Raw genomic sequence first — 576,716 nt, forward strand, 5'->3', positions numbered from 1 at the left:
AAGTATTATGACCAGATCTCAAATTGGTGGCTGGTTTTGGTAACCCATATAGTTTCTCTCTTTAGCTCCCCTATAAATTTATGTCACTAGAAAAGGATAACTTTCATTTCTTAATTGTGGTCTTTGTGAGAACTTGTATATTTCAATCTTTACTGCCTTTAAATGGAGTTTAGACAGAAGTCCTAAGGTCAAACCACTCATTTTTAAAAAGAAAAGACTATCTGTCCCTCCCCCCTCCCCACCCCCAATAGCAGATCTGCACTGAGCCCCTACTTGTACCAGGTGCCACACTGAGCACTGAGGTCCAGTTTGTTCCCTGCACTGCCAGGGCAACATGCTGTCCGTAACACAGCGTGCGTCGTTACAAAACGTGGTAAGTGCTGTGAAGGAAGAGTGGCGGGTCCTCTGAGAGAGTACAACCAAAGAATTCAGTCTAAATCAGGAGCATCCAGGAAAGTCAAATTGTTGCCGCTGTCTGATGGATGAAGAGAAATTTGACAGGCGCAGATGGGAGCAGATGTGTTCCAGGCAGTACACGTGCAAAGACCTGAGGCAGGAGTGTCAGTGAACAGAGGCTCAGTGAGGGAAACACCTCAGCTCCTCTGGTGGGCCCTGCAGAAGGTGGGTGAATTCAACCACCAGCACTCCAGGAACTCAGAATTTCTCTTTTTTTCTGCTTTGCATCTGCGGTGTTTGAAGGATTCTCAAGACGAGGGCACACCTGCTTCTAGGTGTCTGTTCCGGAAAGAACTCAAGAGCAGCATCTCTCAGTGTAAGCCTGCCAACCTGAATGTCCCCACTTTACCTGCACATCTCAGCTTGACTCTTCCTTTCAGCAACGTTCACTGATTGCCAAACACGTGCAAGCCCAATACTAGGTGATGGGGGAGGGGAGGGGAGGGGAGGAGTGGGGAATTCTTTCCAGCCCTTCAGAGCTCATTCCTGGTGATCTGCTTCTCACTCTTTTGGATGACCTGTTAACGTTTTGAATCAAAGACAGAAGAGCTACAAGGGGTTCCGGTTCAAGATGGTGACACAGGAGGACCCTGAGCTCACCCGCATCCCGCAGACACCCTGAATCTACAGCTACACACAGAACAATTTCCTCTGAAAGAAATCCAGGAACTAGCAAAGCGACTCTTAGAATCTGGTGAACAAAACCCACATCAGAACGGGTAGGAGAGGCCGAGACGCACGCTCACCTTAAACCCCACTCCTGGCACAGCGACCCACGGTCAGGGGTGGGCTGGGGACTGACGGCTCCCAGCTTCTCCCTCAGTGAGGCTTTGACCTCCACGTCGGGCACCCCAACTTTTAAGACCTACACCTGAGAGGTGAACCCCCAAAAACCATCTAGCTTGGAAAGCCAGTGCACCTGCGTCCCCGAGACCCACGAGGCTATAGCATCTGAGAAGCAGGCCTTCAAGGGCTCTCCAGGACTCATCAGGCTAACGCCCCAGGGCCCAGCACCGAGGCCGGGACTGAACTGTGCCCAGTGTTTCTGTGTAAGAGGCCTGTTGCCTATCTTGAAAGCTTCAGCCTGAGGGGCGGGCATTTAACACATTTCTGGAGGCCACTGAACTACGCCCCAAGGACGGCCAAGGCGGCAGGCACCATCTTTGTGCGCCCCCTCTCCTTTCCTAGGATTGCGGGGATCTCCCAGACAGGGGGGTGTGCACGTCTGGGGCTCCGGATTTGGCGCTGCCTGCCGGGGGGTGCCCTCTGACCACCTGGCTCTGGTGGCCAACCAGGCTTACGTTCCCGGGTCCCACAGAACTGTAACAAGGGGAAAACAGTTCTTAACCAGCTACCACCCAGGCCAGAGCCCAGAGGCAGCAAACTCCCCGGTCTTTCCGGGAAAGAGGCTGTGAGCTTATCTTGATAGCTGCGTCGGGGTGGGGTGGGGGTGCTGGGGTGCGGCTAATTAAACACACATCCTGAGGCTGAGGGCAGCCCTCTCCAGAGATGGGAGCCAGTGGGTGTCACATTCGTGCTCCCCCTCTGCCCCGCCAGGTCTCCAGTGTCTCAGAGAAAGGAGCCTGTGGCATCTCTAGCATTGCCACCCAGAGGCCATAGCCCTTGAAAGCCTGGCTCTGGTGGCCAGCAGGGCTTGTGTTCACGGGTTCAATGGGATGGTAGCAAAGAAACAATTAACTAACACCCCAGGGCTCAGTGCAGAGGGAGCAGACAGAAACGCCCATCCTCCGGTCTTCCCCAAAGAGAGGTCTGTTTGTGTACTTTAAAAGCGGCTGCCTGAGGGTCCAGCTTCCAATCAGCCTTTAGAAAAAAGCCTTTAGTCTCCTAGGCCTTCGCTGACTTCCAAAGAGCAGACTCAAGCAGTTACTGCTCAGAACAATAGACTCGCGGGAAGCCTAGTTCCTCCTGAAGGGAAATGCACAACAATTTGATGCAGACCTTTGAGCTGTTCTACAGAAACGACAGCCCCCAACCCGTAGACTCCAGACTAGTTGGAACCGGAAGGTTGAGGTTCCGGAAACATCACCCTATTACTTCACCACCAGCCAATCCAAAGAAGGTCCACGAGCTGCTCACGCACCCTACGACCCTCTCCCCTAACACTGTCTTTAAAAACCCTGGCCTGAAAGCCATAGGGGAGTTTGGGTCTTCTGAGCACGAGTTCCCCTTCTCTTTGCTTGGCCCTGCAATAAACCTTTCTCTGCTCGAAACTCCCAACATTTCGGTTTGGTCTCCCTGTGCACAGGGCACACGACCTTGGGTTCAGCAGCAACTTCTGACAAGCCAGCCAGGAGCCTGTGCCCGTGGCAGGTCGACCTTGACTGGGGGCAGCCCCTTCCCTGGGTCCCCAGGAGCTACTGGGGCTCATTTTGCTCCAGGGAACTCTGAGCAGATCCATTCTGACCTACCATCAGCCTTTTGTTTCATTTGGGGGTTAAGTCGCTCTGGCTCGTGCAGGCTGGGAATTACCCTCCTTCATCCAGGCTCATGCCCTTTCGAGAAATGAGCCAATCTGGGCTGTTCTCTTTTGGGAGCGGGGCCAATCTGGTCTTGAGCTCTGCATCTGGGAGGGGGGATGGAATTGTTAGGCTACAGTTCCATAGTCTGATCTTTTGTCTGTGCGACTGTGTTTGTTGTTTGTATTTCTGTGTATCAGTACTTGCATTTTCAACAAAATGGGAGATACTAACTTCACCCCTGTCTGCCTGAGTCCTGGAGGCTGATCGGGACCCTGGTCACTAAAGGCTTCAGTGAAATAATCTGTGTCCCTCTTCCTGGTTTTGACCCTCGTTAGGGGGTCCTGGCTTTGACAACCCAAAGGGGCCCTGGTTATGACTTTTGTTAGAGGGTCCTGGTAACTTGAATTATTTGTAGAGGGGCGCCAGTTTGGTGTACCTGAACAACCTGAGTGTGCACTTTTAAATTATCAGTTGGAAGAACTTACTTACCAACTCTCTAGAGAAGGAGATTTTCAGTGGGCTGAGAACAGCCGAATCTGTGTCTCCACCAACACTTATTATAGAGCTCTTGGTAGGTGAAGGCAAATTCTCAGCCGAGATCCAAGGATGTGGGCACCAGACATCAGTCCCCTCGGACAGCCCATTAGGGTGCATTCTGAGTCATCAGAAACTCTGTGGCTCTACTCCAAATGACATAAATATCCACTTATTTTCTTTTGTAATACTGTCTGGCCGCAATAACAACTAGGTGACCAGGGAAAATGGCCAGAGAATGGCTCATTAAATCATAGCACCATGCTCCAACTGGACTTACTCCGTGAGAAAAGAGAAATGAGGTGAGACTCCCTATGTACAGTGCTTTCTGGCCCTTTACCAGAGCAGAGGCTGCAGAAGAAATGCAGACTTAAGGCTGCTCAGCAATTTAACTCAGGGGGGAAGCCCTCGCTCCCCGTTTTGAAAGGATCCCCTGAAGACCCCTTAGATTTTCCTTTGCCCCTAGCGCTCCAAATACTCACTGCAAACTTCAAAAGATTGCTGTAGGGACCTATCACCCCCACCTACCAGCTGGTTTTCAATAACTAAGATGTGGCAGAAGAAGAAAAAGAAGATGAAGAAGCAAGGCGCCTTCCTTGCAGTAGCGCTGCAGACCACCCCAGGTACCTGGGAGGAGAGAATAAGGAGACTCCACAGGTGAGCGCCCCTGCCCCCAAAATGGGACTTGGGACACACAGACCACCAGCAAAGCTGGGACCTTGTCAGTGCACTTACTGCAAGAAAGTGGGAAGGCCCCGACCAACCACAGAGGGGGAAGGCCTGAGCTAAACCCCCTTCCTTTCAGCTCCTGCTAACTGAAGAAGCAGCCTGGGGGCTCCCCAACTGGCCTCTCAAAACACCACCCCCCCATCTCCCCCAAGGAGCCCCAGTTACCCCAGAAGTCGGGGGAGAGCCAACTGAGTTTCTGGTAGATACCAGAGCCACATTCTCAGTGCGGACAACGTGAAGGGGCTCCCTCTCCAAGACATCAAAGGGGTGTCAGGAAAGAAAGACACAAGGAAATCTTGCCCTGAAAATTCCCCAGACGAGCCTCATTTGACAAGATAAAACTGGCTTTGCACACAGGCATACAAACAACACCAGGAGCTAGGGCAGGGTTGAACAAGATTTATCTCCTACACATCTGCTCCTTCAGGACTGAGAGAGGTGGCTGTTTTATCTGATGCATAGAAACCAACACAGGGAGTCCAGGAACGTGAAGAAACAGGAATATGCTCCAAACAAAAGAACAAGATAAAACCTCAGAAAAATACCTTGATGAAACAGAGATAAGTGTCTTACCTGAAAATAGTCATAAAGATGCTCACCGAGGGCGGGAGAACAATGCACTGATGAAATAAAAATTCACATTTTAAGGCAAGACAAGAAAAATATAAACATAAAACGATTTCTCTGCCCGTTTGGGCTTCCTCCCCGCCCCCCGCCCCCAGCGTGCATTGTGCATCTGCGTTATGTGTTACCCAGGCCTCCCCCATGGCCTCCTTCTGGCACCAGCCACGTAACTGCTTAGAAGATAACGTTCGTTTCTCAATCCTGTAAGGGGTCACAGTGACCCACCACTCACCTTTTACATGCAGACATCTTTGGTGAACTTTATGTATAATTTATCATTTCCCTTAACGATAGTGATCGGTGCAGAGCAGACTGGTCAGATGATGTGGAGAGATACTGGACTGCACCTAATGGAAGTTCTTAGCTTAATTACTTACTTATGATCTCGTTAATGTCACTAGCTATATTACTTGTATTCTGCCTAGTTTACACGCTTATTGTTTCTTGCGTTACCAAACGTGTGACTGAGCCTCAGATAAAATTAATGATGATTAAGCAACTTGGCAACAATTGACCAGATATATAGTTCTATAAGAGCAATGATTGTAATAGTGTACTCTAGATAGGGGAAGAAGCAACAAGAGGGAATGACTTCCTGGCCCGTAACAGACTGGCGAGACAGCTGGTCCAGAGGCTTTTGGCTACTGTTAACAGAGCCTCGTCCGGTAATAGCACAGGAAGTGGCCTATCCACAAAATCCTTGCCTGGCCTGGGAATGAGCATCCCAAGCACCGTGGAACACATTGGTCATGAAATGCCTCCCAAACCTTGGCCAAAATTAAGAGCAAAAGGGAAGGGACTGTAAAATAAAGAATATTGCTTACCACCCAGTTCTACGAGAATCAAGCCATTAGCCACTGCAGTCACCGACCTACAATACACTTTGAAAGGAGTTCAGGGTGCAGATCAGGATGAGGCACTCTGCGCTCTGGGAAAACTGACAGAACTGGCCCTATGATAGATATTTTCAGGAGAAATTTTGTATGAACCCGGATTCTTGTATCTTTCCATACTTAGAAAAGTACTAAAACCATTAACTAAGATGTCTGTTTCTCATGGCTAGCAGCAAGCTTCTACTGAGACGTGTGTTTGGTTTCATGCACCCTTCACCAAAATCACATATATACTGAACCTCCCCGGCCCTCCACCGCTTCGGAACAGTTCTCAGAGCTCTCTGAGAGACTGTCTCCCAGATTACCATCTGCAGTTTGGCTCGCAAAAAATTTTCCGTTTCTTTCTTAGATTGACTATTGATTTTCTGTTGTTGTTGACATTTACAAGAATGATGCATGAACAAAGTGAGAATGTCAACAAAAAAAGAGAAAGAAAATATCAGAAAGTACCAAACAGTAATCACAGAGCTGAAGAATATAATAACCGAACTGAAAACTATAATAAAGGGGTTCCACAACAGACTATATGAAGTACAAGAAAGGATCAGTGAATCAAAGACAGGAAGGGCAGTGGAACTCATCCAATCAGAGCAGCTAAAAGAAAAAAAAGAATGAAAAAGAGTAAAGAGAGCTCAAGGGACTTGTGGGAAAGCATTAAGCGGACCAATATTTGCATCATAGGGATCCCAGAAGGAGAAGAGAGACACAGGCGGGTAAAAGACTTAGTTGGAGAAATAATGGCTGAAAACTTCTGTGACCTGGGGAAGAAAACAGAAGTCCAGATCCAGAAGGCCCAGAGAGTTCCAAATAAAATGAACCCAAAGAAACCCACACCAAGATACATTATAATAACATTGCCAGAAGTTAAGGAAGGGTTACAAGGCAATATTTAGAAAAGTGAGTAGGGAGGAAAGAAATTCAATAGCTTATTTAACATTTGGAGATTGAAACTACTGGAGGTTTTGAATTATCCATGTTACCCTTACTTTGCTGATTATCCTTCAACTATTTCCAGTTTGTCCCAAATTGGGGGCAAAATATCCCCATTTATTTCCAACCTGTCCAATCCTTGGATGGCCCTGTTATTTTTCAATATACTCCTCAGGATAACACTCCATGTACTATGAAGCAAAGCATTTCAAAATGTTAACAGGCTTAAAACCTTGCAGGAGCAGTTGGGGTGGGGAGGGAAGATGGGGGATAAAACAAAACAAAGAATTGCCATTTGAAATAACAATTCCAGATTGAGGTCAAAGGGTAACAAAAGAGGTTTTAGGTTCAGCACAAACTGGTATTTTGGAGTATCACACAAAGGGTAGCAACACACACGGTATTTATCAGCTTTTCCCCGGGGGTTATGTCCAATTTTAAACTCCACAATTTAAGAAGCAGCTACAAAAAAATAAAAATAAAAAGCAGCTACATTTGTCAATACAAAATATACACACCTGACTGTACACTGAGTTGGGAAGGAGGTGCCACTAATTTTATTGTGTTATATGAGCTGAACAGAAAAATACATCCTGCCACTTTGGGGATGCTGGGTTGCAACTCAGCTATTTGAGAGAAACTAAATAATACAATGTGTCCTTTGAGGCCAAAGTGACTAGAAGATCATTTGAGCCTGGGCTGCAGTATTCTTGCTCTAGTGCTGAGCTTGTTTTTTCTCTCATGACCAAAGTTAATGAGAGGTGAGTTTAGAAAAGAGTGTTTTGTGGCAAAGTTTGGCTGATTTCCAAAGTAAATTAAACTGGTCTTATCAAAATTTCTGAAGGCTGATCACAATAAGTCATTCGTTCATTCTCATATCTTAATTTTATTAAAAGATAAAGACCATTAAGATAAAAGACCATCTTTTCTGAGATTTTAGGAAAAAACTAAACTGTAAATTTCATACTTGTTGATATGACCTAAACACAAATGGTTACTTAGCTAATTTCATTATGTGCTTTCTACAGATAATATTGTACATACAGTTTTATTACAACTAAGTAAAATCAACTTGTGTACTCCTAGTTAGATAAGAATTACACATCTGCTTTATATTTGATGGTGGTCTGGAGAACACAGTTGTGAGGTCTGATGCCTCTCAGCCTGTAGTTGAGACTGAAAGGACAGGTGTCTTCACACCTTTCTAGCCTGTGCATCTTTATACACAAGCGTCGTTCTTTGGTCCTCAGTACAGGCATCATTTGCATCATTGCAACTTCAGTCCAGCTGCATTAGATACATGTGCTTTATACCAGTGCTCACTTAGTGGGCCATCCTCTTCCCCACTGCTTTATGTTAGACTGGTGGTCTCTTTCCTACTGCATTTTCCTGAATTTTAAATCTTTCAATTATTATAATTGATTGTGTTGAATTTACTCAGTGTTGAGAAATCTTTCTCCTATGAACATATATGAGTTTTGAAAACATCCAAAAGTCATTCCGAACTGAATCTGATAAATGAAATATTTGATAACTGTTTTAGTCAAAAACAAAGTACAATTACAAGGTATATAAAAAAAAAGTGTGTGATTCTGCAGGTAATTCTGAAAGAGGAATTTTTAAATGTTTTGAGCAATTTATAGTACCACTGGAATAGGGTAGATTAGGTATATACTGGGAAAGAAGGATGAATGGATGGATGGAGGGATGGAGGGATGGTTGGGTGGGTGAATGGGTAAGTGGATGGGTGGGTGGACAGATACAGTATGTCTCATTTGTTTGTTTCTTTGCTTGTTTTTAAGAAAACGTTCTAACTCAAAAGAAACAACTAAGTCCTAGGTTACCTTTCCTTATCTTTGGATAATGTCTTTTTACAGAACCTGAAGCCCACACTTGGGTTCTCTTCACTTACACACTTTCCTAAGTTTCTTCTTCGCTAAGAAACTCCCTACCATGCAGTAAACTTATTTGACTTCCCCCAGAGAGTCTCTTACCCTCTTTCTTGTCCTCTGTTTCAGTAGATCCATGTTTATCTCAGGATAATTATTACACAAATATAAAAATAGGATAAGAATGACAGAGTTGTGTACACATGTCCATTCAGGGATCACAATAGCTCCTTATAGATCCACCAAAAAAGGCTCATTTAGACCCCTGTTTAAGACCAAAAAATTTGCTTATCACTCAGAGATGAATTGTGCCACAAGCAGTCAGTCTCTTTCAATCTGGTAATCCTTGTGTTTTCTTTGTGCAACAGATCACTCCATATCAGACAATATTTTGCAGTCTTTATCACTCTATCACTGATCCTTGAAAACTTTTTATCCAGGAAAAATGTTCAAAAGGCAAGGCTTTTTGTAATTTTCCTCCTAAGTGGGGCCATACACCAAACCGCCTTTGCCAAATCCTTAAAAATATTTAAAATTAAGCAGATTAATAAGCACATGGTTTTTCTTGATGTCCCATTAAACATGGAGTCCCATTTCACATTTCTTAAGCCTCTATAACATACCAGACGCAAATATTTGTAAGATGGGCTCTTAAAGAACTCATAGTATAGTGGAAAGAGGTATGTTTGTTTGTTTTTTTATTTTGATACAATGAAGTACATTTTATAATAGAGGTTTTATAGATCAGACCGACTAAAATGGAAAGTGGGGAAGCAAACAGGTCAGGTTTCCCAAAGATATTAGTGATTTAGCCGAATCTTGAAGAAAACAGAAATTTACTAGATTTGGGCCAGGGTAGAAGGAAACCAGTGTTACCGAGACTCAAAGGTGTAAGAAAGCAGGAAGTAGAAGCAGTCCATGTGTCAGGGACAGAAAGTAAAAGTGAGGGGATGAGGGGAAATTAAACCAAAAAGATAGGCCAAGAACTCCTGCTCCTATCCACTCTGGGGAAACTGGGATCAGACTCACCCTTCCATCATAAACAACTGGAAACTGGAGATACTATGTGAAACAAGGATTTTCAAACAGTGAAAAACAGGCAGCACAGGTCTGCGATCCCTGAGAAAAAGGCTGCAAACTAAGTGAATCCCGTCATTGCCTCAGCTTTCTGCCTGGGGGCACTTAACAAACCTTGGTGCAAAAGGGGATCCTAAGAAGAATATACAAGAATACATCTTGAGATGAGGATCAGAGATTAGAGTTTGGGGAGGCTGAGAAACTGGAATTTGTGGCACAGAGTTCCATCAGAAGGTTGCTGCCCAGACCAAGAGAACTAGGTTCCCGGTTGTGGAGCCCCTGGAGGCTCTGGCTGAATGCTGTCATTTGTACAGGAGATAAAATGCCCTAGGTCTGAGCAAAGAATGTCCAAGGAGCTGTAAACTGAACAATTCCCAGAGCTCCCCGGGGGGTTGGGATACATTTGAGTTCCAACCAATCAGAGAGGAAGAGTTCATTGAACATACAGGCACCCAGTTGAGACCTCAGAAGAGTCATACCATAGTAGGAAGGCTAAACTAGTCCTAGAATAAAGGCTAAAGTCCTTTAAAATAAATATCTGAACTATCAAACTGATCCATAAGGAACTTAACTGCCTGCCAGGACAAAGTCCCTGCTCTTTAAGTCAACAAAATCTAGGCACACAACAACATATATTTACAATGTCTAGCATCTAATTTAAAAATTACTAGATATAGGAAGAAATAAGAAAATGTGACCCAAAACAGTAGAAAACTTATTTCAAAGAAAGAGACCAAGAAAAGAAAGAAATAATGGAATTCACAGAGAAGCATAAAATAGCTATTATAAATATGCTCAATATGCTCAAGGATTTAAAGAAAAACAAATCTAATGAGAAAAAAATGGAAGATTAGAAAAACGAAATGCAACTTCTAGAGATAAGCATACAATATCTGAAATTTTAAGAATTTAGGTTTTATGTGACTTATCTTTATTTCTTTCCGGTTTTATTGGGATACAATTGACAACAAACAACCCAACCAAAAAATGGGCAGAGGGCTTCCCTGGTGGCGCAGTGGTTGGGAGTCTGCCTGCTAATGCGGGGGACACGGGTTCGGGCCCTGGTCTGGGAGGATCCCACATGCCGCGGAGCGGCTGGGCCCGTGAGCCACAACTGCTGAGCCTGCGCGTCTGGAGCCTGTGCCCCGTGGCGGGAGGGGCCGCGGTGGTGAGAGGCCCGCGCACCGCGATGAAGAGCGGTCCCCGCACCGTGATGAAGAGTGGCCCCCACTTGCCGCAACTGGAGAAAGCCCTCGCATGAACCGAAGACCCAGCACAGCCAAAAATAAATAAATAAATAAAAATAAAAGTAGCTATAAAATTTAAAAAAAAAAAAAAAATGGGCAGAAGAACTAAATAGACATTTCTCTAAAGAAGACATACAGATGGCCAACAAGCACATGAAAAGATGCTCAACACTGCTAATTATTAGAGGAATGAAAATCAAAACCACAATGAGGTATCACCTCACACCAGTCAGAATGGTCATCATCAAGAAGTCTACAAATAACAAATGCTGGAGAGGGTGAAGAGAAATGGGAACCCTCCTACACCGTTGGTGGGAATGTAAATTGGTGCAGCCACTATGGAGAACAGTATGGAGGTTCCTCAAAAAACTAAACGTAGAACCATCATATGGTCCAGCAATCCCACTCCTGGGCATATATCCGGAGAAAACAAAAACACTAATTTGAAAAGATACAAGCACCCCAGTGTTCACAGCAGCATTGTTTACAATAGCCAAGATATGGAAGCAACCTAAGTGTCAATCAACAGATAAATGGATAAAGAGGATGTGGTATAGATATACAATGGAATACTACTCAACCATAAAAAGTATAACATTTTGCCATTTGTAACAACATGTATAGACCTGGAGGGTATTTAGTGAAATAAATCAGATAGAGAAAAACAAATACTATATGTTAACACTTATATGTGGAATCTAAAAAATAAAACGAATGAATATAACAAAACAAACAGACTCACAGATATAGAGAACAAACTAGCGGTTACCAGTGGGGAGAGAAAATGGGAGAGGGGCAAGATAAGGGTATGGGATTAAGAGATACAAACTACTACTTATAAAATAAATCAACTACAAGGATATATTGTACAGCACAGGGAATATAGCCAATATTTATAATAAATTTAAATGGAGTGTAATCTATAAAAATTTTGAATCACTATGTTGTACACCTGAGACTAATATAATATTGTAAATTAACTATACTTCAATTATAAAAAAAGAGAGACAGGATAAAAGGAATGCACAATAATAGGACAAATAGAAAACAAACAAATAGCAAGATTGTAGATTTAAACCCAACCACATGATAATTACATAAGAAGTAAATAACCCAAACACTCCAATTAAAAGGCCCAGTTTGCCAGGCTGAATAAAAAAGCAAGATCCAAATCTATGCTGTCTGCAAGAATAGAGAATCCCACTTTAAGAATAAAGATACAGATAAGTTAAATGTAAAAGGATGGAAAAAGATACATCATGCAAACACCTATCTAAGAAATCTGCAGAGGCTATATCGGTATCAGACAAAGCTATCAAAACGGGGGGCAAAGGAAGGAAAATGGATGTCCAGGGTCTGGAGCCGGTGTCAGGTGATTGCTGCTAATGAAATAAAATTTAAATTTTAAGGCAGGACAAGAAACTTTAAACACAAAATTGTCTCATTCTGTCCCTTTATGCCTCCTTCCTCCCTCCCTAATGTGCAGTGTGCATTTTTGTTACACGTTAACCAGACTTTCTCAGAGATGAGAGTGCCTGCTGGGCCACAGGTCATTTTTCTCCCCCTCTTTCTTCTAATTTTATCAATGTAAAAGAATAGCCTTCTTTCCCAATGCTAGGGGGTCATGGTGACTTGCTGCTTTGTATGGGCTTACCTGGACTGCATTATCCTTGGGGAACTTTATGTAAAATATCAATATGTCATTTTGATATACAATCTTTTGTCTCGAAAATGTGTATGACTGCGCCTCTGACTTCTAACAGGTGGAACAGTTCTCAGAGCCTTCTGAGAGTGTGTCTCCTGGGTTATAATCCTCAGTCTGGCTCGAATAAAATTCCCTTTTTTTCTCTTTAGTTTGATTGCTAATTGAATTTTCGTCAACACAGCAGTCTTGGGTGATGGACAGAGATAGACAGAATCAGAATCACCTACAGGGCTTAAAACACCAATTGCTGGGCCCCAGCCCCAGAGTTTCTGATTCAGTAGGTCTGGGATGGGTCCTGAGAATGTGCGTTTCTAGCAAGTTCCCAGCTGATGCTGCTGGTCTAGGGATTCACTCTGGAGCCACGGGCTCAAACTGACCCTCTTCTTTCTCTTTAAAATGGACATAATTCTACTTTAAGGGGTATTGTAATAAATTAGAAAGATAAAATAAGTGAGTGAGGAATCTGAAAGGGTAGAAACTGATTTCCCTTACAATTGCCTGATTGGGATTGATTGAGATGGGAGTTGGGATAAGAATGACACTGAGGATTCTGCCTTAGCCAACCAACTGGGGAGTGGTGCCTCTGAGTCAGGAAGTACAGGAGAAACAGATTTGGGAGTGGAAATAATGAGTCCAATTTTGGATTTGTTGAATTTTAAATGCAGTTCTCATATATCTTTCTCACTTTTTTTTTTTTTAATGTACTTATTTTTATTATTTATTTATTTTTGGCTGTGTTGGGTCTTCGTTTCTGTGCAAGGGCTTTCTCTAGTTGTGGCAAGCGGGGGCCACTCTTCATTGCGGTGCGCGGGCCTCTCACTATCGCGGCCTCTCCTGTTGCGGAGCACAGGCTCCAGACGCGCAGGCTCAGTAGTTGTGGCTCACGGGCCTAGTTGCTCCGCGGCATGTGGGATCTTCCCAGACCAGGGCTCGAACCCGTGTCCCCTGCATTAGCAGGCAGATTCTCAACCACTGCGCCACCAGGGAAGCCCTCTTTCTCACTTTTTAAAAAAAGGTCAGTGTAGTGGGTATTTACTGGCTGAGTCACTTTACCATAGTTTAACTCTGTGTCTTTCAATGGGCACTTCCAAGCTGTGACAAAAACCTGTGTGAGATGTTTGCTAGCCCCAGGTGAGGCTTTCTGAGCTCCACATTTGCACTCTATCAGACACTTGGAGTCTCGGAAGGTGAACATTTGTCTGGGGCAAATGTCAAAGCAACGGGGATCAGAGATCCAAGAAACAAGTGATCCTCTAAGAAAAAAGCCATTCCTCCAACAAGGAATGGCTGCTGATGGTGGATGAGGACGGCGAACGCAGGTTTTCAAGAAATATTTCCTCATTGTCAACCACGATTTTCTGCTGTTCCTATAAAGAAATTAACATTGGCCTCCTTTTCCTACCAATCTTGCTAACACTGCTGCAAGTGTAACGTAGCTTCCCTATTCCAAAGGTTTTGTATTATTTTACCAGGAGTTGTAACATGGACGGCGCTTAAGCTGTTTTTCCCTAAAGGAAAAGGATTATAATAACCGAGAGCTTTTTAGTATCTCGATCGCAAAACGCTTACAGTTCAGAAGGAACGAGGAGTCGTCAAGGATTTCCCCGTGGAAACAGCTTCTGCCCTCCACGAACACTAGGAATGTGCTCCCGCCTTCCCGGTCGCAGCCAGGGAGGAGAGCTCGCGGCTCGTTCCCACTCCCAACGCCTTGGGCTGGCGTGGCCATCCCTACATTTCCAGTTACTTAGCAACGTCCGGGTAAATGGAGACAATGCCCTGTGAATCTTTACGGGTATTAAACATTTGTCCTTTCACTGCCCCCCTTGGGGGTGGGGTGGGGTATAATGTGTATTCTTTGGTGATGGATGGCAACCGGCCGCGCCTAGCCGGGTTGGTCCACGGAGCTAACCCGCTGGCAAAGAAGATGCCAGAGGCCGAGGTCCCCGAACCCCGCGAGGACCACGGCCCCAACACCCCAGCGTCCCCCATCTCCCCTCCTCCAGCCCCTGGGCGATGCGCGTCCCAGGAGGAGAGCTGGGACGGGCGGGGGTCGCGGGGCCAGGCATGGGAGACTAGGGGCGCTGGGAGTGCGCGGAGCCCCGGTGCGGGAGCCCCGGTGACGCACCAGTGACGTCGACGGCGGCGGGCGGGATTTCCCGGCCCCTCCCGGGCGCCCGGCGAGACCCTGCTGTGGAGTGGGCGCGACCAGAGTGGACGCGAGAAGGCGGCGGTCGGCGACATGCGCTCTGCACCCGCCGGACCCGGACGCACGCCTGGAGCCCGGCACGGGGTGTGCCGAGCAAACAAGGTACTCGGCAGCTGGGTGACCGCACTCGCCAGCGGGGCACGGGCTCGCTCACCAGCACCCCGCGCTCGGCCTCATGTGGTCTTTCCCCTGCCCGGGCCTGGAGGCACGGGGCGGGGCGGGGCGGGGCGGGGCGGGGCTGGTGACGCGGCGCGGAGACTCCGGGGGCGGCGCGCGGCGCGAGGCGCGAGGCGCGCGTTTCCATCGTGAGCCCGTCCGCGTCCAGGCGCGGGAGTCGGAGCGCCGAGCCGGAGCCGGAGTCCCCCCAGCCTTGCGCCCGGATTGAGGGGCGATGCTGTTCGGTCTGGCCACCCCCCGCGAGCACCGCTCTGGAGACAAAGCCCGCGCGTGAGCGGTGCTCTCGGCCCGGGTAAGTGCCGGCTGGGGCGTGTCGGTGGGGAACGAGAGGCACCGTCCTTGCTCCGGCGAGCTCGGGGCGAGCCAGAGACAAAAGGGAAACTCGGGCGGGACGGTCTCTGGAACTGGAGAGACGGTTCTGGTGCCTGCGTTTTCCTGCAGCTGTCAGCGGAAGCTCGCGAAACGAATACCTGTGATCATCTTGGCCGCCCGCGGCGAACCCGGCCTGCGCGGCGCCCGCACAGGTGGGCATCATCGGCGGCCCGGCACCGGCGCGTGCGGGGGCTCCTCGAAGCCAGGACCCTCCGCCGAGCCCTTGGGAAACCCGAGTGCAGGTTTGGACAGACAGCTCGGAACGTCTGAGGGGTCTCCTGGGGGTCGGGGTCGCCCGATCCCTCCGGCTCGAGGCGGGGGAGGCTTCTGGGGACTCCTTTTTCGTATGTAGGTCACGGCCGTTCGTTCTTGTCTCGGCAGGGGCGTCCCCCGTTGAGGAGCGCCGTAATGGGAGGGATGGAGTGGCTAGTTGGTCATTTTATTTGGAGAAATGCTTTGGGCCTGAAGAAGCCCTCTTGATTCCCCAGCACCCGGGACACCTGCCTCGGGAACAGTTCGGGCGGCGACAGTGGACGGAGGGGCGACGGTTTGTCCCTCCCTTATGGCGTCTGTCCCCGAGTCTGGTGCTGAAATGGGCTGCGCTCGCAGCGCGCGCACCCAACGGCATTGGGGGAGCTTTGGTTTAATTTTTTTAATTACCTTAGAAATAAAAACAAGAGGATGGGATGGGGCGGTGGACAGAGGTGTGACTGGAGAAGACTTCTTAATTTAAAAACAAGGAGGACTTATTTCTGTGTATCTTGAGCTAAGGTGTTAGGAAATGCAGAAATGGTAAAGTTTGATCAAGTGATAAAGTGGATGCTGGACACGGGTTCTCCCACCCTCTTCCCAGCTCCCCACCGGCGCCTGTTTTCTTCTCTCTCTGTTGCCTCCCAGGACTGTAAAAGGCTGGCGCAGGGCCGGCTGGGCTGCGCTGGTGTTTCCCATTAAACCGTGTGAGTCTCATCATCTGCTCAGGAGTCCTCACTGTGGTGCTTCCTTCTCATGGTGCGACAGGAAAATTCAGTGGCAAATGCCTCAAAGAGGCAGGGAGGGGACCCGGGCCCTTTGGCTGGCTTCTTGATCCTTTGGGGAAATCCTTTTCCTCGTTTCTGCATGCTGGGGGGGAAGGAGGCACCCGCCATCTGATCTGGCCCCGTTCCCTACTGTGGGAACAGCCGAGGTGATAAATGGAAAGCCTTTTTCAATCCTGAGAAACAAGACACGGTACACTGTAAACTGTGAATTATTTTTGAAATGTGGGGTTGGCTGCATTATCAGTCGTGATGAGACATGGATATAGCCGGGCATAACGAGTAGGCGTTAATGTAAGGTGTATTGTGATGCTTTGCTAGTTAATGAGTAGCCGCACCATGGGGTTATTAGGCTGAAATGACTATTTAGGACAATGGGCTTCCTGTTTTCTCCTCCGCCCACACATGGCTCCTATCCTTCAGCCTCCTTAACATAAAATTGTTCAGAGGAAGCCTCTAGAAGATGTTTGGGCAGCTGAGAAAAAAAGCAGTGCAAAAGGGTCATTCCCAGTAGTGCAATGATTGGCCGGGCAATCGCCTTTGCCGTTTCTCGTGCAAGTTGATGGTGGAGAAACGAGGAAAAAGCTTTTCCTGTATTCATCTTACGGTTTTTAAAGCCAAAAGGACAGTCCCTGAAGCCCTCCAAATCTCAGTACGTTCTTCGAAATGGTGGAACATTAGGTGGGAACTGGACACTGTCCTCTTGTCCCCTGGTTCCCCGGGAAGCTAGTGCCTGGCAGCTGCCTCAGGAGGATGGGGCTGAGCTCACGGGTGATTGTGAATAATGTCGTCTCTCTCACACACGCACACACTGACTCACCACATAGCTACTCCTTACTGAGAAAAGCAGCCAAATGGCTGAGAAAAGACTGAAGTCTACTAGACGAATCCTTCTCATTTATTTATAGCCACATATCACTGTCACATTTTTCTTACCTTGTCTGATTTTTTTGTTCTAGTTGAAGAAGGGAGAATGCTTAATAATGCAATGCATGTTAGTAGATTGACCTTTTTTCTTCATGGAATTTTGAAACAGTGTCTTTAAGATATTACCTGATTTGTTCTCAGAACACCTTTATGAGAATTTACTATCAATATTATCTAATCTTGCAGATTATTCCTGTTGTTTTTTTTTTTTTTCACTCTAGACATATTCTGGCTTGCAGAGGAGTATTATTCAGGTAGAGAAATTGTTCATCAGTTTTCTTAAGCCAGAAACTGAAATTTAACTTTTTTCATGCACCAAAAATACTACCAAAATATCCTTTCAGCAGCTTCAGAGAAGCTGAATGAATGTCAGAAAAGAAAAACAGGGAGATCAATTATAGTATAGAAATTAACATAATATTACTGAAAGGTTTTAACTAGCTGGTTGAAGCCACATGAAGAATAAACAAATATCTTTTAAAAAATGATGAGAAGTGAAAACATGCAAATGAAATTTCCATTTAGGGAAGGAAGTAGAGGCAAGAAGTACTGCTGGAAGAAGAAAAATTACTGCAGAGAAAACAATGGGTACTTAAAAAGAGCTCCATTCAACAAGCTAGCTGGAGCATTCCAAATCACTTTAATTGTCAAGGAGCTTTGGTTAGGTCAAATGGCAGCTGGTGTGCAATCAGTTTTTCTGGTGGAACTTGGCAAACAAAATGGCAGGTCCTGGGACTTCCCTGGTGACTCAGTGGTTAAGAATCCGCCTGCCAATGCAGGGACACAGGTTCGAGCCCTAGTCCGGGAAGATCCCACATGCCGTGGAGCAGCTAAGCCCGTGCGCCACAGCTACTGAGCCTGCGCTCTAGAGCCCGCGAGCCACAACTACTGAGTCCACGCGCCTAGAGACCGTGCTCTGCAATGAAGAGTAGCCTCCTCTCACCGCAACTAGAGAAAGACCGCACGCAGCAACAAAGACCCAACGCAGCCAAAAATAAAATGTAAATTAATTACTTAATTAATTTTAAAAAAAGTCAGGTCCTGTGCAGATGGGGGAGTGCGGGGTGTGTTGAGGATATGGTGCTTCTGGAAGGGGCCCTGGGTGTGGAGAAGCTAACTCTGTCCCTGAAGCCCTGAGGTTCCCAGGTATCTGCAAGTGAGTCACCAGTGGCCCAGCCTAGGAGGACCAGACAGCAGAGGGAGCAGCGGGGTGGAGGGAGGGCCAGGCTTCACCTGGATGCCCCTCGTGGATGAGCCCATCTAATCCTCCCAGCGTACCTGGAAGCTTTCTCTTCAGCAAAACAAAAAAACCCAACAGTGTCCGTAGTGTCCTTTTTATCCAGGGGTATTCTGGCAGGGTACTTGTGGTGGATGGTGACTTTTTTAACTAACCAAGGAAACGCACATACCAATGGGAGGCGAGCGATTGAGCTGCGTGGAAGAGACCCGCCCCCAGGGACTGCACATGTGCTCCCTTGCCAAAGAAGAAGATGTGTTCCTCTCACTTCTTAGAGTTCTCAAACCATTTCTCCCTGGGCAGCTGGGTTGACTCTCTCGTGGGACATCTGCTGTGAGGCTGAGGAAGTAGATGGAGGAGACAGAAGATAGAAGAAATGCTTTAAACATCCCTCTGGGGCCCAAGTCACCCTCTCTGCCCCATCAAACGCATGCACGACGCGGAGCAGTGGCCCTCCCCCCAGTAACTGGCGCGAGCTGCGCTTTCTGCTTTTCTCATTCGTCCCTGTGCTTCCTCCTGGTGCTCCTGTGTAACTTGCCGCTCTGGGGCCTTCTCTGCCACCCCCTGCCCAAGGTCGCCACCAAAGGAAGAGGGGCAGGACGGTAGCAATAGGAAGAAGGAAAACATTTAAAATTGTTTCCAAAATTCTTATTAGAACACCTTTACAACTGCAGCAAAAGGGGTTACCGTGAAAAATACATGTGCCCCCACAGCCCCACCACCCGAATTCAACTGTAATTACTTCTTCTGGTGTTTTATCACACAAATATGTAAAACTGAGAGATTTTCGCCAAAACAATACACGAGTATAAAGGTCCAAGTAGGAGAAACGGAATTAGAAAACAGGAAGGAAAGAGCAAGGGAATACTGAGAGGGGGTAGAAAGCAGAGCAAGGTAGGGGATTGCTGAGGACAGTCTGTTACAAGTAGGTGATTTTCCACGATGGCCCCTCGGACTCTGTGGCTCAGCTTCTGGACGCTGTTGGAGAGGCAAGGACAGGGATGGCAGACGGTGGTGTCAGGACCCTCACATCCTGGAGGGATCCCCTTTTTATCTGTGGGACCCACTATCACAGTGGCCTCCACCTTCCCATCTTTCCTTACCTGTATGAGGGTCCAGGCATATCCAAGAATTGGAATCCTCCTCCGGCGTGTTTTTCCAGCCTAATTTGGGCAGGCATCTGTCCTGTTGCTCTGTAGTACCTGCTATGCATACCCTTTATGGAAACTGTAGGAGAGGAAAAAAACTTCTCCTCTATCTTCTTATGTTCTGTGCCGCCTGGGAATTAAACTGAGGACAGGCAAGAATAACAAGAGAAAAGAGCTAGATTAACAGGGGAAAAGGTTTATTATGCACGTGCACAGGACCTTCACAGGAAAGAAGAGCAAACCCAAAGAATCGGTTAGGCTTGAGAACATATGTACCATTTTAACAAAGGGACATGAGTTGTGGGAAAGTGACAAGACAAAGAAAAAGGGCTTTGAGCTTCCAGGGGTGGTAAATTTTGGGAAGGTAAGTATGTGGCGAAAACTAATAGCAGATAAGGGATATTTTATTTGTGTAGGTTTATTTGTGCAGGCCCATCTGGGTGGTGTCTTTCTCCAGTGATACTGGTGGTTTTTCTCCTCCTGGGTGATGGGAGGGGAAAACACCTTCACAAAGGGAAATTTACATCCTGCTTTTAGGTAGAAAGGGGGAGGCCAGAGATTTCCTCCTGTGTCTGCTGTTTTCTAATTGCCTTCAACTCAAAATAATCCTTATGCCAAGGTGGCATATTTTGGGGTGGTATATTCTGATCCCCTTCAGAATTTCCGGCAAAGTTGAGAGCCCAAAACTGGTGGCCTGCTAAACCAGTGTGAGTAATCCCTCTTTGCTTTTAGTCTCTGTTCCTCAATCTTGGGAAAAATCTGTTTTCTCTGTGCCCCAGTTGACTTCACTTACAACCCAGGGTCTCCAACTGGTCTGTAGATGCTTATTTAGCCCCTGACACCTGTGGGACCACACAGACAAGGGAGGGTTGCATCTTGGCTAAGGAGACAGATTACTTAAGTGTGTAAGTGTCTGTTTGGTGGTATATATGGGGGAAGCAGATGTTGCAGGGATGTAGAGACACAGTCAGGCTTCTCAAGTTTTAAGGGCTGTGTGGCCAGGAAGGGATGATGGAACTTGAGTGGAGATTTCCAAAGCGTTGAACCTCAAGGGAAGTAACACAGGGAAGCTGACAGTGCTATCACTGTCACCAAATTCTTTCTGGAGCAAGGTGAGGCGTAGATATATAAATCAGCCTTCATCGGCATCCCGTATTCTCTTCTTCAGCTGAATTTTAACTAACAGGGACAGGGTCACCGGAGTCTTCTGCTGACTTAGATCTTTGGGTACCCGGGTGACCCCACTACCCCGTCCCTGTCTCTGAGTGGCTTTGCCTCATCTCCCTTGCAGGCGGGGTTTGGTGTTTCAGTTGCACTCGGTCGGTCTTGTAGAATCGTGTCTTCTTCTGGCTGTTTCCCACAGACCTTTCTGTGCTCCGTCCGTCTGTCCACATTGTAGGGAGTGTGACCACTACCACCACTCTGCCATGTCTCCATGTCCTCAGAACTGCTAAGAGGAGGTTAGAGGAAAGCACAGTGTGTCCTGCACGGGGCGGGGTGGTGGGGGGGACCAGCCCTGACACCCCCCGCCCACCACATACTCTAATGGGTCAAAGTCCTCTGAACTCCCCAGTTTCTCTCCAAACCCTCTCCTTGTGCTAGAATCTGTTTTAGTAAATAGCGTCTGAAATAAGTCGATCGTTGGCCTGGACCCAGGCGCGTTTTCTTTGTCATGGGATTTGTCACCACGGAGTTCTGCCGATTCTCACCGTGACCAGCCTTCCAGGGTGGTCAGCCTTTCTCTGCTTTCCCTGTGCGTTACTGCTGCAAACCACGTTCAGCAAGCTCGGGTCTTCAGCAGGCCCTGGAAAGCTGAGTCCCATTTTTGAATCCAGACAAAGGAGAAAGGGCTCTCTAAGCAAGAGTGACCAGCCTGTGTGAAGGCTGAGAGTTAGGAAAGTGCAGTGAGGAGAGTGGAAGAGGCAGATGGGAGCCCGGTTATGAAGGCGCATGAGTGGCATGTGGAAGAGTCTTTTGTAGGAGGAATGGGGATCCAGGGCAGATGTTTAGCAGATGCAGGATTTAGCAGGTCCCAGCCTCGGCGCCCTGTGCCTGCTGCGCGGGGTGAGTCAGAGGAGCGAGCGGGAGGGGGAGGGCAGGGGGAGCTGGCAGGTGCCTCCAGGTGAGCAGAAATCTGCCTGGAGACAGAGCCAGAGCTGCGGGTACCCAGGTGAAGCCAGGGGGCGGGTGACACTGCCCACTTGTGGGGGGGTGGTCTGAGGGAAACCAAGTAGGGAGGCTTCAGAGAACAGATATGAAGTTTGGGGCAAAACAGAAATGATTCTGTAGAATGTATACTCTTTCTACTGCAAGTTCTCCTGTTTTGAAGTCCCTTAAAAGGGACCCCCTGCCTAGCAGTCCCTGAGGCTGCTCAGCCCGCCGGTCTCTGCGAAGCAACAGCAAACCGCCACCCCGCTTCCCTGGATGACTCATTCTTTCTGCGTTCAAGCAGTTGCAGCTCTGCTTCTTGTTTATGATTCCTTTGTCCCCCTAACGTTACGCACTTGATCCAATGCTGCTCACACCATCTCTCGCCAGTCGCTGACGTCGGGGATTACGGTTTCTTAGCCTTCCGTGAGAACGTGTCTCTGTCCAAGGGTGAGTCTCTGTGTTCTGTTTTTCCCGAACCTCCTGGTCCCTCTCTACCCACCCCCAAGGTCTGGTGGCCCGAGGCAGGAGCTCTGGGCCCTGGCCCAGCTTCACAGTAACCATGGCAACTCACCTAAACCACCCACAGATTGGCCCAGGGCCCCAGGCTAGCTTGGGCTCCCTCTGGTTGTTAGGTGTTAGCTGTGAAACACGCCCCGTGGTGGGGTTTGCTCTCTTTCTTTCTTCCTTTCTTTTTTTTTTTTGTTTTAAACAGTCCTCACTCTATCCTGCTGTTTTTCCTCACTGCACCTTCTACGTGGGAGGGATACAGCAGTGGAAAAGGCAGGCAGTGGACGGGGAAACAAAAAAATCCCTGCCCTCGTATATGTCATAGTAGAGACATCACACCATAATAATAAGTCAGAAAATGGAAAGTAAGCAAATAAATAAGCATTTAACAGTATAATCAGTGCTTGGGAGAAAAATAAAACGAGGAAGGGAGATAGGGAATGCCAGGGAAGGGTGTTATGAATTTAAAATGGGCTGCTCATGGAAGGATTACTATGTTGATCCAAGATGAAGGTGAGGAGGTAAATGAACTTACCTGATCTGTGTGGTGCCAGTGAAAATGGAAGCAGCTGGAAACGTGGTAGACCCACAGGTTATTGATGCTCAGCGGCCTTCCTTGACGGAACAGGGCTTCGTTCCCTCCTTGCACACTCCCACCGTACAAGGAAGCTGCATTTCCCAAAAGGAGCGTTTGGTAGTGTCGACTGAAAGGAAATGCACAACGTGAGAGTTGAGAATTATGTTTTATTCGATGGATTTACTGAGGACTTAAGCCCAGGACACAACCTCTCAGATGGCTCTGAGGAACTGCTCTGAAAAGGTCAGGGAGGACCAAGGCTCTACAGGAGTTTCTGCAACAAAAACCAGGTAGTTGGAACATCAAAAGATTACCGTGAATTAAAGAAAACCAAACATCTCAACTTAATGAACTTAGCACTTTTCTTTGTGTGCAAGATGCAAGAATCTGGGCTCATTGAAATCATTCCTTTGATATGCGCCGTAACTCTCTAGGGTCAGTATCCTGCTTTTCTCCATCCTGAAACCCTTCAGGGTGCACAGCTGGGGGTGACTGCAGTGGCTGCTGGTTTGATGGTCGCAACATCCTTTGTTTACTGATACGGCAGGTGACATTCTTCATCCCCGGCAGTATAACTCAGGGCAGAGGCAGAGACTCTCAGCAAAATAACACACAGCACAGAGATGTCTCTCACTCCAGAACAGCCTGTTTTGTGGACACCCCACCCATCCAGGGACGACCAATGGGCCAAGCAGCTCCTGATGTACCAGGCTCCAGATAGAGCCTGGTACCGGGGAGTTTACCCATCCCAGGGCCCTCCAGAGGGTGCCCTGAGAGGCTGGATCAGAGACCTGCACGTCTTGAAGATCTGGGGGCTCGCTAGAGTAGAGAGACCACCCTCAGGTCCACTCTTCTGTGGGCCTGGATGGGTTAGGGGACAGCTCTGTAAGAAGGGTTTCGTATGTTCTGGATGTGTGGCCTGCCTCGTTCACAGTAAGTTTGCTTAGTGATGAGCTTCACTGGCTGTTCCTTCCATTTTAACACACCTGTTTAGGGAACCATTTATTTGTAGCACAGTCTGTCTGTAAAATTCAGGGTAGATCCATCCGTGGTTTCCAAACCTGCCTGCGTAACAGCATTGCTTTGGGTAGTTTTCAGAAATACTGCTTTCTTGCCTCACCCCTGGACATTCTGATTTAGCAGGTCTGGGCTAGAGCCTGGGACTGTGTCTTGAGTTTTACAAACCACGGAACCAGGTGATTTCTGTGGGTCTTTCTTCCTTGTGTCTGATCACCCCCAACCTGCCCAAGCATCGTGGAGCCTGTTTCCCATGCTGGTCCCTCCCGCCCACCTGCAGCCCTGAGACGTGACTCCCGGCAAACCCACCTGGCTGCCACGCGTGCTGGAGCCCAGGTCTCCCTTCCAGGATGAACGCATGCATCTGTCGTCCCTGCATTTCGTGCGAGAGCCTCCTCGATGGGGAAACCAGCTACTCTCCCTGGATAACTGCCCCCGCGCAGAGCACGATGACCTTGGGACACAGACATTCCCTCCACAGCTCCCCTCCCGCAGGGAGCAGTACCCCGTGGTCTGGAGCACCCCGCAGGTCGCACCCTTGTTTGCTGTGGAGTCAGGAGGGACCCTTGGTTGTTGATGAGACGTGTGAAGGCTGCTGCGTGCCACGTGCGTGCCGGGGGTCGGGACGCAGAGGTGAGGAGAAGGCATCCCAGCTCTTGAGGAATTTGCGATCTAGTGAGACAGGCAGATGATTATAACACCACAGGGAACTAAGAACAGGTCCCCCCAATCACAAATCTAGCCTGGGTCATGGAAGGCTTCCAGAAGGGTCTCAGGATTTGGCCAGGTGAAAGGGTTGGGGCAGAGCCAGTGAGTGGTGGAGGCTTTCCAGGCTGAGGGTTTCTGCTTGAGCAAATAATAGTAATAATAGTAGCAAACATTTATTGAGTGCTTACTATTATACATGGCAGACTCTAAGTGCCTTCTATTATACTACGTATTTGTTCCTTGATAACTGTTGTGTTAGGAAAAATAATCCCTCCCCCAAAGATGGCCACACTCAAATACCTAGAACCTATGAATCCGTTAGCTTAAGGGTAGAAGTGATTTTGCAGATATGAGTAAGAATCTTGAGGTGGGGGAATCAGCGTGGATTATTTGGTGGGCCCAATGTAATCACAAGTATCTTTATAAGAGGAGGGTAGGAGTGTTTGAGAGATTGAAGGTGTCATGGTGCTGGCTTTGAAGGTAGAGGAAGGCCACAAGCAGGGAATGGAGGTGGCCTCTGGAAGCTGGAAAAGGCCAGGAAATGTTACCAAACTCAGTTCAGCTGCTCACCACTCAAAAACCAATAATCGAGAGGCAAGCGTTGGTGAAAAGGAAAGTTGTTTTAATCAGAAAAGCCAGCGATCTGGGGAGAAGGTGGACTCGTGTCCGAGACCAACTCCGAAGATTCTGCTCAGCGTGACGATTCTTGAAAAGGGGAAGCAATCTCAGTTAATCATTAAGGTAGGAGGTCAGATTCTTCGTCGTTTTTTGTTTTTAAAGTTTAATTTTTATTTATTTATTTTTATTTATGGCTGTGTTGGGTCTTCGTTTCTGTGCGAGGGCTTTCTCTGGTTGTGGCAAGTGGGGGCCACTCTTCATCGTGGTGCGCCGGCCTCTCATTATCGCAGCCTCTCTTGTTGCGGAGCACAGGCTCCAGATGCGCAGGCTCAGTAATTGTGGCTCACGGGCCTAGTTGCTCCGCAGCATGTGGGATCTTCCCAGACCAGGGCTCGAACCCGTGTCCCCTGCATTGGCAGGCAGATTCTCAACCACTGCGCCACCAGGGAAGCCCCCTGTTGTTTTTTTTTTTAAGGTTTAATTTTATTTATATTTGGCTGTGTTGGGTCTTCGTTGCTGTGTGCAGGCTTTCTCTAGTTGCGGCAAGCGGGGGCTACTCTTCGTTGTGGTGCACGGGCTTCTCATTGCGGTGGCTTCTCGTTGCGGAGCACAGACTCTAGGCACGCGGGCTTCAGTAGTTGCAGCACGCAGGCTCAGTAGTTATGGCTCACGGGCTCTAGAGCGCAGGCTCAGTAGTTGTGGCGCACGGGCTTAGTTGCTCTGCAGCATGTGGGATCTTCCCGGACCAGGGCTCGAACCCGTGTCCCCTGCATTGGCAGGCGGATTCTTATCCACTGCACCACCAGGGAAGTCCCCTCGTCATTTTTCCATTGCTAGCAGACTGCTGACTTCTCCTGATCTTCCTTTGGATGCTGTCTTGCCTGCCTGGTTCACCTGCACATTTGCTAAGGGGGAAGCTGGGGGTACTGAGTCAGTCATTCTTTAACTACTTAATTCTTCATTCTCATGCCTTTTAATCCAGGAAAGGAATCAACAGGTTAGGTAAGGCATTGTGTATGTTCAGTAGGGCAGAACTCAGGAGGCAGGTTAAATGTTACCGAGTGATCTCATTTCTATAAGGTTCGAGGGGAACAGAAATGGGCAAACAGGAAAGGGACAAAAGAGCTGCTTATAGGAACATTCTCCCCCAGAGCCTCCCCCGCAGCCCTCCTGAGGCTGTGGAGTTCCAAACTCCAGCACTATAAAATCATGAATTTGTGTTGTTTTCAGCCATGAGTTTGTGGTAATTCATTGCAGCAGTGATAGGAAACGAATACAGCCATTACTTTTTCTATCTTGCCACTGAAGAAACCAAGAGGTTAAGTAACCCGCCCAAAATTGCATAGCAAGTAAGAAGTAAATCCAGGATCCAAAATTCATCTGTCTGGCCTCAGATCCTGCGGTTACTTGTTCACTTTCATTTCTCTCCTGCCTGGCAGAGGTTAAAAAGCATCATGGCCCCTGGAGGTTGGCAGGAGATAGCTTTTCTCAGCTATCTGATGGTTTTTACACTCCTCCGTGGCTGAGTGGTTAAGGAGAGACTCGGGTTAAGCACAGCATCCTTATGCATTTAAAATTCTCCTATCTTCAAACATCTGTTCCTACCTCGTAATTCCTTTGTTCATTCATTCTGACTCGTTTTCTCTCTCATATAAAGCATCCCCTATCCCTTTATCTTTGACTGAAATAAGTGGTGAGAGGAATTTTAAGGCAGGGTTATAGGTTTTTGTTTTTTTTAATATTAAGCACAGTAAGCATTACTTGAAACCACAACTCCAGATACATCTGCTTCACTTATACTCCAGGTATTTTACAGGCTGGGGTTAGATTTTCCAAGGAGCAATAGGTAACATTTCAGAATTTACTAAAAGCATTCATGTCCCCTGTCCACTTGATCTTTTCAGAAATGCTGGGGGGATGTTTATCCCCATTTTTCAATGAGGAAACTAAGGCTCAGAGAAGTTCAGTGTGGGGAATTCCCTGGCAGTCCAGTGGTTAGCACTCCGCACTTTCACTGCTGAGGGCGCAGGTTCAATACCTGGTCAGGGAACTAAGATCCCACGAGCTGTGCGGCGCAGCCAAACTAAAAAAAAAAAAAAAGTTCAGTGTGGCCGGGATGGAAGCTCTGGGCCTCCACACTTTCTCTACTGTGTTCTTTTGCCTCTTAAAGGAAAACAAACTGACCCAAAACATCCTTACGAGGAAATAGGATGCCAGACTCCAGGTCAGATGTGCCCCTTTCAAGTGTAGAAGTAAGATGCTGGGGTATCCACACCAACCCCTCTCGGTGTTTCTGGGGCCCCGCCCTGCTGGAGGGGATGCATCAGATCCCTGGGCCTTTGCCATGAGAGTGTCACGTGGGGTAGTTTAGTTGAGACTCACTAGTATCTCAGGGCACAGGCGGGAGTCCTGATGAGGACCCACGGTGACATGCAGGTTGCTGCAGGCCTGGGCTCCCAGTGGGACTAGGACAAAGGCCTCAGGTCTGCATCTCAGTGCTCACTGCTCTCCTTACACATGGGCCCCCCAGGCCCCTCGGTGGTCCTGTCCTGCTCACCGCCCCTCTGCCAACACAGGGGTCCCAGGGACAAGTCAGTCCTGGCCTTTCTCTGTTCTCTTTCTAGGTGCCTTTGGGGGCCTCCCATAGATGAGAGACCCCCTTCATACAAATCAAGAGTTTGGCACCCAAAACTTCTTCCTGAGGAGGGCTCTCAGAACTCACTTTGGAAGTGAAAAGCAGGATACCTCTGTCTTTCCCTTTCTGCTTTAACAATCCTGGTTCCCCTGGAGGCAACACGGATACCCCTGGCTGGCTGAGAAGGGCTAGGTACAGGGAAGCCCGGAGAAAAAGCACAGACCAGAGTGGCAGGATATTCTCTCTCTACACCGAAGTCTGCACTCACCTGTTCAGGGAAAGGAAGGACCCTCAGTGTCCCCCAGACGGAGGTGAGAGAAAAGGTCCCTGGCTTGCTACCTGGGCTGTGTGGTGATGCCGGATGCTCAACCACTAACTGTCTGGTTAAAGGAAGTTAAGGAGGTTAAGTTACTTGCCCTCTGCCAGCCTTCAGCTTCCTCAAGGCGGTACCCAGAATTACTGCAAGAGGTCTCTGAATCCAGGTCTGCACCAGGAACCCTGTGTAGACTGAATGCAGGGTGCTGTGCTTTTGCATAAAGCTAATTTGCAAGTGTACATAGACGCCTCTGGGATCAATTAAGACAAAAATGAATTTAAGAGTACTGCTGATTTCTTTAGATCATTTTATATCTTCTGAGTCAGTAGATATCAAAAGTACAGCCATAAGGGAAGCTGCATTTTTATTATTATTATTATTATTTTAGAAGGGACCTTATGCTTGAAACCATTGGAACCATGGTCTGCGAAATCCCTTCCATTTCTAATACTCTGTGGTTTATGAACAATGTCATGTTATGGTAAATTCTCTGAATATACCAGAAATGTAGTTGCTGTCGACTTCTTCCACATTGCTCGCTGGCTTCAGAGCAGGAAGCCTCTGTAAGCAGCCGTACTCCTTCCACAGGGCATTGAGCGGAGACTTTCCAGGGGATGGGTCTTCCCTGTGTAGGTGTAGAGGGCCATTCTGAGACTGGCTGTTGGTCCCTCACCGTCTCTGGTAAAGTGGAGACTAGTTAGTGGCCGGTGAGACTTAACTGTGCCATCATAGGACAGCTCCGTCCCTGGCAGCCCTCTCAGGTTTGGAGTCTCCTTCCACCGCCAGGTGATCCTCTTCTTGGACCAGAGCTTCATTTTATCTGCTTCTCAGACTTGGATACTGGTCCTTGCATCCTTCTCTATTTACTTATAGAGACTTTGGGTTTGAGCCGGACCACATGTACCTTTTTCTTGCATTTTATAGCCTTTTCTCATTCGACTTTTCCCATCTCAGGTGCCTCTTCACAACAGCTAGTTGACTGCTGGTTAAAAGGAGAAACAGCCAGAGCCAGCCTCCCTGGCAAACTGTCTTGCTCAGAGATGGCTCAGAGCTTTCCCAGCATGATCCAGCCGTATGGTACAGGAGGAGCTTTTTCTCCGTAGGGGTGCTGGAACAGGTCAGATCAGCCCAGCATCTCCTGTGGGCTGTGGCTTCTTTGGCTGCCAGGAAGAGGTGGAATATATCCCTGCTTGCTTCCAGCCCCAGCTCCACGTATCACCACGGCCACCTCTCCTACTTAGGGGCAATTCACTGTGAACAACTACTTTCCTGGGATCATCAGTGGGCTGTTGACACGTTAACGAAAAACTGGTGTCAGACTCTGCATCCTTTTTCTTGGAAAAAACCCAGATTATTTTTAGGCTTATTTAATGAGTCCTGTTTTGGGTTTTTTTGTTTGTTTTTTTCCTCCACTGCTGCTAACATATGTTCCTCCATGCATAGTTCACTTGAGCCACACAAATCTTTCTGTCTGCAAAGTATGAATAACCACCTTGGAGAAATCCCGTTAATTCGCGTAACAAAGGATCAGCCATGTTAGTGGGTAGCAGCCTTCAACGTCAGTTCTTCTTCTTCATTTAAGGACAACTGCCTTTGAGTCGTCATTTGGTCTTACAGATTCTTCTCCTCTAGAAGGAAAACTACATTACTGTGTTCTTCTTTCTTTTTTTTTTTTTCCAAGATCAAGCCATTAAGTTGTTAACCTAATCTCAAAAAAAATCTAACTAGGGCTTCCCTGGTGGCGCAGTGGTTGAGAATCTGCCTGCTAATGCAGGGGACATGGGTTCGAGCCCTGGTCTGGGAAGATCCCACATGCCGCGGAGCAGCTGGGCCCGTGAGCCACAACTACTGAGCCTGCGCGTCTGGAGCCTGTGCCCCGCAACGGGAGGGGCCGCGATAGTGAAAGGCCCGCGCACCGCGATGAAGAGCGGACCCCGCACCGCGATGAAGAGTGGCCCCCACTTGCCGCAACTAGAGAAAGCCCTCGCACGAACCGAAGACTCAACACAGCCAAAAATAAATAAATAAATAAATAAAGTAGCTATAAAATTAAAAAAAAAACAAAAATCTAACTAGACAAGGTCTGATATTCTACGAATGTGCTGAGTTGTCCTATGGGTTTTGTTCCCACCTGAGGCATTTTACTTGGTTCTCATCTTTTGGGGGTAAGAGTATCATCTTACAAAGGGGAAGACAAATGCAGAGAGACAGAAACTTGCTTGAAGTCATACAAGTCACAAATAGCAGGATGAGAATAGGATAGGCTACCCTTCCTGTCTGAAAAAACACTCTTTTTCTGATTGTTTAAACTTCTTCTCTGGAATAAGCATTGGGAGCATTCTAACTACTTCCCTTGAAGGGGGAATTCTCTGATTTGGTTCTGGCAGCTTGTTCTGCAGCCCAGGTGTTCACACCAAGATGCAAAGCATATGAACTCGGCCCCGCCCCTGCACAAGACGCTCTTCATCAGCACAGCCTGCCGACCCTCTTCATGTGGTCTTCTGCGCCCTCTCAGGGTTTATTTTAAATTCTTCCATGATGTGTTCACAAGAAGGAAGTTTTTTTGTCAATAAAGTGCCTTCTTGGGGTTAGCTGAGAATTCATCCACACATCCCCACTCTTAGAAGAATTAGAAAAAAGTAAATTACGCCGGATGTGTCAACAGTCGTAAGTCAGAAGCCACTTGAGAGCCCAGCAGCGCTTCCTGGGGGCGTGAGCATCTGTCCCCCCAGGGCTGTGGGTTCCTAGAGGCTTCCAGTGGGCAGAGCAGCGGATAAGCGGCTGCGACACTGTTTCAGAGTTCCTCTCCCCTAGGGTCCTGGGCCAGGCTTCCTAAGTGGTTCTTTTTTTTTTTTTTTTTCCTAAGTGGTTCTGAGCTACGCCCACACCCCACAGTGTGGCCATCACACAGCCCTTGTCTATGGCACGCAGACCTGCCAGAGGCCTTGAACTGCCGTCAATTTACAAACCCCTGGCTCTTGCTCGAATTACAAGGATGAACAAAACACCCCGCTTTGGCTGCTCTGCCTTGACGGGGCTGCCGCTGTGTGATTGCACTGCAGGGGTCTCTGCCGGTCTTGACTGACCATAGGCTGCCGTCCTCAGCAGCAAAGCTAAGTACTTACGATACTTTGAAGGTGTTTCTGACAGCTTGAAGATGCTGATGATTCGAGGATCTTTCTGAAACAGCGTCACAGGAGAATTCTTAAATGTCTTGAGTAAAGAGTAACAGCCTCTTTCATGAGCTTGTTTGGTGTATGTGAAGTTACAACACATGGAGGCTTCCAATATCTTACTACTTTTGATAGTAGATTGATAATATATTTGATAGTATGTTATTGTCGTCCTATTTAAAAAGAAAGGGAGGAGGGAATTCCCTGGCGGTCCAGTGGTCAAGACTCCATGCTTCCACTGCAGGGGGCATGGGTTCAATCCCTCGTCAGGGAACTAAGATCCCACGTGCTGTGCCACGCGGCCAAAAAAAATTTTTTTTAATAAAAATAAAAAAATAAAAAGAAAGAGAAGAGTGAACATGAAGAATGTATATAATCTATACCAAGTTTCTTCCTGGTATGTATCCTAGAGAAAGTCTCTCTCAAGAGATATATTTACGACATTATGGTACAAATATTACAATATTTGTACAATATGGTACAAAAGTAACAAAATACTGTAAATCACCAGCTCTACATCTACAGGAGGAAGGGTAAAGAGAGGGTAAATATACATATATATGTATATGTACATATATATGTGTATATATATGTATATGTGTATATATATATGGCAGTAAACTGGATAAATCTCAGAAAAATAGTTCAAGAGGGTACATAAATATTTTTAAATAGGAAAATGTATTGTTTAGGAACACATACATATGTTTTTTTAAACTATAAAGACGTGTAGGTATAAAAAACCAAATTCAGAAGAGTGGGCACACAATTAGGGAGAAGTACCCGGGGAATTTCGACCGCATATTTTTGATTTATTTCATAGGCTGGGTGGGAAATAGTCCAGGGTGTCCGTTGTATGATTCTCTAAATTGTATTATATGTCTGGAATATTCCATAGTAAAAAGCAGGTGGGAAATCTACCCAACGCTTTGCTCAGGAGCATAGGGGAAAAAATAATGAACAGATTATTAGATCATAGCAGATATTTATGTAAAGCATAGTGCGTATTTAGTTTTTGGCTGTTTCCATGCACAGTGGGCCTTAGCTGCCCAGGGACCGTCTCCTGGTCACACAGCCGCGAGGAGAGCAGATCACAACCACGCCCTGGCAACCTGGGGACAGAACCCAGGAACCAGCGGCCAGACTGACGTCCATACAGATAGGTGGACAAGTGGAGATGGGTCCCTAATGCAGCTGTCGAGCACCCAGTCCTAGTTTAAGAAAACTCCGGGTCTGTTCCAGACAACAGAAAGCAGCTCTGGAGTCTTAAGCTAAAGGAAGATTTATTGTAAAGTTATGGGCTAGTTCACAGAATCAACGGGAATGAGCTGGCTCGGAGGCCGGGGCTGGGGAACCATCGGCAAGTTCTCCACGACCTGTGAACAAGCCACCACTGCCGGCGGTCACCACCGCTGTGAAGAGCATCCCAGCGTCCTTTTGTCCACAGGCCTTGTTAGGAGCGTGCTGGGGCCAGGATGGTCATTTGGCCAAGCTGTTGCAGGGGCACTGAAACCTGCTCCAACACAGAGCTTTGGGATTCATTCTGTCCTTACGATTCCATGGATTTTTGCAGATGTGGTTGCCACGATCTTAAAGAAGCTAAACAGATATTCCCATTATCTCATTCCACTCTAGCCTTCTAACAGTCTGAAATTCCTCCACCAAATATTGTTTTTTTTTTTGTTTTGGCCATGCCCTGCGGCCTGTGGGATCTTAGTTCCCCGACCAGGGGTTGAACCCGCACCCTCAGCAGTGGAAGTGCAGAGTCCCAACCACTGGCCTGCCAGGGAGTTCCCTAAATATTGTTTTTTAAAGGAGTCATAATACTGGAGCAAATATATGCATGTTTTTCATGGAATTAAGTCAAAGAATGTAGACAAAAATCTTAATTATCTTACTGAAATAACTTAATTAACTTACAGGTGATTTTAACTTTATATTTTCCTGTGGAGTTTGGATATTTTTGTAATGAGCACATAATTAGGGGAAAAAAAAAAGGCTCATTCCATTTGGAAACAAATCTACCCTTCAAAAGAATTATCGAGACCTGGAACCTTTGCAGCTGATGTTATTTCAACCTAGGCCACCATCATTTTGGCTCCCATGGTATTGACTCAGAGAAAAGAGCAGACGCTTGGTATTTTAGTTTGGTTGGTTTTTGGTTTTGCATTCGATTCAATTAAGTAAATAGCTACTCGGTGGTAATCCCTTTGCTCGATGTCCTGAGGGTATAAAAATGAACCTAACACACTCCCTGCCCTCAGAAAAGCTGGCAGTCTAGAAAGGAAGAAATTATTTGAATACAAGATTACACGGGCTAATGCGGAAGGCTAGAAGTGTCACAGTAACAGAGGGGAGAGCTTGGCCCCAGGGGCCGAGATGACAAGCCCGCTCAAGGAGCTTGTTTTTGAGAGGGTGGTAGTATCTGAAAGGTACCTTAAAGATGGGTAGAAGCACCTTATAACAGGAGGAGTTGGGATGGTGAATAAATAAAACACCGGAGGCAAAAACATGACTGGAAAATTTCTAGGCACCTGAGACTAAATAATTCCAAGCCAACTCTAAGGTTGGATTGCAATTATTTAATTTTGAATATTATATGGAGGAAGTTTGGTACCAATTTTTTTGAAGTCTCTTGTATTTGACAGTCCGGAAGACTCAACCCAGCCGTGACGTTAAATGTGGTTAAAAAAATAAATGTGGGCTTCCCTGGTGGCGCAGTGGTTGAGAATCTGCCTGCCAGTGCAGGGGACACGGGTTCGATCCCTGGTCGGGGAAGATCCCACAGGCCGCGGAGCAACTAAGCCCGTGCGCCACAACTACTGAGCGCACGTGCCACAACTACTGAAGCCCGTGTGCCTAGGGTCTATGCTCCGCAACAAGAGAAGCCACCACAATGAGAAGCCCGGGCACCGCAACAAAGAGTAGCCCCCGCTCGCCGCAACCAGAGAAAGCCCGCGCGCAGCAACGAAGACCCAACACAGCCAAAAATAAAAAAATAAGATTAAAAAAAAAAAAAAAATATATATATATATATATATATATAAACGTAATGGCTTTATCTGGGCCTCTGCTTTTTCTTGCCTCACATCGACATCTGCCTCACCTGGTTTCTGATTAACTCCCGGCTTGAAAAACCAAGCAGGTGTTTGACTTCATCACCTCTCCATAAAGTAAGTGCCGGTTCCATTCAAAAAGGGATTGCACGGTAGCCTCTGGTCCTGCTGGGTTCTGCACGTTCCATGGAGTCATTACCTCGAGGGACCTCTGGCCGCTGGAGGATCTGGCACAAAGATTCCAAGGAAGTAAGCCTTCAAAGAGGCAGCCTGGTAATAAATGGCTCATGAGCTACGGAGAGCTGGATGAGGTGCTGAGGCCAGACGCCCTTAACTTGTGCGTAAGCCCCGGAATCAAAGGAGGCTGAGGATACAGAACACAAAAGTGAAGGGAAACAGCGGAAGGGGAGGCTGGGCTTGCAGTGGGGGAGCCATCATTAATCGGGGCCCCCGTCCAGTGCCAGGAGTCAGGGTGAAGGGGGCTGGGGTGACTCTCAATCCACAAACTCGGCTGTAGGAGGAAAAGGTGGTTCTTCTAATTTTCCTATAACTCAGCTTCCTCTGAAGTGTGTGTCCCATAGCCAGCAAGGAACTTTTGTCCCAGCCTGGACCCTGGGGTTGCCTCAGGGCTCCCCCAGAATTTATGTAGAGCCAGGGTGTTGGGAGAGGTGCCTCTCTGGTCCTCAAGACATCTGTCCACCGGGTGACCAATGAGACACGGTAGCTGGGATGAGCCCTTGAGACCGGTGGCTTTTGGTGGTCTTGTGTCCCACACTCCTCAGGGCTGCCCGTGACCCTCTCTGCCGCAGGGCATCAGGTGGCCATTCTGTGCTGGGGTCTTACCAACCCTTCATGCTCCCCCTAAGAAGGCTTTGCAGCCCCCTACCACCCAGCAACCCTGGTCCCGGGGGCAACTCCACTCTTCCTCCTGCTTCTGGCCAAGACATTTTCCCCCCTGCGTGCTGAGTTCTTTATTTCCCACCTCCAAGGCGTAGGCTTTAGGAAGCAAAAGCCAGAAGGACTTTCAGCAGCTGTGTCTGCTTTTTAACCTACCACACCCATCCCTCCGTGCAAGGGCAGGTGTAGATTAATGTCTCAAAATGCCTTCTAATTACACGTGTTTGAAGGTAAGAGATTTGGGTTTTCTTTCAGACTTCACTACAATGGGTGGTCTAGCTTTCCTCCCTAAGGATATTAACACATAGAAGGCTTGCCGTGAAAATTTAAGGAGACCCTGGATCTCAGGGTTGTATAAGTGCAGTGTCACTCTTGCAGGATCCTGAGATGGAGTGCCTCCTTAAATTCTGCACTCTGGGGTGCCTTACTAGTCTCCTGATAGTCCAGGCCCTGCACACAAACATTGGAAAGGGTGGGAAGGTCAAAAGAATGAGAAGACAAGCCACAGACTGGGAGAAAACATTTGCAAAATATATCTGATAAAGGACTGGTATCCAAAATCCATGAAGAACTTTTAAAACTCAACAATAAGAAAACAAACAACCCTATTAAAAATGGGTAAGAGTTCTGACCAGGCATCTCCCCAAAAAAAGACACACAGATGACAAATAAGCACGTGAGAAGATACTCCCCAACATATGTCATCAGGGAAATGCAAATTAAAACAACGAGATACACACGCCTCTTGGAATGGCCAAAATCTAAAACACTGAAAACACCAAATGCTGCTGAGGATGTGGAACAACAGGAACTCTCATCACTGCTGGTGGGAGTGCAAAAGGAACAGACACTTGGGAAGACAGTTCAGCAGTTTCAGACCAAACTAAACTTACTCTTACCATACAATCTAGCAATAGTGCTCCTTGGAATTTACCCAAAGAAGTTAAAAACATATAACCACACAAAACCCTGCACACTAATGTTTATAACAGCTTTATTCATAACTCCCAAAACTTGGAAGCAACCAAGATGTCCTTCAGTAGGTAAATGGATAAACTGGGGTACATCCGTACAAAGGTATATTATTCAGCACTAAAAAGAAACGAACTATCAAGCCATGAAAAGACATGGAAGAATCTTTTTTTAACTTATTTTATTCAAGTATAGTTGATTTACAATGCTGTGTTAATTCCTGCTCTACAGCAAAGTGATTCCGTTTTTTATGTATATATATACACACACACATTCTTTTTCATATTCTTTTCTATTATGGTTTATCACAGGGTATTGAATATAGTTCCCTGTGCTATATAGGAGGACCTTGTTGTTTATCCATCCTATATATAATATAATAGTTTGCATCTGCTAATTGCAAACTCCCAATCCATCCCTTCCCTACCCTCCGCCCCCCTTGGCAACAAGTCTGCTGTCTCTGTGAGTCTGATTCTGTTTTGTAGATAGGTTCATCTGTGTCATATTTTAGATTCCACATATAAGTGATATCATATGGTATCAATATTTGTCTTTCTCTTTCTGACTTAACTTTGCTTACTATGATAATCTCTAGTTGCATCCATGTTGCTGCAAATGGCATTATTTCATTCTTTTTTGTGGCTGGGTAGTATTCCATTGTTTATATGTATCACATCTTCTTTATCCATTCATCTGTCGATGGACACTTAGATTGTTTCCATGTCTTGGCTATTGTAAATAGTGCTGCTATGAACACAGGGGTGCACATATCTTTTCGAATTACAGTTTTCTCTGGGTATATGCCCAGGAGTGGGATTGCAGGATCATATGGCAACTCTATTTTTAGTTTTTTGAGGAAACTCCATACTGTTTTTCACAGTGGCTGCACCAGCTTACATTCCCACCAGCAGTGTAGGAGGGTTCCCTTTTCTCCACACCCTCTCCAGCATTTGTTATTTGTAGACTTTAATGATGGCCGTTTTGACCGATGTGAGGTGGTACTTCATTGTAGTTTTGATTTGCATTTCTCTAATAATTAGCAATCTTGAGCATCTTTTCGTGTGCCTGTTGGCCATCTGTAAGACGCGGAGGAATCTTAAATGCATTTTACTAAATAAAAGAAGCCAATGTGAAAAGTTCATATACTGTAGGATTCCAACTATATGACATTCTGAAAAAGGCAGAGTTATGGAGACAGTAAAAAGATAAGTGGTTGCCAGGGATTAGGTAGAGCACTGAGGAATTTTTTTAATAGACTATTTTTTTAGAGCAGTTTTAGGTTCACAGCAGAATTGAGCGCAAGGTGCAGAATTCCCATGTCCCCCGACATACATACAGCCTCCCCACTAACCAGCATCCTCCGCAAATGAGGCACAGTTGTTACAAGCGATGAACATACATGGACACATCATCATCACCCAGAGCCCACAGTTGACATTTGGGTTTATTCTTGGTGGTGTACGTTCTATGGGTTTGGACAAATCCTCAGAAGATATTTAGGGCAGTGAGACTATTCTATATGATACTGTGATGGTGGATACATGTCATTATACATTTGTCCAAACCCCTCCTGGGAGCTACTTTTCAAGATCAGTTCTTCCCCAGGTTCAAGAAAGTCAGCAATGTTTTACAGGTTTTTCCCAAGAGCTGCAATTTACTAACAGTCCTCCTCTTCTGGTGTTCAGGAGCCTGTTTGTAAATAGCACCCTTGACCAAGACAAATAACAGGTTGCTAAAGGTGAGAGGAAAACTGTGATGGAGCCAAAGACAACAAAGAAATCTTATTTGATCTGTTTTACTCCTAAAATCTCATAGGAAGTAAAAATCTGAGAAATAATTGACACACACACGTGCGCGCGTGCCCACACAATGTAAAGTAAAATCCGGATGCTTTGTCACAAAATCATCTTATTTTTTTTAAAAAGATGAATTCTCCAGGAATGTGAAAATTAATGGTTTGCCCTAAGAATGCTAATAGAAAATTCATTCTTGAATAATGCTAGGAGCGGACATATGACAGCAGTTATCCTTTTCTTGATCAAAAATTACATGGAAAACTCAAAAGTGTCACCTTTTCTGTCAGTCACTTCCCACTTTGGAAAAGTAGCTTTTCTGTTGAAATAATGTCATGTCAAAATGAGATTCGACATAGTCTGACGTATATCACTCTCTCTTTCAAAGGACTTGCCTGGGCCCCATGACCCCGCTCTTCTTTCTGATTTCTCCCTTTTAGAGTGGGAATGTCTATCCTATGCCTGTCACTGTGGTATTTTGGAAGCAGATAACTTGTCTGGTTTCACAGGTTCACAGCTGGAGATGAATTTTTGCCTCCAGATGAATCATCAGTCTTACCCATACCTGATGTAGATGATATTTAGATGAGATTTTGGACTTCAAGTTGATGCTGGAATAGATTAAGACTTTTGGCCTGTTGAGATGGGGTGAATTTATCTTTCATGTAAGAAGGACATCAATTTTGGGGGATCCAGGGGGTGGAATGTTATGGGCTGAACTGTGTCTCCCACCAAATTCAGAATGACTTTATATGGAGATAGACCTTTAAAGAGGTAACGAATCAGGTCATGTGGCGTTTTTATAAAAAGAAGAAATTAGGGCACTGTCACACACAGAGGGAAGACCATCTGAGAACACAGCAAGAAGGCAGCCATCTGCAGGCCAAGGAGAGAGTCTTCAGAAGAAACCAACCCTGCCAGGAGGCTCTAAGCGAAAACCCATTTTCTTGCCTTTTCCAGCCTCTAGAGGCTGCACGCATTCCTTGAGGCATGGCCCCCTCCCATCTTCAAAGCCAGCAGCGTAGCATCTTCAGATCTCTGGCTGTGGCACCAACTCTTCTGCATCAACTCAGCTTCCTTCAGCATCATGGTCCAGCTTGACTAACTTGAATATGTAACCCAGCAGGCAGAAAAAAGTTGGCTTCATACTCTGTGAGGGCTGACGTAAAAGCAGCAGAGCACTATTAGGTTTTTTAATGCTTGTTCCTCTCGGTTAAGACTTTGGACTCCATTTGCAATGCCAAAGAAATACTTAGGGAGTGTCTGGGGTGGAGGATCACAGGGAAGATGGATCTCTTGTTTATTCTGCGCCAACCTGTCAAATGCCCTTTAATATCACAGCTGGTCTGCCAACCTTCTCTAATTTTCTTGACCTTAGTAGGGACCTTAGTAGGGACCAGATACGGGCAGTCACTGGGTGACTGGCGACCAGCAGGCTGCAGCATTGTTCAGACTCAGTGTGCTCTTCCTAAGGATCCTTTGTCTCTCAAGTCCGCTCCAGTACATGCCATGCTGAATGCTTCTTACCCCTGTACCTGCTTAACAGCAGTGTGATTAGATGTTATTAGATCAGGCAGATGCTATCAGGCAATCAAGATGTAAACTGAGTAATGGAGACTCAGATTGTAAAATGCATCAAGCTTGACTATCACTGTATTTAATTTGCAAAGTGGCTCAAACAGGAGCGGGGATGGCCATGCCCCTGACCAGGGGACCAAGGGGACCGTGTTCCCACCACAGACACGGAGCCAGAGTGGTCTGTATGTGTGACAGCACATGATTCTCTGTCACTCCCCTCAGGGGTTGGGACTTTCAACTCCATCCCAGGATGACTGAGAGAGAGCAAAGTTTGTCAGGTGAGGTTAAAACACCACTTTGTGCTTCCATCTGTACATAGAGGAAGTCTGCAGCCTTTGCTACTGCAGCAGTTATGACTCTTTGGGTGAATTAGTATCTCCCTCCCTTTTAGAGCCTTTGTTTCGAAGCGAATGTGACCTGCATTACTGGGTGGGGTGGAGGGGGACACTCCAAAATGTGAACTCAGTGTGTGAAACCTTTGTGACAATTCCAAACCATTTCTCCTAAAGCTGGGGAAGAGGGACCCTAGATGACCACTCTGAATGCCAGGAGAACCTGTCCCCAGTTTTCCTGCCAGAAGCAGTGTCACTTGTGGGATTTCAGGGTGACAAAGTTCTACATGTAGCTCCTTTCACCTATGGGGATTGGACCAGAGAGGAAATCTACGTGAAGACAGGACCAGAAATTGTGGCTCCAGCCCAAGGCATGGCTATTAACTCAGGGTTATTGTTGGGCTCTCTCTCCAGTGAGGTGATTTTTTCCTGGGGACACGTGGGGCTCAGCAGGCCCACCCCACCAGTCTGTGCCCAGAAATGTTAAACCCAAACATGAACACAGCTTCCCAAGGTGGAATCCTTGCTATAATTGATGCAAGGATTGTATTGTATTGGGTTTTCCAAATAGAATTTAAGTTAGTACTTTTTAAAAGAAATTTTTGTCAAAGTATAGTTGATTTACAAGGTTGTGTTAATTTCCACTGTACAGAAAGGTGATTCAGTTATACAGATATATATTTTTTTCATATTATTTTCCATTATGGTTTATCACAGGATATTGAATATAATTCCCTGTGTTATACAGTAGGACCTTGTTCTTTATCCATTCTATATATAACAGTTTGTATCTGCTAATCCCAAACTCCCTATCCTTCCCTCCCCCCTCCCCCTTGGCAACCACAAGTCTGTTCTCTAAGTCTGTGAGTCTGTTTCTGTTTTGTAGATAAGTTCATTTGTGTCATATTTTAGATTCCACATATAAGTGATATATGGTATTTGTCTTTCTCTTTCTGACTTACTTCGCTTAGTATGATAATCTCTAGGTTCATCCATGTTGTTGCAAATGGTGTTATGTCATTCTTTTTTATGGCTGAGTAATATTCCATTGTATATATGTACCACATCTTCTTTATCTGTTTATCTGTTGATGGACATTTAGGTTGTTTCCATGTCTTGGCTATTGTGAATAGTGCTGCTATGAACATAGGGGTGCATGTATCTTTTTGAATTGTAGTTTTGTCTGGATATATTCCCAGGAGTGGGATTGCTGGATCATATGGCAACTCTAGTTTTAGTTTTTTGAGGAACCTCCATACTGTTTTCCACAGTGGCTGCACCAATTTACATTCCCACCAACAGTGCAAGAGGGTTCTCTTTTCTCCACACCCTCTCCAACATTTATCATTTGTAGACTTTTTAATGATGGCCATTGTGACTGGTATGAGGTAGTACCTCACTGTAGTTTTGATTTGCATTTCTCTAATAATTAGTGACTATGAGCATCTTTTCATATGCCAACTGGCCATCTGTATGTCTTCTTTAGAGAAATGTCTATTTAGGTCTTCTGCCCATTTTTCGATTAGGTTGTTTGGCTTTTTTGTTATTGAGTTGTATGAGCTGTTTGTGTATTTTGGAAATTAAGCCCTTGTCAGTTGCATCATTTGCAAATATTTTCTCTCATTCTGTAGGTTGTCTTTACATTTTGTTTGTGGTTTCCTTTGCTGTGCAAAAGCTTATAAGTTTGATTAGGTCCCATTTGTTTATTTTTGCTTTTATTTCTGTTGCCGTGGGAGACTGACCTAAGAAAACATTGGTATGATTTATGTCAGAGAATGTTTTACCTATGTTCTCTTCTAGGAATTTTATGGTATCATGCCTCATATTTGAGTCTTTAAGCCATTTTGAGTTTATTTCTGTGCATGGTGTGAGGGTGTGTTCTAACTTCATTGATTTATATGCAGCTGTCCAACTTTTCCAACACCACTTGCTGAAGAGACTGTCTTTTCCCCGCTGTATATTCTTGCCTCCTTTGTTAAAGATTAATTGACTGTAAGTGTGTAAGTTCATTTCTGGTCTCTGTATTCTGTTCCATTGATCCATATGTCTGTTTTTGTGCCAGTACCATGCTGTTTTGATTACTGTAGCTTTGTAGTATTGTCTGAAGTCTGGGAGGGTTATGCCTCCTGCCCCCTGCATTGGAAGTGCTGAGTCTTAACCACTGGCCTGCCAGGGAAGTCCCATCCTGCTTTGTTCTTTTTCCTCAGTATTGCTTTGGCAATTCTGGGTCTTTTATGGTTCCATATAAATTTTAGGATTATTTGTTCTAGTTCTGTGAAAAAATGTCATGGGTAATTTAATAGGGATCGCATTAAATCTGTAGATTGCTCTGGGTAGTACGGCCATTTTAGCAACATGAATTCTTCCAATCCAAGAGCATGGGATATCTTTCCATTTCTTTGAATCATCTTCAATTTCCTTTATTAATGTTTTATAGTTCTCAGCATTAAGTTAGTACTTTTGTCTCAGGACTTAAAAATATTTTCAAGGCCACAGTGTTTCCCTCGCAGTCTACAGACCTCTGTTGAAACACTGTATTGGTTAGGGAGATGCACAGCTGTTGTGACAGAGAGCCCCAGAAAGACAGTGACGTAAAATGCACAGAAATATTTCTCTCCATCACCTCCGAGCCCAGAGGCAAGCAGCGCAGGTGGACAGGGCAGCTCAGCTGTAAGTGCGTTTCAGAGATACAGGCTCCTTACACTTTGTTTCTCTGTCCTGCCCCGGGACTGTAGTTCTTAGTCTTTCCTGAGCATCCCAACCCCGTGAAGGGCTGGTTAAACCCCCTCCCACTCCCAGCGTCTTTACTCAGCAGGTCCAAGTGGGGCTTGAGAATTTGCATTCCCGGCAAGCTCCCAGGTGATGCTGGTGCTGCTGGCCCAGGGACGGCGCTTGGGGAACCACTGCCCGAGGCCCTGTGCTTGCCTGCCCTGGCTGATCGCAGACACGTCCACGGTCCAGATTATGGGGTGGGGAACGAGTGTGGAGGCATACACACACAGTTTGTTCAGGCCCAGGCAGGAAGTGGCGCTCTGCATTTCCACCCAGTTTCCACTGGTGAGAAGACTCGCAAGGCCCCACCTACCTGCAAGGGATGCTGGGGCAAGTCTAGTTCGTTGGCCATGTCGATGAAAATAATCAATAAACAATCTATAATAGGAATAGAAAAGAGTTTGATTGGAGCCAAACTAAAGACTATAGCCCAGAAGACAGCATCTCAGATAATTCTGAGGAACTTCTCTGGAACATGCGCCAGAGAAGCATGGTTTTCAGCACAGTTTTATATCTTGTCAGAGCAAAGAACATTAAACAAGTCGGGGATACATTCCTTCAAGCTTTCAGAAAAAACAGACCAGCACATACACAGTGAGTCAGCATGGCCTTGGCACCTGGGAAGGCGGTCTTATCATCGAAGGAGTCCCAGCATTGGTGTCCCAGGAAGGGAGGCATTTAATCTTTATTTTTAACATGGGCATTCTTTACTTCTGGTCAGTGTGCCCTTTTCTTTAAAGCAGATGTGCAGTGTAGGTTTGATAGGCCACAAACAGGCTGTTTCAGTTAATATAAAATTGAAATTAACGCATGGGGACTCCTGGTGGAGGACCTGCTGGACCCCCCTTGGCTTCTCCAGTTAGGACCCCAGTGGGCCCCCTCAGTTGGCTAAGACCAACCAGCAGTCGAGATCCCATGCCACTTGGAAAACCAGATACTTGAAAACAGAGGATGAAGTGGGTTTTGAGAGCATTAATAGGAAAGTGAAAAACAAGGGAATAGGCCAAAAAGGGTTTTCTTTTTTTTAAAATTTATTTTATTGAAGTATAGTTGATTTACAATGTTGTGTTAATTTCTGCTGTACAGCAAAGTGATTTACTTACGTATATTCTTTTCCATTATGGTTTATCACAGAATATTGAACATAGTTCCCTGTGCTATACAGTAGGACCTTGTTGTTTATCCATCCTATATGTAATAGTTTGTATCTGCTAATCCCAAACTCCCAATCCATCCTTCCCCCAACACCCTCCTTGTAACCACAAGTCTGTTGTGTATGTCTGTGAGTCTGTTTCTGCTTCATAGAAAAGTTCATTTGTGTCATATTTTAAATACCACGTGTAAGTGATCTCATGGGATTTGTCTTTCTCTTTCTGACTTATTTCACTTAGTATGGTAATCTCTAGGTCCATCCATGTTGCTTCACATGGTATTTTTTCATTCTTTTTTGTGGCTGAGAAGTATTCCATTGTATATGTACCACATCTTTTTTGTTTTGTTTTGGTTTTTTGGCCACGCTGTGCAGCATGTGGGATCTTAGCTCCCCAACCAGGGATCAGACATGCACCCCCCGCATTGGAAGCTCAGAGTCTTAACCACTGGACGGCCAGGGAAGTCCTACCACATCTTCTTTATCCATTCATCTGTCGATGGACATTTAGATTGTTTCCATGTCTTGGCTGTTGTAAATAGTGCTGCATTGAACATTGGGGTGCGTGTATCTTTTCAAATTATAGTCCAAAAAGGGTTTTCTAATAGCAGAGGATGAGAAAACAAAACAGGAAAGGAGATGAGAATAAAACTCCATAAAAGTCTAACGATTTGGGGGGATGGGAAGCATCCAGATGCAACAAATTACTGTGACAGGAAGAAACAATCACTTTGGAAATGGGTGTTTGTGAAGCCGTACAACGGGCCCAAACGACCTCAAACCAAAGCGCATTTGGATGCCCCTCTAGCTGGGGGAGTAAACAGCACTGTCGGTCCATTCCTGTCTGGCCTTTGTTTTTGGTCCAAGTTTCCTGGGATCCTGGGAGATGGATGCACTAGGGCAGGATGCTGGGAGCCCCGGGGGAGGGAGCCCATTGTCCCAGAGTCAGCCTTTCTGGGGGAGAGAGTTGGCGGGGCTAATCGTCTCTCCATGGGGAGTCCCCTGCTTTAAAGCCATCTAATCAAATCATCTCTTCTAAATGTCCTCTGGTTGGAATCAGGTTATTTCCTAGTATGCGTGAGAATAATAAGCATCAGCATGTTAACCAAAATTGTCTCTGGCAAAATGCATTATAGGGCTTCCCTGGTGGCTCAGTGGTTAAGAATCTGCCTGCCAATGCAGGGGACACGGGTTCGAGCCCTGGTCCGGGAAGATCCCACATGCCACGGAGCAGCTAAGCCCGTGTGCCACAGCTACTGAGCCTGCGCTCCAGAGCCCGTGAGCCACAACTCCTGAAGCCCGGGCGCCTAGAGCACGTGCTCCGCAACAAGGGAAGCCACCACAATGAGAAGCCCGCGCACCACAACGAAGAGCAGCCCCCGCTCGCCGCAACTAGAGAAAGCCCGCTCGCAGCAGCGAAGACCCAACGCAGCCAAAAATAAATAAATAAAATAAATTTTTAAAAAATGCATTATAATCTGTCTTTATTTTCTTTGCTGTAATTTTCTCTATACTCACATTTTTCTACAATGGACATATCTTTTCATAAGAAGAAAGAAAACATCTGTTCCTGTTTGGCAGAGGTCTGGCTGGAGTGGGGAGGGCGAGCGGGGGTGGGGGAGGGCAGCGTGCAGGTACGGGAGGCCCCAGGTGGCCTGTGGCGTCCAGATGTTCCCCTGTGCCCTTTGTCAGATCGGGGCCTTCTCTTTCTGCCTCTAGCTCACCGTCTCCCCTGCGGTCTGATACAGGAGAGACAGCTGCTGAGCTCGAGGGCAGGGCACGGAGGGAGCTGGGGCTGTCTGGGAGACGCCTGGCCTCTGCCGCACCTGGTGACCCATCTCTGGTTGTGCTTCCAGGTGAGCCTCAAAGCGGGAGCCCTGACTCAGCCTCTCATCTGACGACTGTCAGCTGCCACTGCCGCCAGCCCGTCCCCTGCCCAGGCCTGTCACTGTGCCGTCTCTCAGCAGGTGAGGAGGTGACGTACCCTGTCCAAGAGCAGGGTCTGTCTGGAGAGCAGGTGTCTCTGCCAGCAGTGCGCGTGTGGGCCTGGGGTGAGGCTGGGCTGTCAGGCTCCTTGATGGGTGGCCAGGTCCTCACGCCATCACTTTCTTCTAATAGCAGTTGTCATCATTGCAGATGTAGGGCCCTCATGAAGCCTGGTTTACCCCCCTCCTCACATTATCCCTCCTGCTAGTGGATGCGCCCCCTCCTGGGGGAGCATCAGGAGGAGAACCAAGCCATCTCCATGGGTTGCTGGCCTTGGCTGGGGAATCACGCTGTGTGCTATCCCCACTAGGAACAGAGATGTCACTCAGGCAAGCACCCTTGTTCAGCACCTCGCTGTGACACAGGGGGTGAGGGTCAACCAGCACTCCCACCCAACCCACCTTGCAGTCTAAGCTGCTTGGTCCCTTTAGGCCTAGAGGGCTGTGCTCACTGGCAACAGCTGTTTTTCAGGCATTTCCCAGAGAGACAGACTGCAGCACTCTTGCCAACCGACACATATCAAGGGCTTGTGGAGAGAAGTCATGTTAGGGGGGATGGCTGAAAAGGCACGATGACGTCCACTCATCCAGAAATTCTAAACACTGTATCCCGAGTCAGGTCAGATCGGCAGCACCGGGGATTGAACCACCTTGCGCTGCCCCGCCCCCGACTCTGAGTTTACCCGGTTACACACCACAGGATGCAGCCCGTCAGAACCTCCCTGGGAAAGCTGTCTGTGAGTGTATCCCGTGTGCCCGAGGAGAAAGATGTCTGACCACCGAGGTGACAGCGCCAGTCTCCTGAGTAGTTGGCTCGTTTTCCCTTCCTTCTGCCTTCTAAAAAGCCAAGGGTCAAGTTAGTGGTCCACCAGTAGCCAGTATTCATGTTCAGCTTCATTCCATCTCCATTCTTCCCTACCTCCACGTTTCTTCTTGGGTCAAGGTGGGTGTACATGCACACATACGTATATGGAGAGAGACATCCATCTGTTCACGTAGAGGTACGGTGTCTGGGTAGTCTTGTTACCAAACCAGACTTAGGTCCACTCTCCCGCCCACAGTAAAGCCAACCTGCTGACACCGGGTGGTGGTGAAGGAAAGTGCAGCGTTTTTTGCAGGGCATCAACCAAGGAGTCCAGGGCAGCTAGTGCTCAAACACCCGAACTCCCTGATGGGTTTCAGGAAAGCATTTTAAAGGCTGCGTGAGAGAGGGGAGTCCCAGCGTATGTGATCAGCTCATGCACAATTCTCTGATTGACTGACGGTGAGGTCACAGGATGGTGTCACATTATCAAACCTCAGGCCCCAGTAGGTCTGGGGGCTTCATGCTCATGGTCGTCAGGTAGTTAATTTCTTCCATTTGGTGGGGGTTTTAGGATCTACAAAACAACTCAGGAATGTGCATCAGATACTGTTATCTAGGTGCTTCAGAGAGGAGCTAAAGTGGAGGATATGGGGGAGAGGTCTGTCCCGGGAAGGCCCCATAGGGTCCTTCTCAGTTACAGTCTTGAAAGGGCAGAGATATGGAACCTAAGAGGTGCCTGACCAGGTAGGGGAGGGAGGCCCTCAGAGACCTTCCCATGGGGTCATATCTTTAAAAGGCTCAGTTACCTTTAGCTCCATTTGACAAAAGCCATTTCCTTCTCCACGGCCAACTATGTCCCTGGGTTATCTTGCCTACCACAGGGGGTGGGGGAATCCTCCCTGCCATTGCATGCCCAAGTTAGGCTGGGTTAGGATCACTCGAGGGGTGAGTGTGTCCTGGGAGAGCAGGCTAGCCCAAGTGCATGGGTAAAGGTCTCTTAGTGCCCTGAAGGCCCCGCCAGGCTGAGGAGGGGTGACCAGCCCGGGCAGCATCGGGGAAATGCTTCCTTCCACTTCCATTAAAGATCTCTGCAAAATTAAGTTCTTTAACCTCCTTGAAAATTCGAAAAATAAAGGGGTAGGACCTGGACCTCTGAGGTCCCTTCCGATATTAACATTTGGTGATTCAGAGCCTTGCTACTCAAAGTGTGGTCCCCAGACCAGCAGCAACTGGGGGCTTGTTAGAAATGCAAAATCTTGGACCAAACCCCAACTCATTTAATCAAAAAATCTGCATTTTATCCAGATCCCCAGGGATTCATATGCCCATTAAAATTTGTAAAGGACTGATTAAAGAGTCCTGAAGGTACACGAACACCTTCCAAGGTGATCTGATGGACATACAGGAACAACGGAGTTTAAACGATTTACAGCCAGCCGTGGTTCTCCACCTCTGGGACGTGCCAGAATCACCTCGGGAGGTTGTGAGATACAGGTTCTGGTCTGCGGCGCCACAGTCTGGATTCTGGGTATGCATGCTTGAGAAACCTTACCGGCCACTTGGAGAAAGAACAGAAACAGGCACGTGTGAAGTGGTTTGTAAGTCACTGACGGCAACAAGAGTGACATCCTATAAATGGGGTCAGTGAGCCCAGGGGCAGCAGAGCAGGGGGGTGACGTGGGCAGGCTTGTCATCCCTGTACTGGCGACAGTGCTTTGCATCCTTACTTTTAGCATCTCCACGTTTAGTTACTTAGGCGGCCCTTCTATGTGCATCTGTAGTTACCTCTCCACCTCCTTCCTGAGCAAGAGTGGAAATGGTGGGGAAGGGAGGGTTTTATGTTGTGTTGTTGTTGTTTGTTTGGAGATGATGAAAAAGACATAAACGTATTTTTATGTGCTGAGAAAGAAGGCACCCAGAGACACTGATTTTACAGGAGAAAGAGGGGTGAGTGGCAGGGCAGAGCCCCAAGGAGGGGAGAGGTCCACCACAGGTGAGGTATCAGGCTTGGGTAAGGAGATGCTTTCGGCTGCAAGTGACAGATGACCCAAGAAATGTGGCCTAGACCGTGAGGAATATATTCTGTCAGTATCAAGGGCCCGAAGTAGAGTGTCCGGGACCCATGCGTCTCAGGGCTCTGGATCTGTTTCTCCATGAGTCTCCTGCCTTTGCCCTGGGTCCGTTCCCCAACGTCACTATGGCAACTCTCAGTGAAGCCAGCCAAAGACTGGGGCTTCTCCTGGCGGGCCTTGACTAGGAAGAAAAACCTTTCCTACAAGTGCCCTGCAGATTTCCCCGCATGTCGCCTTGATTAGGACAGGCTCGTGCGCTCTGGTCCTTCTGCAAGGGAGGTGGGAAACGGGCGTGTGGCGTCATGGGCCCCTGGAGCAGAAGGTGGGAAGCTCTCAGGGGCAGCAGGGACGGGGGCAGCCATGGGGAGGGGCAGCAGGGAAGGGGGCAGCCATGGGGAGGGGCAGCAGGGAAGGGGGCAGCCATGGGGAGGGGCAGCAGGGAAGGGGGCAGCCATGGGGAGGGGCAGCAGGGAAGGGGGCAGCCATGGGGAGGGCCCGCAGCGGGTCCTGATGCAGAGGCACGGATGGAGGGCAGGATGCGTGTGGACACCGAGCAACCGTGAGAGGTGGAGCTGGAGTCAGGGAGGTTCTGCCTGAACGGCTTTTCCTCTATTCCGTGGACGCTGAGGTCGCCTTTCAAGGGCGAGAGGACAGAGGTGGTGAGGAGGTGATGGAGATTGAAGTGGTCAGGAGGGCAGAGGGAGGGGTGATGGGCACGGGCTGAGGTCGCCAGGCTGCCTTGAGGACCCGCTCAGGCTGGCCTCTCATGTCTGTGGGCACCAGTCCCCAGCTTTTGGGGGCGTTTCTCCAGCAGCCCTTCCGAGGGGGTTGGGAGGGGAAGGAGTTAGATTGAAAGTGCTGGGTTTTGGGGACAGAGGGCAGAAGACAAGCCTTGGGAGAGTGATGACGATGCGGGGCTGTGTCATCGAGGCCAGCGGTGGGACTGAACGGGGCCGGGAGAGGCTGTGGTCTGGCGGACACTGTGGAGGCCCTGGGGCTTTGAGGCTGAGGAGGAGGAAGCGGGGCACCGGGGCCCGGGAGCGGAGCCCTCCTGGCTGTGGGCGGACGCAGTCTGGAGGGGGACCCGGTGGGGAGAGCGGGAATGCGGAGGGGCCCACGGAGGGGACGCAGGAGGGAGAAGACATATGGCGCCAGGTGCTGGGCCCACCCCACCTGCTTATTTTATCTCTCGGACATGAAACGGAAAAGGATCTTTGTCCGATATTAAGCATTTGGCCAGACTTCTCGCTCTGTGTTGAGGAGAGGGGTGAAAATGTGCCCTTTCTCTGTGACCCGGAGAAGGATGAGAAAGCGGCGGAGCGGGGTCAGGGCCGGTCCCGGGGCGGCGGGGAGGGAGAGGGTGGTTCCAGGGGGTCGGACGGGGATCCGGTTCTGCTGGTAACAGTTTTCTATACGCTCACACCCACCCTCACTCACACACACACTAACACCCACCCTCACTCACACACACACTCACACACACACGCTCACACCCATCCACACACAGTCACACACTGACACCCACCCTCACACACTCTTCACACACCCACACACCCACCCTCACTCACACACACTTTCACACACACAAACACCAACCCTCCACACACACACTAACACCCACCCTCACTCACACACACTCTGTCACACACCCACCCTCACACCCACACTCACACCCACCCTCACACACACACGCTCGCACCCATCCACACACAGTCACACACTGACACCCACCCTCACACACTCTTCACACACCCACACACCCACACTCACACTTTCACACAGACACTAACACCCACCCTCACTTACACTCACACACACAAACACCCACCCTCACTTATACACACTGATACAAACACACCCACACACTCACACACCCACATGCAGTTCAGAGCCCCCTCCCCTCCTCTGCCCTTCCCCCACATCTTCCTTTCTTCACTCCTGCTGACCCCGGGCTCAGCTTCCTCTCATGAGGCCGCCCTGGTCCCTGCCACCCCTCCACTTCCCCAACTCCTGAAGCCCCCAAGTCAGTGATGAGGGAAGCAAGGGGTGGATTCAGGAACGGGGCTGGACGACCCGAATCTGAGGACAGTGATCTCAGGGTCCTTCTTCACTTGTCGGTCAGGCTGAGGAGGCTTGGGAAATAGCCTGCATCTTCTCCCTCCTTTTGTGTGGACACAGGGGCACGTACACACGCACGTGCACAGAGGGACCGCCCCGCGCACACAGGCTGGCAGAGGGCATGTGCATCAGGCACGTGGGCACACAGGGCCACAGCCCTGAACACACGTGCAGAATTGCACGCGCATCTCGGTAGAGTGCGGGGGTGGGAGGCTGCCCCCCCGGGTTTCAAAATCCTCAACTACTCATGCTTCTTTCTCCTTCCCCTCCTGGGAAATAAAAGTTCCCGGCCAAGGTAGGAACACACACCTGTTACACTCTGGTTTTGGTGGCTGCTCTGTCTTAGAAGAAGAAAGTTTTATTTTTCGAACATTGCCTGTGGACAGATGAAGTTGCCATCCGGCCTCACCTGGGCCAGAGAGTCAGTGTGAATGAGAAAAGCCAGAGTGTGGCCTGCCCACCACGGGACCGGCCTAGGCTCCTGCCGCCTCTCTGTGCGCTGCTGAAAACCCCCGGCTCTCGGGCTAGCCCGAGTAGACCTCCTCTGGGTACTTTCTCGTTAGATGCGGTAACGATAACCTACGGCATGTGCTTTGCTGTGGAGCAATTAGCATCACAGGGGTCTTCTGGCAGAATGACATGTTGGGTCAGGAAGAATTTCTTCCCCCTTCTAGAAAAACAAATCTATGCTTGGGATAGGTGTGTATGTGTGTGTATGTGTTCTTGTTTAAAAACGAACTCCCAGGGGCTTCCGTGGTGGCGCAGTGGTTGAGAATCTGCCTGCCAATTCAGGGGACACGGGTTCGAGCCCTGGTCTGGGAAGATCCCACATGCCGCGGGGCAACTGGGCCCGTAAGCCATAATTACTGAGCCTGAGCTCTAGAGCCCGTGAGCCACAACTACTGAGCCTGCGCGTCTGGAGCCTGTGCTCCGCAGCAAGAGAGGCCGCGACAGTGAGAGGCCTGCACACCGCGATGAAGAGTGGCCCCCGCTCGCTGCAACTAGAGAAAGCCCTTGCACAGAAATGAAGACCCGACACAGCCAAAAATAAATAAATACATTTATTTAAAAAAAAAAAAAAAAAGACGAACTCCCAACATAAAGTCTGTAAACGTTTTGGAATGACAGCAAATTAAAATGAATAATAAAGCGGGACTTCCCTGGCGGTCCAGTGGTTAAGACTCACTGCTTCCACTGCAGGGGGCGTGGGTTGGATCCCTGGTCAGGGAACTAAGATCCAACATGCTGCATGGCGTGGCCAAATAAATAAATTAATTAAAAGAAAAGAATAATAAAGCAAGCTCATTCAGGGGGAAACTTGCACTTTGCAGTGTAGCCGGCTAGAGGACACCATGTGAGACAGTGGAAAGAACCTTCAGCTAGGCTTCAACGCTTTGCGTTTGCGTTCTGGGTCCACAGATTGTGGCTGTGGGACCTTTGACTCTTGGCTTCATTTCTCGTGAGTTTTGCACTTTCTTTACTTGTAAAACAAAACTCAGTCTATTTTGCCAACTTTCAGGGCTGCTAGAGGAGTGAGTGAACAAATGTGTATGAAAATGATTTATTACTAACAAAGCACTGTACAAATATCAAGGTATTACTTACGGCCGTGGGGGTGCTAAGGTGACTCTGGGACCATCTGTTATCTTCTGCTTCCTCTCGCTGGGGCTAAGAAAGTCTGACAAACAGGAGCCTGACGACTTGCTCCCATCACTCGGATGAAGCCCGCCTTCCTCTTTTCGCAGGAGGGTCTGCCCCCATGGCTCCCTGGCCTGGGAAGAGAAGCGGCAGGGGGTAGGAGGCGAGAAAGCTGAGGGGGCTTCTGCCTGACGTTTGGAACAGCAGCTCTTTCAACCCCTTAACTTTTGGTTGTTTCAGGGGCAGCAGGATGAAAGAAGTCATGTCCAATAACAGCACTGCCAGCATCTCCCAAGCCAGGAAGGCTGTGGAGCAGCTGAAGATGGAGGCGTGCATGGACAGAGTGAAGGTAAGCTTGCACAAGCCAGCCTGGCCCCCTGACCAGCGCTCAGCTCTGAACAGTGCCCACCCCTCCCCCGTGCTCAAAGCAGCCTCACGAGAGCAAGTGCGTCGCCCCACAGAGCATCCAGCCAACACTGGCGGCTCTAACATTGACACACGAGCGTTTGCTGCGGAGTTCTGAGCGTGCCTGAGCATCCAAGGGACGCAGAATACACAGTGTGTGTGAATTCCATGAGGAGTCGCCAAAAATAGACCCATATTCATCTCAGCTCTCTTTAGCTCCGTTGTCATGCCAGTAAGCGAGAGAGAGTTGAACCGTGAGATCCGTCATAGTTTTCCTGCTTGATCCAGTGACTTTGAGGTTAAACAACATCGGGTATTTTGACAGGGGCGCTGTCGGGAGTGCAGCATCGAACCATATGCACAGCGTTTGTCATACGCTCCTTTGGGGAGGGAAGGGAAGAAAGGTGCCAGCCGCCTCCCACCATGTTCATTTCTCGGAGGAGTGTAGTTGTCTGCACGCTGGAGGAGCTGACGTGAGATGAAGCCAGCTCTTCTCCAGGTGCCACTTTGAAGCGAGCAGGAGGCCAGGCGGAGCAAGGGGCTCTGAGATGCCACTTAGTTAGGTTCATTGACTGTAATACACCTGGAGGCCCATCGGGAATCTGACAGCAGGAAACACGAGTCCAATGTGTCTGTGGCCTTCTGGGACCCAACACAGGGCTCTCACCCAGGCACTGGGATTCAAATAAGACAGAATCCATGGGGCACTGGGGGACTCCTAAAGCCTTCTGTTGGCAGAGCGAGCAGTCCCTTCCCCAGGCTCCCACCCCCGAGAGCTGTGGCCAGATAACACCAGCTCCTGCTTCCATCAGGATGGTTATCCCCCTTCCCTGGGGACCTCCAGGTACGAGCTGTCCAAGGAGGCAGTACGCAAGTGCAGTAAGCGACACAGTGTATATACCATGCGAGAAGGGGATGCAGGATGATATGCATCGGTCTAAATGGACCGGCTATATGTGCACGTACTGATACCAACTACAAATTAGACCTCAGTCCTTGATCCCTAGGCTAGAAGAGGAAGCAAGAAAAGAAACAGTTCTTAAAGAGGGGGAGCCCCAGTGGCGTAGAAATGGGTCTAAGGATGAACACTGCAGACAGTCAGCAGGCTAGAACAGACCTTGCTGAGAGGACGAGAATGCGGTGGGATTCGCTCTTTGGACAAAGATGCCTGAGCACATGCTCTGGTCTCAGTGCAGTCCTGGGATATAAACACGAATGGAATGTTCCCGTCATGTTGCTCAGAGAGGACTCCCGGGAGTCGTGAGCTGGGAGTGGGTTGTGAGGTGACACGGGGGAGAAGGGAAGGCTAGTGTGAGCTGACTGTGGCTCATTGCGAGCCCTTGGACTTGACGGAAGAGCTGGTCGTTGTGCTGGGAGGGCAGCTGGGGGATGCTGTGTGCACAGGTACAGTTCATGAAAACGACTGGGTGTGCGCCGAGGCTACGTACGGGATGACCAACAACAGTCAATAAAGTTGTCAGAGGCCGAGGTACCCGGGAGAGGCCTCGAGGGGAAGAGAGCAGAGGCAGAATGGAGAGGCCAGCGCGCGAGCAACTCAGCAGAACTTAGAGGGTAAGTGTGGGAGCCGCCAGGAAGAGAGAAGCTAGACCCCAACTGTCAAGTCCATGGCCTGAGGACTGGAAAGATGGTGGGTACCGGTTTTGGCGATAGGACAGTCACCTTGCTGGGGAGTTTTACTTTGGCGAGGAAGATACACTCGGTGATAACAGGTCTCACCTGTGACCATCACCACCCAGGAGTCATGGTGGGGACCACATGTCCCCACGAGGAAGGGCCCTTCAGGAGTCACTAAAGGCACATGCACAGTCTCCAAAAGAGGCGGGAGAGATCATAAGGCAACTCAGAGTCTAGTTCGTTACTCAGGTGGCTTCAAGGGATGGGCAGTCCCGTTCTTGCGGTGAGTGGGTTATGGAAATGCGGCTCCTTGATCCCGGGAGAAGCCGCCCAGGGGGATCTGCGGCCTCTGTGGTAACTCCAGGGCCAGTGACAGCCGTGTCAGATTTGGTTCAGAGCTGGCAGAGTGTCGTCACAGCGGAGATGATCCAGGGCTGCCTGAGGACAGAGGTGGCCCTGAGGAACCACACGCCGGCCATAGCTTCACGGTCACGTGTGGTTTTTTGGCTTGGGTTTTGCTCACACAACCTTGAACTTTTTTTTTGTTTGTTTGAAATTGTGGTAAGATACATGCAACGTGTAATTTACCAGTTTAGCCACTTTTAAGTGTACAGTTAACTAGCATTGCGTACATCCACGGTATTGTGCAGCCATCCATTTCCAGAGCTTTTTCCTTATCCCCCCAAAACAGAAACTCTACCCAGTAAGCTCTAACTCCCCGTCCCCCCCTTCCCTAGCCCCAGCAACCTCTCTTCTACTTTCTGTCTCTATGAATTTGACTATTCGAGGTACCTCATTGATGTACATGGAATCCTGCAGTATTTGTCTGAATTTTGTGTATGGCTTATTTCACTTGGCATATGCCTTCAGGGTTTGTCCAGTGTAGCGTGTGTCAGGATTTCATTCCTTTGTAAGGCTGAATAGTATTTCATTATGTGCATGTACCACGTTTTATTTACCCATTCATCTGTTGATGGACATTTGGATTGTTTCCCCCTTTTGGCTATTGTGAAGAGCGCTGCTGTGAACGTGAGTGTGCCCGTGTTTGGGTCCCTGCTTTCAGTTCTTTGGGGTATATGCCCAGAAGTGGCATTGCTGGATCATGTGGTAATTCTGTGTTCAACTTTTTTGAGGAACCACCATACCAGTTTCCATGGTAGCCATACCTTTTTACATCCTCCCCACCTCCCAAGCAATGCACAAGAGTTCCAGTTACTCCACGTCCTTGCCAATACTTATTTTCCTTTTTTTTAAAATAATAGCCATCCTCATGGGTGTTAAGCTCACACTTTATTTGATATTACTGTTTTTAAGATTTTTTTTTTTGATGTGGACCATTTTTAGTCTTTATTGAAGTTGTTACAGTATGGCTTCTGTTTTATGTTTTGGTTTTTTGGCCACAAGGCATGTGGGATCCTATTAGCTCCCCGGCCAGGGATCGAATTCGCACCCCCTGCATTGGAAGGCAAAGTCGTAACCACTGGACCGCCACAGGATTCCCTCACACTTGATTTTAATCACTAGACGCCCCTTGCTTCAAGGCACAGGATGGCTTTGGGGAAAAATCTACTTGATGCAACTCTTTGGTGAAAAAAAAAAAAGTGTGTATTGATATCAATTAGCCAGACAATAAAAACAGAATGTGGAAAGAAAGAGACTCCATCAAGGATACTCCAGATTGACCTTGATAAGGACCATGAGGAGGGTGGAAATAGGAATAGCGTCACCAGGGAGAAGAAGTGGCCTTTCTAGGGTGGGTGAGAGTTTACTGCAGGAGGGGAAGAAGGAAAAAGGGAGCCTGGGGGTAAATGACCGAGGAAGCTGGAAGGAGGAGAGGAGCAGTACCTAGAATTCACTGACCTCATACAAACAGTGAGGGGAACGCCAGGTCCAGATGAAGGGGAAAAAGGACAGGCTGACTGCATGGTGAGGATGTAGAAAAAGCGAGTGTGCCGTGCCTTCCATGGGGCCCGGAGAGAGGGAAGAACAAGGGGAAACAGCTGGAGGCCCCGTGGAAGAAATAATTGCAGTGACAGGTCCCACAGAGCCGGCTCCCAGGTGGAAGCATGACAGAGGGGGACCCAGAGGACAGCCTGGGCAGGACACGTATCGGGCATGAAACCAGAGAGGAGCCCCATGGCTTGTACGGTGTGTCGCCGACTGCAGAGCCCACCTCCAGGCTTCGTAGTTTGCTCTGCTTGGAAGAGCATCTCATGGGGGAAGGAAGGATGGAAATGATGGCGTTTGCAGCTCAGGGGAATAAAGGAGAGGTCTGTTAAGGGGAGAGAAGGGAAAAACTACCGCATTAAGCAGTTGTTTGGGTTGCAAATATAAGAAAAAGTATTCGTGTGAACTCAGAGAGGTTTGGGCAGGTCATGGAGGAAAAATGTAGAAATATCCACTGTCTTCCTGTCTGTCCCCCGCAAACATCATCTGCATAAAAGCACTAGTGTCAACATAGACTTTGTTCCAGATTTTGCAGGACGTAGAAGAGAGGCTTCAGCATATAGCCCACAGCCAGCCCTCAAACCCACACATACCGCTGCGTTAAGAGACCCTCCCCACACACACCCTCAGCATCCTTCTTGCCTCTCCTTACTGTTACCAAATCGGGTCCAGCTGCTTGCAGCTCATAAATCAATACTGGAGAGAGAGAGAGAGACAAATGTTGGTAGAAAGGAAAGTTGCTTTTAATCAGAATGCCGGCAGTCCCCCCAGAACCACCTCCAAAGATTCTGCTCAGCCATGAAAGGTTTTAAAGGGAAATAATAATCTCAGTGAACCATTGAGATAGGGGGTCCGAGTCCTCGCCATCTCCCACTGCGTGCAGGCGTGTGTGCAGGCTTGTTGATTCCTCGTGATCTTTCTTTAGATGCTGTCTTGTTCACACCGTTTGTTGGCGAGATTAATGACGCAGAAGCTAGGGAAGAGATCTGGTCATCTGTTAATTACTTATTCTTCATTTCTACTTCTTTGATCTATGGAAAGAACCAACAGATGAGGCAAGGTATTGTGTGGTCAAACGATGTGAAAGGGGTGCTAGGGCCGGAGATGAGTAGAGCATGGGGGGCACCTGGTGTAACGTTAGTGACAAGACAAAGGGGGCCGCTGTAGAGAGCTCTTTCCTGCCAAAAGCTGCCTATACTACCTTCATTCCTTTAATGTTTATTGACTGCCTTCCCCAACTCAGCCCTCTCCCCCAGCATCCATGTGACTCTTCTCCATCCTACCTCAAAGCTCACCGGGGCATTTCCCAACAAAGCTGGGTGTTCCTCTTTGCGAACCTGTATCAGCTGCTTAAAAAAAAAAGTAAATGTGTTCCATGCATCGTAAGCACAGGGAGGATTCAGCATAGAACCTATATGGCCTCCCCAAAAGCAGAAAGCTTAGCAAATAGTACTCAGGATCCTAAAAAATAAGTAAAGAGCACAGGGGCTTCCCTGCTGGCACAGTAGTTAAGAATCTGCCTGCGGGTTCGAGCCCTGGTCTGGGAAGATCCCACATGCCGCGGAGCAACTAAGCCCGTGTGCCACAACTACTGAGGCTGTGCTCTGGAGCCCGCGAGACACAACTACTGATCCCGCGTGCCACAACTACTGAAGCCCACACGCCTAGAGCCCGTGTTCCGCAACAAGAGAAGCCACCGCAATGAGAAGCCCGCGCACTGCAACGAAGAGTAGCCCCCGCTCGCCGCAACTAGAGAAAGCCTGCGTGCAGCAACGAAGACCCAACGCAGCAGTCAATCAATCAATCAATCAATCAATCAATCAATCAATAGCAAGCACATAAAAGATGACTTGGAAACTGTTTTGGTCTCTTGGAAAAGGGCATGCATAACCTTATTCTTACTCTCACCCTTTAGAGGTTCAAGCAATATAAAGTTCTTTTGGGAAAGCACATATATGACATGGGTCATCTGATAGGGAAAATTTGTTGAGAAATTATGGCAGATACGAGCTGAGCAAAGTATAAGATTCTTAAGTGGAGAAAGTGGTTTCTGGAGCCTGACTGTCCAGCCCAAGAGAAGACTTCAGCTGCAGAAAAGGCGTCCCCTGGGGGAGATACAGAGGCCCTGAGCAGGCCAGGTCCCAGTCTCCCAGGAGGGCTTCTGGGAGCTTCCTCTCCACTGGGTACCCCTCAGGGTGCCCTGATTCTCCTGACACTGGGCCAACCCCATGGGCTGTGGCCTGTTAGGCTCTGGGGATGGATGCACACCTTGAGCAAACCGGTACCTCTCAGCCAGGGACCAGGAAGCTGACAGACTTGCCTAGCAGCATTAGGCCCATCTCTCTCGCTTGCCTTCAGTAGATAACTTAAACAGCTGTGGGTGTGCTGACAACCCCGAAAAGCGCTGCCCTTGGGATGAAATTAATCTTGTCACCACAAGCTTACAGATGAATGGATAAAGAAGATGTGGTACATATATACAATGGAATACTACTCAGCCATAAAAAAGAATGACATAATGCCATTTGCAGCAACATGGATGGACCTAGAGATGATGATACTAAGCGAAGTAAATCAGACAAAGGCAAATATCATATGGTATCACTTATATGTGGAATCTAAAAAAATGATACAAGTGAACAGAAACAGACTCACAGACTTCGAAAACAAACTTATAGTTACCAAAGGGGAAAGTTGCCGGGGGCGGGGGGGGCGGGGGGGGCGGGATAAATTAGGAGTTCGGGATTAATATACACACACTATTATATGTAAAATAGATAATCAACAAGGACCTACTGTATAGCACAGGGAACTCAATATTCTGTAATAACCTAAATGGGAAAAGAATCTGAAAAAGAATAGATATATGTATATGTATGACTGAATCACTTTGTGGTGCACCTGAAACTAGCACAACATTGTAGATCAACTATACTCCGATATAAAATAAAAATTAAAAAAAAAAAAAACAGCACAAGCTTGATTTGCTGATTGTTGACAGACAGATCGCCCTGTTCTATGTCAGCCTCCCTTCTATAGACTGCTGAAAAAATGAGGGCAGGAAAAGAAGAATGGCAGATGACAAATGTGCATAAAGTCACCCAAAGAGATGGCGGCAGTAGTGAAACTAGTGCTGAAAGAAGGAACTGCCATAAAAGAAGAGAGATTCTATCATGAGAAATAATGACAGCTGTTCACAATCCTTCTCCATAAAAGGTATGAAAAATTTGGAGAAAACAGTGTGGAAAAGGGGAATAGCTTTAGAGAAAGGAATATTCCTACTTACTTTTGGTCTTGGAGATTTTCTCATTTGACGCTTAAAAGAAAAGCGAATACATGATCAAAAAATATTTTAGTTAGGAAATACAAGGACACAAAAACTGAATTTACGAGTGTTCAAGATAGAGGTTACATATGCTCTACTTATTCCATTTAGAACTTTTTTTCAAACCATAAATATGTGAGAGTGAACTAGACATATCCCAAGGCATGTAGCATACTTAAAGGCTCTTCAAAGAGAAAGGGAGAACTTAAAGTGAGAATGTGAGAAAGTAGGCATCTTTATCTGGGGGCTTTAAATCTTGTCTTGAAAATAATGCAGTTTTTCTGTTTATAAAAATAGTACTACTATATATAAAATAGATAATGAATAAGGACCTACTGTATAGCACAGCGAACTCTACTCAACACTGTGTAATAGCTTATATGGGACAAGAATCTAAAAAAGAGTGGATACATGTATATGTCTAACCGAATCACTTTGCTGCTGTACACCTGAAACTAACATAACGTTGTAAATCAACTATACTCCAATAAAAATTTTTTAAAAAAGAAACATATAAAATTTAAAATAAAAAATGTACTCATTTATTTTAGGAAGTTTTGGAAAATATAGAGAAGTATGAAGAAGAAAATTTAAATAATCTATAACCACTACATTTTCATGTTTTTCCATCCAGCTGTTTATCTGTTTTTCTTTTTATAAAATTATGGTTGTAATATACATTTTGTTGATGAAAATTCAGTTAACAACCAAGTTAAGAAGGAAAAAAGGGGAATTTTATTTGAGCCAAACTGAGGATTGTAACCAGGGAGACAGACTCTCAGAAGCTCTGAGAACTGTTTCACCTGTTAGAAGTTAAAGGCACAGTCATACATTTTCGAGACAAAGTATCATACGTCAAAATGACATACTGATATTTTACGTAAAGTTCACCAAGGATACATAGTCCAGGTAAACAGGTAGGGAGCAGCAAGTCACCATGACCCCCTACAGCCCTGGGAAAGAACTCTCTTCTTTTAAGAAGTTACATTGCTAACCTCAGAAGAAAGGGAAAAAAATTGATCTTTACAGTTGATCAAGCATTCCCACCTTTGAGGACCTTTGCTTAAACGTGTAATGCAAATGCACACGGCACATTAGGGAGGGAGGGAGGAGGCATAAACAGACAGAGAGGATTTCATGTTTAATTTCTCTTGTGCTGCCTTAAAATATAAATTTTATTTCATCAATTTATTACTTTTTGCAATCTGACTTCTCACTGAACGGTATATTGTGATTATATATCCAGGTTAGTAAATACTCTCCTAAAATGTCATTTTAATATCTTCATCTGATGTGCAGTTATTTAACTGGTCTCCTATCCTTGGGTATTTCCATTCTTTCCAATTTTTTCAGTATAATTTCCCTTTTTTAATTGAAGTATAATTGAGTTATAATATTGTGTTAATTTCAGATGTACAGCAGAGTGATTCAGTTATATATATATATTTAAATATATATAATTATATTTTTATATATTTCAGATTATTTTCCATTGTAGGTTATTACAAGATATCTAATATAGTTCCCTGTGCTATACAGTAAATCCTTGTTGCTTATCTATTTTATGTACAGTAGTGTGTATTTGTTAATCCCATACTCCTAATTTATCCCTCCCTATCCCTTTACCCTTTGGTAACCATAAGTTTGTTTTCTATGTCTGTGAGTCTGTTTCTGTTTTGCACATAGAGTCATACGTGTTATTGTTTAGATTCCACATATAAGTGATATCATATAATATTTATCTTTCTCTCTCTGACTTACTAGGTGTGATAATCTCTAAGTGCATCCATGTTGCTGCAAATGACATTATTTCATTCTTTTTAATGGCTGAATAACATTCCATTGTGTATATATATATATACCACATCTTTTTTTTTAATATAAATCTAATTCCTTTTTTTTCTTTTTTTAATTAATTAATTTATTTATTTATTTTTGGCTGTGTTGGGTCTTCGTTTCTGTGCGCGGGCTTTCTCTAGTTGCGGCGAGTGGGGGCCACTCTTCATCGCAGTGCGCTGGCCTCTCACTGTCGCGGCCTCTCTTGTTGCGGAGCACAGGCTCCAGACGTGCAGGCTCAGTAGTTGTGGCTCACGGGCTTTGTTGCTCCGCGGCATGTGGGATCTTCCCAGACCAGGGCTCGAACCCGTGTCCCCTGCATTGGCAGGCAGACTCTCAAACACTGTGCCACCAGGGAAGCCCTATACCACATCTTCTTAAACCAATCATCTATTCACGGGCACTTGGGTTTCCATGTCTTGGCTATTGTAAATAGTGCTGCTGTGAATATTGGGGTGCATGTATCTTTTCGGATCAGAGTTTTCATCATTTCTGGATATATGCCTAGGAGTGGGATTGCTACATCATATGGTAACTCTATTTTTAGTTTTTTAAGGAACCTCCATACTGTTTTCCATAGTGGCTGCACCAATTTACATTCCCACCAACAGTGTAGGAGGGTTCCCATTTATCCACACTCTCTCTAGCATTTATTGTTTGTGAACTTTTTGATGATGGCCATTCCGACCGGTGTGAGGTGATGCCTCATTGTGGTTTCGACTTGCATTTCTCTGATAATTAGCAATGTTGAGCATCTTTTCATGTGCCTCCTGGCCATCTGTATGTCTTGTTTGAAGAAATATCTATTTAGGTCTTCTGCCCATTTTTTGATTGGATTGTTCGTTTTTTCCATATTGAGTTGTATGAGCCCTTTATATATTTTGGATATTAACCCCTAGTTGGTTGCATTGTTTGCAAATATTTTCTCCCATTCTGTAGGTTGTCTTTTCGTTTTGTTGATGGTTTCCTTTGTTGTGGGAAAGCTTTTAAATTTTATTAGGTTGCATTTGTTTAGTTTTTGCTCTTATTTCTTTTGCCTTGGGAGATGTCTAAGAATGTTCTCTTCTAGGAGTTTTATGGTATCATGTCTTATATTTAGGTCTTTAAACCATTTTGAGTTTATTTTTGTATATGGTGTGAGGGAGTGTTCTAATTTCATTGATTTACATGTAGCTGTCCAGCTTTCCCAACGCCACTTGTTGAAGAGACTCTTTTCTCCACTGTATATTCTTGCCCCCTTTGTCATACATTAATTGACCATAGGTGTGTGTGCTTATTTCTGAGCTCTCTATTCTGTTCCATTAATCTGTCTGTATGTTTTTGCACCAGTACCATGCTGTTTTGATTACTGTAGGTTTGTAGTAGTTTCTGAAGTCTGGAAGGGTTATGACTCCAGCTTTCTTCTTTTTCCTGAGGATTGCTTTGGCAATTCTGGGTCTTTTGTGGTTGCATATAAATTTTAGAATTATTTGTTCTAATTCTGTGAAAAATGTCTTGGGTATTTTGATAGGGATTGCATTAAATCTGTAGATTGCTTTGGATAGTATGGCCATTTTAACAATATTAATTCTTCCAATCCACGAGCATGGGGTATCTTTCCATTTCTTTAAATCATCTTCAATTTCCTTTATCAATGTTTTATAGTTTTCAGCATACAGATCTTTCACCTCCTCATTTAAGTTTATTCCTAGGTATTTTTTTGTGTGATTTTAATTGGGACTGTTTTTTACTTTCTCTTTCTAATATTTCATTGTTAGTGTAAAGAAATGCAACAGATTTCTGAATATTGATCTTGTATCATGCTACCTTGCTGAATTCATTTATTAGTTCTAATAATTTTGTGTGGAGACTTTAAGGTTCTCTATATAGAGTATCATGTCATCTGCAAATAGTGGCAGCTTTACCTCTTCCCTTCCAATGTGGATACCTTTAATTTCTTTTTCTTGTCTGATTGCTGTGGCTAGGACTTCCAGTACTATGTTGAATAGAAGTGAGAATTTAATGGGAAGGCTTTCAGCTTTTTACTGTTGAGTATTACATTGGTTGTGGGTTTGTCATAAATGGTTTTTATTATGTCGAGATATGTTCCCTCTCTACCCACTTTGGTGAAAGTTTTTATCATGAGTGGATGTTGAATTTCATCAAATGCTTTTTCTGAGTCTGTTGAGATGATCATGTGGTTTTTGTCTTTCCTTTTGTTAATGTGGTGTATCACATTGATCACCTTGTTCCTACCCCTGGCCCAACTTTCTGTTGTACTTATCTTTTTTGTATTGATTAGTAAGAGTTTCTTGTATATTATATATTACAAATAGTTTTCCCAGTTTGTTGTTTGTGTTTTAATTTAGTCTTTGATTATTTTTGATGTACCAGTGTTTAAAAATTTTAATATGGAAACTATCAATATTTCCTTGTGGACTCCTTTGCTTTATACATAAGCCTCTCCATGATGAAATTAGATCAACACTCAACCTATATTTTTTCTACTTCCTTTATTATTACAGTTTTTACATTTAACTGTCTAATCCATCAAAATGTGTTATGTCATTTACTTAAGAATCGATATAAGAATTGTTTCAAAGTTTTTTAAAAATTTAAACCAGTTCATAATTAACAACCCATAATTCCCCCTCTTGATCTGAAATGTGGTAACTGATTCTGCTCTCCCACTTTTGAGCAGATACTGACTCTTCAGAGTATTTCTGTTCCTACTTCTGGTCACTCATCCCTGTTTCCATTACTGGATCTCTATCTGCCATATTCACGCTAGTGGTCTCTAGTTTTATCCCTAGCCCGCTTTGCTTTTAAACCTTCAGGGTCTTCTTGGGTAAACTCATCTGCTCCTGTGACTTTTTAATATATGTGTCTCCAGCCCAACCCCCTGAACTTTTATTCTGTATATCTAGGTGCTTACTGGTCAATCCCCCAAAGCCTTAAAATCAGCACATCCAAAACTGGCCTTTTTTTTATTTCATCCTGTTCTTTTTGTGTATTCTCTCCCTCATTTCTTTATACCACCATCTACCTGGTCTCTCAAACCAGAAACTCTCTTTCATCCCACATAGCTGATATATTTCCATATACTACCAGTTTAGCTCCCTGAACATTTCTGAGATCTCTCCCCTCACCTCCATCCTCATGGTCACATTTATTGTCTGACCAACTGCAGAAGCTGTAGGTGGTTGATCTGCCTCTAGTCTTGCCCCTTCAGATCTGTCCTTCCCCTTTCTCTAAATTAGTCTAGTATAAAAATCTGACTTTGAATCCCTCTATTTAAAACTGGATAAAATAGGGGCTCCTTAGCATGACCTACAAGTGGTCCACTCATGGTGTCCGAGGAACTATTAATACCCCTCCAGGCTCATCTCTTTGTACTCCCTTCCACATGTCTACACTCACACTTTCTCTAGCAATTTCTTAAATATGCCCTGCTGTAACATGCTCTTTTGCCTTTTCACATGATAGTCTCTTCATCTGGAAGACTTCTTTCACCTCTGCCTGGAAAATATCTATTCATTAATCATATGCCAGTTTAGAGGGGAAAAACAGACACTGGTCTGTGAGCCTTGGCATTCCACCCACCTGGCTTTTCACAAAGATGGTCTGCTTGCCCTAAAGTGGGAATTGGCCAAAAACTGAAGATTTTCACCGTGGGGTTGGACAAACTGGGGAGAGTATGAAACATCTTTAAACATCTTTAAAGCACTAAAGAATAACTTACCTGAACTAGGACTTTCCACTGCCTCCGGTCTCATCACCCACTCAAAGCACTGAACGAGGATGTTCTAGCCACACTGTAAAGAGAATATTCAAATATTGCTTCAGCAAACAATGAAGGGGGTCAAAGAGAACCTCCCCATACTGTTCTTGCACAAATAGCAGACTTGGATTAGAACTGCCCTCTAAGTATAAAAGAAAAAAAAAAAAGAAACATTAGACCTATGCAAATATTCTGCCAAGGTATCAAGGACCAGACTCTAGTGTATGAAAGGCTAATGGAGCACTCACTTAGGAAGAAGTCTTCTTCCAAAAAACCAAAGAACATTTTAGGTGACTGCTTTATAGTCTCCAAAAAATGTAAAGCAAACATAGAATCTGTGAAACAAGAGCTCAAGGGAGAGATAAAATAATGAGTTGAAAGGGAGGTAGAAAAGCTAAGGAAAGAATTTGAGAGGGGGTGGGGAACACCATTAGAAGGAGCAAAGAGTCTTTCTTTGGCTTACTCCACTTAGTATGGTAATCTCTAGGTCCATCCATCTTGCTGCAAATGGCATTATTTCATTCTTTTTTATGGCTGAGTAGTATTCCATTGTATATATGTGCCACATCTTTAGCCATTCATCTGTCGATGGACATTTAGGTTGCTTCCATGTCTTGGCTATTGTAAACAGTGCTGCAGTGAACATTGGGGTACATGTATCTTTTCAAATTATGATATCGCTTATTTGTGGAATCTTAAAAAAATGATACAGATAAACTTATACACAAAACAGAAATAGGCCCACAGACATAGAAAACAAACTTATGGTTACCAAAGGGGAAAGGAGCGGGGGAGGGATAAATTAGGGGTTTGGGATTAACAGATACACACTACTATATATAAAATAGATAACCAACAAGGACCTACTGTATAGTACAGGGAACTATACTCAATATTTTGTAATAACCTGTAAGGGGGAAAAGAATCTGAAAAATACAGATATAAATGTATGTATAACTGAATTACATTGCTGTACACCTGAAACTAACACAACATTATAAATCAACAATACTTCAATAAAAAAATAAAATAAAAAGAAGGAGCAAAGAGTATAACACATGCTATAGAAAACCAAATTAATGACATGGAGGACAGGCTTAAGAAACTCGCACAGTAAGCAAAAGAAAAAGACAAAGAGTCAGATCAAAGCAGCTAGAGAGAGGATGACAGAAATGAAGACTGACAACAGCATTCCAACATGTGGATACTGATGTTCCCAGCAGAGAGAAGAAATGGAATAGAAAATACTCCTAAGGATAGAATATTAAAAGGTTTCATTGGGGCTTCCCTGGTGGTGCAGTGGTTGAGAATCTGCCTGCCGGTGCAGGGGACACGGGTTCGAGCCCTGGTCTGGGAAGAGCCCACATGCCGCAGTGCAACTAAGCCCGTGCGCCACGACTACTGAGCCTGTGCGTCTGGAGCCTGTGCTCCGCAACAAGAGAGGCCGCGATAGTGAGGGGCCCGTGCACCACGATGAAGAGTGGCCCCCTCGCATGGAAACGAAGACCCAACACAACCATAAATAGATGAATAAATAAATAAAAATAAAAATAAAAAGGTTTCATTAAACAGAGGAAGATTTGAACCTGCAGATCCAAACAGCTCGTCATAGTCCAGGAAAGAATGTGATAGAAAATGATCAACCATGAAACGCATATACAGCTGAGGTTACTTAACCTCAAAAGAAAGAGCACATCAAGTATACAGGCAGGGGAAGCGATCATTTAGGACAAGTGCACCTGACTTAACACGTGTCAGATGCTTGAATCCTCATGCCAGACCTCCAATGTTGGTACTAATGGTACCCCAGACAGGAAAACCGAGGCCCACAGTTGTTATGTGATGAACTGAGGATACCAACCCAGATCCTTGATTATCATTGCACTACATTGCCCACCGCCACCCCCACCAAAGGGTGGAATTATCAGTCTGGACAACATTGCACCTCAGTTCAGAAGATGCCAGCCTAAAATTCTGTAAAAATTCTAAAATGCTGCAAAGAATTTGCCACCCAACCAAGTGGTCACATGTGTCCTAGGAACATAAATATACTCTCAATTAGAAAGTTAAATATAATGCAAACACATGCTTCTTTTCTTTAGCAAAATTATTTCATTCTGTACAGTTGCATTTTACTAAAGGAGATAACAGATGTGCATATTTTGTGATCATTTACATGTGGTGATATTTATCAGGACTGTAAGAAAGTTTCTGGCGAAGTTCCCACTAGATCAGGAATTCCTTCGAGTAGGGGCTGAGTGTCATCTTGTCTTGGGATCGCACACACTACTTGGGTCATAGCAGGTCACACTGAAGGATGGACTGGCTTAGAACAGCCCAAATCAATCGCAGAGAATCAGGGTCAGGTGAGGCCATCCGTGTATCATAGGCTTCATTCCTACCAAAAAGGGGTAGGAAATCTGCAACTACACTGGCTCAGACATCACAAAGAAACAACACAACACCTGCAGGCATGCTCTTTGATCAGGGCTATGAAACAAAGGCCCTGCTTTGGGGCGGGTGTCCACTCTTGCCTTGTGAGGTCTCTAACTTTGTGCTGAGCTGCTAGGACCCCTTCAGTGTCATCTGCGCTACAGATCTTCTGGGCAAGGATCCTTCAACTGAAAGCTCAGCCTCTTAAAGGAACTGGACTTGCAGGGTGAGCCCTCTGAATAGCCTGTGCCCAGCCCAGTGAAGAGCTCTTCAGGACGTCAAAAGCCCCATGTTCATTGGTGAGGCAACAGCTAAGGTCACTCGGCCTCAGTATCCCTTTTGACTGCACTGGTCACTGCTACTGGATGCCCAGATGTCTGGTCATTCTTGATTTGTTTCTTCAAGATACCAAAGCCTTTTTCCACCAAGCCTCAGAGTCTCCTCCATGTAAGCCTTTGGTGGAGTCCTTCCAGCTGTATCTTTGGGCTCCCGCTTGCATTTTATAGGTTCTGACAGTAGCAACAACCCCTACCACAGGAGAGATGGGACTAAAATATCAGCATTTGGTGTTAAAAACCTTTTTCATCACCTCACACCCATCGGGACGGCTACTATCACCGAAACAGAAAAAAACAAGTGTTGATGAGGATGTGGAGAAATTGGAACCTTTGTGCTCTATTGCCAGGAATGTAAATGGTGCAGCCACTGTGAAAAGCAGTATGGCAGTTCCTCAAAAAAAATTTTTTTAATGAGTTACTTACAGGATCTATCAACTCCACTTCTGAGTGTACATCCCAAATAACTGAAATCAAGCTCTTTGAGAGAGATTTGTACACCCAGTTCATAGCAGCATTATTCAGAAACGCTAAAAGACAGAGGCAACTTAAGTATCCATCAGCAGATTAATGGATAAACAAACTGTATACAGGCATACCTTGGAGACACTGCGGGTTTGATTCAGGTCACCGCAATAAAGCCAATATCGCAACAAAGTGAGTCACACAAATTTTTTGGTTTCTCAGTGCATATAAAATTTACGGTTATGCTATACGGTAGTCTATTAAGTGTGCAATAATATCACTATGTCTAAAAGAAATGTCACATCCCTTAATTTAAAAATACTTTATTGCTAAAAATTGGTAACCATCATCTGACAATGCGTGGTTGTCATAAATCTTCAATTTATAAAAAAAAATGCAATATCTATGAAATGCAGTAAAGTGAAGCACAATAAACAAGATATGTCTGTATATCCACACAGCAGAATATTATTCACCTTAAAAAAGGGAGTAATTCTATCACTGTTTTTGAAGAAAGCAAACTTAAAATTATTGTAAATTTCAATTAGATAAATAAATGTAAGGGTATCCAGGAAGTTAAAAAAAAAAAGTATATATTTGAGGAGGAAGATATGTAGAATATTCCTACTAGGTATTAAAGTTTATTATAAAATCATAGTACTTAAAGATTTATGGTACTCCTTTAGGAATAGACAAATCAATGGAAAAGAATTGGAAGTCCCTAAATAGACCCAAGTGTATTGGGAATTTGAAATACAATCCAGATGGCATCTCAAAGCAGTAGAGAACAGAGTATTAATAAGTGTTGCTGGAAATGGCTTGCACTTTGGAAAACAAAGCTGCATACACCACTAATTTTATCCAGATAAATATCAGATGGATTGTATTCATCCGCTAGGGCTGCCATAACAGAATACCACAGACTGTGTGGCTTAAACGATAGAAATTTGTGTTCTCACAGTTGTGGAGGCTCCAAGTCCAAGGTTAAGGTGCCGGCAGGGTTGTCTGGTGAGGCCTCTCTCCTTTGGTTGCAGACAGCTGCCTTCACACTGTGTCCTCACACGGCCTTTCCTCTGTGCTCATGTCAAGAGAGAGCCTTCTAGATTCTCTTCCTCTTCTTATAAACACATGCAATCCTACTGGATTGGGGTCCCACCCTTATGACCTCAGCTAGCCTGAATTACAGTCATCCCTTGGTATCCCCAGTAAGGGACTGGTTCCAGGACCCTCCTCAGTTACCAAAATTCAAGGATGCTCAAGTCCCGTATATAAAATGGTGTAGTATTTGCATATAACCTACACACATCCTCCCATATACTTTAAATCATCTCTAGATTACTTATAATACTTAATACAATGGAAATGCTATGTAAACAGTTGTAAATACAACATAAATGCTGTGTAAGTAGTTGCTGGTGTGCAGCAAATTCAAGTTTTGCTTGTTGGAACTTTCTGGATTTTTTTTTTTTTTTGAACATTTTCCATCCGTGTTTGGTTGAGTCCGCTGACACAGAACCTATGAATACAGAGGACCGACTGTATCTCTGTGAAGGCCTTCCGAATACAGTTACGTCGGGGGTGTTGTCCTTAAAAAGAAAAGTCAGCTATTTTACCAGCAAAGATGGGTTTATTTGGGAATAGTACTTAATAGACTTGCAATTCAGGACAAGCATGCTACAGCAAAAACTATAGGCAAGTCCAACAAACAAAGGAGAGGAATGTTATTTTATAGAGAAAAAGGAAGACACTGGGAGGGTTGTTTTGAATGGAAGTCCTTTGGAGAAAAGTGAGAGTTCAGGGTGACAGTAGTTTCTCATTGGCCCAGTTTGCTGGGGTAGTTGATTTCTTGTAGGAGATGTCCTGTTGGGGCTTGTAATTGAGGGGTCCTTTCCTGTTGCTGATTCTTCTGTTGGGGTTTGAAATTGACAGTGCTTCCAGTAATCGACTTGAGTGGTACTTCATGACTTCATGAGAGCTCCCCCTGCTGGCCGCCTCGCTCCATTTTAATGAGGCTTTCCTTTATTAATTTTTACGGGGGTATGGCGTCACCCTCTGAGTTTGGGGAAACACATTTCAGTTCATAACTTCAATCAGAGATTTAAATATAACAAATAGAACCATAAAAATACTAGGAACCAAAAATCAGCATCACAACTTTATAACCCAACACACAGTCTATATATAAATATACTTTAACAATAAATAATTAAAATATTTATTGAACTCTTAAAAGAAAATGCTAGGAAAATAGGAGCAAGTATTTTTATAATGTGAGTTTGGGAAGGCCAAGCATGTTACAAAATCCACAGTTCATTAAGTAAAAAAATTCTATATGGTAAAAATCTCCCAATTAACAAATTAAGAAAAATATTTGCTACCTGAATAACAAAGGTTAATTTCTTTAAATTTAATTTCTCTGAAAAATCAATAAGATAAAACAAATCCCCCTTTTCTTAAAAAAAAATGCACAAACAGCATGAATAGGCAATTTAAAAAGGAGAGATGTAAAGGGTCAAATATATGAAGAGACATTTACCTTCAAAAATAATACAAGAATTGTGCCTCCGAAAAACACTGAGATCCACTTGAAAAAATAACAGCAACAACAACTGAGATGCAGGCTATTGATGTTTTTCATTTTTGCTGAAATCCAGTGTCATCCATCAACTGTTAAAGGAAGTGAGCAGTTGTTTTGATAGCTGGAGTGGAAACTGGTACCATCTTCCCAAAGGGTAGTTTGGAATATGTGTCAAAATATTTATTGTTCACACTCTGACCCAGCATTCTCACTTCTAGGAATTTACCCGAAGGAGAATCTCATAAATAATAAAGGACAGTAAGAATTTCATCAGAGCACTGTTATAATGTCAAAAAATTGTATTTTTGTCCATCAATAGGGATTGGTTAAATAGTGTCAATGAAAAATTAATCAGTCGATCTAAGAAAGAAATAGAAATTTTTATTGGAACCAAATTGAGGATTATAACCCGGGAAGAGCATCTCAGAAAGCTCTGAGAACTGTTCCACCCTTTACAAGTCAAAGCAGAGTCATATAAGTTTTTTGAGACAGAGGGTTGTACATCAAATGGTGGATTATTGACAGTTTGCATAATACGGATCTGCAGGTACAAAGTGGTGGGTCATGTGACCCCTTACAAGATCAAGAAGGAACGTAATCTTTTTTTCTTTTTAATTAATTAATTATTTATTTATTTTTAGCTGCGTTGGGTCTTCGTTTCTGTGCAAGGGCTTTCTCTAGTTGCGGCAAGCGGGGGCCACTCTTCATCGCGGCGTGCGGGCCTCTCACTATCGCGGCCTCTCTTGTTGCGGAGCACAGGCTCCTGACACGCAGGCTCAGTAGTTGTGGCTCACGGGCCCAGTTGCTCCGCGGCAAGTGGGCTCTTCCCAGACCAGGGCTCGAACCCGCGTCCCCTGCATTGGCAGGCAGATTCTCAACCACCGCACCACCAGGGAAGCCCGAACGTAATCTTTTAAGGTGTTGTCTTGTTGATGCTAGGAGAATGTTGCACTTGATGGTTGCGAGGTATTTCTGCGGAAGGGGAGGTTTGCGTGATGCATAATGTGCATACACAGTGCACAGTGCGGGGAGAGAGGCAGCCAAATGGCAGAGAAAATTTTTTATGTCTCAGTTTTTCTTGTCTTGCCATAAAATATGAATTTTATTTCACATAAGTTATATATAGACAGTGTTATACTATAGCATCATTAAATGATGTACATCTGTGTGTACTGAGTGAAAAGCATATTGCAGAACAGCATGTGAGATTGTATGTACAAAGACGGAAAGAAAGATGTCTGCAAAGATGTTCACCAAGATGTTCCCTCCAATGGCAGGGTTTCCGTTGATTTTTATTTCCGTCTTTCTACTTTTGGAGTAATTTTACAAACCAATAAGGATTATTATTGTAATAAAGGCAACAAAGTGTCACCACCACCACCCCCCACCCCGGGAAATCAATTACTCCCTCCTCTGAAGGGGGCGGGGGTGGGGGGGTGCCATGTGAGGAGACCACATAGTGCAGGAAACAGAAACAGGGACTCCTGTTCTTTCCACGCAGGATCTCACCACCGCACCATCAGCCTAAGCCACTTGTATTTCAAACCCAGGAGTGGTTTTGTTTTGTTTTTTACTACTGTCAATTAAGTTAAACAAATTCACTTATCTGCACGTGCATTATTCATTTCGTGTACAGTCTCTGTCTTCCTCTTGCTTAGGTATTAACAGTCAAATGCAAAATCTGACCATATTTTTAAGTAAACGCACGGCATAGAAATCATAAACGATATTCCGAATTTAAGTGTGAATTCGCTCGGGATTGTCTTTGTACTAATGGTTCTCTCCAACAGCCTGGATAACCCAGAGCTGTTTGGTGGAGCCAAATGGTAAGTGTCCGGAAATTTGCCGGCACAGCCCTTTGGGCATCAGTGTTGTGACTCTTGCTTCACATTTGTTTGTTGTTTTTTTTTTAAATAAATTTATTTACTTATTTATTTTTGGCTGCATTGGGTCTTCGTTGCTGCACGCGGGCTTTCTCTAGTTGTGGTGAGCGGGGGCTACTCTTCGTTGCGGTCCGCGGTCTTCTCATTGCCGTGGCTTCTCTTGTTGCGGAGCACGGGCTCTAGGCACACGGGCTTCAGTAGTTGTGGCTCGCGGGCTCTAGAGCGCAGGCTCAGTAGTTGTGGCACACGGGCTTCAGTAGTTGTGGCTCGCGGGCTCTAGAGCACAGGCTCAGTAGTTGTGGCGCGTGGGCTTAGTTGCTCCGCAGCATGTGGGATCTTCCCAGACCAAGGCTCGAACCCATGTCTCCTGCACTGGCAGGCGGATTCTCAACCACTGTGCCACCAGGGAAGTCCCTCACATTAGTATTTGAACCAGGGCTCTTTCCTCATAATTCTTATAACAGATATGTCTTTAACGCATATTATTCTTATGTTTTTCTAGCCCTTCCTAAGAGTTGTGGCCGTGCTGCCAGTTTGTGAATTCTTTGGAAAGAACAAAATGTGTTTTTTATGGTTTTATTTTTCCAGAAGATAAAACATGCACTATTAAGTTTCGGAAGCCAAAGCGCAAAATTCTGAAGCCAAAGTCAGTAGTTTTTCAAACAAAAGAAGAGTGAGGCTCGAATATCATGGTATTCCCTGTGAACAAGTGAGAAAGGGCAAAACTGGGGAGACCATCATGTTCTGATAGGTCATAGATGGACGATTAAAAGGGTCTGGCGAAATCCAGGAAAGGGATGTAATTAAGATGATAGATGATATTAAGGTGGAAAGAATGGCATTTCTAAAAGAAAATAAATATAAATTATGTCACATGACCCGCCAAAAGTCTAGAGGCAGTGCTAATAGATTTTGCCTTTTCGATAGGTCTCATCTGAACTCTGTAGCAACCCTTTCTCACTCCAGCTTCTGCTAGTTTAACAATTTAGGTTTAACCCTTTTGTTCATTTTCCCTTCCTCTGCCAGAAGCATTTATAACCCTCACCCAGACCTTTAGAAATTCAGTGATTCAGATGATAACTTTCTACAATCAAATTTAGAAAGAAAATCAAAAAAGGGGGATACGAATGAGCACTTCTAGAACAGGTATCAGATAAGAGGAAAGGACTCTTTGCATTAAATCAGAGAGTAGAATGTGAGAGTAGAACAAGAACGTGAAGGACTTCCCTGGTGGCACAGTGGTTAAGAATCCGCCTGCCAATGCAGGGGACACGGGTTCGAGCCCTGGTCCGGGAAGATCCCACATGCCGTGGAGCAACTAAGCCCGTGCGCCACAACTACTGAGCCCGCGAGCCACAGCTACTGAAGCCCGCATGCCTAGAGCCCGTGCTCCGCAACAAGAGAAGCCACTGCAATGAGAAGCCCACGTACAACAATGAAGAGTAGCCCCCGCTCGACGCAACTAGAGAAAAGCCTGTGCGCAGCAACGAAGATACAATGCAGCCAAAAATAAATAAATAAATTTATTTAAAAAAAAAAAAAAAAAAGGATGTGAAGAGTGCATCCCACTTCAAGAGGACGTTTTGGGTGGAGGCACCACAGGCATCAAATTGCCCTGATCATTTCTGAGAAATGACTTCATGTCTATGGCTCAAACACCCTTCCCACCCTACCAGAAAGTAGCCAAGTGAATAATGAAACACACTGTATGTATAATAGCATCTGTTATATCATTTAGCCACAAACCACCAGGTATTGCTATTCCCGTTTACAGGAGTGGAAACTGAGTGCCCGGATGACACAGCTCAGCAGTGCTGAGTGCAGCTCTGTCAGGGACATTGCTTTTTGACTCACAACCCCATGCTTCCTCTTTAAGACATGCTGTTGCTTTCTAGAATCCCTAGAGCTAGAACCCGCTTGTTATGTTCATCTTTCACCCCTACGTTAGCCCCAGAAACCTCTTGAGTGACTCAGTAGTTTCTGTCACCAAATATATTACTCTTTTGGCGAACTTGCAAAATGACTGAATTATGGCTTCCTTTGTGGGAAATTGAGATATGTCAAAGCTAAGAGGTGGTCAGAGTCATACAGGACACATAGCAACCTGTTGGAAGTGTTTGGTTAAGTCAAGGTCCAGGGTCAGTCATTCTAAACAAGCTGAGAGCTTTGCGGTTCTGGTGGTGAAGACCATGTAATGACAAGCTCTTACTTAGATTAACTTGGAGATATTAAAACTCTCTTTCAAGCATCTTAGAATTACCTCTTCATGTGCAATCAACTTTTGATGTGGAAAAAAACCTTTATGCTGGTGATAGGAAACAGCAGCTAATCCTCTATTCTGGACATTTGACTTTAGAATTCGGAGAGGGACTCTCTGTTATATTATTCATTTATTCACACGTATCTCCCAACCCCTCTGGTTTCCTCTGGGAATAACCTTACTCACAACTAGATGCTATTTGTGGCCTAGAACCCAATGATTGAGAATTATCTGTATTGATCTGGGTCAATACAAAATAGTTGCTGGGAACCACTGGAAGCCAAATGTCTGCTATAACAGAATACCATAGACTAGGTAGCTTCAACAGCAGAAATTCATTTTGCACAGCTCTGTAGGCTGGGAATTCTGAGACCATGGTGCCAGCATGGTCAGGTTCTGGTGAGGGCTCTCTTCCTGGCTTACAGGTGGCCACCTTCTTGCTATGACCTCACATGGAAGGGAGAGAGAGAGAGAGATTCTCTCTCATGTCTCTCATAAGGGCACTAATCCTGTTACCTACCAGGGTTCTTGGCCTCCTTAATCAATAGAAATTGATCAGAGGCCAGACAAGAAATTCAGGCAAGGCTCTATTGGGGGCCCTGCTGCAGCTGGGGGGGTGGGGGTGAGAACAGGTAATAGGTTCCCTTGCTTGCTCGCTCCCCAAGGTGGGGTGAGCTGGTTCCTTATATGGGGTTGAGGGTAGGGGCAGGTCCAGGGGTCAGGCTGGAGGGGTGGCTTAGGTGGTCTGCCCACCCCTTTGGTGATTTTGTGTGCAGAGGGCTCTGCAGAAGTGGCAGTTGGGTTTTTGGTCTTTTTGCCTCTTTCAGTCCATAATTTTCCCCAACTGCACTTTGTACAGTTATTTTTAGTCCCTTATAGTTTCTCTGCTGCTTGGGGAGACGTTTGTCCAGGTGCAAACATTCAGCAAAAGGTCCCAGGTCCCAGGCCTGTCTCAATCCCATTCATGAGCGTTCAACCCTCATGACCTAATTACCTACCAAAGGCCCCACCTCCAAATATCATCACATTGGAGACTTAGGCTTCAACATGTGAATTTGGGGGGTGGCGGGAGGACACACACATTCAGCCCATAGCACAATAATTTGGAAGTATCTTGAGAATGCCCTTAAAAACTGGTACGTTGATCTCAAATACTCTCCAGCATTAGAAGAAAGAAAAAATTCACAAGGATTCACCCTGTAGTGTTAGCTCAGGACTTAGAGGTGAGGCATAAACCTGTGATGTCCTCAGGATTCTACTAGGGATAAACGGCGTATGATTTCTTCTGCTGGAGTGTGTACCAAGTTTGACCTTGTGAAAGATACCATTGCACAATGGGGGCTGCAACCTGGCTGTGCTCTTGACTGTAATCCTGCTTTGTTTTCTTGGGGTGGAGGGAGGAACAGGCAGAGCCATCAAGGATGATTGTAATTGATTCCAAGTAGTATTGTTAAATGGACCAGGCTTCTTGAGAAATAGGTGTGAGTCGCTCTACTTTAGATGCAAAGGATAAATGCAGTGGGTGTCACAGCCAGAACAGTAATTATGTCATCTGCCTTGTCCAGGAATGTGATTTAGTAATTGCAACATTTTCTCCCCATCACTGAAGCTTGTAATTATAGTGCAACTAACGGGATTATGTGCTAACTTGGGCTCTTTCAATCACCTCTTTTATTCTGAAATGTAATGGTAAAATTCCACAGTTGTTCCCAGGCTGCTGATTCTTTTCAACATCTGTTATCTTGTAACTCTTAACAGAGTTCACTAGTAAGGAGAGGAGGCAAAAATGCTCTGGGCATTTCATAACAGAGGCCTTTAGGCAGAGCAGACTTCAGGCTTGATGAGAAAGCATAAACACTAAGGGAGTTTCACATTTCCAACCAGAATAAAATTTTCCCTTTGAAAGTGAATCGTCTATTTTATGTTTCAAAGATGGCAGATGTTTCTGGGATATGGTGAAGTCTGCAAGCCATATTTTATATGCACTGAAGGAAACTTTCAACCATAAAAATCAATCTAGGGCTGATTAAGGAAACCCTCCCTTTCCATCTAAGGAGTAGATTTAGGTTAATTAATGCCTGGATACTAAACTGTGTGTTAGGATGTCACCTTTCATGTGGAAGGCTCGTTAAGATGTTCATTACGGGACTTCCCTGGTGGCTCAGTGGTTAAGAATCCACCTGCCAGTGCAGGGTACACGGGTTCGAGCCCTGGTCCGGGAAGATCCCACATACCGTGGAGCAACTAACCCCGTGAGCCACAACTACTGAGCCTGCGCTCTAGGGCCCGCGAGCCACAACTACTGAAGCCCGTGAGCCTAGAGCCCATGCTGCGCAGCAGGAGAAGCCACCGCAAGGAGAAGCCTGCGCCGCAATGAAGAGTAGCCCCTGCTCGCCGCAACTAGAGAAAGGCCGCGTGCAGCAACGAAGACCCAACGCACTCAAAAATAAATAAATAAATAATTTTTAAAAACCTATGTAAATAAATAAATATTAAAAAGAAAACCTATAAAGGTGTTCATTACATGTATGTATCTTTTCAGATCCCATTACAACAAACTTCAGGGGTTATCCAAGATACTTTGGCTATACAGGAATAAAGGGACCCTAATTAGACACTGCATGAAATAAAGCTGATAGCGAAGGTGGAAAAAGGTGGAAAACTCCCTTTTGTTGTAAGATGACTTACTCGCTCATATACCGTACTGTACAGTGTTCTCAATAATCTGAGTGCCTCTAGGAAGCTAATATTGCGTGGAGCCAACCCAGACCCACACATTTGGTCTTAAACTGGGCGCCAGTTACTGGGCGGTAATACTGACTTGATTCCAATTTCATTCCTGTTGTACGGGTGCACGGATGGAACTCTGCAGTCCAGAGGCGTGCAGTTATAACTAAGCAAACACATCTGTGATCCTAAAATAACAACAACAACAACAAAAGGAGGCAATCTAAGAACAGCTTGTTTTCTTGAAAGAAAAATTGTGGCATCAAGTGCAGTGTCACCTTTGGAGGTGACAGAAAAATCCCTAAATTAGACCTGCTTGGAGCTAGCGAGGCCAGACATTAACAACGTGGTTTTCAGGGTGTCGTAGACACGGGGCTGGGAGGGGAGCAAATACACAGCTGTGAGACCGGAAGGAGACCCAGCCCCATCTCGCCTCAGCGGGCGTCCCCCAACGCCCCATTTTTTTGAACCCTCTCCTCCCATGTCCTGGCCTGATGGTTGGCGATGCAGCGCCCCCTTGCGGTTGATCCCGGGAAATTACACTCGTCAAATCCACCCACGATGGATGGGTGTTGACAAGCATCTGAGCATGTAAACTGATCAAGGGGAAGGAAGCTGTAATGTTGGGATTGGTCGTTGGCAAGCCAACTTCGGACCGGTGCTGGATCGTGTTGTTAATAGGTAAACTGAGGCGCACTAAAATTTTTGAAGAGTTTATTTAGGCATACGTGGAGTCGAATCCGGCAACGCCAAACCAAAGGTAGTTAGCGGTCCACCGACAGCCATAGGGCAAGGTGTTTATAGAGAAGATGCTGAAGCAAAGCAGCTATTAGGTATAGCTTAAGCGGTTGTCTTAGGTGGGAAGACCCAGCTGGCTGTTTGTGATCGGTCTTAAGTTTCACTTTCTCAAGTTCTCAGGCTTCTTGGTTTTGGTTAGTTTACGAAGGCTACTAAGGAATTAGAGCCAACTCAGTGTAATAACATCCTTGTTTAATTCTCTAACAGCGTGTAATGTAGGTCACAGCCTCGAGGGAGGAGTCTCAGGGTGACATTGGCAGCGTCCATCCGGCCACTCCCCAGGGCACGGGGAGAGAAAGCCAGTCCCAGCTGAGGACACTCACCTGTTAGGGTTTCCTTGGCAAGACTGTCCCTGGATTAAACAAATGACCTAAGAAACTTTAGTTGCAAGACTCTTCTCCTACTGGTCACGTGAGTTCCCAGGTAGCTGGTCTACCAGGAGAGTGTGCTGGCCCAGCAGACAAGAACTTTCCAGGCCACCTTACAGTTAAAGTTTTCATGAGCAGTTAATCAGGCAGCTGCTGCAGCATTTAGCTTCTGTGGCCAGACTGCTTAGCTTCAAATTCTGGTCCTGTCTCTTACTAGTTGTATGACCTTGGGCAAATTTCTTAACTTTCATGCATCAGTTTCCTCATCTGCAAAGTGGCTTTAAGAATAGTACTTAGAAGAATTAAATGAGGTCATACATAGGATGGTGCATTTAGCACAGGGCCTGGCACATAATAAGCACTCAGTAAATGTTAGCTATTGTTTTTATTAATGGTTTTATACAGCTGTCTCTTGAACTTGTTTAATACGGATCTGCCACAGGAGATGCGCCATTCTTGGCATGCCAGAAAATCGTGTTTCTGGGTTCAGATGGCTGGGACCAGCCTCTGGATAAAGGAGGCAGGTTGACCAAGGTAACTTCCCCTGTGTGGAAGTGGATGGGGTACTCAGACACCCCTGTCTCCCTGCCCTTGTTCATGGCCCTGCAGTGGTGTGCAGCTATTCTCCTGTGATGTTTTAGCACATACTAATTATTCTAGTGACTTTATAATTTTTGAGTCTTCTCAGTTAGATCTTTAGAGGACAAAAATCCTGCCTTATTTTTTCCCCTATGCCCTCTCAATTAGCTAAAAGATGGACACTCAGTAAATACTTCCCAGATGAGACGATAAGGTTTATAGAGAATTCAGAACAAATGGAAGCATGTCCCCAAAAATGAAATAGATGGGAAAAATGAAAACTAGAGAGGGAATGTTAAGACATTCTTTTATTTATTTATTTATTTATTTATGCTTTGCTGTGTTGGGTCTTCGTTTCTGTGCGAGGGCTTTCTCTAGTTGTGGCGAGCGGGGGCCACTCTTCATCGCGGTGCGCGGGCCTCTCACTGTCGCAGCCTCTTGTTGCGGAGCACAGGCTCCAGACGCGCAGGCTCAGTAATTGTGGCCCACGGGCCTAGTTGCTCCGCAGCATGTGGGATCTTCCCAGACCAGGGCTTGAACCCGTGTCCCCTGCATTGGCAGGCAGATTCCCAACCACTGCGCCACCAGGGAAGCCCAAGACATTCTTAAATGAACCATCTGGAAGAGCTCACTGAAGTCACAGCTAAGAGGACAGGTGGCTCTTAGGGGAAGAAGGTCCCAAGACTGCCGCCCTCTTGTGTGTGCTGGCCTGGGCAGCAGTGTAGACCAGTTCGCAGTGGTTGCCAGAGAAGCCACTGGATGACTTCCGTGGTCGCCCTAACAAGGTGGCCACGGAGAAGACCCCATGCCTTTCTGGGCCCTGGGAGAAGCCTGGAACGGAGGGTAGGGGATCGTGACTAAGGCAGTCAGGGGAGAGCACTTGGCTTTGGGTCAGAAGGTGGAAGTAAGCGTGCTGTGTGCCAAGCTCCGTCTCTCGGCTCCATGCCCATGTGCTTGCTCTGTGATTCTGGTTCTCTCGTGTGTCCATCACAGCTTTGTGGGCTTCAGAGTCAGCTTCCCTGCTCATGTGCTCTAGTGCCTTGTGATGGCTTCATAGGCCCCCTGCAGGCCTATATTTGTGGCCTCACCTGGGAGATTCCTGTATGTGTGTCCTGTAAATCACCGCAAACTTCACTCTCATTCAACCCAACATCCATTTATTTAGGATCTAAAATATTGCCGTGGTGCTATTAGAGCTCAAATTATAGACTGCTTAGAGTAAACAGGATCTTGGAGATTTCTAACTCACCCAGTCTTACAAATGAAGAAACTAAATAAAGCTCAGAGAGTTTGAGTTACTTACCCAAGGTCACACAGCCATCTTGGGGGCGGAGATGAATGGGGAAGCCTGATGCTCCATTCCACACTCTCAACAAATGTAGACTTTCTCAGGATTCAGGTTGACTCATCGGCTCAACTTTTAGTTGTTTCATTCAAAGGAAAAATTCATTACATATCTCTACTGGAATTATTTGTAGGATTCCAGGCACTGCTAAAATAGGTAGGTCTGGGCTGGAAATCAGAAGAAGAATTTCTGTAAAATTTTGGAAGATGGGCCAGTTTTTAAAACCTGATGGAAGGTGTATGGCTTGTACGTACTGGGGCTTTCAAACATCTTTCATTCACTTGTGGAGTGTTTTTTCATTCTGGAGAAGATTTAGACATTGAATGTACAAAAAGGATTCAACTTTGCCTGCTATATACTTACCCTGGCCTGTAGCCTCTAATAAGCACAAGCTAATGGGCAGGATGTTAATTCACAGACCACTCATTTGCCAGACACGTGACACGGACCACGGGCAAAATGAGCTTCCTCTTAGCAAATCCTTCTCGGCACCTGGCCTTCTCCCAGCAACTCCTCCCCTGGAACTCCTGGAGTTGAGCTGGGGGATAGTTTGATCCACAGTTGCCAGGTGTCAGGAGGCTTCAGATAAGCCTGGAAGGAAAAATGGAAAGGGTGTTCTCGTCAGGAGCAACTGTCTCCTCAGGGGAGTGGCCATTCCAAGTTCAACATATGCTTATATATGTGCGTTCTATATAATGTGCTTATGATCTGTGTTCTGTCGAGGAGGAATAAGTGGCTGTGTTGATCACGAGAGTGGATTGCAATAAAACAATGACACTAATAATAATAACTACAGTCACACTGGCTTGGCTTGAGCCAGCACTCGGCTTTATCCGTCTAGAAATGGTTTTGCAGAGTAATGGTGAGGCTACTGGCCTGGAGATTCCACTTATCCCTCAGTTGACAGGAGGACGAGGCTGTCTGGACCTTCCTGCTGGCTCCTGATTCCTCTCTCGGTATGGATCTACTCTACCACCAGGCGACATCTCTTTGCATTACCTAGCCTACGCTCGTACTGCCCGATGCACAGCAGGCCAATAAATCGAGAGATAAGGTGTTGGGGCATGGAAGAGTGACTTTATTCAGAAAGCCAGCAGACCAAGAAGAGGGTGAACTACTGTCCTAAAGAACCATCTTCCCGGAGTGAGAATTCAGGCTTCTTTTATACTAAAGGGGCAGGGGGTGTGGCTGGTAGTTGCAGACTTCTAGATGTAGGAATCTTTTGTTTTTGCACCTCTCCCCATAGGTCAGGTCACGGTGTTCCTATAAACCTCCAACAAGACAACTGTTGTCCTCTGTTCTGCAACTTTTTATCTCTATATGAATGGAAAGGTGTTTTACCTTTAAAGGTCAGAGCTTTGAGAATAGGCTGTCCTGTATATTTCAGGCTCTAGGCAACATTCTTTTACAGAAGATGCAGAGCCAGCATGCCTAAGCACAGGAAACAGAGCACAAGGGTTAGAGCTAAAGGAATAGATCCAATATGGAGTCACGTTTGTTCTTCTCTATTACCTTTCCTTGGAAGCATGTTTCAAAACCTGTCTCCTCTGGGTTTGCACAAGTCTACTCTCCAGGCCACGGAATGGGCTTGTCGGTGGTGGTGCACACGACACAGCCTGTCCTTGGGCTTGTCCGCTCTCCAAATGGACACCTCTGCCTCGGACCCACCGTGAACCAGCCTCTAACCCTGCACCTGTGCTGTGTCCCCCCCCCCAGGTCTCCCAGGCAGCAGCGGACCTCCTGGCGTACTGTGAAGCTCACGTGCGGGAGGACCCTCTCATCATTCCAGTGCCTGCGTCAGAAAACCCCTTCCGAGAGAAGAAGTTCTTTTGTACCATCCTCTGACTCCGTTTGCTATGAAAACGTCTCCTTTTCTGTCCGTAAAATCCCTCGTAGAGACCGCGCATGCTCATAGCTTTAGGGAGCTCTGCCCACACCCGCCCCCGCCCAACCAGGATTGCCCAGGCCTGTCTCCTCTTTTCATTGGTTTTCTTCACTGCATTCTGTTTCACTTTTTCTTTTCGTTTTCATGTTATTTTCATTATTAGAAAAGGAAATAGGCATTTTTGTAGCCAAATAACAAATGTGCCAAGTAAAAATAAGTATGGGTTTAAGGGCTTAAATTTTTTTAACATCAATTCCCAAGTTTACATAGGTCAAGTGTATACATTTCAGTGGATAATTTATTGAGAAGTGGATAATTTACTGAGAAGTGGATAATTTATTGAGAAGAGAAAACAATCCCCCATTCGTGATCATTCAGTGTCAAATTAGATCGTTTTGACCAACTGAAGTATATGGGTAAAGTTTCCATCTCTCTTCCTGGAGAAAGCAGTTCTGGAAGTTCTCTATTTCCTGCTTTTCTGTCGTCCTATTTAAAGAAGAAATAACCCACATCATCGGATGGTTTTCTAAACGTGGGTCATCCTGGGGCCTTGTGGCCCAGCCCCTGAGGGAGGGTCCAGACCCCTGTTTCCCACTGATTGTCATTGATCCCTTTGGAGGTGGTCCTTCTACGAATGTAGGTGTTGGGTGGATATTGGAGTGAGCTTAACTGTAAATGTCACACCATCACCTCTGTTTATGTGCGCCAGCCAGGCGGGCCAGGGGCACATGTCTTCTCTCCAAATGCCACCTCATCCTGCTCCCTTCTATTCTGGCTCCTGCTCTGCATGGGCTGCATTAATAAGGGCCTGTTCTGGGCACAGCACTGGGTCCTGTGGGGTTTCACCAGGGTGGCCCCTGCCCCAGAGGAGTGAGCGAGGGGCAGCAGCTCACCACGTAGCTCATCCACTGATCAGAGCATTTACACGTATCCACTTATTTAATCCTCCAACAATAAATAAATGCCGTGAGAGTATGTCTGTTCTAAAGAGAGGGAAACTGAGGCACAGAAAGACCATGTAGTTTCCCCGAGGTTATAGATGGTGAGCCGGAAGACTGGGACCTGAGCCCCTGAGTTCCACTGCCTTCCAGGCCTACCTGTTTGCAGGCAGGTAGGTAGACCTGCAGACAACCTGAGCCACATGCCACAAAGCACCGTTGCTGGGGTCCACCCAGCAGCACACTTCTCTTCCCATCTTCGCCAGGAGCAGGCGTGTTGGGCCCGTATTCTGGCAGCTTATGGAAGGTGAAACGTGGCCTGCTGCTATGGAAGGCTAGGCGGCTCTCGATTTTTCTGAGACAGACTTGCAAGCCCCACCTCAAACAAACTCCTACCACCCCGGATGAAGGAAGGGAATAAACCACAGGGGCAGAGAGCACTCTGTCCAAGAGTGTCCTGTTCCATTTGTTTGGAAACTGTCTCCCTTCCTGGCTCTGGCAGTGGCTTCACTGTAGGGCAAGCCATTGTGTGCCTGGAACCTGCAAACTGGGGATAATGGTAGTTACTCCTCCTTCCTTTCTGTCTAGGACAGAGGGAGGTGCTACATAGATGAAAGCTCTGATTATCATTTTAAAACAAATGTGCTAAATGCCAGGCTACAGTATAGGGAAGAATGCATGACTTCAGAGATCCATGGTTCAGTTGGAGGAATCATGTAAAACCACCTACAAAGAGGCAAATGTCATTTTCAGATCAATTAATGACTTGCTACCCTCATAAATGGTTTTAGTACATTTTTATTCTTTGCTTCTTCTGTTGAAACCCATTCTTTGTTTCATGAAAGCTCCCTGATAATAACACTGTTGTTAGGAAGCTGTGTGCTCAGACTACAGCAGAACTGTGTGCTGTCTGTGATAATAGGACTTCCAATCCTCCTCTGTTTTGGTTTATGACCGGGATCTCTTCATTCTGTGGTCCACGTCAGCATCATGAACCTGATAAAGCAAAGCACAATCCATAAAAGCACATCAGAGAAGCTGGGAAAGTGGGACAGCACGGAAACTGGCTAAATCAGGTCAAGAAAATAATGTGCTCCTCCTTGTCTTCACCAGACTTTCTCCCCTTTGTTTTCACTTCCAACATCCCTGCATATTCTGCCTCCGCTTTTCCCCTCTTTTTCCTTCTCCTCCTCTCTTCCTTGCATCCCTCCATGAGATGCTTTTTCTCCTTTTCCTACACCTTTTCCTTCCAAACCGATGGCGTTTTGTGTGGCTTGCCCCCTTTAACGTATCCCTGAACTCATTGCTGCCCTTAAAGGCAAGTTCGTGAACATGCGCTGTGAGACACGCGAACATGTGGATGAGCCCCTCCCCTGCTGGCAATCGCCGGGAGCTGATGAAGCTGCCTGTAGCGGGCAGTTGTCATGTGGTGTTTCTAGCTTGGCTGTCCAGCACCTGACCCCTTTCCTAAAGGGGGAAATCATGAAATCACCCCTATGTATAAATGTAGGGATGCAGTGCCCCCAGCACAGTGGATGCTGAAGTGGGGAGGTCTTCTCTGTCTCTCAGGTGCATCCCCTTTTCCAGCACCAGACCGGCCAGTGACCCAGGGTGAACTCCTTGGACTCCCGTGCTTGGGACTGTGAGCCTGGTGCAAGTGACACAGAAATTAAGGGATGCTGAGATTCGTTTCATGGGAGCTGTGGTGGTCCAGGGGTGGCAGTGGTCCAGCAGGGGAAGTGTCTTAGGATTGGCAGGCTGCAGGGGTGGTATGTCCACTGGTAGTAATGTCCAGGGATGGCAGAGTCCTGAGCAGACCGTTCCTGCTTCGTTTCTTGGCCCCCACCCATCTTCCCAGGTCTCCTTTCTAGCTTTCTGTCAATTCTGTGAGCCGCCAAGCTCCATCCAATAAATTCTTCATTCTTCTGTGAAATAGCTTGGGTTGAATGTACATATCATATGACCTAAAAACTCCACTCCTCTACCCAACAGAAATGTGTACGTATATTCACCAAAAGAAATGTACTAGAATGTTCACAGAAGCACTGTTCATAATAACCCTGAACTGGAAAGTACCCAAATGCCCATGTTGAATGGATAAATTAGGGTATATTTGCAAAGTGAAGTCCTACACAGCGAGGAGAAGGGGTGCTCCTGCCGCCACACACACGGCACCATGTAAGTCTCACGAGAGGAGGCAAGTTCGTACTGTATGGTTCCATTTATACCAAGTGTGAAACCCGGCAAAGTTCGCCTCTGCTGTTGCAAGTAGGGATATGAGTTACTCCTGGGGGAATGGTAACCAGAAGGGCACAAGGGAGATTCTCGGACCTTCTGTTCCTTGATTGGGTTGCTGGTCACCCGGGCGTATCTATAGTTTGTGAAAATTCTTCGAGCTGTACCCTTGTGGTTTGTGCCCTTTTCTGTATGGATGTTGTACTTCAATAAAAAGTTGGTTTTGTGCCTAGCAATGGGGACTCCTACGGTTATTTTTTTTCCTTTTCTCTTTTTGGCACTTGGCTCAACTTTCTACTCCTGTTTAGGTATAACATCATTAGTGGGGCATTTAAGTGTATTTAACAACATTCTGAAATACGAAATACTTGTAATCCACAGCTCTCTGGACAGAGAATAGCTCTCAGCACAACGCAGACGGTTGCCTATGAATGGGGCATGTGAGTGTCGTGCGTGGAATCTGTGTCTTTGGGGAGAACAGTTGAGGAATCCTCCTGGGATTTCCCACTCGGCTCAGCCTCTGCCAGTGAGGCCGGTGACCTACCCTGAGCCTCTCCTGCCTTCCGACCACTGGAATGAATGGAGGGGATGGCCGGCCACAAAAACCTATTATCAGACACCACCTCTGGGGGAAGGAGCTGCTACAGGCACCAGCTGGCTTTGTGGTGATGCATCTTCTGAATGCAACCCGGTCTCCCAAATTCACTGAAGCAAACATGGCTCCCTCAACTCTGCTCCCACCCACGGGGGCACTGGGCCCCCTTCCAAACCTCTGATTGAGTCCGAGGTCCCCCAGGGCTGTCTCCTCGGCTCTCAGCTCCCGGGTGGCCTCAGCATTCTCCTTCTTGCAGCTCTGAAACGTTGAATCCCAGGGTGATCACAGAGTGGCTTCATGCTGGGACTCCTGCTACATGAATCCACAGGTCTTACCTTTGATTCTGAGCGCCAGGCCCACGGAACTCGACAGCGAGTCTGAATTGTAAGCAGCCTCCCTCCGAGGGAGCCGCGGGACGGGAGCAAACCAAAGGTCAGAAGGAATTTTGTTCTGATGACTGTTCCAATTTGACATGAAAATAATGATAACAACTAGTGTTTGGGGAACTCCCTGGAGGTCCAGTGGTTAGGACTCGGCACTCTCACTGGTGTGGCTCTGGTTCAATCCCTGGTCAGGGAACTAAGATCCCACAAGACGAGCAACGAGGCCAAAACAACAGAAACACAAAATAACTAGTGTTTTGACCTGAGAAGAACATGGTTGTCATAGATTAGACAGAACTGACCTACACCTCCATCTCCTTCAGCTCTTCAAGGTGGCAAGAAGACACCAGTTTTTATGGAGGACCCAAACGATGCTCTCCGCCCCGCCCCATGCTTCAGCTCCATCTCTCGGGGGCACGCCCCTCCACCCTCCCTGGGACACACAGCCAGAGCAGCAAGGGTGGAGGATAAGCTGGGTGTCTGCCCAGTTTCAGTGTTTCTGGAGGTACGTGTGGGTGAGCTGGTGGTAACTCCCACTGGTCAAAACCTGACAACCCATCCAGTTTCTAATAAAACCCTTACACTTGATTCTGCATTAGCTGTAAATAAGTTACTGACTTGTAAGATGTTCAGGCCCATGCCTGGTAGTTAACCAAATGCTGGAGTTATTGTGACCACTTAACCTTTAAAATGGATAAACAACAAGGTCCTACTGGATAGCACAGGGAACTGTACTTCAATAGCCTATGATAAACCATAATGGAAAAGAATATGAAAAAGAAGGTACATACATGTATAACTGAGTCACTTTGCTGTACAGCAGAAAGTAACACAACATTGCAAATCAAATATACTTCAATAAAATAAATTTAAAGAAAAAAAGAGATTTCCCCAGTGACATAGAGTGGCCTCTGAGGCCCCACCAGCTCTGGCCCTGCTTCTCACCAGAGTCACTTTCACACCTCACTCCCCGCAAAACCCTGTGCTCCATCCACACTGGCCGTTATTCAAGCCTGCCTCACTGGCCCTGTTCCCTGCTGCCACAGGGTCTTTGCATCTGCTGCTTCCTTGGCCTAGTACGTTCCTCATTCCTCTCTTGGCCAGGTCAACTTATTTTTCAGATCTCAATTCCAAAGGTGCAAGCCTTCCCTGAACTCTCTGACCAAGTCAAATCTGTTTATAGGTCCTTCCTGTGCTGTGAGGCCATCTGTCATTGCTGCAGTTTTACATTTGTACAAGTGATCGCTCAGTGCCCATCTGCCTCCCTGACTATGCTGTCAACGCCACGAGGGCAGAGGTTTTATCCCCGGCACCTAACATATCACCTGGCACATGACGGGCACCCGATAAGTATTATCCCGATGAATGAGTGCAAGTCACTACCAGTCCCCTTTGTGACCCTGAGCGCTTCTCCTTAGAGGTTCTCATAAGCTGCAAACCAGTGCGGATGAGCCCTCAGAAAACACTGAAATAGTAACTAAGGGAAGGAGTGAGGGAAACCGTTATTTGTTGAGGGCTTACACGTGGATCATTTATTGCAAAGAAAAAAATGTACTCAGCCAAGGAGTTCACGTTCTAATCCTCACAGCAATTGTGTTGTAAGATTAATTATCCTGATTCTGGAGATGCATATTCCTCAAATGTAAATGAAGAAGCTAAGTTCAAATTAAGTAACTCGCCCAAGATCAGACAAGTACTAAGTGACTGGATTTGAATCCCGATCAGTCCTCCTGACTTACCACCGCTACAGCGCCTGTAGTTAAATCAAGGAGTCTAAGAGCCAAAAGGTTTTCATATCCTCCACCCCACATTTTTTTTAAAAAAGCTTCTTGGAAGCCAGGGAGAATGCTCTTGACTTTATAGTATGATTATGCTTCCTGGCCATTTAAAAACCATAAAGCACCTGCATGCTATAAACCCACCTTCACGCTGTGCAGCTGAACGCTGGTTTAATTGTAGTAATTCAGGCCAGGGGAGGGCAGCTCCTGGGTAAGTGATGAAAGAACAGCTTGAAGAGGAAAGAAACATTGTCCCGTGAAGCATGAAGGGAACATTAGTCAGCTTAGTTCATGCCTAATGCCCATTGTTTGGAGTTAGGGGGTATTGAAGTGTTTCTGTGACAAAAGTGACCTATTATTACCATGGCCAGGTGTGTGCATAAGTACTAGTTCTCTGACTTTTCCTTCCAAAGCATTTGGAAAATTCTTATCATTTACTTGGAGCTTTTACATTTGTTATATTCTTTTTGTTTTTAAGGTAAATTAAACTTCATTTAACTTAATTTTACGTAGAAACCAATCCCCAGGCAGAATATAAGAAACCATTGCCCCTGATGAAGTCAGTGCCTTGTAGTTGATGCCACTTGTATAAAACCTGTTTTCTGATCAAATAAGTTATTGTTTCATCTTAGCCCTGCCTGGTCTCATACTCAGAAGTACAGATCGGCATCAGCACATCTTGCTGCAGTGAAAATTACATGAGAACAAGAAAATGCAAGAAGAAAGGAGAGGCCCCACTTGGTCAACAAATAATGATTGAGCCAGGAGGTATTTGGGAGACAAACAAAAAAAACAAACACACACACACACACACACACACACAAAAACAGAATGGCAAGGAGCCTGGGTCATGGAGTCAGAGGAACTCCGGTTCAAATCCTGGCTCTGCCACTAACTATCTCGGCCACTGCTCTGAGCTTTCATTTCCTCATCTAGTAAAATGAGTGAGCAACACCTATTTCAGAGGAATTCAATGGAATAATGTAAGTATTTAGCATTGCCTGGGACATAACACATGCTCAATAAACAGGGACTGACTGTATATATCTTTTATTACTGTGGAAACAAAACCGGCTTCAGAATTTAAAATAAGCCTTTGTCATTTATTGTGGAAACAAGACCAGTTTCAGTATTTAAAATAAGACTTTGTCATTTACCAAAGATGCACCAAAGGAAGGAGAGAAGGTAAAACTTACCAGCCAGTAGCTGAGTACCCATCATACTCCAGTACCTTGATACATCAAAATTCCAGGCTTTTCTATGCACAAATACAACATAGGAGGCTCACATTCCAGGAACAGCCTTGTGGAGAAGGGGCCTCATGGCAGACAGGGAAGGTGGACCTTGTGATAATGACCAGTGGAGCAGGTGCTCAAGCCTATAGCTGTAAGTTTGCAAACTTCAGAACTGGTATTTAAAAAGGCAATAATAATATTCATCTGAAGGAGGTCAAAATATTTGCTTGGTAAAACATTCAGGGACCACAGTATTCACCCAAGGAAGTAAACCATTAAGGGTCTCTCTGATGGCTAGAACTTTCTAACTACGACCAGGTAGTGCTGTCTTTGTGTGGTGAGCTGATTTTTCTCTGTTATCTTCTCCTGGTTTTTACCTCTGACAATTTTGAATGAATACACACTGGACCGAGATGGCAGAGGCTGGAATCCTGCTCTGTGATGCCAGGTCACGCAGGGCATGGAGGAAGGGCTCTTGTAGGCCAGGCTGGGCTGGTGAGGAAGGTCCCCCTGCTGTCCCAGCCGGATGCTGGAGGAGAGATGGCTGGAGAAAGAAACCAGGGGTTCGAATGCCAGGGAGAGTCAGGGGCATGTCATTGTCCAAGCACAAATTATTTAATTATTGTTACAGACTGAATTGTGTCTCCCTAAAATTCATATGTTGATGTCCTAACCCCCAGTAACTCAGAATGTGACTATATTTGAAGACAGGGTCTTTATCGAGGTAAATCAAATCAAAATGAGGTTTTTAGGGTGGGACCTGATACAATATGAGTGGTGTCCTTATAAGAAGAGATTAGGACACAGACACACACAGAGGGAGGACCGTGTGAGGACACAAGGAGACAGCCACGTGCAAGCCAAGCGGAGACACCTTAGAAGGAACCATTCCTGCCAACACCTTGATCTTGGACGTCTATCCTGCAGAACTGTGAGAAGATAAATGTCTGTTGTTTAAGCCATCCAATCTGTGGTACTTTATTATGGCAGCCCTAGCAAACTAATACCATTTTCTTTTTTTAAGATTTTTTTTTTTTTGATGTGGACCATTTATAAAGTCTTTATTGAATCTGCTACAATATTGCTTCTGTTTTATGTTTTGGTCTTTTGGCCCCGAGGCATGCGGTATCTTAGCTCCCCGACCAGGGATCAAAACCTCACCCCCTGCATTGGAAAGCAAAGTCTTAACCGCTGGATTGCCAGGGAAGTCCCATAACTAATACCGTTTTCAATTTTTATTTTTCGGCTTGCAAAATTTTTATTTATTTAAAAATTTTTTTCCATTTTCAAATTTTTATATAGAGCTTACCAGGTGCTAATCCACCTTCTAAGCACTTTGCAAGTATCGCTTTCTAGCTCCTCTTAACAATCCTTAGAGTACTATGATTACACCCATTTTAAAGATGGCAAAATGAGGTACAAAGAAGTGGAGTGACTGTCTTGTCACCTGAGTAGGAACAGGCAAAGCTGGAACCCAGGAAGTTTCGTGCCAGAGTACATGCTTTAACCACTTTGCTATACTGCCCTTTAGAGTAAGTGGGAAATATTGATAGTCGATACCCAAGGGTTCAAATGAAAATAGTGGGCAGCTGAACAGGGGTCAGAGGATGCAAGTGATGCTGAAGAATCCCAGCAGGTGGTCAGTCATCACGGGGGACAGGAGACATGGGGGCAGGGAACACATATGCCTTCAGATAGCTGGGAGAAAGCCACAGGGCAGATCACAGGGCCAAGCCCCTGTTGTTATGGGTCTGGTTAGTGTAAGATCGGGATTCATGTAATGTCTGGAGAACTAAAATTTGCCAGAAAAGAATTTGGGGTAGAGACCACAGTAGAAGCCTAGTCCTGCAAACTGGGACACACCAGAGGCAAGAGAACTCAGGCCTGGGGACCCCAGGGCAGAAGCCTCATGAGCAGAAGAGGTGGTGGACATGTTCAGAAGAACGTCACAGATTTCAGCCAGGTGACAGGTACTGTTTTCCAAGTCAGCCTCATCAGGACGGAATGGGGATAAAAGTCTACATATGAGGGTAAGGCTACTTGAGCACGGATTGGAACTGACTGTATGGGACTCAGGAAGCCCAACTCTGGGGACCAGAAAAAGCAGGAGGAGGGAAAAGTAGGAGAAAAACTTTTCCGGGGGCGGCCAACATCCTCTGAGAATGTCCTTTCCTGCCTGTGGAGAAGGAGACACCTATTTATATTAATTATCCTGAAACTTATTGCTGAAGCCGGACTCAACTCCACTAACAGAAGGGCTTGGAAAAGGTTTACTGCTGCAAGAAAAAGGATTCCCAGAAGCAAGCAAGGTTGACACCAGAGTATCTTGAAAGAGAAGGAAACAGGATTCCATGTCCTCCAAATGCCGTTATCTTTCTCCATGTTGACATCTGGCATTTTGTAAACATCATACAAGCAGGCTACATTTTTTTTTTCTGAAGAGGGGCACTGTTTGAAGAGATGCACTTCTAAGCATCTTGGTTGAAGAGTTCTCCAATACAAAGTATCCTGGGTGCAGAATCTGTAATGATTTTGTGATGATCGACTCTGCATTAATAACACTTTTCTTCCTATAATGCAAATGCTGATAAAGTTAAATTAAGATAAACATATTCCACTAATCATGAAAACTAAGAGAAAATAAGTTCCCCCAAATCTACTGAGGATAAATGAAGGACTCATTTAAGAAAACATTGAACTTAAGCTTTGCTAGTAGAATATTTATATTTAAATACACATATGTGATTAATTCATTAGTGATCAGTCAGATATTTATAATATATATTTTTAGCACTCAGATAACAGCAATACATTACCAAGAGTTTATTTGCTCACCAAAGTCTTGACTAACTTGTATATAATTAATGTGAATTATCAGCACATGTTTTACTTCAACACAGCTATTTCCATTTTTTAGAACACGTTTGTTTACTGAACTACCAAATGCTGTAATAAACTATCTTTAGAGCCTTTGCTTTAATTGGGAGAAGAAGAATAGAAATTCCAAAGAAGAAATTCTTTCTAACAGCTAGCCAAAGGAAATGTATATAACAAAAGTAATCAATGCTAGACTTAGGAAAATTCTAATTTTGTAATCATCAGTGTCTGCCTCATAAACATTAGACCACACATTTTCCATCAGTTATGAGCTAGTTGTTTTAAGGCACTAATTAATCTAAGTGATTTTTTAAAAATGTACCAATGTATGTGCTGGCTCTGGCTGGTACAGTGTTTGAAGTAATGGCAAAAAGGCTCTGGACCATGTAAAATGGGAGAAACACCCAGAGCAGCTCACAATTATTGAGTATTTGCCAGCACAAGTAAGCATATTTAACTCAACTCTCCCAGAATTCTCCATGATGTATTCACTGTTACTACTCCTATTTTACAGATGCGGAAACTGAGCAGGCGTGAGCTGGTAAATGGCGATAAGCAGGTTAGGGAAGGGGGCAGGTACCGATTTGCATCCTTTGCCAATTTCCATGGTGTAAATACTTCCCTCAAGGCTGATGTCAAGTTACCAACATGACATCAACAGGCTTGCAATGTTCCTGAAAATTTAACAATTGGCTGTCATTAGCCAATCAAGTCACTTGCTCAAGTTCACAGGACACAATCAGTAAATGGAAGAGCTGTGATTTGAACCCAGGAAGTCTGACTTCAGACTATGTTCTCAACCAGTATGTTAGCTTTTTTTAGAAAGAATAATTCACAAGGGTAAAAAGACAGGAAAAGGACCCCACTGTCCCCAGAGCTGCACCTGAGCCACAGGCACAATCAGGAGTAAATAAGTGTCGAACGGCTCTAACTGGAGACTTCAGTAAGAAAAAGTAGATTGTATAATGTAATGACCTCTCCGAGGAAGAAAAACTGACAAATTGGACAGCCCTTAAGTGTGAAGAGATGCTGTATCTTTTGTTTCTATTGTTTCATAAAAATGCCCCATTCCAGAGAGATCCTTAGATATGTGGGGCAGACAATGAAGCTGCCTTTATTTGTGGAGTTGCCACAAATAAAGGTTAATTCCTTTAACCTCTAAGAAATGGAACACAATCATCAGTGCTCAGCAGACACCTCCCAGGGCAATGTTCTGGAGCTTTCTTCTTGCTAGTCCCCACTCTCATTCCTGTCAGAGGTTTTATGGAATACCTTGGGAAGCATAAAAGACATTGTTTCCGCAAATCAGCTTATGAAGGGCATATACAGGCACACCTCAGGGATATTGTGGGTTGGGTCCCAGACCACTGCAATAAAGCGAGTCACATGAATTTTTTGGTTTCTCAGTACAAATAAAAGTTATGTTTACACTATACTGTAGTCTATTAAGTGTGCAATAGCATTATGTCTAAAAAGAGTGTACATACCTTAGTAAAAAAATAACGCTGTTGGAAAAATAGCATGGACAGACTTGCTCGATGCAAGATTGCCATAAACCTTCAATTTGTAGGAAAAAAAAGGCAATATCTGCAAAGCGGAATAACGCGAAACACAATAACTGAGGTATGCCTATATTCGCCACATTTTTATTTACTATCTACTATGCACTTTGCAGCTTGGCACTCAAACGGCAAAGACAGGTGAGATTCCTTTTCTCTACAAGTTTCAGGCCAAAATGGTTTGTAGGCTGTCATGGGCAGGGCTGTGACGGGGGAGGGGAGTGGGGGGAGGGGGGGGGTGGGATCAGTGGACTCATGTAGGAGATCAAGATCAAGATCCCCATTTTAAGGAGTTAGGAAGGTGGGATTGTATACCCTGAGATACAGACAGACTCAGGTTTTGTGACGCCTAACTAAGTCTTATACACCTCCGCAGACCCACTTTAAGAAAAGGAATACCAGCTTACAAATTAGGTACAAGGGCTTGGCATAGACCTTGAAGCTTCGGCTTCATTAGCTTCATGGTCAATGCTCCATTTCTGCTAAGATTTGAAAAATAAGTAGGACTTAGCCAGGCCAAAAAGCTGTGGGAACAGAGAGCTGGCCGAGGACCCGACAAACGCAAAACAAAAGTCCGGGGTGGGAGGGCGGTCTGGGAGCTCCAGGCAGTTTTGGAGCCCTGGACGAGGAGTTAGAAGTGGCCAACGGGGACCTGAGAGAGGGTGGTGATGAGGGGTCCGGTAGACCGAGGCAGGGAGTGTGAACTTTTCGCGGAGAGCAACAGAGAGCCACAGAGAGTTTGGGGAAGGGGTGTGACAAGGTCTGATTTGCACTTTTGTTGTTTTTCGGATTTGCATTTTGGACCCTCACGGCCACCACAGTAAGGGGAGAGGATTGAAAATCATGTGACTATTCCCCCACTGACCTGACCTCCATTTTCTCTATCCTCCTCCTAAGTCGATCTTTGTTAACACAGGAGCTGAGTAACCTCGGAGCCGGGCACATGGACCCATGCTGGACCACGTGACCCTCCAGGTGGCCCTGTGCTCACACGTCCTCAAGGAGCTGAGAATACTCCTACCTGGAGGAAGCAGGTGGATGGAAAGTGGAGAGAGAAAGAAGCGAAGTGCCCAGGACCTTCTCCAGGTGTTTCCCATGTTTGGGGAGGGGTGCGGGAGGAGGGCTGCAGCCAGGATGCTCGGTAGGGGATGCGCATGCGCAGGGTCTCTGTAATACCATTTCCCACCTGCCTGGCGTGCGAGCTTCTTCCGGGCCTCAGAGGCCGAGGTGGCTTCCGCATGGAGTCGAGTTCTTGCAAATCGAAGACAAACCCCGGAGTAAGATGGACAATGAGGGTTGTCTAAAGGGGCTCAGCGGAGATGCCAAAAAATATCCAAAGGATCTTGAAAGCAGACAAGAGGGAGAAACTGGGAGGTAGGAACTAGTCGTACCCAACATGGGGAACTTTAGAGCCGAGACTTCCTTGTGTGTGTGTGTGTGTGTGTGTGTGTGTGTGTGTTAAAAAACACATAACGTGTAACCACCATTCTGCTTTGTTTCCATGACTTTGATTAGTTTAGATGCATCACAGAGGTGGAATCATACAGTACTGTCCTACTGTGCCTGGATTATTTCACTTAGCATCATGTCCTCGAAGTTCATCCATGTTGTAGTATAAGACAGGATTTACTTGTTTTTTGTTGTTGTTTTTTTTAATTTATTTTATTTTTGGCTGCGTTGAGTCTTCGTTGCTGCATGCGGGCTGTCTCTAGTCGCGGCGAGCGGGGGCTACTCTTCGTTGTGGTGCGCAGGCTTCTCATTGCGGTGGCTTCTCTTGTGGAGCACAGGCTCCAGGTGCGCAGGCTTCAGTAGTTGTGGCTCGCAGGCTCTAGAGCACAGGCTCAGTAGTTGTGGCACACGGGCTTAGTTGCTCCGCGGCATGTGGGATTTTCCTGGACCAGGGCTCGAACCTGTGTCCCCTGCGTTGGCAGGCAGATTCTTAACCACTGTGCCACCAGGGAAGCCCTTTAGTTCTGTTTTAAGGCTGGATAATATTCCATTATATGGACATATCTCAGTTTGTTTATCCATTCATCCCTCCGTGGACATGAGGTTACTTCTGTCCCCTGTCAATTGTGAATAGTGCTGCAATGACAAGGGTGTCAAGACTCCTCTTATAAAGACTCTAGGCATCTGTCAGTGGAGTGAGCTGTCAAGATTACTGTTAGAATCAGAACATTATACTGTGGGCACCAGTTCACCTACAAGTGCTGGGGTCCTCCCTTCAGAAGGGGAATATCCAAGTATCCACCCAATAGGATTGTACCTCTTGTAACCTACTAAGAAATTAAGATTTCCTCTCTAGCATTACATGTACACACATTTATTTCCCTTACTGTGAGCAACTTGAGAATAGGAACTTTGGGAACTCAGTAATTGTTGAATTGATACATGAATTTCCTAGATAGTCAATAAAATGGTGGTATTATCCCCATTTTACAAATTAGGAAATGACAGTTTGCAGAGATTAAGGGACTAGGATTGTTACCGACCCGGGTTCTTGGACTCTTTAATCAACAGAAGTTGATAAGAGGCCAGTCGAGGAATCCAGGCAAGGCCTTATTGGGACTTGCGCTGCAGCACAAGGGAGTGAAAACAAGTAACAGGTGCCTTTGCTTGAGCTTGGAGCGGGGCAGTCTGGTCCCTTATATGGGGTGAGGGTGGGAGCGGGTCCAGGGCTCGGGCTGGAGGGGTGGCTTGGGTGGCCTGCCCACTCCCTTGGTGGTGCTGTGTGCAGGGATCACACCCAGTTCCCTGCTTTTGCTCCCAGCTCCTCAGAAGTGGCAGTGGGTTTTTGGTCTTTTTGTATCTTGTTTTTCAAAATTTGCTCCAACTGCGCATGCATGCAGTTATTTTTAGTCCCTTATAGTTTCTTTGTATTTTGTTGCTCAAGGAGACATTTGTCCAGGTGCAAGCACTGCAGCGAAGGGTCGAAGGTCCCAGGTTTTAGGTTCCAGCCTGTCTCAGGACCACTCTACTGGTGAGCTGAGAGCCAGCCTTCAAACACCAGCCCATGGAGGCAGGATGTACATGAATCAGATGCACAAATCAGTTCTTTCCCATGTACCCCCTGAAGCGGCCCGGAAATGGACCAAAGAGGGAGAAGGAGCAAGCATGGACCTCACCATTTCTGAGGTGCATGTTACGGTCTGTGTGTTTGCTATTTCAGACTCAGCCAAAGCACAAAGCCTTCAGAAAGGGTTAACAAAAAGCTCCCAATTCTATTTCCATTTGATGTCTAAGCTCATTGGGGACATCTCATCTGTAAGACAGCTTTATTTGTTGAATTTAATGAGTGCCCTTGGTGACTACGGCAACACGTGTGTCAGTCCTTTTCAAACGAGGGTGCTATAGTTTGTTCCAGGATGAGAAGAAGACAATGGGAAGATAGTACCTACACAAATATTCTCAAAGATTTACACCAGTTGTACTGGACATTTATAAAACCAAAAGCTATTCTGTTCTTACGGTAGCAATAGTGCAAAAATGTGTTGAACGTTGTTGGTTTAGGCCAATGTATAGAGTGATATATAGAGTAATACAGAATCCCCTAAGTGGTTTAGCAGGCTAATAAGTGAAATTTACCGGCTGAAATTCTACAGAGGAAATGTCCAATTCCTGGATAGAGCGCGCAGCAACATACAGTTGTGTGACAGTGCATTTGTGATGAGAAGGAAGGAATTCAGAAGATTTGACGTGGGCCACTGATATGACGTGGGCCCCTCTGTCTTCTCTCAAAATATTTTCGTAGTCTATTAACCTCCTCTTGGATGATTACAGTGACAGAACAGAGCCTGTAGTTAAGAGCTGGATAAAACATTGAAGAACTATTTAACTGCTCTGAATTCTGTCAAAGCCTCAGAATTGTTCCTCTGATGCTTTATTCCTCAGTCTAGTTAATGCTGTAAAAACTCATCACGAGGAGAGATCTCATCTGGACCCAGCAATCTCCGTTCTAGGAAAGAACCTCCGCTCATGTGCATAAGACAGTAGGCATAACAGTAAGTACAATAAGACTTTAATAGGGAAACACCTTAAAGAGGCAGCACAGCTCAGCCGTTAGGATGAAGACCCTGATGTGACAGATAATCTGGGTCTGAATCCTAGTTCTACCACTTATCTGCTGTGTGACCTTGAATGGGTTACTTAGCCTCTCTGTGTCTCAGTTTCCTCATCTGTAAAATAAGAATGGTAATGATAGTACCTGCTATGAGGATACATGAATGAGAATTTGTAGAGCCCTTAGAACTGTGCCTAGCAGATTGTAAATATTGTACACATGTCCATCCCGTGGGAAAATGCCAAAATAAACTGTGACATAGTCATCCAATGACGCAATCTCATAGTAAACAGCAGCCAAAATGAACAAATTAGGTCCACACATATCACATAAGACAGGTATTAAAAATAGAACGAGCAAGTTATAGAATAATAATTAAAATATGCTGTTTTGGTAAATGTGAAAAGCAAAACAATATTACATATTTTGATGGACACACACAGAGACATAAAGTGTAAAAACATGAGCCAGAGGCTATCCCCCAAATTTACTGTGTTGGGTGACTCTGAGAAGGGAACAAAGCTTCAGCTCTACCTGCGACAAAGTTAGCATCCCCTGGGAAGAGGGTTTCAAACGTGTGCAGGTAGATGTGCTGCTTTGGAGGTGGTCCTGAATCAGAGTGGCTCTGCCTTTATCTGCTGTATGTATTTGCATGCCACTTAAGGTCCCCACCCCCAAGAGCGCTGCCTTAGCACCCTGCATTGTGTTTCTCTTTTCACCGTTAGACCCAGGGCCTGCCTCAGTGTCTGACTCTCAGCAGCTCCTTAATTACTTGTTGAATTCAATTTTAAAACAGGATATTTTAATTTTTTTTTTTCGGCGAAGTAAGGATTTGTTTTCAGGGCACCAAGCAGGGGAGTGGGAGACAAATCTCAGAGCCACTCCAACTTGGTCTTTGTGTTAGGGGTTTTTTTAAAAGGGGAAAAACAAAAAGGCTGGGATTAATCATCATCTAGTGACATTCCTTTAATTAACTAATTAATTAATTAATTTTTATTATTTTTGGCTGTGTTGGGTCTTCGTTGCTGTGCGCGGGCTTTCTCTAGTTGCGGCGAGCGGGGGCTACTCTTTGTTGAGGTGCGTGGGCTTCTCATTGCGGTGGCTTCTCTTGTTGCGGAGCACAGGCTCTAGGCGCGTGGGCTTCAGTAGTTGTGGCACACGGGTCCAGTAGTTGTGGCACACGGGCTTAGTTGCTGTGCGGCATGTGGGATCTTCCCGGACCAGGGCTCGAACCCATGTCCCCTGCATTGGCAGGCGGATTCTTAAGCACTGCGCCACCAGGGAAGCCCATCTAGTGACATTTCTGTGACATTTCTTAGTAATAGTTTCAGGAGTCAGGATGTCTCTGGTTTATGATTCTCAGGCCAGGTGGTCCGTGGCTCGGGGATCAAAGCAGGACATTTTATGTTTTTTTTAATTTTCTTTATTGAAGTATAGTTGATTTACACTGTTGTATTAATTTCTGCTGTACAAAGTGATTCAGTTTTACATATGTATATACTCTTTCTTTTCATATTCTTTTCCATCATGGTTTATCACAGGATATTGAGTATAATTCCCTGTGCTATACAGTAGGACCTTGTTGTTATCCATCCTCTCTCTCCATATATATATAACAGGACATTTTAGTAAAATGTTGAAGCAATTTGAATGTCAAGACATTTATAAATGTGTAGTATAATGAAGTAGAAAGATATGAAAACCCATGCTAAAAGCTGTGAGTTAGCTGTGTGATGGGTTAATCACAAAGGAGGGGGTGGTGGGTTCAAAACAGTGAAGGATGTCTTCGCACAATGGATTTCCAGCCATTGCAGAGACATGGAACGAAGTGCTGAGAACTAAGCGCCAGGATGATGGACGTGCCATTAAGGCGATTCTGAAACGCAAATGCGTCATCACTTAAGGTTGTACAATACACAGAAGGCACAGATTACCTTACGTCTATATGATAAACATAAGGCCCACATTCCACTAGCTCATCCTTCTGGCTTGTCACTCACTCACGGCCACGTTCATCCCTCCTCTTCATCCCCTCGGAGGGGAGGCCTCCGGCGCACAGATCCCTTACTTCCTCGCAGTCACACAATCCTTTCTTTTCCTCATTTCTCTGCCTCATCAAATTAGAGTCTGCGATCTATCACTTCAACCCCCCTCTTGCCGATTTCCTAGATTCCCTGACCCTGCCTTCTTTGAGCCCACCTGGCAGAATCCCAGCCCTGGATAAACCCAACGATAATCTTTTCAGTGCCCTTCACCCTCAGGCTGCTCATCTGTGGAAGAAACTCACGAAGCACGATGTGATGCAGGAAATAACTCTGACGCAGTGGTGGCCTCCAGCTTACCGCCACGCAGACCCTCCCAGAGGCCACAGAACGGAAAGGCCCCACATACCACGTGAAGGAGCTTGCATGGGTTATCAGATCCACTTAAAAGACACAGGAAGAAGCAAGGGGAAAGACAGAGGGTAGGTTAGCACCCTGAGAATGGGTTGCAGGCAGGGCAGAAGGAGCACACCACCGGAACCCTGTGTTCTGCACATTGGGTTGTCTTTTTTTTTTTTTTTTTTAACCATTTTTAAAGTCTTTATTGAATTTGTTATAGTATTGCTTCTGTTTTATGTTTTGGTCTTTTTGGCCTCGAGGCATGTGGGATCTTAGCTCCCCGACCAGGGATTGAACCCGAACCCCTTGCATTGGAAGGCGAAGCCTTAACCACTGGATCTCCAGGGACGTCCCCCCCACATTTGGCTGTCTTGTTTCTCCCTCTGCCACACCATCCTTCCTCGCTGATGATGTGGTTACGAGGGCCAGAGTAGGGGTTGGACGAGAGGAGTCAGCAGGTGAAAGGTGCCTGGAGCCAACATAACCTTCCCTATCAGAGACTCGGGACAGTACACCCAGCCAGTGGAGCTCCCCAATATCCTGATCCTCCTCCAGGCCTTTTACCTGCATTTGGGGGGCAGAGCATACATGGGGCAGGGTAGGTGACAACAGGTATGGCCAATGTAGGAATGGCATCACCGTCAACCTAGAGGTGGCAGGACTCATGCCTTATGAATATGTAAGGTCTATTTTGGTGCTCCCAACCCTTCAGTGTATCACTGACACCCTCAGTTGCTTCATCCTTTTTATCTATATTTAGCACCCATGTGCTTCATTTATTCTATCTTTAACATGTCTTACAGTTGAGTCCTTAAAACATTTTATAGTTTCTGCCTCTGCCTCACAAGCTAATTGCTTGTTATCTATCCCAGTTGCTTTTCTTATTTGCTATACAGCAGAATTGAATTTTCCTATATAATGCTTTAAGCATCTATATTTCTGGGATGCTCTTCCCTTGCCCTTGCTTCACCGAGCTTGCCTCTTCTTCCTCTGCCAGTCTTTCCTCATGCTTTACACTGGTCATGCCCCCTTGCTAGAGGCTCACAAACACCTTGTCCTTCCTCCATGGTGACACTGATCATCCTTTCCTGGACTGGCTGAGCTCCTTGAGGGCAGGAGCCATGTCTGTCTTACACTTTGCTGGATTCAGGCACATAATAATTGTTAAATGATTGAAAAGGAGTTAAACCTATGAGAAGTGGCCAGGCATATAAACAGGAGGTATTACAAGTAAGTCCCTGTTCTCTTTCCCTGTTAGAGTTTACGTACTATCACTTTCTCATTTCTGGTGTGCATGGGCTGTGCTTGAAAACTCCTAAAACATTTCACCTTTTCTTATGGCCTAGAACTTGTACTCAACTCTCATACCAACCCTAGGAGTCGCACCTCCTCTCCGAAGCCTTCCTTAACCTTCCCAAGCTTGGTGTATTCCAACAGCACCTGGGTTTCCTTTTCTCTATAGTGCTGATCACATTTTGTGATTGTTTATTAGCCCATCTATCTACTAGTCTTTGCCTTGGTAGCGTTTCCACTCAGTGCTTGCTACACAGCAGATGCTCGGCTCAGCGTTTACGGAGGAGTGTGCAGAGGCAGGCCTAGGCATCAGTCCTCCTTTCTCTTGGGCTTCCCCATGATCCTGTTTGCCTTCAGAGGTCCAAGCTCTCCTGAGCTGAAGACACCCTAGGCCAGGGACTTCCCTGGTGGTCCAGTGGGTAAAACTCCACACTCCCGGTGCAGGGGGCCCGGGTTCGATCCCTGGTCGGGGGACTAGATCCTGCATGCTGCAATTAAGACCCGGCACAGCCTAAATAAATAAATAATTTTTTTTAAAAGTTATATTAAAAAAAAATAAAGACACCCCAGCCCAGCCTTGTCCCTCCAAACTCGTGGGCAGCTCAAGAGAAGCCCAAGTTGAGGAGAACAGTGGCCCTTTCCCTCCTCCCGCCCAAGACTCCACCACCCCCGAAAGCATCCTGGCACGTGTCCTCCAGAAACTCATGTTTTTCCTTGAATCATATCAGAGGTCCTCCTGGAGAGTAAAATGAGGGGTCAGAGGGAAGCCTTTATGTCCTCCCTGAGGCCAGATCAAAAAGAAGAGAATCTGTGTGTGTCCATTAATTCAGGAAGCAGATATTCACAATCAACTTCTTTGTGAATGTCATTCGATAAATGGGTGTTATAGCAGAGAAGTGATTTTCATCATCATCATTTGTCTATTTTTAGACCAAGGAGCTCATCTGACATTGCAGGGGCCTCTGTACTGTGTCAATCTCACTGTCCCACTGTTTACAGCTTTGCAAATGTGGAGTGGCTGACACTTTCATGCCACCTTGTCCCTTTGGACTACACGGACCTCATTCCTGATCCCTTCACTCAGAGGGTACAAGGGCACTTTACTAGCCTGAACTTGACTGGCCCAGTCCCCTTCCCATGAGGTCTGGGGGCTGTTCTTGCTTCTCTAAGAGGTTGCTTGTTTTTCCCAATTCTCACCCTCCCTGCATCCATGCCCTTAGCACGTGGCTTTCACAGCTCCCCCTGCTGGAGGTGGCATGTATTTCACCGCACGCTGACTGGGCGTGGCCTGTGGGAGGAAGTGACGTCACACCAGTTCTGAGCCTTGACCTTAAAGAGACCTCGCATGTTTTTGCTCAACCCTCCTGTGCTTCTGACTCTGCCATAAAAGGGACAGGTAGTGGCTGTCCCTTCAGCATGGGCCCCAGAGCAAGACAAGCAAGGCACAGCCACCCCAACCAACTCACAATCTGCAGCTGTCACCCCTGCTGACTTGCAGGTACATGAACAAGAGGGAACACTGAGCTTTGGTGTGGTTTCTTACGCAGCTGTTGCAAACTAATACAGCTCTCTACCCTCTGTGTTCCTCTAGCCTCGTAGAAGAAAGGAAACTAACATTTTCTAAGCATGTGCCAAGTGTTTTCACATACAGTATTATATTTAATTTTTCAAATGTCCTATGAGGTAGGCATTCTTTTTCACGTTCTACAGACAAGGCAACTGAGGCTCAGAGAAATTAAGTAACTTATCCGAAGTTATAATTTTAGCAAGTGACAGAATTAGGATTCCAAACCAGGTTTTCAGACTTCATGAGAAACACCACTTGCACTGCCGAATCCTTTATAGAAATCAGATGAGGTCACTGGAGCATCTGATTGCCGTCTCCATGGCAGGTAATTATAGGTTTTGTACCCCAGCATGAATTCATCAGGGGAAAGACATAGTCACCTCATTGTGTATAAACCAGAAGGAAAAACTGTTTTAACATTGTGTAAGATGGGATCTGGCACCGCTGTCACAGAGGAAACTCACCCTAATACTTATGTCAATACGAATAGTGATCCCCATGCATAATTAGCTATTTGGAATTACCTTTTCTTTTTTTTTTTTAGATTTTTAAAAATAAATTTATTTATTTATTTTTGGCTGCACTGGGCCTTCGTTGCTGCGCGCAGGGTTTCTCCAGTTGCGGCAAGCCGGGGCTACTCTTTGTTGTGGTGCGCGGGCTTCTCATTGCAGTGGCTTCTCTTGTTGCGGAGCATGGGCTCTAGGCACACGGGCTTCAGTAGTTGTGGCTCGTGGGCTCAGTAGTTGTGGCTCGTGGGCTCTAGAATGCAGGCTCAGTAGTTGTGGCACACAGGCTTAGTTGCTCCGCGGCATGTGGGATTTTCCCGGACAAGGGCTCAAACCCATGTCCCCTGCGTTGGCAGGCAGATTTCTTAACCACTGTGCCACCAGGGAAACCCTGGAATTACCCTTTTATCTTTTAAAATCAAAATATCATCCTGTCCTCTGACTCAGAATGGCTCTAAGATATGCTTGCTGAATTAATGTAGTGTCATTTTGGAAACGTAGTACCATCCTCCCTGCTAGCATTTGAAATTCATTTCTTATAAAACTATCACTCTGAAGTTCACCACAAGGCTTCTCTGTAAAAATTTTGGTCAGAAAGCTTTGAAGTAATTTTAATGGTGTATCTTGGGCAAATATAAAAACAATGTTGATTTTTAACCTAAACAAAACACAGAAGTGTGGGAGAAAAACTTGTTTTTCTTTTTCTTTGATCTCCTAAAAGCAGGATTCCTAACATATCTCAAGGTACCAAATGAACAAGGAGAAACAAGGTGAAAAAATCAGTGCAGAGAAGAGTACAAATGAATCTCTTCCTGTGTGCGTAAACCCAAGTCACTCTAAGAGTATTAAGTTATGGAATTTTGTAATTTGAGAAATGTGTACACTAGTCCCCCCTTATACACAGGGCATTATTTTCCAAGACCCCCAATTTCAGCAGCCTGAAACCACAGCTAGTACCAAACCCTGTATATACTATGTTTATTCCTATCCATACATACTTATGATAAAGTTCAGTTCATAAATTAGGCACAGTAAGAGAGATATAAAATATGAAATAGAACAGTTATACCAGTATGCTGTCATAAAAGTTATGGGAATGTGGTCTCTCTCTCCGTTTCAATATCTTACTGTACTGTATTCACCAGTCTTCTGCTTGTGATGATGTCAGATGATAAAATGCCTGCATCATGAGATGAATGAAGTGAGCCAGTAGAATTTCCTAGAATAAGGGCATTTTAGGGAGTCTTACAGAGACAGCGGACACTTCTTGTTTGTTGTCAAAGCCATTAGTGACTCTAGCTTTGCCAATTCCAGGCTGGCCGAAGGATCCATCTCAACAACCGTGACCTCTGTAATGTAGCAGGGCATTGGTCGGGGGTAGATCCTCCAGGACTGAGACCACCAGCCATGAAATTTGCTATGGTTGATATTGTGGATGGCTTTTAGCATTTCCATTAAGCTGAAGAGGAAATGGAGGAAGTGACAGAGTAATGCAGCTCATTAAATTAAAAAAAAGCAGAAGACTCAGCCCTCGAAGTTTGAATTCTGGCCCTAGTCCAAACGTTGCAATTTTTGTCCCCAAATTCCCTTGTAGGGAAACTGGTCCCTGGGTCAAGATGTACCTGAATAATTGGGATCAAGTTGGAAAGTTGAAAAAATTGAATTAATGTATGTCCAGTCCTTTTGGGGGTTTTGTTGTTGTTGTTTGTTTGCTTGTTTTAAAGCAACTGTTAGAATTAATTTCATTTTCTTAACTTTGTGATATATTTTCCAAGGGTTAAGTTTGCATTAGCCTCATTTTAGTCTAGCTGTCTTCATATTCATGCTTAGAGGAGAGCAGGAAACACATTTATCGACTTTACCCATATGTCTTCTTATTTAATGTTCAAAACAACTCACTGAAGTATGCCCTCTGAGCCTCATTCACAGATTAGGAATTTGAGACAAAGAGGTTAAGTATTTTCCTTGCTCAAGGTCACACAACTCATAAATGCAAATCTGGGTTTTGAACTCAGCTTTGTCTAATGGGCCTACAAAGAATTATTCTAATTCTGTTTTCTTTTTTTTTTTCTTAAGAAGTTTTCTGAATTTTAAGTCTTTTGATAATTAGATTCTGCCAGAATGACCTGAATAATGTGTGCTCTTTCACTTTACCATTCTCAACTTCTAAAAGTTTTTCTCTTTTGACATCTCTAGTCTTATCTTTACAGCAAGAATTTTGGTATCATATGTAATCATTTAAAAATATTTATAATCTCTCCATAGCAAGGTCCCCCAAGATCTATCAAAATTGGACTTGGCTAAAAATTTATGTATACGAATAAGAAGTGTGTTCATAGAGCAATGCACGTACTGAAACTGAACTGCTGAACATTGGTAGAAGTTATTCTGTATTAGGAGGAAGAGAGACGTTCATCTTTTAAAGGTAGAATGACTCAGAAAATACAACACAACTAACATATTTTATAATTGCTCAAATATTATTTCCTCTTTGAGAACTGATAGAGATGTTTCTTTTCATAAAAAGGTACAAAATGAATTTTCCCGAAGTAAAATCTAAATTGAAATCTGTTTTCAGCATACGCCTGGGGCTAAACTAACCTTTATCAATACTTAGTTGCCTTTTCAAAAAAAAAACGAAAACAAAAAGGCAAAAAGAGGCAAGCTTTTTACTACCACCTACCGGTAGAAAATGCAATCGCCTGCCAAGTGCGAGGAAGAAAGAGTTGGAGGGAGAACCTGAGCTTTGGATGGGGTGACCCTATGTCCACATTTACAGAAATTCCCCAGTGTCCTGGCATCTATCCAATTTAGCACTTGTTCTGTCCCCTTTTTCTCTCAAAACTCTGATGTGGATGATAAATTATGTGGCTATTACTGGCTCTTTCCATACATCATATAAAATACTCAGGTTAGTCTTAGACTCCCACCTAAATGCACGTACACTTCTTCATTCTGAGCCCTCCTCCCAGCTCTGATCTTCCTCTTTCCTGTCTTCACAACCAAGCTTCGTGAGAAAGTAATCCGTATACCATTTCCACTTCATTACTTATTATTCTTCCCTCAGCTCACAGTACCCTAACTAGCTTAAAACTGCGAGTTACCTAGCAACATCAAATTAGTAGACACCTTTCTGTCTTTGTCTTAGTTAGTTTGGGCTGCTATAACAAAGCACCATAGATGGGATGGCTTATAAACAACAGAAATTCATTTCTCATGGTTCTGAAGGCTGGAAGTCTGAGATCAGGGTGCCAGCATGGTTGGGCTCTGGTGAGAACCGTCTTCCCGGTTGCAGACTGCCAACTTCTTGTTGTAGAAACCGGTAAAAGGGAATGACCTAGCTCTTTGGCCTCTTCTTATAAGGGCACTAATCTTGTCATGAGGGCTCCAGCCTCATGGCCTTACTACCCCCAAAAAGCCCCACCTCCAAATACCATCACTGTTGGGGGTTAGATTTCAATATATGAATGTGGGGGACACATTCAGTCTATATAAGTGTTTACCTCACTTCATACAGGACAGCACTGTTCACATTCGCTTGTCCTCCCTCCCCACCTCACCCTTGTCTTCTGTGACACTTTCTCCCGTTTTCCTCCTGTATTCTGACTTCCTCTCAGTGTCCTTTGTAATTTCCTCTTCCTCTGCTTGTACCTATAAGCTTGTGTCCCTGCTACACTATCCCTGGGTAACCACACGCCATGGATTACTACAGTTAACTTGGTAAGGATTTCTACATTCATTCACTCAGTCATTCATTCAGAAATATTTATGCAACTCCTACAAAGTGCCATGTTTTGGGATATGGCAGTGAACAAAATGGAGGGGGAAAAGCTCCTGCTCTATGTGGGACAATTAAAAAAAAATAAGTAGATCGGACAGTATGTTAGAGGGTGATAGTGATGTAGAATAGAATAATGGAGGTTAGGAGTGGTGGGGGGAGGTTGTAATTTTCAGTGGAAAGGATGGGGAAGGGTTCCTTGAGAAGGCAGCAATTTAGCTGACTTGAAGGAGTAGAAAGAGTGAGTCATGAAGATATCTGGAGAAAGAGCCAAAGGAGCAAACAGTGCAAAGGTCCTGAGGCAGGAATGTACCTGTCATATTCAGGGGATGGCAAAGAGGCCAATATGGCTCTGGAACAAAGGCAATGAGGTGGAGCGCAATAGGGGATGAGGTTAGAGGACCTGTAGTCCATTATGAGAACTTTGGTTTCCCTGTGAGTGAACTGATGACCCTTTGCAAGATTTTAGGTTGAGAAATGGGATGGTCTTATTTACGTTTTAACAGAATCACGGTCTTAGGTCAGGTTTCCCGGGAAACAGACTCAAACTCAGGTAGTGTGCAGGAGGTTTACTGGGAACTGCTCTTGGAGACACGTATAAGGGAGTGAGGGAAGCAGGATTGGGCAGAGGAAGAAGTTGAACTGGGATGCAGTTGCAACAGAGGCCATGGTATGGTTCTTTAGTTACCCCGAATCTTTTCACCCCTATTTAACTCGTCATTGGACGCAGGTTGCCTCAGGGGAGAGAGCTGTACCCTTGGGCAAGGCAGCACCCTTCAGCTAAGAGCAGTTCCCAAAAGGAGATTCAACTGAGAGTCATCGGAAGTCTGCTCTCCGTCCAGAAAGGGGGATCTGGGTGGTACACCACTGCGTCCCCTCAGTCTACCCTTTGCACCCCTCAGCTAGACCTGGTCCATTTAGTTCCCGTCTGGATGCATTCTTCCACTTTCTGGTTGGCCCTTGCTTCCGTAGCTTGTCTCAGAGTGCAGATGACACTCCTCTTCTTCCTCTCCTGCTCCTGGTAGATACCACCCCCCCCACCCCCCGTCAGCCAGTCCATTCTCCACACAGCAATGTGAGTGATCCTGCTAAAACATAAGTCAGATCGTGCTACTCCTCCCCTCAAAGCCATCAAGTTAGTACTCTCCATTTCAGGGTGAAAGTGAGAATCCTTTTCATGATTTATATCATCTTCTTGCTGGAGACTACATCTCTAACCTCATCCCCTGTTCTTCTCCTCCTTATTCATTCTGTTCCCCTTACACCAACCTCCATTTTGTAAGACAGTTTGGTAGTATCTATTCTCCTATTCTTCTCGGAGAAGCCCTGAACAAGTAGGATAATCAAAATACAAGAGTCAAGATGCCTCAGACTGATATGTTAAAAGAGTTCCATCTGGTGGTGGAAAAAAGGCTGTCTTCTGCAAAGATTATCTGCCACATCATTTAAATTAATTCTTAACTTAAAAGAATTCAACTATTGGCTGGAAAAGAAAGAGAAGTAATCATTTAAATAGTACACATTACTTGGACAGTGTGTGCCCTAGACGAAGGCTGCCAAGTAGTCCTAAAACCCTTGAAAAGAATGTGATTGGTTTTTAAAGGTTTCCTAACTATTGGCCCAAAGAAGTGAACTTTATTGTTTAAGTGACTAGGCAAGATGGTTTCCTTGGGGAAGAAAGTGAATGATTGAAGAGCTGCAGGGCAACATTAATGACAAAGAATTAGGAGAAAAAAATCCACAGATTTTTGCATACACAAAATCACACATACTATGCTTTTTTGGCTATTTAAGAGATATTCAAGGGTAATTTTTCCTTCGCTGTTGGCAAATAAGAATTGGACCCTGTTTTAAAAAAATGGGCAGAGGATCTGAATAGACATTTTTCCAAAGAAGGCATATAGATGGCCAACAGGTACATGGAAAGGCGATCAACATCACTAATCATAAGGGAAATGCAAATCAAAACCACAATGGGATGTCACCTCATACCTGTTAGAATGGCTTTCATCAAAAAGACAAGGAATAACAAGTGTTGGCGAGGACGTGGAGAAAAGGGAACCCTTGTGCACTGTTGGTGAGAATGTAAATTGATGCAGCCATTATGGAAAACAGTATAGAGATTCCTCAAAAACTTAAAAATAGAACTATCATATGATCCAGCAATGCCACTTCTGGGTATTTATCCAAACCCTGAGTTGTCAGATGATGGTTAGCATTTTTTAGCAACAAAGTATTTTTTAATTAAGGAATGAATATTGTTTTTTTAGGGATAACGCTATTGCACACTTAACAGACTACAGTATAGTGTAAACATAACTTTTATATGCACTGGGAAACCAAAAAATTCATAGGACTCGCTTTATTGCGATACTTGATTTGCTGCAGTGGTCTGGAACAGAAACCACAACTTCTCTGAGGTATGCCTGTATTGATCAGATCTCATGGTTAGAAATATCCTAAAATATGGGAAAAATGAAAATATTGATTATTTGAATTCATAAAACTTTTAAATGTTTTATGTCCAAAAAGTCATAAAATTAAAAGACAAGAAAAATGAGAAAAATATTTTCAACAAATATAATGGATTAATATCCTTAATATATAAAGGGCTGTTACAAATAGGTAAGAGGGAAAATACACAGATAATTTACAGAAGAAGAAACAGAAGCACCTAATAAACATAAAAATATTTAATCTCACTAATGAAAAAACGTTTCGCCCCTTGAATTAGAAAAGAATTTTTTTTAAATGCTAAGGTAGGTAGGATGAGGTAGAAATGTACTTGTTAAAGGCAGACATACACATTGATGCAATGCCAGTATGTACAAAGAGCCTTAGAATAATATTTAAAAAGGAAATCATCTGAAGTGGGGGTAAAGTATTATGCACAGAAGTGCCAGTATTATTTATTATAGTAGAAAAATGGACACAACCTATACATCCAATAAGAGGAGAACAGGTAAGAAATTATAGTGTGAACAAATGATTGTACAGTTAAGTTATATTTTCTAAGACTACTAATTAAATGCGAAAATGCTTATGTTCTATGTTAGGTGAAAATAAATGGATATAAATTTGTATTTACAGTCTGATTGCAAATATTTTTTAATGGAAAAAAGCAATATATGATTGGTATTTGGTGTGATTTAATTTCTTCTTTATATTCTTCTGAATTTTCCAAATTCCTGTTTATAATTATGTATTACTTTTGTTGTCAGAAAAAAAAAAAAAATCCTCCTCAGAGCCTGCAGGATAAAATCTAAATTCCTTAGCATAGCACATGATGATCACCTCCTCACCATTCCCCAGTTCTAACTTTCTTAAGGACCTACCAGATTGCTTGCATTTCCCTAATTGCCATGTCATCACTGTCTCGGGGTTGTCTTTTTTTTTTTTTTTCCCTCGGCATCTGGGGGGGGGGTTGTCTTTATTATTTATTTATTTTTGCCTAGGATGCTCTTGAATGCCCTTCCCACCCTCTGGTCCCTTTTATTTCAATCCTGCAGCCACTCCGTGGGGTGGGTCAGATAACTCCTCCTTTGTGCTGCCATCATTCTCTGTGATTCCTTTCTCATAGCCCTTCTCACACTTAATTGCAATCAGAGTGACCAACCCCCTTTGGTTTGCCTCTCCCTAATTCTAATCCTCTGTTAACTTGTTCACTCCACAGACTGTTTACATTATCTCTGGGTTTTACATTTTTTATTCTTTCCATTATATGGATTGCCTCTCTTACGATCTTTACCCACTAACGTTTTTCAGGTGGTAAGAGATAACAAGTAGGTGGAATGATGACTGATGATCCTATCAACAGTTGATACAGGCAGCTCCCACTGTGGTGAGAGATGAAGATGCTAAAAAGGCCTGTCAGGTGCCAGTGAAGTTTCCTTCATAGGTTAAATCGTCTTGGTAATTGGAAGGAACATTGTGATTAGTTAATATATTAGGATGGTTTTGTTTATTCCTCCCTTTAGTGCTCCTTGTAATTCTGAACAGTTGTTTAAATACTGCTATTTAATACTGCAACCTGCCCCATGTCAGTCCCACATTCCCAATTCCCGTACCCTGCTCTACTTTTCGTATTTTCTGTAGCAATTACCATCTTCCACGTGCCAGTAAAATGTATTTCTTTATTGTATCTATAGTCTGTAGTCTGCCCCTGCTGCCACCATCACAGGACAAGGACCTTTGTTTTGTTCATCAGTTTATCCCAAGCACCTACAAAAATGCCTGGCACATAATAGGAGCGCCATAAGTATCTAATGAATTAATAGATCTGCCTAAATTGGGGATTATTCCTCTTTTGGGGTTAACTCATTATAAACCTTTAATCACAAAATGAAAATTTTAGGATTTCAAGAGAGGCATTTTAATACTTTTCTTGAGGATAAAAAACAGGACACCCTTAGTGACAACCAATAATTACTTTCTTGACAATTTCTTTACTTGAAATGTAGAAAGCAGGTTAGCATAGTTTCTAAACAAAGAAGAACTTCTAACAGGGAGTATGTAGACATTACGTATTCTCCTTCCTTATTGCAATGTGTAAACATTCTGGGAAAAGGGCGCACGGATCTTGGGGACATTTGCTCAGGAGCCACAAAGATCACAGCCTTCTAATTCCATGTTTCCCACAAGAATGACAAATTGTTCTTCATTGTCTTCAGGGTATTCAGGGGCCATGGAGAATACGTAGGGGCCCTGAAGACTCCCAAAACTGTTTACAAACAGTATTGTTTCTCATATTTGCATAACATACTGCCACAGCCGACAGCCGCCTCTAAGATGACCCCCAATCACCCTTGCCTCCTGGTATTCACAACCTTCTGTGGTCCCTCCCACAGTGAATCAGGGCTGGTCTGTGTTGACTGCAGAAGTGACAGTGTGTGTCTTCCAAGCATTCATCATAAAAGGCATTGCACCATCTCCGCCGGTCTCTTGGGTCTCCACCTCTTGGGGAAGCAAGTCGCCATGGTGTGGGGACTCTAAAGCAGCTCATTGGAGGGACTTCCCTAGTGGTCCAGTGGGTAGGACTCTGAGCTCCCAATGCAGGGGGCCTGGGTTCGATCCCTGGTCGGGGAACTAGATCCTGCATGCATGCTGCATCTCAAGAGTTCGCATGCTGCAACTAAGAAGCCCGAATGCCACAACTAAAGATCCCACATGCTGCAACTAAGACCTGCATGCTGCAGCCAAAATAAATAAATAATAAATATTTTTTAAAATAATAAAGCAGCTCACTGGAGAGACCTACTTAGAGAGGAACTTAAAGAGGCGGAAAGGCAGTACCAACTTGCCAGCCATGGAAGTGAGCCACCTAGGAAGTGGATTCTCCAGCACCAGTCAAGACTTCAGATGACTACAGCCCCAGCTGACATCTGCCTGCAACTTTATGGGAGACCCTCAACAAAAATTTAGCTCTCCAATTCCTGGCCCACAGAAATTGTGAGACATAATGAATGATTACTGTCGTTTTAAGAGTTTGGGAGTAATTTGTTAGGTAGCAATAGATAACCAACGAATATACAAATCCCTTTAAAGGGAAAAAATTACTTCTGACCCCATGTTAATTAAATTATTTTTATTATTTTACTTGAACAGTACAAACATACAGTATAAACTCTTTAGGCTTACAGCTTTTATACAAGTATAAGAAATTTTAAAATTAAATATAATACAGGCCATATTACAAAACAATCAAATAAAAAGTAATTTTAATTTCTGCCGAAATTAAATTGCCACTCGAGGAGACCATGGTACCGACAGTGCCTAAGACGTCTCCTGGACTGTTCAGTGACTTGAACCAATTACCCTTTTTTCCTTAAGCCTGTTTGAAGTGGATTTTCTGTGGCTTTCAACCAAGACTTTCGCCAACAATCTAGTTAACTTCTGTTTCCACAATTTGGGAAAACTTAAAAAACAAACGGAACACCACAAGCCAGGCGCTCATTTTCCTCCTCTCCTCCGTCTTCTTAACATCGGTACCTTGACCGTCTCGCCCCTTCACCCACACGGCCTCAACCAGGGCACTCGTGCGTTTGGCCGCAGGCGGGTGCGAGGGGTCAAGTCCTCGGGCCAGTGGGCAGTACTTTATCCTTAAGGAGCGCTGCAGGGGTGCACAGGTGCTTCGGAGCCCGCGTCCTCTCGGCCCTTCCGGCTCACGTCCTGTAGCAGGTGTGCGTGCGCCTCGTTCTACTCGCAACTTTCCAGCGCTGGTTGGACACCCGGGCACGTGAAATTTTACCCTCGATTGGACCGTCGCTGTGGTACTCCACAGCTTGATCCCCTGGGCGCGGTCTTACTCATCCTGAGTTGCTAGAGGACAGGACCGGGCAAAGAGCCGGGTACACACTGCACCAGAACTAATATACTCGATGATTCACAGCTGAAGGCAACTGGGCTGCCTCGCCCCGATCTCCGGCGTCCGCAAGATCCCATCTCCCACACAAGGCTAGCATTCGGCATAAGGAAGCTCCTGCGTGATTTTAAAAAGCCTTCCCTTAGATCTCCCTTTCAATCTTGGGCAATCAGCACCTTCCATCTCAGCTGTGTTTCCCTCCCGGGTGGGGGCGGCCCCGAAGCGCGGGGTCACCCGGCACTACCTCCCTTCGGCCGCCGGGGGGCAGTAGATGTCGAAAAAGGTTGCGCATGCTCTGTGTGGGGCCTCGCGCTCTGCCTCCGCAACCGCCGAGTGACGGAGGCGAGTGCGTGCGGTTATGGGAAGTGTGGTTTTCCAGTCACTGGATCACTGGGGCACTCCCTGCTTGATCCCAGAGCGGGACTTCAGCTCCCGGCTGGCCGACGAGAGCGGGAGGGGACGCGAGGGAAGGGGGCGGGGCGAGCGAGAGGAAAAGGTGGGCGGGGCCGGGGGGGAGGCCAAGGGGAGGGGGCGGGGCTCCGCCCGGCTGAGCCGCTGCCGCTGGTGGTCTGAGGAAGCCGAGGCGCGGGGCCCGAAGCCGAGAGGAACCTGGACGGCGTCGGGCGCGAGGGCGGGCGTCCCCGGAGTCGTAGCGCGGGAGTCGGCCGCCGGCACTCGGCCTCCCTACTTGCAGGTTCTCTCCGGGGACGCGGGAGAGCCCAGAGCGCGGCGGGGGTGCGAGGTGGAGCAGGCGGGGGCGGCCAATGCGAAACTGGCTGGTGCTGCTGTGCCCGTGTGTGCTCGGGGCCGCGCTGCACCTCTGGCTGCGGCTGCGCTCCCCGCCGCCCGCCCGCGCCTCGGGGGCCAGCCGGGCAGGTGAGGTCCTGGGGCCGGGCGGGGCGGGCCGGGCGGCCGCGAGCTGGGGGGAGGTCGGCTCCGAGCCTCCCGGCGGCTTCCTTCGCGGAGCTCCGCCGGGAGTCCCGGGCGGGGGGAGGCCCGACACGACGGTCCGCCGATGAAACAAACGGCCCTTTTCATCCTCGAGGCGTTAATATCTGGCAAACTTGAGGGCGCTTTTCTCGTTTCGCGTCTCGGCCGCTTCTCACCTCCCCGCGTTTCTTAATGGCCACAAAGCCGGTGCCCGCGACTGCAAGCCTTCCGGCTGTCCCCAGGCCTGGCCCGAGTCTCCCGGCGCCTGCCCGCCTGCCCGGGGAGCAAAGCCCCGCGTGTCCTTCAGCCGCAAGCGGCAGCTGCTCACGCCCGGGGTCGGACTACCAGGTTGCTTTCTTCCTCCCCAGGTGTTGGTCTTATTCGGTCAAGACTTTTGAGGTCTTCGAGCCGTGGATCACGTTTGTGCGTGTTTTAAAAGGTGGCTGGGTTTTGCTTTTAAGGAATAACTTTGCTTTGAGAGTATACTGTACTTTGTGTTCCTTGAAAACTGTGATGTAAGTCGGTTGAACAGATCGAGGCATGGCTGCGAGTGGAGTTGTTCCTGGGAACTTGGTTTGCAAACGCCTGCGAGTGAAATATACACGAAAATATCAAGTTCTTTAAGGGTCTTCCCCATTTGCTCTAAAAGTTATTCTCTCGTGGGAAAGAAACCTTTGTTCATGTTCACATCACAGCCTGAGAAATAGAATGCTGTGCCCACAGCCCAGGGGGTTTTCTGTTGTTGTTAATGAATTCCACCGCTCTTAAGACGTCTTCAGGTTTCCCTTTTTTTCTTGTCTTCTTTTTTAAGGGCTTGCCCTAGGACGTGTAATGAAGCCTAGAAGGCTGTTTTAAAGATGAGGTAATAGTCGTTTTTGGTTTTTAACTACGTTGGGAGTTTTTTTCTTACCACTTCTCCCCAAGACAGTTGTTTTCTTATGCAATATTTTTAAGAATTAGAGTTGAATATTTGCAATTCTGAGATGGCTCTCTGCCTTAACTTAGAAGTAGAAAGTACAGAAACTAATTTGGCAATCCTCAAAGCAATCTCACTGTTATAATTGGAGTTCTTTATTCTGGTAACCGTCTCTTAAAATCCTTTTCTATTAGAGAAGCCACAAGTTCTTTGAAAAGGCTGTTTGTGTGACCTGAATGGAATTAAGATACTATTTAAATGATTTAATGAAAGTGCAGTGTTACAGGGCATTTAACTTAACAGGTTAGGATTTTTTTTGTTTGTTTTGTTTTTTAGAGTCTTGTAAATGGAGCTGAGGAAAGTGCTATAGATATATCGTGCTCTGTAACACCTGTTGGGTTTTGCATTTTACAAGTTTCTTTTCTGTCTGATGAGTGAGCTCTACTGGAATTTACTTGTAGAGCATACTTAGGATATTTATGACCTAAATATCTTTTAGGGTCCATAAACAAGCGAAAACCGTACGTTCAAGCGGAAAACTTAGTAGGCCTCCCTGACAATTTCTTAGTTTTTTTAGATTTATTTTTTATGTTTTTATACAATTTTAAAAGGTTACTTTCCATTTACAGTTATTACAAAATATTGGCTCTGTTCCCTGTGTTGTACAACATATCCTTGAGCCTATCTTACACCCAGTAGTTTGTCCCTCTCACTCCTCCACCCCTATATTGCCCCTCCGCCCTCCACTGGTAACCACTAATTTGTTCTTTACGTCTGTGAGCCTGCTGCTTTTTTGTTATATTCGCTGGTTTGTTATATCTTTTAGATTCCACGTGTAAGTGAGATCATACAGGATTTGTCCTTCTCTGACTTATTTCACTTCCCATAATGCCCTCCAAATCCATCCATGTTGCTGCAAATGGCGAAACTTCTTTCTTTTTTAAGGCTGAGTAGTATTTCATCATGTGTATATATATCACATCTTCTTTATCCATTCATCTGTTGATGGACACTTAGGTTGTTTCCATATCTTGGTAATTGTAAATAATGCTGCTGTGAACATTAGGGTGCATGTATCTTTTGGAATTAGTGTTTTTGGGTTTTTTTAGGTTATATACCTGGGAGTGGAATTGCTGGGCCATATGGTAGTTTTTTGAGGAATCTCCGTACTGTTTTCCACAGTGGCTGCACCAGTTTACATTCTTACCAACAGCGTACAAGGGTTCCCTTTTCTCCACATCCTCCCCAGTATTTGTGTTCTTTTTGATCATGGCCATTCTGACAGGTGTGAGGTGATGTCTCATTGTGGTTTTGATTTGCATTTCCCTGATGACTAGGGATGTTGAGCATCTTTTCATGTGCCTGTTGGTCATCTGCATTTCCTCTTTGGAAAAGTGTCTGTTCATTTCTTCTGCCCATTTTTTAATCGGGTTGTTTGTTTTTTTGATGTTGAGTTGTATGAGCTGTTTATATATGTTGGATGTTAATCACTCATCAGTCATATCATTTGCAAATATTATCTCCCATTTGGCAGGTTGTCTTCCTGTTTCTATTGGTGGTTTCCTTTGCTGTGCAAAAGCTTTTAAGTTTAATTAGGTCCCATTTGTTTAATTCTGCTTTTATTTCCTTTATCTTAGGAGATGGATCCAAAAGCGTATTGCTGCGATTTATGTCAGAGCGTTCTGCCAATTTTTTCCTCAAGGAGTTTTATAGTATCCAGTCTTACATTTACGTCTTTAATCCATTTTGAGTTTATTTTTGTATATGGTGTTAGAGAATGTTCTAATTTTATTTTTTTACATGTAGCAGTGCAGTTTTCCCAGCAGCACTTATTGAAGAGACTGTCTTTTCCCCATTGTCTATTCTTGCTTCCTTTGTCATAGATTAATGGACCATAAGTGTGTGGGTTTATTTCTGGGCTCTCTGTTCTGTTCCATTGACGTATGTGTCTGTTTTTGTGCCAGTACCATACCATTTCGATTACTGTAGCTTTGTAGTATAGTCTAAAGTCAGGGGGCCTGATTCCTCTAGCTCTGTTCTTCTTTCTCAAGATTGTTTTGTCTATTTGGGGTCTTTTGTGTTTCCATACACATTTTAAAATTATTTGTTTTAGTTCTGGAAGCTTTGTGGCTTCATGTCCAACCCTTTTGCCTTTTGCCTGTGTGCCTGGAGCCAGTCCCACCATGCTCACATTTTCTCCTGTAGTGCTCACAGCTCCCAGCCCCAGTGACATTCCCTTTCCCTGAGTCTGCACGGGGTCTCTTTTGTGCTTCCTTCCCCTCAGGTAGCCAGTCTTCCCCTGGGCCACTCCTGGAGGTGAGGGGGTTACCTCTTCCCAGTGTTTTTTATTCCTGTGGGGCTCACCTAAAAGTATTAAAAGTAACTTGGTAAAAAAAATGTTTCTTCTTTTTGAGATAAGTTTTTCCCCCTCCATTAGTGTTTCAGTGATACCGTATCTGCTGTCCTGTGAGACCAGGCTAGATTAAGGAAACTAGGAAGTAGACCTTGGAAAGGGCAGGGCTATCGGTGAGGAGATCAGTACTAGTTGTGTAAATTAACTTTGACTTTAGATGGATATTGTGCATCTAGTCAAATAATAAATTAAATAGAGTATTTAATCTAAGTGAAACCTTGCAGAGTCCTAACTTTCGTTTTGCACTTTTGGTACTTTCAAAACTAAAAACAGTAGAAGCATCTTGATTGCTAAAATTTCCTACAAATTCTTTTCTCATTGTGTTGTCACCAGTTCAAACCAAAAAATTGGAGCATTTTTACATTTTAGCCCTTATCCCTTAAGCCTAGAGTGAGAGAGAAAACCCAAGACTTTGTTAAGTATTCTTCCCTTGAATTTACATTTAAAATTTTGTTTTTTGTTCTCTTTTCTCTCCTGCCTCTTTGTCTGTTTTCAGTCTCATTAAGTCGTGGCAGTATTTTTCGAAAGGGAGATTTACCTCCCCTGAATGTTAAAAAAGGCCCTCTGACTTGCAGTTGATTCTACAAATGTTTGAGAGCCTCCTCTGTGCCAACTCCTGTTGTAGGTGTGGGATTACAGCAGTAATCAAGATAAAGTCCCTGCCCTCATGCAGTTTACAGTTCAAAAGGGAAGGCAGAACATAAGAAAATAATTATTAAATATCATAGGGGAGAGTGATAAGTGTGGTGACGAAAATAAAGCAGTGTAAGAGGATAGAGAATGATGTGCTGCTGTTTTAAATAGAGAGGTCAGGGGCTTCCCTGGTGGCGCAGTGGTTAAGAATCCACCTGCCAGTCCAGGGCACACGGGTTTGAGCCCTGGTCCGGGAAGATCCCCCATGCCGCGGAGCAACTAAGCCCGTGCGCCACAACTACTGAGCCTGCACTCTAGAGCCCGCGAGCCACAGCTACTGAGCCCACACACCTAGAGCCCGAGCTCTGCAACAAGAGAAGCCACCGCAATGAGAAGCCTGTGCACCGCAACGGAAGAGTAGCCCCCGCTCGCTGCAGCTGGAGAAAGCCCGTGCGCAGCAACAAAGACCCAACGGAGCCAAAAATAAATAAATTTATAAATAAATCAGTAGAGAGGTCAGGGGAGGCCGCTCTAAAGAGGTCATAGTTGGGCAGGAACCTGAATGCATGAATGAAGTGTGTCAGTTGTGTTAGTACGTGGTACTATTCTAATGTAGTAGCTCACCTTGAACAGGTGAAACCCAGTCAGGGAGAACAGCTGGTGAAGAGCCAGCAGATCTCCTATTGTGAAATCCAGCAGAGCTAGGGGGTGAGGAGAGGAAAATGGAGGTGGAGACAGCCATTTGGGCTAAGGAATAAAGATACAGGATATCTCAATGATAACGTATTGATTTGGGGTTATGCCTTAGCAGGAATTATTTAATAGTTAATTCAGAAAAATGATGTACCAAAAGAGGCTTCTCTTTCTAGGATATTTTGAAAGAAGGAAACCAAAGAGAAAGGAAAGAAACGGATCCATTCAACAAATGCTTAGAGCAGTAGGTATTGAGTCCCTGCTCTCAAGGTGCTCGCAGTTTGTTAAATGGAAACCGACATGGGGCAAGCGGAAGGTCAAAGACAAATTGAGCTTGCTTTGCAGTTTCGCCTAGGGCTGCCTCGTCCAAAATGATCGCTATATGCTAATCTGGTCTCTGTGCTTCAGTTTCCTTATTTATAAAATGATGACCTCACGGGGTTATTGTGAAGATTCAGTTAATAAAACACCCAGAACAGTGCCTGATTCCTCGTGAGCACTCTGAATTTTAGAGAGGAATGGTAGTGTGGAGGTGGCTGATGTCCTTGCTGGTGAGGTGTTTGGGGAGGTATCTGAAATTGGTGAGAGCACGCTGGTAGTGTGTATAATGATTGTCCTTATCAGTAGATATGTGGTGAACTTGCATGTTTTCTTCATTTTCAAGATTCCTGCCTGTTTGTGGTTGGTGTCATGTGAGACATGCACATGAGAATGGAAATTTTAGTCTGATTTTTAAGAATCTTTGGGCTTATTTTGAGCAGTCAGTTTTGGAGTCTTTAATAAACTTTTGGATGTCCACTTTCAGTGCAGAGTCTAGCAGCTTGCCAGACTCTCAGGATATACCACGTATTAAAGAAGAGAAATGGTCATTGCCTTCAGGGAGCTTGTGTGGGGTTTTAATTATTCTTGACAGTATGAAGATTTGTTTATTGCTATATATTTGCCATCTAAAGCAGTGAACATAGGAGGTGCTCAGTTACTTGAAGGAATGAATCAAGAGGAGAAAACTGGGAAAGTATGAATGAGTTTGTCACCTACAGATCGTTCACATTCCATGATTTACATTTTTTTCTTATAAAAGTAAAATTTTTTATAGAAAAGCTTTGAAATTATTTTTTAAAAAGGAAAGAAAAATGATCTATACTGGGCAATTTTTGAATGTATCAATACATATAAAACATGGTCGGGGGAATTATTTAGTATTAAAAATTTTTTTTTGATATATAATGTACATTCAGAAAAGTGCACGTAAATGTGAGCTTGATGTAGTTTCACAAACTGAATCACCCAGCTAATCAGCACCCAAATTAAAAACAGAAAAACTACCAACACCTTAGAAGCTTTCTTTATGCTCCCTTCTTATGGCTGCCAGGAGTGGTACCCATGATCCTGATCTTTAGTGGCAGAGATTTGCCTGCTTTGTACTTTATATAAATGGAACCAAATAGTATGTACATAGTTCTTACAACCTGCTTATCTTACTTAATAAGATGTAGAACAGCATTTAATGAAATGTTTAAAACAATTTTAATGGCTGTATAGTATTCTAGCATATAGATACACCATAATTTATGTAACTGATGCCTCATTTGTGCATTCATGTATTTTGTAGTTTTTCACTATTAAGAAACGACACTGTGATGAATAGAGATCTTTTAGTGCATCACTGATTATTTCCTTAGCCTATATTCTTAGCCAAGGACAAAAGTTATACAATTCTGAGGTATTTGATGTATATTGGCAAAATTTCCTGCAGAATACTATACCAAATTACATTCCTTTTAGCAGCATAGGAGAGTAGCCATTTCCTTGAAATAACTACCTCTATCAAAACATCAGTCATTTGGGTATTATCATTTAAGAAAATATTTGTCAGTTTGAATGTAGGAGAAAACTGGTGTCTTATTATTGTTGTAATTCAAACTTCTAGTGAAGTTGAACCGTTTTTTGTAGGTTTGTTGGCTATTTGCATTTCTTTTTCTGTGAATTATCTTTGTTCTTTGTCTCATATTCACTTCTTAGTTTTTTTGTTGTTGTTTTTGTTTCCTGTTTTCAGACACCAGAATCAAACTAGGTACCCTGTACTTGCAACATTGAGCAGAGGATGATGAAAGTGTAGGGGGGGAACTGGAAAGCTGGGCAGCATTCTTACACAGCATCCACTTTGAGGAGTTTTTGTTTGTTGGTTTGTTTAATCTTGGCTGTGCCACGTGGCTTGCGGGATCACGGTTCCCCAACCAGGGATCGAACCTGGGCCACAGCAGTGAAAGTGGCGAATCCTAACCACTAGACCACCAGGGAACTCCCACTTTGAGTTTTATACTGTGTGACACACTACTCACAGGTCTGTTGGACTGATTTACATTGATGGTATGTGGCAGAAGAAACCAGTATTTTTAAAAATTGAGATATAATTGACAAATTACATTAGTTTCAGGTGTGCAGCATAATGATTTGATACACGTATGTATTCTCTAATGATCACCACAGTATGTATACTTAACATCTGTCACCACACACAGTTACAAATTTTTTTTTTCCTGTGATGAGAACTTTTAAGACCCACTCTCTTTAGCAACATTTAAATACAATACAGTTGTTTGGTTTTTTTTTTTTTCAAGTCGGAAGAGGTTGTATTATCTGTGTATATTCCACACTCTACTCAGATAAGTGCTCCCTAACCTGCCGCCCACCACAGGGAAGCCCAGCTCGCCCTGAGCGGTGGGTTGCAGACAGGATTCCAAGGGAGAGGTGTCCTCTCCATATCCAACCAGCTGCTGCAGAAAGCCCTCTGGGACTGCTCATAGGAAGGAGTGCATTCCCAGGTGACCATCGGATTTGCTTTCATATCAGGGCCATGGTATGACCTCGTGGGCCCTAGGCACTTTGCTTCGTGAGTCCCTTCTTCTTGCTTGGTTTAGCTTCTATGCTTTTTCTCAAGGCTACACAAGGAATTAGATTCTGTATCTCCTTTCCCTGCTATTTTCAATTTTGCTGCTTAAAATGTCCTTCCTTTCTTGGCCAATGTCTGTCCTTTCTTTGAAATCTGACTCAGCATTTACTGCTTCATGGTGGGGGAAACAACCAGCTGCTTAACCTCCAGGAGCTTATTACTGGGCATCTATTCTGTGGTCGGCACCATTCCAGGCCTGGGATACAGTGGTGTCCTCAGGGAGCTTACATTCTAGGGCAGTTCCTTGCATGAGCTGTGTTCATTCTGATTGGCCGGTGCCCCTCCTGGAACTGGTTGTTGACGATTTTGAATATCAAGGCTACCTTCGGAGCCTGGCTTCTCTGGGTGGGTTTTCTCTCATGTAAAGGAAAAACAATCCGCTCTGAGCTCCACCCTGAGCAAGTGCTGCCAAGCCCAGCCGGAGTAGAGACCACGTATGGACCCCTTAACAAACTCGGCCTCCGCCCACGAAGGGCCCAGGCGCCCCCCTGGTTTTTTTATTTTTTTGGTGGGGGGGGGTCATGCCGTGCAGCTTGCGGGATCTCAGTTCCCCAAACAGGGATTGAGCTCGGGCCACGGCAGGGAAAGCCCAGAATCCTAACCACTGGACCGCCAAGGAATTCCCTGCAATACCGTATTGTTAACTATTGTCACCGTGCTATACATTACATCCCCATAACTTATTTATTTTATAACTGGAAGTTTGTACCTTTTGACCCCTTTTACCCATTATGCCTACCCTGTACACCCAGCCTCTGGCAAACACCACTGTGTTCTCTGTATTTATGAGTTTGGTGTTTTGTTTTAGATTCTACATATGAATGAGTTCATATGGTATCAGCCTGTCTTTGTGCGACTTATTTCGCTTAGCGTAATGACCTCAGGGTCTGTCCATGTGGTTGCAAATGGCAGGATTTGCTTCTTTTTTATGGCTGAATAATATTCCATTGTGTATAAAGAACACATTTTCTTTATTCATTCATCCATCAGTGGACACTTAGGTTACTGCCATGTCTTGGCTGTTGTAAATAGTGCTGCAGCAAACACCCCCACGTTCACTATCATGCATATCATCCCCATTCATATGTCTTTTCTAGTGAGTGTTTTCATTTCCTTCAGGTAGATACCCAGAAGTGGTTTTGCTGGATCATATGGTAGTTCTATTTTTAATTTTTTGAGGAACCTCCATACTGTTTTTCATTTTTTAGTGGCTGCATCAATTTACTTTCACACCAACAGTGCATGAGGGTTGCCTTTTCTCCACCTTCTCGCCAACACTTGTTATTTCTTATCTTTTTTGATAATAGGCATTCTAAGAGGTGTGGTGTTGTTTCATAGTGGTTTTGATTTGCATTTCCCTGATGATTTGTGATTTTGAGCACCTTTTCATGTACCTGATGGCAGTCTGCATGTCTTCTTTGGAAAAACGTCTATTCAGATCCTCTGCCCAATTTTAAATGGGATTCTTTGTTTTTTGGTATTGGGTTGTATGAGTTCTTTATATATCTTGGATATTAATCAGATATATGATTTGTAAATATCTTCTCCTATTTGGTAGGTTGCCTTTTCATTTTGTTGATGGTCTCCTTTGCTGTGCAGAAGCTTTTTACTTTGATGTAGTCTCACTTACTTATTTTTGCTTTTGTTGCCTTTGCTTTCAGTGTCAAATCTAAAAAAATTATTGCCAAGACCAGTGTCAAGGAACTTACTGCCTATGTTTTCTTATAGGAGATTTATGGTGTCAGGTCTTACATTCAAGTTTTTAATCCATTTTCAGTTGATTTTTGTATATGGCATAAGTTAGTGGCTCAGTTTCATGCTTTTGCATGTGGCTGTCCAGTTTTCCCAACGTCATTTATTTAAGATACTGTCCTTTCCCCGTTGTATATTCTTGGCTCCTTTGTTGTAAATGGATTGACCATATACGCGTGGGTTTATTTCTGGGCTCTCTATTCTGTTCCGTTGAGCTATGTGTCTGTTTTAATGCCAGTACTGTAGCTTCATAATAAGGTTTGAAACCAGGAAGCATGGTATTTCCAGCTTTGTTCTTCTTTCTCTAGATTTCTTTGGCTTTTCGAGGTCTTTGTGGTTCCATACAAATTTTAGGATTTTTTTTTTCTATTTCTGAAAAATGACATTGGAATTTTGATAGAGATTGCACTGTATCTGTAGATTGCTTTAGCTAGTATGGACATTTTAACAATATTAATTCTTCTGATCAGCAAGCATGGAATATCTTTTGTTTCTGTATTCTTTGATTTATTTCATCAATGTCTTATACTTTTCAGTGTACAGGTCTTTTACCTCCTTGGTTAAATTTATTTCTAGGTGTTTATTCTTTTTGATGTGATTGAAATTGGGAGTTTTCTTAATTTCTCTTTCTGATAGTTTATTACTGTATAGAAATACAGCTGATTTTTGTATATTGATTATGTATCCTGTAACTTTACTGAATTTGTTTATTAGTTCTAACAGTTTTTTGGTCAAGTCTTTAAAAACCTATTTTTCAGTATTTCTGGAGGTAGAATTTCTTTAAAAGGCCAGAATCTGCCATGTACTTCTCTTCTGCAAGAAAAAGAGAAGTGCATGTAAAAGGTAACACAGTTCAGTAGAAGCAGCTAAGATGTGGATGAGAAGCAGAGAGGATCGGCAGTGGCAGAGAGAGGTGGAATAAGATTAAAGTACTTTTCAGCGATAATCCCATGAGGTTTTCGCATACCACGTGGTTATCTTCGTGTCTATTTATTTATTTTTAGAAAAATCTCATGGAGAAGTCTGGGAGAAACTATTAGGATAGCCTTGTAGGTCCAGGTGAAAGGTAAGAATTTGAACTGAAGCTGCGACTAGAATTAATGATAAAGAGAGAAATTTGAGAAAAATTTTAAGAAGGTTTTGTCATCAAGAAAAAGTTAAATGATGTTTCATGTAATCCATCTCTAAAAGATTTATTTTGATTACCTGTCAAAAATAAGGTAGTGATAGAGGGCTGGGATGGGGAGGGTGGGAGGGAGGGAGATGCAAGAGGGAAGAGATATGGGAACATATTGTATATGTATAACTAATTCACTTTGTTATAAAGCAGAAGCTAACACACCATTGTAAGGCAATTATACTTCAATAAAGATGTTTAAAAAAAAAAATAAGGTAGTGATGTTTGGCATTTAAAGGGATGTTTCAGTTATTTTGAAATTTTACTTTTGTGCAGCAACCTTGTTTTCTCATGAAGTCAGATAAATGAGGCATTTGGGATGCATATAATTTTTGCTCTTCTAATCTTTTAAAGCTTTTTAATCTTTTGAGAAGACATTTTGAAACAGATGAAATAGAGTATCTAAAGACTGTTTTCTGTATCAGCTTTCTCTGATTAGGAAACTGAGGCACGAGGATTTAAGAAACTTCTTACTGATACTGTGCAGCATGTTGGCTGTAGAATCAATGTCAGATATGTCTGGTTACTGCATTTTCCTCACTCCTGTCTATAAAGTGTACTTACCGCTAATATTTCTCTGTGAAAAAGTAGGGGGAGGGACTAGGTTGTCGTTGCCAATTTTACATAAGCATTTAAATTATTCTCCCTTGAAGAAATATCAACATGTCTGTTGTCTTTTGAATACCTAGATTCTATGGCGTATAAAAACATTTCATTTAATACAGTAAAGCTCTCTGGCCTGCAGTAATTTATTTTTGGAAACATTGTGGGATCAGTTTCCACCGCAGAAGAAAGAGATGAAATGGGATCCCTAATGAGAGCTATATATTAGCTTGTAGCTCTCAAGCTTTGAAACTGGTGATGAAAAACAGGGACAAAGTATCTTTCCCTCTGTCTTTCTCTAAGGACAGTTTTTTGGGGTGGGGGTGGTGTGCGTCTTGTGGGATCTCGGTTCCCTGACCAGGGATTGAACTGGGGCCACAGCAGTGAAAGCCTGGAATTCTAACCACTGGGCCACCAGGGAACTCCCTCTAAGGACATATTTTAAAAATGTAATCCTGTGCATTAAATATGATAGTAAAAAATGACTTGCCCCTTGATTTTTTTTTTTTTTTTTAACTAGAAACGTTTCCCCTCCTTCATCCTTTGCACTATTCAAGTGATAAATATTTGCTGGCTGTAGAATTTATTGGCATGAATAAGAGTTCTGATTCTTTCCAGCATGGTAGTCCTTCAACTTCATCTCCCAAACTTAATAACTAATATTCATGTAGGACTTCACCTTTGACAGCACATTTGTTGTTGTTGTTAGTTGCCATTGAATGCCCACTCTTTGCCTGCTACCAAACCAGAACCTTTATACACATTATATCATTTAATTTTTACAACAACTCTGAGAAGTATTATTACACCCATTTCTACTTGAGGAAACTGAGGCTCAAGGAGTTAAATAACTTTTATAACTAAAATAAAAAGCCAGCATTTTATAATTGGCTCTTACTGCCTACTGTTGTATGGTTTATGCCACATTGACCTTCCAAACTGATTCTTATCAGAAACATCTTACTTGTTTTGAAGAATTTACATATATACTTGGGTGAGCACGAATACATACATAGGTGTGGAAGCAAAAAGACTCTGCACCAAAATGTTAGTAGTGGTTATCTCTGGATGGTGAGTTTTATGAGTGCTTTAGGTTTTTTTATTCTTTGTATTTATTTGTATTTTCTGCAAATATGAACATATATTTATATTATCTTGTAATAAACATTTTTATGTTACATATTGAACTTAACAGTAATTGAGAAATGACATTTCTAATTTACTATTGCTTATTTCTAGATCGGTTGGCCTTACTTCCCCAGTGGAAATCTAGTCATTATGATGTGGTAGTTGGTGTGCTGTCAGCCCGCAATAACCATGAACTTCGCAATGTGATAAGAAGCACCTGGCTGAAGCATTTAGTACAACACCCAGCATTAAGTCAACGGTACGTTTCTTTTTTTTGTTTGTTTGTTTTTTTTTTGGCTGCATTGGGTCTTCATTGCTGCACGTGGGCTTTCTCCAGTTGAGGCGAGCAGGGGCTACTCTTCGTTGCAGTGCGCAGGCTTCTCATTGCAGTGGCTTCTCTTGTTGCGGAGCATGGGCTCCAGGTGTGCGGGCTTCAGTAGTTGCAGCGCATGGGCTCAGTAGTTGTGACACGCAGGCTCAGTAGTTGTGGCGCACGGGCTTAGTTGCTCCGCGGCGTGTGGGATCTTCCCGGACCAGGGCTCGAATCCGTGTCCCCTGCATTGGCAGGCAGATTCTTAACCAGTGCGCCACCAGGGAAGCCCCAACGGTAGGTTTCTTGGGTTCACACCTTGCATGACGTATTGAATAAGTGTTCTGAAAAATCTCTTCTTGGAGAGTCAGAGATGTTAATTCAGATATGTGACCTCTTTTCTTCAGAGAAATGACTATTTCATTTTGCTTTTCCTCCACGTAGTTGAGCCCAAAAAGTAAATTTAACAAAGATTTTAAGCCAAAAGAGATATACTTCATTTTTTTCAATTCTGTATCATTTGGTTGTGTGTGATCTGCGGTTTGTACAGTTTGCCATACTCTTTTTCCCGACCACCCTTCCAGGCCTGAGCTTCGGTAGCATGTCACATGTTGACATTAGATGGCTCGGTTGTTGGTTAGGAACCCAAGGCCTTAGTCTTCTCAGGGAAAGCAGCCTCTGAAGATTATATAGTGAGGGGCTAGTGGAAGCGAAGCATGGAAGTTTGGACTTCTAGTTAATGTGACGATTCTTCTCTGCTTATGCAAAGTCACTGATAAGCAGAGAAGGCCCTCAGGATTGCATTCAGCTGGCACGCTTGTGACTGAGTAGCTATACGAGGGAATCGCAATTGTGAATTTTCTTGTCACCAGTAGTGAACATTTATAGATTTCCTATCTTACTCATAGCAGCTTTCATTCCTTTTCAAGACAGGTTTCTCTAGTTCAGGATCGCACTGATAATAGAACCTATTACCCAGCAAGTGAAAAAAAGGCCCCGGAGTCATCACTGCCATCAGAACCACCTTGAAAACCTGCACTTCCGCTAGCCTTTCCCATCTCAGAAAATAATGACCCATCTCTTGCAGTTGCTCAGATGAAAACTTTGGTGTCTGAGCTGTGAGTGGAGGAGTGAGTCCCCCTTGTGGGGTCTGTAAGGGTCGCTCCAGCACGGCAATGGGAATTACACTGGGAGAGGCATCGGAAGTGAAAGGATCTGTCATACTCACAGGCCCTAGAGATGGAGGCCCGGCACACCACACGGGGGGCCAGATGGGAAGAGCGTCCAAGGAGTGGGCTCACCGAAGCAGGCGGGGAGCCAAGAGAGAGTGACGACCCGTGGGCAGGTGTCTTTACTTGGGGTCAGGGTGGAGTGTACAAGCAAAAGGCATGAGGGATTTCGGTGTTGGGTTTGAGTGTCACGAGGTCACTGTCAGGGGAGGGCAAGAAGGGGAACTTGTGGCAGGAACCAGCCTTGTCAGCCGAGTGGACCTGGCCATCTGGGCGGGATGCTCCAGCCTGTTTGTGGGGATGTTGAGGCGTCAGGAAAATACGAGGTTTTTACAATGTACAGTACAGTGTTATCTTGATCCTTCTTTGTCTCATATGCCACATCGGATCCATTAGCCTATCTTCTCGGCACTACCTTACATTGTATCCAGAATCCAGCTTCTCAACACCTTTACCACAACTCTCAGAACCACCGTCCTGGTCTAGACCACCATTACCCCTCACCTAGACTATTGCAGAAGCCTCCATATCTGAATTTCCTGCTTCCACCTTTGATCCCCTGTGTTTTATTTTCCATACGGTAGCCAGAGTGATCCTTTTAAAATTAGTCAAATTATGTCAATTTTCTGTTCATACTCCTCCACTGACTTCTCTTCTTGCTCAGAGTGACATCCCAGGTCTTTACTGTGGTCTTTGACCTTATCTACATCTACTTCCCTGCCCGGGCCACCTCACTGGGCTTCAGTACCCTAAATGTGCTCCTGCCTCAGGGCCTTTGCACTTGCTGTTCCCCCTGCCTGTACCATTCCTCCACTGCATGTCCTCATGGCTCACTTCCTCACTTTCTTCAGGTCTCTGTTTAGATATCATAGCACTATTCCAACTCTGTCTTCCCTTACTTGACTTTATTTTTCTTTGTAATACATATCACCAACTAGCATGTTTATTATATTTAGTTGTATATTTATAAATTGTTTGTCTTTCCCCACTTGACTATGTTATGATCACAGGGGCTTCAGCTTTTTTCATTGATGTATTTCCAGCACCTTGAACCTAACTTGGCACAGAGTAAGACACTCAGACACTATTGAGGGAATGACTCAGAGCTAAATATAATGAGTAGAATTAACATTCAGGCATTCACCAGTAATTTATTTGTTATCATAGCATTCTTACTTTAAATTTAGTAAGCTTGTTGATTTGTTTTATAAAAATGATGGGATACCTATATAAAAATAGATATTAGCCAGAAACTTCTTCCTGGGGCAGAGTAATTTTGTGGATCTAGTAAAACTATTGAAGATAGCTTAAAAAAGCAAATGTGGTAAATATCTGCAATAATTTAACACATTTATTCATTTCTGTTTATACTTTTATTCTAAATGCTAGTTGTTTATAAAAGGTATTCTGCCTTAATTGGCCGTTCGTAAAAGAAAGCCTTTGCATTTCTGTGGTTATGGCTTACTCTCAGGTCTTGCATTTCACTGAAGGAGCCAGACTCCACATATATTTCAAGGATGCTATTTAATTAAAAGCCTTTGTAGTGAAACTGTAAGTTGTCAATTTCACAAGTATTTATTAAGTATCCTCTGTATACAGGTAGTATACTATGTATAGCAGAATACATAGATAAATACCGTGTAGCCTGAGTCTTTATGGGGGGCTTGGAGTTTAGTAGAAGGAAATAGATGTAATAATGTAATAAAATGTTATATGTGCTGTGAATTAAATAGATACAAAATAGCTTGGAGTGTTTGGGAAATTCCATACAGTTCTGTGTAGCTGGAGTGCAGAGATAATGGGGTAGGGAGTATATGTGTTTGTGGGTGAGTGTGAGAGAGAGCACTTAGGGAAGGAAAGAGAGGCAGAGAGAGAGAGATTATCATATAAAAAGGAAAGAAGGGAGGGCTTATAACTGTTACAACTGTTAGAGATTGGCAGTGACCAGATTGTGCAGAACAACGTGTTGAGAGTTCAGGGGGCCGGTGAGACCTATTTAGCTCAGCCCCTTAGCAGTCCTTGTCTAAAGTGGTGACCTTGTAAGGAAATACGGTAATTGCATGTAGAACGAGGAAGAGGACTCTAGGATGGCTGCTAGCTTTCTAACTTGGAGAATAATGAAATCATCAATCAAGACAAAATGTATTGATACTAGATGAGAAGAGCAGGTTTCTTGGGGAAGGAGCTTAGTTGTGATTTGTTGAGTTTGAGGTATCTGCAGGTACCTGTGCTGGTAAATGTTTATTCACTGGCTCTCTGAAGAAAAGCATGCTTATATGTATGTATATGTTTATTATAAATTTTATTGATATAAAGACTGGAGCACATAATTGACAGATAATAGGTATATAATGATGCTCTCTATTATAACTTCCATATTGATTCTCAGAATGCGTCATTGTTTGCCAGACTTCTGTATCTATAACCAACCTGTGGCTGCTGTTGACGAGAGTGTAGTTCTGACATGAATATTTCCTTTAAAGATTAAGACTAAAGTGACAACTAAGGTATGTGACAGAACTCTACTCTTAGTCAATGAAGTGACTTCTTTGCTGAATCAGATGATAGGTTTTGAACAATGGAAGAGTATTTCCTCAATTTTTTGTACTATTCACAATGGAATGGCGACAAACATGTCACATTTTTAAGTTTGATCTGCATTACTAACATTTTCTCCATCACTTTAAGTCTAGACAATCAACAGAAGAATAAATCAAACCCTTATTTGTAGTGCTTGCCAGTTTCCATGCTGTAAGTGTTCCCACCGTGGCCAGTTTCAAGCAACTAATGTGATGTCTCTGAACACAGAGTTGGGGAAGATAGGCAGTGGCACACCATTGTAATATCCCCACCATACAGATACAAGGGATACATATAACCTCAGAGATGATAGAGAAATAAGTAAGAAATGATGAATTTGAGCATGTATTTCCTTTGTTTTTAATATAATGTATTTAATTGTAAGTTTATAAATTTAATTTTTAATAAAAGCTGTGCTTAATAACCAGCTCACAGAATTCTTGAAAATTTTGCAGTTGGCCCTCATGACCCAGTAGGAGCAGGCTGTAGCACACAGCTGTCTGTGGGCCGTCTAGGTGAAGACGTACGATGAATTCATGGATCTTTTCCTTAGAAGTTGGGTCTAAACTAGAGATGCTAATTCAGGAATCATTCCCAGGCTGGTTGAAGCCTTGTGGATAGAAATTGTCCAGGGAGAGCAAGTGAAAGAGTGAGTCGAGTGAGAAGCGATCCCAGGGCAAAGCCCTGGGGTGATATCCACTCTAATGGATGAGCTGGGCAGGAAGAGCCAGGGAACCCACTGAGCAGGGCCACGTGGAGAAAGAAGAGAGCTTTCTAAGGAGACCTGCATTGTCAAGCCCCAGAGAAGCCAAGTAGGGAAGGGTTGAAGAGTGTCTGTTGACTGAACAGCAGATTGCTAGTTGTATTGGTGGTAGACATCTCGGTGGAAGTGGTGGGTACTGAAGCTAAAATTTCTGTTTTATAAAATGTGTGGGAAATGAGAAACCAGAGGCTGCAATTTTAGATGTTCCTTTGTAGGACTTCACTGTAAAGGAAATGATGGGGACAGGGACGGATAGTAGGTGGGTAGAAATTAATGTCAGGCTTCGTCGTATTTATAATGTGTAGGGAAGGAGCCATGGGTTACAGGTGGCTAGTGAAGCAAGGTCTAGAAGAGGAGAGGTCCTCTTCTGGGATAGAAAGACTACTCAAGCAAAAGGAACACTTTGTGAAATAGAAGAAAGCGAATGAAGGAGATTGCAGGTATAGATGTGTTTTTAGGTGTGGGCATGAGAAGTTGACTTTACCGTAGTTTGTTGTTAAATGGCATGAGCATTTGCTGGTGGCCAGGCCGAACGTACTCACGCTTGCTTTAATGTAGTCCTGCAGTAGAGGGCTTACACATAAGTCACTTGGTAGTTAGTGACTCCTAGTTTTCCTGTTCCCCCTTTTTGCTAGACTAGAAGAATTAAGTTAGTATTAATCCTAATAAATACTTGTGTCTCAAAGTAAAAGCTCTGCAATGGGCATGAGGAAACGTGCATGTGCAAGGTGAAGATCAGTAACTGATGTTAATGCCAACACATCTCTCAGTGTGCTTGTGAAGTTCATAATAGGTGCTCATGGCTGTGAGGTGCCTGTGGAAGACAGGGAAGATCCTTATTCCTGCAAACTACTCAACATCACGAATCCAGGTAAGTCTTCTTTTTCCTCAGCCTTACGACTGCTGTATACACTGGTCTGCCCTCACCCACGGGGGATACATTCCAAGACCCCCCGTGGATGCCTGAAATGCTGCTAGAACCAAGCCCTGTGTATACCGTGTTTTTTCCTGTTCATACGTACCGATGATAAAGTTTAATTTATAAATTAGGCACAGTAAGAGATTAATAACAGTAAGTAATAATAAGATAAGACAATTACAACAACATACTATACTAAAATTTATGTGAATATGGTCTCTCTCTCTCAAAATATCTTACTGTACAAATTTAATGCCTTTTCCATTTAACTAAGCACTTTTCCCGCATGTAGTCATAACTTTGGCCGTTTGAAGTGTGACAGCAAAATTAGCACAAATTTCTTTTTCCTTGTTTACAATTTCACAGATAGAATATTTGTTCTTGCGGTAGATCTTAGCAATGTCAGCATATGATTTTTTTCTCCTTATTAAGTGGAGAACTTTTACCCGTTCACTTGAAGGAAGCACTTCATGGCTTCTCTTTAGCATATCTGAATTGCCAGCACCACCACTCTTGCGCTTTGGGGCCTTATTTAAGTAAAATAAGGGTGACGTGAACACAAGCACTGTGATGCCTCGAAGGTCGATCTGACAACTGAGGTGGCTACTAAGTGACTCACGGGTGGGACGTGCTGGACAAAGGGATGAGTCACATCCCAGGCAGGACGGCGATGGATGGCATGAAATTTCATCATGCTGCTCAGGACCGCCTGCAGTTCAAAACTTAGGAATTATTTCTGGAATTTTCCATTTAATATTTTTGGACCACAGTTAACTGTGGGTAACTGAAAAGGAAAACCGCAGATGGCAGGTGGGGGAGGGGGGATTACTGCACAGGTTTGATGTTGAGGAAGAGTTGTTGAGCTGAATAGTACCGTGGTCTGCTTTTAGCGGACTAAAATCAAACTTGCCTCAAAATGTAGCTTTCATCCTTCCTGACAGACTAACCACTCTGGGCATCTGTGAAGATTCTTCATAGATAGATATGTAATTTTAGGATCCAGGAGAGTTTATTTTTCAGTATGATTCAAACGCATCTGGAAATTCCTTAAGCATAGACAAATCCTGAGTTACTGAAGTTTAAACTTAAGGAAAACTGCTGATTTCACCAGCCTGCTGAGTTATAATAGCCTTGATACAAATATTGTGACTCAACTTTCTCTAAGAATTATTGCCTAAGCTTCTGCAAAAGAAACAAATAGTAAAAAAAAATTAAAAACACAAGTAATATTTTTTTATTCCTTACAGTTAAAATTTTGTGGTAGTTCTGATGAGGATGAAGAAAGGTGATCCTAATTAGGTTCTCCGTGTTACCAGGGAACCAATTGTAGAAAGTTGATAACTCTATACCTGTATATCTTTATTTATTAGCATTTCCCATTATGTTCAGCTGTGGTTCTAAGGGAGATGAAACTTTCCCAAATCTTAAATGTACTGATTATGACTTCAGGTGTTTTAAGATTTGTCACACCTCTATAATTATGTGCACCTTGCCTTTGTAGACAGCTGTAGTGTAATGGTTAAGAGTGTGGGTTCTGGAGTCAGGCCTCCTGGCTTTAAATCTAGGCTGCGTCATTTTCTAGCTATATGACCTTCAAACAGTTATTTACTGCTCTGTGCCTCAGTTTCGTCATCCGTAAACTGGGGGTAAAAAGTACTTACCTCATAGGGACTGACTTGAGGATGAAATACAGTGATACATAAGAAATATTTAGAATAGTTCCTGGGACATGTTCAGTATTTAATGTTGTTATTTTTAAAGGACCTGCCTTTTTATAAAATTGGGTTGCAATCAGCTTTTTTAATAAATTTGACCATATTTTCAGGTCTGCATTGTAAAGCAGAGGTTTCTTACTTAGGATGTCTATGAATTTAGTTAACAGTGTAAGCAAAATTTTGTGTATGATTGTTTTTTTCTGGGGAGAGGGTGCTTTAGCTTTCACTGGGGTCCCAAAGGGACCATGAACCTAATAAAATATTGTATCACTGATGATGTAAGAGTAGCCTAGAACAAATTATGTTTGAAATCCAAAACCAAGCCAAACCAAATTTTAAGAAACCTTACCTTTAGATTAACCAGACTTTTACTATTTTAAGCGCTATTATTCATTAATAGTAAAGGAGTGGAGTTTTTCACTAATAGAAAATTTTCATATATATAATACCTAGGTTACCAATTTTTAAAAATAGATATAACTAAATTACCATTGAACCTAATTTTATCTCTTTGATAATTTAAATGGCATTTAGATTTATTTAAATACCTTAAGGTCGCCGTGAACATTAATCATCATGATACTCTTGGATGTATAGAAGTTTGATTAATAGCATTATCAAAGCAGCAGGCTATCTTGTGTCCAGGTAGCTTGAAGTTCAAGGTACATTTGTTTTAGACAGAAAATAGTTGTGTTATAATGTGCTTAACCTACTGCCTTTAATGGACATGCTTCACTTTGGATATCCTATTTACTGAGTATATTAAAGAGAAAAACTTTTGTTATTATCCACTATATTTGGAGTCTAGACTCTCCGGCCAGTGCTTGCCCCAGCCCATGACAAAATCTGTATCCTCCTTTTCTCCCTCCTGCTCATGTGTGTAATTGGGAAGGAGCCATCAATTCCATTTAGTCACATTTTATTGAGCATCTTCTATGTGTAAAATAGCGTTCTAGGAACTCTAAAGTAGGGTTCCAAATGATCTGCTGGAGTATGGGAAGAAAACAGGATTTCTTTTTATCTGAAAATAAAATGTAATCTTTATTAATATTGAATATATTAACTGACATTAATATGTGTATATTTTGTACATAAATATGACATTAATATGTGTACAAATGTTTTTAACTGATTGAGTTGTGTGATCTGTAAAGTTGGAAAACCACAGCTCTAAAAAATACAAAGAACTTTGATTTGATAGAATAATCTTTTAAAATAAGTTTTTATGTTATTTCTCAAGGTGACACTGATATTCTCAGCCATATTAGCTGCTTCATGTAATCTATCCTGATTCATTTATGGTAATTGAGAAAATTTTCCAAAAAGGACTGTGTTTGGCTTTGATTAGACAGCTCTGGGGGGATAGAAAAAGCACTGAATTTGAAGTCAATAAATCTGGGTTTGATTCCTGGCTCTGCCACTTTCTGTGACCTTAATCAGATGCATCTCTGGGCCTCATTTTCTTAATCTGTAAACTGGAGATAATGTCACAACCACATAGAGTAGTTGTAAAGATTAAATATGATGGGAGATGGCACATAGTAGGTGGTCAGAAATGCTTACTGTGTTTGATGTGCTTGTCTTTTTTTTTTTTAAGTCAGGAGAAAGTGATATGCTTATCATCTTTTATCAGTACTGTATAGCGCTGTAAAGAGTTTTTCAGTGTTATTTGAAGTGATTTCAGTTACTTTCATACTGTGATAATTGCCCGACATCACAAAAATTGCTCAACAAGACGTAGGATTTTTGGAATTTGCAGAGCAAGACTAAATTTACTCATTATTTATGACTGCAATTAGTACTGTTTTTATTATCCCCATTTATCCAACCTTTCCTAATAGATGCCTTTAAATTTAATATTCCCCTGTAGCGTTTATACATACAGACGCACACGTGTGTAAAAAAGTTTATTAAAGTAGTTCTTATAATTAAATATTTTACTTAGATGTGGTTGAAAACTTCATTCTTAAATTTCAAAATGAGGTTTTTTTTTTCTGGAAGCAGCCATATTTCTGAAGCACTTGAAAAATTTATTGCCATTTGTGAAAGAATTATATAACATAATTATCTAGATTTTGCTATCAAGCCCACTTCATATTAGTAAAATAAAAGGTTGTTTTCGTTTGATTATGTAAAACTCCTTTTCTCATTACTTCCTTAGTTTTGAATCAGGAAATTGAGGCGTTCAGTCTTTTGGAAGACACTTCATCAGGGCTCTCTGAGGACCGAATTGTCAGCGTGAGCTTCCGAGTTCTCTATCCAATCGTTATTACCAGCCTCGGGGTGTTTTATGATGCCAATGATGTGGGTTTCCAGAGGAACATCACCGTCAAGCTTTATCAAGCAGAACAGGAGGTATGCACTGCTTCGTACGTGCTTTTCCTCACTTTTCTCTTTCAAAATCATCAGCTTTTCCTCATGGCAATGAGTAGGTTGGGAGACTTCCACCTTTCTTCCCTTACTGATTAGACACATTATAGTGTAATGTATTACAGTGCTAGTTTGAGGAGAGAATTCCAATGAATAAATGTGTTATACCTAGGAAAGGAGGAGTTGGACCAGATTAGAAATTTCCAACCTTAAAATCCCCTAAATCCTAAGGAATTTCAAAAGTTAATAACGAATATTTAAAGTTTGGGGCTTATAGATATAAGCAAGTCTTATTGCCTCTTTCTTCCATCCCTAAAAGTCTATCACCATAATACAGGCTAACAGCTGCTTTAAATCTTTTTTGTAATAAGGGTGTAGAGGGAATAAAAGTTTAAAACAGCTAGAGTTACTGTTTCTGATATTTGAGAAAACCTAGTTTGTTCACAGAGTGTATCTGAAGGAGTGCAGCAAGGAATTGTATTTGAAAAGATCTGTCCCTGGGTTTTAAACTGCAGAAATCTTGAAAGAATTATACAATGAGCACCCGTATATCCACCACCTAAATTCTACAATATTTTGCTGTATTTGCTTTATGACATCTATAGTCATTCATTGATCTATCTTTTTTTAAAAATGTATTTTAGATTAACTTACAGGCATCAGTAGCCTTCAACCCTAAACATTTTAGTGTGCATATAATTAACTAGACTTTAATATTTGTTTATGGTTTAAAAAAATTTACAGAGTGTAAGGTGCATTCAGTTTTTTAAACTGTGTAAACCTGTGTAATCCAAACTCCTATTACCCTACCCCATTACCTAGAGGCAACCACTGTTCTATTTTCTTTTTTTTTTTTTTACATGGACTAGTTTTGCCTGTTGTAGGATTTCATGTATAAATAGAATCATACACTAAGCACTCTCCTGGGTAAGGCTTATTTCACCCAGCATAATGGTTTTGAAACTCATCCATGTCATTGTGTGTATCAGTGAATTTTTCCTTTTCCTTCTTTTAATTGCGAAGTTGTATTCCAACAATATATGATGTTTATGTGTTCTGTTGATGGGCATCTGGAATGTTTCCAAGGTTTTTCCTCCTTTATTCTGTTACTGTGATGAATTACATTTATTAACTTTGCAGTGTTAAATCAATTTCCTATTCCTCTTGATCACAACATATTATTCTTTATATATTGCTGGAAATTGTGTTTCTTGTGCGTGGCATGTAGTTGGGTCTTCCTTTTAATCCAGTCTGGGAGTCTCTGCTTTTTACATGGAGGGTTATTCCATTTATATTTAATGCATTTATTAAAGTGGTTGGATTTCAGTTTTTCATTTTGCTATTTGTTTTCTGTTCTACTTTTTTTATTTGTTTCTCTTTTCCTCCGTTTCCTGCCTGCTTTCGGGTTAATAGAGTATTTTTTACAATTCCATTTTAATTTTTCTGTTGTTCTTTTAGCTACAGCTCTTTGTACTATTATTTTGTGGGAGCTTGGTTGACACAAGAATTACAATATATATCCTGAACTTTTCAGTCTTCTTTAAGTTAACGTTGTACCCCTTCATGTAAAATATAAGAACCTTGCCACTATAAATTCCATTTACCATCCCCTGTCTTCTTTGCTCTAGTTGTCATATGCCTTATATCTATATGTGCTATAAATCCCACAACACAGTGTTACAATTTTTGCTTTAAACAGCTAACTGTATTAAAGTAATTTAGAGGAAAAAGCCTTTTATATTTGCCCACTTACTTACCATTTCTGGTGCTCTTCATTCCTCCTGAATGTCTCCTTTAGCCCAAATCAAATCCTTTACCAGTTTTTATAGTGCAGGTTGACTGGTAATTTTGCTTAGAAATATTTTTAATTTGCCTTTATTCTTCCCCTCCTTTATTTTTGTGGGATATTTTCTGGATATTGAAATTCTGGGTTGACTTTTTTTTCTTTTCAATATTTTGAAGATGTCATTCCAGTGTTTTCTGGCCTCCATTTTTTCTGGTGAGAAGTCAACCTTCCTTCATATTGTTCCCATGTATGATGTATGTAATATGGGTTTTGTTTTGTTTTGTTTTTTTCCTGGCTGATTTTAAGATTTTTCTCTTTATATGTATTTGGTTTTAAGCAGTTTGGCTGTGTTGTACCTTGGTGTGGTTTTTCTTTGTTCTGCTCAAGGTTTGTCAAGTTTTTCAATCCATAAATTTATGTCTTTTACCAAATTTGGGAAACTTTCAGCTCTTATTTCTTCAGAAATTTTTTCCCAGCACTATTTCTCTCTACTCATTCTGGGATTCCAGTTACATGTATGTTAGACCTTTTGGTCCCGCAGATCACAAAACTGGTTTTTTTTTTGTTTTTTGTTTTTTTCAGTTTTTTCTCTCTGTTTTTCAAATTTGATAATTTCTGTTAATCAGTATTCAAATTTATTGACTCTTCTGTCATATCAAATCTGTTAAGCCTAGCCAGTGAATTTTTTTTTTAGATATTGTACTCTCTAGTTCTAGAATTTCCATTTAATTCTCTTTTGTAATTTATATTTCTCTAAAATTTACTATTTTTCTAAATTCATTTTGAGCATATTTTCTCTGGGCTTGACCTTACTTGTAATAAGAGTTTTAAAATCCTGTGTCTGCTATTCTAAATTGGAGTCATCTTGGCCTGTCTTCATTGATTATCATTGTTTCTCTTGCACATGGTAACATTTTCCTGTTTTATCTTACATCGAGTAACTTTGGATTATATCCTAGATATTGTGAATAATTCATTATAGGATCTCTGGATCCTATTATATTCTTTGAGGAGTATTGACTTTTTGTTTGTTTCTTTTAGCAGTCAGTTAAATTAGCTGGGCACAGACTCTAAACTCTGTCTTCCTTGTAGTGAGCAGCAGCTGAAATCTCTAGTCTATTCTTTTGGACTTAGATGGGCTGCTTGGATTCTGCTTTGAATATGTACTTCGTGAGTCAGCCACAGATTAGGACAGAATTTACGTGAAGAATTGAGGATTCTCTCTGTGACCCTTTCCTTTCTGGGGTTTTCTTCCTCACTTGTTAGCTGATGTGTTTGTTTCCACCCTGCCTTCTGATTTGCAAACAGAAAGACTGCAGTTTTTATTTCAGAATTTTAGTTGCCCCCTGAGGTATGCCTCAGACAAAGAGCCATTAAAAAAAAAAAAAAGTGGGGGAAGCATACCCAGTGTCTTTCTCATCTCCTTGGTATTGCTTTTTCTCCAGTTTCTGCCTGCTTTGTGTGCATTCCAGTGCCTTCAGCTCTTTCTTTTTTTTTAATGTTTTGTCTATTGTTTATAATTGTTATCTATAGGAGAATTGGTCTGATATCACTGGAAGCAGAACTCTGTTCATTTTTTTTAGGCATCTTTTAAAATGTTTTTGTATTTATTTCTTGGCTGCGTCGGGTCTTAGCTGCGGCACACAGGGTCTTAGTTGCGGCATGCGGGCTCTTTGTTGTGGCATGCTGGTTCCAGAGCCTGTGGGCTCAGTAGTTGCAGTGTGCGGGCTCCAGGGTGTGTGGGCTCTGTAGTTGTGAACAGGCTCTCTACTTGGGGTGCACGGGCTCAGTAGTTGCGGCATGTGGGCTTAGTTGCCCTGTGGCATATGGGATCTTAGTTCCCCGACCAGAGATTGAACCGGCGTCCCCTGCATTGCAAGTTGGATTCTTAACCACTGGACCACAGGGAAGTGCCCCTGTATTATTGTTAATGTTGATTGTTACTAACAGGTACAATGTTAGAGTCACCAATAAACACAAATATCAATGAAGATTACATTTCTTGTTTGCAATTTATCCTATTCCTTTGTCCTCTAAAGAATTTATGTAGGGCTTCCCTGGTGGCGCAGTGGTTGAGAATCTGCCTGCCAATGCAGGGGACACAAGTTCGAGCCCTGGTCTGGGAAGATCCCACATGCCGCGGAGCAGCTAGGCCCGTGAGCCACAACTACTGAGCCTGCGCGTCTGGAGCCTGTGCTCCGCAACAAGAGAGGCCGCGATAGTGAGAGGCCCGTGCACCACGATGAAGAGTGGCCCCCGCTTGCCACAACTAGAGAAAGCCGTCGCACAGAACCCACACAGCCATGAATAAATAAATAAATAAATAAATAAATAAATAAATAAATAAATCTCTCCACCCCATTGAAAAGTAGCAAAGACAAAAAAAAAAAGAATTTATGTAGTTTGTAAATGTGCTTAATGACATAAATATAAATATAAGAGAGGGAACAAATCTTAGTGATGATTCCAGCCATTATGATTCCAGTGAGAAAAGCTTTGTCATGTTACTCAAGTATAGGAGTTCATATATTATTGTGGTTAAAGGTTTCATTGATATCGAAGCTCAAATAGGTAACTGGAATAGCAGTACTCTGAATTCCACTGTCAACCTTATCTAGAAACTAGGATCAATCTTGAATTTTTTTTGATAATTAATTTTCTTAGTATATATAGTCTTTTTTTAAACTATTCATAATGTTTGAGTTGTCACTCAAGTAGTTTGATTCAGATGTACAATATTTTGATCATGTTGATTTAACTTTTAGTTGCCATATTTTTACTCAAGGAGAGGTTAATCTTTGTCTTCAAGGAAGGCCTAATCTCAGGTGGATCATAATGGGTTCACAGGTAGTCACGATGTAAAAAAATATTACCACGGCATTGCCAAGAGCTGATGTTAATGAAAGAACTACGCTAATTCATTAACCCCCTTCATTCTGAACTTCTGCATGGTCTTGGTGGCTTTAACAGAAGCGTCCCCTGTGGCAAATGGGTGTCTAGAATAGGTGTGAGAACAAGGAAGTGTTCTTGCCCAAAACAAGAAGGGCCCAAAGCAAACAATAGACATAATGAGAATCAGTTCTCTTTTATGTTCCCTTTTTTGTTTTTGTTTGTTCTTCTAAAGGTTCTTTTTGAAGGGGGATTCCTGAGTACCTTTGTTCTATGTAGAAATCTGTGACCTTTCAGTTTATTCTTTTTTTTTTTTTTTTAAAGTATTTATTTATTTATTTATTTTTGGCTGTGTTGGGTCTTTTTGTTTCTGTGTGAGGGCTTTCTCTAGTTGCGGCAAGCGGGGGCCACTCCTCATCGCGGTGCGTGGGGCCTCTCACTGTCGCGGCCTCTCTTGTTGCGGAGTACAAGTTCCAGACGCGCAGGCTCAGTAGTTGTGGCTCACGGGCCTAGTTGCTCCGCGGCATGTGGGATCTTCCCAGACCAGGGCTCGAACCCGTGTCCGCTGCATTGGCAGGCAGATTCTCAACCACTGCGCCACCAGGGAAGCCCCAGTTTATTCTTAACCCTTTGGGGCTAAGCCTAATAAGTTGGCTTAATTTAACACCTTATACTTCCCCTAATGCTCCTCATTTTAAGGTGTCTTTTTTTTTTTTAAGGTTATCTGGATTATATTTAGTGTTTTAGAACTTCATGACAACTTTGGTTATCTTCAGTGGCTTTATTTAATAACCATGATTGCACTAGAAAACCCAAATGATGCCTAAACCACAGTAGAACAATGTTAGTGACTGTGGTCGGGGCCACTGAGAATTTAGCTGACCAACATGTAACTTGAAAACTTGCTGCATGTGCCGTGTCTGACATAGGGTATTTCTTCTTGTCTTTTTCCCCCCGATCTGTAGGAGGCCCTCTTCATTGCTCGCTTCAGTCCTCCGAGCTGTGGTGTGCAGGTGAACAAGCTGTGGTACAAGCCTGTGGAGCAGTTCATCTTACCAGAGGTACAGGCTGTAGTAAAGAGACTCTGGTCCCAGTGCAGGCTGCTGTCGGCCTGAGTATGTGCTTCCAGAGGCAGACTCTGCATATTCTCCTGCCAGGACAGCCCTCCAGAGTGGTGGATGAGGCTACCAGCGGGGATGTACTAAGCTGTAGCACTCTGCATTCCTCCCTCCAGAGAGCTGCATCATGCCCCAAAGGTTCCAAACCGCACTTTGAAAAGCGTTGCATGTTACCATGGTTTATTTAGTGGAGTAGAGAACTGCATGAGTGCTCTAGTGACAAAGGATAGTAACAGGTGTGGTTGATAGGAAGACCAGGCACAGGTACCATTTGAGTAAATCAAATAGTTTGCTTATCTAAGGAATAGGGAGGTGGAGGGAAGTGCAGACAGGATAATGGCAAAGAGATCGGTCACATTTCCAAGATAAATAAAACTTCTCCAAGTAGTGGAAGATGTTTGAAAACATAACTCTTAGGTAGAGACCACCCCAGCTGCTAGGTGCCCTCATCAGCCCTGGAGTTAAGCCCAAATGTGGTTGTATTACACTGTGTATTACACAGTTGGACATGAACAGATTGTTCATCCATCAACCTCAGCCTTTCCAGGCTATTGCAGTCTTGTCTGAGTACATTTCTGAACGGCATGCTTTGGAACCACAGTGTAGGGGTCAGTTTCCCGGTCACCTCTGGCAGTCACTTTAGATGAGCTCTAGTTGACAAGTTCCCCTGGCGACATGAACGCTGAATTAAGATGTGGAAGCTGGATGATTGACCAGCCCTGCTGGCTAACCGGGAAACATCTTCCTACCACCAGGCGTGTGGGTTGCTGTTCACACTTATGCAACAGCAAAGTCACACATTTTATAAGGTGCTGTGGATGAGTACAGGTAGTTAAACTTTGCATGTTAATTCTGTGACTGTCAAAGGGAGCTCCTTTATTTCACCTATGGGAACCTCTGTTTAAAAGCTAATTACAGAAAAGCAAAACTAAAACATACTGGAAAAAAATTTCCAGTTTCTCAGTGTTATAAAAAAGACTGTAGTGAACATCCTTACACTCTGTTTTGTGTCCATAACTGGTTATTTTCTTAGGATGAATTGTTGGTTCAAATTTCTACACATTTTTGAGGCAGATAATTTCTTTCTGGAGGACAGTTTAGCAGTTTGTATCAATTTGAATAATCATCAACATTATATGAGAATGCCTACCTATATGACCTTTTAAAATTTCATATATGAACTTTTTTCCTTGTTAAATGAAGTATGTACCATCAAAGGTATCTCTTACTCTTAATTAAAAGTAGTGGCTCAACTAAGTAGTATTGGCCAAGTGTTGGATCTCAGTTTTTGAAGGAAGCTACTCTTTGGTTTGTTTACTCATTGACTCAGAAAATATTTATTGAGAACTTAGTATATGCCAAGCACTGGGGCTATTTGAGACATAGTACACAGATCCCTGCCCTTAAAGCAGCTTATGTCCAAGTGAGGCTAGAAGAGCCAGCACTGATATTCTGCTTAACTTGCTGTGTCCCAGGCACAGCTGTAAGCAGATTTCCTGCACTGATTGGTCTGCTTCTTTAGGATTGAAGCAAGGCATCAATGAGAGTCCCGCCTTTCTACTGAGAACCAGCATGGGCGGAACGTCACTCAGACTTTGTGACTCCCAGGGGCGAGGAGTGGGGTTCTGAGGGGACCAGGAACACTAGCATTGTGTTAGGTGCTCTCCAGAGAGGTCTGGAGCCTGCTGGAGGATTGATTTTCACAGATGGCTCACGCGGGTTGGCACGAATAGGAAGGGAAAGGCTGCCGCGCCTGGAAGGCAGCGTGGGGCGGCACGTTCGGGGACAGGTGCCTGAGCAGCCGCCTGTGGGTGAGTTGAGTCCCTGCGCTGCCTCTCGGTGGCTCTGTGACCTGGAGCAAGCGCCTTCGCCTCACTGCGTCTCTTCCCTCCTTTGTAAGAGGCACGCAGTTCAGAGGGTTACGCTAGGGCATAAATGATTTCCCAGATGGAGAGCGTTTAGAACATGCAGCCCCACGGTGAGCGTTCGGTGAATCAGTGTGTGCTGGCCTCTTCACTGCTGGTCCTCCTCTGGACTTGTGGTTCCTGTTCTTCAAAAGCGGTGTCTCTCCCCCGGGCCGTTTGGCCCCAGGGCACACTTAGCAGTGTCTGGAGACAACCCGGTGTGGGGCAGCGCCGCATCTTGTGGGCAGAGGCCAGGGATGTCCGAACATCCCACATCGTATAGGACACGTCCCCACAGCAGAGTTATCTGGCCCCAGATGTCAGCGGTGCGCAGGTAGAGAAACTCTAAGAGGAGGGAGTCACAGCGTGGGGCAAGGAGAAAGAAGATAGGCTGTAATATTAACTTCAGGCTCATCACAGTCTTATGGGGCCTGCTCCATTGTCTTGGTCAGCCTCGTAGAAAGAATTACAGTTTTTGATGAGTCCACAAAAAACCATTACTTTCCCTTAGAATGTCCTTGTCCTTAGGAAATACATGCTGAAGACAAGGTGAAATGTATTTTTCAAGTGATTCAACAACAAAGAACAACAGAAAAGTATGTGTGTCTAGAGACAGAGATAAAGCACATGTGGCCAGGGACTTCCCTGGCGGCCCAGTGGTTAAGGCGCCACGCTGCCACTGCAGGGGGTGCAGGTTTGATCCCTGGTCGGGGAACTAAGACCCCGCCTGCTGTGCGGCATGGCCAAAAAGTTAAAAAAAAAAAAAAAAAAAAAAAAAAAAAAAGGCACATGTGGCCAAATGTTAACAGTTGGTGAGTCTAGGGGATTTGGGTAGTAATTTCAACTTCTGTAGGTTTGAAGCTTTTCAGAATAAAAATTAGGTTGGGGCAAGGAGCTGCCTTCCTTGCCAGTGTTCAGGATGGTATATATGGCAGTAGGTACTCAGGATGGGAAGGACTCAGCCAAGTCAGGTAGTGGCCGTTTTAGTTATTAAGACTTTTACTGGCTAAAGCCTTGTGATCTTTATTTCCCTTGACGCTTTCAGCTAAACTGGCTTTTGGTTTTTCATTACATCTGAATAACCTTTTTCCTTTTATAAACACACAGTTATTTAATAGTGTCTGCATCTGGGGGAGTAGGATTATGGATGATTTTTATTTTCTTCTTTCTGTGTATCTATTTTCTAAATGTTCTGAAATAAATATATATTAGCTTTTATTAAAAGAAAAAATAAACTTTTAAAGATAACATATTCTTTCCTTTTACACAAAATCCTATTTTTGTTGAAAACCTGTTTAATTTTATATAGATACTCATTTTTGCTGCCTCAAGCCTAATTGGGCTTATTTGCACAGAAAAAATGATAGTGATGAATGGGTTTGCCTGCCTATCATCAGCAGAGAATGGCCGAAGAAAAACAGATCGTGGATCCCAGCTGCGGGGGAGAAGTGGTTGATTTGTTCATCATCTTATTCCTTCCACACTTCACAGTCGGCTAGAGTAACGTCAGCAGTATGGCTTGTCAGCTAAGCAGGGCTCTTGCACTGTTTTCGTCGTGTGACTCACTAAAGCATAAATCTCACTGGGGGTCACAAATTTAAATGGAGACTGCTGTGTGTTTCTTTTAAAATATTCATTTCTCTAATTTCGTATTTCTCTTAGTGCACCTGAAACCTGAAACTAATTTCAATAAAAAGACTATTTTCATTCAACCCGAGTCACTAGAGACAGTATTGGTAGCATCATGGGTATTTATACACTTATTTTTTATGAAAGTTGAAATTCTTTAGAGGTAGTCATTTCTCCAATCCACAAGAAATCGTTAACAGTTACAGGCACGAAAGTACTGTGTATGTGTAAGCTACTCTGGTGGTTTGGATGACGAGTTAGAAATAGGACACAGGAGAATGGACAGCATGGGTCGCACATATAGCTCACTTACGTTATGGGTGAGAGGACTTCTGAGAGCTCATTTTTCCAACCTATACCGTGCTGTTCTTTCCTGCCTTTTAATTTGGTTTTATGATTTTAGCAGGGACTTGCCATAAACAAGCTGTTTCGCATCTGCAGAGATTCCTAGCTTTGTGATTACTTTGTATGAGAGTAGAAAGTAGGCATGTGAGAGAAGTGGGGAATAGAAATTTAACTGTGACATGGAGCAGGTACGGGGGAGGTGGAGAAGGTAGAGCTCCTCCCTCCTCTCATAGCAAAACAGCTGGTTATCAGTTGAGTGAATAAAAAAGCAGGATCACTTTTTGGGCCAATGAGTTTTTCTGGTAATTACTCAGTTTAGTCAACATTGTTGATGTTATATCACAACCCAGTCAAACAAAATGGAGTTGGGTGCCGGGCAGAGTCAGGTGCCAAGTGTCAGTTGAATGCACTGGACAGAGAATTACTTGATTTGTCATCATATTTGCCAGATTTGTAGTTTCAAAGTGAAGTTTTTTTGAGGTCACTATAGCTTTTACTTTGGTATGGTTCATTTGAAAGTATAATTGCAAAGATTCCCAGTGACCTAACTGCCACCTCCAGGGAACACTTACCTGGAGTCCTTACCCTAGTTGACTGCAGTTTTCTCTTAGCTTATATGATATGCATTCTTCTGGTTCAGCTTAATCTGGCTCAGTCCTTCTTCCCAGTACATAACTTCATTATCTCCTCTTCCGTTTTCCCCTTAAACGTTAATCATTAGGATCTGAAACCCAAACTTCTGTTTATTTTACTCATTCTACCTAGACAGTTTCATCTATTACCACCTGTTTACTGCAGCCCAGATTTCTTATGAACTCCATACACACTTCAGCCACCTACTGAACTCCTCCACTTGGAATGTCCCCTGGGCGTTCTATGGTGATAGCATCTCCAGCCCACCCCTTCTCATCTCCTCCTGTATTTTCAGTGTTGGGTCATAGTATCTCCTTTTTCTCAGGCACCCAAACCAGAATCGTGGGCTTTAATCCTCAATTCTCATATCCAAGCACTCACTAAGTCCTATCAATTCTTTCTCCTAAACTTATTTGGTATCAGTCCTTCCAAACTTTATCACTATTAAAGTTTTGGAAGAAAGTAAAGTATCCCAAGGGGAAGAGGTCGTTGTTGCCAGGAGAAAGACACATGATTAACCCAAAGCAGCCTCACACAGTCAAGGGTCTAGGAATTAGCTTTCGGGTCCTAATGCTGACCTTGCGGAGTGTATAAACCAGAATGTCTATTGATTCATGTTCGATGGGTGTTAGCTCATTAGAGTGGTTTGAATTCTTGCGGCCAATAGCTAGGAACCTCCTTCCTGATATTTCAAGGCACCTAAAAAACAATCTGAACTGTACTTGGTTTGGGCATTGAATTTGATTACAGCAGTGGGAGGTGGGTGTTTTTGAGAGCTGTCTCATTCAGGTAGGATGTGACCAGAGTGCTAAAGCATATACCTTCCAATTATTCTATCTCCGCTTAGACATTGCTACTTGTTGCCAAAATTCTCTCTTAGACCAGCTTTCCTATAGTGTTTTAAGGGATTGGTTTTACTAATTAAGCTTCAACCTTAGAGCTCTTCCCAGTTACTGGAAACATTGTTTCTTTTACTATAAGAATTTAATTAGTTCAACTCAGAGGGCAGTCTCTTTAAATTTATTTATTTATTTAATTGAGATATAATTGACATACAACATTATATTAGCTTCAGGTATACAATAAAATGATTCAATATATGTATTTGTTGCAAAATGATCAACACAAGTCTAGTTAATATCCATCACCAGACATAGTTACAAATCTTTCTTTTGATGAGAACTTTTAAGATCTACTCTCTTAGGGGCTTCCCTGATGGCACAAGGGTTAAGAATCTGCCTGCCAGTGCAGGGGACACGGGTTCGAGCCCTGGTCCGGGAAGATCCCACGTGCCGCGGAGCAGCTGAGCCCGCAAGCCACAACTACTGATCCCATGTGCCACAAGTACTGAAGCCCATGTGCCACAACTACTGAAGCCCGCTCCGCAACAAGAGAAGCCACCGCAATGAGAAGCCCATGCACCGCAAAGAACAGTAGCCCCTGCTCGCCACAACTAGAGAAAGCCCGCGTGCAGCAATGAAGACCCAATGCAGCCAAAAATAAAAATATAAATAAATTTATTAAAAAAGAAAAATCTACTCTGTTAACAACTTTCAAATATACAATACAGTATTATTAACTGCAGTCACCAGGCTGTACATTACATCCCCAAGACTTATTTTTTTGTAAGTGGAAGTTTGCACCTTTCAATCACCTTCACTCGTTTTAGCCACCTCCCACCACCCACTTCTAGCAACCACCCATCTGTTCTCTGTATCTATGAATTCAGTTCTTTTTGTTTATTTTAGATAAGTGAGATCCTTATGGTATTTGTCTTTTTCTGTCTGACTTATTTCACTTAGTGTAATGCCCTTGGGGTTCATTCGTGTTGTCACAAATGGCAAGATTTCATTCTTTTTAATGGCTAGTAATATTCCATTGTATATAGATACCATATTTTCTTCATTCATTCATTGACGGACGCTTAGGTTGCTTACATGTCTTGGCTATTGTAAATAATGCTGCAGGGAGCATGGAGGTGCATGTATCTTTTCAAGTTAGTGTTTTCATTTCCTTTGGATGAGTACCCAGAAGTGGAATTGCTGTATCATATGCTAGTTCTATTTTTAATTTTTTGAGGAACCTCCAAACTTTTTCCTATAGTGGCTGCCTCAGTTTACATTCTCATCAGCAGTGCACAAGGGTTCTCTTTTCTACACATCCTCGCCAACACTTGTTATTTCTTGTCTTTTCAGTGCTAGCTGTTCTAACATATATGAGGCAATATCTCATTGTGGTTTTGATTTGCATTTCCCTTATGATTAGTGATGTTGAGCATCTTTTCATGTACCTGTTCACCACCTGTATGTCTTCTTTAGGAAAATGTCTATTCAGATACTCTGCCCATTTTTTAAAACCAGCTTCTTTGGCTTTTTGCTGTTAAGTTGTTTGAGTTCTTTATATATTTTGGATATTAACTCTTTATCAGATACCTGATTTTGCAAATATTTTCTCTTTTAGTAGGTTGCCTTTTCATTTTGTTGATAGTTTCCCTTGTTTGCTGTAGTCCTACTTGTTTAGTTTAGCTTTTGTTGCCTTTGCTTTTGGTATCAAATCCAAAATATCATACCCCGAGACGGATGTCAAGTAGCTTACCACCTATGTTTTCTTACAGGAGTTTCCTGGTGTCAGGTCTTATGTTCAAGTTTTTTAACACATTTGAGTTGATTTTTGTGTATGGCATAAGTTAATGGTCCAGTTTCGTTCATGTTAAGCACGTGGCTGTCCAGTTTTCCCAACACCATTTGTGGAAGAGACTGTCCTTTCCCTGTTGTATATTCTTGGCCCCTTTGTTGTGAATTAATTGACCACATATGCATGGGTTTGTTTCGGGGCTTCTGTTCCATTGATCTATGTGTGTGTTTTTTTGCCAACGCCATATTGTTTTGATTACTATAGCTTTGTAATATAGTTTGAAATCAGAAAGCATTATGCTTCCCACTTTGTTCTTCTCTCTCTAGATTGCTTTGGCTATTTGGGATCTTTAATGATTCCATACAAATTTTAGGATTGTTTGTTCTATTTCTATGAGAAATGCCATTGGTATTTTGATAGGGATTGCACTGAATCTGTAGATTGCTTTGTGTAATATGGACATTTTAACAAGTTTTAATTCTTCCAATCCATGATCATGGAATGTTTCCATTTATTTGTGAATGGATAAAGAAGATGTGGCACATATATATAATGGAATATTACTCAGCCATAAAAAGAAACGAAATTGAGTTATTTGTAGTGAGGTGGATGGACCTAGAATCTGTCATACAGAGTGAAGTAAGTCAGAAAGAGAAAAACAAATACTGTATGCTAACATATATATATGGAATCTAAAAAAAAAAAAAAAAAAAAGGTTCTGAAGGACCTAGGGGCAGGACAGGAATAAAAGATTCAGACATAGAGAATGGACTTGAGGACACAGGGAGGGGGAAGGGTAAGCTGGGACGAAGTGAGAGAGTGGCATGGACTTATATATACTACCAAATGTAAAATAGATAGCTAGTGGGAAGCAGCCGCATAGCACAGGGAGATCAGCTCGGTGCTTTGTGTCCACCTAGAGGGTGGGATAGGGAGGGTGGGAGGGAGACGCAAGAGGGAGGGGATATGGGGATATAAGTATATGTATAGCTGATTCACTTTGTTATACAGCAGAAACTAACACACCATTGTAAAGCAGTTATACTCCAATAAAGATGTTAAAAATAAATTAAATTAAAAAAAACAATTCTGAAAGAACATTCTTAGTATATAAAATATACAGTATTAAGATAATTTATTAAAAGCTTACACAGATTAATAAGAAAAATATAAAACTCAGTAGCTAAATGGCAAAGAAGCATGACAAGGCAATTCCCAGAAGAGACTATAATTCACAAACATCATTAGAAATCAAAAGAAACACCAATTAAATGAGGAACCGTTTCTTTAAATCTACTAAATTAGCTTAACTTCTTTACTAATATCCCATACTGGGAAGAGGACAATGCAACTGGCATTCTCATAAACTGCTAATGACCCTACAGGTAGAATTTTTTGTTTTGTTTTTTTTTTAAATTAATTTATTTATTTTTGGCTGCACTGGGTCTTTGTTGCTGCACGCGGGCTTTCTCTAGTTGCGGCGAGCAGGGGCTACTCTTCGTTGTGGTGCGTGGGCTTCTCATTGCGGTGGCTTCTCTTGTCGCGGAGCACGGGCTCTAGGCACACGGGCTTCAGTAGTTGTGGCACGTGGGCTCAGTAGTTGTGGCTCGTGGGCTTTAGAGCGCGGGCTCAGTAGTTGTGGCGCACGGGCTTAGTTGCTCTGCGGCATGTGGGATCTTCCCGGACCAGGGCTCGAACCCGTGTCCCCTGCATTGGCAGGCGGATTCTTAACCACTGTGCCACCAAGGAAGCCCTAGAATTTGTTTTTGAAAAGCAGTTTGGCAGTGTGTACCAAAATCCATATAAAGTATCTCTATTCCTGTCCCAGTAATTTCACCTCTGGGAATTTATTTTAAATAAAAAACAAAGTATTGGGGAAAAATAAACATTTACACCAAAACACGCCTCACATTATTTTAGTAGCTATTTGGTAGTATCCAGATGTCCAACGGTAGGGAGATGTCTGAGTGAATCAGGATGCATTCACTCAGCAGTATTGCTACAAGTACTTGAAAAAGAGCAGTTGTAACAGCGGCAGTCGCATAAGGAAATGCCTTTGATGCAATGGGAAATGACAGCAGCGTGTAAAACTGTCTATAAGGTCTTTGTAACTGTTGTTTTAGATGTGCTCTAAGATATACACGAAAATGTTAGCATTGGTGTCTTAGTGGGCAGTAAAAGTTTTAACCAATGTGCCTTAGAAAAAATAAACTCTTCTCTAGAAACTTACTTAAAACCTAAATGACAGCAATAAAGAAACCGACTCACTGTTCATCTTTCCACAAAAGAGCTTTGAAGGTACAGTCGTGTGGGAGAGCCAAGACCTCCAAGGCCTTGTGTCAAGAAATCTCCACAAAGTGACAGTCAATGATGGGGGAGGAGTTCTCAGAGTCATCACAGTAAGTCATTCGTTTTTTAAAGGTTGTTTAGCACACCTTAGCATTTTTTAATATGTAAAAGTGTTTTTAAGTTTACTTTTACATTAACTCATATGGAACAATGAATCTTGTGTATTTTAGAACATATACACTAGAAAATGCTGAGTCACCATAGTAAAGATGAAAAAAATGTTCTCTGATTTTGTAACTTCAACCTTAGTAAATATATAGTTTTGCCTTAAGTCTAGTGCATTTTAGAAAGTGCAATGTTTTATTTCTTTATAGTTTTTAAGTTAATGTTCTTTTAAGTTCACTTACTCTATAGTATTCAGAATAGTCACTATCTCACCTTGATAGTATGATGTCAGTTACAATACTATAGATAAAAGTATTAGAAAGTAAGGTTGAGTATTCACTTTCATTTATGTTGTTGGGATTTGTGACTTCTATTTTTCATTTACCAAATTTTCTTAAAATTTGAAACAGTTTGACAATAAATTTCTCAAAGTAAGTGTAGGATGAAAAAGAAGGTGTAGGCAAACTTAAAATGGTGAACTTTAAGTAAATAAGTGGTATATGTGCTGATGTCAGAATTGTTCTCCTTGATGCTCTGATCTAATGATTAGGAAAGCACTTGGCATTTAAGGTCACAAGCTTAGTACATTCCATTAAATATTAACCTTATTCACGTAAATTAATCCCTGAATTTGAAATGAAAATCATGTGGTTTGTTATTACACGTTCAGAAACCATTTACTGCACACTTGTGAGCCAGGCACAGTCATGGGCAAAATAGGCCCATTACTGGCCCACAGTGGAATTTATAGTCCAGTGAGGGGAAAAGACACTAGACAGATAGACCCACAAATTCATGTGTAATTACAACCTTAGCCTTGTAGGCCATGTATCAGATTTCATCCTTGATTCTGAAAAGTCCTTTATTTAAGATACAGTGTTTTATGGATTTATAGTTATTTTTCTTTCCTTATTTTCAAAGCAAGTGCCTTTAATATCTTGCCTCCTTTTCTGTGTATGAAACTTAAAAATATCCAAAACATGCCAGAATTCTGTACTGCTCAGTTGGTTGCACAAAAGGAAATCAGTTTACTTCTGAATTGAGGGCTAGATTTAAATGTAAAGACTCAAGTGATCTGCTCTGGGGGTGAATATGGTTGTGGAGGGCATTGATGGCTTAAACACTCAGCTAACCTAAAAAAAAGTCAGATAACTTAGTAGCCTATTCTAAGAAACCCGTGTAGAGCTGGAAGTTTTCCTAAGTCTTGCTGCCTTGCCAGCAAGTAATCATGTCACAAAAATTTTAAAGACAAAATAAAAGCCAAGCTGTGACCTTTTAGACAGAAGTTAATAAACATAAAGTACTGTTAAGTACTAAACAAGCCAAAACAGTATAGATTGTACAATTTAAAAAAAAGAGTGTGCAATCTTTTGTAGACGTACAAGGTTGGAATCTGTAGCGCTCACCTTTAGAGATTTCCTCCACATTCAGCTACAAACCATATTCTGAATTGAATGGCGATTTTCCCACCATCACTGCAGGACACTGTCTCTCTACTGGCTTTATTAAAACATTGCTTTGTACAGGGACAGCTCTGCTAGAAGGATCTGTTCAAAGAGGACTAGCCAGGCAGTAAGCCCTCTTGACCACTCGTCAAGAAGAAACGCTGTAAACATGCTGAGGCATGGCTGTGACATTCCCATCCAGCCCGCAGCAGCTGGATGGCTGGTAGGGTGTTAAGTTGGGGTGGAACACACAGAGGTGAGGCCCTCACTTTGAGTAAGGGCCTGGGGTAACCTGTGAGGTAGAAGAGGTAAATCTCGTAATAACCAAAGAGGCTCCACACCTTAGCGGCAGAGGGGACTGTCGTTGGCTGTTGGTGCAGTGGGCACCTTCAGCAACATCAGTCGTCAGTACGGCTCGGGCTGAACTGTTTGCTTAGAGGGCTTGTCTCTGCGTGGCAGCTGTCACTTTGAAACGTGCTCGGGTGTATTTGCACTCACGGGCATTTTCAATTTCCACGAAATCAGACGTGGTTATAATTTTTTTTAAGTGGTGGAGTTCGGATGTAAAATAAAATTGGTCTTGGTAATAGTGTTGGTAGCAAGTTCAAGAATACGTGATTCTATGTAGGCTGGAATTCTGAACACTAATCCGTAGATTACTGTGTGTACCTGATCTTGGACATTGGAATTAGACGACAAAACTAGAATGCTGATGTCATCCTGATAGCGTTAAGTCTAGTGCACCAGCATCTTAGATGGATTTATGTGCTGTGGCGTCACATTATGAATTGTGCCAAATCAGTTTTCAAATATAAGAAATGTATTCTTAGTAATAAAACACCAAGCACTTCTATTCTGGTTTCTTTCAGGCTGGGGAGGGTGCCTTGCCTCATGAATTCATGGAAGGTGTGGAGGGAGTTGCAGGTGGCTTTCTTTATACTATTCAGGGTAAGTCAACTGGTTAAAAGTTGAAAAACATACTGAATCTCGCCTACCTCATCTTCATACTTTTGACATCAAAGGTAATTTTTTTTTTTTTTGTCATTAAAGATAGTAGCTCTATTGCTACATAATTCACATACCATATACTTTACCCTTTTAAAGTATTTGATTCAATGGCTTTCAGTATATTCAGAGTTCTGCAACCCTCTCCACCACCCCAAAAAGAAGTGGCTGTGTTTGTCTTCTTGAGTGATGCTCCTGAAAATATCCACATCAGTGAATTCCTGTATCAGTGATCTCTAAGCAAAGCTATTGTTGATGCGGTTGCTCTTGGTCACTTGTCCTGATCATCACTTACGGAGCAAAGGTGCCCAGTAGTGCATCATCTGGCTTCTCAAAGCTCTGCAGATCATGGATTCCTATAAAAGAATTAGGACACAGCTTCACTGAAGGCACACAGTGACTTGGGGAGAGCAGAGGCCGTATTCTGAGAGGCAGGTCTTCAGGGGTCTCCCTTAATAGTGCAGGGTTGAGGATGGGGCAGACCCCTCTGTTTGAGGCCACTACAGGTAGTTTGAAGATGTGAATGGGCTGTGGCTTTTTTCAATTTCTAGCATCTTCATTTATACAGTGTTTCCTCATACAAGCATTTCTATTCTTACCTCACCCCTAAGGGTAGGCTGGAATAGGTACATAGGTTTTACCCACAAACCTGCCATTAAAAATAGAGATTTAAAATTTACGGATCCTTAATTTTAGTCGAGATTTTTCATAAAACTGTGAGACCACTCTGCTAGGGAAGGTATGGACTTAGCTCACAGAGGCTAATGGCTCAGCCCTGGGGAGGACTCAGATCGGGAGGTCAGGCCAGTTTCGTAAAACAGCTCACACCGGGGGGCCGGGTACAGGTGTTACACACCATCTGACTTCATGTCTAGCGACTTCCTTTCTTTTGCCAGTTAATTCATGTATGTACCATCAAGAGTCTTTAAAAACTTGAGGGGCCCTTGAGACTTCTGGCACTAAACTGTTCTACAGGGAGCAACTACTGTACCCTAAACAACTGTTTGTCTTTAAGTTTTCTCTCACTGAGGCTAAAGGATTAAGGTTTGGGTGAGGAAAATTCCTTTCAAACAAGAGAGAAATAACTCAAGTGTTAGGCTAAAGAAATTAAAATGAATAGATTTTTCTTCTTATGTACTGGATATATCTGAAAATCTGACTATAATTTTTTAAAATCTGAGGATCTACGTGCTGTTCAGAAGAATCACATGGTACACAAATTTTGTTGGGCATTAGCATCTCTGGCTGGGCCCTACCTCAAGCCTACAGAGTTAAAAATCTTCAGGATTGGAGCTCAGATACCTGTATTTTAATAAGCTACCTAGATGGGTTTGATGCCTCCAAAGTTTGAGAGGCCGTAAACCACATGATTCTTGTAAATGGCACCTAGACAGATGATCAGATTTAAAACACACACAGAGGGACTTCCCTGGTGGTGCAGTGGTTAAGAATCCGCCTGCCAGTGCAGGGGACACGGGTTCGAGCCCTGGTCTGGGAAGATCCCACATGCCGCAGAGCAACTAAGCCCGTGCGCCACAACTACTGAGCCTGCGCTCTAGAGCCCGTGAGCCACAACTTCTGAGCCCACGTGCCACAGGTATTGAAGCCCACGCACCTAGAGCCCGTGCTCCGCAACAAGAGGAGCCACCGCAATGAGAAGCCCGCGCACTGCAATGAAGAGTAGCCCCTGCTCGCCACAACTAGAGAAAGCCCGCGCAGCAATGGAAGACCCGACACAGCCAAAAAAAAACCCAACACACACACAGATATATTACTTTATTACTTTATACTCGTATTTTTCAGATATATGCAGAGTAAACCAACATGTACAATTTGTTAATGAAAAAGCCTGTATTTCTGCTCTTATCTTGTTATCATCCATTCCTATTGCTGCAATTTTATAACACTTTCACTTTCGTTCAAGTGTTAAATTGTGTATATTTATCCTTAAGAGTTGAAAGGGACCCGAGGTCATTTAGGCCTGTTTTTTTCAAAGGGTTGTTTGTGGTCCACCTGCATCAGTTACAGGAAGTCACAGGTTAGAAATACAGATTCCTGGGCTCTACCCCAGACCCGCTGGATCTTTAGGCTTGGGGCCTAGGAATCTGTATTTCAGTAGGCATTCCTGAGAACCACAGACTTAGTCCAACTCCTCCTTTTACAGATGAGAATGCTGAGGCCCAGAAAGGCGTGATTTGTCCAGTGCCTCACCAACAGGGGCAGAGGTAGAAATCAGACACAGGGGCTCGGCCCTCACACCCAGTCTTGCTCTTCAGTCACGGAGAGCGGAGGGCTGGGTTACATCTCAGTTTCTCTCCCCCACCCTTCAGCCACTCACTCATTTAGTTTTCAGGAATTTTCTAATTTGAGACAGCTGAGAAAATCCTGCGCTAGTGATAGGATTGCTGCCATATTTGAGGACAGTCCCTGCACAGATGTGACAAATGATCCATGAGCTTGTGAGGTGGTAATTAAAATGTCTTCTAAGCACATTGGTCATAAGTTTTATTATATCATAAATAAACCAAAAATAGAGAGTGCTATAAGAAACACCCATGTACTTGTTGCTCAGAATTAACAGATGTTTGCATTTTGTCATATTTGCTTCCTTTCTTTGTTTTCAGAGAAATAAGGTGTTACAGATAACAGTTGAAGCCCCTTCCCTCCCAGTACTTCCTACCCCCCGTTCCTCTCCCTTCCCCTTGGACAGGAGACCACTGTCCTGAAACTCATGTGTACGCTTCCCATTCTTATTTTTCTACTTTCTACTACATGCATGTGTATACAACTTTTAATAACATACAGTTTTGATTAAAGTATTTTATAATTTATACCTGTGGTATCACATTATATATATCAGTTGGCAAGATACTTTTTCTCACTCAGCATTATTTTTTAGTGCCATTCCTCTAAACATCCAAGATCAGGTTAATTTTTTAAAAATTTATTTTATTGAAGTATAGTTGATTTACAATGTTGTTAGTTTCTACTGTACAGCAAACCAATTCAGTTACACACACACACACACACATACACACACACACTCTCACACGTTCTTTTTCCCATTCTTTTCCATTATGGTTTATCACAGGATATTGAATACAGTTCCCTGTGCTCTACAGTAGGGCCTTGTTGTTTATCCATCCTATAGATAATAGTTCGCATCTGCTAGTCCCAAACTCCCAATCCATCCCTCCCCCATCCCCCCAGCCCTGGCAACCACAAGTCTGTTTGTTCTCTGTGTCTGTGAATCTGTTTCCGTTCTGTAGATGAGTTCATTTGTGTCATATTTTAGATGCCACATATAAGTGATATATCATATGATATTTGCCTTTCTCTTTCTGATTTACTTAATATGATCATCTCTAGTTCCATCCGTGTTGCTGCAAATGGCACTTCATTCTTTTTTATGGCTAATAGTCGTGTGTGTGTGTGTGTATACACACACACCCCACATCTTCTTTATCCATTCATCTGTTGATGGACATTTAGGTCATTTGCACGTCTTGTCTACTGTAAATAGTGCTGCTATGCAGGTTAATTTTTTTAACTGCTGTATTCCATTATGTGAATATACCACAGTTTAACCATTCTCCTCTTGGTGGGTATTGAGGCTGGTTCAATTTTTTCATTGTCACAAACAATGCTGCCATAAATACCCTTGTGAATGTGTAAAATAATGTCTCTGGGGATGCATACAAGTGGACTTAGCGAGTCAAACAGTCCGCACAGCTTCAGCCTAACTAGGTACTGCTGAATTGCTCCCCGCAGTGAGTGTATCCCTTTATTCTCCACCAGCAATGTGTGGCAGTTCCCATTTCCCTACCTCAGAGTTCCTAACAACTGTGTTCTGTTAGGTTACCTTGGGAGGAGGGTTAATGCAATAATGTTACAAGTTCTGGGTCTTAAGTTTGCAATAGCCTTTTTCTTCAGCTCTCTTTTCCTTCTTAGAAGGTGATGCTCTCTTAAAAAATCTTCATTCTCGCCCTCGAAGACTTCTTGATCATATAAGCAATCTCCACGAGGAGGATGCCTTACTGAAGGAGGAAAGCAGCCTCTATGATGATATTGTGTTTGTGGATGTTGTTGACACTTATCGAAATGTTCCTGCAAAATTATTGAACTTCTATAAATGGTAGGTTTTAAAAATGTTGGGTAGGTATTGTTTTATTTTTCTTTTGATGTAGAAACAATTTATCAACATCAAACCACTGAGATTTTTAAAAAAACAAACCTAAGAGCACTGTGCACCTGGGACGTGATCTGTTGTACCCTGGTTCTTTGTGAGGACTGATCTTCTAAAATGCTGCTGCTTTATTATTTCGATGAGCTGATCCATAATGTGAACACTATTAATGTATCAAAAACAAACAAGGCAAAAGTTGATTCACTCTGAGTCATGCCTACTTACATAGTTGTCTTGAGCCAACATTAGGTGAAAATCAGTGAGTTTGAAAATGGCCTATCTTCAGGCATTTTCATACCCACCCACCTATATCCCCCATTTACACCCAGGTTACTGATCTGAATTCCATTCAGCTGAACATCCACATTGTATTTCCTTTCTCTCCTCCAACCCATTTAAAAACTACCTGCCCTAATTCCAGAAGCTTTAATAAGATGAAATTCAGCAACCCTTATAGTCTACCATATTGTTAACTTCCCAGACCCTCCAGTATTTCTTGGATCTTGGTTGTAACTCCTACTTTTATTATAATACCACCACCAATAATATACTATAACAGTGACTCTTCTTAATTGAATACATGTAGTTGTTAATATTATTGTTACTCTAGGGTCCCATAACTTGCTGTGAGCCCCCTGATACTGTCTACCCTGACTGTAGAACTGAAACCTTCTCTTTCTGTCTAGACCAAACCCATAAAGTATATTCACGTCTTTTGTCTTTTCTTTTTTAAAACTTTTATCAGGGAACTTGTTGCTCGGTGAGCCCCCAAGTCTGTCCCTTCTTCTCTGTTTTGCCCTGAGCAGAATGGGAAATCATCAATCCTCTTTGGATATAGTTCCCTGGTCCTGAGGGGTAGACAGTTTAGCTTATGGGCGGTAGTTTCATAGCTGGGGCAAGTCAGTGTTAATTCTGGAGTCATCTTGTGGGTAGAGGGCAGATATAAATGTGAGCTGGAAATGTGGGTATGCCTAGAATACCAGAATTAAGTTTGACAGCTGTAGTAAGAGAAAGAACCTTCTTTTAGCTCAAGGTCACCAGTGGGGTTCCTGTTATGGGTCGGCCAAGGCAAGGGCGAGGGTGTAAAGAGGTGGAGTGGGAATGGGGGTCCAGGCAGTGGGAGGTCAGGACTGCCGAGTTCTAGGGCTTTCTATAAGGGAGCTGACTCCCAGTTGTGGAAGTTCAATTTGGTCTAATTACTACCTTCAGTTTAAGTTTTGTCTCTTCTACTACTTGCGTATCTCTGTGATCTTGGCCTCTCTCCGTAGTCTCTCTGCCACTGTCTGTTCTGGGCCATCGTGTGCACCTGGAACACTGCAGTGACCTGACAGGCTGTACGTCTGGACCCGCTTCCCAGTAGCCCATCCCCCCATCTACCCTCCACATCGTAAATGACATCTTTATTTTTCATTCATCTTTATTCAGGTGATCCATCAGTGACCTCGGTGTCCTTTATCATAAAAGTTTATTTCTAATTAGCAAATATTATGTATGGCCTATGCTATTAACTAGAAATGCACTTTAGAAACGTAGGGTTATGCTTTTTGTTGTGGACCCATTGTTAAATTCACCATTTTGTGGCCTAATGAAACTTTCTCCAGATTTCTTTAATTCAAATTTCTGTCTTCTGACCGGTTCCCTCGCAAGCTCTGGGTAAAAGAGGTACAGGGATTGGCAGTGTGAAATCAAAGAGTCAATTTTGTCTCTCGTTGCCATTATATATTTTTTAATGTCTAGATAAATGAAATCACCCTCTTGTGCCTTCCAGAAGGTCATCTGTAATAGCTGAATTACTGGAAATCGTTTCCAAGGGAAAATGTATTTCAGTGTTATAACTCAGCATTTTAAACACTGTAAAAAAACCTGAGTGTACTATCAATAGCAGCTTGGAACACATCCTGTTGTATGACAGTGTTCTGTGTGAGAGGCCAGTTATGGCATCTGTCCCCTCATCTGCGTGGCCCTCTCATTAAGAACGCAAGGGGCAAGGTTCAGATGCTTAATAGGCATGCTGGCCTGACCTGGGCAAGGCCTGAGAAGCATTTGTTTGATTATATATTCTACTTAAGCCAGATCTTTTTTTCATTGTATTCTTTTTTCCTTATACCTTTTAAAGTTGGTGTGGCACCTCTCTGTTATACCCGTTTGTTAATATTAAGTGAGGATTGTAGCTGGCAGCAGCGATGTTCTGTTAGAGCAGATGCTCCCAATATTGGATGGATAAAAGCTGGACAAGCATACAGATAGTACAGGGCCAGTTTTCATTAAGATGTTAGCAGTGTCACCACATTGGTGCTGCTTTGTTTCCTCGTATGGATGCCCTGACTTTCATATCCCCCCCTTTCGCTGACAGGACTGTGGAAACAACCGGCTTTGATCTGTTGCTAAAGACGGATGACGACTGTTACATAGACTTGGAAGCTGTATTTAATAGAATCGCCCTTAAGAATCTGGATGGGCCTAATTTTTGGTGGGGAAAGTAAGTTAAACATTGTTAAGCGATTGGCGTTCATTTCATGCACTGAGCAAATGTTAATTTAGAATGAAATATACAAGTCATTTATCATAAGAAAAATGTGGTTGAAATAGGAAATTTCCCTCTTAGGCCCCTGGGTCACTATATTTTATTAATCTACAATTAAAGGGGAAAAAAACTCTCTTAAATGGAAAACCTCAGACTAATGTAATGGAGGGAAAATGATGTGGCTTTTATCCTCATGCCCTACATATTAAGTGCTACTCAAATTAGAAGCTGCTGTACATTAGAATAAATTTGTGACACATTTCTGAAACCATTTTCTGTCTTCAGGAATGCAATAGGGATTGGTGATTTTTCATTTATTTAAACTCCACAAATACAACTTGGAGAGAATTTAACATATCAGTCTTTTATATAAAACACCACTAGATAAATAATTCCTGTCCTTAGACGAAAACAATAATCTCTCATTCTTCTTTCCTTGCTTCTACAGCTTATTCCTTTGTAGTGATAATTAAGGACTCAAGCTTAACTAGTGGTAGGCTGTGTGTCAGAGCAACACAAAGAAGCCGACTCATGTTGCATGTCAGTTTCAGATTGAATTGGGCCGTTGACCGAACCGGGAAGTGGCAGGAGCTGGAGTACCCCAGTCCTGCTTATCCCGCCTTCGCGTGCGGCTCAGGGTATGTCATCACCAGGGACATCGTCCGCTGGCTGGCTGGCAACTCGGGGAGATTAAAGACCTACCAGGTAATTAAGGATTTCTGACCTAAGAGTACACTCACCAAACAAGTTTTATCCCACTCAGTATTCCATCATTAAAAGCACAGCCAGCTGATCTTGGGGAGAGGCATGTTATTCATTCTAGATAGGAGTCAGCCCTCAAAGGTTAGGGATATACTCCTATCCCTCAAATCTTGGCTCTAAGTTCTATTCCTAAATCTTTGAGCCTTCTGTTATGTTTTCAGCCTATATTTAAAGGTATAGTCCCTAAAGGAATGTAAAGATTTATATTCATAAGAAGGAAGACTAAGCAAGCTTAAGACTAAAAGCTTGCTTTTTTGCTGATTGCGAGATAGCAAATAAATAAATAAAACTCTGCCTGGTTCTTAGATCCAGTGCATCTTTCATACTGTTAGTGCTGGAAGTTTAGGGTCCACGAGAAGAGGGGCTGGCTGCTTACTTAGTGTGTATAGTCATAGACTCCATTGTGGTGTGTGTGTTTCGTGTATCAGTGTTATAATACATCCTCAGCACTGCATATTAGAATAATCACAAAACAAAGAAGTAGAAAGATTACTTACGGGAATGGGTGTGGCATTGTCTTTATAGATGAAATAGCATTTAAATGTTTACATTTTAAACTTTATGGGGCCTGTGCAGGGTGAAGATGTAAGCATGGGCATTTGGATGGCAGCCATAGGACCTAAAAGATACCAGGTAAGCAAGCCTGAGTGGGGCTGGCCTCTGGGTTCTGAAGAGTTCAGCGAGGTTTCTCTATCATCAAACCTTGGGCAGAACAGTGAATGGAAGGTCTTCTGGCATCGTTACTGTGCTCTTGATCTAATTCACAATAATCTGCCTAGATCTCATACAATATTTTTCTGAGTCTAAACCAAAAGGAAATGTTTTGAATGTAAGTTCTCCTACTCACAATGAATTAAGTTTTTATACATTTGATCAGAAATTCTTTGCAGCTTTAAAACTTAAAAGAATCAGCTGACTTCAGATTCTGGCAGTGAGGTGGCGCCACAGAACGTGACTCCAGCTGCAGGCCCACCCAAGTGCGGGCTACGGTTCCAGATGCTCAGGGGAGACTCTCTCCATCCCACCCGTCCAGGGTCAGGGCGGAGACACACAGGCCTCCTCTGTTTCCTTTAATACCCCTGGAGGCTCTCGGCCCCCAGGGGCACAGGGCTCTGTAGGAAGGAGTGGTCAGTCTCCTGTCCCCAGGCGTGGCCTGTACAAGGCACACGCTGACCCCAGGCCCTTCCTTCTACTCTCCAGTTTCCTCTCCTTTGCCACCAGTTCAGCCATCCTTTAAAAAGACATTTTTTATTATATCCCTCCTTTTTATGTTCTCAAAGTGAATGGGATCTGTATTCTGCTATATTTGCTGGAAACAGAAGCCAGTCCACGGAGCTGGGAAGTAGGCTGGTGGGTGAAAACTCCGACTCTGAGTCTGACAAGACTCCATTTCGATCCTTCCTACTCAGCCTACCAGCATGAACTTCACCGTGAGCAAGTTTCTTCACTCTTAGTTTCTCATTTGTAAAAAGGAAATAATTCCTACCTCACAGGGTTATTGTGAGAATTAAATTGGATAATATTTATAAAGCACTTGGTATTGTCCCCTGAATATTGTAACCATTCCCTCAGTACTTGCTGTTGTTCATAATGCTATTTGGCCACCTCTTCTCCAGTAGCAAATACGAAACTCTGCATTTGTGGTTTCCACACCCTCTCTTCATAGAACACCCTTTGCAAACTCTTAATGCACACACTGCACTGTTTCTTTATTCCACAGCCTCAGGGTCACCGGTGTGTGCTTTTCCTGTCCCCCACAAACTGAGTGGGTTCACACATACACTTGTCTTTGAAATAACTTCAGCCTCACTGGGATCTGGAAGCTCCTGTATGCACGCTTTCAGCTGTCTTCCAGCAGGGTGTCAGGGCTCCCAAATCAGCTTTTGTTTCATTTTTCAACAGGACAGCCTGTGGCTGTGTGAGAAGACGTGTGAAACAGGAATGCTGTCTTCCCCTCAGTATTCTCCGCAAGAACTAACACAGCTGTGGAAACTGAAGGAGTTGTGCGGTGATCCTTGTCGGTGTGAAGCAAGAGGATGATGAGGTCAGTTCGCAGTGTTAAAAGGTCAGGGTGGGTGAATGATGATCTGAGCGGAAGTCTGAGGAAAGCCCAAGGTTTGGCCGCAGATTATATGGTCTTTCAGGATAGTTCTTGGCTGGCAATTTCACAGGTCACCAATGTGGTATTTCTTAACATTTGCACAAAATTTCCTTTTTAAAAATCAACAGATACTGTAGTGTAAGAAAAAAATTACTTATATATTGGAAGATGATTTGAAAAATACCAAATTGTTTATAAAAGAAAAAAATATTTCCAAGTCCTAGTGCATCATTTCTGTTAGTGATTTATTACCTATCAATCATTTTTGGTTAAAACTTGGCCTAGTTCAGAAATCTTGAGTAGTAAGAACAAGTTTGAATTTCAACCTAGATTGCAGAATAGCTCTGGATAGCGTAAGGATAATTAAGGGCCAAAAAGAACTCACAGAAATGCTGTGTGATCTGTGATCACGTATGAGCAGTGGTCACTGATACCAAAGTCAGGGGTTTCTTGAAATCATGTCAGATTTTGTGGATCTCTCAATGAAGTGGGCAACTTGAAAAGGAACCAATGTAATGCTGAGTTTTGGACCTTGGTTTTTAAGTTCATTTATTAAGTGGACTAATTCCACCCAAGTTTCCTTTTGCCATTTAACGTAAATCCTGAAGATCACAGCTTAGTACTCCTATTTTCTTTAAAGTGCTAAAATTTTGTGAATATAAGTAAAATCAAACACGTCTCAGGGTTCTTAATGCCATAGGGAAGGATAGTTCTAAATCCTTGGCATTGAAAGCATCTTGCTTTTCTTCCTTTCATTGCCTAATGTTTACCTCATGTAACTGAATTTCAGTCAGCACTAGTAAGCTTCTGTAGAAGAATGTCGTCTCAGTTTAGGTATAACTGTAGGGAAAAGCATGTAATTAATTTTTGTAAGTACTCAAAAAACAGTGCAACTGAGAAGAGAAATCATAGCATTTGTGCTACATAGAGGATGTGCTTCCTTCAGTTTAAGGGACATTTCCCAAAATGACCAACCAAATCATTTTAGTAACCTTTTAAACCAGTAGTGTCAATAGCGGATTCCATTAAAACTGGTCTTATGAAGACATTAACTGTGTTCAGATTTTCTTAGACTAGCGAGGTTCTATTTAGTATCTAAATCTTCTCATAATGAAATACAGTCATGAACTATGAAATAAACTCTGAAAATCGTTAATAGGTGCAAAGCCTTTATTAGGGCTGTTATATACAAGCCTGGAAACGGTCTCTTCCCTATGAAAAATACAGCTGTTTTACACTTAGGGCAACTTGTAAAACCTCATTTTGTTTGGACCAAATTGGCCCAATAAGTCATTTATTTCCAGTGAACCCCAGTCACGATAAACGGTCTAACCTCTGAATTTTATTAGTTGGCTGTTACCATCGCACTAATAGATAGTCTCCATTTTCCACAGAATAAAACTGTAATGACTGTTGATCATTTTCTAGTTCAATCTCTCTGCCCGGCATCTAAAATTAGACAAAGGGGTGCGGGTGATTAAGACAGATGTGACGAAACCTCCCCCAACAAAGATGTATGGTTTCCATTTAGAATCAGACCATGTTACGTAGAGACATAGCTTAGTAGCAAGTCATACTGTGGGGAACTCGACTTGACTTTGTGTTTTGCTGGGCAACTTACTTTGGGACTTTCGTAGGACAACAGAAGTTCTGACACAGGAACTTTGAGAAGACGTGACAGCAAGCCTTTCACCTTTTGAATTGTCATGGATTCTATCAAGGAAAAGAAAAACCATCAAGTTCTCTCAAAGGACAGTTACCTGTAAAATGAGCTCACGTGACAAGACCACAACTGTAATGACAGCTGTCACTGTCATTTCCTACTGTCAATGTACCCAGGTAAATGATCGGGGAACGGCTCACCCACCACGTGGGCCACCGGATCACAGTGTCACCACTTAGGGGGTCGTTTGGGAGGCTGGGGGAAACGGAGCCGATGTTTGACCTAAGTGCCCTTTGATGATGAGTTTTCATACCATTTCAGCGGTGTTTAATATTTCCTCCTTAACCTGAATAAACCAGAAATCATATTCTCAGCACAGAAGAATAAACGTGAGTGAAATTACTAACTTTTTAAACCTTTGTGATTACTTACTTACTTACGAGTTACTGAGAGAACGCTGGCGTGGGGCTCGGGCGCCATGAGGACGCGTCTCAGTCTCTCTGGCTTTAGTTTCCTCCTCTGTAAAGTGAGGTGTAGACTAATGATCCACAAGCCCCCTTCCGGCGCTCCCAGTCTGTAATCATTGTGGTTTATGTGTGTAATGCGATACACATACAGGGGACCACCAGGCATGGGAATGTAACTTAATGAGGAAAAGCTTCGGTTTGTTCAGAAAACACTATGAACTTCTCTCCAAAGATGGGTGTGGTAAATACTGGATGTCTGATTATGAGCAATACAGTTTCTTTGAAGCTTTAGCTGGAGGTACAGCAATAGTGTGGTGTTCCTACAACGATCACATGTATTCAAACAAATATTTTTCTATCAAAAATAATTTTTGTAAAAGCTGTTTTTATGCAACTTGTGATAATAAATGTTATCTTTATTTTAGAATAAAAACTGGCCCTTTTCTTGTTTATGTATTGAATATAGACACTAAATAGACTACAGTGTCGATTACCATAATTTGCTCTTTTATTTGTGAATATATGATTGATAGATAATCTTGTCCTTTCAAAAGATTTAGGTGGACTGGCTTTCCTTGTGCAGAGGGTGGTTAGTGCTGGCTTAACTCTGACTGCTGAGTTCAGAGAATATAGGACTCAGATTTGGAATAGCTTGAAGCATAATTATAATTTCTCTGGATTATTCTTATCTCTGCTAGTTCCAGCTGAAGACGAATGAAACTCAGACCGTGAACACCGTGGGAGGTGGGGGAGGAGCCACCAGCCCATCAGCCCGGGATGGCGCTCTCCACAGTCCCTGACCCAGGGGGCTCTGTGCCTTCCCAGGGGAAGCCCAGAAAAGGAAACTTAACACAGCCCTAGCGAGAACATTCTTGAGCACGTTCCCACAAGTTGATTTCACGTAAGAGAAGGAAAAATGCAAACACGTCCAAAGCTAACAACTTTTAACAAAAACTCCTGGTCCTCTCCCACTCGTCTGTCCCCATGCACGCCCTTACTGACAGTAGTTAAGTCTGAAAACAGAATAATGAAGCGGGGACCACTCATTTTAATTCATCATTATGTAACAGTAGCAACATTACATGGTCACAGGCATAGAAACTGGATTTCTAGTAAGTAAAAATGGAGCAATACTGGTACACTGATACTAGATGATGTTTCTGGATCATAAAGGTACTTCTTTGGGCACAACCAAAGCCTTCCATAAGCAATACCATGATATGCTTGTTTTATTTGATAAAAATGAATTAAAAAATCAATGTGAATTCACTGCACTGACAGGGAAACAGAAGGGTATTTCACTAGAGTCATTTACGGTAATAGATATTTTATTCCTTCTTCAAATCCTCACTGTGCTAAATTTAGCTGTTTATATTTTAGTATTTAACTGTGAATCAAGTTTAATCTTGAGATTCAGACTGTAATTTTTCTTTTGAGTGACAGTTTAAGGTAAGTTACATTGATCTAATTTGTTGACATAAAAGTATTTTCCAAATAAAACAAAATCAGTTCCAATAGCATCAAGGTTTAAAGTTCTGAAGTAGTTTTTTTCAAAGAAACCCATTTCAAGTGTGTCCATTAAAACAGCGTCCAAGAGCTGTCTCTGCAGGGGGCTCCTGACTGGTTACGGAATAGAAAGCACCCAAGCCCAGTGCCAGAACATCTCTGGCCTAGGAAAGCCCCCGGGGCAGCAGTCTGAGAACTAACCAGCAGAGGGCCTGGGGGAGGCCCCGAAGGGCGAGCGCTCCCATGCTACTGCCTCTGGCTGAAGAGGCAACCACAACTGTTCTCTAGATGAGCTGAAAGTTATGCGAGACTTGACCTTTCAGGGGGGAGTGATGTTATTAGCATGGTGTTAGCATCTTAGAACGTAAAAGCCCACAACTTCAGAAATGAATGAAATGTTTTACTTCCAGCCACCTCGTGTTGAGGGCCAGCGATTCAGAAGCATAAGCAGAGGAGAGAGAGACTCATTCTTACCTGGCAGTCGTTTCTCTATGACTTTCTGATCAAGTTGATTAGGATGTTTTATCTTCAGTGCTTGAAAGAAAAAAGGAAAGAGACGAATTGAGCCCTGCTGTAGGAAGGATTTACATCACATGCACGTTACCAGCCATGGCCAAAGGATGCAGCTCTTCATACAACTTGGCTCAAATCCCACTAAAGGAATAGGATGCTTATTGATGTTTAAAATTCCTTCTATTAATACTTCACTGAATTACTAACAACAACAAAAAAGAGCTGGACCAACATTCTACGGCTTTCCCGTTTCTCCTTAGTACTTCTTTCCTAACGGTTTATCTAGGTTTTCAAGTGTAAGAAAAGCCACGAATTTCCAAATCACAATTCAGTTCACTACTCAGATACTTCCCACATGTGCAACACTGTTAAATGAGTTTAAAGAATGGGAACTGCTAACATGTTCAAAATCAGAATTTAGATATGTTTGAGAGTCATCATTTCTTTAAAAATTGAACTACTCCTCTAGGTACTTACTTAAAAGAAACAATCCCTATTAGGTCATCACTATCTATTTCAGCATCTAAGGACTCGAATACAAATAAGCGGTCTTTGAATGTGGGGTTCTTACTTAGTAGCTGGTTTTTGAGCAAAAATGGTTGTTGCACTTTGAGTTCCCCATCTTCAGGTGCACCATATTCTGTTTAAGGAGAAATGAAAAAGGATGAATGATAAACCAAAAGGCCACCGTAAGGGAAAAAAAAAATGTACAGGTTAAGTGTCAACCTAGCCTTTTCCTTTCCCAGGATGAACCAACCCAGCAGCAGCTGGATGCGAACCTGGGATCTGCTTCCTTTTACTTGGTTACCGGTTTAGTGTATTTTTTGGAGGGATGGACAGACGGCAACGGCTGCCAAGTCTGGAACCCTCCTGTCTTCCGTGCATCCCATCACTGGTCCCTAGAGACAAGAAGAGGCTGTGCCTGCAAATACTCAGAACGCTGGTGCGAAACTTCACCTTTGGTCATAGTTCCCTTTGTTTCTGGGACCTGAGAGAAACTCGACTCACAAACACCTTCGCCAGGTTTCAGCCAGTTCGTGCAGGGCTGCTCTGGGCGCCCAGAACCACCGCTGCAAACCAGGTCCCCTGCCAGGAAAAGCAGCCCCTTTCTCCTCCTCTCACTTCTGCCAGGACCGCCAGGGACAAAATGTCTATAAATACCCTCCACACGGCTGCTTTGTATTCTACATTCTTAGTGCGGAGATAGTGAGCCATACCTGCAGGGCTGCTTTAGAGCCTTCCCTGCCCTGCCCCCGAGTGATTCAGAATTCACCTCAAGTGGCCAGGAAATCGGGCCAGCTAATGGAGTCATTTGAAAGCAGTTCCCACGGGAAGCTTCTCTTCCTTAAAGATAACGTTCCAGCCTGAAGTGTTCATGCAGCGAGCTTCTCACATTATTAAATATATAAAAAAGAAAATCGCATAAGAGTGAAATTTGGAATAATAATGAAATCAAAATAAAATGGAAAGTACAGCAGGGACAAAGAGTCCTGAAGTCAGAGCTTCAGTGTCCAAGGAGCCGGGCTGGAGGTCAGGAAGCACCTTGCACACCAGGGGCCACGACTGGTGGGCCCTCCGAACAGAGCGCTCAGGAAAACAACTACACTCAGCTCTCATGAACATTAAAGTTACCTGGGGAGCTTAAAAAATACCAACGCCTAGGTTCCACGTTAAATGCTCTTCATTTTAAAAATTCCCTAGGGTATAGCCAGGGAATGAGATGACCTGGAGGCCTTCCTGCCCTTCCTAAAGTAGGAAGTGGGACCCACCTCCTGAAATCGAAGTTCATTGAGTAAATGCTAAGATGAGAAGAACTTCTGCTTAAGAGCTGCTTTCCCCTCCTCCTGCTAAGAGATGCTGCAGATTTACCTTCTCTAAAGACAACTCTTTAATTATTTATCTGCTCCCAACTATCTGCTGGAGCCCCTACTGTCCATTTAGATGAGTATAAAAAAGCCCCAGTGGAGAAAAGCTACAACACTGAGGACCTCCTCTGACACCCAAAGGAAACTGTGTCCTAGTGGACAGTCCCCCCGCTCCGAGCCCCGTGAGGGCCCTGGTGCACAGTACGTACTGAGGCAGAGTGACTGGTATCTAGGATGGGCTGCAAGAAATTCCTCGTTTGGTCTGTTTTTGTCTGGATCTTGATGTCCACCAGCCTTTTTCCATTCGTTTCCGAATGCTTTTCGGTAATCAAGCTCAGCCCCACGCCTTTCCTCTCGTTGAATCTATATGGATGTGAAATAAAAGCAGGTCTATTAAAGCACTTTTCTAACGAGTGTGTCTTACACCCTGTCCTTTCTCCACCGCCTACCCGTACAGAATAATAAAACTGAAAGGAACAAGAATATATTTCTACCTTTCCTTTTTAACGTTAACAGAATCCAGGAGTTTCTTCAAAAAGAAAAGTGGATTTCAGTTTTATCCTTTTCTTCATGGGAGTATCTGGACTATGCCTGGGGCCCAAGGTCACAACATGAGGTCCTCAGCCTGGAGGAGCTGACTTACTGAGACAGTACCCAGTATTCCTCCCCTGCCTCAAATGACAAAAACTGGGCCTGCCAGGGCAGCTAAGCAGCGGTTTTCCCTGCAGGCATCTGAGTGTAACACCACCTCCCGAGGAGCTGGAAAAAACTGCCACTGAGAGGAAATAATACCATTTGGAGGAAACGACATCTGATACCCTTTACGATCTTCCACTGTAACTTCTCTTTACACTGGACCGTTTGGTTTCTAGTTTAAGAAACAACCTCGTCAGGACACCAGTACTCACTGCACACTTGTTCAGGGTCCTCAGCTGACCGATCCTGGCGATGATGAACTGCCGTGTGGTCTGTGCGTCTTTGCTGCTTTCAGTCAGGGGGTTTCTGGCGCAGGACAGCGTATGCAGACTCTGTAACTTATCCAGCTCGTTGAAAAACGACCACTGAAACCCAGCAAAAGAAAACATGAAAATAAACATGTTTCAGGCTAATTTTTCAGATTATTTGGACGAGCAGCAGAAGAGCAAAAGCCCCCAGTTCCACTGGAGGCACGGAATTTCACCAAGCAGCGAGCATCCACGAGGAAGACCACACATTTTACAACTGTGCCGTGTAAACTGACAGACGGGCTGGTTAAGTGCGAATTAATCTAGTTTCCTTCTTAATAGTTTTGGGTTTGTGTGAGGAGTTTCACTCCAAGGAAGCATTTCTCTTTCAATTTAAAATATTCTTTGATAGCAGGAACCTACAAACCGCATCATGAGAATGGAAATAAGTAATAATGTAAGTACATACATTCTGAAGAAGCTCTTACCTGTGATATCCGATTGTCATTTAGTACAAGGTATTGCAAGGAAGGAAACATTGATGTTTTGCACCCTAGAAGAAGGAGAATTAAGTTACACAGTAGAAGGGAAACAAAGCTGAAGTATGGGGGAGCCGGCAGAGGGGTTACTGAATAATCTCATATACCAATTCCAGCGTCTGGAAAATGTATAGAAGAAAGTCCAATGTCAGAAAGGATTAGTTGTTCTAATCTGAAATGTAAAAATGTTAAATTTGATTACACAGAACAATATAAAATGCTATGGGCTATATCAACCAGACTAGATTTGTAAATTTTTTCCTACACCCTAGGTTTTGATCCCATGAGAAATGCTTAGAAACCTTAAAGTCCAATCTAGGGCATGCAAAGTGGACTCTCTGTGCTACATTCTGATGATCCTGCCGTCATCAAACAATTCCTGGGCCTCCTGCTGTGCTAGGTGCTAAATGGGTGTCAGAGAGCAAAGAGACACAGTCTTACTTCCCAAAGTTCAATGAATGAAGACTTTGGTATCAGCACCAGGGCCAAATTATTCATTCTTCAATGATCTAGTACAGACACAGACTACACTGTATGTGGTTCACAAGTCAATTCTCTAAATGAATTCAAATAAAAATTTCCCAAAGGGAATTACTCAATTTGGGAATTCCATCATCATTATCATATTTCCACTGAGAAAGTATATATAGCATAGGATCCATTCACTAAAAATTTACTAAGAACTATTGTAATAGGCATTTTAGGAGCGGGTTACCTGGGCAGATATGCTATTAGAAACAGCTGGTTTTCATCAATTAATTGATTAGAAGAAAGGTCTAACAACTTGACCGTCTGTAGAACATCAGTCGGCCTGTATGGAAGATAAAATTTTTTCAACATAGATTTAATTTCTTAATTGTTTTCAAAGATATAGCCTTAAAATACCTGCATCTGGTGTTGAGAGGTCAGGGGGTGGGAGGCAAGTATATGATATGAGTATAAAAGGGCACCGTAAGAGATCCTAGTGGTAATGGGAATGTTCTGTCTCTCGACTGGACCAGTGTCCTAGTTGTGATACTGACCGTAGCTTTGCAAGACGTTACCAATGGGGAAACTGGGGGATGGGTACATGTGATCTCTGGGTACTGTTTCTTATAACTGCACGTGAATCTAAATTACCTCAAAATTAAAAGTTTAATTTTTAAAAAACTACATGTGCCTGTATAATAAATAAAATCATTCTCAACAGTAAATTTTCATTAATTTGAATCCTTTGAGAATTTGCTGTGAATTTGTCCATGTTTAAGTTTGTTTTACATACTAATGATACCAACACAAGAGGAAGATTAGGCAACATATTTAATCTACTTAAGACAACAAGCTTTTTACACACAGTCATCCCTCAGAATCCATGGGGGATTAGTTCCAGGACCCCCATGGACACCAAAACCTGAGGATGCTCAAGTCCCTTACATAAAGTGACACAGTATTTGCATATAACCTACACACATCCTCCATATATTTTAAATCATCTGTAGAGTACACCTAATACAATGTAAACAGTTCCAGTGCCCGGCAAATTCAAGCTTTGCTTTTTGGAACTTGCTGGAATTTTTTTTCCCCAAATATTTTCCATCTGTGGTTGGTTGGATCTGTGGATGCAGAACCTAGGGATATGGAGGGCTGTACTTTGGTACATTGACCTTAAAAAGATAATGCTAATTTAAAATCCATTATTTAATCCTTAGAGCATATCCTACAGAACTTCCACTTAGAAACAGAAGTTAAATACATTTATGTAAAACTAATACAATTCATGGCTTCAAAAATATTTAATTCAAGGCTTTCACTCTGATGGGGTTTCCTCAGTTAGAACCTCTTAGTGAAGTCTGAGTTGACATTCTAATTTGTGAAGGCAATGAATAATAAGCATTTCTCTAATTCTTATTTGCAAATCCTCCTAAAACTTAACGTTAGGTATAATTGAGATCATTTATTTATTCAGAGTGACTAAATGATATGCAGCTACTTGTCAGAGAGAGAATGATTATACCTCTTTACCCTTGAAGTTTGGAAAAACTATAATACATAAAAATGCTTTTGAATTAAAAAAAAAAAAAAAAAAGAATGACTAAATGGTGACCGATGCATTGATGTAAAACCCTGGTTACCTTTCTGAAATGACGATACTGTTGGACTCAAGGTACAGTTTCTCAAGGACAGGACACCCGGAGGCACAGCGGAGCACCTGGGGGGAAAGTCAAGTCAGGGTGAGGCGGCCTCGCTGGTCATTTTCCCCACGTGCTTATTACTAGAACCTCCACACGGATGCAGTTCAGCTACTGTTGTAGAAATAAGTGCCTTTGGGACTTCCCTGGCGGTCCAGTGGTTAAGACTCCACGCTTACAGTGCCGGGGGAACAGGCTGGATCCCTATTCAGGGAACTAAGATCCCGCATGCCGCGTGGGGCGGCCAAAACATAAAATGAAACAAGGTAAAATTAAAAAGGAAAGAAAGAAATGCCTTTGGACATTTTGTTACAGACTCTATCTCAGGCCGGGAGTGCCAGTGGACGGCTGATAAAATTACGGTGTTAAAGGGCCACGCTTTAATGACACGGGAGCACACTCTTCGGGCACCTGGAACCAACCAGGATAGGTATCAGCCCAACATTCAGGCATATCCTGACCTGTACAAAGTGGAACTGGAGATGGTGACCTCTTACGTTCTCATTATTGGATACAGTTTGTTTAACCAACGGAAGGAAACATGTGAAACGCCTTTCCTTACTTCTCAATGCCAATCTGGGTTTATAAAGAATGTACTAATAGGACAAACTTTCTCACAACAACTATTTCTACATTTTCTCACTGGACCTTTACTGCCATCTCCACCTCCAGAGTCTCTCCGTGCCCTTCCTTCCTGTTCTGGAGGGAGCAGCTCTCAAGGAAGGAGCCCTAGGAAGGAAGTCGGGCAGCTGTAGCCACGGACGGCCCAAGTGAAAGGCCACTTATCTCTTGGGGAGGTGCCCAGGTGGCACTTCACAGATGAACAGCTTTGCTGGGATGTACTTATCTGCACTTGGTTTGAAAGTGGAGTGTTCTGGGTGTGTGAAGTCAGTTAACCTCTGACAGAACTGAGTAGTACCAGATCTAAGTTCCAAAGGCTGCAGGGCCCAGGACCCACGAGTCCACTCTCAAACCCAGCTGTGTACACGAACAGTGGCTTCTAGGAGCCGAACTGCAAACAAGAAAAGGGTGTGAGAACCTTTCTGAGGCTCGGCCTCGGCCCTGAGAACACTCGTGGGGAAACTCAGGCAGCTAAAAGCTCAATCCAGAGCTATCTCTAAGGCTTTTCAAAGCTCAGCATGTACTTGGTGCAGACCATCAGGAGAGCCACTGCTCAGGAGACACCAGAACTCATCAGAGGCACCAAGAGAAACAGGATGGATTCTGAGATACCAAATTCTAACTATGAGGATTTTGTAACTCCTTTCTGTAAGGCCGTTTAAAGAACCCTATTATCTGGATAATAGGATGATTAAAATGAAGCCACCGTTGGGCTTCAATCCCCCATTAAACCAAGAATTTAAAACTGCTTATTACTGGGTAACAAACCAAAGAAATATGTTTACCTCCGTCCATGTAATTCCTATCCGGTTAAGGACTAAAACCTTCAGTGCAGAAAATGTTCCAGTTGGAGATGGTGAACTGGAGGGAAATTTTAGTTTGTTTTCACTGTGTAGAAGAAGAGACACGATGAGCTTATGGCGATAGAGGAGGCCCAACTGAGACAGTCACTGAAAGCAATAGTTTGGGATTTGATATGAGGAGTCTGGTTTGTTTCAACCTTAAAATGCGATTGTACTAAACACAAAGTGAGTCAAGACTGTCTAATTTTTAATAGTTACAAGATACAACTTGGTATCTGACATGCAGAGATGTGTTTATGGGGTTAGGGCCGCGGTGAGGCTGCAGATTTCCTGAAACACAAGGCTCAGGCATTGATTTGTGAGGTCAGCTTCTGGCTTTACAAGCTGCGGCTCTGGACACTGTAAAATTCAGTCCCGCTCTCAAGAGTCTTACTGACGTACTAGGTTGTGGGCTAGAATTCTGCTTCTAAACAGAGCCTGCTAATGGGATGGATGAAATAAATTACTGCCCTAAAGTTCTCTCTCAAGATCCTAATCTCAGAAGGTACCCCATATCTTTTTCTTTCTCAGAAGGTATCCCATCTTGACAGTCATTGTGAATGAAGATACTATTAAAGCCCTTATTTCCAGAAAAGGTGATGCCATGGGTCAGAGTACACTCTTTGCTCTATTTGGAAGGACAGCTAATTTAGGCCTGTCCATCTCCTCCACCGAACCTGCCTGAGCCAGGAACAACTCACCTGTACGTGTAAAGTTGGCTCAGGTGTGAAAGGGGGAGCCTGGCCGAGCCCTTGGAAAGTTAGGTTCTGAGATTAAAACTAATCAGATACTCAAGAAGGCCTGGAAAATTGTGACATTAGTAAAATACAGAGCTCAGTGAAAATTCCTTATCAGAACTGAATTAAGCAGCACCCCAATGAAATGACTCATTCCTAAAGCAATTAAGTGCTGGAAGGTTGAGAATGTACAAACACCTTTAATCACATCTCCTTCTCCCCACTTAAATATCAAAGTCCCCAGGTGGGCCATCTTCTATGGTCAGGCCTATAAGAAACATGAAGACCTTCCAGCTCAATATAGTAAGCCACCCCGCCGCGCTGCCCGCATCAAAAGTAAAACACGTTACCTATTAATGAATCACCTCAGGTGACCATTTGAAAAACTAGAATCATCAAAGACTATTAAGGAATAAGCTAAACTTAGATAAATTCAACTAAGCCGTCCTCCCCACGTCACTCCCACAGAGAGGCTGACAGTTAGGCAACCGCACGTTCATACCTGAGATTAAGGACTTCCAGGTGCTTGAGCTGGTCAGCAATATCTACGACTTCATCCCATGATGACAACAGGTTTTTTGACAAATCTATGCTTCTAAGATCTAAATGCACATGTTAAGAAACAGTAATATGGAAAGATTCATAAAAGACAGGATATTAATTACCTCAATTCTGGAACATGGGATTGTTCCCTTTTCACTTTATACCTTCTATTCTGCTTGAAATTTTTTCATGAGCACATATTACTTTTACCCATTTTAATCATCCAGCTGTTCATCCAGAAACTAAAAAGTTCATTGTCACATGCTGCAAGCTTGAGACAGACACAGACAATCAAACGAGTGAGAACCAAATGTCAACGCTAAACCATTCTAGCATTATCCGACAAAAAGAGAAAAACCAACAGTGATGGCAATTGTGATCATCGAGCACCTCAGGTGCGCCCATGGGCCTTGCCCTTGGCACTGAGGAGCCCCTGCAGCCCCACACCAAGCACATGCATCTCCTCCTGGAGGGCACCGCTGAGCTCTGTGCTGCAGGAATCCCCAAGTAAGGAGAGGCACCTCCGGGGGCCAACAGGGTTAGCTTGGACACATGTTCAAAAGTGCTAAGAATGGCCTGCAATTCAGAGGGTCTCCTGTGGATTGGACGGAGTGAGTGTGACACCCACCGTCCCTGGTACAGGAATCCAGAGGGGGTAAACCAGTAGAACAGAAAGAGAAAGGCACCTGATGCCAGGGGGGAGTGGTGGCAGTGCCATCAAGAGGCCAAACCCCTGGGCAAGAGACAGAATGAGGCTTGGAGCAGGACTGGACCAGCTCAAGGAGAATCTTACATGCTACTCTGATACGTATAGAAGATGTTCAGCTCATTCCTCTATTCTGCAAATAATGATTGGGGGCCAGGTGTCTAGCAGTGAACACGTCGATCACTAAGCATGTGCATCTTTGGTGTGCCAGATACAGACACATATCAGAGTACCAGCGCCGGGCCTGCAGCAAAGGGGGTGTGCGAGGAATTTATACACGTTGCTCACGGAAGACCACCTTCTCTATAAGGTGATATGTGAGCAGAGAACTAAAGGAAATGAGGGAATGCCATCCTGGAGAAGAGCATCAGGGCAGAAGGGATGACATAAGCAAAGGCCCGGAGGTCGGAACAGGTTTGGCCTACGGCCGGGACGGCATGCTCCCGTGTGCCCGGGCAGAGGGGGTGGCAGTCTGGAAGGGAGGTGCCCGAGGCCTCGGGGGCCAGGCCAGATCACAAAGGGCCTTGCAGGACCTTTGTTAGTCTCTGCCTGAAAGGGGAGCTACTGGTGTGAGCGGATTTAGGCCTTTAAAAGGTCACTCTGCTGCTGTGCTAAGGAACAGACTGCAGGGAAACGAAGACGGAGCAGAAAGAGGAGGTGGCCGGTTCCTGAGCAATCCGGCTCAGACCAGACTGGGGCGCTAGAGGGGATGGGGATGTCGGGTTGGGTTTGGTGTCCTAACAGGAAAGCAGAGCTGCTGGGACTTGCCGCTGGATTCAGATGAGAGAGGTGAAAAAAAGGAAGAGTTACATTAACTCCAAGGTTTTTGGCCAGTGCCACTGGAGCTGCCCTTCACCGAGACAGGAAAGACTACAGATGAGCAGGTTTCAGGGGACTTAACGTCCCGGTGTGTTCAATTCGTGATGACCACGAGACACCCAAACAGAGGTATCAGGTACACAGCAGGCAGACAGGTCTGAGAGGGGAGGGGTCTGGGCTAGAGGCCGAAGTGCAGGAGCCCGGCATCTGCAGGCTGCACACGTCTCCTCAGGAGCAAGTGTAAACAGAGAGGCCAAGGGTCAGGGGTCTGAGCCTGGGGCGCAGCGACCTCTGCAAGAGAGACTGAGGAGGACAGGCCGATGCAGGAAAGAGAACCAGGATCAAAGAACAACAACTACCTGCATCCCGCGTGGTCCACTGGGTGCCGGAGGCATTCTCCTTTATCACGGAAGGAAAGAACGGAGGCGCAGAGCAGTCAGTGACCGTGCCGCCTGGTGCAGACAGGTGTGAATTTAAACCCAAATCAGCCTCAATCCAAAGCCCATTTTCTTACAGCCCACTATGCCACAGGGCGTCTTTACGCATAAAACACGGAGAAAGTAGCTTTTAATAAAAACAGTGGTGTCAATCGACAGGGTTGGTTGAAGAGGAAAGCCTTTAGGCAGGTACCAGTTGGGAAGCTCCATGAGGTGGCAGGAAGAGGGAAAAGAAGGCAGTGGAGATGCACAGAAAGGGATGAACCCAACCCGGCCGGCACCGGCAAGCCAGACCCTGTGCCGGCTCCCGCTGGCTGTGGGTGAACTGGGGCCAGACAGCTAAGGACCGTTCTGACGGCTTTAAATGCTTGTGTTTTAGGCGGTCCTGTAAGCATCCACACAACCTCCTGCAGTTTGCTGGTGGGTGGCAGGCCTAAGCTATTTACTCTTCGGCTCTTCAGGGAACAGCTTGCCGGCTCCTGACCTAAGGAGACTCTAGAAGAACCCGGGGCGCAGCAGGGACTTGGAAATAACGCCCAGAACCCTGGGGGCAGGATTCTTATGCCCTACAGATGAGACACAGAGCAGCACGACGCGTCCAAGCTCCGGGTCTCACTGCCGGCAGAGTGAAGCTCAGTGGCGGAAACGGCAAAGAAAAGCTGGGCTTTTTTCCCCTAGTAGAACAACTACCACCTAAAGGTGCCGAATCAAACAGAAGGAGAAGCTGCTAGACACCAGCTGGACAGAGCATCCTCAGCAGCCACCTGGCCGAAAGCTCCCTCTGAGGGTCTCAAAGCCGCCGCAGGAGCAGAGGGGCTTGACCCCGACGTGGGCGTTCCCTCCGGTCCCCGCAGCGCGGCCCCTCGTGCCGCCCCGTGTCCCACGGCCGCTCCACCCTAGCCGCGGGCCCTCGTGCGAGGGCTGAGCGGGCCGTCTCAGGGCTGGCGGTCCAACTCCAGCCGCCCTTTGTTTCCACCACCTCTGCTAACTCTGGCCCATTAAGTTGGTGGGAAAGGGTTCGAGGCCACTCATTCTCCACTCACTCATGCTTTCCATTGTGTAGCGAGAATTACATATTTCTGCTAGTCTGTACAGAGCACAGGGACCACCTGCATTCTGATACCAACTCCAGACAGGCCAACAGTCGTGAATGTCGTCCCCACACGCGTGTGCACGCACACGCACACACACACACGCACACAGCCCAGGGAGTTCCTGGTGCTCTTGCTCCTGTGGGCAGAGGATCTTCCCCACGTTCAGAGCCACCTGGGGAGGCATCTCTTCCCCAGCGGAGCTCTCCAACCTGACACACTCCCACCACTGCCTTCAGCCCCAGCTGAGCGAATGACCTCAGAGAGGAATCAGCTTAAAAACGGTGACTGGATTAAACACACCAGGCAATCCTTCAACTTCGGGCAAGAATTCAATCAGCAAGTGCAAGGCATTCATCACCGAGTCTGCAGATATCGGCGGAGACTTGGTTATCTCACCAAACCTCATTGCCTCACGCCTTGGGGGACATTCTTCCCCAGCAGAGAGAGTGGGTATAAACAAACGAGACGCTGATTCCCCAGCACACTGCTGACAACTCCAATCAACCAAACAATTCACACGCCCAAACCCCTCTGCGGACCAGATCTTCTCTGTGTTGAAGATGAGCCTTGAACCGCCCGATTCCCAGTCTTCCAAAACCACTTAGGAGGAGGCCAGGCAGATTACAGAATGCACCAGGCACCTCTGTGGCACTCTGCTCCTTACAAGCTCCATTCCACACCCCGAAATGCCCTGACCCGGCTGCCTAACCTGCAGAGGGGACGACCTTTCCTGTCACCACAAAGCAGGTACCGCCAGGGTGGTTAGAAACATTTTGCTAAAGAAAGCTACTCTCATCTGCCATCTCTTTAGTCAAGAAACCTGACCGTAAGCTGCTACCTTTTGCATAAACTATTATGTACAGACTAGGCAGACTTAAGGAATTGGGAGAAGACCTTTTAAAGTCAGAGAAAGTCTATTTCATTCGCCACTGGGTTTTTTTTTTTTAAGGCCCAAAAAATGCGTTTATTTGGGGTTTATTTGGACTGCAGCCCAGGAGACACAGATCCAATCAGCACTTGAATTGTGTTCCACCAGACTACAAAATGGAGCAAGTTTATTGGGAATTTTTTTAAACTTACCTCCTGTATTTTTAGTTGTGGGAATAAGAGTAATACAGGGCAAAAAAAACACACTCGTAAGAGAAGGTAGAGATAAGAGATGACAAACTTTGGGAAAGCCTGTTTTGAGGTATTATAACAAAACTGCATCCAGCTGCATGAACAGGAACCTTAATAAAGGAAAGAGTTTATCTTCCTCCCTCACAGGAAGGCAGTCGGGGCTGGTGCAGTGGCCCGGGTACCATCCAGGATGCCGGCCCCTCTCATCCTTCCCTCCCAGTCCACCCTGGATGGCGTTCTTCCCACAGGTTGGCTGCTGAGCCCTGGGCGTTCTGTCTGCACTCAAGGCAGGGGAGGGCGGAGGGCAATGGACAGAAGCAGATCCAGCCACGTCTGTCCCCCTTGAAGGAGCCCCAACCAGAAACTCCCATGTGACATCTCCCTGGTCGGGGCGAGTCACACCTGCCTCACCTGAAAGCAAAGGGTCTAGGAAGGTAACAGTTTACCTGGGCGGTGACAACCTCAGGTGAGACCAAGTCCCTGTTAGGAGAACGGACACTGGGTAGGCAACCAGGGTGTCTGGCTCAAGTGTCAAAGCCAGTCAGACCCCAATGACGAGTTCTAATTGGGAAGGATACTAGGACAAGCTTTGGCAATTCCTCCTTTGTCACCAGGACCATTTACTGCGCAGTTCCTCAAAGAAACTTCCTGCAACTTGCTCAGCTGACTGCATGAAAAACACATAGTTCACATGTATGCATAAACACATACGCTATCCATCGGCCCTTTAAAAAATTGGAAAGCATTTCAGACATATAAAAAGGCACCAGAAATAACAAATCCCAGTAGCCACCACCCAACTTAAGAAATAAAGCATTACTGTAAAAAAAAAAAAGAAAAAGACAGAAAGCGTTACAAACATGACACACATAAGTGAAGTCCTCTGAGTCCCTTTCCATCACCCCCGCCCCTCCTCCTCCTCTGTTCCACGTAGGGAACCAGGGCACTGCGTTCGACGTTGACTTAATCTTAAGCATTTCTTAATAGCTTTACTACATATTTCCATGTCCCTAAACAATTACAGTATTTTTGTATATTATGAAATTTGACATAAATGGTGGTGTACTGCGTATATCCTCCTGCAACTGACTTTTTCCCTCAATAGTACGTTATTCAGCAGTAAGATGTAGCTATGTGGACACGTGCTCCAGAGCACGCACCTTCACACCTTGTAGTTTGTTACTATACGGAGAGACCACAGGTAATTTATTTCCTCCCCTGGGACAGGTAGATTAGCCCCAACAGTGCTGAAGGGCACACCCCTGTATAGTTTTTGCACTCACGTGGGAAAGTCTCTCTAGGGATACAGCCTAGAGAGCGTGAGTGCGTGTCTTCAGCTTTTTTAGATACTCTCAGAAGCCACTTTTTCAGTGTAGAGAAGCTGTGTTGTTCTGTTCATTAAAAGAGCCCATGTGTTACAGAACACAGGGCCTGGAGACAGACTGCCTGGGTTCCAACCCCGATCCCACCGCTCCTCTGGCCTGGGGTGAGTTAACATCCGTGAGCCTCCGAGTCCACATCTACACACCCACATCCACGGCAGTGTCACTCACAACCGTCATATGTGAGCAAACCAAGTGTCCACTGACCGATGAATAAAGTGTGCTCAATCCATACAATGGAATATTATTCAGCCTTGAAAAGGAAAGAAATTCTGACACATGCTGCAACATTGGTGAACCTGGAGGACATTATGCCGAGTGAACTAGGCCAGCCACAAAAGGACAAACACTGTATGCCTGCATTTATATGAGGTACCTAAGTGGGCATCGACTTCACAGAGACAGAAGTAGAACGGTGGTTGCCAGGGGCTGGGTGGGGAGAGATGCGCAGCTCTTACTGAAGGGTTACAGGGTTTCAGTTTGGGAAGATGGAAAGGTTCTGAAGATGGAAGGTGATGACGGTTGCACGACAGTGGGAATGTACCGAACGCTGCTGAACTATACACTTAAAAATGGTTAAGATGGTAAATTTCGCATTATGTATATTTTACAATTTTAAAATGCTATGAAAATTTTTTTAAATTTATTTATTTATTTATTTTTGGCTGCGTTGGGTCTTCGTTGCTGCACGTGGTCTTTCTCTCATTGTGGTGAGAGGGGGCTACTCTTTGCGGTGCGCGGGCTTCTCACAGCGGTGGCTTCTCTTATTGCGGAGCACGGGCTCTAGGCCCGCGGGCTCAGTGGTTGTGACACGTGGGCTCAGTAGTTGTGGCGCGTGGGCTTCGCTGCTCGGCAGCATGTGGGATCTTCCCAGACCAGGGCTCGAACCCGTGTCCCCTGCACTGGCAAGCGGATTCTTAACCACTGCGCCACCAGGGAAGTCCATGCTATGATAATTTAGTGAGTCGGTATTTGTGAAACTCTCAGAATATTGCGTGACATACAGTAAGTCACTTTATAAGTATTTATAAAAATAAACATAAAACTGACAACCTTTGGGGGGAATACTAAGACCACCATGCAAGGCATCAGCTATTACAATCACCAGAAGCTAGGGGGAAAAGACAGCAGCAATGTTCCAGGGCAGAGGCTTCCAAACTTTCTCAGTTCACAGGGCCCTTCACAGTGTTTCAGTAATTTTCCAAGGTGCCCCTAGGCCAAAAGAAACGCCTCACGGTTCCATTTAGTAAGCAGTTAGGGCCAAACAACTTAATAATTATTAATGTCCTACCAAACTAGTGTCTGTCTAGTGGGCACTGCACAACTTCCCGAACCCTGGAATCAGACTGGACCCTCACCACCTCCTTTTCCCGTTCCATGATGATTTTCAGGAGATACTGGCTTTTCTTTCGGCACAAGAACGGCCAAAAACCCAGCTCTGCAGGGAAATGACACCATGGAAAGGAACAGTAGGAATATCATGAAACTGAACTAGCTCCAACTAGTAGTTTGCACCGTGTCCGACAGATGTCACTGTTTCCCTCTAAAATTCAAAATATCCTGTTGTGCCCCAGTGAGTTTCCTGCAGGCCCGGGAAACCTTGGTACAAAGCTTAGGGATCCAGGTCTGAATTCAGACACCACTCCAGGGCCACAGCCATCTCCAAGGAGAAACCACACATAATGGTCTTTATTTGGTTTTGATTCCTTTATTATGTCTTTTCTCGGTGCTACAAACTCAAAGCTGGTCAGCTGGAATTAATCAGGAGACAATACAGTGGCTGAAAGCAGAGGTTTCCATCCCCAGCAGTGACGCCTACCATTCACGGGAGGATCTCAACCGCTATTCCCAACGGCTCTAACAGCTCAGGTGTTACTTTGGAAATGAGGAAGCGGAGGCTTAGAAGCCGGAATTAACTCTAACTGCTGTCAGGGCTAGAAAGTGGCTTAGCTGACACGTGAACCCAGCCTGACTGGCTCCAACATTGGGTCCTTCCCAGGAAAGACACTAGCTAATTACTGAACACACTGATACTCAGGCAGTAGAGTCCTTCACCAGAAAACTTCATGAGTTATGCAGCTGCTCATAAACTAGGGGAGGAAAAATCTGTTCGCATCTGTTGTTAATATTCACAGAGCCCATGGTGCTCTCTGAAAGAGATTAACCAATGGGGGGGGGGGGAAAGCCTCTTTTGGGTAAATGATACTTAAATATTTGCATTTTAAATGGAAAAATAGAGACTTCTCTGGTGGTCCAGTGGCTAAGGCTCCACGCTCCCAATGCAGGGGGCCAGGGTTCGATCTCTGGTCAGGGAACTAGATCCCACATGCATGCTGCAACTAAGAAGTCTGTGTGCCGCAACTGAAGGAGCCCGTATGCTGCAACTAAGGCTCGGAGCAGCCAAAATAAATAAATCAATTAATTAACAAATAAATAAATAAATGGAAAAAATAAAGCAAAGAACTCTAACCCTATGAAGCACATAGCTCTATAAATCAACAGCAAAAACCATTCACGTTAGTTCTCTCTCAGTGGCGCATTAGTCATGACTCTCTTTTGTTCAGTTTATATATTCTAAATCCTCAACAATGAATGTATATTGTTTGTAATTAACAGTCAAGTTATTGCTTTTTCAAAAATCTTGATTTATTTTGAGTTTTCTTTTTCTTTTTTTTTTTTTTTTAATGCTGGTCATCTGTGCTAAAAAGCAGAGATATCAAGAAATGAATTTACTGGGAGTTCCTTGATGGTCTAGTGATTAGGACTTGGCGCTTTCACTGCCATGGCCCGGATTCAATCCCTGGTTGGGAAACTGAGATCCCGCAAGCCGTGCAAGTGTGGCCAAAATTTCAAAAAAAATTAAAAATTTTTTAAAAAAGAAAGAAATGTATTTACTCTTCAACACTATCCCCATGTGCACTTAAATTCTGTATCATGTTAAATCTTAATGACAATAATAACAACAAGAGCAACAAAAAGATAGCAAAGAATTTTACTCTGAACAAAACCACAGTTCAATTCTTTTACTTTAGAGACAAAGTAAAAGATCGCAGGCCTATGCCAAGTAGCGGCAAATCTACTCTCCAAAGTGGCCACCAGGGGTCATTACTTGGACGCATCATCCAGGTCAGGGTCAAACACCACTCACTGACCATCGCTGCTAAACCAGTGTAACGTGGGAGGTTCGTGTGCAGTTGTGCACAGTTCTGTGTGAATATCAGCTTCCGCACTCTCTGGTTCACGCGGTGCCTCAGAATGAGCAGTGAGCCTGTTTACAGGGCATCACTGTGTTCAGAGAGTTGGGGAGGACAGAGAAGTTCAAATGCAGCAGTTTCAAAATGCATTATGTAGTGCCCCTCAGACTACTACACAGTCACCTGCGGGTACTTCTTAAAAGCAAGAGCCCATGCATGGTACTCTGATCTAGTAGGTCTGGGATGGGACCCAGGATTCTGCATGTTTCAAAAGAAGCCCAGGTGATGAGGGTGTGCAGCAGAGATGGGAACCACTGGGTTCTAGAAGGTGCCATCATGCTACACGGCACAGGTAACAATGTAGACTTCTGTTTCCATTTTTGACTTATCATCCAGACGTCAACCTTAGTTTCTTAATAATTAGTGAATACAACAGAGTATGGTATAAATATTCATAATGGGCAAATCAGTGTTTTATTTCCAATCTAGGAAAGTCCTGTGCTAAAATAAGGATTTTAATTTCCCTGAATACTCAATCCTTGGATTCCTCTGATCTCAACTTACTGTTTTGCAGAAAAGATAAGACGACTTCGGGAGCAAAGTTCTGAGCACTGACGTGCAGTCGGCTGACCTTAAATCCTGCACTTTGATGAAACTGTGAAAGTCGGCTCTACCATTATCACTTCCACTTACCTTTGCTGTTTTACAACAGAGTCAAAACCAATGGTTTCCACAGGTTTATTTCCAATTGTAACAATCTGCTCTTTTCCCTCTTCCTCTGGTTCATCCTCTAACGCATAGCGGTTCTTAATCGCAGTGAGAAAGTCTACTCCAAAATTTACTTTGTTTGGACGAATGAAGGATCCTCCTGTTGGGTGCCTGGGAAAAGAGAGGAACAGAAGAGAGAAAATATCATCTATGGGGACCTTTAAATAAGATGACACACACAAAAATCCTTTATAAACTGTCACTCTGCCACAAATGTAAAATGCATTTACAAATATATTAGCAAATAAAAGCAATTAAACAATTTTTAAAAAGAAGGAAAAAGAAAGTATCATCCACCATAAGGAGGCAATGTTCTGAAGGTTTTCAAAATTTTCTGTATGCTGAAAAAGTAGAATCAGCATAAAAGGGAGAGTAATATACTAAAAAAAAAAAGGGTAATTCATACAATTGATCATAAAGGGTTGTGTGCTGATGCAAGCATGTAAAATCCCAATAGATAAACAGACAAGAAATATGTAACAGATGATTCACAAAAGAGGAAAGAGAAGTATTAAATCCATGGGGGAAAAGTTTTACCTTGCTAATGATTAAGAAATGTAAATTGGGACTTCCCTGGTGGTCCAGTGGTAAAGAATCCACCTTCCAATGCAAGGGACATGGGTTCGATCCCTGGTCGGGGAACTACATGCTGCGGGGCAACTAAGCCCACGCACCACAACTACTGAGCTCTCGCGCCTCAACAAGAGAGCCTGCGTGCGGCAAACTACAGAGCCCACGCACCCTTGAGCCCGCGCGCCACAGCAAGAGAGAGAAAACCCATACGCCACAACGAGAGAGAAGCCCACGCACCGCAACGAAGACCCAACGCAGCCAAAATTAAATAAATAAAATATTTTTAAAAAAAGAAATGTAAATTCAAGCAATGAAACTATTTTCAACAAATCTAGCAAAAAATAAAGTCCTAACACTCAAAGACTGAAAGGTTGGGTTAGTTCTTGACTGTATAATCCTACTCATGGGAATTTGTCAGCAGGCAATAATTTAAAAATAAAAACAAAATTGCATTTACAAAGATTCTATATAATAGCATTTTTTTGGTAATAGAGCAACTCTGGAAACCATAAAAACTCCCAGCTGGACAGGAACTATTAAGTAAACCAGACAGATGCAGTCATTAAAATATTGTAGCTATAATACTTAATAAAATTACTTACAGAATAATGCTAAGATTTCTAAAAATTGAACCAAATTGTACATGACACAACTACAGAGGAATCATATCTATGGCTAGACAAAGATGGAATAAGGACACAAAGAAATGAAAACATTTGTGGATAACAGGGTTATGTACAAAAATCTTTTAAATGATAATCTGAACTAAATGAAAGTTCAAATATGGGACTAAAATAGAGCATGTGGAAAGAATTCTATAGAAATATAGGATATTTTATCACAATTTATATTCAGGTTTTATAACAATTTTTAGTAATAATCTCTAGAAGAATTTAATAAAATATTAATCATATTGCTGTATGTAATGACTGTTGTCAGGGTTTCCAAGAGATTCAAAACAGATCTTTAGACACATTAAATTTCAGCATTCAGCACTGCATCATGGCAATGATACCTTACTTTCAGGGAAATCTAAGTATGCCTATAAAACAGCTGTAGAGCAGAAGCAAGAAGAACTACAATCCTGCAGCCTGTGGAACAAAAACCACATTCACAGAAACACAGACAAGATGAAAAGGCAGAGGGCTATATACCAGATGAAGGAACAAGATAAAACCCCAGAAAAACAACTAAATGAAGTGGAGATAGGCAACCTTCCAGAAAAAGAATTCAGAATAATGATAGTGAAGATGATCCAGGACCTCGGAAAAACAATGGAGGCAAAGATTGAGAAGATGCAAGAAGTGATTAACAAAGACCTAGAAGAATTAAAGAACAAACAAACAGAGATGACCAATACAATAACTGAAATGAAAACTACACTAGAAGGAATCAATAGCAGAATAACTGAGGCAGAAGAACGGATAAGTGACCTGGAAGACAGAATGGTGGAATTCAATGCTGTGGAACAGAATAAAGAAAAAAGAATGAAAAGAAATGAAGACAGCCTAAGAAACCTCTGGGACAATATTAAACGCAACAACATTCACATTACAGGGGTCCCAGAAGGAGAAGAGAGAGAGAAAGGACCAGGGAAAATATCTGAAGAGATTACAGTCGAAAACCTCCCTAACATGGGAAAGGAAATAGCCACCCAAGTCCAGGAAGCGCAGAGAGTCCCATATAGGATAAACCCAAGGAGAAACACGCCGAGACACACAGTAATCAAATTGGCAAAAATTAAAGACAAAGAAAAATTATTGAAAGCAGCAAGGGAAAAACAAAAAATAACATACAAGGGAACTCCCATAAGGTTAACAGCTGATTTCTCAGCAGAAACTCTACAAGTCAGAAGGGAGTGGCATGATATACTTAAAGTGATGAAAGGGAAGAACCTACAACCAAGATTACTCTACCCGGCAAGGATCTCATTCAGAGTTGATGGAGAAATCAAAAGCTTTATAGACAAGCAAAAGCTAAGAGAATTCAGCACCACCAAACCAGCTCTACAACAAATGCTAAAGGAACTTCTCTAAGTGGGAAACACAAGAGAAGAAAAGGACCTACAAAAACAAACCCAAAACAATTATGAAAATGACCATGGGAACATACATATCAATAATTACCTTAAATGTGAATGGATTAAATGCTCCAACCAAAAGACACAGGCTTGCTGAATGGATACAAAAACAAGACCCATATATATGCTGTCTACAAGAGACCCACTTCAGACCTAGGGACACATACAGACTGAAAGTGAGGGGATGGAAAAAGATATTCCATGAAAATGGAAATCAAAAGAAAGCTAGAGTAGCAATACTCGTATCAGATAAAATAGACTTTAAAATAAAGAATGTTACAAGAGACAAGGAAGGACACTATATAACGATCAAGGGATCAATCCAAGAAGAAGATATAACAATTGTAAATATATATGCACCCAACATAGGAGCACCTGAATACATAAGGCAACTGCTAACAGCTATAAAAGAGGAAATCGACAGTAACACAATAATAGTGGGGGACTTTAACACCTCACCTACACCAATGGACAGATCATCCAAAATGAAAATAAAAAAGGAAACAGAAGCTTTAAATGACACAATAGACCAGATAGATTTAATTGATATTTATAGAACATTCCATCCAAAAACAGCAGATTACACTTTCTTCTCAAGTGCGCACGGAACATTCTCCAGGATAGATCACATCTTGGGTCACAAATCAAGCCTCAGTAAATTTCAGAAAACTGAAATCATATCAAGCATCTTTTCTGACCACAACACTATGAGATTAGAAATGAATTACAGAGGAAAAAAAGTAAAAAACACAAACACATGGAGGCTAAACACTACGTTACTAAATAACCAAGAGATCACTGAAGAAATCAAACAGGAAATAAAAAAATACCTAGAGACAAATGACAATGAAAACATGACGATCCAAAACCTATGGGATGCAGCAAAAGCAGTTCTAAGAGGGAAGTTTATAGCTATACAAGCCTACCTCAAGAGACAAGAAAAATCTCAAATAAACAATCTAACCTCACACCTAAAGGAACTAGAGAAAGAAGAACAAACAAAACCCAAAGTTAGCAGAAGGAAAGAAATCATAAAGATCAGAGCAGAAATAAATGAAACAGAAACTAAGAAAACAATAGCAAAGATCAATAGAACTAAAAGCTGGTTCTTCGAGAAGATAAACAAAATTGATAAACCATTAGCCAGACTCATCAAGAAAAAGAGGGAGAGGACTCAAATCAATAAAATTAGAAATGAAAAAGGGGAGGTTACAACAGACACTGCAGAAATACAAAGCATCCTAAGAGACTACTACAAGAAACTCTATGCCAACAAAATGGACAACCTAGAAGAAATGGACAAATTCTTAGAAAGGTATAACCTTCCAAGACTGAACCAGGAAGAAATAGAAAATATGAACAGACCAATCACAAGTAACGAAATTGAAACCGTGATTAAAAATCTTCCAACAAACAAAAGTCCAGGACCAGATGGCTTCACAGGTGAATTCTATCAAACATTTAGAGAAGAGCTAACACCCATCCTTCTCAAACTCTTCCAAAAACTTGCAGAGGAAGGAACACTCCCAAACTCATTCTATGAGGCCACCATCACCCTGATACCAAAACCAGACAAAGATACTACAAAAAAAGAAAATTACAGACCAATATCACTGATGAATATAGATGCAAAAAACCTCAACAAAATATTAGCAAACAGAATCCAACAACACATTAAAAGGATCATACACCATGATCAAGTGGGATTTATCCCAGAGATGCAAGGATTCTTCAATATTCGCAAATCAATCAATGTGATACACCATATTAACAAACTGAAAAATAAAAACCATACGATCATCTCAATAGATGCAGAAAAAGCTTTTGACAAAATTCAACACCCATTTATGATAAAAACTCTCCAGAAAGTGGGCATAGAGGGAACCTACCTCAACATAATAAAGACCATATACGACAAACCCACAGCAAACATCATTCTCAATGGCGAAAAACTGAAAGCATTTCCTCTAAGATCAGGAACGAGACAAGGATGTCCACTCTCACCACTATCACTCAACATAGTTTTGGAAGTCCTAGCCACAGCAATCAGAGAAGAAAAAGAAATAAACGGAAGACAAATTGGAAAAGAAGAAGTAAAACTGTCACTGTTTGCAGATGACATGATACTATACATAGAGAATCCTAAAGATTCCACCAGAAAACTACTAGAGCTAATCAATGAATTTAGTAAAGTTGCAGGATACAAAATTAATGCACAGAAATCTCTTGCATTCCTATACACTAATGATGAAAAATCTGAAAGAGAAATTAAGGAAACACTCCCATTTACCATTCCAACAAAAAGAATAAAATACCTAGGAATAAACCTACCTAGGGAGACAAAAGACCTGTATGCAGAAAACTATAAGACACTGATGAAAGAAACTAAAGATGATACCAACAGATGGAGAGATATACCATGTTCTTGGATTGGAAGAATCAATATTGTGAAAATGACTCTACCACCCAAAGCAATCTACAGATTCAATGCAATCCCTATCAAATTACCAATGGCATTTTTTACGGAACTAGAACAAATTATCTTAAAATTTGTATGGAGACACAAAAGACCCCAAATAGCCAAAGCAGTCTTGAGGGAAAAAAACGGAGCTGGAGGCATCAGACTCCCTGACTTCAGACTATATTACAAAGGTACAATAATCGAGATAATATGGTACTGGCACAAAAACAGAAACATAGATCAATGGAACAAGTTAGAAAGCCCAGAGATAAACCCACGCACCTATGGTCAACTAATCTATGACAAAGGAGGCAAGGATATACAATGGAGAAAAGACAGTCTCTTCAATAAGTGGTGCTGGGAAAACTGGACAGCTACATATATAAAAGAATGAAATTAGAACACTCCCTAACACCATACACAAAAATAAATTCAAAATGGATTTGAGACCTAAATATAAGACCAGACACTATAAAACTCTTAGGGGAAAACATAGGAAGAACACTCTTTGACATAAATCACAGAAAGATCTTTTTTGATCCACCTCCTAGAGTAATGGAAATAAAAACAAAAATAAACAAATGGGACCTAATGAAACTTCAAAGCTTTCGCACAGCAAAGGAAACCATAAACAAGATGAAAAGACAACCCTCAGAATGGGAGAAAATATTTGCAAACGAATCAACGGACAAAGGATTAATCTCCAAAATATATAAACAGCTCATGCAGCTCAATATTAAAGAAACAAACAACCGAATCCAAAAATGGGGGGCTTTCCTGGTGGCGCAGTGGTTGAGAATCTGCCTGCCAATGTAGGGGACACGGGTTCGAGCCCTGGTCTGGGAAGATCCCACATGCCACGGAGCAACTAGGCCCGTGAGCCACAACTACTGAGCGTGCGCGTCTGGAGCCTGTGCTCCGCAACAAGAGAGGCCGCGACAGTGAGAGGCCCGCGCACCGTGATGAAGAGTGGCCCCCGCTCGCCACAACTGGAGAAAGCCCTCGCACAGAAACGAAGACCCAACACAGCCAAAAATAAATAAATAAATTAATTAATTAAAAAAAAAAAAAAAACAAAAATGGGAAGGAGACCTAAATAGACATGTCTCCAAAGAAGACATACAGATGGCCAAGAAGCACATGAAAAGCTGCTCAACATCACTAATTATTAGAGAAATGCAAATCAAAACTACAATGAGGTATCAACCTCACACCAGTAAGAATGGGCATCATCAGAAAATCTACAAACAACAAATGCTGGAGAGTGTGGAGAAAAGGGAACCCTCCTGCACTGTTGGTGGGAATGTAAATTGATACAGCCACTATGGAGAACAGTATGGAGGGTCCTTAAAAAACTAAAAATAGAATTACCATATGATCCAGCAATCCCACTACTGGGCGTATACCCAGAGAAAACCATAATTCAAAAAGACACATGCACCCCAAAGTTCATTGCAGCACTATTTACAATAGCCAGGTCACGGAAGCAACCTAAATGCCCATCGACAGACGAATGGATAAAGAAGTTGTGGTACATATATACAATAGAATATTACTCAGCCATAAAGAGGAACGAAATTGAGTCATTTGTTGAGACGTGGATGGATCTAGAGACTGTCATACAGAGTGAAGTAAGTCAGAAAGAGAAAAACAAATATCGTATATTAACACATGTATGTGGAACCTATACAAATGGTACAGATGAACCGGTCTGCAGGGCAGAAGTTGAGACAGAGATGTAGAGGACATATGTATGGACACCAATGGGGGGAAAGCAGCAGGGGGGTGGGGATGGTGGTGTGCTGAATTGGGCGATTGGGATTGACATGTATACACTGATGTGTATAAAATGGATGACTAATGAGAACCTGCTGTTTAAAAAAATAAATAAAATTAAATTTAAAAATTAAAAAAAAAAAAACCCCAGCTATAAATGTTAATATCATCATTTGATCATGTTATAGAATAAATGATGAAATACATGAATTACCAAAAATTGTATGATAAACACTATTTTGGCTTACACTCTTTAACTCTTTTAAACAAATGAAACTTCCCGAGAAGTCACCATAATTAAAGAGGATGAAAATAATACTGATGATAAATTTTGTCAATATAGACATATATACATTTTCTTCTGGGAGGTGGGTCTACAGAGATTACCAGATTGCAAAAGGAACCTGGAATCTCGGAAAGTCAGAGGTGATGTCAGGGCAAAAAGAAGGGGCCCGGAGGTCGTGAGAAACCCCAGAGAGGGTGGTGTCCTGGAAAGCAGTGGACAACCGTGTCCAGGGCTGTGAAAGCCCGGAAGGTGACAGCTGAGTTTGGCCAGTGAATCTAGCAACCGGGAAGTGACCCTGCTAGAAGCAGCTGGGGTGGGGCTGTGGGACAAGCTCCAGAGAGTGAGAGGAGAGTGGGCTCAGACTCCTCTCGTCTGCAGGAGATCCAATGGAAAGGGGAGAGGAGGCATGGAAAAGGCAGATGTTTTAAGATGGGAGAAAGTACCAAACTTACATGAGACAAAAATAACCCAATGGAGAGGGGGAAATTGTCGATGCAGGAAATTAAATTCTCTGTTGCAGCAGAATCAGGTCCTGAGTCTGTCTGCTGTGATATCAGAGGATCACTGGCTACCGGAAGCTGCCTAGAAAATATTTCGTTTTCTTTTCACACAGAAAAGGCTCCTAGTGTGAAGAACACAGTTCTGTTTTAACAAACACATTTCTATCACTCAGCTAAAGAGATTAAATGTAGCTAGCCTCGTTTTTATAGATATATTTTTTTAATTTTTAATTTTTGGCTGCGTTGGGTCTTTGTTGCTGCGTGCGGGCTTTCTCTAGTTGCAGTGAGCGGGGGCTACTCTTGGTTGTGGTGCGCGGGCTTCTCATTGCGGTAGCTTCTCTTGTTGCAGAGCACGGGCTCTAGGCACACGGGCTTCAGTAGTTGCAGCACACGGGCTCAGTAGTTGCAGTGCATGGGCTCCAGAGCGCAGGCTCAGTAGTTGTGGCGCACGGGCTTAGTTGCTCCGCAGCGTGTGGGATCTTCCCCAAGCAGGGCTCAAACCCGAGTACCCTGCACTGGCAGGAGGATTCTTAACCACTGCGCCACCAGGGAAGTCCCTAGCCTCTTTTTTCTTTTTTTTAAGTTCAAACGGATCTACCTAAGAGATTACCTAGTCTAGGACTTCTCAAACTCAACCTGAAAAGCAGTCAGTCACCTGGAAAGCTTACTGGAACCCACCCCAAGGTGTGCACGCAGTGGGACTGGACTGGGGCCCAGGTTCTGCTGTTTAAAACAATGTGCCAGGGGATTCTGATGCAGGGGGGCCTCATGTCCCACTTTAAGAAACTCTGATCTAATCCAATCCCGTTTCAGTTGGGGATACTGGGGTAACAATCACAGAGGTAACACAGCCAAGACTTGGATTCCTAACTACCAGTGCACTATCCTTTCCTGCATTTCTGTCTTTATTCTCCTCACTACCACAAATTTTAGTAGTTATTAGATCCATCAGTAGATATTACTGTTATTTAGTAAAGAAATACATATCTCAAAAAGAGAAATATATATCTAACTAGATCATAATTTTAAAATATTTTTGATTACTTCAATGTGACTAAGTTTCCTCTGTAATGCAATGTATTTTTTTCCCCTGCTTTTGAAAAGATTATGTTATGCCTCCAAAAAGGACACACAACATAAAAAAAGTCCTGGTCTAGTGTGTATTCCACAGAAGAAGTAGAATCTGAGTTAGACCTTGAAACATGAGTAGGAGCTGGATGAAAAAGTGGTGGTACTTGTCCTACAATAAGCATCAAACAGGATCCTACATGAAAATCCCAACGAGAATAGAGAAAGCACAGCAAAAGCAGTACTACTGAAAATAAAACATTTCTAGAACCATAACAATTTAAATAAAATATTATGTTTTAAACAAAGGTGCTTCACCCACAATGTTCGCCGCAGCACTACACTACAATAGCTAAGACATGGAATCAACCTAAATGTCCATCAACAGATGAATGGATAAAGAAGATGTGGTGTGTATGTGGTGTGTATGTGTGTGTACAAACACACACACACACACACTGAAATATTACTCAGCCATAAAAAAGAATGAAAATAATGCCATTTGCAGCAACGTGGATGGACTTAGAGATTATCACACTAAGTGAAGTAAGCCAGACAGGGACAAATATCATATGATATCACTTATACATAGAATCTAAAAAAAAATGATACAATGAACTTATTGACAAAACAGAAATAAACCCACAGACATAGAAAACAAACTTATGGTTGGTTACCAATGGGGAAAGGGTGAGGGGAGAGGGATAAATTAGGAGTGTGGAATTAACATATACACACTACTATATATAAATAAACAACAAGGTCCTGCTGTATGGCACAGGGAACTATACCCAATATTTTGAAATAACCTATAAGGGAAAATAATCTGAAAAAGATTATACATATATATATATATATAAAAAACTGAATCGCTTCGCTGTACACCTGAAACTAACACGATATTGTAAATCAACTATACTTTAATAAATATAAAATAAAAATAAACAAAGGTGTTTCTTACGAAGTAAATCACAAAGATGACTTGTAGGTTGTCTCGTTTAATTTTCCATTATGACAGCACACAGTCCAATCTTGTGTTTACTGACAACTAAACCTTATGAATGTTAAACACTTTACATGTACAAGGCTGAACTAAATCCTAAGGTATGTTGTTAGGTGTCGGAAAAATAATTCCAGACAATTTAGAACACTCGTTTATGTACCTCATCTATCTAAATGTATACAAACAAATGAGTTTTGCATCTAAGAGACTGTTCCTAGAGTCTCATGTTTATGAAACAGGCTTTGGCTTATGAAACAGTGAAATTTGAAATTTTAGTGAAATGAAATTATGAAATTTATGAAATAGTATTAGTTTTCCTTAAAGGAGTAACACTGGGGGGTGGAAATAGAAATAGGAAAATGTATTGTTCAAATATCATGTGACTGAAATGTAAAAATAAGTATGAGAGCACAAATTTTAAAACTAGCACATTTATAATAAATGAAAAAACAACAATGCAAAACAAATACCATGGTTTTCATTTCTGTCCTAAATTTATAACAGTGGTAATGAACAATTCAAGAAGAGACCTTTGTTGCTGTTTAGTTTGGCTGCAGGCAGAAGAAAGAAGTCAGGAATGGTGTTAGGTGGGTGCAAAGGAGATGCTGTGCCCTTTACAGATCAAAGGATGACATCAAAGGTCAGTCTCCTCTGCAACATTCCTGGCAGGCTTCTCGGAAAAACAAACAGCCCAGAAAATAAAAAATGCTAGCTGAAGGAGTGCCCATCAATAGCAGTAAATCTTCAAAGACAAACTAATAATTCAAAGATTCCACTGAGATCTTAGATTATTATCAAGATGTTGCATCTGAACACTGAAATCCTGAACCCTACCAAAAAGAGAAAAAACTGGGGGAGGGAAGGGAGTGAAGGGGGAGAGTCCAAAATGTTTTCTCTTGTAAGCATTCGGCTTGTTCAAGTTCCTGCCTCCTTCGGCCCACCAATTACATATGCAGCTAGGAAAGTCCACATCCCAACCACGGCTCTTGCAGAAATGAAAGACTCTCACAAAGCACTATAATCAAGATTCAGTCTACCCAACAGAGTTGTCAGATAAAATTCAGGTGCCCAGTTAAATCTGGATTTCAGATAAACAATCTGAAATTTGTTATATACTTAAAATTCTTCATTATAAGTATGTATGATGCATGTCCCATACTTATACCAATAAATGATTTACTGCTTATCTGAAATCCAAATTTCACCATGCATTTTGTATTTTTATTTGCTGAATCTGGCAATACTACTCAAAGGCAAAAGGGTCCCCAACAGATTTCAAAACTCCTGTAGTAAGTATCTTTCTTATTGGGGCTTGTTTAGATGCTGGGAAAGACTGGGTCTCTGGGGAGTTTCTAATAAATGTCGTTGACCTTGATATCCTGTTTGTTACAGGCATGCATAGAGCCTTTTCAGCAACACTGCATAACTAACCATTCACCACGAGAGGAGAAATATTCACTCTAATTTAACATACATTGCTGTAATAGCTAAAGAATTGACCTGGTGAACTCATTTTCCCAACAGAAAAAAAAAAAAAGCTCAGTAGATAAGCATCTTTTTGCACACTGCTTCTGAATGTCACAATTCCTATTTTGCCCTGATTCATGGGAAACTTCCCAAAATGAAATATGTCTCTTCAGCTTTTACAGAGATTCACCCTGCCTGTATCCTATCAGAACATTTAGTGATTTCTTAAAAAATTATCCTATCACTTTATACCATACCAGAAGGTAATCTGGTCCACTCCCTAAACTTCTTCTGTCGGTGTTACACCAACTATTCAAGAAAAAAATTTACCTCATTTTTAGAGACCTACACTAAAGAGGAGTTCATTCATAGCCAGGATTTGAGCTTGAATCCAGTGTTTCGTGCTCTACTCATAACCCACTTGGCCACCAATACCTGTCATAGCCATCTCAAAGAGTCAGAGTAACGAACAAATGTGATAACACGGAAACACTGAAAGCTAACTGTGAAGACGGTTCTTCTCTGGGTTAAAGCCCATCTTACATTCTTCTTGAAGGTCGTTGTTAAAACAGAGGTTAGACCTTGGCAAATGTTATTCTATTCTAAACCGAGAAGTCTCATGAGATCAACGTGAGCTGAACTGGTTGGGGGAAAATACACAGGGAAGAATGTATGCCCTGAGCCGGGCCTTGAAAACCACCCTGACTGTCCCCAGGTTCTGACCTCAAGCGGCAGGACCTAACCCTGACCGGCAGGGTGTCACCCCAGCAACCTGGGACGCTGGGGAGACTCAAGAAAGCAGCTCACCAAACACCTCACTCAACACACCCTAATATCCTGCATACACAGCAGAGGCCAGCAGACTAGCCTTCCTAAGACATGTGCACCAGAGGGCATAACTACCCTGTTATACTGTGTCTAAGATGCTCAGCCACTTGACAGTAACACACGCTTCTGAAGAGGTGGGATCCGAAATTTGCTATCAATATGACAACTTCTGACCCATTTTCCTCCTTTAAAATGGGTATACCACCTTTTTGCCATTTACCTATTTCACAAGTATAAGACGGGAACATTTATGATCTGACAACTTTAAATTGCTTTGGCTTCATGAAAATAGCATCTAAGCATTAAAAAAAATGTGCACTGTGGTAAAATACGTATTGTTATTATGACTTTCCAAGTAAAATTTGAAATATAAAAGAAGACTCCAATGAAGTTACTAAGAGATCTGAATTAGCTTAATAACAAGTACATGTGGTATATTCTGTTTTGTCTGATTTAGAGATTCTAAGATATTGGTATAATCTTTACTAGTTGAAGCCATGTTCGAACTAATACCAATAGAAGCATTAACAACTATAAAGGATAAGGTAATTCCTTTAGTCTAGACTAGTGGTTCTCCAGCACAACAGAGCCAATGCTCCCTTTTATATTGCCCCAAAAACAACGTGAAATGGAATTACTGACCCACACAGGATTTCAAAGTCAACAAAATGTCATTTCACTGAAAGAAAAGTGATTTATAATAACATAATATGTATTTCAACATGTAAATGCTCAGGCATGACTGTACTAGGAAACACAACAAAGCAAGGAAATGCTTATTCCAAGGGTAAGAACCTGAACACTAAGTCTATGCCCATCAGCACTTCAGGGCAAATCCCAGCTCTGCCAGGACTGACACAAGTCTTCATTTTCCTACTCAGAGTAACCAAGACTGAAAATATCACCATATGCAGAGACCACGAAGGACACGCAACCATGGACGATTTGGGAGGTGCTGGGGCAGGCTCCACAGGGAACGTTCCCTCACTGGAGGTTTCGTGAGGTCATGGTCCAGGCAGGTAAGGGATCAACAGGCCAAGCTAAGAGATTTCTATTTCCACACCTCTCTAAACACATAAATTGCTCCCTTCATCCTCCATGACCTCTTGACAGATTCTGAGCTGGCCTCATGCCATGTCTGTCACCACCGCTGGCCTCTAGGAACATGCCAATTCTTCTTCTATCCTGACTTCCCAAAACTACAGAATGCTCGACTAGGAAACTTATCTTGCTATTATCTGATTTTGACCTTCATTTTAGAGGTTAGTAAATTTAGTCTGATTTAAGGTCGTAAAGATTGTTAAAAGCAAAGCTAGAGGCCTCTTGATTACCAGGCCAGGAGTGTGTTCACTGTACCACATTTAAAGAATGATAAGCTTAATATTAACAGATTCTTCCGAGAAACTGAAACTTCACGAAAACAAACAACAAAAATTTAAAAGATAGACTGCCTGAAATTCCCCTCTATCCTTTCAGAGCTTCACACAGTTTCTCTGAAATCAAGCAGGTAAAAATATTAGTAGATATGCACTATAATGTGTAATTCTTTTCATGATAAGAGCTTTATTTTACTTCATTTTTTTAAATAAATTTTTTAAATTTTATTTATTTATTTTTGGCTGCGTTGGGTCTTCGTTGCTGCGCGCGGGCTTTCTCTAGTTGCGGCGAGCAGGGGCTACTCCTTGTTGCGGTGTGCGGGCTTCTCATTGTGGTGGCTTCTCTTGTTGTGGAGCACGAGCTCTAGGCGTGCGGGCTTCAGCAGTTGTGGCACGCGAGCTCAGTAGTTGTGGCGCACAGGCTTAGTTGCTCTACAGCATGTGGGCTCTTCCCAGACCAGGGCTTGAACCCGTGTCCCCTGCATTAGCAGGCAGATTCTTAACCACTGCACCACCAGGGAAGCCCAAGAGTTTTTTTTTAAATAGTAGCCTAGCATTCCACTGTTTGGATGTTCTGTATTTTGCTTAATCAACTGCTTCTTATTGGATATCTAGGCTATTCCTCTTCTAGTATTCACTTAGTGGGTAGTAAACAGTTAATGAATCAATAAGAAATGTTTGTATCCATCCAATTAAAAAAAAAAAACTCACCAAACAAAAACACAGAAAAGGACAAAGAAAGCAACCCCACTTGCAAGGTTAAGACTGAGCATTTTAAAAACAAGGAAAAAAATTCTACAAATAGAATTGTCTTTTTAGAATACACCAAATTCTACATTATAACTACCCTAACAGTCAAACATGTCTTCTTCTCCATCCCCCCCCTTATTCAGCTATTTAATATTCTCCTAGATAACCATGCCAATTCGCAGTGGAAAATTACCTGCATTTAAAATACACAGTCCCTTCGTGGCTTCCATCATGCTTTCCCCTCTCGGGACTGTCCCATTCTACTCCTAACCAGAGTCCTGGCAGAACAAGAAAAACAAAATGAGCATTAAATTAGGACAGGGGCGATGTTGCATTTTTCTGCAAGCAAATACAGTTTGCAATGGAAACCACAGCACACAGATACCACTGGGGGAGAAAGAAATGTCCTTAGGAAGAGACAAGTTAACCTCAGACTCAGGACTTAATCAGCAAATGCAAGAGCAAGTTCGGTGCAAAAAGCCAACAAAAAACGCAACTGCAGAAAACAACAGTAGCTAAAATTTACAGACAGAAAGTAGAATGGTGGTTGCCAGGAGCTAAGGGGAGGGGAGAATGGGGAGTTCTTGTTTAATGGGTGCAGAGTTTCAGTTTTGCAAAATGAAAAGAGTCCTGGAGATGGATGGTGGTGATAACTATGACAACGTTACTGTACTTAATACCACTGAACTATACACTTAAAAGTGGTAAAATGGTAAGTTTAGTTATGTATAACTTACCACAATTAAAAAAAAAAAAAAAATATATATATATATATATACACACACATATAAGACATCTCGTTCAAAGCACCAGAGAGCTAACAAGGCACTGAAGAATTACAAGGCCAAAATCTGAGAGAAAAGGGAAACCCAGAGTTAAACGAAGTCTGAAAGCAAATTTTTCCCCTCAAGGCATCTGCTGATTCTAGAAGAAAAGGCTGAAAAGCCAAAAAGCTGAACAGAGCTTTGGCCAGAGCTTTTGAGGGACTAAGAGGTCAATAATGAAAATTATAGCCTCCCAAGGAAGATGGAGGTTGCAAGAAACTCTCTAGGTTTTGTACTGGAGCTTGAAATGCCTTGATTCCAAGAGTTAAGAAGGAACCAACTCTAAACAGATTAGCCCTTGAAGGGACTGAAGGTCAACTTCAAATAACCTCATTCCTAGATTTGTTTAAGTGATCTGGCATTGCCACGGACCCTCGCCATCTGCCGGAGTTAACTTCAGTCCTCTCTGGAGGAAGCTAACACCATTGCAAAGCTCAAATTATAACTCTTCATAATCAATATCTGGCACTCAAACAAAAACAACCAAGCATAGAAAAAGATAAGCATCTATGACTGAAAACCAAGAAAAACAACAGCCAATAACGGTAGATCCACTGGGCATCTGCATAATAGAGTTTTACATATGTTTAATAGTTTCAGGAAAACAAAAGATAAAATTGAGAACTTCAGCAGAAATATTTTTAAACTTTTTTCAAACCCTAAATGGAAATTCTGGAACTGAAAAATTCAATAATTCAAATTATAATTCAATGGATAGTTTTTTTACAATAGATTATACATAATTTTTTTAAAAAACAGGTCAGAAAAAAATATATACAGAACATAGCACAGTAACAAGTGACGAAAAACAGACTAGCATGTAAGAGACACAGAGAATACAACGAAAAGGTCTACCATGTATATAATAGAACTGGAGCCCCAAAAAGAGAGTAGGGAGAGATTGTGGGAAGAGCAATCTCTGAAGAAATAATGACTGAGACTATTACAAAACTAAAGGAAGCCATCAAGCCACACATTTAAGAAGGTCTAAGAACAATAACAGTACAAATGCAAGCCAAACAAAAAAAAAAACACACACAAAAAAGAAAACAAAACAAAGCAAAACCAAACTCCACCAGTTGCCATATAACAAAGACAAAGAGAAAAATCTTAAAACAGCTCGGGGTGAGGGAGAGGAAACAGATTATCTCCAAAGGAAAACAACCAGAAATAGTTGACTGACTTCTCCATAGAAACAGTAAAAGCCAGAAAGATAAATGAATAATATCTTCGAAATACTGGGGGAAAAAAAAAAGTTAAAAACAAACAAACAAAAAAACCCTGGTAATCTGGAACACTGTAATTGGTGAAAATATCCTTCAAAAAAGTAAAGGCAAGCAAGGAGCCTTGAATACCGAAAACAATCTTGGAAAAGAATAACAAAGTCAGAGGGCTTACAATTTCCAATTTCAAAACTTGCTACAAAGCTACTGTAATCAAAAAGGTGTGGTACTGTCATAAGGCTCAGATCAAAGGAGTAGAGAATCCAGAAATAAACCCATACATGGTCAGTTGGTTTTTGACAAAAGTGTCAAGTCAACTCAACAGGAAAGGACAGTCTTTTCAACAAATGGTGCTGAGACAACTAGATACCCACATGCAAAAGAATGAATTTGGACACCCAACTCTCACAATAGATAAAAAAAATAACTCAACATAGATCAACAACCTAAATAAGACCTAACACCATAAGACTCTTAGAAGAAAACTTTATTTCTAAGGATATATTTCTAATCCTAAAACTTAAGGATAAATCTATAAAACCATGGATCTGGCACTGGATTCTTAGATATGGCACCAAAAGCTCAAGCAACAAAAGAAAAAACAGATAAACTGGACTTCATAAAATTTAAACACTTTTGTACATCAAAGGCCATTAACAGAAATGGGTGAAATATGTACCACTCTGGTGGGAGATGTTGATGATGGGGGAGGTTATGCGTGTGTGGGGGCAGGAGGTATATGGGAAATCTCTGTACCTTTCACTCAACTTTCTTGTGAACCTAAAGCTATTCTAAAAAACAAAGTCTATTTTTAAAAGGTTAAAATGGTGTGTAATTGATAAAAATATCAAATCACTATGTTGCACACCTGAAACTAATATAATGTTTTAAGTCAACTATACTTCAATAAAAAGATTAAAATGGTAAATTTTGTTACATATATTTTATAACAATTTTAAAATTTTAATGGAAAAAATGGGTAAAATGGCAAATTTTGTTTTATATATATGTAACCACAACTAAAAAAAAAATTTTTTTTAAGGCAACGTAAAGGCAACTTCAACAAGGAAATATCAACAAGGGTGATCTTCAAGGAAAAAGAAAATTATCCCAGAAGGAAGCCTGAGGATACAGAGGGGAATGAAGGGCAACAAAATGGTAAATATATGGTAAGTCTAAATTAATACTGAAATACGAAACAACAGTAACATCAGCTCTTTGGGTTTAAAATACACATAGATTGGGCTTCTCTGGTGGCACAGTGGTTAAGAATCCACCTGCCAATGCAGGGGACACAGGTTCGAGCCCTGGTCCGGGAAGATCCCACATGCTGCAGAGCAACTAAGCCCATGTGCCACAACTACTGAGCCCACGCTCTAGAGCCCGTGAGCCACAACTACTGAGCCCGTGTGCCAGAACTACTGAAGCCCGTGCGCCTAGAGCCCTTGTTCCGCAACAAGAGAAGCCACAGCAATGAGAAGCCCATGCACCGCAACAAAGAGTTGCCCCCGCTCTCCACAACTAGAGAAAGCCCACACACAGCAACAAAGACCCAACACAGCCAAAAATAAAATAAAATTTAAAAAAAAATTTAAATAAAATAAAATACACAGATTAAAATATCCAACATATGGATAAGGAAGCAGGTAAGTGGAATTAATGTTCAAGTGTTCTAAGGTCTTTGCATGAGTCCAGGAAGAAGTAAAATTACTAATTTTTATTAGGCTTTTATAAGTCAAAGACGTATGTTTTAATCTCTAGGGTAACCACTAAATAATAAAAATGTATAAATACCAAATTAGAGGGAAATTTTAAACTAATTAATCCAGTGAAAGAAAAAAAAAGCAAAAAAGAGCATAGGCAAGACAAATTAGAAAGTAAATAATTAGATGGTAGACATAAACCCAAATTATCAACAATTAAATAAAACGATAATGGACTAAATATTCTAGTTAAAAAAGAGCTTGCAAAAACTGTCCTCGGGATTTTGATAGGGATAGCCACTGAATCTGTAGATTGCTTTGGGTAGTATTGACATTTTAATAATATTAACTCTTCAAATCCATGAACATGGGATGTCTTTCTATTTATTTATGTCTTCCTTAATTTCTTTCAGCAGTGCATTATAGTTTTCATTGTACAAGTCTTTTACCTCCTTGGTTAATTCTTAAGTATATTATTATTTTTGATGTGGTATAAACATACAATGCAATATTATTCAGCTTTAAAATGGATAACTAATAATAACCTACTGTATAAGAAAATAAATAAAATTTAAAAATTAAAAAAATATATATATGTAAAAAAAAAGATTAAATATTACTTTCTCTTCCAATTTACCAATAATTCAAGTCAAATAAGGGAAGAAACTCTCTCCACACTAAATATCCTGGTAAACCTTAGGTCCATGAAGGCAGAGTCCGTATCTACCTAGTTCAGTGGTTCTCAAACCTTAGTGAACTTATTAAAGTACCCTGGAGAGCTTCTTAAAACACAGGCTGCTGGGCCCCACCTCCAGAGTTTCTGATTCAGTAGTTCTGGGGTGAGGCTCCAGAATTTTCACTGCTAACAAGTAACCAAGTGATGTTGATACTGGTCAGTGACCACACTTTGAGACCCTCCGGTATAAGTTTTTCACTGAATCCCACTGGATTGATTCAAGCCAGTTCCTAATACACAGAAGATACTTAAATATTTCTTGACTGACTAAAACATATAAGTAAGTCTACTATACTGTTGTTTACAAAAGTAAAAAACTAGAAATTAATGTCTAAAAATGGGGGGTGATTAAATAAACTATGTACTATACTAAATGTAACCATTAAGAAACACAAGTAAAATCATCAACAAAATGAAAAGGCAACCTACTGAATGGGTGAAAATATTTGCAAATCATTTATCTGATAAGGGGTTAATATCCAAAGTATACAAAGAATTCATACAACTCAATAGCAAAAAAACCACAAATCTGACTTAAAATTGGGCAGAGGCTCTAAACAGATATTTTTCCAAAGAAGACATACAGATGGCCAACAGGTACATGAAAAGATGCTCAAGATTACTAATTATCAGGTAAATGCAAATCAGAACCACAAGGAATATCACCTCACACTTGTTAGAAATGCTATTACCAAAAAGACAAGAGATAACAAGTGTTGGTTAGGCTACGGAGAGAAGGGAACCCTTGTGCATTGCTGGTATGAATGTAAATTGATGCAGCCACTATGAAAAACATTATGGAGGTTCCACAAAAAATTAAAAACAGAAGTACCATAGAACCTAGAATTAAACTTCTCAGTATTAATCCAAAGGAAACAAAACACTAACTCAAAAAGATATTTGCACCCCCATATTTACTGCAGCATTATTTACAGTAGCCAAGACACAGAAGCAACCTAAGTGCCCACTGATGGATGAATGGATGAAGAAGATGTGGTACATATATATAATGGAATATCATTCAGCCATAAAAAGAAAGGAAATCTTGCCATTTGCGACAACATGGACAGAACTTGAGAGCATTATGATGCTAAGTGAAATAAGTCAGACAGAGAAAGACAAATACCATATGATCTCACTTATATGTGGAATCGAAAAGAAAAGAGAAAGAAAAGAAAAAAGAAAGGAAGGGAAAGGAAGGAATAGGAAAGGAAAGGGGGAGAGACCTTCAAGGTGGAGGAGGAGTGAAACGTGGAGATCATCTTCCTCTCCACAAATACATCAGAAGTACATCTGCATGTGGAACAACTCCTACAGAACACCTACTGAACGCTGGCAGAAAATCTCAGACTTCCCAAAAGGCAAGAAACTCCCCACGTACCTGGGTAGAGCAAAAGAAAAAAGGAAAAACAGAGACAAAAGAATAGGGACGGGACCTGCCCCTCTGGGAGGCAGCTGTGAAGGAGGAAAAGTTCCCACACACTAGGAAGGCCCTTCACTGGCAAGACTGGGGGTGGCGGGGCGGGGGGAAGATCGGGGCCACGGAGGACAGCGCAGCAACAGGGGTGCAGAGGGCAAAGAAGAGAGATTCCCACACGGAAGATGGGTGCCGACCAGCACTCACCAGCCCGAGAGGCTTGTCTGCTCACCCGCCGGGGCGGGCGGGGGCTGGGAGCTGAGGCTCGGGCTTCGGAAGTCAGATCCCAGGGAGAGGACTGGGGTTGGCTGCGTGAACACAGCCTGAAGAGGGCTAGTGCGCCACAACTAGCCGGGAGGGAGTACAGGAAAAGTCCAGACCTGCCTAAGAGGCAAGAGGCCACTGTTTCAGGGTGCGCGAGGAGAGGGGATTCAGAGCACCACCTAAACGAGCTCCAGAGACGGGCGCGAGCTGCGGCTATCAGCGCGGACCCCAGAGACGGGCATGAGATGCTAAGGCAGCTGCTGCAGCCACCAAGAAGCCTGTGTGCAAGCACAGGTCACTCTCCACATCTCCCTTCCCAGGAGCCTGTGCAGCCCACAACTGCCAGGGTCCCGTGATCCGGGGACAACTTCCCCAAGAGAACGCACAGCACGCCTCAGGCTGCTGCAATGTCACGCTGGCCTCTGCCGCCACAGGCTCGCCCCGCATCCGTACCCCTCCCTCCCCACGGCCTGAGTGAGCCAGAGCCCCCTAATCAGCTGCTCCTTTAACCTCGACCTGTCTGGGCGGGAAACATATGCCCTCAGGCGACCTACACGCAGAGGTGGGGCCAAATCCAAAGCTGAACCCCGGGAGCTGTGTGAATAAAGAAGAGAAGGGAAGGGAAATCTCTCCCACAGCCTCAGGAGCAACAGATTAAATCTCCACAATCAATGTGATGTACCCTGCATCTGTGGAATACCTGAATAGACAACCAATCATCCCAAATTGAGGAGGTGGACTTTGGGAGCAACTGTAGACTTGGGGTTTGCTTTCTGCATATAATTCGTTTCTGGTTTTATGTTTATCTTAGTTTAGTATTTAGAGCTTATTATCATTCAATTTATTTATTGATTTGGTTGCTCTCTCCCTTCTTGTTAATATAGTTTTTTTTTCTTTTTTCTCTTTTTGTGAGTATGTATGTGCATGCTTCTTTGTGTGATTTTGTCTGTATAGCTTAGCTTTTACCATTTGTCCTAGGTTTCTCTCTGTCCGTTTTTGTGTTTTTTTTTAATATAATTTTTAGCACTTGTTATCATTGGTGGATCTGCTTTTTGGTTTGGTTACTCCCTCTTTCTTTCTTCTTTTTTTTTACTTCTTAGTTTTTTAATTTTCAGTGAATTTTTTTTATTTTAATAACTTTCTTTCTTATTATTTTTTCCTCCCCTCCCCTCCCTTCTCTTCCCTCCTTCCTTTTCTTTTTTTCTCCCTTTTCTTCTGAGCCATGTGGCTGGCAGGGTCTTGGTGCTCCGGCCAGGTGTCAGGCCTGTGCCTCTGAGGTGGGAGAGCCAAGTTCAAGACACTGGTCCAACAGAGACCTCCCAGCTCCATGTAATATCAAACGGCGAAAGCTCTCCCAGAGATCTCCATCTCAACACTGAGACCCAGCTCCACTCAACAACCAGCAAGCTACAGTGCTGGACACCCTATGCCAAACAACTAGCAAGACAGGAACACAACCCCACCCATTAGCAGAGAGGCTGCCTAAAATCATAAGGTCACAGACACCCCAAAACACACCACCGGATGTGGTCCTGCCCACCAGAAAGACAATATCCAGCCTCATCCACCGGAACACAGGCACCAGTCCCCTCCACCAGGAAGCCTACACAACCCACTGAACCAACCTTAGCCACTAGGGGGCAGACACCAAAAACAGCGGGAACTACGAGCCTGCAGCCTGTGAAAAGGAGACCCCAAACACAGTACGTTAAGCAAAATGAGAAGACAGAGGAACACGCAGCAGATGAAGGAGTAAGGTAAAAGCCCACCAACCAAACGAATGAAGAGGAAATGGGCAGTCTACTTGAAAAAGAATTCAGAGTAATGACAGTAAAGATGATCCAAAATCGTGGAAATAGAATGGAGAAAATACAAGAAACGTTTAGCAAGGACCTAGAAGAACTAAAGAGCAAACAAACAGTGATGAACAACACAATAAATGAAATTAAAAATTCTCTAGAAGGAAACAATAGCAGAATAACTGAGGCAGAAGAACGGATAAGTGACCTGGAAGATAAAATAGGGGAAACAGGGCTTCCCTGGTGGCGCAGCGGTTGAGAATTTGCCTGCCAATGCAGGGGACACGGGTTCGAACCCTGGTCTGGGAAGATCCCACATGCCGCGGAGCAACTAGGCCCATGAGTCACAACTACTGAGCCTGCACGTCTGGAGCTTGTGCTCCGCAACAAGAGAGGCCGCGACAGTGAGAGGCCCACGCACGGCGATGAAGAGTGGCCCCTGCTTGCCGCAACTAGAGAAAGCCCTCGCACAGAAATGAAGACCCAACACAGCCAAAAATAAATATAAATAAATTAAAAATTTTAAAAAAAATAGGAGAAATAACTACTGCAGAGCAGAATGAAGGAAAAAGAATGAAAATAATTGAGGACAGTCTCAGAGACCTCTGGGACAACATTAAACACACCAACATTCGAATTATAGGGGCCCCAGAAGAAGAAGGGAAAAAGAAAGGGACTGAGAAAATATTTGAAGAGATTATAGTTGAAAACTTCCCTAATATGGGAAAGGAAATAGTTAATCAAGTCCAAGAAGCGCAGAGAGTCCTATACAGGATAAATCCAAGGAGAAACATGCCAAGACACATATTAATCAAACTATCAAAAATTAAATACAAAGAAAAAATATTAAAAGCAGCAAGGGAAAAACAACAAATAACATACAAGGGAATGCCCATACGGTTAACAGCTGATCTTACAGCAGAAACTCTACAAGTCAGAAGGGAGTGGCAGGACATATGTAAAGTGATGAAAGGGAAAAACCTACAACCAAGATTGCTCTACCCAGCAAGGATCTCATTCAGATTCGATGGAGAAATTAAAACCTTTACAGACAAACAAAAGCTAAGAGAATTCAGCACCACCAAACCAGCTCTACAACAAAGGCTAAAGGAACTTCTCTAGGCAGGAAACACAAGAGAAGGAAAAGACCTACAATAACAAACCCAAAACAATTAAGAAAATGGTAATAGGAACATGCATATCGATAATTACTTTAAATGTAACTGGATTAAATCCTCCAACGAAAAGACACAGACTGGCTGAATGGATACAAAAACAAGACCCATATATATGCTGTCTACAAGAGACCCACTTCAGACCTAGGGACACATACAGACTGAAAGTGAGGGAATGGAAAAAGATATTCCATGCAAATGGAAATCAAAAGAAAGCTGGAGTAGCAATTCTCATATCAGACAAAACAGACTTTAAAATAAAGACTATTATAGGGACAAAGAAGGACACTACATAATGATCAAGGGATCAATCCAAGAAGAAGATATAACAATTGTAAATATTTATGCACCCAACATAGGAGCACCTCAATACATAAGGCAAATGCTAACACCCATAAAAGGGGAAATCGACAGTAACACAATCATAGAAGGGGACTTTAACACCCCACTTTCACCAATGGACAGATCATCCAAAATGAAAATAAATAAGGAAACACAAGCTTTAAATGATACATTAAACAAGATGGACTTGATATTTATAGGGCATTCCATCCAAAAACAACAGAATACACTTTCTTCTCAAGTGCTCACGGAACATTCTCCAGGATAGATCATGTCTTGGGTCACAAATCAAGCCTTGATAAATTTAGGAAAATTGAAATTGCATCAAGTATCTTTTCCAACCACAACACTATGAGACTAGATATCAATTACAGGAAAAATCTGTAAAAAAATACAAACACATGGAGACTAAACAATACACTACTTAATAACCAAGAGATCACTGAAGAAATCAAAGAGGAAATAAAAAAATACGCAGAGACAAATGACAATGAAAACACGATGACCCAAAACCTATGGGATGCAGCAAAAGCAGTTCTAAGAGGGAAGTTTATAGCAATACAATCCTACCTCAAGAAACAAGAAACATCTCAAATAAAAAAACCTAACCTTACACCTAAAGCAATTAGAGAAAGAAGAACAAAAAATCCCCAAAGTTAGCAGAAGGAAAGAAATCATAAAGATCAGATCAGAAATAAATGAAAAAGAAATGAAGGAAACAATAGCAAATACCAATAAAACTAAAAGCTGGTTCTTTGAGAAGATAAACAAAATTGATAAACCATTAGCCAGACTCATCAAGAAAAAAAGGGAGAAGGCTCAAATCAATAGAATCAGAAATGAAAAAGGAGAAGTAACAACTGACACTGCAGAAATACAAAGGATCATGAGAGATTACTACAAACTATATGCCAAAAAAATGGACAACCTGGAACAAATGGACAAATTCTTAGAAAAGCACAACCTGCCGAGACTGAACCAGGAAGAAATAGAAAATATAAACAGACCAATCACAAGCACTGAAATTGAGACTATGATTAAAAATCTTCCAACAAACTAAAGCCCAATACCAGATGGCTTGACAGGCGAGTTCTATCAAACATTTAGAGAAGAGCTAACACCTATCCTTCTCAAACTCTTCCAAAACACAGGAGAGGGAGGAACACTCCCAAACTCATTCTACGAGACCACCATCACCCTGATACCAAAACCAAACCATGATGTCACAAAGAAAGAAAACTACACGCCAATATCACTGGTGAACATACATGCAAAAATCCTCAACAAAATACTAGCAAACAGAATCCAACAGCACATTAAAAGGATCATACACCATGATCAAGTGGGGTTTATCCCAGGAATGCAAGGATTCTTCAATATATGCAAATCAATCAATGTGATACACCATATTAACAAACTGAAAAAGAAAAACCATATGATCGTCTCAATAGATGCAGAAAAAGCTTTTGACAAAATTCAACACCCATTTATGATAAAAACCCTCTACAAAGTAGGCATAGAGGGAACTTACCTCAACATAATAAAGGCCATATATGACAAACCCACAGCCAACATCATTCTCAATGGTGAAAAAGTGAAACCATTTCCACTAAGATCAGGAACAAGAGAAGGTTGCCCACACTCACCACTATTATTCAACACAGTTTTGGAAGATTTAGGCACAGCCATCAGAGAAGAAAAAAAAATAAAAGGAATCCAAATCAGAAAAGAAGTAGTAAAGCTGTCACTGTTTGCAGATGACATGATACTGTACATAGAGAATACTAAGGATGCTACCAGAAAACTGCTAGAGCTATTCAATGAATTTGGTAAAGTAGCAGGATACAAAAGTAATGCGCAGAAATCTCTTGCATTCCTATTCACTAATGATGAAAAGTCTGAAAGAGAAATTAAGGAAACACTCCCATTTACCATTGCAACAAAAAGAATAAAATACCGAGGAATAAACCTACCTAAGGAGGCAAAAGACCTGTATGAAGAAAACTATAAGACACTGATGAAAGAAATTAAAGATGATACAAACAGATGGAGAGATATACCATGTTCTTGGATTGGCAGAATCAACATTGTGAAAATGACTATACTACGCAAAGCAATCTACAGATTCAATGCAATCCCTACCAATATAGTAATGTCATTTTTCACAGAACTAGAATAAAAAATTGCACAATCTGTATGGAAACACAAAAGACTCCGAATAGCCAAAGCAACCTTGAGAAAGAAAAACAGAGCTGGAGCAATCAGGCTCCCTGACTTCAAACTATACTACAAAGGTACAGTCATCAAGACAGTATGGTACTGGCACCAAAACCGAAATATATATCAATGGAACAGGATAGAAAGCCCAGAGATAAACCCACGCACATATGGTCACCTTATTTTTGATAAAGGAGGCAAGAATATACAATGGAGAAAAGACAGCCTCTTCAATAAGTGGTGCTGGGAAAACTGGACAGCTACATGTAAAAGAATGAAATTAGAACACTTCCTAACACCATACAGAAAAATAAACTCAATATGGATTAAAGACCTAAATGTAAGGCCAGACACTATAAAACTCTTAGAGGAAAACAGAGGCAGAACACTATGACATAAATCACAGCAAGATCCTTTTTGATCCACCTCCTAGAGAAATGGAAATAAAAACAAAAATAAACAAATAGGACCTAATGAAACTTAAAAGCTTTTGCACAGCAAAGGAAACCATAAAGAAGATGAAAAGACAACCCTCAGAATGGGAGAAAATATTTGCAAATGAAGCAACTGGCAAAGGATTAATCTCCAAAATTTGCAAGCAGCTCATGCAGCTAAATATGAAAAAAACAAACAATCCAATCCAAAAATGGGCAGAAGACCTTAACAGACATTTCTCCAAAGAAGATATACATATAGCCAACAAACACATGAAAGAATTCTCAACATCACTAATTATTAGAGAAATGCAAATCAAAACTACAGTGAGGTATCACCTCACACCAGTCTGAATGGCCATCATGAAAAAATCTACAAACAATAAATGATGGAGAGGGGCTTCCCTGGTGGCGCAGTGGTTGGGAGTCTGTCTGCCAATGCGGGGGACACGGGTTCGAGCCCTGGTCTGGGAAGATCCCACATGCTGCGGAGCAACTAAGCCCGTGTGCCACAACTACTGAGCCTGCGCGTCTGGAGCCTGTGCTCCGCAACAAGAGAGAACGCGACAGTGAGAGGCCCGCGCACCGCGATGAAGAGTGGCCCCCGCTTGCCACAACTAGAGAAAGCCCTCGCACAGAAACGAAGATCAAACACAGCCAAAAATAAATAAATAAATAAATAAAATTTAAAAAATAATAAAATAAATAAATAAATAAATAAATGCTGGAGAGGGTGTGGAGAAAAGGGAACCCTCTTACACTGTTGGTGGGAATTGAAATTGATACAGCCACTATGGAGAACAGTATGGAGATTCCTTAAAAAACTAAAAATAGAACTACCATACAACCCAGCAATCCCACTACTGGGCACATACTCTGAGAAAACCATAATTCAAAAAGAGTCATGTACCACAATGTTCATTGCAGCTCTATTTACAACAGCCAGGACATGGAAGCAACCTAAGTGTCCATCAACAGATGAATGGATAAATAAGATGTGGCACATATATACAATGGAATATTACTTAGCCATAAAAAGAAACGAAATTGAGTTATTTGTAATGAGGTGGATGGACCTAGAGTCTGTCATACAGAGTGAAGTAAGGCAGAAAGAGAAAAACAAATACCATATGCTAACACATATATATGGAATCTAAAAAAAAAAAAGAAAAGAAAAATGGTTATGAAGAACCAAGGGGCAGGACAGGAATAAAGACACAGATGTAGAGAATGGACTTGAGGACACGGGGAGGGGGAAGGGTAAGCTGGGACGAAGTGAGAGAGTGGCATGGACTTATATATACTACCAAATGTAAAACAGAAAGCTAGTGGGAAGCAGCCGCATAGCACAGGGAGATCAACTCGGTGATTTGTGACCACCTAGAGGGGTGAGATAGGGAGGGTGGGAGGGAGACGCAAGAGGGAGGAGATATGGGGATACATGTATATGTATAACTGATTCACTTTGTTATAAAGCAGAAACTAACACACCATTGTAAAGCAATTATATTGCAATAAAGATGTTAAAAATATATATATATATAAATGCAAAAGTAATAAATACTCAAAATTCACAAAATAAATAAGTAAAAAGAAAAGAAAAGAAAAGAAACAAGAAAGGAAGGGGAAGGAAAGGGGAAAGGAAGGAAGGAAGAGAAGGAGGGAGGGAGGGAGGAGGAAAGAAAAGAACACATAGATACAGAGAACAGATCAGATTGGTGGTGCCAGAGGTGGAGGATGGGGGGTGGCTAAAATGGATGAAAGGGGTCAAAAGGTACAAAGTTCCAGGTATAAAATAAGTAAGTCCTGGAGAGATCTTAAAATTCTCAGAAATGTATAAGTATGTGTGGTGATATATGTGAAGTAGACTTATTGTGGTGATTATTTTGCAATGTATACAAACACTGAATCATGTTGTATACCTGAAACTAATATTATATGTCAATTATATCTCAATAAAAAAGGACATACAAGTAAAATGATGCTACAGAAACACAGATAAATATATACCGAATCATAAGTTAAAAACGGTAACACAGAATTGTATTTATATCAATTTAAACTACAACATACACATGGATTAATGGTAAGAGAAATTCCATAAATATTACCTCATTTTTGAGCTTAAGATTATGGGAATTCAATATTTTTAGTTAGTGTTTAAAGTTTACTCAGAAGATATTTTAAGGTTGACTTAATATAAAAGAGCAACACTGAATAATTAGATAAGTGTGTAATCAAATAAAGCCATGCATATCACAGGATATTGTCACAGAAGTAAAACAAGTGTATATCAGAGGCACATATAACTTGGTTGTTAGTTTCCTCAAAACTGGTGTTATAAAGCACTACTGAGAAGCCTACCCAGAAACAACTACAAGATAAATACACACACACACACACACACACACACACACAAAATCATATATTACCTGCCATAGGAGGGACAACGCCAGAAAAACGCACTGTTGCATGTTCTCCATTAACTTCGACTCTCCGACCAACGACATCTGATGTCAAAGTGTCATTCATTATAACATTGCCAGAATCCAAAATATGAGGAGATCTAGGAAGAAAACACAACATTGACAAGGACGTAGTAAAACTCTTTAAAAAAAATTTTTTTTAACTTTATGTAGCTATTCACGAGGTCAACACTTCTACCCAATTTAGTCTTCACATTTTGGTGAAGGGAAGAACCTAAAGGTTTAGGTACCAGACTCTCAGAATTTGATTTTACTTTACTCTCTAACTATATTTTGATAATTTAATCCTTTTTTTAAAAAGCTTGCTTAACTCCAGTTAGCTCACATCACATGACTGTGTATTCTATCATTTACTGAAGGGGGTAGGAAGGGAAGGAGAATAGAAGAGAGGGGGATAAAGGTTACAGAGAAAAGGCAAAGGAAACAGGCAACATGGGCATCGTTCTCTTTCCAGGAAGGAGAAACACAAATAAACAGATGCAGGAAGGAACACATATAATGAAAAATTCAGGGAATTCCCTTGCGATCCAGTGGTTAGGACTCTGCACTTCCATTGCCAAGAGCTCAGGTTTGATCCCTGGTCGGGGAGCTAAGATTCCACAAGCTGCATGGTGCAGCAACAAAAAAAAAAAAAGAAAAGAAAAAAAAGAAAAAATAAAATTTCAGAACCCTAAAAACAAGGAGCCCGAGAGAAAAGTATCATCTATCTAGGAACCATCACTAGGTCCAACTCCCACTTCAACAAGTTGGTTTCTTCAACAGATGAAAAAGAACGAGATGGAAGGAAAACAAAGAGATTAAAAGAAACTTAAGAGAAATGTAAGCCAACTGCAATGTACAGACTTTATTTGGAAACCAAATTCTTAAAAACTGTAAATAACTTTCAAAATAAATTATGAAAAAACTGAAAATTTGAAAAGCTGACTAGATAGTTGATGATATTCAAGAATAATTGTTTCCCATAAGGCTAAAACAAAATCAATTTATTTTGCGAAAAAAAGGGAAAGAATAATTGTTAAAGTTTTAGCTGTGCTAATGGTATAGTGGTTACGACTTTTTGTAAGACTTTATATTTCACAGAAATACACATTAAATTATTTACAGATTTTTTAAAGCTGTATTTTATACGTACCACACCAGTGGCAGTATAGACAATACACTGAAAGGAAGTTAAAAGCAGAGTGGCCAGGTAGGGAAAATAGTGCTGTAATTCGGGTGAAAACAATGACAGCTTGAGCCAAGGCACTCGCCTCCATACATTCATTCAACACATACTAAGCACTGACCACATGCTGGCTAATGCATGGACCTCACGGCGCACACAGTAAACCCTACATGTGTGACTCCTGCCTCAGAAGCTTACAGTCCAGTGGCAGTTAGACCTGAGAGAAGGGTATGGATTTGAGAGAAAGTTAAGAGCTAGAACAGGGTCTGGAGATTAAATGGATAGAAATGGTAAAAATTGAAGACTAGGAAGACAAGATTTTGTCTAGGGTATATGGTGGTGCCAGACACCAACATGAGTAATACAAGAGAAGGTTTAGGCTTGGGAGGGAAGAGAGTTTGTTTGAGGTGCCTACAGAATGTCATGATGGACTTAGGACTCTAGTTCAAAAGACACGTTTTCACTAGAAATGTGTTTTTGGGAGTCAACAGCACAATTTAAAACTGATAACCATGACAGTGGATGAGACTGAAAGTGTATTAGGTGCAAAGAAAAGGGGGTGGAAAGAAAAAGAGAGTCACTGACAGAACCCTGGGGAAAGATAATATTTAAAAGAGAAAGGGAAGAAACCCCTAAGAAAGAGTCAGAGGAAAACCTGGTTTTCTTTTATCCTTTCTGGCTTTTCCTCCTCTGACTCAGCAAGTGGTATTGGGAAAGCTGGACAGCCCCATGTAATAAATCAATGAAGTTAGAACACACCCTCTCACCATACACAAAAATAAACTCAAAATGGCTTAAAGACTTAAGACATGACACCATAAAACTCCTAGAAGAGATCATAGGCAAAACACTATCTGACATAAATCGTACCAATGTTTTAAGTCAGTCTCCCAATGCAATAGAAATAGAAGCAAAAATAAACAAATGGGACCTAATCAAACTTAGAAGTTTTTGCACAGCAAAGGAAACCATAAACAAAATGAAAAGACAACCTACAGAATGGGAGAAAATATTAGCAAATGATGCGACTGACAAGGGCTTAATTTCCAAAATTTACAAACAGCTCCTACAACTCAACAAAAAAACAAACAACCCAATCGAAAAAATGGGCAGAAGACATAAAGAGACATTTCTCCAAAGAAGAAATACAGATGGCCAATAAGCACATGAAAAGATGCTCAAAGTTGCTAATTATTAGACAAATGCAAATCAAAACTACAATGCACTATTTCACATGGGTCAGAATGGCCATCATTAAAAAGTCTACAAATAACAAATGCTGGAGAGGGTGTGGAGAAAAGGGAACCCTCCCCTACACTGTTGGTGGGAATGTAAGTTGGTACAGCCACTGTGGAAAACAGTATGGAGGTTCCTCAGAAAACTAAAAATAGAATTATCATATGATCCAGCAACCCCACTCCTAGGCATATATCCAGACAAAACTATAATTCAAAAAGATACATGCACCCCTATGTTCATAGCAGCACTATTTACAATAGCCAAGAAAGATATGGAAACAATCTAAATGTCCATCAACAGAGGAATGGATAAAGAAGATGTGGTACATATATACAATGGAATATTACTCAGCCATAAAAAAGAATGAAATAATGTCATCTGCAGCAACATGGATGCAACTAGGGATTATCATACTAAGTGAAGTCAGAAAGAGAAAGATAAATACCATATGATATCATTTATATGTGGAATCTAAAATATGACACAAATGAACCTATCTATGAAACAGAATCAGGGACATAGAGAACAGACTGGTGGCTGCCAAGGTGAAGGGGGATGGGGGAGGGATGGAGTGGGAGGCTGGGGTTAGCAGATGTAAGGTTTTATATATAGAATGGATAAACAACAAGGTCCTACTTGTATAGCACGGAGAACTGTATTCAATATACTATTATAAACCATAATGGAAAAGGATATTTTAAAAAATGTATATATATGTATAACTGAATCACTTTGCTGTACAGAAGAAATAAACACAACATTGTAAATCAACTATACTTCAATTTAAAAAAATACTGATTGGGACTTCCCTGGTGGTCCAGTGGCTAAGAATCTGCCTTCCAATGCAGGGGACGCAGGTTTGATCCCTGGTCAGGGAACTAAGATCCCACAGGCCACAGGGCAACTAAGCCCGTGCACTCTAGATCCTGCTCACCACAACAAGAGAGCCCACGTGCTCTAGAGCCCGTACCCCGCAATGAAGAGCCTGCACACCGCAACTAAGACCTGACGCAGCCAAATAAATAAATATTTTTTTAAATATTGCTTTCAAAAATAAATAAATACAGGCAAACCTCTGAAATATTGTGTTTGGTTCTAGAACACCAAAATAAGGTGAATATCGTAATAAAAAAGGAAGGGGGGCTGAATTTTGATGGTTTAAATACTGGAGGACAAAACCACCACCAACAACAAAAACAAACAAACAAACAAACAAACATGGGAGGACAGGGCAGTCAGGACGGGGCCAACATCTAGATCTAAACTCGCCTAGTAGGGTTGAAAAGCAAAAGGGAAATCAGCCCAGAACCTCAAATTGGTGGGAAAAGTCAAAACAGTTCAGATAAGTTGATGATAAAGTCAATAGGAGGGTGAGGCAGGTGTGAGGAAGCCATGTTTTAGTAAGCTTAGACACATGTGGAGTCAGCAGCTAAGAGGTCTGGTCAGTAGGTAGGGGCCTAATCACAAGCCTGTGGTCAATGGCGAAGTTCTAGCCCCTGAGGAGAAAAATTGGTAAGATCACTGTAGAGCACCATTCCTACAAGAAGTTAAAGTATCAACAGTAGGCCGAATCTTGGTTCCATGAACCAGAGTGCATGGGGGTTATCCAAACCCAGAAACTCACAACCAGGCCCCACAGTCAGTGTGAAGCTCTGGGCCAGGGCTCGGCCTAAGGGGACCACCTTGCAGATCAGGCTCACAGCGAGAATACCTTGGTGAGAAGAACGGGTCAGTGGTCAACTGGTGATTAGGAAACCAGGTGGCAAAAATGGCAGAAGTGAGGAAAGAAGACATTAGGAAGTCGTCCTCGTTTTCCTTTAACATACGTAAGTAATTCATGAATTATAAAGTTCCTTCACCTGCTCGATCCTATTTGACCTCTAGTAACAATTATTTTTTTTTTAAATAAATTTATTTTATCTTTGGCTGTCTTGGGTCTTCGTTGCTGCTTGCAGGCTTTCCCTAGTTGCAGCGAGCGGGGTCTACTCTTCATTGCGGTGCGCGTGCTTCTCATTGCGGAAGCTTCTCTTGTTGCGGAGCATGGGCTCTAGGGCGCGTGGGCTTCAGTAGTTGTGGCTTGCAGGCTCTAGAGCACAGCCTCAGTAGTTGTGGCACATGGGCTTAGTTGCTCCGCAGCATGTGGGATCTTCTCGGACCAGGGCTTGAACCCATGTCCCCTGCATTGGCAGCCGAATCCTTAACCACTGAGCCACCAGGGAAGCCCAGTAACAATTCTTTTCATTCCCATCTCTATGTTGTGCCCACAGGACCTGAGATCATTAGGTAGAAGGTATCTAAGGTCAGTAATTAATTGGCTCTGCATCATGTTTTTGTTTTGTTGGGGTTTTTTTGGCCCTGCTGCACGGCTTGTGATTTTAGTTCCCCAAACAGGGACTGAACCTGGGCCCTCGGCAGTGAAAGCATGGAGTCCTAACCACTGGACCACCAGGGAAGTCCCTGCATCATGTATTTTTGATGATCCTGTCTAGTCTCTTAACCCTTCTAATAATTGTTTCTTGATACTGTGATCTTCTGTGAGGGTCCAGAAACTGGATCCTTGTCTTGGTGACCTATGCCTTGGATCTCTCTCCCTCTGGCCAGTCACCCAATAAGTCCCTACATTCTGTTGTTAGACCCACTTGATGTCAGTTACTGGTCCACCCTGGACCTCCACGACCTGTTGCTAACACCGCCACTTCGATCACCCCCAACCCAAGCCCTCCCTCTCAGTTAGTGTCTAGTCAAACTGTCCTGAAGTCAGGTGCCCACTTAGTTATGAATGGCATGTCACTGTTCCTTGGTTAGGTGCATCCAGGTACAACCAACTGAGCCTTGGTTAAGCCTTTTATTTAAATATATTGGGCTGGCCAAAAAGTGCCTTCAGTTTTTAAGTAAAAATAAACGACAATTCTCATTTTCACCGAGAACTTTATTGAACAACGTATTCACCCTTTTGTTCCACTACCTTCTGCCATTTTCCAGGCAACTTCATAATTCCATCTTCCCAAAACTTTTTATCTTTTTGAGAAAAAAACTGTTCCAGGTGCCTTTCACAGTCTTCCAGGGAATTGAAATTTTTTCCATTAACAGAATTTTGTAAAGACCTAAATAAATGGAAATCCAAAGGTACAATGACTGGTGAATATGGTGGATGAATCAGAACTTCCCAGCCAAGCTGTAACAGTTTTTGCCTGGTCATCAAAGAAACATGCAGTCTTATGTTATCCTGATGGAAGATTATGCCTTTTCTGTTGACTAATTCTAGATGGTTTTCATCCAGTGCAGCTTCCAGGTGGTCTAACTGGGAGCAGTACTTGTTGGAATTAATCGTTTGGTTTTCCAGAAGGAGCTCATAATAGAGGACTCCCTTCCAATCCCAGCATACACACAACATCACTTTCTTTGGATGAAGGCCAGTCTTTGGTGTGGTTGGTGGTGGTTCATTTCGACTGCCCCACGATCTCTTCCATTCCACGTTGTTGTACAGTATCCACTTTTCATAGCCTGTCATAATCTGTTTTAAAAATGTAACGTTTCCATAACATTTAAGTAGAGAATTGCATGCGGAAATATGGTCAAGGTTTTTTTCCACTTAACTTACGTGGAGCCCAAACATCAAAGCGATTAACATAACCGAGCTGGTGCAAATGATTTTCAGCGCTTGATTTGGATATTTTGAGTATGTCGGCTATCTCCCGCATGGCATAATGTTGATTGTTCTCAATTAATGTCTCGATTTGATCGCTCTCAACTTCAACTGGTCTACCTGACTGTGGAGCATCGTGCAGCGAGAAATCTCCAGCACAAAACTTCGCAAACCACTTTTGACACGTTCAATCAGTCACAGCAACTTCTCCATACACTGCACAAATCTTTTTGTGCGTTTCGGTTGCATTTTTACCTTTCTTGAAATAATAAACCATAATATGCCGAAAATGTTGCTTTTTTTCTTCCATCTTTAATATTAAAATGGACAAACACGAAAATTCACCAATATTTATGTCTTTTTTTAAATGCACACTGATATGACAGCTGTCACATACACTCTAACAAAATTGTTTCGAATGAAGTTAAAGACAACTAAGTGCTACTAGAGCCATCATACAGAAAAAACCAAACGAACTTTTTGGCCAACCCAATACATGTTCACTAATTAATGAAGACAGCCTATTTAATTTTCAAGTGACTCTGCTTGCTGGATAATAGTTCTTTAAAAAGAGATGAAATATACCACCCTACCTATCATTTCCACCCACTGATTTTGGTACTGTCCTCTGCAGCTACAGAGAATCAAACTATTCCCTTTTCCAGCTGACATTTAAATATTTGAAGGCCACTATTATGTTATTATTTCTCCTCTCTCCTCTTCCTGTCCCCACCTCCTAAAACCCTTTCCCAGGGTAAACATTCCCAGCTCCACCCTCATGTGAATTCCAAGTTCTCCTCCATAATTCATTTACTGATTCTTTTCTTAAAATACAATACCTAAAACTGAAAACCATGTTCCAAATGTGACTTGACCTGTGTGTGGGTTCAGTGGTTTGAACATCACACATCTAATAATGTAGCCTAATATTACATTTCGCTTTTCCCCCTTTTCATGGGAAAGACTGTTGCTTGCTATTAAGATTACAATGAAATAAACTCTGTAGCCATTTTTGAGCTACTATCACTTTCTGATCATAAAATTAAAATGTTTAAATTTCACTATAATTACATTACCCTAAAAAAGTTTTCAAAAGTTTTAAATGCCCTTTCAAATTTCATTAACATGTAAATAGAATTTTATTACAATAGAGATATATAATTTCTGTTCTACTGCTTTTAACATTCTGTAAACATTTTTCTATACAGCCACAGAATCACATTAATCACCTGAATCTTGACATGTAGATACCACAATTGAATCTTTTCTCTATTGTTATGTTTTCATTGTTTACTATCCCAAAGAAAACAGCTAAAAACATCTTTCATTTTTAAATTATTATGTCTTTGAAGTATTTCCTTAGGAAAAATTCTTGAGACAATTATTCCAAGTAAATAAATACGTTTAAGATTCTAGAAAGCCATAACCAAATTGTCCATCAAAAAAAAAGTTAATTACTGACACTGACACCAAGATAAAGTCTACTTGTTTAATTCTTTCTACAAAGTCCTAGGAATTCTCATCAAGAGCTTTCAAATCAGGTCTTCTCTATCCCGTACTTGTATATCTAATGTTTGAGGCAGAAGTTAATACATTATTATAAATGTAGGACTTTACATTTATATACATTAAACATTCGATAATCCAACATATTATCTTTCCCAGCTGTGTGCTGTGCAATTTTTGTAAAAACAAAGACAAAAAAAGAATATAAGACACTGACCAAAGACAGAAACCCACGGGTAAAACTTTTCAGTTACAAGCCTATCCAGCTCACATTCAAGAATGTCATGAACTTTGTGAAATGTTTCGCTGAAATCAAAATACACTGTCAGTCAGGAGATATACTCTTGTCAGTCAAACAAAGGAGGACTGGGGTAAGATAAGGAATACTTTCACTTATTAGCTTATACACTTCTGAGTTGTATGAATGTTTTTGGAACAAGTAATTTTTGTTTTTTCTATTAATGAGGAGGAGGAAAAGAAGGATGATTTTTGAAAAGAGGGAGGAATAATGCACTGCTCTCATCGAATTCCCCTGGCTTGCCCGCTGGTCACTTGGTAGCCATCTGGTTATCAAATCAACTGTCGATGCACTGCAGTGCCTGTGTTCAAGTGACCCTTATTTTACTTAAACAAGGCCCTAAAGCACAAGATTAATGATGCTGGCAATTCAGATATGCCCATGAGAAGCCATAAAGTGCTTCCTTTAAGTGAAGAGGTGAAAGTTCCCCACTTAACAAGGGAAGAAAAAAAAAAATCATATGCTGAGGTTGCTAAGATCTACAGTAAGAAAAAAACCTATCCGTGAAACTGTGAAGAAGGAAATAGAAATTCACACTAGTTTTGCTGTCATACTTCAAACTGCAAAAGTTACGGCCACGTGCATAATTGGAAAAGGGATTGAATTTGTACAGTAAGATATTTTAAGACTGAAAAACCACATTCACATAACTTTTATTACTTTTATATGATAATTGTTCTATTTTATTATTATTGTTAATCTCTTACTGTGCCTAATTTATAATTTATAAAGTTTAGGAAAAAACAGAATAATTAGGGTTTGGTACTATCTGCAGTTTCAGGGATCCACCGGGGGTCTTGGAACATAACCCCCAAAGATAAGGAGGACTACTTATTTTTCTCTTTTTTATGTTTAAAAATGTTTAGGATTTAAAGTTAAAACAAATATATTACTAAAAGATGAAAAAAAGAGAAGAAAAGAAAAGAAAGAGGGGGCTTCTCTGGTGGCGCAGTGGTTGGGAATCCACCTGCCAATGCAGAGGACACGGGTTCCAGCCCTGGTCTGGGAGGGTCCCACGTGCTGCCGAGCAACTAGGCCGGTGCACCACAGCTGCTGAGCCTGTGCTCTAGAGCCCACGTGCCGCGACTGCAGAGGCCCGCGCGCCTAGAGCCCGTGCTCTGCAACAGGAGAGGCCACCGTGGGGAAGGGTGGCCTCTGCTCCCTGCAGCTGAAGGGGGCCCGTGCGCAGCAATGAAGACCCAATGCAGCCAAAAATAAATAAATAAAATAAATAAATTTATTTTAAAAAAACAAAAAGAAGGAAGGAAGGAAGGAAGGAAGAAGGAAAGAAAAGAAAGAAATGTATTACTATACCCAAGGAGTAAGCCTTCTTACACTACTTTTTAGTCTAAATCAATCCTAAAGGCTTTATTTCCCTGTCTTCACGTTTTTTCTCAAGTTGATTTTGAGGTTCAACCTTACTGATATTTTCTTAAGAGGTTTGTTCAAGGGTCTAAAAGTCATTGGTTTGGGACTGTCTTTCCATTTTTAGTAATCCCTTTGCATTTTTCTATGCATATCTTTTTCACCTAATTTTTGAATGGATGATACTTAAAAGTACAAAAAGGAACACACTGCAAGTCTCCCTTCCACTCCAGCCAGTCATTCTCCCTTCCCACTGACAACAGCTTTATTCGTATCTTATAGATACTTCCATACATATTTTATGCATATACAAGCAAATATATTCTTTTCTTTCTTTACACAAATGATGGCATACTATATATGTGATTCTATTCCTTATATTTGCATTCAATAATACATGCTAGAAATTTATCCACAGCCATGTCAGGAGCTTTTAAATATTTTATGGCTGCATAGGACTTGTATAGACATAACAATTTATATAACTAGTCCTCAAACTGATTGACATTTAGGTTACTCCTAAGTTTTTGCAACTGCAAACAATACTGCAAGGATTAATCCTGCACATTTATCTTTTACACTTGTGCAAAAACATCTGTCGGAAACATTCTCAAAATGGGCATTGCTAAGTCAAAGGGTACATGCATTTCTAATTTTGATGAGTAATGACAAATGCCCCTTTCTAGTGGCTGAACCAATTTACAATTCCATTAGCTGTGTATAAGCCCCCATATCATCACAACCTTGCCCTTCACAGAATATTAACACACTTTTAGTTACCTGTCAGTCTGATAAGTGAAATACGTATTTTATTTGCATTTCCCTTTATGAGGGAAGCTAAGCATCTATTCACTTTGATCTCCTTTTCTGTGAACTGCCTGTTCAGAATCCTTTGTCCATTTCCTATTGGTTTATTGACTTTTTTCTTAATTTGTTTTTAAAATCTAAACTGTTTCCTGTATGGTCTTAATGATGAAATACTACATAATTCCTCAAATAAAATAATCTGAAAAGAATTGAAAGGAGGGACTCTAGCAGATATTTGCACACCCACGTTCACAGCAGTATTATTCACAACAGCCAAAAGGTGGGAACAACTCAAATGTCCATTGATGGATGAATGGATAAACCAAATGCAGTATATACACACAATGGATCATTCAGCCTTAAAAATGAAGGGAATTCTGCCGCATGATACGTGAATGAAACTCAAAAATATTATGCTAAGTGAAATAAGCCAGTCACAAAAGAACAAATATTGGGGAATTCCCTGGTGGTCCAGTGGTTAGGACTCCACGCTTTCACTGCCAAGGGCCAAGGTTCAATCCCCAGTCGGGGAACTAAGATCCCACAAGCCACCTGGCATGGCTCAAAAAAAGAAAAGGACAAATATTGTATGATTCCACTTAAAAGAGGTACCTAGAATAGTCAACTTCAGAGAGAAAGCAGAATGGTGGTTGCCAGTGGCTGCAGCGAGGGGGAAATAAGGAGTTGTTTAATGGTGACAGTTTCAGTTTTGCAAAATTAAGAGAGCTCTGGAGACAGATGGTGCTGATGGTTGACCAATAATATGAATGTACTTAACACTACTAAACTGTACATTTAAAAATGGTTAAGATGGTATATTTTGGACTTCTCTGGTAGCGCAGTGGATAAGACTCTGCACTCCCAATGCAGGGGGCCCAGGTTCCATCCCTGGTCAGGGAACTAGATCCCACATGCATGCCACAACTAAGACCCAGAGCAACCAAAACAAAAAAACAAAAAGCAAACAAAAAAGATGGTAAATTTTATATTATATGTATTTTACTACAATTTAAAAAATAATTTGAAATTTAATTCCCCAAATTTTAGGTTTCATGTAACTTCGATTCAGCTTTAACTGGGACACTGAATATTAAAAGTATGGTAATTCTCTATTTTTCAAAACATACTTTCCTGATACCCAAGGAAGCTACTTGATTATATTCAACATTTTATTTGTTTAGGGAGACTCTCAAAAATAGTAGAGTTTCGGGATTCCCTGGTGGCGCAGTGGTTAAGAATCCACCTGCCAATGCAGGGGACCGGGTTCGAGCCCTGGACCAGGAAGATCCCACATGCCGCGGAGCAACTAAGCCTATGCACGACAACTACTGAGCCTGTGCTCTAGATACTGGGAGCCACAACTACTGAGCCCCTGTGCCACAACTACTGAAGCCCGCAGGCCTAGAGCCCGTGCTCTGAAACAAAAGAAGCCACCACAATGAGAAGCATGTGCCTGCAACGAAGAGTAGCCCCCGCTCGCCACAACTAGAGAAAGCCCACGTGCAGCAACGAAGACCCAACACAGCCAAAAATAAATTAATTTAAAAAAAAATAGTAGAGTTTCTCTTCCCACAATATTTCAGGATCTTCTACTTCACCTGTTTCTTCCTCCTTGTTAATGAGATTTCAAACCAAAGTAATCTTTCCTCTCATTTTGTTTCTTCCAAGGAATTTAAATGGTCAGGAAAAAAGAAAATCAGATCTTGTCCCTAGAAAGGAATGGGCCTCTAGCAGAACTTAAGATAGTTGAAATCTTCCATCACAACTCTATCTTATTTTTGTGCCACTTGTTTGTCTGTTTTAATATTTGTTTATCAGCACAGTAACAAATGCAGACTTAAGTAGTTCACGACACAGAACCAATCCAGTGAGCAACTCCTATTCCATGCCTTACAGTTAACAGCTTAAGGTATTTTACTACAGGTTTTCACAAGTCCTGATTCAAACCTCTATCTTTTCACAATAAAGTAGATTTGCATATAAAATAAAATACATAGGGCTTCCCTGGTGGCGCAGTGGTTGAGAATCTGCCTGCCAATGCAGGGCACACGGGTTCGAGTCCTGGTCTGGGAAGATCCCACATGCCACGGAGCAACTGGGCCCGTGAGCCACAATTACTGAGCCTGCACGTCTGGAGCCTGTGCTCCGCAACAAGAGAGGCCGCGATAGTGAGAGGCCCACGCACCGCGATGAAGAGTGGCCCCCACTTGCCACAACTAGAGAAAGCCCTCGCACAGAAACGAAGACCCAACACAGCCATAAATAAAATAAATAAATAAAATTTGAAAAAAGAAAATGCTCCCTATTTTAAAAAAAAAAAAAAGAGGGAAAGCAATGTTTAAAAAAATAAAAAATAAAAAAAAATAAAATACATAAATACTCATTTCCTATATGATGTCTTATAGCCACGTGTCCATTTTAATGTATGAGAAGAAAGTCTCTAAAAGCAGTTAAGTATTGGAACTTCCCTGGCGGTCCGGTGGTTAATACTCTGCGCTTCCACTGCAGGGGGCACGGGTTCGATCCCTGGTCAGGGAACTAAGATCCCACATGCTGCACGAAGCCGGCCAAAAAAAAGCTGTTAAATATCAATGTTCCCTTCCAAGAAGGGAAAACAAGTTTCAATTTTTTATAGCAAAAAACTGTGTAGTCTTGGAAAGACTTTACGTAAAAGGCCATGTGGGTAACCTATACAAAATTAAGCTGTTTTAAATTTACAGACAAGAAACTGAACCCAAATGTCTATTCTTCTCTGTACTGCATTTCAGCTAATATTGCAGAGCTAATGACAGTTTTAATAGTTATTACCAGTTCTATCTACTGTAGCAAGATACCTTAAGTTACAACAAAATCTAAGGAAATAGCACTGAATAATATCTGTTATAGAAATACCCTACTCTTTACCGACTCCCACCCTCCCCCACCCCTTCAAAATCATAAGCAGCTCTGTGACAGACAAATAACATAAAGAGTTGTGAAAACCGGGACTTCCCTCATGGTCCAGTGGGTAAGACTCCATGCTCCCAATGCAGGGGGCCCCAGTTCGAACCCTGGTCAGGGAACTACATCCTGCATGCATGCCGCAACTAAAAGTTCGCATGCCACAACTATGAAGTCCGCATGCTGCAACTAAAAGATCCTGCATGTCACAACTAAGAGTCCGCATGCTGCAACTAAAGATCCTGCATGCCGCAACAAAGATCCTACGTGCTGCAAATAAGACCCAGCACAGCCTAAATAAATAAATATTTTTTTTTAAAAAGAGTTGTGAAAACCCAATTTATGTAGTGTATCTCTTGGCCCACTGTCTGGCCATTCTTTCATGTTCTGCTCTGTTGGTCATATACTGAGAGGCAATACTTCCCACCAAGGGGTCGGCAGGATTACAGTCTGTAAGAGGTGAGCAGATAGAAAGGACTTCAGAAACAGCTAGTGCTGGACTCCAATTATCTTTCAATATGTCCAAGCAAATAACTCCTTGGCTGTTAATATTACAGTTCTGTGCCACTTTTATAATCTGTATTAGGGGAGCAACAACCTTATTCTCCTTCTTACCAAATGATCTATAGCATGATCCATAGATCTCTTCTACTTCTTTCTCCTTTTGTCATTCATGTTTTCCACTCTAATGCCAAAACTCTTGGCTCCAAACAAGTATATGTATATTCCTGATAGCCACTATCATTCTCACAAATCTTATACTGGATTGTTTTGAACAAAGACATATATTTCCATTCAAATAATGAGCCTATCCCAGCAAATTTTAGTGATATTCACAGTACTGCATATATCTTCCTAGCAAGGACCACTGAAATCACAAGTTCAGTCACTGTGCTTTTGCCACAATATCTCTTCCTAAATAAAAATTTGGGGCTATTTCTTCCAGGGCTTTGGTTATCTATCGCACTCTCTCTTCCCAACAGCGTCTAATTCAATGTTTCATGGGCAACTTTTTCCCTCTCCATAAAATGTTAGCATCCATTCTTCTCAATCAAGTTTTCTTGATTCTTATTGAAAACTATTTTTTCCAGTGCCTCTGAGAGGCAGAATGAAGCTGATCATTATCTGGGAAGACAAGAAAGGAGAAGAGAGGTCAGGATCTGAGTTACTATACATGTTTATTAGGAATAAAATGTGGGAAGGAATATATCTCAGTGGTTAAGTCATGACCACCAGAAATTCAGATTGGAGGGGGGTCAAGGTTAATTATCTGGCTTCAGTGGATTCAAGAAAATATAGATGGACTTCCCTGGTGGCGCAGTGGTTAAGAATCCGCCTGCCAATGCAGGGGACACGGGTTCGAGCCCTGTTCCGGGAGGATCCCACATGCCGCGGAGTAACTAGGCCCGTGCACCACAACTACTTAGCCTGCGAGCCACAACTACCAAAGCCTGCGTGCCTAGAGCCCGTGCTCCGCAACAAGAGAAGCCACCGCAATAAGAAGTCCATGTATCGCGACAAAGAGTAGCCCCTGCTCACCGCAACTACAGAAAGCCCGCGTGCAGTAACGAAGACCTAATGCAGCCAAAAATAAAAATAATAGTAATAATAAATTTATTAAAAAAAAAAAAAAGAAAAAGAAAACATAGATGACTCTCCCCAAAAGTGGGGAGAGCACAATAATAAGACAATCCAGGTGGATGATTCTCAGAAACCCAAAGCCTGTCTCTAGGAAGGCTGGTCAAAGAAACATAATACAAGTCATGAGACTGGGGATCAGAGGTAACTATTAAGAGCAAAGTGGGACCAGGAAGTTGGAGTGCTAGGCTGATTACGCATACAGAGCCTAAGTAACGTGTTTTCTACCTGAGGTCCATAGACTCTCAAGGTATCTCCAAACTGAAGATTTTTCACTAACTTCTAACTGAAATTTAGCATTTCCTAAATTATAAAAATAAGAAAAAAAAATCAGGTGGATTAGCAGCACCGGTGATCACAAGTATTTATGTAACACTACAGCCGTTACAGATATCTCAAAATAAACGTTCCATTCATCACCACTTCAAAATTACAATATTTATTAGACCTGCCACTAGACTGTTATTTAACATATTAATAAAGAAACACACAGCATTTAAAAAGAAAAAAAAAAAGGACTTCCCTGGTAGTCCAATGGTTAAGACTCCGTGCTTCTACTGCAGGGGCATGGGTTCAATCCCTGGTTGGGGAACTAAGATCCTGCATGCCATGCAGTGTGGCCAAAAAAAAAAAGAAGGAAAGAAACTCACATATTACATTACAATTTTAAAAGTATTTTGTTAACTTTATTCCACGTAAATGATTTCATTTGAAATCCTGTTTTTCTGTATTTGAAAACATTCTAAGGAGTTCACAGTCTTCATTAGACTGCTAAGAGGTCTCTATTCTAAATAAAGAATCAATTAAGAAAACTGGAGGACATGAGAGGAATTTAGTGGTGAGTCTCCAGCATCAATAACAAAGCACATGATTGAAAATAAATTACAGCACTGTACAAAGTACTTTCATTTTCCTTATCTTAACTGCACAATATTTATTCAAAATTTTAATAATTTCTCAAATATAACTGTGGGGTTTTTTTAAAGGTAAGATTATTTTCTTTCCATAAATTTATTTACTTTATTTTTATTTCTGGCTGTGTTGGGTCTTCGTTGCTGCGCGTGGGCTTTCTCTAGTTGGGGCGAGCGGGCTTCTCATTGCAGTGGCTTCTCTTGTTGCGGAGCACAGGCTCTAGGTGCGCGGGCTTCAGTAGTTGTGGCTCATGGGCTCTAGAGTGCAGGCTCAGTAGTTGTGGCACACGGGCTTAGCTGCTCCGCGGCATGTGGGATCTTCCAGGACCAGGGCTTGAACCCACGTCCCCTGCACTGGCAGGCAGATTCTTAACCACTGTGCCACCAGGAAAGCCCCTACTGTGTTATTTTTTAAGAGTGGAAGAATCTTAACTTGGGAAAGGCAAGTAAACAAAGAGCAAGAGTTGCCCCTATGCTGCCAAAATGGTTCTCCCTACTTTCTGCACCTTTCAGCCCAGCATCATCCCCTTTTGGGAAGTGCACTTTCTCTGTCCAGTGGGCTACCATTCCCCCACTACAGGAGTAGACACATGACCCAGGATGGCCAATGTGATGACTCTTCAACCCCGTTTCCTTGCATACAGCAACTGGTCCATGTTTGAAGATCCTAACCCAAACAGAACCAATCTTTTAGGAAATGAAAATGAAAAAAATTAATAAACAGAAACCTCAGTTAAATAGTCAGGAGACCAGAAACAGGGAGCTCTCATGCCCTGCAACCCTAGCAAAGCCCAATAGGAGGAAAGACTCCTTTCCCTGAAAGTCCACAGCCAATGGAAAACCATGGACACTTTGTTTACTTAGCCCTCCCAACTTCCTTTTCTCTCTATAAAAGCCTTCTCCTTCCCATGCCATGTGGAGACTTGCACGTGGCCCACCATGGCTGCAAACGTGAACTGCAATTCTCTGCTGATCCCAAATATACCCATCTTTGCTGGAGAGATAACTGGCAGTCCACTTGTTTTAGGTCAACAACATGGACCCTTGAAGAGAGGTCTTTCTCTTTCCCAAAATCCTAAAACGAAAGGACCACTTAAACCTAGAATAGCTGAGGAACACCTTTGCCACTATGTGTGTTTTTTATTTTCAGAAAAAACTTGTCAAGGCCAAATAGAAAAGCAGAGTTGACCCAGCTATGCCTAAAGCCTTTCATTAGCCCAGTTAATTGAAGCATGAAATTCCTTCTTTTGTTTACATCAGTTTGACCTGGGATTCTTTCTCCTGCAACTGAAAGAATTCTGAAAAATAAGTAAGAATTTAGGTCATATTCTTTCCTATTTAATGTTATATGGACATTATATGCAGCCAGTGGTCTGGAGAGAAATTCTACGTCTTCAACTACATGCTAGCTATGGGAGACTGGACAACTTAACCTCTGTCTACGTTTCCCCGTCTGTAAAATGTAGATAATATTAAGACCACAGGGCTGCTGTAGGAATTAAATGAGTTACTATACATAGAATTGTTCAACATATAGTAAACATGTTAGTCATATAAGATCATAACTCAGACTCCACATATTTTTTTATGTTGTTTTATTGTGGTAAAAGTCACATAATATAAAACATACTACTTTAACCATATTTAACTGTTCAGTTCAGCGGCACTAAGTACATTCACACTGTTGTGCAACTCTCATCATCATCCATATCCCGAATTTTTCACCTTCCTAAACTGAAACTCTATCCCCATTAAACACTAACTCCCCATTTCCCCTCCCCACCCCCCGGCCTCTGGCATCTACCAGTGTACTTTCTGAGTCTATGAATTTGACTATTCTAGGTACCTCATATAAGTGGTCAGATTCTATATTTAAATAAAGGAAAAAATTCCACAAATCAAAAGAAATACAAGTTCAAAATAACAGTAGCTGAGGTTGAAAACAAGATGGCGGAGTAAAAGAACCTGAGCCCACCTTGTCTCACGAAAACACCAAAATGACAACTAACTGCTGAACAACCATTGACAAAATAAGACTTGAACCTAACAAAAAAGATATTCTACACCCAAATACAAAGAAGAAGCCACAACGAGACGGTAGAAGGGGCACTTTCAAAATATAATCAAAATCCCATACCTGCCGGGTGGGCAATCCACAGACTGGAAAATAATATATCACAGACGTTTTCCCACAGGAGTGAGAGTTCTGAACCCCATGTCAAGCTCTCCAGCCTGGGGGTCAGGCATCAAGAGGAGGAGACCCCAGAGCATTTCGCTTTGAAGGCCGGAGGGGCTTTACTGCAGGAGCTCCACAGGACTGGGGGAAACAGAGACTCCACTCTTGTAAGGCACATACAAGTTTTCACATGCACTGGGACCCAGGGCAAAGCAGTGACTCCAGAGAAGCTTAGGCCAGACCTACCTCTGGGTCTTGCAGGGTCTCCTGGGGAGGCGAGGGCAGCTGTGGTTCACTGTGGGGGCAAGGGCACTGGCCACTGATGCCCAGGGAATACTCACCAGCCAGCATGAGCTCTCCCAGAGGTCGCCATTTTCGCCCTGAGACTTGGCCCCACCCGTAAGTCTGCAGGCTCCAGTGCTGGGACACCTCAGGACAAACAACCAACAAGGTGGGAACAAAGCCCCACACATCTGCAGACAGGCTGCCTAAAGCTGACCTGAGCCAACAGCCGCCTATAAACACACCACTTGAGACGGCCCTACCCACTGCAGGGACAAGACCCAGCTCCACCCACCACTGGGCAAACACAAGTCCCTCCCACCAGGAAGCCTGCACAAGCCCCTGGACCAACTTACTCACAAGGAGGCAGACACCAGAACCAAGAAGAATTATGATCCTGCAGCCTGAGGAACAGAGACAACAAACACAGAAAGGCAGACAAAATGAGAAAGCACAGAAATATGTTCCAGACGAAGAAACAAAATAAAACCCCAGAAGAACAACTAAGTGAAGAGGAGAAAGGCAACCTACGTGAAAAAGAATTCAGTGTACTGATAGTAAAGATGATCCAAGATCTCAGAAAAAGACTTGGGGCACAGACTGAAAGGATACAAGAAATGTTTAATAAAGAGCTAAAAACGTTAAAGAACAAACAGAGATGAACAGTAAAATAACTGAAATGAAAAATACACCAGAGGGAATCAATAGCAGAAAAAAAGAGACAGAAGAACAAGTAAGTGACCTGGAAGACAGATTGCTGGAAATCACTGCCACGGAACAGAATAAAGAAAAAAGAATGAGGGACTCCCTTGGTGGTCCAGTGGTTAACACTACATGCTCCCAATGCAGGGGCCTCAGGTTCAATCCCTGGTCAGGGAACTAGACCCTGCATGCTGCAACGAAGAGCTGGCATGCCACAACTAAAGACCCCGCAAGCAACAATGAAGATCCCACATGCTGCAACTGAAAAAAAAAAAAAAAAACACTCCACATGCCACAACTAAAAAGATCCCTCATGCCACAACAAAGACCCCACGTACTACAACTAAGAACCCGCATGCCGCAACTAAGACCCAGTGCAACCAAATAAATAAATAAATATTTTTTAAAAAAAGAAAAGGAAAAAGAATGAAAAGAAATGAGGACAGTCTAAGAGACCTCTGGGACAACATTAAATGCACCAACATTTGCATCATAGGAGTCCCAGGAAGAGAAGAGAGACAGAAAGGGCCTGAGAAAATATTTGAAGAGGTAATAGCTGAAAAATTCCCTAATGTGGGAAAGGAAACATTCACTCAAGTCCAGGAAACGTGAAGAGTCCCATATAGGACTAACCCAAGGAGGAACACACTGAGACACGTGTTAATCAAATTAACAAAAATTAAAGACAAAGAGAAAATATTAAAAGCAACAAGGGAAAAACAACAAATAACATACAGGGGAATCCCCGTAAGGTTATCAGCTGATTTATCAGCAGAAACTCTGCATGCCAGAAAGGAGTTGCACAATATATTTAAATTGATAAAAGGGAAAAACCTACAACCAAGAATACTCTACCCAGCAAGGCTCTTGTTCAGGTTTGACAGAGAAATCAAAAGCTTTACAGACAAGCAAAAGCTAGAGAATTCAGCACAACCAAACCAGCTTTACAACAAACGCTAAAGGAACTTCTCCAGAAGGAAAACAAAATGCCACAACCAGAAACAAGAAAATTACAAATAGGAAAGTTCACCGGTAAAAGCAAACCTACAAAAAAAAAAAAAAGCAAACCTACAGAAAATGTAGGAAATCATCCACACACAAACATGATATCAAAACCAGCAACAGTGAGAAGACTACAAATGCATAATACTGGAAACACATTTGAAATTAAGAGACCACAACTTAAAACACTCTTGTATATGTACAGACTGCTATATCAAAACCTCATGGTGGGAATTCACTGGTGGTCCAGCGGTTAGTACTATGCGCTTCCACTGCAGAGGGCCCAGGTTTGATCCCTGGTCAGGGAACTAAGATCCCACAAGCCATGCAGTGTGGCCAAAGAAAACCAAAACCAAAACAAAAAAACCTCATGGTAACCACAATCTGAAATTTTACAATATATACACACAAAGAAGAAAAAGGAGGACTTCCCTGATAGTCCAGTGGTTAAGACTCTGTGATCCACTGCAGGGGGTGTGGGTTCGATCCCTGGTCCGGGAACTATGATCCCACATGCTGCGGAGCACAGGCAAAAAAATAAATAAAATAAAGCCATTGCCAAAATTAAAAAAAAACAACAAAAAGATTAAGAAAAAGGAATCCAAAAACAACTCTAAAGTTAGTCATCAAATCACAAAAGAAAAAAAGAGGAAGAAAAAAGACCTACAAAAACAAATTCAAAACAATGAACAAAATGGCAATAAGAATATATGTATCAATAATCAACGAAAACGGATTAAATGCTCCAATCAAAAGACACAGAGTGGCTGAATGAATACAAAAACAAGACCCTTATATATGCTGTCTACAAGACACCCACTTCAGACCTAGGGACACATACAAAGTGAGGAGATGGAAAAAGATTTTCCATGCAAATGGAAATCAAAAGAAAGCTGGGGTAGCAATACTCGTATCAGACAAAATAAACTTTAAAATAAAGACTATTACAAGAGACAAAGAAGGACACTACATAATGATCAATGGGTCAATCTAAGAACAAAATATAACAATTATAAGTATATATGCAACCAACACAGGAGCACCTCAATACATAAGGCAAATGCTAACAGCCATAAAAGGAGAAATCAACCATAACACAATAATAGTCAGGGACCTTAACACCCCACTTACATCAATGGACAGATCATCCAGACAGAAAATCAATAAGGAAACACAGGCCTTAAATGACACATCTGACCAGATGGACTTAAATGATATTTATAGAGCATTCCATCCCAAAGCAGCAGAATACACATTCAAGTGCACACAGAACATTCTCCAGGATTGATCACATGCTGGGCCACAATGCAAGCCTTGGTAAATTTAAGAAAATTGAAATCATATCAAGCATCTTTTCCAACCACAATGAAATGAGATTAGAAATCAACTACAAGAAAAAAAACAACTGTAAAACACACAAACACACTGAAGCTAAACAATATGCTACTAAACAACCAATGGATCACTGAAGAAATCAAAGAGGAAATCAAAAAATACCTAGAGACACATGAAAACAAAACCCCAATGATCCAAAACCTATGGGATACACCTAAAGCAACTAGAGAAAGAAGAAACAAAACCTAAAATTAGTAGAAGGAAAGAAACCCTAAAGATCTGAGCAGAAATAAATGAAATAGGGATAAGGAAAACAATAGAAAAGATAAATGACACTAAAAGCTAGTTCTTTGAAAAGATAAACAAAATTGAGACCCTTTAGCCAGACTCATCAGGAAAAAAAGAGAGAGGGCTCAAATCAATAAAATTAGAAATGAAAATGGAGAAATAACAGCTGACACCACAGAAATACAAAGGATCATGACAGACTACTACAAGCAACTATATGCCAATAAAATGGACAACTAAGAAGAAATGGACAAAATCTTAGGAAGGTACAATCTTCCAAGACTGAACCAGTAAAAAATAGAAAATATGAACAGACCTATCACAAGTACTGAAATTGAAACTGTGATTTAAAAACTTCCAACAAACAAAAGTCCAGGGCCAGATGGCTTCACAGACAAATTCTATCAAACATTCAGAGAAGAGTTAACACCTATCTTCTGAAATTCTTTCAAAAAACTGCAGAGGAAGGAATACTTCCAAACTCATTCTATGAGGCACCATTACCCTGATACCAAAACCAGACAAAGATACCACAAAAAAAGAAAATTAGAGGCCCACATCACTGATGAACGTAGACGCAAAAATCCTCAACAAAATACTGGCAAACTGAACCCAACAATTCATTAAAATTATCATACACCATGATCAAGTGGGATTTACCCCAGGGGTGCAAGGATTTTTCAACATCCGCAAATCAATCAGGGTAATACACCACATTAACAAATCGAAGAATAAAAAACATACGATAGTCTCAACAGATGCAGAAAAACTTTTTGACAAAATTCAACACCTATTTATGATGAAAAATCTACAGAAAGTGAGCACAGAGGGAAAACTACCTCAACATAATAAAGGCCACATATGACAAACCTACAGCAAACATCATTCTCAATGGTGAAAAACTGAAAGCACTTCCTCTAAGATTAGGAACAAGACAAGGATACCCATTCTCTCCACTTTTAGCCAACACAGTTTTCAAAGTCCTAGCCATGGCAATCAGAGAAGAAAAAGAAATAAAAGGAATCCAAATTGGAAAAGAGAAGTAAAACTGTCACTCTTTGCAGATGACATGATACTATACATAGAAAATCCTAAAGATGCTACCAGAAAACTACTAGAGCTAATCAATGAATTTGGCAAAGTTGCAGGATACAAAATTAATACACAAAGGGACTTCCCTGGTGCTCCAGTGGTTAAGATGCCGCACTTCCACTGCTGGGGGCACGGGTTCAATCCCTGGTCAGGGAAGCTAAGATCCTGCAGGGTGTACACCACGGCCCAAAACAAAAAAAAAAAAAAAAAAAAAAAAGAAACTAACTTAATACACAGAAATCTGTTGTATTTCTACACACTAACAATGAAAGATGAGAAAGAGAAATTAAGGAAACCATCCAATTTACCATCGCATCAAAAAGAATAAAATACCTAGGAATAAGCCTACCTGAGGAGACAAAAAACCTGTACTCCAAAAATTACAAGATGGTGATGAAAGAAACTGAAGATGAGGGGGGGAAAAAAAGAAATTAAAGATGACACAAACAGATAAAAAAATATACCATGTTCTTGGATTGGAAGAATCAATATTGTCAAAATGACTACAATACCCAAGGGAATCTACAGATTCAATGCCATTCCTATCAAATTACCAATGGCACCTTTCGCAGAACTAGAACAAAAAAAATTGAAATTCGTATGGAAACACAAAAGACTCTGAACAGCCAAAGCAATCCTGAGAAAGAAAAAAGGAGCTGGAAGAATCAGGCTCCCTGACTTCAGACTATGCTACAAAGCTACAGTAATCAAAACAGTATGGTACTGGCACAAAGACAGAAATATAGAACAGAACAGCATAGAAAGCCCATAAATAAACCCACAAACCTATGGTCAATTACTCTATTACGACAATACAACAAAGGAGGCAAGAATATACAATGGAGAATACACAGTCTCTTCAATAAGTGGTACTGGGAAAACTGTACAGCTACATGCAAAAGAATGAAACTAGAACATTCTCTAACACCATACACAAAAATAAACTCAAAATGGATTAAAGGCCTAAATACAATACTGGATACTATAAAACTCTTAAGAGGAAAACATAGGCAGAACACTGTGACATAAATCACAGAAGTATCTTTTTGGAATCACCTCCTAGAGTAATGAAAATAAAAACAAAAATAAACAAATGGGACCCAATGAAACTTAAAACCTTTTGCACAACAAAGGAAACCATAAACAAAACGAAAAGACAACCCACAGAATGGGAGAAAATATTTGCAAACAAAGCAACCAACAAGGGATTGATCTCCAAAACATATGAACAGCTCATACAGCTCAGTATCAAAAAAAAGGGAACAACCCAATCAAAAACTGGGCAGAAGATCTAAATAGACATTTCTCCAAAGACATACAGATGGCCAAAAAGCACATGAAAAGATGCTCACCATCTCTAATTATTAGAGAAATGCAAATCAAAACTACAATGAGGTTATCACCTCACAGCAATCAGAATGGCCATCATCAAAAAGTCTACAAACAGTAAATGTTGGACAGGTTGTGAAGAGAAGGGAATCCCCCTACAGTGTTGGTGGGAACGTAAGTTGGTACAGCCACTATAGAGAACAGGATGGAGGTTCCTTAAAAAACTAAAAATAGAGGTATCATACAATCCAGCAATCCTACTCCTGGGCATATACCCGGAGAAAACCATAATTCGAAACGATACATGCACCCCAATGTTCACTGCAGCACTATTTACAACAGCCGAGACATGGACGCAATCTAAAAATCCATCGACAAAGGAATGGATAAAGAGGATATGGTACATAAAGACAATGGAATATTACTCAGCCATAAAAAAAATGAAGTAATGCCATTTGCAGCAACATGGATGGACCTAGATATCACCCTACTAAGTGAAGTCAGACAGAGAAAGAGAAATATCACATGACATCACTTACATGTGGACTCTAAAAAAAAAAAAAAATGATACAAATGAACTTATTTACAAAACAGAAACAAACTTACAGACTCTAAAAATAAATTTATGGTTACCAGAGGGGAAGGCAGAGGGAGGGATAAATTGGGAGACTGGGATTAACATATACACACTACTATATATAAAATAACCAACAACGACCTACTGTATAGCATAGAGAACACTACTTAAAATTCTGTAACAGCTATATGGGAATAGAATCTGAAAAAGAATAAATATATGTATATGTATAACTGAATCCTTTGCTGTACACCTGAAGCTAATACAACATTGTAAATCAACTATAATATAAAATAAAAAATTAAATTAAAAAAAAATAATGGTAGCTGACATGGGGAAGTTTAAACCCAGTGAGCCTAAACCAACAGTAGGTGCAGATTCAGTTACCATGTTTCCTACTTTGTTTAGCCACCAAGGGATCCAAGGGATCAAAAAAGATGTGTGATGCACAACAGAAAAGGTGAAAACACTGGCATTTTGTGAATTAGTTTTAGAAAAAAAGTTTTCCAGCTTTACAGACAAGCAAAAGCTAAGAGAATTCAGCACCACCAAACCAGCTCTACAACAAATGCTAAAGGAACTTCTCTAAGCCAGAAACACAAGAGAAGAAAAGAACCTACAAACACAAACCCAAAACAATTAAGAAAATGGTAATAGGAACATACATATTGATAATTACCTTAAACGTGAAAGGATTAAATGCTCCAATCAAAAGACATGAGCTCGCTGAATGGATACAAAAACAAGACCCATATATATGCTGTCTACAAGAGGCCCACTTCAGACCTAGGGACACGTACAGACTGAAAGCGAGGGGATGGAAAAAGATATTCCATGCAAATGGAAATCAAAAGAAAGCCGGAGTACCAATACTCATATCAGATAAAGTAGACTTTAAAATAAAGACTATTACAAGAGACAAGGAAGAACACTACAAAATGATCACGGGATCAACCCAAGAACAAGATATAACAATTATAAATATATATGCACCCAACATAGGAGCACCTCAATACATAAGGCAACTGCTAACAGCTATAAAAGAGGAAATCGACAGTAACACAACAATAGTGGGGGACTTTAACACCTCACACCAATGGACAGATCACCCAAACAGAATATTAATAAGGAAACATAAGCTTTAAGTGACATAACAGACCAGACAGATTTAATTGATATTTATAGGACATTGCATCCAAAAACAGATTGCACTTTCTTCTCAAGTGCACACGGAATATTCTCCAGGAGAGATCACATCTTGGATCACAAATCAGGCCTCAGTAAATTTAAGAAAGCTGAAGTCATATCAAGCATCTGTTCTGACCACAATGCTGTGATTAAAATTCAATTACAGGGGAAAAACAAGTAAAAAAAAACACACAAATACATGGAGGCTAAACAATACATTACTAAATAACCAAGAGATCACTGAAGAAATCAAACAGGAAATAAAAAAATACCTAGAGAAAAATGACAATGAAGACACGATGATCCAAAACCTATGGGATGCTGCAAAAGCAGTTCTAAGGGGGAAGTTTACAGCAATACAAGCCTACGTCAAGAAACAAGAAAAATCTCAAATAAACAATCTAGCGTTACACCTAAAGGAACTAGAGAAAGAAGAACAAACAAAACCCAAAGTTAGCAGAAGGAAAGAAATCATAAAGATCAGAGCAGACATAAATGAAATGGAAACAAAGAAAACAACAGCAAAGATCAATAGAACTAAAAGCTGGTTCTTTGAAAAGATAAACAAAATTGATAAACCATTAGCCAAACTCATCAAGAAAAAGAGGGAGAGGACTCAAATCAATAAAATTAGAAACGAAAAAGGAGAAGCTACAACACACACCACAAAAATACAAAGCATCCTAAGAGACTACTACAAGCAACTCTATACCAATAAAATGGACAACCTGGAAGAAATGGACAAATTCCTAGAAAGGTATAAACTTCCAAGACTGAACCAGGAAGAAATAGAAAATATGAACAGACCAATCACAAGTAATGAAATTGGAACCGTGATTAAAAATCTTCCAACAAACAAAAGTCCAGGACCAGATGGCTTCACAGGTGAATTCTATCAAACATTTAGACAAGAGCTAACACCCATCCTTCTCAAACTCTTCCAAAAAACTGCAGAGGAAGGAACACTCCCAAACTCATTCTATGAGGCCACCATCACCCTGATACCTAAACCAGACAAAGATACTACAAAAAATAAAATTACAAACCAATATCACTGATGAATATAGATGCAAAAATCCTCAACAAAATACTAGCAAACAGAATCCAACAACACATTAAAAGGATCATACACCATGATCAGGTGGGATTTATCCCAGGGATGCAAGGATTCTTCAATATACACAAATCAATGAATGTGATACACCATATTAACAAATTGAAGAAAAACCATATGACCATCTCAATAGATGCAGAAAAGGCTTTTGACAAAATTCAACACCCATTTATGATAAAAACCCTCTAGAAGGTGGGCAAAGAGGGAACCTACCTCAACCTAATAAAGGCCATATACAACAAACCCACAGCAAACATCATTCTCAATGGTGAAAACCTGAAAGCATTTCCTCTAAGATCAGGAACAAGACAAGGATGTCCACTCTCACCACTATTATTCAACATAGTTTTGGAAGTCCTAGCCATGGCAATCAGAAAAGAAAAAGAAATAAAATATAAATTGGAAAAGAAGAAGTTAAACTGTCATTGTTTGCAGATGACATGATACTATACATAGAGAATCCTAAGGATGCCACCAGAAAACTACTAGAGCTAATCAATGAATTTGGTAAAGTTGCAGGATACAAAATTAATGCACAGAAATCTCTTGCATTCCTATACATTAATGATGAAAAATCTGATAGAGAAATTAAGGAAACACTCCTATTTACCACTGCAACAACAACAAAAAAAAACCTAAGAATAAACCTAACTAAGGAGACAAAAGACCTGTATGCAGAAAACTATAAGACACTGATGAAAAAAATTAAAGATGATACAAACAGATGGAGAGATATACCATGTTCTTTGATTGGAAAAATCAATATTGTGAAAATGACTATATTACCCAAAGTAATCTACAGATTCAGTGCAATCCCTATCAAATTACCAATGGCATTTTTTACAAAACTAGAACAAAAATCTTAAAATTTGTATGGAGACACAAAAGACCCTGAATAGCCAAAGCAGTCTTGAAGGATAAAAACAGAGCTGGAAGAATCAGACTCCAAGACTTCAGACTATACTACAAAGCTACAGTCATCAAGACTATATAGTACTGGCACAAAAACAGAAATACAGATCAATGGAACAGGATAGAAAACCCAGAGATAAACCCACGCTCCTATGGCCAACTAATCTATGACACAGGAGGCAAGGATATACAATGGAGAAAAGACAGTCTCTTCAATAAGTGGTGCTGGGAAAACTGGACAGCTACAAGTAAAAGAATGAAATTAGAACACTCCCTAACATCATAAACAAAAATAAACTTAAGAGCTTCCCTGGTGGCGCAGTGGTTGAGAGTCTGCCTGCCAATGCAGGGGACATGGGTTCGAGCCCTGGTCTGGGAAGATCCCACATGCCACGGAGCAGCTAGGCCCGTGAGCCACAATTACTGAGCCTGCGCATCTGGAGCTTGTGCTCCGCAACAAGAGAGGCCGCGATAGTGAGAGGCCGGCGCACTGCGATGAAGAGTGGCCCCCACTTGCCGTAACTAGAGAAAGTCCTCGCACAGAAACGAAGACCCAACACAGCAGTAAGTAAATAAATAAATAAATAAATAAATAAACAAATAAATGGATCATCACGTTTTAAAATAAATAAATAAATAAATAAACTTAAAATGGATTAGAGACCTAAATGAAGACCAGACACTATAAAACTCTTAGAGGAAAACATAGGAAGAACACTCTTTGACATAAATCAAAGCAAGATCTTTTTTGATCCACCTCCTAAAATAATGGAAATAAAAACAAAAATAAAGAAATGGGACCTAATGAAACTTAAAAGCTTTTCAAACAAAGGCAACTACAAACAAGACAAAAAGATAACCTTCAGAATGGGAGAAAATATTTGTAAACGAATCAACGGACAAAGGATTAATCTCCAAAATATATAAACAGCCCATGCAGCTCAATATTAAAAAAACAAACAACCCAATCCAAAAATGGGCAGAAGACCTAATAGACATTTCTCCAAAGAAGACATACAGATGGCCAACAGGCACATGAAAAGCTGCTCAACGTCACTAATTATTAGAGAAATGCAAATCAAAACTACACTGAGGTATCACCTCACACCAGTTAGAATGGGCATCATCAGAAAATCTACAAACAACAAATGCTGGAGAGGGTGTGGAGAAAAGGGAACCCTCTTGCACTGTTGGTGGGAATGTAAACTGATACAGCCACTATGGAGAACAGTATGGAGGTTCCTTAAAGAACTAAAAATAGAATTACCATATGACCCAGCAATCCCACTACTGGGCATATACCCAGAGAAAACCATAATTCAAAAAGACACACGCACCCCAGTGTTCATTGCAGCACTATTTACAATAGCCAGGTCATGGAAGCAACCTAAATGCCTATTGACAGACGAATAGATAAAGAAGATGTGGTACACATATACAATGGAATATTACTAAGCCATAAAAAGGAATGAAATTGGGTCATTTGTAGACACATGGATGGATACAGAGACTGTCATACAGAGTGAAGTAAGTCAGAAAGAGAAAAACAAATATTGTACATTAACGCATATATGTGGAACCTGGGAAATGGTACAGATGAACTGGTTTGCAGGGCAGAAATAGAGACACAGTTGTAAAGAACAAACATATGGACACCAAAGCGGGAAAGGGGGGGATGGGATGAATTGGGAGATTGGGATTGACATACATACACTAATATGTATAAAATGGTTAACTAATAAGAACCTGCTGTATAAAAAAAAAATGTATTTTGCTTAATCTTTTCTGATATTTGTTCTAAATTGTACCAAAATAATTGGCATGAGGTCTGAATTATCATTCACAGACTGACACCTGTCAAGTAGAAAACTCAACATCAACAGGAAACAGGCTTCACTGAGATTAGGAACTGTAGTCAGTAATCCTGGCTCAGGAACTTACAAGCAGTGAATCCTGACATTTGTTAACCTTTCTCTGTCATGAAGAACATAAGCAAGTATAAGACATGCACTTATAAGGAAATCAGAGTTTAATTAGAAGAGATAACTAACAGCAAACAATTAAGACCTATAATTAGTAATGTAAGGATCAAATTCAGTGATGAAGAAGAAACAGGTGGGTTAAGAGTGAGGAGGACTCCATGTGGAAACCATTCCCTGGTTAAGCTGACAGAAATGAGCAGCAGAAATTAAGAGAACAAGCTTTCCAGGTAGGGAAATGTTAGAGGGTTTCACTGACATTTTGGAGGTTCATGATGGGAGACTAAAGAAAGCGAAAATATAAGGGCAAAAAATGTCATTTGCTTTTAAATGACCACCTAAAATGTAACAACTTCTGAGTATTTATTAGCCCAATTTTAAAGAATCCCACCTGCCGTCCTTTTTAAAAAGAAATTTGTCATAAAATACACATTCCATAAAATTTATCACCTTAACCATTTTTAAGTGTACAGTTCAGTGGCATTAGATATATTCACAACGTTGTGCAATCAATCACCAAAACTTTTCCGTCTTGCAAAACTGAAAGTCTCTACCCCTGAAACAACTCCCCATAGCCTCCTCTCCCAGACCCCACCCTCCATTTCTATTAACCGGACTGCTCCAAATATCTCACAGAAGTGGAAGCACACAGTATTTCTCTTTGGTGACCGGCTTACTTCACTTAGCATAATATCCTGCTGTCCTCCATGCACGTCATAGCTAATGTCAAAGCCTGTGTCCAAGTTCTACTACATCCTCACAGTAGTTCCTTGGCCCTCACACACTGAATTGTTTCATCATTTTAAGCAGCGCCTCCAAAAAGCCTTAGGCTTTCTGAAGAGGCTGTAGACATGTCTTCTCTCTCAAACACCAATGACTGAAATCCACACCAAGCCCACAATTTTTATGATACAACTATATGAAGCAGAAATAATAAAATTAATGAACCAATCAGTGCCTTTTCTCTACACACTTTCAAATACCACCAAATCTTCCCAAATCACTCCTCCACAAATTCATTCCAGCTGCTCCTAATAACCAGCAAACTGTTAAATTCCCTCGTTTCTGGTAGCCTCTACCTATTTTCTGGGCAATATTCATTTCACACTTAATAATGTCTATCATGTTATTTTCTAATGGACTCTTTTGCACATTTCCCAGCAAAATGCTAAGGTAGGGAAAGTATCATATACTTTAAAAAAAATAAACTTTGGAGTGCTAAGTATACAGTAAATATTCTATTAAGCTGTATGATAAATTTACTTTAATAAACCAAAAAGGAAAAACATCAAAACCACCAGAAAATAGTAACAACTACTAGTTTTATTGTTGAACGTTTACATCTTATGAAAATAAGTACTGAGATGATCCAGGAAGCCTGTTAAAATCAGTAGCTTACAGGTAAAGACAATATTGTTCTGCAAGGTTAAGATTCTGATTAGATAAATTAAAAGGTTAACCACTATAAGAACAGAAGTAATGTATATAGAGTAACATATCTTCCAAACAAGTAGAAGGGAAAAAGTGAAGAGAGAAAACAAGACAAAACCTCAATTCAAAAAAAGGCAAGAAAAGAGAAAGAAAAAGCACAGAAAGTACAAAGTATCAGATGGCAAAAAAAAAAAAAGGCCAAATCCATTTTTTCAACAATTATATTATGGAGAGCTCACTAAAAGCCAAATATTGTTTTAGGCACTAGGGATACAGCTGTAAACAAAACACAGAAAAATAGCGGCTCTCATGAAACTTCTATCCTAGTGGGGTAAACAGTAATGAACCAGAAAAATGAATAAATCACATGGCAGGTCATATGGTAATAAGTACAAGGGCAACGAGTACAACGGAAATGTAAGGGAAGGCTATGTCAGGGGAGACCTCACTGAGAAGGTAATATTCAAAAAAAAAAAAAAAAAAACAGGAGGGAGGTAAGGGATTAAACCATGTGGACATTTTGACAAAGGAACTGCAAGTGTAAACATCCTGAGGTTAGGATGTGCCCGAGGCAACAACATAGAGCAAAGGGGGAGAGTAGCCAGAGATGAGATCAGAGGGAAAGCAAGGGCCAGGTCATACAGAACCTTGACGGCCCCTCTAAAGAATCTGGATTTTAATCTTAGTGAAATGGGTAGTCTGTGGAGGATTTTTTGAGAGAAGGGAGATAATCTGATTTTTTTTAAAAAAAGAATCACTCTACATGCGATGGAAAGACTGAAAAAAGAAAAAGCAGACTATTTAAGTGGCTACTGCAGAAATCCAGGCGAGAGATGACTGTAATTTGAATAAGGGAAGGTGCTGAGAAGGGCTTGGGAGTCTGGATAGACTCTGAAGGCCGAGTTCTTGGATCTGCTGATAGATTACATGTGTGGTGAGAAAGAAATGGGTCAAGGATGACGCCGAAGGTTTTACAGGCCTCAACAAATATCTCAGTAATGACAGTGAATGTAAGTACAATCAGCCTGCCAGTCAAAAGGCAGAGACTGTCCGCCTGGTTTAAAAAAAAAAAAAAATTCCCCATCAATATGCTAGTTACAAAAGCATACATAAAGGGACTTCCCTGGTGGCGCAGTGGTTAAGAATCCACCTACCAATGCAGGGGACACGGATTCAAGCCCTGGTCCGGGAAGATCCCACATGCCGTGGAGCAACTAAGCCCCGTGAGTCACAACTACTGAGCCTGTGCTCTAGAGCCCGCGAGCCACAACTACTGAGCCCACGTGCCGCAACTACTGAAGCCCGCGCGCCTAGAGCTCGTGCTCTGCAACAAGAGAAGCCACCGCAATGAGAAGCCCGTGCTCCGCAAAGAGTAGCCCCCGCTCGCTGCAGCTAGAGAAAGCCCGCGCACAGCAACAAAGACCCAACGCAGCCAAAAAAAAAAAATTATTTACAAAAAAAACCCTAAAAAGATGAAAACAGTTGAGCCAAGTATCAAATGACAATGGCCATGGATATATTAACTTCAGACAAAAGAGAAGTCTATTCTCACCCACAACCTAGAACAGTCCCCGGGTGGTAGTGAGTAATATGTAAAACCTGTAAACGTTCTCCACCTACTTAACGTTATTTCTCCTGCATCACAAATGTTAAAGGATTTGGACGGTCAGGGCTGTTTCTCTAACCTGACACCAAGTCGTGGGTCGCCTGTGCCAGTTTCACCTCTCGCAGAGTGACAAGTCAGTACGGCTTTTCTGTGAAGTGCAGTGCGGGGCTACCACTCCCGCTCGCCCACCGCGGGCCCCAGCCCGGGACACCGCTCGCCCCCACGGACGCCTCCTCTGGACCCGGCGCAGTTGGGTTCGCTCAAAGCCCCAGGAAGCAGGCAACGCCCGGCCACCTAGGAAGTTTCTAAAGGCAAAACAGACCGAGAGCCTCGCAGGCCTGCACCGGTCACGAGCCAGCCAGGAACGCACGGCTCCCTCCGCTCCCCAGACCCCGAAGAAGCTCACCTACCTGCGGTCCGCCAGGGTGGTCTGAGCGGCAGCCCCCGTCTCGCGTCTTGCCCCAGGGCAGCTTCCGGCTCTGGGCGGAAGTGCTCCTTTAGGAAGAGAGGAAGTCCCGCCCCCTCGGGAAGGAGCGGCGGCAGCTGGAGCTCAGTGGTAATTATCAGCTAGGGTCTGGGGAGCGGAAGGTGTGGTCAGAGCGCCCAAACCCAGCGGAGCTCGCCGCTCCTGTGCTGCTCAAGCGATTCCCCGAAACCCGGGATGACAGAACGACGCAAGGGACGCGCAGGTTCCAGTTTACTTGTTATCACGGAAGCGAGTTACAAGTCCTGTATGAGATTCAGTTCCACGTTCATTGAGAATCTACCACGTAGGAAGCCTGTGGTGTTCACAGAGAAGAATGTAGGGTTGATTCCACAAAAACTAGGGGAAGAAAATTAACTCGCTGAATCGCAAAGCAGGATGAAAGTAAATGCAGTAATAGAAAAAGCAAATTCCGTAGGCATGTTAATTTCTAAGAGTTTTCTCGTATCTCAAGAGTTGTGAGGATCAAATGAGATGATACATAAATCAACGTTTAGCTGTGGAGCCTGGTACATGATTAAAGCATATAATACCCATAGTATTGTTATCGTTGGTGAAAATAAAAGAGGCCTTTAACCCAACCAAAGGGAAATTGAATAACACTTCAGGGAGGTAGCCTTCAAGCTGAATGTTAAATTTAAGCCGAATTTCAGCACATACAGATACCAATTATGAAGCTGTAGAAACTGCTTTTGTTGATTAATGAAACGGCATAGGCTAAAAAAACTTGTTCCAAAAAACAAACTTTCAGAAGCTTTATTGTTTGAAATCATATGAGTAATAATGGAACATCCCAAGTCTGCCTGGCAGAGCTGAGTCCTGGGGATCATTTTGACACTTTGCCAGCCCAGGCATAGTGCTTCAAATAAGAAATTTTCAGATATAACATTCCACATTTATTTTAGCTTTATGGTTTTCAAGGATACATGACCTTGGAGTCGGCTTCACAGCTCAGGCCTGAGCCTGCTTAATTCTTATCTATTAATACACTCCACCAAATCCTATGCTATGTCTGCCTCTTCCTTTTTTTTTTTTTTTTTCTTCCAGTTAAACTCCCCTAGTTCCTTTGGTGGGTGGTTTTCCTTGTTTCAGCAACTTAATAAATTTTGTTAGACTACAGGTTTGACTCAGGTGGCTTTATCAGATGGGCTTTATCACTATTTATTTTGATCAAGCCTCCTGTACTCATGAAGGTTGGAGGACAACTTTGGCCCCAACTTAGACAAAAACTGAAGCAGAATAAAGGTAAGTTATTTATTGACATTCAGCTGTGTCCTGAGAAGAGCTGTGCACTTTCTAACTGGAGAGTTTTAAATTATCTTCCGGCAGAGAATGGCCACACTTTTTGAAGATTATTGGCATCCACCAAATTCAGACCAGCCCCACAACAGATATAGGAAGCATGCACCTTCCTTTTCTTTGTAAAATATTTTCCTGTCTCCACTGAGTTGTGACAGTACTTGCCTGGTTTTGCCTAGAGTGAAAGAATGATCCCTCTCTGCTCTGTCCTTTTCTCGAGACATTGATCCTGTGCACTGCTGCCTCAACCATGTTATCTCCTTGAAGTGCTTTCTCTGCTAAAGTTTTTCCCTAAAAGAGATCTATATACCCTGTCTCTCATTCCTCACCCTCCTCTCACTTTAATCTTTTTCAGCCTGGCCTTCTGGCTTCTCTCTTCCCTCCAGTTCTTCCACAATTATCTTTCAAATATCACCACTGACTTCAGATCACCAAAGTGGTTTCTTAGTCCTCATATCCCTTGATTTCTCTATAGCATAGGTTGATAGGGTTACTTATCCCCCTTTGTTGTAAAGATCATATTTAAAGCACTGTCTCAAAAAAGTGCAAACTTAAAATATCAAATATTTGTAATGCAATTTATTTTAAGTCTCATCATTCATGCATCAGGTAAATAAGTGCCAGCTCTGCACCAAACACTATTTTTAGGCACTGGAGATCTAGCAGAGAAAAAGAGATGCAATGTTCCGGTTCTGGACAAATGTATATCTTAATGGTATGAGACAGATGATATATAAATAAAATGAATAAGATAATTTCAGATTATCTGGAAACAGATGGTTCTGTGATAATATGTTACAAACTGAAAGTAGGAAGTAAGGGGAGGATAACTTTCAAGGTGACATTTGAACTGACAGCTGCAAGATAAGAAGGATCAAGCAATGTAAAGAAAAAAAACTGGAGGACGATCTTTCTAGGTCTATAGGTAAACAGGAGTGGGAAGCAGGGCTGAGGGAGAATTAAGAGGGTCACTTACGGTGAATTCCCTGGCGGTCTGTGGTTAGGACTTGGCGCTTTCCCTGCCAAGGGGCCTGGGTTCCATCCCTGGTTGGTGAGCTAAGATCAGCAAGCCGAGTGGCCAAAAAAAAAAAAAAAAAAAAAAAGAGCGGTCACTTACAAGCTATTGTAGTCATTTCATCTGGGGCACAAAAGGAAATGGTGGTTTAAACCAGAGAGGTTGGAGCAAAACTGGAAGACTGTGGGGTCACCACTGCTGAGAAGTCAAGCTAGATGAGAAGAGAGAACCATTCGCTAGATTTCACAAAATAAATGTCAGTGTCGCTAACTAGAGCAGTTTTGGTAGAGTAGCAGCCTCAGGAGCCAGACTGCAGTGAGCTGAAGTGGAAAGGAGGTTGAGGGAGCACAGCTAAATGACTCTTCAAAGAAGAGACCTTCTAATTGCCGTACTGATTGAACGTTTTTCAGTCAATATCCTATCGGGTATCTCTACTGCATTACACTTGAATGGTTCACTCCTTGAAACCACATGCTTTCTTTCCAGTGATTATTTTTTGGTTTTGTTTTTCTTTTCTTTTCTTTGTTGTGGTCGTTGTCATTGACCGGGAGTTAAAAAATAACTTTGGAAATCTGATGACAGCTATCCACATACATGCAAATTTCACAGATAATTTCAGGGAGTTAATTAACCCTTTGAAGACAGTTAATGGGCCCCAGAGACGTCCATGGATCACAGATTAAGAACCTCCCCTCTTTTCAATTAGCTGGTCTCTTCCTTCATGGTTTCCTTATTCCTTTAATTGTTCCCTCCTTGATAACTGTCCTTGATTACTGCTCTTCTTGGGCTACATCCTCTCTCAGTGACTACATCTACTGTCTTGATTTTTGTCACTGGGACCATGACACCTATTTTACTTTTTAAAAAAAATTTGTTTTATTGAAGTAAGGTTGATTCACAATGTTAATTTCTGCTGTACAGCAAAGTGATTCAGTTATACATATGCATACATTCTTTTTCATATTCTTTTCCATTATGGTTTATCACAGGATATTTAACATAGTTCCCTGTGCTGTAGGGCCTTATTGTTTATCCATTCTCTTTTTTTAAAAATAAATTTATTCATTTATTTATTTATTTTTGGCTGTGTTAGGTCTTCATTGCTGCACGTGGGGTTTTCTTTAGTTGCAGCAAGTGGGGGCTACTCTTCGTTGTGGTGCGCGGGTCTCTCATTGTGGTGGCTTCTCTTGCTGTGGAGCACAGGGGCTCTAGGTGCGTGGGCTTCAGTAGCTGTGGCATGCAGGCTCAGTAGTTGTGGCGCACAGGCTTAGTTGCTCTGCGGCATGTGGGATCTTCCTGGAGCAGGGATCGAACCCGTGTCCCCTGCATTGGCAGGCGGATTCTTAACCACTATGCCACCAGGGAAATCCTGTTTATCCATTCTATATATAATAGTTTGCACGTGCTAATCCCAGACTCCCAATCCAGTCCTCCCCCATCCAACCACAAGTCTGTTCTCTATGTCTGTAAATGTTTTGTAGGAAAGTTCATTTGTGTCATTTTATATTCCACATATAAGTGATATCATATGGTATTTATCTTTCTCTTTCTGACTTACTTCACTTAGTGTGATAGTCTCTAGGTCCATCCATGTTGCTGCAAATCCATGTTCATTCTTTTTTATGGCTGAGTAGTATTCCATTGTGTATACATACCACATCTTCTTTGTTCATCTGTCGATTGACACTTTGGTTGCTTCCATGTCTTGGCTATTGTAAATAGTGCTGCTATGAACATTGGGTGCATGTATCTTTTTTGTTTGTTTTGGGTTTTTTTGGCTGCAATGCATGGCTTACGGGATCTTATTTCCCTGACCAGGGATTGAACCTGGGCCAAGGCAGTGAAAGTGCTGAGTCTTAACCACTGTTTGCCAGGGAATTCCCAACTATTTTTAGTTTTTTGAGGAACTTCCATACTGTTCTCCATATTGGCTGCACCAATTTACATTCCCACCAGCAGTGCAGGAGGGTTCCCCTTTCTCCACACCCTCTCCAGCATTTGTTTTTTGTAGACTTTAATGATGGCCGTCCTGACCGGTGTGAGGTGGTACCTGACTGTAGTTTTGATTTGCATTTCTCTAATAATTAGAGATGTTGATCATCTTTTCATGTGCCTGCTGGCCATCTCTGTGCATGATGCCTACTTTAGTACACAAGCCCTTTGGAGTTGTAGGGTAACGTAAAAGAAAATCAAGATCAGTTAAACCCATTCAATTTCCGGAGATTTATTTGATTTCACAGTGTCTTACTGGACACCATAGGAGTTGAGGCTATGAATAATTGTTCATAAGGACATCCTGAAAAAGATTTATATAAGAAAAAAAATCAAAAGCTAATTCTTTTATTGTAACATTTTACAATCTTCTTCCGTATCTGTCCTCCTCACAGCTCCATCCCAAGGAGGAGTCAGCCTTCCACAGGGGACTTCACAGCGGCAGAGGTTTATCATACCAAGTTCTCTGCAGCCTTCTTCTAAGGAACTTTTGGTACCTTCTGATGTGCAACTTTTCATCTTGGCATGTGGTTGTGAAGGTTAACTTTATGTGTCAACTTGGCTAGGCCATTGTACCCAGATATTTGGTCAACACCAGTCTCAATGTTGCTGTGAAGGTATGTTTTAGATGAGATCAACATTTAAATCAGCAGACTTTTGGGCTTCCCTGGTGGCGCAGTGGTTAAGAATTCGCCTGCCAATGCAGGGGACACGGGTTCGAGTCCTGGTCTGGGAAGATCCCACATGCCGCGGAGCAACTGGGCCCGTGAGCCACAACTACTGAGCCTGCGCGTCTGGAGCCTGTGCTCCGCAACAAGAGAGGCCGCGATAGTGAAGAGGCCCACGCATCGTGATGAAGAGTGGCCCCCGCTTGCCGCAACTAGAGAAAGCCCTCGCACAGAAATGAAGACCCAACACAGCCATAAATAAAAATAAATAAATAATTTTAAAAAAAAAAGAGCTACACTTTAAAAAAAAAAATCAGAAGACTTTGAGTCAAGCAGATTGCCCTCCGTCATGTGGGTGAGCCTCACCTAACTGGTTGAAGGCCTTAAGTGACAAAGACTAAGGTCCCCCGAGGAAGAGAGAATTCTGTTTTTCCTGAAACACATGGCCATGCAACATGGGGAAAATATCAAGTTTCTTTTCATGAAGTAGAAGTGAGGGATGACTGTTAGGAAGATAAACAACAACAGCTGCCATAGATTCAATTCAATATCTCCTCAGATCTCTCCAGTGATACTACTTACAGATTATGGTTTGTCTTATTTTGTTTTAAGGTGTTCTCTGTTTTTTCTGTTTCCTCTAATTTGAGTTTTTCTATATTTTTCTTGTTTCATTTTGTTTTTGCTTTTTTTTTTTTTACCTTGGTCTTTCTCTGTCATACTGCAGGTATTCTATAAATGTGTGGGAGTTTCTGGTTGTCCATTTGTGTTTAAGACAGAATGAGGCATGAGAAATGCTAAATGTGAGCTAATGGGAGCTCAGCTTTTCCAAGCAGGGCTGGCTGGCTGACTGGTAAGTTTCAATGTCATGTGATTGGGAAGGGAGCAGCCATGATGCTCCAGGAAGGCTCCCTGATGCCAGAACAGAAGAATGTAGCTCTTTGACACCAATACCTTTCCTATTTGCTCAAATTCTTCCCAGAAACTCACTTCTACTTCTCTAAAAAGATGTCTTACTCTTTTGCTTGAGGATAAAATATCTGGCAGTGATGATTTAGTTTGCCCATTGGGGTGTAAGGAAGAGGTAGCATGGGGAGATGTACCCTTCCATTTACAGACTATCAATTAATTTCTGTTTTCATCCATATTTATCTCTCCAGTCCTCTTTGTTGACAAGTATAGAGCTGTTCCAGTTAGTTTCCTATTACCACAAACTTACTGGCTTAAACAACATATATTTATTATATAGAGTTCTGTAGAAGTCCAACACTTCTCAAGGTATCAGCAGGGCTGTGTTCCCTTCTGGAGACTCCAGGGGAGAATCTGTTTCCTTGTCTTTATAGTTACTAGAAGCCACCTGCATTCTGTGGCTTGTGGTCCCCTTCCTCCATGTTCAAAGGCAGAAACGGTGGGTTGAGTCCTTCTCATCACACCACTCTGACTTTGGTTCCAATGTCACATCTCATTCTGACTCTCCCCTTCTGCCTCCTTCTTCTCCTTTGAGGAAGCTTGTAGTTACCGGTGGGTCCACCTGGATAATGCAGGATAATCTCCCTATTCTGAGATCATCGATTAGCAACCATAATTTCTCTTCAACCTTAATTCCCCTTTCCCATGTAATCTAATCTATTCACCAGCTCTGAGGATGAGGACGTGGACATCACTGGGGGTCCATTATTCTGCCAAGTACTTTCAGTTCTCCTGAGCCTGCTGGGTCCTGTTTCAGCCACAACCCCTTCTCTACATAGCCTTAGCTCTGGCCATATCCCCACTGCTTACATCAATCAGCAGTCTTTCTGCTTTCTGTATTCCAGACATTTTTTGGAATTTCTCATCCACTAACAAAGCCCTTCCAATTCTCAAGGTTATTTTGATATTTTAGCCTTTTTATTCTTTTTCTTTCCTTTTAGTATTCTCTCAAGAGGGAGAAAAGATAAACACGTACTCAGTCCAGCATCTTGAAAAGGACGAATGTTCTTTTTTCACTCCCTTCTTGCAGGGCTAGCAGAAAATTTAATCTCAGTCAGTGTTAGGGCCTCCTTACCTCTCAACTGCAGGCATCAGACTCCATTGGCAGGTTTATTATTGAAGCCAACAGTGATCCCTCAAAGCCTGGCACTTTTCTGCTTCCCTGTCTCAGGAAGAAAGCTGGAATGTTACTGTCTAGTCCATCCTCCATGAAGTCTTGCTCACCTCCTACAGTACTACCAACCACCATGGGAACTTCTGGCTTTTGTTCCCTTCCCAGGAATCTCTCCTCTCTCCTCTGTTCTGTTTGCCCTTAAAGTCACTGCTCCTTTTCTCTGTGTCTCCCTTCCAGTACACCTAGCCTGATCTCTTCAACAGGCTCAGGTTGTAGGAAAATTAATTCAGAAAGGAAGTGTTTTACAAGAGCCTTCTTTTAGCTTTATCATCATAATAATTCCCTGAGGCAAGAAAGTACAAAATGGACTGGGTACCTTTCTGTAACTAAAGATGGAAAAAATAGAGGGAAAAGAACACGAATATATAAAAATTATCTTGCTACTATATATTGTACGTATAGTATACAGATAGTTTTGCCACATTAAATCACTGAACTGTGACTTAATCAATTCATATTGATGAACATTTGTTACTTTTTTTCTATTACAAATAATGCTGCAGGGACTTCCCTGGTGGTTCAGTGGAGATCCCACGTGCTTCCCGGCCAAAAAACCAAAACATAAAACAAAAGCAATATTGTAACAAATTCAATAAAGACTTTAAAAATGGTCCACGTCAAAAAAAAATCTTAGAAAAAAACAAATACTGCTGCAATGAATATACTTTTATGTACATTTCTGTACAACTAAGGGAGTATATCTTAAGAATATACTCCCTCTTCAAAATGTAAAACAAAGGTACCATATGACTCATCTAGGTATTTAACTTTCTTAGTTGGCTTGGGCTGCTGTAATAAAATACCACAAATCGAGTGGTTTATACAACAGAAATTTATTTGCTCACAGTACTGGAGGCTGGAAGTCCAAGATTAAGGTGCCAGCTGATTTGATTCCTGGTGAGGGCTCTCTTCCTGGTTTGCAGGTGGCCACCTTCTTACTGTGTCCTCACATGGTGTAAAGAGAGAAAAGGGCTCTCTTGGGTCTTTTTTTTTTTTGGCCGCACGGCATGTGGGATCCTAATCCCCCAACCAGGGATTGAACCTGTGCCCCCTGCATTGGAAGCACAGAGTCTCAACCACTGGACCTCCACGGAAGTCCCCTTGGGTCTCCTCTTGTAAGGAAATTAATCCTATTGGATCAGATTCCCACCATTATGACCTCATTTAACCTTAATTACTTCCATAAAGATCCATCTCCAAATACAGAGATACTGGAGCTTGAGGCTTCAACATATAAATTTTGGAGGGACACAAACATTCAGTCCATAATATTACCCAAGAGAAATGAAAATATATAGCCACAGAAAAACCTGGACACAAATGTTCATAGCAGCATTATTCATAAAAGCCAAAAAGTAGGAACAATCCAAATGTCCATCAACCGATGGCTGGATAAACAAAATGTGGTATTTTCATATAATGGACTATTATTCAGACTTAAAAATTATTGAAGTTATGATATAAGTAGTATGGATGAACCTTGAAAACATTATGTTAAGTGAAAGAAGACAGTCACAAAAGACCACGTAGTACATGATTCCACTTATATGAAACAACCAGAATAGGCAAGTCTATAAATACAGAGAGTAGGTTAGTGACTGCCTCGGGTGGGGGTTAGGGGTGGAGTGGGGGAAATGGGAGTCAGTGCTAATAGTGATGGTGGTTTCTTTCAGGGGAAACAAAAATATTATCAAATTAGATTGTGGTGATGATTGCATAACCCCATGAATATACTAAAACCCACTGAATTGTATCCTTTAAAAGAATTATGTGGTGTGTGAGTCAATAAAGCTGTTTCTAAAAAATTATATATAAGTATAAATATATATACATATATATGTGTGTGTATATATAAGATGAGAAGCAGATTACAGGGAGCGTTGACTGTGAAGCTAAAGTGTTTGTCCTAAAAGGAAATGATTTGTGAATAGAGGCTTAAAGTGAAAGCAAATTAATTAAGATTAGTTTGGCAGTTCTGTGCAACATGGGCTGAAGGAAGAGAAGGGATTCCAGTAAAACAAGTTAGGTGACATTAATTATCCATATATGCTATGATGATACTCCAAGGCAGGAGGAAATGATTGGTTTGATCTTTTGTTTGTTGCAGCAGTTACTAGCTAAATGATACTGTCTGAGCCATGATGTAACACAGTAAACTGCAATAAATTCTCCCAACAACTTCCTCATTAAAGTGATAGTCATGGGACTTCCCTGGTGGTCCAGTGGTGAAGACTCCGTGCCTCCAATGCAGGGGGCGCAGGTTCGATCCCTGGTTGGGGAACTAAGATCCCACAGGCCGTGCAGCGTGGCCAAAAAAATAAAATGAAATAAATTGATAGTCATAGGTGACTTGTGGTCTCAATAAATCGAAAATTTCTCCTAATATTAATGACATTCTTTTGCTGAATCCTCTCCTGGTTTCCTCTGAACTACCAGGAATTATATTCAAAATTTTTCTAAGCCTTATAATAGTGTCTAAAATTATATATTTTATATCTTTAGTGCTAAGTCATTTAGTGAATGCTGTCATTTTATTTTCGTTCTTCTTCGATCCAGAGCTTTACAAACTTAAATTGGCCAGGTTTCAGGATTCAATAAATTGAACAAACTTAAAAAAAATTATGCTTTCATGTCTGTTATCAAACCACAAATGCATTTTCATAAACCGTATTAGAAAATCTATTAGTTTGCCTCTTAGAATAGCTACTTTGTTTTGTTTCAAAGGGCTTATCATTATTTGTTTCAATAACCTTCTGCTTCATTTTCAGTTTTCTTTAGTTTGACTTTTTGACTTTATCTGTCCACTTTAATAAATCATTTCTTTCTTGTAAAATATGGACAGCTGTTAGAATATAATTTACTAAAGCTAAATCTTTTTAAATTTTTTACTTTTCAAATATTTAACTATTCCCATTTTGCAATTTCTATTATGTGACTTTACAAGTTTTGGTGAGATTTACAAATTACTTTTGTAGCTTACCATTAGTACTGCTTTGCCCATTGAGGTCTAAATAGCTTCCATTATCCACTATACCAATTTTCAATTCTTCAGATATATTTTTCTTTCTGTACAGTAACAAATATAATTCAAAGAAAATAAGTGGGTCATTCTCCTTAAGCATAGAGTGCTTTATAAACAACATGCATGACAAGGCAGGTAGTGCTGCAAATGTTTCCCAGATATCTCTATGACAAGATGCCCATTAAACATTCTACACAATTAACTTTAACTAATGGGTTAATATGGAAATTTGTATTACTGATTTTTGCTTATTGCACGTACTATTATAATCTTTACCAAGAGTATAGTAAAATTATGCCACACAACTGTAAGGTCCAATATTGTCAATCACATAAAAGCTGAGGTTGCATCATTACAAGATTTAATGAAATATCCAAAGCAAGTGTGCAGTTAGCCAACTGGAGGTGGTGGGAAGTTGAGGAGCCAAATGCCAATTGCATTCTGAGTTCATATCATTGTAGGGTTCGTTATCATGAGTCCTTTTCTGTATTCCATCCACCAAATATCAGCCCTGCATGTATGGCAATAAAGGCTGTTCTAAGTGCCATAGTGAAAGTGAAAAGGAAGTGAAAATGGAAAGTAAGGGACAGATAAGAGACATCTCAAACGACAAGTCTATAGGACTTGGGAGGACTGGATAGGAGGCAAGGGTAAGAAATAAAGACACTCCTGGATCACTTTAAGAATGACAATGGTGATAGAAGAGGCGGGGGTAGAAGTGGTTTCATTCCATTATTTGGCTTGGTAAAGGGATAGGGAGGGAGGTATAAGTTGGTTTTAAATATGTTGATTTCAAGCTGATAACAGAAAACTCAGATGAACAGTTAAAATATAGGACTTCAATATGAGGAGGTCAGGGTTTTGATACAATGGTAATTATGGACAAAATTGAAAGTAAACAGTCTAAGAATGCTTTCAGAAGGGAAAACATTAAGAATCATTACAGAAAAAATTAGAGGTAGAAGAACCACATTAACATAAAAGCTAACACTTGAAGTTTATGATATCTTTTCACATACATTATATTTAATGGAACCCTTGAGAGGTGGGAGATTAGTTTCAAGTAGATTTATTCATTCACAAGTATTTATTAAGTGCTACTGAGAAGAGGAGGGTAAGTCACAGTCCTTGCCCTTAATGAGTTTCTAATCCAATGGGAGAAGCAGGCATGTAAACAAGAAATTAGGGGCCCTGATTACAGCACTAACAATACTGTTTAATAATTGGCTACTTACTTCCCAGTCTCCATTACAGGAAAATCACATAAGGCTAAGAGAGAGTGTCTATCACTCTTCTATCTCCAAAGCCTAGCAAAGGATTTAGCTTTTAGGCACTCAAGAAGTATTCTAAATGAAATGAATGAAAAACAGAATAGTGTCTCAGCAATGACGAACATTATTTTCTGGCAGAGTATAACGTGTGTGGGGAGAGTAAAATATTAGGAAATATGGTTGAAGTCGTTTGGAGATCAGATTTTGGAAAGCCTTATATACTCTGCCAAGGAATTTACAAGTGGCAGTATTGAGGATTCTGAGAATTTAAAACATGGGAATGACATAATCATATTTGCTCTTTGGAAAGACAACTTTGGTTGGAGTGTGAAGGATAGACTGGAGTGGGTAGAGATTATAGGAGGGAAGCTGCTTAGTACATTATTACAATAGACCAGTGCTTTCTAAACTTTTAAACATATTTAAGTGTGCATCTAGAATGGGAGGCTAACAGTACAGAAGAGCAAAGTGCTCTGACCTGTATTCAAAGTCCTGGCTCTGCTCAGTAAATGCCTGAAGAAAAAAACATAAAACAGGTGGTACCTAATAGGTCCTTCACAAATGTACATTTTCTTCCCTCTTTTCTTCCTCTCAGTGTACTGATTAAAACAGAGCCAATGGATAAATCTTGAGGATATAAGGCAGGGAATGAAATAAGGCCCTCAAGAGGCAGAAAGAGAGGGAATCAAAAACAGGCGAGCTTGTTTGGTCTAGGGCAGGAGGACAAACAACTTTTCTTTAGATGAAAGGCAGACCTAAATAAGCATAGGGGAGGAAGGTTAGAAGAGTTTACATTTAACAGGAGAAGAATGGAGGAGGAGGAGGGAATGCTAGATTGACAAATTTCATTTATTTTTAATTTTTTTGTAAATTTATTTATCTTTGGCTGTGTCGGGTCTTCGTTGCTGTGCGTGGGCTTTCTCTAGTTGCGGCGTACGGGGGCTACTCTTTGTCGCGGTGCGCAGGCTTCTCATTGCGGTGGCTTCTCTTGTTGTGGAGCACGGGCTCTAAGCGCGCGGGCTTCAGTAGTTGTGGTGCACGGGCTTAGGTGCTCCGCAGCATGTGGGATCTTCCAGGAGCAGAGATTGAACCCGTGTCCCCTGCATTGGCAGGCAGAGTGTCAACAACTGCACCACCAGGGAAGTCCCTAGATTGACACAGTTTAAACCTCCATCAGGATTAGATGAAAAATAAAAGGGCTATTGAGGTTTTAATACATTAATTTGCAATGGCTACAGCAGTTGTGAAAACGTTCCCCAGCAGCACTTGGCAACGTAGGAGGAGCAAAGCACGTGGGCCGTTGGATTCATGCAGGATTGGGAACTGGCAGGATGAGAGGGGCCTAAGGAAAGGAGGAAAGTGATCCGAGAAAGCTCTTGAAAGGCTCCCTGAAGTGAAAGACTATAGGTTATAGGTTAAGAAGAGAAGGAAGTCAAGTAAGGAAGTTGATAGAGTGGAATAAGAGAAGAGCTGATATATTTAAAATCTTGCTGAGGTCTGAAAGTCATTTATAGCAACATAACTAGCCTTCATTCTTTTGATTTTGCCAACAAAGAAAATCAATTTGATTTTCTTCTGTATTAACCATCATGACTACGGTTCAAGTGAAAAGAATAGATTTTTGATGATTTAATACATAACTCTTTTTATAAGTCCCCAATTCAATGCCAAGCATTTCTGCCACTGAAAGGCAAGATAAAAATGACAAAAGATGGCTTCCCTGGTGGCACGGTGGATAAGAATCTGCCTGCCAATGCAGGGGGCATGGGTTCGATCCCTGGTCCGGGAAGATCCCACATGCCGCGGAGCAACTAAGCCTGTGTGCCACAACTACTGAGCCTGTGCTCTAGAGCCTGCAAGCCACAACTACTGAAGCCCACGCATGCCTGGAGCCAGAGGCTACTGCAATGAGAAGCCCGCGTACTGCAACGAAGAGTAGCCCCCGCTTGCCGCAACTAGAGAAAGCCTGCATGCAGCAACAAAGACCCAACACAGCCAAAAATAAATTAAAAAAAAAAAAATGAGAAAAGAATCATGAGTAGCACCAGGCCAAAATTAATTTGATTAGGTAAGAAATAATCTACTTAAGCAATCATTATACTTATAGGTAAATAACTTCATTTCTGTCTATATAGTTAGCATTAGATCTTTTTTAATATCAAGTTTGTTATGGGTTCATAAAAACAAAGTTCAAATATCCATAGTATAACACAAATATGTATGATTTTCAGAAGAGCTTTCCTTGGATCAATTAAAATGGAAGATTCAAATTATTCTAAAAGTAAAGGCAATACGCAACTTTTCAAAAAAGATTTAGGTTGAGTGCTTTGGTGAGAATTTCTCATACAAAAATATGGTGGTTTGATCTAAGATAACACACTGTACAACCTATCAAGCAAAATGTAATACTACTGAGAAGTACATACTTTCATTTTGGGATGTCAGTGACACTTCTCATACAGAAATCAGGGTCTCTTTTTTCATACCTCTTGTGCCGTAAGACGGCTCCAGGGGCTGAGGGTTTAAAATGAAACAAAAGGGATAGTCAGGGTTAAGGCACTATAAAGCTAACTGTGCCTGATAGTGTAGCCTTTGGCTAATTTTCAGTCAGGCACTAGCTCTCAGGTTAACACTTTTCTTTCCTTTAATCATCGAGATTAAAGATGCCTACTTCCTTTTCCATTCAAGCACCAACTGCCTACAGCGGGGTTAACGATGCGGGTGGGAAGGAAAAGGACAGTTCCCCCAGCTTTTGTACTTGTGAGCAAACAGCTCTTTTATGATTTTTACTACTAATGATAAGACAGTATAAAAAGGTTTAAAGGCTCCTTCCTAAAATACTTTTTCCATGTACCTTTCCCCCCCCCAACAAATGGAAAGATACTGCTGTACCCAGATACTAATTAGTTTTGAGGCACAAGTTACATTAGAAGGAAAAAGAATTTGGGCTAGTGTGTATATTTCACGCAGTGGAGACTCCTTGGTTAAATAAACAGCAGAATTTGCTGGGTTGGGAGGAAGGAAAAGAGGCCCAGAATGCTTACTGCTTGTCACTGTCAGCTTTCTCATGGAAGACTTTACTAAGGGAGTTTCCAGGGAGGAGAATGAGCTATTCTAAGCAACAACATTTAGGAAGAAAGAAGAGTTCCTGTGGTCTTTGGGCCAGCTAGCTATAGAAACTGGTCCCAAGTAGTCAATGGCTTGGAAATGGGGTAGATGAATTGTGAACTGCCCGTATAGTACAGTTAGGAAGTATGTGGATAAAAATTCCTGGAGCTGAAGTCTTCTTTATTGACAGAATCAACAGAACATGCATGGCAGAGTTGGCCACAACGTCCCAACACAGCACATTCTGACATTCAAATTAGACTCATTTAAACGTGGCTCCTTTTGATTCCTTCAACTTGGTACTATGATTATCTGTACGCGGGGATTCTATATTGAAACAACCTCACTCACATCACCACTATCACTCAGTTTTTGGAGACTAACAGCTTGGTCCAAATTCTAAAAAAGGTAATAGGCTAAAAGACAAAAAAAAAAAAAAGTCAACTAGGCTATCAGGCCTAATCAAGAATGGCTTAATATTATTCATTCTCTTCTTTGAACATTTTACTTAAGTGTTTTACTAGAGCTACTAGCTCAGGGTTCCCACCACATGCATCGATTTGTTCATAGGCTTTAGATTCAAGCTCTTTAAGAGTATTCCGAGTGTATTCAAAAGAACCTACGTTCTCAAGATAATGTACACAGTATTTTTTAACATCTACATTTTCGGTTCTCTGGCGCAAGATATTCTGCACCTGGGTGCTTTCAGGCCTTGACCAAATAGCATGAATAGTAGGGAATGAGAACTTTCCCTCTGTTAGATCTTCACAAAAGCTTTTGTTTTCACTATATTCTTTGGAGTGTAGATTAGCATAATCATCCCTGATTTGGAAAAAGAGCCCAAGTGTATTCAGTAGTGGCTTTAAATCTTCTTTGTATTCAGAGAACAACTGCATGAGACCTACTGCTAATCCAAATAGTCCTCCTGTCTTCTGCAGCACCATTGCTTTATATTCTTCTTCAGTGGGGCAAGTGTAATTATCCCTCCAGTAGATATCCAGGCCTTGTCCCTGATGGAGTTCTAAAAGCTGGCGGGTAAAAAGCTTTACTGCATCTGGGTGATCAAGGGTTAAGACTTTCTCTAGGCCAAGAAAATATACATAATTGGCAGAATTGATGACAGATGGAATTCCATAGATGCTGTGTGCCACTGGAAAGCCACGACGGAGTTTTGAGTTGTCTTCAATATCATCGATGAGTAAACTGGCATTATGCAACATTTCCGTCACTTCAATGATAATCTAACAAGAAATACAATTGAAAAATTTCATTTTATTTGAAATTCAAAAGAGCTTATAAATACTTATTGTATATTAACAGATTATCAAAGTGTCAGGTGCCTTAGTTTTTACAACTAGTTATTACCTAGCGACCTCAATGTAAGATATTGTATGATCATTAAGCTGAATTAAGAGCTAGGAGTATTTTTACATGATATCTATTAATTTCTTGGAGATTAAGAATAAGGTTAGGGGACTTCCCTGGTGGCGCAGTGGTTAAGAATCCACCTGCCAATGCAGGGGACATAGGTTCGAGCCCTGGTCCAGGAAGATCCCACATGCTGTGGAGCAACTAAGCCCGTGCGCCACAGCTACTGAGCCTGCACTCTAGAGCCCGTGAGCCACAATTACCAAAGCCCGTGCGCCTAGAGCCCGTGCTCCACAACAAGAGAAGCCACCGCAATGAGAAGCCTGCGCACCGCAATGAAGAGTAGCCCCCACTCGCCACAACTAGAGAAAGCCTGCACGCAGAGACGAAGACCCAGCACAGTCAAAAATAAATAAATAAATTTATGAAAAAAAAAAAAAAAAAGAATAAGGTTAGGACTTCCCTGGTGGCGCAGTGGTTAAGAATCTGCCTGCCAATGCAGGGGACAAGGGTTCGAGCCCTGGTCGGGGAAGATCCCACATGCTGCAGAGGAACTACACCCGTGCGCCACAACTGCTGAGCCTGTGCTCTAAAGCCCATGAGCCACAACTACTGAGCCCATGTGCCACAACTACTGAAGCCCACAAGCCTGGAGCCTGTGCTCCGCAAGACAAGCCACTGCAATGAGAAGACCGTGCACCACAACGAAGAGTAGCCCCCGCTCGCCGCAACTAGAAAAAGCCCGTGCACAGCAACAAAGACCCAACACAGCCAAAAATAAATAAATAAACAAATTTATTAAAAAAAAAAAAAAAAAAGAATAAGGTTAGAATTGCCTAAATACCTGTAGCTTGTCTTCTGGAACTCTTAGCCAATGATTAAACGCCTGTGAAAGTTTGGTTCTCACTTGTTTACCTGCATTTAAAGAATAAAATTTGGCAATAAATTAATATTTTTAATTACAAGAAACACATTCAGAAACTTCCTGTGAAACTAATAAAACTTGACAAATCCAGCCCCACCAATCCATTATCTACTGTACAGCTTGTCTTCCACTGCTGGGCCCTACTACCTCCCTCTGCCAAAACTCATATCCTAAAATGCACAACCTTTTAAAGTTAGGGCAGGCAAAAGAGAGTTCTAGGACTCCAGGGACCCATCAGTAAGCTCACTCCTTTCATCTTAACTTATATCAACAGTTTTGGAATGGAATGTGCTTTTTTTTTTTTTTTTAACATCTTTATTGGAGTATAATTGCTTTATAATGTTGTATTAGTTTCTGCTGTATAACAAAGTGAATCAGCTATATGCATACGTATATCCCCATATTCCCTCCCTCTTGCGTCTCCCTCCCACCCTCCCTATCCCACCCCTCTAGATGGTCACAAAGCACCGAGCTGATCTCCCTGTGCTGTGCGGCTGCTTCCCACTAGCTATCTGTTTTACATTAGGTAATGTATATATGTCAATGCCACTCTCTCACTTCTTCCCATCTTACCCTTCCCCCTCCCCGTGTCCTTTATTCCTGTCCTGCTCCTAGGTTCTTCAGAACCATTTTTTTTTTTTTAAGAGTCCATATATATGTGTTAGCATACGGCATTTGTTTTCCTCTTTCTGACTTGCTTCACTCTGTATGACAGACTCTAGGTCCATCCACCTCACTACAAATAACTCAATTTCGTTTCTTTTTATGGCTGAGTAATATGGAATGTGCTTTTAGGGAATTATGATCTAATTCATTCCTTTTTTTGAAAAGGGAGCCAGTCTAGTTAGTGGCAGTTAATTAGCACCATCCACTTCAGAGGCTATAAGTATTTTTTTTTTTTATTGACATGTAGTTGATATTCAATGTTGTGTTAATTTCTGCTGTACAGCAAAGTGATTCAGTTATACATATATATACATTCTCTTTTAAAATATTCTTTTCCATTATGGTTTATCATAGGATACTGAATATGGTTCTCTGTGCTATACAGTAGGACCTCGTTGTTTATCCATTCCATATATAACTATAGGTATTTTTAAGTAAATGTACTTTGCTATTGAATTACCTTATAGAATTACGTCTTAAAATTATCTACCATTCCTTTATACTAAGATTTTAGAGACTGGACAGCTCTACTTCTTTCCTATCAAAAAGTGAATTACCACTCCACGAAGTATTCCCTTTTAACGTCCTGAATTTAGTCAAAAGTTAATCTCTTTATTTTGACTAGGGCCCTTAGTTTTTCAATATTATCTTTTTCTTACACAGAAAGCTCAAGAGAGGTCTTTGGGTAGTAGTCACCATTAGAAGTCGTTTTAGCCCAAATATAAAGGAATGGTAGATAAAAACCACAACCAGTTCATTTAATAAAAATGTTCTTTCTATGAGCTTCCTGCCAAAGCGAATGCACAGTAACACCCTAATTTCAGATTAGGTTTCAGGAACATAGTTACATAAAGTTTCAGTAAACAAAAACAGTACTTTCTGAGTCCTGTGTTTTCTCTGCACCAATCAGCCAAACAAATGAATACACACACCCTTGTCACATACCCAAATGGAACAAAGTTTCACTTTCTGTGAGAAGTCTAAAAGGGAAGGATCTCATAGGGTTCTGGAAGCAGTATCCTCTGTCTACTAACCCTTAGAATGTGGTCTGAGTAGCAATTATATCCTTTATCCTTCTGATTTACTTTCCAGTTTGACAAAGGTCAATCTGGGCTATACTGAGAAGGTACAACTGTGCAAAGTAATCCTATCACCTTAAAAAAGAAGTTAAGAAGATGAAGAACAGAGAATCAGTGTGCAGGCACATTTTCCCCTTCACTTCAGAATGTATTTAGAAAACAGTACAATAAATGGCTTAACTTACACGTACTCAGGTATGTATGTATGTATGTATCTATGTATTTATTTATTCATGGCTGCATTGGGTCTTCGTTGCTTCATGGTCTTTCTTTAGTTGCGGTGAGCGGGGGCTACTGTTCGTTGCGGTGTGTGGGCTTCTCATTGCGGTGGCTTCTCTTGTTGTGGAGCACGGGCTCTAGGTGCAAGGACTTCAGTAGTTGTGGCTCGCAGGCTCTAGAGTGCAGGCTCAGTAGTTGTGGCGCATGGGCTTAGCTGCTCCGCGGCATGTGGGATCTTCCCGCACCAGGGCTCGAACCCGTGTCCCCTGCATTGGCAGGCGGATTCTTAACCATTGCGCCACCAGGGAAGTCCCCTCAGGTTTTGTTTTAATATTACAGTAATTACTGTTTCCTCTTTAAGACCTTAACGTTACTGACTCCCTTTCTGCAGGCCCTCTTCTTCCTCCATTTCAAAACCCACCCTCCACGTCCCACTGCAAAGGCCTGGGGACCTACACTTCTACACTAGGGTAAATAAAGAAACATAAATGTCATTTTACTTCACTAATTTCAGAATATCCTAATACCAACAATTATTAATTATTATAACCTCTTATCAGCAAGAGTAACTTTACAATGGAATAAATGGTCTGGCCCATCTTTAAGTCACTTTAGTAACTCTGAAGCTCTCTGTGAAAAATACTTTATGCATAACACAGTTTCCTCTTTCTTTAGGAAACTCTTTTGAGGTTATATTCTATCATGGGTGCAAGAGTATATCTGATTTGAAAAATAAAAAGATGGGATACCTAATGAGAGTCTTAAATATGTTATCTAATGGCCTAAAACATTACTTCCAAATAATGAGGATTAAAAAAAATGTTACAGAAGTAGTTCATTACACAGGTAAGCATTACTGTTAAAATGTAACTACAGGCAGTCCTTGTTTTGCACAGTAGTGGAGCAGAGACACTGGGTGGTGCTAGTTGGACACTTGTCATCACTGGTAACTGGCATGTTTTATGGTAGCCCAGTTCCAACCAGTGTTTGCCAGCGTGTAACAAAATAAGTCCAGCAATAGGTGGGAAGAGTACAGGAGAAATAGTGCTACCTTTCTCAATGGGAGACTCTAAAATAAGTAAAGTTACTGGCTGCTGAATAAATGTCACTCAAAAGCAGTCTCTTGGCTTTTTCTTAAACAATAGGCAACTTTTCCCTTGCATTCTCTGCTTCTGTCTCTCCTCCATTCTTTTGAAGCATTGACATTAACACGTATGTCTCCATGAGGGTCTGCCAGAAGAGAAATGACACTAACCATGACGGTTTCCAAGGTGCAGGTAGGGAGCTATCACTCTTCCGGCTTCAGACAACAGTACTTATCCTCCCCAGACTCATGAAGAATAGAAATGCCACTGAGGAGTGCTCATCAAGAAAAGTTTGCACTTTAGAACAGAAATGAAAAACTTTTTATTGTGATTGAGTTGAGATCATCACTACAGTTGAGCCACACTATGGGCTAAATAGGTTTCTACGGTTGTCAACTTATCACCTTACTTTTTTTTTTTTTTTTTTTTTGGGCCATGCTGCACAGCTTGTGGAATCTTAGTTCCCTGACCAGGGATTGAACCCGGGCCCTCAGCAGTGAAAGTGCAGAGTCCTAACCACTGGACTGCCAGGGAAGTCCCAACTTATCACCTTTTAGTAACTGGTTTATACATGAAGTTGCATTACAAGAAGCCACACTTATCACATGCATGAGTTTTTCCTTGCTACTATCATTTCCCAGAAAAGCTTAAAAAAAAAAAAAAAAAGCAAAATAAAACAAGCGCATACATATGATTAGGCAGGTGTTTCTTTAGGAAGCCATGTCCAAGTGACTCATCTTTATATAGGAATAATGTGGGCTATGCTTCCAAGTAATGTGCTTTGGATGCTTTACTATTTGTCTCTTAAAGGAACTAGTAGTATAAGAAATGCAGTGTATGTGATAATGGAAAACCTGAACAGGGAAGTTAAGTGAAGCTTCTTCTTGTTTCACAAATTGGCAGAACATCCCCTAATATCTAAAGAGTAGGGAATAGGAATGTGTGGCATCCATAAAGAATAAAACTTCTAATGAGATACTCAAATGTTTTAAGTGTTTTTATTTTTTTAGTTATGTTATAAAATTGGACATTTTTAAAGGGGTGCCTCAAAAACGTGCCTTTTAAGAACAAAAAGTTGTAAAAGTTTATTATTATTTTCCTCATATGTATCTTCTTACAAAATAGAAAATAGAAACTCTCAAGAGTTGGCAATTCTAACCTTTTCTGTATGCTAATATTTAAATGACCATTACTTTATATAGATGACCCTATATGTACTATAACTAAACTGTTACCTGGTAACTGAAGTAAGTACTTGTAAGGTTCTAGAAGAATTCTTTGGGCTGTTTCTTGGGTCTTCTCCATTGTTTTTTAATTTCAAAGCTGATCTGTAAAAAAGGAGAAACATAAAGATGATGTAGTTAACTAAATTATCTGAGTATCAAAGTGCAAAGGAATTTGTATTTGTATTTCAAGGTGTTTTAGTAAAGGTAAACTTTCAGTTTGGTTTTAAATGAAAATTCTACACCTATGAAATCTTGAAAACATTACGCTAAGTGAAGGAAGATGGTCACAAAAGGTCACATATTATATGATTCCATTTATATGAAATGTTCAGAACAGGCCAATCTATAGAGACAGAAAGCAGACTAATGATTGCATAGGGCTGGGGTGGGGGAAAGAGAGAGTGACTGCTAATGGGGGTTTCTTTTTTGGGGGGATCAAAATGTTCCAGAATTAGATTGTGGTGCTGGTTGCCCAACCTTGTGAATATAACAAAACACATGAGTTGAATACTTTGAATGGCTAAACTATACGATATGTAAATTATATCTCTTTTTTAAAACAAAAAAGCAAAGTCTTCATTTAAGTGATTATATTGGTCAAGGTGTTCACCTGGATTTTAAGTGGTTTCCTTAGTTACAAAACTTACATTAAAAGCCTCTCCTATTTTACCAACCATAAAAGGCTTAAATTGTTGACATCAACATCAAGAGAAAACCACAGAATTAGATACTTCTATACTTGATTGATCACATAAATTAATAAACATACTTTTTTTTCTAAGAGCATTAAAATAAGTATGTTTTACACATTTGACCCTTACAACAACAGTGGGGTTAGGGGCACCAACACCCCCCCTCCGCACACACACACACAGCTGAAAATCTTCTGCAGCCACAGATTCAACCAAGTGCAAATCATGTAATACTGTAGTATGTATTTATTAAAAAAAAATCCATGTATAAGTGGAGCCCAGCAGTTCCCACTCACGTTGTTCAGGGTCAACTGTGTATTTAAAATATAAGGAGAAAATCCTATTCTGCATTTTCTTCACAATCAATCCACTTTAGACATTCTGACTAAGATATGCATTTACTTGAGTACAATTATATTATTAAAAATATTCCCCTGTAGTGACTTATTATTCTGAATTTTATATTTACTTCAATATTTTCTAGAACATCACTCAGTTTTCCTAGAATCCCCCTTTACTATTGAATCTCTACTATTTCTTTGTAAATATCTATTGCTATTTTTGTTTGTCCTCCTATTAGGAGTCTTCATTTCTGTTTCTGTTGTTTTTTCTCTTTTTTGGGGGATGGGAGGGAGTTTTCATTTCTAATTGGCACACTTTAGAAGGTTTCTCACCTCTGTCTACTTTCTTTTACTTCTTGGGACAATGATTTGGTCTCTAGGATCATAAGCCTAAAAGATTGAAAAGTGTATTTTCTGTAGTCTACTCTTGAGTATCTAGGTGAAACAATCATAAAAAATCAGCACTTCCCAAAGGAAATCTTTTCAGCAATACGAATCCTAAGAGAAACCTTTCATATAGGAAACTTCTACATCTGCCTTGACCGACAATTAATGTTAAGTATGTTGCAAGGGAAAAAAGTTCAGAAAATATTTCGAAATAATCCAAATACCATTTTAGTAACCTATTACCTATACTGTTTAAGGTTTGACACAGATTATCTTATTCTTAAGAGATTAAAGAAAGAAAAGAAGATGATGCGCAGGAAGAATAATCACTTAGGTTAAAAGATTATTGAACAGAATTAAAAGTAGAATTTTAAAAAAGTATCCCTTATATACTATTCTATTTAAACCAGTTAGTAGCCATCTCTTCCCAACTAGGTTGAGAACAAAAATTATGTTTATCTTTTTCACAGCCTCCAGAACACATCTGACTTAATTTAAAAATCAGTAAGACCAACTTTCAATAATTCTCTTTTGTCTCTGTATCAGTAACAACAATATGCTGCTGGACAGATTTTCAGCGCTAATCTGTTTCAATTCTTAGGGCTTAGCTGGTTGATGTTTTGTTCGACTGAAAATATTAGTTATGAACTTTAAAAAAATCATTCTTTCCTTTGCTCACTCCGATAAGTTTAAGAATACTCACTTAACAAATAAGTCAATTAATGTTCCTTCCCCAGAGAATGTTTGTATGCAAGTATTCTCAACAGTGGGAAACACAGAAGCATCAATTTTGCTAGGTACTGAAAACTAAAGTTTCCTGTCTTCTAAAGAGTCTAAGGGTTTCTACATTACCGTGGCATATACTCTGATTTGGCTCTTTTTCTTTTCTTCTTTTTTAACCCAAAAGACTCCAATTTGTAACACCTAGAAATTTCAGCTATCACATACTGGACCCGAGTATAAAGAGGCATTAATGTGTTACATGAACTCTACTAATTTACTTTTTTAAAAGTAATTAATTTTTAAACTATTTTACCGAAGTATAGTTGATTTACAATGTTGTGTCTAATCTACGTTTAGAACGAACCACCACAGGATGCCTCTGTGAGAGTCTGAAACTACTCATTTTCAAAACTGGGAAACTGACTTACATTTGTTCAAACAACGGATGATGAATATTAATTAACACAAAATCAGATTCTCTCCTCCGTGTGGACTGCTGAAGCAATATCCCCCTGGTCCTCTACTCTTCAGCCAGTGACCTTTTCGAAATTCAAATCTGGTCCTATCTCCCTTCTGATTGGCAACCCTACGAAGTTATCCCACGGCTCTTAGATAAGAACAAAACTCCCTAACATAGCGTATCAGGTTAGGACAGCCAAGCTCCCGCCCGCCCAGCCGCTCCTCATGCTTTAAAAAGCTCCCTCCTGGAAGAAGGCTTTCCAACGTGATGTTCTTTCTCTCTAGAATGTTCTTTCCGTAGTTAACTCCCGCTAACCCTTCCACTCTCGGCTCGATCCTCACTGCCTCGGGAAAGCCTTCCCTCATCTCCCTAAGGCAAACTCCCTATTTCCAATTCTCTTATCACCACGAAACTCTCCTTCGTGGCACTCACACCTGTTGCAATATCACACTGACTTGTGTGACCACCCTGCCTGTCTCACTAGGCTCAGGCTCACGAAGGCAGGGACCACACCAGGCGGTGGCGTTCAAATGTGGGAAAGACGAAATGAACGAAGGGACGTACGGCGAGTACCTTCCAATGCGTTAGAGGACGAAATCCGGGCACACGCACAGAAAAGTGAAAATATCGTGCAAAGTAATTTTTTAAAAAGGGATGGGTCTGGTTTCAGAATTGCTAAATCGACAAAGTGTAAGCGCGGCTGTGAAGCGCGGAATGCATCCTTCCATTCGAACTCCGGGAGACGATGGATGGGTGTGAAGAAAATTGCCAGAGAGGTACATGAAGGGAATTTAAATAACTTCGAGGCATATTTTCCACAGAGTCTTGGCAAAAGGGCTTCCAACGCCGACTCCGTCTAGCAGAGCCCGCAGGGTCGGTGAGTTTCCTGCTTCCTCTCCGCCCCGAGGCCCCCTTCCGCTCCGCGGGGTCCCCTACCGCTCCTCCCCTTCTCCAGCGAGAGGATGGAAAATTCGGACACAATCCGGTTCAGCATCCGGGTCCTCACCCTCCTTTCTTTCTTTCCTCTCAGCTCCGCCTCCCAACCTCCCCCACCCTCACTCCCCATCCGGGTTCCCCCCAGCCGCCACCACAGCCACTCACGGTTCGAGGATGATATCACAACTTTCACGCCGGGGGTCCGGGAGTAGCAGTACCCAGCATCAACTTCCCCCCTTATAGTTCAGAACAAGGCTCCCCCGGATGCCTACATGAATCCCTCCCCTCACTTCACGATAGCACTCTCCACCCTCCTCACCCGCCAGCGACACCGCATTGCTCAGTGCAAGAAAATGCGCCATCCCGCTCACACTGCGCAGGCGTCGTTGCCGCCTCCCCTTTGCTTTGTCGCCCCGCCCCCTTTCCCTCCCCCCACCTCCCCGTCTCACGTAGGCGCGGGGCGTTGCGGGTCTTGCAGTTCTCAGGGGCAAGGCCTCGCGCATTGGCCCCAGAGGCTGGACTACATTTCCCGGGGAGCTTTGAGGCGTAACTTTCTGTTTCCATAGAACTGGTGGGAAAATGGCGTCGTTGTTTGTATCGCGGGGACCAATAGGAACAGGGTGTGGGCAGGTTCTAAAGAAGTCTAACCAATCCGAGGTCGTCTAAGAGGCCATCCGGGAAAGAGGTAGGGGTGGGGAAAAAAGTCTAGGGGAGGGGAGAAAGGAGGGAAAGGGGGGGGGACTTGGGGTGGGGGGGGTAAGCGATGTTTGCCCGTCAGTCGAGTCCGGAGTGAGGAGCTTAGGCGCCGGAGCGGAGGGAGACTCTTGCGCTTAAGCTTGCAGCCGCCACGGCCACCGCCTGGACCTTTGCCCGGAGGGAGTCGCAGAGGGTCTGTCGCCGCCGTCCTCTACAGGGCAGCGCGACTGGGGGCCCGGACCTCCAGTCCAGGAGGGATTTTTCGTCGTCCCCCCTCCCCCCAGCGAGGGAGCCCGAGCGGCCGCCAAACAAAGGTACCAGTCGCCGCCGCGGGAGGAGGAGGAGCCGGAGCTTCAGCTTCAGCAACCGCTGGACCCGCCGCCCTTCTTCCCCCATCTCTCCCCCGGGCCTGCTGGTTTTGGGGGGGAGCAGGGGAGGGGACTCTGGACGTGCCAGGGTCGGAGCTTGCCTCCGAGGAAGGTAGGGGCATTTTCTGGGGCTTTCGCGGTCTCGTATGGGGGTCTTCGGGGGAGTCACTGGGCCCGGCCGGGGAGCCGGGGAAGATCGCTGGGATGGTGTCCCCCGGCGCCCCAATTCGGGGCCTCGGCCTCCGAGGAACTCGCGCCGCCCCCCTCCCCCCCGCAGTTGCCGAGTCCGAGTCGCCCCCCACCCTGGCGGCCGCACACTTGGCGCTTTAGTGCCCCTCGGCCGCGGTGGGGGGCCCCGACCGGTGGGGGGAGGCTCTGCCGCCGCCCGGCCCCTCGGCGCTCTCGCCGTCCCCGCGGCCGGCAGACGTGGATCCCGCTCGCACTTGTCGGTGTCCGCCCCGGAGCGGGACGTGGGCTGAGGCTCTGCGGCGGGTCGGTGTAGCCCGCGGCCCTCCGGCCGGTCCGCCGCCCCCGCCGTGCTCCCCGAGGCCCGGCCCGCGCCCGCTCGGACGCGGGGTGCGCAGCCCTTCCGAGGGGGAGCGGCCGGGCCGGCGCGCAGGCCCGCGGGCAGGAGGGCGGCCGACCCCGCGCCGGCCCCCGGGCTTGTAGTGAGTTTCTTCTCTGACAGAAATGGCGTCATTGTCGGAGACGGGAAACTCCGTCGGGTCCCGACAATGGGGACGGGAAGCTGTCGAGCTGTGTAGGTGGTCGGGTTTGCGGGGATGGCGGGTCCAGAGGGGGCCCCGGCTCGGCGTTTGGTGGTTCGGTGACTGACGCCTCCTTCGGCTCCTTGTCAGGGTGCAGGCTTCGCACGGTTCCCTCCGCCTCCGCCGGTGCAGAGGGGTGCCCGTGGTGTTGACGGGGTGTCTTTTGTTTCGCCTCCAGGTGCAGGTGAATCTGGTGTTTTCGAGGGGATCGCGGCCCCAGGATCATCATGAAGGTAAGATCGCCTCCAGAAAGCCGGCCTCGGGGGCTAGAGGATCCAGGAAGTGGGGGGGTTTGATCGGGGTCGGGTGAGCGACCCCCGAGTTTTGCCGAGGAAGGTGTGTGGGGTGGCTTGGGGCCCGAGCTCGTCCCCAGGGACGACGGGGGTCAGCTGCTATGGATCTCGGTGGGCTTTGCTGTGGACTTGGAGCCGGTTATAGGATATCTCGCTGAGGATGATTTTTTTTTCCCCGTATAGATCCTCTCTTTTTGCAGGGAATGAATGATAGAAATAACTGCGTGAATTTAAGTGTTTTAAAAGCAGGTCAAGTAATCTGACTCTAGAAACTGGACCGTACTGTGGTTCTATCGGTTACGCCGATGAAAGAACATCTCATTTATTGTGCGAACAGTACTGTGAATTTTTAGTAGAAGACCTATTAGATTAGCGAAATCAAATATAATCTTAATCGAAAGATTTTTCAGGAAAATGTTTGTGATCTTTAGAAAACTCAGATAGCAGTTGTTCCTCGGATTTCTGGTGATTTAGGATTATATGGTATGTTTTCCTCTACTGATCCATTTGGTCTCTAAATTATCAGATGCTCTGTTGCATTGTGATAAAACCGATGGGGAAAACCGATGGTCAGGTTTCTCTTAAATGTAAACATGTTAACTGAATGTAGGATGTTGTCTAAAAAGTACAATCTACTTAAATGCTGGAAGAAAAGTCATAAAAGGACAGGGTTTTTTTTCACTTTAGAGACTATGTAATTGAATGCTGTCATATTTTTTAACGCACTTGAGGATGAAAAGCCTTAGATATCTGAAATGTCTAGATTCAACTGGTGGAACTTAGAGACGAGCAGATATTTTTCATCCATTACAAATTCACAAGTGCTTGAAAGGAGTACAGGGTTTTCACAAGGATAGAAATGCAACAGTTAGTATGTTAAAATGTGGATGTCATCTACTTTTGATAGTTCCTTTGAATTTTTTTTTTTAATTTATTTCTCTTCAGAATCAGGACCGCTTTCATAGTACTGCATTCAGATTAAGATTTGCAATACTTGTGTTTATGGTAGAAAGTGAAAGCTGTGGCCAGTTAAATATTTATCAGTTACACAAAGTAATTAAATTTCATCCAGTTTTTTTGGTTTTTTGGTTTTTTTGTTTTTTTTTTTTTAGGTTTTTTTATTCTTGAGTTTGGGGTGCTGTAAACTCCTACCTGAAACAGTTTATATCTGCTGAATTACTATTTCACCTTCATGTAAATGAAAAAACAGTGATGTTTCAGACATGAATCCCTTTTGTTAATCACAGATGCTAGCTACACCTTCTGTGACCTGTATAAATCAGTGACAAGTAAATTTATCAGGGAAAACTATATATCTTCTTTGGTGTTGGACAACAATTTCTTAAGAAAAGTGTTGGGTTGAATAATATGTAATAAGTTCAGAAGCTGATTAATACAGGATTTAGTTTGGAATAAATGTTGTAATCTGTCACAGTTTCCAGTGTAGTGCCTGGCACATCTCGAGCCCTCTGTTAATGTTTGGTTAAAAGAAATGTAGTAAGTTGAAGGTCTTTTAGATTTTAGATTTTCTTACCTTTTCTTTCTTCCTTTCATTTCCTTTTTTTTTTTTTCTTCAACTTATCTGTTTAAAAAAATGAAAGTACGTTGGAAGCTTCAGCCCTGAAAGTTTCACGGTATTAGGCAAATGCAAATATTTTGGTATCATTTTAGAACTACTCATTTTAAGGGCTCAGCATTTCCATTATTACTGGCTTATAAAAAAAGTTACTGGTAACGTTAAAAGGAAAGAATTGTTAAGGTAATCTTGTAATTTTATGAAAGAAGAACTTCTGTTATTGTCAGTATAGTAAGTCCTCTCTTTGGGAATCTGCTAGTAATCAGAAGTCCTAAAGATGTAGCTTATTTCTTTCAACTTAATTTTTTATGTTGTGAAAGCTGAGAGGCTGCCCATGATTGGTATTTTGCTTTAACAAAATTGCAATTCAAAAAGTATGTAGTATTGATTATATTAGGCTTAGATTTTCTTGTTTGTGTGTTCCCAGTTTCTATATTGTAATGACAACTGAGCTGTAGAAGGATTTATGCCAATTATCGGATCTTCTCTAACAGATTTGTACTTGTAGCAAGCTTTTAAATTTGTAGTATGTGTCCTACTAGTCACAGAATTAAATTTTATTAAGTGATAGTGTATTGAGGTAATTGAAAGTGTGTAGGAGTACACTTTTTTGGTTGTTGCTTTAAAGTCCCAAAACAAGGAAAAATATATGTAGCATTTTAAGTGCTATATGTTTTAGAAGCAATTTTCCTGTCAGAATTTACTTAAATAAATAAATAAATAAGGCCTCTTTACTGACGAATATACTGTATCTCATGGTATTTTTGCCCAGTGTGTTTTTGAGACATATGACTATAACGTAAAAGCAATTTTGTGCTTTAACATAGATCATGATGTTGGTGTTATGTTCAGTTTATTTTTCATCTTTTTGGTAAACCTTTCAATGTCACTGATAGCACATTATCAGGAAATGATAGATTATTGAAGTTTATAAATAATTCTAAGACTTAATTATGTCAGATACATTTCCTACTTTTTTCTAAAACTTTTTTTTTTTTTTTTTTTGCTTTTCTGTTGCGCAGGTTATTAACATCTCTCATTACACTGTAGTAAATTTTGAAGTGGAAATGGGCTGGATAGAGTAGACATTTCAGAATCTTTAGGGGATAAGTGATTTAGGTGGTTGTACTTAGGATCTGGGGAGATGGGCTTTTTCAGATATACCATTCTCTCCTCAGTAATCACTGCCTGAGACCACATAAAAATAATGGATTGATTACAAGTGCCTTTTTTAATGTCCTTTGCTTGTGTGAGTATTCTCAGTCCCTTTCCCCTTCCCCCCCCCCCTTCCTTTTCCCTTTCCTCTCTCTGGATCCCTCTCTCCCTCCCTCTTTCTCTTCTACCTTTCCTTCCTCTCTTCCTCCTTATTCTTTCCTCCCTCCCTCTCTCCATCTCCCTTCCTTTCTCCCTCCCCCTTTTATAAATCATTCATTTAACAACAACCCCTTCCATGTGTCAGGCAGTGTGGCATGAAGGTAAATATGCTCTCAGACCTGCTGTCAAGGAGCTCACAATTTAGTTGAAGACGCAGAAAAATAAAGCAAACAGTGCATGTTGAATTATAAGAGTATTTTTTGCAATATACAGTATTTGTGATAAGTGCAATGGGAGGACATAAGAGGACACTTAAAGCAGAGAGCCATTGAAAGTTCTCTGGTGGAACTGGCATCTAAGCTGAGGGTTAAAGCTTTTGCTAGGCAAGAAGAGTAGAAGACAGTGTTTCAGATAGGGAACAACGTATTGGAAAATAAAGGAAAGAACAAGATGAGGTATCTGGAAACTGTAAGTAGTTCACTATGGCTGGATTAACTTAAAGCGTGATGTATTTGGGGTGGGAATAGGAGGGCAGTGATGGGAGACGAAGTTAAGTTAGGGAGTTGAAAATTTTCTGGAAAGCTACATGGAACCGCTGAAGGTAAAGACACTGGTTTGTACTGTAGCGAGATCACTTTGGTAGTATTGTAGTGAATACGTCAGAAGGGAGATCTGAATGGAAAGTCTGGAGATTCCAGGTGATAAGTCAAAGTGAGAAGTGAATGAGGACCTGAACTCATGTGGTGGGAGTGGAACAGAGGGAATAGATCTGAAATACCTAGGACGTAGAATTCAGGACTAATAACTCACCCTGGGGTGGGAGAAGATGGAGGTTTCTCTCTTGGGGCATGAGATAGATGTTATCGTCATTTGAATCATGCTGTCACTGGAGTAAACATGAATAAGGTTCTGAGTATTTAAGGGACTTGTAGGAGGTCCACATCCAGGTGGACTTACTAATTAAGATGTTAAGGGTAAGAGCAGGTCGAGTGAAGAGAAAGGAGAGGCTTGCTTAATTCAGTGTGAATGTTAACCTGTAGTTAATATTCATAATATTTCAAGGGATTTAGACCCATAATATGGCAAATGTATTTTGTGCTATAAATTTGTGGTCATTTTGATGAACAGGTAATTTTATGAAATACTGACTTGTTTTCTGTCCAGATTTCTTTCTTTCTTTTTTTTTTAATATTTATTTATTTATTTATTTATTTATTTATTTATTTATTTATTTATTTATTTTTGGCTGTGTTGGGTCTTCGTTTCTGTGCGAGGGCTCTCTCTAGTTGCGGCAAGCAGAGGCCACTCCTCATCGCGGTGCGCGGGCCTCTCACTATCGCGGCCTCTCTTGTTGCGGAGCACAGGCTCCAGACGCACAGGCTCAGTAGTTGTGGCTCACGGGCCTAGTTGCTCCGCGGCATGTGGGATCTTCCCAGACCAGGGCTCGAACCCGTGTCCCCTGCATTGGCAGGCGGACTTCCAACCACTGCACCACCAGGGAAGCCCTGTCCAAATTTCTAATCCTTTGCTTATTGTAATTTTAAAAAGTATGCTAGACGAGTACACATTACACTGAAGAGTGTGATTTTGCTAACTTAGCTTGTAAATTCAGTCACTGAAGAGGTATCGTGTGCCTTCTTTGTACCAGACATGGTTGTAGGTATTGAGGATACAGCGGTAAACAAAATAAGAATTCTTGTGGAGTTTACTGTCTACAGTCGACCCTAGAACTGCACTTATATGTGGATTTTTGATAAATACAAATATGCAGTGTAAATGTATTTTCTCTTTCTTACGATCTTAATATTTTCTTTTCTCTAGCTTACTTTACTGTAAAATACATATAACACTCAAAATATGTGTTAATCGACTTTTTATTTTACTGGTAAGGCTTTAGTTAACATTGGATTAGTAATAGTTCAGTTTGGGGGAAGTCAGAAGTTATACATGGATTTTCCACTGCATGGGGGTAGTGGCGCCCCTAACTCTTACATTGTTCAAGGGTCGACTGTATTAGGGTAGACAGACACCAGACCAGAAAAAAAGAAGTGATAAGTGGTATGAAGGGAAGTGAAGCAGAATCAGGATAAGAGGGTAGAGTGACCAAGAGTGTTGCTTTAGATTAGATTGTTTGACCTTGAGATGTTTAAGGAACAGGAAGGTGGCCTTTAGGGCTGGAGTGGGAGGAGATGAGGCTTGAGAGGTCACAAGGGCCAGAACAATGTAGGCCACAGTAAGGACTTAGAGTAAAATCTGAGTGTGCTAGGAAGTCACTGCAGAGTCTGGAGCAAGAGAGTGAAGCGGTTGTGTAGAGAATAGGCTGTAGGGAGCAAGAGCGGAAGCAGGGAGATGAGTTGCACGTCAGTTCTGGTGAGTTGCACGTCAGTTCTGGTGAGAGAGATGGTGGTGGACCAGGTGTGGGAAATGGTTGTATTGAAGGTGGGGACATAGAGTTCTAATGGATTGGGTGTGAGGGAAAGGTTCTGCTTGCTGCTACTTTCACATGACTAACCCTCCCATCCCTGGCCCCTTTAAATAATCAAGAAAATCTTTTTGCTGTGATTAGGTGGTGGATGGGATTCTTGGAACTGAGTATAGCCAAGAAGCCGTTGCCAACTGTTAGCCTTCCCTTACTGGTGAGCAGTGAACACTGAGCTGAGCAGTCCTTTGTTTTTGTTTTTTTGTTTTTGTTTTGAATTTTAGGAATTGAGGTAAAATTCACTCTTTAAAGTGTGCAATTCAGTTATTTCTTAGTCTTTTCACAAGATCGTGTATCCATCACTACTGTCTGACTCCAGAACATTCTCACCTTCCCCCAAAGAGTTCTCTCTTCCCTTTACCCCTCCCCTGGCGATCACTAATCTACTTTCTGTCTCCAAGAATTTGCCTATTCTGGACATTTCCTAGCAGTGGAATCATACAGTATTCCTTTTGTGTCTGACTTCTTTCACGTAGCATAATATTTTTAAGGTTCATTCATTTTTGTAGCATATGTCAGTATTTCATTCTTTTTTATTGCTGAATAATATTCCATTTTCTGGATGTACCACATTTTGTTAATCCGTTTATTAGTTGTTGAACATGTGGATTATTTCTCCTTTTTGCCTATTATGAATAATGCTGCTGTGAACATTATTTACAAGCTTTTGTGTGGACATGTATTTTCAGTTTTGGGGGGCGTCCTAGGAGTGGACGTCTCAGTTTTCAGGGTGGTGGTACTACCTGTGGTAACCCTGTTGAGAGCTGAGTGTTGGACTTCAGATGTTTTGTGTTGCTGTGGCAAATGGCCACCAAGAAGTTAGACATTTAAAAAATTCACTTGGGGCTTCCCTGGCGGTCCAGTGTTTAAGACTCCGCACTTCAACTGCCAGGGGCACGGGTTCATCCCCACTGCTTCTTAGTGTGGCAAAAGAAAAAATTCGCTCAGCATTTACTGAATGCTTACGTGCGAGTCTCTGATCTAGCCATTTAGGATATATCAGGGAACAGGACAGGTAGAAAGTCCTGGCCCTGTGGATATTACCTTTTAAGGTGGGGAGGTGGGCAGACAAATCAGAATAAACATAGTAAGTAGATTATCTAATCCGTTAGGCGGTCAGCAGTAGGGAAGTAAGCGGGGAGCTCGGTAAGGAGGATTGGGACTGTGGAGTGGGCAGGTTGTACCACTAAGTGAGGTGGTCAGGTAGGGTTCACTGAGAAGACATTTGTGCAGATGCGTGACGGAAGGATGTAAGGGAGCTAGTCATGGGGCTTCAGAGGCATCTGGACATGTTCAGTGAAGTGCACAGAGGCCAGGGTGGCTGGAGTGGAGGAAGGAAGGAAGGAGGGAAGAGATCGGGAGTGGATGGGGTCAGACAGGTAAGGGGGATGCAGGCTGGGGGTGGAGCAGATCAGATCACGTCACCTGGGACCTTGCAGGCTTTTGTGAGGATTTTGGCTTTCACTCTGATAGAAATGGGGAACAGTTGTGGGTTTGGAACAGAGGAGTGATGCAGTCTCATTACAGAGTGGCAGATTTTCATTATATTTTTAAAGGATCACTGACTGCTGTGTTACAAACAGGCTGTAGGCAAGTCTACAGGATAGAACCTGACCAGTTAAGAAGGTGTAGTTATAAGGGATGGTGGCTGGCTGCCACCGTGAGGGAGGTGTGGAATGGTCAGATTCTAGATGTGGTTTGAGGGTAGAGCCAAAAGGAGTTCTTGTCAGATTGAATGCAGAGGAAAGGCAAGGAGAATACCAAGATGTTTTGGCTGAATAACTGGAAAATTGGGATTTTATGATGAAGTAAAGGCTGCGTAATTTTTGGAAGTAAACATTTATATTTAATAAATTTATAAGTATATTTTATATTTGTGAAGCATGCTGACTGGTATATTGCTCTGTGAAATGTGGCTGTAAACAAAATGTAGATATGCTATACAGTGGACCCTTGAACAGCATGGGTTTCAACCGCTTGGGTCCACTTGGACGAGAATTCTTTGCAGTGAATACTACAGTCGTACTACACAGTGTGTGGCTGGCTGAATCTGAGAATGTGGAACTGCAGATACGGAAGGCCAGCTGTAAAGTTACAGCAGGATTTTCAGCTGCGCCCCTAACCCTGGTGTTGTTCAACAGTCAGCTGGGTTAGCTTTTTAGTAACAGACGTTTAGAAGCATTGGAGCCTTTCATTCTTGTTGAATTGTTTAAAAGCAGGACTGCTACTGCCGCCTTCATTTTGGTGTCACAGAACAAGGATGTTTCTACATTCATGAGACGCATGCACTAGTATTTTGTGTAAGATGACACCCACAGTCATCTGTGGGTCAAAAAGGATCAAAATCTTTTTGATATTTAAATGTTGCAGATTCTAGAAGGTGTGGATTTTGATAAGGCATATACTGCAAGTAGAATTATTTAAAATTTGTATTGATTACCTAAGTGCAAAGCATCACTTTTAGCTTATAACTTAATTTGAATATGAAAGACAAAATATTAAAAAAACAAACGTGTCACTATTTTTCAGTTGGGCCTTCTTTAAACCTAGTGGACATTGAATGAAACATGAGCTATAAATACTGAGCTTTTGTTCCCAAGATGATTGAACTTTTTCATTTATTTACTTTACATCAAAATAAGACAGTATATTTGTTACCTCTTAAACTGCTAATCATTATGTTTAACTTAATTTTAAGAAAGAGCTTTTGTTATAAAAATTATTACATTTCTTTTAGGAGTGCAGAAAATCTTGACATTCGAGTTTTCCATGGAAGATAATGTGTTTCTAGAAATCTGATAATTTTCATACTAAGATTGGAGACAGCATTCAAGTTTGGGGAGGAAAAATGAGTTTTAAAAAGTATGTAAACAGTTTTCCAGAAGATAAAAAGATCTGCTAGGGTCAGTTTACAAAGACAGAGAAACCAAACTTCATGTTCACCTTGTGTACTAACAGTCATGTTTTAGGCTGGTTAATAGGACTAAAGGGACAAAATAAAAGAGGCAGTAAAGCAAGTTTTAAAACAACACTTGTCTTACTCTGAGGATAATATCCAACTGTGAATAACTAGATGTACTGAGCTTTAGGGCAGTTGGAGATAAGTATACAATTCTACTGACTCTGCCTGGTGTGTCTTCCCAGCTTAACATTGGTGCTGGCAGTCAGGAGGTAGAGAGCCTGATTCTCTGGGCCATTATTATGATTTGAAGGAAGAAAATCTTTACAGAAAGTAATGTATCACCTTTAAGTTATAAATTTAGCTATTAATTAAGAGAATAATAATTCTGTACGTAGTCTTTTACTATTCAAATGTGTCAGATTACAGTCCATATGGGACAATGGAATGGATACTTTACCTAGACTTTCCTTATTTAAGCCATTTTTTTCTAATTAATAGATGAATTTTTGGCAGTGTGACTTAACTCTAGGATATCTAAAGTCCTATGTCAAGGTTTTGACAAGTAACAGACTGCTGTCTCCTAATTTGATAATCTTGCAGGGCGTAATTGCTTATGAGAGTATAGTCATTGATAACTGTTTAATAAGTTTCATTTAAAGTCACACTAATTTTTTATCATTTTCTTTAATAGCAGAAATGAAGATAATAAACTGCCAAACCTTTGATCAAATGGTACTTAAAGAAAAAACTCATACTGATAGTCAAAGTTATACTTGAAAATGGCTATAAAAACCACTTTGTTTAGTTAAAGTACTCAGTAAATAGTGTAGCTTAGTGATTAAGAGCACATGGCTGGGAAAGAGAGAGGTCTTGTCGCCACTCCTGTCTTTCTGTGTTCTTTACTTGGCTGTTGACGTTTAGGTAAAGTTATTTATTTTTGAATTGAACGTAAACATCAGTTTCATTTTTTGCAAAGTGGGGTAATAACAGTTACATCACAGGGCTGTGTAAGTACTAAATGAAATTACATTTGACGTACGCTGTGCTCGGCATTGTTCTGAGCGGTCAGTACATGGTAGCTGCATTATTCTGGTAAAAGCCTGTCATTTCTGTTTTAAATGGATAGAGTGAGGATTCTTTCATCAAGACTGCTTGGGATTGAATTGGGACTCTTGTGCTACCAAGTTGTGGGCAGTTTTCTTAAACTCTTTAGGAGGGCTGGTGTCCTTGTCTAAGATGAGGAATGGTGGTAGCACTTACCTCATGGGGCTGTTGGGATGACTAAGTGTAATAACAAGACCTACTCCATGATAAGTTATTACTTATTATGTAAAATTGTAGCTATTATTATTAGTTCATGGAAAGAATGTGTAAACTCTTGTGAATTTAAATAGGCTTTTGGGGTGATGCAGTGACTCCAGTCTCTTAAAGTTTGATTTGGAAGTTGGGGGAAGAAGTTGCAATTTTGCGATTGAGATTAAAGCCTGTTATTGCTGTTTTTATGAAATCCTTAAAAACAGAGTGTTCAGTGGAAGGTGAAAACCAGATTTCTTTATTCTAAGAACTCTTTGCTGCCATTTCAGACCTTTATTTATTCTAGCCCTTCCTGATGCAGAAGCTTCTCTTAGTAAATACAATACTTGTTCTCTCTTCTCATTTGCTGCTGGCTTGCCCAGATGGGATTCTTTGAAGGGAAAAGTAAATTTTACTTCCAAGCCTAGAGGGTGGTTATTGCATTAAGTGAGCTGCAGGAGATCTTCACTTTCTAAGTGGGCATCGACCCCCAGACTTGCTTGTGTGGGGACATTTTTTTTCTTCTCAGGGTCAGATCACTGTTGTGATGTGGCAGTTAGTCACCTGAAGCTGCTGTAGCGTGGCGAGCCTGTGGGGATGGGGCGAACGCGTGCTGGGGCCCTGCCAAGCCTGCGTCTCTACTCGAGAGTAAAAGGAAAACCGAACAGGCTTGACGACAGACAGCTACTGTCGCTGTCAAAGTTTAAATGAGGCAGCTTGGCTTACACCTATTTGGGAGTTTTTAAAACATTTAGCTTTTTATATTTTCAGTTTTATCTTGGTAAGTATAGCTCATCCGAGGTCCCATTTCAATTTTTTATCTGAATATCCTTGTTGAAAGTTGTTCATTGATTTTTTTTTTTTTTGGCTGCACCCCACGGCTTGTGGGATCTTAGTTCCCCGACCAGGGATCGAACCCGAGCCCCCTGCAGTGGAGGCATGGAGTCCTAGCCACTGGACCACCAGTGAGTAGTAAGTCACCTAATTTTGCTTTGCCCCAACTTGGAGAAATACTTTTCTAAACTAGTTCTATTCCTAGCAAAATTAAAGAAGTTTTCTTTTTTTAATTATAAAAGCAATACAGTTTGCTGTAAATATTGAAAATTACAGAAATGTAATGTATACAGTGAATAGTAAAAGTCATTACCTTCCCCGGTCTCACTTCCTGTTGGCAATTTGATTTAAAAGTTTGGGGTGTATTCTTCCATACGTTTTTCCTTGCACATATAAACGGACATCTGAGTATTTTTTGATATGCTTGGTTTTACAAAAATGGGCTTATACTATGCATATTGTTCTGTGGCTGTTTTTACATCTTTCTATATCAGTATATAACAGATATGTGTCATTCTTTTTTGATGCCTTCAGCAAGGTTTTATTTGCATTTAGTGTGCTATCTTCTCTACCACCAAATGATTTATTTAAGGCACCACTGTGTTTCTTTAGCTTTACGTTATGGCAGATATGTATAGGGCTCGCTTAGCAGTGTTTAGCATTCAGTAGATATTCAGTAAGTATTATTAATGTATTTGAATATCTAGTATACTAGGTGGTGAATAGTCCCAGTCATCTGTAACATTTATAATCGTCTCTCATAACCCTATAGATTATTATTACAGCTACTATTAATGAAATCTGATTGCATGAGATTGCTTTTTAAAAATGTTTGTTTGTTTGTTTGTTTATTTATTTATTTATTTATTTATTTATGGCTGCATTGGGTCTTCGTTGCTGCGCGCGGGTTTTCTCTAGTTGCGGCGAGCGGGAGCTACTCTTCGTTGCGGTGCGCGGGCTTCTCATTGCGGTGGCTTCTCTTGTTGCAGAGCACGGGCTCTAGGTGCGCGGGCTTCAGTAGTTGCGGCACACGGGCTCTAGAGCGCAGGCTCAGTAGTTGTGGCTCACAGGCTCTAGAGTGCAGGCTCAGTAGTTGTGGCGCACGGCCGTAGTTGCTCCGCGGCATGTGGGATCTTCCCGAACCAGGGCTCGAACCCGTTTCCCCCGCATTGGCAGGTGGATTCTTAACCACTGCACTCCCAGGGAAGTCCCGAGATTGCTTTTAAAAGGTAAGCTGTGAGAGGTAGTGAGGGAACATCCCGTGCTGTATGGCTGCTTCTAAAGAAGCTAATGTTCTTGGGCTCTTATTAGAAAGGTTAATTTGGGACAGACCACTGTAGGCAGTGACCCCAGCAGATGTTTAGAGTCAGAATATGTGGTTTGTAAAGGATTTTGTAACACTACAGTTAGGTTTTTAAATGGCACATTATGTTTGTAAAGTTTCGTAATCATTAATTATTTCTTATAACATCCCTTTGAGGCAGGTCAGCAGCATTTTTCCTCTTTTATGGTTGAAGAAGCAGATGCAAAGATGTTGAGTGATTTGCCCACAGGCACACATTAAACTGATGGCAGCATCTGTTCTCCTGTTAGTAAACTGAACCATGCTGCCTCTGCTAGTTATAAGAGAGTAATAAAGGTGTTGCCATTTAGTGACCTTTTGATGGCTTTATGGAATAGTTTAGAAACCTTTTACCTACTTTTATTGAAAGGAACAGTTTTAAAGCTAGGATTTATTTGCATTATAGTATTAAATATTTTAGGGAAATCTGTCCTATTCTCTTATAAAACAGAAAAAATTATATGAAAATATATTAAAATGAACTGCAGTGGACTTAGTTTTCCTGGGAGAACCTATACTGGCTTGAAAATTAGTATCATAAATTAGAGGAAAACAGTACAAGGCTTTGAAGATTTTTTTTTTTAATTTTATTTATTTATTTTTGGTTGTGTTGGGTCTTCGTTTCTGTGCGAGGGCTTTCTCTAGTTGTGGCAAGCGGGGGCCACTCTTCATCGCGGTGCGCGGGCCTCTCACTATCGCGGCCTCTCTTGTTGCGGAGCACAGGCTCCAGACGCGCAGGCTCAGTAGTTGTGGCTCACGGGCCTACTTGCTCCGCGGCATGTGGGATCTTCCCAGACCAGGGCTCGAACCCGTGTCCCCCGCATTGGCAGGCAGACTCTCAACCACTGCGCCACCAGGGAAGCCCCCTTTGAAGATATTTTAAATAGGAGAAAAATGAATCGTCAGGGTATATTTCCGCAAGTAATTTTGAGTTGAAACACTGAGGCTCATAGAGCCAGAAGAGACTTGCAAAGAATATTTGAACCTGTGGATTTAGACCCCAACTGTTCCGCCATGTAACAACATGGAAGGTTATCTAGACTAAAAAACTTCCTACAATCTTGGTGACATTCCTTAAGTTATAAGTTTAGTTGTGTGAATCATTCTCTATTTACTTGTTAGGACTTGATTCTATTATTCCATAAATTGCTGTCATATTTTAAAAGAATATTTTAAAATTCAGGGTTAATTCCTGTGTAATTGTTTTTTAGAAGTCAGGAAACTATTATGTAAGAGTATGCAAGTTGAATTTTGAGGCATTGAATGGGACAGAGGTTTCTTTTTTTTTTTTTTTAATTTTATTTATTTATTTTTTGGGCTGTGTTGGGTCTTCGTTTCTGTGCGAGGGCTTTCTCTAGTTGCGGCGAGCAGGACCACTCTTCATTGCGGTGCGCGGGCCTCTCATTGTCGCGGCCTCTCTTGTTGTGGAGCACAGGCTCCAGACGCGCAGGCTCAGTAATTGTGGCTCACGGGCTCAGTTGCTCCGCGGCATGTGGGATCTTCCCAGACCAGGGCTCGAACCCGTGTCCCCTGCGTTGGCAGGCAGATTCTCAACCACTGCGCCACCAGGGAAGCCGGGACAGAGGTTTTTATAAGCAAATCATGGCTAAATTTTACTGCTTACTACCTATGTTCTTCACAACACTGTTTAGCAAATTCTTGTAGAATGGTGACAGATTTAGGCTTTATTTGTTTCATATTGCTGCTGTAACAAGTTGCCACATATTTAGTGGCTTAAAACAACACAAACTTTTTATTTTACAGTTCTGGATGTCAGAAGTCTGAAATGGGTCTCACTGAACTGAATTCCTTGTGTGGGCTCTAGAGGAGATTGTTCCTTGCCTTTTCCAGCCTCCAGAGGCTGTGCACATTCCGTTGCTTGTGTTCTCACCTCTGTCTTCAAAGCCAGCAGCTTAGTATCTTCAGATCTCTCTGGCTTTGACACTACCTCTTCTGCCTCCCTCTTTCACTTATGTTAGGACCCTTGTGATTTCTTTGGGCCCATCCAAATAATCCAGGATAATATTCCCATTTCAACGTCAGTTGACTAGTAACCTTAATTCCATGTACAATCTTAACTCCCCCTTGCTGTTTAACAACAATTTCACAGATTCTGGGAATTAGGATACAGATATCTTTGGGGAGGCCATTATTATGCCTACCACAGACTCTTTAGTTCAGCAAAATCTATTTAACCTTTCAGGCTTTTCTGTAAAATGAGATTAATATTACTGTTTACTACAAAGGAATTTAATGAAAATGGCAATTATATGCCCATGCAGACAGACCACGCATAGAATACGCTCAGAAATATTAACTGATGCTTTCTGAGTTAGGTGGATGCTTGCGGATAGGTAGTCTCCAAGGTAACCAGTGAGTGGGCTTGGTAAACTCCAGTCTGAATATCTGGAGTTAAGCTTGGCCTCTGGAAGCAGAACAAGATGTCAGTGAATCAAACGCTTTCCAGCGAATGAGGCTTCACTACTGTTGATTACTCTTCATTTGACTCTTATAAAGGCAGGTTTTTGTTTTAGAATTCAGCTTTTCCAGACCTTTGCGTGTTGAGGACAGTGATAATTTATAGCATAGTGTTGAAAAAAATAGACCAATGCTTAACCGTAATTTGTTTTATGGTTGGAATCTGTTTTAGTCTCAAAGATACAACACATTTTTTAAGCAGTAGGCTTTTCTACTTGCTAGGAGTTTTCAAAGAACTACTATGACAATAATTAATGGAGAGGCCTTGAGTAAGTGCAGTTTTAAATCTCAATTGCTTATGATTGATTGTTTTGTATGTGCCAAGTTGGTATTCCTTTTTGAAGTTAAACTTGGAGACTTGCTGTGTTTAATGTGATTTCCTAATTTTTCTTTGTGAGTCTTTCAACTCTCACAACTGTGGTGTTGTGAGGCAAGATTCACAGGGTGAAGCAGTAGATAGTGAAAATGGCTGTTAGAAAACCCTGCCGAAGCGAATTGTATGGGTAGATGTGTCTTCTTTGTTATTTCTATATCCAGGTTAAAATTTGAGTTACGTAGCTCTAGAATACATTTAGCAAAACATTTCCGTGTGGTCATTCACTGGGTTACCTTGTAAATAGTATAGATGGAAAGAAATCCACTAATTCTGTTTTATTACAGACCTGTTTCAAGTAAGTAAGTGATTGAAATTTTCGCAGTTCTGTGGTTGGAAAAAGTTGTCTTTTTCTACGTTGCATTATCATGTATTTATTTGCACACATAACTGCTGATTGAATATGGTTTAAGTTAGAATGTGTCTAAAGATTGAGTTGTAACCAGTCATTTGGTTCTTGTAGCATGACAGGGTCCTCTGACTCTGATTCTAACCCTTCTCTCCTTTGTCCTATCACTATACACATATTTCTAGCAGTGCCCCCATAACACTCTAATGACAGGCAGTAAATACTGGACAACTGTTTATTTGCATCCATGCGTCAGTACACAAAATAAGTTTCACAAAGTTCTGTCTGCCTGAGTTGTAAATTTATGCTCTCAAAGTTTCTGTTTTACATATATCAAATATTTTGTCTAGTGTTTCTTAGAATATAGATATATGAATGATTTGAGTTTGATAGTACATATGGTACTTTCTTCAAATTATCTAACTTTTTAAAAATTAGATCTCAGTACCTCATTTTAAAGGAGGTGATAAATTCAAGCACCACCCTTCATTGTCAGACTTCCTCACAGGTGTATTAGAAGCAAAAGAGCCTGTGTTTCAGGATGTGCTGTTGCTTGCCTCATCACCCTGATGGTAGAGAAATAGTGGATTGAAGTTGTTAGGTTTAAATCCTGCTCTGCCCCTTAACTAGTTGCAGACCCTTAGGCAGTTATGGAAAATGGGGAGAATAATATTTATTCTGGATACGTCATACATTTAAAAAGACTGTCAGGGACTCTAAAGGCTTCTGCTGCTCCTAAAAGAAGCGTTAGAATCCTTTGCAAACTAATGCTTTAGGCAGCTACCACCCATGGATAAGAACTATGAATTCAAACTGGTGTGGGCCAGCCTCCTCGCTTGGATCTCTTGACTCATAATCCAGTGTTCCTGTCCATCATACCGCAGAGAACTGCTCTACTTCTAAACCAGCGCCAGGATTCGGATCTCTTCAGATGGCAAGGTTCAATAGTGATAGGCAGGAAGTGTTTTTGTTTTTGTTTTTGTTTTGTATGAGAAAATAACTCCTTGATGTATTAGTGTCTGGTGTTAATTTTTTGACCGAGGCTGAACTCTCAGGATTTGTTATTGTTATTAGGATATTAAGCTTTTGGATAATTTTAAAAACACAGTTTATCCCCTAGAAAAACACTAAAAGCTTCTTACGTATATGAGCTTGGATTAGGTTCAGACTTTAAGGTGGCTCTAGAAAGTACAGTGAGAGACTTATAAGACTGCAGTTTTTAATGAATGAAATGCCTCCGTGTATGGATCGAAGCCGGCTTTTATGGCAAGCATTAACAATGTGGTTTAGTTCCCCATCTCCATGTCCCTCCAGTTATAACTTAAATTGCCTTGATTGCATATTAGCTGTGATTAAGTGTTAATGAAACAAATATAGGGTCCTAATTAAGCACAATGAAGATCTCAAATAAAGTGAAGCAGTATATTACTAAGCACCAATCTGCTAAACAAATATTTAACCAGTCTAGTGGATAGGCACAGTGACTGTTTATAATGCAGGTAGTAATTTATATATGTGTTTAATATGATGTAGTAATTGGCTTTAGATTAATATAAACATATTAATTGAAACAAAGTTTTTTTAATTTTTGGGAAATTCAATGATATTCAAATCTGGGGACTCAAAGTAATAAAAATAGATGGTCAGAGATGAATACACTGGAGGGTAACAGCTTTAAAACTTTATTATGGAAATTTAAAACATACTAAAATGAAGTTCAGCTAATTTTCCCATATTTATCACCTAGCTTTAGCCGTTGTCCACATTTTGCCATTCTTGTTTTATCCGTTTCACTCTGCTGCTCCTTGTCTCCCCTCCCCGCTCACCATGTAGCATTTTAAAGCAAATTCCAAGTATCATTTCATTGATATCTTTATCTAAAACATAAGCACAATGCTATTGTCTCAGCTAATAATATTAACAATTCCCGAATGCAATCCTATAGTTAGAAATTTTCAAATTTCTCTGTCTCAAAAATACTGATTGGATTATTTACATCAGGATCCAAATAAAGTCCTCATGTTGCAACTGAAGGATATGTCTCTTAAGCTGAGTCTTTTATTCTGTAAAGTCTCCTCCCTTTTCATGCTATTTATTTGATGAAGGAACCATGTCATTTAACCCATAGAATTTCTCACATTCTGTGTTTGGCTCATTGCATGTTTTTGATTTTGTTTAACCCCTGAATTTCCTGTAAGCTGGTAATTCTAAAGGCTTTGGTTTTATAATTATATCACTCCTACTATATTTGTTCGCTGAAATTCTTCTATGTTTGGTAACTCTACAATACAGAAATGCAGGATAAATGATCGATTATTTTCCCCCTCACTTTGCTGATTTTTAGATTATGTAATGGGTTGGTGCCCTAGGAACCTCCTAAAACAACCAATGAAGTGTTTTTGCTTTTAGTTGTTTTAGTATCATGGATTTTTATGTACTCTTTGTGTCTTAATCCATTGTGGTTGCTGTTTTTGATATTTTAATTGCCTCATCTTTGGCCATTTGGAGTCGCTTCAAATGGATTCCTGTATTCTTTTGAGTATGATCTGCTTAGTTTTTGATAACTTCCTTACTTTCTGGCACAAGAAATCTCAGGTTCATCTTGTACGTTTCTTGCCCCAGACCTGGAATCAGATATTTCTTCAAGGAGCCCTGGTTTCCTCAAGAGGGAAATGGTTTTTAGAAATCACAATCAGGGTATTAGGGGTATTAATTGCTACTGGTTTTGTTATTGCTTCTAGGTTTTTTTTCAGTGTGTAGACCGAGGAAATAAGATTGTTTTTTGTTTGTTTGTTTTTATAGGTTTTTTTTTTTTTAATTTTTAAATTTATTTTTGGCTGCGTTGGGTCTGTTGCTGCGCGTGGGCTTTCTCTAGTTGCGGCGAGCGGGGGCTACTCTTCGTTGCGGTGTGTGGGCTTCTCATTGCGGTGGCCTCTCGTTGCAGAGCATGGGCTCTAGGCGCATGGGCTTCAGTAGTTGTGGCACGCGGGCTCAGTAGTTGTGGCTCGCAGGCTCTAGAGCACAGGCTCGGTAGTTGTGGTGCACGGGCTTAGTTGCTCCGCGGCACGTGGGATCGTCCCGTACCAGGGCTCAAACCCATATCCCCTGCATTGGCAGGCGGATTTTTAACCACTGCGCCACCAGGGAAGCCCCCAAATATCTGTTTTTTAATTTAATTTTTCAAATGGTTAAAACACTTACATGGCTGAAAAGATTTTACAAAAATACATAAAGTAATACAGTAAAAAAAATCTTTCATCCCACCTTTTTCCTCCATTTGTTGCATTTCCTTCTTTCTGCACAGATAACCACCACTGTTTCTCGTGTATCATTCCTGTGTTACTTATGCGTAGAAAAGCAAACACAAATTTTCCTTCTTATTCCTCTTTTTTACCTTCAGTTTTAAATCATACATACTATTTTGCACTTTTCAGTTTTGTCACTTAGCACATCTGGGAAATGTTTCTATACCAGTGCATGGAGAGTGCCCTCATTTGTGTGTTCTTTTAACAGGTTTTTTGAAGTGTAATTTTTGACAGCAAAAAATTAAACCATTATAAGTATAAAAGCCAGTGTTTTTAAAATAAATGTGTAGGGTTGCACATTCATCACCACAATCCAGTTTTGGAAATTTTTATCCCCCCTAGAAAGTTACCTCCTGCCCATCTGCAGTCAATGCTCACTCCCATCTTTAGCCCCACGCAACCCTAGATCTCCTCATTTGTTTCTGCAGTTCTGTGCTAGTCAGTTTTATGGAGGTAATGTAGTTTATTTAACTACTCCCCTATTTTTGGATGTTTGTGTTGTCGTTGACCTTTGGCTTTTACCAACAGTTCTGAGATGAGGTAACTTTGTACATATATTATTTCATACCTATGCAAGAGTATAGGATAAATTTGCAGGAGTAGGGTTACTTGTTTAAAGGGTATATATACCTTTTAGATTTTGATAATTATTGCCAGTTTTTCCCCATGTAGGTTATACAATTTACATTCTCCCCAGCAGCATGATTGCTTATTTTCCCAAACCTTACCAGCCAAGTATGTTACCAGATTTCTGAACTTCTGCCAGTCTGCTAGTGGAAAATGGTATCTTGGAGTAGTTTTATTTGCATGTCTCTTATGAGTGAGTTGAACATCTTTTTATATGTTTAAGAGTCACTCGTATTTATTTTTATGTCAACTGCGTCTTCTTATAATATGTTCATTTTTCTGTTAAGTGGTTAGTCTTTTTAAAAATTATTAATTTCTAGGTGTTCTTTATATATGGGAGGTTAGCTCTTTGTAGCGATATGGATTACAATCCTTTTAGATTACAGTTTGTCATTTGTGTTTCGATTTGCTTGCTTTGTATAGTTTTTGTTTGCTGTGTAGAGTTCTTTATTGCTAAATTTATCAATATTTCCTTTTATAACTTCTGAACTTTGAGTTTCTTTACTATTTAAAGTAAGGCCTGTGTTGAATATCCTTCCTGAGTTTATTTACTATTTAAAGTAAGGCCTATGTTAAATATCCTTCCAAGGTCATTAACTCATCATCACTTTGAATTAAGTTAGAGATTTAGCCAGATCTACTGACTTGCATCTGTGATGAATACCTTTGAACATATGTTATCTCACACATATACAAGCATATCTGTTGGATAAATGTTGGTATATATTCTTGGGGCTGTGGATATATGTGTTTTAAAAATTTTGACAGTTACCATCACACTGAATACATCTTTTTTCCAAGACTATTAAGATATTGCATTGTTAATAACTGGTGAGGAAATTAATGGTGATTTGTGTTCAAGGTGCCAGATTGTTAAACTCCTCCAGTGCTACTAGAAAAGCTTTGGTTGAAAATAGAATACTTAGCTGTAAATAAGAATCTTCTTTTTTCATTTTGTGTTGGTCTTCAAGGCACCAGAATTATATTTTAGAAATTCTTGAAATTTTTCCATTATCTCTTAAAATAAAAAAAGTGCCTATTATGCATTCTCCTTCTTGACATCTGCCCTAGAGCAACACTTGTACATGTGCACAAGGAAGCATGTACTAATATGTTTATTGCAGCCTGTTCGTAGTAGTGAAAAACTGGTCGCCACTTATTAGTAGAGGAGATGTTAAACCGTGGTAAATTCCTACAATGATTGTTATCACAAAAGTAATTTGACAGTGTTTAGTGATCAGAAAGATCTCCGAAACATTTTTTCCATGAAAAAGCAAAGTTGAAAGGCAGTGTGTTAAAATAGTACCAAGTATGAAAAATGTATTCACAGAAATACTATATCTGGACACATATACATGTATATAAATGGAAAAGTCTGGAAAAAAATCTGGAAGGACATATCCTGAAATGATAAAAGTGATTACCAATGGGAAGTGGTTGGGATTGGGTATGGTAACTTAGGACTAACTTTAATGTTTTATTATTTATACAGGGATAAGATATTCATAGATTGTGTAACTAAAAGCTAATTTTACACATACTTTGGCAGTAAAAGTATGCTGTTTGTGCATATGTCCCTGTAAATGCAGAGAAAGAAGACTGGAAGGATATCCTGAAGAGGTGACAGTAGTTGTATTGATGAGGGATGTGAGAAGAGAAGATGAAGAGAGACAACGTGTACTTTTGTATACATCTGTATTTCTCTATTTTCATAAAGCAAATGAATTCATTAGTAATGTGTATGACGCAAAAAAGACTAAAATCTTTGAGACCAAGAAGTCATATGAGGATATAATCTTATTTTGTCAGGCTCATTTAACAGTTCTTAATGAAAATACTAGCTGCCAGTTGAATCACTAGGTAGAGAATTAAGATATATTTTACTGATTTGCTGATTAATTTACTTGATGTGATGCATTTTCATCACTTTAGGGCAAATACAAGAATAAAAATAAGTAGATCTTTTCCCGTATACCATCATGAATACTAGTCGTTTCTAAAATCATGCAAGATGGTAAACATAGAGCTGTTCTCTTCCCCTGTATCCTCATCTGGAATTTTCTCTTGTTCTCCCCTTTGCTTCTGCAACCTCTCCTGCAGTCTGGATCTCTCTCTAGTTCAGTTTTCTTAGTTTACTGGCCCAGGATCAGATCTGCTCTTATGAAATGGGAATCGGCAGTGAGAGAAAAAAAAGATAAAATTCTTCTTCATCCCTTTATTCAGTGAGTCACTGCACATAAAGATGTTTCCGGTCAGTCCTTCTGTCTCTATCCCTACCTTATATCTCGTTCTAGATTATGGCAAGAGATTCCTAACTGGTCTCTCTGATTCTGCCTTGTATTCTTCTAGTCTGTTTTTCACATGGCAGCCACAGTGATCTAAGACATACATCAGATTATGTCACTCCTCTGCATAAAATTTTGTAATGGTTCTCCTGTTGCTGTCAGGCCCTGCTTCCCCCTTGGCCATCAGAATGCTTCTCTATATGATCATGAATAATTACAGCCTTCTGTATTGCCACCTTCCCTGTGCACTCCAGTTCTCCAGACTGTATTTCTCATTGCAGGTCGTTAAACATCTTGATTCTTTTTCCTTGACTACCAGCTGTCCTTCCCTGATACCCTGAGACTGATTTATGTCCCCCTTTGTGCTCCCCGTATACAGAACTTGATCACAGTAGTGACCTCTGTGTTGCAATTGCTCACTTGTTTAACTGACTCCTCCACTAGACTTCTTGGAAACAAAGACTAGGCCTTAGGCTATATCCCCATTTCCTAACTAGTCCCTGTATGTTCTAGGCTTTAGGTCAGACGTGCGAATCAGTGAATGGTTAATCTTATCATGCGCCCAACCTCTCAGCTGTTTTCCTCTCTTTACCCTTCTTTCTCATGTTCTTTCTCCACCTAGTGATAGAGGGAGTAGAAGAAATAGGGAAAAGGGTAGAGGAAAAAGGAGACTGAAGAAGAATGCAAGGAAAGTTTGCTGCTGGGTTCTTAGTATTCTATGTCTAATTCCCTTCCCCGCCCTCATACTCCAAGGATAAAGTAATTTATTATCATTATTACAAAGAATGGACAGATGCTGTTTCAATTTCTGATTTTTGGGCAAGTGATACGGTTTTTAGTTTAAAAACTAAAAAGACAATATGCTGAAGTATTAAGGGAAAGTGTACCGATGTCTGCCATTTACTTGAGATTCCCTGTCTGAGAGTTCCAACATCTGCCATAGCTGAGTCTGGTCCTGATACATGGTCTCCTTCTTCCAACCGTGTTAGCATGCCTTGTAATTTTTTATTGAAGGCTGGACATGTACTGGGTAAAAGGAACTGAGGCCTTTAATATGAGGGTTTATGTTTATCATCTAGGAGTTAGGCTGTGTTTACTGTTTGTTGTAGCTGTAGGTGTCAGAGGCTAAAATTTCCTTTGGTGTCCTTGTTTCTGTCTTTGCGTTTTCCTAGAGATTTCTTAAGTAAGGTCTGGTATATGCAGTTCTTTCACTTGTAATCCGCTGTTACTCTGCAGGAGTTCTACGGATATGATGTCAAGGTGTGGGGGGATGCGAACCACCCTGTAGTCCTATGATCAGGTCTCATTCTTTAGTGCGCTGGTGTCCCTGGGATGTGACCCTCGCAGGTGCTTCTCCTCTTTAGATGAGACGGGAAGGCTTGAGGGGGCTGGCGTTGGGTATTGTACTTCCCCAGGTCAGTTAGGCTCTGGAAAAACCCCAGTAGGTTAGGCTCTGATAGCATAGTTTCTCTTGAGGGCAGGCCTTGTTAAGGAAAACAGAATGCTCCGGGCATATTTCAAAATGGTGAAAAGGTTCTCTCTCTTGCTGCCAGAGCCTGAGGGGGATTTTGCTCCGATCTTCTCTGTGAGAACCTGTGTTCCCATTTCACGAGGGTGGAGACTGCCTTACTACTGAGTCCCCTTGGCGTTTTTAACTCTCAAGCTGTCCACGCTGAGGCTCCAGCACGTCATCCCCTACACCTGACCGGCTCCGGCAGAGGTTTCTGCTCCTGCACTGCTGCTTCTCTGATAAATTGTGGTTTTCCGTATTTGCCTGTTCCTCTCTCCAGTTTGGGGGGCAGTGGTTTGTTCTGTGACCTTAGTTCTGTGCTGGATCTAAGAAGAGTTATTGATGTTCAGTTTGGTTTTTTTTTCCTGTTGTGGGGCTGGGAGTGATGACTTCCAATCTCCTTACAGGTTAGGTGGGAAACGGGAAGTCTCTGGCCATTTACTTTAAATATGAATGGTTCACAGCTCGGTAGAGGGGTGGTGGAAAGATGTGTCCTGAAGTAAGTAGAGTGTGGTAGAATGTGTGTGCTCTGACCAACAAAAGGTAAGACAAACAGAGACGTTGTCTGGAAACTGAGGAAGGGCTTTATATTTAAGCAGAACTTTGGCGAATGGAAAAACTTGGGGGAGGGACAGATGGCACTGTGGCCGAAGGCCCTCTGTGCTGGGAGAATTTAAAGTGGTGAAAGCCTGGCATGGCTGGAGCATAGAGCCTGTTCCTGCCCGATTCTCACCTCTGAATATTTGACTAGAATGACACTCTACAATGCCCGTACCTCTCTCGTTCCGTGCTTCAGGGCCAGTGCTTGGAGTTAGAGGGCTCATCTGTTACTTTGGCCTTAACCCTCATTTAAAAAAAAAAGAAAAAAAAAAAGGCACTCCAGGGGTAATATAATACAGTATAAAAAGTCTTTCTTTCAAACTTTTTTTGAGCACAGATTTTGTATAACAACCCAATATGTGTACACCCACAAACAACGGAAACACAAATTTCCCAAGATAATAATTCTGCCATGTTCATTTCACTCTGATATTTTCTGATCTTTTCTATTTCATTTTTTAAAATGCTGGTCAGGACCCATGAAATTACATTTACAATCCGTTAAGAGGTTGTGACTCACAGTTTGAAAACCACTTGTGTAAGGGAAACTTGGTATATCAGTTAGTACTCTCAGAATGAGAGAGAGTACTTTCATCTTCTGCCAGAATTATCCCCAAGTATTTAGTAATTTTTTATTCTATTGTAAATGGTATTGTTTTAAATTTTCAATTTCTTATCGTTCTGTGTGTAGGAAAACAATTGATTTACCTATATTGATTATGAATCCTGTGATCTTGCTAAAACCACTTATTATTAGTTCCACAGGTTTTTTTGTAGATTATTATTACTTCTTTAAATGTTTCATAGAATTCACCAGTGAAGCTCTTTGGGCCTCGTTTTCTTTGTGGGAAAGTTTTAAACTGCAGATTCAATTTTTAAAATAGATAGAGGTCTGTTTCCAGTTATCGTTTCTTGTTGAATGTGCTGTTGTAGTTTCTGTCTTTCAAGAGAGTTGTCCGTTTTATCTTATTCGTTGAATTTATTGGCATGGAGTTGTTCATAATACTCCCTTGTTATCCTTTTAATATTTGTATACTCTGTAGTGATATCACTTCCTTCATTCCTGATAATGATAACTTGAACCTTTCCTCTCTTTTTCATGACCTGTCTAGATTAGCAATTTTATTGATCTCAGCAAGTCAGATTTTGTTTATTGATTTTTCTCTATTTTTTCTATTTCATTGATATTCATGTTAATTTTTATTATTTCCTGTCTTCTACTTACTTCAGGTTTCATTTGTTCTTCCTAGTTTCTTTTTTTTTAAATATTTTAAAAATTTAATTATTTATTTAAGATTTTTATTTTGGCTGTGTCAGGTCTTAGTTGCAGCATGTGGGATCTTTGTTGAGGCATGCAGGATCTTTCCTTGCAGCACACAGGCTCTTTGTTGCAGCGCGCAGGCTTCTCTCTAGTTGTGGCCTGCGGGGTTTTTCTCTTCTTTAGTTGTGGCGCACAGGCTCCAGGGTGCATGGGCTCCGTAGTTGTGGTGCGCAGGCTTAGCTGCCCCATGGCATGTGGGAACACAGTTCTCCGACCAGGGATCGAACCTGTGTCCCCCGCATTGGAAGGCAGATTCTTTACCACTGGACCACCAGGGAAGTCCTTCTTCCTAGTTTCTTAAGGTGCAGGTTGAGGTCATTGATTTGAGAACTTCCTTCTTTTTTTATGTACATGTTTAGTGCAATAAGTATATGCCTAAGTACTGCTTTAGCAACATCCCACACATTCCGATATGTTGTATTTTTGTTTTCATTCTTTTCAGAATACTTTTTAATTTTCCTTCTGATTTCTTCTTTTACCCTTGGGTTATTTTGACATGTGTTACTAAACTTCCAAATATTTGTAGACTTTTCAGAGATCTTTCTGTTACTGATTTCTACATTAATTCCATTGTGGTCATACTTTGTGTAATTTAAATGCTTTCAAACTTATAGATACTTAATTTGCGGCTCAAAATATGTTCTTGGTAAATGTTTTGTGTGCATTTGAAGAGAATATATATTCTGTTCGTGTTGGGTGGACTGTTATAGATGTAAATCAGGTTGCGTTTGTTGATAGTGTTATTTACCGTCAGTGGTTGGGATTTGTTGAACTTCTTGGATCCCTAGGTTTATAGTTTTCATCTAGTTTGGAAACAATTTGGCTATAATTTCTTCAAAAATTTTATAGTTTTTTCTTCTTCTTCTTTGGGGACTCCAACTGCATGTATGTTAGGCTATTGAAAGTTGTGCCGAACCTTCCTCATGCTCTTCTCATTTTTTGCCGGGGGCGGGGGTTCTTTTTCTTCTTGTTTTATTTTGGATAGTTTCTATTACTGTGTCTTCAAGTTCACTAATCTTTTCCTCATCTAGTGGTTTTTCATCTCAGACATCGTAGTTTTTTTTCTTACTGATTTTTTAAAAGTAATTTTATTTATTTATTTATTTATTTATTGGCTGCGTTGGGTCTTCTTTGCTGCATGCGGGCTTTCTCTCTAGTTGTGATAAGTAGGGGCTACTCTTCGTTGCGGTGCGGGGGCTTCTCATTGCGGTGGCTTCTGTTGTTGCAGAGCACGGGCTTTAGGCACGCAGGCTTCAGTAGTTGTGGTGCACGGGCTCAGTAGTTGTGGCTCACAGGCTCTAGAGCACAGGCTCGGCAGTTGTGGTGCACGGGCTTAGCTGCTCCACAGCCTGTGGGATCTTCCCGGACCAGGGCTCGAACCCGTGTCCCCTGCATTGGCAGGCGGTTTCTTAACCACTGCACCACCAGGCAAGTCCCGTAGTTTTCATATCTAGAAGTTTGAGTCCTTTAAAAATATTTTCCATGTCTCTATTTGACTTTCTGAACATATGGAATACACTTACAAGTAATTGATGTCCTTAGGTGCTAATTCTAACATTTGTGACAGTTCTGGATCAGTTTTGAGTGATCGATTATTCTCATTATGGATCATGTTTTCCTACCTCTTTGCATGCCTTTTTTTTTTTTTCCACTTCTTAAAACTTCATTTTGAAAAAAAAAAGACAATAAAAGTGACCTCAGAAAAGATAATTTTTAAAAAGTGGCAGCAGATCCAGTGCAGCTAAGTAGTTTGATATATGAATTGTTACCCCTCCTCTTCACTCCAACCCCACCAAAAATCTGGAAATAAATTCAGAGGGATAATGGCTTAACACTAAATCATTCAAATTCAGCCTTTTTCACCTAAAAGTCACAAAATTTTAAATCTGTTCATCAAATAATTTAATCTTTTAATCTTTGATTGGGTGCCAGACATTGTGAATTTTGCCATGTTGGGTGCTGGATATTTCTGTAGTCCTATAAATCTTCCTGGGCTTTTTCTTAGTATGTAGTTAAGTTACTTGGAAACAGTTTGATCTTATCAGGTCTTGCTTTTAAAATTTGTTAGACAGGTCAGGAGCTTAGACAAGGGCTAATTATTCTCCACTACTAAGACAAGACCTTCCTGAGTACACTACCCAATGTCCCATAAATTATGAGTCTTTCTAGTCTGGCTGGCGGGAACAAACGCTTTTTTTTTGGCTCCATGTGAACACCAGGCACTGTTTCCTCTAACCCTTTCTGATGGTTCTTTCCATGGCCTTGGTTGGTTTCCTCACATGCATGTGCTGATAAGTCCTCTGCTGAATTCTTGAAGGGGACCCTTTGCCCATCTCCAGAGTTCTCTTTCTCTGCAGCCTTCTCCTCCCTGGTGGTTTGTTGTATGAATTCTGGCTACTTTGGCCTCTCTAGACTCTTACCCCTGCTTCTTCAAAGGAGTCTTATGGCTTTTGCCTCAGTTCCCTCTTATTGTTCCATGGCCTGATAACGCTCAAGGCAGTAAACTGGGGCAATTATAGGACTCACCTCATTTGTTTTGTTTTTAGGAGAATCTGTCCTGTTTTGCATGGTGTTCAGTGACTTGAAAACCATTGTTTAAAGAATTTTATCTGTTTTTTGTTTTAGGCTGGATAGTGAGTCTGGTTGCTTGTTACTCCATTTTGGCTGAAGGAGGAGACTAATCATTTCTTTAGAAGAAAATATCGTACACATTTAAAAAAAAAAATCAATAAGTCATGATTCCAGAAACACAGAAATGGTGCATCAAAATTTATGCCTAGTGTCTGGTGAACAAATGATCAGTTTAGTTCACTATATTCATGGGATTTGGGCTGATAATATTTAAGTTTGTGAATTAGACAGAAGGTCAGGTTGTCATTAAGAGTTTCATTCCTTTATCAATCTATTTATTCCTCTGCTTACTTGTACCTTCTTTTACATTATCTCACTGAGACTGTGGAAGCGTTTTGGTTAGTGTCATAAATGTTACTTTAAGATTTCATGCTGATTATAGTTAATAGAAGGTTTGCATTTTTTTGGTAATATTTGAATAGTTATATTACTTGAGGATGCTATAAAACTTAGGTTTGGGGGAACCTTCGGGAAAAAGTGAGTCACTTCTAGATACTGAGTACAATTTATACCTTTTTCTAACGTTAAGCCTTAAAATTTTTGAATGGAGTTCTTATAAAATGTCTTGGTATTTCATATTGTCTAAAAGGTTGTTTTAAACTTAATTTATCCCTATTCTTGATGGTAGTGACTGTATTATTGATAAACCTTAGTGCCCCCTTAAATCTGAGGTATAAAATAGAGTAAATACCGTAGTATTTATATGTTGTGTTCTCTGGTTAACCAAATATAATATTTTAACCTTGTGGAAGAAGCATAATTACTTCTTTTTGAAAACCATGGAAATGACAATAGGGCCAGTTATGCAGAAAATAGGGAAATTTTGGCAAAGTTAAAATAAAAACCAAGTTGAGGTGAAAATGTATATCATTTACAATTAAATCACTTAATATTTAGTTGAAATAATAGGCCATAATCACATTGTATTTTTAAAGGTATGCTTATCATACAAGTACAAACAGATGAAAGCCAGTGAAATAAATGTAATGAAATTTCTCTATCAGATCAGTTTATCACATGGCATCTTAAGATGACTTTACAGTGTACTTGGAGAGCAGGCAATGTTAGGCCTTATAGAATTAATGGAGATTCATTTAAAATATAGGATGGATTTCATTTCCTTAGAGTCTAAGTTAATTTTTTTTTAAGTAATTTATTTATTTTGGCTGTGTTGGGTCTTCATTGCTGCGCGCGGGCTTTCTCTAGTTGCGGCAAGCGGGGGCTCCTCTTTGTTGCGGTGCGTGTGGGCTTCTCACTGCGGTGGCTTCTCTTGTTGCAGAGCACCGGCTCTAGGCATGCGGGCTTCAGAAGTTGCAGCACACGGGCTCAGTAGGTGTGGCTCTCAGGCTCTAGGGTGCAGGCTCAGTATTTGTGGCTTGTGGGCTCTAGAGCGCAGGCTCAGCAGTTGTGGCTCTCGGGCTTAGTTGCTCCAAGGCATGTGGGATCTTCCCGGACCAAGGCTCGGATTCTTAACCACTGCGCCACCAGAGAAGTCCCGTGAGTTAATTTCTTTTTTTTTAGAAAGAAAAGTACAGTCTTGGCAAGAAATCTCATAACTGACAGCCTTTAAGTAAATATTAAATACTAATGTTTCATATTAATAACTTCATAATAAAAATAAGCATTTTATTTGGTTTCTGGTTATAAAAAACTCATTATAGAAAATATGGAAAAAATAGAAAAGTAGACAGGAAAAAACTTACCCATAATTCAGTCATTGCAGAGATAACTGCTGTTAACATTTATTATATCCTTTTACGTCTTTACCTCTGTGTGTGAGTGTGTGTGTGTGTGTGTGTGTGTGTATTTAGAGTAGTTGTTAATAATAATTTTTCTTTTAACCATTTTTAACATTGGCTCCTAAATGGGTAGATCAGTTTAATTTATATATTCGTTATAGATAAATTTTAAAATGTTGGTAGGTTGTTACTACCTGACAGGCAGCATGGAATAACATTGAGCAGAAATCTGGGTTTAAGCTCTTTTCCTGCCTCTGATTAGTTGTGACCTTAAAACCACTTAAAGTTCTGTCTCTCTTTGTAAAATAAATTACCAGTGGGCAATAATAGTACCTTTCCTATTGCCTACAGAGGTTTTGTTTTTGTTTTTTTGGATAGAAATGATTGTGCCTTGTTTTTCTCTTTCTGACTTAGGACTTCACTCTGTATGATAGTCTCTAGGTCCATCCACGTCTCTACAAATGACCCAAAACAAATATTGTATATTAATGCATATATGTGGAATCTAGAAAAATGGTACAGATGAACTGGTTTGCAAGGCAGAAATAGAGACACAGATGTAGAGAACAAACGTATGGACACCAAGGGGAGAAAGTGCCATGTGGGGTGGTGGTCGTGGGATGAATTGGGAGATTGGGATTGACATGTATACACTAATATGTATAAAGTAGATAACTAATAAGAACCTGCTGGATAAATAATAAATAAATGAAATTAAATTTAAAAAAATGACTATATTACCCCAAAAAAACCAAAACAAGAACAGCAACAAAAAAGAAATGAATGTGCCTTGAAAGATGTGGTGTCAAATGTATTATTTTGTAATAATATTAAATAATATCTAAGGTAGTAAATAATTCCATGTCTGGTTAAATCTGATTAATTTCAAAGCTTTCTTGTTCTCTCCCTTTTTCCTATTTTAATTAGGTAACCTTTATGAAAAGCCATTCTGCAGTAGAAATTCTTAGACTTTTTTGGGTCTGTTGAAAGCACAAGCTTTATTGTATTTGTACATATAATCTCTAAAAATTCTGTCTTTAATTGCCGGGTCTTCAGAGACCTACAGAAACACTTTTATGACTTCCAGGATGACTATGCCTGTATATAAAGTAGTCTTCATCCATTGTTCACAGCACCTTGGTTCACCTACTTGTGCTTCCAAAGTCTGACACACCCATGGAACTAATTTTTGTATTGACTAAATTTACAAACTGTTATCCCAAAGTCTTAGCTGGTTGTGTTCTCTGGAGTAATCTAGAGGAAAATATTACCTTCTATGAATTAGAGGCAGCAGTGAGGGATAAAATCAGTGCAGTGCTAAAGTAAGGTCTTGGGTTTACTAGACCATGTAAAAAACTTCGCCTGTTGAGGATATGAGTAGGTAAAGTCAAGGCTGTAAACAGTTTCATGTGATGTCGCAGTGTTAAGGGCCGACCATTATTAGGCACCATTATGCTTTACGAAGTGATTGCGTTTTTGATGATTTTAATTCCTCCAAATATGCCACTAAATTCTAGTATTTCAGTGTTTGTCTTTATTCCATACTAGATTCCCCCGTTTCCTGAATCATGGTATATATCCCTAGGCCAATATTTTACCCCAAATAGGAAAGTTTTAAAGACCATTTTGGTGCCTGAAAATTATTCCATTATTGATAATATTGATATCTAACAGGATTAGTAATACATTACTTTCTCTTCGTTTGTCTATCTCTAATATTTCTAGCATTTCTCCTTGGTCTTTTAAATGGTGTAAAGAATAGAGTTTTGTTAGATATTACCCAGCCTCCCTAGAGTTGCCGACCACTGAGTTAAATAATAACTCCTGCTCACCTGGCGGCATGCTGTGTAGAGATGCCTTGGTGAGAAGTAGTATGATGGCAAGTCATCCCTTCAATCTGTAGAGTCTGTGACTTTATTTTGGGCTCACGTTTGAAACCACTTTGTTTTTTTTTCTGTTTTTATGTCTTAACATATAAACTAACAACTAGAAGTTACCCAGGGCTTTTTGTAACTTAGTTTGAACTTTGAGAGGTCATAACTGTTCTCCTTGAGGTGCTTTCCCAATATCCTTGAAGTAAATTTTGTGTTTGCCAAGGAGCCTGATTTCAGTGGTCATCCTTCATTTGTCAACAGCATGCCACTTTCCCTTAATGGACTGTCAGTGTAGATGCCCTGCCCTTCACTGGCCAAGGATTGAGCATGTAATTCAAGGTACACTTACTAGATATGTTAAAAAGAATAAGAAAATGGAAATTAAATAATACTAAAATCTTTTCTTTTATGAACGGATCAAGTAAGAATAGTATAAACGTCAGATTTGGTGGGCTTGTCAGTGTTTTTAACCCTGTTATGTGACTGTCAAAGAGCTCATGATTGAAGTAAGAGAGTGTGTCAGGAGTCCTCAAGGTCCCCCCCAGGTTTGGTAATTGGCTGAGAGAACTCACAGGACTCGGTGTATAGTTGCACTTAGGCTGTGACTTTTTACAACAAAAAGGATACCAAGCGTAATCAGCAAAAGGAAAAGATGCTTGGGGTGAAGTCTTGGGGAAACCAGGTGCAAGCTTCCAGAGTCTTTGCTCAGTAGTCACACAGGGCATGCTTAATTCTTCTAGAAATGAATTGTGACAACATTTCACAACTGTTGCCAACAGGAAAGCATGTTAGAGACACAGCACCCAGGGTTTTTACTGGGGGCTAGTCACATAGAAGCCCCGCACTGGGCACATATCCAAATTCTCTACTCTGGGAATCAAAGCGGATGTTCAGCATAAACTGTATTATTTGTATATACAGTTTAGGCGCAGTGAGCCACTCTTATCAATTAATTGTGGGAACCCTCCCGAAATTCAAGTTCCCATAACTTCCCAGATGCCATCCAAGGGCCGATCTTGCAAGTAGGCCAAAAATAGCAGTCAGGCCTGCTGTGTTAACTCTTTTCTGTAGAGAAGTTTTAGCTTTCACTTTTCTTAGTTTTTACTTTTTGCATTGATAGTTTAATCTCAGATTCTCATTTATTTGCTAGAACCTTCTTAAGCCACTTTTCTATATTATATTATTTTTATTTATTTATTTATTTTTATTTTTAAATTTTTTGGCTGCGCCACGCGGCATATAGAATCTTAGTTCCCTGACCAGGATCGAACCCGCACCCCCTGCATTGGAAGTGTGGAGTCTTAACCTCTGGACCGCCAGGGAAGTCCCGATATTATACTATTTTAAATGAGTCTGCTTTCATTGTATTATTTCATTCTGTGTGTATGTTATCTGTTTTTTTCATAATCACCATCCTGGCATCTCTCAAGTCTTTAAATGGTAGCCATAATTCCCCAAATTGCTTTTACTTTGGCCGTTCCTACCATAACACCCCATACTATATTGGTCAGGAAACCAAGCAGAGAGTTTGTTAGTTGCTGAATATATCTATTACAAGTTCCTAGAGAAGTAACCTCTAGGTCATTGGTTTTCAAACTGTGGGGTGCATCAGAGTTCTCTGGAAGACTTGTTAAAACACAGGTTGCTGATTCCCTCCCCCAGAGTTTATAATTCAGGATGCCTGGAGTGGGGCCTGAGAATTTGAATTTCTAACAAGTTCCCAGGTGACGTTGATGCCGTTGTTCCTGGGGACACACTTTAAAAACCTCTTTTCTAGTTTATAACATAATCCACAAATTCATGTAAACAAGCATAATGTAATCTGTAGAATTTACATGTGTGAGCATACCTAACACAATATGCTGAAAGTGAGTGAACAGGTGATGGCACTATTGTCAACTTCTGTGTGTTGTGCACCTGCTACTTTTCTCTCAGGACGTTCATAGGACACACAGGCTCATGTATATCAACATAAGAAATGGTATTAGAAAAGCCTACTTTATTATCTTTTTTTAAAAATTAATTAATTAAATTTGTTTTTGGCTGCGTTGGGTCTTCGTTGCTGCACGCGGGCTTTCTCTAGTTGCGGCGAGCGGGGGCTACTCTTTGTTGTGGTGCGCGGGCTTTTCATCGCGGTGGCTTCTCTTGTTGCGGAGCACGGGCTCTAGGCATGCGGGCTTCAGTAGTTGTGGCACGCGGGCTCAGTAGTTGTGGCTCGCAGGCTCCAGAGCGCAGGTTCAGTAGTTGTGGCGCACGGGCTTAGTTGCTCCGCGGCATGTGGGATCTTCCCAGACCAGGGCTCGAACCCATGTCCCCTGCATTGGCAGGCGGATTCTTAACCACTGCGCCACCAGGGAAGTCCATCTTTTTAAGGGAAATAAAAGATTTCTTATGTTTTGTGTGCTCAGTGAATCTTCCCCACACCACTTGGAATTTATCATGTCACCAGGGTAATCACAGTCCAGTGGATTCTCTCTTTAATATTTTCTTGGGGAAAATGGATTAGCAAGCGAAATGCTAGAATTTAAGGTCTTTATTGGCTTTTCTTTCCAGCTGGGACTGCTTTATGGAAGGGAATGCCATTGAAATATGTTTCATGACTTCAGTGGAGTCAGAGAATCATAAGTTGGCAGAGTTTATAGCTGGTGGCAAGGTGGGCATGGTCATCATAAAAGATGGCAGGGCGGGTTTGATAATGAAATTCTGAGAATGTTCTGATCTACCTGGGATCCCTAGGTTGATAAGCAACCTAGTAACTTGCTTGGTATAGTTTTTTTTAAAATCCAGGTTTAATAATGAAAATCTGATGTAAGCTATCCTGTTATAGTGCCTTGAGATTGAGTCTGTTGAAAGAAGGCAAGAGCCTCAGAGCCCATTGAAAAAAGGCAAGATCGAGTACCCTGGAGGGCCTGTTGTATATCCCTGTATGTAGTGTGATCCCCTCCTACCTGCCTTCACTAATGATACCTTGTGTTCAATTACTTTAAATAGCTGTGCTGTGGGGAAGGGGAAATACTCAGTTCTTAAAATGTGGGAGGAACTATTGGATATTGGCTCTAGTGGAATGATAATTTCTGGTGACCCAGAAGACTGCCAGTGTGATCTAGCAGTAAGACTAGGTGCCTGTGGAGAGTCAGGAGATAGAGTTTTGACCTAAGTATATATCTCTACACCTATTTCTCTACACCTAGAGAAAATTGTTTCTCTAGGTGCTAAGTGAATAGATATCCTCAGCAACTAACAGAATCTCCGTTTAGCGTGATAGAGTATGGCAGAAGTAGCCAACCAAGTAAAGCCATTTGATGCCGCCATTAAAAACTTGAAAGATGCTGGGATGATGATCAGGAGAAATACCCAAAACAAAACAAAAAAAATCTCTAAAATATTCACACATTAAATATAAGGTATTTAAAAAGTCTCACTTATGTTAGTATCACTGTTTATCTTGTGTTGTAGACTAATAACCTGTAATAAAAGAATTCTTTTGATGAGATGTATTGGAAAGTTCTTTCCAGTTTTAGTGATAGTTTTAATACAAATTGAGACTCCATAGGAGGCAAGGACCATATATTATTATGATTTCATTCTTTAAATAAATTTACTGTTTTCCTAGAGCAGTTTCAAGTATCTAACTTTGTATTATAATGAAATATATACACTATGGTTAACAAGAACTTAGATAAATTATTCAATAAGTATTCAGTTCAGTAAGAAAAGAATAGTTAGTAGATTAATAGACTAGGAGTTAATTTTTTCGTATTGCAATCTTTCAGAATTGTGGATCAAATTAGTTTTGTGGTTTCTGAGTTTTGTTTTGTTTTTTTACCATCTTTATTGGAGTATAATTGCTTTACAATGGTGTGTTAGTTTCTGCTTTATAACAAAGTGAATCAGTTATACATATACATATGTTCCCATTTCTCTTCCCTCTTGCGTCTCCCACCCTCCCACCCCCCCATCCCACCCCCCCACCCTCCCTATCCCACCCCCCCACCCTCCCTATCCCACCCCTTTAGGTGGTCACATAGCACCGAGCTGATCTCCCTGTGCTGTGCGGCTGCTTCCCACTAGCTATCTATTTTACATTTGGTAGTGTATATATGTCCATGCCACTCTCTCACCCTGTCACATCTTACCCCTCCCCCTCCCCATATCCTCAAGTCCATTCTCTAGTAAGTCTGTGTCTTTATTCCTGTCTTGCCACTAGGTTCTTCAAGACTTTTTTTTTTTTTTTCCCCTTAGATTCCATATATATGTGTTAGCATACTGTATTTGTTTTTCTCTTTCTGACTTACTTCACTCTGTATGACAGACTCTAACTCCATCCACCTCACTACAAATACCTCCATTTCGTTTCTTTTTATGGCTGAGTAATATTCCATTGTATATATGTGCCACATCTTCTTTATCCATTCATCCAATGATGGACACTTAGGTTGCTGAGATTTTAATTTTAAAGGCTTTGGCAACTCCCCAGCCCCAATCCAAATCATGCTAGCTGGAATATACAGTATTAAATGTGTCCAATTAAGTGTTCTCAGTGTCACAGACCTTGAAGAATTACTTTAAAAAAAATTCTTTTTGACAGCATGGCTGAACTTGTAGGGCATTATGCTAAATCAAATAAACCAGACAAAGACAAATACTGCATATTATCACTTATAAATGGAATATAAAAAAACAAGTGAATAAATAAATAGATTAATTTGAACTTGTAGGGGGAAAATTCTTTTATCTTTAAACATTGATTTGGGTTTTTTTGCTCATTTTCTTCAACTAGATAATGACTTTTTGAAGACAGGAAAACTGTTTTGTTTTTTGTATATTTTGGAGACCTAGCCAGGAACTGCCTACTGGCAGTTCAGTTTTGATTTGGTTTGATTGATTGATTCATTCGTTCATTCATTCACTTAGTATTTTCTTGAGCAGTTATTATTCCTGCCTTTTTTTTTTTTTCTTTTGGGCTGTGCCTCCAGGCTTGCGGGAACTTAGCTCCCCAACCAGGGATAAAACCGGGGCGCCGACAGTGAAAGCACCGAGTCCTAACTGTTGGACTGCCAGGGAATTCCGTATTCCTGCTTTCTTCCTGGTTAATGCTCTGTTTTTTTCTTCTGATTTGGTAAGATACTTCTAAGTTTTGAAAAATATGTGTGGAAAAAGGAGAAAAGTCTGTTGAAAACAGAAACTTTTTTAAGTATAAATATATTTTTAATAAGCTGATAAGAGTGTAGGGCCAGACCTATATAGAAAAGGCTTATAAGTTGATTTTTAAAAATTGAGAACCAGAGGTTGTTTTTTTACTGCTGTCTTTTGATGCTACTAATGCTGTAATAGTGACCTGATGACCTTGAATAGCTTTTTAAAAAATCTGGTTTTTCCATGGGAAGGGTAACCAAAATGTACAGAATAATGGTTTCCTCTGTGGAGGAAGCAGGGTCAGTGGTGTTGGGAGTTTTACAGTTGGCAGTAATCTCAAGAATGCTTTATTATGATGTTTCTTTCACATCTTAAACATTCATTACAAATATTTCTGTATTAAATAATAAAGTTTGAATTGCCATAAGAAATCTCTTTTTACTTTGTAGGTCCATATTTCATTATTCCTTATTGATCTTCTAGGATTTTGTATATTGTGACAATTTAGCTTAAAATTTTAAACTGGAATTGGTTTAATATTTGTATGAATAGGATCTAAGTCCTAAATATCCCAGGACATTGTGGATGTTCAGTAGATGTTTGTAGAATTGCAATTACATTTTATGTCTTCTTAGATATGTTTCTGATGGGTTTTAATTAAGGCTCTTTTGGTTACAGGTAATAGCAACCACCTCAGATTATCGAAAGCAGAAAAGAGAATTTATTTTATGGATACTGAGCACCCACAAGCAGAAAGTCCAGTCAGGTTTGAGGAGAGATTTAAGTTTTGGAAAGCTAACAGGAACTAAGGCTAGCGGTTCTCTCAGTCACTCAAAGGACACAGTCTCGCATGTGTCCCTTTTTTTCTCTGCATGTTTGTTTGTTCTTTTTATCGCTCTTCCTCTCTCTCGTTACAGACCGGTTTTCTCTCCTTCTCCCTACGCATGCCAGAAAATGGCTAACACAGGCTGTATCACCTTGCTCTACTAACAATTTGATTAGCATTTCAGCTTTGAATTTTTAGGAGAGAGAACCGCTTTGGCACAGTTTGGATCAGATAGATGGCTGGCGATCTGTATAGTCCACTTCTTGTCAGCAAAGTGTATTGCCGGAACATAGCTCTTTGTTAAGAGAAATAATCTAGTAGTGGGGGCTTGTCACAACTTATTCTTTATGAGACTACATGGACTTTTTTTCACTGTAAAAATTTGGTCATCTGAGAAGTTATAAAGCGCATTTTAGATATATCAGCATATGACATTTTATGTATAACAAGGTCACAACTTTATTATATGTTTATATTATATAATTTATTTATGATATATATAAATACATATTATATGTTTATTATATTACTGTTATCAACCCCACTTTACAAATGTGAAGCTAGGCTCAGAGAAGTTAAAGACCATGTCCCAAAGGTCACCTAGCTAGTACATCACAGATGTGGAGTTTGAACCCAGATACTCTGATTCCAGAGCTCATGCTTTTGAATTCTCAATATATAAGATGCCTCCCAATATAAGGTGTTTTTGAAATATAAATAATTTTTACCTTAAGAGAAATCTCATTTAGCAGGGCTTAACTAATGCCTGACTTTTTCAGTTCAGTAAATGATTCCTGAATTCCTCCTATATGTAGGTGCAATTCTAAGACCAGGACATCCAAAGATAAATAAGGATGCTATTTCTGCCTTTAGTTGCTCAATCCAGGAGAGATGACAGATATAAATCACTGAAATGCTGTGTGAAACTTTTACCTTTACAGAATGTTTGTATCCATTTGGGACAAGCAAAACCAGTATATAGCATGGCAATGAGTATTGTAGCATTGGTTACTAGAGGGGTTAATACATGAGGGCTCTGAAATTAGAGTGAATTCTGTGACTTAGAATATTTATGACCTACATACTCCACAGGTCAATTTCTTTTGGTCACTAGACAAAGAATGGATAGATTTTCAAACGATTGGAGGTTACTGTTTCCTTTTGATGGCTTCTTTCAAGGTCATACTCTTTTTTTTTCTTTTTGGCGGCATGGCTTGTGAAAGCATGGAGCCCCAACCACTGGACTGCCAGGGAATTCCCAAGGTCATATTCTTGAGAATATAAAACTGAACAAAAGCTTGGTTGGTGGACCACACAGCCATCAAGTGGGAAAATAGCCATAGCTCCATTAGTGGTATAAGGGGTCCAGATCTCTGTGTGAGGCCTAGTCCTCTGGCCACAGGAGGAAATATACATAGGTGGAGTCCTGTGAGCTACAGAGTGATTGGTGGTGCAAAGCTGTGTCTTGCTCATGGGCAGTAGAGCAGGAGCAGAGTCTGAGCAGATTGTGGAACAGGACTTTTATGTTTCTTGGGTGTTGGTCTGTCGTTTCCCACCTGCTTGAAAGAAATGGAGAAAATCAGTATGAGATTGAACCGAATATAAAATTGCCAATATTTGACCTTTTTTTGATTCATGAAAAATAGCAATTTCATGTGGTTTAATCTAATGTTTGCCAAGTGTTTACTCAGGACCTGTCAGTCTCCTAAAGATTCTAAATATGCTACCTAATTTAATTTAAAACTTGCAAGCACCTTGCAAGATCAGTCTACAGAGAAGAAGCCAAAAACCAAACTGGTGGGGTGACATACCCAAAGACAGATAGTTATTAAGTACATGAATTGCAGTCTCTCTGGTTCCAAGGTCTCCAAATTTGCCAGGGTCTCTGGTTCCAAATTTGCCAGGGTCTCAATCTGTACCTTGAGCAGTTCAAGTAGACAGCAACCATTCTGAAATCATGTAACAAATAGGAGATGGCTTGTATCCGAGAGCCAGTGAACCAAGACCCAAACCGCAAGTCCACATGGCCAGATATAAATCATAACAATGCCAGTTTATGGTTTTTCTTTGTGCTTCTGATTTTTGAACTGGCTGCACCACTAATTTCCAGATTATTAAAGTTTAAATATTATAAATAAGCAAGGTAGGTTCTGAGAATGATGTTATGCTAATGCAGATTCATTTGAATAAGGTTTTTTTTTTAAAATAAATTTATTTATTTAGTTTTGGCTGTGTTGGGTCTTCGTTGCTGCATGCGGGTTTTCTCTAGTTGCGGCGAGCGGGCGCTACTCTTCATTGCGGTGCGCGGGCTTCTCATTGCAGTGGCTTCTCTTGTTGCAGAGCACGGGCTCTAGGCGCGCGGGCTTCAGTAGTTATGGCGCACGGGCTTCAGTAGTTGTGGCACACAGGCTTAGTTGCTCCGTGGCATGTGGGATCTTCCCGGACCAGGGCTCAAACCCGGGTCCCCTGCATTGGCAGGCGGGTTCTTAACCACTGCGCCACCAGGGAAGTCCCTTGAATAAGGTTTTCTGATCTCACTAGCAAGATTACAAATAAGTTTAACCTCTTTTGAGGACAAAATAAATTGACTACCTTTGTGTTAAAAGTGCCTTTGCTTTTTTGGCACATAGAAAAATGTTTTAAATACAAGAGGCACTTAATAAATGTCTTTCCCAATATACTTCTCTCTTACCTCTTTGCTGATGATGAACATTCTAGTTAAAATGTCTTTTGTGAGTTATTTAAGTTTCCAGGAATATGCAGCCACTCCTCTGTTAATATCTGTGAATATGTAGGTATCTCTCTGGTTAATAGATGTGGGTCTAAAATTTACTTATAAATAATTAGTAGTTCCATCCCCCAAAGTGACTTAAATTTTAGGAAGAAAACTAAGAAATATGTGTACCATCCAGAGAAGATTTTTGTGTTTAGGGGAAAGGGTTGATTTTTTTTTTTTTAATATGCAAGAACTTTTATAATCCAGTTTAAAAAAAATTAGTAACTCAGACAGGTAAAGAACATAAATGAGCAATTCATAGAAAAAATATGCACATGCCTAATAAATATACACTATTTAAAAATTATTTTCATGTAATTTCAAATTTACAGTAGAAAGAATTCATATAACCTATGTATATATACAGATATATGTACCTGTTCTTATTATCTTCAGACTATTTTAAGAGCAAGCTGAAGACATGATGTCCTGTCATCCCTAAATACTCCAGAATGTAATCCCCAACAAAAAGGACACTATTCTACCTATTCTGCATTCACCCATCTAAATCAGGAAATCAGCATTGGTATGACACTACCATCCTATTCTCAGGCCCCTTTTAAATTTCACCAACTCTCCTAATGTCTCTTTTTCCTTTCTGACCTATGCTCAATCCAGGAATACACGTTGCATTTGATTATCACGTCTCTTCAGACTGCTTCAGTTTGAAACTCCCAGTTTTCCCTATATTTCATGTCCTTTGGAGTTTTAAGGAATACAGACCTTACATTCTGTAGATCTAATTTTTCTCATTGTCAAAGTTATTCTTGCCAGGTATACCACAAAAACGATGTGCTTTTGTCCTCAGTGCATCACATCATTCCACCACTGATAATTGAATAGTATTCCAGGAATATGCCAGTATCTTGTTCTTCATCAAACCTTCACTCATCAGTTTAGGATCTATTGAGAACTCTGTGAAATCAGTCACCTTCATGATGGCTGCCGAAAGATGATTCTCTGTTTCCATCATTCCTGCTATATTTATTAACATTTTACTGTAAGGAAGAGCTTTCTTCCTTCTGCATTTTCCTTCTTCTGCATTTATTTATTTATTCATCATTCATTCATGTGTTTGTCAATATGGACTCAGAGATGCGAGTTTTACTGAATGGGTTATAATTTATTATATAAATTATATAATTTATTATATAAATTACAGTAGAATACACACATCTTGAGTCATTCAGTTTTTTTTTTTTTAATTCATTTATTTATTTTTGGCTGTGTTGGGTCTTCGTTTCTGTGCAAGGGCTTTCTCCAGTTGCGGTGAGCGAGGGCCACTCTTAATCGCGGTGCGCGGGCCTCTCACTGTCGCGGCCTCTCCCGTTGCGGAGCACAGGCTCCAGACGCGCAGGCTCAGTAGTTGTGGCTCACGGGCCTAGTTGCTCTGCGGCATGTGGGATCTTCCCGGACTGGGGCACGAACCCGTGTCCCCTGCATTGGCAGGCGGATTCCCAACCACTGCGCCACCAGGGAAGCCCCGAGTCATTCAGTTTTGACATACACATACATCCCTAACAGGATATCAGGACAACCAATATTTTTTTTTTGATGCTCAAACTTTCCCCCCGTTTGGCCAGTAGTAGCCCTTCAAGGTGGCTCCTGTGTCCCTTTGAAATGTCTGCATTATTTTTTGAGCATTTCCTTACTTTCTGGCACAAGATATTTTACATTCTTCTTGTACTTTCCCTGCCCAACTTTGAAATTAGCCATTTCTCCAAGGATTCCTGGTTCCTTTTAATGTAGGATGGGTTTTAGAAATCAGGATATACGCCACTGATATGCTTTTTGTTTTTTTTGTTTTTCAACTTCTGACATTTTCATTTAACACATTGATTCTGTTTCCATGTCAGAGGAATCAAATGCCGCCAGGGAAGTGGTAGAGTGGCTCTTGTTTCCCACTTGGGGAGCCTGAAAATCAAAGAAGTAAGAGTAGTCAGAGTTGAGCTGTCAGTTGTTCTTAGTGGAGAGAGTTAGGAAAATATATGGATGTATATATGCACACACACAGACATACAAATATATATGCACATACACATATACATCTGTAACTACGTGTTCATTTTTGTGTGTGTATCTATAATACATATGTATATATATAATATCTATGTTGTATATATGCAATACAGCCATGAATTCATATTTCTAATTCCATTCCAATACCTTAGACTTCTTTTTAGCCTTGCCCCTTCCTTTTAAATTTCTTTGTCAGTGAGAAAAATGGCCCCAACTATCCTCAATATATTTACTTACTTGATCATTCAGTTTACTTACTTGGCCACTGTAACAAATCTTCCAACCCTGCTGCTCATTTCCTCCGTCCCTGCTTAGCTCCCAGAACGTTCTCAGCCACAGAGCCTGCCTGTGCTTCCACGTGGCTCCCCCAGCCTCCTCCTCACCACCTTGTATACTCAGCATCTGTCCCTTAGCTCCTGTCCCCAGTACTCACCCCTCACTACCCCATGTCCTTAAAGCGACATGAAAAGGAGGAGAGGGAATGGCTCCAGAGAAGATTTTAAAGTTAGATTGCACAGTTTTCTTATTTTCCTCAATGTACTCGTTTTTTGGTATGTCCTAAAAAATTACGTGTTTTAGTTTTAAGCGTAGTTTTAAAATGATGTACCCTTTGGTATATACATGCGTTTTTCGTTCATTCATCTGTTGGAATTATCTGCATGATTGTTTTAATGCCTCCTTGGGATTGTCATAAACAAAAAGATTGTTTTCATAGCTTTGTTGTCACACTGTGAGTTTAAATACATTTATTTAGTGAGGATTTTAGCATCAAATTTAATATCTTGCGTTCTGATTCTCTTGGCTGCATTGGCACTGCCTTAGTAACCAATTTGAATGCTTACTGTTTTTAAAAACCTACCTCAATAAAATGTCATCTAGCATGTTTTGCTTTTTAAAAAATAGATCTTGAATAACTGAATATTTCTTAGGCAGTGTCAACATTAGCCATTGGAAGCATTCATTCAACTGTTATCTTTCTGAAACTTGTATATTTGGTGTACTGTAGCCCAAGGCACATTAGAGATTACTGTTGATTCATTTGGGTACTTATATATTTCCATGGCATTTTGGCTTCTTGAAGGATTATTATCCACCAATATCTAATTTAAAAATTGCTTACACTTTTAGTGTTTCCATGGAATTCAATGGTTTTTAGGTGCCAGTTAGGACATTTGGTAGATTGACTAGAAAAATAATTGTTTAAGCAATGCTGGGATGAGTATGAGGTAATTGTTGCCTTGACAACTGGAAAACTGTTATGTTTGCTAAACAAAGGGATGGTAATATAGTAGTTTAATTTCTTTTTTGGCATGGAGGTGCTATATAAAAACATTTTATTTTAGCCTCTGAGATGGTCTGTATTTTTGACCAAAATCAGAAAAGCAGAACAAAGAGAAGGTAAGAGTTTTGTTTCGTTTTTTTCCCCCTGGTGATATACATGTACATACACCTAACAGGGTTGGTGTTGGGCAAAGCAATCTTGGTAAACCTGCTGGCATGATTCTTTGTATATCTCTGCACTGGATCGCAGTACAGTAGCCTCCGAATAAGTGTGTATAGTCTTGATTTTGTCTTTCTGCCACACTGAAAGACTGTGATAGACTTTATGGACATCCCCACAAACACTTTACCTCTCTTGCTACTAGAATTCAACTTGATTACTTTATTTCTGAATTGAATAGGGGCATAATATTTTAAACACCCCTCCCCCCATATACACAATTATACTGGCATCTGTTCTGTTTATGTGGGATCTCTTTGGTGTAGGACTCAAATTTTTTTTAAACTCACAATTGTACCCCAGATTATTGAGGAATAATAACAGCCTTTATTTGGTATTGTATGCTGGGGTCTGTTCTAATAAGCACTTTACATGTAGCAAGCATTTCAGTCTTCATCCCTGTGAGATAGTCACTGTTTATTATATCTAGAGGCAAGGTCATCTGGCTACTAAGTGGTAGATTTGAACCTAAGCATCTAATTCAAGAGCCTGTGCTCTTAATTACCGTATTATACTGACTCTCATTAATAGAGTCATTCCAAGTGCACTGGAGAATATAGACAAGTATTAATACGAACGTTCAAAATAACCCATAATCCCATACTTTGAGTATTATAATTGAGTTGATAATTGTGGGAGTCACATTATGAGTATATAGGGGAGTTACTGTACAGTTCTGTCTTCTTTTTTATAAGTTTGAAATGTTCCTTAGTATACATTTTAAAAAGCAAAGGCTACATGCCAATTGTAAAAAACAAAAAGGAACCTTTTTTTTTTTAGAAAAAAAACAGGAAGACATACTTCGGATAAAATGTTTTTATATACATACCCCTCCTTTCCACTCCCTTTCTCATAGGTTAATCCCTCTTTAACAGTTGTTTTTATCTTTAATATGTATGTTTTTTCTATATGTATAGTATAATGTATATATTTTTATTTCTGCATTTCTAGAAGTAGAAAAAGTATAATACTTTAAAGACATATACATAGTACCAATTATCCTGTATTATGTTCTCATTAGATTTAATGCTAAAAAATACTGTATTCTGAGGAGTATTGACATTAGTTGAAAAAGTGAGAAAAGTGGTTTAACTTTCTTTTTACACTGACTTATGGTGAGCAATCATTTAAAATGAGGTTTTGCCTTTCCCATTTTAAAAAGGAAAAAAGGAGGAGGTGCCAATTCTGAATTTACATTGGTTTAATGACTTATTTGCCCACACTCAGTGTTTCATAATAGTAATTGTGAATAGTTAAATACTTCTGTACTTTCTAATACTGGCCCCATTTTCCTGTTGTGGAAACTGAAGTTTAGGGAGGTTCAGTAGCCTATGAAGACTCATGTAGTTAGCATAAGTAATAGAGCTGGGATTAGGACCTTGTCTTTTGCTTTCAAAAACTGTGCTATATTAGTCTCACATTACACTAATGATAGAGTGATAATTTATGGTCTGCTAAAATTACATATACAGATATGACCATGTAGGTTGTGAGTTTCATTTGTTTTTTCTGTAGAAATTCATACTTTGGTTAGCATAGTTTCACTTCTAGACAATTACGTGTCTCAGAGTATCCTATTCTGACCATCTTTGTAATAACCTTAGTCCTTTGACATAGGCATGTTAAACAAATGTATACAGAGTTCAGATTATTTTATTCATCTAATGATGAGAAATTAGGGACAGAAAAGTAACTTACCTAAGATGATACCAAAAAAAAAAATACAGGCAGAAATTAAGATCAGAACATAGACCTTTGCTTTTCCTATGCTCTTTTTGAGAAATTAACCCTGCTCTAACAATGTATTTAGCAGGTTTTTGTTAGACTTTGGCTTCCCTTTGCAAGTATTTTTGTAACAGACATTTTCTTTATATACCTTGCTGATTCCTTTTCATGTGTTCTAGCTTGAAGGAAGGAAAATATTACCCTTCAAAAATAATAATTTGCCCTCATGATATTTGAGCTAATTATTACTCTTTTCTGTCAACATGGATTTTCATGTTAGTAAGGATGTAGGATGGGGCTTAGTTTTGGGGGAAAAGTTCCCTTTCTCAAATTCAAGATGAATAAGTCTGTTCGTTAAGCATGTTTATAGTTTGCTAGGGTTGGAATGTTGCCGGTGTTTGATATTGAATATTAGTGAAAAGAAAACATACATGGGTTTCTGTATACTAGTAGTCTAAATATATTACTATCCTATTCCCCCCGCCCCTTTTTGGTTCAAAATTCTCTATAATAAAAGTACCTCTAAAAAGCTTATCACTTCTTTTTTTTTATTTTTTAATTTTTTTATCACTTCTTAAATATTTATTTGTTCCTGAGTAGGCACAAACATGCACTTTTAGATGATCTCTTTTTCTCTTCTACATTTCAGAATTTCTGGTTCTACATTTCAGAATTTTACTGGCTAATAAGACAGGAAGTGTTAATGGGAGAGGTTGCAAGTTGTGGAGGGTAATGAACCTTATGGTCATGAAGAGTGCCCCTCCATTTGGGCTTGTCTAGCAGTAACACACAATACCAATTGAACCACAAAGTGGATTGATATCTTTTGGAAATTTTCCTAAAATTTCTGGGTGAAGTGCTGTGAGTCCCTTTCATATTCTTGCTAAAATAAAGCCACTAGCTTGTCTGGAATTTATTCAAAATTTTGACCTGGGAAGATGATATTTTAAGAGGGCTAATCTGTAAAGTAGAAATGCATTTATTAACTTTAGGTGCAAGAGCAGTACAAAGTTATCAAATCGTAGTTAATTAATGATATCAACAGATTTTAAAAGTAATAATGCAGAAATGATTACCTTTCTATGACGGTACACTTCTGTTGTGGCATAAATAAATTGAAATATAGGCATTTTCCTAAGTAGATTTAAGAAATCATATACTTGATATGTTTTGAGGGTTTTTTTAAAAAAAATACTGTTCATGAAATACATAGAATGTGAGGCAAATGGCCATTAAGGAGGGTGACCTGATACTTCTAGTTGTTGCACCCTTGTTTTGGTTTGTGATACCTCCCCACCTTTCAAAAAGTTATTAAAATTGTTTGATATATTTATGGTCACTTTTGTTATAGCATTAGAATTCTTTTTTTGAGATAAATCTCTTCTAGGTGTATTAACCACAACTATTAGGGATGAATTTATTTTAAGATCCAAATGAAATTGATATATTCATTATTTATTGCTGTATAACAGCATCTTCCACCTTACGGTCTGTGGAATTTCTGCAGGATGTTAATAGATGTTAATTTAAGAAAGGTTCTTTGGGGGCTTCCCTGGTGGCGCAGGGGTTAGAAGTCTGCCTGCTGATGCAGGGGACACGGGTTTGATTCCTGGTCCGGGAGGATTCCACATGCCACGGAGCAACTAAGCCTGTGCGCCACAACTACTGAGCCTGTGCTCTAGAGCCTGCGAGCCACAACTGCTGAAGCCCACATGCCACAACTACTGAAGCCCGTGCACCTAGAGCCGTGCTCCGCAACAGGAGAAGCCATCACAATGAGAGGCCCGTGCACCACAGCGAAGAGTAGCCCCTGCTAGCTGCAACTAGAGAAAGCCTGCATGCAGCAACGAAGACCCAATGCAGCCATAAATAAATAAATAAATAAATAAAATCTATTAAAAAATTTTTAAAAATTAAAACGGTTCTTTGGACAAATAGATTGCGAAATGATGAGGCAGAGTAGGAATTCATTCAATGAACTGATTTTCCCAAACTCCCAACTCTGTTTCTTTCTGGTGGAGCATCTTGGAATATTAGTATTTCTTGTAAAACACTTTGGGAAAAGTTACTTACATAATCTTTCTTTGGCTATAGAATTGATTAATATAAGTAGAACTCTTTAGAAATAGATCCTGTGCAGAAAAGTACCTGATTATAAAAAGAGCAGCTAGATTAGGACTATTAAAAATTAAATCACAAGTGAGGAAACTTAAAATAATATTTATTGTAGACAGGAAGTGAACAGTGAACTCATGCCAAAGCAGTTGAGACATTTTGGCTGATTTTTTACTTCAGGTTTTTCAGACTGGATTTCTTCATGTCGTTTTCATCAGTAGTTTGAATGCATATGGGTTTCCCCCACCCCTTTTATGCTGTTCTACCTTAGCATTGTCTAGATAGGGATATAACAAAGCTATTCTGAATTTGGGTGGCTGCCAAGATGTAGCCTAAATATTAAAAGAAATTTTCTTAGACTGTGTTTTAAGGATCTGCCTTTTCTTTCAGTGGTCATTTAATAAAAAGTTTTGAATGAATGGGTGGTTGGAGGGGTGGATGGAATGATATACTTGGACCATATGTATTTTATATAGAGAAAAAAGATGGCTTTATCTTTTATAGATGTACGTTTTAGTACATTTAAATAGGCTTCATGATATGTATTTTACTTTTTTTTTTTAAAGGAACCATTTTGAGATATGTCAGAGCACACGGTTCTTTTTTTTTTTTTTTTTTAATTTTATTTATTTATGGCTGTGTTGGGTCTTCATTTCTGTTCGAGGGCTTTCTCTAGTTGTGGCAAGCAGGGGCCACTCTTCATTGCAGTGCACGGGCCTCTCACTATCGCGGCCTCTCTTGTTGCGGAGCACAGGCTCCAGACACGCAGGCTCAGTAATTGTGGCTCACGGGCCCAGTTGCTCCGTGGCATGTGGGATCTTCCCGGACCAGGGCTCGAACCCGTGTCCCCTGCATTGGCAGGCAGATTCTCAACCACTGCGCCACCAGGGAAGCCCTTACTTATTTTTAAGTTAGAGTATTTTATAGATTGTTTTTGTTAACAATACATTCATCTATTACAACTTTTATAGCTGGAACAGGATTAGATCTGCCATTCTGAGGTTTGATTTTGGGAAAGAACTAGGAAGTTTAAATCTAATTATATTTGTTTGCATTTTTAGGCCCTTGATGAACCTCCCTACTTGACAGTGGGCACTGATGTGAGTGCTAAATACAGAGGAGCCTTTTGTGAAGCCAAGATCAAGACAGCAAAAAGACTTGTCAAAGTCAAGGTACAGTATATGTAGATTTTCTAAATTATATGTTTAGTATTTGATGCTTAAACTTTTACTGGTAAGTATATTTAAGAATTTTTTTTTTCTGCAAGATGAGTTTTTAGTTTCTAGGAGTAATGATTGTAAAAATACCTGAAAACAAAGCATTACTTGTGATTTTATTCCAATTGGAATGAAGTTAGATGATCACAGTTGGTATTTTGAACGCCATTTCGCTACAGACTTGGTATTGTTTGTATTGTTAGCCTTTCAGAACTGGAAAGGACCTTAGAAGTCATGTAGTTTAATTCCTTAATTTTATTGTAAGAAAAATGAGGCTCAGTAAAGGGTTAGTGATTTCTCCAAGGCCATTACGGCAAATTAGTGGCAGAATGGGAATTACCATAGTACATCAGTTTTAAGACTCGCTCCCCATTTTAACCATGAAATTGAGATGTGATTTATAATTGATGATGGTAGATCTAGTTGTTGGTTCCTTATCCTCTACTTTTCTTGAAAAATCTTCCTAATAATTGTTAATTATTTATTGAGTGGCAAACTGCAGGAGGGAAGGAGGATGAGGATATGAGAATAACCCGATCTCTATTTTCAAGGGGTTTATAATCCACATTAGCAGATACCCCATAAAATACTGGTTTGAACATCACTGGTTAAACCGGCCGTAGAGATTTTGTACCTCAGGGGAGCGTGTCAGAGTCTCTTCGGGAGCTTCTTCCATGCTTGTATGCTTAGGTTCCTTCCTTATGCATGGACATGTTGAAAAAAGCTTCCTGGGTGATTCTAATTTACACTGCCAGTTAAGAACCATTGTGATAAGGCCTTTAAATTAACCATAAGCCTGTAGGATGCTATTCTTAGCCCCCCACCCTGTCTTTAGTTTTCGCATGATTGGTGCGCATGAGCTCTTACAGTGGCCTTTCCTGTTCCCGACTTCGTATAGTGGTGTTCCCTGAGCACTCATTTTTTGCCATTACTATCTTAGAGATGAAGAGAAAGCTTTTTATCAGTTTTCTCACTCTTTCAGACAGAGCTACTGCTAGCACATGTAACACCTTAACATGAATTAGACAAAAATCTCTCCCTGCTGGTAGAGACCCTCCTTAGCAGAGCTTGGCCTACAGATAACACTTTTGTGCTGGTTAGAAATGGTGTTCCTTTGGGCAGGAGCAGTCTTACTCCAGGACCCATGCTTCACTGGATTTTAGCTACGATTTATAATCTCAGCTGGGTGTCTCTGTAATGAATGAACCAGCAAAATGACACATAGCAGTCCTGCCATTTCTTGCTGTCATTGAAAGGAAGAAAACAGTCTATACTGCTTCTGCTGATCGCACAGAGTGCCAGCCAGTACCTTGTGCCTTGTGTCTTGTAAGTAGTGGCTATGTAAAATTTGTTGTTAGTTTTTTGGGCTGCTCTAAAAATCTGTTCATAATTCAAAGCTAATGATTTTCTCAACAGATAAGGTAGTGTATTTCTATATCAGTTTAATTAGTTTATGATTCAGAGTTAATACATTTTTCTGGGGAAGAAGAACAACACTTCTTCCCCATCAGTTTTCATTTATTGAGCATTTACTACATGCCAAGCACTATATCAGGTATTGAAACGCTAATATTAAGACTTGGTCTCCATTCTTAAGTGGCTTACAGCCTAGTGAATGACGCAGATATCTAAACACATAATTTAAATAAAGTGTAGTAGTGTGTTGTGTGAGACAGAAATACCTGGGATGCTGTGAGTACAGGACATCTCCTTTCATAGCTGGTTTGTGACCCTGTTACCTAAATTGATCACCACACATATCAGATAAGACCACATTAATGGTTCAATCCCTGTAAGAACTCTTGCTTTGTATAAGGAAAACAGCCTTTTCTATACAGAGTACTGGAAGCTATTTTGTTTTTTACCAACTAATTAAATATTTAAACTTGATCCCTTTATTTTAACTTACCTCACATCTGGTTTCCCATTCTCTGATTTCTGTGCTGATACAGAGGGAGAGTACAGTAAAGTTCTGGATCTAGTTGGCCTGAGTTTGCATCTCAGCTCCACCATGGTACTAGTTCTGTGATCTTGGACCAGTTACTTACACTTTCTGTTCCTCAGTTTTCTTATCAACAAAATGGGAATAATCATACCTACCTAATATGGTTGTTGTGAAGATTATATGTTTGATGCTTGAGCCTGATACTTGGCTGTCAGTAAGTGTTTTTTGCTACTGCTTATTATTAAGCAAGGCCTTCACAAAATGGTAGAGTACCTAATAGTCTAAGATCGCCACCTCTTTTTTCCTTATTTTTAGGAAAAGAAATTATACAATTAAACTCACAACTAATAGTATTGAATAAAATATGATATGTAAATTGTCAAGTAAATTAGTCTGGGAAGTTTCTGTTAAATAATAAATTTTTCAGTTAATCTATGTAGGGACTGAAATATTGTATAAACTAGGCAGCCGTTTAGATTAGTCATAATAAAAATGAATTCATGCATTAACGAGCTTGTGTTGCTTTTTTTTCTTTTTTGGTGGCTAATTAAATTTATAATCTTTAGGTAACATTTAGACATGATTCTTCAACAGTGGAAGTTCAGGATGACCACATAAAGGGCCCACTAAAGGTAATTCATTTATTCATTATTATTTCTAATGCTTCAGTGGGAAACAGTAATTATCTCAGTCTTTTACAAAATTCATTGGTTACTCTGTTACTGGGTTGATAAATATGTAATTCTCTCTGAATAGACTAATAGAAAAAAAGTAGACTTAGTGTTCAATAAAACCTATATGACAGTAAAACCTGTGTTCAGAAGTGAAATGAACATCAAGGAAAAACTGATTGCTTTTTATTTACTCATCTGTTTTGATCTCACCATGTTTCATTTATTAAAAGGGTACAATTTCCAGAAGTAATAGGTGGTGAACTAGGGATCAAGTGATGTAAGTTCCATGATGATGTGAAAATTGAGAAAACAAAACAAATCCTCAGAGCTTTTAATTCCTTGAAGCAACTACTGGCATATGACATTGTTAAAGGGTCATCAGGCAGTTATAAGTGATAAATATGTTCATATATACAGATAGTTTCATTTCTTTGCATTAGTTTTTCTTCATTGGCCAGTGAAATTAGTGCTGCTTTACTTTCCACTAGTGAGCAAGCTAAAGGGAATGTGCGGGTAGCCACTGTGTGCTGTTTGGTCCTATAGAATGTCTGAAATGGACATTGGCCTAGCTGGGTGAATTTTAAGAAATGCTAACAGAATTGAAGAGACATTTGTAGATGCAAGAAAAGTCCTTTCCTAATGAAGCTGTACTTTTCAGAGAACTAGATAGATGTGTGTATCCGCCAGTTTTTGCTGGTGGTTGATTTAAAAACTTAAGGATCCCCAGGGCATTAGTACCTTGCATATATAGTAGGCACTATGGAGGACTAAAACTTGTAATTTTTTTTGATCTTGCCTTGTGAAAATTATTTTCCACCCTTTCTGTTTTATAGGTGCCATTTTTTTCAAATTTATTTATTTTATTTTCGGCTGCGTTGGGTCTTCGTTGCTGTGTGCAGGCTTTCTCTAATTGCGGCGAGCGGGGGCTACTCCTCATTGCAGCGCGCGGGCTTCTCTTTGCGGTGGCTTCTTTTGTTGCGGAGCACGGGCTCTAGGCATGCGGGCTTCAGTAGTTGTGGCTTATGAGCTCTAGAGTGCGGGCTCAGTAGTTGTGGCACCCATGCTTAGTTGCTCCGCGGCATGTGGAATTTTCCCGGACCAGGGCTCGAACCTGTGTCCCCTGCATTGGCAGGCAGATTCTTGACCACTGCGCCACCAGGGAAGTCCCTATAGGTGCCATCTTTAATTTTACGTGCACGTGTATATCACTTGTAGGGACAAAAGGAGAAAAACATGCACATGTATAATTTGATGTTAACCGCCATTTATTTAGCACTTATTAGTACGTGCTAGTACTGTGCCAAGTCCTCTGCACATATTATCTTATGTAATCTTCATAATAACTCTTTACAGAAGAGGAAACTGTGAAGGGAGGTGGGAGGTAAAGTACTCTGGCCAAAGTCTTACAGCCAGTACTGGCAGCCCAAGTTCTGATGGCCTCACAGCCTGTCACTGAAGCGTTGTGCCCCCTGGATGATCAGAACACACACATCTCCATGCCTTATTTGTGTTTTGCCTCATAAGCATACCAGCGTAGCTCTTCGCTGCCTGACTACCCGGTTCACCTGGCACAGGCTAGCTGGTACCAACTACAAAAAATGTTCAGTGTTGCAAGGGATAGGAGAGACAATTACTTTGTATCCTCAAGCCATTTTTCTCTGCTATTGCTCCAGCCTCTCTGATTGTGGCATAGTTGGTTTATTTTGCTTGTTTGGTTTTTCTTATTTATTAAAATTTTCTTTGTTTTTGATTAGGGCTTAGGACCATTTTGATTTTGATGTATGTAAGTGTATTAAATTTCGGTCTCAAAATTGTTAAAATATTTCTCTTGCCTATGGAGTTTTTCTTTGTATATAGATTTTGAATTGTTCCCTAATGTACTTTGTGGCTTTCCATCAGCTGATAGAAAGTATTAGCATTTATGTTTCTCCTAGAGGAAATAAACTTCCCATAGTGATGGTCATTTGATCTCAATATATCTTCAGTGAGTTCACATGAAAATAATACTAGACCACTTGAGTATTAAATTTAAAAAAATGTACTATGTATTTATTGACAGTAGTCCCTGGTGGTCCAGTTGTTCAGACTCTGCGCTTCCACTGCAGGGGTCCTGGGTTCGATCCCTGGTCGGGGAACTAGGATCCCGCATGCTGCACGACACGGCCAAGGAAAAAAAAAAAAAAAGAAAGTTCTGTTAATTCTTCAGCATTTCCATCCCTCTTTTGGGCATTGTGTGGGGCTGACAGTCTCTTCTGTGAACAAGTTTATTTTTGTTATCACTGCAAAGACCATATACATTTTATTTTTAATTGAGGTGTAATTGACATATAACTTTATTATTAGTTTCAGGTATACAGCGTAATAGTTCAATATTTGTATGCATTGCAGAAGGATCACCACATTAAGTCTAGTTAACATCCATCACCATACATGGTTGTAAACAAATTTTTTTTCTTGTGACGAGGATTTTAAGACTTACCCTGTACTTTCAGACATGCAATACAGTGTTCTTGACTATAGTCACCATGCTGTACATTACATCTCCATGACTTATTTATTTTATAACTGGAAGTTTGTAGCTTTTGACCCCCTTCATCCCTTTTGTCCACCTGCACTTCCTTCCCAGCTCTGGCAACCACCAATCTGTTCTCTGTGTCTATGAGCTTGGTTTTTTGTTTGTTTTGTTTTTTAGATCCATGTATATGTGATATTGTATGGTATTTGTCTTTTTCTTACTGATTTATTTCACTGAGCATAATGCCCTCAAGGACCACCCATGTTGTTGCAAATGGCAAGATTTCATTCTTCTTTATGGCTGAATTATACGCACGCGCACTTGCATGCACACACACACACACATATCTTTATCCATTCACCCATCGATGGATACTTAGATTGTTTTCATATCTTTGCTATTGTAAATAATGCTGCAGTGAACTTGGGGGTGCATATATCCTTTCAAATCAGTGTTTTCATTTCCTTTGGATAAATACCCAGAAGTGAAATTGCTGGATCATACGGTAGTTCTATTTTTAATTTTTTGAAGACCTTCCATACTGTTTTCCATAGTGGCTGCACCAATTTACATTCCCGCCAGCAGTGCACGAGGGTTTCCTTTTCTCCAGCATCCTGACCAACACTTTTACTTCTTGTCTTTTTGATAATAAGCCATTCTCATTAGGTGTCAGGAGATATCTCATTGTGGGTTTGATCTGCATTTCTCTGATGATTAGTGATATTGAGCATTTTTCCATGTACCTGTTTGCCATCTGTATGATTTCTTTGGAAAAATGTCTATTCAGGTCTTCTGCCCATTTTTTAAATTGGACTTTTTGCTTTTTTGATATTAATTTTGGAGCTGTTAATATATTTTGGATATTAACACCTTGTCAGTTGCATCATTTGCAAATATTTCTTCCATTCGGTAGGTTCTCTTTTCGTTTTGTTGATGGTTTCCTTTGCTGTGCAAAAGCTTTTAAGTTTAGTTAATTAAGTCCCATTTGTTTATTTTTGCTTTTGTTTCCTTTGCCTTAGGAGACAGATCCAAAAAAACATTGCTACGATTTATGTCAAAAGAGTGTTCTGCCTGTGTTTTCTTCTAGGAGTTTTACGGTTTCTGGTTTTTAATTCATTTTGAGTTTATTTTTGTATATGGTGTGAGAACCTCTGCCCGTTTCTCAATTGGATTGTTTGATTCTTTTCTAGCTGTTGCATTGTATGAGTTCTTTATATCTTTTGGTTTTTAACCCCTTATCAGATATGTGATTTGTGGATACATTTTCTCCCATTCATTAGGTTGCTTTTTCAAATTTTTGATGATTTCCTTTGCTGTACAGAAGCGTTTTAGTTTGATGTACTTATAAAAACCATATAAATTTATAAGCTATATAAATTATCAGCATTTTCTTGATGAGATGAAAATATTTCAGATGATTGTCACTATTGGTACATTATAACTCATAAGGAGAACCTCAAAGTTATTTGTTAATTTTTCCCCAGCCTTCTTCAAAGAAGAGTCGTAATATGGGGCAAAGATAGTCAGTTTCACAGACAGGGACCCCCAGACCTGTGAGGGTTCCCAAGACCCTTTCAGGGAGATTGTAAGGGCAAAACTATTTTCATAGTAATACTTAGATATTATTTGCCTTTTTCACTATGTTGACATTTTCACTGATGGTGTGGAAACAGTGGTGAGTAAAATTGCTGGCACCTTAACACAAATCAAATCAGTAGTGATTTTATTCTTCACCATCATGCACTCAAATTAGTTTAAAAAAAGAGAGCCAGTTTTTAGTTTGTTCATTTATCTTCTTAAAGTTTTCCTAACTTTTTTTTTTTAATACTTTAGGTCGGAGCTATTGTGGAAGTGAAGAATCTTGATGGTGCATATCAAGAAGCTGTAATCAATAAATTAACAGATGCGAGTTGGTACACTGTAGGTAAGGGAATACATCTTCTTTTTAAAATATATTTTCAATGATAGTACAAATAAAGCAGATTTTTCTTGATTTACTTCCTCCCCTAGTTGCCGTACATGTTATTACTGTTAATGTTTTTTTATCTTTCCAGATCTTTAAAAAATTTGTTTCATAAATATGTACATAACATATAGTTTGAAATTAGTGTATATATTATACAATTGGATTTCTAGCTTTTTTCACTTCAGAGTATATCTTACAGAAATTTTTTTTCATCTTAACCATTTTTAAGTGTGCATTTCAGTAGTGTTCAGTATATTCATGTTGTTGTGCAACAGATAAATTTTTTAAACTGCAATATTATGTTTCATAGCATTGGATGTACCATAGTTTATTTTCTCTTACTGATGATGTTGCCAGTTTTCTTGCTGTTGTAATAAATGCTGGATTGAATGTCTTTTGTACATGGACATTATTCTAATATTTCCCTAGTGTGTACATTGAGAACTAGGCATAGACTGAAGGGAAATGTCCTTTTAAAGCTGTAGTAGGTTATGAAAACTGCTTTTCTAAAAGACTGTTAATTTACACTTCCATAAACAGTATATAAGTGTGGTTGTCGTCCTAACCCTTGTCAAATGTGATGTTAGTAATATTTTAAAATTAGTGCCCATCTGGACACAAAATAGTATCTCAGTTTTGTTTTAATATGCTCCTCCCATGATTAGTAATGAGATTGGACATATTTTCATATGTCTATTGAAAGGAACATTATTTCATTTGTATTTTCTCTCGTTTGAATTGCCAATTTATAGTGTCTTCCCAGTCCGCTCCTTTTCCTCTTGGGAAGGTTATTGTTTTCTTATTTTCAGGGTATGAGTTTATATATTTAAATGTATAAAGGGAATGTTAACCTTTGCCACTTCAGTTGCCAGTGTTCTTCTATTGCTTTACTCTTATCTGTGCTAGCAGTTTTCAAATCATAGTCAATTTTCCTGTGGTCACCTTTTCCTTTGTCATTTTAGTTTGAGTCTTGTTTAAGAAGGCTTTCCTTCCATCAGTGTTGTAAATTTGTTTTCCAATGTATTCTTCAATTTAAAGTTCTATTTTTTGTTTTACAAAGAGCTTTTTATTTCACCCACAGTTTTTTTGAACATTCTGAAATATGATCAAATACTATTTTTTTCCAAATTGATAACAGAGTAATTATCCCAGTATTATTTATTGAATGGTAAAAATTCTTACTGTTTAATGATCTCAGAGATGAGAGTAAACATCTAGTAAAATGTCTTTGGTGATGTCAGAATTTGATGGAGCTTTCAAATAGTACTGATGAGTTTTGTGGTATGAGAAAAAAAACCTAGTGGAGAGGGAAAATTTGATTTTGAAGCGTAAGGATATATTTGCATTTGTGTAGGTTACAAGACTGTGAGCAGTTCTGTGTAGTTAAGTCTGTTTGATAATTAGGTGTGATAGTCTTATAAATGTGGCACTTTTATCATTGACTATTTTAGTTACTGCATTTTAAAAAAGTACGAAGCGTTATTTATCCAGTCTCATGTGATGTAAAAGCTCACATTATATATAAGAACCTAATTTTGTTTTTTTGGCAAAAACCTCTGTTTATAAAATCAAGGCCTGGTAACTTTATTTAAAATAGAGGTACTCTCTTCCCGTGATTTGTGAGGAATGTAGTATATGCTAAAATTATATCATAAAGTATACATCTATTCTGTGTGTATATAAACTTACAACAAATTTGCTGGGACATTTTAGTACTTTAAATAAGTAGTTTTCAAGTGAGAGCAAATTGGCCACCCAGGGAACATTTGACAATATCTGGAGACGTTTTTGGTTGTCACAACTGGGAAGGGGGTGCTGCTGGCATCTCGTGGCTGGAGGCCAGGGATGCTGTTAAATATCTCACAGTGCACAGGTCCCCATGACAGGCCCCGTCTGGTCCAAAATGTTAGTAGTGCTGAGGTTGAGAAACACTGCTTTAAATAATAAAAATAGGGTAAGTTTTAGGGGCAGTCTGAATATATAAACTTGTACTGTTATTTTTTGTTTCTTAGGTAGATTTGTCAGTATTTACCAATAGGAAAATTTGCTTTTTCTTTACCATATTGAGAAGGATTAATCAGCATTTAAAAGGTTTCTTTCTGAAATGCTAACTTCTTATTTTCATTTGATGTTTTCTGTTCCAGGGAAGGTGTTTTCATTACAGGTATATTTTTTTTTTTCCCCTAGAAATTGGAAAACATACTCTACACTTGAAGTTGTTTGTTACAAAACTTAAAATGTGTACTGAATTTCAGATCTAATCTTTTAAAACAATAGCTCTGTTTGCACTGAGAAAGTTAAATGATAACTTATGTCATTTTGTTAATCTTTGAAAAACCCTTCAGTAGTTGCCATTTCTACCTCTTCTCACAGTTTTTGATGATGGAGATGAGAAGACACTGAGACGGTCTTCACTGTGCCTGAAAGGAGAGAGGCATTTTGCCGAAAGTGAAGTAAGTAATCACTTAACGAATGAACACGTCCTAGTATTTACTATCGGGGGCAGTAAAGTTTTGCTTTCTCAACTCAAGCAGCTTACTTGTTAATCAGGAAAATTCGTTAATACATAACAGCATGAGAGTGTAGTCTGTGAAACCTGTTTAAGGCCTTGTGTTTGAGTACCAGGTTCTCTGTGGGTTTTTTTGTCTAAAAAAAAACGTATTTTAACATTTGTCCATGAAGAAAGAAACAACGGGATTGTTTATTACCCTTAGGCAACGTTTTTATAGAGTCCTTTAATTTGTAAATAATTGTAGAAAAGAGATGTCTCATTTGTAATCTACTTGAACCCCATCATCATTAAAGGCTATGTAGATGCTGCAAGCCATCCCTAACTACTACTGCTGCCAGCCACTGACATTTACTATAGCCTCTCCTTGAAGAAGGCTTGCCTGACTGCCCTTTCTAAAATAGTCCCTTCCATTCCTCATAACTCTTTAAGGTTGGTTTAGTTTTCTTTATAGCCCAGATCATTCTCACCACCTAAATATGTATATGTGCTTAATTATTTATTGTCTGCCTTCCTCACTAGAATGTGTCTCAGTGGCAGAGATTTTGTATGTCTTCTTCACCACTTTGTTCCCAGTTCCTAGAACAGTGCCTGGCACAGAGTAGGAACTGAATAAACATTAGCTGGATGAATAAATGAAGTGTTCATATTTGCCAGGGACTTTGCTTAGTGCTTTACGTACATCCTTGCATTTACAACATTATGAGGGAGATACAATGCTTATCTCTAACTCAGAGTTGATGAAAGTGATGATCAGAACTGGTTCTCAAACCAGCACTTTCTAGCACCAAAATCATGCTCTAAAATTGAAAGATGTTATTAAGTTACTAAGAGTGGAGGGTTCACAAAAGTTTTGTAAATCAGTAACTTGCAATTCAGAATTTTAAAAATGGACATATTTGTTGCAAATAGTGTTATGTTCTCTAGTCCAGCCTGTGAATATTAATTAATGCACAGTGTGGCCAAACCAAGATTTCTTTTTTCTAGTAACTATTTAGAACAGTGTTTTTGTGGGGAATTTTGATATTTCTTTTAAATTATTAGACTTTTTTTTTTTTGTTATTTTCCCTTCCCGTAAATGATTGAATTCCCATTTCAACTCAGAATTTGGGACAGATTCTCTGTATTATGATTCTGGCCTATCTTTTCAGTCTCATACTCTGCTATTTCCTTGTACTTCTGACTTATAAGACTACTTGGTGTTTCCAGATTATGGCTCATACTTTCTTTTCTTGGTTTCTGCTGAGCCCTGCTCTTTTCAAGGCCATGAGAAATGCTTCCTTCTTCATGACTGTCTTTCATGAGCTCTCTAACCAAATTTGATCTCTATATCCTTTGATACTTTTCCACTTCTCTTATTTTTATTTTATGGTCTTTTTGGTTACTTTTATCATTTTTTCTATAAAATTGTAAGCTGTTTTGGTGGAATAGCCACGTTTTTGTCATCTTGATGGGCTTTCCTTTTCCCAGTAGTGTTTTCTACACAAAAGCCTTCAGTAAATATTTAATGAATTAATTGTGAAAGTTTAAATATAGGAAATAGATATAGCTTTGGACAAGTACAGTGAATTTGGCTTCTTACACTGATGAAGTAACAGAATTCTTTCTGAGTTTATGTAATTCTTAGAAATAATTTCATTTCCCTTAGTTAGAACATGTGATAATTATAGTAGGTTAATGAATATGGGTACTTGGAAGACTTGATTTTTTTTCACCTAAGTGAAGGTATATATGTCTTATGTATTTAATCCAGAGAAATATCGAAGATACTAATTTTGTATTTGCCAGGAGAATTGTAAGTTGGAATTGTTCATAAGACAGTTGTAGTATAAAGGCTGAAGCAATAAGAGCAAGTAGCTCAATGTATCCTTTTTAACTTCAGGAAGGATCGGTTTTACTGTGTGTGGCTATATGTGTTGAACTTCATGTTTTGCTAGAGGGTATTGGAATACTGGTGTATTATTCCTTACCCATTGCCATATGCCACATGCTATGCTAGGTACTGGGGGTACATGGGTAAGCTAAGTAGATGTGGAATTTTTCCTTGGGTAACTTATTTTTGCTTCTGAAGGAGACAAAGCATTAATTAATCAAACATATAAAAATTTAAGGGTACTAGGCGCTGTGGAGACATGGCCAGGAGTATATTTAATCTACCATCTATGTACATTCTTTCCCTTGTTTGATATTTCTGCTATTTTCAAAAAACAATTTCAATTTTTTGGAAGTTTGCTCAGAGAATTGTTATTATTACTAATAACTTTGGCCTTTGAGTGAAAAGCCACATCACACTTGGCAGTATTTGGGGTCACTAATCCCATTAATAAGCTGCATACCTAAACAAAGACTTAAATTCAAGATTTTCACAATAAGAGATCATAATAAGCGGGTCAGTCAGTTTGAATTCCCACACCAAAATCACTGGTCCTAGCAATAACCAGCTTAGTGAGGATGTTGCCTATTTCCTGACATCTGTTGGAGTGTTTGGGTATTTCTATAGAGCATTCATAATTTGAATATTATCCAAAAGTAGTTTTATCAGCTGGTATTCTCTCTGTGCATTTACTACATTCAGTTGAAAACTCTGAAGAAAATTTAGATGAACTCCCAGCTCCGTATTTCCTGCAGCCCATTTTAGGTAACAGGGCTATCGGCGTGTTTCCACCAGGCATGTGGAATTTTCTTTGAGCCTTTGATATAGCCAGGAGTCTCTGGCTTTGCTTTGTTGGTTTGAGACAAGACAAAGTCTACCCTCCCCTTACTCTTTTCTGTCATGTGTAATAAAGGTGTTCCTGCTTTCCAGGATTGGGGCCAGGGACAGAGATATTGCTTCCTATTGTTCTAATTCTTTTTTACATACTAGGGAGAGATTGTGGTTTATTTGAGAATTCCTATATGTGATTCCTAGGTAACTCTTCAGAAATCCTGGATATTTTCTTTCCTAAATCAAGTGAAATGACTAGCAGATACTGAAAATAGAAATCACAGTACTTAATAGAAATCTCTGCTTTCAAGAGAGCAGCCTTAATTTTAGGGGAGGGGCATTTAATTCTTTTGTTAGCTTGACAGAAAGTGAAGCCAAATTAATTTATTTTTCCTGTTTACCAAATACAGTACTTTGAAATTTTCACCCTTGGGAAGCATAATCAGGAGTTAATGACAGGTCATTTCTGAAGAGGTTTTGTCTGGCATATTATTGTATTTGGGCCAGCTTTTGCCTCCACATATTTTTTAAATGCCCGACTTACAAACTAAATTTGAAAGGTTAGGTTTTCAGCCCTATAAAAGTTACGATTTTTGTCTGTCGTTACTGCCTTTTTCCTATACTGTATTCTTTGTTGTTGGATATCTATATGTACTTTAAATATATTTACATATATTCTAACAAATTATGCAAAATAGATTAATATGCTTCCCCCTTTCATGTTTTAGTTCATCGTTGTTTCAACAAAATTATCTCAGTTTTAAAAATAAAAGTTAAAATTTTTCTTTTAAATATTAACATTAGTTTGTATTTAGATATTTGATCTTTAAGTTGATGGACACCCTTTTATATAACATTCTTGTTTGTAACTTTGAGAAGTCTTTATCCTAAGTAGTTCCTCACCCTCACTTCCACTCTGACAGTTTTCCTGGGCTCTTTAGTTCCCCTTGTGTTCATAAAAGTATCTGCAATAGCAAAGGTTCTGATGGAGGGATAAAAGGAATAGTAACTGTGGAAAATCATTAAGATGCAGAAAAAGTAAGAATATTACCAACATTGATATTCAGAGAATTAGTTGGGATAGCATCTTCAGATTGATACCTTAACTTTTTAGATATATAAACCTTTTCAGGAAATAGTGGCACGAAAAATCCAAGAAGTCTCTGATATGGAGAAATGAAGGGATTTCAGAATCCCTTTTTCTTCATTCTGCTTTTAACCAACAACCAATTCCTTCCCTGGAAATCATTATTTTTGAATGGGGTGAGGGACAAAAGGGTTGACATGAATTACCAGTTGATAGCAAGAAAGAAGTGTTCATTTGTTGATTATTATCTTCATACCAAGCACAGTATTGGATGTTGCAGATTAGAAAGGAAGGGAAAATAAAATATTAACTGTAGAAAAACTGATTTTTACATTTTCTTCAAAGAAGGTTTCTTACAGGAAATTCCCAGGCCGTCTAGTGGTTAGGTGCTTTCACTGCTGGGGCCCGGGTTTGATCCCTGGTTGGGGAGCTAAGATCCCGCAAGCCGCAAGGGGTGGGGGTGGCAGGGTCAGGGGTCGGGGGAGAAAGGTTTACTGCAGAAAATGTTTGCGAAGTCATAATATAGGGTATCTGAAGCCCTTTTTTCAAGCAGTTGATGCTTATCCTGGTAATTTTGTTTCTGTTACTTATTAAGAATTCTATCTTGTGGATTGGGATTCCCTATATGCAAAGAAAAATTTGAGCTGCAGTTGGCCCAACCTAGGGGTTAGGTACTTGCACATAGGTTTCCTATCTCCCAAATCTGTTGTTTCCACTGAGTTTTATTTGTTTTGTTTTATATTTTAATCATTCTTAGAAGTCTGTCAATCCTCCAATAGATAATGAAATTATCTGGAGAGAACAACTAAATTTTTCACTTTTTTTTTTCCAGCCATGGGCTCATTCATCTTTATTCTAATATCTTTGAAATGAGAGTTTTCTATCTTTAGAAAAGTTGTATTTTTGTCTCCCTCAGGAGAAGTTTTAAATCTCAAAATCTAAGCATATTCTTAAACTGATTTGGTTTAAAAAGAAAAAAAAGAACTTGCAACGTAATAACTTTTGATGGGTTTATGTTCCTACCCACAGACATTAGACCAGCTCCCACTCACCAACCCTGAACATTTTGGCACTCCAGTCATAGGAAAGAAAACAAATAGAGGAAGAAGATCTAATCATATGTAAGTCCATTTTCATAACTGTTAGTTGAACCTGAATTCATTTCTCCTTCCAGTATTGTTTTAGTAGTTATTAATTTTAAATTGTAACTTGCAAAATGCTAACTGAATGGAAGAGTACTTTCAGACTCTTTGGCGTGGGTGCTTGAGGTTCTCCATGCTCAGTCAACTTTAACAGCTATGTTATTTATCTGCCTGCCATTTCTCCTTACATGTATCTTGATGTCATTGTCAAAATGGAATTAGTCAATATTTCCTGAATGATACATCCTCTGTTTTCCTGATATCATGTTTTTTATTCATGCTGTTTTTTTCTGTCTTAAATGCCACCCTTCCATGCCACCGGCTCACTCATTCTTCAGTTCTTAACCAGAAATGCTCCCACATTTATGTGAACCATTCTATGCCTCCCCACTCTTTCCTTAAAAACAGACATGTTTTTTTCTTCTCTGAGCCCTCTAAATCCTTTGCGTTTATCTAATGTCATAGACAATATTTCACCTGTTATTATCATTGTCGTGTTTGTTTTCCCTTCCTAGTAATTTAAATCTTCCTGACAGCTGAACTATCTTATTTTTATGTCTTCTTACAGTTGTGACACATGTTCTACATGTTTAACAAATTACTGTCAATGAAATGTGCTTAGGCTCCAAAAGGCTTTAAATTAAAAAGGATTACAGGATCAAAGGGTCATGAAATTTCAGGTCATCAGAGAGAAAGAAACAATCTTCAAACAGTTCCAGGAAGAAAAAATAATTTATTGCAAAGGAGTGAGAAGCAGAATGGCATCAGACTTCTCAATAGTAACACTAGATGCTAGTGGTCAGTAGAATGCAGAATGGAGGAATGGAAGTTTCTATTAAAGGGAGGACTTGTTATCTAGTATGATGGAACATTGGGGGGAAATTAAAGATATGATGATAACAAATAGAGAAAAAAACAGTAAAGGCATTTAGTTACTCCCCTCAAAATTATATAAGAAAAGAACACTATATTAGTAGGATGGAGGATAGAGAGGTTGCTTAAATGTAAAAGTTAAGTCCTTAAAACAACAGGAAGTCAATACAATAACGTCTAAAATGTATAAATATAGAAATAGCGGTATAGGAATATTACTTAGAGATAAGGTATTAACTGTCAGAGCTGAAAGAGTTAAAAGCAGTTGCCTCCACAGAGCAGAAGAAAATGGGAGAGGATGGGGCAAGAGAATGTAGTTTTTAATTTATTCTGTTGGAGGATAAATTGTTTAAAAACGATTTTGAATATTTTACTTGGATAAAATTTTTAAAAATTTAATGTGCCTGAGCCAAATATTGTCAGAGTAGCTATTAAAAATATTGAATTGAATTATTGAAACTTGTAATGTAAGTGAATGCTTTCATTCAAAGTAATAGAGTCAGGTATTAAATCTAATAGGGGCTAAGCTTTGGAGATAAAAATTGGGTAAGCTCTATCTCTCATATAGCTTAGTTTCAGCCTTACAGCGAACTCATGAAGGTAGGTATTATTTTTATCCCTATTAAAAATTGGGGAAATTGGCCTCAGAGACAGCAACTAATCCAAGGAACACAGGAAGGAAGAGACCAGGACTTGAACTCACCCATGTTCCATAGGCCTTTTCCCATTCAATTGATTGACTCTGTTTTGTTTAGAGTACTACAGTTACTTTCCAAATGAGTTTTAACAGGAAATAAATAATGACTCATTTGAGGGAGGAAATTAAAAGACTAATCCTTGCATTGAAAAAATATTTAATATTACTTATTTTCCTGCTAGTGATTTGGGCCATGCATTTCTTTTTCTCACATAACTCCGAATATTTTAGAAAATGTTTTTCTCAATTAATAGGTGAAAAATGTCTCTCACTTGCAGTGTAACTTGCTGGTGACTTGATTATTTTTAGGATACTGAGGTTGTAACTGTTATTTACTCTTCTTCGTATAACTTTGAAAATATGAGTCTTCTAGTCAGAAAGGAAAATAAATGAAAAATGTGTAATGGCATTCTTAGTATGAAAGAGTCCTCTTGTGATTACTAGATGTTATTGTGATCTAATATTGTTTTCAGTTTTTTCAGAGGGCTATTATATTGCCATAAAATACTCACTGAAGCACTTATAGGTTAAATCTTTTGACATCTCTTTGAAAATTAATAACTTCAATTGTGAATTAAAATTTTATCTACTGTCGATCATTAGGGTCTTCCCGTAGCTTTGTAGTCAACTCTTTTGTTTTATAAATTTATTTATAAATAAATTTATTTATTTACTGTTTTTGGCTGCATTGGGTCTTTGTCTCTGCGCGTGGGCTTTCTCTGGTTGCGGCGAGCGGGGGCTACTCCTCGTTGCGGTGCGCGGGCTTCTCATTGCGGTGGCTTCTCGTTGTGGAGCACGGGCTCTAGGTGTGCGGGCTTCAGTAGTTGTGGCAGGCGGGCTCAGTAGTTGTGGCTCACGGGCTCTAGAGCGCAGGCTCAGTAGTTGTGGTGCACGGGCTTAGTTGCTCCACGGCATGTGGGATCTTCCTGGACCAGGGCTTGAACGCGTGTCCCCTGCCTTGGCAGGCAGATTCTTAACCACTGAGCCACCAGGGAAGCCCCTAGTCAACTTAATTAACTATGATTGATGATGTCAGAACAGTGAGGTGTGGGTGTATTTAATGTAAAATTATTTCATTGGCAAAGATTTTCCACTTCTCTAGCTCTTGAGAGTGGAAGTGTGGCTGAGTTAAGAGTGTGAACAGTAGGGACTTCCCTGGTGGTCCAGTGGTTAAGACTCTGTGGTTCCGCTGCAGGGGGCATGGGTTCGATCCCTGGTCGGGGAACTAAGGTCCAGAATGCCGCACGACCCCCCGCCCCCCGAAATAAAAGAGTGTGAACAGTGGAGCAAGATGGCATGGGTTTGACGCCTGCCTCTGCCACTTCTTTGCTGTGTAACCTTGGGCAGGATGCTTAGTCTTTTCATGCCTCAATTTTCTCGTCTGTAAAATTGAGATAATAGTATTCCCTGTCTCTCAGAGTTGTTGCAAAGGTGAAATGAATTCTGTCCTTCAAAGGGTTTAAGTAGTAATCACTATGCAAGTACTGGATATCATCATCGTGTATTGAATGAAAAAACTTTAATGAAATACTAGTATGTAACATGATTTCGTTTACATGTAATAATGTGTTTATATGTGAGTATGTAAAAATTCTGCTTACTAGTGCTTATGTCCAACAGGAAGGACTGTTTTTGGCTATATTTTATGAATTTAAAAACGGTATTCCCGTATTGTGTATTATATACATATTATAGGGAAAACAGTTTTTGAACCAAGAATTCTTTTAATTTTGAAAAAAATTGCATCTAATATTTAGACATATTTTACCTTTCTACAAATGTCATCCAGAAGTGTAAAAAATTTTTTTAAATAAGATAATTTATGGAATATCACATAGAATGGTCTACAAAAAGGACCAAACGGGAATTCCCTGGTGGTCCAGTGGTTAGGACTCCGTGCTTTCAATGCCAAGGGCCCAGGTTCAGTTCCTCGTCGGGAAACTAAGATCCTACAAGCCGTGCAGTGCGGCTCCCCAAAAAAAAGACCAAAAATTATAGTCTATTAAAATGTCTGCTATGTTCCTTAGCTGAGGTCTCCCTTTCTTGTATATGAGAAGAAAGCATGCAGTTGTCACTGAGCAAGTTTATCTTTGCTTTCTAAAGACTCTAGCATTCTGAGTTAGTGATTTTCCTGTTGAGAATCTGTGTGTAATGAAAGATTTGCTGTTGGGATCATGTTGTACATGTGCAAAGTATGAAGGCAGGCAAAAGGTTGAGAATTACTAGTGTTGGAAATGAAGCGCAGCCCATGTGCAATCTTACTTTGCTTGCTGTTCCTTCCGCCTCACTACTGTGGTCTTTCTCACTGCCAAGAGACGTCATGATGTTCATGCTTAGTGCTTTAAGCCTTGGTGTGTAAGTGCCACAGGCAAGTACCACAGTTTAAAGTGCCCATCTCCTTAAATTACGCTTCCTCAAAGTTCTTTCTCCCCTTTCTTCAGAGTGATTTTCTGCAACAAAGTCTGGAACCTGGATCTTAAGGTCATTTATCTGACCTTCATTTCCTCTTCCATTACTCAACTCAAAAAGGTCTTCATTATGGTTCTCTGATTGCCATTTAAAATTTGTACAAAGATAAATAAGGTTATCTCTTCCCAGGAGTCCCCGGACTCCACTGTTGCAATGCTTTATCACTACCTTTGTTTTCTTTTAAGAACTGTTAATCCACATACCAGTTAATCTGCCTCCAGCTATTCCAAAATTATTTTTGATACCTTCCTTTAATTGTTTTATTTATACTCTGCTTTTAATCCTAATATATTCAGATATTTTATTTTTTAAAGATTATCATCCTCTAGCTTAATATTTTAAAGCAAGTATTGATCCTTTTGATTATGTATAACTTGAGTGAATTTTGCCCTTATAATTTACGTTGTATGCAGAGGTTTTCTTTGATTCTACCTAAAGAATAGAATTCTGAAATTATAGAAGTATTTGTGCCCCTCTCCCTCAAAAGTTTTTTCCTATAACCTGGCAAAAGTATATATGCAACTGCTATTGTAGGAAAGCAGTCTACTTGCTGTTATCCTTCAGAAAAAGGATAAAGCATAATAAGGCTTATAATGATATTTGTTAGAGATTATTTGTGGGTACAGGTTCTACCCAGTGACAGTGCTAAGATTTACCCAATAGACTAGTGATTTGTACCTGCAGACCTTTAAAAAAAATTTTTTTTTGAGATATAATTCACATGCAAAATTCACCCTTTTAAAGTATTCACTGGTCAGTGTTTTTTAGTACATTCACAACATTTTTACAACCAGCACCACTATCTAAGTCCAGAAGTTCTTTTTATTATTCACTGCTTTATTCTGATATGAGAATTTGATTCTAGTTTCCTTCTTGATAAAAATTGGGAAAAAATTAAAACCCTTTTAGTAAGTCTGTACATGTTCTTATGTTCTATATGTTTTAATCTCTAAGAAGCTACACATTTTCAGTCTTCCTGATACTGACTAATACAGATTTTTTATTTTAATATATTTATTTTATTTATTTATTGTTTTTGGCTACATTGGGTCTTCGTTGCTGTGCATGGGCTTTTCTCTGATTGTGGAGAGCGGGCGCTACTCTTCGTTGCGGTGCGCGGGCTTCTCATTGCGGTGGCTTCTCTTGTTGCGGAGCACGGGCTCTAGGCACGTGGGCTTCAGTAGTTGTGGCACGTGGGCTCAGTAGTTGTGGCTCGCGGGCTCTAGAGCGCAGGCTCAGTAGTTGTGGTGCACGGGCTTAGTTGCTCCGCGGCATGTGGGATCTTCCCAGACCAGGGCTCGAACCCATGTCCCCTGCATTGGTAGGCGGGTTCTTAACCACTGCGCCACCAGGGAAGCCCCTACTAATACAGATTTTTAATTTACGGTACAAAATTTGAAACTGAGTTAGTTGTTTGAAAGAATAAGGATCATTAAAGTTCGAATTGCATTTCAGAGATTGAGCCTCTGCAGTTTCTGGCTCAATTTTATATTTGTACCTCCTCATTTGATATTCTTTGGCAAGTGTCTTGTCTAAAGTTCTTCTTACTTGATTTACAATTAATTTACAGTTAATAGTGATGTGTGATCAGCTTTAAGTGTCTAGCTGTTAGTTTGTTTGGTAAACATTATCATGTAATTAGCTTTGTTTCCAGTGGCATCATCAGACGTTATTTCAGAGACAGTATGTTATTTTGTTGTGGCTCTATAAACACATACCTGGTACCAGAGAAGCAACAGTGACAGAGGGAATAAACACCAAGCAGACTCTCTGCTTGTTCTATCTTTGCTCCCTTAACATATTTCTGATGCTCATTTATTTTAGTATATCAGTTTATTGAGTACTAGTCTTATGTAAACAATTTCCTGGCTAAACTCCGCTAAAAGGTAAAGTTAAAAGGAGCCTTAGGTATAATGGTATGGTTAATACTGGTTGTATACATTATACTGATTGTATACATTTTGCGATTTCAGGAGAAATAGAAATCAGAAGTACCACAGTAAAAAGAAATAAACCTATTCAGTTCATTTACTTAGTCAACAAATATTTATTGAGCATCTGCACTGTGCCGAGCACTGTTCAGGTACTTGGGATATATCAGTGAACAAAACAGGCACTTATAAAATCTCCGGGGCACTTCCCTGGCGGTCTAGGAGTTAAGACTCTGCGCTTCCACTGCAGGGGGCATGGGTTTGATATCTGGTTGGGGAACTAAGATCCCACGTGCCCTGCAGTGTGGCCAAAAAAACCCCTCTGCCTTTAGAGCTTACATTCTCTCGTATGCGGGGAGATGGACAATACAGAAGAAAACAGAAGAATTAAGTAAATTATGTAGTATGATAGATTTGTAAGTGCTGTGGAAATAATAAGAGTAAGGTTGGGCGGGGGGATTGGGATGGGCAGGTTATAAATTTGAATAAGGTGATCAGAGTAACGTAATTGAGGTGACATTTGAACAGACACTTACAGGAGGTGAAAAAGTTTCCACATGTCTGGGGATAAAGCATTCTAGGCTGTTTTCTCTGCCAAGGGGAGGAGTAGTTGGTGGAGAAAGTGAGGTCAGGGGATCTTCTGTTTTTTTAAGTGGGAGAAGTAACAGCATTTTCTTAGAAATAACACTATACTGGTAGGACTCAATCTTGTAGAGGCAGAGAAATTGATACAGGAGAGAGAAGCGAGCATTGCTGGAATAAAGGCTTGAGTAGGTGAGAGGGAGGAGGAAATCTAGTCCACGAGCGGGGAATGGTTTTGGAGTGGAGTCTGGACATGATGTGAGGTGGATGGATGTTTTATGTAGCCAGTCAGTTTACATTTATATATATATAACTTTCTCGTGTCTGAAGTCTTCACATTTGTTAAGTCTTATGAAAGAAATTAGAATTTTCTTTACTGTTGCAGATGACTTTGTTAGCCAAGTAAAGCCCAGTTTTCTCTTTCTATGTTTTACAGATTTGATTAATGTTATTTGTGACATTGTGACTTTCTGTCTTGCTAATGATAATGGCATAAAGGGTGTCCATAAAACCCCAGCTGAATGAGTCTTCTGTGACTCCTTTGAAAAAAGCAGTAATTATGGTTTTAAGTTTGGTTGTGTTGTCCTTGAGAAGTTCTTCTAATCAAGTAGAAATCAGACTTGTGAAGTCTGTCATTATTATCCCAAGCTTTGTGCCAATTTGTAAGGTTTTATGCTCTGCTAATATGAAGGTATGTTGGTTTTTCCTGCTACCTATTACCTACTTTCTAAGTAAGGGTTAAACTGCTTTAAGTGCCATTTGAAGTACAGTAGTTCTACTCAGTAGCAAATTTTGAAGATTTGCTTTTTTTTTTTTTTAATTTATTTATTTTATTCATTGTTTTTGGCTGCGTTGGGTCTTTGTTGCTGTGCGTGGGCTTTCTCTAGTTGCGGTGAGCGGGGGCTACTCTTCGTTGCAGTGCACAGGCTTCTCATTGTGGTGGCTTCTCTTGTTGCGGAGCACGGGCTCTAGGCACACGGGCTTCAGTAGTTGTGGCACGTGGGCTCAGTAGTTGTGGCGCACGGGCTTAGTTGCTCCGCGGCATGTGGGATCTTCCCGGACCAGGGCTCGAACCCGTGTCCCCTGCGTTGGAAGGTGGATTTTTAACCACTGCACCACCAGGGAAGCCCTGCTTTGTTTTTTTATCAGGGGACAACTTTTGGGTTAATTGAGTGATCACTGAAATTAGATAGTGATATTCCCCCATCACTCTAAAATGTTTAATAGTATTATAATAGGTTTTGCTTCCTTTATATTTACGTTGGAATATATAAATATATATTGGAATACATTGGAATATATAAATATAAAAGGATGACATTTATATTGTTATCCTGTTTTATTTTATAAAAATATCATTTTTATTTTATTATATTTCTCATTCTCTTGCAGTCTATTTATTCAGCATTCTTAGTATCATTACTTATTCTGGGCTTTTTTTTTTTTGATTCATAAAGCTCATTTAATTTTTATTGGAGTATAGTTGCTTTACAGTGTTGTGTTTCTACTGTACAGCAAAGTGAATCAGCTATACGTATACATATGTCCCCTCTTTTTTGGATTTCCTTCCCATTTAGGTCACTACAGTTAGGTCACCGGGCATTTTGAGCACAGTTATTAGAATCTGTTTTCTTTACCACTAATGGTGGGCTTTCTGGGAACCAGATTCAGAATTTGTTTTTGTTTTTGTTTTCCTTTTTACTATACTTTCCTCTAACATCAAATGGATGGTTTTGGATAGTTCCTTTTTCTTTTTTCTAACTTACTAGTCCAGTATACAATGTAACTGAAAGGAATTTTTAGCATAATACAAAAGAACCATATTGTGCATCTTATGAATATGTAGTTTGTGTATATTTGTTATTAAAGACAGCAGTGGTGCTCTCTTACCAGAGTGTTTCCTCTCCCCAGCCTGACCCCCATTAATAAAGATCTGCCTTCCCCTTTTTAAAATTAGCTTTGGAGGAATTCCCTGGCGGTCCAGTGGTTAGGACTCCAGTGCTCTCACTGTGGTGGCCCGGGTTCAGTTCCCTGGTTGGGGAACTGAAGATCCCATAAGCCGTGTGGTGTGGCCAAAATAAATAAATAAATAAAATGAGCTTTGTACTGGGAGTGTAAAACTACCACCTCCAGAATTCCTTTAATCTGAGAGGAGGATCTAGTATATTTTAGTGCAGTACTGGGATGCTTCATATGGAGCCTTTAGCTTTTTGATAATTTGGGGACCAGTGTTATTCTGTTCTGATTTTTCCCTTAATCTTTTAAAATAGCACTAAATAAATCCAGAAGATTTTTAGGAAAATGGATTGCTTTCCTCTAATGATAACCTTTTTAAAATTATTCTTTAGAAATTTAGAAAATTATTTAAAAATTTAAATTAGCCATTCTGTAGGTTGTAGGAAACGGGGTAAGATTTCTAGAATACCTGTATTCATCAGCTTGGTGTGCTTATTCTTTGTGAAGATAAATAGAAATATTTCATTTTTTTTCTTTCCCTAGACCAGAGGAAGAGTCTTCTTCATCCTCCAGTGATGAAGATGAGGATGATAGGAAACAGATTGATGAGCTGCTAGGAAAAGTTGTATGTGTAGATTACGTTAGTTTGGATAAAAAGAAAGCACTATGGTTTCCTGCATTGGTGAGTAACTTCAGTATGAAAGAGTTTAATTTTCAACTATATAAGTTCATGAAGAAAACAGTTGATTTTCTTACTAGTGTTTTTTCATAGGTACAAAATGGGGAAATGGTTTTAGCATCATTCAGGTCACACAAAATTACTTTGAAAGTTATTTCTGAGTACAAAGAACTCCTGCAGTCATCCGAGAAAGGATGAAAATCATGATAATTTTAGAGGCTAGGTATGTTACACTGCTCAATTTTGGGTGAAAAATTCCTCATGCAAACTTTTAAAACTTCTAAATCTACCATGCAAAAGGCTGCAAAAGAAGAACAGAATCTTGTTTTCTACTGTTGTCTACAAATGATATCAATTTTTCATCCTTTTTGGTAAACACTTCGTATTCTTTATCCCGAGTGTTAAGTGTTTTGCACAAAATAAGTGCCCAATAATTGTCAACTCTTACAGTTACAATTAAAACTGATGAGGGCAATTATTTTAATAAATTTAAATACTTTATGATACGTTTGTACTTCTGCATATATCCATCTATCCATTACACATTTATTGGATGCCTGTTATGTGTAAGGATTGTGCTAAGGTCTTTATGCTGATTATGAGGTATGTATTATTTATCCTCATTTAGAGATAAGGAAACTGAGTGTTAGAAGGGTTAAGTAACTTGTCAAGCTTTGGGTTAATGGCAAGCTAAAAACTTAAGTGTCAGTGTATGTGATCATTTCTTTTTTCCTAAAGCACTAAGATTCTTTGAAAGAATTTCTTTTGAAAACATGTTTTAAAAGAGCTTTGTGTGTCTTTTTCTAAAACAAAAGGAACATTAAAATTTGCACTTTAGTTTTTTCAGTATTAATTTAAGATTCTCTCATCATAATTTCTAAATAGTTTCCTTGATGATGAGAAAAATATTTAAAGATATACAATACTGAAAGGTTAGTAATCTGCTTAGTCAACGATTTTATCATTATTTTAAAAATCTTAGCATTAGTGATACATATTATCCTCCCCACAAATTTGAGATCTTTTGGAAAGTGATAAATAATTTTTGTCAACTAGAGTGTGAAATTGTGTTTTGAATCAAACAATCTTGACATAATCACATAAACAGTATTTGCATTTCTATTTTTAAAATTAGTGTTTATAAATTGAGTAAATTTTAACAAGTGCTTGGTAACATCATGTTAGAGAACAATTGCATACTTCTAGGAACTATTAATAGCCACCATGTTTTGAGCACTTACCCTGGCCAGGCACTGTGCTAGCTTGTTCATGTAAGCACATGGTCTCATTTAATCCTAATTGAGGCTGAGACATAAGTGGTATTTACCCCCATTTTAAGGGGAGGAAATCTTAGCTTCCCTGACTCACGCAGTCCTCTTTTTTAGTTTCCTTCACTGCTTCTCCTCTAACCAAGCTTTAAATGTTGTTGTTCAAGGTTCAGAATATATCACATTGTATTCTCTTTAGGGTGATCTCATCCCCTTTTATAGCATTGGTTGCAGAGATAATAAACTGAAATGTCTTAGGGACCAAAGAAAATCACATGCATGGGTGAATGGGATAAAATGTGGATTGTAGTTCCTGTAACAGAATGGAGAGTGAACCCACTTACACGCCATCATCAGCACTGGCCAAAGCTGTCACGTGTATGGGTTTCAAAATCCTAAGCTCGTGAGAAAGAAAAAAATGTGTGATTTTGGCTCACAGTTTTAGAGCCCTGATATTTAGACTGTTTACTCCCAAGTTTACAGCTTAGAGTTCAGACCCCTACTCTGAGCTCTGGACCTGGGTATCTATCTATCATTATCTCCACTTGGCTGCCCTTTAGTCACCTCAAAATTTAATAAGACTAAAGCTAAATTTATGCTCTCCTCCCTTATTCCCAAACATGACCCTTCTCCGTTGTTTCCTCTCCCTGTGAATGACACCATTTGCACGAGGCAGAAGTGTAAGCATCCTTTTCTCTGTCATCTCTCCACTTCCCTAATTATCTCTAATATTTCTTGTTCCTCTGATTTGCCATCAGCACCAGTTTACATCCAGGTCACCATCTCTCACCTGGAAGATTTGCAGTAGCTTCATCTCTTCCAACTCTTGTCCTTCTCTGGTCCATTTTCTTTATGACAGTCAAAGCAATCTTTTAAAAGGCAATTCTATTATGACATTATCTTGCTTTGGATCCTTCCCTTGAAGAGTTTAGATTTTATCCTCAGAATTAACATGGCCTACAAGATTGACAAATCTGAACTCTGCTTACCTCACTTATTTAGCCCAGGCAGAAAGTTAGCTACATTGACCTTTTGCTTCCTAGAATGGGCTCCACTGCTTGCTGTGTCAGGTCCTTCGCATAATCTGTTTCCTCTGCTTGCAGCGCAGCCCTGTGGTACACAACGTGTACACACATACATCCTTCGTCAAGCCAGTTCCTACTCAGCTTTCAAAGCTGAGCTTAAATGTTGTGTCCTCAAGAAACTGGTCCCTGACCACTTAGATAAGGACTTATCACAATAGCAGTTAAATAAATATGCACTTAACTTGTTTAGTGCTTGTCTTTCCAGCTAGACTACAAGCTGATTGTGGGGAGGAACGGTGACTGATTAGGCCTCTGTGGTCCAGTACGGTACTTTGATGAAATAGTTAATATTTGTAGAGTGGCTGGATGAATGAATGAACAGGTATTAAGTACTTACTTCTGGACTTTTTTGAAATGATAGGAAAGTTTTCGTAGATGCTAATGCATGTAAAAGACTTTCATGAGTGAATTATTTCATAATGCCATCAACATTTAAGCAACGCTTAATGCAGTGCAGTTACAATTATGGAAATTGTTAACCTTTTAAAGACTGAACTAGAACTTACCTGTTTCTCACTCCTCTCAAACCTGTGGTGAGAATACATGCCTTTATGTACTATTGTGTCATTTTTCAGAGCTAATGAGACAGTCCTTAAAACGAATCTGTCATACTTAGCCCATTTTTCATTAAAAACTATAACTATACTATTGTTCTTGGTATATATAGTGGGCAATCTAGGGATTAAAATAATAAAAATTTATAGGTGTCTTAACGTTAGTATTACCTTTGGGAAGGCATGCTTTATCCTTACTTTAAATAATAGTTGAGATGACTTCAAATAAAATAAATCTTTTATTTTGTTCATAATAAATCTTATACAGACTCCAGGAAGGTACCCAGTTTAAAATGCTTACTTTTTAGAGTGGGTAGTATTATGGAGAAATTTTAGCATGTGTTAACGTGTATATTTAAATGTAAATAATCAGTAGAACATCATCTCTATCTTTTTTAAGATAGAGACTGCTCTGATTAAGGTTCTGATATCTGATCCCATTTTGGTCCCTGCTGTTCTCTTAGCCCTGCTGCAGATCCTTTGTTAGGACTAGCTCTCCCTCTTTTTCCACCCCTGAGCTACTCTCATTCCAGCTTTCTATTTCTGCCTAGACTTGGTCCACAGCTTCAGTCTAGTCATAGCCACAGTTCTGCTCTCAACACCGTGCCTGTGTCAGAAAACAATGTGGATAATCCAGAGAGCTGGAAGGATAAACTTAAAATTACTTGTGTGTGTTCCCACATGTGTGTGTAGCTGTTTACCCTCAAACTAAAATTAGTTTTTAAATTTTAAGCTGAAACTATTTTGAAAAGGATTTAAATAATTGATACTTACATAACTATCTATAAATGTGCTTTTAGTTATAATAGTTTCACACTTTTTTTAAAAGGTGGTTTGTCCTGATTGTAGTGATGAAATTGCTGTGAAAAAAGACAATATTCTTGTTCGATCTTTCAAAGATGGCAAATTGTAAGTATAATTCACTTGGTATGAAAAATATGCTGTTTTTCCAGATTGGGATGGTAAATTATAAATTAGTTATTTCCAATGACCTTATGCTTTTCCTTCTCATCATACAGAATGTTTCAGAGTATGATCATTTTTCGTATTATCATTAAGTATAGTAGTCTTATGATATGTCTTTTCTTGTTCATTTGGTCTTTTCTAAACTAGACTCTAAGTGCTGTCTAATTTGTCAGTATTTGCCTGTGTAATAGCTGATGATTTATTGAGGAAAATTCGATATATCTACCACATCTAATACTTGATTGATATTGATATATTTATTGTTTTTGAATGTCTAATTAGGATCTTCTCTCATTTTTAATTATGTCTACACGGGTTAGTGTTACCCTGTTGTGTAACATGTGACTTCTGCAGTAGGGCTGAGGATTAAAGTGAGTTACTATAAATGTATGTTAAGTATTAAGAAAGTGACCTTTCATGTAGAACTTTTCTGGAACTGAAAAACTTATGTTTTTTTCTTTCTTGAAGAATTGTGTGACTAGAAAATCCATGTATTTTATATTTTGCCTTATTGGGTGACTATACTTTAAAAGAATCATCATGCTTTAAGATTGGTGTTCAGGTTTTCAAGTTCTGAAATGTGATTTTTAAAAACATCTATATGAAACTCACTTTCACAAAATGGAGATAATCAGAGAAATTTGAACATTGAAATTGAATACTGGTTTGATGATATTAAGAAATTACTGTGAATTTTTAAATGTGTGATAGTGATATGGTTATATTTTTAAAAGAATTTTCTTTTAAAGCTCCGTAATGAAATATTATAAATTAAATTATATAATGTATGTCTGGGATTTGCTTCAAAATAATCCAGTTGGGGTGGGAGGTGGTAGGTAGGGGTATAAATGAAACAGTGACTCTGAGTTAATGATTATTGTAGTTGGGTAATGGATATGTGGGAGTTCATTGTACTGTTCTGTCTACTTTTGTATATATTTGAAATTTTTAAATAAAAAGTTCAAAAAAGCAGGCTGAAAAATGTATTTGGAATAGTTTTTAGGCTTTTGTGGGTTGGTTGAGACAAACCAAGTGCAGAAAAGATGAATGATGATTTATTAGTGTAAAACAGGAAATATATATGATGTATATGATAGAATGAACCTCTCCCAGTTGCTTGCATCCAACCCCTCCTTATGGTTGCTAAGTTCCATGAAAAACCTTAAATTATATATTAGAAGTTTGCTTGTGAACCTAGAATTCAGTTTAAGAAAAAATTGTTATATTTTACATTATAAAATAGTACATGTTCTTCCAGTCTTAAATTTAGTAATTTCTTGTGCTTATCCTAAGATGATGGCCAATTCTTGCTATTTAACTTATTTTTTATTGGATTGATGCATTCTGCTATCCAAACATTTTAATTTATTATTTTCAGTGTTTCAGTATTTTTAGTATTGCATTTAGCTAAGTCCTCTGATATTTGAGAATACCTTGTTGTTTATAAAACATCTCTTAAGGTGGGGTCCTTCTGTAGATGATTACATATTTTAACATCCTGCCTAGCATTTTATTTGGGACTTGCAACCCTGTATGCAATCATTTTCATTGTAAATGTCAGTATTCCCATGTTTTCAGTATCTTTCTGTGGTAGGTAATTGGACTCTTAATTAATCTCTGTTGTATTTTTGTGGGTTTTTTCCTTTAAAATTAAAAAAATAATATAGTACTTCAGTACCAAGAAAGGATGTCCATGAAATTACTAGCGACACTGCACCAAAGCCTGATGCTGTATTAAAACAAGGTAAGGATAATCTTGGAACAAATTATAGTTAATTTAAAAACTGATGGGGAATTCCCTGGCGGTCCAGTGGTTAGGACTCTGGAGCTTTCACTGCTGGGGCCCGGGTCCGATCCCTGGTTGGGGAACTAAGATCCTGCAAGTTGCGTGGCATGGCCAAAAAAAAAAAAAAGTAAAAAGTATTTCTGAAGATTAAATATTCTTTTGGTCTTAAAATTTTTTTTAAGTCTTTGAAGTTACATTGGGTTCTATGTGACTTATACTTTTGTAAACCCACGTGCCCTTTGTTATCATAGGTATTCTTTTTCTTTTTTTTAGCTTATAATTGGGACAATAATCTAAAAATGGGAAAGAAAAATATCATCAGCTGTTACTGTAGTCTGGCTTTTGCCTAGTAAATAAAATATTAGTTCCTGAGGATGGTAGAAACAGGAATCAAAGTAATTTTGATTTGGCATTTCTTATAACCGTAGTTCTATTTTATTAAGGAATATGTGATAATTGCATCTCTTGCTTGATTTTTGGCATTATAAATAGCTGTTTATTTTTTCTTTGACTGTGTTCACTGAATCAAATAATATGCTATGTAGACTGGTTAAAAATCATCAAGAATTTATGGTTTAGAATTTATTTCCATGTATTATAAAGTGAGAATAACTGTCTGGCTAATTTTGGTTTAAGCTAATTGTTAATATAATTTTAATTCAGGCTTAACGAAAAATGTAGAGGACATATTTATAGTATATTTTCAGGTATTGTGTGTTATTACAATGACTCTGTGCCTGGTATATAATACTGTTTAATAATCTCTTTTTTTTTGATAAAACGATTAAAGATTTACCTATCTTAAAGTGTTTTTTACTAGACACTCTTAATTTTCATTTAAAAGAAGAAAACTGCCCCTTTTCTCTTGTCTTTGTTTGAACCTAAGTCACCTTCAAATGGTAGCAGTTTTGCCATCTATAAAATGGGTGCCTAATGCCTAAGATTGTTAAGATTAAATGAGTTGCTGCATGGGAAAACAGTTAGCACAGTGCCTAGCTCATAGCAAACACTTCATAAATGCCAGTGGTGGCAGCACAGTAGTTTTTTATTTCTCTATCCTGTTAGTAGTTTTAGACAAATCAGTTGTCTTAATTTCTCCAGTTGATATAGTTTATGGTCTCTTTCCAGCCTTTGATCAGGCACTTGAATTTCACAAAAGTAGAACTATTCCTGCTAACTGGAAGACTGAATTGAAAGAAGATAGTTCTAGCAGTGAAGCAGAGGAAGAAGAGGAGGAGGAAGATGATGAAAAAGCAAAGGAGGACAACAGCAGTGAAGAGGAGGTGAGTAAACATGGTTCACGCCTTTTCAAGTGAAGGACGCGTGCTTCCTTTGTGCGTTGGGATTTGGCTAAAGTCATCAATCACTTAAATATTTTTAGCATTAGAAGTATTTCATAATACAGTTGTGCTTGTGACATTCATCGTAATCAGGTAGTTTGCTTGCTTATCTTAAAACAGAAATATGGTCTTGTGAAATTAAAAATATTAAGTATAGTTATCTCAGTAACCTCAAAAATATTTCTTAATCTTCAGTCCATAATGTATGTGTCGAATCAATATGTTATACACCTGAAATTAATATAATATTGTATGTTGTCTATACTTCAATTAAAAAAATAAAAAGGGAAAAAAGTGTTTCCTAATCTTACTGTGCTTTTTGTTTATCAGATGCTTAAGGAAATCCCTACCTAATATAGGAAAACTCTACTTTCATATGCTTTTTACCATCATGTAGACAGCTGTCACCTCATAGTATGTTTACATCTGCATATTTTATTAAAATACCTAGTAAAGTGTAAAATATGTCTTCCATCTAGTATTAAAGGAATAAATAGCAAAAAAGTAAAGATTATTATCTCTGATTCAGAGAATCTTAAATGACTTTATCTAATACAAGTGGGTAGATAGTTCTAATTAGATCATAAATAAGACATCTGTCAATTTATATGGATCAAGGAGCTAAATTTAGATTTTATTGTAGCTGTTACTTTAGGTCTAGCAATGACAAGTACTGGGAAAAGATGCTCATAATATTACTAGTGACATTACACCACTGTGCTCTTTAATGGTTTGTTGGACAACTTTATCAAAGTTATTGGGGGAATGGTGCAGATAGTGAAGCTGCAGTACGTGGCCATGAAGTGAATTGTATTTAATGTTTCTAGGAAACAAAGATAAGTTAACGTCAATATGTAATATTTTAGGTTAAGTTATGAAACTCTGCCATTTAACTGTAGTAAGCAACTAGTAATGAAATAAGATTGTTTTAGAGTTTATGTTTTGTAATATAGTGATCTATGACAGTGTGTAGTGTAAAAGTTTCCCAGGCTTCAGTCTTCTTCCCCACTGCCTTTTATTTAAAGTGCTCGGAGCCATCAGTTCCTTGCTTAAAACCTCTGCAGTTGCTTCTTATCACTCTGAAAATCAAGCTTCACTTTTAGAACCTCCCTTTGTAGTCCCACCCCTGCCTTTTTTTATATTACTTCCCTTGGTATACCCTCCTCCTTTTTTGGGGGGGGGTGGGGGGGTTGCTGCGTGGTGCATCTTGCGGGATCTCAGTTCCCTGACCAGGGATTGAACCCAGGCCAGAGAAGTGAATGTGCTGAGTCCTAACCACTGGACCGCCAGGGAACTAACTCCCTACGCTTCTACTTATGAACATTATGTTGCAGCAACATCAAATTACATAGCTCGTTTCTACTCACCTCTGCACAAAGCAATACCTCTGCCTACAGTGCCCTCCCCCCGTCAGCCTGACACAGTCCTGTTCGGTTTTTTAAATCCTACTGACATGTCCCCTCTGTAAAGGGAAACTTTCTGAGAACTATCACCTTCCTCACCTTAGGAAAAGTTAATCACTTGATTTGCTAATCTAAACTACTACTATTCCTTGTAGAAATTTTTGCCTACATATATACGTGTACATACATTTATTTTCTATTTGTTTTCTCTCCTACTAATCTGTAAGCTCCTCAACGGTAGGGACTCTGTCTTACTTGTACTCTGTCGTAGTGTGTAATGTGTAACAGATGATCAATAAGTATTAGTTGTCAAAACTTCTGTCACTTAGATTTATGTTTTACAAATGTTTTTGTAAAAGCAGATCTGGTTTCCAGTTTAAACATTTTTTTTTAAGTTAAATACAAACTTCACTTAAATTTTGTTGCAACAGGAATACATTTGACAGTTTATGTAAGTCAAATATTGTACCTTGGGGGCATTTAAGATAATATCTAGAAAACAGATTTCCTTAGACTTACATCTGACTACCTTACCACAATCCAGTGTATGTGGACCATGCTTAAGTTGAGAAATACAGATTTATCCTGAGCAAACTAATAATTGTCGTTGATTCTTCTCTTCCAATTAGCAAGCATAATAGTTTATCAACATGAGTTTTTGTTGTTTTAACTTCCTTCCTTTTTTCTGCTAGCTTATAAAATAAAGAGGCAAATCTCACTCAAACAGTGGCTTTAGGCTCATGATTTTTAAAACTAAAATGATTTATTTAGACTACCAGTTGAAAAGTATGCTCCTGACTTTTACTATTAGGACTACATTTGTTTCAGCCAGAGTAACTGTAAAGCCTAGGTGTATGTTTTGAATCACTTCCTCTGCAGCTACTCCTGATCATGTTCTGTAATGGCAGGTGCCATCACTTTTTTCTCTTTTATTTGACTCAGCACCTTGCGTAGTGCCTACACTTACCGGTGCTCATTAAATGTTTGTTGAATGGCTTGATAGTCACTGAATTGATGAGTTCCTCCATCTCACCTACTACTACCCTGCTCCTTGCAGGTTGCTTCAGGACCAGCTCCCTACTGCCACAGCCCCTGGCCACAGCAGCAAGAAGCTAGTCCCTCCCTTGTAATTGATAAATCAGGGAACTATTTTATTACTTGAAGATTTCCCTAAGTCTGAATCTTCAGGTATTGTAGATCAAGTTTGTTCCCCACTTTACTGATTTTATAAGCTCGAAGCACTATACAGTGGGGCCATATATAATGAAGGATAATTGTAGTTGCAGTTAATGGGACCCACACTTGTTTAGTTCCTTGAGGAGCAATAATAGAGTTAGTTTTGATGGTGAACCCTGACCCAATTTAATATAAGTGAGAGTAGGTCTTCTTGAGCCTATGACCCTGATGAAAGACTAGATCTCTGATCTGGTAAAAAGTTCGTGAATCATTTTGCTGGTCTCATTTCTTACATGAGCATTTACATTTGGAATTGTCACTATTGAGATACCTTTTAGGACATATTTCTCTGTAAAGCATAAAAATGTTCAGGCTTTCTGGTTTTGAATAGCTTAGTGTTAAGAAATAATTTTAATTTGGTAAAAAGCCTTTGAAATATTCTAGTATTAGTCTTTGCTGTTGGTAGGAAATCTACTTGTGTTAGTAAAATGCTTAACTGAGGAAAATAATATTCTATTCTTCTGTGACTAAAATTAGGAAGAAATAGAACCATTTCCAGAGGAAAGGGAGAACTTTCTTCAACAGTTGTACAAATTTATGGAAGATAGAGGTGAGTGTTTTTTCTTTTATTCATCATGAATGTAGGTATCAGATAATTAATATCTTAAAATAAGAATTCTGTTTATTAAGCTGCATGTCACTGGTAATCATGGCTATCTTTTTGATTTCCAATCACCAGCATCCTAGTATGGTGTCTGTCACATAGGAAGTGGAATATGGAATTTGACAGTATTTTGATGGATATTATGGCCATGGACCCATAAATTACTGTATTCTGTCCTGTCTGTCCCCCCACTCATTTATGGAAACCCCCCCGCAAAGAGCTCTTACACTAGGCAACAGTAGCAGAATGGGAATCAGAGTACCATTTTACTTGAGCCTACATACATGCCTGTAGAAAAGCCTCTTCTCTAAAACCACTGTTTGCTATTCCCAGCATGTGTGTGTGTTTGTGTATGTGAGTGAGAGAGAGAGAGAGAGAGAGAGTGAGCACACATTCTAAGATGGGCCTTATAAGTCTTCTTATAACCTAGCCACATAGAACTAAGAACAGAATTAAACCATCCATAGAGAAAGGTGACCAAGTCTCAAGGTGAGCCTGGGCTTAACTTATCGAATCTGCTTTTGTGGTTTAAGAAATAAGAGCATTGGGGGAAAGAGGAATGGGTACCTAGCAATAACTTTTAATTTGCAGTGATGATGTAGTCCACCGGTAACTATGGCCCTGTTACTCTCTTTCTTATCTGCTGTTCAGAGTATAGTTTCTCCTTTCCTGGGAAGATGCTAGAAAAGGAGTGGTGAGAGGCAGAAAGCTTTCTAGCTTAAGGAGAAGGGCAAAATGAACGAATAATACTTGAAAGTGCTACTGTGCTCTGTGAATTAATGTTTTTTTAATCCAGTTTTGTATTGTTGATGAGTAGAAACTGGCTTGGTCTTCTTTTTGCTCTCATAAATCATAGTGGCTACTACAATGTGGGTATCTTTTTATTCTTCAATATAAAATGTCCTTGATTCCTATATTATTTATTTGTATGAACGGAGGCTTGGCCTAAGAAGGCAGGCTATTTCTTAAGCTTTTTTGTGTAAGATAAATAAAAAAGTGAAGAAAATGAATAAAATCTAATACTAGAAAAGAGTGAAAAATGTGATTATGCCAGTCGTATGTTTTTTGGAAAGGGCAGTAAGTTTTGTATCTCTATCCTGTTGTTTTCTCTACCACATCCTAACAGTTTGATAGTTTTAGTGTCCTTCTACATTTTCATTTTTCACATGTTAGAATAAACAACACTATAGCTTTATTCTAGAATTATTCTTTAGAATAGTAGAAAATTAGTAAAATACAAAGGAAGTATCATAAAGATAACTCTCATTGTGACGCAGTTGCCCATCAATTATCTCAAAACTTTTTTCAGTTCTACCAAACCTTGTTACCCTGATTTTTAAAAATTTTTGTTGGTAGTCTATTTTGCTTCATTTAGTATTTATTCTTTTGCTCATCAGGGGAATGAAAGTTGAATGAAATCATATAAATAAGGTTTCAAAACTCTGATATAGGGAAAAAAATTTTTAATGAAATGGGTTTAAGTACTAGATATCATGTTTTTGATTAACAAGGGATTTTTTTCCCTCATATATACACACTTTGCACTATGTATATTTGGTGGTAATGTTTGAATCTTTTCAAAGTTTAAGTTAAAAATATAGCATGGTTCTAATATATTTCGTGTTTCCTTTAATAGGCACACCCATTAACAAGCGACCTGTACTTGGATATCGAAATTTGAATCTCTTTAAGTTATTCAGACTTGTACACAAACTTGGAGGATTTGATAATGTAAGTATTACGATCAAAAGTGAAACATGTTTTTCATACATGTTTTCTCATCTAAAAATTATCTAAAATTGTCTATTAATAAAAACCTAAGAATAAAAGGAAAAGAAAATGGAGAGTACAAGTTAGAAACAGCTAGCTTCCTCAGTCCAAATTTAAATTTAATTAAAGATTTTAAGAAATGATCTTTCTGATTTACTGTTAAATTTGTCAAACTTTCATAAACTACCTGAGTTATAACACAACCATATTAGTGGAAATTCTTTCTTTCTCTGTCTCTTTTCCATTAGACTATAAGGGATCTGTCTTAATATTCTTTATATCCTTAATCTCTACCACTGTGCCTTATATATGTAGAAAACATTATTTGCATATATATGCAGAAGATCTTTGTTGAACTGAAGAAATTATCTTAAGGTTGCCATGATATATGGTGCCCATCCAGTTAAGACTATTCTGGAGGAAAAAAAAGTATTCTGCATTACTAAGATTCATAAAATTGCTTTGATTTATTAGCTTATATATTTTATGGGAAATCATACATCATTAAAAATTTTTTATCTCTGTCTTTTCATTAAGATTTTGATTTAGGAATGTGGATGTTTTCTTATTTATTATATATAGCAGGGTTTCTTTAAAAGTCAAATGGGGACTGCTTGGCAGTCCAGTGGTTAAGACTCCGTGCTTCCATTGCAGGGGGCGCGGGTTCGATCCCTGGTTGGGGAAGTGGGATCCTGCATGCTGTGCTGCGCGGCCAAAAAAAAAGAAAAGTCAGATGGCCTAGTATTTCAACATTTGTAATTCTCTGAGATTTGTTAGAATACCAAAACTTACTTTAAAACATTGTTGTAAACCAGATTTTTGATTTAGAATTTATCAAGATTGATATTTTTCATTCCTTGAGACTGGAACCAACAAATATAGGAATATTTGTGTGTATACACACACACACACACACACACACACACACACATATATATAGTATTTATCAAACTTTTATCACATTCCCACCTTTTAATTTGGGAGTTTTCATTTCACTTTGTCTGTTAGATTGAAAGCGGAGCTGTTTGGAAACAAGTCTACCAAGATCTTGGAATCCCTGTCTTAAATTCAGCAGCAGGATACAATGTTAAATGTGCTTATAAAAAGTAAGTAGGTGTACTTGATATAGCTATATTCAATATTTTACCTAGAAAGCAGGATGGAATTTACCATATAACTGAGGCTAGTAATTTCTTCTAAGAAGAAATCAAGAGTTTTACTAGAGTAATCACTCTATAATAGCGTTTTCTAGAGTGTATTCCATGAATACTAGATCTGTGGGAGTGTCTGTGAAGAAAGTTTTTGTGGCCAAGTAAATTTGGAAAGTATGTGTAGAAGTTAAAATGCCAAAGTTTTAAAGTCAAATAAACCCAGGTTCGAGTCCTGGTTCTGCCGGTTATTTGCTTTTTGTGCCCTTGGACCATTTATTTGTTCTCTCAAGCCTCAATTTCCTCTTTTTTTAAAGGAGATGATACCGTTTGCCTCATAGGATTACTGTGATGAGTTAATGAAATTTTACATGCACTCAGAGGTCCAGTGCCTGGCATATAAGAAGTGCTCAACAAATAGATGCTATTACTAATTCTTCTAATAGCTACTGTTGTTACAGTTACTACATTTAAGAGGATGACTGTCTTTTCACTTTTAGCATCTTTTTTTAATGAATTTATTTTTCTTTGAAAAATGTTTCTGTTTGAGTAAAAAAGATTGGGAAGAACTAAACTAGAATAAATTTGAATATTAACATAGCTCAATATCTGAGCACTTAAACAGGAGAAATGAACACATATTTTAAGAACTACAACTCTACAATAACATTTCAAAATGTTTTCCCAAATGTAACTTCTTTTCATATTTCCAGATACTTATATGGTTTTGAGGAGTACTGTAGGTCGGCCAATATTGAATTTCAGATGGCATTGCCAGAGAAAGTTGTTAACAAGCCTTGTAAGGAGTGTGAAAATGTAAAAGACATAAAAGTTAAGGAAGAAAATGAACCAGAAATCAAAGAAATAAAGATTGAAGAGGAGGAGAATGTAATACCAAAAGAAGAAAAGCCTACCGAAGAGGGTATTGAAAGAAAGGAAAATATTCAGCCCTCTCTGGTAAATAGGATACTGTTGATAGTCCTTTGCCTTCTTTGGTGCATTTTCTACATCCTCTGTAAAGATTACATAGTTAATTTATTATATAATTTTATACTTTATTGTTCATGCACTTTCTTCATTAAGTGCTATTTTTGTGTTTAAAATAGCTGTTAACTATTTTTGCCTAGTGTTTTAGGAGTTTCTTAAAATAACTTTCTCAATATTAGTATTCGTTGGTACCTTCTTTTGCTAACAATTAGATAATGGAATTAGGTTGACAATTTTTACTTTTGTTGGTATAGTTCCTCTGATCTTTTTCTAGGGAAGTAAAAAGAATGTATCAGAATCTATACCTACACAGTCTGATCAGGAAAAAGAGGTTAATGTGAAAAAAACAGAAGAAAATGAAAATCTGGAAGATAAAGATGATGAGACAGCTGGGATAGATGAATCCCTCAGCATAAAGGTAGAAGCTGAAGAAGAAAAAGCAAAATCTGGGTAAGAAATTTGTTTTTGGTTAAGATGCATTTTGGCTGAATGAATTCTTATAATTTGCTCTTTGTATGTGTGTGTGTGTGTATGAATCTAAATTTGACAAAATAAATGAGTGATTTAAATTTGCATTTATTATGTAAATAGTATTTGCCTCCTTCAGAGACCCTACTAATGCAAATTTGTAGCAAAAGATCATATTTTTGATCCATTATTCTTGCTCTCATCATGGAAATTTATGAAATTTCGAGCTAGAGAAGCGCACTTCTTACTGCCTTAACCTCTGCTGGATAACCAGATAATATAAATTTGGGAAGATGGCCTTCTCCAGTGTTTTGTAGATGGTATGTTGGCTCTAGATTTTGAGAATTGTAACCATTTTTTAAGCAAAAAATAAGAATGGAAAAGTGCTAGTAATTAGTTTTTAAAAAGCCAGAATTGTTTTGTTGTGTTTTATGTGATAGTAGCATTTACTTGTTTTGGTCAGTTTGGGATAATGAATTATTTAGCAGTGTAATCTCTGTACTGACAGTGGACCCCTGGATTTTATAGGTGATCTTTGGCATCTGATTTTGTGTCTGAGGTTTAAAAAACCTAAATATTCCCATTGTTAGTGGTTCTTTTAAATAAGTACAACCAAATATTTTTTTTGATCATTTTCATATTTTTCTGAAATTTGGCCACAGCATGCAGACAAGCAGGGAAGAGAAAAAACCATGCTTAGATAAATATAGTAAAAGGTGTTTATTATACTTTGTAATACATATATCTGTGTGTACAAATGTGTATTTCAAGTACTCCTTACTGATATTGGAAATTATTTCAACTATTAAGAAACTTAGTAAGTATTCAGCTCTTTGCCTAAAATCTCTGCTCATTTTAGTGTTCTTCTGAAATTTTGGCCACAACATGCAAATATACATGAAAAAACGAAACAAAACTGGGTTTAGATGAATATAGTATAAGTGTTTGTTCATTTTACGTGGCTATATTTCCGTGTGTGTTAAATGTATATTTGAAGTACTCTTGCTGCTACTTGGAGACTGTTTTAACTATTAAGAAATTTAGTAAGGATTCAGCTTTTTGCTGAATTTTTAAATACGTAGACATTGCCAGAGCATCTACTGTGTGGAAAGCCCTGTGATTAGCCTGTATTTTCTCTTTGTTACTAATAGTTATCTTAAATTTTCAAGGTGGAACTTCAGCTTATTTTATGGTATAAACTATATTTTGCAGAGTTTTAAAAAATCTTTCAACTATATGGCCTTTTTATTTACCACAGATATTTATAAATGTATCATACAACAAACTGAAATTTTCCTGTTGTGACTGCTTTAGAAGCGTTATGGGTTCTTCAGAAGATTTACAGGTTAGAAATGTCCAAAACTGATCTCTGAATTTTATTAGATAAGTGCAATAGAAACTTTTATAATTATAAAGAATTAATGTATAAGTATTTTTCTAGTATATAAACTTTCTCTAAGTAATTAGCTGCTACCAAGAACTTTCAGTGTCCTTCCCTCATAGTCCGGGTATGGGAGAGTGAATCATTTAATTTATGTAAAATGTCTGGTTCAGTGCCTGGCCCATAATAGGTACTAATAAACTGAAGTAGTTTTTTTGTTTTTAATTTGTTCCATTGTAAATAAGGAATATGACATCAAACTTGGGAAATTTGATATTTCTTTGTGAGTTTGGATGAAAAGTTCCTGGTCGATACATTTGGTTTCCCAAACTGTAGTTCTCTAAAAGATAACTAATGGGGCGTGCATGTGTGTGTGTGTGTGTGTGTGTTTTGTGTTTGTGTGTATGTGTGTGTGTGTAATATGTACATCAACTTAATTTTTTTAGCCTGTGTACTGGCTGCATTTTATACTTTGAAAGGCTCTCTTTCTTGGCATTCTGTGTTCTGTTTAGTTTAGTGCATTTACCTCTGATTTTGCCACTAAGAGGAGGAGGAGGAAAATATTTGCTTTGGCTGATAACCAGTAATTGTGTTGTTTGCTTCTCTATAATTCAGTGTGTTATTTGAGTGATTCCTATTTGCTTTGCGTCTGAGGTTGACATTAAATGAGAATTTTTAATTTTTAATTTTTGACTGCTTTTTAAAATTAATACAGAATATTAGGTTTTTATTCCAGATTAAATAAAAGATTGTCCTGGCTGCCACTTTAAGTCAGGTTGTGCTTGCTGTCATTGGCATTTACCAGTTGTGCTCAGTGCGTTATATCATGTAAGATACAGTTTAGAGTTAGTTTTCGTTTTAACAATTTCAGACTTTTAATCTCTCATATATCTTTTGTCTCTTTTATGATGATTCTGAGGTGCATGACAAATCTCTTTGGTACATAATCAATCTCTGTTGTAGCCACCAGAATACACTTCCTTTTCTCCCTGATGTGCAGGGATATACTTTTATGATTTAAACAAGTGTAGTGTTCTTTCAAAAAAAAGTCTTAACTGTTTTAATTTTATATATGTATACTACATATATAGTATATATAAATCATTTACTTAAAGTTGTTAATAATAGTTTATCATCCGTAACGCCCTTTCTGATAATTTCTTAGATATTTTAGCCTTACTAATAAGTTTTTCTTCATTATAGAAATGTTAATATATTTTCAGTAACAGAGTTCATATTTTTTATCTCAGATTACAGCTGGATTCATTTAATTTTTTAAGTACCTATTTATTTGACTGTAAATGAGTCTTTAAAATAGGAGTAATTCTCAAGGATCTTTGTAGACTTTGTGATGTATTTCAGAGAAAATTGGCTCATTTGGTACTTTAGCATATAAGAATATAAAACTCAAGTTACCAGTGGAGGAAGACTTTTTATATAAATATTAATAGCCATTAACTTTTAAAGCTTAATTACTTAAGTTGTCTTGTGGTTCTGTTTTATGACATTTATTCATTTGTCAGCTGTAAAGTGATGGATTCTTTTTGAGAGAAAACTGTTGTAATAAGTATAGACATATTGCAGAGCAAATTAAAACTAAATATAGTCCAGAATTTCCTATTGAAATTTACTTTTTTTTTTGTAAATCAAGTGCCTGGAAGGATTTATAATTTAAGATTTTCTTCAATTTGTTGAATACAGATTTGTGGCTAATATAAAATGAATGCTCAGCTTTAGAAGGTGCATGATATTGAGAAGACCAGAATGGTTTGCATTGCTGCTTCTAGAATGCAAATGACTTTTAGTTTCATATTATTTGGAATTGGCCTCTCATATACCTATTTCTTCAGAACTTTAAAGTTGAGAGAATTGGTAGAAGAGGACTTGCAGTAAATATGTGTTAGAGAGAGCAGAAATTGTGTTGAAGTTTAGAAGAATAGAAAGAAAAAACCTGATGTGATAGTAATATTAAGTTAGTAGGATATTCCTGTGAAAGGTAAAGTAATATTTCATTTAGTATAACTTTTGAAAATTTAGTTGGAATTACTTTAAAGTTATTAAGACTAGCCATTTGGCTAGTAAAAAGTTTTGTTTAAACATCCTGAGGTTGGAAATATTTGAATGAAAAATAATGTTTAGTCAGAAAATGGCTGTAAGGTGTGATGATTTTTGTTTTTGTCAACTGAGATGTAAAACACTTTTACAATAAAACATGAGAAAAATGTTACATTCGACCTTACTAGTTTCTTGCTATTCAACACAACTTCTATTCTTCTGGCTGTTGGACATTTTCTTTTAATGCACTTACTTTTCCGTTTTCATTTTCTCTGAATGTATCTTTCTATAACCATCCAAGGTCATCCTACACAGTTTTAGTTTTTAATATTAAATTGAAACTCAGAGAATATCATACACTTGGAACCTGCTGTTCCCGGAACAATCACAGCCACGATTTTTATCATTTTATGTGGTTTGGAAGTGAAAAGCTTATGAAGTGTCTTTTATTAACTGCAATTTTTTAAACCTTTCAAGAGATGAAACGAATAAAGAGGAAGATGAAGATGATGAAGAAGCAGAAGAGGAGGAGGAGGAGGAGGAAGAGGATGAAGAGGATGACGACAACAATGAAGAAGAGGAGTTTGAGTGCTATCCACCAGGCATGAAAGTCCAAGTGCGGTATGGACGAGGGAAAAATCAAAAAATGTATGAAGCTAGTATTAAAGATTCTGATGTCGAAGGTGGAGAGGTCCTTTACTTGGTGCATTACTGCGGATGGAATGTGAGGTAACTTGAGTTTTAGCTAGTGATTACTACCTAAAAACACTTGTAAAATAATTTCCTATTTTAATATTTAACGAATTACAGATATATTAGTATTCTAATTGAGGGCACAGTATACCACACAAAAAACATGTAGTTTTGGCAAGTAAGTGCCTCGCTCAGTGACTTCTTACTTGTTGTTTTCAGTAGTTCAAAAGTATCCTTAGTGTCTGGAAAACTGAAGTCTATGTAGCTGATTTTTATGTTATGCATGTAGATTAATAGAGGCAACATTATTAGTGAAATGATAGAAAAATTTCTTTAAAAGGTAAAAGGGCTTTGAGCTTCTTGATGTCTACAAGCCAGTTATCAGGCTTCTTGCTCTCTTGCATTTTCAGCCACCTTGCTGCAGTAACCTCTTCTTTGTAATCTTCGTAGATCATGTTTCTTTCCTTTAGTAGGCAGGGATCTTAGAGTTGTGATTTCTTAGGAAGCTTTAGCTACTTCAAGAAAGCCTTATCTCCTCATTAACAGCTCTTGCATTACAGCCTTGTTCACAAGCCTCCAAAATTAATTTTTATGTTTGAAACAGTATCGTTGAAATGTTATGAGCAAGTCCGCTTGACTGAAATAGAGTGCACGATCCGACTGCTACTCACCTAGGGAACTGAAAGGCGAGACTGAATTTTCTTCTTGTACAAGTTTGCTTTGGTTTATCCAAAGAAATTTTATGTTTGAATTTTATCCGAAGTTGGCAAGCCAGTTTTGGGATCTGAGCATTTTGATATCTTTTAAGAAAAACCTTGTTTATTTTGGAATGTTTGATATATTTGAAGTAGCCTGTGATAGAGTTGTAGCCCTTGAAAAGGTAACCATCGAAGTTTTCAGTGGTAGTTTCACGGTGTGCCTAGTGTCTTCTTCAAGGAGGAATACAGTTCTCATGCTTTATATTTAAATTGTATTCTGTGGTTTGGGAAGTTTTTAAGAAAACATCATCGCAAATTCTCTGTTTCTTAAAAAAAATACACTCTCTGTTTCTTAAAAGTACAATTTTTGTTGTCCTTCTGCAGCAATAGGAAGCTCTAGAAGCATTATCTTCTGATTACGTTTCTTAATTTGAGAGAAGTACAATTCTGATCCATTCTGAAGCTTGCAAGAAAATAGCAACTTAAGTCATAAGGAAATGTTTAGGAGTTTTGTTTGGGACTTTTTCTTTATTATTTCTACCAAGAAGGTTAACAAAGTTTTGGATTTTAAGAATGCCTATCATCAGTATTGTCCTGATGAAACATAAGCTTTCCAGATACCTCTTTCAACATCGTGTGTAATTTATCCTTTTGGCTGTTGGTTCTTGCGCTGCCCCTGTGGTGCATGATTTTCCTCACCTGAAGGGCTGACTATTAATGATCATGTTCAAAGGAAGATACTTGAGATCTCAGATAGAGCTGTTATCAGAATATTTTCCTGTTTTTGATGTTTAATCATTTTGATTTTACTAAATGATCTTCCTGAATATAAATGTAGAGGGAGTTCCACTTTGGCGTAGGATGTAAATGTAAATGTTGAATATGTTAGTTTAAAGTTAGGAAGGAAAAATTGAATCAGCAAAAATTAATAATTACTAAGTAATGCCCACAAGATGGATAATCTGAGCTACATCATCTTTTACCTCTTTTTTCCAGTTCTTTTCTTCTAGTTATTTTGCTAGTTTATATAATGAGGCAGTTTTCCTAGTGGCCTTTATAAAATGCTTTAAATTCTGTGACGAATGGATAGAATTTAGGCGTTCTCAAGTTTCACTGTAATGAGGGCTTGATTATTTTCTGTTAATTATCTCATTAAACAGAAGGGGCTTTGTAGATATAAGAATTGAGACATTCATAAAATTATTCTACAATTAAGATGCAACTTCGTTTTGTTAAGAAAAGATTTACTAAAGGACAGCGTAATCCTATCCTAGGAGCACTTGGATTTTAGCGGGTAAAAAGAATGTTCAGTACTTGAGCTTTGAAATTGATAGGGGGTTGGGTAGGGTAAGGGAGGATTTTAAATTGAGGCATTCAAGTTTTTAATGATATAGAAAAGAAAAACAAGACCTAGTTCAACAAGACATGCTTGTGTTAACGAGAAGGATGCCATCTACTTCTGACGACTCACACGTTCGTGTGGTATGAACGTTCAAAAGAAGAAAACTTACCATCTTGATGAAGACCTGTAGGGTGGATCTCTACAGACTCCAGCATCATAGAGAAAACAATTGTACTTCAGTAGATGAAGCAGTTAATTTTCTTGTAGCCAACATAACAGTATTCCTATTTCTCTCTGGATTAATAACCAAAGAGTCTGTCTTATTGATGAATAAGCAATAATTATGATTTTTTGCTGTTCCTTCATGTCTGAAGCTAATCTAATGAGGACCTCAACAAATCCTCATCAGCTCTACAACTGTTTTCCTATTATTTTGGGGATCTTCAGCTTGATCTCTGAATTTACACTTGAGATGTGCAATTAGAAATGAAGATTTATGCATGAAGTTTCATAAAAATAGTTTTATCTTCATTGGCAGTCGTTTATTACAACAGCATTTTGGAAATTTTGTATGGAGATGTTTGAGTTTTGTTTGATCTGAAACATTTTCCATCAAGCAGGTTTTTCTTAAAGAAAATAAGAATATCTTTATCTTAGAAGAATACTGTTTTTCTTGTAATTTCTACATTTTTTGTTTTTTTCTAAAGTGCTGTCTAAACTTTTACATTTTCATTTATACCCCTATTTCACAACTGAAAATCTTAATTTTTTTGTTACACAAGATAACATTTGGGCCAATTTTGTTTTACTACTACAATGAGAAAAAAAGACATTTTTACATACTTACATCACATTTATGGGAAATAGCCAGAATTCTGGATCCTAAACCACATAATGACTTATAAATGGTACAGTATTGCTACAGAATTTTTCAGATATGGTGGCCATATGTAAAACTATTGTCCAATGCTATAGCATTTACTAGTTCACCACATGCTTTTTTACAGAATTTTTAAAAACTCATCTAAAAATAGCATTCAATATAGAAAAATGAGAAAGTACATAAAAGAAAGGATCACTACTAATACTGCTGTGTGTTCTCTTTTAGTCTTTTAAAAAATATATCTCCATACATTTAAAAAATTATAGTCATATTTCAGTAATTTTTAATTGTAGGCTCTCTGTTATATTTGTTTTAATTTCTCTTAGTGATGTTAATATTTTATAGATGTTTTTAGTATCATTAGCTAATTGATCCTTTTCACTCTCAAGTTTCTAGGTCATGCCATAAAACATGAGATTGATGTTTGAAAATGAAGTTACACTTTGAAATTCACTGGCCATAAACTTGAGCGTGTTGGATTTATCCTTGTTCAGTAAAACAACCAAGTGTGTTGGAACTATCTAGGCTACTTGGCATGGGATTTAAAATACATCAGTATTTTATTATGTATCGATGCTGATTTATTTTTCTCCATTCATTTCTACTTTGGCTTTCCATAATCAAGGAGTTGGGAGTTTGATTAGAGAATTTTTTTTTTTTTGAGAATTTTTTTTAATATTGATGATTCCCAACTGCGTTAAATGATACCCTTACGTAAAAGAAAAAGAAAAGAGACACTAAAATTTCAACTGTAAAGCTCTGAAGTAACTAACAGCAGTTAGTCCTAGTCCATATTACAAGTTATAGAAAACTGAAAGTAAGATGAATTATACTTAAGTATATTATATGAAGTGAAAATGTATTTCATTTTAAAAATACCTTATTTTTCTAAGCAAATTGGCTCCTCCTTGGAGGGAGTGGGTGGAGTGGGAACTAGTAAAAAGCTTTCACAAACAAATGGGTTTAATCCCATTTTTTATGAACATGCAGCTGCTTTTTATCAAATATCTTCCTTTATTTGGCAAACATAAGTTCAACCGCTAGAAGCCAAATACTGTGCTTGGCACTAAAGGTACAAAGAAATAGTCCCTAGCAAGGAATTCATTGTCCAGGTGAGGGGAGAGCCTCTCCAGCATGTACAGCCCCTGTCTCCCCGCTGCCCTCATCCTCTCCTCGTGTTGCTCGCATTCTTCAGTCATTTGTCAGAATCTTTTTTTTTTCACCCCCATGTTCTTCTGTTGCTCTTGTGTTGTTGCGTTGTAGTACCTGCTTGACAAAACCACAAGAACGCTGATGAAATCTAACACTCCTCCTACTCGCTGCCTGCACCTGGGCAGCTGATCCTGTCTGGAGGAAAGCAGACAACCACAATGAGTGGTCGTATTTTAAATTCGTATCTGTGAACCACAAGTGGGCGCTGTATGTCCTCCTTCCATGCCCTTTCTACTTTCTCAGACTATTTCATTTTTTAAGGGAGTAATTTTTAATTATTAGTACAGTTTTTATTGGTATAATTCACATGCATTATTATATTAGTTTCAGGTGTGCAACATAATGATTTGATATTTGTATGTATTGCAGAATGATCACCACAATAAATCTAATTAACATCCATCACCATACATAGTTACAGAAAAAATTTTTTTCATACTGTTTCCTATCTCCTCAAATCCCCAGCAACTCTTCCCCCATCTTCACTTTCAGCTGGTGACCTCATTGAAAAATTGAAATAAGAGAATTTCTACAGAATTCTACTACATCACCTTCTTACCTACATCTGCTGCCATGTTTTCTGCCTTCTCATATTTAGCCTTAGGTGAACAAGCATGCTACTATCTAAAACCCATCTTCCAACTGCCATACCTTCTTGGCTAAATCAGAGATATGGTCCCAGAAATTCTCCCGTTTTTTCTGATTTTCTCACTCTGTTCTAAACCATTCCCATCCACATATAGACCTGCAGTTATTTCTCTCATCTCAAAGAAAACTCATTTGAGCTTCCCCCTACTTTCCCTACTGTGCTGTTTCTTTGCTCCACTTCCGTCCAGCAAAAACAATTAGAGTTATTTACACTTGTGATCCAGTTTGTCTCCTGTTGTTTTTGTGTAAACCCAACCCAGTAAGGCTTTCGCCTCCACCACACCTCCAGAACGGTCACTAGGGACCCCATCTAGCCGAATTCCATACCTTATTTCTTGACCTCTTGTTACTTGCCTTACCTTAGTGCCTGACCCAGCTGATCGCTCCTTTTGTGGTACTTTTCACGTGGGTTCCGGCTGCTGCAGCTGCAACTACTTTTCTGGTTTATTTTCCTTTTCTACTTTTCCCAAATTGAAAACCACCCCTCAGTCATTCTGTCATTTCTTATCTTTATGTGTTTTCTCCCTTTTAATTGTTCCCTTCTTTTATTCTTCTGGTATCCATTTTAACTTATTTTACATTCTGTTCCTGATTTTCCAGTCCTGATTTGAGTCACTTTTTCTGATATTGAATTTTTCTGAATTATTTTTTGGAGCCAAAGGGATTTGACCTCCTGGAATATAACTTCCATGTAGGACTGTGGGTAAATTTTTTTCCATTGTTTAAACTTTTTATATTGGGACCACATTACATTATGGAAGTGCATTTAATTTTAAAACATGAAAAAAAAACCCTCAGTTTTCATATTCGTTCCATTAATATCCCTTACCACATCTAGAATGTTCTGTACATGCCTGGCATATGGTAACTATTAAACAAATATTGAACTAGATTGGACCTCCTGGCAACAAAATGGACGAAGAGCAGAAATTAAAATCTAAAAAAAGGGGACTTGTATATAAAAGTGATACCTATGGAATACAGAGACTAGTGGGGAATTGGGACAGATGTGGCTTAGTTTCCTCACTGGAACCTCTTCTGTATTATTTTACATATGGTAACTCTTTGCTTAACTTTTTGAGGAACAAACTGTTTTTCACAGAGGCTACACCATTTTACATTCTTACCAGCATTGTATTAGGGTTCCAATTTCTCCATATCCTTGCCAACACTTGTCATTTTCTGTTTGTTTTTTTAAAATTAATTAATTAATTAAATTTATTTATTTTTGGCTGCGTTGGGTCTTCGTTGCTGTGCGCGGCTTTCTCTAGCTGAGGTGAGCGGGGGTTACTCTTCGTTGTGGTGCGCAGGCTTTTCGTTGCGGTGGCTTCTCTTGTTGCGGAGCATGGGCTCTAGGGCACGCAGGCTTCAGTAGTTGTGGCACGTGGGCTCAGTAGTTGTGGCTCCCAGGCTCTAGAGCGCAGGCTCAGTAGTTGTGGCGCACAGGCCTAGTTGCTCCACGGCATGTGGGATCTTCCTGGACCAGGGCTCGAACCCGTGTCCCCTGCGTTGGCAGGCAGATTCTTAACCACTGCGCCACCAGGGAAGCCCCTCATTCTCTGTTTTTAAAAAAGTGTTTATTTATAGCTAATCTAGTGGGTATCTCATTGTTGTTTTGATTTGCATTTCCTTAATAACTAGTGATGTTGAACATCTTTTCATGTACTTAATTGTATATGATCATTTGTATATCTTTTTTGGGGAAATGTCTATTCACGCCCTTTGCCCATTTTTGAATTGGTTGTTTTTTGTTGTTGTTAAAGAGTTGTAGGAGTTCTTCATATATTCTGTATACTAATCCCTTATCAGAGATGTCATTTGCAAATATTTTCTCCCATTCTGTGAACCCACAGAATTGTCTTTTCACCCTTAATAGTGTCTTTTTAATTTTGATAAAGTCCAGTTTATCTATTTTTTTCTTTGTTCCTCATGCTTTTTGTATTGTATCCTAGAAAACATTGCCAAATCCAGTGTTATGAAAATTTCCCCATTTTCTTATAAGAATTTTATAGTTTTAACTCTAATACTTAGGGTTTTGGTCCATCTTGAGTTAATTTTTATATATGATTATGGTAGTCAATTTTTTAAATGACCTCTTTGGGTAATATACAGAGCCCAACTCCTAATTAGCAGCCAAAATGGGATGGAGAGTAAGAGACTTGAATGAAGGTGATTGGAAGTGCTCGTGTCCTGTGACCTTTCTTCCAGTCCCTGTCTCCTTTTGTTCCTTTGAAGAATTTTATGTCACTTTTTCAGCTTAATTTCCCTGTTCCTTCCCTGTCATACTTTCATTGTACATGCCTTTGGACTTAGGAATATTGATAAGAGTACAAAGTTGTTCTACTCAGATGCTTTGAAATAATTATTCTGGTAATGATAGAAAGGAAAGCAAGGTACTCTATCTAGGAAATTGTCTGCTTTATTTTTATAGTTGAAAGTTAAAGAACTATAAATGAAGGCCATTTGACAATGGTTTCCAAGGAAATATCTGTCAGCCTGTTTTAAGGGGAGAAAGGGAACATTGCCCATATCTCTTTCACCAAGTCTTCCTATTCTCTTTGCACACTCCGCCTCCTCCTGTGTGCCATTCTTCTTTTCTTGATACCTCACTGCCATCTCCAAACTCTTGTCTCCATAAACCCTTATGTCACAGTCTCCTAGCCTGTTTACTTCTGTTTATGCTATAAAGCATTAAAATTAAAAACTACTTGGGAAGTCAAAGGACTGTATGTTACTGCTCATGTGAAAAATTCTTTTTCAGCATGAAAATGCTTGGTATCAGGCAGTCCTACATGTAGAGAAATTTAAACGAAAGCTTATAAACAATGAATAAGGTGAACATAAAAATAAATTTTTACTTAAAAAATGACTTTCGAGTTGATTAGTTTTTCAGTGCAAGTGAAAATAAAAATTTCCTTTGTGAAAAAGATTAATAAACTCATATATTTTTGCACTCAAATGGCCTCTCTCTCTTTCCTTCTTCCTTTTTTCCTTTTTCTCTCTCTTGCTGTCTCTCTGAGTGTTTACTTAGCTGGGCCTGTTCCATTCAATATTTTTTGTAGATTGACAGGTACATTTAATGTAAAGCATTAACTTGGACCTATTCCATTTCATAGTTTTGTAGATTGGCAGTTACATCAGTATGTTTGTCTAAATGTGCACAAACATACTAATCCCCTAAGCTTATCAAATATTAATGAAACAAACTTTGAGGATACTTTTAGAAGTCAGTATCTACATCACAAAATACAGTGAGTGCCAGAGTTGTTAACCATTTGCAGTGGTCTTTATAAGCCTGGTACAACGCTCTGTGATGTGTTCTTAACATTATATATTGATAGTACCTCTGCCTGAAGACCTATACCTTTGTTTCATTTTACAGAGTTAAATTCTCTAGGAAAACAGATCTATATAATTACAGTACATTTCTCTTGGGCTATTTGTGTCAAATCTTTAATATGATGGTGCTATAATATTCATGTTTTTATCATTCTACTATTATATTCTTTATTACAATGAACACCATTCCTGTTTCTTTGATGTGGATTTAACAGTGTTGTATGGAGTGGAAATATGAAATGTTAATAGCATGCTTAGAATTTTATTTTTTCAATAATATGATGCTTTTATCTTTATCTTTGTTTTATCCTAAGTACATGACTAAAAGCGTTAAATTGTAGTCAGTGGGTCTCTATAAATTTTGCTTTAGATATTCTCTCACATTAAAAATAAATATGTAAATTGAGATTATTATAGAAAATTCATAAAGTAGGTAAATATTGATTAAATTGCTTATAAAGTTTATAATTAATAATAACTAGTGCTGCTCTTCATCATGACTTGGTCTTTTTTTCTATTACAATGTCCTATTTTTTCCCTCATATTTTCTTACTCAATTAAGGGGGAAAGAATTCCTTTCCATGCTAAAGAGGGCCTAAATTTCCACTTTAGATGTGAGGTTTTTAAAAGCTAAGTTAGTTTTATGACATATATTAAGTTTTTTGCCTATAGATAGGCAGGATATAAAATACGTATTGTTCAGCAATTATGAAATGAGTCTCTCTATTACAGAAAACAAAATACAAATGATGTTAATATTTCACTTATATTAACGGTTAGTTATTAGATTTTATCTTTTATAATCTGTATGCATATTTTAAATAATGAGTTTTTAAGTATTTTGTCAGTTCGGTTTTGCTGATGAAGTTATTTGTACAGTATCCTTATTCTGCATGTAATTATTGTGTGGGTTTATATTAATACATGGCTGATAATATTTCTTTGAAAGTGGTTTAGTTAGGTTTAAGCAGAACCAAAATCTGAACTGGTGTGGGCACAGTAACCATTTTGGTATCTTATGTCTGGTTGACTAATGTTCTTTTCCATTTTTATTGTTGCTAAATGATTTCTTAGAGAATTTGCCAACACATCCAAAAAAAAGTCAAAACGTTTTCTTTTTAGAACTCTGTTTTTCTCTGGTGAGAGCAAGTATGCTATGGTCTCTGAATGGTTCCTTTTAGCTTTGTATAAATATTTCAATTCAACACATTAAAATTTCAGATATTGATGTAGCTACTTTTTTCGAATGGTTCAGAAGGTTGGTACTATTACTTATGTAATGACTGATTAGTGTTGTCCTCTCTGTTACATTGTGAACTCCTTGATAAGGAGCTGTGGTGCGTTTATTACCCAGTGCCTAGCGCAGAGCCTGTCACATGATAGGTACCTCAGAAGTATTTGTCAAATGAATAAGCCCTTGTGTAGACTTTTAGTCTGGGAGTTTCATATAATTTTTTAATTTGGGGGATCATCTGTTCTACCTTCTTCATTTTATGTAGGTCAGGGAACAGACCGCTAGAAGTTAAATGAGTTGCTCATGCATCTGTTCATTCATGTTTATTCCATTAGTTGAATGTTAGATGATCTCAATAGACTATTCTCAAATAAGTCAGTATATTCTTTGAAAACATTTTCCTTAGTACTTTAAATATCAGATAAGATACTTGTCTAGACTCCATGCATCAATTACAATGAATTTATTGATAACTGAATTGAAAAAGTATGGTCTAATCATTAACAGACTTAGTCTTCATTTTCAAATTCAGTGTTTGTTAATATTTGTTCCAATATTTGTTTTTCTTTGTTTTTTGATGTTTGTTTTTAAATGGAAGCATTTAGTAATCTTCTTTTCCTTGTGCCCTGGCAAACTATATTTCCTTTTGTCACAAACAGGCCAATTACTCTCTTCTGTTCGTAATTTCTAAATTTAAAGTCCAACTGAAGGTAGTATAGTTTATATCAATAATCCAAACTTCCTTGTTTTCCTCAGACATTCTCATAAAACTCTATTGCTTGGATTAAAGTTGCAGGTCATTTTGTTTGTAGGCCAACCACTTAGCTTAAATTTCTCTCCTAGTTTTCAAGCTACATTATCACAGAACATGAGAGCTGACAGCAACAGGCCTGCTAGCCTTGGGGAGAAATCTAGGTATTTAACAATAATGTGGTTTCTTTGAATACCTGTTGCCCTAAATAGCTGTTCATAGTTCCTGCACGGTAGAGAGACCCCATCAGAATATGCGTTCTAATGTCTTGATTCCCTTTGTGGTACTTAAAGCTGAATCAAGAATATTGGAGAGCCACTGTGAGGGAAGGACAGCATGTCCATGTATTTGGGAATGTTTGAGAAAAGGATGGAAGCATTTTAAAACCAAAAAATTTATATTTGACTTAGTTTTTTAAATTCTTGTATTCTTTAAGAATATATTTTGAGGGATGAATGGATACCGTACTTGGTATGGTGCCCCAAGGAGAAATGAGAAATATTTCATGGTCTTCTATTTCTTAGCTGCAATTTTCTGCTGTTTGCCACTTCCCTGTAATTTCAATTTCTATGATGTCCAAGATATTTGAATTTGAACTAAATTTTCTCATTTTCTATCTTCTTTGATTATTTTCTTATGCCTAAAGTAAATGTGCTGTAATCTCTTTTTAATGTACATTAAATAGACTATATAAAAAGTTTAAGTTTATATAGAATAAACAGAATCAGTGGCAGCTTTTTCTGTAGTTCTGAACTAAATTCCCTTCATTCAAGTCTTTATTCTTGGTATTTGATAGGGAATCAGAGATCTTAACCCACTAATATTACTTAATTTAAATTAACAAGCACTAGTAAAATAAAAATTATATTGGCCTAACTCTTTCTTATATAATTTAGTGTCAGTAGGAAATGTTGCCTTTCAGGGTGTATCGTTTTGCTTTTTTCCCACATGAATTTATGTTCCTCTCCTTCCTGGTCTTTGAAAGTATTCTGTAAAGAAAATAGAACTCGTGGACTTCCTTGGTGGCCCAGTGGTTAAGACGCCAGGCTTCTAGTGCAGGGGGCGCGTGTTGGATCCCTGGTCGGGGAACTAGAATCCCACATGCCTTGCAGCCAAAAAAAAAAAAAAGAAAAGAGAATGGAATTCCTGATTAATACTCTAATCAGTAATTACATAAAGGGAAAGAACATTTCCTATTTTTAAAATATATACAAGGATGGTTATAGCTATCAGTTTATTTTCTGATCATCGTTTTTTTTTTTTTTTCCTTGTAAGATTAATCAGGCAACTAAAGTGCTACTTGGAACCTCATTACATTTTGAAATATTTCTGTTAATGTTTACATCACTGGTCTCAACCTCTGTTTGGTTAAAGGCATTTGTAATTTGAAAAAGCTACCTTAACCAAAATTCTCACACATTGTTTTCACCCGTTCTCCCTCCTCGTGGATTGGTTCATACTGTGCATTCTTTTTTTTTTTTTTTAGAGAAAGGTAATTTTAAATTTATTTATTTATTTATTTATTTATGGCTGTGTTGGGTCTCCGTTTCTCTGCGAGGGCTTTCTCTAGTTGCAGCGAGCGGGGGCCCCTCTTCATCGCGGTGCGCGGGCCTCTCACTATCGCGGCCTCTCTTGTTGCCGAGCACAGGCTCCAGACGCGCAGGCTCAGTAGTTGTGGCTCACGGGCCCAGTTTCTCCGCGGCATGTGGGATCTTCCCAGGCCAGGGCTCGAACCCGTGTCCCCTGCATTGGCAGGCAGATTCTCAACCACTGCACCACCAGGGAAGCCCCATACTGTGCATTCTTAATGAGGCTTTTTCAGTTGCTGGTCTGGACTCTTCTGTATGCTTACTCTGAGCAGGACCTGGCCTGCCTAGTAGTAATCATTCTAGTATTACAGTGTTGAACAGGCAGTCCATTCCCGGTTCTTCTCCAACTCCTCACATAGTGGTTTTTTTTTTTTTAAAGATTTTTTATTGATTGATTGATTGATTGCTATGTTGGGTCTTCGTTTCTGTGCGAGGGCTTTCTCTAGTTGCAGCAAGCGGGGGCCACTCTTCATCGCGGTGCGCGGGCCTCTCACTATCGGGGCCTCTCACTATCGCGGCCTCTCTTGTTGCGGAGCACAGGCTCCAGACGCGCAGACTCAGTAGTTGTGGCTCACGGGCCTAGTTGCTCCGCGGCATGTGGGATCTTCCCAGACCAGGGCTCGAACCCGTGTCCCCTGCATTAGCAGGCAGACTCTTAACCACTGCGCCACCGGGGAAGCCCCACATAGTGGTCTTTGGCAAGCCTGTAGCTTGCAAGGTGAGTTCGCTTCCATGGTTTGAGTTTCTCAATCTGTGAAATAAATTCTTGATAGATTTTTAAGGCGTGTTCTAGTTCTGAAGGATATTAATTATAATAACAACAATGTTGTGTTATTACCTTTTATGAAAAGACAGCATAAATCTAGCTGAAAAAAGAAAAAAAATCTAAAAGAATAGTATTAGAACAAGGGAATGCCTGAACAAACAAAAACACTGAGAAAGGAGAATAGAAAGAGGCAAATAATAAAGGCGTCACAATATAATATTAGCTAATACTTACAGAACCATACATTACCGTGTAATTGCTCTAGTAGGAAACATATCTAAAGAATTTCCCAAGGAATCTCCTAAAACCATACAGAATATTCAGTAGTTTTCAAACAAGACTGTTATGTAGAATAGTAAGACCCTCGTGTTTAATTACTGCTGTTCAAGTATTTTAGAAGCGTACATAGTTTGTTTCATCTAATTCCAGAATCTTTCTTTTTTGTTTCCTGCCTGGCTCAACACTCTTTCCACCCGTAAACTCACTAAAGTTCTTCTGATAACCAGTCCTCTTATATACCATCCTTAGTTTATGTTTGGGTGGAGGAGAAAATGATTATCATATAGTGTCTGTACTCTAGTGGAGCTTAGGCAGTGAGCATCAGCCTGTACCATGTGGAGTAACCACTATTTTATTTAGGTATATGTTCCTTATACCTTGTTCCTAAGAGAATTTAAACAAAATACATTACCTCTAACTCATAAAGAAATCTTTCTCTGTCACAGTGAACATTGTAACTATGGAGACAGTAACTATTTTTTGCTTGTTTGATGTGTTTGGTGCTCCATCAAAGCTACAATATCTTGGTGATATTCTTGCATTGAAAGCTACTGTTTCAACCGAATTTGAAATATAATCATTCATGTCAAAAATCCAAGTGGAATTGAATAGTAATCTTACTGGTAGTCAAAATGTCTGGTATTACAAAATTAATTGTAGTCTTTGGTTAAGAAAGGTAAAAAACTCATATCTTCGTTTAGCTTATGCTGATGTTATGTGTAACCATCATGAACTGTTTTTAGTTTATCTCATAGGAAGATAGAAAGCTTGTTTTGTTTTGTTTTTTCTTAAAGTACATAACATTGATTTCCATAACTATATTCAAGTAAGAGCAACTTCTAGAAGTTCATATTCAACTTTGTAGAGGGCATATATATTTTCTGTTCATTCTTCACCTTCACTCTAATTTTGGAAGGAACTAAATTGCTTTCTTGTCAAGCGTCATGCAATTTTGAGTATTAATGGGAAAATTAAAATTACTATAAATGTACAGGTAGGTGCTAGTGTTGCCAATATAAACACCAGAGGAGTGTGTTTAGTAGGAGAATAATATTTGACTTAAACTGTTTCATATATTTGATCCTCCATATGTGAGGTGCAGTCTTATTTTTTATTTTATCTTTTTAATGTGGTCTTTATACAGAATGAACGAAGTCTGAGGTTGAGAACGTCTTGACCAGGGCCACATAACTAGTCAGCAAGGATGTGTGAAGACTTTTGTAGAACTCATTCCATTCTTTCCTCGTCCTCTCCAGTTATCACTGTGGCCCTCAGCAGCTTCCAGCAGACGCTGCTGTAACCATTGTGGGGCTGAGCCCTCAGCTTTGCCTCAGCCCGTGGTTTGCACCAGCAGTATAGCTCTGCCTGGGACTTGCTACAGATAAAACTAGGCCTAGCTAGAGCAAGAATGTAATTTATTAGTAAGCTAATGACCCAGGTCATTTGCTTCCTGACTTAAGGTCTTTATTACTTCACTTAATACCTCTGGTAATGAGGACATTTTAATTTAAAAGCTCATTTTCAGTTGTTCATTTTCTTGAGTTAAAAACGTCAGTGAGTTTTCCCATTTTCCAGAATAAATGTAGATAACTTTCAAACATAAAAAGAGGTTAATTTGTTTTTAATGTTTCTTCTTTCTGGCTGAGTTTTTACAAAAATAAACTGTCTTTTTTTCCCCCCCTTTAAACAAATAGATTTATTGCAGTCAGTAGTGACTTGCACTCTGTAAAATTATGCAGACTGCCAGCACTGAGTGGAGAGGCCATCACGACTGTTGGCCCTCGGCTGCCTGCAAACGTAGGAAGTGTCTCAGCACTGGAGGCTTGGCAGAGCTGTGCTTCCCCTTATAGCTTCCTGACACGGTTAGGAAAAATGGGCTACTTGCTGCTTACGAACACAACAAAGTATACCAAAAAAGTACAGGAAATACTGGGATTTCTCTTAATAGCTATTGCACAGATTTGGTTTCTCACGGGGGCAGCAGAGCAAGGAGTGCTAGTCCAGGAGTCAAGAGGTCAGCCAATAGCTGACATTGTGTCCTTGGATAGGTTACTTCATCTCTCTCTTTGAGCAGTGGTGACTTTATTTCTTGAACCAGGAAGTTGAACTAGATGGCCTCCAAGGCCCTTTGCAGTTCTGAAATGTTCTGATTCTATTTACGAGTTTCTCTTTAATATGGCATGGTTCCTTCTGTGGTATGTGTTTTATATTTATGTTAATTTCCTTCAATTTTAGATATGATGAATGGATTAAAGCAGATAAAATAGTACGACCTGCTGATAAAAATGTGCCAAAGATAAAACATCGCAAGAAAATAAAGGTAAGTGCTTATTTTGCTGTATTATAGATCTTAATTAAGGAACTTTGCCTCCAAAATGAGTATTAAGTGTGTGTGCATTAGTGTTAGTAGAGTTGGAAATACTCTCCTGAAATAGCAGATTTATCAAATGCTAGATTTGCGTACAATTAAGATTGTCAGCTTATGGAAAGGCATTTTGAAAACAGTACTAAATGATCTTTGAGGCTTTTTCAGTTCCGACATTGTATAAGTCCACTCAGCCAGATTGCACTTACCCATTTCAACTGTTTCCTACACCTCTGGTCTCCAACTAGGAGTCATTAAGTTGTGTGGCTGGGATCCCTGGGGTTACTGTAATAGCTGTAAACCATTAGAGGAAGAGAAGGAGGTGTCTGAAGGCAGAGGAGAGCCTATCTGAAGCTCTTCTTTTTTCTTCATCTTTCTCTGACTATATAGGTAGTGCCTTAGAATGTGTTCACAAGACCCTATTAGGCAAACTCTACATAGATACTGTGGGGATCTATTAATGAGCTTGTATGGAAATTAAGGTTACTTTTATGTATGATAGAATTACGCTTATTCATTCTAAGACTAAATCTTTCTAATGTTTTATTAGAAAGTAGAACCATTAACTAGGTTTTAGAATATTTTTTAATCTTTGTAATGGCTCTTTAATACTTTGAATGGTATATATAGTTGAAGTGTTTAATAGTTCTCCTGAAATTCAATTTTCATATTAAAAGTGAGGAGCTATTTACTTTCTGGCTAAATGATACCCTAGTGGCCCTAAATACTGAAAGGTTTCCCCTAGAGTGATTATTCTTTTCTCACTGTGAAATTGGGTCCATATTTTTAAAGTTTTGGTATAGCAACTCAGTAGCTACAACTAAGGACACTCTTGGTCTTTATTGGAAGTCATGCTACATTTAGCATTGCTCTAAGCTACTAGAAGAGCTGTGTGTGTGTGTCACTAAAAAGCCAGTTTCCTTACACAGAGCAAGTTTTAGAAGTAGTATTTCTCAGGTAGAAGATAGGGTAGGGGTAGGAGAAGCAATGTTAGAATATTACACTTGGGGAATTTTTTCTAAATATTTATTTAGTTCTCAATTTAGTTCTCGGCCCCTTCCAGGCATTTAAAATTCTTGGTCATAAGGGAAGAGGCATGTGAATTTTGAAAAAGCTTCCTAGAAAATATTTAATATTGTATACCCATCACTCGATCTCATCTGACTGTGAGAACCACTATTTTCAAGGCTGTCCTCTGATAGGCGTTAAAAGCCATATTTGAAATTTGCATGGGGTAGACTATGTCTGCCTTCATAATGCATGGTGTATTATGATCTCTGGTATAAAGTGATGAAAAGGCTGGCAAGAATAGGAAAATGAGAACAGCACTAATCATTGAGAGGTTTTGGTAGTCTTCCTACACAAAAGCCGCCTCAGTGCATCCAGAGAATTCAGCCCAGGTGCTCTAAGTCAGTGGAGCTCACACTTGAGCATGTGTTACAGTCACCTGAAGGACTTGTTGAAACTCAGATTGCTTGGCCCCATCCCCAGCGTTTCTGATTCACTAGATCTGAGTCTGGTTCAAGGAGTTTTCACTTCTAACAAATTCCCAGAAGATGCTAATGTCGCTGGGCCAGAGTCCACACTTAGAGAACCACTACCCTAAACAGAATAACTTCTCCTCTGTGTATCCAGAATGATACTAATTATGTACCATCTTTGGGAGAATTGTGAAAATAGCCACTCACGTTCTGTATTCTCACTATATAACAGGACTTCAGAATTGTTTACTTGTACGTAGTGCTCTACATTATCATTTAGAAGCTTGTCTAAATTATTTTTCCTATAAATTTTTTAAAAAGAATTAATTAATTTATTTATTTATTTATCTTTGGCTGCGTTGGGTCTTCTTTGCTGTGTGTGGGCTTTCTCTAGTTGCCGTGAGTGGGGGCTACTCTTTGTTGCGGTGCGTGGGCTTCTCATTGCGGTGGCTTCTCTTGTTGTGGAACACCGACTCTAGGCCCACAGGCTTCAGTAGTTGTGGCACAAGAGCTCAGTAGTTGTGGCTCACGGGCTCTAGAGCGCAGGCTCAGTAGTTGTGGCGCACGGGTTTAGTTGCTCCGTGACATGTGGGATCTTCCTGGACCAGGGCTCAAACCTGTGTCCCCTGCATTGGCAGGTGGGTTCTTAACCACTGTGCCACCAGGGAAGTCCTATAAATTATTTTTAAAACAAATTTAAAAAATAGTTTCCAAGAAATATATTAACCTCTGCTCATCTATTCGTAAATAGAGAATTTCAGAAAATTTCTCATTTTTTCCTGAAACATTATCAGTGATACAGGAAGGTTGCCCCACCGACTTGACTTTATAGCAAGTCATTTGTTTGTTACTCCCAGCTATCAACTGAATGAAGATATTTGAAGTTGTGTCATTCCCAACTCTCATTTTATATTGAGAATCTTACAGGTTTTAGAACTACCAGCTTGAAATTATGTTTCTGTATTTTTTAGTGAATATTTAATTTAAGCCTATTTTGATTTAATTTTTACAGAATTTGTAACACCAATTTTTAGCAGTATGGAAGTTTGCTAGTCTTAATTGCCTATCTGATTGCTAATTTATTTCCACTATTAAAATACAAATATTAGACAAAAACTTATTTCTCATCCTGTAGTATTTGTTAAATAACTTTGAAAAAACATTTCTGACTGTTTTGTGGGCCTTTTTGTATTCTTTCTTTTTATGTTTTTTAATAATAGTCTGTAACGTTGAGTTAAAAATGAGTTTTAACATTGTTACTAATAAATGCCTCATGATGTATTATGGCTAACATGGGATACGTTTTTTTTTCCTTAACCTAGAATAAATTAGACAAAGAAAAAGACAAAGATGAAAAGTATTCTCCTAAGAACTGTAAACTTCGGCGCTTGTCAAAACCACCATTTCAGACAAATCCATCTCCTGAAATGGTATCCAAATTGGATCTTACTGATGCCAAAAACTCTGATACAGCTCATATTAAATCCATAGAAATCACTTCTATCCTTAATGGACTTCAAGGTAAGCATAACAAGCATCCTGTTGCATGCAAGTATTTGTTTTAATTTTTGTTTGTGTTAATTTTTATAAACCAAATTCTGTAAAGGTAATTCAGTGACAGTATCAAATTCTCTTTTTTTAATTGAACCAGAACTTTGTTGACTCTCTTATTACTTGAAATAAAATCAGCCATTGATTGAGGCTTGGAAATATTTCTGTTATTAGTAGATCTGAGGGCACCATTAGATTTTAGTTAAAATTTAATATTCAACCTCTAGTACTATTACTGTGTTTTTTTCAGGTACCATCCTTTCTGTAGCCATGTAAAACATAGTTTGTATTATGCAATATCAGACTATAAAATTATACTGAACTTTTTGTAAAGAATACCAAACTTTGCTTATCTTGATTATATTTATTATGATCTCTTTTATGATGTCCTGAGTGCTTAATGTTTAAGGCAGAATGAAGTTTAACAAATAATAAAGGTGATGAGTACTGGAGGGGAAGATTTTTGTAAATCTGACTGGCAGGGAAGAGAGAATCTGATCTATCAAATGAAGTAAAAGAATGTATCTCCATAAAACTACTTTACATTTCCTAAAAAAAAAAAAAACACTTTACATTTCTTATAACTTAAGAGAGTTTGGATTTTTATTGATTTTGAATATAATGGAAATTGTTTTCGTCTCTTATTTCAGATGGATATTTATATTTATTATTTGTAAATATCTAAATATTCTAAAGTTCATTTTTCATAATTTTCTACTATATCAGATATACAGAACAGTATATGGAAATATATGTATAATTTAAAGAATAATGATATTGTATGTCTACCACAGTGGTGAACAAGTAGTATTTACTTAAAATAGTTATGTCTCCCTGAAAAGTAATTAATATTCTGACTTAATCATTCTTGTACTTTTCTTTAGAATTACATTAAACCTATATATATTCCTAAAGAGGATATTATTTAGTTTTCTTAAAACCGTGGCGAGCGTAAACCTAGCTATGTAAAAAAGGCAGTATTTCCACTTAGATGAAGGCTCCCTGAGAATGTTATCTGGAACAGACTCTCTAGGTCATATTAAGCTTCTTTGTGAGTCTACAAAAGCCTCTGGAAGGGAATTCAGTGGGGCAAGGTAATGAGGCCTTTCTGGGAGACATCGGGGCTCCCCACAAGAATATCTGACGTAGTCTCAGAGGATGAACAAAAGGAATAAGTTCAGTGGGAGTAGGAAGGTCCTCTGTATCTTCTGATTCTAGCCTTCCCAAATATACTCCTAGCTTTCAGGTGTAGGTCAAAACAAAATGTTTCTGCCGGGTAAAATGACATCATTATCCGTCATTATCCGATTCAGGTAGTGGCACACAAGACATTGAGGGGAGAGCTGGAATTTCATCACCAAATGGTGGAAGCAAGCTAAAATACATACAAAGAATCTAGTTGATGGCAGGAGGCGTCTTGGTGATGATAGCCCTCCATATGACTTCCTTTGGAGATACACTGCATGGTCTGGACTGGTTTCCTTCTACATCTGATGCACAGTTCTCTTCCTGGGAACTTTTTAGAGCCCTCTCTTCAAAGTGGTCCCTAGAATTTCTTTGTTTTGGATATCTGATGGTTTTTTTTTTAACCTTCTTTGGTATACTCATTGTGGTGGAACACATTCTCTAGTAAATTTTAAGAACAAGTGACTAAGAGGGAAGGTACATTTTTAGAGACTGTCCATACCTGAAAATATCTTTATTCGTGGTTTAGCGGGGTTGGACGTTTTTCCTTAATTATTTTATTGACATTGTTCCACTGTTTTTTTGCTTACAGTGTTATTTCTGTGAAGTCCAGAGCTCTTCTAGCTTCTGATTCTTTGTATGTGACTTGTTTTATTGCTTGTTTTTGCCTTTCCCTTTTTCTGGAATCTTGAATCTTTGTTTCTAATGTCCTAAAATTTCACAGAGATTATACCTTGTGTGGATGTATTTTTATCTGCTGTGGTGTGTACTAAGTTGTTTCATTCTAGAAACTTGTGTCTCTCTGTTCCAGATAGTTTTTATGAATTATTTTCTTGATTTCCTCCTCTGCATTTCACTGTTCTCTCTCTCTCTCTCTCTCTCTCTCTGTCTCTCGACCTGCCGTTATATTGCTATTGAACCTTCTGCAGTATACTCTAATATTCTTATCTTTTGGTGGGGACATATTACTTATTCTTTTGTCTTTTTCCTCTAATTTCTTAGAAATTTTCTCAAATTTTCTTTATCTTTTAATCCTTTTACTGTTTAATTTACTGCTATAATGCTTATTGACAGCTGTAATGTTTTTAATTTGCAAGAACTCTGTTTTCTGCATGCTTTATACAATTCTGTTCTTGTACAATATCTTATGTTTCTGATTTTATTCTTTTTTTTTTTTTTTTTTTTTTAACTGAAGTATAGTTGATTTACAACGTTGTGTTAGTTTCCGAGTACAGCAAAGTGGTTCAGTTATACATATACATATTCTTTTCCATTATGGTTTATTACAGGATTTTGAATATAGTTCCCTGTGCTATACAGGACCTTGTTGTCTATTTTATATATAGTAGTTTGTATCTGCTAATCCCAAACTCCTAACTTATCCCTCCCCACCCCCTTTCCCCTTTGGTAATCATAAGCTTATTTTCTATGTCTGTGAAATCTGTTTCTGTTTCATAAATAAATTTATTTGTGTAATATTTTAGATTCCACATATAAGTGATATCATATGGTATCAATATCTGTCTTTCTCTTTCTGACTTACTTTGCTTAGTATGATAATCTCTAGGTCTCTTCATGTTGCTGCAAATGGCATTATTTCATTCTTTTTTTATGGCTGGGTAGCATTCCATTGTATATATGTACCACATCTTCTTTATCCAGTCACTGTCAGTGGACATTTAGGTTGCTTCCATGTCTTGGCTGTTATAAATAGTGCTGCTATGACCATTGGGGTGCATGTATCTTTTCAAATTATAGTTTTCTCTGGACATATTCTCAGGAGTGGGACTGCTGGATCATATGGCAACTCTGTTTTTAGTCGTTTTAAGGAACCTCCATACTGTTTTCCACAGTGGCTGGACCAAGTTACATTCCCACTAACAGTGTAGGAGGAGGGTTCCCTTTTCTCCACACCCTCTCCAGCATTTGTTATTTGTAGACTTTTTAATGATGGCCATTCTGACTGCTGTGAGGTGGTACCACATTGTAGTTTTGATTTGCATTTCTCTAATAATTAGTGATGTTGAGCATCTTTTCGTGTGCCTATTGGCCATCTGTATGTCTTTTTTGGAGAAATGTCTGTTTAGGTCTTCTGCCCATTTTTCAGTAGGGTTGTTTTTTTTTTTTTATTATTGAGTTGTATATTTTGGAAATTGAGCCCTCGTCCGTTGCATCATTTGCAGATACTTTCTCCCAGTCCATAGGTTGTCTTTTCGTTTTGTTTGTGGTTTCCTTTGCTGTGCAAAAGCTTGTAAGTTTGCTTAGGTCCATTTGTTTATTTTTGCTTTTATTTCTGTTGCCTTGGGAGATGAACCTAAGAAAACACTGGTACAATTTATGTCAGAGAATGTTTTGCCTGTGTTCTCTTCCAGGAGTTTTATGGTGTCATGTCTTATACTTAAGTCTTTAAGCCGTTTTGAGTTTACTTTTGTGTATGGAGTGAGGGTGTGTTCTAACTTCATTGATTCACATGCGGCTGTCCAACTTCCCAACACCACTTATATAGAAAGTGTGGCAGAAGGGAGTAGAGGCATTATTAATAAGAGAGAAAATCCTCACTGCTTAATACGTATCAACGAATGGTATATTATTAAGAGGTAACGATAGTAACTATCAGAGGAAATAGTTACAACATTTTGGAGGCTGGGGAGGGAAGAAAAGAGCTTTTGGTGTTTTATTATGAGTCTAAATTTGTTTTAACCATGTATATGTATTGCTTGAATAATTTTTAAAATTCAGTTATTTAGGAACACATTGAAAAGATTAAATGTTTTTAACCATCTTAACTGTATCAATTATTTTTTACTTTTAGCAAATTTAGCTAAAGAATATACATGGACTTCTCAGTAGAGTGTAGCGTAGTGAAGATTCTAAATTCTGGAGTCAGACGACTTAGATTTAGATTTGATCTTGACTTATTTTAGCTCTTTGGGGTCGTTTACTTAGCCTCTCTAAATCCTAGTCTCTGAAACTATAAAATGGGGCTAATGACACGTTCATAGGGTTATGGCGAGATTGAGTGAGATGATCTGTGCAGAGCATTTCAAGGTACCTGACATGTAACAGTTTCTCAATAAATGGTATGTTAAAATTGTAATAAAAGCTATCATTTTTTAATGGTTAATTGAATTTATTTACTAAAATGAACATTTAAGAAATAAATTCTGTAGATACGTTTATATAAAGTCTAAGTTACTTAATTGTGTTGTTCTTTGAAGCATCTACCATGGAAATACATTGTTCACAAAATCTTGGAATGATCATTGCTACATTAAAAATGAAGGCTACACTTTTATAAGAATATAGACTTTGGAGTTAGAACAACCTGGGACTACATCCTAACTCCCCTGTTTTGTGCTCATAAATTTGTAGAAAATTCTTCCTTTTTTATAATCAGCTTTATTGAGGTATAATTTAAAACAATAAAAGTCACGAACTTTTATGTTTACAATTTGATGAGTTTTGGCAGAAGTATTCAGTAGTGTCACTACCAGTATAGTCATGATATGGAACATTTCCGTCATTGGGTGAATGTCTTCACTTTCTGAAGCTCAGTTTCCTCACTTGTAAAACGAGGATAAAACCTAGCAGCCTGGGGTAGTTATAAACGTAGGAGCTAATCCATGTTTATATTCGCAGGCACAGAGAAGACGTTGCTGGTGTTCTGATCACACTCATTGTCTTCTCTTTCTTTTCTAGCTTCTGAAAGTTCTGCTGAAGACAGTGAGCAGGAGGATGAGACAGGCGTTCAAGACTTAGATAACAACGGCAAAGCAGAATCTAAGGCTGATCATTTGACCCACACCAGAAATGATCTTATTTCAAAGGAGGAACAGAACAATTCATCTTTGCTAGAAGAAAACAAAGTCCATGCAGATTTGGTAATAGCCAAATCCATGTCGAAATCTCCAGAAAGATTAAGAAAAGATATAGAAGGATTATCTGAAGATACTGATTATGAGGAAGAAGATGAAGTCACAAAAAAGAGGAAGGATGTCAAGAAGGACACCGCAGATAAATCTTCAAAACCACCGGTAAAACGTGGTAAGAGGAGGTATTGCAATACCGAGGAGTGTTTAAAAACCGGGTCACCTGGCAAAAAGGAAGAGAAGGCCAAGAACAAAGACTCCCTCTGCATGGAAAACAGTAGCAGCAGCACTTCAGATGAAGATGAAGAGGAAAAATCAAAAGCAAAGACGACACCAACGAAGAAATACAATGGTTTGGAGGAGAAAAGAAAGTCTCTGCGGACAACTGGTTTCTATTCAGGATTTTCAGAAGTTGCCGAAAAAAGGATAAAACTTTTAAATAACTCTGATGAAAGACTTCAGAACAGCAGAGCTAAAGATCGAAAAGATGTCTGGTCAAGTATTCAGGGACAGTGGCCTAAGAAAACGCTGAAGGAGCTCTTCTCCGACTCCGACACCGAGGCTGCGGCCTCCCCGCCGCATCCTGCCCCGGAGGAGGGGCCGGTGGAGGGGTCCCTGCAGACCGTGGCCGAGGAGGAGAGCTGCTCCCCCGGCGCGGAGCTGGCCGCCCCGCCGCCGCCCGGTGCCGACGGCAAGCCCGCCGAGGAAAAGCCGGCGGAGGTCAGTGACAAAAAATCGGAATTTCCCAGTAGTGGCAGTAACTCAGTGCTCAACACCCCTCCCACGACACCCGAGTCGCCTTCCTCAGTTACCGTGACAGAGGCCAGTCGGCAGCCGTCTTCCGTAACCGTGTCGGAGCCGCTGGCCCCAAACCAAGAAGAAGTCCGCAGTATCAAGAGTGAGACTGATAGCACGATCGAAGTGGACAGCGTGGCCGGGGAGCTCCAGGACCTGCAGTCGGAAGGGAACGGCTCGCCCGCGGGCTTCGACGCCAGCGTGAGCTCCAGCAGCAGTAATCAGCCCGACGCGGAGCAGCCCGAGAAAGGTGAGGCGCAGGGCTCCGCTGCCTCACGGGTTTATCGCATCTCGCGTTACGAGCGTGAGGTGTTCACACGGAGTACTTGTGTGAACGTGGCAGGAACGGAAATTTGGGAGGCAATTTGTGGTGAGGAAGAGTGGAGTGTGTTTAAAAGCTTGGGAAGACTTGAGTGTCCTCTGTTTCAGCCGCCCGTGCCGCTTCACAGCGGACCAGACACGTGCTAGAAACTGCACCCAGGCCCACATCCAGACCTCCCTGAGAACTCACGATGCACTGAGTGACTGCATGGCGTGAGCGGCTTAAGCATACTTGTGTAACATTGTTTTTGCACTTGCCGTGTGCAGTTTCTCACAAACATTTTGATTTACTGACAGACCCCTCCACCCTTAACCAAGCACTGCGTGTGGGGGGTTGGAGCAGCCAGCTCTGCAGGCACTGCTTTCCTCAGACAACCGTGCCAAACTGATTTTCAAGCCTTTGTAAAGGAATTTGATGCTTTCTTAGATGCAGAGCTTCCAAATTGAAGGACCAGTGTCTCTGTTAATAACCTATAGTAATACTCTTGATTTTTCCGTGAAGTTGAAATTAGTACTTCCCGAAAGTATTAGTGCCTTTTTGATGGTGCCGTAGCTGTACTTTTGTCATCATTTTACTTAGGAACCACTTCACTCAGGTGTCTTTAAATTAATATGCTCTAGGCTGACACTTGGCTTTGAAACACACTTTTCCAGTATAAAGATAACAGCACTAGGGTATGTATTTTATATAACATACCAGATTTTATTATGCTAACTTCAGGTTTTTAGCTAAACTTAAAAAAGAGATATGATCCAGACCAAATTAGTTAGTTCCAAGTTTTCTCACACAAACCTTTTTTTTTCCTTTTTCTAGTTTCCTTGAGATATAATTGACATAACATTATCACACAAATCTTGACTTAAAACATTTTAAAAAATTAAGTAAAAAATATAGTTGCAATATTTTTTTTTTTTTTGTACATTCACACACACAGCTACTGTGATTGTGTTTGTGTGCCATACTATCTCATGGAACTGAATTATCCAGGCATAAATAGAGTAATCCTCAAAATGAAAGAAGCATTTATCACAGATGATTAGAGAGGCTTTCAACTATAATATGATAAACGTTTTTTTTTTCTTATAAATTTATTTATTTATTTTTGGCTGCGTTGGGTCTTCTTCGTTGCTGCGCACGGGCTTTCTCTAGTTGCGGTGAGCGGGGGCTACTCTTCGTTGCGGTGCGTGGGCTTCTCATTGCGGTGGCTTCTCTTGTTGTGGAGCACGGGCTCCAGGTGTGCGGGCTTCAGTAGTTGTGACACTCGGGATTCTCTCTACTTGTGGCAGGCGGGCTCCAGAGTGCTCATGCTCATTGGTTGCAACTCACGGGCTCTCTAGTTGTGGCACGTGGGCTCCAGGGCGCATGGGCTCTGTAGCTGTGGTGCACTGGCTTAGTTGCCCTGCGGCATGTGGGATCTTAGTTCCCTTACCAGGGATTGAACCTGCGTCCCCTGCATTGGAAGGCGGATTCTTAACCACTGGACCGCCAGGGAAGTCCCAGAATTCACTTGATTTTAAAAGTAAAAATGTAAGGGACTTCCCTGGCGGTCCAGTGGTTAAGCCTCTGTGCTTCCACTGCAGGGGGCATGGGTTCGATCCCTGGTCAGGGAATTAAGATCCTGCATGCCTCCCGGCACGGCCATTAAATAAAAAAAAGTAAAAGCGTAAGTTTTACAATTTAGATTTAGGATTGCCTTCCAGTTTAGCCTACAGTAAGCTTTTTATTTCTTGTAGCTGAAAGTTTCAGAATTAAACTCTTGGAGAGAAATCTGGCAATTGTTTTTAAGATTCTGTACTTTAATATAGATAATATCTAAATCACTTTCTTTATGTTTCGCTTTGTTATATTAAAAGAGCATTAGGAAAAGTTATCTATTAGATGTAACCCATTAAAAAAAAAGAAAACTGAGAAGTTGCAAACAAAACATTTAATAGCCTGTTCCATTTTTTACCAACGAAGCCATGTCTTGTATATTCATGGTTGATTTTACCATTGTAACAGGACTAAGAAACATTTTGTTTTTAAAACAAACATGGCATAATTTTATCATGGTATTAATTATATTGTATCGTTATAGTATCTGACTTTGGAATGGAATAGAGATAAGACTTTATTAATCTCAGGAAAAAGATTACTGTATAGTCTGAGAAACAATGCATATAATTAGTAAGATACAGAATCACAGCAGATGCTGAGGATCAGATTAGTAGCTGAGAAACTATAGTTTGGAGTAGTGATTGATCATTGAAGGCTGGGCATCGGGGAAGGTAGGACTTGGGCTCGTCCTTGAAGAACGGGAGACACTTATAATATTTTGGAATAACTTCCTGCCAAGAAGATGGAACGTTTCTTAGAACTACTATGCTAGATCTGTAAATGGTATACGTGTTAACCATTGCCCTGGGAGCTAAGTTCTTGTTGTTGTAAATTTATAATAAATTGTCTTTATAATAAATTTGTTATTATAATTAAGTGTGAATTAATACTAAAATGTATTCCATTAATATTATATCATTAAAATTTTCATTAATATCATTATAATACATATAATGACTATTTTAACCTGTAATTAAATCTTAATATTTTGGTTTTATTGAATTTTAACAAACTTCAGCTTTTGTTTTCAGCATATACCTTTTCTTGAATTACTAGACTCATAAACTCCCAGTACTATATTGAGAACTATATTCAGTTTATATCTGATTTTTCTAAGAAGGAAGTGCATACTTTGCTTTTTAAAAAACTCTAATTATGTGTAATAATTCAGCTCATTAATGACGATTTATTTTAAAAATTTTAGTAATTTCTATGACAAATTATAAATCTCATAAAGAACACGTATAGTCTCAGAATTGGTCTATTCTTCTAGAATGTGGAATTAATTTATACCTGGGGCAAGCTTGATTTTATTTCGTGTTACTTAATAATTTCTTTCCCATCAAAGCCTGTACAGGTCAGAAAAGAGTGAAAGAAGCTCAGGGAGGAGGAAGTTCATCAAAAAAGCAGAAACGAAGCCATAAAGCAACAGTGGTAAACAACAAAAAGAAAGGCAAAGGCAGTAAGTGTGAAATCTCTAAATTTTTTAAATATAAAGATAATGGTGGATATGTTTTTTCCCCATTAAGAAAAGAGTATTCAGGATACGGGACAGTTAATATTTTGATTTCGTCTCTAACCACCCCCCCCCCACCCCCCCAAATCACACAGAAGTCTTTTGATCCTAGGTAAATTCTAGGATTGAGCAGTTTATTATTCAGCAGTGGTACTGATTGCTGATGAATAATCAGGTAATCTTTTAAAAAATAGTAGCCAATATAATATAAACATCAACATCTTCGTTACTTTTATGTTCAACAGTTCTTTTGCCATTATATATATTACATATTATGAAATGCTTGAATTATATATTATTTTTATTACAAGGAAATTGATTGCTTTGTAGTTCTTCCAGGCAAAATCAGCCTGGAAGAGAACAATCAAGATAGCTTTAGAGCTGTAAATCCAGTAACTCCCGTGCACTACCTTTATCTTCGGTATCCTAAACTATGTATCTAAGAGCAGCTGTAAGACTACTCTGGTTAAATATGTTGTAACTCATGACTTTAGCAATGATTCTGTTTATCAACCTACAGGAATATATATACTGTATTTCTCCTGAGAGCTGCACATTTTATCTCTCTTTTGTAGACAAAGTAAGAAGCAGAAAATATGTAAAGAATTTCTTTTCAGGTGTCCCACACTGACCTCCTGCTGCTCTTCCAGGAGACTCCTGCCACCTCCACTGCCTGACCTTTGCTATCGGCCGGCTTGGCTGCACTTCAGTGCAGAAAAGGGTTATGCGGCCAGTTCCCCGAGGTTCTGCTGAGCCCATATGACTTCCAGGCGGTGAATATGGCATCCTTTGGGGCCCCGGGCGGCTGTGTTCAGCAAGGCCATGAAAGCCAAGCTGAGGCAGACCACTGCATCAGAGTGGGCCCAAGCCTTGGGTGGCTTAGCTAGGAGTTGCCAGGGGTTCCAGAGCAGCAGTGGGAGGACTGGGAAGGGATTCTTTAAACGTATGTATAAAAGAGTGGTGGAGATTCTTTATTCCCAGAACACCACAGTGGGAGGAGTTGCTGTGTGTCTTTCCTATCTGGAACACTTCTCAGGCTTTTAGAGCTTAACTATACTTTTTTTTTTGGTTGTTAAATGAAGAATCAGGAAATGAAAATCGATAAATTTGATGCCAAATTGATCACTTATTTGGAGTAACTGACAGGATATTCAGAGTGTTTTTTATTACACTCTGATGTTTTTATCTTCAAGACTTTTAAATGACATTCTCTAAGAGGGCTCATCTTCAGTAAGTCAATTAACATTCGTATAATTGAGAGATAATAGCAGTTGACCGCATATTCTCCCATTTTAATTATTGGGCTTACATCTTGTTAAATCAGAATGAGGAAACAGTTCTCTGAGAATAATTTAGTAAAGTGAATTAACTCTCATAGAATCTACAATAATGCTTTGTATTCAGAAAGAGGTAATTTATGGAAATACCAGTCCCATAACCTGTTCACATGTCAAGGTGTTAAGCATTTCCATTGTAGTCCTGAGGCTTTAATCAGCAATGGCAGATGTAACATAATTATTACATAGACTTCTGAATTTTTTTTATAAATTACTGAATATATTTACCAGGGTAAAACTGATGGTTTATTTTAGTCAACAAGCTATGATGTAGGAGTTTCTTAAGGAATCATTGTATGTATCAAAGTTCAGAGTTTATTCCCAAAGAATTCTTTATTAAGTATGATGATTGTGATCACTGTTTGTGGCCAAAGGAGTAGGAAAGTGTGACATTTACACAATCTGTACACAGTTTAAAATATGAAAGTTAAGAGGTTTCCATTATGAGTCATTTTAAAAGATGCTGTATTCTACTTTATATATATTAACATAATAGAGTTAAAAGCCATTTAAATAATTACTGTATATTTGATAGTCTACCAGGTATAATGAAAGATTAGTTTGAGTGTTTTTTAAAAATATGTTATTGGCAATTCAGGTAAGAAGAGTTTTTGGTTTTGTTTTCCTTAACTGAGATACTGCTGTGTTTATACTTAATGGTTTTCCAGGTTTTTAGGCAGGGTCTGTAAAGCAAGTTGCTTACTGTAGTAATAAATTCAAATGGTTAACTTTAAATTGTCCACTAAAATCTGTGACAGATTCTTTGTTACTTTTCTATTTACTAATGCTTTTCTTTTTCTTTTTCTTTTTTTTTTTTTTTTTTTTCAGCAAATAGTAGTGATAGCGAAGAGCTTTCTGCTGGTGAAAGTGTAACTAAGGCTCAGCCCGTCAAATCTGTTTCCAGTGGAATGAAGGCTCATGGTACCAAATCTCCCGCCAGGACGCAGTCTCCAGGAAAATGTGGAAAGAATGGTGATAAGGATCCTGACCTCAAGGAACCTAGTAATCGATTACCCAAAGTTTACAAATGGAGTTTTCAGATGTGTAAGTGACATACATTAAATCAGCAGTTAAGCGGCAGAAACTGCATCCTAGTAATTCTTGATGCCAGTAATTCTGGAAGAGTGGCTGTAACCAGACTGAGAGACATCATAACCATTCACTGCAGTATAGCTTATTTGGATCTTGATTTGAATAGAAAATTGCTGAAAGATAACTTGTAAGGCATTTGAGGCACACGTCAGCGTTGATGAGGTATTTCTGCTGTGTCAGCAGTTTGCTGTAAAAGCCTGGTGTTGAGGTGGGGAGTGGGTGGAGGCATAAGTGAGGCGGCGTCTGCCACGAATCGCTGGTCACTGCAGCTGCGTGACGGGCGCGCGCCGCTCCGTTATCCTGCTCCTCACCCTTCTGTATCCATGAGAACTAGCCGTGAAAGATGTTTTCTGAAAAAGAGACTACCGCAGTTTCTCACGCAGGGAGTCTTAGGGGACTGAAAGTGCTTTAGAGCGTGTGAAAGCTTTCCTCCAACCTAAAAGTATTAGAAGAATCTAAAAAAGAACAAAAAGAGGGGACTTCCCTGGCGGTCCAGTGGTGGAGACCCCGCGCTTCCCCTGCAGGGGGCGTGGGTTCCATCCCTGGCCTGGGAAGTTCCACGCACCATGCGCTGCGGCCAAAAAAAGTTGATGGGACATGCATCAAGAGAGAAACTTTAAAAAAAGAACAAAAAGCGGACAAAAGACAAAAATTTATCCACAGTCCTAACATTCAAAAAAAATGCAAATTAATGTACTGTGGTGATACTGTACATGAATGCGGGATTTTTCTTTTTTGGTAAATGTGGAATTTTTAACCTCTGTGTTTAGGTCATAAGATCTTTAATTCTACACACTCATTCATTCAAAAAATACCGTGCATGTGTTAGTGCCGAGCATTGCTCTAGGCTAGGGAAAAAAAATCTTCGGCACACAAATGTTTACAAGCCTATTTTTTTTTTTTTTTAATTTTTATTTATTTATCCATTTATTCGTGGCTGTATTGGGTCTTCGTTTCTGTGCGAGGGCTTTCTCTATTTGCGGCAAGTGGGGGCCACTCCTCATCGCGGTGCGCGGGCCTCTCGTTATCGCGGCCTCTCTTGTTGCGGAGCACAGGCTCCAGACGCGCAGGCTCAGCTATTGTGGCTCACGGGCCGAGTCGCTCCGCGGCATGTGGGATCGTCCCAGACCAGGGCTCGAACCCGTGTCCCCTGCATTGGCAGGCAGATTCTCAACCACTGCGCCACCAGGGAAGCCCCACAAGCCTATTTTTAGTTTATCTGTCTTCCTCATTTTACAGCCACACTATATGTTCTCTCTTATATATTAAAATTGTGTGCACAAATGCATATTAATGAAAGTTTTAAATTCACAGCGGACCTGGAGAATATGACGAGTGCTGAGCGTATCACAATTCTTCAAGAAAAACTGCAAGAAATCAGAAAACATTATCTGTCATTAAAATCTGAAGTAGCTTCCATTGATCGGAGGAGAAAGCGTTTAAAGAAGAAAGAGAGAGAAAGTAAGTGTTTTTACCTTACTTTACTTAAACATAAAGCAGTTTGCGACTGTGCAGTTGGGCTCACGTGAGTTGTGTTTGTGTATCTTCAGGCAAACTCTTTAATCCCTCTAGCTTATTTTCCTCATCTATAAAGTGGGAAAATTTATCTAAAGAAACAGTTATCTCAAACCATAATATTCACTTTCACAGAGCTTACAGTCTGCTTTTCCGCCAAAACTAATAATGTTTCAGACTGTGAAGAGACTAGAGCAATGTTAAGGCAGTGATTGGGTGGGTTGCATTAGATTACCAATGGCTGGGACATTTTCTTTGAGACCCAAATGACCAGAGGAAGTGAGGGAGGTTAAAATCTGAGGGAAGGGCGTTGTCTTAGTTTTCCGGGGCTGCCGAAACAAAGCTCAGGTCTACCTCGGAGATGCTGTGGGTTCTTTTCCAGACTACCACAATAAAGCAAATATCACAATAAAATGAGTCACATGAATTTTTTGGTTTCCCAGTGCATATGAAAGTCATGTTTACACTATACTGCAGTCTGTTAAGTGTGCAACAGCATCATGTCGGAAAAAAGAAACGATGTACGTACCTCGGTTAAAAATACTTTATTGTTAAAAATGCTAACCATGATCTGAGCCGTCATTGTGATCTTTTTGCTGGTGGAGGGTCCTGCCTCGATGTTGATGCTGCTGACGGATCCGGGTGGTGGTTGCTGAAGCCTGGGGTGGCCGTGGCAGTTTCTTAAAATAAGACAACAAGGAAGTTTGCTGCATCAAGTGACTCTTCCTTCCATAAGCAATTTCTCTGCAATGCTGTTTGAAAGCACTACCCACAGTGGAACTTCTTTCCAGATTTGAGTCAGTGCTCTCAGACCCTGCTGCTGCTCTGTTACCTAAGTTTATGTGATATTCTGAATCTTTGTTGTCATTTCAACAGCCAGAGAAGTTCACTGTCTTAGATGGGCATGGTTCATGGCATCCCAAAGCAATTCGATAGTAACGTCAAAGATCTGTGCTCACAGATCTCCATAACAGATGTAACATAATAATAATGAGAAACTGTGAAATACTGTGAGAATTACCAAAATGTGACACAGAGACACAGAGTGAGCAAATACTGTTGGAACAAATGCTGCAGTAGACTTCTGGATGCAGGGTTGCCACAAACCTTCAATTTGTAGAAAACCAGTATCTTTGAAGGGCAATAAAGCAAAGCATAATACAATGAAGTAGCCTGTATCACAGGCACAGTTACCTTGGGAAGCTCTTTGACTGTGTGTTTGGAGAACTAGCTACTCTTAGTTCTGAGAATAGGTCCCAAGGAAGAATATGTGGTCGCAAAGAAGTTTGTTATGGTAATATTTATAATAGCAGATAGAAATCGTTAACTTGTATTCTCCAATAATATATGGCATTGGTGAAAAATAAGTAGACGTTTAAATTTTTATTTATAATGCTCAAAGCATTCATTCGATGTCGGTAACAGCAAAAGACTAGGAATTAGATTAGCTACAATTCGTAAATATAGTGGAACACTGTTCAGCTTTGAAAAGAAAAAGAGGTAAATCTATGTATGTACGGATAAGGAAACATCTCCGCAGATTGTTAAGTGTAAAAACCAAGAGTCAGACTCTATACTGTGCTTCCACTTGTGTTTTTAAAAGCGAAGTTACTAGGGTTTTCATTTTAAATGTGCATATCATATCTCTAGATTCTACGGAAAAAATTCCTCTAGAGCCGGGGTTGCAAACATTTTCTGTAGAGACAGATAGTAAATATTTTGGGCTTTGTGGGCCTTATAGTCTCTTTAGAACTACTTGACCTTATGAAATCTGCCATAGGCAAGATGTAAAGAAACGGGCATAGCTGTGTTCCAATAAAATTTTCTTAACAAAAACAGGCAGGCCAGGTTTGGCCGTGGGGCAATAATTTGCCAGTTCCTGTTGTGGAGTTTTAAAGATTGTGAAGCAGCTGGTAACAGTGGGGAGGGGAATTTGGAGGGTTAGGAGGGTCCTGGATGAGAGGGAGATGAGCTTTTCCACCTTGTATCCCAGCACTGAATGATTTCGTTTACTTTGTGCATGTATTCCTTAAAAAATAAGTTTTCAAACACTGATTTATAACAATGAGAGAACTTCTTTGAGGAAAACAACTGATGTGTCATTTGCTTTATAAACCAACTGGAGGAAAATGCAGTAGTTATGATGTGATGTGTGGTAGTAGTTATTTTTCCCAACTTTAAGAAGCAATTAGCTTTCCCTTCTCATCACCATTTAATTTCATAAGGAACTCCAGAAGCAGAAACATACGGGAATTGGGAGGGGGAAAAAGATGTGGGATGCATTACAGATTTTTCCTGTTGAATTCAAAGATCTTTTTGACATTTGTTTCATTATTACGGAAGTCTGTCTTCTGTCTTATTTCCATGTCTCTGTAGACTGAGAGCACCATTCATTCTCCTCTTTGATGCACGCAAGAGCGTTCCCTGGCCTGTCCCTTGTCGTTGCTTCTCCTGTGATTTGGCAGTGCCTCGTTACTTGAGATGCACTAGGTTTTCCTTTCTTTACATTATGGTCTTGTAAGAAGTGACTGCTCTCGTAGTGAGCTAAATGATTTTGGAGAAGACAGCAGAATTTTAGTTTAGAGGACGAGTGCTTTACTTCCTTCTGCTGTTGTATATGCGTGTTATTAAGCTGTTGGTTTCCTTTCGCCTCAGGTGCTGCTACATCCTCGTCATCGTCTTCACCTTCGTCCAGCTCCATAACGGCTGCTGTTATGTTAACATTAGCTGAACCGTCAATGTCCAGCACGTCACAGAATGGAATGTCCGTTGAGTGCAGGTGACAGCAGGACTTGCTAAAGCACTTTGCACTTAATGGCTGTTGAGGGCCACGTCTTTTTTTTATACTGCACAGTGGCACAAAAAAAAAAAAAATCAGACGAGCACTATTTTATATTTAAAAATTGTTTCTTGACAAGCTGACTTGGCACTTAAGTGCACTTTTTTTATGAAGAAAAAGTACAATGAACTGCTTTTCCTCAAGCAATAATTGTTTCCAACCTGTCTGGGAATTGTGTGTCTGGTAACTTGAAGGCCTTCCACTGTGGCAAATGGAGGCTTTTCACTGCCTGTAGAGACAATACAGTAAGCGTAGTCATTGGGCGGCCACAACATGTTAAGATAACTTACTGTATGTGTATTCCCTTGTATTTTGTTAAAGCTGGAACATTTGATATTTTTCCATTTATTTATGAAAAAATATGAACCTATTTTCATTTGTACAAGCTAATTGTTTTTTAAAGCAAGTCACCTTAGGGTGGCTTTACTTGTATAACTCAAGCACATGTAATAAATTCAGAACCTGCAGTTAACAGGATATTAGACATCAGTCCTGATAACCAAATATTAAAGATTCTCTTTAAAAAAGACTGAACATGTTTACAGGTTTGAATTAGGCTAAAAGGTCTTGCAGTGGCTTTTCACGCCCCTTCAAATTGGAATGGAACTACTGTACTTTGCCATTTTTCTATAAATCAGTATTTTTTTTTAATTTTGATATAATACATTGTGTGAAAAAAGAAAATGGCTAATAAACTGTATTAAATCTTAAACAATGTGTAAAGATTGTACTTAGCCAGTTCAAAGTGTATATTTATTCATAATGAATTATAACAGTTATATTTTTGTGTTTTCTTGTAAATGTTTCTTTTTCCTTAAATACAGATAATTCATTTGTATTGCTTATTTTATTATGAGCTACAACAAGAGGACTTCAGGAACAAGTAAACTTTATCGGTATGGTTCAAGGCTGTTGCTATGAACTGTCTCAAAAGGATGGCTGTTATTTTAAGTATAAATAGCTAATCGGAGTGGTAGGCCTATAAAAATTAAATGCCTTGTATAAAATCCAAAATGAACGCAAAATTGTTTTCACCTGTATTGACTTTATGTTGTATGGTTCCAATCTCTGTTCTGTTTGGCACTTGTATTTAATTCTACACCTTTGTAAGACATTTGTATATTGCGGATGTGTTCATTCAAGCTATTTAATACCTGGCACTGTTAATACACAGTACTTTACTGTACAGACTGTTTTACTGTTTTAATTGTAGTTCTGTGTACTTTTTTTGGACGGGGCTGGCATGTTTTATTTGTTTTCTGGCAATACGACGTGAGAATTTCGAAGCGTTTTGTTGTAGATGCTAACGTGTCAGAATCCTTTACATTCAACTTTTCTAAGAAAAGCATTTTCAGTCTTGCAGTGTGTGCTTACAGTAACTAATTTTGTTGAAAATGGTTTCAAGTTATTCAGATTTGTACAGGACTGTAAAGATTTGTTGACAGCAAAACATTGAAGAAAAGCTTATAGAATAAAAGCTATAAAGTATATATTAGGATCTGCAAACAATGAAGAATTATGTAATATATTGTACAAATGTAAGCAAAGGCTCTGAAATAAAATGCCATAGTTTGTGAATCCTTGATTTTGTTTCTAAAAGATTAAGTAATTTTAGTTCATTTCTGTCTCTGATGCCTGACCGAAACACATATCTCCAGCATGTATTATCAGAAAGGGTAAAATTGACATCCAAAAAAGGGAATATTCTGCCTATAGGAATTAAAAGTCCATTAGCCAGATTTATGTACAGGATTTGTTAGGCATTCTTATATCTTTGCATACACAATTTAGCTTGAGTCTGAAGATGAATACTTCTGACTTGGAGGTTTGTCTAAAGAAGAAAACCAAGATTTTTTTCTTTAATGCTTGAAACCATTACTAGTGGCTTTCTTTTTTTTTTCCTTTTATTTCTTTTCTTTTTTTTTTTTTGGTCTTTTAATGTAATTGGACCTTTGTGGCTCTCTTACACTTTCAGTGCACTCTACCCCATTGCACTGTGGAATCATCTGGGTATTGTTAAAACCGTGGTCAATACTCCAGCCCCACCCTCAGTCAGATTTAATTGGTCTGGGATGGTACCTGGATGCTGGTCTTTTTTTAAAGGTGGCCAGTGATCTTAATACTCATCTGGGTTGAGAACCAACCACTGCATCACTCCAAACCTTTAAAATCAATAATTAGGTTTTCTGCCCCGTTTAATGAACTTCCCACCAAGAGAAAATTTTTTCTTTAAAATAAAAAGGAAACTTTTTAAGGCCTAAAAAGGCCCAAATGTGTATTTTTGATGCACCTTTTTGATGACCCTTTATTTTCACAGAAATCAGTTTAACGTTTAAGGGATGAGTTTTAAAATCTATAGAACAGTGCTTCTCAAAATGAGGTCCTAGAGTACTGGTCCCTGGAAATGCTCTGGGAATTTACTACCAAACATATTTTGGAAATGCTATATATAGCACATCCCCTTCTTAGAGTTTCAGTGTTCGCATGTTAAAAACTTTAAGAAGTTTTTTTAAGGAAGTGTTTTCATTTAACCTACTGCTTTTAGACTTACCTGATCATGAAACCCTGTTTTTCAAGGAACTCCCAATATCACCTACTTGTTGCGTTACAGAGACAGTGCTCTAAAGGAGAGTGATTCCAAACTTTGTTGGAGTTGAGGTTTATACACTTGGGCTTTTCTGCCTATTTCTCCCTTCCTCCCAGCTTCTCCGGAGAGTTTGAGAATTTCATGGCATTACTAGAATTTGACTTAAGTCTTTCCCTGGTCCCCTAAACTACATTTTATCAAACTAGTTTACAATCTCTGATAAAATTAAGATGGTACTTTTTTTTTACAGTGTTCTCCAAAACCTTTTTTTTATTCCTACTGAAATAACCTGAGGGTGAGGTCTTGTTAATTTTAATAACCTGGGAAGGTTGGGGACGGTGGACCAGATTCCAGAAACCCCTAACATTTTTTACAAAATGTATTTGTATTTTTTTTAATGAAAAGAGCCCCTATAAGTTTAAGAAACTCTTCAAAGGGGTTAGTGATCTCTAAATGGTTGGAAAGCAGTTCTTAAGAACAGTGGGAATCATTTTTAAACTATCTCCAACCACAGTCTCTTTCATACTTATCACCTTTTCCTCTAGAAGTGTGTGCTGCCTTTCATTCTTTGTGAGTCCATTTCTTCACCTTTCGTTTTAATTTTAACCTGCTATTTAGGGATTTTTGTCTAATGTCATATGATGGGTTTTGTATGTGTAAGATGTAAACCCCACGGAGGAATAGTTTCATGGTTTAGTTGTGGAAGTAATAGATATATAAGAGATCATAAAATTAAGCACTAAATTGTATGGGCAGGGAAAACACATGCGTTAGAGTTTAAAGAGGGCAGTGTATGAGCACGCAAGGAATGTGATGACTGATGTGATGGTGACATAGAGATGGCAAACCTTAGCATTTAACTGAGATTCATCTGGAAATGGAATGCGTAGGCTAGAGTGGAGAAAGGCCAGATTCAATGACATTGCGGTGTTCCAGAGAGGAAGTGATTCTTGGAATAATGGTAGGGAGAGTGAGGAAGGAATCTGATTGGAAGACATGCTGAAAGAAAAATGAGTAGAATGTCTTCATTGGACGGTATAGGATAGATGGAGATGCTGGAGTTGCAAACATGGACAGTTGAGTTTTTCTCATCTTTGTGTGATACACAAGCCAAAATAAGGGACTCAAATCAAAACCAGTGCCAAGCAGTTGAATATTGTTTTTCCATCACATTATCTGATGTGGACTGTAAAAAAAGATCACATATATTCCCAGTGACTTCTATTAAGCAGCTCTCCAAAATTAGCAAATCTGTTCCCATAGATTCAAAGTCAAGTTTGATTTTACCACCAAAAGTACTGATTCAGTGATTTATCTAATGATAATCTAATATTTTTTAATGCTTAAAAGTCAATTTACCACATATTCACTAGGTACGGTGAATGGGGATACGGAGCACAGGCTGAACAAGACAACCATTTACATCTAGAGAGACTGTTACAACTCTACTGTAAATAGCTGGGAAATTTTCCTAAGTGAGCTGGGCCTTGAGTCAAGGATGGGTACAATTTTGCAGGTGAAAATGAGGGGTAAAGAGGGGGGCGACTGTGGGGGAAGGAATAACAAGAATAAGAAGGAATGACAAAAGGTGAAGGAATAAAGAGGTGGTGGGAAAAAGCGGGCTTTGGGAAGGTAGGCCAAGAAAACAGCATAGTTTTGAAAGCCGAGAGCCCCTTTTCTTGGTGGAATAGAGCGGAGCAGGTTACAGCTGTGGTCTCTGTTTTTAACTTTATTTTGAAATAATGTCAGATTTCAGAAAAGTTGCAAGATCAGTACAAAGGAGTCCCATGTATCCTTCAACCGGTTCACCAGTTGTTAATACCGTGTGACATACATCCCTGTAACTTCATTTCCCGACAAACCTCCCTCCTTCCTCTTCGACAACTCAGGGGTTTTCCTAAGTGTTTTCCCTTTGCTTGGACTGACACCCCAGTCCCAGCCTGGCTGATTCTTATTCGTACTTAAGGCCTCAACTAACCTCGGAACACTTCCCCCCCAAGACTAGGTCTCAGACAGAGGTACAAACTGGTCCGGAAGCCTGGACCCGGCTCCTCCGCCCGCTGTCTCCGCCCCGATGCCCGCTGTCTCCGCCCCCATGCCCGCTGTCTCGCCCCCCCCCCCGCCCGCCGCCTCCGCCTCCGCCCCCCAGGGCGTCCGCCGAGACTCCCGGGGCGGAAGGGGCGTGGCTCCGAGAGCTGAGTGGCCGGGACCCGGAAGTGCGGGCTCACGTGCTGCCGCCCTCTCGGAGGCCTCGGATAAGAATGGCCCTGGAGGAGAAGAACAAACGGAAGAAAAAGCGGAGTGCGCGGGAGGGGTGAGTGGCGCGTGGCTCGTCTGCCTGGGCCGGAGCATGCGTTCGGGAGCTCGGGGCGCGACGGGTGGGGCGTGGCGTCGTGTCGCTGAGTCTCCGACGTCCGTGTCTAGAGGGAACCCGGAGGACGGCGCTCGTGGGAATCTGGCAGGAGACTATGAGGTTGGACAAGTCGCCAGTAGTTTATTCCGCGGCAAGCGGCCCTCCAGAGGCAGCACGGGTCGGCTGGCTTCCCTCTTCGGCTCTTTGGAGCCTCAGCTTCAACCCATGTATGTGCCTGTGCCTGAAGTAAGTCACTGCGTTCTACCCCGAATGGCCCATTAGAACAACTTTAGAAGCAAGCAACCTACCTTGCCGGGCATGCTTTCTAAAGTGGGGCAGATAAGGATCAATTTTAAGTAACCTGTCATTACTGGACATACCAGTGAGAGAGAAAAGATGCTACTTTAGAAAGACCACTAAATTATTAAGAAGGATGAGGTCTGAAACATAACTTCAAACTTTTAAAAGGAAACCACCAAAAAAAGGAAACGGGATGAGGAGGAAGAAAGTTCATCCCAAATCCAAAGACCGCTTTTGCAAGAACCTGCGAAAAAAATGAAACTGAAGAAGAAACTTTCTGATGCAGACCGAAAGTTGGCAAACAGGTTGGTAAAATTTCTCTCCTAGTTGATGTTAAAGAAGTTAGATGGTAAAGAAATTGACATTCTTATACCAGCAATGTTCATTTTAATTTTTTTTTCTCACTTCGTAGTTATAATTTAAAAATTTTTATTATGGAAAGTCACATACATATTGAAAAGTTGAAAAGGATAAGGAACCCCATGTACCCAGCATCAGCAGTTATTAATACTTGGCAAATCTTGTTTCATCTTTACGCTCTTCATTTCCCCCTCATTATTTGGAAGCAAACCTAAGACTTAGGTTTCATCTATAAATATTTCAGCATGTATGGAAAAGATGAGTTTGGTTTTCTTAAACTTATTCAGTCAGAGATCAAATTTCCCCCATTAGTTTAATTTTTTTAAAAAAACAGTTTATTTGAATTGAGATCCATATAGCAGTACCATTATAGGTTCCTAGTTTAACTTTCCTCAGCCTGTCAGGCCACTCTCTTCATGCCCTTTGTCTCTCTTTTGTCTCTTGGCAGGTGATCTTGTTACCTATTCTGAGAATTTTTTTTTTTTTTTTTTTTTTTTTTTTGGCTGTGCCAGGGAGCTTGTGAGATCTTAGTTCCCTGACCAGGGATTGAACCTGGGCCCCCATCAGTGAAAGCCTGGAATCCTAACCACTGGACTGCCAGGGAATTCCCCTGAGAGTTACTTTTTTTAATTGCTAACAGTTGTGAGCTACTACTTCTGGTTCTCTTACTGCCTGTAACTATGCACATTTTTAATTTCTTCCCCTTTCAGAGAAGGGTGTCTTCCTCCTCGTCCAAGATTAATTCAGTCACCTGTGCTGTTTATATGTACCACATACCTCTTCTGCCTCCTTAGGGTTTATGTCATCAGATAGATAGATAGATAGATAGATCCTTTTTTTTTTTCTTTCCTGTATCTTTGATCTGTCCTCTCAAGATTCTCATCTTCAGAAAAGAAATCCAGCAAAACCCCATCTGCAGTCATGTGTCCCTGTTTGCTCCATCCCCTCAAACCTTCCCTTCATCATCAGCTTTTAGAAAAAGATGTCTGTACTTGCGCTCTCTTCCTTTTCTTGATCTGTTTTCTCTTCCACGAACTTGCACTCTGGTTGTTTGTTTGTTGTGTTTGTTTTTATGTGATATGACCATACTTCTGAAACAGTGCTCAGGGAAGCCATCCTGACCTAGGTGCCATATTTAGTAGGCAGTACAGCCTTTGTCTGAGTCCTCGCTTTTACGTGTCACATGGTTGCTTTTCTTCTCGAAGAAAGAATGGATTCAAAGTTGGATTCTTTGATAGCAGTCTCTTCTCATCCTCCTCTTGTCTTCCTGCTCCTTCTCGGTGGTATTGTGGGCACTTTCCTTCTGACTGTTCTTAAATGTTGATTTCCCTCGGGATTCTGTTCTTGGTCATCTTCTCATGACCTTTTTCACACCCTTCATTCTGGGCAGTCTCCCAGTCCTCGTGGCTCCACCATTCTCATCTCTCCTTCTTGATCTATAAACCTGTATATCTGTTTGTCTACTGGCATCTCTAGCTCTGTATTCATATACACCTCAAATTCAGGATGCTTCAGACCGAGCTCATTATCCTCATCAAACCTGTTCCTCTGCATGAGTGGTACCATCAGCCTTCCTGTTGCCTGAGCCTGTGACTTGGGAGTCATCTTAGACTCTTTCTTTTCCCTGCATAGCTAATCACTTGCCAAGTCCTAATGATGCTGTCTGTTAATCTGCTTCCCCTTTCCACCCTCTCCCTTGCTCTGGTGGGTCTGTTGTCTTCTGAGATGCCTGCAGTTGTAACTGTCTCCTTACTGGTCTCCCTTATCCAGCCTTGTCCCTTTCATAATTGTCTTCTGCTCTGCTGCCCAAATGATCTCTTTTAGGCACTTTCAAAGTCTTCAGGGGCTCCCCATCCTCTGTGGGATAAAAATCTAAGCACTTTTGCATAACAGGCATGGTCCTTGACATACTGTCTCATTTCCTTTCACTCCTACTAGGTACTTTATATACCATAGTGAACAAAAAACTAGACATTGACCCTCTCCTTACTGGAGCTTGTGGTCTAGTGGAGGGATGAAAACGGTCAACATTTACTGAGGACTGACCATGTGCTATACACTGCCTTTCCTCCTCTGAGAGCCTTTCTTGTTTCTTTTATGTTTCTACACCATGTATTATACATGTTACCATTTTATGGTGAACCTTGCCTATCGCTCCAGAGACTGGACTACTGAAAGGCCTCTAATAGTCTCTTTTATCTTTGTATCCCCAGAGGCTAGAACTGAGTAGTAAATATTTATTGAATGAATGAATGAATGAGTTTTATGACTCCTACTACCCATTCTCTCCCCTCACTCCTAAGTTCCTGTTCCATTTCTCTTTTTGGACTGGTGCACTTACCCAAGTGCGCCAGTACTTTACAATATTGGCGGAATTTACTTTTGACAAGCAGTCCTTTAAATATTGCAGTAGGAAATCTGGTTTCTCCTCTTCGCCAGATTGCTTTTACAAAGTTAAGTACTTTGCTGGTATAGTAATCTTCATAGACCCCCTGGGAGTGCTGCAGTAACCCTAGAATTCTAGAGTAGAGAATGGAATTTGGCATTGGTAGAGTGTAAACTAAATCCCCAAGAGCTTTAAGTGAGCCAACTTCTGTTTAAATGAACTTTTGTTGCTCTGCTTATTACCTGGCAGTTTTAACCTATCTTCAGAAATTGACCTTAACTTTTTCTAACTCTTGAGTTTCCTAAAGATACCAGTCACTTTTTGATAATGCTGTTTAAATGTAGATGTATTTGTGAATGGTAAGTTGATATATAGGAAGGCCAGAAGTAGATGGGAAGTGTTTCTAATCAATGTGCTTTGTCAAATACTAGACCTGACTTCCATGACTTTTTTTTTTTTTTTTTTTTGACTTAAAAAGAGAAAATGCTTTAGCAAGTGCTGATTTAGAAGAAGAAATTCACCAGAAACAAGGGAAGAAAAGGAAAAATTCTCTATCTGGTGTTAAAATTGCCGATAAAGAAGTACTTGATGATGTAGATCAGACAGTTGTAAATCAAAGAAAGAAAATTCAAACCAACCAAGAAGAGAGATTAAAGAATGAGAGAACTGTGTTTGTTGGGAATTTGCCTGTCACCTGTAATAAGAAGGTGAGTGTGTAGTCTGTATACTGTTAACATGCAGAGAAGTTAGTAATTCATGATTTTGTTTACTGTCACTTTATTAAATAAGTCATTAATATATAACTTCATTATAAATGACTACATATATCATTCTGTAGATTGATTCCAGTATCCCCCTGCTCCTTTCCATTGCCGAAGTCACTGCCCTAATTCAGGCTTTTGCAAATCTTGTCTGAACTACTGCAGTGGTCTCCTATCTGGTTTTTTCCTCCAGCTCTATCATCTCTTACGTGCCACTAGAACGGAAGCGCCATACGTGCAGGGATGTTTATCTCTTTTCTTCACTGCTCTATCCCTAGCACTTGAAACAGTACCTGGTGTGTAGTAGAGGCTTGTTGAATATTTGTCATGTAAATGAATGCATACATCCTAAGTTTCTTCCGTTACGTGGGGTTCACTAAACCAAGACGTGCCCTTTACTTTCTGTGTGTTTATGTGATAGTCACCCTGGTGGCAATCCCTTCGGTCAAAATCCTGCTTATCTTTTGAAGAACAATTTCAATTCCACTTTCTTAAAAACAAAACAGTACTAGAAAGTTACTTCCTGGTTTTTCCCTTTCCCCCTTGCCTTTTTGTCCCCTAGCATTTGATGTGTGATTATTTTGTAGAACATAACCCATTTTACTTTCTAGCGTAGTTTTGGTTACTTATCTTCCTCAAGGGAAGGGAGTGTTTGTGGTGCTTTACACATTTAATAAGTTATTTTTGGATTAAAATTGCTTATAGAAATTATTGTGCAAGCTGTAAAACATATACATTCTTCACATCCTGAGCCAGTCATAAGAATAATGTATAAAATTCATCCTAAGACTTTTCTTCAATCTGATGGTCTTAATTCCAGACAGTTGGGGAATTTCCCATGGTGACATAAGGATCCTTAAAATCCATTTCTGGTTTAAATAAGCCAGTGTGAAAAGATGAGAGAATTTATGGAATATATAATCTTAGTTTACCTGTAGTAAAGATTATAAAAGATTGAAAGAAAAAATGTTGTGTACCTTATAGATACTAACATGAACTTGAATTGTGTTTTCTTTTTATATAAGTTTCAGTAAAAGTTTTTTGTCTTCTAACTGAATAGTTACCTAGTTTTCCTGAAATATTCTGAAAACATGGCAGGAAAAGATTATCAGACTGTTTTACTTAATTCCTTTTTGTGGTATTTATTTGATGTTCTGAAAGTGGACTGAAATATATATATATGTGTGTATATATATATGTTTTTTTTATTTTAGAAGCTGAAGTCATTTTTTAAAGAGTACGGACAGATAGAATCTGTACGATTTCGTTCTCTGGTATGTGTTCTGCCCCCTTAAAATTGCATAATCTTAAAATGTTTTGCATTTAAATCCGACTTATTCATGTGTTGGTTTTAGTGAGATGGAGGAGCCCTTGACTTTGACCTTTAGAATCAACAGGCTCAAATCTAGCCCCAAAGAAGAAGCACACTTAGTATCGATTGCTGACTCTTGGACTTTGTTAGCTAATTTAATGAGTTCAAATAGTAAAATGCTGTCCTTACTAAGTGTGCTTTGGAGGGTGGATGGGTGACTTTTGTTTGTGTGTCAATTGAGTAGGTGGAAACGTTCACACCTGTTGAGTAGCATTTCTGGAATCATAGGTGTTCATATGAGGGGTTTGCATGACGCTGCAGATCAGTACTTACGCTCTGACATAGAAAGATAAAGTATGTTTTCATCAATTTAATGTTAAAACTTTATGGCAATAAATGGTATCTGATTTCACCAACTGAGCACTCTGTAGACCAGTTATAGCCATGTTCCTTGGCGCATGAATAAGCATCATTCATATGTGTTTTAATGTAACTAATATGTATTAGTGTAGTATAGGAGATGTTTGTTCCTTGTTTCCAACTGCTCTTTCTCAACGTGATTGTCTAAAGTGGGGTTTCTCAACCTTGATCCTGTTGACATTTGGTGCTGGTTAGTTCTTAGCTGTTGGGGGCTGCCCTGTGCGATGTAGGGTCCCTGGCCTCCGCCTGCTAGGTGCCGGTAGCCTCCTCCCCACCCCAGCTGTAACAGCCAGATATATTCCCAGACATTGCCACATGTCCCCAGCGGGCAAAACCGCCCACTTCTCTGAAAGTAGACATTTCCCAAGGTTTTGGTGCAGTCTCCATAATTCCTATCATGGTGTTTGTTCCTCACGCTTATCACATGTGTATTTTGTGTGCCCTTCTGAGTCCCGTTTCCTCATACCAGATCCTTGCCTGACACATCCACTTGGGTGTCCTGCCCATTTTCAGCGCGTCTGTGCTTTACCTCCGTCAGTCCCGCACCCCAGCCTATGCCACCTGCTGATGTTCTGTGATGTTTAGTGCCTGTTTTTCAGCTGTGGTTTCTTCCCAAGAGGAGTCATTCCTTCCTTCTTCCATCGTCCCGCCTGAGTGTCCACTAGCTCTTGCAGAAGAGTTGCAGAGGCCTTTTACGGGTCCTGCTGTCGGTCCGCCTCAGGTGCATCCATCGCACCGCCGTCAGCTTAGTCTTCCTAAAGCACTTCCTCCTGGACCTCCTGCCCAGAATTCCTCCCCTCCACCTCCCCTCCCGTGAATATTATACACACCGCCACCCCTGCCTTGGCCTGGAGTTCCCTCTGGGGGGCCTGCCCTGATTCTTCCCTGTCCCTGGATTATCGGTATGTCAGGTGACCCTGCTGTGCGCCCTCCAGCACCGCGTACTTCACTGTAGTCCTTATGACACTGCTCTCTCACTGTTACGCTGCTCCTGTCCCACCAGACTGTGGGCTGTGACTACAAACACCCTGTCTGCGTGGCTCCTCCTTGGGTCACTAGCACCTGCGCCTGGTGCACATCAAATATGTATGGCGTTCCCTAGACGCTTTTCGTTTTTCTCGCTGTCAGTGTCCTTGGTTCTTTACCTGACAGCCTGCACAGAGTGGCCCTGGGGCCCTGCGTTCTTCTACGTGGGACTGTCCTGCAACCCGGGAGCTGCCCTCATTGCCGATCACATGCTTGCGCTTTCCCCCCCTTGTCCTTTTGCTCAGTTCGTTTGTTTTTTTTTTAAATTGAGGTCAGATTGGTATATAACATTATGTTAGTTTCAGGTGTTCAACATAACAGTTCAGTCTTTGTTTACCGTGCAGTTGACCCCCTTCACCCATTTCACCCACTTTCAACCCCCTTCTCCTCTGGTAACCACCAGTCTGTTCTCCGTATCTCTGAGTTTTGTTTTGTTTGTTTGTTTTCGGCTGCACCGCTTGCGGGGTCTTAGTTCCCCGACCAGGGATCGAACCCAGGCGCTCGGCAGTGAGAGCTCGGAGTCCTAACCACTGGACCACCAGGGAATTCCCTGTTGTGTTTTTTTTTGATTGCACATATAAGTGACATCATACAGCACCTGTCTTTGACTTACTTCACTTAGCATAATACCCTCAGCATCTATCCATGTTGCCGCAAATGGCAAGATTTCCTTCTTTCTTATGGCTGAGTAGTATTTCACTGTATATACTTTTTGTACTTCATTGCCTTATATTTATTAATTCGTATCTTTCTTTTTTTTTTTTTTAATTAATTATTTATTTATTTATTTTTGGCTGTGTTGGGTCTTCGTTGCTGTGTGAGGGCTTTCTCTAGTTGCGGCAAGTGGGGGCCACTCTTCATCGCGGTGCGCGGGCCTCTCACTGTCGCGGCCTCTCTTGTTGCGGAGCACAGGCTCCAGACGCGCAGGCTCAGGACGCGCAGGCTCAGTAGTTGTGGCCCACGGGCCCAGCTGCTCCGCGGCATGTGGGATCTTCCCAGGCCAGGGCTCGAACCCATGTCCCCTGCATTGGCAGGCAGACTCTCAACCACTGCGCCACCAGGGAAGCCCTAATTCGTATCTTTAATAACAGAACACAGGTCCTTGAGAGCTCCTAGAAGGCATCCAATAGATGTGTTTTGATGACCAGCATTCCCATGTCAGTTGTTCACATGGGCATTTCTCATGTGTCGTACTGTTTTCCTGTCTATATTTTGAGAGTTTGACCGTATGTTAGTTTGAGCAGGACAGACTGAGAAGAAATAGTTCAAGTTTCTTAGTTTTACTATATAAACTATTGAATGACTAAAAGAAAAAAGTCTTCCAGAGGAGATTTATAGTAACTGCCCTAAATGGGGTTGGCATTTATAGACACCCCTGGACTTGTGAACTTGCAGTCTGTATCCTTTTACCTTTGTGTTCTCTGTACCTGGTGGTATTTGCCACATGTTGCTGACAGTCACAGTTGCTGACTTGAATCTCCACCTCTCTGTAAAGTTTTCCCTACCTGCCCCCTTCACTCTTAGGTATGACCCTTATATGACTGACAGTAACGTGACTCTGAATATGAAGGAGATTCCCTTATTTGTCCAATTACAGATACTGCAGTAGTATCTTCTTATATTATTTATCAACTTAGTTAGACATATTTAAAATCATATAGCATACACAATATTAATTTAGAAGTGTCCCTTTTTTCCATGCTGGTTTTATAAAACAGTTTTCCTTAACACTCTTCATGTGTGTCTTCAACATCATTGTGCGCTTACGACCAGAGACCCCTTCAAGTCATTTGTAACTTCCGCCTGGTGTGAGAGTCACTGCCTGTGAAATCTGAATGTGGCACTGTCATTGGAAATGTTTGTCCTCAGCCACCAGGTCCTGTTCATACAACATTAGGACAGTTGTTTCTGATTCAGTGTTTCCTTAGAATGTTTTTAATCACATCAGACCAGACTTAGACAGTTAGAATTCAATTAATTAAATATATAGTTATTTTGAAATAATATTTCAAACAATGACTTTTCTTTAATCCTTCTGTTTTCTCTTAAAAGATTCCAGCGGAGGGAATTTTGTCCAAAAAGTTGGCAGCAATAAAGTAAGTTTATAATTAGAGAAAGGGAGTAGTCATAAATTCTCTTCCATTTTGGTTAAAAGTGAGCTCATTTCTTAACCTCATAGATGTTTATATTTGGATAACACATCATGTTTTATTGTTTTCTTATGTCTGTAATAACGTATAAATTTGTCAGATGTTCGTCTTCAAGCCTCAACGTAAATTGTAGAGTCAAGGATAAGAATTGCAAAATAACTTAAAATGTGCCATGAGATATGAGAAACTTCAAGGACGTTTAATCAGGCATAGTGTTTGCAGAGAATAAGAAAGTTTTGCACCTAAAAATTCTATTGTAAATCATAAGTATCATATTTCATCAATTCTAAGGCGACATTTCCCATACCTTAACATTTTAAAAATCAAAATGCATCTTAAAATCAGAGGTGCCTCATGGTTGCTATGGCTGGCCAGGTTTTTCCGGGGAAATTTGTATAGGTCACACTATAAGATGGAGAGATAAATGGGGAAACCTACAGATTAAACAGGAGCCAGAAGACTTTTCAAGTTGAAAACTGGACAAGACCAAAGTATGTCTAGGAGTAGACACTTGGGTGATAAAACCACATAGACACGCAGGGAAGTGGTTCCTATAATAATTCCGTAAGCTGTACACGTCTGTGTAGTTTTTATTTTACAGTAAGAAGGAAAAAGAACGTTGTCTTTCCCATCTGTGTGTGCCTTAGATACAGAGCTGCAGCTAAGGTGATGTTGGGTTGGCCAAAAGGTTCATTCGAGTTTTCCCGTAAGGTGTCACTTGAACGAACTGTTTGGCCTGCCCAGTAGTTGTAGCGTGGTGGGTTGCCCGGGGGCGCCTGCTGGTCTCTCTCAGTGATGACTGGTAAGGAGGCCTGGGCCACGTGTATCAGCCCGTATCTGTGTAAGTTGTGTGTTATTTTTTTGAGTTATTACTAAATATTTATTAAAAGAGATGAAACTCCCCCCAGAAATTCTTGTCATATGTGTTGAGAGTGGTAAACAAGCTATATTTATTTCAGTGACTTTGAGATGAACAAATTTTACATTGTCTTTTTTTTTCTTCTTTTCTTTTTTTTTTTTTGGTGTAGACGTAAAATTCATCCTGATCAGAAAAATATTAACGCTTATGTTGTGTTTAAGGACGAGAGTGCTGCTACAAAAGCACTGGAAAGGTAATTTCACCTCTTTGAGGTTTGGACAGAATTATTGTAATTTAAGTGTGTATGAGTCCATGCTTTTACTCTTTGGTTTCACTTCAGAGCAAATATCCCAGGAACTCAGCACTTGCTTTTAACAACAATTTTCCCTTCGTATTTATACCAGAAATGGGGCCCAAATTGCAGATGGATTTCGTGTTAGAGTGGATCTTGCATCTGAGACCTCATCTGTGAGTAGTTCTTCTGAGCTTGTGCTGGGAGAGCAGTGGGGTCAGCAGGGAGCATGCGGGAAGCACAGAGGAGACAGCCTTTGCCCTCTGTGGTCTCAGCTAATGCCCTCTAAGTCAGCATCGGCTTCAAGAAAGTGGTTCCCACCCGTACGTTAGATCCAGTAGTCCTAGAGAGAGAGGCCAGAAGTTACAATAGAGAGCATCGGGACCAGCACCTTATTTTACAGACTGAGGTCTAAAGTTAAATCAGTCATTAAGCAGTTTTTGAGTCTGTCCTCTGTGTCAGGCATTCGGTGCTGAGATACAGTCTCAGTTCTCTAGGAGTTCACAGGATAAAGGTAAAGAAGAGCAGACGGTTTTATGATAAATACTGTCGTAAACGCACAGGATGCTTTGTCAGCTCAGGAATGGAGCACTTGATTTGGGGGGTTGCCAGCAAGAAGGGGCCAAGGAGGGTCTCCAGGAGAACAGGTGTTCTGTCAGTCTTGCAAGATAAGTCTGTTATCCAGGCAGAAACATGTTGAACAGTGTGAATGGTGGGGACCAAAACCTAATTTGCGGAGGGAGTGGCGAGAGCCTGATGCGGTTACTAGTGGCTGGAGCGTGAGGAGGGGCGGGGTAAGAGTAGCTGTTGGAGAAGTAGGTGGAGGCCCGTCATGAAGACCCTGGCCTGCCATGGGGAGGAGTCTGGGTTTTGTCCAAAGCTGTTCCTCAAGGTCTCTCGAAACGGATGAAGCATGAGTTGCAAGAACTCACCGCAGAAACAGGGTGCGTTACTGTCGGTGTCAGGGTGACTCGTTGAGAAATGACAGAGGCCTGGCTGACAGCCCTGGCTTTGATTGTGGACCTGGCACGGGGTCCGCAAACTGGCCTGAGGGCCCAATCTGTTTGCGGCCCGTTTCTGTTAATAAAGTTTTACTGTCACCCAACGACACCCACTAGTTATGTGTTATTTTGCTGAAACAGTAGAGGCAAGTAGGTACAGCAGAGACCATGTGGCCCACAAAGCCTAAAATATTTGCTTTCTGGCCCTTTCCAGAAAAAGTTTGCCCACCCCCAGTAGAGCAGGCCTTCCTTGAGCACTGCCGTGGGTCAGTGCCAGCTGCGAACAGAAGCACTTCCTGCTCCGGGGCTCGCTCACACTCCAGCGGGGAAGGCGGGGAAGGCGGAAGAAACGGAATCAAACAGGGGCCGGGAGGGCGAGAAATCAGGAGATGGAGCCCCGTCAGATGTGTGGGGTGAGGACAAGGGTGGACTTTAGGGTGACTTCCGCTTTCTGCTCCATGAGTGATTTTTATTAACCCTCTTTGTGTTTCAGAGGGACAAGAGATCTGTATTTGTGGGGAATCTCCCATACAGTAAGTTTGTTTAAACAAATAAAGTACCTGTTTATCACTGAAGTAATGCAAATAACATCTGAGTTGGTAACATAATGCTTCCCTTTAAGACTACCTTTAAGAAGTGCAGGGTGTAACTTGACTAATTACCTTGAGGCTATGCTTACCCTTGGTATATTAGGCAACATCGCCAGCTTCCTAAGGCGATTCCAAGTCCTCACTTCCACTGGGGTTGAATCTGTTTTTAGGAGCTGAAGAATCTGCGGTTGAGAAGCACTTTCTGGACTGTGGGAACACTGTGGCTGTAAGGGTCGTGCGGGATCCGGTTACAGGAGCCAGCAGAGGCTTCGGCTACGTGCTCTTTGAGGTAGGAAGGCTGACGTATCGTCACTGTCCGTGAAGTGTGCCCGGAGAGGCTGTCACTGCCGTCCCGTCCTTCAGACGTAACTCACTGTCACCCTCAAAATTCCACCTTAAGAAAACTACATTCATAACCCGCCACAGTATAGCAGACTCCTGTTCCTATAATTGCATCCAACCAAGAGATGTTCTAGTTATTTCTCCACATTAATGTTGTTAAATAATGTTTTAGATACTGGATAGTAAAGGTATTAAATCTCTGAATCTCCACCTTCTGTAAAATGGAGAGAAGAACTGATCGTTCACTCAGGTAGAAGAGAATGTTAGTCTCTGTACAAAACTGGTTATATTTAGTTCACTAAACATTAGCCAGTGTCTCATGCCTAAAATTATTAGAATACACATGTGGCCCTACGGCCCTTATGTTTTCTTCCCTTCACAACAGCCCATCCATGTACTTCCTTTCAGTTTTCACCTGCGCCGCCTTTTTTATGGTCAAGCTTAATATTTGTGAACATTAAGATTCTGCAATCTGCTTTATGTTGTTTTCTGTCGTGTAAGTATGTTCCACTGAGCGTGTATACTGTCTTTTCCCTAGTGTGTCCCAAATGTTGCTTGTTTGCAGTGTTCTCTCTTTTTCTCTAGTAATGAGATCAGAGTGGTTATGTTTTTTCCTTCAAATGTTTGCCTCCATTTTTGGATTACTTCTTTAGGAAAGCTCCCCAATGGGTTACCACTAACCAGGTCAAGACGTCTGACCGTCTTTAAGGCTCTTAGTATGTATGACCAGACGGCTTTGAAGAAATGTCACAGCCTGCCATCATGACTGTGATGTAGTTATCTCACTGTTTCTCTGCTCTGTCTTCTGACTATTGATAAGTTTGTAAAGTCCTTTAACAAACATGTCATGAATATTCAGGGTGGTTAGCATTTAGTGGCTCTCTATTAGAATAAAAGAATAATAGAATTTTGGACCTAAAGGGAACCCTACAAGGCATGTAGTCCAACATCTCAAGGACTGTAATAGAGAGTTCTCTGCTCTCAAATCAACTAATACAGCAGGGCTTTTTCAGGAAGAGCCTTGTGAAGAGGAGGTTTATTGGTTTAAAAGACACTATAGGACTGACCTCGTTAATTGAAACTTCATTTTACATTGAGAAAAATGAAGCCTCTTGGATTGTGACTTATCTGATTATTTGACAGGGCAGCTTGAGCGCTTCCTGGGGAGAAACTCATGAGAGGGAGCATGATTAAAACTACAAGAACAGCTGCTTGTAGTTCAATATTTCGGATTGGACTTCGTGGCTGTGGAAATGAGAGGGGTTTCTACATGCAAGCTTGAAAGTTGTTCTAATCCAGAAAAGTCACCATTTTACTCATTTCTTTGCATGTGAGTTTCTGGTGAAAATTTAATATTTTGATTTTATTGCAGAATACAGATGCTGTTCATCTTGCTCTGAAATTAAATAACTCTGAACTGATGGGAAGAAAACTCAGAGTCATGCGTTGTGTCCATAAAGAAAAATTAAAACAAAATTCAAATCCTAGTTTGAAGAATGTCAGTAAACCTAAGCAGGGACTTAATTTTACTTCAAAAAATGCACAACATTCTAAAAGCTTGTTTATCGGAGAAAAAGCTGTTGTCATGAAGAAGAAAAAGAAAGGACAGAAGAAAAGTGGACGAACTAAGAAACAGAAAAAACAGAAGTAGCTATCCGAAGCCTTTTTTTTGTTTTGCCCACTGACTACTGGTAATAAAATGTGGTAAATCCATGTATTGAATTTCAGGATTTTTTTACATGTTGTGAAACACGGACACTTTTTCAGTTATTCACATTGTAATAGTACCTTTGAATCATTTGTTTTAAGGTGTAGGCAGATCACTCACCATGTTAATACTGCTGATGGTATGAGAGATGATTTTAGATGTAGGGTGAACATTTAGAATTTTAGTGGTTATGTATTATTTTACCATATGTTGGAAATACATAATTAACACTTCAGAGAGTTATTTTAAGAAGTACTTGGGATGAGACTAAATTTAAAAGTGAGTACATTTAAAGAAAAATGAAGTAACCTTAATACTGATTGTATCTAGACAAAGTATCTAAATAAAGTGGGAATACTGATTGATCTAAGGTCAAATCATAATCCCTAAGAAGTAAGGTTTTGAGGTCTGGTATATAATAGCCACTCATTTTTCTTCCTTCCTCTTGCACTTAGGATAAGTGGAGTTCTGGGTTTTAATTTTATTTCATCAACCTAATAACTACCCAACAGGGATTTTGTATAAAATGTTGCTCTGATTTCTTATTCTTAATTGGTGATTAGACTGGTTATTAAAGTTCTTGGTAAATTGGCTATAAAGCAGATTTTTACTTCTATTTTTTAATTTGAAAAATATTCTCCCAGGAAAACTTGTGATTCTTTTTTTTTTAATATAAATTTATTTATTTTTATTTATTTATTATTTTTGGCTGCGTTGGGTCTTCATTGCTGTGCGTGGGCTTTCTCTAGTTGCGGCGAGCAGGGGCTACTCTTGTGGTGCGCAGGCTTCTCGTTGCGGTGGCTTCTCTTGTTGCGGAGCACGGGCTCTAGGCGTGCGGGCTTCAGTAGTTGTGGCTCGCGGGCTCTACAGCACAGGAGGCTCAGTAGTTATGGCACACGGGCTTCAGTAGTTGTGGCTCGTGGGCTCTAGAGCGCAGGCTCAGTAGTTATGGCACACGGGCTTCAGTAGTTGTGGCTCGTGGGCTCTAGAGCGCAGGCTCAGTAGTTATGGCACACGGGCTTCAGTAATTGTGGCTCGCGGGCTGTAGAGCGCAGGCTCAGTAGTTGTGGCGCACGGGCTTAGTTGCTCCGCAGCATGTGGGATCTTCCCGGACCAGGGCTTGAACCCGTGTCCCCTGAATTGGCAGGCAGATTCTTAACCACTGCGCCACCAGGGAAGCCAAAACTTGTGATTCTTAACGTCACTCAGTAGAATGAAACAATATTTTTAAAAAATCGTGTTTAAAGGAAACATTTGCTGAAAAAGTATGGTAATGAAGTCACCAAGTATAAAGTTCAACAAAGGGAAGGAATACCACTGCATTTCCTTGGGACTTAACCTCGTGGTATATAGCTGGTGCCCCCTCCCACAAACCTTGCCGAGCTGGGCCTGTATCCAGGAGGGAGGAGTGGTGGTAAACCAGGGGCCTGACCTGAGGTAGGCAGATCTGTGATACACGCATCTTATTACCTAAGAGAACTGGGGGATACTGAGTTATTGGTGATTATTTTGAAAATCCTGTCTTTTGGGCGTAGCACAGGGAAAACCTACTGGATCTTTAAAATGTAGCTCTGTGGAAAGCAGAAAGAGCTCCATTTTCCTGTATCCAAGGACTGGATATTTTATGCTTAGTATCTTCTATGGTGCTTAGAATCTTGTTTTTCATTAAGTAGGGTTCAGTAAATACTTGTCACTTGATAGCTCTTGAACGTTTTTGCATATATTTCCAGTTAAATTTATATAAAGATGCTTTATCTGTAGACTACGTAGACTATCTCTATGGACTATAATTTCACTGTATGTATTTTCTTTTTAGTGTATATATTCTTTATATGCTTTTTAGTGTATATAAATAGATATAATTTTAGTGTCCTTAACATAGAGTGTTGGTCTTTAGGTTTTCATGTAAAGAGCCCTGGAGTGGGGTGTAAGGACATCTGATTCTTGACCCATCTCTCTGGCTGTGCATGCATGACCTTGGACAAGCCTCTCAACCTCTTTATCTAAATATCCTGATTGGTGAAATAAGGGGCTTGCACTAGATCAGTGGTTTCCCTCTTTTTTGACTGTGATCTGCAGTAGCTTTAATTTTACACTGTGATCAGTACAAACACTGGTATATTTAACTGACACACAAGTTTCACAAGACAGTACCGGTCCTTACTACATGTGTTGCCATCTGATATTTTTTATCCTATTTTATTTAAAACACTGGTGATGGTCCACTAAGGTCATTCCACAACCCATTAATGATTCCACTCACAAGCAACATGCCTCAGGGATTTCCAGGCTGTTTCTGTTTCAGGATTCTATGCTTATAGGTATTTTACAAATGTAAAAAAAAAAAGTATTAAAAACTGTAGGGTGGTTGAGAGAGTCAAAAGCACGGGTGTTGCACTAACTGTGCTTTGTATAAATGTGTTGCCTGGTTTATTGGACTCATAGCAGTGACCTCACATCTACATGGCATTTACTCTGTACAACACAGGGATACAGAAGAACAGCATGTTCTTTGTTCAGAGTCATAATTTAATGGACACAGTCTCAAATTTCCAAGAGGCCTCATGTCATCTGTGTGGCCTTGTGAGGGTCTGTCCCAACACCCCTGAGGCTCAGGACATACCTGTATCAGTTGAGGTGCACTTTTTGGGATAGGAAGAACCTGTATGTGTGCAGGATATAAGGAAAAGCTTTTTTTTTCCTGTTGTGTGCAATCCTCTGATCTCAATCATTTGCTTTGCTTTGGTGCATATGCCCCTTTACACCCCACCGCAGTCCTGGCAATGCACATGTACCTTTGATCTAATTTCCAGTCTTTTATAGGGTCTCAGGTCCAGGCAGAAGGGCTCTCCTAGGCTTTTGGACTAGGTTAGGAGCTCCAGCTACATGTTTCCATAAGTACCCTTGCAATAACTTCTGACACCAACTACCCCAGAGTTGAGCCAAACTAAATAGGTTAAGTGGACAGTCCCCGACAAGACTGCCCTCATGCACCAGTCACACGTGTGGGGGAGGGGTGGTGTCTCCAGGCCACTCTTCTGACCAGCCAGCTACTAATTTGGAGGTTCCTACTACCCTCTCAGGTTCAATAACTCACTGTAAGGACTCAGAACTCAAGAACATGCTATACTTACGATTACAGTTTTATTATAGCAAAAGGATATAAATCCAAACCAGCCAGGGGTCTTCCCGGGTGGCACAGTGGTTGAGAATCCGCCTGCCAATGCAGGGGACACGGTTCGAGCCCTGGTCCGGAAAGATCCCACATGCAGCAGAGCAACTAAGCCCGTGCGCCACAACTACTGAGCCTGCACTCTAGAGCCCCCAAGCCACAACTACTGAAGCCCGCACGCCTAGAGCCCGTGCTCCCCAACAAGAGAAGCCACCGCAGTGAGAAGCCCACACACCGCAACTAGAGAAAGCCTGCGCACACCAACGAAGACCCAACACAGCCAAAAATAAAAACAAAAAAACAAACAAAAAACCCAGCCAGGGACTTCCTTGGCGGTCCAGTGTTTAGGACTCAGTGCGTTCACTGCCAAGGGCCTGGGTTCCATCCCTGATCGGGGAACTGAGATCCTACAAGTCCCGTGGGGCAAAAACCAAAAAACAACCAGCCAAAGGGAAAGACGAGGGGCACAGGGAGAGGTCTGGGAGAGTCCCAAATTCAAAGCTTCTGTTCCCTCCCTGTGGAGACCAAAACTTCCCCCTCCTAGCGCACGGCACACTGATGTGTAACTACACAGAGCAGTGCCAACCTGGGAAGCTTACATGCTTCTGTGTTCAGAGCTTTTATTTGGGCTTCACTGTGTAGGTCATGAAGTTGAACTCCCTGAAGTTGATCTCCAGCCTCCTTTCCCTCTTATCCCAAGAAACAGGGCTGATAGAACCTGGATCAAGTCCCAACCCTCTAATCACAACCCTGGTTCTTCAGGTCTGGCCAGACCCCATCATGAACCATCTCCTTAGCCTAAACTGTCAGGATCCACTATGAATAACACATGCCTATCACTCCAAGGTTTTAAGAGGATCCCGCCTCTGCCTCTTTAAACTACATACATAATGTTTTCAGTGGCTATGACAACTTGACAACTCAACGTTTTCTATTTTTTTCCTTCAATCTCTTAACCGTTACACTTTTCCAGGAATCGCTCCATTTAATTTTCTTCCACTCCTGAGGCTATACTGTAACATCATTTTGAAATCGTATCACTACATTATGGTCCTTGGGGCACAATGGATTGTGACTGAACTTGAAAAGCAAATTCAATTAAAATGAAGAGTCACGGGTTACCTGCATTCTATAAAAAGATGAAGCATTTGTGGTCAGCGACCTTCCTTCTTTGACACGGGGAGGTCAGCTACACACGCTTTGGAGTGTGCGCACGACCGCCACGTGCCGCCCTGGTTACATCACGCTCAGTGGCTCTTAAGGGAGTGCGCGGCCTCCCGCAAAATCCCGACTCCTACGCGAACAGCGGCAGCGACAGCGGCGGCGGCGCCCAAGCCCCTGCGCAGGCGCAGAAGCAGCGCGGGAGTCTCCGCTCAGGCACTGCTGCGGACATCCCCGAGGGCCTCGGCCACAGGGGCCGGAAGTGACGCATGCTCCGCCTTTCCGCGTCCCTCGCGGCGGGCTTCGGGACTGAGCGGCGCAGTCCGCTCCGAGGTTTCTGAGGCAACGGCAGCTTTGCGGGCCCCGCCGCCGACCCCACTCCTCGTTGGAGAGAAGATGGTGGGCCGGAACAGCGCCATCGCCGCCGGCGTGTGCGGGGCCCTTTTCATCGGGTACTGCATTTACTTCGACCGCAAGAGACGGAGTGACCCCAACTTCAAGAACAGGCTGCGGGAACGTGAGTGGGTCCCCTGGGCCTGATGCCTCCCCACCCGACCCCGGCGTCCCCATCCCCTCCTGCTCCTCGCCGGGCCGCCGCGTGCTGGCCGACCGCGTGGTGCTGCCGGGTCTGGGGCGGCGAGCGAACAAGCCAGAGAAAGGTGATGGCGCTGGCCGCGCGCTCCCAGGGCTGCTCCCGGCCCTTGTGCCCCGCACGAGTCCCTCCATTTTGGAGGAGCGAGCTTTCCCATTTTGTTTTCCCCAAACATTTTCGCCGTGTAGATGCATATTTGTTTGTATTATGATTTAGGGCGAGGGGTTGTGGTCCTTTTTGCTGTTGATCTTTCTAAACCTCTATTTCTAGCTCGAAAGTCGCGGGGTTTTTTTGTATTTTACGAATTTGCGCTTGAGACCAAATCTGCAAATCCAGCTCGGTATCGTTCTCAAACGATAAGGTTGCATTCTTAAACCCTCTTGGTAGCTTCGTTCTAAAGGCTTCCAAGATATGAGTGAATGCTATAGAGATTGCAGGGGAGTCCAAAGGGCTTTGCTTCTCCTGTGGCTCAGTCTTATTTCATACCTGCGACATCTTTTAAGAGAGATTTACAAGAGGGGAATCGTGTCACCAAAACCTTTGTGATCTTTGAATTTCGGAGGTATGCTCGTTTGCAGCAATAGAAGGGCAAATTTGTTGCATTAAAAAATAACTTTTGTAACTTACCTAGATCGCTCAGTCAAAACAGTTCCTAAAATTAGAATTTATATGTAAGTTATTAAAGCCCAGGAAGTATGAAGAAGTGATTATCCTATTTAATGATTTACCGCTTAATTAAGCTAAAATAAGGCATTTCACGTGTTCTGTAGTCACACGTGGCTAGTGACTACCTTACTGGAAAAAGTGCTCTTATATCATCTACAATATGATATCTGATTTTGGCTCTCGTGTCTCAGGAAGAAAGGGGTATGGAGATAATTTATTTTATTTATGGTTAGGTGGAGTAATGGAAATAGTGCTGTTTTGGATTCAGACACTGAGTTTTCCTGGCCCAGGTTAGTCACAGATTAGCACCATAATCTTGGGCTGAGTCGTAATTTTCTTAGCTTGCAAAATCAGGTAATGCCTCTAGTTGGTTTTGTGAAGATTAAAATGTTTGAGGTGCCTACCACCATTCCTGACATGGAGAAGGCCCTGTAAATGCTGGCTGTAAGTGTAACTGTTGGAATTTAGATAATTTTCCTGTAGTTTCAGAAATAGCTGGGGGGTGATGGCGTGGATGCAGAGCTCTGTAAAGAATGGATTAACTTTTTTTCCCTCTGGAAACACTACAGTCCTGTTGTTAAACCTTGAGAAAATGAATTTTTGGTTGAAGAAATCATGAAACTATCGTTTTGAACAAATTGAGAAATCTGTTATTTTCAGAATTTCTTTTCCATCATTCTCAATTCATAAATTTTTTTTCTAGTTTCAGCAGTGTCCTGCTGACTTAAGTGGTCAGGCTTGAATTAGTAGCTGAATAACCCTTGGGCAACGGATTTCAACCTTTAGTTTTCCTCTGTTGTAAAATAGTATAATGTAGAGTTTAGTACAGTACCCCTGGCACACGGTAATGGATGAACGCTAAAGATTGTTTATGAATATAATTATTTGATATTTTCTTTACCAAGTAAACCTTATTCAGAGTAATTTTGCAGTCTGTTCAAAGTCTGTATGGTTGACCGATTTTAAGAACTTGAGGGCGTTTTGTATTTGTGGAGCGAAATTGATTTCAGTTTAGTTTAATTTTGTGTTTTTCTAACCTAATTCCTAATAGAATATTTACATCTGTAATAAAAGGGCAGCGTTTCTCAAATCAGTGTTTCTGGGGTTTTGTTTTGTGGTTTTTTTTTTTTTTTTTTTTTTAAGGAAAAGAGACTTAAAATGTTTAAAATAGGTTTGAGGTTAGATCTGGGATTCTAATTTATTCAGTTTTTTTTTTTTAACCTTCCATTAGTAAGAGCAGATTACCAGAACTCCTACAGCATAATTTATATCTAAATAATCACTAATAAACGAAAATTAATCTACAAATTATAGTGCCAGCTACAGATGTTTTTCATTATACAGCACTGTGTAAAATGATTCATCATTTTAAGATATATTGAGTAATCTTCTCATTTAAATGAATGCTTTAAGAATGATTTAGATTTGGGGCTTTTTGTAAGTTCATATTTTATGTGTTTTTTTTAGTCTGTTTTAACTTGTTAGGTTTACACAGTAGCACTTTGGACGGATTTCTGGCGAATATTGAGTCGATTTGCTGATTGAATGTGTAACTCCTTGGTTTTTCAGTGTGTTCTGTGTCCTCTTGTCACACAGATCCTATTTGGTACTGTCCCTGAAAATAAGTTAATGTAACAAGTTAATTATCTTATAAAAGTAAAGCCAGAATTTTAATCTTATAGCTGGAAATTTATACAAGTTAATTGTCTTATAAATTAAAGCCACAATTTTAATCTTAACAGCTGTAAATTTAAAGCAACTAAGCGATCTTAAAATTTGGTAATTGTCAAACATTCAACAACAATCATGCGTTCTTCTCCACTCCATTTTTTAAAAAAAACCTATAAGATTGGAAACTAAGTTTCCTTCTACTGTTTAATTATCATTTTCCATAATTCTGACTTAGCATATTGTATTTTTCTCTGTTTATTCCACAAACTTTCCAGGTTTACTTCTGAGGTGCTGTAACATGGCGATGATAAAGGGTTACTATGAGGATAAAATAAACTAATTAATAACATTTAGAATAGTGTCTGGCATGTAACATCTAAAACAAGTGCTTACCCTTAACATCCAAGTGTTCCAGGTCCAGTTCCTCTGTGAAGTCTTTCTCTTCTAGTTGTAGTACCCTCTCAGCACTGGGCTGTACCGTGATACTTAGTCATTAGTTACTATAGTCTAGTTATCCGTCATTATTTTCTGCCTAAAGAGGGCTGAACGAAACCCTTAGTTAAGCAAATTAGGGGTAGAATATGTTATGCATTCTGTTTCCCCACAGTTGCCCAGTGATGAACACCTAGCAAAGGCAGCTGGTGGGGAAAATAGGCAGTCTTCAAATTAATATGTAAGATAGCTTTAACCTATATTTTTTTGTTGAAAGTGCTAATAAGATAGTTTTTAAGCCTTAGAGTTGTAGCACTTTATGTAATCTGGAGGCTAGAGTTGGCCAGAGACACTGGTGTGGTTAAACCTAGTAAGTGTAGATAAGAAAAGGTTCCCTGACCGCAGTAAATTAACCATCTGTCTGCACTTAGGCAAACAGGTCACTGCCTCTTTAGTCATGTATTGAAATTTAGATTTATAGAATGCTTTAAGGTTTTAAGAGGACATTTGCACTGTCTCAGTACACTGAATGCTTATATCTCAGGATACCAACCAGGCACTGTTTAAAAATACATTAACTCATTTAATCCTCATATCAACTCTGAAGCAGGTATTGTTCATAAACCAGTTGTTACATACAGAGAAGGAGAGACACCAGTTAACTGTAACTTGCCCAAGGTCACACTGCTAGTCTTTGGAAGATCTGGAATATAAAGGAAGCCCGAGCTTCCTTGTGCCAACACTTTTCACACAGGGTGTACAATTAAACAACAACTTAAAATACTGTTAGTGTCCTATTATTGATTTGGTCTTAAGGGTTGACTAACAGATTTAAACAACATCACTTACTCCTAAGATGTGTAGTATTGCTATTTCATATCAAAAAAACAAACAAACCAAAACAACTTACAGACTTTAGGCAGAGGGTTTTTTTTTCTTAACTAGCTGGCAGTAGTTGAATTAAGAATCATTTCTGAGTGCTACCCTTCTTCCCTCTTATTTTTGCCAAATGCATAAAAGCTATGCTTTTTTTTTTTTTTAAAGAAAACTGTCAAATGCTGGGGGTTTTGTTGGTTTTGTTTTTTGTTTTTGTTGTTGTTTTGTTTTTTTCCCTATTTAAGAATGCCAGGTAGTTTTCAAAAGTCAGTAAAGACAGAATCTGTTATATTTCAGCAATAAAGCTCCGAAACAACAGTGGCTTGAGTCTTGTTCATGTTTCATGCCCTGTGTAGGTTGAAGGTGGGAGGAGAGGCTTGCTTTGCTTATGATAATTACTCAAGAGACCCAGCTGCTGGAACTGTCTCCATCTTGTAAACTGCTGACTGATCCTGGTGCCCGAGAGGGAAGGAAAGCGCTCCTGCCCAGAAATGTCCTATTGTCCATAGCTCATTGACCAGAACTATTTTTATGACCCTGACCAATCACAAGAAGAGAGCTTGAGTCAGGCATGTTTTGCAAATAGAATGAATGACTGCCACAGCATTTAGACTTCCTTTGATTCCCATTTTAATAATGATGAAATGAAAATATTACCTTTCTTGCAGGAAGAAAGAAACAGAAGCTTGCCAAGGAGAGAGCTGGACTCTCCAAGGTAATAATCTCTTTTAGAGAAACAATTATTTTACAGTCTACTTCAAATGTGTATTTTGAGAATGCTAATTGGTATCAGACATTGATTTTCTGTTTTAAAATATAATTTGTTGTTTTTAAGAGCACTTATTAACTCTGTTCAACTGCAGATTTTCCAGTCCTTCCTTATTTTCCCTTTGTCGGCCATCATAGCTCATAACTTACTTTGCGAGCAATATTTAAGGGGTGGTAAGATGATAGGCCCAGAAGACATTTATACTAAAAAGTTCAAACTTTCTCACTTAGCTGCTGCAAAATAATAAAATAAAACATTTATTATTAATTTAATTTTCCTTCCTACAAACTTTCTTTAAAAGAGCCACGTTATTCATTTTGAAAATTACATGAGATTATTCACACCCACTGATCCAAAATCCCACCACCTGTCAAATTTTTACCTTGTAATACGTAAATGTAGACATAAATCTTCTTATTCATTTTTTTCTTTTCATAGAGCCTGTGTTCATGATTATTTTTAATGACTACATAGGTTTATCTGCTTTATAAAACAATGTGTGACATGTGTAAGTAAATTAAGAAAGTAAATGTTAATCATTGTGCATACAGCTTTTCTGTTTTATTGAAATTAGTTCCATTGTCTGCATGCCCAGCACTTGGACCTACTGGATCAGTAGTGGTTCTTTTTAAAGCAAGTTGAAGCAATGAAAAAATTAAATCAATAAATGTTACATTTGAGTAATTTAACACAGCTAGCTGACTGGATGTGATAATAGTGAGGCGAAACTTGGAGGTGACCACTTTGTTTTCCCATTATCTCCAAACTACCTTTCTGAAATACGTAATATCTTCATTATGTTTTCAGTAGCCTTTTCTTTCTAAGGATATAGGAAAATGGATATATTGCAGGCATACCTCAGAGATACTGCAGGTTTGGTTCCAGACCACTGCAGTAAAGGGACGTCAGTAAAGCGAGTCACATGAAATTTTTTTTTTTGGTTTCCCGGTGCATATAAAAGTTGTGTTTACATTATACTGTATTAAGTGTGCGTAGCATCATGTCTAAAATAACTGTACATACCTTAATTAAAAAATAATGCTGTTGGAAAAATGGCACCGATAGACTCGCTTGACACAGGGAACAGCACAGTATATGAGAAGTGTAATGAAGTGAAGCACAATAAAATATCTCTATGCCTGTATAGCCATGTGCATCAGTGTGTGTTTTTAGATTCAGGTATAATCATATTCTTGCCATGTGCTGGGGTAGTCAATGAAAGATGCCTCCACTTTTAGAAATTTAAATTTTTTCACCTATGTTGGTAATAAGAGCATATATAATAATAATCAAGAACTAAAAACTTCCATTAATAGAAGTCTAGGTTTTTAAATCAAAAGGGACTTTTTAAATACTTGTTTTACATTTTTTAAAAAGATAATGCATATAGCTGGTGGCTATAATCACCATACCATAATCATTACCATAATCATTCAATCTGGTAATATGTAACAAACTATAAAACAAAAACGCAGAAATGCAAAATTATTTAAATAAAGCTGTTTGTTTGTAATAGCAAAAAAATTAGAAGCAGCTCACATGCCCAACAGATAGATCATTATTATGCAGTCATATATTCCTCAATGGTATGTTCTATTGCTATTTAAAAATAGCTAATCTTATAGATGCGTGTAAAATCTATACAAGACAGTGTTGGATGAAGAGAACAAATTGATTATAGTTATATAAAAATCTATAATAATGACCATCAAAAAATAGTATAAATTGTAAAGTGCATATTTTACGGTAAAGATAAGTGTACTCTTTACTTTTTACTTTGGGTTTGATTCAGTTTTCTAAGAACAAATACCGGTTTGATCAAAAAGTATTTTTTCTTGCATTTATTTGAATGTAGATACTAACCTCTAATCCTTGCGAGTGTTGTTGAAGAGTGAATTTCTTTTTGTCAGTTTTCATAATGAGCTATTCAGGTTTTTTTTAGTGGCATGATTTTTTTGTATTGTTTATATCCCTGGAGTAATTTTGGTATCAGTTACTAGATATTCTATTTCTAAACAGTTACCTGACCTTAAAGATGCTGAAGCCGTTCAGAAATTCTTCCTCGAAGAAATACAGCTTGGTGAAGAGTTACTAGCTCAAGGTAATTAATATTCATTAAAAGACTAGGAAACAAGATAAAATTCTTCACACTAATATAAACTTATGGTGATGAGGGGCTTTTTTAATGTAGTGTGGCTATTTTTTTTAGAAGATACTGTAAATATTTCAAGACAAGTTTTTAGGCATTTAATAATATGAGACATTTAATAATATGAGGACAATAAGTAATCTCTACAAATGAGGTTGCTTTTAAGTACTTTAGAGAATACAGTCATAGTGTAATATATAAATAGTAACTGAAAGAATATCTGGGAGTATAATTCCCTCAACTCCATCTAATCTTCAGGTCTTTTCTAGTACTTATAGGAAGGAATGGCTAATATAATAAGTCCCAGAGAAGGTTAATTTACCTGATCAGAAGTATTTATAAATATTTCTACTGTCAAGTTAACTTTTATCTCAAAGTAGCTTTGAAGTAGTTGCTGTCATTAATAAAAATAGTATCAAGTGTCAACTTGTTTTTCTTATTCTCACTGTTATAATAGATTTAGATAGTATTGAACTACATGATGCAGGTCATTTGTGGGGTTTTTTTTTTTCTTTTTTTTTATGGGGAGAGATTAAAGGTTTACGATGGTGATATCATTACTTTTTATCATGTCTCCTGTTTCATAAGAAATAATTCTTGAGGGAGGTAAGGGAGGCAGTAATTGTTTTTTATTTGAATGGTATAGTAAGCTGCTAATATTTATAAATTAAAATGGAAATGTCTTGTTAAGAAATAATTGACTTTTTTCACAATATAAGAAAAATATGAAGTTTAATCATAGGGCAAGGTAAAGCACTTAAATCCTCATAAGGATCATTTGAGAGGCTATGATTATATTACTTTAATATCTGAAAAGAAAAATAAGCATGTATAATGATATGTGTCTAAGGATAGAGCGTATCTTTGGGTTATATTGGAGATCCATGTACTGTGGGCATCTGTCTATTTGTCTTGAGCCTTTAGATCCAGATGGAAAAGAAACGTTAACTCATGGTGGTGGGGGGATGGGGGGGTGTCAAGGAAGGATAGGGAAGAGTTGTTCTTTTTCCCAAGCTTGTGTTGTTCCCGTTTCAGCCCAGCACACCCAGAGGGGTACTTCACTCAGCTGCCAAGCTGCCTTTTCTTCTGGTGGAATCTACCAACCCAGCCCGAGGTAGAAAACTCGGGTGGTTAGAATTTGGGAAAAGTAAGCCATGAGAAAGCATAGCAGCTTAGGCAGTGAGCTTCATTGCTTGGCAAGGCCTCCTTCGTCCAGGGCTCTTCCGTAAGCATAGTCGATTAGCTGAGCAAGATCTCGTCTCAGGATATGTCAATGGAATCGAAGCTGCAAGGGCAGAGAGGAGACGGTTTGTTTATCTTGCGCTGAATTGCTGTGGTTCATGAGTGGTTTCCAGTGTGTTTAGAAGTTTTAGGAGGTGTCTCAGAGGATCCCCTGTGTTCTACACGTACCACTCTGGTATAGCCACTCTATTTCCGTTTAATAATCAGAATTCATATCCTCAGACAACAGTGTGATCCCATCTATTGCCTGTAAGTTCAGTGGCATGAGGATTCAGTGGCCATGTGGCATCTTAATTTCCAAGTCAGTGGAGCCATTGTGTCCCCGATGGAAGTCCCATCCTATGTGGAAGACCTAAGTCTTACATTTTCCATTTTTAATGCTTCTTTGTAGAGTTAATGCTTTCTTCAGTTTGAATACTTCAAGTGAAAATGCTAGGTAGCAGGCAGTTCTTTCTCATTTACCAGTCTTTAGTCCCTTATTTGGTCACATTCTTACTCAGGTTGGAAAACTTTGTTTACTGGTTTATTATATTTGTTTTTTTTTTTTTTTTTTAAGTTTAATTTAATTTTTATTTTTTTGGTTTATTATAAATGATACTACTCAGCAGCAGCCAGATGGAAGAGATGCATAGGGTTAAGGGGTGGGGAACTTTCATGCCTTCTCTGGAGGTGCCACCCTCCTAGTACTTTGATGTATTCACCAACCCAGAAGCTCAGGAAATAATTTCTTGACATAATCAGAATTTGTTCAGTTTCACGGAAAGAGTTACAAATGGCACAGTCCCTACATTAAATTGCTAACAAACTAAGATTAAAAATAAGTGAGTAGGAGAACCAATGAAAAAGCCTACAACAGAAGATGAGTTAGCTACCAATCAGGGAAACGTTTTCACGTCTTCTTCAGGCTGCACCTTGAACTCCCTGAGAGGGGGCCTAGGCACTGGGGAGGGGAGAGCATTCTGCTCGACACAGCAGCGTTTCATGCCAAATGGCGACTTCCATCTTGTAACGCTTGGCTTGTTCTTCCTCTGCTGTGTCATAAAGGGATTATATGATACTTCCAGTGCTGTTGGTATTAGAAAACATACCACTTGATACCTGGCTGTCAGGTCAGCAAAAGTTGTAGCACCATCACCTGTGAAGGAAGCTCAAGATGGCAAGTCGACTGCGATGGAGGTCCTATACACGTATCAATGTATCCAGGCTTGTTTGGCATTGTTTGCTGTTGGATCCGCAGAGAGGACGACTGCCAGTGATGACTAGGTTCAGAAGAGATTAAAGGCCTTTAGGGTGTCTGCTTACGTGCGATATTCATATAGGATAAGGGGTTCGTTTAAAGCGAAATTGGGCCTGTCTGCCTCAGTCCCCCAATCTTCCAGTTCTCTTTTCTCATAGAAAATATTGTTTCATTGTTAGCAATTTCTTATGGATTCTTAGTATATAAATAGTAATAAACTTGGACATTTCTTTTTTTTTTTTAACTTGGACATTTCTGTACCTTATTTTCCCCCCTTTGTATGTGTGTTGGAGTCCCTTCAATATCAGTGCATATAATCTGACTCATTCTTGGTAATGGCTTCTTAATCAGTTATACACGAGTGCACTATATTTTCTAGGTTTTACTTGCACAGTGTTTTTGGTCATTATCACTTGGAGATACAGTGAAGACTTCAGGGTTGAGTTTTGGACAGAGGCAAAGGCTTTTCCAGTCTCATGTTATGTTTACGTAAATCTTCCAGGTGAATATGAGAAGGGTGTGGACCATCTGACAAACGCGATTGCTGTGTGTGGACAGCCACAGCAGCTACTGCAAGTGTTGCAGCAGACTCTTCCGCCACCAGTGTTCCAGATGCTTCTGACTAAGCTCCCAACAATTAGTCAGGTAAAGATTTGAAATGTTATGAAATAAGTGAGTAGAATCTGAGAGTTAAATGTTTAGGGACGTTGGCATTTTACAAAGGAGCCTAGCGAACATGATGACATCATGAAACTCTCCTGCATGTAATGAAAATAGTACAGGAGATGTCAGTGCTTGACATTTTCTTCCCTAAGAGAAAAGCATCCAAATGAGGGGGCATAAAATCTAGTGATTGTGCCCAAGAGGTCGATTAGGAAATATGTCTCTTAGTGTTAAATCTCAGGCCTTAGTATTCAAATCATCAAATTCAGGCCACTCCCAGCTACTTTCTGAACCTAGCTTTCTGCCTCTTGTGTGAAACCACGCATTCAGTTAAGGGGCCTGGCAGAGGACAGAGGAGCCAAGATGGCATAGCTTGGAAATCAGATCAAAAAGGGCTATGGGTTCCCTCTGATCTCACTTGTCTGAAGGCCCCACCCAGTGTCTCTGCTTCTACTGAGGTGGGCTTCAAGTTTGGAGCTATTCAATTACATCCCATTTAAATAAGAGATTAAGCATAACTTAAGAGTTTATTAAAATGCATTCCATTCAATTTAAATCCTTCTCAAGGAGCCTGAATGAATCTACTTTTTGGAATATCATGTCTATTAAATGAATTTTCATCGTTGATATAATTAAAAATTAGTAAAATGACTGGTTAATTCTTTAAACTCATCTTTACAATTCTTTAAACTCACCTTAACTCATCTAGATTGGAAAGGGACTGAAAAGAAAGAGGTTCTAAAGATTTAAGGGAATGGACCTAGAGTCTGCCATACAGAGTGTAGTAAGTCAGAACGAGAAAACCAAATACCGTATACTAACACATATATATGGAATCTTAAAAAAAAAAAAAATGGTTCTGATGAACCTAGGGGCAGAACAGGAATAAAGACACAGACGTAGAGAATGGACTTGAGGACGTGGGGTGGGGAAGGGTAAGCTGAGATGAAGTGAGAGAGTGGCATGGACATATATACACTACCAAATGTAAAACCGATAGCTAGTGGGAAGCAGCCGCATAGCACAGGGAGATCAGCTCGGTGCTTTGTGATGACCTAGAGGGTGGGAGGGAGGCTCAAGAGGGAGGAGATATGGGGATATATGTGATATATGTATACATATAGCTGATTCACTTTGTTATACAGCAGAAACTAACAAAACATTGTAAAGCAGTTATACTCCATTGAAGATGTTTAAAAAAAAAAGGATTTAAGGGAAAGAGTTGGAAAACCAAGGAGTTTTAATCTTTTTTATTTTAGACTACTGTGGTTCCCAGTCAATTGTCAGAATCCTCTAAGATTATCTGTCTTTTGAAAGACAGCATAGCATAGTGCTTTTGGAAAATTGACCTGAGTGTGATGTCTTTGTATAATGACTGACCATTTACAGGCAGAAAAGGGAAATGTTTGAAGGATAGAATGATCACTACAGCACTAATTGGTATTTGTTCCTGTGGGAGTGAAAAGAAATCTTAAATCCTTTTTGGTTTTAGTTACAAAATTGACTAACATGTAACACGATATAATGTTATGGTTCCTTTGTTGACTGGAATTTTGAGATGGGACTGACAATGATCATTATTTTCTCAGATAAAAACAACGTATGAAGTGTTAAATGTTGATATCTCAGTATGGGTAAACCTCAGCAAGATTTGATTCAGAGATTTGATACAAAGAGCATTTTATGTTGAACTTAGAATCCTGATTAAATGCTTATCATACTTCTAAAAATTAAAAATTCTTTTCTCTTTCAGAGAATTGTCAGTGCTCAGAGCTTGGCTGAAGATGATGTGGAATGAGAAATAAATGTCAACATAATAATCTCAATTAAAAAATATTTTTAAAATCTTAACTTGGAAGATGATCAGCTCTGGGGGCGTAAGGGCAAATAAGCTTGTTATGGACTGTCCTACACTGAAATCTACCAAAGTTAATTTTTACTTTGTGTAGATCCATTTGTGTGTTTTATTTATTTTTCTCAGTGAAAAAGTGTATTTTGATAGGTTTTCATTTTATAAATACACTCAGTTACCGAAATACGGATTTTGTTTATTCCTAAAACGTGCAATTAGAATGTACATATATAACATCACATTACTTACATTAAAAATACCCAATGCTCAGTTTTGAAAGATAGGCCAAAAAAAGTGTAGAAGAAAACTGAAGAATGCACTTTTTTCTTTTAAGCTAGTGCAGTTCGCTGTACATCAGATGATTGGATGGAAACTTGATTGTGTATTAAAACTGAGCATTAAAATCTTTAGGAGATTCTTTCCATTTAATCTCTTAAATATGTCTAATGTGCTGCTGTGCTATAATAACTTCACTCCCACCGTTGATTAAATCAGTGGGCCTAATGTGTTCCGGATATTTATCTCCTTGTATTTTAGATATGTGTAGTTGCAAATAGCACCAGGAATTAGATCTGTGTACACCCTTAATCTAGCTGAGTAAGCTTTGCCAGTTAATGTCTGCCCGCATTTATAAAATGAGGGAATTGGTCTGCTGATTCAGCTTCTAATTCCTTTGGTTTTGTTTAGCATTTTCAAATCCCTTTTTCTGAGGGATATATATCTGTTTGGGCAACTAGCCCTTGCATTTTTTAATACTCTGAATTTTGCATGCTTGCCTGACTTAGTATTTCTGAATTGATTTTTTTTTTTTAAGGTATAACTTATGTTGATTTTCACTGAAATCATGGTTCTGTCACTACTTTTGTAAATTAATCTGAAATTTAACCTTCAAGGTAACTGGGACAATATGCTTGTAAAAGTGTGTGTTCCCCTTTGCTTTTATCATCAGTGTACCTCCTGAATCCCCTTCCAGCCTGATTCACTTATCTTGTTATGGGAATAAGGTATAACTTTGTGGCTGAAGACTTGCAAAGAAGATAATGGGACCTTTTATTCTCAAAATAGTGACATTATCTGCAGCCACAGATTCAGTATCAGACCTGAGAATAAAGATCCTTGGTACTTAGCGGTGTCTGTTGAGCATTTCTCGTTGTACTGGTTGCCTTTATTCTGTCAATGTAGAGAGACCTTTTCTGTGTATTGGACGTTTTATGTTGTTTTTCTTAAAAACTTTAACTGCAGGGTTTTGTGGTGTTTGGGAGGTAGTGGGAAGAGTTTGGAGTGTGGTTCTAGTTTCTGCCTCTTGGTGGATAGCTGCCAGCCTTGGGCAAGTCCACATGACATCTCAACTCCAGTATTCTAATCTGTAAAATAAGAACATCAGACTAGGTCCCTTGCACATTAAAGGACTCTTCCTCAGGAACCTTCCAGGTTTGTGATCCTGAACCATAAACAGTGTGCTTTTTTTCAGTGACAAGCCTGCATGCTTTTTGGGGGGTGAGGTGGAGTGGGGTGACCAGTTCAAACATGTGTTGGTAGGTTCATTTTCCTAGTAGGATCCCAAATCCAAAATAGTAGAGTGGTGATTGGTCAGTGATTGACCGTGTAGCTAGGAAACACTCTTCTGTCCTGCATCTTCCCAGACGGGATGGACTTGGGGCAGTCAGAGGGACTGTAGGTGGGGAAAGAGCTAGGGGCAGACAGCTTGGCAAGAGAGGAATGGACTCAGGAAAACTTAAGGACTGGCTGGAGGAGTGTGAGGGGTCAACTTAGGTTTATTTTAGGAGGGAATGAAGACTATGTGCCCTTGTGAACTGTAGTGCACCCCAAGCTGGGTATCACTTGGCTTTCTGAGAAATAATCAGCGTTAATGCTTATTGAAGGTAGTGATAGCCTTACTTTAGAGCTGATTATGCCAAGTACATCTTATTTGAGTGACAGCTTTGGTGCTTTAAAATTAGGTACCACTTTTGAAAGCCAGCTATGTTGTGTTAAAAACAACAACCAATACCAAAAAAGTTTTTTCCGTCGAGACACGTAATTGCCGAACACTGTTTACTATCTAAAGTTTTACACGGTGATGGAACCAGGCGGTGGGGATGCTGGCCGAATGGTGCTCAACCCAAGATTTAAGTAGAGTGATAATAGCTTGGTTGTTCCCATGTGCTAATGTTGCAGCACACTTAGGTCTTTGGAAATGGAAATGTTAGTGCACATTGGCATGCTTCCTTGGGCAGAGATCTATTGTTCTGGTTCTACAATTTGTGCTTAAATTCTTCAACTCTTATTTGGTTGGTCTTTATGTTTACTAACTCTGCTAAAAACTTCTTGGAACTTCTCGCACTGTGCATCCATTCTTTTCCTGAGTTCTTGGATCATCTTTACAGTCGTTACTTGAGCTCTTTCCAGTAGATTGGCTATCTCCACTTTACTACTAAATTTATATCTAAATTCACCATATCTGTATCTAAATTCACCAGTTCCACAGCTGTGAAAACTCCAGGCTTTGCCTTCGTTTCTGCTGATTCTCGGAGTCGCTGGCACCTTCATGGTCCCTCGTGCCTCTGGCTTTTGGGTCTGCGTGTGCTGTCTCCGCATCAGCCTCTGTCAACCCATACGTAGTAGCTTAGTTACGTTTCTCGACCTGGGAGAAGTGGCTCTCTGTGGGAGATGTCCTGTGTGTCCCAGTACGGGACCAGGGTAGGTTCTGAGCTGTGTTTGCAATCAGTAGTTCCCGGCCGCTGCGGTCTGCCGCCTGGTGGCCGAGGCTGGTCTAGAGGTTTGTGCGCGCTTCCTGCTAGTGCCCGGAAGGGGAGGGGCTGGTGCCCGCCAGCTGCTGGGCGGGCTGGACCTGGGCCTGGGCCTGGGCCTAGGGGCGTGTGTGGAGGTGGCCCTGGACTCCAGTCGAGGCGGCCTGTCAGCACATGGGTGGGGCTGGGTGCCCGCCCTGTGGGTGGTTTGGCCTGAGGCGCCCCGGCGCTGGAGCCTGCAGGCTATTGGGTGGGACCACGTCTCCGGGACCAAGGACCCAAAATGTCTGCCAGCAGCATTTATGACCCCAGAGAGAGCCGCAGACGCCCGCCGCCTCCCCAGGAGACCCTCCAAGACCCGCAGGTAGGTCGGGCTCAGGCTGCTCTGCAGTCATGCCGTTGTCACGCGAGGGAGCTTGCGTGCGCCCTCCCGGAGCGGAGTCTCCTCTTCCTTCCCCCGTCCTGTGGGGCTCCTGCGATCGAGCCGCACCGGTCTTCACAGCCAAATGCCGGGGGCTCCTCCCGATGCCAGACCCCCCCGGCTGCGGAGCCTGGCGTGGGGCTCCGCGCTCACGCCGGGGCGAGGCTCTGCGATGTACGTGTCCTCTAGCTGGGGGTCGCCCGCTCAGGTGGTGTGGGACTTGATGGTGGCGAGAGGGCGCCCCTCCGACCTTCTCGTGCTTTCTTCTTTATGTCTTTGGGTGTAGAATGTCTTCTTCTGGTAGCTGCCAGTCGTTTTAATCGACGGTTGTTCAGCACTTGGTTGTCATTTTGTTGTGCTCGTGAGAGAAGGTGAGCTCAGGTTCTCCGCCGTCGTCTCCACGGTTTATACTTCAAGAGCACTTAAAACGGGGGCTTACCTGGCAGTATCAGCGCTGTTCTGTTAGATAAATAGAACTTAGGTTCACACCTCACTTCTGTAAAGTGTGTAAAACCTGGCACAGTGTGTGTGGTGGGCAGTCGGTAAACATTTGAGTCCTCTTCCTCCTCAGTAAACTTGGTGGTTTCTCATGTTGCCTGCCTTTCTGACCTTGTTGACTCAGCCTATGGACCAGAGTGTGTGTGAATGTCAACGCAGAAGAGATTTTTCAGAAAATTGGTATATCATGCAGATACACAAAATTTCCTTTCTTGTAACGTAAAAAATGCAGTTTTATTATTGCTTGTGCCTCAGCTGCTTAAGTGATATTAAAGGGCTTGGCGAAAATTTTGGCTTGGTGTATGTTTGCAGAAGTGAATTCTGCTGAATTTGATGATTCAACGTAGAATCAAGTTTCTTGGTTACCATCCCTTTGAGAAAGTTGACAGCTCTGCAGCTTCTCCCCAGGAAAATGCACACTTGCCTTTGACTTAAGGGGGATTACAGATCCCAGGTTAAGAACCCCTGCTTTAGTGTCAACAGGTGAGGATTCTGTAGTAGTGTTTTCCCAGCCTTAGATGTATCAGAATCATCTGATTCCGATGGAAGCCTTGTTAAAGCAGATTGCTGGGCCTGACACGTTGCTGGCCAGCAGGTCTGGGCCAGGAACACGTATCCGTCAGCATTTCTAGCAAGTTCCCTGGTTTTGGGGATGGGGCTGGTCTCGGGTCATGAATGTGACGCAGACGGTGACGCTCAGTGGTGAAGTGGAAAATGTGAATAGGAAATCCTTATTAGAGAACACCAGCTGTGATAAGGTCACAGATGATGTACTGTATGTAGCATTCTGAAAGTGAGACATGTGCTTAAAAAAACCTGCCGACTGTAGCGGAATGTAATTATTTGGGAGCTCCCAGTACAGACCATCAGTTATCAGACTTTATGTTCAAGATAGGCCAGGACATTAAAAAAATGCATTTTAGGAATTTTTTTCAGAAAATAACCCATCGACTAGACAGGTCAACTAAACAGAAATCTCATTCCCTAAGCGTGTAAGTTGTGAGTTTTTAAGTTTTTACTCCACATTTATGTCTTTGAGTGAATCAAATGGATTTTCTCCCTTTTTAGATTCAGGTTTTCTGGAACATCATATATATATATATATATGTATAAAATGTTTATATATATATAGATTGTTTAAATACTAATTATACTATGTATTTAAATTACGTAATAAATTGTATAATTTTGGGGGTAGTAAATCCTTGTTTAATTTCCAGTAATATTGATAAGGGAGTCAAGTACTTTGACATAATACTGACAAAGAAGCTAGAGGTGGGGAGTGAAGGGGAGAAAACGGGGACGAGAGGCTGTGGTGAAGCTGGAGCTGGATCTGAGAAATGGAGTGGTGCCTGGCACTCAGCACGCGTCTCCGTGCGTCGTGTGCCCGCGTGTGCTCTGCACGTTCAGAGAGAGAGCCAGAACAACTGCATCCCCCTGGAAGTTCACCGAAGTCCTCAAATCCAGGTCCCCCTGCCTTTTATCACATAAGAAAGTAGACTGAGATGGCCTTTCAGTTTGTTCCTTGGTTGAGTGGGCATCTTTGAAGTTATAAAACCAGCGCCTGTCTCAGTTGAGCCAGAGTAATACACCAGACTAGTCCCCAGAGAGGCTGAACGTACTGACTCAGTGACCTCTGGACGGTGTTCACGTCACACATGCAATTGCTCCACCTACTCACCATTTGAAGAGGACAACTTTGGTTGTCAGCCGAGACTGATTCTTTTCTAGACCTCTTTTTTTTTTTGGCCACAGTGCTTGGCTTGTGGGATCTTAGTTTCCTGACCAGGGATTGAACTTGCACCCTCGGCAGTGAAAGTGCGGAATCCTAACCACTGGACTGCTATGGAATTCCTTATTGACCAATTTTATCCATACCCCATTCCCAGCGAGCACTGCAACGGTTTATAAAAGCTTCCTTTGCAATTCCCTGTATTAATTAGGACCCTAGTAGCAAGTATAGACACCCAACTTGAATAAGCTTGAGAAATAGTGGCATTTGTTAGCTCCTCAGGAAAGCCTTTACGATTAGCACGAGGATCTCCACACCAGGACAGCTCCTTCCATCTCTGCTTCTCACTGGGCTTGTGTCATTTCTACAGACGGACTTAAAGAGGAGGCTGGAGCTCTGGGCCCTGGCCGCTCCAGGCACATGTGTGCGATGACAGTCACAGTTCCTGAGCTCTAGAGTGTATTAACTCGCGTCTCCTTGCAGTCTTACAGGTGTGCCCAGTGTTGCATGGTAAGTGGAAGATTCAGGATCTATTGAAGTAAAAATTGTGTATGTATATTAAATGTATAAGATGTACAGTGTGACATTTGATGTCTGTAGCCCTTGTGAAATAGTTAACCACCGTCCAGCTAGTTAACGTCTCCCATCACCTCACATAGTTCCCTTTTCTTGTGTGAGTGGTGAGAATACTTAAGACCTTACCCCCTGCAAATTTCAGGTAAATATTAACTACAGTCACCATGAGATATGTTAGATCTCTGGAACTTATTCATCTTATAACTGAAAGTTTGTACCCTTTGACCAACACCTCCCCTTTTCCCCTGTCCCCCAGCCCCTGGTAACCACCATTCTATTCCGTGTTTCTATGAGTTTTGACTTTTTCAGATTCCACATATAAGTGAGATCATGCAGTATTTGTCTTTCTGTGTCTGGCTTATTTCTCTTAGTCTAATGTTCCAAGTTCATCCATGTTGTTGGAAATGGTAGAATTTCCTTTTATAAAGGTGTGTATCACATGTATCCATTCATCCACTGACAGACACTTAGGTTATTCCCATATCTTGGCTCTTGTGAATAATGCAGCAATGAACATGAGGGTGCAGGTACCTTTTTGAGAGAGTGATTTCATTTCCTTTGGGCTTAATTCCTAGAAGTGGGATTGCTTGATCGTGTAGTACTATTTTTAATTTTTTGAGGCATTTCCATACCGTTTTCCATGTGGCTGCACCAGTTACATTCCCACTAACGGTGCACGAGGGTTCCCCTTTCTTCATGTCCTTGCCAACACTTGTTATCTCTTGTCTTCTTGACGAAAGCCATTCTAACAGGTGTGATACTCGTTGTGGCTTTGATTCACATTTCCCAGGTAACTAGTGATATTGAGTGCTTTTTCATATACTTGTTGGCCATTTGGTTATCTTTTTTGGAAAAAAATGCCTGTCTAAGCCCTTTGCCTATTTTTAAGCTGGGTTATTGTTATTTTGCTATTGAATTGTATGAATTTCCTTATATTTTGGGGGTATTAACCCCATACGAGATATATGGTTTGCAGATATTTTCTTCCATTCCATTGGTTGCCTTTTTCATTTTGTTCCGTTGCTATGCAGAAGCTTTTGGTTTGATGTAGTCCCATTTATTTATTTTTTTTATTTTGTTGTTTGTACATTTGGTTCAAATTAAAAAAAAAAAAAAAAATCATCACCGAGACTGATGTTGAGGGGCTTCTCCCCTAGTTTTACTTCTAGGAGTTTTACAGTTTCCAGTCTACATTTAAGTCTTTAATCAATTTTGAGTTGATTTTTTGCATATGGTATAAGGTAAGGGTCCAGTTTCATTCTTTACATGTAGATATCCAGTTTTCCTCACACCATTTATTGGAGAGACTGGTCCTGTGTATTCTTAGCACCTTTGTTGAAGATTAGTTCACTGTAAGATTCAGAACTTGAATTAGGAAGGGCGACTTGCACTGTACTTGGCTACCTTACCTATTTGATAGGGTAAAGGAGGAAGACTGGGGTGTTTCTGTTTTTTTTTATGTTTTTAAAGAATGGGGGTACTTTTCACCAAAGGTGAGAGACACGATGAGCAAACAGGACCAAATGGCCACTATATCACTGGAGTTGCGCATGGAATGGATGCCTGTTTCTTGTGAGAATACAGAGCCTGAGGAGTTGAAAGCACAAAGCACTGGAATCTTACATCTTTTTTAAAACGAGAGGGTTTTTGGTGTGCTTTCTGCTTTATAATTTTGCAGTGTCTAAGATAAAAATCTCTGCCGTCTCCCAAGTTACTGACATAAAGGTAACGCTTCGGGAAGGTTGCCATGACTTCTGAGCTCCTGTCACAGACTGGGCCAGATAAGTGGGAGCAGAGTTCGGCGAACAGGTCATCTTGGGGGTGTGGGATGAAGCTGGGCGAGAGCCAGAGGCCGTGGGGACTGGGGCTCAGGGCTGGGAGTGAGCCTCTGCCGGGACTTGCTCCTCTCTTGGCGTCTCTTTCCTGGGATTCTCCCCAGTTTCTCCCTCCTTCCTGGGCGACTTCGTTCTCTGTGGCTGAGTGGCGCCTGTACCCGATGACCCCATCCTGAGCTCAGGCGGGTATGGCTGCCTGCTTGCTCAGCATCATGTGGATGCCCGCAGTCTCCTCAGATGACATGTGCAGAGCTGACTTCATTCCACTGAACCTGCTCCTGCTGCACTGCCCTCTGCCTGGCTGTTTCCTGCTCACCACATCCCATCAGTGACCAAACCTGCCTCTCCTCTTCTGTTTTTTTTTTTTTTTAAAACTTATTTATTTATGTTTGGCTGTGCTGGGTCTTGGTTGCTGCGCACGGGCTTTCTCTAGTTGCGGAGAGCGGGGGGCTACTCTTCGTTGCGGTGCGTGGCTTCTCATTGCGGTGGCTTCTCTTGTTGCAGAGCAGGGGCTCTAGGCGCGCGGGGTTCAGTAGTTGTGGCACGCGGGCTCCAGAGCGCAGGCTCAGTAGTTGTGGCACACGGGGCTTAGTTGCTCTGCGGCATGTGGGATCTTCCCGCACCAGGGCTCGAACCTGTGTCCCCTGCATTGGTAGGCGGATTCTTAACCACTGCGCCAGCAGGGAAGTCTTGCCCCTCCTCTTCTTACTAGGTCCCTAATCCATTCACTTCTCTTGACCTCACTGTCACTCTCTTGAGTCATTTATCTATATAGTTACTGTACAGCCTCATCCCCTCTGATCCATCCTGCTGCCTAAGGAATTATTGGGAAACATTTTGCCCCTCACGTAGCATCCAAGCCCCTTATAACCTGACCTGAGTAATTAACTCTCTAACGTCATTCATCACATGTCCTCCTCCCCTCCCAAACACACAGAAACAGAAGTTCTGGTCAAACTGAACTAACTTCCCCCAGAAGTACCTTCCCCTGCAGCTAGGATCCTATCTATTGCCTCAGGGCTTTTGCACATGATATGTGCCCTGTGCTAACCGCCAAGGATCTCTGGATAAACAAAATAGTCCCTGCCCTCACTGACTTTACCATCAGGTTGAGAGAGAATTAGTGAAGGCTTCCTAGGTGCAGGGGTAGGTGCCCTTTGTTGGAGATTCTGTAGAACCCTGGGATGTTCTTAACCATGGCATTTACCAAGATTACTGTAATTTCTTGGTAACTTGGCCCTCTTTCCCACTAGACCACTCCTAATCCTAAGGACGTATGTCTTACCGACCATTGGATTTCCCAGCATAAAGCGTACTTAAATGCTTAGTAAATATTTAATGGATGAATGGAGATTCAAATGGGCAGAAGTTGGTTGGGAATTTTTCACAATGAAATTAATATAAAAGATTCTTTGACATTACACATGCAGGGTAAGTGGAAGGAAAAAAGCATATGATTGTGAGGAGTGATGAGGTCTATTTTAAAAGCTGCTTACTAAGTCACTGGGTTAGAAATAACACAGTTTGAGAATAGAAGGGAACATATCTATTTAGTTTTCCTCGTATTTCTTGACAGCCTCCTGGCTTAACAAAAGGCCAAAAAAAATTTTTAAAGCAAATCTGGCAGCCATTGAAGTAGCATTTATAAGATTTAAAAAAGCAACTCAGAGTCATTCCAAACTGTTCATCCTTTCATTGAAAGCTTGTCATATGTGGGGTGAATTATGTGTAGTTATCACTTAAATCTTTTATTCTGTGGGCAGTCCATACTCTGCCCAATGCCTTTGAAGGGACAGGAGTGTTTCGTTTTGTTTTTTACCTATCCTTTGAGCAAGAAGAACTTTACACAGCAGTCCAGGGAATTTGGAAGACTGGGAATCTAACCTGTATACTTTCACAGATGACTCATTTTGAAATTCACTTTATATTCAGGAGAAATGCTAGCTAAAATGACCATGCCCTCACTAAACGTTTGTGATGAAAGACAAGACTTTCCAAATTTTCTTTAACTTCGTAGGTACTACGTTAGACATTCAGCAAGCTCCATTTAAATAATATTACTACTTATAGTAATATTTTGAGTGACTGTATTCTCAGTCATAGGTATTGTGGTTTGTCATGTACTGGCTGTCTGATGGTAGGTCCTTTAATTTCTTGGGTACTTCTTTACTTAGGAATACTTTCTGAGTCTTGGGTCCTCATCAGTAAAATGGACAAAAAGTGAAATGACATATTATAATCATTTGCTTAGATGCTGTCTTCCCTGATAGACCAGGAGTTTTCTTGACATAAGAGCTAGATCTCATTTTCATTTGGATCCTGAGTATCTACTCTGGCTTGTCAATAAGCAGAGAGTAAATATTTATTGAACTGAAATCAAAGAGGATGGACTTGTTAATTTGACCTGAATTAAAATATTCTAGCACCTGACAAAATTAGAGATGGCTTTCCTTTCTGGGCTAGGCCTTGCACTGATTCTTTTAATTGAATAGAAGTTTCAGGATGGGATGAGAGGTCAGCCTAAATGTTTTTACTACCCTTTTATTTTATCAAAGACAATGCCAAGCAAAATTCAGATATTTCTGTTAATGCTCTCAGGTCTCGGTTAAACTTGAGATTTCTTCCTAATGCTCTTACACCCAAATATTCCTTGATTTTGAGAATAGGCACAGGTATTTATCTGAGGCTCACACTAAATTTGCATGGAGTGGAAGAGGTGGAAGGGGAGGTGTCCTGACGCTTAATTTCCTCGCAGAGAAATTGTTGGCCCATAGTCCTTACATTTGGGCCTCTGAGAGGGGGTGTATTTCTCTTGATGGTCAGTAGAAACACAAATTGCCCAGCCAGTATGCTTTCTAAATAAAAGACTTTGGAAATTTGCAGGATTTACATGCTCTTTCTTTTGCCACATGCAACTTCTCTCCTGCAAAAGGGCATACAGATCTTACTGTACTTGCTTAAGAAAATAGACAGAATTAATATTCTACCTGTTTCCTATGAAAAAGGAAAGATCATTCCCTGTGAAGCCTCGAGGTGATGGGGTTAGCTGTCAGGATGCACGCAGGGAGGTGGGGAAGCTGAGCGCACCAAGTCATCTCGGGGCGGGGGGCAGGGAGGTGCGCGGCGGGGTTGTCACTCAGTTCCATTGATTCCTCCTCACCTGGGATGCACCACAGGCCTCGGCAGCCTAGACAGCGCATCTTCAGGACACGTCTTATGTCTCGTCTTCTCTGTGTGTCTCACGTTCATCCTACCTCCTGAGAGAGGCTCTGGATTGTCCTATATTGGAGAGTCACACAGAGACACCTCAGAGGCCGTTGACCTCTCGTGTCGCCTCTTCCACGGTGGCCTTGAGCTTGGTCAAATCAGAACAGCTTGGGCTGGCAAGGCTGGTTTTCATTCTACATTTCTGGGCAAGCCAGTCCTTTTATGCAGAAGATCTGCCTAAAGCTACTCTCCAAGGGAGGCTATCTGCTAAGAGGACACCTAAAGCTCATGGGTTCCTTTTTAGGGCTGACAACGTGCCTCAAGTCTGACCTCCTTTAAGAGATATTTAGAATATTCTGCCTTCCTAAGATTTTGCTTCAGAGAAGTAAATAATGGCTGAAAGTAAATGGTACTCCAACCTCTTGGAGTTCTGGCCTAATCTTACAAGTCCTTTGACTGATTTTAAGAATCATCAGTAATCAAGTGTTCCCTTATTTTAGCTTATCTAATGCTCTCTTTAAATACTAAGTTTTGTAACATAAAAAATATAAACCTGCATTTGTGTAATGTTCTTAATGCTCTAGATGTTTTATCGTTGAATTCTCAAAGCTATGAGGAAGGTAGGATATTACCAGAGGATATTAACTGAGGCATGGAACTGTGACAGGAGTTGTTCTGAATCACCCGAATTAACGATAGAAATGAGTTCAGGCTCATCTTCCTGGTTTGTACCCGAGCCATCTCAACCATAGGTCATGCTACATCATGATGCTTTGAGGACAATAAGTTAATAAATATCCTATCTTAACAGGGTGCACAGTTAAAAACTTACTTGGCGGTTTCCTCTGGTAGGATGTAAGCTTTAGGACAGCGGTGTTTTTGTTTTTTGTTTTGTTTGTTTGTTTTTTATGATTTTTGTTCATTGCTGTATCCCCAGTGCCTAGAATGGTTTCTGGCACAAGATGGACACCTCATTAAAAGCTAAATGAATTAATTAAAAAGACAGTTTACACATACAAAAAAATTTATGGAGTCTGACAGAAAAGGCTGTTATTAGTATTAAAAAAAAAAAAGAGAGAGAGAGAGAGAGACTGAAAGAGAAAAGGACATGGGTTCCCAGGGGTACTAACCAATATGAAATAGTTCTCATAGTCAAGGTGACATCTCCTCAATTATACTTTACCCTGTTACCTCAGCTATCATCTCCCAAAGCCAAGATATTCAAGTTAACTTCAGCATGAGTTAAGATATGTGATAAAAATAATTCCAGGAAGGACTTCCCTGGTGGCGCATTGGTTAAGAATCCGCCTGCCAATGCAGGGGACACGGGTTCGAGCCCTGGTCCGGGAAGATCCCACATGCCGCGGAGCAACTAAGCCCGTGCGCCACAACTACTGAGCCCACGTGCCACAACTACTGAAGCCCACGCACCTAGAGACCATGCTCCGCAACAAAGAGAAGCCACCCCTCACCGCAACTACAGAAAGCCTGCGTGCAGCAACAAAGACCCAACTACAGCCAAAAGTAAATAAATAAATTTATTAAAAAAAAATGATTCCAGGAAACACCTAAGCCAGCCCTGCAAACATCGGCTCTAGAGCCACGGTATGCCTGGAAGGCTCCTATCGTAAACAATATTTACTCTGACTTGTTTAAAATAGCTTATGATTAAAAGTTTTTAGTTTATTCCATGCTGAATAGCATTTTCCAGATACCCTACAGTGAAAAGAATGAGCTCTCAAGTCTAGAAAAAGCATCTCCCTTAACCAATTGTCAAAGGAGTCTGGGGTGCTTTAATTATAGATAATATTCTTCATATACGGAGCTATTGCACCTTGCTGTCCTGGCGGCACGCACGAGTTTTTCTCAAGGATGGGCTTGTCAACCACAGATTACTCTTTCAAGCATCTGTAAGCTGGTCATGTTCTGTGCCACGGTGGTGTGTCACCATGGAACAGAAGAAGTAACAGGTGACCTCATCTGAAGATGATTTAACGCCACCCGCTGCTCCACGGGGGAAAGTCCGTCTCCATCGCACAGGGGTCAAGGCAGCTGAGTTATTGGACACTGGACCAGTCCTTGTGAGAAGCAAATATCAGCAAAATGTGTGTCCAGTAGTATTTTTTACAAAAGCTTCTTCCTGCCTTCTCCCTACACCCACTGAGTCCTGCACTGCCATTGGCTGAGTGATCCCGGCCGCTCACGGGCTCATCTGTCAGGCAGAGGAAGACGCCCGCTCCATCAAGTCAGGAGGAGGACGGACAGGACCACGGGCGGCGTGCTCTCCCCGCTGCTCTGCTTCCCAGCCGGGGCGGGGGCGTTGGACACGTGATAGAACGCATCCTGTGAGACGTGCGGGTGCTGAGCCACGCTGGACGGGACCGCAGCCCCGTGAGAATCCCGTCAGGTTAGAAGCGGAGGCGAAGGAGAGTTCTGGTGCCACCACCTGGTGGCCGCGTCCCCGCTAGCGGCCCGAGCGCCTGGCCGCGCCCTGTCCCCGGGCTCCGTGGTCCTCCGGGGGCACTCGCCACCCGCTAGTCGGCGACCTGGAGCAGACAGCCCGCAGCCTCCGGGCTCCGGCCCTCGGTTTCCCCTTGCAGGGAAAGGTGATTCTGTAATGTATACCGATCACTAATAGCGAAGTGAAAATGCTAGGACACAGGGAAAAAAAAGTTCAGCCTGGAAAATGTACCAGCATGGCAATTTGTCAAGTCTTGTTTTTAGGTCCCCATAAATTAAAATTTTATATGGGAACATGCCAAGTGAGAGAATGTAATTCAGAAAAGTAGTTGGAAGGACTGCTGACTTGTCAAAGAAGAGGCATAATTCCAGGTTAATCTTGCTTCAAAGCAGCATATGGATCTTTTATAATAAAGGCAAAGAATAAAATTAATGCATATATGGGGAATCTAGAAAAATGGTACAGATGAACCTATTTGCAGGGCAGGAATAGAAACGCAGACGTAGAGAATGGATGTGTGGTCACGGGGGAAGGGGAGGGTGGGATGAACTGGGAGATTAGGTTTGACATAAATACACTACCATGTGTAAAATAGATTGCTAGTGGGAACCTGCTGTAGAGCACAGGGAGCTCAGCTCGGTGCTCTGTGATGACCGAGATGGGAGTGGGGTGGGAGGGAGGTCCAAGAGGGAGGGGATATATGTATACATATAGGTGATTCACTTCATTGTTCAGCAGAAACTAACACAACATTGTACAGCAATTATACTCCAATTAAAAAAAAAAGGAGAAAAATGAGGTAGAGGGTTTCTTTAACTCCTTAACCTCCCAATTCTGTATGATCACCATGCAAAAAAACAAACAAAAACTTTAGAATCAGAGTCCTGGGCTTGAGTCCCAGATCTGCCACTTACCAGGGACCTTACCTTCTTTGAGGCTCAGTTGCAAAGAGAAGATAGTATCTTCTCAAAAGGAGAATTAAAACTCCGGCCACACCTACCGTCTACTGTGCCCATACTGTTACCTTTCCCCCTATTCCTATGGATTGGCTGTCCATGCTTCTCTCTGATATCCATCCCCTTTGGACCACTCATGGACATTGCCCAGCAGTTCTTCCTCCCTTCTGCATCCTCAGTTTCCCCCTCTCTACCAGATAACTTGATTGGCACACAGACATGGTATAATTTCTCCCATGTTAAAAAGATCTACTGGCTCCTCATCCCTGCAGCTAGCTCCCCATTTCTCTTCTCACATTTATATCATAGAAAAATGTCTCTGAAGTGCTGTCCATACTCACTGTCTCTGCTTCTCCCATTCTGTCGTGACCCACCCTATCAGACTTTTTGCTGCTTTTGCCAAGGAAACCAGTGGCCTCCTCATGCTGAATTCTGGTGTCAGTTCTCAGTCTTTATCTTCTGCGGTTTATCAGCAGTATTTGACATGATCATTCCCTTCTCCTGGAAACCCTCTGTCCTCTTGGCTTCAGGACACTACACTCTCTTAAGTTTTTTCCTGCACTGGCCATTTCCCAGTCTCTGGGGCCCAGTCCTTGTGTGTCTTTTCCAGCTATGCTCACCCCTAACTGACCTCATCCAGTCGCAAGGCTGAAAATACTATCTGTATATTCTGAATGCTCCCAGGTAGCATCACCAGTCTGGACTTGACCCCTGAGCTTCTGGCTTCCGACTTGACATCGATGCTTGCTTGTCTCAGAGACCTCTTAAACGTAACATGTCCACATTGAACTTCTGACCCTCCCTTCCAGGCCTGTTCTCTTTGGGGTCATCTGCATCCTTGTCAATAGTTTCTTCAGCCTTCTGGATGCTCAGGCCAAACATCTTGGAGCCATGCTTGACCCCTCTTTTTCTCTCACACCCCGTCTCTTTCTTCCTAGTGTATCCTGAATCCATCATTTCTCACCCCGTCTGCTATCACTGTGGTCCTGCCCTACTGTATTTTTCTCCAAAGCCCATATGTATACTATATATTTTGTTCTTATTTATCTATTTAATGCCAGTCTCCTCCACTGAAATGCAAGCTCCATGAGGACTGCTTCCCCTCTCACCCTAGTTTTGTTCATTGCTGTATCCCCAGGGCTTCAAATTGTGTCCTAATTGGTCCTCAACAAATACTGGCAAATGAATGAATGAATGAATGAATGAATGAAGCAATTGGCAAATAGCAGGTGTTTAATAAATGGATAAATGGTAGCTATTATTTTACATTATCCTTCTTAGGTATCTAATATGAATAGGAAATTAAAAGAACAAAATGCACTGTGAAGGAGCCATCAGACACATCCAGAGATGGGATATTGTACCGGACCAGTTTCTTTCAAATAGTCAGTATCTTTAAGAAGGGGGCTGGTGGGGCAGGGGACTGTCCTGGATGAAAATACATTTAAGAGATGGAATTCCCTGGTGGTCCAGTAGTTAGGACTCTGTGCTTTCACTGCCGAGGGCCCAGGTTCAATCCCTGGTCGGGGAACTAGGATCCCACAAGCCTTGCATTTGTAGCACAACCAAAAAAAAAAAAGGAAAGAAAAAATACATTTAAGAGATAAAACACCAAATATATTGTGTGGTCCTTGATTGAGCAAAAGAACTTTAAAAGAAAATTTTGTACTATTTGGGGACGATGTTGAAAATTACATTAATTGTATTAGCTGGTTTAATACATAGTTGTGATTATGTATAATAAGCATTTCATTTTTATATAAAAATATCCATATATATGAAATTTAGTTTTTAGGGGTGAAATGTGATGTTTATAATTTACTTTAAAATACAAGAAGATAAATACATGAAGCAAAGCTGGCAAAATGTTAATTGTGAAATCGAAGCAATGCACACGTGGGTGTTTGTTATACTATTCTTTCTGTATGTTTGAAAATTTTAATAGAAAAGTTACACAAAGCATGCTATGAGCTTTAGTGGGAAACTGGTTGCAACAGACTTCGATGGTGCTATTGCTTCAAAGCGATCCGGGGGCTGGGAACTGCTGGCAAGAGACCCACAGCTCTGGAGGACTCGTCTTACCTCCCAGGGCCGTGCAAAGGAGCATCCCAGCAGCTTGGCAGGCTCCGCCCCGCCTCCACGCGGCTTCCAAAGTCGAAGGGCCGGCCTGAAAAGCCAGCTGCTGCTCTGAAACAGGCAGCTCTCAGTCAGCTCAGCTGTTGTAGCAAAAGGCCTTTGGTGCCGGGCCAAGCCCAGAGTCGGGAGCAACTCCGACACCGTGTCTCTGGTTTCTAGTAGCGCAGATTTATGACTTTTGGATTTGGAAGGGGAAAAGATTCCTTAAATCCAAGTCAAAAGCTTGCTAGAACCACCCTCCTGAGCTAAACAGAAACAGACGAAAAACTTTCCCTCCGTGCAGTTTTTTTTTTTTTTTTAGCCCCAAGGCTTGAGGGATCTCAGTGCCCCCAGCAGGGTTAGAACCCACGACCCCTGCAGTGGAAGCACAGAGCCCTAACCACTGGACTGCCAGGGAATTTCAATCCTGTGCAGCTTAAATGGGATAACTCCAGGTGGTGTCGGGTTTTGTGTGACCGTACATTTGAAGGTGCTCTGGGATGGTGTCTTTCCCTGTCTTCAAAGTAAACTTGGGGAATAGTCCATTTTCTCATCATCTCTAGGTTATGGGATTTGGGGGTCATATTTTTTTCTTATTTATACTTTGCTGTATTTTTCAAAATTTCTGCCATCACCACATACTCTTCTCCCAGTAAGCTTTTTGGTCTCTACCTGCAGTATCTGCTGGACCCGTTCTGCTGTGACTAACAAATCCAGATCAAACTGAAGCACACTGGGAATTTGTGGCTTCACAGGCAGGGGCGGGTCTTGGGTACCGCTGGGCCTGGGTGGGGGTCTTTCTCTCTCTTCATCCCGCAGGTCTCCCTCTCGAGTTGGCTCCAGTCTCAGGCAGATGCTTCCCTTGTGGTCACAACACAGCTTTAGACTTGCCTCTTTCCAGCGTCAAGTCTAGTGGGAAAAATTTCTGGCCCATGCATGATTCCTGGCAAAATGTTCTTTGCGTCTCCTTGGCTCATGTACCCACCTAAAAACCAATGCTGGGGCAAGAAGGATAGAGCAACTGATCAGTTCCTGTCCCCTGAGATGGAGGTGGGACCACGCACATGGGCTAGGAGAAGGAAGGGTCATTTCCTAGAGGCAATGTGGTGTCCAGTTAGCAAAATGAGGGAATAAATGAAACATAACCAGAAAATCACACATACTTCGTCTTCCTACTCCCAGAAAGGATTTACAATAATGCAGGAAGGAGGACACTTAGGCTAAGGAAAAGCTGCTCTAATTGAACCCAAAATTTAGCTCTGAGGTTCCTGGCAACCAAGGCAAAAGGGAAAGGCTAACTCATCAGAATGAAAGAGTAAGTTAGGATCAACAACGCCGATGATAAAACTTTCCTAAGAGTCCAGTGCTCAGTTAAGCTGTCCTCTTCCGCTGTCTTCTCTCTCCATTTCCAGTGTTTCTTACTGTTTCACTTTTTGTCTCTTTTGGGCAGTCTCCACCTTTTTTCTCATGCCGCTGAGTCCTTGTCCCCTGTCTCTGCCTAGAGCCACCATATGGTCTGTTGACCTTTCTTCATATGTCTGTTGAGTTGGAAACCATAAGGACCTCCAGGGACTTAGACTAGTGCTGTGATAACATTTCCTTATGCTCCTGAAGGGAGGGGTTAACCTTAAAACTAAAGGCTAAAAATCCACTGCCCTCGGAGAGTCAGCCCGGAGTTTAGTCCAGTTTCTCTTTTCGAGTCATCTACCCTCCCTGGACTCTCGGAAAAGGGATACACTGGATCGGATGCCAACATCCCCGTGTAACTCTGCATAGTGCTTTACGCGGTGGGAAAGTAGAATTCTCCTACTGAACCCCATTTCACGATGTCTTCTGCATCAAAATGGTTTTCAGAGATTTTCTGCACAGACCAGGCAGTTTCTCACAGATCCTAAGCGTTTCACACTCCATTCTTCTTCCTGTGTTGACAGCCGGAGGAAGCACATCTGCTCCGGGGCGGGCGTGGTGCTGGCGTCCCCTGCCCTGTTCTCCCAGGGCAGCCAGCAGCTGCAGATGTGCAGAGGGGCCGGCCCTGTGGGAGCCTTGCTGACAAACACCGCGGGTGCTCTGGGGAAAGAAAAGGTTGACCCCTGTTTCCCACTCCTAGGCTTCAAGTTTACAGAGTAGCTACAGGCGACTGAGGGATCCCAAATATGGGGGAGAGAGGGGCACCTTTTGGCCTTACTCCTGCTTGGGGTCTTTTCTTTCCTAGATTTGTTCTATTTGCACCTTTTTAATTGCCAGCATTTTTTTCTCCCCCCTGGAAAAGGTAGACAGGAGAACAATTTGACTGCGGCAAGGGAATGATTTGTAACCATTCCTCTATAATCTGTCAAGTCTCTTTTTTGTGCTATTCTTTTATTCTTAATTAATTAATTAATTTATTATTTATTTATTTTTGGCTCGTTGGGTCTTCATTGCTGCGTGCGGGCTTTCTCTAGTTGTGGTGAGCGGGGGCTAGTCTTCGTTGCAGTGCGCAGGCTTCTCATTGCGGTGGCTTCTCTTGTTGCGGAGCATGGGCTCTAGGCGCGTGGGCTTCAGTAGTTGTGGCTCGCGAGTTCTAGAGCGCAGGCTCAGTAGTTGTGGCACACGGGCTTAGTTGCTCCGCACCAGGGCTCAAACCCGTGTCCTTTGCACTGGCAGGCGGATTCTCAACCAGTGCGCCACCAGGGAAGTCCCTGAGTTATAGTCTGGATTTAGTATTTAACTTGGAGTTGTATGGTCTGTGAAGCATCTGTTCATTTTACTTCACAGAACATATGTGACGGGGCAACAGCCACGTTCATCTCCAAGGGGAGAACCATTGCTCAGAATTGGTCATAATTATTTCAGCTTTTTTTTTTTTGTTTTTTTTAACCCCAAACTCCCAATCCATCCCTCTCCCTCCCCGCCCCCCTTGGCAACCACAAGTCTGTTCTCTGTGTCTGTGAGTCTGTTTCTGTTTTGTATATAAGTTCATTTGGGCCATATTTTAGATTCCACATGTAAGTGATATCATATGGTATTTGTCTTTCTCTTTCTGACTTACTTCACTTAGTATGATAATCTCTAGTTGTATCCATGTTGCTGCAAATGGCATTATTTCATTCTTTTTTATGGCTGAGTAATATTCCATTGTATATATGTACCACATCTTCTTTATCCATTCATCTGTCGATGGACATTTAGGTTGCTTCCATGTCTTGGCTATTGTGAATAGTGCTGCTTTGAACACTTGGGTGCATGTACCTTTCTGAATCATAGCTTTGTCCAGGCATATGCCCAGGGGTGGGATTGCTGGATTATATGGGAACTTTATTTTTAGTTTTCTGAGGAACCTCCATACTGTTTTCTGCAGTGTATTTCAGCCTTTTCTTGGGGACAGGATATGACCTAATAAGGCTATGCCTAGGTTGTGTGTTGTGGTAGAAGGACATCCCTACCATACAGAACTTTTTCTCTGCTGCTCTGTCCCTTCATTCTCTCCCAGGTGGACCAAGGGGCAGGCCACAATGGCTTTCTTTCAAGACAGAAGCCCCACTAAGTCACTAATGTTATCTAGTTAGAAGCCTTATTTTAAAAATTGGATTGCAAAGTAGAGTGTGTCTCGTATGATTAAACATGGTTTTTTCCTCCCAGTGGTTTTTATGAGTCTATTACAAATGGACAGATTTCGCTTTAAACAAAAGGTCTTTTATTACACTGACCATGTATAAACACCGATTAAAGGTTTTTTCCTGAGAAGGGTTGTTTAGAAACACCAACACGGAAGAATCCTGAGTGATTTTACTGATGGCGGAACCATTGGCAGTTTTATGGTGAAAGAAAATAATTTAGCAGCTAAAGCAAGTTTGTGCCTCGCCCAACAAGGGGTCATTTACGAAACTGCTGCATCTGTGTCTCCACCCTGGACTTTCTGTCGGTAGGGAGGTTGTAACAATTACACTGAATTCAGGAGACTTCCTTTAAACAAGCAAAGGTTTCTAGTTGACAACAGGAGTGTAAACGTGACTCCAGTTAGTGAATTTGCTAACAGAGCTTTCCTAGCTGTGATTTTAGCTGTGAGCAGCTGAGAGAGTGAAATTTCTCCTTTGTCTTCCCACTTACTCTTCTCCAGTTAAATTTCTTACAATCAATTCACAGGCTTTTAGGGATTATCAGCTAATTTTTAAACCTTGACTAAAATTCTTCAAACAGTATACTTAAGCCCCACAGTTTAGGATGGTGCCCCAGAAAGTTAGTTTATAACCACGATCATGGGTCATATTCCCTGCACTGCCTTCTGGGGGTGGTGCATGTGGGAAAAACACGCTGATAGTCTAAACTTTGGATTTTTGAGGGGAGGAAACCGGGTTTTGTGCTAGCACTTTGCATTCATTACAGGGCTACTAGGAGAGGACAAGAGAGAGGCAGGTCTCTGTGCAAGGTCACGGCCACTCTGGACCAACAGCTCAAAGGGTGTGTGTGGTGATTAATTTTATGTGTCAGTTGGAAGGTGTTTTTGGATGAGATTAGCATTTAAATTGGTGAACTTTGAGTAAAGCAGATTGCCCTCCCTCATGTGGGTGGGCCTCATCCAGTCAGTTGAAGGCCTGGATAGAACAAAAAGACCTGATTCCCTAAGCTGGAGGAAATGTCCAGCTGATGGCCTTTGAAATTCATCTGCACCATTAGCTCTCTTGGGTCTTCAGCCTGTCAGCCCACACTGCAGATTTGGGACTTGCCAGCCTCCATAATTGCAGGAGCCAATTTCTTATAATAAATTTATTTCTATACATATCCTATTGGTTCTGTTTCTCTGGAGAACCCTGATTAATACAGTAGGTCCTGTTGAGGCTGGCTCATTTGTGTAAGATTGCAGACTTCCTGTCAATGGGATCTGCGGCAATCTACCTTAAAACCCCGAGACCAAAAAACACACACCTCCTGCCTGTCTCAGAAGCGTCTTCGTGGTGTGCTTGGGTGCCATCTAGTGCCCAATTTAGGTACTGCAAAGTCTAGCCTTCCCTCTACTCACTGTTTCCATCCCCATCATCACAGATTTAATTCCCCAAGCACATATTAGTAGACCTCCATACTCATGTACATCTTTCCCTCTTTTATTCACTCAACAAACACTTAGTGAAGGCTTCCTTGTGCACAAGGCTTTGCAGCAAGCTGTCTCTCTCCTTCACGGAGCTCACAGCTAAGCTGGAGACACGGAATAAAAGCAGATGATTGTAATCACGTATGCTCAGGGCCAAGCAAGAAACGTGAACAAGGAGCTAAGGGATGAACAAGGAAGATTTGAGGGTGAGCACTATGGGATGGAGTGTTTTCCTCTGCTCCAGGCACAGTGTTGGCTCTGGACAGAGGGGGTCACGGCCACTTCCCTCCAGCAGCTTTGGGCCTCCTGGGCCCATTCACCTCCCCTGCTTGCTTCCTTCCCAACGCATGCATCCTACAGTGAGCATAGCTGTGCCGGCCAATGGCGGGAACTCAGCTACACTGTCTCCTTCAGTCTCCTTACTCTATGCTTGAGGCACGGCGGCCGCAGAGAGGCACGTAGCCCCGAAGTGAGGACAGTGGGCTTTGGAGGTAGACTGTCTAGGAGCAGACCCAAGCTCTGGAGAGCTTGCCTTCATTTGCTCGTGGGTTAAATGCAAAGAATAGTATTGCCTGTGTAGGGTTATGTTAGGGGAATTCAATGTGATAACATGCATGACTAGTCTGAGTTTTTTGTTGCGAACACCAAAAATCAAACCTGGCCAACTTAAGTAGAAAATGTGGTTTCTCGGGGAAATGTCAGATAGCTCACAGAAATGGAAGTGGACTTAGAAGTGTTTCTATTAAGTTCTAGTCTCTCTCTCTCGGCTCTTTTTGTTTTTTTTTTTGATTGAAGTATAGTTGATTTACAATGTTGTGTTAGTTTCAGGTGTATAGTAAAGTGATTCAGTTATACATATATATATATATGCACACATATATGTGTATATATATATGTGTGCGTATATATATATATATATATATATATATATATATATATATATATTCTTTTTCAGATTCTTTTCCATTAGAGTTTTGTACAAGATACTGAGTAGAGTTCCCTGTGCTATATAGTAGGTCCTTGTTGGTTATCTATTTTAAATGTAGTCGTGTGCATATGTTATAATCCCAAACTCCTAATTTACTGACCCCCCCCTCCCTGCCCCCTCCCTCGCTATCCCCTTTGGTAACCATAAGTTTGCTTTCTATGTCCGAGTCTATTTCTGTTTTGTAAATAAGTTCATTTGTATCATTTTTTTAGATCCCACATATAAGTGATATCATATGATATTTGTCCTTCCTTGCCTGACTCACTTCACTTAGTATGATCATCTCCAGGTCCATCCATGTTGCTGCAAACGGCATTATGTCATTCATATTTTTGGCTGAGTAATATTCCATCTCTCAGCTCTTACACTTGTACCAGCTTTGTTCCGGCCTCTCTCTGCAGAAAGACTGTCTGTTCCACAGTCTCCGTGGAGGATGGCAGGGCTGCTCACAGCTCCAAGTTCACACACTGTACGTTGGTCCTCTAGGGAGAGACCACACCTCTCAGCAAATCAGATTCGTGGGCAGGGATCCTGAGCAGCCCGGCTCAGATCAGGTGTGGGTTCTGGGTGCACCCGGACGCTCCCTCCTGTGAGGCTGGGCAGAAGGCAGGGCCGGCGAGGAGAGTCCACAGGGGCTGCCCTGGTGCCGGTCAGTGCTGCGGGAGTGTGGAGACCCCCTCGGTGCCGGTGACGGTCCCCTTGGACTGGCTCTGGGAGTCCATCCTGAGATGAGGGAGCTGAGAGTCGCAGAGGTTCCACTCTGCTTCCCGGGGTGGGTGGTGGGGAATCAGTGGACCTGAGTCTTCCTGCAAGTCCCCCCTTTGCCCATCAGGACCTTCTGCTGGGCCACACGGTCCTGCCCTCATGTCATCTTCCTCAGCGCCTGGCCTCAGAGCCCTGGCCCCCCAGGGAGCTGCTCTGCCTCGCCCCTCGCGGTGACCTTCCTGCTGATGTGCGACTCTTGTTACAGGCAGGCCTGGCCTCAGCGCTGTTTGGATTTGGTGTCTTATAAACAAAGCACACTTGGACACTGTCCTTCAGGCACCAGGGTGATTTCCTTACTTCTGCCAGAGTGTGGCAGTGGCTCTTTAAAGATCAGGGCCCTGCACTACTAAGCACCCTGCAATGCCAGTGGGGGAGCTCTTGGGAAGGGGGGGATGTCCCTCAGGAACCAGGCTGTGGGGCTGGGGTGAGGGCTGGACCCAGGGTGGGCGACCCCTCTCTCCTCTCCCTGGCGGGGTCTCTGCCTCCTGCCCCTACTCAGACCCCCCGAGGTCACCCTCCCTCCCTCACACGGCCCCTTCCCGCTCCCGTGTGGAGCTCACATGTGCTGAGTGAGTGTCCTGAGGCTGGAGCGGTGCTCCTTCAGGCCAGACATGTTGGCACTGCTTTATTGGAGAAGCCACCTTAAGCCCATGGTAAGGACCACGTATTGAGCACCAACTATATGCTGGGTGCTGTGCTGGGTGCTTTCCGTACGATTACATTCCCTCCAATATCCTGGGCACTTGGTGGGTGCTTTTGTCTCCATTTTACAGATAGGACGATTGTTGCAGAGTATGGGGGTCGTTGAGGCCAGACAAGCGTGAGCAGCAGATCGAGGTCCACCCGGCCCCGGGCTCTTCCCACTCCTTGACCTGCTGCTGGAGAATCCCAGATAAATTCAGGCATCATTGGATGGCCCCCCGCAGGGGCTTATGGTGGGTGGGGTATGGTCACCTCTTCTGAGATCCGCCCCCCACCCCACGGGCGGGAGGGCTTGCCTGCCGCCTCCAGAGTCTCAGGCCTAACGAGGGGCCGGAACCCACCTCACCCATCCCTTCCCTACGCAGTCTGCTCTGTGCTAGACGCTGAGACCCCCTCCAGGAAGATGCTGCCGTGGGATGACCTCCGGTCGGGGGTGGCCTGGGGACGCGGTCGGTGTCCACACACTCAGGCTCGTCCTGAGGATGGGCCCGTCTCCTGCAGGCAGCTGAGAGCTGGAGCTGACTGCCAGCCTGCCAGCCGCTAGTGACTGCCAGAAACCAGATGCTTTAGAGTGGGATATATCTTTGTCTCACTCTTCATTTTATTCCATGATAAGATGACTTTTCAGTGAATTCATTGGGAACCCTGACTTTGGGAGAGCCAGGTGCCTGGACAGGATCTGGGCTTGGCCCCGGGTGGGTCTGGGACACGGAGAGAAGGGCCAGTACGCCTCACCCAAGGCAGGCAGCTGAACCAAGCTCTGCTTATACGCAGCAAAAGAGCGAGCGCTCAACCCCTCTTCCTTTTAAACCGGTCCCTGGGCCACATGCATTGGAATGCTTCGGTTGCCACATTGCTCTTCCTAGATGGGGTCCCGTGATTTCCCAAGAGCCAGGAGCCCTGCTCACTGCAGCTTTGCTCCGGAGGGTCTGCCCTGCTGCGTGTGGTTGCTTCTGTGTGGGAGGATTGGGGCTGCGTGGTCTCCACCTGCACATTCCACTTGGGAAGGTCAGGGTGCCTCAGTCGGCCCGCCCTGCTGGCTTCTGGTCAAGGAGGAGCCGTGTGGCCGTGGTGACAACCACAGCCAGTGGGACTGGTTCTCCTGCTGAGCTCCCCCTCTGCTCAGCTGAGCGGAAGTGATGCGCCAGTTGCCCAGGGTCACTACCATTACGGCTGCGGTAGGCATTTGGACCAGTGGGCTGATGCCCTGCAGGGGCCCAAGCCGGCACCGTGCGAGGGAGTTGGAGGTGGCTGTGGGTTTTGCCTGCAAGTCATGGATCATTTGGAAGCCTCAGGTAAGAGTCCCAGCCGGGCTGCCCGGTGACACAGAGCCTGCCTCACACTCCCCTTCCTGCTGAGAGGCAGGGGCTGCTGTGGGATCAGGACGGAGTGTGGCACCTCGTCCTGCTCTCTGCTTGGAGGGACCTTGGTCTCAGTGTTCTGGGGGCTGGGGGTGGGTGGTGGTTATGAAGGAGTGGAGGATTTTTTTAAAATCTATTTTTTAATGGCAGATGACCAAGCGAAGGTGCTTTCCCATTGAGAGGCTGGGTCAGTGGGGGGTGGGAGGTGCAGTGGAGGCCTTGGGGTGAATTCTCAGAGCTCAGCCACTGTTCCTGGTTATCTGAGTGGTCCGTGTGAGTGAGGGATGGAGGCAGAGAGAGGCAGGGTGACAGCATTAGGGACCCGGGCCCTGGTCTCCATAGCAACTGCTTCTGAGGAGGTGAGCCTGCTGCATCCTGGTTCCCAGTCTTGACCTGGAAACCTAGCTGTGCTTTGGTGACACGTGATAGAGGGTGAGGGGCCCCAAGGGTCTATTCTCCCTCCTCCTCCCTGTGATCATCAAGGTGGGCACCTGGGCTCTGGGTGAGGTGTGTGGGTGATCCGTGGGGATGGTGGGGGAGTCCCAGTCCCAACAGGGGTGAAGCTGGCCACCAGCTCTGGGACCAGGGTGGGAATGAGCTGGGGCCGGGCAGGGTTTGTGGGAACAGCAGGAATTAGGATAGGAATCCTGATGGAAGGGCCAGGCATGGAACATCGGGTGAGGGGATGTGTTCCAGATTTTTTTTTTTTTAATTAATTAATTTATTTATTTATTTTTGGCTGTGTTGGGTTTTCTGTGCGAGGGCTTTCTCTAGTTGTGGCGAGCGGGGGCCACTCTTCATCGCGGTGCGCGGGCCTCTCACTGTCGCGGCCTCTCTTGTTGCGGAGCACAGGCTCCCGACGCGCAGGCTCAGTAGTTGTGGCTCACGGGCCCGGTTGCTCCGCGGCATGTGGGATCTTCCCAGACCAGGGCTCGAGCCCGTGTCCCCTGCATTGGCAGGCAGATTCTCAACCACTGCGCCACCAGGGAAGCCCCCAGATTTTTATTAACACTAAACCAGTTCCTCTCCTCTTGGGGCTCACAGGTCAGTAAAGCTGAGGGACATTCCCAGAGGGCAAGGCAAAGGGGAGCTTTTGCAGGGGAGCATAGTTGAGCTCGGAGGCATGGGAAAGCTGTCCCACGAGGAAGTGGCCAGATGCCCACTGCTTTTGGTCCTCAGCCCTGGCTGGGGCCACCCGTGTGGACCCATCCTGGAACTCACCCAGGACCTCCTACCTGGACGACATTTCCTACAGGCAGCAGAGGTTAGAGAGGGAGCTCTGACCGGCTCTGAAGACCTTGGTTCTGTGGAACCTTGTATCTCACTCTTGACCTCAGTTTCCTCATCTGTAAAACGGGACTTTGTGATTCGCAGGGTTGTTATGAGGTTTCAACAATGTATATTAGGGACTTCCCTGGTGGTCCAACGGTTAAGACTCTACGCTTGCACTGTAGGGGCACGGGTTCAATCCCTGGTCAGGGAACTAAGATCCCGCAAGCCGCGCGGCCCCCCAAAAAACAAACAAACCAACAAACAAAAAACCAAACAATGTATATGAAAGTACTCCAGATGTTGGAGCACACTGTGGAAGTATAAGGGCTGACTTCCCATTCAGCAGGTTAAACTTTACACTGCTTTTTTTTGATCTCCCCATCCAAGGGGGACGTCACCACGCCCCAGCCCAGGCCTGTTACCCGCAGATGACAAGACTGAGGTCAGGGAGGTAGCTGTCCTCCCCGAGAGCCCCCAGCAGCAGGCAGAGTGGGGCTGGAGCCCTGGCTTCCTGCCTGTGGTGCACGGGGCATCTCCACCCAGGTGATGATGGGCTTTGAGAGGCCAGAGCGTCCCTTGTCCTGTCAAGGGGCCAGCGTGGGTGGTGGAATCGAATGACAAATCCGGCCTTCGATGTGGGAAACTTCCGGGTCATTGGACCCCCCCCCCCCCCACCGCCCTTAGCAAGGTTGCGTGTGTCCTCAGATCCAGAGCCTGGGTCTGGGGCGGCTGGGGTGACAGCTCTGCCACCTCCTCGTGGAAATCAGAGGCTTGCTCCCTCAGACAGCGGATCCTCTATAACTGAATAACATGCACCCAGCGTTCCCCACCGGGACCACATAAATCTTCTCATTCTTGCCGTATCACTGGCTCTCGTGACAGCTCAAGATGTTTCTCTGCTTCTGAGTATCCCTTTTGTTAAAAGACGGTGGAGCCCTACAGACGTGTTAACCGGCGGCCCCGCTGGCACCCCCGGCCTCTCCGTTTCCCCAGCTCAGCTTCTGCCTCTTCGCTGCTCCCACAAGTCTTTCCACATCATTCATTTTGACATTTAAAAGTTTCCAAGCTTGTTCTGAAATGGCACAAACACTGCCTTTGTTATTTGCCGGGCTCTGGAATGCTGAGAATCCCAGGACTGGGGGAAGGGCGGGCCTGCCTGCCAGGTCAGGACGCAGGGGGCCCCCGGAGCCTTTGCTGGGAGGTGGGCTTCGGGGTCCAAGAATGTGGGGCAGGGTCGTGGCTGCTCCCGCCTTCTGCAGGGTCCCACCGGCCGGATGCTGCTTGCCTTTCAGATTTCTTTCCTTCTCACCATGCCAGGCCCTCGTTTTTTGCTTCCGGAGGATCCCAGAATCACTCCCAGTGTTCCATTTCTTCAGGAAAGTCACTCCTGTTTACTGAGTGGCATGATGTCCTCACCTTCTACCTGGTTCCTGCTCATAACAGGCCCTCCAGTTTTCAGGAGAGGATGTCAGAGGAAACAAACCCAGGCATGTTTGGGTTTCCAGTCATGCAGGTGTTTTCTGATGGTTCTTAAGCAGGTCTGAATGCGAGGGCCGTGTTTATAAGACTTCACGTCCAGTTTGCTTTGGCCAGAGGGGCTCATTTCCCAAGCGCATGGCCTCTTACACCGATCGGCTAGTTTGTGGGCGTGCGGGGGATCCCGGGGTGCACGAGGGGGTGGGCGAGCCTGGGCTCCGATGGGATCTGGAATCTGGAAGGCCATGTGCAAGCCGGCCTGCTGCCTTCCCGGGTCTATGTGCGAGCAGCACACGATGCTTCTTACAGAAGGGGCACCCCTTGGAGTTTCCAAGACGATGAACGAAAGGCAAGCACTGCTGTACCTCTCATCTTCATGTGGAACAAATAGTGCTTTCCAGTTCTGCTTTAGACGGCGCAGAAATCAGCAAGACACACTTCTGGCTTTTACTAGTTGTTCCCAGGCTTTTGGGTCCCTGGGCTAGAAAAAATGATGACAACATGGAAGGCATAGGTAACCAAGTTTTATTTTTGACTGCTGAACGCGTGAAACAAAACAGGACAGAACTACATACACAATCACAATCAGTCTCACTTCCTAAAGCACACTTTATGCCTAAAAAGTAGTGGGAAGGGAATACAATCAGAGTGGAAGACAGCTCTTGCCAAGAAAGGACAAATTTCACACTGACATTTTCATGTGGACCAATGAAAACTCTGCCGAAGCTGGGTGTCAGTGGACCAGCATTTCTGAATCGGAGCTCCTCAAACTTTAAATGCATGCACCAATCTCTGGGCCCTTGTTAAAATGCAGATTCTTATTCATTTAAGTCAGGATGGGGCTTGGGAGTCTTCTTTTGATAAGTTCCCAGGTGAGGCCAAGCTCCCAGTTCCAGGTTTTGAGTAGCAAGATTCTGCCCTGTACTGTGCCCCAAATTATCTTGAGGTTCTGTCATGCCTGCAAAGGACAAAATCAGGGAAAATGGTTATTTTGTGTCACGTAACTAAAAACATCACTTAACTAGATTCTCTGCTATTGCGTGGCCTTGGCCATGGCTGTCAAGAGACCACCGACCGCTGTCCTGCCAGGGGTTCAGTGCAGTGATGGGCGAGAACCTTTGTAGCCCTCACCCCTGTGAGAATAACGGCTACTGGACTGTGCTCATCGTCCAGGCCCAGCACCAGCGCCACCACAAGTGACCAGGGGTTTCAAGCCTGGCTTCCTGGGCTCCGCTGATCCCACCAGCCACCTGCCCCTCGCCGCCCCCCAACCCACAGTGAGACATGCATTTGACATTGTCACCCTGCACATCCGTTTATATGGCTGAAGTCAGGTTTTACGTAACAATACTTAGCCTTGTTGCATGTGACACACTCTAATTTAAAAGAAAAAATCTAATCGGTAATATGTGGAATCTATAAAAAGGATACAAATGAACTTATTTACAAAAACATAGAAAACAAACTTATGGTTACCAAAGGGGAGGCGGGAGAGGGATAAATTAGGAATTGGAATTAACATATACACACTATATAAAATAGATAACCAACAAGGACCTACTGTATAGCACAGGGAACCATACTCAGTATCTTGTAATAACCTATAATGGAAAAGAATCTAAAAAAAGAATAGATATATGTATATATATAACTGAGTCATTTTGCTATACACCTGAAACTAATACAACATTGTAAATCAACTGTATTTCAAATTTATTTATTTATTTATTTTTGGCTGTGTTGGGCCTTCGTTGCTGTGCGCGGGCTTTCTCTAGGTGCGGAGAGCGGGGGCTACTCTTCGTTGCGGTGCGCGGGCTTCTCGTTGCGGTGGCTTCTCTTGTTACGGAGCACAGGCTCTAGGCGCACGGGCTTCAGTAGTTGTGGCACGTGGGCTCAGTAGTTGTGGCACATGGGCTTAGTTGCTCCACGGCATGTAGGATCTTCCCTGACCAGGGCTCGAACCCGTGTCCCCTGCATTGGCAGGCAGATTCTTAACCACTGCACCACCAGGGAAGTCCAAATCAACTGTATTTCAATAAAAATTTTTTAAATATCTAAAATGCTGGTTCTGATCCACTAAATTGATTTCAGGGTCCACCATTAGGTCGTGACCCAGGGTTTGACAAATACATGGGCGCCTTGAAAGCCTTTTCTCAAATTGACAATATGTGACTCTTTGATCTGTTGTGGAGTAAGGCACAGGTCTTCTCTAATGTAAGAAAACCTAACTTAGGAAATACCCACTTGAAATTATGATTTCTTCAAATTCTACCCTGTAAGCTCTTTTAAAAAATTGTTTCTTATTCCTTTTTTTAATTTAATTTTTATTTTATATTAGAGTATAGTTGATTTACAGTGTTGTGTTAGTTTCAGGTGTACAGCAAAGTGATTCAGTTATACATATACACATATCCATTCTTTTTCAGATCCTCTTCCCATACAGGTTATTGCAGAGTATCGAGTAGAGCTCCCTGTGCTCTACAGCAGGTCCTTGTGATTGTCTATGTCATGTATAGTAGTGTGTGTATGTTAATCCCAACCTCCTAATTTATCACCCACTCCCCCACCGCTGCATTCCCCCTTTGGTAACCATAAATTTGTTTTCAAAGTCTCCCAGTCTGTTTCTGTTTTGTAAATAAGTTCATTTGTATCATTTTTTTTAAAGATTCCCCATATAAGTGGTATCATGTGATATTTGTCTTTCTCTGTCTGACTTACTTTGCTTAATATGATAATCTCTAGGTCCAACCATGTTACTGCAAATGGCATTATTTCATTCCTACCCTGTAAGGCCTTAGTGAAGGGATTTTTGTCATCTATTTCTTTGGTAGATCTCAGAGCATCTAAGAAAATAGGTGAATGAAAGAACTAGCATATTTACAGATACTTAAGTCCTCGGTTGGAAGATTTCAGGACTAATAGATTTTAAAAAGTGTTATCGGTAGGTGTGGTCCAAGGAGCTATGAACAACAAAATGTTTTTGAAATTAAAATGTATAGCAACGGAACAATATGATCGACTTACAAACGACTTTTGAATATATCAATAACAGAGGTAATGATAATGTTGATACTTACTGAGTCATTATATGCCTGCTCTGGTAAACATTTTTGTTCATAAGATTACATAGTCTATTTAGAAACTGCCCTTAAAAAAAAAAAAAAAACCAGAATGTGGCTCTGGGGAGATGAGGTGTATCGCACTGGGCTGGGTGATCTTGCTGTTTCCTAGGGACGGGAAGAAGCTTTCAGAGGGTCTTGTCTAGAGATTTGGAAGCTTTTAACCGGGGAAGTTTATGCAGGGGAATGTAGGGCGGGGCACCGTAGGGAGTCGAAAGCTGGGGCTGCTGTCAGTCCTCCTCCATCCCATGATCCCAGGCGGCCACCTCCAGTGGCCACTTCAGCTCTAACGGAGACTGACTTGGACCCAGTCTGACCCAGTTTCAAATTCTGGGGAGGGGAATCAGGTTGGCTCACCAGGAGCAGGTGTCCGTCTCTGTGCAGTCAGTCATCATCCGGGTCTGCAGTCATGAAATACAGAGTGTTAGGGCCTCAGCTCTGCTGGCGGGGTGGGCCATCCTGAGAGTCGTGGTCTGGGCAGGTGCCTCAAAAGTGGCTATGACGGGGACTTCCCTGGCGGGCCAGTGGCTAAGACTCCGTGCTGCCAGTGCAGGGGGCGCGCGTTCGATCCCTGGTCAGGGAACTAAGATCCCACAGGCTGTGTGGCGTGGCTAAAAGATAAAAAAAAAAGACAAAAGTCGTCATGACACTGTGGAACCCTTTGTTCACGTAAGGTCTTACCTAACAGCCAACTATGAAAGATGGATAAAGGCTGAGTTGCTCTGGTAAAGGAGATGGTGGCCAAAGTCCCACCAAACCGGCATCCCTCCCCTGGGGCTGAGGAGTGGAGTTCTGAGAACCGTGGCTCTAGCTCTGTCCCCTGTTTTTACAGAAACGTGAGGCTAGAGCATGAGGTTACCTCCTGAGAGGTATACAGCAGCCTAGTGGTAGGGCTTGACCAGCATCCGGAGCCTGGACTCCTGGGGGAATGTGCTGCCTGAGCCTGGCTCCCTCCGCTCCTCGGTTCCGGTACCAAATACACAACTGCCGGCAAAGTCTCCTGTTTCCGTAAAATGTCTCTCTTTAGAAAGAAAACCACTTGTGGAGTTCCAAGGCGAATTGATTTTGATTTGCAGAGTTAAAAAAAAGAATGCAACTACAGTTAAGTGAAATGCCAGAAGACTTGTGTCCCTGGCCGGAAGTTTAGCTTGAGGGATGCTGGCCAGGCTTCCCCAGGTGCGCTCACCTTGCCTAGTCTCGCCCGGCACCCTTCGGCCCTCAGCTCTCCTTTGAACACAGACAAGGGTCTGATGGCCCAGACAGGCTTGCTCTGGTCACTGACCGCTTCTCTGGTTGGACATGTACTTCTGTGCCTCTCGTGGGACCATGACTTTTGTCCTGATGCCTCCCAGTGATGCAAGTGTGTGTGGGCAGAAGGCTAAATGAAACAGGAACCTGGTGAACTTGGTCGCCGTATCCATTGGGGTGATTAAGGGTACACTTGGGTGGCTATCTCCCCCACCTCCTTGCAGGCCGATCTAGGGAAAGGTGTTTGGCCACGCGGCTGAGAGGCGAGAGGCTGGCCCCTGGCAATCAGCAGGGTGCCCTTTGCAGAGCCCCATTGCTCCTCTCTCCACGGGGTCAGCGCGGGCTGCCCGGAGGCTCTGCCCTGCACCTGCTCGCACAAGCCACTTGATGGCACTGTTAGAACTGGAGAAAAGAGGCTGCTTCCCCTGAAACCGTTTTCCCTCATTCTAATCCTCTCCAAACTGTCATTTCCACCCACCTCCTTCCAAACAGAACAGAAGAAAATCATCTCATAGCCTGTTCCCTCTGCTGTGCACCGCCCCCCCTGCACCCCATCCATCCCTGACTGCCTGCAAAGATGAGTAGCCCCTCTGCCCTCTTTCCCGCCCTCAGGGTCCCATCCTTCCATCCTCTTTTCGGATCTTTGTCATTCTGTGTGTTGTGGAGGCCTCTAGGGTCCCAGGCAGTCTACGGAAGGAGAATGGGCCATGAAAAACTTACAAGGACCTGGGGAACTAAAAGAGAAAGCAGAAGTGCCTGCAGTCCTTCTGGCCGCATGACCTGTGTTCTAGGAGAAAGAAGAAACTCGTGCTGCGTGCACAGAGGCTGCGTGGAGAGGGGTCACTGGGAGAAGGTGCTGGGGAGGGAGAGAGGGAGAGGGGAGGAATGTGTGGAGCGCAGGCAACGGTCTCTGGGCGGCGGAATCTTGGCATCAGGTTGCGCCGCTTAAAGGCTTTCTGTTCTTGGCTTCCCAGCTGCCGCTGTGTCAGAATCCCCCTCCACCGTGTGGTCCTGAGCGACCCTCGCCTTCACCCACTGGTTTTGGCCTCTGGTTCCCAGTTCTTGCTGCCACTTCCTCTTCCTGGGAGATGTGAGCGGGGAGCAGACCAGGAGCTGGAGACGAGACAGCATAGCCGTCACCGGCCCTGGCACCCTGACCTCAGGTCTCCTAGGCTGCCCAACACCACCCCAGCCCGCCTTCCTCCAGAGGAAGGAGAAAAACGGCATCGCTTGGCAGAAATTTGCCGTGAGAAAAGCATTTTCCCCTAACAATGACCAGGAAATACTGTCTCGACTGATATTTTGGAGGTAACGCTGCCCTTTTGGCGGAGTCATTTGGAGGCTTATTCAACCACGCAAACACCCATGACACGTGGTTCCCAAACTCCGGGCCCACATGGCACAGGCCATGGAGGCGTGCTGGCCACACCCCTCCCCTTGGCCAACCCTGACCTTGAGCAGGCACTCGGGCCAGCGCGCCCAGTCTGCCTGCAGGTGGGAGGTCTCTCTGCTGACTCAGGCCCAGACTGGGGCAGGTGCCTGCCTTCAAGCCCATGAGTAATACCCTGCTTGCCATCTTCAAAGGGCCTTCCCGGGATTAACCAATTAGTCACCCCCAGGAAAGCCACAGAGCAAGGTATTATCATCCTCATTAAGGCCGGGGTGGCGGAGGGAGGCAAGTGGACGCCCCGCCCCCGGGCCAGTGAGAGTCTGGATTTGGGTGCAGGCGGGCAGTGGCTCAGGGTGTCCCAGGGTGATGTCCCTCCACGGTGCAGGGGAGGCCGGAGCTTCTCACCGGGCAGCTTCACCCACGCAGGGGCGAGGGGAGGGGTTGGCGTCTCAGGCCAACGCGAGTAGATGCGACAGTTTGACACGGGCTCAGCCACGCGGCTCCACCGTCTGCTCTGAGCGATTCAGAAAGTGCTGCTGATGGGACCCCACCCCTGAGCCATCCAGATATTTGTGAAATGTGCCTCCGAACGCTTTCCTTTTTGTGTCTGCGTGGGGATTTCGAATGACTAAAAATGATAAAGCACAGGTCACTAAAGCACCTTGCAAATCAAAAGTGGGATGTGAACGCCTAGAACAGCAGGGGCCCCATGTCCCTCCAGGTCACGCCGCCCCGTGGGTTTGTCCTCTTTCAGGTGCACGACGCAGAAGGTGAGTTTTAGGCGGTAAGTCTGTGTGCTGGTGACAGACTGAGGACCTGAGCACCTTCTGGAAGCCAGACAGCAGAGCAATCCTTTCGGTCAACCCTGTCTGCAGCTGCTTTTTATAAACTTGGCATAAATATGTGCTTGGGAAGGCCAGGGCAGCGTATCTGGAAAATATTTTCTACCATTTGAAAACACACACACACACACACACACACACACACACACACACACACACTTGGAAAGGAAAAAAAAAAACAACAGAAATTGTGCATAATACAGAGTGGCTTCACTTGCGGTTTTTTCCATTACTTCCTCAGTTCATTTTTCTGCTGCCAATCTTAGAAGGCCATAAGTCATAGTTGTTGTTAAACTTTGTCAGTTAAAATGTAACTCTAAGAACAAGTCATATGATACATTGGAGCCAAATGGCCTTTTGGAGAGCACGGTGGTGGGATGCAGCCCACACGAGCCCGTCCTGGCGTCTCGGGTCTTCTCTGCTGTGTTATGCTTCGTCACGCCCACAAGGCAGCAGAGTAACTTCTGCCTTGGCTCCAAAGGGCCACCTATAAGAGGGAAGGAGGCTTTTCAACGCTTACTTTGTGTGACCTGGGAACAGAATGTGGTCATATTGAAGGGTGATTCGTTACCAGTTCCTCACTTTCCTTTCCCCTAGAAATGGCTGGATCCATTTTCTCATAAACTTCAACCCAGCAGACTCAGAAAGTTAGAGGCAAAGGAGAGGAATTGGCCATTGGAGGCTGGGACTGCCCAGTGCCCCCTCCCATCTCCTTGGAGGAGCTGCAGACCCCGGGGTGGTGATAGTCCGGTGGGTGCCTCTGTGCCACACAGAGGTGGGTTGCGCGGGGGTTTTCCCACCTGGCATCACCGCTGGGCTGGGAGCCCCGTGTTTCCCCAGAAGTCCTGGTTTGAAGGCAAAGCCAGGGATGCAAACAGCACTTACAGATGCTTGTGTGTAGAACCAGGATAAAAGACACAGCAGCGGATCAGCCTTCAGAGGTCCCTTGCCTCACGCGGTCCCCATTTTTTGCATGTCCTCCTGCCCCTTTTCCTTTCCCTCAGTCAGTCTCACCGTCACTGAATCCGCCTTGGGGTCTCGGAGGAGAGCAGGGGAAGCCGGGCTGCAGAGCGGGGAGGCTTTCTCAGTGGCCAGGCCCCGAAACTTTGAGCCTGTGGGTCATCTCTGTGGGGCTCAACCGGAACTGGGACCATTGCTCTGAAAACCAGATTATTGCTTTCATCCATGAGCCCATCAGGGACTTTACGGGCAGGACTGACGGGTCTGATTCCAGGCTCTGCCCCTGAATTGCCAGGATGCCTTTAGGATAAAGCGTAGCTCTCCCGGGTCCTGAGTGTCCATCCGTCCCAAGGGTGTTGGCCCCCATCTGCTGCCCGGGGGTCCATGCCCTGCCCACGCTGCACAGAACCTTGACAGGAAGGGCAGAGCTGCCCCAGGCCCGGCAGCCGGGCCCCCTGGCCGTGGAGGCTCAGTGTGGGCTGGCTGGTGCCGCTGGTTTCAAAATGAACCCAGCTGTGTCACAGCTGGCGCGCTCGGAGTTGCCATGCGTCTCTCCTGGGCCTTCTCTCCTCCTTTCAGGCGGGAGTTTTTGGTTCATTCATTCATTCCTTCACTCATCCGACAAATACACACGGTAGGGCTGCTGTGCTCGCGGCTCTGTGCTGGTCCCACACACGCCGGTGAGAAGGCGCGTCCTTGTCCTCGTGGAGTTTTTATCCTAGTGGGGCAGATAGACAGACAGACGGACACAGGCCAGCCCGCCCCGCAGTGCCATTTGCGCATGATGCCAGCTACAGCCCTGAAGGAAAGGGACAGAGGGCTAAGAGAGCCACCCGGGAAAGATGGCTTAGTCTGGGGCAGAGGGTGGGATGCCCTCGGATCCGCTGCGTACCCGCCAGAGCCTCCCCTGTGGAACGGGCGCAGTGCCACTGCTCGTGGGGTAAAATAGCATGTGTGAAAAGCACTCCGACACGCGCTGGCTGCTCCCGTAACTCCCTCCTGGGTCCCTAAGTTATCAGTCGCCGGATCCATTTTCTGCCTCCCCCTTCAGATAAACTGAGTTAATCATCCAACCTGGCCTGGACAAACAGGCAGACCCATTCCAAGAGCAGCTTGCCTTCATGACATTTCTGGGAACCTGCCCCCCCAGGTCCTTCTACACACCCTGTCGCTGAATCTGGTTTCCCCGCTGACGGCCCGTAAAGAGCATGGGTGGGGACCAAGTTCCGCTCTGCACCCCAGGTGTACTGCCGCCCAGAGCCCGCCTTGCCCTCTGGTCCCGGCTTCTCAATGCTCTGTCTATGGAGAAATATTTAAAAGACTCAGGAAATGAACTTAAATTTTTTTTTTGTCCTCCCCCTCCTTTTCCAAAACAGTGCAGCCTTCCTGGAAGAAAGCAAACAAAACAATGTGACTATTTTAAAAATCGTTGGAAACCCCGTTCTGAACGCTATGGCTTTGAATGGCTCCCCTGGGCGGATGTGTCGCCTTGGGTTCCCTTTGCTCCTCACCCCACGGTGTGTATGTGGCGAGAAGGTAGGGCAGCCGAGCGCCTTAACGGAGGAGGAGCTGATGGGGCCCGAGGAACACCCCTGCCCCGAACGACCATGTGTGCCTCACGCACACAGACGCGGAGGGGAGCGCACACGTGTGTGTGGCCCGCGTGCGCTGGCCGGACGGCCCAGTGGTCTGACCGCCACCACAGTGTGGACGGCTTCTGCCAGGCATGGGGGTGACTATCCTGGGTTTCTAGGTGTTCACGGTGTTGTTAGAAATAACATCGTGGGCTGTGTGGGGATTGAAGTTGAAGTCTTTTCATTTCGGCCATCTGGGCAGAATGCTTTTCCTTTGATGAGGAAAAAAGTCTTTCCTGTGTTTCAGCTGGCACGCTGCCTCCCAGTTGAGGTGACGGCAGACGCCGCACGGCCCTGTCTTTGCAGGAGGAGGAGGCTCTGCCAGGCTGTCAGGCTCTCCGGCGGAGAGAAGGCCTTTCAGCTGCTCAGGTGCCCACTTGAGGGGCCCCGGGGCCAGCCACCTCGCCGTGGTCAGCGGTGTAGCTGGCTCAGCTCAGGTTTCCCGTTGTCAGGCGGTGACAGCCATGTGTTACAGACACCCTTGGGAGACATGGCTCTGCTTTCATAACACCGAAGGATTTTTTTTCTGACTCATCTTCAGAAGATCCCCCTCCCTGCCGCCCCCCTCATTTGAAAATAAATATAATTAGTAACAGGCAGACATACTGTATATAGCCAGCCCTTCCTATCCGGGAGAGTTATAATTAAATGTACATGCTGTCTGTTGTTCACCGTCTGCTAAATGCCTTGCCACCCGCTTTAGGGAAGCAGCAGCCCCTGGGTGGAGGCTGCAGGGAGAGAGATCTGGGGGCGCTGAGTCCAACGTCCAGTCGGATGTGAAGGCCGGACTGTTGGCTGAACAGCAGGTGTGTTCCTTGTCCCCTCGTACTGCCCACCCCTTGGCCTTTCTCCATCATCAACCTCAAGCTGCTCTGGGAAATGCCTGGTCAGTGCTGGGGGCCGTCCCCTCCGGGGGCGGGGGACAGAGAGATGGTTGCCAAGTATGGTTGTCATGGCAACGTGGTGGCCGCTGCATCTGCAGCCGATGAGGGGCACCTGAGTGCCTGCAGGTTGAGATCTGTCCTCCCCAGGCCAGGGGCCAAGACCGAGTTCCTCTGTTCCCGGCTCCTGGCCCGAGAGGCTGGCACCGAGGCCTCAGCCCCACCCCACGTGGCCAGAGCTCGGGCAGGTTATCCCCAGGTAACCCTTGGCTCTCCTTCCTGACAACAGGGCAGGCTGGGCACTCGGTGGCCAATGTCCAGGCCCACGGAGAGCTCATATTCTGCTGAAATCAGTGGGTCAGGCGGCCCCAGGAATGCACACGCACCTCGTGGGCTTATTCTGGGACCACAGTGTGGCCAGTAGGCTTGGTGACACAGGCCTGGTGACACAGGAGAGGCTGCGCACCTCCCATCCCTCAGGCAGGCAAGGCGGTGACCCGATGAGTTGGCAGCGGCCCTCCCGGGCCTGGACCGAATACAGCAACGTCATCTGAACCACAGGCACCTTTATCCAAGTTGCTCAGAGTGTTTTCCAAGCAAACGGTAGTTTCACAACACCGTGAGAAGTAGGTGGGGTGACAGAGCATTCTTTGTCCCTGTCTTGTAGATGGGGAAATGGCGAGGCTTGCCTGGCCGGGTGGTGAGGCCAAGAAGGGGAGAAGGGTGCTATCCTCCCTAGGGCTCTGGGGCGTGGGCGGCCTGGAGGGAGGGGGCCGCCCCTCAGAGGAGGAGGCCGGGGGTGGAGGAGCCTCAGGGCTTCTCCTCAGCACTGACGGGCCTTGGCGGCCACACCGGGAACCCGGTCGCAGCCCTGTGGTCTGAGGTGTTGACACTGGCCGTTGGTGACCCCAGGAAGTGTCAGTGTGCTGTACCAAGCCCAGTCTGCTCGAAGTTACTGGGCTCTCAGAGGTGGTGATTAAGTACTTTTTGAGCAGCCTGTGCTGGCTCAGGAATGGCTCCAGGTGCCAGGGATACGGTGGTGAATGAGGCAGACATGGCCCCTGGCTTATGGGGCTCACAGGAGACAGCTAATCAACACATCAGTTGAAAAGGAAAATTAAAATGCATGACGTAACAGAGATGGGCTGGAGGGGAGGCTGGGAGGGGAGGACCGACTTTAGATAGGGGAGCAGAGCAGTCTACATGAGCTAATCCCAAATGATGGGGAAGAGCCAGACCTGGGACGAGCATTCCAGAGGGAGGGGGCAGCCGGGCAGAGGCCCCGACAGGGAAATGAGGGTGGCCCGTTCAAAGGTTAGGGAGAAAGACACTGCAAGAGGCGATGCTGGGAGTAAGCAGGCCGTTGACCAGGGGACCGGGCAAGGGGAAGGAGTACGTGAGCCCGGATTTCTTGGAGAGGCAGTGCTGACGTACGATTCTGATGGACAGGGCACGGGGCATGAAGGAGGGAGGAATTAAGGATGACTTCTGGGTGTTTGCTGGAGCTGGAGCGTGGAGCCGTGCATTGAGATGGGGAGGACTTAGGAAGAGCACACGGAGAGGGGAAACGAAGAGGATGGTCTTGGACATGGGGCGTTTGAGATGCCACCTTCTAGCTGGCTGCAAGTGGGGCTTGGGTATTGGCGTTTCTAAACTCTCCCTCTGAGATCATGGAGAAGAAAGATGGACGGTTCTTCTGCAGCTGGTTTTGAATTTACTGGAGCCTTCCAGTGCCCACGCCCCACATATATATATATATATATATTTTTTTTGGGGGGGGGGCCCACACTGCACGTGGCATGCGGGATCTTAGTTCCCCGACCAGGGATCGAACCCGGGCCCCCTGCAGTGGAAGCATGGAGTCTTAACCACTGGACCGCCAGGGAAGTCCCTCACACCCCGTATTTTTCAAGGAGGATCAGATTCCTACTTTCTGAGCTGGGGGAGGCCTCTCCTACTGCTGGGGAAGGAGACCAGCCAAGACGGGTGTGTGTGATGTGGTGAACAGCCTTCTGCAGACCCAGCCTGCTTGTCCCTTCCTGTCTAGCCCACCTCTGTTCACGGCCATATCCTTGGTCATTTGTCCTTGGGCATCATAATTAGGCTGATGTTATTACCTGTGGGTGAGGAAGGACGTGAGTCTTGCCTCTCTTTTGGTTGATAAAATGGAATGGTGAAAGGCTAGCAATTTCTTCTAAGAAGAGGCATTTGAAGAACATGGACCCATGTGAGCAGCAAGGGTCATTGACCAGGAGGGCAGGATTCTTTGTGCAACTTCAAAGCATGTAGCTTCGAAGAACGTGTTCATTCTTCTCTCATAGTATAAATTGTAAGCTACAAAAAGACTTGTTTCAGAGAAAACAGCCTAAGGCCCTGTTGGGCCCCAATACTGTATCTCATGGCAGGGTCAACTCATAGCCAGTAGTGCCATGGAAGTTCCAATTCTGGGTCTGCAAGGAATTATTTTGGAGCAAAGAATATATTATGATGTTTACATCTATGGGGATCTCCTGGCATCCTATCATAATGCTCTACGGTGTGGCATGGAGTTTATATTTTGGATTTTACCCCGGAAATTTACTTGCTGATATACTAAAAACATTGAAGTGGATTCAGGGATATCAGTCCTCATATCCCAAGAGCTCCTTACGTAAAAACTCAAAAGTTCACCCATTAGGATCAATTTTTCAACCGGACAGAAGGACTGCCCCTGGTGTGGTGCTTTCAAACTAACAAAGTGCTTTCACGGCCATTTTCTCACTCGATTCTCCCCACAACTCACACGCGGATACAGATGCAGCAGCTCAGAGAGGTTGAGTTATTCGTCTAAAGTCACACAGCAAAGGGAGAGCTGGGAATCAGTCCCAGTCCTCTGGCATCTACCTCCCCAAGGCCCTGCCATTGCACCTTTTGTGGCAGCGGGCCAGGGCGGTTCTGGCACCTGGACCGATCGTGCGACAGTGAGTTTGGTAAGCCCAGACTGGGAGGTGTTTGAAATTCCCTGAGCTGGCCCTGGGAACTAGTTCTTCCTTCCAGAGGGCTGTGTTGCAACGTGACCAAGAAGGTTGAGACTGAAGGCCATTATTTCACCCACGTGAGTCAAGGTCACTCATCACCACAGGAAGCACGTGGACCTGCGATGTTCAGGAGGGAGATGCCCTGCTCCTGAGCGAAAAGGCATGGTGTGGCCTGGCACCTTTCCATGTGGCGGGGAGAAGGGGAGCTTCCAGAAGGGAGTGTGTGCAAGGCAGCCAGGCCCAGGAGCCCAGAGCCCCGAGCCCCGAGGACCCTGGCCGTACCTGAACCAGCCCCTCTTCCGGGAAAGGGACCGGATACTAAGTGGGGTTCACACCCAAGAGCTGGGGCAGGGGTACCAGTTACAGGAGCTGGCTGACTGCCACCATTGGCTGAGGTCTTTTGGATCCTGTGATGGATGTGACTGGAGGGTCCCCTGGGGAAATCGGACCAACTGTGAGCTACCGGAGTGTCCTCGCAGGGATGATCTCTCTTCCCAGTTGAGCAGGCCGTGCTTGCTTTCCTTTTGTGAGGGAGTCCACAGCGTGCCACCTATGCTGGCGTCCATGAAAGCCCTGTGCCTCAGGGGTCGGGGGGTGAGGACAGAGGCCCATACACTGTGGCAAATGTTCCGGGCAGTGGGCGTCTGTATCTTTTTTTGGCCAAGGGATCTTAGCTCCCCGACCAGGAATCGAACCCACGCCCCCTGCCGTGGAAGCTCGGAGTCCAAACCACTGGACCGCCAGGGAAGTCGCGGGCGCCTGTATTTGATGAGCTGGGACAGTGCCGGGGCCTTCTGCCTCACGCCTGTGACCTGGCCCTCCGTCATGGCTTCCTTTGGGGCTCTCCTGCTCAGGGACCAGAGCTGAAACATCCTTGCAGGTCATCACTCAGGCCTCGGCTCGGTGTCCCTTCTTCAGAGAGGCTTCCCTGATATGAACACCCCATGCCCCCAACGATCTCGATGCTCTCCATGGCACTTACCACCACCAGAACCTGGTTTCTTTGTTTGTTTGCTTCTGACATCTCTTCTCACCAAAAGGTGAGCTCCATCAGGGATGGGACTGTGCCTGGTTTACCTCCCATCACATCCCCTACACCTGGCAAAGCCTGGCACTGGGAACGTACGGTACCTATCCCCCCGAATGAATGAATCAATGAATGCAACCAGGTCGCTGACACGGAGGTAGGTGGGCGGGGGCGGGGTGGGTTCATACGAGCAGGTGCCCAGCAAGCGCCCTCGAGGATGCTCTGGGCACCAGCACCGGGCAACCTGTGCGCTCCTAGACCCCTGCAAGGCTGCCCCTGGGGCTGAGCTGGAGGTGCCTCCCAAGGGCACGGCCACTCCCTGATGGATGAGTGGATTGTGCAGAGGAGTAAACAGGGACTGGCCAGAGGTCAGGGGTCATTCAGCCTCAGAAACTGCATGTGTCAAAGAATCAAGGCGCCCAGGAATGTGATTTTCGTTGATGTAAACCTGCCGCAATGGACCACACCTGCTTCTCAGCCGAGGGACGTGGGAAGGAGCAAGACACGGTGCTGGAGGAGCTGGTCACAGTAGGAGCATGCCCTTCCTCTGACTCGGAGCGGGTGCCCTGCTATTGCCTCAGGACTTTGGGGACGTCGGTCCAGGGCTCCTTGCCCTTCCTTGTCGGCACTCGGCAAATCACATGTTCCGACAAGTACCCGCTTTGGGGATGGGACAGCCTCTCTTTTGCCCAAAACTTTCCTTTGAACTCAAGATGTACAAAAAAACCTTTCCAAGAGGAAAATAATGCGATCAGAACTGAGGAGACTATCTCATTTGGACACCCAAGTCCTCAGCTCTGCCCGGAGGGTTTCTGTCATCTGCTCCTCTGGTGCCTGCATCACACCCAGCCTTTGGGCTCCCAGCCTGGCGCTCCCGGCCTGGCTCCCAGCATCCAGGGTCTGCTCCTTCCCAGGACGCAAGCACATTTCCCGAATCTTCTTCCTTTCCTCTCCCTGCCCCCAGTTATCCTGCTAAGAGGATGTGGCAGTTGAACAGTGAGCTTCTGGAGCCAGAAGCCTGCCTGAAGACCCTGATTTGATCCCCCAAACTCTTGAGGCAGAGAAAGCAGGACTCCTGAGAAGCACAGCCAGAGAGTGACTCGCTGAAGGGCTGGGATCCGCCTGGTGCCAGGGGACACGCTCAGCCCCCTCCCTCCAAGTCCTTTCTCTTGCCCAAGTGCTGCTGGTGGGGAGGTATGAGCTCCTCTTCTCAGGCAGTGGGAGGGGCTACCTTGCTCCACTCTGGACCTCATCCCTTATCTCTCACAGCGCCCCTGTCTGGCAGATGCTGTACTTGCCTTGCAATTTGTCCTGCAGGGTGACCCCAGGGTGGTGGGACCTGCGTCTGTATAGCGCCTGCACCGTGCTCTGCACAGGCGGGTGTTTGATGGATGGGGCCCAAATGTGGACCCGACACCCACTCCTGTCCTCAGCGAGTGATGGTTTAAAAGCCCGTAGCCATGGCGATCCACTTTGGATTCAACCTACATACCAAGGCTTTTGTAAGTCTCCCCTTGGTCAGATGAGCAGTTTGATGCCTTGGTTCTTTAAAATACTGGAAATGTTTATTTCGCCTTGCTTCTTGTTCTTTCAAGCTTGAGATGTCTCTGCACATCAGAGTCTTCAAAATGCCTTCAAATTTGTCTCCAGAGGCATTTTTACTTTGCTCTGCGCGATGGGAGATGCTTCTCCTTTGGGAGGTTGAAGCTCGTGTTCTGCTCTCGAGTTTGGTGATGTTTGGAAGAATAGATACCAAGACAGAGAGCCTTTTTCTCAGATGAGCAGAAATTTATGTTATGTTTTCATGGACTTTGATTATTCTAAGTAGGGGTAGCCGAAGTCTACATGGTGTTCAATATGCAGTGGTTTTAAAACCCACTGGAACCTATTGTCTTTATGGTTTTAAAGAAGCTTAGTAAAATAATTCAGTGTTGCCAGATCCAAGAGGAGTTTTACCCTATGGCATTTGGTGTATCATGAATGTATGGGCACACGCTATGGAGAGGTATGAGCATATTATACTTAGAATTAGTTTATCTTTCTAAAGATTCTCTTACCTGGTCACTTTAAAGTGTAACCTAATTACCTAGATAACTTTTTCATTAAGCCCATTTCTTATAAAGAAGAACAACATATAGTTCTCGATTTCTTGTCCCCCTTTGTTTCAACTTACCAAGTGATGTCTGCTCTCATGCATCTGTCTCTTGTTCTCTCCAGGAACTGAGAACAAGCTACTCTTTCCTATTCCTGGCCGCCTGTATCTGCATGTGTGCCTGCATCCTGGCCCCAAGGCCACCCCTCACTCCCTCCGGCTCTCTCGTGTCCCAGGGAAGTCAATTCCGTGGCCCTGCAGGACTTTGATTTTCCTTCTCTTCACCCTTAGCTGCACTAACTCAGGACTTGTCTACACTCTTGTTTTCACTTTCTCACAACTCCCCTACCAGCCCATGGAAAACACGCTTGCTAAGGTCACTCATCTGTGCTCTCTTCCACACTCACATTTCCAGGTGTACGAGGGGCACCTGGACAGGACAGTCCCGCGGACGTCTCAAATCCAAGGTGGCCAGGAATGAACGCACCATCCTCCTAAGTCTGCTTATCTCCCGGTATTTCCCACGTCAGTCAGGGACGCTACAACTCATCCAGGGGCGCAAGGCAGGAAACCCGGATGTCATCCTCGACTCTGCCGCACCTTCCCTATTCTAGTCTCTTGGTTGAGTTTACTTTCTAACTCGTGTCACCTGAGTCAGTCCTCCCTTCAGCAGCTCGGCAGCCCCACCTGGGTCCACATCTCTCTTGCCTGGACTATGGCGATAGCTGATCTGTTAGTCTCTTTGCTTCTCCTTTGAAACTCTCTCCAGACTGTGAGTAGAGTGACCATCGACAGTGGGAGTCTGACCATGCGCTCCTGTTTTTTTTTCCCCCATTATAGTTTATTACGGGATATTGAGTATAGTTCCCTGTGGCTATACAGTAGGACCTTGTTGTTTATCCATCCTATATACAACAGTTTGCATCTGCTAATACCAAACTCCCAATCCATCCCTCCCCCACCCCCCTCCTCCTTGGCAACCACAAGTCTGTTCTTTATGTCTGTGAATCTGTTTCTGTTGCATGGATAAGTTCATTTGTGTCATATTTTAGATTCCACATATAAGTGATATCGTATGCTATTTGTCTTTCTCTTTCTGACTTACTTCGCTTAGTATGATAATCTCTAGGTCTATCCATGTTGCTGCAAATGGCAGTATTTCATCCTTTTTTATGGCTGAGTAATATTCCATTGTACATATGTACCACATCTTCTTTATGCACTCCTGTTGAAATGCTTCCATGACTGCTGATGAGTTGTGGGTCACATCCAAGCTCTTAGCCTAGCATGCAAAGCTGATGCCATGACCTGGACCCTGTTTATATCTCTGGCCTCATTTCCTGTCACTCTGCGACCTAGAAGTACTGAGCAACTTGTGTTCTCCGGCATCTGCGTGCTGGTCATGCCCATGGCCTTGATAGGTATGGTTGCCTTTGCCAGGGATAACTCCCAATTTCTCAACTGCCTGGCAAACTCCTATTCATCCTGCAGAATCCTCACTCAGTGTCACCACAGCTTCCTCCAAGGACAGCTTCCTCCCTAAGGCAGAATCAGTCACACTCCTCTGAACTGCACAGAGACCTCTCTCATTTTCCCCGTGACTCTATTGTCATTATCTCCTTTCTTGCTGCTCTCATCTCTGGGGCTGTAACCATCCTGAGGGCAGGAACTGTTTCTGTACAACCCAGTTTCTAGCACAACGTATAGCATGTAGATTCTCAATAAACGTGTTGAATTGAGACCTCAACTATTCTAGGAAATTACAAAGAAAAATCCTTGGTCCTGGTCCTTAGACCTCTTTTCGGCTAATAATATTCAAAGAGAAACACCTTGCAGGGCCCCAAGAGACGTTACAGAGCTCTTCTCCCCCTTTCTGGGGTGGTGGACTGCTCTCACATTTCCTTTTTCAGTCAGAAGACCTGAGCTTGATTTGGCTTTGTCGTTTTCTGACTCTGAACCTCTCTGAGCTTCAGTTTGCTGAAGGAGACGAGGATTTGATAGGATAGCGCAGCCAAGAGCCTTCTGTGAACCTCGGGGGCCGCTGCAGAGTTCTCTTCCTGCCATCAGCACCTGGGCCCACATCTTAACTGGGAGCACAGGGGTGTTGTGTGCCCCTGGCCTGTGGGCAGGGCTGTTTATAAAGGCCGACGCACTGGCCAGGATGTGGCTTCAGCTGGCGATGGCTAAGGACATTAGCAGCTGTGTTTCTTTATGGGGGCGACGGCTGAGGAAGGTAATAGCGCTGTTTCGGGTCGTCTAAGGTTAGACAGTACGATGGAGCCGCAAAGTGGAGGCCGTGGAGTGGACTCTGTTTTGACTCAGGGCGTTTGTCAGCAACTCCTGGGTGAGAGTGGAAGGTGGGGCCTGGGTGGGAGCGGCTGGTGGGGGTTTGGTGGGAGTAGGTGGGGATGGAGGTTGGAGGATGGGTGGGAGGTAGGGACTGGGTGGGGCCCCTGTAGGGCAGGCAGGTGTCCTTTCCGTGCTGCTCCAGGTGCAGGCGGGCGTCACACGTGTGGGGAAGTCCAGTCACCGGTCACGGCCGTCAGCCATGACACAAGCCCACCCTGAGATGGCATGGCGCCTAGGTGTGCAGCTCCGATTGTACCTGGGCAGCACTTGAAGGACATGCCCATCGGTGAGGGGACTCAGGCCCAGCTGTTGGCCTCCATAGTACCTGTCAGGGCTGGGGGGTGGTCCTGAGTAACACCTGGATGGACTTGATCTTGATCGGTGTGTGTAATCCTGGCATTAGGCACCAGGTCGGCCATTGCTACACTTCCTTAGTCCTCCATATTTTCGCCCCCAGGAAGATCCCTAGAAACTAGTCATACAAGATGCCATGTGTTTCGTGCCAGATTCCTCGGCAGATACTTGCCTCTTGCGCATTAGGCAACCACAGGCAGCAGCCCCCTTCTGCCCCTCATCCTCACCTAGTGGGGTTTCTCTGGTGGCCACAGCCTTCCTCCCCGATCGGCTCTCTCTCTATGAGCTAGACTTTGCTTTTCTGCCCATCCCTACGCATCTTCACCCACTCACTCCTGCCCCAGTGCTCCTGAGCACCCACTGAGCCAGCTGCCCTGCTCAGCCCAGGTAGAGAAGCAGGACGGGCTCAGTCCTGCCCTCCAGAGCTTGTGAGAACCAGCCGCAGGGAGTGAGCTAAGCGCTCTGAGAACAGAGCCCGCGGTTGAGAACCTGAGCTAAGCCCGAGAACAGAGCTAAGCGCTCCTGGCGCCCGCGGTTATCAGTACAGGGTTGCTCAGCGCCTTTCGGGGGAAAACGCAGCAGCATCTATCAATATGAAATACTTGTGGTACTTAGGCACGTACTTAGCACCGTCGAGAATGTTCCAGGACAGGTGCTATCTTGATGCGAACCTCTTGGTGCCCTTAGGTGCCTCATCACCTAACGACAGTCCACACATGCGAATGCAAACGTTAGTTTTCTTGGTGAAAACGTGGCTCAGTGAAAACTGTTTGTAGATGAGCTGTGTGTACAAGCAGAACTTCCTTTCGAAACCCTCTTTGGGCAGCCGTGTGCCACAGGAATCCCAGGATAAAGGTGAAATGCAGAATGGGAACCTACTGCAGGTGCATCTCTCACAATGCACCTCACCTTCGCATATCAATGCATGGATTACAGACGCTTCCTTTCCTCAGAACTAGCCGGTGCCCTGTTACGCACTCTGGTGGACAAACAGCCAGTGAGCTTTCAAATTCCCTGCAATATGAGAGCAGAGGACTCAGGCCTTCAGAATGCCAGAGGCCAGTCCTATGTAGCGATTTCTTTACGCTTTCCCTGAACGCAAGTGATTCTGTTTGGTAACTGGCCCTGCCTTCAGAAGGGGGCCTGGCCTGCACTAGCCAGCCAAATTTTGCAATTCTGCTGGGAGCCAGTCATTACAAAAAGCCTGGAACTTGGAGAGGAAGAAAGGTGGCTTTGATGGTTATTGATGAGCTCACCAGGTATGGATGGAACTTTCAAACAGGCCAAATGAAATACCAGGCCCTGAGCTTAGGGCCTCACGCTGTTGCTGCCACGAGGAGCAGGTGGGAAAGCTCCGGGAGTATCAGATGTGTCAAGCACAGGTGAGCAGGTAACCGGATCGCCGCAGGGGCCCCCAGGCGGCGGGGGCACCGTGTGTGATTCGTCGAGGGAAGCGGTGTCGTGGGTCAAAGCCGCATCCCTCCTACCTGTAAGCAGTGGGGCTCATAGGTTAACCCAAGCCTGTTCCTGCAGGACTGACATTGCCTGGTTCCAGTAGATGGAAGTTGATGCAAATCACTGCCATTTCTTCTGCAGCAATAATTAACCCGCAGGAACCTTGCAGGAGTAGGTCGTTTCAGGAGAATGGTGTGGAGATGTTGGAGGGAGATTAGCATTTTTCAGCTCTCACAGTGGTTTGCGCCACATTTCAGTGTGTGTGTTCGCGGTTCCAACTCATTACCATAAAAGAACCTCATAAATTAAATCGCTAGGCAGGGAAAATCGACTTTGTTTACACAGAAGGCCTGGGATGCTAGTCGGTTTTGAGGAACTGTGGGAGGCTTGGTCCCCACCTGTGTGTCCTCAGTTTCCGGATCTGTTGGGGAGAGCTTTGGCCTCCCTGAGCTCTAGAATTTGTCCAGCCCAGGGACCTACGATCCTATTCACTTTAATGAATCAGAGGCCTGTCCGGAGCCTGAGGAAGCATCTAGCCCACCTGCCTGAGCTGCAGCCAACGGATGACCTGTGACCTTCATTTCCAATTGCTTGGAGGTACAGCACTGCTTCCTCAGGCCCTGTGCACGTGAGCAAGCTGCCCCATGATTACAGGTGGTGGGATTATTTTGGGGGGTTGTGTGGCCCAGTGAACTGACTACTTGCAGAGAGTCGACCCTCTGTTTTGGTCATTTTGATCACAGCACTTAGCACAAGGTACTCAAGACCCAAGAACCATTTGCGGAGAGAGGGAGGAAAGAACAGAGGGAAGAAAACTTCCCCAGAAATCCTGCCGCCTTCAGCTCAAGTCACGTTCTCTGTAGCTTACTCTTATTTCCATCAAGCATTTAGACACATCTTTAATTGGTTCTTAGCACTTCTCAAGAATTTCAATGAGAGAAATCAAGTCTGTTGTCCGCATTTCATTGATCAGGCCGTGCAGGCACAGAACAGGGACGGCTGGTCTCCCATGGCAGTGATGTCTGGATGAGAGCTTGGTTTACCCACGTGCCCTTCCCCTTCCTGGAGGGTGTGCTTGGAAGGGGTCAGTTAGGCCAATCCTCAGTGCCCAGAGTCCCTGGTCAGGCTTCTAGAAATCTAGCATTGACTCTGGTTTCCAGAATGATAAAGTTTGCATTTCCTTTTGGGGGTCCTGTTGGTGTGAGTGTGGTGAGCATACATCAAAGTGCCTAAAAACACAAAGACAGATGCCAGGCATAATTATTATCTTTTTAGCTACTTTGAAGTTGAGTTTCATAGGAAAAGAGTATTAAGTTATTTCGTTTGCATTTAAGCCTATGTTTAACCATGGAATGAAAGGCTGGCTTCCCTTTACAGGGATTTCAAGTTGTAGACGTCAGCTGGTGCTATGGACTGCATGTATGTGTCCTCCAAAATTCATATATTGAAACCTAACCCCCCAATGTGAGGGTAGTAGGAGGTGCGGCCTTTGGGAGGTGATTAGGTCAAGAGGGTGGAGCCCCTATGAATGATATTAGTGCCCTTATAAAAGAGACCCCGGAAGCTCCCTCATCCCTTCTCACTGTGAGGACACAGTGAGAAGGTTGCTCTCTGTGAACATGGAAGCGGGCCCTTACCAGACACTGAACCTGCTGGTGCCTTGATCTTGGACTTCCAGCCTCTAGTACTGTGAGAAATAAATGTTGTTAATAAACCACAGAGTTTATGGTGCTTTTGTTATAGTAGCATGAATAGACTTAAGACACACCCCTAGGAAACTGATACAGTATTCCCAAGGGACGTAGTTTAAACAAATTCTCACAGAGACCTTTAATGTGTGTGTGTGTGTGTGTGTGTGTGTGTGTGTGTGTGTATCAGATAAGTGTGTGGCAGTGGCATCTCTGTGTTTAAGTGAAGACATCCTTTGTCATCCTCTAAGCAGTCTGAGGAAGGAATCAGATAGAGAACTTCAAGCTCCTGGTTCTATTTTGTGCCTCAGAATGCTTGAAGGCCTTCCCAGCTGTTCTGTGTTTGGGTTTGGCTTTCAGGCCTGAACATGGAGGTGGGGAGGGTGGCTGGAGCTAGTCCTGGGTTTCTTTGAGCCTCTCAAAAAACATTCTGAGAGCATAAGAAACCATCTCTGTACTACCTGCAAGAGTAGCCATGCTGCTGAAGAACAGTGGCAAACCATGAATTAAGAAGGAGGATTCTGAGCTCAAAATTACATCCCCCACCAGCATATACAGTTAACTAATATTTGACAAGAAAGCCAAGAACACCCAATGGAGAAAGGATAGTCTCTTCCACAATGATGTTGAGAAAACTGGATAAACACATGTAGAAAAATGAAATTGGACCCCCATGTTATACCACTTACAAAAATTTACTCAAAACGGATCAAAAAGACTTAAATGTAACCTGATACTATAAAACTCCTGAAAGAAAACGTAGAGAAGAAGCTCCTTGAACTTGGCATCGGCAGTGATATTTTTGGATATGACACCAAAGCACAAGAAACAAAAGCAAAAATCAACAAGTGGGACTACATCAAACTTAAAAGCATCTGCACAGCAAAAGAAAAAAATCAACAAAATGAAAAGGCAACATATAGAATGGGAGAAATATTTGCAAACCCTGTACCTGATAAAAGGTTAATATCCAAAATAACAAAAACTCCCAAACAATTCGATTAAAAATGGGCAGAGGAACTAAATAGACAGTTTTCCAAAGAAGACATCCAAATGGCCAACAGGTACCGGAAAAGATGCTCAACATCACTAATCATTGGGGAAATGCAAATCAAAACCACAGTGAGCTATCACCTCACGCTGTTAGAATGGCTTTCATCAAGAAGACAAGAGATAACAAGCGTTGGTGAGGGTGTGGAGAAAAGGGAACCCCTGTGCACTGTTGGTGGGGATGTAAATTGCTTTAGCCACAATGGAAAACTATAGAAGTTCCTCAAAAAGTTAAAAAATAGAACTACCATATGACCCAGCAAATTCATTTCTGGGTATATACCCAAGGGAAATGAAATGAAAACAGGATATTGAAGAGAGATGTGCACTCCCGTGGGTATTGCAGCATTATTCGCAATAGTTAAGATATGGAAACAACCTAAGTGCCCGCCAACAGGTGAATGGGTAAGCAGATGTGGTGTATATATACAGAATGGAATATTATTCAGCTACGAGAAAGAAGGACATCCTGCCATTTGGGACAACGTGGATGGACCTTGAGGACATTAGGCTGAGTGAGTCAGACAGAGAGAAACAAATACTATGTATCACTTATATGTGGAATCTAAAAAAACCAAATGCATACAAATAGTAAAACGGTGGTTTCCAGGGGTTGGGGTGTGGGGAATTGGAGAGTTATTTAAGGGTACAAACTTGCAGCTAGCAGATAAATGAGTTCTGGAGATCTAACGCACAGTATAGTGAATGTAGACAGCAATATCGGGTGTATTATATTCATCAAACTCGCTAAGAGACTAGATCTTAATTATTCCCATCACAAAAAAGCAACGATAATTATGGGACAAGACAGAAGTGCTAACTATGGGTACAGTGGCAATCATGGTACAATATATAAACATCTCAAGTCAACATATTATACACCTTTTGTATCAGTCTTTTTCAGATTCAGCACATAAGCGAGACTTCGTGGTATTTGTCTTTCTCTATCTGATTTACTTAGAATGATAGTCTCCAGGTCCATCCACGTTGCTGCAAATGGCATTAAAAAATGTTACAAATGAACTTATTTACAAGACAGAAACAGACTCACAGATTTAGAGAATGAATTTGTGGTTACCAGAGGGGAAGGGTCAGGGGGAGGGATAGACTGGGAGTTTGGGATTGACATGTACACACTGCTATATTTAAAATAGAAAACCAACAAGGACCCACTATAAAAAAACCCAAAACAAAACATGTGGTACACCTTAAACTTACAGTGTTATATTTCAAATATATTTCAAACAAACAAACAAATAAATGGAGGCGTCCGCACACTTGACTTCCAGCCTTGAAAGTTTAGGAAGCCAGGGTCTCATTCTCCCCCTGAACTGTGATCCTGGTGGTTCACCAGGAGCTCAGCTCCCTGGCTGTCCCCCCGTCCCCAGAGACGTCGCCTGCCATGGTGGGCTTCTCATATTGCCCTGCCTCAGCCTTCTGGGACCCTCAGTAGACAGGTCTTGGCTTGGTGACAGGAGCAGTAGGAAGACAATCATTCTAAGGTGGAAGAATTTCATTGAACACACAACAAATGTTTGTTCTGCGTCTGCCCAGTGCCAGACACAGTGTGATAATGCTTTTACATCTATTCCATTTCATCCTTTTGACAATCCTGTGGGATTGGAGTTCCCGTCTCCATTTACGAGGTGAGGAAACCGAGGCTCAGGGGGCCAAAGGACACACAACTGGAGAGGGACTGAGGTGGCTCCAGAATATCCATCCTTTGATGCCAAGGGTAGTTAATACAGATCACCTGAAGTTACGGCCATGTTCAGGTCCTCAAACGTGTGATCTGCTTCCCTTTCCTTTGAAATCTGCATCGTGGACTATATCCCTGTGTCCTCGAGGGTGGAGTCTGCTGCTCTGAGAGGAGTTGGGAGGGTCTGACCGCATTGGAGCCTGGGGTGGGGTTCCAGGGACAGCTGCCAGGTTTAGCAAATAAAAATGCAAGATGCTCGGTTACATTTGAATTGAATTGCAGATAAACTGAATCCTTTTTTAGTCTATGTGCCATGCAATATTTGGGATATACTTATGCTAAAAAAGTATTCTGGTTATCTAAAATTCAGATTTAACGGGGGGGGGGTCCTGTAACTAGCTAATCCTAGTTTCAGGTGATGCTTGTAGCTGATCTAATGCTGAAGGAGGCCTCCATCTGCAGAGGCTGGGACTGGATTCAGCGTCGCTCTTTACCTTTGCTGGTTCTCCAGAGCTCATTCTGAAGTCAGCCTCACCATCTACAGCTGAAGTTGCAAACTGGCAACTTGGGCAGAATCTAACCAGCCGTGTTTTGTTTGGCTGGCATGATGTTAATAAAAACAATTTAGTCAATTTTTTAAAATCAGGAGCTCTCACATACAAATCTAAATTTCCAACATTAAAAAAAAAAAAATCAGATCAGCCACGCTGAGCCATGAAGACCACATGGCGGCAGTCATCTGGAGCTAAGTGCCAGCACCTCTCCTGGGCAGGGCTTGCACTCGCCAATTTGTCCCGTTCTCATCGTTCCCTGTGGTTACATCCATCCCATGTACTCACTCCTACCTGTCTAGCCCCTGCACGCATTGCGTTTTTGATTCCTGATCTGTACTATACACCAGAAAGTCTCCTTCTTCTTGCAATGACAGCAGAAAACACCAAGAGTCTTCAATGCACTGGCTCCACCCATTTCTCCCATTTTATTGCATCTCCCTCCCTGAACCCTTCCTCGATGAAGGAAGGCTCATGCACTGGTTGCCGGTTACCTCCTCTCCCCATGGCTCATGCTGTCCCTTCCCCCAAAGAATGCCAGCCTGACCCCTCAAGGCCAACGCATGGGCGTGGCTTCCTTCAAGATGGCGCCAGAAAGCCCTCCCCCACCCCTGAAGCCCTCTGAAGCAAACTCAGAATCCCATTGCCATTTGGCTGAATTTCTTTTTTTTTTTTTCTCTTCCATTATGGTTTATTACACGATATTGAATATGGTTCCCTGTGCTATACAGTAGGACCTTGTTGTTTATCCATTCTGTATATAACAGTTTGCATCTGCTAATCCCAAACTCCCAGTCTTTCCCTATGCCACCCCCTCCCGCTTGGCAACCACAAGTCTGTTCTCTATGTCTGTGAGTCTGTTTCTGTTTTGTAGGTAATGAACTTTCATAGGTAATGAACACTTGTGTCATATGTTAGATTCCACATATAAGTGATATCATATGGTCTTTGTCTGACTTACTTCACTTGGTATGATAAGCTCTAGGTCCAACCATGTTGCTGCAAATGGCATTATGTCATTCTTTTTTCTTATGGCTGAGTAGTATTCCATTGTATATATGTACCACATCTTTTTTTTTTTTAACATCTTTATTGGAACATAATTGCTTTACAGTGGTGTGTTAGTTTCTGCTATATAACAAAGTGAATCAGCTATACATATACATATATCCCCATATCTCCTCCCTCTTGCGTCTCCCTCCCACCCTCCCTATCCCACCCCTCTAGGTGGTCACAAAGCACTGAGCTGATCTCCCTGTGCTATGTGGCTGCTTCCCACTAGCTATCTATTTTACATTTGGTAGTGTATATATGTCAATGCCACTCTCTCACTTCGTCGCAGCTTACCTTTCCCCCTCCCCGTGTCCTCACATCCATTCTCTACGTCTACATCTTTATTCCCATCCTTCCCCTAGCATCTTCAGAACCATATATATTTTTTAGATTCCATATATATGTGTCAGCATATGGTATTTGTTTTTCTCTTTCTGACTTACTTCACTCTGTATGACAGACTCTAAGTCCATCCACCTCACTACAAATAACTCAATTTTGTTTCTTTTTATGGCTGAGTAATATTTCATTTTATATATGTGCCACATCTTCTTTATCCATTCATCTGTCCATGGAAACTTAGGTTGCTTCCATGTCCTGGCTATTGTAAATAGAGCTGCGGTGAACATTGTGGTACATGACTCTTTTTGAATTACGGTTTTCTCAGGGTATATGCCCAGTAGTGGGATTGCTGGGTCGTATGGTAGTTCTGTTTTTAGTTTTTTAAGGAACCCCTCCATACTGTTCTCCATAGTGGCTGTTATCAATTTACATTCCCACCAACAGTGCAAGAGGGTTCCCTTTTCTCCTCACCCTCTCCAGCATTTATTGTTTGTAGATTTTTTGATGATGGCCATTCTGACTGGTGTGAGGTGATACCTCATTGTAGTTTTGATTTGCATTTCTCTAATGATTGGTGATGTTGAGCATCCTTTCATGTGTTTGTTGGCGATCTGTATTTCTTCTTTGGAGGAATGTCTATTTAGGTCTTTTGCCCATTTTTGGATTGGGTTGTTTGTTTTTTTGATATTGAGCTGCATGAGCTGCTTGTAAATTTTGGAGATTAATCCTTTGTCAGTTGCTTCGTTTGCAAATATTTTCTCCCATTCTGAAGGTTGCCTTTTCATCTTGTTTATGTTTTCCTTTGCTGTGCAAAAGCTTTTAAGTTTCATTAGGTCCCGTTTGTTTATTTTTGTTTTTATTTCCATTTCTCTAGGAGGTGGGTCAAAAAGGATCTTGCTGTGATTTATGTCATAGAGCGTTCTGCCTATGTTTTCCTCTAAGAGTTTGATAGTGTCTGGCCTTACATTTAGTTCTGTAATCCATTTTGAGTTTATTTTTGTGTATGGTGTCAGGGAGTGTTCTAATTTCATTCTTCTACATGTAGCTGTCCAGTTTCCCCAGCACCACTTATTGAAGAGGCTGTCTTTTCTCCATTGTATACTCTTGCCTCCTTTATCAAAGATAAGGTGACCATGTGTGCATGGGTTTACCTCTGGGTTTTCTATCCTGTTCCATTGATCTATATTTCTGTTTTTGTGCCAGCACCGTACTGTCTTGATGAGTGTAGCTTTGTAGTATAGTCTGAAGTCTGGGATCCTGATTCCTCCAGCTCCGTTTGTCTTTCTCATGATTGCTTTGGCTATTCGGGGTCTTTTGTGTTTCCATACACATTGTGAAATTTTTTGTTCTAGTTCTGTGAAAAATGCCACTGGTAGTTTGATAGGGATTGCATTGAATCTGTAGATTGCTTTGGGTAGTGTAGTCATTTTCACAGTGTTGATTCTTCCAGTCCAAGAACATGGTATATCTCTCCATCTGTTTGTATCATCTTTAATTTCTTTCATCAGTGTCTTATAGTTTTCTGCATACAGGTCTTTTGTCTCCTTAGGTAGGTTTATTCCTAGGTATTTTATTCTTTTTGTTGCAATGGTAAATGGGAGTGTTTCCTTAATTTCTCTTTCAGATTTGTCATCATTAGTGTATAGGAATGCAAGAGATTTCTGTGCATTAATTTTGTATCCTGCTACTTTACCAAATTCATTGATTAGCTCTAGTAGTTTTCTGGTAGCATCTTTAGGATTCTCTGTGTATAGTATCATGTTATCTGCAAACAGTGACAGCTTTACTTCTTCTTTTCCAATTTGGATTCCTTTTATTTCTTTATCTCCTCTGATTGCTGTGGCTAAAACTTCCAAAACTGTGTTGCATAATAGTGGTGAGAGTGGACAACCTTGTCTTGTTCCTGATCGTAGAGGAAATGGTTTCAGTTTTTCACCATTGAGAATGATGTTGGCTGTGGGTTTGTCATATATGGCCTTTATTATGTTGAGGTAAGTTCCCTCTGTGCCTACTTTCTGGAGGGTTTTTATCATAAATGGGTGTTGAATTTTGTCGAAAGCTTTTTCTGCATCTATTGAGAGGATCATATGGTTTTCCTCCTTCAATTTGTTAATATGGTGTATCACATTGATTGATTTGCGTATATTGAAGAATCCTTGCATTCCTGGGATAAACCCCACTTGATCATGGTGTATGATCCTTTTAACGTGCTGTTGGATTCTGTTTGCTAGTATTTTGTTGAGGATTTTTGCATCTGTGTTCATCAGTGATATTGGCCTGTAGTTTTCTTTCTTTGTGACATCTTTGTCTGGTTTTGGTATCAGGGTGATGGTGGCCTCGTAGAATGAGTTTGGGAGTGTTCTTCCCTCTGCTATATTTTGGAAGAATTTGAGAAGGATAGGTGTTAGCTCTTCTCTAAATGTTTGATAGAATTCGCCTGTGAAGCTATCTGGTCCTGGGCTTTTGTTTGTTGGAAGGTTTTTAATCACAGTCTCAATTTCAGTGCTTGTGATTGGTCTGTTTATATTTTCTATTTCTTCCTGGTTCAGTCTTGGAAGGTTGTGCTTTTCTAAGAATTTGTCCATTTCTTCCAGGTTGTCCATTTTATTGGCATATAGTTGCTTGTAGTAATCTCTCATGATCCTTTGTATGTCTGCAGTGTCAGTTGTTACTTCTCCTTTTTCATTTCTAATTCTATTGATTTGAGCCTTCTTCCTTTTTTTCCTGATGAGTCTGGCTAATGGTTTATCAATTTTGTTTATCTTCTCAAAGAACCAGCCTTTAGTTTTATTGATCTTTGCTATTATTTTCTTCATTTCTTTTTCATTTATTTCTGATCTGATCTCTATGATTTCTTTCCTTATACTAACTTTGGGGGTTTTTTGTTCTTCTTTCTCTAATTGCTTTAGGTGTAAGATTAGGTTCTTTACTTGAGATTTTTCTTGTTTTTGAGGTAGGATTGTATTGCTATAAACTTCCCTCTTAGAACTGCTTTTGCTGCATCCCATAGCTTTTAGGTCATTGCGTTTACATTGCCATTTGTTTCTAGGTATTTATTGATTTCCTCTTTGATTTCTTCAGTGATCTCTTGGTTATTTAGTAGTGTGTTGTTCAGCCTCCATGTGTTTGTATTTTTTACAGATTTTTTTCCCTGTAATTGATATCTAGTATCATAGCATTGTGGTTGGAAAAGATACTTGATAGGATTTCAATTTTCTTAAATTTACCAAGGCTTGATTTGTGACCCAAGATATGATATATCCTGGAGAATGTTCCACGAGCACTTGAGAAGGAAGTGTATTCTGTTGTTTTTGGATGGAATGTCCTATAAATATCAATTAAGTCCATCTTGTTTAATGTACCATTTAAAGCTTGTGTTTCCTTATTTATTTTCATTTTGGATGATCTGTCCATTGGTGAAAATGGGGTGTTAAAGTCCCCTACTATGATTGTGTTACTGTCAATTTCCCCTTTTGTGGCTGTTAGCATTTGCCTTATGTATGGAGGTGCTCCTATGTTGGGTGCATAAATATTTACAATTGTTGTATCTTTTTCTTGGATTGATCCCTTGATCATTATGTAGTGTCCTCTTTGTCTCTTGTAATAGTCTTTATTTTAAAGTCTATTTTGTCTGATATGAGAATTGCTACTCCAGCTTTCTTTTGATTTCCATTTGCATGGAATATCTTTTTCCATCCCCTCACTTTCAGTCTGTATGTGTCCCTAGGTCTGAAGTGGGTCTCTTGTAGTCAGCATATATACAGGTCTTGTTTTTGTATCCATTCAGCCAGTCTGTGTCTTTTGGTTGGAGCATTTAATCCATTTACATTTAAGGTAGTTATTGATATGTAGGTTCCTGTTACCATTTTCTTAATTGTTTTGGGCTTGTTATTGTAGGTCTTTTCCTTCTCTTGTGTTTCCTGCCTAGAGAAGTTCCTTTAGCATTTGTTTAAAGCTGGTTTGGTGGTGCTGAATTCTCATAGCTTTTGCTGATCTGTAAAGGTTTTAATTTCTCCATCAAATCTGAATGAGATCCTCACTAGGTGGGGTAATCTTGGTTGTAGGTTTTTCCCTTTCATCACTTTAAATATGTCCGGCCGCTCCCTTCTGGCTTGCAGAGTTTCTGCTGAAAAATCAGCTGTTAGCCTTATGGGGATTCCCTTGTATGTTATTTGTTGTTTTTCCCCTGCTGCTTTTAATATTTTTTCTTTGTATTTTATTTTTGATAGTTTGATTAATCTGTGTCTTGGCATGTTTCTCCTTGGATTTATCCTGTATGGGACTCTGTGTGCTTCCTAGACTTGATTGACTATTTCCTGTTGCATATTAGGGAAGTTTTCAACTATAATCTCTTCAGATATTTTCTCAGTCCCTTTCTTTTTCTCTTCTTTTTCTGAGACCCATATAATTCAACTGTTGGTGTATTTAATGTTGTCCCAGAGGTCACTGAGACTGTCCTCAGTTCTTTTCAATCTTTTTTCTTTATTCTGCTCTGAGGTAGTTATTTCCACTATTTTATCTGCTAGGTCACTTATGTGTTCTTCTGCCTCAGTTATTCTGCTATTGATTCCTTCTAGAGAAGTTTTAATTTCATTTTTTGTGTTGTTCATCATTGTTTGTTTGCTCTTTAGTTCTTCTAGGTCCTTGTTAAACGTTTCTTGAATTTTCTCCATTCTATTTCCAGGATTTTGGATCATCTTTACTGTCATTACTCTGAATTCTTTTTCAGGTAGACTGCCTATTTCCTCTTCATTTGTTTGGTCTGGTGGGTTTTTACCTTGCTCCTTCATCGGCTGTGTGTTTCTTTGTCTTCTTATTTTGCTTAACTTACTGTGTTTGGGGTCTCCTTTTCGCAGGCTGCAGGTTCGTAGTTCCTGTTGTTTTTGTTGTCTGCCCCCAGTGCCTAAGGTTGGTTCAGTGGGTTGTGTAGGCTTCCTGGTGGGGGGGACTAGTGCCTGTGTTCTGATGGATGAGGCTAGATCTTGTCTTTCTGGTGGGCAAGACCACGTCCGGTGGTGTGTTTTGGGGTGTCTGTGACCTTATTATGGTTTGAGGCAGCCTCTCCGCTAATGGGTGGGGTTGTGTTCCTGTCTTGCTAGTTGTTTGGCATAGGGTGTCCAGCAATGTAGCTTGCTGGTCGTTGAGTGGAGCTGGGTCTTAGCGTTGAGATGGAGATCTCTGGGAGAGCTTTCGCCATTTGATATTACGTGGAGCCAGGAGGTCTGTGGTGGGCCAATTTCCTGAACTCAGCTCTCCCACCTCAGAGGCACAGGCCTGACACCCGGCCGGAACACCAAGACCCTGTCAGCCACATGGCTCGAAACTCCGGAACTCCACACTCCAGAGGCCCTCCTTTCCACGTGCTGCCTTTCCCCTTCTGCGCAGGTCCTCTGTGTACCGCATCTTTATCCATTCATCTGTTGATGGACATTTAGGTTGTTTCCATGTCTTGGCTATTGTAAATAGTGCTGCTATGAATATTGGGGCCCATGTGTCTTTTCGAATTAGAGTTTTCTCCGGATATATGCCCAGGAGTAGGATTGCTGGATCATATGGCAACTCTATTTTTAGTTTTTTGAGGAACTTTCATACTGTTTTCCATAGTGGCTGCACCAATTTACATTCCCGCCAACAGTGTAGGAGGGTTCCCTTTTCTCCACACCCTCGCTTGGCTGAATTCCTTCATCGTACAGATTAAGAAATGGAAACTGTGACTCTCGAGGATTGTGCACAACTAAAATTGTGTAAAACTGTGAGTAGAACTCAGGCAACTGGGAAGCGGGACTTTCTCACCGAACCACGTGCTCTTCCTGCAGATCCAGCCTCAGTGATCTCAACGTTTCCAGCACCATGTGCTTAATGAGTTTTCCCTGACTGATTGATTGATTGATTACTACAACACTCAGTGCTCCTGGCAAAGCAATTCTCATTCTGTGGAACACATTAGCTTGATGCACGGCAGCCTCTAGAGCTTAGATTGGGGGAGCTCAGGATAATCTTCAGATCATTTAGCGATGTCTTGGAGCCACTGGACCTGCGATAAGGATCTAAGAACAGTGCTGGTTGTTGGCATTTGGAAAGGGGCTGGGGGGGGGTACCGTGTTGTAGGGGATTTCAGGTTTGTTTCCTAATCTAAAGCAGGGGTGGGCAAATTACTGCCTGAAGGCCAAATCTTGCCCGCTGCCTGTTTTTATAAATAAAGTTTTACTAGGGCATAACTGTACTCACTCATGTACGTATGGTCTATGGATGCTCTCATGCTGCATTGGCAGGGTTGAGTAGTTGCAACAGAAAACGTATGGCCTGCCCATCTGAAAATATTTACTACCTGGCTCTTTAGAGAAAGTTTTCTGACCCCGGATGCAAACCATTCAGGAGCCCATCAGGTTGGATGTTATTATTCCCACTTGCTTGCCCCCCTCAACCCCGATCTCACCACCCACAGTATTGGGTGGGGATGGAATCCAACTATTCGATTCCAAAACCCATCGTCCTTTGACCAGACGCCCACAGGACAAAGTCCAAATTCCCTAGCATGGATCAAATCCACTTGTCCAGCCTGTGAGTCCCTCAGGCCAAAGACTTTGAACCCCTTGCTGGTTTCCAAACATGCCATGCATTTACGTACGTGTTGGTCTCTTTGTGAATGACATCTCCTTTTCACCAAATCCCCGGTCCTCCTTCCTAAGTCCTGATGCATCTAAAATCTTACCTCCTCTGTGGAAGTGTCTCTGACTTTGTCCGACGGGTGAATAAGAATGAAAGCCAGGAGGATGTGGCGCGCGGAGGGGAAATGGCTGCCGAAAACAAGCCGGAAGCATATGTTTAACAGTATGTATCTGTGTTATATCAGAATGATATGCAGATACAGCCAGAGGTACTCCTGCAACTAAAAAAAAAGAAAGAAAGAGAGAAAGAAAACAAAGCTTTTTTCTACTTTGAAAACCAGGGGTCCTCCAGAAATTGATCATGGATGACTTGACCAAGTTCAAGGCCCAGAGATTTATTCCAGGCACTCTGGGAGGCGAGGACCATCAGTCTTTCTCCACTGAATTTGATTATTCTACAGATGACCCATTGCTGCCCGTATGGGTGTCTTCTGATGCAAATCAGAGCGTTTCCCAAAGTGTATTCTGCGGAACTAGCACCTACTGTGTTCTCAACACCATGCCACCTATAGAAGATGATCATGGGAACAGCAATAGTAGTCACGTAAAAATCTTTTTACCGAAAAAGCTGCTTGAATGTCTGCCGAAATGTTCAAGTTTACCCAAAGAGAGGCACCGTTGGAACACTAATGAGAGATCATGATGCAGCCGTCCTTTTGGATTTCTTTTTAATAATGTGTGACCCTTCACCTTTGATCCCCTGACCTGCATTACCTTGGTAACCATTTCATTTTTTAATTTAATTTCATTTTTTGATTTTGGTGTACAAGCTGTAACATTTCATCTCTCAAAGTGTAACACGCTGATTTCCTCAAATAGAGATACCCTTTTGAGCGAAAAAAAAAAAAAAAAAAAAAAAAAAGAATGAAAGCCAATATTACTGAGTATTTTCTTCAAGCAGTGATCTAGGCTGGCCACTTTATTGTATGTTCTATTTAATCGTTTTATGACAACCCTCTGAGGCAGGCACTGATAGTCTCCTTTTCAAGGGGCATGAACAGGTTGAGAGAGATTGAATAACTTGGCAATGGTCCCAGCGCTCACAAGGTTCGGACCCAGGGCTTGGCCCGGGTCTGCCTGGTGTCTGGGTTGAGCTGTTACCGTGAGCCTCCGTGTAGCATCTCCTTTCTGCGCCCACTGCTCCTCTGGACCTGGCTGTATAGCATGTGCTCAGCCCGGTGTGACAGTGTCTCCCAGAGGCTGGGAACTCCTGGGGGACAATGAGTGCGTCCCCTTACAGTTGTGACCTGACACATGAAGTGACTCAGTAAATGTTTGCTGAGGGAATGATGGCATCTTTTTTTTTTTTTTGGCCGAGCCATTTGGCATGTGGGATGTGGGATGTGGGATCTTAGTTCCCCCACCAGGGATCGAACCCGTGTCCCCTGGAGTGGAAGGCACGGAGTCTTAACCACTGGACCGCCAGAGAAGTCCCATTAAATTTTTTTTTTTTTTTGACGGCGTCTTGACTTTTTCACACCAACCTTGAACCTCCTCTCATTGTTCTGTCCATAGTATTTCAATAGCATTTAGCAACTGGGGGGAGACAAGAGTTTCCCGAATTCCTTCCCGTGGATGCCACCATCTCTCTGCCTCTGTGTGGATCATGTGCAGTGGACAGCCCCGGCCTGTTCCCCACTCAGCTTTTGGATTTTTACTTTGGTCCCTTGGTACCCACTCCTTTCTTAGCATTTCAAAAAGGTTCTTACGTTTCATCCATAATTGAGTAAAGGTTTGCAGCTGTGAATAGAAGATTGATTACAAGTAACAACAGCAAAAATAACTCCTTCTTTCAGTCTGCCTTCCTCCAGAAAAGTCCCCCAACTTCGAACAGAGAGTGCAGGCAGTCCGTGATGTGAATCCACAGCATCTAATGGGTTTACTCAGATTCCAGAAAGGGAAACGTGGTTATTTATCATTACAGTAAGTCCCCTACATACAAACGAGTTCCCTTCCGAGAGTGCGTTTTTAAGTCCAATTTGCTCCTAACTCCAACAAAGTTAGCTTACGTACCCACCTAACACAATCGGCTATGTAGTACTGTATGTACTGTAACAGGTTTATAATACTTTTCACACAAATAATACATTAAAAAGAAACAAACACAGAAAATAAAGAAAACTTTTTTAAAAATTAATTAATTATTTATTTATTTTTGGCTGCGTTGGGTCTTCGTTGCTGCGTGCGGGCTCTCTCTAGTTGTGGCAAGCGGGGGCCACTCTTCGTTGTGGTGTGCGGGCTTCTCATTGTGGTGGCTTCTCTTGTTGCAGAGCACAGGCTCTAGGAGCATGGGCTTCAGTAGTTGCGGCTCGCGGGCTCTAGAGCGCAGGCTCAGTAGTTGTGGTGCATGGGCTTAGTTGCTCTGCGGCATATGGGATCTTCCCGGACCAGGGCTCGAACGTGTGTCCCCTGTATTGGCAGGTGGATTCTTAACCACTGCACCACTTGGGAGGTCCCCAAAGAAAACATTTTTAATCTTACAGTACAGTCCCTTGAAAAGTACAGTAGTCCAGTACAACAGCTGGCATACAGGGGCTGGTATCAAGTGAACAGGCAAGAAGAGTTACTGACTGGAGGAGGGAGAGGAGGTGGGAGATGGTAGAGCTAAACGATCGTCAGCAATAGGAGATGGAGGGCAAGCTGCAATTTCACTCATGCCTGATGTGGATGGAACGCGTGTTCGCATCTTTGAAAGCTCACAACTTGAAGGTTCGTGTGTAGGGAACTTACTCTACTAGATAAATAACAACAATGCAACAACAACAGGAACATCTCGACTCTTCTTCTGAGGTTGGCATACTTCATTTTGCGTTTTATGTGACGGGGTTTAGATAGGGCACAGTCCCCACCCTCCCGTGGCCCACAGCCAACTGGGAAATGCCACGGCCCACTGCAGCCAACTGTGATGAGGGAGGTGATCTCAGATGAAGGGTCCCTCACAGCCTCGGGGTGGGAGGCACAGAGGAGACCCCCAGGAGAGGGGAGAGGGAAGGTCCCTCTTGAGCATTAGCTGGAGCTTGGTGCAGTGCTCAGACCAACACTGCTGTGTCCAGAACAAGTGATGGCGCGGGGAGGAATCAGACTCAGGTCTCTGCTGGCTCTGAGTGGGGGGGTTACCTCTGACGCACACCCACATGTTTCAGGTCCCTGCTGAGAGCATCTGAAGACCACAGAGAGGTGTGACCATCATTCCAGCCCTCCCCTAGTCCTTGCTTCCTTCTCTCACATCCCTTCTCTTCGCCCAACTCACTGGCTTAATTAGGGAGGAGCATTCCTTCCTGCAACTAAACAAATGAAAGGGATAAAGAATCTACTGGCCTCTGTTGAATTTTAATGGAGGTGCCAAACAATAGTTACCTAAGGGATGTGTCTGAGCAGCCTGATGGAAAGATGTGGAGTTATCTACCAGCTTGACAAATGATCTGTCCCACCAGGATTTCTGGAGAAGAGTCGGCTCTTTGCTGCAGGAACCATCTCAGCTGGGCTTTGCCTGCCCAAGTCTCCTCCTGGGTGCGGGGAGGGACCAGAAGTTTCAAGGTAGAGTTGGGGTCCCGACTGCAGGTTCAGGGCGGGCCACGTGACAGTCAACTTTGCCACCATCAACACCAGCCCTGCTACAACCCTGCGAGGAGCCAGGGAGCTCATTTCTCATCTTGCTTGCTGATACTTTGCTGTGAGACCAGAGGCAAGGGGGCGCTCATCCAGGGCTATGTAGCCCCGTCTCTCTTGCAGTATGTGAGGACAAAGCAGCTTGGTGCACATGACTGTGTTTTGAAGGGTGTATAGATCCTTCTCCTCTTGTTCCAGAAGAAAGGCAAAGGATGTAATGACCCGGCTCTGGGCTGGGTCCCAGCTGATGCATCATCCTGTGTCTGGCCTCTCTCTGGGGGCTGCTCCTCAGTTTTGAGAGGGGACTAAGCATTTCTTGTTCAGGATTCCTGGTCCCAGTGATAACAGGGCCTGTGAATTATGGACGCAGCAGCAAATGTTTTTAATCTTCCGTGAAACAAAATCAGCATGTTCTGCACCAGGTTTCGAGGCCGTCGAGGGAGGAGGTGAACAGCTGCTGGGATCTGGCTAACTTGTGCTGACGTCAGTGTGAGTCTGTCACGGCCAAGGGCTCTGCGCAGGAAGCTTCAAAGTGATACCGAAAACAAATTTGCATTTTTTCCTTTCACGGGAACTCAGCGATGCTCTGTTCCACTGAGATGTTTGCAACCAGCCTTTGCAACCAGCATGTTGAATAAACCTGGCTCGCGGTGTACTGGGCATGCAACTTCAGGGTTTGTTTGCTGCTGCCCCTTTGAAATGTGTTCAGTGGGATTAATGTTCCCTGGCCCAGGATGAAAACGCTGGCAGGCGCTGCCTTTTCTGCTCCTCTTAGGAAATAGTCTGTCCTAAGGTCGCTTTAAATGGAAAACAGTCTCAATTTGGAATTTGAATGTCCAGGCCAAGATATTAGTCAAAACTCTCAACTTTGACATTCCATTCTTCTCCCCGCTCCAGCTTAGCTTGCTTAGGGCTGGAGCCTTGCGTGGGAAAGGGGGATTCTCTGCTGGACTTCTGTGCCCTCTCCCGCTCCTCCCCAAGGTGGAAGCTGGGGTTCGGGGCGAGTGGGAGGTGTAGGATAGCTCTTACTTAAGTGGGTGTGGTGGGAGCCCGCTATGGTTTAAGCTGACCTTTCTCCTGGTGGGCTCTTCTAAGGCTCTGTGTGTCTTTGACCCAGGGGGAGGTGTCCCTCTTCTGGGTGGTCACTTGGGACTTTTCCCTTAGGGTTTACCTCCAACTTCTCGCGGCTGGGGTCTCTGCCCCTCCAGGCAGAGATGATGAGTTTGGATGAGGCCATCCTGCTTCCCTCCCTGTGTGGCCCACATCTGGCTCTAACTTTCATGCATCACCTGCCCTGACAAATTCCGGGATGGAGGGTGACCCCAACTCAGACGCTTGCATCTGGCGTCACCACCCAAGCAGGAGTCACCCTGCATGTTAATTAGTGCCCTGTGGATGCTGTAACAAATAACCACAAACTTGATGGCTTAAAAGCAAAGAAATGTCCTCTTCCACAGTTCTGAGGATGGAAGTCTGAAATCAGTTTACTGGGCTGAAATCCAGTGTCAGTAAGGCTGAGCTCACTCTGGAGGCTCTGGGGGGAGAATCTGCTCTTTGCCTCTCTGGGCTTCTGGTGGCTGCCAGCGTTCCTTGGCTTGTGGCCCCGTCGCTCTTATCTCTGTGTCTCTGGTTACACGGCCTTCTCTGTGTGCACTTAAGTCTCCCTCTATCTCCCTCTTACAAGGATACATGTAATTGCATTTAGGGCTCATCTGGATAATACAGGATCACCTCCCTGTCTCAAGAGCCTTAACTTAATCACACCTGCAAAGACTCTTTTTCCAAATAAGGTCACATTTACAGGTTCCAGGAATTAGACTTGACATCTATGGGCCTTTATTCAGCCCACTGCAGCCTGACCGCCCCACCCCTCCTCTGGATTTCCTGGCTGGGAAAGGGCCCCGGCCTTTTCTGCCCTCAGCGAGAGGGAGTCACATGGTAAGATGGCCAAGTAGCTTCGTGGAAACCCCCAACGTGTTTCAGATGAGGGGGCAGGCCCTCACCTGCCCAAGAAGCACAGCTTTCTCCAAAGATACTCTTTTCAGAAAATCCTCTCTTTAAAATCCCGTCTCTTAGACTTCCCTGGTGGCTCAGTGGTTGAGAATCCGCCTGCCAATGCAGGGGACACGGGTTCGAGCCCTGCCCCGGGAAGATCCCGCATGCCGCAGAGCAACTAAGCCTGCGTGCTACAACTACTGGGCCTGCGCTCTAGAGCCCGTGAGCCATAACTACTGAGCCCACGTGCCACAACTGCTGAAGCTCGAGTGTCTAGAACCCGTGCTCTGCAACAAGAAAAGCCACAGGAGTGAGAAGCCCGCGCACCACAACGAAGAGTAGCCCCCGCTCGTCGCAACTAGAGAAAGCCCGCGTGCAGCAATGAAGACCCAACGCAGCCAAAAATAAAAATAAATAAATAAAATCCCATCTCTCAACATGCTGACTCGTTATATTCTCCAGGTGGGAGAGGAGGCTGGCAGGTTGCGGACCTCGAGCATTTCCTGTGAACATGTCTTGTTTTGGAATTTCACGGTGAAAGTAGCTTGGCCCCCAAAGTGTCACTTTTAACATTCTGTTACCTCTGTGGCGGAATGATTAGTGGTTGATGCTGCCCAGGACTGTGGCCTTCAAGGTTGTCCCTGCAGAAGAGGCCACAGGGGCTGGAATCGCCTGACAAGACTGGCATGGACACCTCCGCCTGTGGGGAGCCCGGGGCCCCGTTCGCGAGGTCACACTGCCGGGCAGACCATGACCAGCTCTCAAACAGTCCAAGGACTTGCCAGTGGGAAGTGCAGAGATGCCGGGGCTACATCGTGGCTGTGGAACTTTGGTGACAAATAACACAGGCCACTTCCATCTTTGGGCTTCCAACTTGCAACTGTTGTGCTGATCTAGAAATTTCCTATTCTGTGGGTGAGCAGCTTGTCATTTGATAAGGGTTTCATGTTTGTGTGAACTAAGCTGAGACAGACAGACAAGCTGGGCCAGAAGGAAAATGTACTCCTCAGCTCTCAGAAAGTGGGTCCAGCTTTTAGGGGAGACAGTGGGACAGATTTGTTCAGAAGGTTCTGGAATGTTCAGGTCATAAATCCTTTTATGGCCTTCTTCCACCTTAGTAGTGAGGACAAGTAGCCTGCCTCTTGGCTGCTAGAATAGGGGATGGAAAATCAGAAGACCTGGGCTAGATTCCTAAAGATTTGGGTCGGCTGGTAACATGAAACCCATTGGTTCACAGAGCTACCTGGGAGAATTGCAGTTTATAGAAGAAGCTGACAGATACCCCTAAAGATATTGTTTAAAAAGACAAAGTCACCAAAGGCCGAGCTTGCTCAGGGATGGATCAGTGTGCCTTGATTTTTTTTTTTTTTTTTATTACTGAACATTTCTTTCCCCCTTTTCTCTCCTTTTGCCACCGCAAAACCCCTACCAGTGACGGTAGAAAGTTTGAGTTTTCTCATATTCTCTCCCAACTCACCATATTCTTGATTCTCAGAGACTCAGATGAGGGTCTGTTCTGAGTGGGCCCATCTCTCTTATTTGGGGGATCCTGGGGAGAAACTGAGGAAGATTTGGGGACAGCCTTGGTAGCCAGGCTTTCTCCAGTGTGATGAGACCTATGACCTGGTGCCTTAGTCTGTTCGGGCAGCCAGAACAAGGTACCACAGGCTGGGTGGCTTAAACAACAGAAATTCATTTTCTCGCAACTCTGGTGGCTGGAAGTCTGAGATCAAGGGTTTGGCAGGGCTGGTTCCTTCTGAGACCTCTCTCCTTGGCTTGTAGACATCTGTCTCCTTTCCCTCTCCTCACATGGTCTTCCCTCTGTGTGTGTCTGTGTCCTAACTTCTTTTTTTTTTTTTAAATTGGAGTATAGTTGCTTCACAATGTTGTCTTATTTTCTGCTGTACAACGAAGTGAATCAGCTATGTGTACACCTGTATCCCCTCCCTCCCCCCATTCCCCCCATCCCACCTGTCTAGGTTGTCACAGAACACCAAGCTGAGCTCCCTGCACTATACGGCAGGTTCCCACTAGCTGTCTGTTTTACACATGGTAGTGTATATATGTCAATTCTCATCTCCCAATTCATCCCACCCTCTCCTAATCTCTTCTTATAAGAACACCATAATATTGGATGAGGGCCCACCTTAATGACCTCATTTAACCTAAATGACCTCTTTAAAGACCCTGTTTCCAAATACAATTATTTTCTGACCTACTGGGCATTAGGACTTCAACATATCAATTTTGGGGGACACAATTCAGCTCATAACACTTGGGAACCCCTGATCTGAACTCAGCCCCTCTGGACCAGACTGGGGTTGAATTCCCAGGGAAGAAGTGGGTAAGGGCATACTTGCCTATTCACAGCCCCGTTCCTACCCACAGCAGAATTCCACAGCTTTTTCCTGATTCCCGCTTCAGCCTCCGAGCTGCTCCCCACACCAGCCCTCAGTCAGGGACAGACCTCTCCCTGGCTCTGAGCATCCTTCTTTGCTCCTTTTAGACCCACCTCTATGGAAACCATAAGAGGCCGCCTCCTTCCTAGGCAGAGGGAATCTCTCCAATACCTGCCAATAGCCACAGTCAAGTTAAACATAAATAAAATATAAGGGCTGACATGGGGGAAAAGGAGACACAATGGGGCATTGGACAGGGGAGTGAGAAGGAAAGTTTAGGGCTGACTACACATGGGCATGTGACCCTCTGTGCAGTAATTTTAGTGCCTGTTTATAATATACCGCTGTAGCCCTCGTGACCCGTAGCCACCTGGTCCCAGCAGGCAGTGTGGTACACTGGGGGCAGTCAGACCTGCTTTGACTCGTCTCTGCCATTTACTAGTTGTGTGGCCTTGGCCAGTTTACCTAATCTTCTCGGGCCTCAGTTTCATCATATATGAATGAGGAAGGAATGTTTGCCTCGTAGCGTTGCTGGGAGGATTACTTGAAACCAAGCATATAAAGTACTTGAAACCTGGTGGTATTCACTGAATTGGGTCCATCCAAATTCATACGTTGAAGCCGTAACCCCAGTACCCCCGAATGTAACTGTATTTGGAGATGGAGCTTTTAAAGAGGTGACTGAGGTAAAATGAGGTCATTTGGCTGGGCCCTAATCCAGTATGAATGGTGTCCTTATAAGAGGCGGAGATCAGCACACAGACACACACAGAGCGAAACCATGTGAAGACACAGGGAGAAGACGGCCATCTACCAGCCAAGGAGAGAGGCCTCAGAAGGAATCAACCATGCTGACCCCTTGATCTCAGGCTTTCAGCCTCCAGAATTGTGAGAATATAAATGTCTGTTGTTTAAGCCACCCAGTCTGTGGTACTTTGTTGTTGCAGCTGTAGCAGACTAATATACCTGGTGTATAAACCGCTTTCTTCCTTTTCTTCCGGCCCTTGGTCCCCACTGCCCCCAGCTGGAGCAGTCTTGGACTAGTCCTGTCTGCTTTGCCTGTACAATTTGCAAACTATAGATAGGTTGCACATGGACAAAGGCTCAACCTAGAACAAAAGACACAGACCAAGGGGAAACAAAGGACTGTGTTAGAAAAACATCTGGCACCTTAAACAAAAAGCACCTTAAAAATCACCTAAAAATTGTCACCTTAAAAAAAAGATGAAAGCCGACTCTTAGTTGTGGTCACTTTCTTGGCTTTTTCAGAAGTTCCCTGCTGAGCCCCTTTCCCCGTAGTTCTCGGGACCTGGGGTCCGTGTGCACTAATTCAGAGAAAAGCTTTGCAATATTGAGTCTCCTAATCCAGGGCCAAGACCCCTCTCTTCATTTGTTTAGTTCTTTAGTATCTTTCAATAAAGGCTTAGAATTTTCTTCCCTAAAGACTTGCGCATCTTTGGTTATTTGGTACTTCTAAGTATTTTATTTTTTCATACTTTTGGAATGTTTAAAAACTACTTTTTATTTTTGTTGCTGGTGTATAAACATTGCAACTGGTTTTTATGTTTAGATTTTGTGTTCAGGAGTCTTGTTATACTCGTATTAATTCTAGTAACTTAAATGTAAATTATTTAGGGAGATTCCTCTGTAGAAACCATATCGTCCGCAAATAATAACAGTTTGTTTCTTCCTTTCTAAGCCTCTTGCCTTTCATTTCTTTTTCTTACCTCATTGTGTTGTCTAAGACTTCCCATGCAATGTTGAAAGGAAGTGGAGTTATCAGGCATTCTTGTCATATTCGTAGTCTCAAGCGAAAACCTTCAACATTTTAGTTTCTCGTGTTTGCGGTAGGCTTTTGGTAGGTTAAGGAAGTCCCTTCTATTCCTAGTTTGCTGAGAATATGTTTATTTTAAAATCATGAACAGATATTGAAATTTAGTTAATACCTTTTCTACATCTATAGAGATAATCACGATTTTTCCTCCTTTGATTTGCTAATATAGTGAACTACATTAATTTGTTTTCTAAAGTTAAACCAAACTTGCATTTTTAATTTAAATCCATTGTAGTTATTCTGTATTAGAATTTTCATACATTGTTAGATTTAATTCACTAATTTTACAAAAGGATTTTAAATCTAAATTCGTGAGCAAGTTTGGCCTGTGATTTGGAGATTTTCTATTCGCCCTTGCAGATGTGCTCACTGCCAAGTGGGGCTGGCTGGTGTAAAGGTATGAGCATCTTCAGTGTACTCTCTGGTTTGCAGTTGGGCTGGGTGAATGGGGAGCCCTGGCAGGAGGCTGGTGGGAGGGAGGAAAGTGAGGTCACCTCAGGCTGGCTGTACCCTTTGATAGAAGGCCCTGTCAAAGTGGCCCAGTCTACTTCACTCTCTGTCCTTTTGGATTCTGGTAACTTCTCTCATCCCTGTTTCCTATCCCAGGTACAAGATCCTTTGCTGTTCCCCTTCAACCACACGTTGTAAATAAATCCTCCCCAAATCATCTTATTTCCCGCTGGGACTTTCGTTGATGCAGCCTATAACTTTCCTTTCTTGTAATGTTATTACTGAGTTTTCTAATCAAGACTGTGATAGCTTAATAAAAGGAGTTGGGGACTGCTCCTTCTTTATCTATACTCTGGGATAGTATTGGTTCCTTGGTAGAACAAGTCAAAACTTTGGTAGAACTTGCTAGTAAAACCATCTGGACCTAGTGTTTTCATTGTGAGAAGAGTTTTACCTACTGAATTCGATTTCATGAGTGGTTATTGAACTATTAATACTCCCCCCTGCTTTTTTTTCCTAGAGTCAGTTTTGGTAGGTTTGAAATGCATTCATTTGCAAACTTCATGGCATTTATTTTTTGCACTATCTTCTTCTTAACCTTTTTCTTTTTCTATAAAACATTATACTTAAGTCACTTTTTAAAAAAATAATAAACTTTATTTTAGAGCAGGTTTAGGTTCACAGCAAAATTGAACAGAAAGCGCAGAGGGTTCCTATATACCTGCTGTCCCCACACGGGATCAGCCTCCCCTGCTATCAACATCCCTCACCACAGTGGTACGTTTGTTATGGTTGATGAACCTGCCTTGGCGTCACTGTCACCCAAAGTCTGTAGTTTACATTTGGTTTCACTCTTGATGTTGTGCATTCTATGTGTTTTGACAAATGCAGAATGACATGTATCCACCATTATAGTATCCCACAGAGTATTTTCACTGCCCTAAAAAGCCTCTATGTTCTGCGTATTCATTACCACACCCCTGTCCTGCCCAAGCCCCAGCAACTTAATCACTTTTCATTCTTAATAATTTTTATCTGTATCCTTTCTTCTTTTAATTGATCAGTCTTATCATAAATTTGTCAATTTCATTAGTCTTTATAAGACCCACCTATCAGCTTTTAAAATCCTAATTGTATATTTGTTTTCTTTCTTTTTTTTTGAATTTCGTGTATTTATTTTTTATACAGCAGGTTCTTATTGTCTATTTTATACTTATTAGTGTATATATGTCAATCCCAATCTCCTAATTCATCCCCCCCATATACTTGTCTTCTATTTCATTAATTTCTCCCTTTTATTACTTTTTCTTTCAATTTATTAGGGGTTATTTTTTTGTCTTTTTCCTAAGTTGAAAACTGACTTCACATAGCATTTGAGGCTATAAATTTCTACTAAGTGCACTGTAGTTGTATCTCACAAATTTTTATATATGGTATTTATCTTATAGTTTGACTGGAAATATTTCCTAATCTCCATTTTGATTTCTGTTTTGATCTATGAGTTATTTAGAAGTATATTTCTTAACTTCTAAATATTTTAAGTTTTCTATTCATCCTTTTATTATCGATTTCTAACTTTATTGCATTCTAGTTAAAAAATATGGTTTGTAAAATATTAATCTTTTGAAATTTGTTGAAACTGGCTCTATAGATGAGTATGTGGTTTATTTTCATAAATGTTTGTATGTGCTTGAAAAATTGTGTGATAGGTAGTTGTTAGATAGAGGTTTTCTTTGCAGATCTCTCAGATCAATCTTGTCAATTGTGACGTTAAAATATGCTCTATGTTTTCTGACTTTTCACTTGTTTATTCTATGAAAGGATGTGCTAAACTTTCCTACTGTGATGGTGGTTTTGTCTCTTTCTTCTTGTAGTTTTTCCTTTATATATTTTGCGTCTACGTTGTTAGGTAGGTTCAAGTTTAGAACTGCACCTTTTATCATTATGTACTGATTCTATCCCTAGCAATTATTTTTTTGCCTTAAAGTCTATTTTAATTCATATTAATATATTAATACATAAGCTTCTTTTTTTTAGGCATGCCTGGAATATTGCACTCTTTCTATTTTCATTCTTTCTGTATTATTATATTTTAGTTGTATCTCTCATAACATCATAAGGCTGAATTCATTTTCTGATGCTCAATCTGACAATCTTTGTCTTTTAACTGGAGCATTTAGTTTGTTTGCAGTTATTGTAATTACTTATAATTTTGGATTTATTTTTATCATCTTTGGTGATTCCTGTTTGTCCTGAACTTTTAAAAATTTTTTTCCATTTTTCTTGACTTTTTTTTTTAATTGAATGGGTATTTTTTCTTATTCCATTTACTTCCCTATACAGGTTTGGATGTTATATTTTTTATTTCTATTATTTTAGTAGTTAACCTTAAATTTTTAACATGTGAAGTTAATTACTATCTTTTCCTTCCTCCTGAATAATGTGAAACCTTAGAACACCTGAATTCCCATCATTCTCTCCAGATGTATGTGCTATTATTGGCATGTATTCTAGTTCTGACATGTGTTATTTTAATTGCACAAATTGAACATAATTATTGTTTTACACCATCAATTTTTATTTAGATTTACCCACATATTTACGTTTTTGTCTGTTCATTTATTCTTGCATTTAGATCTTCTTCTTCTGGGATCATTTTACTTCTTTCTGAAGTGAATGAAAGTCTGCTTGGTTTCAGTTGTCTAAAAATGCTCTTTTTCCCTCTCCTTCTTGAAAAATATTTCCCATTTGGTTGGGCATACAAACAGGAGTGGGTTAAATTTCTTTTCCTCTGTTGAGAGGGGAATGGCATTTGGAAACAAATGCTCTTGATCATTTGGAATTTTCTAGGTCAGCATTTAAATGTCTATTTCCTACACAACTCATAAATACATTTTCCCCAGTTTTTTTCATACAGTAACTGAAATACTGATTGAAAATTTTTTTTTCAAAAATATTTTTTCACAATTTTTGTAAAAATGCAATCCTGCATTTTATGAAGTTGAATTTTTTAGATCCTGCTTATCAATTTATGACAAGGCTTTATCTATCTTCTCTGTTTGTAGCTTGTTATTTCCCTTTTAAAGGTTTATGAACAGAAGTTATTAATTTTAGAGGGGAGTGGCCAAGATGGCAGGGTGGAAACACCCCAAGCTCATCTCCTCCCACGGGCACACCAAAATTACAACTGTTTACAGAGCAACTATTGGTGAGAATGACCTGAAGACTAGCAGAAAATATTTTCCACAACTAAAAATATAAAGAAGGAACCATAGCAAGAGGAGTAGGAGATGCAGTACCATCAAGACCCACGCCCTGTGTGGGTGACCGACGAATGGGAGGATAATCACAATTGCAGAGGTTCTCCCCAAGGAGCAAGAGGCCTGAGCCCCACATCAGGGTCCCCAGCCCAGGGGTCCTGCACTGGGAAGACAGGCCCCCAGACATCTGGCTTTAAAGGCTAGGGGAGCATGTGTACAGGAGAGTTGGAGGGCCGTGGGAAACAGAAACTCACTCTTAAAGGGCACATGTAAAATCTCTCACACTCCAAGACCCAGCACAGAGACAGTAATTTGAAATGAGCCTGGGTCAGACCACGTTGCTGATCTTGGAGAACCTTCTGGAGAGTCAGGAGGCAACTAGGACTCCCCTGGGGGACATAGATGCTGGCAGCAGCCATTTTGGGGAGCTGTTCTACCACAAAGACACTGGTGCTGGCAAGCACCGTTTTGGAGTCCTCCCTCTAGCCTATTAGCACTGGAGGCTTACCTTTCCACCAGCTGCGTAAGACCAATTCTGGGACCCCTTAGGTCAAGTGGTCAGCTATGTGGGGACCCAGCCCCACCCACCAGTAGGCTCATGACCCAGCCCTGCTCACCAGTGGCTGTCACCAGCCCAGGAACCTCCCAAGCCCAGGCCCTGCCCACCAGTGAGCTGGCACTTGTACTGAGATCTCCAGGCTCTACAGCCAGCCACCCTGGGACCCAGTCCTATCCACCAGCAGTCTGGCACCAGTCTCAGACCCCCCGGACCCCACAGCCAATTGCTCTGGGACCCAGCCCTGCCCATCAGTGGGCCAAAACCAGCAGTGGGCCAGCACCAGCAGTGGGACTCCCTGGGCCACAGAGCCAACTGCTCTGGGGCCTGGTCCCACCTGCCCTGCAGCAGTCTTTGCATGAAGCAGGGCCTGGAAGCCAAATGGGCCAGGGTCAGCCCCAGCTTTCAGTGCACCCACAGTAGTCAGCTTGCCACAAAAGAAGGGCTCACACAGCCCACATAGAGGGCACCCCTAAAGCATGTAGCTCCAGTGACCAGAGGGGAGCATGCTGCTGGGCCCCATAGTATGTCTCCTACGTAAAGCCACTTCTCTAAGATCAGGAAACATAACCAGCGTACCTAACACATAGAAATAAAAACAGAGAATCAGGCAAAATGAGGAGACAGAGGAATATGTTCCAAATGAAGGAACAAGATAAAACCCCAGAAGAACTGATAAAGAGTTCAAGGTAATGATCCTAAAGATGCTCAACAAACTTGGGAGAAGAATGGATGAACACAGTGAGAAGTTTAACAGGGGGTTAGAAAATATGAAGAAGAACCAAACAGAGCTGAAGAATACAATAAAGGAAATAAAAAATACATTAGGAAGAATCAACAGTGGATTAGGTGACACAGAGGAACAGATTAATGAACTGGAAGACAGAGTGGTGGAAATCACCCAAGCTCAACAGAAAAAAGAAAGAAGAATTTTAAAAAATGAGGATAGTTTAAGAGACCTCTCGGACAACATCAAGCATACTAACATTCACATTATAGGGGTCCCAGGAGAAGAGAGAGAGAAAGGGGCAGAGAAATTATTTGAAGGAATAATAGCTGAAAACTTCCCTAATCTGGGAAAGGAAATAGACATCCACGCCCAGGAAGCAGAGAGAGTCCTGATCAAGATGAACCCAAAGAGGTCCACATCAAGAAACATAATGATTAAAACGACAACAATTAAAGATTAAAGAGAGGGGACTTCCCTGGTGGCACAGTGGTTAAGAATCTGCCTGCCAATGCAGGGGACACAGGTTCGAGCCCTGGTTCGGGAAGATCTCACATGCCACAGAGCAACTAAGCCCATGTGCCACAACTACTGAGCCTGCACTCTAGAGCCTGCGAGACACAACTACTGAGCCCACGTGCCACAACTACTGAAGCCCACGTGCCTAGAGCCCGTGCTCCACAACAAGAGAAGCCACCACAATGAGAAACCCACGCACTGCAACGAAGAGTAGCCCCTGCTCGCCGCAACTAGAGAAAGCCCACGCGCAGCAATGAAGACCCAATGCAGCCAAAAATAAAATAAGTACATTTATAAAAAAATATAAGATAAAGAGAGACTCTTTTCTTTCAAGGAAAAAACAACTGGTTACACACAAGGGAACTCCCATAAGACTGTAAGCTGACATTTCAGCAGAAACTTGGCAGGGCAGAAGGGAGTGGCACGATATATTCAGAATGATGAAAGGGGGACTTCCCTGGTGGCACAGTGGTTAAGAATCCCTCTGGTCTGGGAAGATCCCACATGCCGCTGAGCAGCTAAGCCCATGCTCCACAACTACTGAGCCTGCACTCTAGAGCCTGAGAGCCACAACTACTGAGCTCTTGTGCCACAACTATTGAAACCTGTGCGCCTAGAGCCCGTGCTCTGCAACAAGAGAAGCCACCACAATGAGAAGCCCGCACACCACAGCGAAGAGTAGCACCCACTCACCACAACTAGAGAAAGCCTGTGCACAGCAACGAAGACCCAACACAGCCAAAAATAAAAAATATAATAAAAAATAAATTAAAAAATCAAAATGATGAAAGGAAAAATGGTGCAACCAAGAATACCCTACCTGGCAAGGCTATCATTCAGATTTGAAGGAGAGAGAAAGAGTTCTACAGACAAGCATAAACTAAAAGAGTTCAGCACCTCTAAACCGGCTTTACGAGAAATGTTAAAGAGACTTCTCTAAGCAGAAAAGTAAAGACCACAACTAGATATATGAAAATTATGAAAGGAAGAATCTCATTGGTAAAGGCAAATATACAGTAAGTGTAGTAGATCAACCACTTAGAAAGCTAGTAGGAAGGTTAAAAGACAAAAGTAATAAAAATCATCTCTATCTACAATAAGTAGTTAAGGGGATACACAAAAGAAAAAGATGTGAAGTATGATGTCAAAAACATTAAACATGGGGGGGGGGGGCGAGTAAAAATGCAGAGTTGTTAGAATGCATTCCAATTTAAGAGATTAACAAATTATCAACTTAAAATAATCATATACATGCTGCTATACATATACCTCACGGTAACCACAAACTAAAAACTATAATACATACACAAAAAGAGAAAGGAGTCCAAGTGTAACACAAAAGATAGTCATCAAATCAGGAGAGAAGAGAGGAAGAAAAAAAAAAAAGCAGAAGAAAGGAACAAAAAAGAACTACAAAAACAACCAGAAAACAATTAACAAAAATATTATAATTTTTGCTTTCAACCATCAGCATGTTTTAAAGAGCTCAGTAAGAGAAAAACAGTCTAGTTTATTTACCCAGATATTTACCATTTCCGTTGCTCTTCCTTCATTTTTGATATTCCAAGTTTCTTTCAGATATTTCCCTATATCTGAAAAATTTCTTTACTTATTCAGTGTCTTCGGGTCCCCATCCTTAGGATTGGAGGCATCTATGAAGCAGGCAGAGCTTCCCTCGACCCCAGGGTCCCTGCTGTTCTGCCCTCTGCAGCCCTCTGTCCTGCTGCCCCTTCCTTCTACACGCTCTTCTTCACAAGCAAGCCCTCCCGCTGGACTTTTGCTCCTTGATATTCAGAGACAGTCATTACCTTGTGTAGGTTCATTTGCATTTAAACCCTATGTTTAACCGTGGAATGAAAGGCTGGCTTCCCTTTAAAAGAATTTCAATTCTTAGAGGTCAGCTGGTGCTATGGACTGCATGCTTGTGTCTCCCCAATTCATATGCTGAAGGCTTAACCCCCCAGTGTGATGGTATTAGGAGGCGGGGGTTTGGGGGGGGTGATTAGGTTATGAGGGTGGAGCCCCCATGACGGGATTAGTGTCGTTATAAGAAATGTCCTTTTCTCACTAGAGAGATGTCTCACTCCACCATGTAAAGACACAGGGAGAAGTTGGCCGACTACAAGGCAGGAAGAGAGCCCTCACCAGAACCTGACCATGCTGGCACCTTGATCTTGAACTTCCAGCCTCCAGAACTATGAGAAATAAATATTTGTTGTGTAAGCCCCTCGGTCTTTGGTATTCTGTATGGCCATGCTGACTGAGACAGAGGCATGGTCATTTTGAGCCAGAGGAGGACTTTCTTGTGGCCACTGACCCCAGGTACCCACAGGCTTATCCTTGTCTTAGTGCACACATCTGTGTTAGTCTGCTCACTGCCTTAACAAAGCACCACAGATAGTGGCTTAAACAACAGAAATTAATTTTCTCACAGTTCGGGAGGTCAGAAGTCCGAGCTCAAGGTGTCTGCAGGTTTGGTTTCTTCTGGGGCCTCTCTCCTTGGCTGGCGGATGGCCATCTTCTCTCTGTGTCTTCATGTGGTCTTCCCTCTGTGGCATCTGTGTCCGAATCTCCTCATCCTTTAAGGACACTGCTCGTAATACATTAGGGCCGACTCTCATGACCTTATTTTAAGTTAATTATGTCTTTCAAGACCCTAACTCCAAATACAGTCATATTCGGAGGTGCTGGGGATTAGGACTTCAACATATGCATTTTGGGGGGACATGATTCAGCCCCAAACAACTTCTTTAAATGCTGAATGGAGAAACTGAGGCGCAAGACTTGATATCTAAGAAGCTTGTAAACAATATTTGTTGGATTGAAAGCATGAGAATAAAGGGATGGTGGTGGATTGGGTTGGGGTGTGTGCATGTATGCATGCATGTGTGTGCCTGTGTTTGTGTGTGCATGTGTGTGTGTATGTATATCTGTGTGTGTGTGTGTGTGTGTGTGTGTGTGTGTGTGTGTGTGTGGTTTCTCTCCTAACTAATATAGTGGAATTGAGTTGGCACCCAGCTTGTGGGAGGCTCCCTTGAGGTATGTTGTTTGGAGACATATTTTAAAACATATTTTCATTTGCTTACAATTTCCTTTTAAAATAATTGTTGAAAATATTAGCATCAAAATAGGGTAAAACCTGATGTGATCAATTTAATCTTTACACCAATCACAAACTATTTGTTACTGTTACTTTTATTTTATTTTTTTCTTTTGAAGGTAATTTTAATAATATTCATTAAAATTCTTCAGTATTTACATACCCTGTAATCTAGCAATTCTATTTCTAGGAATTTATCCTAAGGAAATAATTAAATAAGTACACAAAAATATACATACAAAGATGTTTATCCAACTTGGTCATGGTGTATAATCTTTTTTATGTATTTATAGATTCAATTTGCTAATATCTTGTTAAAGATTGTCCATGTATGTTCATGAACAATGTTGGCTTGTAGTTTTCCTTTCTTATAATGTCTGTCTGATTTTAGTATTAAGGTAATGCTGCCATCATAGATCGAGTTAGCAAGTGTTTCTCCTCTGCTTCTATTTTTTGGAAGAAATTATGGAAAACTGGTATCATTTCTTACTTAAATATTTGATAAAATTCCCCAGTGAAGCTATTTGGGCCTGGCGCTTTCCTTTTTAAAGGTTATTAATTATTAACTCAATTCCTTTAATAGATCTATTAATAGTCACATATTAATAAATATATTCATAAAATTATTTCTCCTTGTGTGAGTTTTGGTAGTTTGCACCTTTCAAGGAATTGGTCAATTTCATTTATATTATCAAAATTGTGGGTGAAGAGTTATTTTTTCGGATCCCTTTCTTATCCTTTTAATATCCGTAAGATCAGTAATAATAACTCATCTTTTATTTCTTATATTGTTAATTTGTGTCCTCTCTCTTCCTCCCTCCCTTTCTCCCTCCCTCCCTTCTTCCTTCTGTCTCTCTGAGATCAATTTTATTGATCGCAAAGAACAAGCTTTTTAAAAAAAATTTTATTATTTTTTTTATACAGCAGGTTCTTATTAGTTATCTATTTTATACATATTAGTGTATACATGTCAATCCCAATCTCCCAATTCATCCCACCACCACCACCCCCCCACCCCATTTTCCCCACTTGGTGTCCATACATTTGTTCTCTACATCTGTGTCTCTATTTCTGCCTTGCAAACGGGTTCATCTGTACCATTTTTCTAGATTCCACATATATGCGTTAATATATGATATTTGTTTTTCTCTTTCTGACTTACTTCACTCTGTATGACAGTCTCTAGGTCCATCCACATCTCCACAAATGACCCAATTTCATTCCTTTTTATGGCTGAGTAATATTGTATATATGTACCACATATTTATCCATTCATCTATCGATGGGCATTTAGGTTGCTTCCATGTCCTGGCTATTGTAAATAGTGCTGCAATGAACATTGGGGTGCATGTGTCTTTTTGGATTATGGTTTTCTCTGGGTATATGCCCAGTAGTGGGATTGCTGGGTCATATGGTAACTCTATTTTTAGTTTTTTAAGGAACCTCCATACCGTTCTTCATAGTGGTTGTATCAATTTACATTCCCACCAACAAGAGGGTTGTGCGAGAGGGTTCCCTTTTCTCCACACCCTCTCCAGCATTTGTTGTTTGTAGATTTTCTGATGATGCCCATTCTAACTGGTGTGAGGTGATACCTCATTGTAGTTTGATTTGCCTTTCTCTAATAATTAGTGATGTTGAGCAGCTTTTCATGTGCCTGTTGGCCATCTGTATGTCTTCTTTGGTGAAATGTCTATTTAGGTCTTCTGCCCATTTTTTGATTGAATTCTTTGTTTTTTTAATATTGAGCTTCATGAGCTGTTTATATATTTTGCAGATTAATCCTTTGTCCATTGATTCACTTGCAAATACTCTCTCCCATTCTGAAGGTTGTCTTTTTGTCTTGTTTATAGTTTCCTTTGCTGTGCAAAAGCTTTTAAGTTTCATTAGGTCCCATTTGTTTATTTTTGTTTTTATTTCCATTACTTTAGGAGGTGGGTCAAAAAAGATCCTGCTGTGATTTATGTCAAAGAGTGTTCTTCCTATGCTCTCCTCTAAGAGTTTTATAGTGTCTGGTCTTACATTTAGGTCTTTAATCCATTTTGAGTTTATTTTTGTGTATGGTGTTAGGGAGTGTTCTAATTTCATTCTTTTACATGTAGCTGTCTAGTTTTCCCGGCACCACTTATTGAAGAGACTGTCTTTTCTCCACTGTATATCCTCGCCTCCTTTGTCACAGATTAGTTGACCATAGGTGTGTGGGTTTATCTCTGGGCTTTCTATCCTATTCCATTGATATATAGTTCTGTATTTGTGCCACTACCATATTGTCTTGATTACTGTAGCTTTGTAGTATAGTCTGAAGTCAGGGAGTCTGATTGCTCCAGCTCCATTTTTTTCCCTCAAGATTGCTTTGGCTATTTGGGGTCCTTTGTGTCTCCATACAAATTTTAAGATTTTTTGTTCTAGTTCTATAAAAAATGCCATTGGTAATTTGATAGGGATTGCATTGAATCTAGATTGCTTTGGGTAGTACAGTCATTTTCACAATATTGATTCTTCCAATTCACGAACATGGTATATCTCTCCATCTGTTTGTGTCATCTTTGGTTTCTTTCATCAGTGTCTTATAGTTTTCTGAGTACAGGTCTTTTACCTCCTTAGGTAGGTTTATTCCTAGGTATTTTATTCTTTTTGTTGCAATGGTGAATGGTATTGTTTCCTTAATTTCTTTTTCTGCTCTTTTGTTGTTAGTGTATAAGAATGCAAGAGATTTCTGTGCATTAATTTTGTATCCTGAAGCTTTACCAGATTCATTGATTAGCCCTAGTACTTTTCTGGTGGCATCTTTAGGATTCTCTATGTATAGTATCATGTCATCTGCAAACAGTGACAGTTTTACTTCTTCTTTTCCAATTTGTCTTCCTTTTATTTCTTTTTCTTCTCTGATTGCTGTGGCTAGAACTTCCAAAACTATGTTGAATAATAGTGGTGAGACTGGACATCCTTGTCTTGTTCCTGATGTTAGAGGAAATGCTTTCAGTTTTTCACCGTTGAGAATGATGTTTGCTGTGGGTTTGTCATATATGGCCTTTATTATGTTGAGGTAGGTTCCCTCTGTGCCCACTTTCTGGAGAGTTTTTATCATAAATGGGTGTTGAATTTTGTCAAAAGCTTTTTCTGCATCTCTATTGAGATGATGATATGATTTTTATTCTTCAATTTATTAATATGGTGTATCACATTGACTGATTTGCATATACTGAAGAATCCTTGCATCCCTGGGATAAATCCCACTTGATCATGGTGTATGATCCTTTTAATGTGTTGTTGGATTCTGTTTGCTAATATTTTGTTGAGGTTTTTTGCATCTATATTCATCTGTGATATTGGTCTGTAATTTTCTTTTTTTGTAGTATCTTTGTCTGGTTTTGGTGTCAGGGTGATGGTGGCCTCATAGAATGAGTTTGGGAGTGTTCCTTCCTCTGCAAGTTTTTGGAAGAGTTTGAGAAGGATGGGTGTTAGCTCTTCTCTAAATGTTTGATAGAATTCACCTGTGAAGCCATCTGGTCCTGCACTTTTGTTTGTTGGAAGATTTTTAATCACAGTTTCAATTTCATTACTTGTGATTGGTCTGTTCATATTTTCTGTTTCTTCCTGGTTCAGTCTTGGAAGGTTTTACCTTTCTAAGAATTTGTCCATTTCTTCCAGGTTGTCCATTTTATCGGCATAGAGTTGCTTGTAGTAGTCTCTTAGGATGCTTTGTATTTCTGCAGTGTTTGTTGTAACTTCTCCTTTTTCATTTCTAATTTTATTGATTTGAGTCCTCTCCCTCTTTTCTTGATGAGTCTGGCTAAAGGTTTATCAATTTTGTTTATCTTCTTAAAGAACCAGCTTTTAGTTTTATTGATCTTTGCTATTGTTTTCTTTGTTTCTATTTCATTTATTTCTGCTCTGATCTTTATGATTTCTTTTCTTCTGCTAACTTAGGGTTTTGTTTGTTCTTCTTTCTCTAGTTCCTTTAGGTGTAAGGTTAGATTGTTTATTTGAGATTTTTCTTGTTTATTGAAGTAGACTTGTATTGCTATAAACTTCCCTCTTAGAACTTTTGCTGCATCCCATAGGTTTTGGATCATCGTGTTTTCCTTGTCATTTGTCTCTAGGTATTTTTTGATTTCCTCTTTGATTTCTTCAGTGATCTCTTGGTTATTTAGTAACATATTGTTTAGCCTCCATGTGTTTGTGTTTTTACGTTTTTTTTCCCTGTATTGATTTCTAATCTCATAGTGTTGTGTTCGGAAAAGATGCGTGATGTGACTTCTATTTTCTTAAATTTACCGAGGCTTGATTTGTGACCCAAGATGTGATCTCTCCTGGAGAATGTTCCCTGTGCATTTGAGAAAAAAGGGTAATCTGTTTTTGGATGGAATATCCTATATATATCAATTAAATATATCTGGTCTATTGTGTCATTTAAAGCTTGTGTTTCCTTATTAATTTTCTGTCTGGATGATCTGTCCATTGGTCTAAATGAGGTGTTAAAGTCCCCCACTATTATTGTGTTACTGTCGATTTCCTCTTTTATAGCTGTTAGCAGTTGCCTTATGTATTGAGGTGCTCCTGTGTTGGGTGCATATATATTTATAATTGTTATATCTTCTTCTTGGATTGATCCCTGGATCATTATGTAGTGTCCTTCCTTGTCTCTTGTAACATTCTTTATTTTAAAGTCTATTTTATCTGATATGAGTATAGCTACTCCAGCTTTCTTTTGATTTCCATTTGCATGGAATATCTTTTTCCATCCCCTCACTTTCAGTCTGTATGTGTCCCTAGGTCTGAAGTGGGTCTCTTGTAGACAGCATATATATAGTTATTGTTTTTGTATCCATTCAGCAAGCCTGGGTCTTTTGGTTGGAGCATTTAATCCATTCACGTTTAAGGTAATTGTCGATATGTATTTTCCTGTTACCATTTTCTTAATTGTTTTGGGTTTGGTTTTTTTTTTAATAGTTATTTATTTATTTATTTATTTTTATTTTTTATTTTTGGTTGTGTTGAGTCTTCATTTCTGTGCGAAGGCTTTCTCTAGTTGTGGCAAGTGGGGGCCACCCTTCATCGCGGTGTGCGGGCCTCTCGCTATCGCGGCCTCTCTTGTTGCGGAGCACAGGCTCCAGATGCGCAGGCTCAGTAATTGTGGCTCACGGGCCTAGTTGCTCCGTGGCGTGTGGGATCTTCCCAGACAAGGGCTCGAACCCGTGTCCCGTGCATTGGCAGGCAGATTCTCAACCACTGCGCCACCAGGGAAGCCCTGGGTTTGTTTTTGTAGGTCCTTTTCTTCTCTTGTGTTTCCCACTTAGAGAAGTTCCTTTAGCATTTGTTGTAGAGCTGGTTTGGTGGTGCTGAATTCTCTTAGCGTTTGCTTGTCTGAAAAGCTTTTGATTTCTCCTTCAAATCTGAATGAGATCCTTGCTGGGTAGAGTAATCTTGGTCGTAGTTTCTTCCGTTTCATCCCTTTAAGTATATCATGCCACTCCCTTCTGGCTTGTAGAGTTTCTGCTGAGAGATCAGCTGTTAACCTTATGGGAGTTCCCTTGTATGTTATTTGTCGTTTCTCCCTTGCTGCTTTCAATAATTTTTCTTTGTCTTTAATTTTTGCCAATTTGATTACTGTGTGTCTCTGCGTGTTTCTCCTTGGGTTTATCCTTCCTGGGACTCTCTGCGCTTCCTGGACTTGGGTGTCTATTTCCTTTCCCATGTTAGGGAAGTTTTCGACAATAATCTCTTCAAATATTTTCTCTGGTCCTTTCTCTCTCTCCTCTTTCTGGGACCCCTATAATGCGAATGTTGTTGCGTTTAATGTTGTCCCAGTGGTCTCTTAGGCTGTCTTCATTTCCTTTCATTCTTTTTTCTTTATTCTGTTCTGCAGCAGTGAATTCCACCATTCTGTCTTTCAGGTCACTTATCCGTTCTTCTGCCTCAGTTATTCTGCTATTGATTCCTTCTAGTGTATTTTTCAGTTCAGTTATTGTATTGTTCATCTCTGTTTGTTTGTTCTTTAATTGTTTTAGGTGTTTGTTCTTTAATTCTTCTAGGTCTTTGTTAAACATTTCTTTTATCTTCTCGATCTTTGCCTCCGTTCTTTTTCCGAGGTCCTGGATCATCTTCACTATCATTATTCTGAATTCTTTTTCTGGAAGGTTGCCTATCTCCACTTCATTTAGTTGTTTTTCTGGGGGTTTATCTTGTTCCTTCATCTGGTACATAGTCCTCTGCGTTTTCATTTTGTGTATCTTTTTGTGAATGTGGTTTTCATTCCACAGGCTGCAGGACTGTAGTTTTCTTGCTTCTGCTATTACTTTTTTTTTTTTTTTAATGTATCAGTTGAATAGGATGTTAGAGGAACAGTATATTGGAGGTACCATTAAATAGGCTTTGGAATAGTCCTTCTTTAGGGTTGTTTATCATAATCAGATCTCTACTGAAAAACTGTATTTTGAAACTCAAGTTAGACAGTCATTAATGGAATCATTTTCCTACAATTCATATAAAATAATCAATAGACTTTATTGAAAATAATTTCTTTCATTTCCCAAAAGACCTGTTTTCCTTTATACTTGTGTATTGAGCACTTATTGTGCACTAAGTACTGTGACATGGGCTCACCCTCGAGAAACTCAGTTTCATGGGGCAGACAGGCAAGTAAGCTGGTGATGATGACCCACTGTGAGGAGGGCCATGGCCATCCCAGGATGAGACACTGTGAGAATGCAGAGGAGGGTCGCTTCTTTCAGACCAGGGAGGTCAGAGGCAGCTTGGTGGAGAAGGACAGGTGGGAACTGGAGGGCAGTGGAGGGCGGGGAGAGGGTGTGGTTTTAGGGGGAAGGAACTGAGGAAAAGGCCGGAGAGGTGGGCAGGGCCGGGCTCCTGTACAATGTTGTACCTGACAGTTTTTCAGCAGGGCCATTGGCTGTTTCGGCCCACTCTGTGTCTGCCCCATTCTTCTGTAAATAGTGTCACCACTCCCAGGTGCAGGGGCGACCTGAGCATCCAGACCTGACCACTCAACATATTCTGACTTCCTAAACCCAGTAAGGGCTGAGCATGTTGACGCAAACTGGTTCTATGAGACCCAACCCAAGACTTTTACTCTGAGTGTCTTTCCTCTGGGCTGCTCAGGGAGAATGTGAAATCACCTGTGGCCGTTCTCCTCCCTCAGGGTGGGGTGGGGGGACCTGCCTAAGAATGACATCAAATGACAAAAGCAGAGCAGGGCCTCAAAGGAGGCAGGCATCTGAGAGCCCTGTCAGAGCCCAGGGCCCAGCTGCAATTCCAGTCCATTCCCAGAGTTCTCAGGGGTGGAGAATTCGTTCATTTCCTTATTAGTTTTTGCTTAAGCTCTGTGCCGCCAAGAGCTCTGATGAACATGCCCATCCTCAGGTGACCACTGGGTCTCAGAGAGTCAGCCCAAGGGCCTGGAAACAAGTATTTTGTTGGACCAATTGCAGAACGGAGGACATAAGTGAAAAAGCAAAGGCTTTGGAGTAAGACAGGTTTGAAACTTGGCCTTGGCGCTTCAAGAGGTGTGTGATGTTTGGCATATTTCTTTAATACCCTGAGCCTTCCTTCGGGTTTTAACATTTATACCACACGATGCTCCAATTAGGCAGAAAACAAATGTCTATTGAAGACACCTCCATGGAATATAGGAAAGTTGGAAATACGTGCACATAACCTTCAAGCAAAATCATTGGCGTCTTCTGCCTCTGGCTTGAATGGTGGCGGGTGTGTTACACTAGGAGGAACGTGACCCCTGGGGAGGTGAAGTGGCTTCTCTGAGATGGAACAAACTTCTGAAGAGCCGGGTGGAGGAGGTGGAGATAGGGGTCCCACAGCTTTGGGCGCCATCATCCTGACCAAGCGCATCTCCCCAGAGCAGCCGGTGAAGCACCTGGGACACTCCCAGAGAGCCTGACGCTAAGGTTTCTGATAGGAGTCCTGGGAAGGCTTCTCTGCATTTAAGAACACTGTCGAGGGTGAAAGTTCCGTGTGGGCTGAAAGAAAAATGCCTTTCTCATGGTGCCTACTGGCTTTCAGAAGTGAGAGAGGGGGAGAGTGGGAGGGGGTGGGAGGAGGAGGGGAGAGGGGGAAGGAAAGGGATAGGGAGGGGAAAAGGGGAGGGGAGTGGAGGGGGGAGAGGGGGAGGAAAAGGGAGAGGGAGGGGGAGTGATGGGAGGGGGGAGGGGGAGGGGAAGGGGAGGGGGGGAAAGGGGAGGGGAGAGGGGAAGGAAAGAGGAGGGGGAGGGGAGGAGGAGGGGGAGGAAGAAGGGGAGGGGACGGGGAGGGGAGGGGGGAGGGATGAGGAGTGAAACAGCCAGAGCTCGCTCCGTGCTGGGCAGACACTTCCGAGGCTGACTGTGAAGAAAGGCCACAGGTGGAAGCCGTGGCTGAGGAGGAGGGTGTGTGGGAGGAAAGATCAGGGTGTCTGGGGTTAGCGGCTGCTGCGAAAATACCCTGCAGCCGGCCCCCGGTGACTGACGGCCCCAAGTCAAGTGTTCCCGATTTAACAGCGGCCACCCCTCCTGCCCCTTTTCCTGCAACGCCCCAAAGAGCCCTCTGGCCTTGGCCGCTTCCCGCAGATGAGCAGAGAGGCTGGGAGGTGGTTTGCGCAAGGACAACAGGAACAAAGGCCGCTTTCAGCCAGTGTTTGCATCTATGCTTATCGTCTAAGGGAATTAAAAACAAACCTACCCAGTTGTTTGAGAGTTACGCTGCACGACTAAGGCAGTGATTTACAGACAGGGATGAAACTTCACTGATGGGTTCCAGTGACTTCGGCGGACCAAGAAAGGAAGACTTGTTCCTGAGGTCCCTGGACGACGTTGGGAAGGGCCGGTGATCCCGTAAATTAGTGACCGTCCAGGGGCACGGGCTGCAGGAGCACTGGACCCTGGAGGGGAGCTGGCTCTGGAGGAGTCAAGGGGCCTGCTGGCCAGGGAGCTGCTGTGGGACCTCCTTAGCCAGCCTCCCTGCCCAGAGAGTCGAATTAGCCTCGGGGCTGCAAACATCCAGCTGCTCTTGATACCGGCCAGGGTTCTTGGCTCGGCTGAGGGGTGGAGCAAAAACAAGTAACAGGTTCCTCTGCTTGCTCCCTCCCTGAGGGTTACAGCCAGCTTGGGGAGAAGGTAGGGGTGTTTCCAGGGATGGGGCTGGAGGGGTGGCTTAGGAGTTTTGCCCACCCCGTAGGTGGTGTGTGCAGGGGGCGTGTGCAGTACCCTGCTTTTGCTCCAGACACCCTGTTTTTGCTCCCAGCTCTGCAGAAGTGGCAGTTGAGATTTTTGGTCTTTTGTATCTTTTTGTCCATAATTTGCCCCAACTGCGCATACCCGTAGTTATTTTTAGTGCCATATAGTTTCTTTGTATTTCGTTGCTTGAGGAGAGAGGTGTGTCCAGGTGCAAGCATTGCAGCCCTGCAGCAAAGGGTCCCAGGTCCCAGCCGGTCTCAGCTTGAATCTTCATCCTGGCCTTCCATGACACAACCAAAACAATGTGCTTTCCATCTGCATCCTGGGGATGCCCCGCATGAGGAATTTGTTCCTGATATTCAGCTGACATCCTACTTTTCTCTCCATTTCATTCCCATTACACCTACAGAACTACTACCCCCAGGGCCCAGCTGAATATTTGTCTTTGGGTCCGGCTCCTTCTCCCGTGCGTGGTACCCACCTGGCTCTGCCAGTGTGATCCCCCAAGGCCGTCACTTGCTTTTCTAGCTCATTAATCATCTTTGTTGCTTTACTCGGGAATTTTCTCTGAGTTGTTCACTAGTTTCCTGGACAGAGGAACACAGCACAGCTGCTACTTTCACAGGCACAGTAGAGAAGAGGGCTCTTCTGTCTGGTCACAAAATAGTCCCTCGCCTCCAAATCACGTCCTGGGTGACTGCACCTGGGGCTGAGCGGAAATGCTCTCAGCTTCCGGGGAAGTCTGTGTCAGCCGTGCCTGTCTGGGATTCTTTCCAAGCCAAGGTTTTACATTTTTTTCAGTATTAAAAGGGCTTCATTGTGAAAAGGAGGGCTCTCACCTTATAAAGCAGGCCCAGGACAGGGACAAAGGAAACACTGTTGAGAGGAGGCCAAGGGCATTTGCAGGGATGGTGCTCGTTCTGCAGGAGAAACACACGCTGACCTCTTCCAAGTCAGGGCCCCAGGGCTAGAACCATGCGGCCAGGGAATTAGGGGATGGAGAGAACATAGGGCCTCCCTCATTTTCTTTTCTTTTTTTTTTTTTTTTTTTTTTGGCTGTGCGGCCTAGCGTGCAGGATCTTAGTTCGCCGACCAGGGATCAAACCTGGGCCCCAGCAGTGACAGCGCCGAGTCCTAACCACTGGACCGCCGGGGAAGTCCCAGGGCCTCCCCCCATTTGACACGTGAACCCAGAGGTTGGGGTTATTTACCCTTAGAGCCGGTATAATAAAGTAATCAGGGCCTTAGAGGCAGAGTAACTTGGTGTCACCAGCTATGAGATCCTGGTAAGTCCTTTGGCTTTGTTGGGCCTTGAGGACTTAATCAGTAAAGATGGGATGATGATGATGATGGTGATGGTGGTGGTGATGATGGTGATGGTGGTGGTGATGATGGTGATGGTGGTGATAAATCCAATGGAAAGGTGGTGCCCACTCCCGTCTGTCCCTGGCTTGTGGTGGTCTCGAGTGTGCCCATCTGGCCCCAGAGAACAAGAGTGAGAGCTCCTGCGCCATCGTCCCTGGGGGTCCAGGGTCCCACTAGGGCTTACAGCTGTCTGTGGGCTGTTGTGGGCTGGCTGAGCAATTTGGCCCTGAGGAGGGGGAGTGGACGTGCCGGCAGGAAGTTGATCGTGCTCCCGGGAAGGTAGGGGATCTCACACCCCATCCTGGTGGGGCTCCTACTTGAACCAGCTGCCTTCCCTTCTCAGTGCCGGGCTGGGCTCTCCGGTCCTGCCCGACCACTAGGGCACGCCTCAGACCCTGTCCTCGTGCTGCTCCTTGCCCCCTGGCACTGCATTCAGAGCTTCCGGGGTCCCCAACCGTCTGTGGTCCCTCAGACCTGGAGACTGACTCCCCTTTCCCCATCCTGGCTCCCTCCCTTTTCCAGTCCCCGAAACAAAAGCATGCTGTATGGTGCCCCCTGCCCACCAAAGTGGCACCTACACCCTAGAAGCGTAGAAACGTGTGTATTTTCTTGGAAGACGCGAAAGCCCTGGTGCACAGCAAGGCCAGGGAAGGGAGAGTGTTTTCATTCCCTCCAAATGCCTCCCCTTCTCCAAGGAGAGACAGAAGGGCTTCTGGCTAAGGGCTTGTATGTGCCAAACGGACCTCACATGGTTTTTGTGAGACTCAACTGAGATAATATATGTAAAAATGCCTCTTAAGCACAAAAATGTGATACGAGTATCAGTTGCTGTTATTTCTTCAGTATGAAAACACTTGAAAGTAACCTAGGGCCCTAGTTCCCGCAGCCAGCCTGGCATTTATCAGGCATTTGTAGGGCTGGTCACAAAAGAACTGGGACTTTTTTGGAGGGGTGGTAAAAGAGGAAGAGTGCCATTTTTTTCAAAGTGTATGCTGTAGGTCTCTGCTGGTCTCGTGGTGGGCTTTGCCTGGGCGTGGGATGCACATCATTGGTCTCAACACTTTTTTATGAGACTGACAGTAGTCCTGAATAATGGAAGGCTGTCTAAACATTGCTTTTGTGCTTAATGTAATTGTGGTGCTTCACATAAAGGGGGCTTTTTATAATACTTGGAAAATTTTGCTATTTAGAGGTGTAGGTGTTTTTTATGGCATTGTTTACAATGGAATTGTATAGGGTAGAAAAGAAGACTTGTGCTCCTATTAATATCTGTCTTAAATTCATCTCTATTTTCTCCTCTCTGTGATTTTTAAGGACTTGTCTGCAAAATCTGACTCTGGTATCACAACCAGCGATTTCAGAGTCGGCTCAACTGGCTTCTCCCAAAGACGCCCTTTCTTTTAGATAGTTTGCTTCTCCTTGGGCATTATGGGCTCAGTGTCTAGACTGGGGATTCATGGTGGCTTTTGCCCACCACATACTCCATACTCCAACGTGCCCGCCCCCACCCAAGCCCAATTCTCACAGCCATTCCTTGGATAAATATGCTCTGTCTCTACAGCGGACTCTTTATCCCCTCAATGTCCAAGGAAACTGATTCATCACACTGAGGTTTCTGTCTGGGAACTGCTTCCAGACAACCCAAGCCATGTCCTAGCCTGTGTGTGGGGTCTGGGTTTGGGTCTGGTTTTGCTTTGTTTGCTTCATTTGTTTTCCTGTTCTTCCTTTGTTTTGCTTCATTCCATCTCCCTCTGGGATGCAGTCCCTTGCCTCTTTCTGTCCCATTATGTCATACAATTCCACGCCCAGCCTCAGGTTCACTCTGAGAGAAATTCTTGTTGGTCATTGCCATGGGAAGCTTCTCAAATTCAGTGCTAGGTGTTCAGACACATGTAACTCTTCTCTGAGTCAAGTATGCTCAGGCCAAAGGGCGACTCTGTGGGCGTAAATATGAATAAACCAGGGGCAGCTGGATTTCCAGTCATTTGGCTTCCTGTCTCAGGTTAGTGGTATTCAACAATCTTGGTGGCATTTTTAGGGGCTTTGATGGTTGAAGGAGAAGCATTTCTTTCCATTTCGGAAAATAACTACTCAGTGCAGTCTGGAATTAATTTTTCCTGTCCAATTATTTTCAATCAAATGGCATTGTGAAGAAGCCACTGTGAACTTGTTTAATAACTCTTCTGTTGTGTTTTTGTGTTGTTTTTCAATGTTCAGAGAAGGCTTTCATCCCTTTAAGGAGTCCTGACAAGAATTTTCAGAGGATTGACAGGGACCAGGTTGTAAATTGGAGACGGACCATCCATCATGGAGGAGGGGCTGTTGACAGATTTAGAAACCCTCCTGTAAAGAGGGAGACACTGTGTGTTCCATTTTGTGGAGTCAGGGTCTTATATCCAGTGACGACTTCTTGATAAATAGTAGAGCAGCTGAGAATTCAGATAGTTAGGAGTAGGGGGAGATAGAGCAAGATATTCACAGGTCAACAGAAGAATGTTAAGGAGACAATTCTTTCAACAGACAGCTGGTAACAGGCTTGGGAAGACTAGCTCAGCACTGAGAATACATCTCAGGCAATGTGGCAGTACCTAGCCTCAAAATTCTTTTGATTCTTTTCCCAGTAGGAGATAGAGTCTATGTCCCTCCTCTTGACAGACTTGAGACTACTTTGACCAGGAAAGTATGGGGGAAGTGACACTGTACGACTTCTGAAGCTGGGTCACAAAAGGCAATGCAGCTCTGTTGTGTTTGCTGGGACAGTGCCCTTGCATCTCTGTAACCAAGTAAGAAGTCTGAGTGTCTTGTGGCTGCCATGCTGCCAAGCCACATGGAGAGGCCCCACGTAGACCTCTGGTCTGCAGTCCTGGTCTCTGAGTTAGCCGAGCCCAGATGCCAGATACATGAGTGAAGCGTTCAGATGATTTTAAACCCTGGTTGTCAAGTCACCCTCAGCCTTTGAGTCTTCCCTGTTGAGGCCCCAGACGTTGTAGAGCATAGACAAGCCACCCTCTCTGTGCTCTATCCAAATTCCAACCCACAGAATCCATGTGCATAATAAGATAGTTCCGCGAACCCACTAAGTTTTGGGGTAACTTGTCAATGCAGCAATAGAAACTGTAACAGGCAACCTGTAAATGGAGGAAAAATAAAGCAGATTAAGGGGTTAGAGAGTATGGTAGGTATGGTTGGGAACAGTTATTTTAGATAGGGTGTCAGTAGACGTCTCTGAGGAGCTGACATTTAAGCACAGGGTGGAATGATGTGGGCGTGCAGGCTCACGTATAGGGGGAACAGATCCTTGTCCTAGGGAACAGCAAGGGCAAAGGCCCTGAGTTGGGAATGAGATTACCCAAGGGATAGCACGATGGCCTAAGAGAGCTAAGAGAGTGAGGTGGGAGTAATAGGAAATGAAAGGGAGCCACACGTGGGGCTCTGTTGGCCATGATGAAAGGTTTAGGTTTTATGGTAAGCCAGCGTGAGGTTTTGAACAGGGAACTATTCTCTACGCTCACTCCCTCATTGATTTTATCCAGTCTCTTGACTTCAAATAGCTTCTATATGCTAATGATTTCTAAATACATATTTCTAACCCAGACCTCAGTTCCTTTTTTAAAATTTTTTAAATTTAATTTTTTGTTTTATATTAGAGTATCGTTGATTTACGGTGTTGTGTTAGTTTCAGGTGTACAGCTAAGTGATTCAGTTATACATATACTTATATCCATTCTTTTTCAGATCGTTTTCCCATATAGGTTATTACAGAATATTGAGTAGAGTTCCCTGTGTTATACAGTGGGTCCTTGTTGATTATCTATTTTATATATAGTAGTGTATATATGTTTATCCAAAACTCCTAATTTATCCCTTCCCTCCACGTTTCCCCTTTGGTAACCATAAGTTTGGTTTTTTTGTTTTTTTTTTTTTTTTAAATTAATTAATTAATTTATTTTTTATTTTATGGCTGTGTTGGGTCTTCGTTTCTGTGCGAGGGCTTTCTCTAGTTGTGGCAAGCGGGGGCCGCTCTTCATCACGGTGCGCGGGCCTCTCACTATCGCGGCCTCTCTTGTTGCGGAGCACAGGCTCCAAACGCGCAGGCTCAGCAGTTGTGGCTCACGGGCCCGGTTGCTCTGCGGCATGTGGGATCCTCCCAGACCAGGGCTCGAACCCGTGTCCCCTGCATTGGCAGGCAGATTCTCAACCACTGCGCCACCAGGGAAGCCCCATAAGTTTGTTTTTGAAGTCTGTTTCTGTTCCGTAAATAAATTCATTTGTATCTTTTTTTTTTTTTTTTAGATTCCACATGTAAGTGATATCATATGATATTTATATTTCTCTGTCTGACTTACTTCACTTAGTACAACAATCTCTAGATCTGTCCATGTTGCTGCAAATGGCACTATTTCATTCTTTTTTTATGGCTGAGTAATAGTCCATTACTATGTACCATATGTACCACATCTTCTTTATTCACTCTTCTGTCAATGGACATTTAGGTTGTTTCCCTGTCTTGGCTATTCTAATAGTGATGCAATGAACATTGGGGTGCATGTATCTTTTCAAATTATGTTTTTCTCCAGATATATGCCCAGGAGTGGGATTGCTGGATCATATGGCACTTCTACTTTTAGTTTTTTAGGGAACCTCCATACTGTTCTCCAGACCTCAGTTCTGAATTCCAGATTCTTTATACGGCTACCTGCTCAGCTCTCCACATGGATTATTAATAGATATTTAAAATGTCATATGTACAAACTATTAGCTTAGTCCCTGCCCCAAACCTCCTCCTCCCACAGTCAGTATCATCAAATGGCAACTCCATCCTTCTAGTTTCTCAGGTCATCCATGATTCCCTTCTTTCTCTCACATCCCTGTCAGATCCATCAGTAAATCCTGTTGGTTCTGCTTCCTGTCAGTTCTCCCTGCTTCCATCTTCACCTTCTTTCCATCTATTCTCCTGGCACAAAGTGCGGCTGTTGAAAAAGCTGATGACAATCTGATTTTCTTTCCCTGTTAGTAGCTTGGTCTTTTTGCCCAGATGTCCGAGGGATTTTATATATATTTTTTAAAGTCTAGAAATTTGACCAGAATATGTTTTGGTATTACTTGTTCTGCATTGATTTTGACTTTATATATGTAGTTTCAAATTTTTGACATTTAATTTCAGAAAAGTGCTCTTGAATTATAGTTTTTAGTTTTGGTTCTGTTCCTTGCTTTGGTTGTCTGTTTTAGGGACTCCTATTACGCAGTGTTGGATCTTCTTTGCCTATCTTCTATATTTGTTACTTTCAAATCAGTCTCCATTCTTTCTTCATTTCTTTTTTTTTAAATTTTTATTGGAGTATAGTTGATTTACAGTGTTGTGTTAGTTTCAGGTGTACAGCAAAGTGAATCAGTTATACATATACATATATACGCACTCGTTTTTTTTTTAGATTCTTTTCCTATATAGGCCATTACAGAGTATTGAGTAGAGTAGCCTGTGCTATACAGCAGGTTCTAATTAGTTGTCTGTTTTATATATAGTAGTGTGTATATTTCAATCCCAGTCTCCCAATTTATCCCTCCCCTCCCCTTTATCCCCTGGTAACCATAAGTTTGTTTTCTACATCTGTGACTCTACTTCTGTTTTGTAAATAAGTTCATTTGTACCCCTTTTTTTTTTTTTGTTAAGATTCCACATATAAGCGGTATCATATGATATTTGTCTTTCTGTGTATGACTTACTTTACTCAGTATGACATCTCTAGGTCCATCCATGTTGCAGCAAATGGCATTATTTTGTTCTTTTCTATGGCTGAGTAATATTCCATTGTATATAGGTACCACATCTTCTTTATCCATTCCTCTGTTGATGGACATTTAGGTTGCTTCCATGTCCTGGCTATTGTAAATAGTGCTGCAGTGAACACTGGGGTGCATGTGTCTTTTCAAATTACGGTTTTCTCTGGGTGTATGCCCAGGAGTGGGATTGCTGGGTCATATAGTAGTTGTATTTTTAGTTTTTCAAGGAACTTCCATACTGTTCTCCATAGAGGCTGTACCAATTTACATTCCCACCAACAGTGTAGGAGGGTTCCCTTTTCTCCACACCCTCTCCAGCATTTATTGTTTGTAGATTTTTTGATGATGGCCATCGTGACCAGTGTGAGGTGATATCTCATTGAAGTTTTTTTTTTTTTTAAATCATTTTTTTTGTTGTTTTTAGTTAATTCATTAATTAATTTTTCAATATTTATTTTTGGCTGTGTTGGGTCTTCGTTTCTGTGCGAGGGCTTCCTCTAGTTGCGGCGAGCGGGGGCCACTCTTCATCACGGTGCGCAGGCCTCTCACTATCGAGGCCTCTCTTGTTGCGGAGCACAGGCTCCAGATGTGCAGGCTCAGTAGTTGTGGCTCACGGGCCTAGTTGCTCCGCGGCAGGCATGTGGGATCTTCCCAGACCAGGGCTCGCACCCGTGTCCCCTGCATTGGCAGGCAGATTCTCAACCACTGCGCCACCAGGGAAGCCCAACTCATTGAAGTTTTGATTTGCATTTCTCTAATAATTAGTGATGTGAGCCTCTTTTCGTGTGCTTTTTGGCCATCTCTTCATTTCTTTTGATTTAACTTTTTTCCTTTAAATTTTATGTTTTCCTTAAGTCATTATCTGCTGGACTTATGCACTCTTAATACTACTATAATCTGTTTCTACTCAAAACAATTCTGACCACATGTGTAAGTTTTCCACACCAAACAATTCTCCAGTTCTCTGTGGACATCAGCCATGTGTCTTACAGCTTAACTCATTCTGACACTAACTACCTGGAGCTAGTGCAGACCCCACAGGTTAAGGGCTCAGTCCCACAAGACTGCTTCCCACTTCAGATGTCAATCATGAGTAGTGGGTCACCAGATTACCCACACTTCTGTCTGATTTGGCTACAAATTGGGGATTCCCCTGAGCACCTCCTCAGATTCAATAATTTGCTATAATGATTCATGGAACCAAGGGAAACACTGAACAGCCAGATGAAGAGTTACATAGGGCAAGGTCTGGAAGGGTCCCAAGTGTAGGAGCTTCTGTCTTTTGAGGAGTTTGTGGAACACCACCCTCCTGGAACATGGATGTTTTCACCAACCTGGAAGCTCTTCGAACCCTTTTGTTTAGGTTTTTATGGAGGTTCCATTGCATAAGCACGATTGATTAAATCATCAGCCATTGGTGAGTAACTCAATCCCAGTCCTTCTCCCTTCCCCTGAGGTCAAGGAGTGGGGCTGAAAGTTTCAACCGTCTTATCATATGGTTGTTTCCCCTGGTAACGAACCCCCAACCCGAAGTTATCTAGGGGTCCACCACGAGTCACCTCATTAGCATAAATTGGAGTACGGTTGAAAGGGTCTCATTATGAATAACATCCCCTCTCACCCCTGTCACTTGGGGAATTACAAAGGTTTTAGGAGCTCTGTGCCAGGGACTGGGGATGAATACCAAATGTATATTTCTTATTATATCACAACATCACTACCCCGTCTCCTTTTAAATTTAATCTAATTTCTGACATGATTTAAAAAAATTCCTAATACGTTCCTGAATTCTGTCATTTTACTTCTGAGTTTTTCTAGCTCTGATTTATGTTGCTCTTTTAGGTGTTTTGGACATAAGTTGTAGATTTCACTTATTTTGTGAAAATGTCTTTCTGGCATGTTTTATGGTCTGTCTATAAGGGTGTGAGTCTATGACTTATCTTTTTTCCTAAATAACTTTGCGTGCTTTTTGTTGTTGTTGTTGAACTTTTTATATGAAATTATAAAAAGTTCAACAACAAATAATACCAAAACATATGTCTGGTAGACATAGTTCCACTTGGCTTCTCTAACTTCATTGCTCTAGAGTTTCCTCTTCTGTTTGCAATGTAGTGTTCAAGAATCTGTTGGGTTACTTTCTGAGGTCTCCAGGCTCTGTTCCCCTTACCATTATATATATATATATATATATATATATATATATATATATATATATATATACACACACACACACACACACACACATATACATACATATATATATGGCTGTGCTGTGCGACTTGCAGGGTCTCAGCTCCCCGACCAGGGATTGAACCCTGGCCACGGCAGTGAGAGCCCAGAATCCTAACCACTAGGCCACCAGGGAACTCCCCTCCCCTGACCCTTTTTCAATAGCCCTTCCATTTGTCCCCTTTCTTTGTCCCAGACAGCTCTAGCCCTTTCAGACCTTTACTGCAACACCCTTGAACTCGCCCATTACTTGAGTGGGGAAAACCCTTCCAGTTTCAGCTGCTGTTCTCAGATTGGCTCTCTCAGCTCCCCATTGAGTACCTGTTGGGTATTTGGGGATTTTCAGGTTTGTCAGATACCTGATTCTCTCCTGTGTTTCCTCCTGTATAGATGTTAATCCTACTCAGGTCTTGTAGCTGTTGGTAGTTTGTCCCTACCCACTTATATTTGGGAGATCATGAGGGTGCTTTGTCTGTTAGTTTTGTGGTACATATTGTCCGTGAATTTTTGTTTTTGCTATTCTGTACTACCTGTACTATCTTTTTTTTTTTTTTTGGCTGCACCATGCAGCATGTGGAACTTCCCTGACCAGGGATAGAACCCGCGCCCCCTGCAGTGGAAGCGTGGTGTCTTAACCACTGGACCACCAGGGAGGTCCTACCTATTACTGTCTTTTTTCAGGGTGAAATTTAGCAAAATTCAAAAATTATGCTATAGGGATCATCCCAGAATCTTCTGAAGTCTATATTCAATACATTATTCAGAATGGTACTATTGAGATGTACATCAGAGCATGTCACCATGATCTTTGATAAAAGCGCTTTTGTGGCTCTCCATGTCCGTAGAGCAAAAGCCTAAGTCCTTACATTGGCTTATAAGGTGCTACGTAGTCTGATTTTTCTTGACCTGACTTCCCTGTTACCTCTCTGAACTCATCTCATACTACTCACCTCCTTGCTTATTATACTATAGCCACACTAACCTCCTCACTGTTTCTGAAGTTTGGCAGGAATGGTTCTACTTCTGGGTCTTTACACTTAGTATTCCCATTGGTCTTTATTCAAATATCACTGTCGCATAGAAAGCTTCCCTGGCTGTCCTATCTAAAATTGCAACCCCTCCCAACATGACCTATCCCCCTTCACATTTCCTGCTTAATTTTTTTCTTAACACTTAACCCCACATACTTTATTTATTAATTTTCTTATCACCACATGTTTTATTTATTAACTTACCTATTAATTTAAAGAATGTCAACTAGAATGTAAATGCTATGGAGGTAGATATTTCTGCTCAAAACTAAATTTTTCTTGAACGAGTGAATATATTTCAAAAATCCCTCTGTGGAGAATGGCAATGTGTAGGGTGACAGAATTCAAAGGGAGAGACCAATCAGGGAGATATTACTGTTATCCAGGCAAGAGACTGTGGTGGCAACGGGGATATATAGCTGGATTTGTGATCTATTTTCAATGTAGAACAGGCCTACTTGCTAACTATCAACTTAGGTTGTTAGATGTTGTCTAATTTTTTGATTGATGAACTGTTGTAACATGTGTGTATGAAAATGACTTCATGACAGGCTGATCACAGCTCCTGGTCCTGATAAATTCTCATAGTATTTCACTGAATAATCTGCCAGGTGTGGCTAGGGGAAGTTCAAGAGTACCCAAGGGAAGAGATGTTTTGGAGATGGCAGACAGAAAGGTGTTTCAGTAAAATTTGCTGCATAATAGATCAGCCTAAGGCTCAGGGACTTAACACAACAAGGATTTATTATTTTTCATGATTTTATGGGTGAGCTAGGAAGTTTGTCTGCTGATTTTGCCTGGGCTCACTCATATGGCTTCATTTAGCCAGAGGCTCAGCTGGGCTGGAAGGTCATCTCAGGATGGCCTCAGTCACCTGTCTGGCAGCTGGTGCTGGCAGTCAAGTTGGGGGACCTCATGTCTCCTATGGCCTCTCCTCATCTTAGGCTAGACCAGCTTCCTTACATGGTGGTCCCAGGGCAGCATTTCAAGAGGGCAAATGTGGAAGCTGTAAGGACTCGCCTTGGAAGTCACACATTGTTACTTCTGCTAAATGCTACTGGCTAGAGCAAGACCAGGTTCAAGGGAGAAGGGAAATAGACTTTAACTCTTTCTTGTTGGGAGGAGCAACCAAGTCATTGCCAAGGGGCATGCTTGCCAAGACAGGAAGAATTTGTGGCCATATTTTGCAGTTGTCCACAGAAAGAAACCAACATTCATTGAGTGTTAACTATGTTCCAGGAACTTTGTAGGTAAGACACACACATGATTCTGCTTAATCCCCACAGCGATCCTGGGAGGAAGGCCACCGGAAAAATGGAGGCCTCGGGACAATATATAGCTTCTCCAAGGACCTAGAACCAGCAAGAAGGAGGCTGGCATGCAAGTCCAGATTTGCCTGACCCTAAAAGCCTGTTTTTTTCCTCTTCCTCTTTAATGTTGATTCTGGCCGTCCATCTGCAGTGTACAGAAGAGGGATTCAGTTGACTCTGTCAAGCAGTATTTTTTCTCCTCTGCCCTCCCTGTCTCTTGAGCAGATTTAATGAATTCCTCACCTTCTTTGAGGATTTTTTTTTTTTTTGTCATATGCTTTGCAGTTAACATTTACTGAGTAGTTGCTATACATGGACCATAGTTTTGCTCCTGGTGGACCTGATTTCTAGGCACAGTGTTCCCAGCTGACCTGGCTGCTCTGGGTTGCTGGGTTGGTCAACGGTTCACTGTCCTACCAGACTGACCCTCCTGTTCCTGGAGTTGTCAGAGGATTTTCTTTGCTGCAGATTCCTGCCCCACTGGAGGCAGCTCTAAACAGGCAACCAGAAGCCAGGAGCCTGGCTGCGCTCCCTGGATGTCCTGGGGAGTCCTTCACCAGGTAGTGGCCTGGAGAGCCTGGGGCAGTCTCCCCGCTGCCTCTGTTTCCTGTTTCCCCAGGGGAAAGGCGAGCAGTGGTGTCTCCTTTCAGGGTAAGAGATGAAGGAGTGTTTAACCACACGATGCTCTGCCGGTTCACGCGGGTCTAGGTGCCTGGTTCTGGTCTGGGTACCAGGCTCTGCTCTGGGCGGAGGTTGCTGGTTGATGAAAGCACGTTCAGACAGTAGGGTTTGTTTTTTTTTTTTAATTTTTTTGATTTTATTGGAGTATAGTTGATTTATAATGTGTGTTAGTTTCAGGTGTACAGCAAAGTGTATAACTGAATAGTTATACATGTGTATATATATTCATTCTTTTTAAGATTCTTTTCTCATATAGGTTTTTTTTTTTTTTTTTTTTTGGCCACGCCATATGGCATGTGGAATCTTAGTTCCCTGACCAGGGATTGAACCCGTGCCCCCTGCATTTGGAGTGCAGAGTCCCAACCACTGGACTGCCAGGGACGTCCCCCAGACAGTAGGTTTTGCATCTTCTACCTACTACTTACCTTGGAATGGCCTGTAATAGTTTCAAAGCACGGTCCCATGAGAACCTTGCAACATTCCTGGAGGGAAGCAGGCAGGTGATAAAGTTTACATTTCAGACGTGAGAAACAGGAGGCTGTTACCTGACTCTTTGGGGCCACCCTGTTAGACCTGGGACTCAAGCCCACTTTATTTTTCTTATTTTTGGCCGCGCCGTTCTGCATGCGGGATCCTCATTCCCTGACCAGGGATTGAACCCGTGGCCCCTGCGTTGGGAGCACGGATTCTGAACCACTGGACCACCAGGGAAGTCCTCAAGCCCACTTTAGGCCCCACTTTTCTGCCCTCGTACTTGGCTGCCTCTCGAGGACCAGGTGGGAGGATGTGGGCATTCTGGAAGAGTCTAGGGACATGGGAGGAACAGATATCTGGCCTGTGACTGTCTCCAGTACCTACCAGTCACTACCTGAAAGCCAGCAGCTATGATGTAACTACAGCATTGTTCGGTGATGGCTGCCTTTGCTCTGTGGGTGGGACCGCACTGCCGGCTGGAGGGGGAATCCCATTGGTGACAACACAGCATCCTTTTGAGCTGACGCGGCAGCAGATGCCGCAGACCAACTCCAAGCCTGACAGCATCTCTGCGAAGTTTGTGAAGGGACAGCAGACGTCAGAGCCCTCCTGTAAATCACCTTCACAAAGGTTCTCTGTGGTTGATTCACTGATGACTCATTTATAATCTAGTTTCAACATTGTGAGTCAAAATGCACCACTTTCATTAAAAATAACATTCACTGGGGTCTAACGGCTTTCTTTTTTCTGTTTTTTACTGTACCATGCGGTTTCTGGATGGGAAGCTGTCATATAGCAGGTGAGGGGTTTAGAGGGACCGGAACATAATGGCACATGCCTTCCCAGGCTCCAACTACTCAAGAATTGACTGACAAGGTATTGGATACCTGCTGTGTGTCCTGCAGCCTTCCAAGCTCTGAGTGTGTGCATGTCAGTGTGAGCCAGTGTGGGCGTGTGTGTGCTGAGTGCACAAGTGATCTGTGAAAGACAGGGTGTCTGCCCTCCAGGAGATTCTAGTCCAAAGTATCAGGGCCACTTGGGACGCTTGTTAAAAATGCAGATTCCTGGGCTTCATTACACACCTCTGAGGGTGGGACCTTGACAGATTCCTGGAGATTTTTAGGCCCGGTAAAGTTGAGAGCCTTGAGAGAGATGAGAACTCCCTGTGGGCAGCCCTCTGCGTGAATGAGGAGAGAGGGGAGAGGCGGGCTGGCTGGAGGAGGGGAGGGGAGAGAGGAAAAGGCTAGGACGGGGGTGGGGTGGGCAGCACCAAGGGTGAAGCGGGCCCCCAGAGTCCCCGTGGGGACTGCATTAAAACCCCCTGCTTTATTTGAGGCACCCACAGTCTTCCTGGTTTGGGGACCCAAGCTTGGGCATCCCCTGTTTCCTTGGTGAAAGAAAATAAAACCCCCAAACGGCTTAGTGGGCATTCTGTGCACCTTAACGATGCTGGAAACTTCATTGGGAAAGACCCTGATAAGATACAGTTGAGTCTGACCTGGATGACAGTCCAGAGGACCCCCCCGTCCCCCCACCGGGGGTCTCAGCTGCTCTTGGGAAACCACCATTTTATCTCTGCCATTTGTATCTTTCTTCACCAATTTTTGTTGTTGTTGTTCTGCAGTTTCATTTCATGAAGACTTTTCCGTCCAAGCCCAGGGGGAAGTGTGACCTGACCATCTGGGTCACCATCCCCATCACTCCCTCCTCTGATGGGTCTCATGTCCAAGGGCTTCTGGTACCCAAGCTCTCTTAACGATGGAAATAGGTGTGAGATTGGGAGTAAGGCTCAGAGTGGCTCAGAGTGGGAAGCTGGACGTTAAATCCCAGATGGCCTGGCAGTTATGGGGGAGGAACACGGTCATTCCGCCTCTACAGTTTGGCCTGGTCCCCCTGCCCCATCCTCCTGGTCCTTCCATTCTCAGTGGTGCAAACGCCCAGCCCCTTACTGGGGCATCACCACTGTCCTCACCTCTTTGCCTCAACGCCTCTCATTGTCCCTCTCCCCAGCCTATGCCCGAGCCCTCTGTCTGTGGCTCCCCATGCCTGCTGTGGCCTGAGGCCTGAACTCACTCTTCCCCAGCTTCCCTCGTCTGTTGTGATTCAACCCACTTCTTTTTTTTTTTTTTAATTAATTAATTAATTTATTTATTTTTGGCTGCGTTGGGTCTTCGTTGCTGCACGGGGGCTTTCTCTAGTTGCGGCGAGCGGGGGCTACTCTTCGCTGCGGTGCACGGGCTTCTCATTGCGGTGACTTCTCTTGTTGTGGAGCACGGGCTCGAGGCACGTGGGCTTCAGTAGTTGTGGCACGTGGGCTCAGTAGTTGTAGCTCACGGGCTCTAGAGCGCAGGCTCAGTAGTTGTAGCACATGGGCTTAGTTGCCCTGTGGCATGTGGGATCTTCCCGGACCAGGGCTCGAACCCGTGTCCCTGCATTGGCAGGCGGATTCTTAACCACTGCGCCACCAGGGATGTCCCCTCAGCCCACTTCGACTTGCTTCCATCTGCTTCCACACCAAGGGACCTGCCAGGAAGCTTCCCCAGCACCTGTCCACCTGGCTGCCATTCCTGCTGGGTTTCCCCCTCTCCCTGGAAGGTAATTGAGACTGTAGGATGGAACTTTGATGGCTTAGGAAGGGATCTGATCAATTACCTGCCGTTTCCTTTGTCTTCGCTCACCTCTCCTCATCTGTCAGATGCATCTTGAGGCAAATGGCCACAGGTAAAGGAGAGGGTCTTGATCCCTGAGGCTCCATATTTCAGTGCTCATCAGGAGCATCACCTGACCCATTACCTGTCACCTGGCCCATCTTCAGTAAGAAGCTTACTTCAGCAGAATGAATCATAGGGGTCTTTGCTGTTGGCTTGGGAAGGGGGCTTTGTTAAGAAAAGAGAGGCAGCATAGAGTGTTGGCTAAGACTGCGGAATCCGGAGTCAGAATGCTTGGGTTCAGGTCCAGGCTCTGCTTCTGTGTGGCGCCACCTGTTGGAGGAGGATTGGGATACATCTGGAGCCAAATCAACCACCTGAGCATCGCTCATCATTGGCGAGGGGTCTGCCCTAGAGATGCCACACAGATGATACTGGTCCATCTTGCCCTTGCCTTGAATCTAGGCTTCGTGCCTTGTCACACACCCTTGCCTCTCCCATCCCCCATGCCCTGACACACACACACACACACACACACACACACACACACTGACTTACAAAGTATTTTTAAAGAAATTGGAAAAAATTTAAAATAGTGCTAAAATACACATTATGTAAAACTTAGTGTAATAGTGTAACACTAACAATGTTAAGTACATCCACATTGTGCTGCAACCATCTTCACCCTCCATCTCCAGAACTCTTTTTTTATCTTGCAAAACTGAAACTCTGTGTACCCATTAAACAATGACTCCCCATTCTTCCCCCACCCCCGCTTTAACCCCTGGCAACCACCATTCTACTTTCTGTTTCTATGGATTTGAATATTCTAGGTACCTCATATAAGTGGAATCATACAATATTTGTCATGCTGCGACTGGCTCATTTCACTTAGCATAATGTTCTTAAGCTTCATCCATGCTGTAGCATGGGTTAGAATTTCTTTTTTTAAGACTGAATAATATTCCACCGTATGGATAGACCACATTTTGTTCACCTGTTCATCCATGGGTGGACACTTGGGTTGCTTCCACCTTTTGGCCATTGCGAATAAAGTGCTGTGAATGTGGGTGTGCAAATATCTCTTTTTCCCATTCTCTTGGGTATGTACCAGTGGAATTGCTGGATCATATGGTGATCCTATGTTCAATTTTTTGAGAAGTTGTCATACTGATTTCCATAACAGTGATACCATTTCACATTCCCACCAAAAGTGAGCAAGGGTTCCAATTGCCCCACATTTTGATAGGATTTGTAGACTTTTACTGAAATATTTTAGTATTGGAGTTTGACGGGAGGTGGTTACATTCCATATTATACGACACATGTTTCAAAAAATGTTCTTTTTTTATTTTTTTAATTTTTATTTATTTATTTATTTTTAAACATCTTTATTGGAGTATAATTGTTTTACAATGGTGTGTTAGTTTCTGCTGTATAACAAAGTGAATCAGCTATACGTATACATATATCCCCATATCTCCTCCCTCTTGCGTCTCCCTCCCACCCTCCCTATCCCACCCCTCTAGATGGTCACAAAGCACCAGCTGATCTCCCTGTGCTATGCGGTTGCTTCCCACTAGCTACCTGTTTTACGTTTGGTAGTGTATGTATGTCCATGTCACTCTCTCACTTCATCCCAGTTTACCCTTCTCCCTCCCCGTGTCCTCAAGTCCATTCTCTACGTCTGCATCTTTATTCCTGTCCTGCCCCTAGGGTCTTCAGAACCATTAAAAAATGTTCTTTTTTTAAAATTAATTTTTATTGGAGTATAGTTGATTTACAATGTTGTGTTAGTTTCAGGTGTACGGCAAAGTGAATCAATTACACATAAACATATATCCACTCTTTTTTAAATTCTTTTCCCTTATAGGCCATTACAGAGTATTGAGTAGAGTTCCCTGTGCTATACAGCAAGTTCTTATTAGTTATCTATTTTATATATAGTAGTCTAAAAATGTTCTTTAAGCATCTCTCTCTTTCCCTGGGACTCTATTTCCGGAGGCAGGTGGCTCCTCTTCCACTGCTCTTTTCCGCACCAATCGGAACTCCTCCTAGTCTTATCATTCTTTTCATTATTTATTGTTCCAAGTATTTTTTTTTCTGGCTTAAAAAAAAAAAGACTTTTTTTTTAGAGCAGTTTTAGGTTCATAGCAAAATTGAAGAATGTACAGCGCTTCCTCTGCCCCCTGCCTCTGCACATACGCAGCCTCCCCCATTGTCAACATCCCCACTGGAGTGGTGCGTTTGTTACAGCTGATGAGCCTATATCCCCTCACCACAATCCCCCAAAGTCCATAGTTTACACTGGGATTCACTCATGGTGTAAATTCTATAGGTTTGGACAAATATAAAATGACATGTATCCATCATTAAAATATCATACAGAGTATTTTCATGGCCCTAAAAAGTCCTCTGTGCGGGCTTCCCCGGTGGTGCAGTGGTTAAGAATCTGCCTGCCAATGCAGGGGACACGGGTTCAAGCCCTGATCCGGGAAGATTCCACATGCCGCGGAGCAACTAAGACCGTGCGCCACAACTACTGAGCCTGCGTGCCGCAACTACTGAAGCCCATGTGCCTAGAGCCTGTGCTCCGCAACAAGAGAAGCCACTGCAATGAGAAGCCCATGCACCACAATGAAGAGTAGCCCCTGCTCGCCACAACTAGATAAAGCCCATGGGCAGCAACGAAGACCCAATGCAGCCAAAAAAAAAAAAAAAAAAAAAGTCTTCTGTGCAAAAGTGCTTTTTGATTAGGTATTTGCTCATGTGATTCCACATTAAAACAGTCAAAATCTCCCTCCCAGACAGTCCCATAGCCGCCCAGTTCCATTCCCCAGAGACCACCTGTGTGTTACTTTCTTGAATACATATTTGGGGATATTTTATACACATAATATAGGAGAGCAAATTGATGAGGGGTAAAGTGAAGCATGAAATATAAAAGTAATAACAGGTTGGCAGCAAAAACAGAACTGAAAGTACACATACAGGGAAAAATCAGATAGGTTTGCTTAACGCCAGCTGAGCTCATGAGATATAATGTAAAGCAACCACCTGGTTCTTTGCATGATTTGGATCACAGAAGAACAAGGTAGGCTGCACACATCTGGAAGAAAAGCAGTTTGCATCAGAGCCATTACCAAGGTAGGGCCATGGCACTAAATGGGGCTGGGGTGGTCCAGGATCCCTAAAGGAGATCTTGAGTAGAATTCTGGGCAGACTTAACAGAAGGGGTGAAGAAGACGGGAGGGTTGGTGTTTGGATAAATATAGAGATCCAAGTGTGCATATTTGAGTCATGTGGGGTATTGTGGTTGTCAGTCAGTTGTCAAGGTGGACATATTGGCTTTAGAAGTGTCATGTGCTTCCTTGCTCTACTTCCCTGCCTCTTGGTCCCATTTAGGGGATGGGTTCTGGCCAGGGCAGGAGTGGTTCCCTCTTTTGGTAGTGCTTGCAAATATCTGTTCCTCTCTTCTTCTCTGGTGCATGGCCCGTCCCTCCATCAGGTGGAGGGAGTGATACTGCCATGTGCAGAGTCTACTTTATTCCAGCGAAGCCAGCCTGTACTCAGGAAGAGCCCCGTCCTTAACCTCTGTACTCTACTGCCTTCTCTTGGTTGCTTCTACACATCGTATCAACCATTAAAGAATACGTATTTATTCTTTAGTCCATCATTGAGGATACTTTTTTTAAAATGCCCTCAAAATGCCATATTCAACAAAACTGCTGGGTCGATGGCTCCGTTCATGGAGTAGGACAGTGGCGTGAACCTGTGTCCTGGACCCTCTTAGATCTATTGAGAGACACCTCTCTCCTCTTCACAGGGACCACTCAGAGAGTCATAAATCACATTAGCAGATGGAATGCTAGTTCCTGGTAGGTATCGAGAAGCACCGGTAGCCTATTCTAATTTAGGACTGAACAACATTTTGCAACTCTGAATTGACATGTTATTACATAAAATCTTCACTAAATATTGACCCCAGCTGTAGGGCAGCAGGGTCCTGAGTTGCCATGCGGTGTGACTGGCTCACAGCATCTCATCCCCTCCACCCCACTCCCACCTTCTGCTCCAGTCCCAGCCTCCTCTCTGCATCCCTCACCACCAGTCAGATGAGACACATCTTATTGTAGATCGTCATCATTATCACATCTGTGATGAACAGCAATCAAAACCCAAATAGAATTTCTCAGATCTTCCCTCTGGTTAAAAAAAAAAATTCTAACGGTATTTCAAGGTCAGGGCTAATAGTACAAAAGAACTGTGTTCATTAACGTATATGCGTGTATTGAATATACGTGTTCTGACTTTCAAATTTAATGAAATGGGTAAAACTGTGAATTGATAAATATGCTTTTCACGAATTCAGGCTTCTGGCAAAAGTATTTAAAGGGTAGAAACATTGAAGATTGTTCTTTTGGCATGTGAAGGACAGAATAAGTAATCCCGTTGGGGGCAGGGTATTGGGGGGGTGTGTGTGTGTGTGTGTGTTTGTATGTTTTCTAGACTACTAGAGAGTATTTCTGAAGCTGAAATCGTGGGAGAGAACGGCTTCCTCAGCATCTTCAGAGGACATTGAGTTGATTTGGCTTCATAACACGCTTTCATGAGTCTTGGTCCCATTGTGAAGTTTTGCAGGTCTGTTTCAAGCCCTCGGTGACATCTTTCTGCAACCTCTGTAGAACCAGGGGACAAAGGTTGACATGGCTCTCTATTTCCTCTTAATTAAGTGCCAATCAAAAGTTGTCAGCAAAGTTATAAAACCGATACATGTAGGATTCCAGAAAGATATTTAAGTGACATTTGGCAAGGCTGGTTAATTTGTTACACAAAGACCAGGATCCCCTTTTAATCTTCCCATGAAAACCTGTGTACTTGGAGATTCAAAGTCACATGAATCTTTGCCTGGCGGAAATGTAAATGTTTTGAGAAGGCTATGTCTTTGCAAGTTTGAGCCATTGCAGACACCGAGGGACCCGTGGATGAAGGATGGAGGATGCAGGCTGATGCTCTGGGCAATTTCTAACTCTGACAAGACACAGATCCCTCTCTCCCTTCCCTGCGCCCACATGTCCTGTCAACTTCAGTACACACCCGGCTTCTGGGGACCATGGAGAGAACCTTCCCTTCTCCCTGATTTCAGGCCCATTATGATACGGGACTGGGGGCTAGAGGAGACCCCCAGTGTAAACCCAGACCACGGTTTATACCATTCCTATTCCTTCATCCTTTTCAGGTGGGGAGGGGGAGAGTGGGAGCTGATCTCAGGCCGCTTTGTGAGTTTTAAACTCTGTGTGTCTGACCCAAATGGGCAGCCAGGAAGCATCCTCAGAACAGAGCCCTGCAGCCCTCAGATGCCTGAGACTAAGAAGGAGGAAAAGAATGCAGAAAACTGAACCTAAGTGGGGCTGCCAGGTGTTGGATGTTCATGCAACCTGGCTGAATCCCTGTTCACCAAAATGGAGCAGAAAGAGGGCTTGCTTATAACTGAATCGCTGTGCTGTACACCTGAGACTAACACAGCATTGTAAATCAACTATGCTCCAATCAAAAAAAAAGAAGAGAAAAAAAGAGGCCTTCCTGCCTTTCTTTTTTTTTTAAATCAGTTTTACATATACTTATATCCACTCTTTTTTAGATTCTTTTCCCATATAGGTCATTACAGAGTATTGAGTAGAGTTCCCTGTGCTATACAGTAGGTCCTTATTAGTTATCTATTTTCCATATAGCTGTGTGTATATGTCAATCTCAATCTCCCAATTTCTCCCTCCCCCTCCTTTCCCCCTGGTAACCATAAGTTTGTTTTCTACACCTGTGAGTCCATTTCTGTTTTGTAAATAAGTTCATTTGCACCGTTTTTTTAAGATTCCACATGTAAGTGATATCATATGGTATTTGTCTTTCTCTGACTTACTTCACTCAGTATGATCATCTCTAGGTCCATCTGTGTTGCTGCAGTTGGCATTACTTTGTTCTTTTTCATGGCTGAGTAATAGCCCATTGTGTGCATGTACTGCATCTTCCTTATCTGCCTTTCTTGTTCCTGTTCTCCGGTCCAGCTGGTCCCCCTGAGGACCCGCTGATGGCAGCAGGTTGAGATTCTACCCGCGGCCGCCGTTGTTCGCAGCCGCGTAGACGCACCCTGCGGGAGTGGTGGGGCTGCTGAATGAACGCCTGGGCTTGGTGTCAAGATACCAGGTCCAGCTCGGCTTCTTCTTAGTTCTGTGGACTTTGGCAAACTGTTTCTCCTCTCCCAGGGCTCATTGTCACACGGGGGCCGTCCATGTCACCGAGGTGCGGAGAGGTTCAAGTGAGGATGGTGACTGGTAACTGAAGACCACGTGCACGTGTGAGGTTGGCTCTGAGGCTTCAGGCTGAGAGTTGAGTAGGACCAGGTCTGGTCTGGAAATGTGAAAGTCTAGATAATCACAGACTTTTAGTAAGTTAGAGCTGGCCGGGAATGGAGCAAATAGTTACTCCAAGTCTTCCAGTGGACAGATAAGGAAACTGAGTCTGAGGGCAAGGAAATTACTTGAAGGGTTTTCTTAGGCCATTTGAACAGCCTCAGAAGACCCTGGACAGACTCTGTACTCCATAGCGGGGCCACATCCCGCCCAGTGAGATGGCTCTAGGGCTCCGGGGAGTCTCAACAATTCCCAGACAAGGAGCACTTTGCCAGGCCAAGGCCATGGACGATCTTCCTTGTTCAAATAGTAGAGACGATGATCTGAAAGACAGAGGTAGAACTGACCCTACATGAGGAACAGAGGCCAAGGACGTGGGCCAAGGGCGAGATCCAGAGGGTTCTTTTTTTATTTTTTAATTAAAAAAAATTTTTTTTTAACATTTTATTTGAGTCTACTTGATTTACAATGTTGTGTTAGTTTTAGGTGTACAGCAAAGTGATTCAGTTATGCATGTTATTCATTCTTTTTCACATTCTTTTCTCATACAGGTTATCACAGAATATTGAGTAGAGTTCCCCGTGCTATACAGTAGGTCCTTGTTGGTTATCTATCTTATATATAGTAGTGTGTCTATGTTAATCCCAAGCTCCTGATTTATTGCCCCCCCTGCCCACATTTCCCCTTTGGTAACCATAAATTTGTTTTAGATATCTGGAAGTCTGTTTCTGTTTTGTAAATAAGTTCAAATCTTTATAAAATTAGATTCCACAGATGAGTGATACCATATGATATTTGTCTTTCTCTGTCTGACTTACTTCACTTAGTATGATCATCTCTAGGTCCATTCATGTTGCTGCAGATGACATTACAGTATTTCATTCTTTTTTATGGCTGAGTAATATTCCACTGTATATGTGTACCACATCTTCTTTATCCATTCCCATTAACAGAGGGTTCTACTGTTCCCATTCATTGTGTAAAGTCCCTTGACCTTAGGAGCACAGGTAAGCTCAATCGTGTCTTCCACGTCCCAGAGAATCAAACACACCTGTTAACTGCGGCCCCTCTTGGGTGGGTAGGGCCAGGAGGAAGCCGTGACTCACAGCCCCTGCCTGGAGGGTTCTTTCTCCACAGCAAATTGCTGTGATGCAGAATCATAGGTGTGGACGAGACTAACGTTAAAGGCTACAACTTTACAAGGCATGAATAAAGGCTGATGCATGGCGCCAACTAACAAAATAAGGGGCAGTGCAAGCTCTTGACCTCACCCAGAGAGGCCTTGACTTGTTCCATGGGGCCAGGGCTGCTCTTTGCTCAGGATGGAGAAGGCAGAACGTGGGAGACAGCAGCAAAGGAGAAACCCAGGCGCCAGCCCAGGAGAACAGAGAGGCCTCTTCTTTCCAAAGATTTGCCGACCAGCAGGCCCTGGGCTCTCTTTGCTTTGAGACAACTGACGCCTGCAAGTCCAGTCGCGCGGGGACAATGCGGGAGGGACAGCTGTGTCCTTGCTGCCTCCGGAATGTTGGAAACAGCTGCCTCGGGACGGGAAACAATCTCCCACTCTTTCCCATTTCCCACCTCCCTCACCCCCCAGACCTGCCAGGCCTGTGATCCTCTCTAGCACGAAATCTGTGCTCGTACTGTTTTCCTTGACATTGACGACACTGTGAAACCTACAGGATGAATGGCGGTAGGGCATGGGTTCTAGTGGCTTTACTGGGAGAAAACAATTTCTCCCTTCATTTCTCTAGTCCACTGGACGTGGTGTAGGGCCTGATGCAAGAGATGGGGAAATGCCTGTGAAACAGACCGCAGGTGAGGAGCAGGGCTGCAGGGCTGGGGCTCTAGGCCCATCGTGCAGGGGAGGAAAAAGAGGAGTGAACGTCACTTACACATTTGCTGGGAACATGGGGACCCAGGAGATTCAGTGCAGAGGGTTCTGCGGTCTGTTCCAAAGCACAGACTGTTAAGGGGATGGTTGTGCTCTTTCTAGAAGCAGGCTGCACACGGGCTTGTAAGGATTTGGACCTGCTGTAGAGCTTTTCCCGAAGGACTGCCTGCAGCTCCCGCCGGTCGGGGCGGGGGGACCCCCTTGATCCTCTGAACTGAGTCAGTTTGGGGAGCTGAGTCAGAGGGAATGGCATCGCTCACGCTGGAGTGCGGCCAGGGCACGAGGGGGACTTTTCTAAAAATAAGCCATTCATGTTGGGACGCCGTGCTTCTGTCTCCATAGAGACCTGGCACTTATTGCCAGGCTGACTCCTGTGGTGCCCTGTGCGGGTCGAGACCAGGAGTGAATCAGGGGAAGGAGGTTCTCTGGCCTCTTTTTCTGCCAGGTTGGGTGCGATGGATGGAACCAGTGCTTGGTGATGAGTCTCCCCATTGTAGGCCTGGACCTTGGCCAGATTTGGGGGTTGCGTCAGGAAGAGCCCGGAAGCAGGAGCTGCGCAGCCGGAGCCAGTGGTGTCCGTGGGGTCCACTCCCCCACGGGGCTGTGTCTCTGGGCCCTTCGCTGGCTCCCCGCGCCCAGAAGCCAGGCTGACCCGTGGCACACGCCCCTCCGAACGCTGACACTCCTTTTCAGCTGTCAGTGGGGGTGAGGGACGTGAGCAGTTTTACGCAAGATGAAAAAAAACTGTATTATTAGTTTTTAAATGAAAAATTAAGGTGTACTCATTATTTTTTTTAAAAAAACAAATATTAAAAAAAAAGTAGAAAGAAGAAATGAGGGACTTCCCTGGCAGTCTAGTGGTTAAGAGTCGGTGCTTCCAATGCAGGAGGTGTGGGTTCAATCCCTGGTTGGCGAACTAAGATCCCACCTGCTGCGTGGCGTGGCCAAAAAATAAAAATAAAAAAAAAAATAAGAAAGAAGGAATGAAGAGATCACCCATTATCTCCCTCCTTCCGAGGAAATGGATGTATTTTTCTACACAGTTATGTATATTTAGTTGAATCTGTTTTCCTTTTATAAGAATGGGGTGAAATCAACCTTTTCCAGCTGATTTACTTACTTAGTCATGTATCATAACAACTTTCCAGAGCCGTAATTACACATTTATGTAATCATTTTAATAGCTGCATATAGAAGAAGCATAATTTAACCTAGGGGTCAGCAAACTTTCTGGAAAGGACTGGAAAGTAAATATTTTTTGTTTTGTGGGCCAGATGGTCTCTGTTGCAGCTACTCAACTCTGCAGCTAGAGCTCCAAAGTGGTCAAAGATAATATGTAAAATGTGTAAATGAACAGATGCAGCTATGTTCCAATAAAACTTTATTGACAAAAACAGGTCCTGGGCTTGTTTTGTCGCATGCGCGTGCGCACACACACACACACACACACACACACACACACACACACATGCAGATGGAGGGGCAGCGACTTAGTCTGGGGCTAATCCCAGTGTCCACATGCTGACACAGGGCCATGTTCCTAAGGGAAGCAGCCCATTGGAGAGTGGATTCCATGCGTGCCCTCTTGCTCACATCACGGACAACTTCAGTGGCCTGAATTCAGCAGCCGTTCCCATGACCCCAGGCTGCGTGTAGGGAAGGAGGACGTGGGCATAGGAGAGAGAGTGGTTAGGAGGGTCCTCCAGTGCTCCAAGGGAGAGGTGATGGGGGTGCGGCAGGAGATGCTGAAGATGCAACGGATGCTGAAGATGCTGAAGCCATCCTGGGTGACATCAGGCATGAGGGGGAAGAAGCTGCTTAAGGATGACTGGTGTGATTTGTCCTGAATAGGAGAGTCATGTACCAAAGTGAGGAATGTGGGTGTCTGAGTCTGAAGCTCTGGGGTGAGGTTGGAGCTGGAGATACAAATTTGAGGATCATCAGGAAGATGTGACATTTAAGACATCAGAGTAAGAGCACTTGGCCCCAACGTTGGTCCCCTGGGTCTAGAAGACTCTTTTGAGGGCTTTTGCTACAAAGGAAAGCAGATGCAACATTGCTAATCATCAGGGAAATGCAAATCAAAACCACAATGAGATATTACCTCGTACCTGTCAGAACGGCAATCATCAAAAAAGTCTGCAAATAACAAATGTTGGCGAGGATGTGGAGAAGAGGGAACCCTCCTACACTGTTGGTGGGAATGTAAGTTGGTGTAGCCACTGTGGAAAACCGTATGGAGGGTTCTCGAAAAACTAAAAATAGAACTACCGTATGATCCAGCAATTCCACTGCTGGGTATATATATCTGAGAAAAAAGATTCGAAAAGATACATGCACCCCAATGTTCATAGCAGCATTATTTACAATGCGCAAGACATGTAAGCAACCAAAGTGCCCATCAACAGACAACTGGATTAAGAAGATGTGGTATAGATATACAATGGAACGTTACTCAGCCATAAAGAAAGAATGAAATACCGCCATTTTCAGCAATGTGGATGGATCCATAGAATATTATGCTTGGTGAAATGTCAGGCAGAGAAAGACAAGTACTCTATGTTATCACTTATATGTGGAATCTAAAAAATAAAACAAATGACGGGACTTCCCTGGTGGTCCAGTGGTCAAGGCTCTGTGCTTCCAATGCAGGGGGCACAGGTTCGATCCCTGGTTGGGGAACTAAGATCTCACATGCCGTGCAGCGTGGCCAAAAGAAGAAAAAGAAAAAGAAAAAAAAAAAAAGAATGGATATAACAAAACAGAAACAGACTCACAGATATAGAGAACAAAGTAGTGGTTACCAGTGGGGAGAGGGAAGCGGGGAAGGGCAAAATAGGGGTTGGGGATTAAGAGGTACAAACTACTACATATAAAATAAGAAGCAAGGATATATTGTACAGCACAGGGAAATATAGCCATTAGTTTGTAATAACTTTAAATGGAGTATAATCCATAAAAATACTGAATCACTATGTTGTACACCTGAAACTAATACAATATTGTCTATCAACACTTCAATTGAAAAAGAAGAAAAGCGGGAAAAAGGAAAGCAGAGGTCCCAGGCCCCGCCCACCTGCCCAGGACTCGGCTGGATGCACTGCCTCTCTCGCGGGGCCTGGAACACCCCTCGGTGCTCCACCCACACTCACCATTTTCCCCATCTCTGCACTTTCCACCCCATTTTTCTGATTGCTCCTGGAATGCCTGCATTCTGCATCCTCCTCTGCCCAAGGGCTCTGAGAGAGACCAGCACTCAGGATGCTGAGGCAGCAGAGCTCACAGCCACGGAGGGGCTCCGTGAGCACACTTTGAACAAATGAATGCCAAGTCCTCCTGGATTACTTTTGTTCACATGGCATTGGTTTTAGGACCCATTTTGGAAAATCGGTCCTGGCGTGCTCCCATCTCTCCACAGACCAATGTTGGTTTTGTCCCGTGATTATTCAATGCTATAATCTGGAGACATGCCACCAGGAACTTCAGGCGGGGGCAGACCCTGTGAACTGTGTAACCTTGAGCAAGCTACGTAACCTGCACGACCCTCGGTTTTTCCATTAATCAAAGAGCTGCTGTTTCTCTGCTTAACGGCTGCGGATGTGGTACCTCCAGCTCAGTTCTGAAGCAGAAACATGGGTGTGTGGATTCACGGCTCTGTGTGGGCTCCAAATTAAAGGCACCATCAATGGGCTTCTCCAAGAAGACCTGGTCTGTATGCGTGTAAAGAGGGGGCAGATTTAGTCACTCAGTACTCTTTATTCAGAACTGTGAATTAAAAAAAAATTTTTAATGAAAAATATTTTAAAACTGTGGCAAAATACACATAACATAAAATTTACCATCTTAGCCATTTCTAGGTGTACAATCCAGCGGCATTAAGTCCACCCACATTGTGCCACCATCGTCATCATCGTTTCCAGAACGTTTTCATCATCCCCAACTGAACCAAAACTGTGTCCCCATTAAACACTAACTCCCTATTCCTCCCCTTTACCCCCTCAGCCCCTGGTGACCACCGTTCTACTTTCTGTCTTTACAAATCTGACTGCTCTAGGGACCTCATATAAGTGGACTCAGACGTATTTGTTCTTCTGTTGACTGGCTCACTTCATGTAGCATAATGCCCTCAGTATTCATCCATGTTGTAGCCTGTGGCAGAATTTTCCTCCTTTTAAAGGCAGAATAATATTTCATTGTATGGACATGCCGTAGTTATTTTATCCGTTCATCTGTTGTTGGGCACTTGGGTTGCTTCCACCCCTTGGCTAATGTGAATAATGCTGCTATGAATATGGGTGTGCGATCAGAACTCTGAATTGTATAGCATGGGTTGACTCACATGCATTCCCTCAGCATCCTCAGCTTTCTTGGTCCAGTTGTTTGATTCATCTAAGGGTACAAGAAACCTGGAGTCATCTGGGCTGTTGCTCCAGCATGATCTATGTTTTTAACTTTTTTTTTTTTTTTAACAATTCCACAAGGCTTTTGTTGAGGCAGTTAAACATTAGATAACTTAAGGTTTTATGGTTTGAGAGTTAAGGGTATTTTTAAATTTTTTTTCCTAGAGACTCATCTGTTTTATCTCCACTTGACTTTTTAAAAATGCTGGAACAGTTTTTTGATTGAACATGAAGCTTTTCTTTGCTTTTTTTTTCCTTGACGTTTATACGACCGACGGTGGAAAACTAAGACCCTTGCTTATTAACAGTATGAATCAATCTCTTTCCCTCCTGGGAAATTGAAAACAATTTTGGAGAAGAGAGTAAACTTCAGATTTTCCTGTGATGTGGATTAGGTCGACCTTTCCTCGGGGTAAGATTTAAGAGGGACCTACCTGGGCTTGACAGACAGTGATGGAGCCGGTGTCACCAGATTTCACACTCCGTTTCCATTGCTCTTTCCAGCTGGAAACGCCTTGCCCTCAACACTAGAACAGCCTCTTACAGCCTCTCCAGGGAGCGCAAAGCCAGAGACAGTCACTGTGTTAGCAAAGGTCACCCAGGGAGATATCTCAGCCCTGAGCCCTTCATGGCGCTACAGTGCACACCTGCTCCAATAGCAAATTTTCGAAGGCAGTGGTGGTTTACTGTTTGGTTCTTTCTTCCTTTTTTCTTTGTATGTGGCAGATGTGTTTGGGGAAATTCCCCCTAAGACTGGCACATGGTTAACACATCCTTTGACGGTTTCACACGTTCCCCCTCTGGAGCTGGTGGGGCCCGGGAGTTTCCAGCCTGTCTGATCTGGAGTCACTGGCCGGGGCACGATGTTCACGGCTGGAGTCGCATCTGGTAGCATCTGGTACTTGCCCAGGAGTGGGACACAAAGAATAAACACAGCAAAGAGACCAGGCTGGAAACTGGACTGCAGAGCTGAGAAGATACTTAGAAAAGTGGCCTCAGGCCAGCTCCTACTCTCTCCAAATATGCCAGGAATGCAGGGCCCGGAGGAAGGGGACAAAACGGAGGAAAGAAGGGAAAAGCACAGTGCGTCACCAAGGGCACCCTCCCAGCTCCTCTAGCCGTCCAAACAAAGCAAAAGAACACTCCTCGCCCCAAATAAAAGTGGATCCGAACTGAAAAACAACTGCTACAAAATTTGCATGTATATCGGGCAAGTATCTCCCCAAACAAATCTCTTAATCTTTTTAGCATCCCATTTTGGGGTGAGGACTATTAAGCACCTACAGGGAGGGAACAGAGCGGAGGTAGAAACCTCCAGTTGCCAGGGAACTGCTTGGAGCTAAGGATTCTTTCCCAGTTTGAGATGAAGATCAAGACAAAGGACAAAAGGTCGAAGGGGACATGGGGAGTGGTGGGGGGGAGGGAGAACAAAACAAAAACAGGAAGTGGCCGGCTCAGGGATTTTCCATGGGAAGGCTGGGAGGCATGCCCGGATATAAAGAGAAAAAGGAAGAAAAAGGGCACCTCTGAATCTTCTGGAAGCCATTTGAGATGTTGGGAAACTGGGTTCTCAGCAGGCACCAGCTTGATGGAAGCATGGCCAAGGATCAACATAACAGATGCGAAGCCAGGGCCCCTAGACTCAGCGCTGGCTCATCCTTGGCAAGGCACGAGGTCTCAGGCTGCCTTTGTTCTCCTCTTCTAAGGAGACTTCATCACCTCCTGTGTCCCTTAGAATTGTTCCTGTGCGTCCTACTGCTGAAGTGTGAAAAGGGTCTAAAATAACCCAGAAGCACATCCCCACCTCTAAGCAGGGATCCCCAAAGAGTATTTCTGATGTATATGGACATCCAGTGCTTAGAACTGTTGTCATTACAGATGGAAAAACACATGTGTTACCTGCCTGTCACTATTAGGACTCAAGGACTCAGTCCTCTTGCTACCAGAATTTGGAAGGGGCTGTGCGAGGCTGGGGAAGGCTGTCTGCTGTCCTTTTTCAGCTGGAATTCTGCCCCTCCCTCCCTCTCCTAATCAGGGCAGAAGCAGACTTCCCTAGAGCTTTTTTCTGTCTCTCTCTCCATCTCTGCCCTCTCAGAAGTCAATGGGTGAGGGTCTGTGGGGCAGGGGAGTGACCAGTCCTGGGTGGAGGGTACAACAGAGGAAATATCCCGTGTTGCTGTTTTGTAAATCTCATCTTCTGTACAAGAGCAGAGGATGTCCTGGATCCCAAGCCTATCCTCTGGGCAGTGGCCCTCGAAGGGCCTGACTTAGTGCTGCATAGGAGATGCTCAGTACATGCTTCTTGATTTGAGTTGAAGAGGGTTTTGGCCAACAACAAGAGGGGAGAAAAAAAAATCTCCAGTTCCTGCCTGGATTTGTTTTGTCTTGAGATCTTGTTTTAGTCCCTAGTTGATCAAGAAAGTCAGAAGTTTATGAGAAGGCTGTGTCAGCGGGTGTTTAACACCCTATATGCAAATGAGCCAGTCAAGTAGATTGTAGGCAGCCACCGGAGGTCAAAGGTCACTCTCCAAGCTCAACAGTTATTTTGCTCAAGATAAATGAGTGGAGCAGGACTGCAGGAAATGAGTTGCAGCAACCTCAATTCATGTGTGAAAGTTGCCAATGAGGAATTCAGAGTACTTGTTTTTTAATGAAAAAGTGAAACAAGTTCCTTTTATGTGTTTCCCCACTTCCTTGGTGGTCCCCAGCTAAGAGCTGGATCCAGCTGCAGGACTATGGCTGTCATTTGGTTCACGACCAGAAGCAGAATCTGAAGTAAGGGGAAGGTCATTGATCGGGGCCTCTAGTTTGGGGGTGGGGGGGTTGGGGCGAGTGTCACACTACTGCCTGGGCCAAATCCGGCCCACAGCCTGTCTTTGTAAATAAAGTTTTATTGGAACTCGGCTTTGCCCATTTATTGGTGGACTATCTGAGATCGCTTTCATAGTACAAGGGCAGAGTTGAGTAGCTGGGACAGGGACCATACAGTCTGCAGAGCCAAAATATTTACTTTCTGTAAAGCAAGTTTACAACTCATGTTCTAGTTCATTGGTTCTTTTTTTTCCCCCCAGTTCATTGGTTCTTAACTTTTGTTGTGCAGTGGGATCCCTTTGGAAATATGATGAAAGCTCTGTAATCCCCTTTTAGAAAAATACATGACCTCTTGGTTAAGAATGCCTGCATGTAACTCTACTAGACCCTTCTACAGAGCCTGGGACCGTTGGAGTACGGTCTGGACCCCTCACAGGAGTAGTTTCTGAGGGTATGAAGGACATTTTCTGCCCAGTTGTGATAAAGCAAAAAGAACCTTGAATTGTAGGTCAGGAGACACAAGTTCTTTTCTGGCCTCTGTCACCCATAAGCTGTGTGACCTTAGGCAAGTCACTTCCCTTCTCTGTGCCTTGGTTCCCTCGTGTGTCAAATGAGAGGTCCAGACTAGATGATTTCGTGAAGATCTTTCTGGCTTTAGTTGCTATGGTCTTCAAGGGTCTGGAATTTATTTCTGGGGGTTGAGATTCACATATTTTCAAATCATCTGAATCTCCTTGGCCACCCAGCTGGGTCTGTGTTCGTTAATTTGGTTAATTCCAAGCACTGAAACCTGGGATTTGATAACCCCACAGGATATTTGGTACCTGTGGGAGAAAACTCTGCCACACTTCAGTCTCCATCCCGACTCTGGTCAGCCATCCTGATAAATCGAGTTGCCATACAGGGGCTGCTTAAGAGGGCACGGGTAGACCCAGTTCAGCCCATCAGAACTCAGGGGAAACAACTCAGAGACCAAGGCCTCCTGGCAGAGTGGTCCACAGAAACACGTTCTACCAGAATGAGGACACGAAATTTGTCTTGGACAGAATAGCCTGTCAGGGACATAGACAGTTTTTGCATTTGCCTTACTTTTTGTTTTAAAATGAAAACAGATACATAATTTTCTCTGATCATAAAAATGCTTCAAGTTTCTTATAAACAATTTTAAGAAATACAGAGAATATGGAGAAGGTAAAAATCACCTTGAAATCCACCTCCCCAGAGATGAGCACCACTAACAACTTGATAAACGTTTCAGGTGTCTCTTTTAGGCCCCCATACCGTCAACGCGTCCATAAATGGGCTACAGACGTTTTGTGTCCTATTCTTATCAAAATGATCCATGCGAATATTGTTCTATGCCTTTGGAGGTAGATTTCCAACATTATTTTTAACAGTTGCATAGTAGTTTATTAAATGTACTATAATTCACTGGCTCAGTCACATCTAGGTTGTTTCAAATTTTTTGTTTGTTTTTTTTTTTGTATTTATTTACCACACTGTGATGACTTTCTTTGTACTTACATTTATGTGCATTTTCCTGGTTGTTCAGCTGAGGATAAATTCCTAGTCTCCGAATTAAGGAGTCAAAGTTACTCATTAATAATTGTAATGCACAGGATCAAACCACCTCCAGAAAATGTGTAACACTCCACACCCACCAACAGTATAGGGCAGTACCTAGTTCCCACTCTCTGGCCACTGTTAATATTTAAAGTTTTAGTCAATCTGATAGGTTAAAACTGATGTAGTATTGTCCTGTTGATTTGCGTTTCCTAGATCGCTTTATTTATTTATTTATTTATTTATCTATTGGCTGTGACGCGTGGCGTTCAGGATCTTCGTTCCCCGACCAGGGATCAAACCCATGCCCCCTGCAGTGGAAGCTGGGAGTCCTAACCACTGGACCACCAGGGAACTTCCAAGATGGCTTTACTTTTGAATGGCATTGTCTATGATTACACAGAGGCAAAAATAGTGACTTCAAATTAGGTTCTCCTTACTACACGAGTACCTAACACTGGCACGAAAGCAGGCTTATTATTCAGAGGAGCCAGGAGCCCAGCACAGGAGCGAGCGTTTGATGCTCTTTGAGGATGATACTCTTTCACTGATTGATTTATTCATAGACTCACTGGTGACTACTCTCGGGTCCTTGCTGAATGGCATCTAGAAGGCCAGGTGGGGCTTGGATGACAGGGATGACTTTGTACCATTCTTGCAAGCCTACCTGCGTACAGAGAGCCGCCTCCCCATGCTCTGTCGGTGGGTCTGCTCTATGCTGCATCCCTGTCTCAGCTCCCTGGGTCTTGAATGGATCTGCCCAATTCTCTCCCTCCCAGGATCGGAAGATGACAGCTGCGCGTTGGCCAGCGCAACCAAGAAAGTCGTTAGAACGACGTCAGAAATGCCTAGTGCTGTCTGGGACCTAGTGCAAGGGTGGATCAGAGAGGAGAGGACAGCCACTAGGGACGATGGAAGAGAACGAGTGCCCGGCCTGGCAGCTCCATCCAGCAGCCTTTGCTGGGGCCTCACGATGCCCAGCCGGGGCCGGAGGCGGCTGCAGGAGAGCTGTTACTTCTAGGGCTGCTGCTCTGTGGTTTCCTGCCTGGCTGAATGGCCGTTGCTCGCTGGTGATGATTCATGGCATTTGGAAAGTGTGTCTGTGTTCTGAACAGGGAAGTGAAAAATAACCCGGCAAGGGCAGCGCGGGCCAGGAGAGGGGCCGCCACAAGATGTGAAGCTTTACTCTGGAAAGTGCAGGGGGCAGGGGAGCCGCAGGGGAACGGGTTGCGGCGGTTCGGCCCTGCTTGCCCTTCTCTGGGGGCCTCCGCTTCTCCGAGTGTCGGTCACTAAGCTGCCCCTCGGAAGCGGCTGCCGCTCTTGGCCAAGCGGCTGAGGGTAGAAGGAAGTGGACGGGTGATTCAGTGAGCGTCGGCTTCCTCTCTGACTCAGGATTGGATCCGTTTTTTTCGGGTGGTGCCCTGGGCCGCTTTAGCTAGAGTCTTTGAACTTGGAGTCAAAACTGAGGCTCTGACCCCTGTGGTTGCTCGCCCTCCTCTGGCCCTTTGGGATGAGTAAGGGGATTAGGCTGGACTCTGGGCCTCCCTCCGAGCTGGGTGAGCCCTTCTGACTTGAGGCCTTCCTGTGGTTTCAGCTGAGAGAGACCGGTAAGGTGGGGAGCCCAAGCCTCTCCTGGGTCTGTTCCCACCCCGGGGGCTTCCTCGGATTTGGGGGTCACATTTGGGGGAGCATCTGGGTTCTGAAGGGCTCGGCCTTGGCAGGTGTCACACTTGTTGAACTAGGTCTCCTGGAGTCCATCTGTCCATTAGCCAATGACGGGCTAATGAGTCCATTAGCTGGGCTGCAGCACAGGAGCCCCGCTGCTCCCTTCCCACGAGAAGAGTCATGATTATTCCAGAGCACTGTTTCCCAAGGATCCGTCCTTAGTGTACCGCCTACACGCCATCACCACTGTCACCCGAATCCTGTTCTAAGAAACACTCCAATTATCCGGATAATGACCTCTGCCTGAGAGCATACAAGCCTGAAAGTAGTGACTTGATAAAGACTTTGACATTCTCTCAAAGTTGCTGCAGGCGTTCTGTATTTCAATGTCGTAAACAACCTTGTATAACCTTGGATAATGGTCTCTTCCCCTCTCCATCCCCTCCTCTTCCCATGGCCAAAGCAGAGGTCGGCCGGTCCCACTCAGGCAGGGTGGCCAGAATCCAATCCCTGGTGAGTTTCACGGGGATGCTATTATTAGCCACAGGCAAGAGAAACGCGACCCAAACCACTCGGGGCTTCCAAAAGGGGCTCTGAGGACGCCTGCAACAGGACCCGACCCTGCCAGGCGTTCTCTCTCATCTCTTACTGAATCTTCCACTGAATATTGATTCCAGTCTCTTTGATAAGCTTTCTCTGCATGGCAGGGAGTGTACACGACGGCAGCTTCTGTTTATGGCACCTCCCAGCTTCACCGCTAGAGAGGGGCTGAGAGTTCAGAAGTCCCAGAGAGGCCCTGATGGCCTTCGCTGCGGTCAGGTGACCGCCCCTGGCTCGATCTCTGTGGCCAGGGGAGATCTCTGAGCCGGTGGCTACTCACATTTGGATGCTATATGATCAGCGCAGGGGAGGCAATATTTTCCAAAGAAGGTAAACAAACACTAGGCCCACGAACCCCAGGCACTGAAGGCTTGGGTCCTTGGCTGCCTCCTCCCTGCTCCCCGGGGCTGCGGTGAGGGACCTGGCCTGGGGGAGGAGGTGCCTCTTCAGCCCTCAGAGCCCATCATTTTATTGCTTGAAAATCCATAAAAGGTGGGGGGTTTCCTCAAGTACATCTTTTGGGGGGATACACGTCTGGGGATGCAGCTGTGTGATCTTCTGAGGAGACAGCCTTGCAGGCTCAAAGCAGAGTGAGGCAGAACAAAGGAAGCATTCTGAGAAGCATGGCAAAAATGAAACCAAATAAAAACCCCATAAAAATCCCTACTAGGGCAGAGGAAATACCAACTCAAGGCTTCTGAGCCGCAGATTTGGTAATAAAGATTCAAGGATAGGCCATTCCGCTGTGATCCTGTTTGGGCTGGAGGGAGACTGTGCTGGAAAACAATAAAAGGGAGTCGTCCGAGCAGGGGAGGGCCGTTGGGGTGTGTAGCTGTGTGGTGCGTTCTTGCAATTCAGGAAGTGACCGATGACCAGGGTTCACGGGGAGCCTGACAGACGCAGGCCACAGGAACTGGTTCAAAGTCTGTGCACAGCGGCCGCAATCAGATGACGGGCAGCTGGCCTGCCCCCTGCTGGCTCTGATTGATTGTCCAGGGAACTCTGACCTCCACTGGGTCACAAAAATACCCGTTTGGAAATCTCTCTGAAGACCGATTAAGTAAACAGTCGCGGTGCAGATAATAATAATTGAGTGACGTCGCTGGCATGCTTGCAGTCAGGAGAAGTGTGCGCTGATAATGACGCGGACAGGAATCTTGCCTTTCTTTTTGTTCCTCTAAATTTGGCTTCCTGGCTTATGGTCACAGTTTTGGGCGCAGAGAGCGTTTGCAGGGGATGGAGTTGAGGATGTGGCGACTTTCACTCTCATTTCATGGGTGTCAACATCCCAGGGATAGTGTACCACCTGTCACCACACCGCAGCTGGCTGTGGCCTGTGGCAGGTGGCCCTCCTTCCCACCCCAGCTAACCTGACATGCTGCTCGTGGAGGGCTTTCCATTTGGTTTGTGGCCCGGGGCTGCTGGGACCCACAGCGGGGGTATCTCCCCAGGTCTCCCAGGAGCGGTGGGCTGAGCGTGATGAAAAGTCTGGTTTTCATCTGGGAGCATCTGTGTGCATGCTGGTTCCGTTCTGTTTTGGCCAAGAGCTGGTCAGGCTCCCCTGGGCAGGGAATAGGGCCCCTTTGCCACTTTGCTTCTCTGATGATCTCTGAGACCCCTTTGTAGATGGAGTTGAGAGTTGGCTGCCGGCTCTGGACTCAGCTATGCTTCTGGACTCCGTATGGTTTACGTCTGATCAGCCCTCTGGGCTCTGGAGGCAGTTTTGATGTTTGTTCATCCCATTCATTCATCATGGATCCATCCACTTACTCACTCGCTAGGGCTGTCATTTAGTCATTCAGCCACAATGAGACTGTATCTTCTTATCTTTTGTCCCTGCTGTCTGGCACAATGCCAAGCCCGTGGTAGGGGCTCTACCCGTTTGCTAATTTCCTTTCCTGCCTCACTTTTGTGGAAGTCCTAACGCCCAGGACCTCAGAATGTGACTGTATTTGGATACAGGGTCTTTAAGGAGGGAATTAAGTTAAAATTAGGTCATTTTCAGCTAAAAATGAGGGTCTAATCCAATCTGGCTGGTGTCTGTATAAGAAGAAGAGATTAAGACCCAGACACACACAGCAGGAAGACCATGTGTAGACACAGGGAGAAGACAGCCATCTACAAGCCAAGGAGAGAGGCCTGGAACAGATCCTTCCTTCACGGCCCTCAGAAGGAACCAACCCTGCTGACACCTTGATCTTGGACTTCCAGCCTCCAGCACTGGGAGGACATAAATGTCTGTTGTTTAAGCTACTGGGCTGTGATACTTTGTTACGGCAGCCCCAGCCAACGGATACAACTGTTCAACACATTCCCTGAGCACAGGACCACCTGCAAGGTGTTCTAGGAGGGTCTGGAGACAAAGCAGGGAAGTACATACAGGGAAAGAGGAACAGCCAGGGGCCCATCCTCTCTTCACATTTTGTCCTCCCAAACCCCTCTCTACTCAGCTTCTCCTTACCTCTACCCCCAACAGAAAGTGGAAACAGAGGGGGAAATGAAACAGAAGGCTCCCCAGCAGATGCCATCCTACAGAAGCTCTGGAATAGAATGAAACCCTTTCACACAGAATTAGAAGCACGTTGTTTTGTTTATTTGCTTGTGTGTCTTTTACACAATAAAGTTTATTTCAGTCTTATATGAAAGAAGTCTAGCAGTAGATAGCCTAGGACTGCTTTAGCGGTTCTACATCCGTCAGTGTTCCAGGCCCCTTTCTTTTCTATTCTTAGAATTTGGCATCCATCATGAAGACCACCTCGTGGTCCAAAATGGCTGCTTTAGCTCTAGCCATCATATCCTCATTCCAAGCCACACGGATGAAGCAGGTAAATAAGTCATCTTAGCTGAGCACTCATCCAAGAAGTGTTTTCCATATATATTTGCAGAACTGCATTTTTTGTTTGTTTTTTGTTTTCTGGCTGCGTCTCTCCCCCCAGTCCTTATTTGGTGCATGTGTGTGTGTGCACATGGCCAGCCCAAGTATGTGTGTGCATCTGAGGAAGATTGGGGAAAGGGTCCTCAGCTGTTGTGGACACACTGTGACCGTGCAGCTGGCAGGGCCTTCCCCAGGGTGCTTGCCGTCCCCAGCTTTATGGCACACGGTGGCTGGAAAGGGCCACAGTCAAACCTTTCTTGGGATCATGAATTACGTCCCTTGTTGCCCTTTGTGACTACAGATGATGCCTATGTCGTGTGCCCACACAACTGCTACAGGAGGACTGTCCTTTGGTTTATGGCCCTGGCCAGTGGCCGTGGGGCTGCGACCTCTTTGTCTCCAGGAATCAGGAGCTCATGTCATCGTGGAATAATCTTGGGATCTCTGGGGACATCTCTGAGCCTTCAGACCTGCTGGGCCGGGACTTCCCTGGTGGTCCAGTGGTAAAGAATCCACCTTAAAATGCAGGGGATGTGGGTTCGATCCCTGGTCAGGGAACTAAGATCCCACATGCCGCGGGGCAACTGAGCCCGCATTCCACAACTGCTGAGCCCGCGTGCCTCAACTAGAGCCTGCGTGCCACAAACGACAGAGCCCACGCGCCCTGGAGCCTGCGCTCCACAACTAGAGAAGAGAAAACCCGCACGCCGCAACTAGAGAGAAGCCCGTGCGCCACAACGAAGAGCCCGCACAGAAACTAAGACCCGACGCAGCCAAAAATAAATAAATAAATAATAAATCTTTAAAAAGAAACCGAAAAACCTGCTGGGCCTATTAAGAAGCTCGGTCCGTTTGCACATGTGCCCAGTATGTAAGTCTTGATATTTCTCGTTCTTCCATGGTGTCTACCATTTTTTGATCGAAGACATTTTGCACCACACAACTCAGTAATAATCCTGTCCCCTCATGGGACCCTTTTGCAATGCTCCCTTAGCTCATTGATTTTAAAGGGAACTAGGATTCCAGGAGCTCAGTGTTGACCAACGGGTCCTGTGTTGCGTAGTGCTGGGTCCCCAGAGGACTTTGGCAAAGATTTTACCGCCCATGTGGTTGCAATCAACTTCTGTGTAGATGCTGGGGGAGTGAAGTTTGCAACATGGTCACTTGCACTGATCGTGGTGTTTCTGAAGCGTGGTGCCATTTCTTCATTTAACGTTGATGTGCAAACAAGCTTCCTTTCTTTTCTGCGTACAGACAAACATCTTCCAGGATGGTCTGAGGGCTGGACCAGCAAGACTGTCCCACTTCCTCCTGCAGTGCTCTCCTTCCTTGGTTGGCCCTCCATTCCTGCCCTCTTGCTTCCTGCTTCTCACCAAGCATCTACTTGATGAGACCTTAGGTGTGCCCAACTCCAGAGGTTACCTGCATTTTACTTTAAAAAAAATTTTTTGGCTGTGCCATGCGGCTTGTGGGATCTTAGTTCCCTGACCAGGGATCCAACCCAGGCCCACGGCAGTGAAAGCGCCGAGTCCTAACCTCTGGACCGCCAAGGAATTCCTGACCTGCCTTTTAAATGCGTGATGAACACCTAAGCTTTCAAAACCCAGAGAAAGATCTTCCAGTGCTTGAATGGAGCCGGGGGTTTCTATCTGGACTGGTTGGGCAGATGGTCTACTTTGCTTATTCGAATAACAAGCCAGTGGTGGTGGTCAGTCTCGCTCTAAGCGCAGTGGCACCCCCTTTCTTGGTGTGTGTCTGGTGTGATGCAGGTGACTTTTCCTTCTCCAGCCAAGGCTTCAGTGTCACTCAGGGGTATTTATTATGTGTCTTGCCGCAAGTGGAGACTGATTTGGGCTTCGGTGCCATCTCTCTGCCACTTCCCCCTCGCCCCAGAGCTATATTTATTAGGTAGCAGACAAAAAAAGACAGCTCTATATGCTTTCAAACCCACACCCTCTCCTCCCATGCTTTGTTTTCATAAATGTTGGTTCCTCCAGAGAACCGAACAGAGCCCGCAACCCTGCACATGCTTTTCAATAACCCCATGACTAGAGTCCGCTCCAGCCAATGAGGAGGGAGCAGTGACCCCGAGATAGGAGGCTTTATTCGGCATGACCCATCCTTGGAGACATCCAGCCCACTTGGCCTGTGTTGTTAAGTGCCTGGTTCTGTAAATATTGACAGTTAAGAAACCATCCCGAGAGCTACCAAGCAATAATCTGGAAGGTAATGCAGATGAATATGCCCTGTGATTAGGCAACGCTCGACATTTGCTAGGATTCAGCCACTGATAAATTATCACCGCACTCTCTCTCTTCCTAACAGTGGCCCCTTTGCTGGTGTGTGACTCACAGTTGATATATTTTGGGGTCTGATTCAGCAAGGAAAGTTTGGTCTGCCACAACAGAGAACGACATCCAAGGCCACTTCGGTTTCTAGGATACGGGTTTCTTAACAAGTGTGGCTTTGCCAAGAAGGAAAAGCTCGAAAAGAGTCTCCGTCTTTGAGAAACTGAAGCGGGTATCACGAGACAAAGAGCTGAAGGGTGCTTTTCATCATTCAGAGTCCGTGTGTTAAAACTTGCTCGTCCCACGGACACATTTCCGGTCTATTTCACCTACGGGTGCCCGTGGCTCCCCAAGGGGTGACCTCTCTGTTCAAGCCAACACTTTTAGGCGTGTCGGCGCTGCCCTCAGAGAAGGGACGAGGATGCCCGCACAGAAACTGGATTTACCTCTTGCTCCCCCTTACTAACGACTTAAAGTAAATGGATCATTACCTGAATGTCTACTGACGCTTTCTGAGGCCTTCGGCTCTTTGGTTTATCGAGCTTTATTACTGTGTAGGAACTTCCCATTTGAATCTCAGTCCTTTTGAATGGCCCTTGTTTATTTCCTACATTTGTTCCAGGCTGAGGGCCTGTCCTGCCAAATCAGAGAGGAGCTTTTCAATAGGCGGGATTTGAAGACAGGCCTTTGGCAGACCAGTATGCTGGCTAAAAGTGTGGCCCTTGGCCGAGGGCATGCGTACACACACACACACACACACACACACACACACACACACACACACACCCCACACACGTGCAAGGCTGCAGCCCTCTGCATAGTCACTTGGCATTTACTCTGCTTTGCCCTGTAAAGAGAGCAGAGCTCCGCTTTTACTGACTGCATCAAGAGGCAGCACAGCCCTGAGAAGGGCGCATGCTTTGGGTCCGGCATGCACTGAAGCATGCATTACCTTGATGTAAGCCATCTCTTAACCACTAACTGGCTGTGTGACTTTGGGCAAGTGTCTTAACTACTCTGAGCCTCAGAGTCCTTATTTGTAAAATGAGGATGCTAAAACCTACCTTGCAGGGCTAGTGTGAGTCGAGATGGACTAGTGCATGTAACCCACCTGGCTCATAGAAACTGCTCCGTCCACTGTAGCTAATATTGTCTTTAGCACCAAGCCACTATGACAACTGCTGCTGCTGACAGTTTTGGATTGTTCTGGATTCAAGTTAGTAAGGGCTTACTCTAAGTCTGAAGTTTTATATGCATTGTATCCGCCCCTCAAGGGGGCATTACTATCCTCATTTTACAGAAGAATAGCCCGAGACTCAGGAGAGCAGCTAGCCAGAATAGGAGCCAGGCATCTCTGGCTGTGGGGAGCAGGCCCTGGCCACGACCTGTGCCATCTTTTCAGGGACACTGGAGGTCACGAGTGTGTGTGTGTGTGTGTGTGTGTGTGTCTGTGTTTAGCGGAGGCTGGCAACTTGCTGTGTCAGGAGGACTCTAGGGCACCTGCTTCATCTTTGCCCCATTACATGAGCACAGACTGGTCTGTGTGCTTGTAGCCAAACAGCTTCGCAAAGCCCTTGCTTAACCACCTGGCAGTGGCTGACTGTTCTGTCCTTTTGTTCAGGTAGATCACACACCTGCCGAGGTACGGAGCAGTGTTCCAGAACCAAATTTTTAATGCAGCGTCCAAGGGCGGGTGACAGGAATCCCAGCTGTCGGGGTGTGTGTGTGTGGGGGGGGGGCTGTCTAGGGTTCTTGAGGAGTGGAAAGGAAGCTAAGGTGGACGGTCACCTAGCTCTGTCGTGGTGGCCAGAAGGAAACAGACAGTTCAAGTTCCTCCTCCAACCCACCTCTGTCCAGGAAACATTTCATCTGAGACGATGAGATTTCAAATTATGCCCTCGCAGGACTGCATTATTAAGGGTGCATCTCTGGCACCAGGATTATACGGCACGTTTGGAGTGAAAGAGAGGCAATCAGTAAGGCAACATGCAGACCACGAACGAGAGAGACTTCCCCTGCTGTGGCCCAAAATGAAGAAGGTGTGTTTCCCGGAGTGGAAGCGAGAGGTGGAGAAAAGGATCCTTGTGATGACGTTGAACGGAGAGCCTGCTTATACGTAATAAAAGAGAACTTCTAGACACAAACACTTCAGCTGGGTGAAACCTATGTTTCTTGTTCCTCTCTCAAAGGTGAGAGAGGCCCCCTGAGGCCCCCAAGTGGCATCACTTCTGCTTACCTGGGTCCCTAAATGTCCCAGGAGGTGGGAGGGTGCTTCCCCGAGGGCCCAGAGGTCACCCAGCAAGGCCAGGGCCAGGAGTGTTCCCAGAGGGAGCGTCAGTGAGTCTCAGAGGCTTCCTCGGAAGGTCTGGTGTTTCTGAGAGAAGGAAGGAGCAGCAGAGTTGAGGCAGGCCAGCTTGTGCTGCCTGGAGATCAGATCTCGTTCCTGCCTGAGAGGTCTCTGCTCCGGCCGGTGAGTCAGCAGGAGAGAAGCATCCTCTCTCAGCAGCGGCCAGTGGAGGCAAGACTAGGCAGGCAGGTTGGACCGACTTTGAAGAGATGCCTGGGATGCTTTGGATTGGCTGGATCTTCTTCCGGTCCTCCTAATAAACCCTTTGGGTCCAGGAGTCTCTTCCTTGGTGCTCCAAAGAGCCGACAGACTCTCCAGCTGGTTCCCACCTCTGGAGGGTGCCATGAAGACTAAGCCAGTGTTAAGACACTGGCAGCATCTGGCACACGGGACGTGTTGAATCCATGTCATCTAATGTTATTGTCACTTATTGCGTCAGAATCCGTTTTGTGTTTACACTTTAGAAGTCTGTTCTCCTTCAAACCAAATGGTTCTTTCTGGCAGACATGCTCCACCCCATCCTCCTCACCTCCCAGAAAGTTTGGGCTCCTTTTTGCTTTCTTTGTGTTCCAGATTCATTTCTCTCATTCATTCCCTTGCTCATTCATCCGTCCTCCCAACGCTAACGCTAAAGAGATCTGTGCGCTGGGCCTGTGCCCTTGTGGAAGTGCTGTCACCTGCTTGTGACACTCCCATGCACCCCTCCCACCCCCCAGATACACACACGAAAGGGTCTTTAGTCTTTCTGGTTCCACGACTAATTTCTGAATAGATAGATGCACGTGACCTCCATTTTTTTGTGCGTGTATTTTTTCAGTGCCAGTAGACTTTTTCACAGGAACCCAGCGCCTGCAGAGAGCATTTGGAGGCTCTGATTTAGAAAGCACTCCCTGTTCCAGGGTCCTCTGAGGCCTTTGCTCTCTAGATCAGAGAAGGGAGGAGGGAGGAGCCACCACAAGGCTGATGGAGAAAATCAGGCCCACGTGTAACCTGGGGCCTGCTCCCTACCCTACCCTGCCTGGAACCATGCTTCCTGATGTGAGGTCTGGGACAGATTTCTGCTTTTCAAGAGCTGCCTGGGTAAAGAATGAGAGTCAGGTTACTTTAGAAACCAAGTAGTCTTTTTTATTTTCCTCTGTTGCATCAGAATCTGCATTTTATTTTCTATTTATTTATTTTTTATTTTATTATTATTATTTTTTAAATTGAAGTATAGTTAACTTACAGTGTTGTAGAAACCAAGCCGTCTTGCTGAGGCTACATGACAATTACAAGCCACCCAGAGAACTGCCCGTTCCACCAACACTCACCATGTGACTGTGGGCACGACCCTGCAGTGGAGTGGCCCCAGTGGCCCTTTTGGAAGCAATGCCCCCCTCCAAAGCAATTTAAAGGGGAAGTAAAAAGATAGCAGGGTCAGGCTACAAATGCTTACCTAGCCTTGGAACGCTTATTCGAGATAGTTCTGTGTCAACATGGGGGCAGCTGTTGCTGTCTTGGGTGAGGATAGGCAAAACAACTGGGAGGGGAGAGGGCGGGGGCGGGGGCGGGGGGCTGCTGGAGAAATCCTTGCACGGCAGCGGGGGCTGGGCCTCGGGATGCAGCCGCAGCAGCGCATGCTCTCCAGGATTCTATTTCAGGCTGACTGGAGGCAAGAACGTGTTCTTTGCCATAGGAAGAATGTTCCCTCAGACAGAACTGCTAATCGGGCGAGATGAAGGAGGAATGTACAGCCGGTGATGGCTGCTGCTGCTTTTCCAGCCGCCTTTCCCCTCCTTGCCCGAGTCCCCTGGATTTGGGGCCGGCTAACTGAGACGGCGGCTGAAGATCCACCCCGCAACCCGCCGAACCCCACAGCCTTCATTTTGGAGAATGTGGGAACTTTCTGAGCCTGCGAGCTCCGTTGCACAACTCTGAGCGATTTTCCAGAGCCACTCTATGTCATCTGTCTCCTTGACATAAAGAGGGAAGGAGGGAGGAAGACGACGAGGCTGTGGACGGGCCAAAGAGACAGAGGAGGGAAAGCAGGGGGAAATGGGGAGAGAAGCATCTTGCTGACGTCAAAGAAGACCACACTCCCCAACCTCAACCGCCCACTCCCTCTAATTTACTAGAAACCAAACAGCCTGTTTTGAAACCTGTAGCCTGCAGTCTGTTATTTTGTTTTGTTTCTGTGTTTGTGTGTGTGTGCGCGCGCTATTCTCCCTGGACCCAAAGGGCCATTCATTGCTGGGAGTTTGAAAGCTACCTGATTTCCTAAAACGGAGGGGATTTCCATGAGTAATAATTCAGCCCGTGCTGGTGCAGGGCGCTGGAGCTCAAGTAAACTGACCCAGCTGCTCGCCGGCTGCTGGAAGAGTGCCCGGGGGAGGGGACGGCATCTGCAGTTGGGGCCGCTGCGGGCGCGGTCACGTGGCCCGGCCGGCGTCCGCGGAGCTGGCTCAGGCTCGCCCCCCGCCCCGCGCGCGCGCGCGCGCGCGCCCGCCCTCGGCCCCGCCCCCGCGCGCCCCCGAGCCCCGGCCCCGCCCCTGAGCTCGCCCGAGACCCCTGCGCGCGTGTGCGCCCCACGTGGGCCCTCTGCTCTGCCCGCAGGCGCGCGTCTCGCAGCCCGCGCTGCCTTCTCGGGCCGCGCCGGCTCGAAGGCGGAAGGCAATTCCCCGGCTGGTGTAGCAACCTGTTTCGTGGGAAATGCGGGACAACCGAGGATGGCGGGGGCGGCCCTGTGTCCTAAGCTCCCCCCTAGAGAGTCACCTTTTTGGTACACCTTTTTGGTACGTTGGCTCGGTTGATTGTGCTTCCCAGAAGGCTCCCCTAGTTCTGTTGTCTGGACAGCCAGGGCCTATTTACAAATAAAATCGGAGCTGGCAGCGGTAACCTGCATGTAACCCGAGCCTAAAGAAATACCGTTTCCACTACCCAGATGGTAGGGTTCAATCTGTGTTCTGGCCAAGGCCGCACAAGTTAATTTTTAATCCTAGTAAAAAAAATAATAAACACGGCATTAGCAACTAAATGTTTATCAATTTGCAGTTCATTTCCAGCCAGATCATTTCACTCCTGCATGTTTTTACTGTTAGCTGCTGCACTGGAGTGCTTTTCATGAAACCATATGTGACTATTTAAATTCTAGCCTCTATAGCATTTATACGGTGCTTTTCACCTTAATTGGATAATGTTATTTGGCTGTTTCAGCTGTGGCCCTCAAATATCGCATTTTAATGATAAAGATACTGCAGTAAAGAAAGGTTAAATGATTTGGTGGGGATCACCCCACAGTTAAGGAATGATACCAGGCAGGGATCCCCTGAACGGGAAGATGTCTCATCAAGGGGGCAAAAGCAACCAGAGCACAGAAAGAGGAGGACGGAAACTTGCAAGCGTCCAGCCGCTCATCCAGCCAAGCCTTTCTGCAAATGCCCTGGCTGGTTTTGTCTTCTTAGCGGAATCAGCAAGACCATTTGGTGGCGTCATCTACCGTTTATCCCCCGACTATTATAGCCAGAAACAATGATTCAGCGACGACAAATGGAGTCATGGCTATACTGTGAATCACGCAGGCACTGAACCCTCTTCCCAGCCTCCCAGTTCTCCTTCATTTGAGTATATAATAGAAATCTTGGTATTGCCACGTGGTTCAGGGTGGATCTAAAGTGGCTGCTTGGAGAAAGGGAGAGAAGGAAGAGTTTGCAGAGGCAGCGGCATACAACGGACTAAGTCAGACCTACGTTCCATCTTTTTCTCCTTGGGGGAATAACTCACTTTCTTGAAGCCTCAGTTTTCTTCCCTGTGAAAATGAGGGGCTAGCAGAATACCCTCGGAGGGCCGGCACGCACATAAGGGGCATTATGTATTCAGGGCTCGGCACCGTGCTTGGCGTCTAGCAGACGCTAGTAGAAATGCTCTCGTTAAGAAGAGTAGTCTTGGCAGGGTTGGCAGGCAGTGGGTTGAAGGTACCATATATGCAACTCCAGATATGAGGCAATGCCCCATTTCCCAATGAGCAAGTTACAAAAGTTTGTGTGTGTGTGTGTGTTTCTTGGCTGGCTTGAGTATGTACACTTGTAATGATACAAGTGGAATAGTCAAATTTCTAGTTATAAAATTTAATTTCTTGATTTAATTATATGCCTATTTAAAATTATATGCATAAATATACTTACTTAGAATGTTGCCTTTTTTTTTTTTTTTTTTACTCATTATCCACATTCTTCATCATCACCTGTCTTCGTCATCACTCGAGCCCTCTTTTGAGCGATCTCGCTCTGTCTTCCAGAACACACCATCTTGCTTCTGCCCGAGTATTTTTGAGTCTGTATGTTGCAGTCTCTGGAAATGTTATCTCAAGCTCAGTATCTATTTGTGATAAAGCTGACTTCTTCTTGTCCTGCTTTAGAAAGGGACCTTAATGGGGTTGTGGCTATGTAAGGAAGTGTTCATGCACGGTAACGATGAAATGAAGGGGTGAAATGACATGAGGTCTGGGATTTTCTTTGGGACAGTTCAGCAGGGAGAAAAAGATAAAAGACAGAAAAAGGACCAGTGAGGCAGATATGGAACAAACTGGGTAATTAGTAATCTGGGCAATGGGTATGTGGAGCTTCATTTTACTATATGCTCTTCTTTTGATACATTGAAAATTTTTCAGAATAAAAACTTTAAAAAATGAGCTTTAAAAGACTTGCTTACAGTATCTAATACTTGCAACTAGAGGTTGACCTTCAAGAATAACTACAAAAACTTCTGAATTTCTTTGATTAACAAAAATACAACTTCTTCTAGGGAACCTCTATGAACATCCCAGACTTGTATTGATTGAATGCCTTTCAAGGTATTTTGCTATTCAAAATAAAGAAGTCAGGTGAGCACTGTATACTATGAGGAACTTCTGACAGACACAAATGTAAGGCGACATCTTACATTTGCCCATACGTGTTATTTTCCTCAATGCTTTGTTGGTCTGAGTGGACAGGGGTTGGTAATGACCCCAAATGGAAAACTCCCATAAGTGATAGGAGTGTCCTTTGTCAAAAATACCCATTACCTAGTGCCCTCGTTGGCATCTGAGCTAGAAGGCCCAGGATAGCAGGGAACATACAGTCCTGGAGGCGGGCCTGGTGGCATCTGCCTGGGGATGGGGTGTCTGGGATGATGTAAAAGGAGAGAGGCAACACTTTCCTCATTGGGCAATGTTTATCCCCTGGGGAGAGGGCACAGAGCCGCGGTCCACACAGCCAAAGTGAGAGGGCGCTTGGGTAATTGTCTAGCATGCTGTAGGTCAGGCAAGACTGTTTAGGCCTAAGAGTCCTAAATTACCACAGTCTGAAGGGATGGGAAAACTGTTCAACATTTATGTTCGTTTTATAGCCATGGCTTTTCCAGAGGAGGAAAGAAAAAGCGATTATTTTAAAAACATTTTTGAAGAACAGGATGCTTTCCATAAAACGTAGTAGAGTCTTTGCCAATGAGGATTACAATGAAAAATATCTACTCGGCCTGTGTGGGAAGTCTGGAATTCTCTGGAATTCTTTGATTTTATTGTCTTTTCCCCTGAGGATGCATTGTGCTAGGCCACAGTAGACCCGTCATGATCGTTGAGAGATTTACTTCTGACACTTTTCGGTAGCGCCTTGTTCACACTCAACGTTTCACAAGACAGAGAATTTTTAATATTTTGAAGGAATCCTCCCTCAGACATAAAAATCACAGCCTCATGGCCTTACAGTGTGTATCCCAACATTTCAGTGCTGGCAGATTCATTGGAATGCAGAAAAACAAAATAAGATCAACAAAACACCAGCACTCTCAAACCGAGAGCAGGTTCCTTTTGGACGATGTGTGTTTTTTTTTGATGAGCTAAGTGTTGATTCTAACCCAAAAAGACCAAAAAGTGTGAGGTTAGATAAGTGGCTGCTAGATTCATTATTGCCATGTGGATTCTGTGAAGTCAGCTTAGAGTCACTGGGTGTAGCTGCAGAATAAAGTTTTTGTTGTTCATCTTTGCTCTGATTGGGCAGTTACCGAGAGCAGAACCTGCACCACCTTCCAGAAGCCCTCTGGTAGCTTCAGGTCTGTGCCCGGAGGGTAGACGCTTCTAGCGATGGAGCTCAGGATGGATTCTGCAGGCAATGCTTGAGCAATGCCAAGTGGCCCCCAGCCAGGGTAGAAGTTAAACCAGGAGATGGCTATCAAGGGCAGTTGTTAGGTTTGGCCCATCTGTCCCGAGCTGCTTTGCTGAGCAGGAAAGAGAGACGTTTGTTTGTGGATTTAGCTCATCGTTCTACAGTGCACTCTGTAATCTGAGTCTTTCTGTTTGCTCAAGAGAAAAACAAGTCTGACTTGCATACCATGGAGGATTTAGATTGGATGGTTTACATCTTTCACCCAGGTTCCTTGGAGCCCTCTCCTCACAGTTTTCTACATTTATTTCCCAGCAATCTGGACAGCAGCCTCATTTGGTGGTTTGGGATGTAGTTAACATTTTCCAATAGATGTGCCACACATCTTGGGATGAATATAATCGTTTCCCATGAACTGTGATGATTTCTTCCACTACTTTTGCACCCCCCCCCCCCGCCCGCCGCCCGTGTGTGTGTGTGTGTGTGTGTGTGTATGTGTGTGTATGTGTGTGTGTGTTTGCATGAATAATAGTATGGCTGTACCAGGGAGCAGTGATCTGACCGCAAAACAGTTTCTGTTGGGTTTTCTTCAGGGTGGTTATCCTGCCCTCTGGTCAGTGGATAAATGGCGTTTGGATAGGATGTGGCACAGATACTTTAACCGTCCAGCTTAATGTATAACTAGTATGTTTTTCTTCTGTGTCAGCAGTTGGCAACACGATCGTGTAAATAAGGATTCTGGTGAGTTAAATGGATGTCTGTGGAGCGAGGGGAGGGCAGGGCTGGCAGAGGCAGTTTTGAAATCCATGCCAGTGGGTGCTGCAAGTGATAAGATCATTTGAGTAACCTGTAAGACCTGTGGATTCACGGGTTTCAAAAACAGGAAAGTCTCTTGTTCAAAAACCCTCTAAAGCAACATGTGGGCTCAGAAAAGAAGCTGGCTTGTGGTTTGGTGATTGTAGTTCCTTATTGATATAATGGCCAGTGACGCAAGGCCTCCTGGGATTGCAGTGCTGTGACCGCAGGCGACAGTTACCCTGACGGGGTTCTGAAACAGGCCCGGGGCTTTCTGGACGGATGAGAAGTCTAAAAATTTCCCTTTTCATTTCCTCTCTTGTGTGACTTTGTCATTTTAAAAAAAAGCAAAAAACTGGTAATTGAGAAGGGAATTTTGCCCTGCCTCTTCAGGAGTTTATCTTGACTGTGTAGCTTCCCTCCCACTCCCCGAAAATCCCACCCTGAAAACCCCACGCTAAAAAAAAAATCGTCTATTCTTGCAGATTTTTCAGTGGGTCTGTGTTTGATCAATCTGCTTTGAGGCCAGCTTCGTAATAAGCAGACCTTTAAAAAATGGTATGATTTGGAGAAAACCAATCTGAAACCTCTCCATATCCTGGGCCTTCTGGGAATTTCAAGCCCCAGGTAAATGCTACGTTGCTCTGGAAACCAAACCCTCTCCCAAACACTGGAAGGCTCAGTTGGACAGGTGCTCCCAGGACCCATGCTCGTGTTCTAAAATAAATGCAAACAGGTGCCATTCCTTTGGGACACAGCTAACTGACCGCCGCACAGAAAATTCTGTTGGCTAGATGTGTGGGGCTGTGTTGCCCCAGAAAACTTTCTGCATTAGAAACAAACTTCAGGACTTCCCTGGCGGGCCAGTGGTTAGGACTCCGCGCTTCCACTGCCGAGGGCCCGAGTTCGATCCCTGGTCGGGGAACTGAGATTCCACAAGCCACGTGGCACAGCCAAAAAACCAAAAAAAACGTTAGGATGGGGCTTCTGCTCTCCTGGCTGCCCTGGAGGGGATTCGGGCGTGACAGTTTGGCCCGCTGAACCTGCCTTTAGGTGGCTGCTCCCTGTGCTCTGCCTGCAGTGGGGAGAGAGGGCAACCCAGGGGAACCCACCTCCACACCCCAATTCCTCTCAGAGTCCTTGTGGATTCTGGGTAGGCATGTATGTAGGTATATATATGTCTGCGTGTGTGCATGCATGTATGTGTGTTACCTATGTTTTTGGGCTCAGCCTGCAAATTCCTTTTTTCTTTTCTTAAGATTTTTTTGATGCGGACCATTTTTAACGTCTTTAGTGAATTTGTTACCTTATTGCTTCTGTTTTATGTTTTGGTTTTTTGGCCACGAGACATGTGGGATCTTAGTTCCCCGACCAGGGTTCGAATCCGCACCTCCTGCATTGGAAGGCAAAATCTTAACCACTGGACCGCCAGGGAAGTCCCCCAGATTCCTTTTATTTTTCGGTGAATTCCAAGGAGATAACATTTGGAAGAAGCGTATGCTTCAGTGCTCCCAACAAATTACCAGTCAAGTATTTGCCAGTTCTCACCAAATGAACCCATCTTGCGGATCCCTCTGTCTTGGCCCTGATGATCTGCCTGGGGTCATTGCACAGCAGACTTTTCTGCCCTCTGTCTCTGGTAAGCCCAATAAATCTGCCCCAGCCACGTCACTGAGGCCACAGGGAAATGTGATCCTGCCACGTGTGGGAGCTCACGAGAACTGCCAAAATCTTAAGGTTACAGTGAGAGCAAGAACCACTTTCTGGGTTATGCATGTGTGCATGGGTACTGTGTGTGTACTATGTGTGTATTTGTGTGCTGTGGATCTACATGAGCGCTGGGCATATGTGTGAGTGCGCGTGTGTATCATCTGTGTGCGTATGCACACACATGTGCATGTCTACTGTGTGTGTGACACGTGGAATGTCACAGGCCCCTTGGGACAGTGATGGAAGGATGCTGGTGTACGTGAGCCTGCTCGGGAAGAGCAGTCACTTCGGTACAAAGTGCTCTTCTTCTGGTTTGCTGCGCTTTCTCCCGTCAGCAATATGCACGGACTTTGCAGAAACCTTAAAGACAAGTAAAGGGTCTGTGACATTTCTCCTGCCTGCCTGCCTCTCATATGAGTTCTTTTTAAGTTATCTTTTTTCTTCAGCCTCAGGAAAAGGGAGAGAGTTTTGGAATTGAGAAGCTAGATCAAGGATTCAATAGCACGCTGTTCTTTTTCATTGTGTGTGTCGTGTGTATGTTTCCTGTGCATCCAGAAGACAGGAGAAGAAAAAAGGGGAAAACAGGGAATCAGATGGGAAAGATAGTCTGAATTTGTAAAGTAAAACTTCTATCCCTCTACCCAGGACTCTGCCCCAATTTCCTGTCTCTAACCTCCGTGTCAGTGCTGACCCATTTCTGGCTATTTTTATTTGTTTCCTTGAAAATGCTCCCTGTGTGATTAGAGCTGACTCTTTGCCAACTTTGTTCTTATCCTCCCTGCCATCTGAGTCCAAAAGTGCAGCCCTTCCCACCTCACTCCCAATAATTATGGGTGAGTTCAGAGTCAAAGAACGGCAGGGTTTTACTGGCAATGTGACAAAGGAGTGACTCCTTTCCTTGCCATGAGACACAGAGACAAGCATCTGCTACCTGCGTGCAGAGCTTTGCACCCGTGGCATCACCTTTCACCTGGTTTTCCTCGCTGAAGCGCGCAGGCTCCCCTGGGGACAACAATTCCATCTCCATCATCCCTGAGGGCACATGGATGCTGGGACACTCACCCCAGGCACTTATCTCCGATTACAGCCTGAGTCAGCAGGGGAACCAGGAAGTGGACTCAGG

The 576,716-nt window shown here is 42.2% G+C and overlaps 7 protein-coding genes and 1 non-coding gene across 23 annotated transcripts; 6 read left to right on the forward strand and 2 right to left on the reverse strand.

The window, feature by feature from the left end:
* Nucleotides 1-52,785: 52,785 nt before the first annotated feature.
* On the forward strand, nt 52,786-83,171 carry GNG4 (G protein subunit gamma 4). Its single transcript, XM_068548841.1, has 2 exons — nt 52,786-52,884; nt 82,931-83,171. The coding sequence occupies exons 1-2, from the start codon at nt 52,786-52,788 to the stop codon at nt 83,057-83,059; spliced, it is 228 nt and encodes a 75-aa protein (XP_068404942.1). The 3' UTR covers nt 83,060-83,171.
* A 32,007-nt stretch (nt 83,172-115,178) lies between these two features.
* B3GALNT2 (beta-1,3-N-acetylgalactosaminyltransferase 2) lies at nt 115,179-167,213 on the forward strand. 2 transcript variants are annotated; one of them, XM_068547574.1, is made up of 13 exons: nt 115,179-115,521; nt 127,955-128,102; nt 133,496-133,596; nt 137,521-137,714; nt 143,370-143,465; nt 152,956-153,066; nt 155,436-155,514; nt 159,523-159,706; nt 162,111-162,236; nt 162,827-162,986; nt 163,620-163,676; nt 164,946-165,087; nt 166,782-167,213. In XM_068547574.1, the coding sequence occupies exons 1-12, from the start codon at nt 115,410-115,412 to the stop codon at nt 165,081-165,083; spliced, it is 1,506 nt and encodes a 501-aa protein (XP_068403675.1). In that variant the 5' UTR covers nt 115,179-115,409; the 3' UTR covers nt 165,084-165,087; nt 166,782-167,213. The 2 variants fall into 2 exon arrangements, with proteins under 2 accessions (XP_068403675.1, XP_068403677.1); XM_068547576.1 differs by lacking the exons at nt 162,827-162,986; nt 163,620-163,676; nt 164,946-165,087; nt 166,782-167,213 and adding an exon at nt 162,730-162,805.
* Nucleotides 155,552-248,876, reverse strand: TBCE (tubulin folding cofactor E). Of its 3 annotated transcripts, none has more exons than XM_068547573.1 (17): nt 248,798-248,876; nt 215,806-215,939; nt 201,433-201,517; nt 186,997-187,182; nt 182,306-182,394; nt 177,512-177,611; nt 176,216-176,318; nt 174,753-174,829; nt 173,357-173,452; nt 172,749-172,813; nt 172,591-172,655; nt 172,067-172,219; nt 171,368-171,521; nt 169,865-169,933; nt 169,255-169,314; nt 166,766-166,857; nt 155,552-155,927 (listed from the first exon to the last, which is right to left on the reverse strand). In XM_068547573.1, exons 2-17 carry the CDS (start codon nt 215,903-215,905, stop codon nt 155,859-155,861), a joined length of 1,563 nt encoding a protein of 520 aa, XP_068403674.1. In that variant the 5' UTR covers nt 215,906-215,939; nt 248,798-248,876; the 3' UTR covers nt 155,552-155,858. The 3 variants fall into 3 exon arrangements, with proteins under 3 accessions (XP_068403674.1, XP_068403672.1, XP_068403673.1); XM_068547571.1 differs by lacking the exon at nt 155,552-155,927 and adding an exon at nt 166,297-166,593; XM_068547572.1 differs by lacking the exon at nt 155,552-155,927 and adding an exon at nt 166,297-166,593 and having other exon boundaries at nt 248,794-248,846.
* A 12,232-nt stretch (nt 248,877-261,108) lies between these two features.
* Nucleotides 261,109-273,889, reverse strand: GGPS1 (geranylgeranyl diphosphate synthase 1). 8 transcript variants are annotated; one of them, XR_011074472.1, is made up of 5 exons: nt 273,659-273,823; nt 269,964-270,056; nt 265,599-265,669; nt 262,705-264,627; nt 261,109-261,378 (listed from the first exon to the last, which is right to left on the reverse strand). XR_011074472.1 is itself a non-coding variant. In XM_068547582.1 (4 exons), exon 4 carries the CDS (start codon nt 264,604-264,606, stop codon nt 263,866-263,868), a length of 741 nt encoding a protein of 246 aa, XP_068403683.1. In that variant the 5' UTR covers nt 264,607-264,627; nt 265,599-265,669; nt 267,616-267,909; nt 269,964-270,038; the 3' UTR covers nt 262,488-263,865. The 8 variants fall into 8 exon arrangements, 6 of the variants coding, with proteins under 6 accessions (XP_068403683.1, XP_068403681.1, XP_068403682.1 ...); XR_011074471.1 differs by having other exon boundaries at nt 261,109-261,425; XM_068547582.1 differs by lacking the exons at nt 261,109-261,378; nt 273,659-273,823 and adding an exon at nt 267,616-267,909 and having other exon boundaries at nt 262,488-264,627; nt 269,964-270,038.
* Nucleotides 273,890-274,274: 385 nt separating this feature from the next.
* ARID4B (AT-rich interaction domain 4B) lies at nt 274,275-401,998 on the forward strand. Of its 5 annotated transcripts, none has more exons than XM_068547583.1 (24): nt 274,275-274,669; nt 275,503-275,557; nt 323,609-323,719; nt 326,276-326,341; nt 330,732-330,822; nt 333,238-333,317; nt 338,194-338,285; nt 347,358-347,496; nt 351,230-351,309; nt 353,034-353,110; nt 354,281-354,435; nt 357,609-357,681; nt 359,372-359,466; nt 360,514-360,611; nt 361,367-361,610; nt 361,915-362,090; nt 366,022-366,273; nt 381,214-381,298; nt 384,147-384,345; nt 389,260-390,474; nt 393,491-393,604; nt 395,824-396,039; nt 397,402-397,548; nt 400,258-401,998. In XM_068547583.1, exons 2-24 carry the CDS (start codon nt 275,552-275,554, stop codon nt 400,383-400,385), a joined length of 3,939 nt encoding a protein of 1,312 aa, XP_068403684.1. In that variant the 5' UTR covers nt 274,275-274,669; nt 275,503-275,551; the 3' UTR covers nt 400,386-401,998. The 5 variants fall into 5 exon arrangements, with proteins under 5 accessions (XP_068403684.1, XP_068403687.1, XP_068403686.1 ...); XM_068547586.1 differs by having other exon boundaries at nt 366,022-366,165; XM_068547585.1 differs by having other exon boundaries at nt 274,275-274,503.
* A 3,239-nt stretch (nt 401,999-405,237) lies between these two features.
* RBM34 (RNA binding motif protein 34) lies at nt 405,238-418,893 on the forward strand. Of its 2 annotated transcripts, XM_068547590.1 has the most exons (11): nt 405,238-405,342; nt 405,453-405,627; nt 405,850-405,986; nt 408,906-409,134; nt 410,403-410,462; nt 413,999-414,042; nt 415,125-415,208; nt 415,360-415,423; nt 416,742-416,781; nt 417,009-417,127; nt 418,553-418,893. In XM_068547590.1, exons 1-11 carry the CDS (start codon nt 405,290-405,292, stop codon nt 418,829-418,831), a joined length of 1,284 nt encoding a protein of 427 aa, XP_068403691.1. In that variant the 5' UTR covers nt 405,238-405,289; the 3' UTR covers nt 418,832-418,893. The 2 variants fall into 2 exon arrangements, with proteins under 2 accessions (XP_068403691.1, XP_068403690.1); XM_068547589.1 differs by lacking the exon at nt 405,238-405,342 and having other exon boundaries at nt 405,353-405,627.
* Nucleotides 418,894-423,517: 4,624 nt separating this feature from the next.
* Nucleotides 423,518-435,369, forward strand: TOMM20 (translocase of outer mitochondrial membrane 20). Its single transcript, XM_068547591.1, has 5 exons — nt 423,518-423,738; nt 428,127-428,173; nt 430,247-430,328; nt 433,358-433,500; nt 435,272-435,369. Exons 1-5 carry the CDS (start codon nt 423,618-423,620, stop codon nt 435,314-435,316), a joined length of 438 nt encoding a protein of 145 aa, XP_068403692.1. The 5' UTR covers nt 423,518-423,617; the 3' UTR covers nt 435,317-435,369.
* Nucleotides 424,176-424,310, forward strand: LOC137767928 (small nucleolar RNA SNORA14). The gene has a single exon (XR_011074615.1). It is a non-coding gene; the product is annotated as a small nucleolar RNA SNORA14 (small nucleolar RNA).
* Nucleotides 435,370-576,716: the final 141,347 nt, after the last annotated feature.

Source organism: Eschrichtius robustus, chromosome 7, assembly GCF_028021215.1.
Source record: "Eschrichtius robustus isolate mEscRob2 chromosome 7, mEscRob2.pri, whole genome shotgun sequence".
NCBI lineage: Eukaryota > Metazoa > Chordata > Mammalia > Artiodactyla > Eschrichtiidae > Eschrichtius > Eschrichtius robustus.

Excerpts from the sequence above, each read along its gene's own strand:
- GNG4 (XM_068548841.1), top strand. The coding sequence starts at position 52,786 with ATGAAAGAAGTCATGTCCAATAACAGCACTGCCAGCATCTCCCAAGCC. Across the intron at positions 52,885-82,930 it reads CGTGCATGGACAGAGTGAAG|GTCTCCCAGGCAGCAGCGGA; the intron begins GTAAGCTTGCAC and ends CCCCCCCCCCAG.
- B3GALNT2 (XM_068547574.1), top strand. The coding sequence starts at position 115,410 with ATGCGAAACTGGCTGGTGCTGCTGTGCCCGTGTGTGCTCGGGGCCGCG. Across the intron at positions 115,522-127,954 it reads CTCGGGGGCCAGCCGGGCAG|ATCGGTTGGCCTTACTTCCC; the intron begins GTGAGGTCCTGG and ends GCTTATTTCTAG. Across the intron at positions 137,715-143,369 it reads TTTATCAAGCAGAACAGGAG|GAGGCCCTCTTCATTGCTCG; the intron begins GTATGCACTGCT and ends CCCGATCTGTAG.
- TBCE (XM_068547571.1), bottom strand. The coding sequence starts at position 215,905 with ATGAATGACACTTTGACATCAGATGTCGTTGGTCGGAGAGTCGAAGTT. Across the intron at positions 201,518-215,805 it reads CGTTGTCCCTCCTATGGCAG|GACTCTGGTTAGGAGTAGAA; the intron begins GTAATATATGAT and ends TTGTTCTGCCAG. Across the intron at positions 173,453-174,752 it reads AGTATCGTCATTTCAGAAAG|GCCGACTGATGTTCTACAGA; the intron begins GTAACCAGGGTT and ends TCTTCCATACAG.
- GGPS1 (XM_068547578.1), bottom strand. The coding sequence starts at position 270,033 with ATGGAGAAGACCCAAGAAACAGCCCAAAGAATTCTTCTAGAACCTTAC. Across the intron at positions 265,670-269,963 it reads GTACTTACTTCAGTTACCAG|GTAAACAAGTGAGAACCAAA; the intron begins GTAACAGTTTAG and ends CTTTAAATGCAG. Across the intron at positions 264,628-265,598 it reads TTCCAGAAGACAAGCTACAG|ATTATCATTGAAGTGACGGA; the intron begins GTATTTAGGCAA and ends ATTTCTTGTTAG.
- ARID4B (XM_068547583.1), top strand. Across the intron at positions 381,299-384,146 it reads AACATCGCAAGAAAATAAAG|AATAAATTAGACAAAGAAAA; the intron begins GTAAGTGCTTAT and ends TCCTTAACCTAG. Across the intron at positions 384,346-389,259 it reads TATCCTTAATGGACTTCAAG|CTTCTGAAAGTTCTGCTGAA; the intron begins GTAAGCATAACA and ends TTTCTTTTCTAG.
- RBM34 (XM_068547589.1), top strand. The coding sequence starts at position 405,379 with ATGCGTTCGGGAGCTCGGGGCGCGACGGGTGGGGCGTGGCGTCGTGTC. Across the intron at positions 405,987-408,905 it reads GACCGAAAGTTGGCAAACAG|AGAAAATGCTTTAGCAAGTG; the intron begins GTTGGTAAAATT and ends TGACTTAAAAAG. Across the intron at positions 414,043-415,124 it reads AAAAAGTTGGCAGCAATAAA|ACGTAAAATTCATCCTGATC; the intron begins GTAAGTTTATAA and ends TTTTTGGTGTAG.
- TOMM20 (XM_068547591.1), top strand. The coding sequence starts at position 423,618 with ATGGTGGGCCGGAACAGCGCCATCGCCGCCGGCGTGTGCGGGGCCCTT. Across the intron at positions 428,174-430,246 it reads AGAGAGCTGGACTCTCCAAG|TTACCTGACCTTAAAGATGC; the intron begins GTAATAATCTCT and ends ATTTCTAAACAG. Across the intron at positions 430,329-433,357 it reads TGAAGAGTTACTAGCTCAAG|GTGAATATGAGAAGGGTGTG; the intron begins GTAATTAATATT and ends TAAATCTTCCAG.